At 39.7% G+C, this 576,716-nt stretch overlaps 1 protein-coding gene across 1 annotated transcript; it reads right to left on the bottom strand.

The window, feature by feature from the left end:
- Positions 1 to 166,863: 166,863 nt before the first annotated feature.
- Positions 166,864 to 558,706, bottom strand: pcdh7b (protocadherin 7b). Its single transcript, XM_072566482.1, has 4 exons — positions 555,701 to 558,706; positions 553,865 to 555,637; positions 369,549 to 369,765; positions 166,864 to 171,966 (listed from the first exon to the last, which is right to left on the bottom strand). The coding sequence occupies exons 1-4, from the start codon at positions 557,003 to 557,005 to the stop codon at positions 171,587 to 171,589; spliced, it is 3,675 nt and encodes a 1,224-aa protein (XP_072422583.1). The 5' UTR covers positions 557,006 to 558,706; the 3' UTR covers positions 166,864 to 171,586.
- Between the last annotated feature and the right edge of the window lie 18,010 nt (positions 558,707 to 576,716).

Genomic DNA, 576,716 nt, shown 5'->3' with positions numbered 1-576,716 from the left:
CATATAATCAAGAATCATAGAATGAGACACTACAGAAGGAAGCAATATGGTCCATCATGACTGTGCCAGTGCATTGAATTAGTTATCCAATTAATCTGACTCCCCTCTGCTCTCCCCTTATGCCTATACATTTTTCCTTTCAAGTACTTAAACAATTCCATTTAGAAAGTTATTTGATCTATTTCCTCTACACTTTCAGGCAGTCAGTTTTAGAATATAACACACTGATTTAAAAAGAACCCTCTCCTTACTTCTACCTATTACCTTAAATTTCAATCTTTTTGTTACCAACCCATGTCACTGCAAATCTTCAGATTCATGTGGCATCTCACTAAGTGACTTCTGGAAATCCAAACACAGTGCATCCTTTTTCTCGAATGCACAGTTACTTAGAGTCATAGAGTCATAGCGACACTTAGCATGGAAACAGACCCTTCCGTCCAACTCGCCTATATTCTTCAGACTTACTATTTACCCACAGAAAAAAAACTTTATCACACCTGCCCTAAACATTTTCTAAGCCTTGACACCCTTCCTGAAAGGGGTGCCCAAAACTGGCCACAATAATTCAACCAAGGTCAATTTAATGTTTGATAAGTTCAGTACATCTTGCTTACTTTAAGATGTGATGCCTTTATTAATAAATCTTTGTAGCCTGTATGCTGATTTAACAGCATTCTGAACTTGTTCTGACACATTCAAATATACAAACAAGGAGCAGGGGAGGACATTCGACCCCTTAAGCCTGCCTATCATTGTATATTATCATGGTTGATCTGCCCTCGTCCTCAACTCCTGTTTTATGCCAGCTCCTCATACCCTCAATTCATTGATAAAATCTGTTTATCTCCTCCTTCAAACTTGCAGCGGCCCAGCCTCCTCAACTCTCTGTGGTAGAGAATTCAAATATTCACAATTCTGGGAAAAGAAAATTCCTTCACATCTCAGTTTTAAATAAATGTCCTTTTATTACAGCCCCCAGTTTGAGATTCCCCCATTGATGTAAACATCTTCTCACACCTTCCTGCCAATTTCCCTCGTAACCTTGCATCTTCCAATAAAATTACCCATCATACTTCTAAACTCTAATGAAGAAAGGCTTAACCCTGTTTAGCCTTCATTGAAAAGTCACCCCTTTATCGCAGTCGAGTGAATCTCTGCTGAATTGCCTTCAATGCCAATATATCCTTTCTTATAATACAGGGACCAAATTTGGTCAGGGTACTCCAAGTATGGCCTCATTAACATCCTGTATAATTGTAACAGGACCTTCTCATTTTAAGCTCCAAACCTTGAGCTTAAAGAACAAAACTCTCTCCCTCTCTGATGTGTCACAGTGTTTGCAGCTCAGACTGTTATGCATCAAAATTCCACAGGCACCCTGTGTTAGCTACAGATGTGGTCACCATGAATCACTTGGATACCCATTAGCTCCCATGTACTACAGACGCAACACATCTCTGTTCAGCTGCTTCTATTCTATTTAACTAATGAATTTGGGTATCAAATAATTTTAACATGAATTTATTGACTGTACTTTTCAGCTGTAATAACATCTCCTGATTTAAACCATTTGGACAATCAAAAGAGACACAGAAGGCCACCTGCTTGTTTCAAAATAAAAACAGAAATTGCCGGAGAAACTGAGCAGGTTTGGCAGAATTTGTGTTCAGAAAGATTCAGAAGAAGGGCCACTAGATTCAAAATGTTAACTCTGTATTCTTCCCACAAATGTCGCTGATCCTGTTCAGTTTCTCCAACAAGTTCTGTTTTTGTTTCAGATTTCCAGCATCTGCAGCTCTTTGCTTGACAAACTGTTTTCCTGTGCCAAGACACTTAGCTCCAAAAGGTAGAAAGTGGTTAAAAGGGCTTTCTGCTGCTTGGTTTTAATCACCTACCACTGCTGCCCTTCTTAGGCAGTCGGCTCTTCCACTCTGCTTCACAGTGATGTTAATATGCTAAACATTCCTCCCAGTTAGACACATTTAAATGCAATTATACCATTGGGTCTCTGTTCCAGTGCACCGTTAGAATTCTACCATTTAGCTTATGTTGGCTCATTGCAATATTTCTGTCAAAATGAAATACTTCATACTTCTTCGCATTAAATTTAATTTGCCTTGCATCTTTCTGTTTCACCAATCCATTTGTCACTCATACATTAGAATAATTGGAAGGTTGTGAACGGACATCTGCAATTTCTACCTTTACTCAGAATGCATTCCATCTGAGTGGTTAACTTTACTACGTTGAACGCTGCCAACATTTTAAGTACCATTTCTTCGTCTATTTTAGACTGTTCAATTTCTCCATTACCTGCTCCTTTCACTAAGAGCATCATCGTCTTTAGTGAGGACAGCTACAAAGTATTCAATTAGTGCTTCAACCATATCATCAGCCTCCAAAAGAAGATCTCCTCTTTCTCCATAGGTCTGGGTGCCATTTCACAATTTAGATATTGGCAAAAGTTTTTCTGCACCCCTTTCATAATATCCAATCATCTATTTATATGCAGAGAAATCTCGATTATCCTTTATTCGATTATCCAAATATCAGATTATCTGGCAAGACCGCAAGGTCCCGATGCTTGGCTAAACTATGTTATCCGACATTCAATCATCGGTGTTCGATTAACTGAATGAAAAACTCCCCGCCCATGTCCTTCGGATAATCAAGTTTCTCCTTACACTGTTATGCATCCTTGCATTCCTATCATCGGCTTTCTGTATTCTCTGTGATTGCCCACTGAGTAATGAAATTTGCCAAAAAGCAATAGATAAATGAAGAGAAGGATAGTGACAATATTTGTGGATGGCAGGGGTAAGGGTGAGGAGGGGTGGTGGAAGGCTAGAATGCAGATAATTACAATCACCATGGGAGATGCATGTTTTGAGAACAGTGTCAAAATTGGTAAAACTGCTCCACAGACTGGCCAGCCAATAGCACAACAGAGACATACTCATAGTGTCATATCTTTTTAGTAGGCATCCCAGATTCCTCCACCACTATCCATGGGTTGTTGTATCCAAAGAGAAGTATGAAACTTCCATAGGCGGGTTGCATGCTGACCCATACTGACAGGACATCTTCAATGTTGACTCTGAGTCTCGTGGGATTTGATAGCAATCAAACATGGGCAAGGAAATTTCCCATGGTTTACCAGCTACTGCCCTCCCTCAACTGATGGATCTGTATCTTTCCATGCTTAGTGCACCTTGGACTATGTTCTGAAGCTACAGAACATTAGCTACAGAACATTGGCTGCCAATGGTCTTCAATGTCTATCATCAAAAGTGGCTTGGTAGCAACGCTATTGACTGAGCAGGCAGAATTCTGAAGAATATCGTTGTCAGACTAGACCTGCAGCAGTTAGCAAGAAAACAGATATGAAGTAAAAGTTTAATTTGTCTGTCCTCAGCAATAAATCTGTTGCAAATGTATCTTTTTAAAAATTCATTCACAGGGCAAGGGCATCGCTGGCTAGGGCAACATTTATTACCCATCCCTAACTGCCCAGAGAGCAGTGAAGAGTCAACTACTTTGTTGTGAGTCTAGAGTCACATATAGGCTAGACCATGTAAGGATAGCAGTTTCTTTCCCTGAAGGACATTAGTGAGCCAGATGGGTTATTGCAGCAGTTGACAATGGATTCAAGGTGATTATTAGGCTCTTAATTCCAGATGATTTTTTAATTCAAATTCCACCATTTACTATGGTGGGATTTGAACACAGGTCCAGAGGTCATTACCCAGCTCTCTAGATTAGCAGTCCAGCAACAATACCACCAGGCCACCACCTCCCCTTCCATGATAGGCAATAACCACCATACAGTTATTGTGGAAATTAATTCAAATCTCAATGTGTTGGGCAGCTTTGCCACCATGCAAAATGAGATAGATTCAGAACAGGTTTAATAGCATCTGTAGTGTGCAGTAGACCAAGAACAACAGCCAATTTTTTTTTACCTCAATCTATAGCCCCATGGGACATCACATCCATCAATGTGCCATTACTGTCACAACAGGGACCGACACGGGTTCAATGAGAAATGCATGAGAACATGATTTACAGCACCCTACAATATAATAATGAGATCATAACCTGATGAAGCTACAACACCATGTGTACTACATGGTGTAAGCAGCATGCTATAGATAAAGCTAAGAGGTCAAGTGAGATTGAAGCTTGGTAGTCTTGTCACATGTTGAATTGTGATGGATTATTAAACAGTGGAAGAAACTCCATGAATTATCAATTTTCAATGATGGTAAATCCTTAAGTGCAAAAGACACAGCTGAAGTTTGGCAAACATTTTCAGCCTTGGCCTCTTTCCAAGGTTCCCACGATTACAATTGCAAGTTTTCAGTCAATTCAATTCACATTGTTTCAACAAATGCCTGCAGGCACTCAATACAATAAAGAGTTTGGGCCTGGCATATTATAGTACTGAAAGCTTGTGGTCCAGAAATAGCTAAGATTCTAACCATTTGGAGAAATATAGCAAGACGTAGTAAACGGGTCAGCTTGCCTAATCATAGGCTGCATATCTCCACTCTAATTTGCTTTCATTTCACTCTATGGCAGCCAATATCCAGATGATTCAAAACAGGAGTTTGAAGCTGAATATTGAATGAATTTTCAGAGTTGCAACATAGAGCTCACTCCTGTAAAAAAGAATTCCAAAGAAAAATTAAAACTACAGTCTGCAACTTTGAAGTCCTGGGTAAGTCACAGTGAATGTGAATTTTCTTATCCCTACTGCAATAAAGGCAATATGAGACAGAATTGTATCTTTTTCTCCAGAATCCATAACAAAACTATGAAATACCTACAGAATTAACTAAAACATACGAGCAAATAAATATTGATCGGTGCTGGGAAAGAATGCCACCAGCTATATTTTTGTTTTGGTTCATGAAATGCAAGTTTTGATGGACAAGTGAGCATTTCTTGCCCATTACTGGAGGAGGTGGTGGTGAGTTGCCTTCCTAAACCATTGTATTCTTAGTGTTGTTAAGAATGGAGTCCTAGGATTTTGACTCAGTAACAGTGCAATACAGCCAAGGTCTCATAGAGAAACAGGATGTAAACATTTTGGTGACCTAGCAAATATTTTTTGAACTCTTTATTCACTTTTTAAACATCCCTTCACAGGATGAGAGCATTACTGGCAAGGCCAACATTCATTGTCCACATCTAATTGCCTAGAAGGTGGTTTTCTTACTACCTGCTGCAGGTATAGTCTGAAAAAAGTCAACCAGATTGCAGTGGGTCCAGACTCACAAGTAGGACAGACCAGGCAAAGATAGCAGTTTGCTTCCCTAAAAGACATTAAACAACAAAATATATTTATGTCACACACACACACACACACACAGTCTATAGGGTGAATTGGCATTTGCAGATTTGTATTTGCAAATGCATTATATTTTGTTGAAAAAGCACACAATCTGTAGGCAGTCAGTCGAAGTGACAGTTTATAAATTCCTACTTTGGAAATAGAATATCTCTGACTCTGGGCTGTGACACAGACAGGCTCTAACCTCACACCTTTAATATATTGTCTGAGGTGAGATATCACCTCTTTTTTCTGTACTGATATAACCTTAAGTTATCGTGGGGCAGTGACGTGAAAGAAATTATGGGCTTTACATATTAATCGATCAAAATCTGCATCCCCATTCTAAGTGATTAAAGACTTAACAGTAATCTAGGCTCGTCTAATATATTGCATTTGTTGTTTGACACTTGTATCTTTTACTTGTAAATTGTGTGTCTTATGTATCCTGCCTCACCAATGCAGGAGTAGTGCTCAAAAAGCTTGTATTTTCAAATAAACCTGTTGAATCATAACCTGGTGTGGTGCGATTTTCAACTTTGTCCACCCCAGTCCAATACCGGCACCGCTACATCATATTTGACAATTGACAATGGTGTCATGGTCATCATTTAACTCTTAATTCCAGTTTATTAATGAATTTGAATGCAGGTCCAACAATACACTACCTGAGTCTCAGGATTAATAATGTGGTGATAAAACCAACAGATGATCACCTGCTTCGTCACAGGGTAAACTCTCCTGCTTAATTTAAACCAGCAACAAAGAAAAGGTTTACCCCATGCAGTAATCAGTGAAAATTCAAGAGGCCAAGAGCTATTTAAAGTAAAAATTAACAACTATATTTCTTAAAGTATAATAGAGAATAATTAACTAACAACTATTTACAATTCCTCCCTCTTTTATGTTCATTTATGTTCTTTTCTATAATACTAGTTCGACAAAACCCTCGATTAAGGTTTACTGAAAAATTAAAATTTCAAATCCAGCTAGCTGTCGAATCTTCTCTTTATATCTTCCTCTTGTAGATTTGCTCTCCATGTCAGTGTTGATGTGTTTTTCTCTGTGCAACTCGTTCTCCAGACAGGTACCTCTCAAAGAGTTCTGACTAGTAGCTTACTTCTGTTGGTTTTTGGCAGTTCTCTCCCAATCTTCAATTTTCCCCAGTATAATACCCCAAAGCGTTAGATTGTGCCATTGGCTTTTAATGTTGTCAATACACTAAATTCAAACTTGATTGGAGTTTGATATTTTTTCTGGGTATAATTTAAACTGATTAGCCAAATTCAAATTTGTTTTTGTCTGCAGGCAACCAGCTACACTAGCTGGTGGACCAAAAGGTTACATTGTATCTTATTCAGAACACTGTGCTGTCAGGTAATTCTGCTGGCTTTCAACATTCTTAAAGGTACAGTACACCCACATCTTCATAACACCTCCTACATTAAAAAAAACTGAACCATCATAATGAAACGATGGCTTCATTTTTTTTCTATTCTTTAAACACACTGCCCTAACATACCAAAAACTTTAATCTAAGTTCACCTTAACTTCTTCCCATATAACTGTATATATGTATATACATAAAACATTAAATAAATACAAATCTCATCTGAACTTTGTCAGTTAAATCCATGATAACATATCTGCGATTACATTCTTATGTACAATTTTTCAATTAAAAGTCTGTAACATAAGACTCCAACAAAATAGTCTTAGGATTCTTGACATTAAAGCATTCGAAGAATGTAAGAGGATTGTGACCCATGTACACCACCATCTTCGACAAATTGTTTGTGACATACGCATTAAAATTTTGTAAGACCTGTACCAAACTCAATAGTGCTTTTCCAATTGTGGAGTATTTCCTCTGGTGGAGGTTGATCTTCTTCGAAAAGTAACCAACTGTCAGTTCAATCCCATCCTCATCTTCCTGAGGGAGTACAGCTCCAACTCCTATGGCATGAGCATCGATGGTGACTTTAAAGGGTTTAGAAAAGTTTGGTGTATAAATTATAAACTGCATTAAAATAATATGTCTTCTGCAATAAAATGAAAAAAGGTTAATAATTGCAAAGTAATTTTTTAATTTTATCAATTACCTTCATGTCTTTATGCTCTTCTAGATTTCACAGTCACTCTCATTTTAAAAAAACAATGGTGTTGATGGTTTATCAAACTGATGATCTTAATTATAAATAAAGGATTAATTGTAATGTCAAAATTACTACACCTCATCAAAATATTGAGGTGGTGGGTTATAGTTTTCTCTGAATTAATTCAAGAATGCTCCAGAAGCATGGGGAAAATTTAACTTCTGGAATTGAATGGTTCAGTAGAATATTATACATAATTTAAACTTACCTCCAGTTTTCACTTTAATTTTAATGGAGGGAAGCAGTTGGTTGTTGAAATAGTAGTCGTGGTTTAGTGTTAAAGTCAGTTCTGCTTATAATATGGCAATTCCGTTCTTGTGCAACCCGGTGTTATAAGAAAATCAAGTTAATAGCAGCACCATTAAAGTAATGGGGCCAGAATTGAGTTATAACAAATGCACACTTTGAAAGTTTGCGCTTTAGAAGCAGTGTCCCTAATTCATCAATCATGTTATAGCAAATCTGCATTAATGAAACGTGCGTTATGGCAGAACGACCTGTATTGTCACTGGGTTAGAAACCCAGAAACCAAGATGAATGTTTTGGGCCACTGCTTGAAATCTTGCCATCCCAAATCTTGAATTAAAAAACTGTTGGAAAATAAATCTAGCTTAATGCTGTCCATTTAAAAACCCATCTGGTTCAGTAAAACAGTTATGTCATGGGGTACACCCTCCTGCTTAATTTAAACCAGCAACACAGTAAAGATTTATCCCAAGCAGTAATCTGTGAACATTTGAGAGGCCAAGAAGTATTTAAAGTAAAAATTAATGACTTTATTTCTTAAAGTATAACAGAGAATAATTAACTTACAGCTATTTAGAACTCCTTCCACTAATCTATCTTTTACTTTCCTTTCTATAATACTAGTCCAATAAAATCCCCGATTAAGATTTCACTAACAATTCAAATTTCAAAACCAGCCAGCGGTCAAATCTTGTCTTTATACCTTCCTCTGTAAATTTCAGCTCTCCAGATCAGTGTTGATGTTTTTCTCTGTGCAAATTCCTTCTCTAGACAGATACCTCTCAGAGTTCTGACTAGCAGCTTACATCTGTTGGTATTTTGGCAGTTCTCTCCCAACTGTTCAATTTTTCCTGGTCTTAAATCCCCAAAGCATCAGATTGTGCCATTGGCTTTTAATATCGTCAATATACTAAATTCAAACTTGATTGGAGTTTGGTTTTTTTTTGAGTATAATTTAAACTGATTGGTCTAATTCAGATTTGTATTTTTGTCTCCAGGCAACCAGCTACGCTAGCTGGTGGACCAAAAGGTTACATTGTATCTTGTTCAGAACACTTGGTGCTGTCAGGTAGTTCTGCTAGCTTTTAACTTTCTTAAAGGTACAGTACACCCACATCTACATAACACACCTCCCCTTTTATGCATGTTACTCGTGGATGGAATATCTTCAACATCAGAGCTCTGAGTGTGTAGGAGGAGTTTGCAGAGACTATTGAACAGAATGTGATGGCATTGACTCATCCTACAGATTCTGGTGAGTTAGGACAACTGAAAGATTGTCTCTGCAGAGACAGCATTGTTTTAGGCATAATAATAGATTGCTTCATGAAGGCACATCTGTTGAGAGAGAAGAAACTTACAATCAGAAAGCAATTGGTAGTTGAAGAAAGTCTAAAGTTATCAATTGGCAGCAAGACCAGATTAATGAGAAAGCATACAAGGTTTATTTTATGATGCAGGAGAAAGTGAGGACTGCAGATGCTGGAGATCAGTGCTGCTGGAAAAGTGCAGCAGGTCAGGTAACATCCAAGGAGCAGGCGAATCGATGTTTTGGGCATGAGCCCTTCTTCAGAATTCCTGAAGAAGGGCTCATGCCTGAAACGTCGATTCTCCTGCTCCTTGGAAGCTGCCTGACCTGCTGCGCTTTTCCAGCAACACATTTTCAGCACTTATTTTATGATGCAGCATGGCAGTCTTCGCCTGGAGTGGCAGTCTCATCCCATTGTGGCAGTCTTGTCCTGATGTGATGGTCTCAGCCTCGTGCGGCAGTCTCGTCCTATTGACAGTCTTGGCCTGGTGTGGTGGTCTCAGTCTGGTGTGGCAGTCTTGTCCCGGTGTGGTGGTCTCTTCCCAGTGTGGTGGTCTCAGACTGGTTTGGCAGTCTCGGCCTCGTGTGATGGTCTTGCCCTGGTGTGGCAGTCTTGTCCCAGTGTGGTGTCTTCTTTAGCATAGAGGTCTCGACCTGGTGTGCAGGTCTTCTTTGGCGGTGGCTTCCAGGTATTCCAGCATTCATCATTTTAATCGGCTTTCCCTGAACTGAACTTGATCTGAGGTTAACTTCGTCTTAATTTTTCCTTACTTGTTTTCTTATTTATGACTTATGTCATTAATTTAGATGCCCTGGTCTGGTGACTTATAAAACTTTTCACTGTACTTTTTATAAAAAATGCACATGACAATAAATTGCTATTGTATTCCATCTGCCATTTCTCTGCCCAAGTCTGCAATCTATCTATATCCACTGTATCCCTTGAAAACCCCCTCACTATCTGCAACTCTACCATTTTTGGTGACATCTGCAAATTTATTAATTAGATCTCCTAACTCTTCTTCCAGATCATTTACATGTGTTACAAGCAACAAAGATTCCAGCACTGATCCTTGCATAACATCACTAGTTACTGGTCTATATTCCAAAGACCCTTCTACCGCTACTTTCTGCCTTCTATGACCAAGCCAGTTTTGTATCTATCTAGCCAGCGCACCCTGGAATCCATGAGATTCTACCTTTTGTACCAGCCTGCCATGGGGTACCTTATCAAATGCCTCACTGAAGTCCATGTCGCCAACATCCATTGCCCTTCGCTCATCGACCATTCTTAGCGCCTCCTCAAAAAACTCTATCAAGTTGGTAAGACATGCCCTTCTCTGCAAATATCCATGTTGCTTATCACTAATAAGTCCATTCACTTCCAAATGTGAATAAACTTTTCTCTCAGTATCTTCTCCAACAGCTTCTCCACCACTGACATCCGGCTTACTAGCATGTAATTCCCTGCATTAATTCTGTTTTCCTTCTTAAGCAAAGGAAATATATTGGCCATTTTCTAGTTATCTGGAACCTTGCCCAATACCAAAGAGGATGGAAAGCTATCTGTTAAGGCCCCAACTATTTCCTGCCTTGCCTCCCACAGTATCTTGGGATAGATCCTGTCTACCTTAATGTATTCCAAGACAACCAACACCTTCTCCAATATGTTTATCTGCCTGAGAGTATTCAAACACCATTCCTTAATATCAACATGCTTCACATCCCTCTCTTTGTTGAATACTGATGTAAAATACTCATTAAGGATCTCACTCATTTCCTCTGGCTCCACATGTAGCCTCTCTCCTTTATCCTTGAGTGGGCCTACACTCTCCCGAGCTATCCTCTTGCTCCTAATATATGTGTATAAATATCTTGGGATTCTCCTTAACCCTGCCTGCCAAGGACATTTCAATCAATCTTTTCTCCCTGTTTGATCTCCTTCCTACTTTCTCTATGTTCTTCAGGGATTTTTTTCTGTTTTTGGTTGCTGAGACCACTTTTTCCTCTTTTTTTATCCATGCTGATAGTTTCCCCGTCAGCAAAGGATCCCAAATCTTACCATTCATGCCCTTCATTTTCACAGAATATGCCTGCCCTGCGCTCTAATCAATCTGTCTTTAACAGACTCCCACATGACACCTGTGGATTTACCCTCCAACAGCCACTCCCAGTCCACATGCTCCAATTCTTGATTAATTTGGTTATGGCTGGCTTTCCCCTAACTTAATGCCTTCATCCAAATTCCAATCTTCTCCTTATCTATAAGCATCCGAAAATGTACCAAATTATGGTCATTTTTCCCAAAATGGTCCCCCACTGAAATTTTAATTACATGGCCAGGGAAATAAAAAAACCCTCAATGACACACCTAATAAATTTCTCCCATCCAAACCCCCGGTAGTAAGAGAGTCCTCATCAATAAGGGGAAAATTAAAGTCATCCAGTACAACAATCCTATTATCTTCACATCTTTCTAGAATCTGACTAAATATCTCTTCCTCTATCTCCCACTGGCAGCTGGGAGGTCAGCAGTACAATCCCAGCATTGTGCACCCTTCCTGTTCCTGAGTTTTACACATAATGCTTCTCTGCAAGATCCCTCCAGGGTGCCCTCCCAACACAGCTTGATAAGCTCCCGAACCAGTAATGCAACTCCCCCACCTCTTCTGCTACTTCCTCTGACTTGTCTAAAACATCGATATCCTGGAACATTTAGCTGCCAATCTCTTTTTCAATCATGTCTCTGTGATAGCAACAACTTCATAACTGCATGCGTTAATCCAGGCTCTAAGTTGTCACTTACTTGTTATACTTCTTTTTTTGCATTGAAAGAAATACAGTCCAAGCCTTCAGTTCCTCTGAGCTCAACAACCTCTTCCTGACTGACCACTTGGTTGTATATGCCTTAGTCTCATGCCCTTCCCTAGTCTTTACACTTGCTGACCTGCTGCTCTGGTTCCCATCCCCCTGCCCTGTCTACTTTGGCCAGATTCTACATTATTTTAATAAAATCCACCTTCCCGAATCTAAAACCTTTTTTGCACACCATCTTTTTTTTTCTATAACAAACTTAAACTATGCAGTGCTGTAGTCTCTGTCATTAAAATGTTCCTCCACAACCATCTTGACCAGCTTCATTGCCAGAATCAGTTCCATCAATGCACTGTCCCTTATTGGGCCCTCTATGTGTTGGCATAAAACCTGTCCCAAAAAATATTTCAAGAAATCCATCCCCTCTAAACCTTTTACTAATGATAATCATAATGAATGTTGGGGAAGTTGAAATTCCCCAATTACCCTATTATTATCATTACTATATACCTGAATCAATTGTCAAGATATCTGCTCCTCCATTGCACACTGTCTGTTTGAAGGTCTATAATACACTCCCAGCACTGTGTCTGTCCCCTTATTCCTAAACCTGACCCACAAAGTCTCAGCTGAAGACCCTTTCACGATATTGTCCTTACTGCAGTAACTGAATCCTTAATTAATACTGCAATACTGCCTCCTCTTTTATGCCAACCCCGTCCCACCTGAAGATCCTATCAGTGTGTTGAGCTGCCAGTTCTGCCCTTCAATCACATGTGTGTGCTAGCAACAGTAAAATATTCAGGAGTGTAGGTTTGATGTTACAATCAGATCAGCCCTGATCTTACTGATTAGCAGAGCAGGCTGGAAGGGGCAAGCAACATAACCTTGTTCAAATAAATCACATCCATGCAAGCAACCAACAAACTGACCAGCCTGAGGGAAGCAAGAGAAGCATGATACTGGGCAAATATGAGCAATGAGGTTAAGGACTACAAGCCAGTGCAGTGCCAGTGATGAATACCAATCTACTCAAAGAAAAGCTTCACTTAGAATGTGTGACATTCCAGAAGGCCATGGATAACATTTGCAGCAGACTTCTTCATTCTCAAAATAACTGATTGTCTTGTCAGTATCAACTAACAGGCAAACTGGTTAACCTGAGGTCAATAAGTATGAGTGAGATTATTGAATGCCCAAAAACATTACAATATTGTCATCATTGTGACATTTCAGGCATTGTGATCAGAACAATTGCCCAAAACCATGAGTAATGATGTCAGGCACTCAGCACCATACATTGTCTCCATGCTATCCCAGATCAATGAAAAGGCTGAGATATCAGTGAAAGTCATCGATGGATCATATTGAGCAAATTCAATACAGATTTCTATCAAACAATCTTTGAGGGGAGAAATAGAAAATAGAACACAGGACAATACAGCACAGTACAGGTCCTTCTGCCCTTGATGTTGCGCCGACCTGTGAAACCAATCTAAAGCCCATCTAACCTACACCAATCCAATATCATCCATATGTTTATCCAATGACCATTTAAATGCTCTTAATGATGGTGAGTCCACTACTGTTGCAGGCAGAGCATTCCACGCCTTTACTACTCTCTGAGTAAAGAAACTACCTGTGACATCTGTCCGATAGCTATCACTCCTCAATTTAAAGCAATGTCCCCTTGTGCTAGCCATCACCATCCTATGAAAAAAGCTCTCACCATCCATCCTATCTGATCCTCTGATCATTTTGTATGTCTCCATTAAGTCACTGCTCAACCTTCATCGCTCTTATGAAAACAGCCTCAAGTCCCTCAGCCTTTCCTCATAAGACCTCCCTTCCATACCAGGCAACATCCTGGTAAATCTGCACTGCACCCTTTCCAATGCTTCCACATCCTTCCTATAATGCAGTGACCAGAACTGTATGCAATACTCCAAGTGCAACCACACCAGAGTTTTGTACAACTGCAACATGACCTCATGGCTCCGAAACTCAATCCCTCTGCCAATAAAAGCCAACACACCATATGCCTGCTTAACAACCCTATTAACCTGGGCAGTAGCTTTCGGGGATCTATGCACATTGATACCAAGATCGCTCCGCTCATCCACACTACCAAGAATTAGCCCAGTACTCTGGATTCCTGTTACTCCTTCCAAAGTAAATCACCTCACACTTATCTGCATTAAACTCCATTTGCCACCTCTCAGCTCAGCTCTGCAACTTGTCTATGTCCTTCTGCAACATCCTTCCACACTGTCCACAACTCCACCAACTTTAGTGTCATCTGCAAATTTACTCACCCATCCTTCTACATCCTCATCAAGGACATTTATAAAAATGACAAACAGCACTGTCCCCAAAACAGATCCTTGCGATACACCACTAGTATCCTGAGCTCCAGGATGAACATTTCCCATCACCCATCACCCTCTGTCTTCTTTCAGCTGGCCAATTTTGGATCTAAACCGCTAAATCACTCTCAATCCTATGTCTCCATATTGTCTGCAATAGCCTACCATGGTAGATCTCTGGCACTGATGGTGAGTAGATAATGAGATCTCTAGTCCTACATGTATGTCTGTCATTGTGGTGATGTGCCTGGTTATTCACTTTCACCAGGTCTTATGGAGGTGATAATTCCTGTACACCAGTTCCAGTTGCCAGGTAAGCTGATTCTCATTGAGATAATTGAACATTTGCACTCTGACAAGCTCCCCTTTTATCAACATAGACAATGCTTTGATTATTATATCAAAGTGAAAAATGATTCTCTGCTGTTTCATGTTGACTTTTCACTTATAGCTGTTACTAGTTTTGCCTTCAAAACGTTGTACACTATTGGAAGACTGGTTTGGCGCAGTATAGCATGGGTCTTTGGCACTAATCCTACCGTTGTGATTCTTTTATACCTAGAGAAGGCATGGCAAGAAGGCATAGCCTAAATGCTTTACTGAAATCCATAAACACTACATCAACTGCTTTACCCTCATCTACCTGTTTGGTCACCTTCTCAAAGAATTGAATAAGGATTTGTGAGGCACAACCTACCCTTCACAAAACCGTGTTGACTATCCCTAATCAACTTATTCCTTTATTATAGATGATTATAATTCCTCTCTCTCTTATAACCTTTTCCAAAACTTTGCACACAACAGAAGTCAGACTCACTGGTCCATAATTACCAGGGTTGTCTCTACTCCCCTTCCTGAACAAAGGAACAACATTTGCAATCCTCTGGTCTTCTGGCACTATTCCTGTAGACAGTGATGACATAAAAATCAAAGATAAAGGTTCTGCAATCTCTCCCCTGGCTTACCAGAGAATCCTCAGATAAATCCCATCCAGCCCAGGGGACTTACCTATTTTCACACTTTCTAGAATTGCTAACACCTCCTCCTTATGAACCTCAATCCCATCTAGTCTAACAGCCTGTATCTCAGTATTCTTCTCAACAACACTGTCTTTTTCCTGCATGAATACTGATGAAAAATATTCATTTAGCACCTCTCCTATCTCTTTGGACTTCGCATACAACTTCCCATTACTGCCCTCGACTGGACAAGACTACTTGCCATGCCCATGGGAATGGGAATACATGGGAATACCACCATTTGCAATTGTGCCCATTCAAATGACATATCATCCTAATTTGGAGCTATATTGCCATTCTTTCTCAGTCACATGCGTTAGCATTCCAAATTCTGGAACTTACAGACTAACAGCACTGTGGATGTCCCTACACCACATGGAATGCAGCAGTTGACATACATGGATCACTACCATGTTCTAAAAGGCAATTAAGGATAGAAAATAAAAGGTGACATTACTTTCACCCACATACCATGAATGTATTAAAAACAAACACTGCTGAAGGTGAACTGGTTGTCTCCTGATAGAAGCGGAACAAATGCAATCCCATGTTCCTGGACAATAAAAATGAAAAGTTGGATGAGAATGGCATGGTCAACTACCTGATGAAGGAGCAGCGCTAAAAAAGCTAATGCTTCCAAGTAAACCTGTTAGACTATAACCTGGTGTTGTGTGATTTTTAACCAATGTCAAACTCAGCAAACAGGTTCAAGAATGCAAGAGAGGCATTGCACTATAGACAGAATACAGAAAAGGTTTGCGGCTTTTAATTTGGGTTACAAGTCAACTAGGTGCCCAAATTCAAAAAGGAAATCAGGATGAATGGATTTGAAGCTGCTTATCAAAACACAGTGGAGTAGAAAGGAGGAGATACCATGGTGTTCTGTTTTCTATCATTATTCAGACTCAACTGTTAGTTTTTACAATTCTTTTCCTAAGCTCATTAGCTAAAATATGAAGGTGAAAAATGAGATCTCCTCTCATAAATAGCTGTTCAATATTGGTCACAACCATCAAAGAGCATCAAAACAAATTCTCAGCTGAAAGTATTTGAATTGAGAGACTATAAGCTTAAGAAGCACACAGTTACCATTTAACAAAATATTCATATTCATGTTTAAAGCTTTAAAACATGCTGTGATATTCCCTTTCCAGTTAAACTTATCAATTATAATTTGTGAATGCAGCAACAATATAAATGCTTAGACTTATTATTGTTATTTTGTTTAGTTCATTAATTATTGAGAATGTCCTTAGCAGTTAATCTCAAAAATCCCAGCAAATGTCCTAAATCATTAACATGGTCTTTTTTGCCTTGAAGAATGAACAAGATATGAAAGCCTAACAATATTCTTCTTGTAATTACATTTCTGCCACATAAACTTTGAGCTGATAACGCTGCAAAAGTTAACATCAAATCACTGTGAGGAGAAAACTCAACAAAATATTCACATATTGGGCCAAAGGAATTTGCTATTTGTAGACAAGAGAAAAACATACTGAATTGCAAAAAAAAAGTTCAGAATCTGGGTTCTGTTCTTGATCTATTGCCAACAACAGATGTGTACACCAAAATCCTCTCTCATTGCATAGGCACTGTGTCAGAAGAGCATGAAGCAGTCATCTTGACCATCAAAACAAAGTTTATAAAACAAAAGACAAATCAGCCCAAGATAACAGAACTGGGGGCTACAGAGCAGCATAACTTGATTTGTTTTAACCAAGTATAAGAGCCCCAAGCAGCAGGATTATCCATATGGAATTCTGAGCAGATGCCAGCACAGTGTTGTATAAGTAGGATTATGCAGCAGTTAACTGCTTTAAGAGGGCATTTAAACAGATGCAGTTACTCTGGAGAGAAACAGAGAGCTTATTAAAAACAGAAAGCTTGAGGTTCTCACCAAGTCTGGCAGCATCTGTGATGGACAAAACAGGGCTTAACATTTCAGTTCTCTTCCCAAATGTGGTCTCTAGAATTCTAATCCAAAGCAATAAGATCTAACTAACCAATATGATTATATGTAATATGATGTAAAAATAATATCCTTAACAATCAATAATAATATGCAATGGCAGCTAAAAAAAATTGTCATTTTGTAGTACCAAACTTGAATTGTCAAAGAAATGCAGGAGGTGCCTTTTCTTCATGGAATCTAGCCTCTGAAGGTCCTTCTAGTAAACCAGAGCCATTTGGAGGATTGCTGGGGAGTAGGCTCCTGCTGAGTCGCACATTGATGACAGATTTCTGATCAAGGCCATGAGAAGCCTACTAGCTATGCAACAGAAGTTAGAAGGATACATAGTAGAGATGCCAGCAATTATATGATGGTTTATGGAGGAGTCCATAGAAATGATTTGTTCTGCCATGTCCTCAGCATGTCAGCATATGGCCTTGGATACAATGGTGACCACCATGGACAGCGAAGTTGATCATTATATCTATACATGCACTCAGACCTGTTTTCCATCTCTCTAGCCAAGGGCTCAGTATAGCAGTGAGTAGGAAAGAGGGACACAATGTTCTCTCCGAGGATATCTTATGCTCAGCGGAGATGAGGTACTGCCATCACACACCAAAATGCAGGAAATACACATGACAGTTTTGAGAAGATTTTCATTCTAGGACAGCCACAAGGTTATAGCGTCTCTTCATTCCCTCCATCATTGATTCCAACAGCCCCATCAGATGAGGACAAGACAGGAGATTGACAGTTAGCACCTTCAAGGTCTTATGCCTCCAGAGGACACCCACCACAGTTGTACTTGGCAATGAGACATGACACTGAGCAAAACTACCTCCAACTCAGCTGCTAATGTCAGGATTTCATGTGAATGTAATGATAGCAAAGATAAATGAAAAAAAAGAGCAATAAGGTGCCAAGATAATTTTTATATTTTGATTTGAATTGCTAAAAATTTCACAATGTAACTTTTTTTTGTAATTGTTCATAATTATTGAAACTTTTCATGACCTGTCATAATATCAGACATAACGGTCGTAACACACCCCCTGTTTCTCACAATATGATGGATTGCAGGAGACAGGGAACTAGACATTATTCTTGAATGAGATATGTTGCCTTCATGTACATTCCCTATTGAATATTCAAATGAATAGTTACTTTGATGACGATCATTCTGTAGAATATGACTTTAAATGCAGGTATAGCTAAATCATCCCTGCTGCTCCCCTCAACCACAATGTATTGTGCAGGCGAGGACTCTGCAGGCTTTTCTCAATGGCTGTAAATAAGATCAGTTCAGTTATATTCAAGCTGTTTGAATGCTGGTGCAGGGCCAGAATAATTGGATAGGGTTAGCTGTTTACATTGATGTCCTACAGTAGCACTGAAGGACTGTGAGACATAGCTAGATAGTTGAGAATGCAGATTTGGAATTTACTTAGCAAAGGAGCATGGCAGGGTTAAGTATAAACTCCAGGAAGGTGATGGAGTTTTGACAACAGACGGATTGTGGTGGAGATGCATTATTATTCTGGGAACCTTGGTGAGATCAGATTGTTCTTGCCTTCCTTTGCTGATCTCTCTGTGGCCTGGAATCTGTGAAAGACTCTTGAATTTACGATCTCCTTCTTGTCATTCAACATATCCTCATCATTAGGGGATGGCTCATTCTCCTCACATTCTTCCCCTTGTAATATCTGTCTGCATTGTAGTGGGAGGTTGAGCAGCACAGAGCAGACTATTCATGCTCCTGACATCCTCTTGCAAGTTGCAGAGACCTCCAGAACAATGAATGCAGCAGGAGCTGAGCATTTTAAGAAGTCGGTTGGTGTAGTCTTCAATTATGGATTTTTGATGGATTCTTGAGCTTGATTCTAGAAATCTTCTGCATTGGTCTGCCTCACCAGCATCATCAACCATGTGCACAGGGGCTGGCACTTGTCACTGAGGTGCCTTTGGCATTTGGACTGAGCTTTCAACAAATCCAGGGAGACAGTTTGTGTTAGACCTGTGCATCATTACAGCTCCCTGGGAAACAAGCGCAAGCCTGAATAATTATTTGCCTGTGACTGCACACCAATTGTCTGAGTGCTGATTACAAATACATTTGGCTGGCCACAGGAAATTTTCTCTGGTTCTGTGAATGCTGTTGATGACACCTTGCACTTGAGGGAACTCAGCAGTGACACTGACCATGGCTGAACCTTGTACTCTGACTGTGGGCAACAGTGTGAAATGTATAAAATTATTCGCATGCTTGAAGAGGGTATCAGTCACCTCTAATGTGCCGATCTTTGGCAGGGACGGCGATGCCACATATGTCACCTGTCACATTCTGGAAGCTGTAGCTGGCACAGAAATTGAGCCCTCCTGCATTGTTGGAGGGGCACTGGCTGAGATTCACACCAAATTTATATGGCAGCAAACAATTTGACATATTACAGTGACTGTTTCCTAGGAACTCAGACATTTCTAGCAATACTTTCCTCATGCGTGGACTTATGTTTTAACTTTCATTATATGCCCCTTGTCTATCTTCGCTGATGCCCTCCCTGCTTGCCTGTATCTGGACTAGCCTCTCCATCTGGAACTGGCAGCTATTATCATTGGGGCTTCTGTTGTTTGACAGCAACAGCCTTCGTTCTCATTCTTTCTTCTTGGAATATCGGATGAATAAGAGGTGAATAAAACTGGTTACTCATAACAGTATTTGCATTGATTGAAGTGGACAGATGTACGTATGAGAGAGTGCTAATCCATGCACCTCAACTACTGTATAATTACCATATATACTTGTGCATAAGTCAATCTCATGTATAAGTCAACCCCATATTTTTGGCCAAAAAAATATGGTATTTTCCACATACCTCGTGTATAAGTCAACCCTAGTTTTTCAGGGGTCTCTTCCTGACCATACATGCAGCCTAAAGGGCATGATTTGCACATTTTTGATTCAAATACATCACCTGCATCATCACATATTACACACACCAGTATATATTTGCACATTGCAATTTTCAAATCGTTAAATTGAATGTTGATAACTATATACATATATATCACTATACATTTATTTATGTAATATTTACATACATATATTTGACCTGCGCATGCAAATATCTACGGTACCTTATGGCAGCCTTTGACCTTGTCTTCCTGCTGTTGCCTCAGTTTCTTAGAAGTACAGTTACGCTCTGAACTTATTGTAAAACTTCCCCAGATTTTTCTGACAAAATGGCATCACAAAGAAATAAGTGTACAGCGCTGTATAAACTAAAAGTTATTGAAGTTGCAGAGAAGAACAACAATAACATAGCTGCAGGGGAGTTCTGTGTTTCTGAAAATCGTATTCATAATTAGAGGGAAAAAGCCACACAGTTACAGGCTGTGCCAAAACAGAAGTATGCCAACTGAGGAAAGCTAAACAAGTGGCCAAAACTAGAAGAAAAGATTGCTGACTGCGTAATTCAGTGTTGTCTGAATGAGAAGCATAATGACTCAACAATGTTTCAGAATACAGGGTACGGAACTGTGGACAAGATTGGAGCAAAAACAGTTTTGGTTAAGAATACTGGCCATGAAAGGAGTCAATTCACTGTGGTACTTGGTTATATGGCAGATGGAACAAAGTTAAAGCCTATGGTGATTTTTAAACAGAAAACTCTGCCCAAACAGAAATTTCTGAAAGGCATTGCGGCCCTCATCCATGAAAAAGCATGGATGGATGAAGGTGGCTGCAAGACTTGGATTAAGGAGGTCTGGAATATGCAACCAGGTGGACTTAAAAAGGAAAAAGCTTACTGGTGTCAGATATGTTCAGATCATACAGAGTGAAAAGTACTATCAATGAACTTCGAGCTAACAATACTGACATTGCAATAATTCCTGGAGGCCTTACAAGCATGGTGCAGCCACTGGATGTTAGCATCAATTAACCTTTTAAGGACTTAGTATGGAAGAACTGGCGGCACGGTGGCACAGTGGTTAGCACTGCTGCCTCACAGCGCCTGAGACCCGGGTTCAATTCCCGCCTCAGGCGACTGACTGTGTGGAGTTTGCACGTTCTCCCAGTGTCTGCGTGGGTTTCCTCCGGGTGCTCCGGTTTCCTCCCACAGTCCAAAGATGTGCAGGCCAGGTGAATTGGCCATGCTAAATTGCCCATAGTGTTAGGTAAGGGGTAAATGTAGATGTAGGGGTATAGGTGGGTTACGCTTCGGCGGGGTGGTGTGAACTTGTTGGGCCGAAGGGCCTGTTTCCACACTAAGTAATCTAATCTAAAAAACTGGGACACTTGGATGCAAGGAGGGGATAAAAGCTTCATAAAGGTGGCAACATGCATGCTCCATTACTCACAACTGAATGTGATTGGATTGTTGAGTCCTGGAAGGAGATGAAAACTGAAATTATCGTGAAAGCCTTCAAGAAATGTGGAATTTCTAATGCTTTAGATGGTACAGAGGATGACTATTTATGGTCAGTTGGAAGTGATGGCAAATCAATTAATGATCCTCTTGAGAGCGCAGACGAAGATGATCAATACAACAATATGTTTGACTCAGACGACTGGAATGAATTATTCAGCAGTGCAACTGATGAGAACCGTGAATTTGAAGGATTCTAATGGACTTTTGCGTGTACCGACAACTCTGTTTTAAGCAGCTATCCCATAATATTTGTGATATACGGTGAGAAGAGTTTTTGCTGTGAATATCAGTTTTTTTATGTGAAGTGTTTATTGTATATTATTAACAGTTCCATGCCATCTTCTTTTTTAAGAAAATACTATCAGTCTTTATTTTGTTTTTACTGCTCCTCTGTTTTTATTTTCTGAAGTGTGTGCTGTACAAATACCCCTTCCCTCCCCCCCGTCCTGGTAGATGGCCTGACCACCTGTTGGTATGCCTATTAACTTTTGTACATAGGTATAGACCTACATGTACTTTATGGAACTGGTAACTGGAAAATGATATGACAGTACTGTTCTACTGTAGCAGGCTGAATGGAGACAGTTATTTTGTGAATAAATATTCAGTAATGTCCATAATTCTTTTTTCCTTTTATTGTTTATTATTTTGATCTGGCTCTTGACTGTACATTTTTTGACTCATGCTAAGCATGAATTTCATTCCCCCGAAAACAAAACCTTGTATATCAGTCAACCCCCTAATTTCAACTTTAAAAAGCAGTCTTCAAAACTCAACCTATACATGAGTATATATAGTACTAGTGAAACTCGTTTCTTAATAGATTATGCTCGCCACAAGCACCCGCCACCTAAAGAAATCCATTTTCCACTTCAATTGACCCGACAACCAGAAACACTACATTTTGCACAAGACCCTGAATGTCTAGTGAATGTGACTTTGAAGATCCATTCCTTTACTTTCTGCCTTCATCTGTCACCCTCTTGTTTGCTTCCAACCCCCTTTAACCAAATAATAGTATCTTCTTTCCTCTTTGTTATGCTTGAACATCACCTTATTACCCTGAAAACAACGACCAATTCCCTACACATTCTATCTCCGCTCCACATTGTGCTTATATCCATGACCATTCCAATGCCTATGCTGATCCTGAAGCCTCTTTGTTTATTCATGAATGCTTGCATTTGCTCCCATGACCAATGTCATGAGACCTTTTAAAATGCAACCTAGGTTGCTTCCACACTGAAGACAGTTCTCTGCTTTGTCTGTGACAGCTCCCTCTGTCACCCAGCACTTTCAATTCAACATTCTGTGCTTTACCATTGGCACCAACACTACCCTTTAGATCTTTATCTATCTGACAATGGCTTCTTGATCCACCAAACACAGGATCACCATAGCCAGGATACTAGGCCCTTCCTTCTACTGAATCATTCTGCATCCAAATACTACCTTCTGTCCACTTTCCCTGCTGCTGCTGCACCTCTGAGCAACCAAACACTAACCTTCCAATACCCATCGACTTGTGCTACAGAGTACAACATGGACAAATACTTGCCTTAATTGCAATTGCACAAAACAACTAGTGCATGTCACTTTAAATGATGGTGAAGCGAGTGCCATAAGATTCTCATGCTACACTGATTTAACCCTGAGACTAGAACATTTTTGGAAACTGTTTCATGTTAATGATTATTCATAATGTATCACAGGCTAGTGTATGCCTGTGATACATTATGAAGCCACAGGCACATTGCTGACTTTATCACTTCATCTCAAACTGTTGTCAGGAAGTCAAAATTTTGCATCCAATCTAACTAAGTCATCCCACATTCCACATTTCTCACTCTTATCTGTTCAACAAAACCCCCTCCAAGGAGAAGAAAAGAATAATTGGTAAAGAAAAAGTGGGCAAAAGGAAATATAAGATAAAATATCTTATTGCTTGATTGTGATTTCAGTTCCATAAATTCTGTCATTAAAACAGTCCTTACAATCTACATATAATTGACAATGAGTGTACAAATCCAACAATTGTTTAAAACTCATGGGGAATTTAAAACCAAACTCTTATTTCTGAAAGGTTAATGGCAGAGTGATTCAAATCAAGCAACAATTTGTCACAGATCACAATGCATATTGTATCTCTTCTTTCTTCCAAATTACTGTTATTTTTACTCACGAGGAACATGGTGTGCATTTGTATAGCTGTTATTTTTCCAATAAATCCAGTGCCAATATTTGTATAAGAGGCTCATTTGCTGTTACTGCAAAAACCTTCATAAATAAATTGTTACAAGAGTTATCCAATAGAGACAAAAAAATCATTTTGATATTATATTTCTGAAAGCAAGATGTCTGCAGCCAGAATAGGGTCGTCATTTATTTTGGTTATTTAACAGCCATGCTGGTTTTTAGCCAGTCTGGCCACTGTTCAGTATCAGTTGACTTCAAGTGTGCTATTTCTTTGCCTTGGTTCATTTATCTCAGTGAAGCATCAGCAGGGACATGTGTTTTCTCCTTCCCCTGTCTCTAGCAACCAAACTACCTGTCATTCAGGAAACAGAGATTGATTTTCTTATTTTTCTTTCCCAATCTGCCCCCATCTTTCTACCTCTCACTGACTTATAGTTAAGCCTTTTTTCCGTTCATTCATAACCTTTGCGTATGATGATGCTATCTTTGTGGGCACGCAAAATCTGACGCTAGTGAAAAGTGGTTACTTAAATTAGGAAAAAGTTATTAACTCTAATGTGAGAACAGAGGTTGAAAGTAAATGAAATAAAATCTATTTGTTACATTTACCATTTTACATTCAACTTTGCTATCCCTGGGTGACCACCAGAATCAACTCCAGCCTCCCCATTACTCTTGACCCACTCCAATTTGCCTTTTGGATCAACAGATCCACGTTCGTGACCTATTACTTGCCCTTCACTCCTCCCTAGAACATCTTGACACCAAGAATAGCTACGCACGGATCTTACTCATTGACTACAGTTCAGCTTTCAATCCTATCATCCCCTCCAGACTGATTACTAAACTTAGTGATCTTGGACTAAGCCCCACTCTCCGGAACTGGATCCTTAGTTTCCTGACCCACAGGCCACAATCAGTGAAGATTGGGGACAATATTTATCCTCGCTAACACTCAACACTGGAGCCCCCCCAGAGGTGCATACTCAGCCCCCTACTGTACTCACTGTATACCCATGACTGTGTCACCAATTACCAGACTAATGCCATTTAAAAGTTCGCTGATGACACCACCATAGTCAGTCGAATCGCTGATGGTAACAAAACAGATTACAGACAGGAGGTGGAAGACCTGGAAAGATGGTGCACTGAGAACAACCTAGCTCTCAATGCCAGCAAAACCAAGGAACTCATTATTTACTTTTGGCAGGATGTTATTCATGCCCCCTACACATTAACAGCACAGAGCTGGAACGAATGGAGAATGTCAAGCTCCTGGGAGTGGTCATCTGCAACAAGCTTTCTTGGACTCTTCATGTGGATGCACTGGTTACAAAGGCCCAACATCTCTTCTTCCTGAGGCAGCTGAGGAAATTTGGCATGACGGTAAATACCCTTGCCAACTTTTATAGGTGCGGCACTGACAGCATTCTGTCTGGATGTATCACTACCTGGTATGGCAACTGTACCATTCAAGAGCGGAGACAGTTACAGAGAGTGGTGAACCCGGCCCGGACAATCAAAGGCCAACCTCCTATCTATAGAATCCATCTACCAGGCCCACTGTCAAGGAAAGGCTGCCAGCATTCTCAAAGATCCATCCCACTCTGGCAATATTTTTCTTCAACCTCTATCATCAGGGGAAAAGGTACAGAAGCCTGAACACACACACAAGCCGGTTTCAAAACAGTTTCTACCCGACTATTGTTAGAGTACTGCATGGACTCTCAAACTCTTAACATTCACCTGTACCTGTGATATTGCTTTTGCCACTGTCTACCTATTATTTACTTATCTATGCTACTAACTGTGATCTGCCTGTATTGCTCGCAAGACAAAGCTTTTCAGTGTGCCTCAGTACACATGACAATAAATTCAATTCAATTCAATCAATTTATTCTGAGGACAAACAAAAAACCCTTAAAGGCCCAAGTTTTTAAATTCATTTCATGCATTCATAAATAGTTCTCATGTATTTTGTAGAAGGAAAATTTCAATGGGAATAACTGTTCTAAAATCAGAAGAGAGGAGGCAAGCAGACCACATGACAACTGTTCTTGAAGAATATTACATTTGTGCAATTCTGTACCAAATAAGCTGAATGGAATTTTGGCATTTATTGCTAAGGAATGGCATATAAAAGTAAGATGGTGTTGCTACAATTATACGAAGCATTAGTGAGAATGCACCTGGATTATTCTGTGCAAATTTGGTTATCTTACTTGATGAGGGATGTAATTGCATTAAGGCAGTTCAGAGGAGGTTCACTATATTGATTCCAGAAGTGAGGGGTTTATCTTTGGAAGAGAGATTGAGCTGTTTAGGTCTATACTGTCAAGCATTCAGAAGAACAAGAGGAGATATTTGGGAGCAACTAAAGGGGATTGACAAAGTCAATGTAGAAAGATGACTCCAAATACGGGACAATCTAGAACAAGAGGTCATAGTTTTAGGATAAGGGGAAGCTGATTTAAAACAGAGATGAGGAGAAATTACTTCTCCCAAAACGTCATGAATCGGTGAAATTTATGACCCCAGAATGCATAGCATGTTGGGCATTGAGTCAATTTAAGGAAGAGATGGACAGATTTGAAGGGTTATGGAGAGTGGGCAGGAAAGTGGAGTTGAGGCTGAGATGAAATTAGCCATGATTGTATCAAATGGTGAAGGATCATTCAGGGACTGATTTTCTCTGCTCCTGTTCCTAGTTCCCAGTTATATTCTTAAAGTCACTAATGATGTTAACACATCCAACAAACTGAGCCACAATCTGACAACTCATCAAATTATAGTCTTTCATTTATAAACTTCCATTTGTGCTGAGCGGCAGAAGTGGAAGATAATAAAGATAGTAAACATAGTGGCTTAGTGGTTAGCACTGCTGCCTCACAGTGCCAGAGACCTGGGCTCAATTCCCACCTCGGGCAACAGTCTGTGTGGAGCTTGTACATTCTCCCCGTGTCTGCGTGAGCTTCCTCCGGATGCTCCGGTTTCCTCCCACAGTCCAAAGATGTGCAGGTTAGGTGAATTGACCATGTTAAATTGCCCATAGTGTTCGGTGAAGGGGTAAATGTAGGGGAATGGGTCTGCTCTTCGGAGTGCCGGTGTGGACTTGGGGCGAAGGGTCTGTTCCCACACTAAGTCATCTAAAAACATTACAAATCTATTTCATATTATATAACCGCTGCAGTTCTGTACAAAACCAAAGAAGGTATGAACATAGGACCAGATTTTTCAGATGGCAGGTTTCTTGACTATTCACTTGAAGAATCAGCAGGAAACGCATCCCAGCCGTACCGACTTCCATGCAGCTTTATAACTGTCAGCAGAATAAGTACAATTTACAAGTTTATCAATAAGGCCTATCTTGTTGCATATGGACCTGTTCAAATCCCAACTAGTATAGTGACACCAGTGAAAGTAGGTTTGCAGTAGAATGGCCTACTCCTGCTCCTATTCACTATGATTCTGAGCATGAATTTGAGTACAGGATGGAGTCCATTAAGACATGTCAAGAAATTCATCTATCCAGTTACAGATTCAAAGAGTACAAACATATTAGTGACATATCAGAAATAAGCAAGTGGTAGGAGGTTAGGTTTTATAATAATACTTTGAGCAATGACATCATCTTAAACTTATGACGGCATCCTTCTCTATAATGATCAATCTTTATAATGCCATTCCAAGAGTCTTCAGATTGGACATTCACTTGGAATTATACAGTGTTGATCATGAGCCGCAACTCCATTCAGAAGCCACACTGGAGGCCATTTAATGCAAACTCTCTGACTGTGCAACATGCTGGTTCATTGACAAGAATACAAGGTACCTTTGGTAACCTCAGCCTTCACATCTCACCATTCTTAGAGTCATAAAGTCATAGAGATGTATAGCACGGAAACAGTCCAACTCGTCCATGCCGACCAGATATCCCAACCCATTCTAGACCCATCTGCCAGCACCCAGCCCATATCCCTCCAAACCCTTCCTATTCATTTACCCATCCAAATGCCTCTTAAATGTTGCAATTGTGGTTGCAAGCCACCACTTCCTCTGGCAGCTGATTCCATACATGTACGACCCTCTGGGTGAAAAGGTTGTCCCGTAGGTCTCTTTTATATCTTTTCCCTCTCAACCTAAACCTACGCCCTCTAGTTCTGGACTCCGACAACCCAGGGAAAAGGCTTTGTCTATTTATCCTATCCATGCCCATGATTTTGTAAACCTCTATAATGTCAACTCTCAACCTCTGACGCTCCAGGGAAAAAGGTCCCAGTGTGTTGAACTTCTCCCTACAGCTCAAATCCTCCAATCCTGACAACATCCTTGTAAATCATTTCTGGACCCTTTCAAGTTTCACAACGTCCTTCCGATAGGAAGGAGACCAGACCTGAAAGCAATATTCCAACTGTGGCCTAACCAATGTCCTGTACAGCTGTAACATGACCTCCCAATTCCTGTACTCAATACTCTGAACAATAAAGGAAAGCATACCAAACGCCTTCTTCATTATCCTATCTACCTGCAACTCCACTTTCAAGGAGCTATGAACCTGCACTCCAAGGTCTCTTTGTTCAGCAACACTCCCTAGGAACTTACCATTAAGTGTATAAATCCTGCTAAGATTTGCTTTCCCAAAATGCAGCACCTGACATTTATCTGAATTAATCTCCATCTGCCACTTCTCAGTCCATTGGCCCATCTGGTCAAGATCCTGCTGTAATCTGAGGTAACCTTCTTCACTGTCCAATACACCTCCAATTTTGGTGTCATGTGCAAACTTACTAACTGTACCTCTTACGCTCACATCCAAATCATTTATGTAAATGACAAAAAGTAGAGGGCCCAGCACCGATCCTTGTGGCACTCCACTAGTCACAGGCCTCCAGTCTGAAAAACAACCCTCCACCACCACCTTCTGTCTTCTACCTTTGAGCCAGTTCTGTATCCAAATGGCTAGTTCTCCCTGTATTCCGTGAGATCTAACCTTGCTAACCAATCTCCCATGGGGAACCTTGTTGAACGCCTTTCTGAAGTCCATATAGATCATATCTACCACTCTGCCCTCATCAATCCTCTTTGTTACTTCTTCATAAAACTGAATCAAGTTTGTGAGGCATGATTTCCCGTGCACAAAGCCACGTTGAATATCCTTAATTAGTCCTTGCCTGTCCAAATTTATGCACAGCCTGTCCATCAGGATACCCTCCACCATTTGCCCACCACCGATGTCAGGCTCATTGACCTATAGTTCCCTGGCTTGTCCTTACCATTCTTCTTAAACAGTGGCACCACGTTAGCCAGTGTCCAGTCTTCCGGCACCTAACCTGTGACTATCGATGATACAAATATCTCAGCAAGAGGCCCAGCAATCACTTCTCTAGCTTCCCAGAGAGTTCTAGGGGTACACCTGATCAGGTCCTGGGGATTAATCCACTTTTATGCATTTCAAGACATCCAGCACTTCCTCCTCTGTAATATGGACATTTTTCAAGATGTCACCATCTATTTCCCTACAGTCTATATCTTCCATATCCTTGTCCACAGTAAATACTGATGCAAAATACTCATTTAGTATCTCCCCCATTTTCTGCTGCTCCACACAAAGGCTGCCTATTCTGTCCCTAGTTTCCCTTTTGTCCTTAATGTATTTGTAAAATTTCTTTGGATTCTCTTTAATTCTATTTGCCAAAGCTTATCTCATGTCCCCTTTTTTCCCTCCTGATTTCCCTCTTAAGTATACTCCTACTTCCTTTACACTCTAAGGATTGACTCAATCTATCCTGTCTATACCTTACATATGCTTCCTTCTTTTTTTAACCAAACCCTCAATTTCTTTAGTCGTCCAGCATTCCCTATACCTACCAGCCTTTCCTTTCACCCTAACAGGAATATACTTTCTCTGGATTCTCATCATCTCATTTCTGAAGACTTCCCATTTTCCAACCTTCCCTTTACCTGTGAACATCTGCCCCAATCAGGTTTTGAAAGTTCTTGCCTAATACCATCAAAATTGGCCTTCCTCTAATTTACAACTTCAACTTTTAGATCTGGTCTACCCTTTTCCATCATTACTTTAAATCTAATAGAATTATGGTTGCTGGCCCCAAAGTGTTCCCCCACTGACACCTCAGTCACCTGCCCTGCCTTATTTCCCAAGAGTAGGTCAAGTTTTGTACCTTCTCTAGTAGGTACATCCACATACTGAATCAGAAAATTGTCTTGTACACACTTAACAAATTCCTCTCCATCTAAACCCTTAACACTATGGTAGTCTCAGTCTATGTTTGAAAGTTAAAATCCCCTACCATAACCACCCTATTCTTACAGTTAGCGGAGATGTCTTTACAAGTTTGTTTCTCAATTTCCCTCTGACTATTAGGGGGTCTATAATACAATCCCAATAAAGTGATCATCCCTTTCTTATTTCTCAGTTCCACCCAAATAACTTCCCTGGATGTATTTCCTGGAATATCCTCCCTCAGCACAGCTGTAATGCTATCCCTTATCAAAAATGCACTCCCCCTCCTCTCTTGCCTCCCTTTCTATCCTTCCTGTAGTATTTGTATCCTGGAACATTAAGCTGCCAGTCCTGCCCATCCCTGAGCCATGTTTCTGTAATTGCTATGATATCCCAGTCCCATGTTCCTAACTATGCCCTGAGTTCATCTGTCTTCCCTGTTAAGCCCCTTGCATTGAAATAAATTCAGTTTAATTTATTTGTCCTATTATTCAGAAAACAATGGCCTGCATCTTTGCTTTTAAAGAGAAAAACCTTTCTTGCTGTGGTCAATTACTGATCCTGGATGATTTCGGACTAATAGCGACACTTTCTAATTCCAACTGTGATTATTACCATACTTAATTACATTTTCACTCATTGTGGGATCCCTGCTGTGGTTGTTTTAGATAACAGCCTGTATAGCCTCACATGCTTCAGTGTTTTAGGCACATCATCAGCTCACCGAGACACCCACAAGCTAATGTTTGGACTCCTCTGCAGTGTTCAGCTGAATTGTATTCAAAATTTGTGGGAATGTGTTAAATTGCTTAGTAAGCCATTTTAGAGCCCATCTTCCTTGTGCCTTTGCTTATCCTAGCTCTCTAGTGAGCTGTGACCTCAGTAGATCTGCCTATTCTTAAACTGAGAAGCCTGTAGATGCCTTGGATAATAATTGAGCAGCCTTGTGAAATGATATTTGAACACATGGATGGAACAAAGATCATGAAACGGGGATTTTTTTATTCCACTAGCATCAGGTCATTCCAAACATGATAAGAAATAAATATTAGTTAAGGAAGACACAGTATGTCGATGGAATTAAGCCTGTCACTTATATCTGATTGAGGAAATCCTCTGTCCATCTGAACCTTTCCTCCATTCTTCTCCCAAAGATATAGTGTCCGCCAAGGAGGATCTATTCCAGCTGGCCAGCACAATGTCCTGCATCACTGTCACCAGCTGCTGAAGATCTGACATATCTGCTCCAGCTGTCCAACTTGGTGCCCTCCTTTACCATTGAAACTTGTTGCTGCATATTTCACGACATAGAACTAAATGGGCCAGTTTCAGTTTGCATCATCTCAGCCTGGACTGTAGCATATTGAATTGGTTGTTTGAAAGGAAACAGCAAGTGGAAGTGGCAAAAGAAGGACCATGGTTTATGGCGCTTTGAGAAAGGACTGCAGACTTGTCCAACAGTGAGTTGCTAAACTGCCCCATGATGACACAGCAAATCTATCATCCTATTGCCAAGTAGATTTAACAGGATTATGCAGAGCCATGACTATAGCGGCCTGAGCTTCCATGGAAATACTCAGATTTTTGACAGGCATGCTTTTGTGCTGCAGTCCAATTTGAGACACAGTGATCAGATACTGAGTCACAGTGGGTTCCACAGGTCTACAGAGGAAAGTAAGCACACATTGCATGTTTGAATTCTGTCAAACTTTCCAGTGTGCCAAATATTTCATTTTTTGCACCTTTTTCTCCATTCTGGCCCACTAATGTCCTCGTCTGACCCTTCTACAGAGCTCTAAGTATATGACTTAGCCCTACAATGAGCAGACATTTCTGCTAATTTTTTCCTCCCACCATGTGCTGGTCCTATCACTCTTTAAGCTATCATTAGCACAGTGGCAACCTCTGAGCTGGTGGCTGCAATTTTATGATTGAGCAACTGTGTCACTTCATCTTCACTGTCTTCTTCGTCTTTCTCTGACTAGCTTGTACACTTTTGATAGATCGAGCGGGTTTTCAAATCACAGATTACACAAAGCAAAGGGGCCTGAATGTCATTTCAAAATGATAATGTTAAATTCGACCAGACTTGCAGTTTGTGGCAACTTTCACAGAAAAAAAGAATCGAATCACAAAATGTGATAAGCGAATAGTTTAATTTCCCAGAAATTCACATAATAAAAGAACATTGCTTCACTTATTGACACAAACCACTCATCATAATTATAAACCAATAAAATCTCAGAATGTGATCTGAATACTCTATTTAAAAATTCCTGGACATTTAGCCATTAAAACAGAGCTTGATTTATTCAGTGAATATAAACCAGTGATTTGCATTCCGGCCATTAACCTGTAATCTGTTAAAAGATAAGTAGCTCTGATTTCTTTCTTTAACATAGTTTATTTTGTACATTGCAAGAGAGTTGTTGAGTCTTCTTCAGATTCAAGGGCAAATTAACATGCAAAGTAAAACAAATACATAGTTTATGAATGACCACAAATAGACAAATCAGAGCAGCTGCTGAGTGATTCTTTTTAAAATGACACCATGCTATATAATATGCAGTTAAAATGAAAGTGCCAAACATGTCAGGAAGAAATACAAGACAACTTCTAATAATGAAAGATAGGAGAAATTGATGAGAGTTCTAGTCACATCACTCTTTAGAACCAGAATATAATGGCAGCTCTCTCCTGTAGCTGTTTAATCATGTACTGTTATTTATGAAAGTGTATGGCTCTAGTGTTCTGTCAAGCTTTTTATTTTTCGTTGCTTCATTCTCTTGGAGCAATTTTACAATCATTTGTGAAATCAACTGTGTCTGAGAGAAAGGTGTCCGCAGTAAATTCCATTACTGAAGGAAGAAGAATACATGTTGAGCAGAGTTCAATTATAATTTAAAATGGAGCTTTTCTGCATTGCCCCACCTTAAAACCCACATCTCTGCTTCATAATCTCACTGATATAGGCTGATTCAGGAAATAAAATTTTGTGAATTGCAAGTTAAATTTGACTTTCATTTGAACTAAAGATTTAAAATGGCCTCATCATAGCAGTGAAAATTCAACAGGGGGCTATTGGAAAGATGAGGAAAAACGTTTAACAACTCACCTCTAATGTCGGGACCCGCCATTGTTATTCCAGCAGCGTACAGGAGCGTTGAGCAGGAGGCTGTCAGAGAGGTCACAAGATCACATATTTGGGTGAGATTTACCCAAAATATTACTCGGGCAGTGTCTCCCATTCATCCTCACCCTCTAACCAAACAAAATGTTCCGTGTGTCAGTTGGTAAGATGGTAAATGTTTTCTTTCGTGTTTCATTTTTTCAGCGAACTATTTGGGAATTTAGAATAGTGGGAATAGTTAGAGCAGTTGAATGCTCCTCTTGCAGTATGTGGGAGGTAAGGGTCACCTCGAGTGTCCTGCTGACATCAATTGTGGGAAGTGTACCCAATTCCGGCTCCTCAAGAACTGTGTTAGGGAACTGCAGCTGGAGCTGGATGAACTTTGGTTAATTCAGGAGATGGAGGGGGTTAATAAGAGGAGTTTCAGGGAGGTAGTTAATCCACAGCCACATGAAGAAGGTGGATGGGTTACTGTCAGCGAACGGAAAGGGAACCGGCAAGCGGTGCAGGGATCCCCTGTGGCCATTCCCCTCAAAAACAAGTATACCCATTTTGGGTATTGTTGGAGAGGGGTGGGGGGGGGGAACCTACCAGAGGTAAGCAATGGAGCACAGGTCTCTGGCGCAGAGTCTGTCCCTGCTGCTCAGAGGGGAAGGCGGAAGAGAAGCAAAGCTTTAATCATTGGGGACTCCATAGTTAGGGGGGCAGTTGAGGACTTTGTGGGAACGAGAGAGACTTACGATTAGTTTGTTGCCTCACAGGTGCCAGGGTTCATGATGCATCTGATCATGTTTTCAGGATCCTTGAGGGGAAGGGGGAGCAGCCCCAAGTTGTAGTCCATATAGGCACCAATGACATAGTTAGGAAGAAAGGTGGGGATCTAAGGCAGAAATTCAGGGAGCTAAGTTAGAAGCTTACAGCTAGAACAAACAGAGCTATTACCTCTGGTTTGTTGCCCGTACCACGTGCTAGTGAAGCGAGGAACAGGGAGAGCGCGGAGCTGAACATGTGGCTGCAGGGATGGTGCAGGATGGCTGGTTTTGGATTCTTGGATAATTGGAGCACTTTCTGGGGAAGGTGGGACCTCTACAAACAGGATGGTCTTCACCTGGGGGGGGAGATTTGCTAATGCTCTTTGGGGATATTTAAACTAATGCTATAGGGTGATGGGAACCTGAATTGTGGTTCCAGTGTTCAGGAGGTTGAGGGCAGTGAGGTCAGGGATAGGTTTACAAGGTCGTAAGAGGGCACCAGCAATGAGGATGGTGGTTTGAAATGTGTGTACTTCAATGCCAGGCGTATCCGGAATAAAGAGGGTGAACTTGCAGAATGGGTTGGTACGTGGGATTTTGATGTTGTGGTTATTTCAGAGACATGGCTAGAGAAGGAACAGGAATGGTTGTTGCAGATTCCAGGATTTAGATGTTTCAGCATGAACAGAGAGTATACTAAAAGAGGGGATTGTTAATCAAGGGTAGTATTACAGCAGCTGAGAGAATGTTTGAGGACTTTGGGTAATTTGGGCTGAGGTTAGAAACAGGAAAGGAGAGGTCACACTGCTGGGAGTTTTCTCAAGGCCTCCAAATTGTTCCAGGGCTGTGGAGGAAAGGATGGCAAAGATGATTCTTGATAGGAGCGAGAGTAACAGGGTAGTTGTTATGGGGGACTTTAACTTCCCCAAAATTGATCAGGAATGCTATAGTTCAAGTAGTTTAGATGGGTCAGTTTTTGTTCAATGTGTGCAGGAGGGTTTTCTGACACAGTATGTCGACAGACCAACAAGGGGCGATACCATATTGGATTTGGTACTGGGGAATGAACCCGGTCAGGTGATTGATTTGGAGGTAGGTGAGCACTTTGGCAATAGTGACCATAATTCAATTACTTTAACAACAGCAATGGGCAGGGATGGGTATACACTGCAGGGAAAGGGGTATAACTGGGGGAAAGGTAATTGTGATGTGATTAGGCAAGATTCAGGATGCATAGGATGGGGAAGGAAACTACCGGGGATGGAATGTTGAAATGTGGAGCTCATTCAAGGAACAGATACTGTGGGTCCTTGATAAGTATATACCTATCAGGCAGGGAGGTGGTTGTTGAGAGAAGGAGCAATGGTTTACTAAAGGAGTTGAAGTTCTTGTCAAGAGGAAAAAAAAAGCTTATGCGAGGAGGAGGCATGATGGTTCAGATAGAGAGCTAGAGTGCTATAAGTTAGCCAGAAGAAATCTAAAGAGAGGGCTAAGAGGAGCCAGGAGGTGACATGAGAAGTTGTTGGTGGATAGGGTCGGAAAAAGCCCCAAGGCCTTCTATAGGTATATCAGGAATAAAAGAATGACTTGAATAAGATTAGGGCCAATCAAAGTTAGGAGTGGAATCTTGTGTGTGGAATCTAAGGACATAGGGGAAGCACTTAATAAATACTTTTCATCAGTATTCACATTGGAAAAGGGCAACGTTATTGAGAATACAGAGATACGGGCTACAAGATTAAAGGATTGAGGTTGACAAAGAGAAGGTTTTAGAAATTTTGGAAGATATGAAAATAGTTAAGACACCTGAGGATTTATCCTCAGATTCTCTAGGAAGCCAAGAAGGAGATTGCAAAGCCTTTGGCTTTGATCTTTCTGTCATCATTGTCAACAGGAATAATGCCTGAAGATTGGAGATAGAAAATGTTGTCCCCTTGTTTAAGAAGGAGAGTCGGGACAACCCTGGTAATTATAGGCCAGTGAGCCTTACTTCGATTGTGGATAAGGTGTTGGAAAAGGTTATAAGAGATAGGATCTGGAAAGGAATAATTTGATTAGGGATAGTCAACACGGTTTTGTGAAGGGTAGGTCATGCCTCACTAACCTTATTGAGTTCTTCAAGAAGGTGACAAAACAGATGAATGAAGGTAAGGTAGTTGACGCAGTGTTTATGGACTTCAGTAAGGCATTTGATAAAGTTCCACATGGTAGGCTATTGCAGAAAATACAGAGTTTTGGGATTGAAGGTGATTTAGCAGTTTGAATCAGAAATTGGCGAGCTGAAAGAAGACGGAGGGTGGTAGTTGATGGGAAATGTTCATCCTGGAGCTCAGTTACCAGTGGTGTGCCGCAAGGATCTGTTTTGGGGCCACTGCTGTTTGTCACTTTTATAAATGATCTGGATGTGGGCGTCGAAGGATGGGTTAGTAAATTTGTGGATGACACTAAGGTAGGCAGAGTTGTAGATAGTACCGAAGAATGTTGTGGGTTACAGAGGGACATAGAATAAAATGCACAACTGGACTGAGAAGTGGCAAATGGAGTTTCATGCAGAAAAGTGTGAGGTAGTACACTTTGGAAGGAGTAACAGGAATGCAGAGTACTGAACTATTGGTAAAATTCTTAGCAGTGTAGATGAGCAGAGAGATTTCGGTGCCCAGGTGCATAAATCCCTGAAAGTTGTCACCCAGGTTGATAGGGTTGTTAAGAAGGCATATGGTGTGTTGGCATTCATTGGTCAGAGGATTGAGTTTCGGAGCCATGAGGTCATGCTTCAGCTGTACAAGACACTGGTAAGGCCGCACCTGGAATATTGCATACAGTTCTGGTCACCGCATTATAGGAAGGATATGGAAGCTTTGGAAAAGGGTTCAGAGGAGATTTACTAGGATGTTGCCGGGTATGGAAGGGAGGTCTTATGAGAAAGGCTGAGGGAACGGAGGCTGTTTTTGTTGGAGAGGAGAAGGTTGAGTGTTGTTTTATCGAGATGTATAAGATAATCAAAGGGTTAGATAGGGTGGACAGTGAGAGCCTTTTTCCTCGAATGGTGAAGGCTAACATGAGGGGACATAACTATAAATTGAGGAGTGGTAGATTTAGGACAGATATTAGGGGTAGTTTCTTCACAGAGTAGTAGGGGCGTGAAACGACCTGCCTATACCATTGGTAGACTCGTCGATGATAAGGGCATTTAAATGGGCATTGGACATACACATGGATAATAATAAAACGATGTAGGTTAGTTGGGCATCAGATTATTTTCACAATTTGGCACAACATCGAGGGTCAAAGGGCCTGCACTGTGCTGTAATGTTCTCTGTTCTACATATTATGTAGTCAGTATCAATTGCTAAGTGTTTGATACTCCCCATATTCAGAAATGGAAGAATACCTCACTTCTTTAATACTTATTAATCTTTTATTAAAATGAAGTAATGCATAGCTATGAAATTCCCTTTTCAACTAACATGGTGCCAATATTCCTGTTTTTGCTAATTGAAGTAAAAATGGAAGAGAACAAGAATTGCTGAAATTTATTGATTAGATATTGAATTATTCATATGTGTATGTTACATTAGTGAGGAATTCTACTGCTCCACAAATGAATTGGAAAGTTCTGTGAAAAAGTTTGTAGGTGTCGAGGTTAATGGTTATTGAGACTTTGTTCAAGGTCGATCAGGGGAGACAGTGAAATAACTCTTTGAAAATTGTACATTTAACAAATGTCGTTCATTTGATACGAGTGGAAATTTTCTGGGACGTGTATTTCTCAAACAGAATAATAGCTCAACATTTTCAATTTAAATTCAATATTTAATGTTGCCAGCTGCCTGTCAGTGTAGATTCAGCAATGGAAGGACATGCTGTGTGGCTGAACTGCAGTATTTGAGAGGAAGACTGCCCCAAATGAATACATACTTGAACATATATCTGCAGCAGATGCACCTCCCTCGAGTAATTGAGCTATAATGCAGATTGGAAACACCTCTACACAAAAGGGATGGGAAACAGTATCCAGACAATTTGCTCTTGTCTTTCATTAAACCATGTGGAGACGTGCATGTTCAGAATCATTGGTGAAATTGAAAAAATGCAGAGGAAGGGAATCTGGTGAGATGGATGATAGATAATCCTCAAACTGATCCTATCCAAGAGGTAAGATGGACTTTATTCTTGGAAAGACTGCCATTATGTGGACTAGAATGTTAAGCCATGCAACTGTCCAATGGTGAGCGGAGAAGAAGGGACAGCATAATGTAGCGGTTTGAGAGGACTTAATGATTAAAGGGTCAGATAGCAACCTTTGCAAGCAGGCTTAAGAATCCCGCATGATACTTTGCTCCCTGGCATCAAGCTTATGAATGTAGCAAACTGGCTAGGAAGGCTCCAGAAAAAAAAACGAGAGTGGGAGAATGTAAGTGTTGTGATCCAGAGGGAAGAGAAGGCATTTCTGTTTGGAGGGAATCAAACTAGGAACTAAATCAAGGAGCAGGGCTTATCCTATTATCTCTCCATTATCAGCAGAGGCAGATTCAGATTGTAATAAGTATAAAATGATAACACAAGTGAACATATATCTGAAGGATTGATTTGGGAAAAATGTTTGCATTTCATGACGCAGCACTGTCATTACTGGGACAGGAAGGATTGTACTATTGGGATAGTCGCCATCTGAACTGAGCTTAAACCAGGATCTGAAGTGCAAAGGATGACAAAGACGTTAAATAATTCAATATGGGGAAAGGGCTTGTCTTCAACCAGAAATGTCAAGTGGCTGATTAATCCTGACCTCCTCCTCCTGATGTGAACAGCATCACAACTGCCAGTCTTCAGCCAATTCAATTGATTCCACATTTTATCAAGAAGTGCTGAAGGCACTGGATGCTATAGTTGCTGTGGAACTGGACTACATCTGCTTGCAGTCACAAAGTCCTGTGATTCAGTACTAACAACACCCTTAGCCAAGCCATAATAGTACAGCTACAGCTTTGTTAATAATGTGGAAATTTGCCCAGATTTTGTTACAATACCCACGGGTATAAAGCAAATAAACCAAATTAATCACATTTACTAAATAAGCCCAAAATAGCAAGTTCCCACTTTTTGTACCTTTTGATTTAACATAACCAGAATCAATTTAAATTACAACTGAATAGATAAGTGAAACTTCAAATAAAAAGTTAAATTTCACTTAAAATAGTCACTCCATATTATGAAAACACAAATATTCATGTAATTAAAAAAAAAATGTGGCTCTGCATAGCTACAGTTTCAGAGTGTTCTTTGTTCACTCAGGGTGAATCATTGAGTCATAAAGTTCAACAGCATGGAAACAGACCCTTCAGTCCAACTCGCCCATGCCAACCAAATATCATAAATTGATCTAGTCCCATTTGCCAGCACTTGGCCCATATCAGGCTAACCCCTTCCTATTCATGCACTCATCCAGATTCCTTTTAAATGTTGTAATTGTACCAGCCTCCACCACTTCCTCGGGCAGCTCAGTGAGTTTACAGTCCTATTCAATAACTGCTTTCCCCTTTGTGTTTCATGGATACAATTATAATCAACAAGCCATACTTCTATAAATCCGATTTCCCACAGATCGCAGTCCACCAAGTGGTATAACTACATTAGGAGTTCCTCTTTAAAGAACCAACAAATAACAGCCCACTTCACAAGTTCGGAATTTCTAGGAAAACATTCAGCTCGTTATCAATTCACAGAAATTCCAGATTTTAAGCATTTTTAACCAGCTCATTCGGAACCTTCAAGAGCTCCTCATTTAACTCATTCACAGTATGAAGGTATTTACCCAGTATTTATTGCAAAGATTAAAGTAAATTGGTGGGAAGGGAGAAGAGGTACATATTCATGAGGCAGTGGGAATTACTGGTGGCAATGACCAATGCCAGAAGTGTGATTCTAAGAACATCAATGAAGTGCAGGAAGATTAGGTTAGATTCCCTACAGTATGGAAACAGGCCCTTCGGCCCAACTAGTCCACCCCAACCCTCCAAAGAGTAACCTACCCAGACCCATTCCCCTACATTTACACCTGACTAATGCAGCTATCACTATGGGCAATTTAGCATGGCCAATTCCCCTGACCTGCACAACTTTAAATTGTGGGGGGAAACCAGAGCACCCAAAGGAAACCCACGCAGACACGGGGAGAATGTGCAAGCTCCACACAGTCACCTGAGGTGGGAATCAAACCCGGGTCCCTGGCTCTGTGAGGCAGCCGTGTTAGCCACTGTGCCGCCCCACATGTTTAGCAATTTGATATGTGTTAGCAATAGGAGTGAGATCACTTCCAAATCACATAGTCTACCAATTGTACCACTACCCTCATCCTCTGCTGAATTACTTAGACTTTCATTGCCTAATTACCAATAATATTTATCAATCAGTAAAATTCATATCTTGTACCTGCTCCTCAAACACTGTAGGTTTCATGTTAATAGTTTCATGCTATTAAGTCACAGCATGCACAAATGACTGGCTATTTAATTCTACCAGACTCATTTCCCAAACACATAGCAGGCTGCTCACTTACTAACTTGGTGTTTCTTGTTGTAGGAAGTGATTTACTACAACAGACTGTAAATAGGAGGAACACCGGGGAGTTTTATGTTTTGATCCCCGTAGTGGAAACAAAGCTGGCTGTCAAAGCCATCGAGAAAGCCATTGATAATATGAATATCTATGCACTTAATTCTCCTTCTCTCACTGCACTTCTTACTCACCCCAATTATCTTCAAATTCAGAAGTTAAATGTGGCAATCATTTTTTTTCTTATTTTCGACTCGCTTTTCAACACAAAGCAATCTCTATTTTATTTATAGCTCAGATACCCAAGAAGAGGAATTTTTCTAATCCTTTTTAATCCTTTCATAGAATGTAGCCATTGCTGATTAGATCAGCTTTTATCGTCAGCCTAATTGTCCTTGAGAATATGGTGAAGAATCAGATTCTGAATTGTTGCTGTCCATGTGGTGCAGGTACACTGATCGTACTGGAGTGAGTTTCAGAATTTGACCCAGCAGCAATGAAGGAACAGAGCCATACTTCTAAGTTCAGATGATGTATGGCTTAAAGGGAAATTTGCAGCTGGTGGTGTCTCTTGTTCCTTTTCTTCTGGGTAGTAGAGGCCATAAGTGGAATACATTGTTGAAGCAGTCTTGGTAAGTTGCTGAATGGTACACACTGCAGCTAGTAGTGCAGCGAGTAAATATTTAAGGTGGTGATCGGGAAGGCTATCATGCTGGCTGCCATTTCCTGGATAGCATCCAGCTTACTCAGAGTTGTTGAAGCTGCACCCATTCAAGTGAGTGGGGAGTATTCTATGACATTCCTGACTTGTACTGTTGCAGATGTGGACATCTTTTGAGTAATTAGATGAGTTACTGCAGAATTCTCAGTCTCTTACCTGCTCTTGTAGCCAAGTATCTTTATGGCTTGTGGGATCATGTTTAATAAACGACCGAAATCTGAGAGTGCCATAAATAGCATCTTTTATCCAGTAACCGCAAGTAGCACAAGTTTGAGGTGGCAATAGAATCCTGAAATTCAGTTCTTACACCAACCTTTTTAAATACAGTTCTTACATATATTAAAATTCCATTACTATGGTGTTGCATTGTTTTAACTCGGTGCTGCATTTTGGGAAAGCAAATCTTAGCAGGACTTGTACAGTTAATGCTAAAGTCTGAGGGAGTGTTGCTGTACAAAGAGACCTTGGAGTGCAGGTTCATAGCTCCTTGAAAGTGGAGTCGCAGCTAGATAGGATAGTGAAGAAGGCGTTTGGCATGCTTTCCTTTATTGGTCAGAGTATTGAGTGCAGGAGTTGGGAGGGCATGTTGCGGCTGTACAGGACATTGGTTAGGCCACTGTTGGAATATTTTGTGCAATTCTGGTCTCCTTCATATCGGAAGGATGTTGTGAAACTTGAAAGGGTTTAGAAAAGTTTTAAAAGGATGTTGCCAGGATTGGAGGATTTAAGATAAAAGGGAGAGGTCAAATAGGCTAGGACTGTTTTCCCTAAAGTGTCAGAGGCTGAGGGGTGACCTGATAGAGGTTTATAAAATCATGAGAGGCATGGATATGGTAAATAGACAAAGTCTTTTCCCTGGGGTGAGCGAGTCCAGAACTAAAGGGCATAGGTTTAGGGTGAGAGGGGCAAGATATAAAAGAGACCTATGGGGCAACGTTTTCACACAGAGGGTGGTACGTGTATGGAATGAGCTGCTAGAGGAAGTGGTGGAGGCTAGTACAATTTCAACATTTAAAAGGCATTTGGATGGGTATATGAATAGGAGGGGTTTGGACGGATATGGGTCGGGTACTGGCAGGTGGGACTAGATTGGGTTGGGATATTTGGTCGGTATGGACGCGTTGGACAGAAAGGTCTGCTTTCATGCTGTACATCTCTATGACTATGTGTTAAGTGCTAGCTGCTACTCCTGATTGGATTAAGAGTGTCTGTCTGATCTGCTTGCATAATTAAGAGATGTTTGTCCTTTTGTCTTTTAAATTAGTCAATGTTAGTAAAAAAAATACTAGGCCTATATACTCTAAATAAGTTAGAAATTGCACCTGTACTTAGTGAAAGAATAAAGAGTACTAAACTGATTACCGCAGCTGAGTTGTGAGATTTGTTTACCATTTACCAGTATGAGTTTCATTCATTCATGCAATTCACTTAAGCGTTGTTTTGACGGTTAGTTTCATAAAGGGATAACAGCCCAGTTAAAAGGTATTTAACAACTGCATACCAATTGAGAAAACCGTTTGGTGTTCTGTAATCTATTCAGGGCCGAGAGAAAGTTGGTAAGGGCTGATTAATATTATAATGTTTTGTGAAGTTATGATGCCAGGGATGGTGTTGTTCGGTACACTACACTTATTCATAGATAGCAAGGACTGATAAGGTGTAAAAATGCAGTAATGGGTTTGAAAGGGTTGTTTTGATTAGAAAGCATTGTTTTAAATTTGGTCAATCTTATGATAGTAAAATATACTACAGAATCGTGGTTCTATGAATGAATGAATTAAATGGGAACACAGTGTTCACTTGTGAGTGGGTCAGTAAAGAAGTTATGAATTGTGACAAAACTGCTCATTTAACAAGATTATGCTGTCCTTGGCCTTTTGTTTTCCAGAAAGGTCATAAATGACACAGACTCTGAAAAGTCTGAGGGTTGAAGGGTTTTAGGACCAATTTGATAATAGTGAACAGAGACTGCCTCAGCCAGAAGGCTTAAAAATAACTTTTGCACAAGGAAAGGAGAGTGCCCATTTCTCTCTGCTCAGTTGATCTCGGGTTTGGTTTTTAAAATTGCGTGAAAGAAAGCTGCTGTACCCACAGAAGCAGATGCAGGCTGGTACTCTCTCTGTGTGACTTTTATCCTGTAAGAAGGTGTGTGTGATTTTACCTTTTGTTTATGGGGATTGTTGCAAGTATTTGGAACAGCATCTGGGATGATTTGTTGGGTTTTCAAAGCGGTTAAGTTATTCGGTATTCTGTGTTCTGTTGTTTGTGTTTTATTCAGTAATCTTGTAAATAACTTCTGTTTTGTTTAAAACAAAGTGGTTTGACCAGCTGATCCTCTTCTGTAATATCCACTTAACACCTGCTTAAGACAACGAGCAATGTTAAGGTCTAGGCTACCTTCCTGAAATGTTTTGAGAGGTCTAGAATGGTCCATAGCAGAATGAATAAACATAAAGCGTTCGTGAGTGGGAAATATAATGCACTTGTGAGTGGGTTCATGAAGAGACCTGGAATACAGTATCCCACAGGTTTCTCCAGTTAAGTTTCTAGTCAATGATAATTTCCAAAATGCAACTGAATGCTGTACAGGTCTTGCTGAATATGGGTGCAGGGCATTTTTTAACTAAGGAATTGTGAATTTTACTAAACACAGTCCAAATATCACAATATGATGGAAGGAAGATCAGTAATTAAGATAACTGACATAGGACACTACTCTGAGCAGTGATTTCTTCGGGTGCGATGATTGGCCACAACCACAGCCTTTTTCCTTTATGCTAAGTCTGACTCAAAGCAATGATAAGTTTTCTCTAATTCCCATTGAATTCAATTTTATTTTGTTGCTGTAGGTTGACCCACAATGCCTTTGGGAGGGAATTCCAGGATTCTAACACAGTGACAGTGAAGGAAGGATGATGAGTGGCTTGATGGGAAATTGCAGATGATGGTGTTCCTATGTGTCTGCTGCTTTTTTCCTTCTAGATGGAAATGGTCATAGGTTTGCAATGTGCTTCTAAAGATCTTTGGTGAATTTCTGCAGTGCATCTTGTAAATAGTACACACTGTTGCTACTGAGTGTCAGTGGTGGACTCAATGGCAGTCAAGCAGGCAGCTTTGTCCTGAATGGTGTCAAGCTTCTTGAGTATTGTAAGAGCTGTGCTCATCCAGGCAACTGGGGAATATTCCATCATACTCCTGACTTGTGCCTTATAGATGATGGACAAGCTTCAGGGAGTCAGGAAGTGAGTTACTCACCTCAGTATTCCTAGCTTCTGACCTGTTCTTGTAGCCACTATGTTAATTTGGTGAGCCGAATTGAGTTTCTAGTCAATGATAACTCCAAGGAAATTGAAAGTGCAGAATTCAAGGGCAGTAGCACTATTGAATGTCAAGGGATGGAAGTTATATTGTCTCTTATTGGAGATTGTCATTGCCTGCACTGGAGGTGACATCTTAATGGTATTATCACTATTCTGAGTTCTGAGGAAAGGTCACTTGACCCAAAACATAAACCACGATTTCTCTTCTCAAATGCTGCCAGACCTGCTGAGCTTTTACAGCAATTTCTGTTTCTGTTTCTGATATTATCATTGGACTAGTAATCCAGAGACTAAGGTAATGTCCTTGGGGATTCAGGTTCAAATCATGGTGGAATTTGAATTCAATAAAAATCTGTAATTAAGAGTCTAATGGTGATCACAGATCCATTGCAGATTATTAGAAAAAACACATCTGGTACATTAATGTCTTTGAGGAAACTTCTATTCTTACCTGGTCTGGCCTCCATTTGACTCCACACCCACAGCAATGTGATTGACTCTCAACTGTCCTCAGGGCAATAATGAATGAAAAAAAAAATTGCATGGTGTGAATGTTCCTTGCCACTTGTCAGCCCAAATCTGGATATTGTCCAGATTTTGCGCTTTTAAGCATGGGCTGCTTCAGTATCTATGGAGTCACGAATGGTGCTGAACATTGCGCAAATATCAATGAACATTCACATTCTGACCTTATCGTGGAGGGAAAGTTATTGTTGAAGCACCTAAGATGGTTGGACCTAGGACAGTATCCCAAGAAACCGTAGCAGAAATGTCCTGGAGCTGAGATGACTGACTTCTAACACCACAACTATCTTCCTATGTGTCAGATATGACTCCAGACAACAGGGAGTTTGTCCTCTGATACCCATTGACTCAAGTTTCCTAGGGGTCCTTGATACCACACTCAAATGAATGCAGCTTTTATGCCAAGGCCTCTCTCACATGACCTCTGAAAGTCAGCTCTTTTGTCCATGTTTGAACCAAGGCTGTATATGAGGTCAGAAGCTGAGTGGCAGAATGCAAATTGAGTGTCACTGAGCACGTTATTGCTGAGTAGGTGCTGCTTGATAGTATTGTTGAGGACACCTTCCGTCACATTTGTTGATGATTGAGAGTAAACTGTTGGGATAGTAATTGGCAAGGTTGGATTGGTCTTGCTTTTTGTACGCAGGACACACCTGTGCAATTTTTCATAATGTCAAGTAGATGCCAGTGGTGTAACTGTACTGAACTAGTTTGACCACAAATCTTCAGTACTATTGCCAGAATGTTTCCAGGGTCTACAGCCTTTGCAGTATCCACTGTCTCCAACCATTTCTTGATATCATGTGGAGTGAACTGAATGGAGTCAAATTGACTGAAGACTAGCATCTCTGACACTAGGGAACACTAAGCGAGGCCAAGCTGGATCATCCACTCTATATTTCCAGCTGAAGATTGTTGTGCTTGCTTCAGCCTGGTCTTTAGCACTGATGTGTTTGGCTCTTTCATCATTGAGGATGGGGATATTAGTGGACCTTATTCCTGCCGTGAGTTGTTTAATTGTCCACCAGCATTCACAACTACATGTGGCAGGACTGCAGACCTTAGATTTGATCCATTAGCTGTGTGATCACTTAGTTCTGTCTATCACTTGCTGTTTAGCGTGCAAGTAATCCTGTTTGGTGCCTCCATCAGGTTGGCACCTCATTTTTATAAATGCCTGGTGCTGCTCCTGGCATGCCCTCCTGCACTCTCCATTGAATCAGGGTTGATCCCTTGGCTTGATGGTAATGCTTGAGTGGGGGATATAACAGGCATAAGATTGCAGATTGCACTGAAGGAAAATTCTGCTGCTGTTGATGGCCTATGGCACCTCATCAATGAGCTGATTTGAGTTGCTAGATCTGTCCAAAGTCAATCCCATTTAGCACAGGTCATTCTCAATGTAAAGGCGGGACTTTATCTCCACAAAGACTGTGCAGTAGTCACTATTACTGTTACTGCTATGGACAGATATATCTGCAGCCAACAGATTGGTAAGGATAAGGTCAAGTATGGTTTTCCCTCTTGTTGGTTCCCTCACCACCCGCTGCAGACACAGTCTAGCAGGTATGCCCTTTAGGACCCAACCAGCTCGATCAATAGTACTACTGCCAAGCCACTTTTGGTGATGGACATTGAAACCCTTATCCAGAGTAAATTTTGTGGCAATCAATCAATCCATCCCTCCAATTTGAAATCTGAATGGCTTTCATAAATCAGTTCTTGACTGGACTGAAAGCCAAACCTGTCAATTGGACTGGCTTCTGCCTGAAATGGAGTTCAAGGTCCATAGCATTGGTCCCAAAATCTGGATTTCCTGTGACTTCTGAATTCCCAGAAGCTGGCAGGTGAGGTAACTCAAACATCAGCCGCATTTCTGCATTATATTGTGTCACCCGATCTCCCGCATCTCCCAATTTAGTGCAGAAATGGGTCGCTCCTTCTTTCTAATCCTTGCGCCATAGACCCCTAGAACATTGTCTGAACACATTGGTGCTGAGTTACTCATACGTTCAACTCTTAAAACGTTTAAAATATTGCTGCCCAAAAGGCTTTTGAAAAATTTTTCTCACCAGTCCTTGCAGCTGTAATGCACTTCCTCCTTAGGCTGCCTTTATATAATGCTGGCCACTCACAAATGGCCCCCTTGCCCATGAACAATTCTGGATCACTAGCTGGCTCACAGCAGCCAAGTAAATGAGCACCAAGTCCTAACTTAAAATGTCGCAGGCAGAACAGTGAACCAGCATTGGTCAACTGTTTTTTTTAAAGAGGCCCCTACCACTGCTGAGTCTTTCCTAATTTCTGCTTGCAATATTCTGAACTTCGGCCAGAGTTCTTCCTCGGTAATAGTTTAGAAATCACTGGTGCCAGAATATTTTTAAAAAGCAGCCATTTATACCATTCAACCTATAGTCTTAGTGGAAATATGATGGGAGTTCACAAGTATACCTCTGAAATTTCAGGACCGATGTTGCAAAGTGCGTACAGTGAGCATGTGAGTAAATGTACGATGTGCTATCATGACTACCTATAATACCTCTCTTTGTTGCACTTAACCTATCCTGTTGTTGCTCAGAGATGATGCTTGAGGACTAGGGATGCCAGTGGTGTTTGACTGTGCTGTGATATCATGAGACATCTTCAAGATCGAAGTGACCATTTCATTAGGTTTTAAGTGTGTGAGGTGCCTACAGCACGCTGCCACCAAGTTGAGTGTCTGGGAACATGTTCCTTAACATTGCCAGTCACGTGTGCATCTGAGAAGGCAAACTGGAAAAAAAAAGCATGTGAACTATCATTAGGAGAGAGCCAGGACTGATCTGAGCTATGCCAGAGGTATTCAGTTCTCAATCTGAGTGCACATGGAACTGTTGGAGTTCAGACATAGTATCCTGCACACTCTGAAATATGTACCCCAAATATTACAGAGGGTACTTTCCATCTCTCTGCTCAAGATCTGAAGGAAAGTGGCAAGGCACACATTTGGGATTCACTAACTAATCTGGAGCCTCCTTGTCATAGATATGGACATAAATGTTGTACAGTGTTAACACACACTCCAAAAAATTAGTGTTACACCAAATCCTTCTCTGATGTTGCCACTGACCCTAATATGGGGCATAAGGTGACCATTGCAATTGCCTATGTTAGTTCTGTGACATAGGATGGGATTGAGGGGTGGGGGGCGCGAAGAGCTGGGAGGCATGGGAAGTGACAGCATGAGGGGCATAGATAAGGAGAATAGCCATGGTCTTTTCCCCACGGTGGGGGAGTCATAACTAGAGGGCTTAGGTTTATGGTGAGAGGGGAAAGATCTAAAAAGGTACCTGAGGTGCATATATGGAACGAGTTGTTAGAGGAAGTGGTGGAGGCTGGTACAATGAAAGCATTTAAGAGACGTTTGGACAGGTACATGAACGGGAAGGCTTTAGAGGGATATGGAAAAATGCTGGCAAATGGGACTAGTTTGGTTGGATAAGTTGGGCTGAAGGGCCTTTTTTGTGCATTTTCCCTCTATGACTCTAAGAATGACATGTTGCAATATTTTTCAGGGCTGTCTGAGGAACATCTGCTGCCCAGTCTCAGATCGCACTCTTAACTCTGAGCATTCTGATGTCTTGAAGGATGAAGGAATGAAGGAATGCTATTCAGAAAGAAACTGCAAGGAAGGGCCTGCTGGCAGTGGTCCAAAATGAAGGTTCTTTTTAAACTATACAATACAAAATATTCCAGTCATTTCCAAATTTAACTGCTTTATTTTTCCCTTTTGGGAGGGGAGATCCTTTGCTGCTCTGGTGAAATACTTAACATTCAAGTTTTACAAATGAGTTTCGAAGTTCAAGGATGTAGAGGTACCACACCATATTCCTCTATAAAGTGAGAAACATATGTTTGGAAGGTCACCAGCTATGGTATGTAGTCATCCAACCCTCTTGCTGAATACTTTTTGTTTGACTGTTAATACAATTCTTCCTGGTTAGGATAGCTTACAGCAACTGTCGCTTTAAATAACAGGAGATTTTACACATGTTTGTTGTGCTAGGTGTCTTGAGTCTTGTCAAATTGTTTTCGGTTTCCCAGTTCTCTTGCCAACCATTTTAGGCATCGGAACGGTGAACTGGATCTGATATATCCAGCTATCACCTCCTGTCCTATTGTACCACTGTCTCTCTGCAGAGTTACATTTAGACTGCACACCAGACTGGGGATTTTCAACCCAATCTTCTCTAAATGCCTATATACTTAGTCATAGAGTCATAGAGCATGGAAACAGACACTTCAGTCCAACCAGTCCAGGTCGACCATATCTCAAACTAAACTAATCCCACCTGCCTGCACTTAGCCAATATCCCTCCACACCTTTCTTATTTATGTACTTATCCAAATATCTTTTAAATGTTGTAACCACATACACATTCACCTCTGGAAGTTCATTCTACACTCGAACCACTCTCTGTGTAAAAACATTGCCCCTCATGTCTTTTTAAAATCTTTCTCCTCTCCTATTAAAAATATGCTCGCTAGTCTTGAAATTCCCCTCCCAAGGAAAAAGGCACCAGCCATTCACCTTATCTATACCCCTCATGATTTTATAAACCTCGATAAGGTCACTCCTCAACCTCTGAGTCCTTGATTGTGGCTACACAAGTGAAGCGAATCAGACCAGTTAGACTCAATGATATTAAGTTGATTTCAAGCTAAGATATGAGTGTTGATTTTATGAATTCATGATTCCGTCACAAAGATTTGCTAATCAGAGAAACGTTCACTGAGGTTTCGATGTAGAGATCAGCCAGCCCTACAACATTTCACAAAGAATCAAAAATCTAACAATGATACAGATTGTATGTGTATGCAGTTACAACGTTTAAAAAGCTCTGTGTGCTTCTGGCAGTGACATTGTTGCAATATGAATATCTGAATTAGCCATACATTTTCAAGAAATAAAAGCAAAGTAGTGGAGATTTTGGAAAACTGAAATAAAACAGGAAGTGCTAAGGAAACTCAGCATGACTGGCAGCATCTGTGGAAAGAGAAACTGAGTTAATGTTTCAAGTCTGATATGACTCTTCAGAATTTCAGAGTTCTCTTTCTCCATCTCACTTCATTAAAGTGATGTTAGTCGTGAAGTAGCTTGAGGTGCTCCACTCCATGTGCATTGGGCAAGCAGGCAGGTCTTCAGCAACTGCCACCATATTCACCAATCCCAGGTAACCCAATACCCAAGGGCCATCTCCTTTATGAACATAAAGGCATGCCAAAGTTGTGTAAATTTGCAATCCATTAAATTGTCATTTCATATTTGGACAAAAAAAGCTTTAAATTTTCTATTTTCCAACTCTCACTTTTTTTCATCTGTTAAATTAGTTGGATAGGGCACGTATATTACGAACATATTCTTGACTTTGCTGCCGTCTGAATACTTTATTCTGGAGAAAAACAGCTACCCCTATGTTATCTACAGGAGATCCAAGTCTGTTGAGAAAAGAAGCATCTTTACACAAACCAAACTCAAGAAAACTTCAAAACCTGTTTTAGCTGCTGTGATATAAATGCTGGTTTTAATGCAATTGCATTCAATTCCTTTTACAGTGCCCATAATTGAACTATTTCATTAGCAATTAAAGATTATAAATTCCATTGATAGTTACTCTTTAGTTTGGTCCTGGTCTTTTATTTCAATGCATGATTAATTAAATGGAGGAGTGGGAAGGATGGCATTCACCTTTTATAATCTGGCTTGCTTTATTCATTACTAAATTGTGTTAAATCTGATTTGACATTTCAATATTTTTGCACTGAATAAAAATCAAATTTTAAATGTATTAATGGAAAGTTCTGCATTGCAGGGAATGTCTATTGCCAAATTCATAATTTCATTGTCTTACTCAGCATTATACGCATTGTAAAATGTTAAACCTATTGAGGAAACTGCCCTGATATACAAACTCACAGACCATTTCAAAGAGCACTCCTCACCATCTGAACATATATAGTCCCTTCCAGTAAGGATGACTCCTGTCATACATGTCATATACTTAAGTAAAAGCACACACATGTGGCTTTACATTTACTAGCAGTGCCCTTAACTGTCCATAGATTTTAAAAGTCAACTTGTCCACTTTGGTCCGATGGTCTCCAACTGTAGGATGATTACAAAATTCATTCAAACCTCCAGAGGCAGTCCTCGCCTCCTCTGTTGTTGATCTATTCCTTAGACTTATTTTTATCTTATTTTTGCAGAATTACATTTTATTTTTCTAAAACACTGCATGAATCCATGTAAAACTCTGTAAAACTATACAGAGGGTTTGTCAGTCTGACATAGCATTGGGACACAGACAGACTCACCTATTGTTTAAAGAGCTGAGCTAACTTGAGAATGTAATTTAAAAGAAGTTCTGGGATTTACATATCAAAGAACAGAACCCAACATATCCCATTATAAATGATGAGAGTTTTAATCTAAGATTGTGTACTGTATCATGTCTCCATGACACTGGACTCCTTTGGCTATAAATTCTGTGAGCATGATCTTATCCTCCACAATCACCTGATGAAGGAGCGGTGCTCCAAAAGTGAGTGTTTCCAAATAAACCTGTTGGACTATAACCTGGTGTTGTGTAATTTTTATCATTAGATCTCAGTAGGCTACTTAAAGGATTGAGATAGTACTATTATCTAACAATACAATAAAAATCTAGAATTAAAAAGTCTAAAACCAGAAAATCATTGCCAAAAACCCATCTGATTCATGTATATTCTTTTGGGACAAAAATCTGCTAATCTTACTGAGTCTGGCCTGTGTATATTTCAAAATCCAAAGTAATATGTTTACCTCGGAACGGCTCTTTAAAATTCTATACAGTTCTGTCAATCACCAGAAAGTCTCAAAAAAAGGAATGAAACGCGGATGGAGCAGTTTGCACTAAGCACCAAAAATGAGTACAGCCATGTCTGCTCCATTAACCCTTTAAAGTCCTGGGGCAAGTGCCAAAATTGGGAGAGCCATCTCGCAGACTAGCCAAACAGAAGCCTGACATACTCATGCTTACATAATTTACAGAAAATATCCCAGATAACACCATCCCCAGGATAAACCTGGCACAGTGGTATACAGAGGGAGTTGTCCTAGGAGTCCTCAACATTGTCTGCTTGTTACATCCTCAAAAAAGTCTAATAAGTTTTTCAAATACGATTGGTCTTTCATAAAAAAAATGTGCTGACTCTGCTGATCGTATGATTGTTTTCAAATTTTCTACCGCTAAATGAACGAGCCACCAAGGCACAGAAACAATAGGTTTCTCTCCTCAATAACCGCTACATACCCTGTCCCAATGGTGTCTATTAATTCCAGTTCCAGCTCCAACATACCACATGCTCTTTCTGGAACAACTCACAATCAGACGGATTCCAACAAACGGCCACCATCCCTTGTGTCTACTCCATTTTTAAAAGGCCACTGTGGACATGACTGAGTATGTGGCATTTCAAAGCTGCCCTGCTAAGTCAAGGGCATTTCTAAAAGAGGGCAAGATAGTATTGTGACTCTGGGACCAGGACCTGGAGGGAGTTGAGGGAGTCGTGACGGAGAAATGTCCTCTTCCTGGAGAACCACCACAAGACATCACACACCAAATCTTGGCAACCTGGTCCATAGTTGCCAACTGAGTCAGTGCCAGCTCGGTAGGATAGAGGAATGGCCAACAGTGCTGTAAGAAGATTAATGACCTTCTCCACAGTGCCAGGTGACACTCAATATATTTTTGCTACAGCATCCACCCTCCACCATGTCACATAGTTTCGCTGCAATTTCCTGAAGCCTCTTCTTCACGCTTTTTCTCTCACCTCCACCAGGAATAACAGGTGTGCCACCACTTCAATTTTATTCAATTCCTCCTGACTATATAAGAAAACAGTCCATAACACAGCAAAGAGCCTGTACAAGTGGAGGGATAGCAGGTTTTAGACTCCTTGCCCCCTGTAAAGAGAGAAACCTTATCCTCACAGGCAAAGGTAGGGACTGTTTCTGCAAGGATGCTAAAACATTCATGGTCCATCAACTGAGAAGGTACCATTCTTCATTCCATTGCAACTCTCACAGTAATCCTACTGTCAGTGCCATTCTAAAAACTGGCTTCAATATCTTCACTCCATTTTGTCTGTGGCTCGTTGGTCCTGGGGTATGATTCTCATTCGGGCTTTCTATAGTGTCAGGATGTGAGAGGTCCCAGGTTCAAGTCCCAGATGATCCCTTGTTTCTTTCATGGTGCAGCTGTACAAAGTTCTGGTGCGGCCACAGTTCTGGTCACCACATTATCAGAAGAATATGACAGCTTTGGAAAGGGTTCAGGATGTTGCCTGGTATGGAGGGAAAGTCTTATGGGGAACGGCTGAGGGACAAGAGACTGTATTCATTGGAGGGAAGAAGGTTGAGAGATGACGTAACTGAGACATATAAGATAATCAGAGGGTTAGATAAGGTGGACAGTGCGGGCCTTTTTCTTTGGATGATGATGGCTAACGAAGGGACATTGAGGGGAGATAAATATAGGACAGCTGCCAGAGCTTGTTTCTTTATAGAGAGCAGTAAGGGCGTGGAACGCAATGCCTGCAACAGTAGTAGACTCGCCAACTTTAAGGGCATTTAAATTGTCATTGGGTAGGCATATGGATGAGAATGGAATAGTATAGGTTATATGGGCGTCAGATTGGTTCCACAGGTCGGTGCAACATCGAGAGCCGAAGCGCCTGTGCTGCGCTAGAATGTTCTATGTTCTATTCCATAATGTGTGTCTTGCCCTTGCTTACTTCAAAAGTTCAAAGTTAAACAGTGAAAGATTAAGAACGTCTTCAAGCTGTGCAAGTCCTACATTGCTTACAGTTTTAGGGAAACTCAGTTGTGAATATAGCATCACACTAAAGAAAGATGCATAGCTATTTTGTCTTTGCACACTCAAAGATTCTGTATACTTTAGCGAAAGAAATTGAGAAGCAGCTTACGGAGATGACAAGCATGGGTATCATTTTCCTGGTGTCGAAACCAACCGTGCTTCAGCAGGCTCACTCTATCCAAATCAATTATGTCCATCTGAGTTTGTTTTGACCTCACACATTTCAACAAGGCAGTGGCAAGAGAAATCTACCCTATGTCTATATCTCTTATGTGGTTTACAGACTTAAGGGAACCACCTTTTTATTATTATTATTACACTACTTGACCTTACATTTTGCCAGGGTCAGTAATCTGTATTAATTTAACACACAATTAACCCTGTAAACAGCAAATATGATGGTCATATTCATTTTGGGGGTGGTAATTCTAAATTATACTTTCACAATGTATGTTTCACAATTTATGAATTTAAAACATAAAACTTTTGCTCAAATTCTGTACCATGATTATGTAATTTCTCCATGTCCTTCATCTACCCTAGCTTCCTTTTTGCCTTCATTACAGTTCACATCTTTCATTCTTTTAGGCCTGGACGAATTTGTGTTCTCTTTTGCAGAGTCTGCAATTTAACTCCAACATCAGAAAACGTTGGTCTCTAGCTATTCTACTATACTCCTTGCAAAAACCCAAAATAAAATTTCAATCAATTCATTCTGTAACCTTCTGAACCACTGGAAATGTCAGTCAAATGTATGCAATCTCTCCACACACTGCAATGCTTGGAATCTTAGCAATGTTCTGGTGAATCTATGCTGAACTCCTTCCAAAACCATTAGATCTTTTCTAAGGTGTAGTCTCTACGCATTCGGTCTAACCTGGGCTTTATATAGTTTCAGCTTAACATTCTCTCTCTAATAACTAGAGGGATGGACTATGAAGCCGAATGTTCCATTCACCTCTTCTTTGTATTTTGTACCTGGCTTCTGTATTATAATTATCTGCAATCATGGAGATACGCAAAACTCTTCTATTGTTCCCAGTTTTTCATCAGATAAAAAATACTCTACAGAAGGTCTCATATAATTGTAAGCTATTGCTATATGTTAGTAAATAATATGAATATGTACTCTATTTCTATCAACAAAATTCATATTTATATAACAACTTTAAAGTCCTAAAGTGCTTCCCAACAGCATTATAAAAATAAAACACTGAGCCATGAAAAGATACTCAGAATGACCAAAAGCCTGATCAAAAAGATTGATCTTAGTGAAAGTCTAAAAGGAGATGAAGTGGCAGAGAGATGTCGGAAGGGTACTCCATCGCTTGGGCCTAGGCAACTGAAGGCCTGACCACCAATGGTGGAGAAATTAAAACTGGGGATACACGATAAGGCCAAAACTACGTTCTCACTTATTTTGATCTCTCTATCTCTCATTTCTAGCTATCCGTAATTCCTTCCTGCTGTTGAAATACTACCTCATTTATAATATCATGCGCCTCTTCCCAGAAAATAAATGAGTCTCCATCACAGCTCTGGATAAAATTAAAGATCCACACAGTCAATAGTGAGGGCCGTAAAACCATCAAGTTTAAGCAAGTAGCGAAAAAGTGTATCACAATTCAGAATATATTTGTCCCTCAATGCAATGAATCAAGCTTACTGTGAAGTTGCAATCTTATAGAGGAAAGGTAAATCCAAAAATCATAATAAATAGAGCATTTCAAAATGCCTAAGGTCTAAAGTATCAGTTCATAACTGCTTTCCAAAGAGACATTTATTGGATATAGTAGCAAATTCACTCCTTAAAAATTCCAAAAATAGGCATGTTAACTGCTGAATCTTATACAAAAGCGATCTTATGGCTAGCCTGCCGTATAGTCCTGTCAAAATGGCAATGATATCTTTGATCCATTGGTAAATAGGCATATGAAAATTTTATTTACAGGAAAAGGCCAGACAATAACTCAGAAGGAATCTTTTTGTGCTTGCATGGACACAATGGGCAGAATCTTGTTCAGGTGCTTGGGTTCTCATCAGGTTCTGCAGAGCCAGTGGGAGATCCACATTAACTCTTAATGACAATGTTCACCATATCTAATGTTAATTGCACATTTAGGAGGTTATTGACAGGTCTTCACATGTGATTAAGGCCCCGAGATCAGAGGCCCTGCCCACTCAGTAATGCCAATCAATGAGAGGCCAGCATCCCTCGGTTTCCTGGAAAAAAAAAGGGGTGGCTGGAACGATACTAGAGATTGCACAGGACCAAGGTGTAATGTAAGTGATTCAGGGTTAGAGTCATTAGGACTGGGGTCTCAGCTAAATGGGGGAAGGAACTCAGAAGCAAGGTCTTGGTTGTGGAATTTCATTGGACACCCCCTGCACTATGTCCAGTCCTCTAATCAGGCACTGATAATATTTAATTGCGAGACAATTCAAACCACAACCACCCAATACAGCTGTACAAGTCTGAAAATATCTGATCTTGAAAGCTAAGCAGACTCAACCCTGATTAGTATTGGATGGGAGACCACTTGGGAATGTTGGGTGCTTAGGGGCTCTTGTAGCAAAATAGTCATGTTCTTACCTAGACCCATACAGCATGGAAGTAAATCCATCACGCCTAATTGTCCTCACTGACCAGATAGCCTAAACTAAATTAGTCCCATTTACCAGCATTTGGCCCTTATCCCTATAAATCTTTTCTATTCATATACCCATCCAAATGGCTTTTAAATGTTGTAATTGTGTCCACCTCCATCACTTCTTCTGGCAACTTATTCCAAATACTCATCATCTTCTGCATGAAAAGGTTGCCCCTCAGGTCCCTTTTATAACTTTCCCCTCTCACCTTAAACAAATGTCCTTTAGTTTTGGACTCCTCCAGCCTGGGAAAAGGACTGCGGCTATTCACCTTATTCACATCCCTCACAATTTGTTTAAAATCGCTACATAGTCACCCTCAGTGTCTAATGCTCCAGGGAAACTAGCCCAAGCTTTTCTCTATATCTCATACCCTCCAACCCCAGCAACATCCTTGTAAATCTTTTCTGAACCATTTCAGATTTAACAACATATTTCTTATAGCAGGGAGACCAGAATTAAAAGTAGTATTCTAAAAGTGGTCTCACCAACATCCTGTACACCTGCAACATGGCATCTCAACTCCTTTGCTCAATGCATTGAACAATGAAGGCAAGCATGCCAAACACCTTCTTCACTACCTTGTCTATCCGTGATTCCACTTTGAAAGAACTATGCACCTGCACCTCTAGGTCTCGATGTTCAGTAATTCTTCCCAGGGCCCTACCATGGGATAGCTGTATAAGTTCTGCTCTGGTTAGCCTTAACAAAATGCACCACCTCACATTTATCTAAATTAATCTGCCACACCTTGGCCCATTGGTCCATCTGATCAAGGTTCCACTGTACTCTAAGATAACTTCCTTCACTGTCTACTATACCACCGATATCGTTGTCATTTGCAAACTTACTGACCATACCTCCTACAACCACATCCACATCATTTATTTAAATGATGAAAAGCAGTGGACCCAGCACCGATCCCTATTGCAATCCGTTTCAGGCCTCTAGTCTGAAAAACAACCCTCCACCAACACCCTTTCTCTCTGAGACAAGAGGCCTGGGTTGAGGTCCCTCCTACTCCAGAGATGCGTAATAACATCTCTGAACAGATTAATTCAAAAGGAATATAAAACAGAACAAGTTGCCATGTGGGCTTACCTGTCAGGTAACCTGTATGATGACAGACTCACCTGACATAGGGTTAATCTGAGCAGAGATGGATTGAAGTCCTTAAAGTCTTCAATTGGTGGTGGAGCAGGAGGTCAATCATTGACCTTCCTGTTCTGCACTTAATTCCAGTATAGCCAAGTTCAGGACCATCACCAACCCAACTAAATAAGGGGCCTTTCTTGCTCCAAACCCACCACCTTTGGGAGCACAAGGTTCTAACCAATATCTCCCTGAGCAGAAGCACACTATCATTCATTTTTTTTATTTGAAACATATCTCAGTGGTCAGTTTATTTTCTCAGCCTTGCAGCGGTGACCATATGGATCTTAGCCCTCTATTAAACATAAGCCAGGAGTGACAGTTTCAACTGTGACTTTCAAACGCTAGCCCCAGAAATCATGATTATTAAAGAACCGCATCAAACAGAAGTCATTGTTAAATATAAATAGTATTAACATTAAAGAAAGAAATAAGAAAGAGCGAATGACAGATGACTCTAAATTAAGAACTGAAACTGGCTTATTCCTCCAAAATAAATCCATTGCTCAAGCAATAAACCTTTGGATAAATAGTAAGAGAAGGAAGCTGTTTTGGTAGTTGAGAGTTAGATGACAACTATGGCTGTACCAAATGACAGGGACTCTGTCATCAACCTGAAATAAGCTGTCTTTCTCTCACATAGATTTTCCAGCTGAATTAGGAATGAAAAGCATGTGGAGTATTGTCAGGCTTAATTATGTATACAGTCGAATCTGTAACAAGTAGGTGGCCTGCTTGTAGGTTAAGATGTTATCCTGAATGAAATGAAGTATTTATATCTTTTACATGGCTTACAAATGCTTACTCAGTGATCATATATTATGGAGCCTTGTTAAACAGGTTTAGCTATGAATTTTATTGACTGTGATACAGCGCTGCATGCAGCTTCAACATCAAAGAAAACCCAACCCATCCACTCAGGCCCAATCACTTATACTAATTTTGCACCAGTAAGGAACATATTGCACTTGTAGGCTTTCAAATGAGGAAGCTCCTGTTGTATTACCTGTAAAGTGCAAAACCTGATTTCAAACTCTTCTTCTCATTGTGTCATTATATTTTACCTTAAGAGAAACAACAATCAAAACATGAATTCACAGTGAACTTAACAGCAGGGTCTTGATTAAGTGTTTTGAACTTCATCTCCGGGCGGAAACCAACCAAGCTAAAAAAATAGTCTGCCAGAAAGATTGCAGCCTCAGGCAGCAAGCCTGGAGCAGGTAATGGTGACAAGGGAAGAAGAGGTCATGTCCTGGGGGAGATGGCATTTGTCTGGGGTGTGATACTCAAGGAGTTCGACTGGGACCAATATTGGAGAGTGGATAAGTCTAGAGAGGACTGTTGGAGGCTGAAGAGTTAGTCTGGAGAGTGGAATGGATTGTGGCAGTGAGTTGGGTAAACAGTTCTTCTAAAGGGAAATGGGAACATTCATGGGAATCTAGTCACAGGAAGGTTAAGATGTTCCTTTGAATGTGGAGTACACTTGCTCTCTTCTTAGTCTGCAAGTGAAGCTAGAAAGCTTATTGTTTGAATATAGCTATCCCATATTCTTCAGTAACTAGAAACCTGCACTTTCAGGTGCTAAAATGTAACAGACGGCTAAACCCCAATATACATATACTTACAATAGGAGTACACCTCCGGAGAGCAGATTTAGTCAATTGCCCCAAACCTACCTCCAATGAAGCCCTAAATAGACACAATAGAAAACATAGAGGATGCGCTGCGGTCATCTTGAGAGGTGACATTCTAGAAGTTTATAAAATCATGAAGGGTATAGATAAGGTTAATGGTAGGTGTCTTTTCCTTCAAATGGGGGATTTTAAGACTAGGGGGCACATTTTTAAGGTGAGAGGAGGGAGATTTAAAAAAGAGGCGAGGGACAATTTTTTTTACACAGAGAGTGGTTCACATGTGGAACGAATTTCCTGAGGAAGCAATAGATGTGGGCACAATTACAATTTTAAAAAGACACTTGGATAAATACATGAAAAGGAAATGTTTGGTGGGATATGGGCCAGGAGTAGGCAGGTGGGACTAGTTTAATCTGGGATTATGTTCAGCGTGGACTGGTTGAACCAAAGGCTCTACTTCTGTGCTGTATGGCTCTATAAGAAGGTAGAAATATTATTTTCCACATCTCATGTGTTTTAGTCAAAAGGGTGAGGAATGTAATTCCTACTATTGAGGTACAGAAAGCACAAATATTTGATTTTCTGTTTATTTAATAGGCAGAACACATTTCAGAAAGCCAAGCAAAGTGTAAAAATAAAGTGTTTGAAAATGACAAGTGATTTTACAATAGCATTTTGTTAAGTGTATGTAGATATATTTTTCAATGGACAAAGCATATTTAATTGTTGCCCAAGAACATAATGTATGAAATGTAATCACAACTGAGATAGTTTGATATTGGAAGGTGTCAGAATAAATGAGTATGTATTTCTATTTTCTCTTCCATCCATTTAGATCAATTCTCAATTAGTTCTCTGAAAGTTGAAAGTAGAGTCTGTGAAAACGCTTTGGAGAAAACCAGCAGGAAGTATATATGGTTCATGTCTGATAATTTGATAACCTTGTCCTTCAAGGAATAACCAGCCTGGAAGTGCCTCATAATTTGTATATCAAAAAGTAGTATGAGCAATAAAAATGTAAATTTGCATCATGTATGTTTCACATCATCAGTTTCTGATGCATAAAGGTGCAAGTCATCCATAAATGATCCTATGAAACAAAGCCTGAACACTATAATAGATCACAGTCAGAACAAAGTATGGTGATACTAGGGACCTGTATTTATACAAGTACATCCCATTCATTGATATTATGTTTAATAATAAAAATGATTGCAAAATACTCAGACAAAATAAACAAACATATATAGTCATCAATAAATCATTAAAAATCAAACCTGACAAGCATAATAAGCAGATGACCATTCAGCAAACAAAATAATGCTTCTCCAAGTAACTTCTCTCAGGAAGAATGATCATCAATGACACAAATCCATGCCAAAAGGTATAAAGGAAGAAATTACTTTGTTGGGGAGAGCTGAGACTTTCAGAACGTTGTAAATTCTGAACTAACCAGTCAACTACCATTTCAGCCCCATTCCTGCCTGGAAAAAACTCTTGTAAGTAATCACTTTCAGAAGGATGGCAAAGTGACATCATCTTTCATTCCTTTTCGAACAAAAACTATCAATAGATTTTCATTAGAATGTTATAGAAAAAAAATTGCTCAGTTTACATTACAGAAAATAAGGCAGAGTAGGTGACTGGGGTGTCAATTGGGGAGCACTTGGGGGTGAGCAACCATAATTTTATTAGTTTTAAAATAGTGATGGGAAAAGGATAGACTGGATCTAAAAGTTGAAGTTCTAAATTAGAGGAAGGCCAATTTTGCCGGTATTAGGCAAGAACTTTCAAAAGTTAATTGGGGCCGATATTCACAGGTAAGGTGACAGCTGGAAAATGGGAAATGAGAGTCCAGAGACAATATATTCCTGTTAGAGTGAAAGTCAAGGCTGGTAGGTATAGGGGATGCAGGATGGCCAGAGAGATGGAGGCTTTGGTTAAGAAAAAGAAGAAAGCATATGTCAGGTATAAACAGCAGAGGTTGAGTGAATCGTTAGAAGAGTATAAAGGCAGTATGAACATACTTAACAGGAAAATCAGGAGGGCAAAAAGGGGACATGTGATAACTTTGGTGAATAGGATCAAAGAAAATCCAAAGCAATTATATAAATACATTAAGGACAAAAGGGTAACCAGGGAGAGAATAGTGGCCCTTAAAGATCAGCAAGGCAGCCTATGTGTGGAACCACAAGAGATGGGGGAGATAGAAAATGAGCATTTTGCATCAGTGCTTACTGTGCAAAAGGACATGGAAAATATAGAATGTAAGAAAATAGATGGTGACATCTTGAAAAATGTCCATATTACAGAAGAGGAGGTGCTGGATCTTAAAACACATAAAAGTGGATAAATTCCTAGGACCTGATCAGTTGTACCATACAACTCTGTGGCAAACTGATTGCTGGGCCCCTTGCTGAGATATTTGGATCATCAATAGTCACAGGCAAGGTGTCAGAAGACTGGAGATTGGCTAATGTGGTGCTATTATTTAAGAAAGGGGGTAAGGAAAAACCAAGCAACTATAGACTAGACAGCCTGATATCCGTGCTGGGCAAGTTGTTGGAGGGAATCCTAAGGGACAGGATTTATATTTTTTTGGAAAGGCAAGGACTGATTAGTCAAGATGGCTTTTTCTCTGGGAAATCATGTTTCATGAACTTGATTAAGTTTTTTGAAGTAGTAATGAAGAGGATTGATGAGGGCAGAGATGTGAATGTGATCTATATGAACTTCAGTAAAGCGTTCAACAAGGTTCTTCATTGTAGACTGTTTAGCAGGTTAGATCTCATGTAATACAGGGAGAATTAGCCATTTGGATAGAGAACTGGCTTGAAGGTAGAAGACAGAGTGGTGGTGGAGGGTTGTCTTTCAGACTGGAGGCCTGTGACTAGCAGTATGTCACAAGGATCGGTGCTGGATCCACTGTTTTTCATCATTTATATAAATGATTTGAATGTGAACATAGCAGGCCTAGTTAGTAAGTTTGCAGAAGCCACCAACATTGGGAGGTATAGTAGACAGCGAAGAAGATTACCTCAGAGTACAATGGGATCTTGATGAGATGGCCCAATGGGCTGAGGATGGCAGATGGAGTTAATCTAGATAAATGTGAGGGGCTGCATTTTGGAAAGGCAAATCAGAGCAGGAGTTATACATTTAATGCTCTGGTCCTAGAGAATGTTGCAGAACAATGGGACCTTGGAGTGCAGTTTCATAGCTCCTTGAAAGTAGAGTTGCAGATAGATAGGATAGTGAATTGGTACGCTTTCCTCTAGGGGTCAGAACGTTGCGTACAGGAGTTGGGAGGTCATGCTGCGGCTATACAGGATGTTGGTTAGGCCACTTTTGGAATATTATCCACAATTCTGGTCTTTCTCCTATTGGAAGGTTGTTGTAAAACTTGAAAGGGTTCTGAAAAGATTTACAAGGATGTTGCCAGAGTTGGAGGATTTGAGGTAAAGGGAGAGGCTGAAAGGGCAGAGCTGTTTTCCCTGGAGTATCGGAGGTTGAGGGGTGACCTTATAGATGTTTACAAAATCATGAGAGGCATGGATAGGATAAATAAACAATGTCTTTTCCCTGGGTGGGGGATTCCAGAACAGGAGGGCACAGGTTGAGGGTAAGAGGAGAAAAATTTAAAAGGGACTTATTGGGAAACCTTTTCATGCAGAGGGTGGTGTGCATATGGAATGAGCTTCCAGAGGAAGTGGTGGAGGCTGATACAATTACAACATTTAAGGGCATCTGGATGGGTATATGAATCAGATGGGTTTAGAGGGATATGGGCCAAATACTGGCAAATGGGACTAGATCAGTTTAGAACATCTGGTCAGAATGATGAGTTGAACCGAAGAGTCTGTTTCTGTGCTGCAAATCTCTATGACTCGATGACTATGTTACTAACTATAAACTAATATCAGAACAGGTAAATATTAATAAAGGAGTAAAGCATGTCCAAGTTATTCTGGGCAAATTAGCTACTCCTCAGTAACTGGGAAAACGCTTGAAAAAATTATTAGCAATAAGCGGTGGACATGGGTGCAATTATAGTTTTAAAAGACACTTGGATAAGCACATGAATAGGAATTGGAAGGATGTGGGCCAGAAACAGGCAGGTGGGACTAGTTTAGTTTGGGATTATGTTTGGCAAGGTCTGTGTGGACCAAAGGATCTATTTCCGTGCTGTGTTACTTTATGACAGTCCAAAGATGTGCAGGTTAGGTGAATTGGCCAAGCTAAATTGCCCATAGTGTTAGGTAAGGGGTAGATGTAGATGTAGGGGTATGGGTGGGTACGCTTCGGCGGGGCGGTGTGGACTTGTTGGGCCGAAGGGCCTGTTTCCACACTGTAAGTAATCTAATGACTCTATGCTCTTTAAGATTATTTAGACAAAGAAGGGCTTATCATTGATAACTGACAAGGCTTGATATGAAGTATGTTCTGTTTTATTAATTTAATTGATATCTTAAAGAATATACCAGTATGATGGATCAGGGAAATCTCTTGTTCCTACCTCCCCCCCCAAGACTTTGATCTGGACTTTCAAAACGTCATTGTACAAGTACTAAAGAAAATATTTCTGTGTGAAATTGAAACCTCAAGTATTTGTGAACAGGCTGAGGGCACAAATCCAGCATTTCCAAAAGTTGTTGTGACAGGTACTTTTGAGGGCAAGCTTTTTACTTCTGAACTCCACCCAACATCAGAGCCATCTGAATGTATTCCCACACCTAATTATGCACAAGTTACACATTTATTAAACATAGCAAATGTGTTCAGATTCACCTACTTAAAAGCCAAACAACTGCCTGCTTCCATTTCAGGTGACAAATGGAAACAAAATAGTGCTGCCCAAATTCTCTCTCTGCATAGACCCATTCTTAGGCTGCAATTAGATAATAAGCAAAGAACATTTGCCCCTATATTCTGAATGCACCTTTGCTCACGTATCAGCATGCCTTTTATCTCACCTATATTTACTCTCTCAATTTTCTTTTTAGAATGTCAATCAGGCTGACAAAATAAATTGTCCTTTTAAACATCCCACATTATAAGTTCTGAGAGAACATTATGTGACAATATACTGCCTCCTCATATAGGATAATAACTCTCATTAAAAATGCATTGTATCATAATTATATTCACTAATGAATATTATGCTAAGAATAAGCTACAATGTACTCTATTTTAATTTCATCATCATTTTTATCCATTGTTATTCGTTGTGGATCATTTAGCATGTGTCATTGTTGGACATGTAAATGTTTATGTATGTCCTGTCAACTGCAATATCAATTGAATGGAAATGATGTAAGTTTAAGGTTTGTTTCAAATTTACAATTTACTTAATATTGACATGTAAAATATACTGCTTAACTGATATTTATGACTTGGACGTGCCAGTGTTGGACTGGGGTGGACAAAGCTAAAAATTACTCAACACCAGGTTATAGTCCAACAGGTACATTTAGAAGCACTAGCTTTTGAGGTGCTGCCCCTTCTTCACCTGACAAAGGAGCAGCCCTCCGAAACCAGTGCTTCCAAATAAACCTGTTGGTCTATAACCTGGTGTTGTGTGATTTTTAACTGATATTTGTGATCCAGCAAGATGTGTTATTGTTGGATTACATATCTTAATATGTTGGTTAATGAAGCTATTAATTCTGTGACACGGTTAAAGATATTAACAAGAAATGAACTGATTGGCTCAGGATTTCTCAAGTTATCATGTTTACATGTGCGGTTTCACAATCGCCAGGTCTGGCATGTTGTGATTGCTACAAAGTGGTTTTTCTGGGCCATGAAGCAACCCATTTAATTATCTATGCTGTTATTATTTCTCAATTCACATTCAACAAAAGTAAAATATCTATTTGGAGCTGAACCTAATATAAATGCCAATATTTATTAAATAGCATCACAAAATATTGCTCCTTTATTTCTTAATGATGCTTCTTTAGTTTCTTACCCTGATGTTAATAAAATTCTCTAAACTGAAAAATTATTGTAGCAAGCCATATGCTATGCAATCTACTGATGTGTTCACTTTAATATAATTAGAGATAACTTGTTGGTTAAATGCTTCCACAAAGTATTCTACATTTGTGTTAAAACTATATTAAAAACAGAAGTTGTTGCATAATCTGGGTTGCTGATGACATTTGTTTTTTTTTTAATCTGTAGGTGTTTTCATTTTATAAAATACTCTGGTTTTGCTTTCTTCATGCCAACTTGCATTAATATGTACACAATAAAATGAAAGCTGCTCCAATCTTACTGACTCAATTTTAATTTACCTTATTTAGTACTTAGGATTTTTCTAATATACTTGACCCTTATGTGATTCTCAGTGTTTTAATCATACTTGGGGTGCTAAAATGACTGATTTATCCTCTCAAATAGAAAAGGATGCAAAATAGTAAGCAACTGGATGAAATTGTAGCCAAAAAATGTTCAGTCTATCAGATTTGGCAAGTTTTATGGAGCACTTCTGTCTTTGAGGCCTAAGTAGATCTCTCATCTTACCAGAAATAACTCATTAACTGCCTGCCTCACCCATAAACCACCCCTCGTAACCGATTCTAGCACCATTCTACCACCCAACTTTCCTGGAACAAACTTATCGTTCACAAGATATTCACAAAAATGCTGGCTTTCAAGGCACCTGCACGATCAATAAAAGGTTGTTTTGCACTGGAAAACCCAGCTTTGCCCTTCATTGGTAATGCAATGGTTCAGCAGCCACAATGTCACCCAGCTCATGGCACTCACTAGCATAGCTGACACTTCCTAACATGTACAATCCTATTCATTTACCTTAGCCACTGTTTAACTATCACGCTGTACACTATTGAAACACCCGCTTTAAGTCATTGCTACACTGTCCCCAATGTGCACTGTAGATCTGTAGACTACTTTTTGTCATTGGCCAGTAGGAGAACATCAAATACAAGTATGCAATGGGACAATTCCAAGCATGAGATTTTATTGAAAGCCATCAAAAATGTAAAGAAGTTACAGTTCACCCAAATAATACAAACCAAATGCTGGCATCAAGACCAAAGGCAAAGGCAATTTCCCATTCCATGATGGCCAGCTGTCACCTTCTGGACACGGGTGTCAATCAGGTCCTGTCTGGCTTGTATTTGCAGTTTAACTTGGCTGGGCACCTGCTGCCCCAGTTCCTCAGATCAGGTGACAGGATGGCTCAGTGGTTAGCACTTCTGCTTCATAGTGCCAGGGACCAGGCTTCAATTCCAGCCTCGGATGACTCTCTTTGTTGGAGTTTGTACACTCTCCCTGTGTCTGTGAGAGTTTCCTTTGGGTGCTCCAGTTTCTTCCCACAGATGAGCATTGGATTGATCATGCTAAATTGCTGTTGCGTTCAGTGACATGCAGGCTACATGAGTTAGCCATGGTAAATGCTGACGCTGCAAAAATAGGGTGGGGGGCTGCCCTTCAGAAGGTCAGTGCAGATTGGATGGGCCAAATAAACTCTTTCTGCACTATAGGGATTCTTTATAATGAAGAACATCACCTCTTTACTGCACCAATTGTGCAGATCACAGCATGCCAGGATGATATAGCAGATTCTGTCCAGACTATTCTGGAGGTCAAACAGTGGAATCACATCTTCAGAAACCCTATTATCTGCTCCAAGATGACTCTGGATAAATTGTGGACAGAATGCATCTGACTCGCCAACAGTCTGGGATTGCACAACCAACCCTTGCAGTGAGTATTCCTTGTTCTCTAGTCACCAGCCTAGTAAAGTATTGGACCCAATTGCTATTGGAGGAGTTCCTCAGCATTGTGATGTTGTCCTCTCACTGTGATAATTGCACAGTTAATGGCACCTTGCACTGCGGAACCCAGCTATGTTTCCAGGAGAGAATAGCATCTCACCCCTGCAGCCCTCATCTCCTACTCTAGTACTTGGCAATGTTCTGTCACAGTGCTTTTGGTTATTTATAAATCATTGGTACTAACTTCTGCACCTTTGAGTTACTAATGTTTATGCAAAAGTACCAATGGGAATGGTGCAAATTGCCTTTGATCAGCATTTGACACCAAAAAAAAATCACTCTGCATACATTACACATGGATGATGAATTAACTTCAAATGAAATGAGCTACAGTTTGCATTTGCACACTTCATGTTTTTGCTTCTTTAAATGTCTTAGGATCCAGTATATGTGAAACATATATTTTTGCCCATCAAACTGACATTTTCTCTGCCTCCCCTGGGGATTGTCTCAACCATTTTCTGGCAATTGATGGCAAGGAAAGCAGCTCCCAGTTGACACCATCAGCTCCAGACTCCAGCTGGTACCATCCCCAGAGCACATTGCACTACCTCACCAGTTCCCTTCCACTTGGCTTCTACTCACATGTGGAGACCCACCACATTGAAATTTGCCTCAGATTGTCCTTCTTGCCCTTGATCTCCAATATTGAGGGAAGGCGATGATCAGTAGTATCACTAGACTATTAAAAGAGACAAAGGTAACATTCTGGGGACCCAGTTTCAAATCCCACCAGGACAGATGGTGGAATTTGGACTTAGTAAAAAGAAATCTGGAATTAAGAATCTACTGATGACCATGAAATCATAGTCAATTGTCGGTAAACACCATCTCTCTCACTAATGTCCTTCAGGGAAAGAAGTCTGCCATCCTTACCTGGCCTGGCCTATATGTGACTCCAAACCCACAGCAATGTGGTTGACTCTCAATTGCCCGCTGAAATGGCCTCACAACCATTCAGTTGTACCAATCACAACAAAGCTTCAAAGGAAAGAAACCGGAAAGATCACCCAGCATTGACCGAGGCATTGGAAAAGACAACGGCAGAATCAGACCTGTCAACCCTGCAAAGTCCTCCTTAATAACATCTGGGGCGTGGCATCATAATTGGGAAAGCTGCCTTACAGATTAGTCAAGCAACAGCCTGATAATCATACTTACATAATCATACCTCACAAACAATATCCCACCATCCCTGGATATGTCCTGTCCCACCGGCAGCACACACTCAGCAGAGGTGAGTGTGCACAATGATGCACAGTGGAGGCGGAATTACTTTGGGAGTCCTCAACATTGTGTCTGAACCCCACGACGTTATGTGGCACCAGATTAAACATGGGCAAGGAAACATCCTTCTGATAACCATATACCATCTTCCTTCTGCTATGAATCGGCACTCCCCATGTTGAACAACACTTAGCGGAAGCGCTGAAGATAGCAAGGGCACAAAATGTACTTTGGGTGGGAGATTTGAGCGTCCCCCACCAAGAGTGGCTCAGCAGCAGTACGACTGATCACATTGGTTGGGTCCTAAAGGACATAGCTGCAGATTGGTTCCCTCACTTGCTGCAGACCAACGAGAGGGAAAAACATACTTGACCTCATCCTCACTAATCTATCAGCTGCAAGTGCATCTGTCCATGACAGTATCAGTAAGAGTGACCACCACACAGTCCTTGTGGAGACAAAGTCCTGTCTTTACATTGAGAATAAACTCCATCGTGTTGTGTTGCACTATCACTGTGGTAAATGGGACAGTCTTCAATCAGACCTAGCAACTCAAGATAGGACATCTTTGAGATGCTGTGTACCATCAACAGCAGCAGAACTGTACTCCAGTACAATCTGTAACCTCATGGCCTGACATATACCCCACTCATCCATTACTATCAAGCCGGGGATCAACTCTGGTTCAATGGAGACTGCAGAAGGGCATGCCAGGAGCAGCACAATGTATACCTGAAGATGAGGCGTCAACCTGGTGAAGCTACCTAACAGGACTACTTCCATGCCAAACAACATAAGCAACAAGTGATAGATGAAGCTAAAAGATCCCAAACCAATGGATCAGACCTAAGCTCTGCAGTCCTGCCACATCCAGTCATGACTGGTGGTAGACAGTTAAACAACTGACTGGAGGAGGAGGCTCAACATGTATTCCGATCTTCAGTGTTGGAAGAGCCAGCACATCCGTGCAAAAAATAAGGCTGAAGCTTTTCCAGCAATCTTTAACCAGAAGTGCCAAGTGGTTGATATATCTCAGCTTCCTCCAGTGGTCCCCAGCATTACAGATGCCAGTCTTCAGTCAATTTGATTCACTCCATTTGATGTCAAGAAATAGTTGGAGACACTGAATACTACAAACCCTATGGGCCCTAACAACATTCCAGCAATAGTAATGGAGATTTGTGTTCCAAACCTTACTGCTCCCTAAGCCAAGCTGTTCCAGTACAGTCACAACACTGGCACCTAACTGACAATGTGGAAAGTTGCCCAGGTATGTTCTCTACGTAAAAAGCAGGACAAATCCAACCCGGCCAATTCCTGCCCCATTTGTCTACTGTTGATCATCAGTAAAATGATGGAAGGTGTCATCAACAATGCTATCAAGCAGCACCTGCTCAGCAATAACCTGCTCAGTGACACCCCAGTTTGGGCTCCACCATGGCCACTCAGCTTCTGATTTCATTACAGCCTTGGTTCAAACATGGATAAAAGAGCTGAATTCCAGAGGGGAGGTGAGAGTGACAGCCTTTGACATCAAAGCAGCATTCAACTGAGTGTGGCATCAAGGAGTTTTAGCAAAATTGGAATCAAAAGGTATCAGGAGAAAAGCACTTCAGTGGTTGGAATCATACCTGACACAAAGTAAGACGGTTGTGATTGTTGAAGATCAGTCATCTCAACTCCAGGATATCTCTGCAAGAGTTTCTCAGTATCAAGTCTAGGCCCAACCATCTTCAGATGCTTCATCAATGACCTTCTCTCCATCATAAGGTCAGAAGTGCAGATATTTGCCAATGATTGCACCATTTGTGACTCATCAGATACTGAAGCAGTCAGTGTCCAAATGCAACAAGATCTAGACAATATCCAGGCTTGGGCTGACAAGTGGCAATTAACATGTGTGCTACACAAATGCCAGGTTATGACCATCACCAATAAGACAATCTCCCCCATGACATTTAATGGTGTTATCATCACTGAATCCTGGGGGTTATCATTGACCAGAAACTCAAGTGGACTCACAACATAATCACAGTGGCTACAAAAGCAGGTCAGAGGTTCGGAATACTGTGGCAAGTAACTCACCGCCTGACTCCCCAAAGCCTGTCCACCATCTACAAGGCGCAAGTCAGGAGTGTAATGGAATACTCCCCACTTTCCTGGATAAATGCAGCCCAACAACACTTGACACTATCCAGGACAAAACAACCTGCTTGATTGGCACGACATCCACAAGCATCCATTCCCTCCACCACCGATGTTCAGTAGCAGCAGTGTGTACTTTCACCAAAGATCCTCAAACAATACCTTTGAAACCTACAACCACTTTCCTTTGGAAGGGAAAGGGCACCAGATAAATGGGAACACCACCACCACCTTCATGTTCCTCTTGTTGTACCTGCCATAATTTCTTATATTCAGCAAAAGAACTGTGAGTCAACTCTTATCAACAATAATATTCATTTATTGAACACAATTAATATTAGAACAACAAAATATACTATAAATTAATGAGAAATATGACAAAATAGCTCATGCTTTAACTAAATGTTGTATGATCATATACCACCACCCTAGAACTTGGCCAGGGTCCACGTGGTGATGTCTTCTTCTTCTTCCAATGTTCTTAGGAGTGTCTTCTCTTTCGGTGGTTATTTTTGAATTACCACCTTGAGTGGGGGTTTGCTGTGATTCTTATCCTTCTGAGTCTTTGTGCCCTTTTGGTAGGATTTTGAGAATCTGCCAATGGTTTGATTACCCTGATTGATCAGACCCACCTAGGGGTTGGCACGTTGATGACAGGATAGTGCTTAGGTGTCCATTATGATAGGTGCTGGGTGCATGTAGGCTCCTCCAAATAAGCATGCTAGTCACTTCCATGTCTAGCAAATGACTCATTGCTCCTGATTGTCCTAAGGGCAACATTCCATTGTCCCATTGAAGTCCAACTTCAGGTGCACATTGCAGGGTCTGCAGCTGTAAATTTTGTTTGCAAATGGTCTATGGGCAGCTGCAGCCTGTCTTTATTCTGCAGCATGTAAATTAGCACAGTCACTTTGGTCATGGCTGAGTTCTATTTCCCAGCATGCTTCAATCATTGCTCATCTTTTATAACTCCATGGTAAGTTTATTATTGTCCATCATAAGTTCATTATTTCAGGTGATCCGTCCAACCATACACACTAAACCACTCACCATCACTTGGAAATATATTGCTATTCCTTCACTGTCACTGAGTCAAAATCCTGGAATTCCTTCCCTAATGACATCGTGGGTCTCTCAATATAAATGGACAATTTACCCTATCCATGCCCCTCACGATTTTAAAAACCTCTATAAGGTCACCCCCTAGCCTCCAATGATCCAAGGAAAATAGCCCCAGCCTATTCAGCCTCTCATTACAGCTTAAACCCTTCAACCCTGGCAATATCCTTGTAAATCTTTTCTGAATCCTTTCAAGTTTCAAGCATACATAGGGTAAGTAGACCAAGGTCTTTTCCTGGGGTGAGGGAGTCCAGAATTAAAGGTTAGGGTGAAAGGGAAAAAATTTAAATAGGACTTAAGGGGCACCTTTTTCACGCAGAGGGTGCTGTGTGTGTGGAATGAACTGTGAAAGGAAGTGGTGAGGCTAGTAAAATTACAACATTTAAAAGGCATGTGGGTAGGTATATGAATAGGAAGCGTTTAGAGGGATATGGGTCAAGTGCAAATGGGACTCAATTTATTTAGGATATCTGGTTGGCATGGACGAATTGGATCGAAGGGTCTGTTTCCATGCTATACAACTCTATGACTCTACGATTCTTCCCTTGGCCATCCATTTAAAGTTGTATTTGCAGACTCTACAGAGCAGTCATAATGTTACCCATTCACTGAATGGTGAGCTGCTCAAATCAAAAACTACTGAGCTCTGACTGAAAATATCAGACATCCAGACACCCACTTCTACTCAATATCTGCCAATAATTAAATTTACCTAAATTAGTGGCTGTACATTTTTTATTTATCTTGAGAAATTGTGAAATTAAATATAATAATAACAAATGAGACACCATTTGTCAACTTCAAAAGCATATAGCTGATGTGGATCATATTGAATTAAACTAGACAGAAGAGATGAATGTGACTACCCTTAACATTAAGGCCACATTTGGTATTTTCTCATCAACCTTTTCATTGATGCTTTAATATACCTCTGGAATAGGTGGTACTTGAACTTAGAGATTAGAGCATTACATTTGTGCTACAAGAGGCTCTCTTTGCAGAATATAAGAATGTTGTCAGTAGCTCACGGTCATAGTAGGATCGTGTAAATATTAGAGGATGGCTTCAATCCAGCGACCTCAGGGTTATGGGCCCTGTATGCTCCTGCTATGCACTTTGTTACAAGGTTACATTTGGCAGTGCATAGCAACAAGGAATCCTAGCAAATCTAGAGTCAACAAGTTAAAGGGAAATCTCTCTGCTGGTTGAATTCATACCTGGCACAAAGGAAAACAGATGTATTTGGAATCAGTCATCTTAGCTCAAGGGCATCTCTGCAGGAATTCCTCAGGATAGAGTCTTTAGTCTAACTAACTTCAGCTGCTTCATCAATACCTTCCTTCCATCAAACGGTCACAAGTGGGGATGTTTGCTGATGATTATACAATGTTTAGCACCGATCGCAACTCCTCAGATACTGAAGCAGTCTGCAGCCAAATTTAGCCTCAGGGTCACTATTGAACAGAAATTGATTTGGGCAAGTCATATAAATACTATTACAAGAACAGGTCTGAGCCTAGGAATCCTCCAGTGTTTAACTCAGTTCAGCTTGACTATCACCATACATTGTATTAGCAGCATAATTTGCAACATGCACTGCAGAAGTTCATTTAAGTTCCCTAGGCAACAACTTCCAAACACACTTTCACTCCCATCCAGAAAGACAATAAGAACTATTACATAGGTATACAACCACCTGCAAGTTCCCCTTCAAACCATACACCATCCTGACTTGGAAATATGTCATCGTTCCTTCACTATCGCTGGATCAAAATCCTCGAACTCCCTCACAGCACTGTGGATGTTCCTACACTAGATGGATTGCAGCAATTTATGGAGGCAACTTACCACCATCTTCTCCAAATCAGTTAAGGATGGGCAATAAATGATGTCCCAAACAGTGAATTTTCCCCAAATGAATAATAATTAAAACAAAATCCCCAAACTACTAACCATTCCTGCCTTTGATATTTCTGCATACTCACTCACTCAGGACATCTCACCACTTTTCCTCCACCTGAACCGACATTAACAGATATGCAATCCACTTTCTCCTCAATCAATTCATCCTTTGTCTCATTGCATTGTGGGAGGTCATAATGTTGAACCAATGCTGGTCATAGAGTTGCCATCATTTGTCTCCTCACAAGGAGAGGATCTTGAAGCTGTGGAAGAAGACAGAAATGTGCAAGAATGCTACCCTTGGAGATGTCATCTCAAGAAACCAAATACAATTAATTGTGGTGTGCTGCTCTCCCATTACCACCACTGTGAACGTGTTTTTAACTTGCTAAAAATTTTACCCCTAATGCACAACCTATTCTCTCTCTTTTCTTCTGCAACATCAGTGACAAAGAAGCAATGGAGCATCATATATTGTAAAGCCACCAAAGCCTTGATCACACTAAGTCTTATTCTACAATATTAAAAGTCATTAATAAATAAGCTAAACAGTTGCTTTGCTTTGGAGAATGGGTTTCTTGTATCTCCAGCAGCAACATATTTTACTAACAATGAATGATCATTTCAGCCAACTCAGACCTATTAGAAGTGGGTGTGAATCCTCCTGCAAGGATGCCTGCCTTGAAGAAGTTTTCCTCCTCTCTCTACAAGAATCTCGGAGTCCCTCTCCCACTGCAACTCCCAGGTCATTTCTTCCGCCTTGAAGCTCTTCAACCATGTCGTGAAACAAACTTGCTACCACGGCCACATTTGCTTCCTCAGTGCCTGCCTCCGTAACCAACTCATCCCACACGGACTCCAGACCACCTTTAAACCAGCAGAGTTCAGAACCGAACAGGACAAACAGTACAGACTACAGATACAAAAACACCAGCAACAGTTCTCCTTCAGGATCCTCCGCTCCACGCTCGCAGCAATGCGCCAGAACCTAACCTCTCTACAGTCAGCCCTGCCTCAGCTGAGGGCCACACTCTCTCAGAATTGCAAAGGACCCACTCTGTACTACATCCTCAGGAGAATTCATACTCTCAACAAACAGTATTTCAATTCCATCTCAAACATCAAAAACTGTAAGTATAACAAACTTTTATCTACCCACCTCCATAACCAGCGCTCCTCAAACATTCCAGAAGATTCCCCTGGCCTCACAATCCACTCAGACACCATAAGCCATGTGGCTGATGCAGCTGCCACCCCCACGCTGATTGATGATGTCACTTCCGCCCCCATCATGGCCGCTCCCACAACCACTTCCACCCCTCACAATTCCTCATGCATCAAATGTGACATCACTTCCACTGTTCACATCATCACTGATGCCACATGCTCAGTGACTTCCATCACCCCTACTGCCGTGGTCACCACCACTTCCGCCCCCCACCAGCGCCACTCACCTGCATTCTACTGACACGCCCCCCCACAGACCCCACTGTCACTATCCCCACCCCCCAGAACCCCGAGGGGAACACTACCCCTGCTCATGACTCCACCCCCATTCCCCCCACCACCATACCCACTCCAGTTACAGGTTCCACCCCCACTCCCAGCTCTTCACCCACACCAGATCCCAGCTCCCAGCACTGCCGAGTTTTCACCATCCCTCCCAGACCTCCCCCTCACTGAGGATGAACGATCAGTCCTCAGCAAAGGACTCACCTTGATCCCCCTCCGTCCACGCATCAATGAATTTAATACACGCCGTGACGTCGAACAATTCTTTTGTCGCCTCCGCCTCCGAGCTTACTTTCACAATCAGGATTCCCGCCCACCTTCCAAGGACCCCTTCGCTCACCTCCAAAACACTGCATTCACCTGGACACCCCGCGGTGGCCTATTACCTGCCCTCGACCTCTTCATTTCCAACTGCCGCTGGGACATTAACCACCTCAACCTGTCTACCCCCCTCCCCTACTCCAACCTCTCACCCTCACAATGCGCAGCCCTCCAATCCCTCTGCTCCAAACCCAACCTCACCATCAAGCCAACGGATAAAGGGGGCGCAGTGGTAGTCTGGCGCACTGACCTCGACACCGCTGAAGCCAAATGTCAACTCAAGGACACCTCTTCCTACTGACCTCACCACCACCCATCACCAAACCATCATCTTCCAGACCATACAGAACCTCATCACCTCAGGAGATCTCCCACCCACAGCTTCCAACCTCATAGTCCGCGAGCCCCGCACTGTCCAGTTCTACCTCCTTCCCAACATCCACAAGCCTGACCACCCTGGCCGACCCATTGTCTCAGCATGCTCCTGCTCCACTGAAATCATCTCTACGTACCTCGACACTGTCCTATCCCCCCTAGTCCAGGAACTCCCCACATACATTCAAGACACCATCCACGCCCTCCACCTCCTCCAAGATTTCCGTTTCCCCGGCCCCCAACGCCTCATCTTCACCATGGATATCCAATCACTCTACACCTCCATCCACCATGACCAGGGCCTCCAAGCCCTCCGTTTTTTCTCCTCCAGATGTCCCCAACCGTACCCTTCCACTGACACTCTCATTCGTTTGGCCGAACTGGTCCTCACCCTTAACAATTTCACCTTTGAATCCTCCCACTTCCTCCAGACCAAAGGGGTTGCCATGGGCACCCATATGGGACTAGCTATGCCTGTCTCTTTGTTGGCTATGTAGAACAGTCCATTTTCCGTATTTACACCGGCACCACTCCCCACCTCTTCCTCCGCTACATTGATGACTGCATTGGCGCCACCTCGTGCTCCCGCGAGGAGGTTGAGCAATTCATCAACTTCGCCAACACATTCTACCCTGACCTTAAATTTACCTAGACCATCTCTGACACCTCCCTCCACTTCCTGGACCTCTTCATCTCCATTAATGACGACCGACTTGACACTGACATTTTTTACAAACCCACCAACTCCCACAGCTACCTGGATTACATCTCTTCCCACGCTACCTCTTGCAAAAATGCCCTCCCGTATTCCCAATTCGTTCGCCTCCACCGGATCTGCTCCCAGGAGGACCAGTTCCACTACAGAACACACCAGATGGCCTCCTTCTTTAGAGACCGCAATTTCCCTTCCCACGTGGTTAAAGATGCCCTCCAACGCATCTCGTCCACATCCCGCACCTCCGCCCTCAGACCCCACCCCTCCAACCGTAACAAGGACAGAACGCCCCTGGTGCTCACCTTCCACCCTACCAACCTTCGCTTAAACCAAATCATCCGCCGACATTTCCGCCACCTCCAAACAGACCCCACCACCAGGAATATATTTCCCTCCCCACCCCTTTCCACCTTCCGCAAAGACCATTCCCTCCGCGACTACCTGGTCAGGTTCACGCCCCCCTACAACTCCCCCTCCCATCCTGGCACTTTCCCCTGCCACCGCAGGAACTGTTAAACCTGCGCCCACACCTCCTCCCTCACCTCTATCCAAGGCCCTAAAGGAGCCTTCCACATCCATCAAAGTTTTACTTGCACATCCACTAATATCATTTATTGTATCCGTTACTCCCGATGCGGTCTCCTCTACATTGGGGAGACTGAGCGCCTCCTAGCAGAGCGCTTTAGGGAACATCTCGGGAAATCCGCACCAATCAACCACACCGCCCCGTGGCCCAACATTTCAACTCCCCCTCCCACTCTGCCGAGGATATAGAGGTCTTGGGCCTCCTTCATCGCCGCTCCCTCACCACCAGACGCCTGGAGGAAGAACGCCTCATCTTCCGCCTCGGAACACTTCAACCCCTGAGCATCAATGTGGACTTCAACAGTTTCCTCATTTCCCCTTCCCCCACCTCACCCTAGTTCCAAACTTCCAGCTCAGCACTGTCCCCATGACTTGTCCGGACTTGTCCTACCTGCCTATCTCCTTTTCCACCTATCCACTCCACCCTCTCCTCCCTGACCTATCACCTTCATCCACTCACCCATTGTCCTCTATGCTACTTTCTCCCCACCCCCACCCTCCTCTAGCTTATCTCTCCACGCTTCAGGCTCACTGCCTTTATTCCTGATGAAGGGCTTTTGCCCAAAACGTCGATTTCGAAGCTCCTTGGATGCTGCCTGAACTGCTGTGCTCTTCCAGCACCACTAATCCAGAGTGTGAATCAGCACTGTCTACCTTTTCAAATGTGATGTTGCTCTGTTCTAACATGACAACGGGCATGTTCCTCCTTCTGCACTTCCTCAATATATTGTTCCTGCTCTCCCAGTTCCTTAGCATCAATCAAGTCCCTTGTTTGCCTGCATCAGTTGTTCAGTGCGCAACATTCAAGAATTATGTGGGACAGTCTGTCAGTAGTACACTGCTACTTCACTCCCACCACAACACTCTCCCCCCAATTGTTTACAATGTACCTGAAACGTGAGGAGGACTGCCATTTGCCATTCCAGACCAAGTATGGGCTGCAATGCATCTGCACTGACCCTCAATCAGGCTGTTGTATTACAGAGTCATCAGCTATGGTTAGACAATATAGCCTTCACCAAGAACCCCCTCCCCCAACCAGCCCAACAGGTATCCTTATAAGGTATCTGTGCCAAGAAGTGTGGCAGAAACCTGAGGGGTGTTTAGGATGTAGTCACCATGGCAATTTCCATGGAACCTAAGGTGTAGGTGCAATGATTATGTATGACATGGATATAGACAGCATGGAACCCTCTCTGATTAATGAAGACTTTATGTTACAGAATTCTTAAAGCAAACTGTGTACAGTAAATTGTGCCCTGTACCTGCAATACTGCAACAGATGGCATAGTTCTGTGACAGTTTCCTAAGACATTCCCATTTGTCGGCAGCACTGTGCCTTGCTGGAAGAAACAGCATGGTGGATGAAAAGCTGTGGATCTCGTGTACATTCTCCACATCCTAAGCAGGCCCTCTGCTGTGATTCCTTTACTTCGAGCCTGCTCAGCAGCCACTGGAGACATTGCTTCAGGCAATGCTTTACCCTCATCAGCAGCTCTCGTGCTTGGAAGACAAATCACACAGTTTTTCCTTCCCACACCCACAGCACCCAGTGACATGTGCATGATGCATTTTTGGAAAGAGGGGAGAAATGATCAATGAGCATGCAGACAGATATCCCAAATTGGACCAGAAAAAGGTATAAACTCTTGAGATACAAAAACATGGGAAAAATAGTAGAAATTGTGTCCAGCCGAGGTTTTATGACATTGTATTGAGCAACAGTCAAATCCTGCAAAGAAATAGGTAACATATCTGAACTGTATATGATCAATCACCTGTCATGCAGAATGATGAGTTGGATACTGAAAGTATTATGGCAGTGCCAGACAACAACCACAAATCTACAACAAATAATACACATCCATTCATGATGACGGACAGCACAGCACAGAGTGAAGGAGCATCCGACAACCAAATAATCGGATAAGGACAGGATCTGGTTTTATCATATGCCCACCAAGAGTAGAAACAATATATTTCAATACATTCTGTACACTTTCATTAGAAAAGGATGCCCATAATTTAAGGGAAAAGAAGAGATATTTCACAATTGCATAGTAACCAGACCAGTCAGGCAGTGTACCTTTAAGTTGGTTAGATGGCATCACAACGTGTGACAGTCTAGTATAATTGAACAGGTCCCACCTTTAGGAGCAATAGTAATATCAATAGCTTGCTTGCACATACTATATGTTTGTTCTATGTAGTCAGACAGAACCGAGACTATGTGTAAGTCTGAATCCTTATAGTAATGCACATAGTGTTGATGATAAACTTCAAAGCGCTTGTCTCAACAAGAACCCAGCCTTTGTGCTCTGTTATGTAAGGGCTAATAGATAGAGGGCATTCAGAACACATTACCCAGGGAGTGATGTTTTACCTATAAATTAAATCATAGTCTGAGATTGACATACTGATACATGCTGATGTAGCTTGACGTGATGAGATTTGTGTTCAATTAATAACTTCCCACAGGTTGCTTTCGTAATTTAGGAGAATGATACTGAGAAAAAACATTGCCCCAGAAGGTATAACGGTGGGGCGGCATGGTGGCTCAGTGGCGAGCATTGCTGCCTCACAGCACCATGGTCCCAGGTTCAATTCCAGCCTTCGGTGACTGGCTGTGTGGAGTTTGCACATTCTCTGCATGGGTTTCCTCCGGGTGCTCTGGTTTCCTCCCACAGTCCAACGATGTGCAGGGCAGGTGAATTGGCCATGCTAAATTGCCCATAGTGTTAGGTGCATCATTCAGAGGGGAAATGGGTCTGGGTGGGTTGCTCTTCGGAGGGTCTGTGTGGACTGGTTTGGCCAAAGGGCTTGTTTCCACACTGTAGGGAATCTATTCGAACTTGGTTTACCACAACTCACGGTGGCACAGTGGTTAGCACTGCTGCCTCACAGCGCCAGAGACCCGGGTTCAATTCCCGCCTCAGGTGACTGACTGTGTGGAGTTTGCACATTCTCCTCGTGTCTGTGTGGGTTTCCTCTGGCTGCTCCAGTTTCCTCCCACAGTCCAAAAATGTGAAGATTAGGTGAATTGGCCATGCTAAATTGCCTGTAGTGTTAGGTGAAGGGGTTAATGTAGGGAAGTGGGTCTGGGTGGGTACCTCTTCACGATGGCTCAGTGGTTAGCACTGCTGCCTCACAGCACCAGGGTCCCAGGTTCGCTTCCAGCTTCGGGTGACTGTCTGTGGTGGAGTTTGCACGTTCTCCCCATGTCTGCGTGAGTTTCCTCCGGGTGCTCCGGTTTCCTCCCACAGTCCAAAGCTGTGCAGGTCAGGTGAATTGGCCATGCTAAATTATCCATAGTGCTAGGTGCATTAGTCAGAGGGAATTGAGTCTGGGTGGGTTGCTCTTCAGAGGGTCGACGTGGACTGGTTGGGCCGAAGGGCCTGTTTCCACACTGTAGGGAATCTACTCTAATCTAATCATAACAGAAGTGTGGTCTCCTGAACGGACTAATATGTACCACCAAAATGAACCTCAATGTCTGTGGAGTAGAAACTATTAAATCTTCACAGGTTCACGTGCATGATTGTTTTCCAATAATTGCTGTTGTAAAGTGTATGTAAGTGGAGTTCAAATTAGGACAAGAGCAAACTTGACTTTGATCAGCATCAATAGTTAAACTGTTGGCTGACACTCATGAGCATTCCAATTTTCAGTCTCCATGGTGTATAGTTTTACAAGTACATACCATTAATAAACTCCATATCACTGTTGATTGAAGGCCAGAAAATTGTAAAGTTGAGGAAAAGAAAAGACAGCTGTCAGGCTCAGGTCTGTTTTACAATTCACTGAAATACCCAAGAGAATGGAATAAGGGAAGATTGTAGAGAAGTTGAACAGAGCTGAGTGTCACAGTTGACTGCTGTGTTTGGTAAATCTTTGGTTTCCCTCAATCAACTGTTCTATCAGTGTGCAAACAGTATGTCACAGCTGATTTTTCTATTCCTTATCTCAAAGGAATTACTTTTATAATTTTGGTTGATTGGACATTTGATGTTCCAACTGGGAAATTTCTATATAATCCAATCCATATCTCTGCCACCAAGAGAACAGAGCATTTAAATAATGAATGGTCAGGATTATCAAAGCTTGGGCAAATATTCAGAGCCACTTTTAGTTTTGTTGTTGCAAAAATATATTTTATTCATAAAAAACTTTTATCTACATTCACAGATACCGAAGCAGTTCTGCACAGTCTTTGCAGGTCTAGAAAAGCAACCACTAGAATTTGACATTCTCTGCAGTTGCAAAAACTGGAGGCATTTCTTACTCATACAGCACAATAACTGCGCAGAACTTTAGTGTGTCCCTCACATAGTCCTGAATCTTGGAAGTTGCCAGTTTGAAACTCTCGGTTGAGGTCAAATCTTTACACCAGAATACCGACAAATTTTGGGTAGACCAAAAAGTGTCTTTCACTGAGTTGATGGTCCTCCAGATGCACTCAATGCTTGTGTTAGTGTGGGTCCTGGGGTACAGCCCAAACTGCTCTTAGTTTTCACACCTCTGACAATGCGATTGGTTCAGCAGATTATTGCATAAACACAACAAGTACCAGCTAAAACCATGTGTTTTATTCATCACACTTCAGTTATGTACTTACAACTTATCATCCTGCTGAACTGGTTGGGCTGTGCAAGAACTCACAGACTTTAAATAAACTTTAACACAGGTAGACTCTTCCTCAAAGTTTGCCATCCCATCTAGCTTATCACCTATCCACACAACCTGTTTACTTATAAGCTGCCAACATTATCTGGTCTGGCCTACATGTAATTCCAGACCCACAGCAATGCGAGTGACTCTTAACTGATCTCTGGGCAACTAGAGATAGGCAAGATATGTTTGCCTAGCCAGTGACGCCCTCATCCTGTGGATGAATAAAACGATAAGCTGATATATGTAAAATGCAAAGTAGCAAACATCGTGGACGTAATCAATCATAAAGCTGTAATAGATGGATGTTTGTGGAATGTGGAATGGAGTAAGCAAAGATCTGATGTATATTTTGACTGAACTGATTGTTGGCATGCAGGAATGTGTGATGTGTTAAAGCATTGCTGACATTGTTGAGCAAATACCAATTGTGGCAATTTTCAGCCATTGCTTTCTGGTTTCTAATCTGAAAGTGGGCCGCCAGCAGAGATACATGGTATGAAACATCCTCTGTCCCTTGGATGCCCACAGTATTGCTGATGCAATTTACAAGTGTCTCTGTAAATGGATGGACCACATAGATACCTTGTGTAATTTGCATCCAGCGTCACTGTAAAGCTCAAATTGCAGGTTTGAAGTACAAATGTGCAGAATATATGCAAAGTAATAATTTAGTCATTATGACATGCTGAGGCTCCAAGCAATGTCAGGCTTAAGTGACCCATAACATTACCAAAAGTATATTATTTCAAAGATAGGCAATAAACATAGAAATAGAAAAGCTTTATGTACGTAGGTGGTACAATGAATAACTAACGATGTAGCTGAAACATATATCTTGCATTAAGTCTCCTGGCATTATGAATATTTTCAAATGAATGTACTTTATCACTTCTTAATTAGCATATATAGAAACTTTTAATCTACAGCAACAGCAGAGCAATTACACAGTTGAATGGAAGTAGCAATACAACCTGCACAAAATTTAAACAATCTTTTCATGATTTTTGGAAAGCAACAAGACTGATGATGCCCCCAAATGATAAGCTATGAAGTTAATCACTTTGCATGCATGCAATGCAAAATGCAAATAGTCTGTCTTGCATCATTGATGTGCACAGTTCATTCTTGATGCTTTTCAGCCACAAAAATGACCTTTCACACAAGCAGTTTGTTACCATTAGATTCTAAATGAGCTGCAACATTTCTTCCAGATTGGGAAAGAATAAACAGAATCCTGGTCAGGTCATGGTTTGATTCAGGCTTTAGTCATTCAAATGCTCTTTATCGAAATATTTTGTCTTGATATAAATTTGGATGTATACCTTCCAAATTTAATCTCAGCATCATCGGGATAATCTTTCAGCAGAAACCTTACCTCACACAACTGTTTTTTTCAGATCTAAATCAACCAGAAACAGAAAGTTGTTTGTAACGTTTCTATACGACTGCACTTTTCTTCAAATTGGTTTCAAGTGCATTCATCATAGGGATCAAGGATTTCACTCTAAAGTTGCCACTTGGAGAAAGGGTTTTCATCAGCATTACGTGTTTCAACATCACTGTCTTCATTTTCTCATTCTTCCCTTTCTTCACAGACTGGTAGCCTAGTCAGGTCAGGTTCTTTTGCTTCAAGTTCAATATCATCAAATCTTTCTCAGGTTTCTTTCAAGAAGTGAGAGAGTGATGTATAAGGTTTTGTACATGTACTAAGAGATATCAGTCTGTGAGTTCTGTACTGCTTTGTGGGTATTGTGGAACTGATTTAACAACTTTGCAAAATTCTAAAATCACCACAACCACTAATTCCTCCATTGTCTCTAGCAGATTGCCGATTTCTCTCCTAGGATCACTTTTCTTCATATCATCAGTACGAAGATGAGTAAAAGCAAAAGTAACTGAACCATAACTCTCAGCATTGGCTAATATAGTTTTTGTATATGCTTTTAACAGTGTCAAAGAGGTGTTTCAGGTAAATTGTTTGAGTTCTATCTGGCACTTTGTTAAAGTAGCGAAGAAGGTGTATATTTGTTGCACAACAGCAAAAACAAAAGTTTAAATCCAGATAGATATCAACTGCAATGCGACCAACAAGATTCAGTGAATATGCAGCATATGGACCACATATATAGCATACCTATTTTCCTCTAGACATTTTTTTGCTGCATGCCATTAAATCTTCCTGCTATATAAGCTGCATTATCGTATACCTGTCCTCTGCACTTATCAAAGCCAATTTTTCAGTCATTGCTTGGATACTCTAGTACCATATTGTCTATGCTTTCATCACCATATTTTTATAGAACATAGAGAATATAGAACATAGAACAATACAGCGCAGAACAGGCCCTTCCGCCCTCGATGTTGCGCCAACCTGGGAACTATTCTCAGCTCGTCCCCCTACACTATCCCAAAATCATCCATGTGCTTATCTAAGGATTGTTTAAATCTCCCTAATGTGGCTGAGTTGACTACATTAGCAGGTAGGGCATTCCACGCCCTTACCACTCTCTGCGTAAAGAACCTTCCTCTGACATCTGTCCTAAATCTATCACCCCTCAATTTGTAGTTATGCCCTCTCATACAAGCTGACGTTATGATCCTAGGAAAAAGTATTTCACTGTCTACCCTATCTAATCCTCTGATCATCTTGTATGTCTCTATCAAATCGCCCCTCAGCTTTCTTCTTTCCAATGAGAACACACCCAAGACTCTCAGCCTTTCCTCATAAAACCTTCCCTCCAGACCAGGCAACATCCTGGTAAATCTCCTCTGCACCTTTTCCAATGCTTCCACATCCTTCCTGTAATGGGGCAACCAGAACTGTACACAATATTCCAAGTGTGGCCGCACCAGTGTTTTGTATAGTTGCAGCATGATATTGCGGTTCTGGAACTCAATCCCTCTACCAATGAAACCTAACACACCGTATGCCTTCTTAACAGCACTATCCACTTGGGTGGCAACTTCAGGGATCTGTGCACATGGACGCCAAGATCGCTCTGCACATCCACACTACCAAGAATCTTTCCATTGACCCCAGTACTTTGCCTTCCTGTTTTTCTTCCCAAAGTGCATCACCTCACATTTAGCTGCATTGAACTCCATTTGCCACCTCCCAGCCCAATTCTGCAGTTTCTCCATGTCCCCCTGCAACCTGTAACATTCTTCCAAACTGTCCACTACTCCACCGACTTTAGTGTCATCTGCAAATTTACTAATCCATCCACCTATGCTTACGTCTAAGTCACTTATAAAAATGACAAACAGCAGTAGTCCCAAAACAGATCCTTGTGACACACCACTAGTAACCGGACTCCAGACTGAATATTTTCCATCAACCATCACTCGTTGCCTTCTTTCAGAAAGCCAGTTTCTAATCCAAACTGCTAAATCACCCTCAATCCCATGCCTCTGCATTTTCTCCATCAACCTACCATGTGGAACCTTATCAAAGGCTTTACTGAAGTCCATGTATACCATGTCAACTCCCCTACCCTCATTTACATGCTTGGTCACCTTCTCAAAAAATTCAATGAGGTTTGTGAGACATGACCTGCCCTTGATGAAACCATGTTGACTATCTGAAATCAAATTGTTGCTTGCGAGATGATTATAAATCTTATCTCTTGTAATCCTTTCCAAAATCTTTCCTACAACAGAAGTAAGGCTCACTGGTCTATAATCACCTGGGTCATCTCTACTGCCCTTCTTGAACAAGGGTACAACATTTGCAATCCTCCAGTCTCCAGGTACTAAACCCGTAGATAATGACAACTCAAATATCAAAGCCAAAGTCTCTGATATCTCTTCCCTAGCTTCCCAGAGAATCCTTGGATAAATCCCATCTGGCCCGGGGGACTTGTCTACTTTCACTCCTTATAGAATTGATAACACCTGTGCATAACTAACCTCGATCCTTTCTAGTCTAATATCTCATACCTCATTCTTCTCCTCTACAATATTCTCCTTTTCCTGAGTGAAAACCAATGAGAAATGTTCATTTAGCATCTCTCCGATCTCTACAGGGTCCACACTCAACTTACCACTTCTGACTTTGATTAGTTCTATTCCAACCCTAATAATCCTTTTATTCCTCACATACCTATGGAAAGCTTTAAGGTTCTCCTTTATTCTATTTGCTAAAGATGCTCATGTCCTCTCTTTGCTCTTCTTAACTCTCTCTTTAAATCCTTCCTGGCTGATCTGTAACTCTCCATTGTCTCATCTGTACCATCTTGCCTCAACAACACATAAGCCTCCTTCTTCGTAACAAAAGATGCAACTTCTGTAGTAAACCATGGTTCCCTTACCTTATCACTTCCTCCCTGCCTGACAGAGACATACCTATCAAGGACACAATATCTGTTCCTTAAACCAGCTCCACATTTCCATTGTCTGCATCCCCCTGCATTTTGCTACCCCATTCTATGCATTCTAATTCTTGCCTAATCGCATTATAATTGCCCTTGCCCCATCGATAACTCTTGACCCCTGGCATGTACCGATCCCTTTCTATCGCTACACTAAACGTAACTGAATTATGGTCACTCTCTCCAAAGTGTTCACCCACAACTCAATCAAACATCTGGCCTGGTTCATTACCAAGCACCAGATCCAGTGTGGCCTCCCCTTTTGTCGGCCCTTCGACATACTGTGTCAGGAAACCCTCCTGCACACATTGGACAAAAAACTGATCCATCTGACGTACTAGAGTCATAGCATTTCCAGTCAATGTTGGGGAAGTTAAAGCCCCTCATAATGACTACCCTGTTCCTTTCACTCCTACCCAGAATAATTTTGCTAATCCTCTCTTCCACCTCCTTGGAACTCTGCGGAGGCCTATAAAAAACTCCAAGCAGTGTGACCTCTCCTCTCTTGTTTCTAACCTCAGCTCACATTATCTCAGTAGACGAGTCGTCATCAGAAATTCTCTCAGCCACCGTTATACTATCTTTGACTAACAAGGCCACGTCTCCCCCTCTTTTACTGCCTTGCCTGGATTTAATGAAAGATGTGGGCGGCACAGTGGCACAGTGGTTAGCACTGCTGCCTCACAGCGCCATACCCGCCTCAGGCAACTGACTGTGTGGAGTTTGCACATTCTCCCCGTGTCTGCGTGGGTTTCCTCTGGGTGCTCCGGTTTCCTCCCACAGTCCAAAAATGTGCAGTTTTGGTGAATTGGCCATGCTAAATTGCCCGTAGTGTTAGGTGAAGGGGTAAATGTAGGGGAATGGGTCTGGGTGGATTGTGCTTCGGTGATCAGTGTGGACTTGTTGGGCCGAAGGGCCTGTTTCTACACTCATCTCGTAATCTAAACCCTTGAACCTGTAACATCCATTCCTCACCCTGATCCATCCATGTCTCTGAAATGGCCACAACATCGAAGTCCCAAGTACCTATCCATGCTACAAGCTCACCTACCTTATTTCGGATACTCCTGGCATTGAAGTAGACATACTTGAAACCAGTTTGCTGTCTGCCAGCACATTCTTGTGACCCTGAAATCCTGCCCCTGTCCTTCCTCCTCTCATCCTCCCGTGCACTGCAACTACACTTCCAGTTCACATCCCCCTGCTGAACTACGGCACGGTGGCCCAGTTGGGCGGCACAGTGGTTAACACTGCTGCCTCACAGTGTCAGAGACCCAGGTTCGATTCCCGCCTCAGGTAACTGTCTGTGTGGAATTTGCATATTCTCCCCGTGTCTGTGTGGGTTTCCTCCGGGTCCTCCGGTTTCCTTCCACAGTCCAAAAATGTGCAGGCCAGATGAAATGGCCATGCTAAATTGACCATAGTGTGGGGTGAAGGGGTAAATGTAGGGGAATGGGTCTGGGTGGGTTGCTGTTCGGAGGGTCAGTGTGGACTTGTTGGGCCAAAGGGCCTGTTTCCACACTGTAAGTAATCTAATCTAATCTAGTTTAAACGCACCCAAATAGCACCAGCAAATTTCCCACCCAGGATATTAGTACCCCTCTGGTTCAAGTGAAGACTGTCCTGTTTGTACAGGTTCCACCTTCCCCAGAATGAGCTCCAATTATCCAAGTACCTGAAACCCTCCCTCCTGCACCATCCTTGCAGCCACGTGTTCAGCTGATATCTCTCCCTATTCCTTGCCTCGCTATCACGGGTAACAAACCAGAGATAACAACTCTGTTTGTTCTAGCTCTCAGCTTCCACCCTAGCTCCCTGAAATCCTGCCTTATATCCCTATCCCTCTTTCTACCTATGTCATTGGTACCTACATGAACCACGAGTTGAGTCTGGTCACCCTCTCCCTTCAGGACCTCAAAGATACGATCTGAGACATCACAGACCCTGACATCTGGGAGGTAACACACCAACCGTGAGTCTCGTTCGTTCCCAACAAATCTTCTATCTGAGCCTCTAACTATTGAGTCCCCAATGGCTAACACTCTCCTCCTTTCCCTCCTTCCCTTTTGTGCAACAGGGACAGACTCTGTGCCAGAGACCTGGGCCCCACTGCTTGCCCCTGGTAAGTCATCCCCCTCAGCAGTATTCAAAACGGTACACATGTTTTTCAGGGGAATGACCACAGGGGATCCCTCCACTGACTGTTTTTTCCCCTTTCGAACAGGCACCCAGCTTTCTTCTTGCTTCAGAGTAACTACTTCCCTGTAACTCCTATCTATCACAGCCTCTGCCTCCCAAATGATCCGAAGTTCATCCAGCTCCCGCTCCTGTTCCCCAACATGGTCTTGGAGGAGCGAGAGTTGGGTGCACTTCCTGCAGATGTACTTGGATGGGACACTAATGGCGTCCCTCACCTCAAAAATCCTGCAGGAGGAACGTGCTCTCCCCGCACTGCCATCCCTGCTAGTCCCCTAGTCACAAAGAGACGCTTATCTGATATGTCCCTGGTCTTTAAGGTTAGAGGAGGCGGTTGGGTGGGAGGCCCTACAAAGGTAGGGTCTCGGGTTGAGAAAATACTGACTTACATAGCTGGACGGAAATAAAAATAAGAAGTCCCTCCTTTCCCAGAAATCTCTGCTCTCTGACTTCAAATTTAAAAGCACAAATCAGTGACTCACCGCTTCCAGCAGTCCCCTGATGCAAGCTCCCGCCCTTCGAGTTGCTGCTGCTGCTGAAAAAGGAGAACACTGGAAATTATTTAATATAAAATCATCATTAACCATCATGGTTAACAACTACCTTACACAACCAGGGAGTTAATCAGCAACGTGAAAGCTAGCATAGAGTCAACAGATAACCTGAAGCATCCAGCATTTTTCAAGTCATTCAAACTAGATCCTGTTATTTCTTTCAGAGATCAGCTGGATGAGTTCATCTCATATGTTTCAGGCTTCCCTTATCCACTCTTTCTACAAATGCCTTATATGACTGGCAAGAAATAGATCAAACTTAGCAATCAGTTCCATCAAATCAAGAAATTGCTGAGCCAAACTTTCCATTGCCCCTCCTGGATGCGAGTCCACATTCTGCACACACTTCGGCAATAATATGATCAAGTAACAGCCTCCGGCATTCTATGTGTGAATCAAAGGCAGAGAAGCATATTTTTGTCATATCAGACCAAAAACATTCATTCAAGAGGGTTTTTGTTTGGCGTGATCTCCTTTTTTTTTTGAACGAATTATGTAAAATGTAAAATTTAGTCTTTACTTCATATTTTGAGGCCCTAAGCTATACCTAAAACATAGAACATAGAATAGTAAAATACAAGAGTAGGCCCTTCAGCTCACCATATCTGTGCTGACTATAATTAGAGCCACAAATCTGCACATGCTGGAATCCAAGGTAGACAAGCAGGAGGATGGAAGAACATAGCAAGCCAAGCAGTATCAAGAGGTGGAGAAGTCAATGCTTTGGGTGTAACCCTTCTCAGGAATGGGGGTGGGTGTAAGAGGAGCTGCAGACAAAGTGAGTGGGGGATGAAGGGTGGTGAGGTAGGGACAGGTGAACACAGGTAGAGGGTACGACCTGGTTGGTCGATGGGATGAATGAATCCGGTTGGTGGCAGGGAGGAAGGGTCGATGAGAGGAATGGAAGGGATGGGCTGGGAGAGGATTGGGGTGATGGGAAGTGAGGTTATTTGAAATTGGAGAACTCAGTGTTGAGTCCTTCGGGCTGTAGGCTACTACGATGCCACTCTAAACTGAGGTAAAAGTGAGGACTGCAGATGCTGAAAATCAGAATCTAGATTAGAGTAGTGCTGGAAAAGCATAGCAGGTCAGGCAACATCCGAGGAGTAGGAAAATTGACATTTCGGGCAAAAGCCCTTCACTCTAAACAGATCCCAACTGCCTGCACTTGGTCCATATCCCTTTATTCCCTGCCTATTCATGTGTCTGTCTAAATTCCTCATAAAATTTGCTAATGTATCTACTTCTACCACCTCCCCTGGCAGCATGTTCCACACACCTACCACCTTCTGTATAAAAACCTTGCCTTGCATATCTCCTTTAAACTTCACCTTAAAGGCTTTGCCCCTGAGCGTTTGACATTTCCACCCTGAGAAAAACACTCTGACTATCCACTCCATCCATGCCTCTCATAATGTTATATACTTCTATCAAGTTCTTCCCTCAGCCTTCTTTGCTCTAACAAAAACAATCCAAACTCTCCTTATAGCCAATATATTCCAATCCAGGCACATCCTGGTAAATCCCTTTTGCACCCTCTCCAAAACCTCCACATCCTTCCTAAACTGTGGCGATCAGAACTGCATACAACTCCAAATGTGGCCTAAAGACTTATACAGCTGCTACATAACTTGCCAACTTTTATACTCAAATGCCCAAACTGATGAAAGCAAGCATATTGTTTGTTTTCTTTACCACCTTAGCTACTTGTGTTGCCACTTTCAGGGAGCTATGGACTTGGACCCCAAAGTCTCTCTGTCTAAAAATGCTCCAAAGGGTTCTGCCATTTACAGTATTTACAGTATTCTTCTTGCATTTGGCCTCCCAAAATGCATCACCTCACACTTGTCCAGACTAAACTTCATCTGCCATTTCTTCACCTAACTTTCCAACTGATCGATATCCTGTCATATCCTTTGACAACCTTCCTCACCGATTTTCATGTCATCTGCAAACTTACTAATCAGAACTGATTGAGCTTGTGTTTAAATCTGCCGTGAGGTACCTGGTGACTGCTTCACAAAAAGGCACTAAACTCTGTAATTGTTGTACTTCTCTCAGGCTCTATAAACCTCATGTGGCCCACTGTTGAACCAAGCTCTCCCAAATTTAGGGTGAGTCCCATCCCACGCTCCTGGCCAACTGAGCAGAGGAAACCTTCCCACCGCCCCACTTTATGCCCTGTGATCAAAAGTCCATTTAGTTATTACTGCCGGAGGCAAAAATGGTTCTCAGTGCTAGCTTCAGTCAGGAGGCACAACAATTCCATTGAAAAATGCCTTCAAATCACTTTCACAAAAATCTGAACAGTTAGTAACATGGAAACAGTATTTGAAACTTGGATCATATACATGTCCTGAGGTGAAAAAAGGAGGATAATGCATAATATAGATTCATTACACTCAAATCTTTGATATAGCAGAAAGTGGACTGAGGTGTCTGCAAAGAGCAGAATATGCAATTGTATACAAACTGTCGAAGGCACTACGGCATAAAAATGTTCTGAAACCTTCTAATCATGCAACATCTAAGCTAAGGAATTATATTCAGTGTTTTGGAATGTTTCCCTTCTTACCAGAAGAAATTATTGTGCAGCTTAATGTGGTATTTTGCATTGGGCTGTATTCAGCAGTGATAGCACAAACTATTTCACATTTTATTCAACAAAATATTTCCAAATTATCTGCATCTTCTTGATTGAAATGTTTGCTATCAGATGCTTCAATCATCATAGATGGAATACTGAGATCAAACTTTCAAAATAGTCACACTTACCAGCCTTAACTTCAGAATGATATTTGGAAAGTTATGGAGAGACTCTATGAACACCATTGATACTAATTGTCTCATATTTTTAGACCATAAGACAAGAAGACATAAGAGCAGAATTAGATCATTTGGCCCATCAAATCTACTCTGCCGTTTGATCATGGCTGATATATTTCTCATCTCCATTCTCCTGCTAATAACCTATTTACCTTTGTCTTAAATACACTGAATGACAGGGCTCCACGACCCTCTGTGGCAATGAATTCTCATTTCCAGTGGTTCAATGTCAACTCTCGCCCCTCTTTTAACTTTTATATATCTAAAAACACATTTGCAATAATCTTTTAAATGAACAGTCAGCTTACCTTCTTATTTTAACTTCACCCCACTGATTGCATTTTTACTTATCCTCAGCTTCCCAATCCTGTGGCTTTCCACTAATCTTCACCACATTGCATACTTTTCCTTTTACTTTTACGCTATGACTGACTTCACCTTGTCATCCACGGTTGCCTCATCCTCCCTTAGTATGTTTCTTCTTCCTTGGAATGAATTTCTGCTGTGTATCTCAAATTATCCCCCAGAAATTCCTGATATTGCTGCTCCATTGCCTTCCCTTATAGGGTCCCCTTACAATCAACTCTGGCCAGTTCCTCCCTCATGTCTTTGTAATTACCTTCACTCAATTGTAATATTGTTATAGGACAAAGCTAAGCCTGCAGATGCTGGAGATCAGAATCAAGAGTGTGGTGCTGGAAAAACACAGATAGTCAGGCAGTATCCAAGGAGCAGGAGAAACGGGCATAAGCCCTTCATCAGGAATATTGTTCTGTCTGATTCCAGCTTCTCCCTCTCAAACTATTCTATCATTTTAATAATATATGATATAGGATATATATATTATGGTCACTGCCTTCCAGGGGTTCCGTCACCTTAAGCTCTCTAATCAAGTCTGCTTCATTACATATTCCCAGATCCAGAATTGCCTGTTCCCGCATAGAGTCATAGAGATATACAGCATTGAAACAGGCTCTTCAGTCCAACCCGTCCATTCCGACCAGATATCCCAACCCAATCTAGTCCCACCTGCTAGCACCCAGCCCATATCCCTCCAAACCCTTCCTATTCATATACCCATCCAAATGCCTCTTAAATGTTGCAATTGTACCAGCCTCCACCACTTCCTCTGGCAGCTCATTCCATACATGTACCACCCTCTGTGTGAAAAAGTTGTCCCGTAGGTCTCTTTTTATATCTTTCCCCTCTCACCCTAAACGTATGCCCTCTAGTTCTGGACTGCTCGACCCCAGGTAAATGCCTATTTACTCTATCCATACCCCTCATAATTTTGTAAACCTCTATAATATCACCCCTTAGCCTCCGACACTCCAGGGAAAACAGCCCAGCCTGTTCAGTCTCTCCCTATAGTTCAAATCCTCCAACCCCCCCTCGTGGGCTGTATCAAAAAAAACACCTCATTGGCATTCCTCAAATTTCTCTTCTTGGTATCCATGACCAAACTGATTTTTCCAGACTACCTGCATATTCAAATCCTCCATGATTATTGTAATACTGTTTTACTTACATGCCTATCTCCTGATCTATTTTCTTCTCCAAATCCTGACTACTGCTCGGAGGCCTGTACATAACTTCCTTCAGGGTCTTTTCTTCCTTTGCAGATCCTCAACTCGACCCTCCCAGATTCTACATCTTTCAACATTATATCACTTCTTGCTATTGATTTCATTTTATTTCTTGCTAACAAGGCAAGCTCTCCCTCCTTATCTGCCTGTCCTTTTGATAGTATGTGTTTCTATGGATATCTAGTTTCCAGCCTTGATCCCCTTGTAGACACGTCTCTGTGATGCACACAACATCATAACTGCCTATTTCAATTTGCCGTGTTTTGTGCTTTTAAGTACAACACCCTCAGTCCTGTGTTGACTGCACCCCTCTTCCTTGTTATTCCCTTACCTGCTGTACCTGAAGTTATCTTCCTGGCCCTTTTCATACTCTCTATCCTATTACGTGTTCCGGAAACTTTAATAACATCTGCTGAGCCTGCTCTTCACCTTTAATTTTCCAAAAAATTACACCCACTCTCCACTTCTTAGTTTAACTCGCTATCCACAGCCGTAGTCATGTAATTCGCCAGGACTCCAGTCCCAGCATGATTCAAGTAGAAACCATCCCATCAGAGTAGTTCTTTCCTTCCCCAATACTTGTGCCTATGTCCCATGAATTTGAAACCATTTCTCCCACACCAATTTTTGAATCAATGTTTCGGGTCCAGTGACTCTTCCTCTGATTTCTCTCCACAGATGCTGCCAGACCTGCTGAGTTTTTCCAGAAATTCCTGTTTTTATTTCTGATTTCCAGCATCTGCAATCCTTTCAGTTTTTATTGAGGATTTGAGACATATGGGAGGAATTTGAACTTCCTAAAGTGAGTCTTAGGGTGGGTGGTGGGGATAATAATGACAGTGCACTAGCCGGCTCCAACCTCCTGGCTCCTACATTGATCTGCAACATGTCAGACTGTGTGCAAGCAACCCTCTCAGGCTGCATGGGAGGCCAGATTCAATATTTTGCCAGGCAGTGAAGAGCCTTTTCAACAGAGACTGCCCAAACCAGTGAAAGCTGAGCCAAGGACAGAAATCAAGATCCATTCCTGGCTGCAACCTGAGCATGACAGCTCTAATTTTGAACTAAATTTTACCACAAATTAATTGTGTTAATTTTGTCAGTTTCATGGAGAGATTCTTTCCATCAGGCCCGGTGAGATTTCCCAAACTCATCTTATTCTCTTGGCACCACAAGTCTATGGCGTCGTGCTCACCTTGTCCTCCCTCTCTCCACAGGCAGGTGCATCTGACACTATCAGGACCAGAGAGTGATTTTCTGCATTGGCATCAGTTTTAAAATGCAGTTATATACCCAATCAAGCATTGCCAGTCCTGAGCTTTCCAGCATGGCCAAGCGTGGATTGGTCCAGGTATGTCAGACAGGAGGAATTTGACCCCTCACTATGTCAACTGAGACCTACATGCCCTGGTGGACAGGGTGATAGAGGAGGGCTTTCCTCTTTCCCCAGCAGAGGAAAGCAGCTAGTTTGTCACCACAGTCAGTGCAGTGTCCTTGGATCCAGAGAAACACCCAGCAAGGCAAGAAGAAGGTCAATTCAGGCAAAATTGTTAAAGGCAAACTGTTACATAAACTGGAGACAGACTCCAAGAGTGCAGCGCAGAGGGATCTGGATGTTCTTTTGCATGAAACACAAAATGCTAACAAGCAGGTGCAGTAAGTAATTAAACAGGCAAATTGGATTTTGACCTTCATTGCCGGAGGGAGAAGGGGCTAGGAGTTTGAAAACAAAGGAGAAGGAAACAAAGTTACAATTGTTGGTGAAGCCACATCTGGAATACTTTTTTGATCCCCATGTTTCAAAAATGGTGTACGAGCTGTTGAAGAAATTCATTTACCTGATTCCCAGGACATAGGGGTTTACTTACCATGAATGGTTGAACAGGTTGGGCCTTTATTCATTGAAGGTGGGAAGAATGATGGATGTGCTTATGGAAACATACAAGGTCTAGGGGGCTTGACAGGGTAAATGTTGAGGGGATATTTCCACTAGTGGGAGAATCTCAAATGAGGATACATCATTACATAATAAGGGATACTTATTTTAAACCCTAACTTCTTATTCCAGAAGGTGGTGAATGTGTGGAATTCTCTATCACAGTGAGTTGCAGAGGCTAGAGGATTGAAAGCATGTAAAGATGAGGTAGATAGATTTTGTGAAATATAAAAGGAGTTGATGGCTATGCTGAGCTGGCACAAGAGAGGAGTTGAGGCCTTGGCAGGAACAGACATGGTCTTGTGAAACAGCAGAGCATGCGTGAGACACTGAACAGCCTACTCCTGCTTTTATTTCTTATTTCCTTTGCATCTATGGATAGGGTTGTATGTGATCCAGATAACACTGACTTTCAGGTTGAGAGTTCTCAGCATTTAGTTTCTATCCCACAAATGGGAGGATGCTAAACTGCACATAAATGAGACACAATTAACCAGTAGGCCTCTTACCACTCACCACTCACAAGTGAGATTGCCAACTCTGGATACAACATTTGTTTGAAAAATGGCACTTTTTCTTCACATGATTAAAGTCCTTCCTGGTGACCTCATCCCTCTTTCCCATTCGGTAGCTGGAAGGATTCTTCCCCTCTGACTTGGAACTCTTTCGCTGTTCCATCAGAGTCATTGATTCAAATGCCTGGAAATCCATTGGTAGTAGTGTCCCTACCCTCTGTGGACTGTAGAAGTTCAAAGAAGTTCACCACCTTCTCCAGAACAATTAAAGACTAACAATAAATGCTGCCCACATCCCATGAATGCATGCATTAACCAAAATATTTCACTCAAAGATTTTTATAGGGGATCTTCTCTTTGTATAACTCATGGCTGTAACACAGAAGGCAATGCACTTGCCTTAGACAGCTTTCCATACAATTCTTCTGTTGTCACAGCTATGAAACTGTGGGGAAGATCTGTGTGGCACAGTGGAAGCAAAGACTAAATGTAATGGATTTCTCTTCCTACTTTCTATTTTCTACATCAGGGAGGTGAGCACATTGAGATATAACACAGAGTAAAATCTGTGCGAACACAATGGCATTAAAACACTCCAGTTGTGGACAGCAAATTTTTCAGGGGATCTTATACTTCAGATGTCAGGAGTGAAAAGGGCAACTTACTCTCATCCAACAGGTAATGGAACTTTGCAATAGCAGTCTACTGGAGGTGGCTAATTAAGAGACCACAGTTGGGCCACTCCATCAGAGCTGCTGGCTCAATCAGAGGTTGCATCTCCATTGTGTAAGTATCTGAGCGGTAAGGCAACAAACAAAAGATGAAGTGCTGAATGGAATACAGGCTCATGCAGGCAGGTTCCAGAAATATAGGGAGGTGGTGAGGGTTTCTATAAAACCATTGCCACTTGGAGCTCCTTCAGAGTACCCACAAAATGGGGTGTCCTGCCAGGCACTTGGAGGTCACCCAGGGTTTACTTGGCAGTCCCCTCACACAAAAGGACTGTGGAGTTGGGACATTGCTCTTAATTGACCATCACAGTGGCTCAATTGGCCACTCAACAATATGGCATGGGCCTTGGGAAGCACCAGGCTCCCTTTCTGAAACCTTCCCCTGCCACGTTACCAGTCCACTGTCTCTCAGCCTATCACCAATAATCTAGGAAAATTACCATCCCAGTAGTTTCCACCCTGTTTCTAGTCACTTCTTACTCTCTTCAACATTGCATTTTGAATGCCCATTGAATTTTTTTTTAGATTAGATTACTTACAGTGTGGAAACCGGCCCTTCGGCCCAACAAGCCCAAACCGCCCCGCCAAAGCGCAACCCACCCATTCCCCTACATTTACCCCTTACCTAACACTATGGGCAATTTAGCATGACCAATTCACCTGACCTGCACATCTTTGGACTGTGGGAGGAAACCGGAGCACACCCACGCAGACACGGGGAGAACGTGCAAACTCCACACAGTCAGTCGCCTGAGGTGGGAATTGAACCCGGATCTCTGGCGCTGTGAGGCAGCAGTGCTAACCACTGTGCCACTGTGCCACCCTCAATTTATAGAATGATATTTTGCCAAAGCTGGATGGAGTGAAATAAGTATGCAATGCATTGTCATTTCAATGGATTGGAACCCTGCAATCCTTTAATTGTACAATGTGGATTTGTTTTTGAAAAATAGGATTACTACACTTAAAAAAAGACTGCAGGTGTAAATTCATTATCTCCCTCCTCCTGAAAAGAAACCAATCCTCTACAAACATTTTGAGCTTATTGCCCTTTTATTAATATACAAAAAGGGGTTAAAATGGATTGACACCCTGTTCTATGGGTGCTGGTGAGGGGAGTATTAGTGGAAGAAGGTGGGCTAGTAGAAAAAAGGGTGCTGGTGAACTGAGGTTTGTGTGAAGCTGCCTGGGTTCAAGCACTGGTGTGCTATGAAGATCACAGTCTAAATGACCCAGTGCTGGAAGCTGGCTTGCTAGCAAGCCAGTCAAAGGTAAACCACACAGGAAGGAATCTCGTACATTGAGTGCAGCCAACCCAACCTTTGTGAAAAGGAAACAGGCCAAAAAGGATTTCAACTGACTTGCAAAAGTCAAGAATCCTGAAGTAGTCTGGTCAACTGACAACTTTGAATTATCTATCTTCACAAACAACCTAGAAAGAATGATGCAAAAAATGTTGTATCTTTTATCTTTTTTGTACTCACTGATTATTCCTAAACTGTGTCTGTGTAAGGTGTCGTTATTTCTTTTTGCATTTAGCAACTAACAGAATCACTCTCTCACTGACACAGGAAAACTTGGCTAGGCGACACTTGGCTCAGTGGTTAGCACTGCTGCCTCACAGCGCCAGGGACCTGGATTCAATTCCAGCCTAGGGTGACTGTCTGTGTGGTGTATGCATGTTCTCCCCGTGTCTGTGTGGGTTTCCTCCTACAGTCCAAAGATGTGCATGTCGGGTGGTTTGGTCATGGGACATGCAGTGTGACTGATATGCAGTGGGTCTGGATAGAGTGCTCTTCAGAGGGTGGGTGTGGTCTCGATGGGCCAAATGGACTGCTTCCATACTGCAGGGATTCTACGAAATTGGCTCTGTTTAAAACATTGAATCCTTTGGCCTGAGAAAAAAGCATCCTCAAGAGTGGGATTGTTTTAAAATAAACCTTATGCTTATCAGCTGAGCGGGACTTCAATAATTCAGGGGATCCATCTGGAATCTTAATAACCTGAGGAAACTCACCTGGGATCTGGTCAGAACAGGATCTATAGAATCACTATTCCTTGTCATGATCATTAAAAATTCCACATAAAGTAAAGGCAAGTGTGGTTTATATTGAAGCAGAAAAGAGTAGAAAAAATATCAACAATCCAATATCCCATGAATTCCATCTCATCTGCTTGTGAAAAAAAACAGCAATTTCTTTTCAGATTGTGCAAATTACTCCATGAACAGTTTGCGCCTGCAGAAACGGAAGGAGAGGCAATTTTAAATCCCTTTTAACGATAAAGCTATTGGAGTAAAAGCCTAAATCAGCATTACTCCTGTGCCTCTACCATGCTACTTTCCGTCTCTTTCGCTTTCTCTTACACACATACACCTAAGATAGAATAATATTCCGCTCCACCTCACCGCTAACGGAACAGTTGCCTGCCAGGAATTTCAAGACTTTACAAGTAATTCATGTAGTGTAGTAACAGGTCCTCAATGTGCCATTAGTTCTCATTGTCTGTCTCAAAAGGTGTACTCTGTTTATCGAGTGGTTAGCTCTATCTTTAAAGTGAAGAATGGCCTACGACTGGTCCTTGAGGAATTTCCTTGCTGTCTGTGAATACTGTCGCTAAATGTTATGGAGTAAATAGTTTTTATATTGAGATTGTTCAGTCACTTCCAAGAATATGGGACTCATGCAGCCTGAAGCAGCCCCTAAGTAATCTTACTAGACAACACTTGCAGCAAGCAATTCCCTGTACAAATAAAATGTCTCATTGGCATCAATTTAAAAGCTTTATAATGGATCACTTTTGATTACTTATTTTTGGTTTAATTTTGAAAGATAACTTTTGGTACTCCTTTTTTCTGTTTGGACTTCAGTGTGGAGAACGGGTTACGCTTGATCTAGTCATTAGAATCAAGTGGGTAAATGAAGTGGAGGTTGGGCAAATTATTCCACTTCCCAAATCGAGCTAGCCATGGCAGAAACTAGAAGGAAAATCCTACAAAAAAGGCTCACTGGCAAAATCTAACACTGTAATGCATTACTGGGGGAGTGCTGCATTGTTCGGCATTCCAGTTGGACATGATGTTAAACCAAGGCCACCCCTGTCTGCTGGAGCGAATGTAAACAATCCTGTGGCACGAGATTCTTAAGGATCAGGAGAATTATCCCCAATGCCCTGACCAATGTTTAACCTTCATTCAACATGTATTCACAGTGTGTTACTGTGCACTTGGTTGCTGGGTTTGATGCGCAACAGTGACCACAGTTTAAAACTATTTTATAGGCTGTAACACAAAGACATGCGGGAGGAGCTGGCCAGAATTGATTGGAAGGGGAGGCCTAGCAAGGAAGACAGTGGAGCAACAATGGCAGGGATTTCTTGGGGTAATTTGGGAGACACAGCAGAGATTCATCTGAAAGAAAAAAAACAACATACAGAGGATGAGGCAACCATGGATGGCATGGAGAGGTCTGTGACAGCGTATAATTGAAAGGAAAAGCATACAACATAGTGAAGATTAATGGGAAGCCATTAAAAACCAGCAGAGAATAATTTAAAATGCAAAACATGAGGAAAAGATGAAATAAGCGGGTAAACTAGCTGTTAATATGAAAGAAAATTGCAAGAGTTCTTTTTTGCTATATAGAAGGTAAAAGAGAGGCAAATGTGGACATAGATGAGACTGTAGAAATAATAATGGGGAACAAAGAAATGGCAGAGGAATAGAATGGGTGCTTTGCATCAGTTTTCACAGTGGAAGATACCAGCAGCATACCAGAACTTCAAGAGAGTCGGGGGCAGATGTGATTGTAGAGGACATCACTAGTGACATTGAAATATTGTGAGTAGTTTTAGGCCTCTTTATTGCTATGGCAGGCTGTGGAGATCAAGTCATTGAATATATTTAAGACAGATAGGTAGGCTCCTGATTGGTAAGGGTATCAAGGGTTATGGGTAGAAGGTAGAAGAATGTGGTTGAGAAATGTATCAGTCAAGATTGAATGGTGGAGCAAACTTGATGGGCTGTATGACCTAATACAGCTCCTATATCTTATCATGTTATGATCAGAAGCCAACATGGAATGCAACATTGACTTCCAATTCCAGATATCACTCTCACGTAGAGAGATTGGAGGCCAATGTAGAAAAAAAGAAAATTTGTGGAACATAGGTGAGATTAGGCATGCAATGATTGAAAGTAACGCATGGTTAAGGTGAGAATTGCAGTGGAATGAAGAGTGGTATATTCTCATTGAATGTTTTTGTATCCCCACAAGAATGATCTCAATCTTTTCCTTTGAAGACCAGGATTTTCTCCACGTAGAGTTTAAGGATATGAACGTCAGGTATCCCTTTATCAATATGGACTCTCTTGAACAGTCTTCTCGAGTAGTGAGTAAAAGATGGCCAATGAGTGAGATTACAATGGGTTACCTGACTGTTGTCACAGATGCATGTAGGGGAAAGGACTGAGAAATCAACAGCAAGTAAGGGAAGGGGTTGCATACAATAATGAGTAGCAGAACATGAGTCTTGGTGGGAGGGAGATGCAGTAGTAGGTACAGAGTGAATGTGAAGTGACAGAGAACAGAGGTGATGCTCACCCTGGCAGCGCAGAGAAGCTGAAATATTGTGAGTAGTTTCATAGCCTATTTATTGCTATGGACCTTCTTTCTGCATTGCTGGCCTTTCCTTGTATCCTGGAGATGGCTTTGGTCTAGGTGGCACGCTCGGACCAGGCTGGAAGGTTTGCTTTTGCTGCCAGTCCCCTGAGAAGACAATACCACTCCTTTTCACCATCCCCTCAGCCAGGACTTCCAAGTCCCTGTTGTGGAAATGCAAGTACAATCTTCCCCTTCTTTATCAGCTCCCCTTCCGCCTGTTTTCTTTGCTTCTTTCCCTTTAGCATTTCTTTTCTGTTTTCTTTTTAAGTCTGTTTAAGGCAGCGGCAGCAGGAGAGAGTGCACCAGGAGCACGGATAAGAGAAAGAGGCAGGATCCATTGGCAGGAGGAGACAATGGGACCCAGCAAAGTGGAGGGAGAGAGCGGGATCCAGCAGAACAGAGGGGAGAGTGAGCTACCTGTTCAGGATGGTGGCTCCGGCACGGTAGGCTCACCTTCTCCACGCCGACTGCAACCTTTTCATTTCTTTTGTTTCCTTCTTGCCTTTTTTTAACTTACCGTCTGGAGTTCTGGAGAGAGAGGCAGCAGTGGTGAAGGCACTGTGTGGAGTGTGGGAGTGGCTGTGGGTCCTGAGCTCAGTGTGATCAGAGTGAGCCCGACATGTCAGTGAGAGAGGTCCCCCTCCGTTTGCAGAGTCAAGAGTGGGGTTTTGAGAGCCCTTGCAGCGACTCACTTAAAGAGTGTTGAACATTTACATTTATTCCTTTATTTTTCCACTTAGTGGTCAGACTGTAAGGTTAATTTTTAACTTTATTTATTTACCGTACAGTGGTAATGCTTTAGTTTTTAAACTTTATTTCTATATGTTACTACTTTTACCTAAGTTTTGTACCTAGCTGCCTTCATACCTAAGATGGTGCAGTGTGTGGTGACATTGTACACTTTTCAGTCTATCCTGTCCTTCTGTGCTTGAACACACATGACAATTAAGCTTAAATCAAATCCAATCAAATCATGTTGAGTCTTTGATTCTATTTGTCAACGAACAGAGCTACTTCAAAAAGTCAGTGCTGATCTCGACACATAATGGGTTTTTTAAATGGCAAGGACACAAGGGATGTTGATCATTTGGTGGCTATCTGGTGAATGTTGAACTGGTCTAGGAATGGCCCATGGCATTTTAGGTTTAAAAAGTAAATGTGTGTCATGCCGCAGAAGCCGGCTAGGTAATTAATGCAGTGAGTTTGATAAGAGAGTTTGATAAGTTTCATCCCAGGCGCCGGTGATGAAAAACCCTCCACAAAACGCGACGACACTCAGTCTTTGCCAAAAATAACATAAGATTTAGTCCAAAACTTCTTAAAAACGCTTCAAAATCTGTGCTTTGTTACTGACTGTTTTGACCATTTGATCTTTGGCATTTTAAAGAGCCCCTCTGCTGGGAACTGAATGCTGAATGACAGGATTGAACAGGCTGCCCTAGCATCTAGCAGAACTATGGCACAAACAAAAACAAAATACATCAGATGCACAGCATTTCAATGTGGATGATAACATATGGTCAGTCATATTGTATACCATTTGCCACTTCCAGCGAGGAATCCTGGAAGGGACTGGAACAATCAGGAAGCTGGCAGATTGCTTCTATTGCGTGTCCAATTGCACTCTGCTGAGTTATGCTGTCAACCCAGTGAAATTCCAGCAGAAAATTGGGATTGTATTCCGTACATGGTGAGGTACTGTCAAAGTTCAGCTTGATGCATTGAAAGGTCATAATTTATTTTGTTGTTCAATAAGAAACCTATAAATGTAAGGCAAGCAAGTTATTTTGGCAAGCTGCAACATCTTGAATCGTGTTGATCCACTTTAATCTCGATGGTGTGTTCCAGCAACAGCAATGTGGGCATCTCAACCCTGCTGATCCTCTGTGTAATCTCTTCCAGTGCACTTTTCAAATTCTGTTCTGACCATCAATCTTCAATTTGACTTCGTAAATCCACACAGCTGTAGTGTACACAGTTCTGTTTTCTTCCTATGTCAAATTGCCTAGAAATCATAAACAAATAAGGAAACATAGAATATCATTTACTTCTCATTTATAGAGTAAAATGTGTTTTCTACAAAATACGTGCACTTTAATTGGAGGGTATTTTAATTATTCAGAAGTCAAAAGAGATAGGGAAAATATGATGAAAATAGAGAGAGTTGCTTTGCAGGACTGGATTCAGTGATTGAATAGAATTTTACTATCCCCTGCCCATATATTTACAGGCAGCAGAGTCTGTAAAGTGTAACGGGCCCTTTCCAAGTATCACTCAGACACCAACCTCTTGCCCTCCACAACTTTACAAGCAGGGAGGGAGGTGAAGGCAAGTCTGCCCAGCCTTGTTCCACAGTTTGAGGCCAAGACTAATGGCAGGTGTGAAATCCAGCAGGTAACACTGATTTGCTCATGTGATGGGGAGGGAAGATTGACTCCTTTTCAGGCCTCTTTCTTTCAACAGAGCACTCCCTCCATGATTTGATCATCGCAGTCTTTCTCCTCCCCCCTTCCCTAAGAAGTAAAGCCCCCAGTTCATTGGCTGGCAGAATGAACACGGTGGCAGAATTCTTACAGACAATTAAAGCCCCCTGAGATGTTACATTGCTCTAAGAATTTATGCTGACAACCCAATGAAATTCCAGCAGAAAATTGGGATTATATTCCTTACATGGTGAGTACGATCCAAAGTTCGGCTTGATGCATTGAAAGGCTATTTTTATTTTCTTCTTCAATAAGAAACCTATATTATTAGTAATATATTGGTAACAAATTGGCAATAAACAAGAACAAATAAAACATTCATTCCCACAGCTACCCCATCATTCACTCACTCCATGAATCTTTCTGCTAAATACATAGCGAGTATAACAACAGGAAAAGTCATTCCAGAGGTAAAAGGACAAAGGTCCAGCAGCTCATCCCTCCAAACCTCCTCATTGATGCTCAGTTTGATTTGATTTATTATTGTCAGGTGTACTTAAGTACAATGAAAAGTTGTTTTTGCATGTAGTATGGACAGATCATACCATACAACGACACAAAGATCAGAGGGTGATCGAACAAAGCGAGGAATACAAGTTACGGCCTCAAAGAAGGTGTACAATAACAACTTCAACATCAGATTTGAAATTTGCGTGGTCAATTTAGAAGTCTAATAACAGTTGGGAAGAAGCTGTTCTTGAATCTCCTGGTACATGTGTTTAAGCTTTTGTATCTTCTGCCTGATGGAAGAGATTGGAAGAGATTATGACTGGGGTAGGAGGGGTCGTTGATGCCTTTCCATGGTAACAAGAAGTGTAGATGGAGTCAATAGATTAGATTAGATTAGGTTAGATTCCCTACAGTATGGAATCAGATGGGAGGTTGGATTGTGTGATGGTCTGGGCTGAGTCCACACAACTTTCTGTAGTTCCTTATGGTCCTAAGCAGAGCAGTTGCTGTACTAAGCCATGATACATCAAGGTACAATGCTTTCTATGGTGCATTTATAAAAGTTGCAATTCTGCTGCAATCATTCAGATCCTGAGCTCACTGTGGCCTTAGTACAAACATGGATGAAAATAGGGAGATGATAACAAATGTCCTTGACATCAAGGCAATATTCAACAGAGAATGTCACTCAGTAACCCTAGCAAAACTGGACTCATTGAGACTAAGGGAGAAAGCGCTCTGCTGGTTACAGTCATACTTAACATAAAAGAAGATGGCTGTGGTTGTTGGATGTGTGTCATCTCAGTCCCAAGATATCTCTGCAGGAACTCCTCAGGGTAGTGTCCGAGAGTCAACCCATCTTCATTTGCTTCAACGACCTTCTCTCCATCGGTAGGTCCGAAGTGGGGATGTTTGTTGATGATTCCTCAATGTTTAGCATCATTCAAAACTCCACAGGCACTGAAACAGCCTTTGCTCAAAAATAGCTTGACCTGGGTGACATTAAATTTTGGGTTGATAAGTGGCAAGTAACATGTGCCAGGTGATGACCGTTTCAAACATGAGAGAATGTAACCATCTCACTTGACATTCTGCCTAAAATGGGTGACTTCTTATTTTTCAACAACAATCCTTAGTTCTAGATTCTCCCAACAAATGAAAGATCTTTTCCACATCCACTCTGCGAATCTGCTCTTATTTCATTCAAATCATCTCTTAATCTTCAACAGTCCAATCCATTCCAGGCTTTAGTAAACCGAACTGTGAACTGCGTCCAAAACATTTAAATGCTTTATTACCAAGAGGAGACCAATTCTGTACATTTTACTCAACATGTACAGCAATTCACAGTGCACCTGAAATGTAAGCTCCTTACTTTTGTGTTCAACTTCTCTGCAATAAATGGTAGTGTTCTACTGATTTCCCCAATTACTTACTGTACTTTTTTGTACTAACCTTTTGTGATTTAGACAGAAGGACACTTGTATTTCTCTGTATCTCAGAGTTCTGCAATCTCTCACCATTTAGATAATATGGTCAGTTACATTCTTCTTGCCACAATGACAACTTCACATTTCACACATTACACACTGTTTGGCAGATGTTTGACCAGACACTTAACCTATCCATACCCATTTGTCACCTCCTTATGTCCTTTTCACAATTTCCTTCTCAAACTATCTTTGTATCATCAGCAAGTTTAGCAACCATGCCTTTGGACCCTTGTTCCAAGTCATTGAGATGAATTGAGAAATGTTGAGGCCCCAAAATAAACCAAATATGCCTTTTCCAATTTCTGATCACCAGCCAAACATCTATCTATGCCAACAGGTTATCCCCATGCATCCTGACATTTTATTTTCATCAATAGCCTTTGTTGTGGGCACCTTATAAAATGCCTTCTGAAAATCAAAATTCAGTACATTCACTGGTTCCCCTTTAGCCAAAGCATATATTACATATTCTTATATATAATCCCTATAGTGTGGAAGGAGGCCAATTAGCCTATTGAATTCACACCAACCCTCTGAAAAGTATCCCACTCAGACCTACCCTATCCCTGTAACCCTGCATTTCCTGTGGCTAATTGAATCAGCCTGTGCATCCCTGGACACAATGAGACAATTTAGCATGGCCAATCCACCTAATCTTTGAACTGTGGGAGGAAACCGGAGCAGCTAAAGGAAACCAATGGGGAGAATGTGCAAACTCCACACAGACAGTCGCCTGAGGGTTTAATCAAACCCAGGTCCCTGGCACTGTGCTGTCTACTTCTCTACCTACTTATTTTTCTAAGTTGAGTCTTATTTGGTAGCACAATTCCCTTTCAATCAGATGGTTGTGGCCTTAAGACCTATTCAAGGACTTGAACACAAAATACAAGGCTGATGTTCCAGTGTAGTGCTGTCAGAGCTATGAACTTTCAGATGACGTACTGAGTCTGCCATGTGGACATAGCAGTATCAATTGCACAGTCTTGAAAAAAAAGCAGGGGAATTGTCTCTTGCGTTCTGGCCATATGTGCCTTTCAAACAATGTCCTAGAAAGAGACGACATGGCCATTATCACACTGCTGTTTATGGAGCTTGATGGATACAAGTCAGCTTCCATGTAACCTATATCAGAGCAGTGACTACAGTTCAAATGTACTTCTTCAGCTGTTAATTACTTTAACAGTACTGAAGAGCTTTATGTAAATGTAAGCCTCTGATTTGGCCTCTTTAGAACAATTATCAGGGTCACTCCCAAGTACAGTGGCTTGATGTAACAATTTAATTAGCATAGTTCAGTTACTCCATGTAAATAGAGTTTCTGTCCCAGGAAGGGTGTTACAAAAGACAGTATTGGATATTGTAGGTTCTCCTAGGGACTGAGCTGTGTCGAAAACACTTCCACTGAAGCTCAGATTTAATGTTCTATCTGAAATATCACAGTATTTTTTCATGAACAGCTATTCAATAGTCAAACAAAGTGAATGGCTTGCATACCTGAAATTCTGAAATTCACTGGGCCTAAAATGTTAACTCAGATTTCTCTCAACAGATACTGCCAGACCTGCTGAGATTTTCCAGCAATTGTTTCTTGTTTCAAATTTCCCCCATCCATGGTTTTGTTGGTTTTTTTTGGCTTGCATATCTGTTTGGCTTGATCCAATTTGACAGTGAACACTGCAATTCCTGTCTTGGTATCGCAGTTTCACTGTCCCATTAACACCTATTCCATATAATCAATCAAAGTAACTAGTTTGCATATCTGTCTGGCCTCATCCAATTCCCAGCATGCTGTTCAGTTGGCTAATGCTGCTTTTAGTGCCTCTAAACAGTTGTTATTTTATTTGAAAGTGATATTCCACTACCTACATCACCTCCCTACCATATCCACATGATCCTGCATTTACCATGGCTAATCCATCTAATTTACACATCCCTGGGCACAACGGGGCACAGCCAATCCACCTAACCTGCACGCCTTTAGAAGGTGAGAGGAAACCGGAGCACTCAGTGGAAACCCACACAGACACAGGGACAACTTGCAAACTCCACACAGACAGAGGCCCAAGGCTGAAATCAAAACCGGGCCACTAGCATTGTGAGGCAGCAGTGCAGAGTCACAGCGATCGGCTAGGGGACTGTGTCTGGGTGGTATGCTTTTTGGAGGTGGGAGACTTGATGAGTCAAGAGGCTTCTTTCTGGGCATTTTATTCTAGGATCTATGAGGTTGAAGATTGTGCTGGAGTACAATTCTACTGCTGCTGATGGCCCACAGAGCCTCTGGGTTAACTAGTCTGGAGTTGCTGGATCTGATCAAAGTCTGTACCATTTAGTACAATGATAGCCAAACAACACAATAGAAAGTATTATAAATTTGATGGCCAAACTTTTTCCACAAGGACATGCACCCTTACTGGTATTGTCACTGGTATGCATTTGCAGTTGACAAATTGAAAAGAATGAAGTCCAGTATGTTTATGCCTCTTGTGGTCCCCTCAACACCTGCTGCAGACCCAGAATAGCAGCTATGTCCTTTAGGATTGAGCCAGCTTGATCAGTGGTGCTGCTGCTGAGAAATTCTTGGTGGTGGACATTGAAATCCCCCACCCAGAATACATTTTGTGCTCTTGTTACCCTCAGTGCTTCCTCCAAGTGTTATTCAACATGGAGGCGTACTGATTCATCAGCCAATGGTACTTGGCAATCAGCAGGAGATTTCCTTGCCCATGTTTAATCTTAAACCATGAGACTTCATAAGTTCCAAAGTTTGTGAAGTCAGAAGTTATTTTAAGCACATTATCTATACTTGTCAAATAACATTGTAATTTAATATTGATTCCAGTTATTTCTCTCTATTTCTTTTGTCGTTCCTTTAAATAGTACAATTAATTTGTCACATTATATTATGTAACATTAGTTGTTCATTGGTACAAGAAGTTTAAGGAGTTGTGTCATGCATTGTCAAATGAAGCAAGTCATGAGTTTTTGATCAATAAACTACCATCATATCACTCCTGACAATCAGACCATTATCATATCAAAAGGATGGTTTAAAGTGAAGGCATATATGACTATGTCAGGAGGTGGACTATAACATTAGAGTAAATACACTCAGTTGAGCATTCCTGATCTTGTCTAAGAGTCACACACAAGTAATGCATTGATCAAAAATAAAATTGCATTGCAGTGTTCCTTTTCCAATCTTCATTGTCTTTAAGTATGACATCCTAATGTTCATGAATGCCTTTCAAACTATTGAACTCAGATTTCAATTTAGTCTGAACAACAATTCCCTCTCTCTGATCTCTGTTAACTCATAAGTGACATTTGTAAACTTGTCTTTAAAGCTCCACAACACAAAATGGACAATAATTTATTTCCCGTTTACGTTAATGTGGTAATTACTGTGATAGCTAGTGTTAGTAATGGAATAATTTGTGATCATGCTTTTCATCAAGATTGTTCTTTTGTTCTATTAGATGGCCTGACAGTAACATACGTTGAGAAACAGATGGCAACTAAGAGTCAGACTTGGAGAGTTTACGATAGATGGAATAACCCAAGTGCAAGTCACAGATTACACATTCGCTAATGCAAGTGATTAATTCTATTTTTGAAAGATTGCAAACGAGGGACAATCTTCCATATGCTGCCAATCTTTTTAAGAAACTACAGTCGAGCATGCAACTTGATTATTCATTCTCTGCACATTTTATTGATGCATAATATTAGACAGAAGCGATGGAGTTGTGGTGGAGTATACTCTTTTTAAATTTTAATTGTTAAGTGTTTCTTCAGTCAATTGAATCAATTCTCAAATAACTGACTGAAGTCAACTGCTTTAACACTGCGATTATATTAAGTCTTGTGTTAACTGTATGAACTGGCATTATTAATGTCAAAATCAATTTGATGCCTAGACTGCTATTAATTGTATGCATAGTAAATCAGTATTAAAGAATTACGAATAGCTCAAAGGTAGATCTACAGTTGTTGGTACATGTAGTGTCTAATCCTAATTTGTTGCATTTTTTGCATTAACAGAATTATTGTATAAGATTTCAGCTTTCTGTTTAGGACCCCAACGTCAGAATCATTTCTGGGTCCTGACCCAACACAACACAGACAAGACACATCCAAAATGAATTTTATTTTTGGATTTACCAATTAATGGTCAGGAGACACCCTTGCTGTCTAATTAAAGACAATCAATAGGTTGCTAACTCTGGATGGCCAATAATGAGAGAACTACTGCCTGTTATTACAGACAGAAGCACCATCTCATCACTTTTTAAACCTTTGACAATAATACATTTGAGAAAATGCATCGTGGGAGGAATCTCTCCCTATGGGCAGTCTGTGGTCACAGCTGTACCACTTTCCTGTAGGTTTTCAGGAGAAATGTCCCCCTCGCTGTCTCCCTGAAGATCCTTCCTATCGTGGTCTTGTATCATCCTCAACTGACTACCTAGGGCTGGTGGATTAGTAATCATCTCATCCCTGACCAAGCCTCCAGCTTGTCCGTAGAAGGTGGGAAATTCCAACCTCTACCACCTTTGACCCTTGATTTGGACAGGCTTCCAAAATACACCCCACCGTTTCTGGCTTTAATTTCATACTAAACTTTTATCAGAGAAGCATGTGTTTGGGGGCGAAACAAAAATCAAGCAAGTAACAGCATTTAAACACTGAGCAATTCAACACTTCAGCGATGATTATCATTAGCTTTCTATAAAATCAGTCAGTTGGTTTACAACAGTCAACCTGGTTCACTGTTTAGGTGAGTGAATCCGTCACAATAATTTGACTGTCAGAATGCTTATTGCATTTCTTAAGTTCTTTTTCATTTGACTCTGCAGTGTGAAGACTTTCTTGGTAGAGTGGAATTTTGAGAATAGGACTGGAATATTATTAAAATTAATTATTTAAAAAGTATAAGAATCATGAATCAGATTTAATTGACCTTTGTACCCATGGTTCAAAGTTGCGCACCTGTTGGGCATTATCCACATCGTAAATTTAGATTAGATTAGATTACATTACATTACAGTGTGGAAACAGGCCCTTCGGCCCAACAAGTCCACACCGCCCCGCTGAAGCGTAACCCACCCATACCCCTACATCTACCCCTTACCTAACACTACGGGCAATTTAGTATGGCCAATTCACCTGACCTGCACATCTTTGGACTGTGGGAGGAAACCGGAGCACCCGGAGGAAACCCACGCAGACACGGGGAGAATGTGCAAACTCCACACAGTCAGTTGCCTGAGGCGGGAATTGAACCCGGGTCTCTGGCGCTGTGAGGCAGCAGTGCTAACCACTGTGCCACCGTGCCACTGAGGAAATATTTTCCTCAGTGGCATAAGCATGTTAAAATAACCACAGGACAGCATTTATGGTAAAATATATTCCAGCTCCTATTGCAAACAATTGGAAAGAATTATAGGCACCACATACCTGAATTCCTGTTATAATAAACATAAGAAATAGGATAAAAACAATGACTGCAGATGCTGAAAACCAAATACTGGATTAGTGGCGCTGGAAGAGCACAGCAGTTCAGGCAGCATCCAACGAGCAGCGATTTCGCTGCTCGTTGGAGGCTGCCTGAACTGCTGTGCTCTTCCAGCACCACTAATCCAGTATAAGAAATAGGATACTGAGTTGACCAGTTGGCCTAATCAAACCTGCACTGTCACTGAATAAGATCAAAAGTTTATCTCATTGTGGCTTTAACTGTGCTTTTTTTTTAGCTGCCCACTGCTCCCGTCCCCCCCAACCCCAAATAATCCTTGACTCGTTTATATGTCAAATATCTGTCAAATCATTTGCATCCAGGAGACAAAGCAGCACACCAGAAGCACAAATTCATAAAATCTCTCCTATATTGCTTTGTAATTTGAAGCAGTTTTCATACAGCTACACATGATAGCAGCATTATGTGGACATTTGCTCACAAGGAATAACAAAATCCAAATTTGGATCTCTTTTCCCAAAAGTCCAAATGTGCTCCAATCATATGACACTCTACCCCAAGGTACTAATTCCCAATTTACTGCACATTGCTTCACATTCTTACACTTCATTTTGTATCTCATAGCGCTTCTGAGAATTTGAATTGGTGACCAATATCATTAATGTTTTCAAAATCACTCTGCACTTTTGCTTTTACAAATTACTAAAGAGCACTATACTAATAATAATCCATAATGCCAGCAGGTTATTCATGTCAAAGCATTTCGTCGAAGAAAAACATTCTATCAATTGAAAGCCAATGTCAGAAATAATGATGAGAATTTAAATTTCATCGGAGGTGCCGTAGTCGAAAAACTGTCATTTTTTTTAAGCAACGTGTAAGACATATTAATTGTACTTTGTTTGGTAACATTTGAATGAAGCAAATTTACAGTTCATGCCTTAATCAATGCCAATACATCAGATGTGGTTAAATACAAATTTCCTTGATTTTCTTTCATGTAATAAAAACTCAGCAAAGGCACAGACCTCTAAAATCAACAGAATTCAATTTCATTTTGTTTGTACAACTTTCAGTTAGTGATTGGTAATAAATATTATGTTCTGTACAGCCAGCCGAAAATATGGATAGAAAACCACTTAAATTTAGTGGAAATCTAAAAGTTTTGTTGTGATCCTACATGTGTCAGAAAGTGCTGAAATGATGAGCAGCCCTGTGCTTTTGTCATTACTTTACTGATAATTGGACTTTTCGCCTTGATGAGGCTCCATTACCAGACCCTGGCCACACGACACCTGGAGAAAGAGTGCCCCATCTTCCACCTAGGAACCCTCCAACCACATGGGATGAATGCAGTTTCTCCAACTTCCTCATTTACCCTCTCCCCACCTTATCTCAGTCCCAACCCCCCGGATTCAGCACCGCCCTCTTGACCTGCAATCTTCTTCCCGACCTCTCTACCCCCCACCCCCTCTCCAGCCTATCACCCTCACCCTCACCTCCTTCCACCTATCATATTCCCAGCGCCCCCCCCCCACCCTTTTATTTCAGCCCGCCTGGCACACCAGCCTCATTCCTGGAGAAGGGCTTATGCCCAAAACATCGATTCTCCTGCTCCTCGGATGCTGCCTGGCCTGCTGCACTTTTCCAGCACCACACTTTTCAACTCTGGTCTCCAGCATCTGCAGTCCTCACTTTCTCCTAGTTGAGGCAAATTCAATGTCAAAATTCCTCACTGCTGGCCTCCCATTGCCACAATCTGATTGATGTCCAATTAGTCTGGTGATGCCTAGTTCTGCTGTCATTTGTTTTCTGCTGAGAAACTGAGACTCTAATTCCCAGCACACAGAAGAGAGACCAAGTACAACTAAACAACTAAAGACCATATTTTTGTCTCTGTGAGGGAAAAGAAAATCAGTTAATATCAAAGCAAAATCAGACAGCATAATCAACATTGCTTTTATCATCACAGCTGCTTAGTCTAACACAAAAGCCATAGGATGTTTACAGATATTAGCTTTCCAAAAATTGTTTATTAATGCACAGTTAATGGTTAATCAAGCAAGAATTAAAATGCTACAATTATATGGAATAATAATATGCTTTACTTATTAGACCAAACATTTTTAAAAAGCTATGTATAGTTCTTCATGTAAGTACTGAATAAAACAATATCTTCCTAAAAGAAATTAAATAAGCTTTGCAATAACATACCATTGATGGTACAGGGAATACTTTAATAACTGCAGTCTTCATTTCAAGTGTGCCAATCGAAAATTAATCTCTGTGATGTGTAACCAGTGAAGACTGACAGATAATCAGTAATATTTATCTGAAATACACTGTGTAGAACTCACTGAATGCCTTTTGGCATATAGCTGATTTCAGGTGCAATAAGGCAACCTTCTTGACCCATACTTTTAATTTACTACAATATTGAGGCAACCTTCATCCACTGTTATAAAATGGAAGCTGAGTATAAATTGATGAAATATGAGAAAAATTTGTTAGGTTCTGAACCCAACACTTTGTTCAATAGGGTCATGAATCAGGGGTAATCAGTGGCACAACCAATTTGAGGGCCATCCAATTTCCTGATGATTAATGTTAATGACCAATTAAGAGCTTCACAAATTGATGTTGACCTGGACAACCATCTGTCAATCTGTGCTTCAAATGATTGACACTGCAAATTTTTAAATGAATTATAAAGCTGCTCAACCATACCAAAATCACCACAGAAACATCAAAAAGGAATACAACCCTATAGACCAAACACTGGTAGATTAGATTAGATTAGATTACTTTCAGTGTGGAAACAGGCCCTTCGGCCCAACAAGTCCACACTGCCCCGCCGAAGCGCAACCCACCCATACCCCTACATCTACCCCTTACCTAACACTACAGACAATTTAGCATGGCCAATTCACCTGACCTGCACATCTTTGGACTGTGGGAGGAAACCGGAGCACCCGGAGGAAACCCACGCAGACACGGGGAGAACGTGCAAACTCCACACAGTCAGTCGCCTGAGGCGGGAATTGAACCCAGGTCTCTGGCGCTGTGAAGCAGCAGTGCTAACCACTGTGCCACCGTGCTGCCTGAGTTGGTACGAGAAATAATAAATGCAAACTCAGCCCTGTTGACCCTCCAACTTACTTTTTACTACTAGCTGGGGCTTGTGCGAAAATTAGGAGAGCTTATTGATGGGTTGGACAAGCAACAGCCTGATATGGTTATATTCACATAAACATATATTACCATCAGTAGATGTCTCAAATGCCACCATCATCAGCTCTGGATATGTCCTGTCCCACAGGCAGGACAGACCCACCAAAAGTTGCAGTACAGTGACATAAACTGGGAGTTACCCTGGGAGTCCACAATATTGACTCCAAACAAAGAACAAAGAAACTTACAACACAAGTACAGGCCCTTCAGCCCTCCAAGTCTGCTCCAATCCAGATCCTCTATCTAAACCTGTCACCTATTTTTTAAGAGTCTGTATCCCTCTGCTCCCTGCCCAAGCGCATATCTGTATGAATACATTTTAAATGACGTGTCATGCCCGCCTCTACCAAATGTACAACACTATGACTCAATGAATCGACATTTCAGTCCTGATGATTGTAAAACGAACAGCTTCAGCTCAAATTTCTTTCACACGTATAAAAGGGCATGTTGTGTAGATGAACTGAAAAAGATTAAGGTAGTAATTCACTATCACCTTCTCCAGGACAATTATAGATAGGCAACAAATATTGCCTTTGTTAGTGATATCCATGTTGACATGTCAAAATGAAAACGTATATATGTATATATATATAATATATATATCATGCCCCTCTCAAAAAATGGTGACTGTACAAAGTAATAGAGGCAGAAAAGAGACAGGTGACAAACATACTCGCAAGAAGTGTGTTGGTAGTTTTTTAAATGTCTTTGGTTGCTTCTGATTCAGCCAGCTATGGCTACTTTTACGGTAATTGGTTGCCTGTCACAGATACACAGGAGTTGAAGGGAAGTATTTATGAGGTTTTGAGGAGTGGGCGAGCTCCTGTACAGAGTGTGTTTGGGACAGTAGAGCAGCACTGCATCCCCCTCAAACACCTTCCCATTCAAAGCCACCCACCCCCATCAAAATCTTCTAGAATCAGAGATAAGAAACAATATTTGCCAACTCTCCATTTCAATCAGAGTTTGGGTTCCTCCACAGTGTTTTGATGGAGAGATACCTGATTCTGCAGCCTCCTCCAGAGTTCTTCCTGCTTAATAGAACTAGTCTGTCAATCAGGCTGACCTCTTGAAGGAAGTCTGTTAATTAAATCCCTGAAGCTCCACACAAAAGCCAAAATTCTAGGTTTCCATTTGAAAGCCCTTTCTATGTGTCTGTCAGTTTCTTCAACAGTCTTGGTCACCCAAGCATGTGCAATCACAGAAGCATTTTGTACCAATGCATTTCACAGTTTTAGCAGTTTTTCTCTCTCTCTTCCCCACTGAAACTGTTGGTTCCATGGTTCAGTAAAGTCTCAGAGATATTATTTGGGCTCCAGTCACCTGTATGAGAGGTCATTGCCCATGTGTGAAATTGGCAGCAACCTTTTCTCTATCCAAATGCCACAGCAGCATCTGCTTCTGTCCTTTCCCAGATACACACATATTTAATTTCAGAAATGAACATTGTGCAATGACCAGCAAACAAACCAAGCATTCTGAGCACAATTATATTCTTATACATAAATCCCTCATGAGAGCTGTCAACTCAAGACAACAGGGGATCTTTCTGATCAGTGGCTCAGCAACTCAGTGGACAAATTTGAGGGAATTCACCAAGTAACTATTTCCAAAATCGGCAGTGCAATGTTTAACTTTTTGTGAAATTACTAAGCCAATCCGGTGCCCTGACTCAGCATAACTTATCCTGGTGGGCACTGCTTATCACAATATGTAAGACACCTGCAGTTACAAATCTTCCTTTAGAATGGATCTATCAGATGATTATCCAAAACTAGGTCACTCAAGAATGTAATCAGGCACAAGTATTATCAACTTTAATTTACTTTCATTGCACTTAGAGTCAATTTAATGAAAGTCAATTATAACTCATTAATTTTAGTGTTGCAATTTTCCATGATATTACCTAGTCAGGTGGATCTTCTGGGTCTGCATGCATGGTGATGAAGCCCATAATGTGTGTGGTACATCACTGCAGGCAAGGATTCAGAAAAACTACTTGCATATATTCTGTACATCTTTAAAAAGAAACGTACGCATATTTCTTCTATAACATGATGGCTGCGTTTTTGTGCAACCCCGCATTATAGAAAAATCACGCCTTAGAAACAGCACTTAAAGTGTTGGCGATGTAATCATGTTACAGCCAAAACATGTTTTAAAAGTATGTGCTTTAGAATCAGTGTCTCCAATTTGTCAATTGCATTACAGCGAATTAACATTAACAAAATGTGTGTTATAGCAGAATGAACTGTACTGCCAAAGCATTTTATACTTGTATTCATGAGGCCACAATCGCAAGAGCACCAGATTTCAAAGGGATGATAATTCATGCTGCATGAGGGCAGCATGTTGATTGGTTGGCATATAGACAATGACTGCTTTGAAGAATGCAATGAGGAACCATTATCACCAAGCATTCAAGCTCGGCAAGTGAACTCCAAATGTTCGAGGAGTTTCATAAGAACAGGAGTAGGTCATTCAGCCCTCGAGCCTGTCCATCATTCAATGAGAGCATGACTTATCTGTGGCATAACTCCATACACCTGCCATTGGCCTTATATCCCTTACTTCCTTTGCTGAACAAAAGATGTAAAATTTACAACTGATCCTGAATCCACTATTTTTGTCAAAGTGAGCTCCAAACAACTACCATCTTTTGTGTGTAGAAGTGCTTCCTAACATCTCTTCTGAAAGGTCTGGCCCTACTTCCCTTTAGCCCACTCTAACAGAATCTCTAGCCAGTGGATATAGTTTATCTTTATCTCCTCTTTTTTTTTCCCTGTTAATATCTTGAAGACTTCAGTCAGATCACTTTGTAATGTTCTCAACTCAAGAGAAAACAGAGCAAAATTTGGATAATCACTCCTCATAACTCCTGAAGTCCAAGTATCATTCTTGTAAACCTATTTTGTGCTCCCTCCAATGCCAATATATCTTCCCTAAGATGTGGTGCCCAGATATGTTCACAGTACTCCCAGTGGGGTCTAACTCGAGTTTGTACAATTGAATGCATAACTTCTGCAATCTTACACTCCTGTCCTCTGGGGACCTTCATATATCAGCATTCCATTAGTCACCTTGATTATTTTTTGCTTCTGTTCATGACATTTTAAAGGTCCATGCACCTGAATCCCCAAGTTTCTTTGGACGTCTACTGTATTTAACCTCATACTTTACTGTGGAAAAGGATATGGAAGATATAGACTGTAGGGAAATAGATGGTGACATCTTGCAAGATGTCCAGATTACAGAGGAGTAAGTGCTGGATGCCTTGAAACGGTTAAAGGTGGATAAATCCCCAGGACCTGATCAGGTGTACCCGAGAACTCTGTGGGAAGCGAGAGAAGTGATTACTGGGTCTCTTGCTGAGATATTTGTATCATCGATAGTCACAGGTGAGGTGCCGGAAGACTAGAGGTTGGCAAACGTGGTGCCACTTTTTAAGAAGGGCAGTAAAGACAAGCCAGGGAATAATAGACTGGTGAGCCTGACCTCGGTGGTGGGCAAGTGTTGGAGGGAATCCTGAGGGACAGGATGTACATGTATTTGGAAAGGCAAAGACTGATTTGGGATAGTCAACATGGCTTTGTGTGTGGGAAATCATGTCTCACAAACTTGATTGAGTTTTTTGAAGAAGTAACAAAGAAGATTGATGAGGGCAGAGCAGTAGATGTGATCTATATGGACTTCAGTAAGGCGTTCGACAAGGTTCCCCATGGGAGACTGATTAGCAAGGTTAGATCTCATGGAATCCAGGAAGAACTAGCCATTTGGAGACAGAACTGGCTCAAAGGTAGAAGTCGGAGGGTGGTGGTGGAGGGTTGTTTTTCAGACTGGAGGCCTGTGACCAGTGGAGTGCCAGCAGGCTCGGTGCTGGGCCCTCTACTTTTTGTCATTTACATAAATGATTTGGATGCGAGCAAAAGAGGGACAATTAGTAAGTTTGAAGATGACACCAAAATTGGAGGTGTAGTGGACAGTGAAGAGGGTTATCTCAGATTACAACAGAATCTATACTAGATGGGCCAATGGGCTGAGAAGTGGCAGATGGAGTTTAATTCAGATAAATGCGAGGTGCTGCATTTTGGGAAAGCAAATATTAGCAGGACTTATACACTTAATGGTAAGGTCCGAGGGAGTGTTGCTGAACAAAGAGACCTTGGAGTGCAGGTTCATAGCTCCTTGAAAGTGGAGTCGCAGGTAGATAGGATAGTGAAGAAGGCGTTTGGTATGCTTTCCTTTATTGGTTAGAGTACTGAGTACAGGAGTTGGGAGGTCATGTTGCGGCTGTACAGGATATTGGTTAGGCCATTGTTGGAATATTGCATAAAATTCTGGTCTCCTTCCTATCGGAAAGATGTTGTGAAATTTGAAAGGGTTCAGAAAAGATTTACGAGGATGTTGCCAGGGTTGGAGGATCTGAGCTACAGGGAGAGGCTGAACAGGCTGGGGCTGTTTTCCCTGGAGTGTTGGAGGCTGAGGGGTGACCTTATAGAGGTTTACAAAATTATGAGGGGCATAGATAGGATAAATAGACAAAATCTTTTCCCTGGTGTCGGGGAGTCCAGAACTAGAGGGCGTAGGTTTAGGGTGAGAGGGGAAAGGTCTAAAAGAGACCTAAGGGGCAACCTTTTCACGCAGAGGGTGGTACATGTATGGAATGAGCTGCCAGAGGATGTGGTGGAGGCTGGTACAATTGCAACATTTAAGAGGCATTTGGATGGGTATATGAATAGGAAGGGTTTGGAGGGATATGGGCCGGGCACTGGCAGGTGGGACTAGATTGGGTTGGGATATCTGGTTGGCATGGACGGGTTGTTCCGAATTGTCTGTTTCCATGCTGTACAACTCTATGACTCTATCTAGGAAGTACCCTGATCTGTCCCTTTTATGCTTGCAGTGGAATCCATCTGCCACAATTTTGTCCATTCCCTTAGTCTTTCAATGTCCCTTTGTAATTTTATTGAATTTTCTTCACTGTCGCCTAACCTTGAGTCATCATCAAATGAGTATATATAATTTTTTGTGTCATTATCCAAGTTGTTAATAAATAATGTGAATAATTGATGGCTGAACACAGATCCTTGTGAAACACAACTGTCAATTTGAGTACCTACCCATTATCCTACTTTCTGTCACCTGCCAATTTCCCACCCAATTCAGTAATTTGCCTTCAATTCCATGGCTTTCTACTTTATTTTACAATCACTTTTGTGGGAATTTATCAAATGCCTTCTCAAAGACCACATAAACCATATCAATAGATATTCCCCTATCCACAACTTCTGTCATCTCTTCAACAAACTTCGTTGAGGCTTGTCACACATGACCTACCCATCAAGGATCCATGCTGGCTCTTCCTGATTAACTAAACACATTCAAGGTATTCAGTTACCCCCATCCTTACTTATAGACTCCGACAATTTCCTCACAACAGATAATAATTTTCCCAGCACAGGTGTTAGGCTATGTCCATGGGGAATACAACAGGAACCTGTTGTTTATCAAGCTTTTATTTAGTCGAAAAAGATCCAGTACCTGAGCGGAATTTTTTTTTTTGCTTATACTGGAGGAAGGAATAGAGCAGCCTGAGCATCTGTGGGGATAAGCAGTTCAAGGAGTAGTGAAGCCCAAGGCTCCATGGGAATAGTCAGGCCCACAGGTTGAGAGGGTTGGGTGTTGTGTAGAGGACATGGTGGGTGAGTTGCTGGAATAGGACTTGCAAAGAGGGGTTGCTGAGCAAGTGGAGGGAGGAAGAGGGAGAATGAAGAGAAGGGTTGCTGAGAGTTTGGAGTGGATGGAGTTGGGGGCAGTGTCTGCTGACTGCAAAATGTTGATTGTCCAACAGATGGCTGAGTGAGTGAGTTGGAAGGATGCAGGAAGTGGAGCTGTCAAATGAGTGGAGATGAGGGAGGTTTAGGGAGAGGAGGCAAATGTGTGCAGTGGTGGGTGAGAGGCAGCGTACAATATCTGTATTTTAGGGGAGGGTGGAGTGGAAATTGAAGGTAGAAGGGTTTCACAGAGTCTTTTGGAAGCAAATAAAATGACAAACTTGTCTGTAACCTATAACAAGAACAAAAGAACTTCCAAGGTGTTTCAAAATCTTTTTTCATACTTTTATAACATATATGTGGCATACAAACTTTCCTCATTATATGCTGACTGTTGGCAAGCTGCTTTATTGCTTTTGCTGGCACCTGGCATCACCTTTTTAAGTAGTCTAGATATTTGTTCATTATATGTGGTCATTGTTTAAGCATTTGTTACCTATCCATGATCCAGAAAAAAAAAAGAGTTTGTTTTGGAAAAGGAGAAACATGGTCTGCAAATCACTGAGTTTTGGATTAGGGTAAGGCAGATTTTCTTAAAATAAGGCAGGGTCTGGCCATAGCAGACTGGGAATACTTAGAGAAGCAAGATTTGATCAGAGATAGTCAGCATGGCTTTATCAGGGGAAGGTCATACCCAATAAATCTGGGCAAATTTTTCAAGGAGGTGACCAAGTTTGTAAGTGATGGTGGGGCAGTTGATATTGTCAATATGGATTTCAGAAAAACCTTTGACAAAATCCAGCATGGGAGATTAATAAAGAACTTAAAGATAGATGGGATCCAGGGTAACTTTGTAAGCTGGATTCAAATTCGGCTCGGTGATAGGAGACAGAGGGTGGTGGTAAAAGGTTGTTGTTTGAGCATGTGTGCAGTGGCATACCACACTGGACCCTTACGATTTGCGATATGCATTGTAAGTTTGCAGATGATACAAAATTACCACATATTGGACAGTGAGAAAGAAGTTATTAGGTTACAGGAGGATATGAATAGATTTGTCAGATGGCACATGAAATTTAACTTTGATAGATGTGAGGTGATGCACTGTGGAAGAAAGAACAAGACAAGGGAATACTCAATCAATTACAACATTCGGAAGCTCGGAGGAAATTAGGGATTTTTTGGTACCGGCCAAAGATTCCTGAAAGTGACAGGAATCCCAACCTCACCATCAAACCAACAGATAAAGGGGGTGCAGTGGTAGTTTGGCGCACTGACTTCTAGGCTTAAAAATGTGTTGCTGGAAAAGTGCAGCAGGTCAGGCAGCTTCAAAGGAAAAGGAGAATCGACATTTTGGGCATAAGCCCTTCTTCACTGACCACTACACTACTGAAGCCAGACACCAACTCAAAGACACCTCCTCCTACCGCCCCCTCGACCATGACCCACACCCCCATCACCAAACCATCATCTCCCAGATCATACAGAGCCTCATCACCTCAGGAGATCTCCCACCCACAGCTTCCAACCTCATAGTCCGGGAACCCCGCACTGCCCGGTTCTACCTCCTTCCCAAGATCCACAAGCCTGACCACCCTGGCCAACCCATTGCCTCAGCATGCTCCTGCCCCACTGAACTCATCTCTACCTACCTTGATACTGTCCTATCCCCCCTAGTCCAGGAACTCCCCACATACGTTTGAGACACCACCCACACCCTCCACTTCCTCCATGACTTCCAGTTCCCCAGCCCCCAATGCCACATCTTCACCATGGACATCCAATCCCTCTAGACCTCCATCCTGCCATGACCAGGGTCTCTAAGCCCTCCGTTTCTTCCTCTCCTGACATCCCCAACAGTACCCTTCCACTGACACTCTCATTCGTTTGGCTGAACCGGTCCTCACCCTTAACAACTTCTCCCTCGAATCCTCCCACTTCCTCCAGACCAAAGGGGTTGCCATGTGCACCCATATGGGCCCCAGCTATGCCTGTCTCTTTGTTGGCTATGTAGAACAGTCCATTTTCCATATTTACACCAGCACCACTCCCCACCTCTTCCTCCGCTACATTGATGACTGCATCGGAACCACCTCGTGCTCCCGCGAGGAGGTTGAGCAGATCATCAACTTCACCAACACATTCCACCCCGACTTTAAATTTACCTGGACCATCTCTGACACCTCCCTCCCCTTCCTGGGCCTCTCCATCTCCATTAATGACAACTAACTTGACACTGATATTTTTTACAAACCCACCGACTCCCACAGCTACCTGAATTACACCTCTTCCCACCCTACCTCTTGCAAAAATGCCATCCTGTATTCCCAATTCCCCCGCCTCCACCGTATCTGCTCCCAGGAGGACCAGTTCCACCACAGAACACACCAAATGGCCTCCTTCTTTAGAAATTGCAATTTCCCTTCCCACGTGTTTGAAGATGCCCTCCAACCAATCTCATCCACATCTCGCACCTCCACCCTCAAACCTCACCCCTCCAACCGTAACAAGGACAGAACCCTCCTAGTCCTCACTTTCCACCCTACCAACCTTCGCATGAACCGCGCCATCCGCCAACATTTCCGCCACCTCCAAATGGACCCCACCACCAGGGATATATTTCCCTCCCCATACCTTTCTACTTTTCGCAAACACCATGCCATCCATAACTCCCTGGTCAGGTCCACGCTCCCCAACAACCCACCCTCCCATCCTGGCACCCTCCCCTGCCACCGCAGGAATTGCAAGACCTGCGCCCACACCTCCTCCCTCACCACCGTCCAAGGCTCCAAAGGAGCCTTCCACATCCATCAAAGTTTCACCTGCACAACCACCAATGTCATTTATTGTATCCGTTGCTCCCGATGCGGTCTCCTCTACATTGGGGAGACTGGAAGCCTCCTCGCAGAGCGCTTCAGAGAACATCTCTGGGACACCCTCACTAATCAACCACACTGCCTCGTGATCCATCATTACAACTCCCCCTCCCACTCTGCCGAGGACATGCAGGTCCTGGGCCTCCTCCACTGCCGCTCCCTCACCACCCGATGCCTGGAGGAAGAACGCCTCATCTTCTGCCTCAGAACACTTCAACCCTAGGGCATCAATGGGGACTTCACCAGTTTCCTCATTTCCCCTCCCCCACCTTACCTCAGTTCCAACCTTCCAGCTCAGCACTGTCCTCATGACCTATCCTACCTGCCAATCAACTTCCCACCTATCCTCTCCACCCTCCCTTCTGACCTATCACCTCCATCCCCACCCCCAATCACCTATTGTATTCTTTGCTACCTTCTCTCCAGCCCCACCCCACCCCCATTTATCTCTCTACCCTAGAGGCTTCCTGCCTCTATTGCTGATGAAGGGCTTTTGCCCCAAACGTCAATTTTCCAGCTCCTCGGATGCTGCCTGACCTGCTGTGCTTTTCCAGCACAACTCTGATCTAAACTCTGATTTCCAGCAACTGCAGTCCCCACTTTTGCCTATTTATACTTAATGGTAAGGTCCTGGGAGTGCAGGTTCATAGCTCCTTGAAAGTGAAGTCGCAGGTAGATAGAATAGTGAAGAAGATGTTTGGTATGCTTTCTTTTATTGGGCAGAGTATTGAGTACAGAAGTTGTGAGGTCATGTTGCAGCTATACGGGACATTGGTTAGGCCACTCTTAGAATATTGCATGCAATTCTGGTCTCCTTCCTATTGGAAAGATGTTGTGAAACTTGAAAGGGTTCAGAAAAGATTTACAAGGATGCTGTCAGTGTTGGAAGATTTGAGCTATAGGGAGAGGTTGAATAGGTTAGGGCTGTTTTACCTGGAGTGTCGGAGGCTGAGGAGTGACCTTATAGAGGTTTATAAAATCATGAAGGATATGGATAGGATAAATAGATAAAGTCTTTTCCCTGAAGTCAGGGAGTCCAGAACTAGAGGGCATAGGTTTAGGGTGAGAGGAGAAAGATATAAATGAGACCTAAGGGGCAACTTTTTCACATAGAGGGTGGTACGTGTATGGAATGACCTGCCAGAGGAAGTGGTGGATCTAATACAATTGCAAGATTTAAAAGTCACCTGGATGGGTATATGAATAGAAAGAGTTTGGAGGGATATGGGCCAGGTGCTGGCAGGTGGGACTAGATTGGGTCGGGATATCTGGTCAACATGGACGGGTTGGACCGAAGACTCAGTTTCCGTGCTGTACATCTCTGTGATTCTATGACTCTATGACTAGAAGACCTGTGTTTAAGACTCACCTGCTCCAGAGATATGTAAAATAATCCTTGAATAGTTTGATCAGAGGATATCTAACAAGGGGACATAATTTCAAAATGGAAAGCAATAGGTTTAGTTGGATTTGAGAAAAAGATTTTTCACCCAGTGAGTGATAATGGTCTGAAATACACTGCCTGAGAGGCTAGTTGATGTGGGAAATCTCTCAAGCTTTACAAAGGTCTTGGATGAGCACCTGAAGTGTCATACTGTTCAAGACTATGGGCATATTGTGGAAAAGTGGTACCAGTAAAGGTAGTGGTGTAATTTGACGGCAGAGACTCAATGGGCTGAAAAGCCTCTTCTGTATTATATGATTCTATGGATCTATGCTCTTGAGAAGGCAGTGGTGACTTTAAATGGAGTCATATTGGAAAATAATTTGCAAATCACTGCCATCATCCTTTACTTTTATTTGCATGTAGATTATCAAGTAATGTCATGTTCCATTGTTGTTATGGATTCCATACTGCATTGTGTGCACTAACAGCATTGAATGCTGAAATGCTGAGTTCACTTTGTTGATTTGGTACTGTAGAGATGGTAAACAAAAGGGAAAACAAAGGTTACAATCACTTGAAATCCAATAATTTCACCCAGTTGAAATGGTCGAGAAGCATTTGGATTTCATTGCAAATCATAAAAAGTATCCATGGTTCCTCATTACGAAAAGAAATCAGATATTTTAATGTTTTCAGACAATCTCAGCCCTGAAATATCTGGAGCATGCAGTGATTCCACATACACATTTAAAGCTGATATTTTGCAGCTTTTACAGTTGATAAAACATGTTCTACAAGTCACAGGCTAAATCCTCTTCTTTGATACAGTGCCGGTTACACGTAGTCCCATCTTGCAAAGCAAAGCAACTTTTGGAATACTGTGTGCAATTCTAGTCTCCCTCCTGTAGGGAGAATGATACAAAACCTGAAAGGGTTCAGAAAAGATTTACAAGGATGTTGCCAGGGTTGGCAAGATTGAGCTACAGGGAGAGATTGAATAGATTGGGGCTGTTTTCCCTGGAGCGTCAGAGGCTGAGGGTGATCTTATAGAAGTTTATAGAAATCATGAGGGGCATGAATAAGGTAAATAGACAAGTTCTTTTCCCTGGGTTGGGGTGTCCAAAACTAGAGAGCATAGGTTTAAAGATAAGAGAGGAAAGATTTAAAAGGGGCCTGAGAGGCAACTTTTTTCATGCAAAAGTGGTGCAAGTATGGTTAATGAGCTGCCAGAGGAAGTGGTGTAGGCTGGTACAATTAGAACATTTAAAAGGCATCTGGATAGGTATATGAATAGGAAGGGTTTCGAGGGATATGGGCCTAAATTAATTTAGGATATCTGGTCAGCATGGACAAGTTGGACTGAAGGGTCTTTTTCCATGCTGTACACCTCTATGACTCTAAGTTACAAGAAAACAATGCCTTAATCTAAAAAGTCTGACAGTTATGTCATGAATCTCACACCTTGGTGCTGCCACAAGTCAGAAGAACTGACCTTATTAATTTGCTTAGTTAATATTCTACATCCAAGACAATCACTTAAAGTAAGCTGTATTGAAAACCTTTAAACATTCAACAAGTTTACCATATTTGTGCAGAAGCCAATGTAAATTTGAAAGTAGTCAAGAGGCCATTATTTGTAATTCTCGATTAGTGGTGCTGGAAGAGCACAGCAGTTCAGGCAGCATCCAAGGAGCAGCGAAATCGACGTTTCGGGCGAAAGCCCTTCATCAGGAATAAAGGCAGTGAGCCTGAAGCGTGGAGAGATAAGCTAGAGGAGGGCCTCTAGCTGCTCGTTGGATGCTGCCTGAACTGCTGTGCTCTTTCAGCACCACTAATCCAGAATTTGGTTTCCAGCATCTGCAGTTATTGTTTTTACCTCGCCATTATTTGTAAGTTCAGCATTAACTACTGTCAATGTTTTTGGAGTGTCTTTTGGTCTAATCCATTTTGTTTCTTTAAACAGCAGACCGCACACTTCTTTAGTTGTGAAGATGCAGGATTGGGTCTTAATTGAGACATTTTACCTCATAATCTCAGAATGAGTGTGATTTCAGAAATGAGGCAGCATATAAAGTCTCATTCATGTTGTGTTTACCAATTCATTTTATGATTTTTACATTCTATCTTTACCACCACTAAATTATAGATATCAATGATACATTCATGCAACATCAGAATAACAACATGAACCACTGAACAATTACACTCAGCCCCACTCAATCCCATCTGATCATTTTTATTATCTTGGTTGTATTGACTTCAAATCATCTTCCAAGCATTTTACAGTCATAAGTACAAGTCAACAAAGCTATTTTTGAAGACTACTAGGAGCTTAGAGAATATAACACATTCAACCACATTCCTTGTCTTGAAAAAGATAGTCTTACTTTGGATTCCATCGGAATTTACCTGGGTGATATATTTGTATAATTAAAGTAGCTTACATTTGACAAATTGTGATGTAATTCTGCTGTGCAAAAAAAATCATGAATTACAATTCACTGTAATATAGCTTTAAGTGAAAAATTGAAGGTTTGGTCAAGAAGAGCTCAGAGAACTGTGTATTCCAGTTTATCCTTTTCAGATACCAACTATAAATGGCAATTTGAACAGACATGAGCTGATTGGCATAAAGGAACTGGTCTAAGCATCAAGTTGTTGTGGAATCCAGGAAACACATTATCATTGGTCAAGACTCATAAACATTATTTTGGAGTTGCGAGTTCTGTTGGCAAAGATGTGTAGCATTGGTGAGAATGTTGCTAAAATGCCTTTATAATGATTAGCAAAGTAGGCACATTACTGTGGTCTCTACACTAGCCTGCAGACAGACCTTGTCAGGAAGGTACTTGCTACAAGAGATTCATGCCAGGAGAATAGGTTTTTAATTGAAAGGAGAGTTAGTTACCAGAGTTAAACGGAGAGTTTGAATTAGGAGTTAAGATGTGGCTAAAGAAATTATCAAAGATATTATCTTTCAGAAATTGAAAAGAAGTGAGAGACACCAACAGCAGCAAAAAGTGTAGAGGGGGAGGGAGAAAGCAAGAGAGATAGTAGGTGCTGATTGCCCACCAACCCCACCCACCCAAGCTAGAAGCTTCAGAAGTTAAATTAGACCAGGACAATAAAATTGAAGTCTTAAAGCAGCAAAGGAGTTTGTAATCATATTAAAATTAACTTAGCTATATTAAGAAGACACTAGAGTTTCTGAGTTGCTGAGAGATAGACTGACATGTGTTGAACCTCTGTGTCTATCATGCATCAAATAATGGAATGTTAAAGATCAAATTTTGTTGTCCAGTTAATCTTGTCAGTTCCCCCTCCAAGTTAATGATTCTTTTTTCCAGCATGGTCATTCCCTGACAAAACATAAACGTCTGAAAATTCATTCCAAAACTTCACAGTAATAATAATAATTATAATTATTACACTAATAGTAATTATTATTAATAATAATGATGATAATATAAACCATTTTAAAAATCTAACAACTCACACATACAATGTATTAGTCCTCAACAAATACAGTTTGAACAATTGCTCCCAAAATTCTCAATTCCTCTCTCTGACCTTTCCATCAGGAGTTGTTTGGGTCAAATTTGTATAGTTATTTTCTCCCACTTATGAACGTCACCCATAATAAATTGATGTAACCAGCATAATTGACTAAAAAAGAAGCAGCATATGAACAGGGTATATAACTGTACTTACTGCATTGGTAGAGATAATGGGGTCTATCCAGAAAATTCCCACAAGCTCACATGTCCAATCTGATCCAAAGTTATATGAACACACTGAATTCTTGTAATATGATAACTAATGTCTATGAATTCAATCACTAAAGCCTTTGAGATTTTGTACTTCATTTCTGCAATTCATTCTTCTAAATACCAACCCTGTCTGGGTCAATGTAAGGTTACTACAGACTCACTCTTGTTATTCTTGTTATCATGGCAGTGTCTTCAAATATCCAAAAGTTAACTGTTAAAAATTGGTTTGAAAACTTACTTTGCATTTTAAAAGAAGACAAGCACAGGATTCGTAAATAAATGTCAGCTTTTGTCACACAGTTTTTCTTAACTTTCAATTAAATTTAACTTTTAAAAGTTTCTGCCAAATAAAAATGACCTTGAATAATATTTTCACAAATGGGAGAAAATAACTAAAGAAATGTGATGTAATTCACATTTTATAAAAAAATCATATTTTTACAAAGTGCTTGTGCTTACAAAACTTCCACAAAGACCCCGATGCAATCATATTTAAAATTAAACTGCTGATTCTCTTTTAGATTCAATTTTCAAAACGTAAATCGCAAAGGCACAAAAAGTTAAGAATCTTTTTATCCACCCTTAGGATTTAAAATTGAGTTAAAACAGAATCATGAAGAACGATTAGCATTAACACAATCAAACTTAAACATTCTATGCAACAATTTCTGGATACAATAAACATACAAGATGCCTTCAAATCGTTATCGTATTCTAAGTGGCATCAATTCTCTGTTTATTTTTCAGGTGACACATTCCAGATATACAAAGTCAGAGAAATAATTGGAATGACCTCGTATCACTGACTCCTTGGCACTGGTCAGACATTCAAAAATGTCAGTTATTAAGTGGCAGTCTCACTTCTGGAACCAGCATCTTACAACCACCAATATTTCATTGAGCATATAAACCTGACTTCCACAATTTAAAGGTTAATTTACTTCAATAATTCCAAACAAATTCAAATCAATAATCTTACATCGAGCAAAATACAAGTGAATCATTAAATTAAGGAGAAAACCATTTCTAGTGACACAGCAACATTTGTGCATGATTATGACAGAATAAAAACAGTAAATTATGCCATCTTTTCCCTTTTCCTCCTTCAAGTGGCTTTTCAAACATTAAAAAGGTTTTTCGTAAATTGGAAGGAAAGATTAGATTTCATTGTGAAATGAAACATTGAAAAAACATTAAAGGGGAGAGAAAGAAAGAAATTCCCATAACTTGCAAACATTGAAGCATCCACCATTTCAACTTCAAGCCTGCCCCCCCCCCATTCAACAAAATCACTTTTCACCAACACACTGACATCTTCATGAGTAACAAAGCTACCTCCTTTTTGCGTTTTCTTTTGGAATGTCAAATAACCTTGAATATTGAGTTGCCAGTCTTGGTCACCCTGTAACTCTGTAAATCTATCAAGTCATATTCATTTATTTCTATTTGTGTGGTTAACTCATCTATCTTGTTACAAATGCTGCATACATTCTGCTAAAGAACCTTAAGCGTTGACAGCTCCTGTACCATATAGCTCCCCAGCCATCGCTATCATTTTTAATTTGAATGTTAAATATATTAAAGATGAATTTCTTAACTGTAATCCTCAACTGCAAAGACATCTCCTGATTTAAACCACTGAACCAATCAACAGTCACAGAAGAAATCCCCATAAATCAATGACCTGGTTTCCTGTGATGTCACAATTTGACTCCTGCAGGAAGACACCAGTTGCCGGGACTCCCCACAGTTGGCTTTTATCTCCCACAGTCACTAACTTTCTGAAGTAGGTCTGCTCTTCTCTTTATCAAGCTGCTAACCCATTATCTCACATTGTTTGAGATGTTGCTGACTCCACTCTCCCTTCTGCTCTTTATTAACCTGCTGTCTCCACTCTTAAATGCTATTTATGGAGCCGTTGTCCCCGCGCTGTCTCAAGCTGTTTCTGATGCATAGGCTCTCCTTTCTCTTGCTCATTCAGCTTCATAATGAACCTAACTTTCTGCAGATTCCTTCCAGTCTTAAACTTCAATGAAAAATGTGCACATTTATACTTCCACATAATTTGAGCATCGCCAATAAAAGACATTTGGTCAAATATTTTTGTCTTGCCCACATCAGGTCAGTTTACAAAACTATCACTTTCAGGGGAAAACAACATTTGTGCTGCATAAGAGGAGAGTGCTAATTGATTGGCAAGTGATGCCTGATTGGTAAAGATGTGCCATGCAGAAAGCACCAGTTAATGATTACTGACAGTTAATTGCCAAGCTTTGTTAAGCTTTCAACCAGGCTTTTGAATCTGATTGGTCAGGACATTGTCCTGTGAAATGAAACAATGAACGGCTGTCACTTATTTTGATGAGTTAAAATAAAAACATGTACATGCTTTGCTTTCTGCAAAGAACTGATCCCTGTGTATTACTCTATGTATTTTGCATGTACTCAAGTGCACAATCCTGTGAGCCCCACTGGCAATACTGAATTGGTTGTCAGTGTAATTATTTACAAACTAAGGATTACGGAGCAAATTTTGTTCAATTGCTGAATCATCTAAAGTTGAATACTATGTTGAGAGTTTTGCAAATGGATTGGCTGGATACCAGCAGTATTTGAGATATTATCAACACCCAAAATGTTATGCTATTTGATAATATCTGCGTACATGTGGCGTACATAATTAGCATCACACTGCCACTGAAATTCACATGTCCCAAAGACATCGCAAAAATATAGAGTATCTGAAAAAAAACTCAGCATTTTTCATAATATCAGTTGAGAGAGCTAACGACTTATGTTGAACATTTAGTATTTTTCTTTCAAATTATTGACCCCTACAATGGATTATGAACTCAAAACTGACACCATTTATGAAATATTCCAAATTTTTGAATCCAATGAATTTTCACAGCACTTAAAACCAGTTCAAAACTAAAAAAACTTGATCCTCAAATATAACATCAAGAAAATGAGTGAAAAACAAAATAGTCATTTTTTGTTAGAAAAGTTGTTAGTTAAAATTAAGAAAAAAATAAACTGCCAATTTCATTCTTATCATGATTTATTGTGTGGTGTGTACTCTTTCTCTTGATCCTTTACTTATACCTCAATTGTCCAACAACATTTGCTGTTATCCAGAATCTCTTTTCTTTTTGACATGTTTTGCACTGGTGTGCGTCCTCTCATGTCAAGAATCTTCAAGACCTCTAAAGGACAGATTATCTCTTTGATGCCCATAGGAAGTGGAAGTGGAAGATTCACTGTCAGCTTTTGCCTTATCCAAGTAATCTGCTTCTTTGAAACTTTTTACCCTATCTGATGTTTTGGTAACTTGTTTATGGGAAATAGGTTTTTAAGATACAGAGGCATCTATCTGCTTATGTTCATAACTTACGTCTCTGCTTGAGACATGTAGATTCGGGGCTCCAAAAGCAAAGAATGCCATGGAGGTGCTGGAAGACCTGATAGGCGTGGCCTTGGGTCAATGTCTCTTTATTCCCCCTAATATCCGCATTGCTACATCAATTTTTTTTGTTGGAAAGGTAAGCTAATAATATCACCTGCTGCTCTGTTATCCATCTCTTGAAGTAAGTAGAGTGGACTTGGGTCCTTCTCACTTCATCAAAATTGGTTATAGTGTCTGTTCTGCTTATCGTCAAAATTTTGATCCCCTATTGCAATACTCCGAACTGCTCCATGCATTTGGAACACAGGGAGATAACAAAAGTATTGCTGGATCCAACTATGATAAAATGCACCATTATAACCACTACAATGACCATCCTCAAATACTGAAGCAGTCCATGTTCGAATGCAACACAATCCAGACAATATCCAGACTTGGACTGAAACATTCACACAACGTGTTAATGACCATGTCTAATAAAAAACAATTTAACCACTACTCCTTGACATTCAATGGCATTATTATCACTGAATTCCCCCAATATCAGTGTCCTGGAGGTTACTATGGACCAGAAACTCAATTGGACTCACCAGTTAAGTACAGTGGCTGCAAAAGCAGGTCAGTGGCTAGGGACTGCAGCGAGGAACTCACCTCCTGACTCCCCAAAGCCTGTCCACCATCTACAAGGTACAAGTGAGGAGTGTACCTGGATGGATGCAGATCCAACATTCAAGAAGATTAACACCATCCAGGAGAAAGCGGTCTGCTTGATTGGTACTGCATCCACAAGCATCCAATCCCTCAACCACTGACGCTCAGTGGCAGAAATGTGTGCTACTCGCAGAAATTCACCAAGGATTCTTAAGCAGCATCTTTCAAACGCACAACCACTTCCATCTAGAAGGGCAAGGGCAGCAGATGAGAACACCACCACCTGTAAATTCTCATCCAAGCCATCACCATAATGACTTGGAAATATATCACCATTTCTTCACTGTCACTGAGTGAAACTCTTAGAATTCCCTCCCTAATGGAAGTGTGGATCAGCCCACAGCACCTTGACTGCAGTGGTTCAAGAAGGCAGCTCACCACTACCTTCTCAAGGGCAATAAATGCCGGTCAGCCAGTGATGCCCATATCCCATGCGTGAATGAATAAATACAATGATTGTATCATTTACAGGATGAATAAGCACCTGGATTTTCTGAGAAAGTACAGATTCAAGTACTGTAGATATGTGCACCATTTTGCCCCTCAAAGAGGCAACCTGATGCAGGATGGAGGGCTTCAGGCAGGTGCCACAGGCAGAGTCAGCTACAGGCAGAGTTAGCTACAGGCAGGATGCCTTTTAAATGCTGTAATTGTACCAGCGTCTGCCACTTCCTTTGGCAGCTCATTCCATCCATTGCCCTTTGCTTGAAAACATTGCCCCTTAGGTCCCTTGTATATCTTTCCTCTCTCACCCTAAACCTATGCCCTCTAGTTCTGGACTCCCTCAACCCAGGGAAAAGCCCTTGTCTATTTACTTTATCCATGCCTCTCATGATTTTATAAACCCCTGTAAGGTCACCCCTCAGCCTTCGATGCTCCAGGGAAAATAGCTCAAGCCTATTCAGCCTCTCCCTATAGCTCAAATCCTCCAACTCTGGCAATGATCTTGTAAATCTTTCCTGAACCCTTTCACATTTCACATATTCTTCTTTACAGGAGGGAGAACAGAATTGCACACATTATCAGGATTTCACTTTTGGACGATGTGTCAAACTGAGGTATCACTTATTTTACATTTCTTCTCTTTAACTGTACATTCCCTTTTTAACATAGCTTTCAAATATTCCATTCAGATAAATGAATCAAGCTTGATCCTAGCTTTCCCACAACTATTCCTTTGATAATTGCTGTGCAACCACAATTCTAATATTGTATATTCGATTTACTAAACACTAACACAGTTCCTCACCTTGACCAGAAGACCATAAGGTGCCATTCAGCTCATCAGGTCTGCTCCATCATTCAGTGAGATCATGGCTGATTATTGATGGCATTGTTCCCTCTTCGGTCCTCTGATATACAACTTCATAACTGTCTGGTTAGTACCATACATTGGAATGAACAGGATATTCCCAATTTTATGATATTTTATTTGCTCTTGAAATCTAATCAAAGTGAGGACACTAAAGATATTCTCAGCAAAGTTTATAACCCACATTGTACACAAAGAATTAGAGGGAACATTGAAGATTGCAGCTCTTAATACTTTATCAGATAATCCATAGAGAAAAGTGTATTGTCCCTTGCAGCTCATGCATTATTAAGAACTACTTGGAATGAAAATGGTACCCAACAAAAAATTATTCCACTTGCTTTCATCCATGACTCTTTGACCAGGCAATTGCATGCTTTCCTTTACTTTTGGATTTACTTTACCTTACTTTCTATGATCTATGCCCACTTCAGCCACTTAGGGCACTGCCTCAGTCTGATCACTAACTTGTGTGATTTTAACATGATCACTGAAGCTTAACTGTCATCGTAGCTCAGTTGTAAGACTCTCAGTTGTATAGTCTTACCACTGGACCAGAAGTTCATGGGTTTAAGTCACTCTCCAAAAACATAAGCTCAATATCTAGATTGAAAACAGCATTCTATTCTCATCTAGCACCTGCAGCTTAATGGTTATGTATCTAGAGCAGCCATAAATTCCATGGTCTACTGCAGCTCTTCAGAATTTTTCCAAGGTACTGAATATCAATGCAATAGACAATGAAAATTTCTCTGTTTAAATTTCATACAATTTTCCCTGGATTCACAAAAAAAAAGCTTGCTTTCAAAGCAAGTTTTAGTGCCTGGAATTACCCTCAATATTGGAATCTATGTGTTTATGATTCTTTTTATTGAAAATTATGAGAGATTATACAAGTCACAAAGTTCTACCTACAAAATATTATTGTATCTTCAAGTCAGATTCAAAACCACTACTAACACACAATCTAAAAATGGCTAAATGAAAACAATGCAAACAGCACACAAGAGCAGACAAGAGCTGTTACAATAGCTGACCATATATACAGCTCCCAACAAATGACCAATAGATAGACAGTTGCTGCTTGTTAGTGCTCCTGGTGAGACATCCGGCCAAGTCACCTTTCTCCAGCTGCAATAATGAGGCTCCATTAACAACCATTTTTTATACCATTTCTTCAAAGACAGACAAAACGGTATGCTCACTGGTGAATAAATGTCTTGCATGATATAAATTCTACAATTGCACATAAATTCTTTGTGTGAACCACAAATTTAAAACTATCTGACATTATCCACCTTTCATGACTTCATGAAGACTCAATCAATTGGGTTTTACACAATCTTCTTAGCTCATCCAGTACCATTTTCTATGGCCGGTCTTATTACTCCCTTGAGGCATCCCTTTTTCCAGCTTCCAAAACAGCTTTCAGAGATTTTGTTCTTCATATTGGCATATTATCAGTTATTTATGTTCACAGCTGTTCAGATGCTTATCTAATTCTGCTGTTTTTATTTCTTATCAGACTATTGAGATATCAGTATTTTCTTTACGCCCTGCACTGCAATTAATTTTTGCATTTCAGCCATCCTTTCTTAATTAGGAATGCTTTAACTGAGAGACTTAAGACTGCTTCAAAGCATTGTTGTCTGTTGTTTGAGCTCTCTTTTTATGACAGTGGGGCTTCACCGCCAGATAAAGGCCCCAAGGCCTCAAGGGTCTTCCCTCCGTCACAGTCCAACGGTTTTTGTTTATCTGTGAAAAAGCAGCCTGCATCTTTTAGTAGCTTACTTTCCCTCAAAAATCTTTTGTCCTTGCGGAGCATGCTGGTATAAAATTCGGTCAAGTCGAATCAAACCTTTATGCCAATCGCGGTCACACTATAAATAAATTCATCTTGGAAATTCATATAGGGCCAATGCACTCAAAATCAGTCTGGTGGGATTTATGCACTGATTTGCTTTCCAGTTCCACATATAAGACAATGTTAATGCAAAATAATGAATGTGACAGCAGGTAATAACAGATATGAAAGAATTTTGTAATGTGAAGAAAGTCAACAAGGTCAGCATTTGCAATGAAAAGAGAAACTCATATGCGGGGGTCACTTTATTTTTCACTTAATAAAACTTGAAGAGTTATGCTGCTACAAATGCTGCTGATAAGCTTTGAGTAAAAAAAAACAAAGTGAGTAAAATTGTCATCTCAACAGTAAACTGTAAAAAGATATGGATTCTGTAATCATGAATGAATGAGCAGATAAGCTGTGGAAAAACCAGCAACTGGAATAGGCTAAATGCATGTGTGAGAATGCATTATAAAACAGAGGAAGGGCAGCTAATCTCTTTACTCCAGTAAGGTTTGTGTGGAATTATAATTGGCAAAATTGGGAGCTCAATGAAAAGCTAAAGGATAGTGTGATTAAGTATATGCTCATATACATGTGGTGTAATATAGATAAAAATGATCCCACTGACAGTCTGGTTGTTACTGACCATGGTGGGAACCAATTTGCTGTGGCTGGGACTTTGGAAATTCCTGGATGCTAAGGATGGACGGAAGTCCAGCTTGTATTTGAAGTCTGACCCCCAAAAGCCCATGAGCTGGGAGATTGTCAATCATATCAGAAATCAACAGAAGCTCGGATTTTATTAATTCCTGAGTGACAGGCAAGGAGGTCCCATGATGCTATTCAGTCACCAGTTTGGAATTGGAAGGAAGCAGCAATGCCTCAGCTGCTCAGCAACTGAGACAGGCAGCCAACATCAACAATCAAAGACCTAATTGGGACAATATTCTTTCTGGGCTGTTGGTATTTTGCTCATGTTGGAAGTCTCCAGCTCTGTGCAGTGGCACCAGCTGTACAGCGGTGTCTTTCCAGAAGGGGAGGTGCAGACAGCTATTGGACATGGAAGCTCTGTTGTAGAAGGAGGGTGTTGCTGGCAACAAATGATGGCCCTGTAGCCTCAGCACTGCAACTGAAGGCATTTCCACTACATTCCTCAGGCCCTGCTTGCTTGGTTCATATAAAATGGCGGTGTCCTCACATTCTTTAGCTGCCTCAGTAGCGTCCACCTCTCTCAGTGATCATTGGCAGTCACCATTGCAAAAAGAAATGAATCCAGGCAGTCACATTGCCTCCAATATTATTTGTGCATGCTGCTCCTTTTCCGTTGAAAACTTTATTTCATGAAATTTGGGCATTGATAGCAAGGCCAGATTTGTTGCCCATCTTTAATTTAATTCAAACTGAGTTGCTGGCTCAGCTATTTCAGAGGACACTGAAGAGTGGACCAAATTGTTGTGGGTCTAGAGTTATATGTAAGTCTGACCAAGTAAGAACAATAGATTTCCTCCCCAAAAGACATCAGTGAGGCAAGTGGGTGTACAACAACTGACACCATTACTAGCTTTCAATTCCACATTTATTTGTTCTGTTCAATTTCTACCAGCTTCCATGACAGGATTTGAGCCCATAAGCCCAAACCATTGGTCTGGGCCTCTGAGTTACTGAAACGTTAGTATTCCGGCATTAGCATTCACCTTCCTGCCTCTGGGTGCAACCCCTTACTCAATAGGCATAGACTTCATCTGGCATAGCGGACATAACATGAGGTCAGGGGAATGCACCTATAATAGTAAAGGATTACCATGTAAGTGTTTTCCAGAGCTTTACGTCAATAATTGCCACATTGGTGTTGCTGTGAGATGACGATCTCTTGTGCAGATTCCATGGGACAAAGCAAGTTTGAGCATATTGTGAATGTAGAACACCAATTAATACTATAAATTACAGGTTGAAGGAATAAATATATATTATGTGGGAGGTAAGCTACTTGCCTGGATTCACAAGTCCAAATAGCTTCCAAGTGCTTATGTGTTTATTGTATCATTTTATCCATAAATTCTGAAAGCATAGTTGCAACATGTGAAAATTTTGCATCTGCACACAAAGCTACTAGAATGTATTGAGTGTTAACATTATGACTGCTGCCAAGATTAACTTCATTTTTTTAAGGAAAATCTGAAGAAACACAGGCAAATAGAGGTTTCGGCACATGAGGCATGTACTGACACATTCAAGCCAGCCTGAGATCCAGTCCTCCAGTTTGTAAAGTGATGTTGATGTATTACATTTGCAGCACTAGCATAACCCATCATAAAATCTCATAAAGCCATAGGTTACAAAGGCATTGTTTAATTGGGCACAGTTCGAAATTCTTGCAAAAAGCATCAAAATTCTTAATTATTGCTTGTTACATAGCTGTTTGAAGTCTGTAGCTGATGATTTCAATACCTTTGAGAAATAGTCATTATAAGAAAAAAAGATGTTTTGCCCACTTTAGAGGTTGTTCAGCTGCATAATGCATTTTTGTGTCATTTTAATGCATTGTTGCAAAAGGAGTGGCCAACGACTGCCAAATTTCAGTTGGCAGCTCGAGAAGCCCATGGACGTTATAAAAGCTTTTCCTATCATGCATTGCCTTCCAACTGGGATGGCCAGAAGTTGCTACATTTCTATTCAGGAAGTAAATGTTATTGCAGGGGCATCTGTTGACGTGTTGTGAGAATATGATCTATTCACTTTCAGCTATCTGCTTTCTGTATCTATGAGCTGAGCACAAACACCGGCAATTATGTAAAATGCATATTATTTAATGCACGCCCAATATTTCAACTCCAGTTCTCAGTAATGTTTACAATGATGAAAATAAATAACAATCAACAGAAGGCGATGGAAGTGGAAGTAGTAATGAAATAAAACCGCTTTAATTGGCTTTAACCTGCAAAAAAAGTTAAATATTTTTATTTTTGCTTGAGGCCAAAGGAGATATTATTTTCCATCTGCCAGCTCAATTTTTGCTACACTCAACTGAATTTAGTTGTGATAGCAGTTCCATGACCTGGTGATGTCAGCGAATAATTTAGCTCCAGTAATCACTGATTACAATGGACACAAAGAAGCAAAGCAAAGTGTAGCTCCTGCTTCTTAATGAACACAATATGCGGAGGATCATCCACATTCTGTATTTCATTTTGGTAGAAATACAACACATTTTTGATAAAATTAGCAGGTATGCAGAACATACAGCTAGCTTGATGATCATTCTTCTGGAATGCATGGGAACAAGTGACTGCAGCGCAACTGGAACTATCATCAGTAAGAAACCACCTTCAGAGATGACAACATTAGTGAAATGAATCTTCCATGGGCAATATTTTGAAGGAAATACTTAATAAATTGAAAGACTCTAAACAGATATTCTTTGATTAGTTAAATTGAGTTAACACATTAGCAATGGTTAAGGTGTATCGTGATTGAAACCTGCATAGGAGGCGAACAGAGGGATAGAAACTGCATTTGGGCAATTAGTAGCAGGTCTAAATGAAGATTAGGAATCGGCGCAGGATTGGTGGGCCAACAGCTTATCCCTGTGCTGCATTGTATTATGCTGCATTATTGGATTGTAATGAATATATATGTGATTTGTAATTTTTGCTGTTAAAGATTGAACCATTTATGTAAAATATGTTTGCCGTTACTGCGATGTAACAATGCACATTGTTTTCAGTTTTTCTTCAATTCTTCAGTCATTTTGCACCTTTACTGCATAATTAAACCAGTTCGTCAACAGATAATTATTTTCAATAATTAATTACTGGTTGCTTAATTAAATGAACAATTATTGATCTTATACTATTCAGCTACATATTGTCCCTCATTTATAGCCTCTTCATTGACTTGTTTCCTGTAATTGCAGGCCCCAATCTGATTTCCATTTCAATTTTGGAAATCTTCATTTAGATCAGTTGATGTGAAAATAACAGGTGAACATAAATATATCATACAGGTTCACAAATTTACATTTTGAAACATTGGCTGAGAAAGCTAAATTTTAGTTTAGGCATGATGAACAAGTTTAATTTATTCTTAAATATATGAGGAGAGATATTATGAAGCTTAGGCAGGTACCAAGTTATTGAATCAGGTGAGGAGTGAAATTGTGATTCTGGACAATGATTATTGCGTTGTGTCATGCCTAGTGCTTTTTATAACTGCATCCTACCTTTCAGATAAAACCAGTGACTTTTGAAATTCTTGTGACACTTGGTTTGTGTTCCTTAAAACGTGGCACACACCTCTTAATATCTAGCGTTCTGCATAAGGTCAGCAGTTTCCTTTATTGAACTTTGCAGCCCTAAGGAAAGATTCAGGAGAATGACAAATTGCATGTAAGCTCGAGACTGACAAAGGTAAGCCAGGGATGGTCAGGGCATTGAGGAGAGGGAGACAGAAAAGTCTAGGGTCCTGAGTATGGTAGGTGGAGTTTTGATTATGGATTATGGAAGAGGTTGAATATTTCATGAATATGGACAAATCAATGAACACATCTGTCAGATCACTTGCCTTCTTCACAGAGTTCAATTGCTGGAAGATCCACGGAACTCATACACCCAATATTTCAGTAACTTCAGGAGAAGAAGAAGAGGATGTTCAAGAGAGGGTTCTTGCTGGTCAACAAAGAGCTGCAAAGCCCACAGTAGGCAAAACCAGAGGAGGAGGCTAGCCAGTTTGGGGAGGTATCATGGAAGATGGGCATAGGCTGAGGGCAGTAAAGCTGTGGCCACGATGCAGAGTCTTCCTTTGTGACCAGACAGCTCTTTTAGTCCACCAGTACGTGTACCATTTTCAGCTGATTGTACATTTATCCAATGAAATGCACCCCCTGCCATAAAACCTCACGTTTGCCAACTATACTCCTTGCATTTTGATGTTAAATGAGAATCTTGTGGCAAATGGGAAAGAACAAGAGAATGGAAGTGGCATAATGTACCAATTATGTTGTTGGGAATCGGATAACTAGTTGAAATTGAGACTTCAAATTCAAGCCCAGTATGTCCTTTCAGCTGCCCAAAATTATTTCATTGTGCTATTCAAATAAGAATAGAAAAGTGCTCTCTGTGGTGGTCTAGTCAATATTTATCTCTCAACCATCACCAACAGATTATTTGGGTCATTTCAATATAGCTGTTTCTAGGATCTCTGTTATGCTCAATTCTAGCAGTACAACAGTAATTATACTTTTAAAGTACTTCATTGACAGTGAACTGCTTCGGAATATCATACTGTTACTTATGTAAAGCATGGATGTTCCAACTACACCCTGCCTCATTTCCCCAATCTCAATTCCAGCAAAAATGTTATGTGTCAAATTTACGGATGGGACTTCCAACATGGCACCATTTTGGTTACAGAGATGACTTTCACAATGGTTACAAAAATTCAAACTTGGATTAGAGTTAGTGCAATGCCGAAAAATGGACTCTGTGCAACATTGAGAACACTCATCTCAAAGCATACAAGAAAAATAAATGTTAAGCAAAGGAAAAATATCTTAATTGTACTTAACTGGATAATATATGAGGGTTCCATTTTTTTTAACTTATGCACAGAATACATTCTTATGAACAATATTATCCGTGTTTCCTAAAATATATATACATTTTCCTTAATGTGCAATAATGTGTAAGCTTATAGGTTTTTAAGAACAGGTAAGTTATGAGTGTTGTTAATAAGTCATTCAGAACATTAAATTGTAATAAAATAATAATTAAATTATATGATATAATACATTAAATAAAAGCTAGAATAGGAGAACTTTTCATTAAGCACAAGAAGTAATTTTAAAATACAATTAAAGATAATTTTAATTAAAACAAAATGATACATTATAATTAAAGTAGAATCATTTTATTGCAATTAGCATTGCTTAAGGTTCTACAAATTGGTAGTAAGATGAAAACCTCTGGGTAATTATCATCACCAGTTCATAGATAATAAGATGCAACTAAGTCTCCAACTAAGCAGAACCATAAGGTGTTGGAGGATTTTAAATTCCATGCCCTCAGTCACTAGTTATATCAATTATTGTACCACACTACAAAGAACATTCCGTGACAGAAGTGAGACCTAATGGGAAAACTAAAATTTGAAAGGATAACATGCAGAGGCTTCAGCAGCCTGCACAAAATTATTTTCAGAAAGCTTCATAGTGTCAGCTGTGAAATGATGTACACTTTCAAGATTACTAGCACTTAATTGAAATCCTTAGATATTACATTTTTTTCTTGGCTCGGTTACTAAATGATGTATTCATTATAAAGGAACGGCATGGTACAGCCTCCAGCAGATTCCCCTTTAGGAATAGCTGATGTACAATTAACATTTAGAATTGAAAGCTTTCTAGTGAAATGTTGAGCTTGAATGTCACCAAAGCGCAGAACTGCAGCATAATCGTAAGCTATAACTGAAGGGTCTTTTAAATTGCGAAACCTGCTAGTTTTGTTTCTGGAAAATTTGAATTGCTTACCCTTTTGCTACAACCAGTAGAACATGTTTAGGTGTATGTTACTTATTGAGTGACTGTCTATTATCCTGCGCTGCAAAACATCTGAATGCAAATGCAATTGAATACTAAGTACTTCATTACATGATGTGGTAGAAATGATTCTGGATCTATTTTGCTCTCAAAGCAGAAGTTCCAAGAATCAATAGCAATTGATCGAGTCTAATCTATAACCTTGATGTGAGCTGTCACCTTTGGTCATGTTTCTGCAAGTGGCATGTTCATGGGTCAAATCAATTCCATACCACTCACTCTGCCATCAATGGCCTTCAGGGTAATCTCAGAAGAAGCAGCTTGAATTATCTACAGGGTCTGCCTCTAAAAATGGTTTGCCCTGGCATCTTACTTGCCTAATGACTGCCCAGTAATTTGTGGCACTAAGAGACAACAAGGATTCTGTAAGAACTCCATTTAAAGACCTAATTTCCTTCAGTTAGATAAGTTGCTGAGTAAATTCTGTTTTTTTCTCTTGATTGGTTTTATCATTCCATAAGTCCAATAAATCTGAGAACAAATTTTTCTTCCTCTTCTCTCGTTGGCTTTGTTAACAATTTCATGCAATTAGAACTGAAGGAGGAGAGTAAATATGAGGAAGACAACAGAGAGCAAGATGAGGTGAGAGTAGAAGGTTATACTCACGCCTCAACTTCACTGAGAAGCAATTTGACAGGTACTTGTGTTTAATCAAAGAAGCTGATCCTGAGATGTTACCCATGGCAACAATACTGGAGATCCAAACTAGGGTATGGACAGAACTGCACGTCGGTCTCAAGATGACCATGACTATAACCCTATTTGGCACAGGGTCAATTCAGGCTATGGGAGGTTTTATTAGCAACATGGTATTCCTCATTATTAATCTAACATCTTTCTTCATGGAAAGAAATATCATTCCCTCAATGTTTGCAAATGTTTGCAAAAAACTACATACTACATATTCTGTTTCCTGCCAATAGCAACAATTTATTTATACTTTCCCAATTCTGTATTTTGTCTCTATTTCAACAAGACCAAGATATCCCAGTCTGCTACTTGGTGGTAAGGAAATTGCGTTTTGAACATGACTGATAAAGCAGGAACCTGTCACGGCTTTAGTGATACCTCAAACAAGAGCCGATGTCACCATTGTAAATATTACTGAGCAGGCAATTTGCATGTCGAACCAACACTTCAGGATGATTAGGGAGGAGCTGTGCAGTACAACCCAGATCATGTCACTAAGTTTGTAATTGTCTGCTACATGCTACAGGACATTGAGATAATGTGAAACCAGACCACTCTGGTCTTTGAGAAATGGAGGTGGAAGAACCAAAGTAAAAACAATATTGGCCAGTGACCTGTCTTGCTTCTAGAATTCTCAAAGAACATCTGGTGACAGATCACTTCACCTAAAGCATCCATCCTATTCACAACATACCAACGATCTTGTAATCCATGGACATCACGGCCAATGTGTGATTACTGTTCTTCAGTCAACTTTCATTGTCATGCTCTTGATAATTTTCAAATGTGAACAAACACTAATTCCAGAAAACAGAATTTGACTCCAACAATTCATTTGAGATCGATATTAATTAACAGGAATAATTAAGAATTAAGCTTGTGAAATTCCCAGTGCTTATGTTTGTGCTCACTATTTATTCTCATGTTCCTAAGTGCTTTTTTTAATGATTACAGCTTGGGCAGCCAAGCTTCCATGGCAGTTACTTCATATGGTCATGGTGGGAAGACTTGAGCATCGATCCTCGTGAATCTAAGTGCATCTAACAGATAACAGCATCTCAATGAAAACTGAGGCAGTCCGAAACAGATGACTATGTGGCAGTAAGAAGGGAAGAGACAGATTGTATGCTGCGACACAAAGATGCTAGCATCCTTAGAAAACACGAATTATTCCTCTAATGGGTCTAATGTCACTATCTTTGGACTGTGCTTCTTCATACCTCTGGTTCTCAACTTCAGATTGAGCTGTCAAAGTATGAATTACAGTGGAGGCTGTCAGCAAATGTTCCACTACGGTGAGCATCTTTCTTATATTTGTGAGAGCACAAGATACAAGGCCTGATACAAGTCAGAGCTTGACTCCTACTCTTGTATCTATTATGCGGGCTATGTGATCAACAGTGTTCAGTATTTCATCATGTGAGAAGACTTCCTTGAATCTATCCTGTAAAGTAAGTGTGGTCTCACCTTTAACAAGACTTTCCAAGATTGGATGGAGCGATGCTGAATTTCAAGAAGGTTGCCCTGCTTTTCCTGGTCCGAGATTGGAAATTGTCAGTGCCTGAAATTAAACAGAAGCAGGAGTTACAGGAGAGACGTGGGTTAGCTTTCAATATTTAAAAGAGAACAGAGGGAACTTATTAAATGTAGCATCAATTGGTTGCCATGCAAAGTGTAAAGATTGAGTCAGATATGGAAAGAAAAGTGGGGAGTGAGGTGTGAAGAGATCCTGAATGCATCATCTCCAAACATTCTCAGTGGCCATTTTAATTTATTCCCTGTTCATTGTGGCTAGAATGAGCTTCTGTAGCGAAAAGATTGTGGGCGATTAGCTGTCGGTTTTTATCAATATTCTCCTCTGCCTTACATGGTATGTGACCTTATGTTGGAGGAGTGGGAAGAATGTGTGAACAATAACTTTGTGAATTGTTTTGAGATTATGCCTCCCATGAAGAAAGAAACTGCTGTGTGCAAGCTGTTAGGTGTGGGGTAATGACAGGTGCAGTAGCACTGAGGGCTGGAAGTGTAGAACTTATGAGCAGAAAGGGGAAGAAAGCAAAGTGCAGCATTTATAGGAGCATGAAAGGAAATGGGGAAATCGTGTGTTGTGTATACTGAGGTTACAGATAGAGAGTATGAGAGAAGAGTCAAATTGGGAGGCAAGATGTTTATAGAACATAGAACAGTACAGCACAGAACAGGCCCTTCAGCCCACGATGTTGTGCCGACCATTGATCCTCATGTATGCACCTTCAAATTTCTGTCACCATATGTATGACGAGGAGTCTCTTAAATGTCCCCAATGACCTTGCTTCCACAACTGCTGCTGGCAACGCATTCCATGCTCTCACAACTCTCTATGTAAAGAACCCACCTCCGACATCCCCTCTATACTTTCCTCCAACCAGCTTACAACTATGACCCCTGGTAACTATGACCCCTGGTGTTAGTCATTTCTGCACTGGGAAATAGTCTCTGGCTATCGACTCTATTTATGCCTATCATTATCTTGTATACCTCAATTAGGTCCCCTCTCCTCCTCCTTTTCTCCAATGAAAACAGTCCGAGCTCAGTCAACCTCTCTTCATAAGATAAGCCCTCCAGTCCAGGCAGCATCCTGGTAAACCTCCTCTGAACCCTCTCCAAAGCATCCACATTTTTCCTATAATAGGGCGACTAGAACTGGACGCAGTATTCCAAGTGCGGGCTAACCAAAGTTTTATAGAGCTGCAACAAGATCTCACAACTCTTAAACTCAATCCCCCTGTTAATGAAAGCCAAACACCATATACTTTCTTAACAACCCTGTCCACTTGGGTGGCCATTTTAAGGGATCTATGTACCTGCACACCAAGATCCCTCTGTTCCTCCACCCTGCCAAGAATCCTATCCTTAATCCTGTACTCAGCTTTCAAATTTGACCTTCCAAAATTCATCACCACGCATTTATCCAGGCTGAACTCCATCTGCCACCTCTCAGCCCATCTCTGCATCCTGTCAATGTTCCGCTGCAGCCTACAACAGCCCTCTATACTGTCAACGATAGTGCCAACCTTTGTGTTGTCTGCAGACTTGCTGACCCATCCTTCAATCCCCTCATCCAAGTCATTAATAAAAATTACAAACAGTAGAGGCCCAAGGACAGAGCCCTGTGGACCACCACTCACCACTGACTTCCAGGTAGAATATTTTCCTTTTACTACCACTTGCTGTCTTCTGTTGGCCAGCCAATTCTGTATCCAGACAGCTAAGTTCCCCTGTATCCCATTCCTCCTGACCTTATGAATGAGCCTACCATGGGGAACCTTATCAAATACCTTGCTGAAGTCCATATATACCACATCCACAGCTCGACCCTCATCAACTTTTCTAGTCACATCCTCAAAGAACTCGATAAGTTTTGTGAGGCATGACCTGCCTTATTGACTGTATTTAATCAAGCCATGCTCTTCCAGATGGTCATAAATCCTATCCCTCAGAATCCTTTCTAACACCTTGCAGACGACAGACGTGAGACTTACTGGTCTGTAATTGCCGGGGATTTCCCTATTTCCTTTCTTGAAGAGAGGAATTACATTTGTCTCTCTCCAGTCCTCAGGTACGACTCCAGTGGAGAGCGAGGATAAAAAGATCTTCGCAAGTGGCGAAGCAATTGCATTTCTTGTTTCCCAAAGAGGCCAAGGACAAATCTGGTCCGGGCCTGGCAACTTGTCAATCTTAATGTTTGACAAAATTTTCAGCACATCAGCTTCCTCTCTCTCTATCCATTCCAGCATGCACACCTGCTCTTTAAAGATTTCATTCACTATAAAGTTTGTTTCTTTCGTAAAGGCAGAAGCAAAAATCTCATTTAGAGCTTCCCCGACCTCCTCAGACTCCACACACAAATTCCCTATGCTATCCCTGATCGGGCCTACTCTTTCTTTGACCATTCTCTTATTCCTCACACAAGTGTAAAATGCCTTTGTGTTCTCCCTAATCCGTTCTGCTAAGCCTTTCTCGTGCCCCCTCCTGGCTCTTCTCAGACCATTTTTAAGCCCCTTCCTCGCCTGTCTGTAATTCTCTAGAGCTGAGCTTGACCCTAGCTTCCTCCACCTTATGTAAGCTACCTTTTTCCTTTTGACGAGAAGCTCCACTGCTCTCGTCATCCAAGGTTCCTTTATCTTACCACTTCTTACCTGTCTCAGAGGGACATATTTATTCGTCACTCACAACAACTGTTCCTTAAACAGTCTCCACATGTTTATAGTGCCTTTACCATGGAACAATTGCTCCCAATCCATGCTTCCTAACTCATGTCTAATCGCATCATAGTTTCCTCTTCCCCAATTAAATATCCTCCCATTTTGCCTAATCCTCTCCTTCTCCATAGCTGTGTAGAATGTGAGGCAGTTGTGGTCACTATCACTAAAATGCTCTCTCACCACAAGATCTGATACCTGCCCTGGCTCGTTTCCGAGCACCAAGTCTAGAATGGCCTCTCCCCTCATCGGCCTGTCAACGTACTGAATTAGGAAACCCTCCTGAACACACCTTACAAAAACAGCTCCATTCAAATCTTCTGCTCAAAGGAGGTTCCAATCAATATTGGGAAAGTTAAAGTCACCCATTAAAACAACCCTACTACGTCCACACTTTTCCAAAATTTACTGACCTATGCTTTTTTCCATCTCCCTGCTGCTATTGGGGGGCCTGTAGTAAACCCCTAACGAGGTGACTGCTCCCTTGCTGTTCCTAATTTCCACCCATACTGACTCGGTAGGCAGATCTTCCTCGACAATGCAAGCTTCTGTAGCTGTGATACCGTCTCTGATTAGTAGTGCTACACCCCCTCCTCTTTCCCCCCTCCCTACTTTTTTTAAATGCTCAAAACCCTGGAACATCTAGCAACCATTCCTGTCCCTGAGAAACCCATGTCTCTGTTATAGCCACAACATCAGAGCACCAGGTACTGATCCATGCTCTAAGTTCATCACTTTTATTTCTGATACTCCTTGCGTTAAAGCAAACACACTTTGACTGATCCCTTGGTCCCTTCCCAGGAAAATCCTTCCCACTAGCTGGTCTACCTCTTGCTATTGCCTCATCTGCATCAACTCTCACCTCCGGTATACAGCTCAGGTTCCCACCCCCCTGCCATGCTAGTTTATATTGACATATTTACTGCAGTCATTAAATATTATGCATATTCTTGCCATAGCATTGATATCCTGACTTAACTCTTCACTCTCTTGATGGTGGGGGTTCACTGAAGGACTGTCTGCCTACAGTGACTCAGAAGGATCTCCATCTCTCAGCATTCAACAGCAGCATTGGAAAACATGGAGGAATAATCCACATCACCTGTAAACATTTTGAACTTCAAAAGGGTTCCTTCTTACCTGCAGTTTTTTTTTGCTATCAAATAATATCAGAGTCAGCAGGGACTGGATCTTTAAACTAGTAACAGGAACCTGCTTACTAGATCACTTCTGAACCCAACATACCAGGGTCAGTGATGAAACAGGCTTTTGAATGGCATTGGCCCAAACTGGCAAGGACACCATAAGATCATAAAATATAAGAGCAGAATTAGGCCATTCAGCCCATTGTGTCTGCTCCACCATTCAATCATGGCTGATACATTTCTCAACCCATTCCCTTATCTTCTCCCCATAACTCTTGATCTCCATACCAGTCAAGAATCTATCGATCTCTGTATTAACCACACTCAATGACTTGGCCTCCACAACTTCTGTGGCAATAGGGTTCATCGACTAGCCAACTTCTTGCTGAAGAAATTCCTCCTCATCTCACTTCTAAGGATTGTCCCTTCTCTTTGCCCTCAAATCCTACTCCATCCAACCAGTGGAAACATCTTGACATCCACTCTAGCTAGGCCTCTCAGTATTCTGTAAGTATCAATCAGATCTCCCTTCTAAACACCACTGAATAGACCCAAAGTCCTCAACTACTCCTTATATGACAAGCTCTTCATCCCTGACATCATCCTTGTAAATCTCCTCTGGACCCCTTCGAAAACCAGCATTTCCTTCCTTAGAAACAGGGCCCAAAACTGCTCACAATATTCCAAATGCAATCTGACCAGAGCCTTATACAGCCTGAGCAGTACATCTCTGCTAGAATATAGAACATAGAAAAGTACAGCACAGAACTGACCCTTTGGCCCATGATGTTGTGCCAAGATTTAATCTTTCCTCTTGTATTCTAACACTTTTGAACTGGTTGCATTTGCCTTCCTAACTGCCTACTGAACTTGCATATTAACCTTAAGAGAATTCTGAATTAGAACTTCTAAATCCCTTTGAGCTTCAGATGTCCAAAACCTTACCCTGTTTAAAAATAGTTAATACCTCTCTTCTTCCATATCTACCAAAGTGAATAACCTCACACTTTCCCACATTGTATTCCATTTGGCATTTCTGTGTGCACAAAGAATTCTAACAGATCGATTAGACGTGACCTCCCCTTGACAACACCATGCTGTCTCAACCCTATTTTACCATGAATTTCCAAGTATTTCACAATATCATACTTAAAACTAGATTCTAAAATCTTACCAATGACTGAGATCAGGCTAACTGACCTATAATTTCTCATTTGCTGTTTCCCTCCCTTCTTAAAACAGGGGCTTTGCAATAGCCATTTTCCAGTCTTCTGTGAACCTCACTCTTTAGTGATCACGGAAAGATCACCACCAATGCCTTCACAATTTCCACGGTTATCTCTTTCAGAACTCTGGGCTGTAGTCCATCTGGTCTAGGTGATTTACCTATCTTCAGACCCTTCAGTTTCCCCAGCGCCTTCTCCTTAGTGACAACCACTACACTCACCTCTGCTTCCTGATTCTCTTGAAATTCTGGTATGCTGCTGCTGCTTTCCCACTGTGACACAATATCTGTCCCCAATTAGCGCCACTGACTGTGGGTTGGAGGAAGATCCTTGAGACAGAAGATGATCCTGAACAGCAGCTATTTCTTAGGTTGCAGTGACCTTGTGGAATGGAGCAGTCAGAAGAGCAAAAGACATAGGAAGATGGTTCTGAAACATGCACTCCTCAATTCCCCATGCAGGTCTGCTCAAGAGTGACTTTGTATCACCACATGAATACAGTCGGTTCTGCTGTAACGTGCGCTTCTTCGATGCGAATTGGCTTTAACATAATTGAAGAATTTAGAGCATTATTTGTAGAACGTGAACTTTCCTGACATGTATTGGCTAGAACACAATTCGATCCCATTGGTGTAAATGGTGCAGCTATTGCGTGATTTTCTTATAATGCGGAATCGCACGAGAACAGAACTATCAGAACCAGCTGTACCACAGTTTGACGACATCTTTCTTTAACACAGTTTTACCTCAGCAGCCACAATGAATTTTTGATTTCCCCTGTGGTTCCATAAGCTGTATACAAATATGGCCCACACATTCCTCTCATCGTATTATTAACACTGAAAATTTGATGTGGTTCCACTCTGGCCTATTAACAAGTTGGTGTAATGAGGTTATCAACAAATTAAGATTGAAAATGCAGACATTCCAAGAGGCACAACTCAGCATCATGGATACCTTCAGCACAATACTAAGCCATTATCACAACTTTAAACTGCAAACTTTGTGTGGTCCTTGTGCACAGGTGAACACATACTGTCTTGCTACATGTGTGCCCATTCAAAGCATTTAGATTTATAGACACAAGCTACATAAGCAATTAAATGGATTCATCAGATTAAACACATACATCATGAGTGGAGATGGTGGACATTAATTTTGACATCTTCTGAAATGTTTGGGCTGGATTTTGATATGAAATTAGCTTGCACCATTTATTGTAATGGAGCAATACCAAATAGAATCATAGAGTCATAAAGCTGTACAAACTCTTCAGTTCAACTCACCCATGCCAACCATCCTAACTTACTCTGATCCTATTTGCCAGCATTTGGCCCATATCCCTCTAAACACTTCCTATTCATATACCCATCCAAGTGCCTTTTAAATGTTGTAATTGTACCAGCCTATACCACGTCCTCTGGCAGCTCATTCCATACACACACCACCCTCTGTGTAAAAAGGTTAACCTTTAGGTCCCTGTTAAATCCTTCCCCTCTCGCCTTAAACCTATACCCTCTAGTTTTGAACTCCCCAATCCCAGGGAAAAGACCTTGGCTATTCACTTATCTGTGCTCCTCATGATTTTATAAACTACTATAAGATCACCCCTCAGCCTCTGAAGCTCCACAGAAAATAACCCCAGCTTATTCAGCCTTTCCCTACAGCGCATTCCCTCCAATCCTGGCGACATCCTTCTTAGAGCAGAGAGATTAGAATTGAACACTGTATTCCAAAAGTGACCTAATCAATGTTTTAGGCAGCTGTAACATTATCTCACAACTTGCATACTCAATGCATTGGGCAATAAAGGCAAGCATATCAAAATACTGCTGTTTTAAATGGTTCCAGCAATTGCTCAGTGCAATTGCTGTTTATTAGCTGGATACCTGGCAGCATCTGAAGTTCTGTGTAAAGTAAACAGAGGTAAGGAAGAAAGTGATCCTAAATTGCTTTTCAATAGTTATTTGGTTGCACTGAACTTGAATGTTCCTTAAAGAAGAAAGCAAATTTTAAATCTTTGTAATTTGTATTAATTAGGATAATTTGTAAGACTATCAATGTTAGGGAAAGTCAACATTTAAACTGTATGAGAAGAGAGTGGTCAATGGTTGGCAAATTAACTCTGACTGGTAGGTAAATTGCCATAAAGAAAGCAGCAGTGAATGATGACTGACAGTAAACTGTTAAATTTGTTTAAATTTTAAACCTGAAAATTGACTCTGATTCATTCAGGCTTTGCCTTGAAAACTGAACCAACAAATGGCAGTCACCTAATTGTTGAGTTGAAACATGCACAGTACACATGCCCAACCAGCAACTTCCAACAATTACCAGGAGGAAAGAGGATTCAACACCTCCTGGGTTGTAACACTCCCTGCATCATATAAAAATTTCAATAAAATCAACACAAAGGACAAGTGGATGAAATATCTACCTGAGACAGTTCTGAAACAGAACATTAAAATCCATTGTTGTTTGACTTGGTACAAATGCCTCCTTAGTTAGCTGCTATAAAACACAATGCATTCTGATGAGGAAACATCAGAATCCACCTTGTTAGCTTAGTGTCTCAAACAGAAGGTCCAATCACATGACCATAACTGCTAGTTTCTTTGATCAAGCTTTCAATAAATAGCCTTGATTGTTGTCTATTAACCTGCATGTAATATTAGTAGAATAAGTAGTGCCAGACTGAACTCTGCTCCTGATCTCAATATTCTCAAAAGTCAGATTTCTGAAGAGAGAGTTGTGTTTTGCCTGAATAGTGAACCAATCCCAATTTACCAGCAATTTAACTGCATCTGAGCTCCTGTGGAAAGGACACCTGAAAACACCCAACTATAAGGACCTCCAAACAAGATTGCCATTGTGGTCTCTCTAATTTCGATGAACTAATCCTAAGGCTTTTGATCTTTAGCCAATTGTATTTTGTAACCTCTTATTTACTCTCTCTTTTCTTCTTTTCTTGGGTGAATGCATTTGTGATTCAAAAACTACCAGTAACACTCCCCCATCCTCAGCTGAATACAGCAATAAACCCTTTGTTTTACCCTAAGAATTTGCCATAGTCCACTTATAATTGGATTTCACAAATAGAGTTTCAGGAAAAGCATCACTCCTTATGATTTTAAATTTATTTTAAAAATCTCTCTTGTTTCGGTGAGACAGGCGGACGCTAGGTATAATTAATTCCACCTCTCCCTCTTATTTATAGCAGTAATTGGGACTATACGTCTGGGACTGAATTTTGAAAACAAGCCAACTTTAAAGAAAACATACATAAAATTTCACCAGAGTCCACAGTTAAGAAATGAGCTTGAATTGGTTAACTTAAATAATCAGAAGACAAGAGCCCAAAAAAAAAACAGGGGCTTTTTAAGATACAAGAGTTGCTGACGTCTCAAGAGGTCAATTCCATTCTGACCCCTGAAATGTATGGAGATTATGAGCAGACAGAAGCTACCATCCTTAATGCATGTGATTTAGTCCCTGAGGCATATCATTAGTAATTCAAGAGCACTTGAAACAAACCCATGCAGAGCCATCTATCCAGACTTCAAAAGTCAAAAGCAGATCACTTCCAAATGGTGGATCTTCTCTACAAAAGAACAGGGAACCTACGATGAATGATGTGAGTTAACATTGCTGGAAAGGTTTAGGATAGCTTAGCCCCACAGCTTGAAAATTCAGGAAGAGGAACAGAGAGACCTCGCAGCTGGAGAAGCTGTATTTGCTGCAGACAGCTATCTACTCACCCATAAGCTGAAACACATGACCTGACCCTTTCAGAATCAACCCCAACATCAGTAGGAGAGCTGGATAAAAAGGGAGCTACATGCAAAAAGAGGAGAACAAATGAGGATGGGAAAGATCCACCTGAGGCCTGTAAGAAGAGCCCTTGGACAATCAATGGCTTTTGCTTATTCTCCCAGACATGGTGTATTCAAACAGGAATGGTTACACTGGCATGACTGTCTGGGAGTAACCTTCCTGGGCGTACCAGCCTTCACCATCTTCCCTGGCAGCTCATTCCATACATGCACCACTCTATGCATGGAGAAGTTGCTCCTTGAGTCCCTTTCAAATCTTTCCCCTCTTACCTTAAACCTATGCACTCTTGTTTTGGACTCCCCTATCTGACAGAGAAGTCACTTGGTCCAAAAGAACCTGCATGCAAAAGGAAAACACATTGGTACATATAGCTATACCCTGACGATCAAGCTGTTGATATTATTTGGTACTTAGTTTCTGTTATATTCATGAGGGCCTTGAAATGATTGAACCTAGAATGAAGCTATAGCTGAGTTTCTTTTGCAAAGGTATATATGAGTAAAAGCTGGCTCAAGATGGTTAGCAAGCATGGGAGTCACAACGCATGACTACCTGCAGCCAATCAACGTAAGGTAGACACACTAAGACTTTGTCCTAACTCCATAACTACAGCATATAGCCCAATGATAAGCATGTTACTCAGGCGCTGGATACTCAGTAGGCAGTCCATGTTCATATATGACTAGCATCAATTAATGTTGCATGCATTTCTTAAAGGCAGCCTGTTCCCATTAAATAGCAGGTACATTCTGGCTGCAACAAAAGCTAAATGTGCCTGTGAAAGAGTTTCTCAGAAGGAAGAAATAGGAACAATGGGGAAACAGGTCAGCAAGAGTTTTGGATTGAATGCTGGAGAACTTAGCATGAGGACTGACACGACATCTGCTATGAAGACTATGGGAGCAGGTAACCATTGAGGTCAATGTCAGAAGATTAACTGCAAGGTTCCTGCTCCATTGCAGGTAAAGGTTCACTGATGTCACATGAGCAGTCAAGCTGGACACATGCATCCAAATGCCAGCAACCTTATACTCTGCTTAATACACCATGTGTCCATTGCTTGCCATTCAACAATATTACCGATCAGGACTCATGCTAAAATTTATATGATCTACCTCATGGTCATAAACCTGCTATTGTGTCAGAGCAGCCTCCACATACACTGAGCTATTCCCCCATTGAAAACCAATGTAACATATTCAACTGACACATCCTTTGTTCTATCTTGGAGAACAAAGTGATACATACTAGGAGAGAAAAAAACAATAAAATAGTGGGGTACAGTAATGGTGGTATGTCATTTGAGGAGATTGTGCTGAGATTTATTTTGGCAGCAGTCACTGAGGAGATCACAGCCAGTGTTGAAACCATCCATGATGATGTGTTGTTCCTGTCTATTGCACCTTCTCCAATCCTACTTCATCCTCACCTGGAAGCTGCAGATGATGTGACCACATACTTCTCCTCCTCAACAAGCCCAAACTTCCCTCACTCCAACATTTCCCTTCTCAATTTATACTTTTGGAGACCCAAAATCCTCCAGCTGGTCACCCAGTGCAGTAAGGTGTAAAGGAGAGGAACACATTTTGGAGTGGTACTGCACTGTGATTCTGTTGAGGGCATTATAGATGTGGCATATGCACATTATGATGCACAGGGCGGGAGTGGGCTGCAGGAAGAAAAGGTACAGAGTTTGGGCATCATGTTACAGCTATATAAGAGATTGGTAAAGCCACAGTTGGGGTAGTGTGTACAATTCTGGTTGCCCTGAAATAGGAAGGATGTAATTAAACTGAAGAGGGTGCAAAAAAGATTTACAAGGATGTTACAGAAACTGGAAGGTTTGAGTTCAAAAGAGAGTCTGGATAGGATGGAACTTGTTTTCGCTGAAGTGTAGGAGGCTGAAGAGTGATCTTACAGAGGTTTATAAAATCTTGAGGGGCATAGATATGTTGAATAGCCAAGGTCTTTTTCCCAGTGTAGGCAAGTCCAAAACTAGAGGGCATAGGTTTAAGGTCACAGGGGAAAAATTTAACAGGGACCTAAGGGACAATGTTTTCTCACAGACCGTGGTGTGTGTATAAAATGAGCTGCCAGAGGACGTGATAGAGACAGTTACAATTACAATATTTAAATAGGCATTTGGAGAGGTACATGGATATGAACGTTTCAGAGTGATATGGGCCAAATGCAGGCAAATGAAACTAAATCAGTTAAGGAAACAGAGTTAACATGGACAAGTTGGGCTGCAGGGACTGTTTCCATGCTGTATAACTCAATGACTCAATGACTCTATGAGGAAATGTAGGTGTCAGCTCCCTGTAGGTGAGGTGGTTGGCAAGTTCTTCTGCAGAGGATTTATTTAAGGACGTTGATGGGATGATACTTGTGAGAAGGCTGGTAAATGCACACGTACGTCAAGATACTTGTTGCATTGGCAGACCTGCTATAGAGTATCAAGGAACATTGAGAAGTTTGGCTCTAAATTGAAACACAACTTTCCATAGACTTTGGAGATCAACCTTTCCAATGTAAGAATGGATGGTTAGTTCAAAGGCAGCTTTTATGGACCCAGCCATGAACCAGCGCATGGTTGTCAATGTTTCAGTTTTCCTGCAGCACACGTAGAATCTACCCAATGTCTGATTATTGCAATGAAGCCCAGACACAAGTCATGACATCTCTGGCTGTGGTGAAGCCTCATGTTTGGTGGCATATAAGGTCTGAATATTGTCATGGCAGAAGTTGATATCAGTGCATGAAAGGGTTGCAGGCTTTTGTATTAATTCTGTAATCATTGAATCACTTCAGTGCAGAAAGATGCCAATCGATTCATTGAGTCAGCCCTGACCCTCTGAAGAGCATCCCACCTACACCGAGGCCCCTCACCCTATCCCCTTAACCCCACATTTACTATGAATAATCCATCTAGCCTGCACAACCCTGGACACACAGGGTAATTTAACATGGCCAATCCACCTAACCTTCACATCTTTGGATTGTGGGATAAAACTGGAGCACCAAGAGGAAACCCATGCAGACATGGGGAGAATGTGCAAACTCCACACAGCCAGTCGCCTGAGGGTGGAATCGAACCTGGATCCCTGGTGCTGTGAGGAACAGTGCTAACCACATATTCGCCATGCTGCCCATGCTACATCTGATTCCTAGGATTGCTGTGGCAATGCTCCAGGGGAGTGGCAGTGTCTTGTTGCACAGGATCCCTGTTGTCTTTTCTTGAGATAGCTCTTCTTCTGCTCCCAACACCATACTCAGCCAAGTGCCCTGCTGCTGCCTGTCACTCAGCCAGCCCAGAATGCTGCACTCATGCCAGTCTGGGACAGTCTGAAGCTGCACTATTAAGAGACATTAAGATGCAAGTTTGTCTGATTTTAATATTGGTGTGAGTAGCCCTGAAGGTGAGCTAGAGAGCCAGGACTAACCCTGCCTTGGTCATTTCAAGGAGCTCAATGCGACTGCATCTACATGAGGTAATTACTTGCCAAGCACTGGGGCTCCTATCTCTTTAGGGCATGGATCCTGCCTCCAGGCACTGTCAGGCAGTTGGAGAGTTGCCAACACAGTTTGGAGAGGAGGTATGCAGTCAGTCCAGAATGGAGGTGACTGGGCTTGGGCTCATCTTAGCAGACTCCAGTGAGGGGGGGGGGGGGGGGGGGGGGGGGGGGAGTGGGTGGGAAGTATCACTGATGAGAGGAAACGTATGAATATTTTCACAGGGGCAGCCCTTGCTACCAATTGGGTGTGTTCAGGAGTCATCCCATTTCTTCACCATTGTCAAACTCACAAAGCAGCAAACATTCACCAATATTATCACACACCACCTGCATATTCAGGGGTGCAAGCCTTTGGAGTTTCTATACATCCGCTCCTTTGAGAAGAGGCTTCTACAGATGGAGTGCATGCAAACAATGGCTTCCTATACCATTGGAAAGCTTAGGCTTCTGGTTATGACAAAAGGCCAATCCTCCTGCTTCATTCTGGTTAATCTGCAAAATCTGGGCCAATGACGTCCCTTCCAGTTGTGTACAGGCCTTTGTTGATGTCCCCACCGCAGTGATGCATGGTAAATTGAGAACTATTGATGATACTGATGGCTCCAGTTTAGGCAGATTCTGAAGTATATAAGATTAGCTCCATGGTGGCCTTGGCAGCTACTGGCAGTTTTGTTCTTGTACCAGGTTGTAGCTGCAGCTCTCGTTCAAGAAGCTGGCATAGTTGAATGACTGCCTCCTGGTTGAAGCATTGCTGCTGTGGACACTACACCTGAGTAAGACAGAGCTACGAAAAGTATTCTCTGAAGTCTGTTGGTGAGAATTACCTTCCAGTGTGAACTCTACTTTTCCCCTCTATAAATAGCTTTTTTTCTTTGGTCACTCTTGTTCAATCACTCACTGATAGTCCAAAAGGAATCGCAGGGTCGTGTCAAAGGTGCAGACATTCACTGATGATTGAGAATGTTCAGCACCATTCATGACTCCTCAGATACTGAAACAGTCCATGTCCAAGTGAAACAAGACATGGATAATATCCAAACTTAGGCTGATCAATGAAAACTGCCATTTGCGCCATTTCAGTACCAGGTAATGACCATCTTTGTTGACATAAGGAGGGAAGATGTGTTGGGTAGGCTAGAGGTTATTAAGGTGGACAAATCCCCAGGACCGGATGGGATCTATCCCAGGTTGCTGAAGGAGGAGAGAGAGGAAATAGTTGGGATCCTGACAGATATCTTTGTGGCATCCATAAACACAGGTGAGGTGCCGGAGGACTGGAAGGTTGCTCATGTTGTCCCCCTCTACAAGAAGGGTAGTAGGGATATTCCAGGTAACTATAGACCAGTGAGCCTGACGTAGGTGGTGGGAAAGTTGCTGGAGAGGGTACTGAGAGATAGGATCTATTATATTTAGAAAAGAATTGGCTTATCAGTGATAGGCAACACGGTTTTGTGTGGGGCAGATTGTGCCTTGCCAACTTAATAGAGTTCTATGACGAAGTGACCAAGTTGATTGATGAAGGAAGGGCTGTTGATGTCATATACATGGACTTTAGTAAGGCATTTGATAAGGTTCCCCATGGTAGACTAATGGAGAAAGTGAAGTCACATGGTGTGCAGGGTGCTCGAGCTAGGTGGATAAAGAACTGGTTGAGCAACAGGAGATAGAGAGTAGTAGTTGAAGGGAGTTTCTTGAAATGGAGAAAGGTGAGCAGTATTGTTCCACAGGGGCCACCGTTTTTTGTGATGTACATAAATGATCTGAAAGAGGGCACTGTTGGTATGATCAGCAAGTTTGCAGATGACACGAGGATTGGTGGAGTAGCAGAAAGCATAAGGGACTGTCAGAGAATACAGGAGGATATAAATAGACTGGAGAGTTGGGCGGAAAAGTGGCAGATGGATTTCAATCCAGACAAATGTGAGGTGATGCATTTAGGCAAGACTAATTCTAGAGCAAATTATACAATGAACAGAAGAGCCTTGGGAAAGGTTGATAGTCAGAGAGATCTGGGAGTGCACACCCATTGTACCCTGAAGGTTGCTGTACAGGTGGATAGAGTGGTCAAGAAGGCATATAGTATGCTTGCCTTCATTGGAAGGGGTATTGAGTATAAGAGCTGGCTGGTCATGCTAAAATTGTACAAGACATTGGTTCAGCCGCATTTAGAATACTGTGTACAGTTCTGGTCGCCACATTACCAAAAGGATGTGGATGCTTTGGAGAGGGTGCAGAGGAGGTTTATGGGGATGTTGCCTGGTATGGAAGGTGCTAGTTATGAAGAGAGGTTGAGTAGGTTAGGTTTGTTTTCATTAGAAAAAAGGAGATTGACGGGGGACCTGATTGAGGTCATGAAGGGTATAGACAGGGTGGATAGAGACAAGCTTTTGCCCAGGGTGAAGGATTCAATACCGAGTGAGAGGTGGAAAGTTTAAAGGGGCAAGTACTTCACACAGAGGGTGGTGGGCGTCTGGAACACATTGCCAGCAGAGGTGGTAGAGGCAGGCATGGTAGATTCATTTAAGATGTGTCTGGACAGATGCATGAGTAGGTGGGGAGTAGAAGGATACAGATGCTTAGGAATTGGGCGACAGGTTGAGACAGTAAATTTGGATCGGCTCAGGCTTGGAGGGCTGAAGGGCCTGTTTCTGGGCTGTAAATTTTCTTTGTTCTTATCTCGAAGAAAATTGAATTCAGCCACCATTCCTGAATGATCAAAAGCATTATCACTGACATTCTAAGGGCTACTGTTGACCCAAAGCTGAACTAGACCAGCCATATGAAACAACAGGCAAAAGAGAAATTCAGAGATTGGAGTTTTCTAGCTCGTAACCAACTTTCTTAGTCACCTTTTTTGCTCTTACACAGATCTCTCAGGGCTATAGGAAAGCAGTGGCTGCTGGAAGCAGAAACTATGTCTTATCACATGTCCAGAGTTTCCCATGGCTGCACAGCCACTCACTCTAGAGCGAGCATTGCTAGAAACTCATCCAGATGTTTTTCAAATGTCATAATTGTACCAGTCTCAACCACCTCCTCTAGCAGCTCATTCCATACAAGCATCACCCTCTGTGTGAAAAAAGCTGCGCCTCAGGTCGCTTCTCAGTCTTTCCTGTTTCACCTTAAACCGACGCCCTCTATGTTTGGACTCCCTTATCCTGGGGAAAAGACCTTGGCTATTCGGCTTATTTATGCCCCTCATAGTTTTATAAACGTTTATAAGGTCACCCCTCAGCCTTCTCTGCGCCAGTAAAATCTGTAAAAGTTGTATTAAGCAACTCAAGGATGCTCAGGAGTCTAGATTTTGGTTTACTAAGATGGCTGGCAGTGTCAAAGTTCTGAAGGAGTAACTGTTTCTATGTGTTCAGAAAATACTTATTTGGAAGAAATGTTTTTGACTGAAGCCCTGAGGAATCTGACCCACTGGAGATATCTTCAATAATTTCAACTAGAATTTCTGAATTTAAAAAGTTGAGCTACGATTTTGACTTTTTCTTTTACTTTCTTTTTGGAAAACCTTGTTAATCATCACGTGAGTAAAAGCAGCTCAGCGCTAGTACGTGTCAACTGAAAGCTCTTTGAACTGCCATCAACTCAGATGTGCCAACTTTTATTAGATAGCAAGAATATATCCCCTCTTTAATTGATGCAATTTTCTGCAGCTATTTATGATAGCTATCTAAAATGCATGCCTGTGGATTCTGAGTGATGTGTATCCACTACTGTAATAAGGAAATCAAGGAAACCCTGAAGAAATTGCTGTCAGCTTAACTCACTCAATGGCCTTTGAGGTAGGACGTTGTTTGTTTAAGTCTATCCAGAAAGTAAATGCACGATCTACGCTGATAACCGAGTGCTCTCCCGAAAGAGTGCTGCTGTAATTGAAATGTTATTTTTAGATTAAGATGTTTAAATGAGGCTCTGACTGCTATTCAAACAGAAGCAGAGCACAATGTTTTTTCTATCATCTCTCTTCTGACTAATCTGAAAGTAGAACCCTGATAGAAATTTGTGTATCATTAGAATTTTATTCCAATTTTGTTCTTGGGTGAAGACAACTCCAAAAGTACTCCTGGCTCTTGCAATGATGCTGACAGAGTTGAATGTTTTAAGAGAAGGAAATCATATGAAATTTTCTGGCATAACACTCATTAGAAGCAGATTATCTACACATGCATGTCACAGCTGCTTCTATTCATGAGTGTTGGTGCATTGGAAGCATTAGGATGTACAATCTCAAGATTACAGTTACAAGAAGAGTTTGCATTTCAACACTCATTGGAAGGAGAAATGTTGCCCTAAGGACATTATCATCAAACTCTTAATCCAGAGTCCCAGGTAATGTCTTTGGGACCCAAGTTCGAATTTTGCCATATAGTGGAATTTGAATTCAAGAAACAACAAGTCTGGGATTAAGAGTCTCATCGGACAGGCAACTAATACTGACCTGGCCAGTGAATTTCAAATCCCGTGTATGAATAAAAAAACAGCAAAGTTACATTGGTACAGAGAGTTTGGCCCATGTAGAGATTTACATGTAGGATGAGAATGTAATCAATTGACAGATGTATTGAGTATGTCTGTGGGAATTGACTGTTTTGTCAAGGAATATTGAATGAAATACCTGAACTGATCAACAATGCATTAGTGATCTGCTTGATGAAATTATGTACTTAAAATTGGAAGACGTAAGAGAGACATTTTTGCCAGTATATTTTTATAAACAAAACTTCAGCTTTGTTGGTTTTCTTAAACAACTGATAATAACTTACTTTGCAACTTTTACAAGGTTCTTCTGTCAATGCATTAAGAACAGCATGGAATTAAAGCTGGAAGTAGGGCAGCCAGGTTCACTAAATGTGAAATTTTACGCTTTGGTGTGAAAAACAGAATGGAAGAGTATCATTTAAATGGCGATATAAAGGGATTACTGGATCAAATGTGTACAAAAGGATCTGGATGTCCTTGTAACCAGTTAATGAAAGTACACAGGCAAGGTCAGCAAGCAATTAGGAGGGCAAATGGTATATTGGCTCAGGATGTAATGGTATATTCTCTTACTGCTGCCAAATTGGGCCTTTGTGAGACCACACCTGGAATATTGCATGTTTTTGTCTCCCTACTATTATGACATGGGGTAAACCCTTCTGCTAATTGAACCAAACACACAGAAAAAGCTCACCTTGCCTCATAATCTGTTAAAGTATGAGTGACAGGGAACTACCCAAATTCCACTAAAGAAAAATAACAACTTTATTCTTTATTCAAATCCAAAAGAGAATATTAAACAACACACATCTACAACTGTAAGTCTCCTTTGTCTTAACAATTTATCTATCTCCCACTCTATAACAATATACTGAACCGATAAAGCCACTATTAAATTTCCAAAAAAAAATCAACTTTCAAAAACCAGTCAGCTGTGTCGATCCTCCTCTGTAGATTTGCCCTGGGTCATCTTCGGTCCTCTGCTGCAAAGATGTTTCATATGAAAAAGGTACCCTTCAGAGAGAATTTTTTTTGAATAGTAGGCAGAAGGTGCTCTTTCTCCAGCTAACTGTTCAAAATGCCTGCTTTTATAACCCAAAACATCAAATCATCTCATTGATTTGATGTTGTAAAACAGCAAAATTCAAACTCGATTGAGTTTTACTATCTTGGGGCAAAGTTTAAACTGATTGGTTGAATTTGAACTGTTGTGTAAACAACTCAGTACCTGAGCTACATCTCAAAGGTTACACCTTCAAATATATAGCACACTCTGTGCCTGCAGTCACATGATAGGCTTGTCAGCTTTTCAACTTTTACTGTCTCTTAAAGTACAGTTCACGCCTTCAACTCCACAACACTACCTAAGAAAGGATATACTTGCCACAGATAGAGTGTAGTGAAGGTTCATTGGGCTGATGCCAGAGATGGCAGGACTGTCCTTTTTTTCTCTTGTGGGATGTTGGTGTTGTTGGCTGACCAGCATTTATTGCATGTTCTTAGTTGCCCTTAAGAAAATGGTGGTGAGCTGCCCTCTTTGACTACTGAAGTCCATGTGCTATAGATAGACCCACAATGGCATTACAGAGGGAATTTCAGGGTTTTGACCAATGACAGTGAAGGAATAGTGATAGATTTCCAAGTCACAATGGTGAGTGCTTTCGATGGGAATTTGCAGGTGGTGGTGTTCCCATACATCAGCTGACCTTGTCCTTCTAGATGGAAGTGGTTATAGGTTTGGAAGGTGCTGTCTGAGGATCCTAAGCGAGGCAAGATTGATTTGACTGGGCCTGTATTCACTAAACATCAATGGTTGAGAAGGGATCTGATTGAAATGTATGGAATTGGAACTACGCTGGAAAGACTAGAGGCAGAGAGGATGACTTCACTAGATGGGGAGTCTAGAACCAGGCAACATATGCTATGTGGTAGACAACTTAGGACTGATATTAGGAAAGAATTCTTCACTCAAAGAGTAGTGAAACTATGGAAACTTTTAACCATTAAAACAGTTGAAGGTAAGTCACCAGATTTATTCAAGAAATGGATAAAATTTTTTTATACTTTAGAGGCATCAAGGGACGTGTGGGTAGGAAGTGGGAATATGGCATTGAGATACAACAACAAACGTGATGATATTAAATACTAGGGCAGCATTAGAGCACTAAATGGCCTACTCTTCCTTGTTTTTTTCTAAGCTTATTCCCTGCAAGAAGGTAATAAATAAGTTGGGTTTTTGCAGAAATCTTGATTGTTATCTTGGCAACAACTTGGAGATTTCTTGAATTTAGTTTCACAACTGCTGTAGATTATATATAAACTCTCAATCTTTAGATTCCTGATCCAGTACTATGATTGATGTGAAGAAAACATTGAAATAATTACAAATTGCACAACCACAAACATCAAAGTTGTGTTTAAATTCATTGTAAGTCTAATTACTGGCATGTGTAAAATTTCATTATGATATCGTTGAAAAATATTACATTTGTCAGAACATTATGTCTTGTACTCATCAGGATAAAATTGCAAGAATAACAATTCAAGGCAAAAAAGACTTCTACCACATGAGAGTGCTTATTGGCAAATGGACCCAGCACTGAATGATTCAGCAGAGTCCTTTATAATGCAGTGTAAAACCTGAATTGATATTTGCAAATTATCCTGACAAGTGCAAGATGAAAGGCTTTATCAAAATGTGTCTTTTTTCAGCAATACTCAAATTTTATCTGACCAAACAACTGTATGATCTAGTTCCAAAAGGCAAGTGTTCTCAGAGAGATGCTGATGAGAGCATGGTCATACACAAAAATAATGATGCAAAGCTATTTTTGAAAAGTGTCTAAAAATGAAAGATGCCTCCTTTGATCCACCTCAAAAACCAATAAATAGAGAGATATGCCCCAATGAATATCTGTGAGAAAGGTGATCGCTAATGGCTTCACACACATTGTCCATAATAAGTTATGAGCAGAGCTCACAGAAAGTATTAATTTATCATCAAAATTAAATTATCAATAGTTCTTTTTAATACTAGTGATTCAATTGAAGGAAATAAGCCACATTTGCAGCATCAATTTCACATTAGTACAAATGCTATTACTATTGTTTGGTTTATAGGACCATCATGAGAAACTCCCATTCATTAATATGTCATAAATAGACCCTGCGTGAAATCTATGCATGTATTTCTGTGTTGCACTGGCAAAATGCACAGAAGTTGTAGGCTGCTAGTATGATGGCCTCCTGATATTCATGTGCATCCAATGATATTATTGACCCAACATAGATGCTGGGGTAATTCTAAATTTGAACCACAGTGCAGTTTGGGTAAGAACAAATCAACAGCCTATTTTATATCTCTTCTAACTTTTAAATCTTTCCCAACTTTTAGTGTTTTATTCATTCATGGGATGTGGGTGTCACTGGTTGACCAAGCATTTATGTCCCATTCTTAGTTACTATTGAGAAGGTGGTGCTGAGCTACCTTTTTGAATCGATGTAGTCCATTCAGTTTGGTACACCCTACAATGTTATTAAGTTGCAGTTCCAGGCTTTGGACCCAGTGACAAATGGTGATTTAATTCAAAGTCAGTATTGTGAGTGGCTTGGAGAAGAACTGACAAGTGGTGATGTTATCATCAATCTGCTGCCCATGTCTGAAAAGATGGTAGGGGTCAGGGGTGCTGTCTAAGGATCTTGGGCCAATTTCTGCATGTAATCTTGCAGATAGTACACACTGTTGCAACTGAGCATCAGTGGCATGGGCAAGAGAATATTTGTGGATGTGGTGCCAATGAAACAGGCTGCTTTGATTTGGATGATGTCATGCTTCTTGAGTGTTGTTGGAGTTGCATCCAGCGAGGCAAGTGGAGAGATAATGGACAGGCTTTTGGGAGTCAAAGTGACTTACTCACCATAGTCTTCCTAGTTTCTGACCTGCTCTTCTAGCCATTGTGTTTATGTGGCAAGTCCAATTCAGTTCTTGGTTAATGATAATGGCCTAGGGTAGTACATTGGGGGAATCAATAACTACCAAGGGCAATGAGTGGGTTATCTCACATTAGGGATGGTCATCACCTGGCACTTGCATTTCATGACTGAAATTTGCCACATGTAAGCCCAAAGCTGGTTACATAGACTGCTTCAATATGAATGATGCCGAACATTGTGTAATAATCATTGAATATTCCAACTTCTGACATTATAATGGGGGGAAGGCTATTGATGAAGCAGTTGAAGATGGTTGGGCCTAGGACACTACCCTGTGGAATTCCTGCAGAGATGTCCTGGAGCTGAGATGACTGGCATCCAGCAACCACAACCATTGTCATTTGTGCTAGGCATCACTCCAACCAGCAGAGAATTTCCCCGGATTCTCAACGATACCAAACTTGGTCAAATGTTGTCTTGATGTCAAAGACTGTCACTCTCACCTCATCTCTGAAATTCAGCTCTTTTGTCTATGTTTGATCTAAGGCAGCAGTAAGGTCAGGAGTTGAGTGGCCCTGGCAGAACCCAAACGCAGTGTCAGTGAGCAGGTTATTGCTAAGCAATGCTTAAAAGCACTGTTGATGAACCCTGCCATCACTTTACTGAGGAGCAAGAATAGACAGATAAGGTAGCAATTCCCCAGGTTGGATTTGTCTTACTTTTGGTAAAAAGCAGATGCAAGGCAGTTTTCTTCATTGCTGGGTAGATCCTCATGTTTTAGTTGTATTTGACTAGCTTGGCTAGTGATGCAGAAAATGCTCAAGTACAGATCTTCAGTACTATTGTTGTTGGGACACATTTACAGTATCCAATGCATTCAGCTGTTTCTCAATACTTAATGGAGGGAACCGAATTGGCTGAACACTGGCATCTGTAGTATTGAAGGCCTCTGGAGGAGGTAAAGATGGATTACCAACTCAGCATTGCTGATTGAAGCTTACTGCAAAAGATTCAGCTTTATCTTTTAAACTGATATACTGGGCTCCCGCATCATGGAGGATGGTTATTTTTGTACAGCCTCTTCATCGAATGAGTTGGTTAATTGCCCACCACTATTGGTAACTGGATGTGGTAAGACTGCAGATCTGAGATGTTGGTTGTAGAATTGCTGAGCACTGCCTGTCACTTGCTGGTTCTGCTGCTGTGCATGTCAGTAGTCCTGTGTTGTTGGTGACTTCAGCAGAAATCCAGAAGAGGAGAAATAAAAAGGGCTGCTGATTTTCTGTTACCTTTTTTTAAATCACAAGACTGAATATTATCTCTGATGAGACAATGTAAACTTTGCACTGAAACAACAGAAGTTTGACTTTTAGTTTTGACCAAATGATTTTTAGTGATCTTTTTCATGATGTGCATGTTAAAACAAGCCCTGATTTTTATTAACTAAATTATGCTTGTGCTTTTATTTTTCTTAAGCTGCCAAATAGAGAAAGTGAGGTCCTACTGAGATATCGTGTAATTAGTTTCATTGGAAGATATCCTCATCCTCAACTGACAGCAATTCATTATTAAATTTCTGAGTAGAAGTCACCTATTGAATGTTTGTGAATTAACAAAAGCAATCTTGATTGAACAAATACATTGTCATTAGAGAAATTCTGCAGCTTAACAACAGTAGAATATTTTCATGTGTAATGTTTTAAAAGAAAACAAAATTGGTTGTTGGACTCAGTCCCTATAGCAGCTTTTCCTTGAAACAGGGGAGGCAGAAAAAATAGAAAAGGGTTGCACAAACTAAAATGCAGTCACAAAATTAGATTCACTTTTTTTTATTGCAAAGCACCAGAGAAATGAGACAGAATTTAACTGCAGCACAAAACTTAGCTTTAACCTTTCAGATCCTGCTTTTCTGCTGCAGACTGCAGCGTGACATCAAATTATTTACTACATTAACAATGTTCAAAGTGTATTGTAAATCAACAGTATAAATATAATGGAAATGGAGGAGGAGCAAGGTAGTAACAAGAACTCTCAGAATATTTCCTGCATAACATTGTTTTCTTTTTTAAAAAATAAAACAGACTTGGAAAGTTTAATTTGCTACAATTAATGTCATATTACAATGCTGCTACAACCAGTTCTAAAAGATCTCTATGCATATATACAAAAGGGGGCTGAGTGGGAGGAAGAAAAGAAAAAAATCACAACAATTTGCCTCAGAATGCATAAAAATGAAATGTTACAAGAAAATTCCATTACGGTATGAGTCAATTTGCAAATAGCAAAAAAATAATAATTTTATTTATAGTAAACTGTACAATGATGATTAAATCATGTTTGTTATTTTATAAACAGAAGCGGATGAATGTTCTATATATTTAGTCATGTTCAACGGAGCTATGTGCTTAGTGACTCATAGTAAGTAAATGATGATAAATTGTTCTTCACTTTGCTATCAACATCCAAGTCACAGCACAATAGTTCATGATTATTATTACAAGCAGATCAGAAAAGCATAGAATTGAAGTGTTTCAATCTCATAGATTGCTGACTGCAAGCATACCGAAGGCATGCAAAATGATAGCTCTCTTTAAATATTGCCTAAGGTAATGTATTGCTTTAAATTAGAAGAGTATTCAATACTTTTAACAGCAGAATCCACTGGATATATTTCACTATATGACTGCTTTGTTTTTAATTATAAAATTATCTGTATAAATCATTTCTTGATGTAATAAAATGAAACATTTTTGCTTAGAACTGTACTGTTTACATTTCTTTGCCAAGATGGTGTGTACTGTTCTTATTAAATTAGGTACTTGGGGACAGGTTAAGTAATGCAGCTGTATTTTAAAAAAATCATAATGGCACTGGCAATCCTTATTTCATGAAAGTTCTTTTGGGAAATTGTACTAAATGTTTGTGATTAAATCCAATCTGTATTCCTTGGTGCCATCTAAAACTGCATGAATGCTGTTGCATTTCCTGGAGTACTCTTTCAGTCAGCTTTTTACCCCTATCATGGAAAATAAAGTCGTTCTTCCTCAGGCACTCGGACTTATGTCAGACCACAAAACATTTTGGCCAGAACAATTTATTTCTTTTTAAAACTGTGAACTTATTGATGCTTCACCTACTTACAGCAGATGCACTTACCAAATGTGGGCTTTGTTTGATTCAGAGTACGTCGGTATGGGCAGAGACAATTGCTTAGCAATAAATGCTAAAACACTACTATGGTTATATGGATTTGTGCATAAATAAAAACACATTTGCAATGAGGATTTTTTTTGTATGTAAACATACAACATTTTAATCAAAGTCAACACAATTTTTAAAGTTGATACTGACAATTCACTAATTTGAAAAAAGCAATTACCCAACTAAGATGTACATCTGTTTTTGATTTAAGCATTAAAGTAACACTATAGTCCAGAAAAAAACAAAATCATCACACCAATTTTTCATCACGTGTATACTAACTTTTTGTATGGCCTTGTATCTTTAATAGAAAACATTAAATTTTACACCACATTTTTATACGTATGAAAAGCCAATGAAGTCCTTTTGACAAATCTGCTTTGCAGAAAATTTTGACATTATTGTCCCTTTCTCCCCTCATCAATTCAAATGTTATTTATACCTCTAGGTATAAAAGGCACAGTTTCATAGATTGCATTCACTGTTTGTAGGAGTATGCTCACGTGTAGCATCAGATAACGCCAATAATTAAATTGTCTCAAAAAGAAAGGCATAATCTAACAAAATGCCCCATTAGGACTCCAAAAGAGTTTGAAAATAGTGTTTCAGTCTGGATGCTCTTGCTTGATGTAAATGCTTAAATCAAAATAAATCCTGAATTCTTTGCACATGTTCAAATTTCATGTAAAATATATGTGGAATTATTATGGTTTGGCTTCAGTTCTTTGTGAATGGTGTTCATTATGAATACCATGTGCAATGAGAGACTAAATTGCATAACTAAATTAATCTGATCAATCTGGGTGACTTGCATTTCTGGGAATATGAAGCTAAGTACTATAGAACGGACACAATCTAACTGAGTTGGTTACCTTCATATTTGCAGTTAAGAAAACAAAATGCTACAGTTGTTATCATTAAAGAAACTTTCTTTGCATTTAGTGAATGCTTTTTCTTTGTAACGTGCAATAAAAATACTTATGTATATATTTGCAAGTTATGAGAACATCCATTAACAACAAGTACTTACTGTATCTACACAGCAGCACGCTAGGAGCAGCTTTGTATCTTACTATTGAATAGAAGTGCAACAGAAATTTGAACATTCAAATAATAATTGAATACAAACATTTTTAATTATAATTGACTGTTCAAATAGCTGACCTCGTATTGTATTTACACTACAGCTGTCCACTGTTTAACACTGCTTTCACCATGAATACATAGAATTACATCAGATCATTCATGTGCCAAATACTATAAGAAATATTCCAATTAATGGCTTAAATATCATGGAAAGGATGCAGTAAAACAGTGAAAGACAGCAGGTACCAAGTAAACAAAGGGTGCAACAAGTACTTATTGAATAATTGACCAATATTTAAGCTGCAACAACTTTAAATAACTCTATGCATATTATGAAAAGCATTTTCTACCAAAAGCTGTATTTTGTTCAAAATTTACCAAAGCAACATCAAGTTTCACCTTGCATGCCACTTTGTAGTTCATACCATTGAACTTTATATTATTATTTTTCTTTAAATAATGATATTTTGTGATTAAGCAGAATTTGTCCATATTTGTTTGGTGCATCTCAGAGAATAACCGACCTTTTGATACTGCAATGAAATTAACTGTGAAGATTATTCAACACTTCCAGTGCCCTGAAATATATTTTTAAGTCAATTCTGTACAACTCTGCAACTCTTTCTCTTGTAGCCCAAAGAACAAAATCTCTGGTGAAAGTATACATTGCATGTAACAGTCTGGTTTTTAGCGAGTTAAAGCTGCATTTCAGCTTGGTGGAACTCCAATGTAATTAACACCACTAAACATTTAAGTCAACTGTTTGAACTATACCAACCACAACAATGTGCTGCAGTTCTGTTTTAGGATAGACATGAACTTGATAATGCTACACTTTTGCTAAAGCAATAACATGCACTTTACTGCGTTCGCCTAGTATTTCTTATCAGATATGAAAAACAGAAGAGTTTTCTAACATTACTGTTTTCCTGAGCAAGTTAGTTTTTAAACATCCCAGACTAATGTAACAGTAAAATGGGTTTCTAGGCTGTTATGTTGGACAACTTGTTGCAAAAGTAGAGAACCATCTATTCATACAAGAATTTGAATCATCTTGTTTCTTGTGCAACAGCACAGTTTTAAATCTACAATCCAGCATTGCAGTGCTTTCCTTTATGTGAATCAATTAACAGTTTTACCTGGGACTGGAATAATGTTGGCTTTCACAGTAGAACCCTAGAGCAACATCCTACAGCAAGTTTTCTCCTGGGTCTTGTTTAGGTGTTTGACTCATGTTCATACAGCAGTGGCTTCATGTTTTATATCATGGTTGTGTCTAAGTTTGCAAAGCGATGCTCCTGATTAATATATCAACTGCTTCTTCTACATGGCCTGTAAAACAGGAACTCCCCCTGTGATTGTTATTTTTGTCCTTAATCTTGTCAAATCCAAAAATGTAATGGGGTTGAAGATGATCACAAAGAGTTCTCCTTCTTTTGTAGTGAAGCCAACCATTGCAGATTTTTAAAAAAAATTCAGCCTGGTACATAGTGTTATCATGGCTTCTAGTCCAGTTTATGAATATTATCAAAGTCTCGCAACAGGAAAAAAAAATATACATTTCGTTCTCCAACTTTGGGGAGACTTGCTTCATCAAAGTCTCCAAAAGGCTTGTAAGATGCCAGAACTGAAGTCATTTAAATAGATATATCAGGCCACCTGAAATTGCAGTAGTTCAAGTAAATGTTAACAGGAACATCCCCATTTGAATGTATTTTGAGTGTAATACATTTTCAAAATTCTACATTGACCCACCATCCAAATCAAGCATTAGTTTCAGAGTGAAAATGTCACAAAACACATTGCAATCCATACTCTGGAAGTTGAAATCATGCTTCAAACAATGAGACAGTTACGTTACATAAGATACTTAATACTGTACTACTCCTGTGCTCTTTTAACTACATTTTCACCCAGTATATACACTTGCTATCTTTTAAAGTAGAAAATTCAGTGTGCGTGTGTATATGCATGTGTGTATTGGTGTGTGCATATCTTGAAGGGTTTGGGTGGATTGGGGGTAAGGTTCAGGATAGAGCATGCATGTAATTGGCGAGTCAGAACGATTTCTACAATTTAACAGAACTGTCAAGCAGTCCACTGTCAAATGCGAGATGTGGAGCCAGAAACAGTAGACATTAATATATCTCTTTGGTAGCCCCCTTTATGGGATATCCTGCACAATATTTGAAATCTTTTTAATTTATGTATCTAATGTGTTGCCTTTTGAAATATCGTGTTGAAACTTTTCACAGGTAGACTTCCCTTCTCGTGAGTTGAGAAACTGAAGATGGTTTGAAATCTGCTGTCTGTGTCAGGGGTATATCTTCAGGATTTGCTTCCTCATTTTTAGCATAAGTAGCAGTGTTGAAGTTCTCATATGATGAAGTCAGCCTCTTGTTGAGAAGGTTTCGATTGCGATCACCTATAATCTGAGGGGCACCATTGGCGAGCTTCTCTTGACTGCCTCGATCTGCGACAGGCATGAATGTAGAAAGCTTGGGCGGGTTCTTTTTTCTTCTCTCTGGTGAGGTGCGCACTGGCATCCAACAGGAGTCAGAGTGGCCAAACTCATCACATTCACGTGTACATTTTCCTGTCAAAGCTACATCAGGCAAAGGCCTTGAATCTGTTGAAAAAAAATAAAATCTTGTTAATGGGCAATGCACATTATCAGTGTATGAAATACAAAGCTGAGATTTTCACATATTACGCCTGCAGATGCTCAACTATCTAGGCTGGAGATTTTGCTCCACTGCAGTAGTTTTGCTCCATTGCAGTAATGTCTCCAATGCTTTGCTGAAAACCATGTTTATCATTTCCCCTGACCTTTTGGCAAAGCAGGAACAGCTCTCACAAAATATCTAATTCGCTAGTGTATTAATTGTAAATGTCAACAGATATTTCTTCCACATGACATACAAATATAATGGGTGTTTTGCTTTGTACTCTTGCGAGATCTCATGGGTTCCTAAAATGACTTGAATTCTTTTTTTTGATAACTCAATATTAGCTATTAGGCCTCCTCTAGTCTGCTTAGTTATTCAATACTACCACTGCTGGTCTGATTTCTGGCCTTAACTCCACATTTCTGCCTGTCCTAAATAAACCTCAATTCCCTTGTAGATCAAAAAGTTGACCATCTCGGCCTTGGAGATATTGAATGACCTGCCTCCACTGCTTTTTGTGACAGAAATTCCAAAGATTAATAGCCTTTCCGGAGCAGATATATCCCCTCATCTTAATCTTTAAATGATAGACCCTTTATTTTGAAACCATTCCCCTCTTGTTCCAGACTACCTCATGAGGACAAACATTCTTTTAGTATCTACATTGTCAAGTCCGCTCAAAATCCTATATGTTTCAATAAACTCACTTTTCAACACTGTAAACTCCAATAAGCATAGGCGCAAATTGCTCAACATTTCTTTGTAAGACAACATTTCAGCCCAGGAACAACTTAGCGCAACTTTTTAAAACTGCAACTGTATCCCATCGTAAGTATGGAGACCAGAAACGGTAAGCAGTAATTTCAATTGAGTCTCACCAATGCCCTGGTCAGGTATAGTAAATCTTCTCGACTCTTATTTACCATTCCCACTCCACTGCAACCAAGATCAAGAATTCAGTTATTTTCTTAATTAGTTGCTGTAACTCCATGTTTACCCTGTGGCCAGATGGGCTGCTCAAAATGGCAGACTTATGAAAACTAGATGATAAAAAAAGCATGCTGGTAAATCAAACCAAGCATTGTTCAAACGGACCTGTGCTAAAAACACTGAAATAAATAAGCTACAGAACCAGACAGGTTGCAGCTACAGACAGCACAATATGCATTCCCAGGACAATAGGAAATATTAAGTTGGTTTCCAGAACAAAGGGGTGCCTCACAACCCTTGCTTGCAAAAGGCTACCTGACCTATATGCCCTGAACACCTTCAGGAATGGAGGTCAAAGGACCACCCTACCATCAACGCATCAATGCCTGATTGGGCCCAATCAATCACAGTAATCAAACCCTGATTGATCGATTGGTAGGAATCAAAGACCCTCCCAAAGACGCAAAAGCTTCCAGGTATAAGAATCACCGCAACAACACCCTTGGGCATATTAACTCGAGACCAACAGCTGTGAAAAGGAGATTACCCTTTTACAACCAGAAAAAGGAGAAGACCAGACGATCATCACTACATGGATCAAGGCCAAGATCTAATGTGGTGCTTTATGATCATTTAAAGATAAATTAAAGTACAAGATAGTTAATTAGATTTCAAGCTTTAATCATTAATTTGAGGTGTATTGTTATTAGGGTGTTATGTTGAAACAGATAAAGATTATTTCTTATTACTTTAAAAAGTTGACTCAGTTCTTTGCTGAATATGAGGATCAAAACACACTATGTGGCAGGCACAACCACCCCATTTTGTGATTCACATCCAAGGAAACTCAAAACCCTCTGTACTGCAGGATCTTGTGATGTCCTCCATCTAAAACACATTCTGCTTTGCCATTCTTCCCATCAAAGTGGATACATCCAAAATTTCCCACATTATATTTTGTCTAACACGTTTTGGTCTACTCACTTCACCTCTTCCTTTGCAAATGCTTTGTTCCTCATCACAATTAGTTTCATCATGTGAAAAGATGCACAACATATCTATTTGACGTTTCTGACATTTCCTCATTTGCCATTATTTATTTCATAGCCTCAACACCTAAGAAATGAATATATACTTTAGCTAATGTCTTTCCTTTTTTAATTTGTAGAAGCTCTTACTGTTTATAGTTTTTGCTCATTTATATTTTGATTTTTGACTCCGTACACCTTTTAAGTGAGCTTTTGCTAGTTTCTAGAATTTGCCTAATCTTCTAGCCCACTGCTAATCTTAGAAACATTAATAAAGGGTAATTTTACACCACCGTTAACTTTCTTACTTAGCCATAGTTGGTGCATCCTTCTCAGTGAGTCTTTCTTTTGCAATTTAATACAGCTTTGTTGAAGTATCTTAATTGTTTGCCATTGTTCCTCTACTATTTTACCTTTCCACTTAATTTTCCAGTCCACTGTTGCTAACTCCATGTCTCTGTGTCTTTATTTACACTTTAGAGACTAATTTCAGAATTGGACTTCTCATTCACAAACTGAATATGAAATCATGTAATGTTATGATCACTGTAACTTAGAGGATCTTTGCTTTTGAGCTCATTACACATGAGCAGGTCTAAAATTGCTTGCTCCCTGGTTGGCTCTCGAATTCATTCTCAAGGCTATCTGTGGCAATTTGACTTGTCCATTGTGTATGAAGTTAAAAATTACACAACACCAGGTTATAGTCCAACAGGTCTATTTGGAGCTTTTGGTGTGCTATTCCTTCATCAGGTAGCTAGTGGTGCAGGATCATAGGACACAGATCTAGCCCCACTAGTTATATGACGAAGCAGCAGTGCTCCAAAAGCTTGTGCTTCTAAATAAACCTGTTGGACTATAACCTGGTATTGTGTGATTTTTAACTTTGTCCACCCCAGTCCAACATCGGCACCGCCACATCATTACATATGAAGTTTAAGATCACCCAGAATTTTGCCACTGATTTCTTATGGGAACCCAAACACTTGACAAATAATCTGTTCTACAGTGTAGAGTGAGGAGTGAGGATGGGTGCAATAAAATGACCTCTCTAGTGGCTTCTTTCCCTTGCTATTTCTTATCTTCATACATACTGGCTCGACATTGAGATTTGTCTGAGGCTAGGCAATTTCATAGAGTCATAGTGGGTGGCATGTTGGCACAGTGGTTAGCACTGCTGCCTCACACCATCAGAGACCTGGGTTCAATTCCTGCCTCAGGCAACTGTCTTATGGAGTTTGCACTAACCCTGTTTGGCCCATATCCCTCTAAACCTTTCTTAAATATCTGTCCAAATGTCTTTTAAATTCTATAACTGTACTTGCATCTACCACTTTCCCTGGCAGTTCAGTCCATTTACAAACCACTCTCTGTGTGAAAAAGTTGCCCCTCAGCTCCTTTTTAAATCTTTCTCCGCTCACCTTAAAATTATGCTCCCCCGTTGTGAACTCCCCTACCACAGGGAAAAAAACCTTGGCTATTCAAAGACTTTATCTCTGCCCGTCAAAATTTTATAAACCTCTATAATGCCACCTCCCCCCCAAACTCCTATGCTCCAATTTTAAAAGAAGTCCCAGTCTATCCAACCTCTCCTCAGAACTCAAACCACTGCAGCAACACTGCATCCTACTCACAGCTCACCCCCCCACCCGCCCCACCCAGCTTTGTGTCATTCACAATGCAGGCTTCAGTGCAGCAGGAGGTTGAAAGACGTCACTTGGACAGGGCATTTTCAGGTGCTGACCTCACACTCTGACTTACAAGGTGTGAAGGGTCCTGATCTGAGGAGAATTGTGGGCACGTCCACTCACTCTTCTCTTTCTCCTCATTTCCCATCTGAATAACCAACAGTCACAGTCGCCTTCCTTAGTGCCACCTCACACCCATCCTTCACTGTCACTCCCCACAAATGTTGGTGTTCTATCTGCTGCAGGCATTCCATGTCACACCCTCATAACTCTCTGGTTTCTCTGTTTGCAGAACTCTGAATTGCTGGTAGTAGCAAATATTGAGGGATCACCATCCAGGGAAGCCCCCAGGAGTGCCATGGAGGAGGCAGCCTTGGAGATTGACAGGGTGTAGACTACATAAACATTAGAGATGTAGAGATGGGATCTCCCACATAACTGGTAACAGAACAGCCCATGGCAATGACTACTGTTGATTTATGGTTACTATAAACTGTAAGATACACACCAGCAAATGACAGTCATGAATCCTTACTCCATGTCAGTTCTATTTCATGCCTGCAATCTCCTACTGTGTCCTTGAATTTCTAAGGGGCCAAGGATTCCTCAGAAGAGCATTCTAAGGGCTGACTGTTGTTTGCCTTGTGCACTGCACATTGGTGCAGATACACGACCTCAATGAGTCTCTAAGGTAGTTAGCTAAATTGTCACAGTAAGCGACAGGTCAAAAGTGACTCAGCATTTGAGATAGGGACAGGATACTCCAAGCACTATTCAGTTGCCTCTGATTCAAAGACTAGGACTTCCTGAAGCAGCAATAGAAAATGTGAAATGTTGTCTTAGTATTTCCAGAGGGATCCATCTCTATCCATCGTGCCATGACGTCTTCGGCCTTTTCCTTGATTTTGCCTCCAGGGAAAGGTTAGACAACTGCATGCAGAATCAAGGGTGCAGCTACCCATTAACATCTTTGCTTTGATCAATAAGCACCACTCATAAAATGATGGGGGAAAGCTTCACTGTAACCATTAAGCATCTCACTAAAGTAAATAAGTAAGTTGTAGTCCAGCTTTTAATAAATGGAGAAATGTGGATGATTCATGCAAAGCAAGATTGAGAAAGACTACATGAATGTAGGATTCTGTTCCAAGTGCCCTGTCTTTTCTTCATTTACACACCTCCATCAATGAGGTCAGTACATGTTGCCTCCTGCCCTGATGGCCAAGACTGCTCTGTACAGATGCAGGGAGAGCAGACTTTAGCAGGTTACCCAGCGGCACCAAATCCCTGAGGACTTGCACCACAAATATTTCAGCTGCCAGATTAGAGAACAAACTCGGATATAAGGCAAAAAGGAATGGCAAGTTTTTATTGTTAAATAAGGAAAAACTCTTAGGTGTCCATAACAATGTCACCATGTTAATATTTTGAAAGTATGAAATGAAAGATAAACTTTACTTCAACTCATCACTGCCCAATCATATCCACTGTTGCCATTTGTGTGGCTGGTAGCCCAGCATTAAGGAATATGGCTCATGAATAATGCAAGGATTCTCAAGGAAATGAAAGGATTATTGACTATAGGAGGGATTTCTGTCAGGCGGAGCATGCAGAAAACAATGGTTTCAACACTGTTGTGTCATAATACTTGATATGCTGAAGGTATCTGAATCATGCTGTGCTTGTCCATCAAAGGCTTCTTTTGCAACAAGTTGACTTGGCACATCAAGCTCCCCCTCCTTAGAGTCATACAGGCATACAGCACGGAAACAGACCATTTAGTCAAACTTAGTCCCAATCTAAACTAGTCCCACCTGGCTGCTCCTGGCACAGATCCCTTTCAAACCTTTCCAATTCATGTAGGAGAAAGTGAGGACTGCAAATGCTGGAGGTCAGAGTTGAAAGTGTGGTGCTAGACAAGCACAGCAGGTCAGACAGCATCCAAGGAGCAGGAGAATCGATGTTTTGGGCAACAGCCCTGATGAAGGGCTCTTGCCCAAAATGTCGATTCTCCTGCTCCTCAGCTGTTGCCTGATTTGCTGTGCCTTTCCAGCACCACACTTTCCTATTCATGTACCTATCCAAATACCTTTTAAATGTTTAATACTACCCGCATCCACCACTCCCTCAGGAAGTTCATTTCACATGCAAACCATCCTCTGTATTAAAAAAAAATTGCCTCCTATGTCTTTTACCAATCTCTCTCCTTTCATCTTAAAAATGTGTTCCCTCGTCTTGAAATTCCCCATTCTAGGGAAAAGACAATTTCTCATATACCTCTGATTATTCCATAAACTTCCATCAGGTCACCTCTCAACCTCCTATTCTCCAGTAAAAAAATTCCTAGCCTCTCCAGCCTCTCTTTATAACTCGGCATACTACCACACCTGGTAGTATCCTGATAAATTTCTTCTGACCACTCTCTAGCTTTACAATATTCTTCTCATAACTGAGCAACCAGAACTGGACATAGTATTTCAGAAGGGGCCTCAACAAAGTCCTGTACAACTTCAACATGACTTCCTAACTCCTATACGGGCAGAATCCAAGGAACAGGAGAATCGATGTTTCGGGCATAAGCCCTTCTTCAGGAATGAGGAAAGTGTGTCCAGCAGGCTAAGATAAAAGGCAGGGAGGAGGGACTTGGGGGAGGGGCGTTGGAATTGCGATAGGTGGAAGGAAGTTAAGGTGAGGGTGATATGCTGGAGTGGGGTGGGGGCGGAGAGGTCAGGAAGAAGATTGCAGGTTAAGAAGGTGGTGCTGAGTTCGAGGGATTTGACTGAGACAAGGTGGGGGGAGGGGAAATGAGGAAACTGGGGAAATGGGGTGGTTGGGTTGGGTTGGTTGGTCCGGGTGCCCCAGAGGTGTTCTTTGAAACGTTCCGCAAGTAGGTGGCCTGTCTCCCCACTATAGAGGAGGTCACATGGGATGCAGCGGATGCAATAGATGATGTGTGTGGAGGTGCAGGTGAATTTGTGGCAGATATGGAAGTATCCCTTGGGGCCTTGGAGGGAAGTAAGGGGGGAGGTGTGGGCGCAAGTTTTACATTTCTTGCGGTTGCAGGGGAAGGTGCCGGGAGTGGAGGTTGGGTTGGTGGGGGGTGTGGACCTGATGAGGGAGTCACGGAGGGAGTGGTCTTTTCGGAACGCTGATAGTGGAGGGAAGGGAAATATATCCCTGGTGGTGGGGTCCGTTTGGAGGTGGCGGAAATGATGGCGGATGATACGCTGTTCATGGAGGTTGGTGGGGTGGTAGGTGAGGACCAGTGGGGTTCTGTCCTGGTGGCGGTTGGAGGGGTGGGGCTCAAGGGTGGAGAAGAGGGAAGTGGAAGAGATGCAGTGGAGAGCATCGTCGACCACTTCTGGGGGGAAATTGCGGTCCTTGAAGAAGGAGGCCATCTGGGTTGTACGGTTTTGGAACTGGTCCTCCTGGGAGCAGATGAGGCGGAGATGAAGGACTTCATCTCCGCCGCAATATTCCCAATTCCTTCGTGGGAACTGGTGAGGACTAGTTCCAAAACCGTACAACCCAGATGGCCTCCTTCTTCAAGGACCACAATTTCCCCCCAGAAGTGGTCGACGATGTCCTCCACCGCATCTCTTCCACTTCCCAATCCTCCGCCCTTGAGTCCCGCCCTCCAACCGCCACCAGGACAGAACCCCACTGGTCCTCACCTACCACCCTACCAACCTCCATGTACAGCGCATCATCTGCCGTCATTTCCACCACCTCCAAACGGACCCCACCACCAGGGATATATTTCCCTTCCCTCCCCTATCAGCGTTCCGAAAAGACCACTCCCTCCGTGACTCCCTCGTCAGGTCCATACCCCCCACCAACCCAACCTCCACTCCCGGAACCTTCCCCTGCAACCGCAAGAAATGCAAAACTTGCGCCCACACCTCCCCCCTTACTTCCCTCCAAGGCCCCAAAGGATACTTCCATATCCACCACAAATTCACCTGCACCTCCACACACATCATCTATTGCATCCGCTGCACCCGATGTGGCCTCCTCTATATTGGGGAGACAGGCCACCTACTTGCGGAACATTTCAGAGAACACCACTGAGACACCTGGACCAACCAACCCAACCACCCCGTAGCTCAACACTTCAACTTCCCCTCCCACTCCACCAAGGACATGCAGGTCCTTGGACTCCTCCATCGCCAGACCTTGGCAACATGACGGTTGGAGGAAGAGCGCCTCATCTTCCGCCTGGGAACCCTCCAACCACAAGGGATGAACTCAGATTTCTCCAGTTTCCTCATTTCCCCTCCCTCCACCTTGTCTCAGTCAAATCCCTCGAACTCAGCACCACCTTCTTAACCTGCAATCTTCTTCCTGACCTCTCCGCCCCCACCCCACTCCGGTCTATCACCCTCACCTTGACCTCCTTCTATCTATCGCAATTCCAATGCCCCTCCCCCAAGTCCCTCCTCCCTGCCTTTTATCTTAGCCTGCTGGACACACTTTCCTCATTCCTAAAGAAGGGCTTATGCCCGAAACGTCGATTCTCCTATTCCTTGGATGCTGCCTGACCTGCTGCGTTTTTCCAGCAACACATTTTCAGCTCTGATCCCCAGCATCTGCAGTCCTCACTTTTTCCTAACTCCTATACTCAAAGGACTGAGCAATGAAGGCAAGCAATGCCAAACAATGCTTTTTAATCACCCTGCCAATATTTGACACAAACATCAAAGAATTATGTACCTGCACCCCAGATGCCTCTGTTCTACAACACTACCCAAGGCACTACCATTAATTGTAATAAGCCCTACCCTTGTTTGTTGTACCAAAATTCAATACTTCTCATTTATCCAGACTGAACTCCATCTGCTATTTTCAGCCCATTTGCCCATTTGATCAAGATCCCTTTGTAATCTTAAAAAACCTTCTTCACTGTCTACTATAGCACCAATTTTGGTGTCATCCACAAACTTACTAACCACGTCTTCTATATTCTCATCCAAATCATTTATATAACTGAGAAACAAAAGAGGACCCAGAACCGATCCCTGTGGAACACCGCTGTTCACAGGCCTCCAGTCCGAAAAGCAATCCTCTGCCATTACTCTGTCTCTTGCTTAGATTATGTATCTAATTGGCAAGCTTACTCTGAATCCCATGTGACCCAACTTTACTAATTCGTCTACCATGCGGAACCTTGTCAAAAGCTTTGCTAATACCCAAATAAACAATGTCTACTGCTCTGCCATTTTAAATAGTTTTGGTAACTTCCTCAAAAACTCAATCAAGTTTGTGAGACACAATTTTCCACATACAAAACTATCCCTAATCAATTTTTGCTTCTCTAAATGTCCATAAATCTTATCTTTTATTATCACCTCCAACAATTTACCCAAAATTGAAGAGAAACTCACAAGTCTATAGTTCCCTGGTTTCTCCCTACAACCTTGCTTAAACAAAGGTACAACATTAGCCACCCTCCAGTCATCAGGTACCTCACCCATTGTTATCGATGATGCAAAAGAGGATATAAAGCATTCCTCACTTATTCAATTCTGCAGCACAACATTTTACAATGTTCAGCAGTCCAGTACCATTCTAGACTCTCTTTGTTGGTGTTTAAGGAAGGACACCCTCCAAACCATCTGGGCACCTGAAACACATTTTTAACCACTCAATAGTTTGCTCATGGGTCATCTGGCACTATGTGCCTGAAAATCAAAAGGGTTCAAGAATCAGATAATCAAGTCAAATTAAAATCTCCGGCAGAAACTCATGATCGTGCAGTAAAACTGTTCCCATGTTCATGGGGCTCTGATTGTATCTTTCCTCTATGTCGGTGGTAGAACTAGTTATTGGCATCATCAATCGCACCATTCATAGGTAGTCCTGATTCTATTGTTATTGCTCCTCTTGTGCCTCATCAGAAGTTCGAAGTGGAGCTGTGTAAGCTACTGTCATATTGTAGTGGAGGCCAACACCTGGGAGAAAGGTTCACTCAAGGACAAAGGAGGGAATTTATGCGTACAGCCAGAGGGAGTGGGTGAGGTCCTCTATGAGTACTTTGCATTGGTATTCATGAATACCATACTCCGCCCTAATCTTAGCCATCATCCATGAAGGAGAAGGACATGGATGATGGCTAACATTAGGGAGGAGTATGTTGATAGTCTGGGGCTTGTTGATATTAAGCAGGTGGAGATACTGGGTGTCCTGAAAAACATTAGAATCCCTACAGTGCAGAAAGAGGCCATTCAGCAAATTGTATCAATACTGAACATCGAAAGAGCATTAAGGTAGATAATTCTGAAGGGTCTGATGGGATCTATCCCAGGATATTGAAGGGGGAAAGGGAGGAGATTGATGGGGCTTGTATCTTCTTTCGCCACAGGCAAGGTTCCAGAAGACTGGAGAAAAGCCAATGTTGTTCCTTTGTTTCAGAAGGGCAACAATAATAATCCAGGAAATTACAGGCGGATGAGCCTTCCGACAGTGGTAGGAAAATTATTGGAGAAGATTCTTAGTGACAAGGTCTACTTGCATTTGGAAAAGAATTGATTTACTGAGATAATTAACATGGCTTTATGCAGTGGTGGGGGATTCTTGTTTCACAAACTTCATTGAGTTTTTTGAGCAAGTAACAAAGATAATTGAAGAGGATATAGCAATGGATGTTGTCGATTTGGAATTTACTGAAGCATGTGAAAAGGTCCCTCATGGTAGTCTAGTCCAGAAAGTAAATTGCATGGGATCATGGTAAGGTGACAAATTTGATATAAAATTGGCTTGGTCATAGAAAATAGAGGGTAGTTGTAGTGGGGTGTTTTTCTGACGATGTCTGTGACCAGTAGTGCTCTGCAACTGCTGAGACCTTTGTTGTTTGTAATAACTATAAATGACTTAGGTGAAAATGTAAATGGTTGATTAGTACGTTTGCAGAAGACACAAAAAATGGTGAAGTCATAGAAAGTGAGGAAGGTTGTCAAAGGATATAGATCAGTTGAAAAGATGGGCAGATGGGTTAAATGGATTTTAAACTGGACAAGTGTGAGGTGACGCATTCTTGGAGGTCAAATGCAAGAGCAAAGTGTACAGTAAATGGCAGGATCCTTAGGAGCACTGATATACAGAGGGATCTTGGGTGCAAACCATAAGTCCCTGAAAGTGGCAATGCAAGTGATAAGGTGGAAGGCTTACTTTCTTCACTGGTTAGGGCATTAAGTGTAAGAGTTGGCAAGTCATGTTGCAACTGTATAAGACTTTATTTCGGTCACCTTTGAAGTATTATGTTCAGTTCTGGTCCTAACACTGTATGAAGGGTGTGGAGGCTTTGGAGAGGGTGTAAAAGGTATTTATCAGAATGTTGCCTGGATTGGCATGTATTAGCTATAAAGGAGAGGTTGAATAAACGTGGATTATTTTCTCCAGTGTACTGGCTGAGAGGTGACTTGATAGAAGTATACAAAATTATGAGAGGCATGGACAGGGCGGATAGTTGGTGTCATTTTCCCAGGGTGGAAATTGAAAATATGAGGTGGCACAGGTTGAAGTGACAGGGGAAAAGTTCAAGGGAACTGTGCAGAAAGGTTTTTGACACAGAGATAGTAGGTGTCTGGAATACCTGCCAGGCGAGATGGTAGAAGCAGATATGTTAGCACAGTTTACCAGACATTTAGATGGACCAATGAACAGACAGGGAATAGAGTGATAGAGATCATGGGCAGGCAGACTGGATTAGTTTTGAATGCCATCACAGTGGGCACACAGGCATGGTGGGCTGAAGGGCCTATTCCTGTGCTATTCTATAAAGTGAGAAAAATCCAAGGTAGCAAAAATGATTTCCAAAATTTTGAAAAGTCACCTTAAGCACAGTTCCAGTACATGCTCAGACTTTCACCTAGTTTCTATATTTAAAGGCTTTGTAGCCTAAAAATATGCTGTACTCTATCTCTGTTGACCCTGGAGAATTTTAGAGACTTTGGGAAACTTGTGAGCTAGCAGTTAAAGGCATGCTGCAGGATTAAATATGTTTTCAGCATCATTTTTTACATAGTTAATTCACAGGTGCTTCCTCATGGTGTACTTCATATGCCTTTGAAAGCACATTGGTTAATATACTGAATTGGACACCATGTTGGGCCCCTGATGTGGCAATACTTCACACACACCACCCTGTGCGTGAAAAGGTTGCCTCTTAGATCTCTTTTATAACTTTCCCCTCTCACCCTAAACCTATGCCATCTAGTTCTGGTCTCCCCACCCCAAGGAAAAAAAAAAGTCTATTTCCCCTACCCATGCCCTTCATGATTTACTTCTTAATTTTTTAAACCCTTCCCTTAACCATCCACCCGCCACAGTCCCCCCCATTGCAAGTTAATGTTTTGCCTTAAATCTTTCAAACCTATTTATGTTGCACTCTAAATTAGGGGAAATTCCTTCCTCTACATCTAATTTCCTCTTACATACTGCAGCAAAAGGAAAGCTGCATTTATACACAACTGTATCTGAGTTTTCTCTTGCAAGGATAGATTGAAAATGAAATTCAATAATGTCAACCTTTGTAAGAACTAATTCTCATCGGTGGAAAGCATTTCTGACTTGCTTCAAAAACACCAATAAATCCTGATTCAACTGCAATTCCTATTGCCTGGTCCTGCCAGTGATAGATAACAAAAATATTGAAGATAGTCAGCCCCACCAGTCCTTGAATCAAATGTATGTTCTGCAAATTCCACACTGCAGATATTAAGAATCAAAATATTTCCTGCTCATTTAACCAAATCTACCCTCTACATGCTAAAGTATCAATTTATTACATCCTCAGAACACAGGGCAGAGATGCTGAAGAAATATAGAATCTGTTCTTTTTCATTCAATTTTACAGTCAGTGGTGAAGCAGTGGTGTATGTGCTTAAATCTATTTACTTTTCTCAGTGGCTGTTTGTTTAGAACATTACCTATTGGCTGCAGGGTGGATCCATCAGCGAAGTACATGGGGAGACCTGGTGAAATGGTGCATTGCTGGTGAAGCCCCACCCTGTTTGATAACAAAAGCATAATATGCACCCCTAAAGACCTGTCTTTACCTCAATGACAGGCAAGTACATCTAATAATTTTAAGCGTTTTCTGCTTTTAATTTCAGTTCCACCTCCAATTTTTTTCCCAACACTAGACTTCCAAGACAACAATGGAACTGAGGCATCTGTTGGAAGGGACAGTGATGGGAATATGGAAGGAGTACTGTGAGTGGTGGGTGTTCTGCCTTCACCATGTATTTGTACCTAATGTGGCAAAGTTTGAGTTATCTCATGTAATATAAGAAATGGACATGGGTAATTTAACAATGAAAGAACCAACAGACAATTATTAGAGCTCACTGTTATGTAAAACACAAGGTGCTCAGTCACTTCAATGTCTGGGCTAGTACTTGGTTACACACTGTACCAGGTAAAAACAATGACTGCAGATGCTGGAAACCAGAGTCTAGATTAGTGTGGTGCTGGAAAAGCTCAGCAGGTCAGGCAGTATCCGAGGAGCTGGAAGATGGATGTTTCGGGGAAAAGCCCTTCATCAGGAATCCTGCTGAAGGGCTTTTGCCCGAAACATTGATTTTCCTGCTCCCCGGATGCTGCCTGACCTGCTGTGCTTTTCCAGCACCACTCTAATCTACACAATGTACCATGCTTCCATCAGTATATCATGATTTAAGTGGCCTGAGTTAAGATGGAGTATGTCATCTTTATACCACCTGGTCATATGCTGTCTCTTAAGGGTATTCTGATGCACTAAGTGTTAACATAATAAAACAGTTAGCAGTGTGCCAAGGAAGAGGTATGCTGGATTCACTGACTGACCACAACAGGCCATCAATGTGGGTTTCCTCGGAAGCCCTTTCAGGAAGAATTCAATTTCTGGACTGGAGTATAAGGTGTTCATCAGAGGTGATAGTGCCACTGCAACCTTACTAGTAGCAAACATCTTACATTTGAGGCATCAAATCAATTTCACACTGTTTCTTGTCTGTCTGAAGTTTGTAGGTTATGCTGGCATATGGTCTCGCAAGTATCAGCTACCTCCTGAAATTGTGGGACATCCTTTATATCTAGTCTTGTGATAGTCAGATTCCCAATAGACATTGTCTATCCCTCTCCATAATTATTGTCCAGTGGGTTTCTTTGGATAGCTATCAGAAGTGGGGGAATTGGTTGCTATTTCCCCTCCCTTGCTCAGTGGTCTTTGGCAAACCGAGATGCCATATGTCACACAATCAAGATCAGTCACTTGATTACTTTCTGGCAATCAAAGAACATTTATATGTCTCACAGACAGGCTAGGTGGGCTAGTTATTACCTACACCATTCAGGAGACCCTGTATTTGTATTCTCTGAATTCTAAAATTAAATTCTGTTAATAAAGCAATTCTAATATTTTAGCAGTTTAGGGAACCATGGATATTAACTGCTATTCAAAATAAATGAGAAATCTACTTTTCAAAAATTGAATAGAATTCAAAGATGTAAGTGAGATAAATTGTATTGGTTAAACTTGATCTGTTGAAACTAAGGGCTCTCTTCAATGACCAAATCCCTTTGACATTTGTAAATGCATCTGTTACTTTAATGCTTTAATGCAGGCAATAACATACTTTTGGATGTGGTTTAATAATTACAGCTCATGGAACTTCATTGCAAAGTAAACACAAAAAGAAAGAGAAAACAAGCACAATCATGAAAATACTATATCCTATATAATTGATTAATACTGTTTTGTGGAGTCATACAGTGGATCTGGGCTCTGTGCCATTATTGTAACATGTACTTCACATTTGAAAGAATCAGCATATTTCCATACATGTAAGGATAGAAATACCTAAACAGCAACTGAAGAATATTTTAGCAGTGCTATAACCTAAGCCCTAACTATCATCCTGAATCGGCTTTTACAATGTTTATCAGCACACTGGCGCAAAACAGCTGTGGGATACATTTGTTGAAATAAAATCAGCTATATAATCCAAATTTGAGATATACAATGAATATTACAAGTATTAATTTGTCAATTATTAATTGAGCACTTATGTTTTATGACAGAATAAAAACAATAAGCAACAATCAAGCCTTGTTTTATTTGTAGCAACTTTGATTGCAGAAGAGTTGAAAGGTGTGGTGCTGGAAAAGTGCAGCAGGCCAGGCAGCATCCGAGGCGCAGGAGAATCGATGTTTTGGGCATAAGCCCTTCTTCAGGAATGAGGCTGGTGTGCCAAGCGGGCTGAGATAAAAAGTAGGAGGGTGGGTGGGGGGGAATTTGGGGGAGGGGCACTGGGAATATGATAGGTGGAAGGAGGTGAGGATGATAGGCCAGAGAGGGGGTGGGACGGAGAGGTCGGGAAGAAGATTGCAGGTCAAGACGGCAGTGCTGAATCTAGGGGTTGGGACTGAGATAAGGTGGGGGGAGGGGAAATGAGGAAGTTGAAGAAATCTACATTCATCCCTTGTGGTTGGAGGGTTCCTAGGCGGAAGATGGGGCACTTTTTCTCCAGGCGTCGTGTGGCCAGGGTCTGGCGATGCACGAGGCCAAGGACCTGTATGTCCTTGCCAGAGTGGGAGGGGAAGTTAAAGTGTTCAGCCACAGGACGGTTGGGTTGGTTTGTGTGGGTGTCCCAGAGGTGTTCCCTGAAACATTCCGCAAATAGGCGGCCTTTCTCCCCAATGTAGAGGAGACCACATCGGGTGCAGTGGATACAGGTAAATGATGTGTGTGGAGGGGCAGGTGAATTTGTGATGGATATGGAAGGATCCATTGGGGCCTTGGAGGGGGGTGAGGGGGGAGGTGTGGGCGCAAGCTTTGCACTTCTTGCGGTTGCAGGGGAAGGTGCCGGGAGTGGAGGTTGGGTTGGTGGGGGGTGTGGACCTGACGAGGGAGTCGCGGAGGGAGTGATTTCTCTGGAACACTGATAGCGGTGGGGAGGGAAATATATCCCAGGTGGTGGGGTTTGTTTGGAGGTGGCGGAAATGACGGAGGATGATACGATGTATCCGGAGGTTGGTGGGATGAAAGGTGGGGTTCTGTCCTGTTGGCGATTGGAGGGGCGGGGTTCAAGGGCGGAGGTGCGGGAAGTGGAGGAGATGCGGTGGAGAGTATCATCGACCACGGTCGGAGGGGAAATTGCAGAAGAGTCACAGAAATCTACAGCACAGAAAAAAAGCCCTTCAGTCCACCATATCTATGTTAGTCAAAACAATCAATTAACTATGCTCATGTTGTGAAGATGTGTGTGTACTTTAAGAGACTTAAAAGCAGCAGAACTACCGTTCAGAGCACCAAGTGTTCTCAATAAGTTAACAATGTACCATTTAGTCGAACAACTTGATTAGCTCATTGCCTAGAGACAAAAACAAATTTGAACTCGGCCAATCAGTTTAAATAATTTCCCAAAAACTACCAACTTCCAATCAAGTTTGAATTGAGTATATTTTCAATCTTAAAAGCCAAAGACACAATCCGATGCTCCGGGCTATAAAACTGGGGAAAAATTGAACAGTTGGGAGGAGAACTGCCAAGCACCACTAACTGCCTGAAAAATAGCTATTCTAAAAGTACCTTTATCAATCAGTAACCTGTGAAGTAGAATCCCTAAGAAGAAAATAGACACAGGAAGTTCCAAATAGAAGAGCTGAAAGCTGCCGAATTTTGAGATAAGAAGTGTTGTTTTGTAAATCTTAATTGGGAGTTTTATCATACTAGTATTATAGAAGAGAAGGTAAAAGATAGATTAGAGTAAGGAATTGTAAATAGTTGTAAGTTAATTATTCTCTGTTATACTTTAAGGAATAAAGTTGTTAATTTTTATTTTAAATAGTTCTTGGCCACTTGAATTTTTATAGATTACTGCACGGGAGAAATCGTTTCTGTGTTGCTGATTTTAGATTAAGCAGGAACATTTACCCCATGTCGTAACACTCATCCAGCACCCGGCCCATAACCCTGTATACTTTGGCATTGCACATGAACATCTAACTACTTTTTTATTGCTAAGGGTTTCCGCCTCTACCACATATCCTTACAGGCAGTGAGTTCAAGACTCCCACCAGCCTGTGGGTGAAATTCCTGCTCCTTACCTTAAATCTATGTCCCTTTGTCATTGATCCATCCATCAAGAGGAAAAGTTTCTTTTTGTCTACCCTATCAATGCCCCTCAAAATTTTATATATCTTGTCACAAAGCTGTTCCTTTTCTCAAGGATACTGTATTTTCTTTCACAGAGGTTACAAACACGGCCTGGTTCTGATTAGACTGGTTTGGTACAGAGATTAAAGGACATTGGGAGATCTTTTGTAACATCTCTATGACTCTAAATGAGACTTCAGGCCAAAGTGGTCATGTTTATGAAGTGACCTGGATAATGAAAGGGGAGTGGTCAGCTCTCTTGCTGAGCAGTTCAGTCCAGAACTAGTTTGGCGTTCAGCAGTGGATTGTGTGAACAGGCTCTCTGTCTTTCTGCCCTTCTAACTTCAACCTGTAAGCATCTGTTCCACTGTGTTTTAAAGGGGGTTTGCTTATTGGGACTGTTGTGTATATTTGGAACAGTATAATTAAGTCTAGTTTGGATAGACTGATTTCTGCAGATGTGCTTTATGTTTCATTGTGTAATTTTCTGAACACATTTTTGTCTGTTTTAAAACCTGGTAGTCAATCTAGCTAACTTACTCTGGGTAATTCTCATTGTACTCTTATCGAAACAAATTGCAAAGTTATGGTCTGAGCTGCCTGCTTAAGAATGTTTTGAGTGGTCTGGCCTAGTCCATAATAGACTGGGGGCTCTTTGCGGGATTTTAAACAGCGAGTGGTAGGAGCTAGTTAGTGTCTTTATTTTGGGTGTTGGTTTGGTTGGGTAGACAAAGCTTGGAATGGTTATAGTTCTTTCAATTGCCAAAAGCTTTCTGGAAGTGGATACGGGGACTTTGGAGGTGAATGAGACCAAGCTACAAGAATTAGCAGACAACGTGAAATTGTAACTGCCTGCTTCTGTGAGAAAAGCAGAGATAATCACAGCAGTAGCTCAGCATTTAAACTTGCTGGAGAAACCATCAGAATCTATAGAGATGGCAAGAATTCAATTGTAAATGATGTAGCTTGAGTTAGAAATAAGGGAAGGGCAGAAGAAATGAAACAGTTGAATTACGATTAAAAGCAGAACAGAGGGAAAAAGAGAGAGCAGCAGAACAGAGAGAAAAAGAGAGAGCTTTTGAATTTCAGAAACTGACACTTAAAAAGGTAAGTCAGCTTAAAAGGCTGGAGATAAAAGGCTGAAAGTAGCCATAGTGAGGAAGTAGAGCAAACACATGTGGAAGAACAAAGAGTTAAAACAGCAAGGTTAACGGCTGAAGTGGCTGATGATTATGAGCGGGTCCATAAAACACGGTTTGGTTTCCAGAATCAATTTCAGTCCATGAGGGATGGAAACTGGGGCAAAGAGAAATCCTCACAGGAAAAGGAAATGTAGATCTCAGTGAAGATCATAAGGATAACTTACCACAGGGTAAAAAGAAAACCCTTGAGGGGGACAAAGAAGTTAGAAAGCTCCAGTGTTTTCATTGTAATAAAGTGGGCCACACGAAATCACAGTGTTGGTGGGCTAGGAGAAAGCCAGATGTCGAAAAACCAGACAAGCCTGGTATTTCGTTGCACTAGTAACAAAAAGCACAAAGAAAGTAAGACAACTGCCTCAGAGTGTACAAGATGATCAGAAGTTGATGAAGGAGGAAGTGCCAGATCTGCTTAAAAAATATAGAGGCAAGGATAAAGTTTATTCACATAAGCCAGGAGTAGCAGGTAAAGAGATTACAACATTAAGGAACACAGGATCCTCTCAGTCTGTAATGCTGAAGGATGAGAGTTATGTACTCCTGAGGGACTATTGCCAGAAAAGGTACTGGTAACAGGAATTCATGGTGAGACAAAAAGTGCTCAGTTATGTAAAGTGAGGTCAGAGAGTCCAGGGAAGAGCAAAGAATTTGTGGTAGGAGTAATGGACAAACTTTCAACTCCAGGAATACAATTGGTCCTTGCAAAGGATATAGCTGATTCACCATTAGGTGTGCTGTCTACTCTAGTTGAAAAGCCAGTGGAGACACAGACAACTGAAGAAATGAAGGATGTTTTCCAGGAATTTGGATAGGGGAATTCCATTTGTACTTTTTGCGGTCAGAGATGCACCGAATGAATTGACCAGCCACACTTCTGAGACTGACTAATAAGGTCATTGCCGGATTACAGAGCTATGGCGTGTACAGAGGAACTTCGATTATCTGAATATCAATTATCTGAATTTTGGATTATCTGAAGAAGATCTCAAGGTCCTGATAGAAACATTACATCAAAGAGGTGTTTCCAACACTGATCGCATCTTTTGTTTCCAATGATTAAAAATGAATTCGGCTCACTGAAATGCTGCCAAGAACATTCGTGAACATCAATGGGAGCCCAGGCACCGTATCCAAATGACTGACAGCCTGCTCTCCCTCTCCCCAAACTTTCCCTGGAGTTCTACGTAGGGGTGTACCTAAACCCCACTTCCCCAGATAATCTCTGCAACATTGTCCTGGACAGGACAAAGGTGGAACTTGTCAAGAAGTTGCAGTAAAAAGTTGAGTGCGTGGGTGTGTGTGTGTGTGTGTGTGTGTGTGTGTGTGTGTGTGTGTGTGCGCGCGCGCGCATGTGTGTGTATCATGTAGTGGGGTCACCTGTAGTGTGACATTGGGAGGTATTTTGTTTATATGTAAACAAACGAGACTTCAGGCCAAAGTGGTCATGTTTTAGAAGAAGTGTTTTATGATGAAAGGGGAGTGGCCAGCTCTCTCACTGAGCAGTTCAGTCCGAAACTAGTTGGGAGTTCAGTATTGGACTGTGTGAACAGGTTCTCTGTCTTTCTGCCCTTCTAACTTCAACATGTAAGCATCTATTCCATTTTTTTCTATTGTATTTTAAGGGAGTCTGCTTATTGAGACTGTTGTGCATATTTGGAACAGCATAATTATGTCTAGTTTGGAAAGATTGAATTCTGTAGGGGTTCTTCATTCTGTACTTTGTGTTTCATTGTGTAATTTTGTGAGTAAATGTTTGTCTGTTTTAAAACCCGGTAGTCAGCCTTGCTAATGTACTCCGGGTAATTCTCACTGTACGCTTACCGAAACAAATTGCAATGTTATGGTCTGGGCTACCTGCTTAAGAACATTTTGAGTGGTCATGCCTAGTCCATAACAATCTCAATCTCTTTTCTCAATCTCTTCTGCTCTAAAGAAAATCAGCCCCAGTCTACACAATTTCTCTACACAACTTCTCTACACAACTGATACACTTCAGCCCAGGCAACATCCTGGTAAATCTCCTCTGCACCCTCTCTCGTACAATCACATTCCTCTTATAATGTTGATTTCAGAACTTCACACAATACTCCACATGGTCCAAGTTTCTGAGCAATCACATGTTTATGAAACAAAGCATTGTTCAGCTTTGAAATTATAATTAAAGTAAAACTATTTTGTCTGTGCCTGTAAAGAATGAGTTGCATCCTTTTGTAAATAGTTGTTAGCATTAGAAACAAAACAAATACTGTATCATTATTGCCCATAAAGTCAGTACTTCTCCTTCAAAGTTTTATTTTTGAAATTCTCAAACAGTGAATTGTAAAATGAAAAATTATGCAGCTTTACTTGCATACAACAGCAATGCTCTTTCATGGTTGTAAAGACCAAGACTGAGTATCTGGCGGAAGAAGTTTAAATACTTTTTACAATTGATGTTTGGCGAGAGTATGAAATTAAAAAGCACTTTCACTGATCCGGTTAGACTACTGTGCCATAAAGAATTGCAATATGTCCTTACTATTTAGAGCCTTGGAGCATTTAAAATGGTCATTAATTCTGAACTCTGTCGAATTTTCCAATTTTAACAAGTATGATCATTTTTATTGGTTTCTATATTGAGTCATGGTACTAAACCAGCATTGTAGATTGGTGACTCAATGCTTTGATAATTCCATGTTGAGCTAAAAGGGCACTGTGAAATTAGTTTCCCTCCTTTCTCTAAGGTGATAACAAAAAAGTGACAGTTTCCATATGGCTTATATTTCCAGAGATAAATTTATATTATGAATTAGTCCTATAAAAGTGTAATTCCTTATCTTGTGTTACACCAACTATATAAAAATTCAGGAGACAGGAGGATCAAAATCAATTAATAACAACAGCAGGCTTTGATTCAAAGTGCTGCTCTGCACACCTCTCACTAATAATACAGGACGTTTAAGAGATAAGATAGCTCACTGTGTTCAACACTAACACAACTAATGGGCACTACAGCTTTGATAGTGAGTTAGTAATCCACAGTGGTTCGAGAAACTGCAACAGCTACAATAATAGCATGCAACAATGTTTAAAAAGAAAGTTTTGACAGGGCAACCTAATTCCAATATTACTTCTGTGTTTGCCATTCAATGTGCAATGCTCAAGATAAACTTCAGCATTTAAAAGACCCATCCACAGATGGAATTTGGAGAAATTAGGAGCTACAGAAAACTAAGGAGGAAGTATTGTGATGGAATCCAGAAGGACTGGGGCAACATCAAGGTTCAACAATATCTCGTTTGATGTGATGGTACGTGGTGCAGAAGACAGAACCTCTTCCCTAGCATAGGCAGAATAACCTGCTGTTACAACAAAGTGTGTGGTTGTAGAAGACAAAGGCCAGACTCCATCAGAGAATTAAAGAAGAAGCCATTTGGCCCAAAGAGTTTGCATCGAAAACTACTCTAAATCTGCACTAGTCTCACTTTCTAGTGCTTGACCCATAGCCTTCAATTTTATGACACTTAATTGTTCATCAAATAACTTTTAAAAATGTTGAGAGTTGTCCTACAACTACCCTAACAGGCAGTGTATACCAGATTCCCACTATCCTCTGAGAGAATTTTCTTTTCCTCAAATCTCTAAATTTGCTACCTTTCACATGAGAAATATGCCTCCTTGTTACTGGCCCTTCAACTAAGGGCAACAGCTGCTTTCATGCTGTGATCCTCATAATCTTATACACCTCTATCAGGTCCCCTTTCCATCTTCTCTGCTTTATAATCAACTACCTAAGCTGATCAGCCTCTCGTCATCGTTGAACTGCTCTGGTCCTGACAACATCCTAACGAATCTCCTCTGCATCCCCACCAGTGTAACCAGTGGTAAACAGAACTGCACATAATACTCCAGCTGTGGCCTAACCAAGTTTTGTACAGTTCCAACATAACCTCCTTGCTCTTGTAACTTATGATTAATCCAATACTGATAAAGGCAAGTGGCTCATGTACCTTTTCAACTATCCTATTCCTGCCACTTTCAGGCATCTGTGGACAAGCACCCCAAAGTTTGCTCTGTTACTCTAAGCTTTCTCGTGTCCTGCCATTCGTCAAGTACCCTCTTATCTTGTTAATTCTTCCTTCTCACACTTACCAGGGTTAGATTCCATCTGCCATCAGAACTAACAACTGGAATATCATGCCATATTGTGGATTCAATTCAGGAAACACCTTCATGATCGAACTCTAGGAAAATTGAGTACAGTTGAACATTTCACGAAATGCATTGCAGCTAGCAAGTGAACACATCCCAGTGTAGTCACTCGTCAGATAGTACTTCTGCCTATTGCAGAAGAAAACATACAACAGTAGAGTGAGGAATAAAACTAGAGTGGGCTTCCACAGATTTCCCAGGGAATAGCTGCAGAGGAGGAAGAAGAGGAGGAAGGGGGAGATGAGTAGCTTCACTTAAAATGCAATTATTCATAGGATTAGATCTATTCCATGATCAGTACTGGCTGTGGATGTCTCTGGAAAAATCAGCATTTATTGCCCATTCCTGATCTTTCTTGAGAAGGTGTTGGTGAGCTGCATTCTTGAACAACTAGCCTATCTGTGGAAGGTAATCCTATAGTTATTAGGTCGGGAGCTTCAGGATTTTGACAAGTCATTTCAGCATCCCTGACCAAAGGAGATGCAGAGGCTGGAATCTCGCTGATTTATAGTTACAAAATTAAATATCAATAGCCTGTGTGCTACATAGTGTTCAGTTGCATCGACTTGATTTCAGTTGTGAGTGAAATATGAACTTGTTCATGGTACCAAGTTACAACATTCTTATCTTGCCATTACAAATTTATATGTATTCTCACCATCACCTTTCTCTCCAGCGCATATCATCTGTCGGTGGATCTCCTGGGTGATAAAACCTCAGAAGAGCTGATTCCTTCTGATGATGCACCATCATAGGACATATGCCAAGTGTGCATTACCTCAGTTGTTCATACTTCAGTGGCTTCACCTGAGCAAGCAGTTGGATTTTCATCTGGTTCCTCACAATTCACAAGTGAGTTGGACTAGATAGTAGTGGCAAAGTCATGGCCTTTGCAGCATGGGATCATTCTCTCCAAATTCCATTCAACTAAACACAGATGCTGGCAGCCAGGCCATGCAAGGATAATCATCAAGGGAGAGCAGCAAGTCTTTGATGCATGGGCAGGCTTTCCATGCACACTGCTCACAACTGCATGGAGAATAGAAGAGCCAACTCAATCTAATGTGGGTTGATATCAAAGAGCACTCTGAGGCTATCTCCTGGAATGGGTAGAGGGATCAACTCTAGAATATCCATCATGGCAATAAAATGACAACATAAGGCTTGAGTATGGCTGTGCAGAATCGAGATGACTGACTATCTGGTACTCTGAACAGAATGATGTACACCTTAGTCTTGGTCTTGCAGCATGTCACTGATCCCTCCAAACTGCAGATTCACAGAGTATAAGTGTGCTGTTGCCCATGAGAGGGACACTGAAGGCCACTAAGAACATTAAAGGCTTTGGAAACAGGAAGGTCGAAGAGATTGTTCTCGTGGGATGGGCTTCACTTGAACCATGTTGGGACCGGTTGCTGGGGAACTGAATAACTAGGGCTGTAGAGAGGGCTTTACATTTTTTTTTGTTGGGTGGGGAGGATTTGGGAAAGGGGAAGTAAAGGCTTACAAAGCAAAAGGATATGGCAGTAACAATTTGGATAACAATACCCAGAGTGGGACAGGCAATAACATAGTATACAAATGTAGAAAAACAGTAGTTAAACAGCAGGGATAAAATGGAAAAAAGGCAAAATTAATGGTTCTTTACTTGAACGTATGTAGTATTCAGAACAAAATAAATGTATTAAAAGCACACATAGAGATAAATGGATATGATATGAAAGCCATTATGAAGACATGACTACAAGAAGAATAAAGCTGGGAACTAAATATTCTGAAGTATGTGGCTGTTGAAAGGGGGGTTGGGGTAGAATTGTTGATAGCAAGAAATCCTGTTGAATAGAAAGATTAGAATCCATTTGGGTGGAGGTAAGAAATAAAAAGGGGAAGAATAACTCCAGTTTGAGTAGGTCCCCTGACAGTAGGATAGAACGGGACAGAAAAAAAAAAATCTGGAACTAATGAGAACATGTAGCACTGGCACTATATTAATCAGCCAATATAACAAATACTGGTGGTGAGTCAGAGCATTTCGAAAGTTTTAAAAACCAACAAAAAATTACCAAAAAAAAACAAGAGAGGATAAATCTTGAAGGTAAACTTGCAAGTTAAATCAAGATGGGCAGCTAAAACTATATAAGGCATCAGTCACACAACAGCTGGAATACTGTGAACAGTTTTGGTTCTTTTACCAATGGAAAGGAGCCAGTCCAGAAGACTGGGTAAAGAGAGATAGTCTTATGAGTAAAGGTTGAGTAGTTTGGACATGCACTTGCTGGGACATAGATGAGATGTGACTTTATGGGAATATTCAGAATTCTTAGGGGCCTTAATGGGGCAGATGCAGATAGGTTGTTTCCCATTGTGGGAAAGTCTCGGACCAGAAATAATCTTATGTTAAAGGTCACAAATTAAACACTGAGTTGAGGAAGCTTTTTTCTCTCTCAGAGGGTCATGAATCTGCGGAATTCTTTAAACGGAGAGCCATTGAGGTTAGGTCATAAAATATATACAAGGCAGAGAGAGATTGTACCTAATACTGATAAAACATGAAAAGGACTGAATTTTTCATCATATAACTTATTCCTGACTCCCCAGAACATGTCCGCCAACTACAAGGCATAAGTTAGGAGTATGATGGAATGCTGACCATTTGCCTGCATTAGTGCAATTCAACCACACTCAAGAAACTTGACACTGTCCAGGATAATACAGTTATTTAATCAGCACCCCATCCACTACCTTCAACGTTCTCTTCTTCCACTGCCAGCAATCAGTAAAATTTTAATCAGCAAGGGAATCAGGGTTATGGAGAAAAGAGTTGAGAGTTATCAGATCAGTCATGACCTCACCTAATGGCAGCCCTTGATGGGCTGAATGGTTACTTCTGTTCCTACATTTGTGGTCCTGTGGTATAAGATGGATTGAGCATAGTGAGTTGATACTATGGCTTTAAGAGGTGCATTTTGTCCTGTTACTTATGAAAAGAGGTCGAAACACAGGTGTAGAGTGTACTGTCCCAAGCCAATTAAGTAAACACCTTTTTTTTAAAGTTGGAAGAATAAAAGCAACCTGAATAATTGGGGTCAAACTCCCCAGAACAAGGATGTGACCTTACATTTCAGCAAGTTGCTGAGTCTTGAAGCTGAATGTGGATGCTGTTATTCCTCTCTCTCTTGTAGCTAAAAGCTGGGGTTCTCTTCCTGCTGCTAGAATTACATGTGAGACAATCTATTTTACTGAATTTGCCTCTGCCAAGGGTACGTTTGGGGCATATTACTATATTAGAACAGTTGCTGTTTAGTTATTAAACAAATTATTATTCTGTTAAGTTTCACAAAAGGTTTGCCAAATTATTCCAATTCTTCTTTCTTTGGTTTGTATTTTAGCTATAGTATAAGAATAAAGTGTGTTTTGCTTCAAGTCTGCTAGTTTGACCAATCAAATTGCATCCAGAACACAATGCCTTATACTTGCCTTTAAAAGTAGGAACAAGTTGGGGGTCTAGCCTATATTCTTAATATATTTTGAGGGGCTTTGGCCTGATCCATAATAATAGGCAAGTTTCGTGGAAGACGTAGAGAGTGACCATTGGAGATGATTGGGACAGCTGCCCAGTGCTAACAATTAACTGAACTTTATGGCAATAATAGATTTTCATATATGTGAGGTGATGCATTTGGACAGGTAAAACAAGGCAAGGGAATACATGATGAATTACAGGATCTGGGATGTACTGAGTATCTCTAAGATATCAGGATGGGTGGATAAAGTGGTTAAGGCAGCAGATGATATATTTGCCTTTATTAGTTGAGGCATAGTTTAACAGCAGGGAGGGTATGCTCAAAAAATATTAAATGTGAATTAGGCCACAATTGGAGTATTGTGTGCAGTTCTGGAATCCATTGATTATAGGAAGTGTGCAATGGCAATGGGAGAGGGTGCAAAATATATTTACTAGGATATTGTCTGTGCTGGAAAGTTTCAATTATACAGAGAGAATGGTCACACTGGAGTTGTTTTCCTTAGAACAGAAGAGATTGAGAGGGGACATGGTTGAGATGTAGAAAATTATGACAGGCATAGATAGATTTCTTCCTGTTTATCCTTTCCCCTTGATGGAGGGATCAATGACCAAACAGCAGAGATTTAAATAAGAGGCAGAAGGTTTAGAGATGTGAGGATTGTTTTTCTTTAAAAAAATGATTCCAGAATGAGCCTGACATACCTAACAAAGTTTTCTTTTATTTAGTTAATGTGAAGGTTAGTCACTGGAAAGTACTGATGAGTCTGCAGATTTTCTTCAAGAACAGAACAGACATGTATTACATAAAATAAGAAAGGAAACAACATATCAATAAAGAAGACAATTAGAATGATCTTAATCCAAATAACATTACAAAGTTTCTACCTGTTTCCCAACACCATCAGTTAGAGAAAGTCAATTCCAGAGGAATTACTCCCTGATCTCAACTACTTAAGTTTTGATCCATCTAACTCATGACAGTTTCTTTGCTGTACAGTGTGGAAACAAATTAATGAGTCATTTCCAAAACTGCTGGCATAAATTCTTCACAAATCTGAGAGGTTCAACTTTCTTAATTCTAATGACCTGCAGATTTCTAAAACTCTCCTGATTTGGATGATTCACATGCTAAAGCTTTCTGCTGAGGTGACTGGCTAGCTGGACTGTCAGGAACTCCTTCTCACAGAGAAACTATACTCGCTTCTGAAATCAACATTGATACTTTCCGAACTCAAATCAGAAAATACTAGCTCAATCATAAATTCTGCCTCTATTTTGAAATACAAATTGTGAAAATCATGTGTGTTTGTGTGTATATATTTCACATCATACAATGGATTTCATCTCATTATTCTACAGCAAGGCCTGCCATGCATGATGTGGATAAAGAAAAAATCTCTGAATAAATGTTGATTAAAAGCTTCACAGAACCACATTGGTGTAATTCATACAAAGTAAAATCTTAAGCAGCAGCTTGCATCAGAAATGGTATAAACTTGCAGTCCAATGCAAAAAGAACTGCAGTGAAATTCCACTGGGAATTGTCAGGAAAGAATCCACCAGATTGCATTCCAGTTTAATATTACTGCAATTCCTTTGAGACTGAACCATTGCTGATATCAATTACAATTTGAACTACTTGCACGTGATTTGGACAATCCCTCTGTGAAAGTCCTAATGGATTCCAATTGAGCTCTAAGGGAATAAAGCAATCCTGTATCAGTTACAATTAGAGCTGCTCCTGCAAATTCCACTTTGTACTTAACAAGTCACAATAGTCACCATTCTTTGACTATTCTCATCACAAAATGTGTGAATTCTATGTAAGTTAAAGCAACACACTCAGTAGCATGACCTGACGGCACTCAACACTTGTCATATGAGACAAAAAACAATTGGCATTATGGAGACAGTAGAACACAGGAGACAGGTGTAAAGGAATAAATACAAATATTACTGGAACACGGAACATCATGAAACATTTACTGAGCATCAGTGTAGCTCAGTTGTAGCAATGTCATACATAAGCCAGAGAATCATAGAGTGGTTATAACACAGGAGGGCATTCAACTGGCCACATTCATGCTTGCTCCTTGAAATTTAAGCTCCTAACATTTCCTATAGCCTTCAATATTGTTCTCCTCAAACTGTTGTCCAATTCCGTTTTGAAATTCACATGAACCTGCCTTCGCCAAACTCAGAGGCAGTGCACTCCACTCACTACAACAGGAACAATCTTTCTTCATCTAATCTGTCCATAACGTATGGTTTTGAAAACCTACAACAAATCTCCTGTTTAATCTTGAGTTGTGACCTCAATTTTTCTTGGAAAGTAAATAACAGGATGCCATAGCACTCTACAAATCCTGTAATAATTGTTAACATCAATCCCTCAATGTGTTTATCATTTATCTTGTATGCTTTTTGCATTAGAATCTATAGTATCCAAAAAAGGTTATTTGGCCAAATTGGTTTATGTCTATGCTCTTACTGCATATGAACCGTGTAATATTCTATGGACTTTTTCCAAATGTGCTCCCTTGTTCCTCTGCTCCATTCTCTAGCCATCTATTAAATGCCTCTGAAATGCCTCGATGCCAGTTGATTCAACCATGCCAAAAAGCAGTAAGCAAGCCCAAACAATAGCTGCTAACATAGCTACTTGGATTTGTTAGTGTCTAACTTAAATTTACATCCCTTGTGTAGGCCCCACAAATTGTCTGAACGATGCAAAACAGTTTCTTCACATTAATCCTTCAAACTATAAAGAATTCCATCTCTCAGACTGTTATTTTCCAAACAGCTCCAGCCTGCTCCATCTTTCCTCATAACTGTTATTGTCTCAAGTCTGGACTTAAAATATTTTCTGCAGTTGCTCTACAGCTTCAATATGGAATGTGGAGACCAGAAGTGTGCATGAATTTATGCAACATTATTGTGGGATCTTTTTGCTACTTTAACTCACTTAATTTCTTACTTTACAACCATAGTTGTACTAAATACAACCAACTTGCACTTGATTGTCGTTAACTTCATTTGCAGTTTGCCCATTTATTTTGCAAATCTGTGTTTTTTGTGTTTAATTGCAATTTTCAGATTATTAGTCATTCTCTTGAATTCAATTACATCTGAAATGTCCATGTACATTCCAGAGACTAAGTCATTTATATCGTAAAGAACAATGATTCCAGCATGGATTCCCAAGGCCATCATTTTCTTTTATCCTCATAAGAAGCCTTTAAGTATTATTCTCTGTTTACTGTTTTATTGACATCTTTCTATCCATTTTACTACTTAGTTCCTGAATCCAGATGCCTTCTCTTTGTTGTGAATCTGTTTAAAGAAACCTTTGACAGTCAGTCATGCTGGATTTAGGAGCACTTTTTTCTGAGTCAGAAGGTTGCATTTGAGCCCTAAATCAGAGCTTAAATACCTTTGTGACATCACTTTATTTTGCCACTGTCACTGCTCATCTCCTTTGAAACCTTCATTCTTAACTCTAACACTTTGAGACATAACTACTCCAATACATTACCCATCAGAATTCCATATTCTACTGTATGTAACCTTGAACACATCGAAAACCTCTGCTGGTCATGTAAACATATCCGCAACTCTCAGTTTTGAAGCATGCTGATTCATCAGTATACTTGCATTACTAAGCCAATGATGCTCAAGTTGGCTTTGCCATGATTGACTGTTGGATCACTGCCGTATACCCACTGACCTTCTCCACGTTGAAATGACAATTGCATTAGAACCTCCTGGGTGCCTTTACTTTGTTGGTGTGAAGGCAGCAGTGATTGACAATGTAAACTGAAAGACAGTGGCTGACAGCAATGGTAGAGGGATTGAGTGCCGGAGCTGCAATATAATGCTGCAACTATACAAAACGCTAGTGTGGCCACACTTGGAATATTGTGTACAGTTCTGGTTGCCATATTTCGGGAAGGATGTGGAAGCATTGGAAAAGGTGCAGAGGAGATTTACCAGGATGTTGCCTGGTCTGGAGGGAAGGTCTTATGAGGAAAGAATGAGAGACTTGGGTCTGTTTTCATTGGAAAGAAGAAGACTAAGAGGGGATTTGATAGAGACATACAAGATGATCAGAGGATTAGATAGCGTAGACAGTGAAATACTTTTTCTGAGGATGATGATGTCAGCTTGTACAAGGGGACATAACTACAAATTGAGGGGTGATGGATTTAAGACAGACATCAGAGGCAGGTTCTTCACGCAGAGATTGGTAAGGGCATGGAATGCCCTACCTGGTAATGTAGTCAACTCAGCCATATTAGGGAGATTTAAACAACCCTTAGATAAGCACATGGATGATGATGGAATAGTGTAGGGGACGAGCTAAGAATAGTCCACAGGTCGGCGCATCATTGAGGGCCAAAGGGCCTGTTCTGCGCTGTATTGTTCTATGTTCTATGTCTCAGGAGCCTGCCTGGAAGGGCACTGGAAGAAACAAGCAGAAAAGTTCAGATGGCCAAGAAGACAACTCAGAGAAAACAGAGTCCAGAAAATCATAAACATTATTAGGACACTGCTTTTCTCTCCAGAAATACAACAGAATTAGCCATACTAGAATGGAATCTCTGAACCACACCAAATGATATCTAATTCAGAAATGACCACCATTGGGGCAGACCATATCTAAAGAGACTGAAGGTTATCACCTCTTTAAAAGGCCAAATGGAAGTTTTATTGAGATAATCCAACTCCCTGACCCTCTTATTTAGTTTTCACATCAATTTCTCCAATTGAGTTGGCCAAGCTGATGTCAAAAAGTATAAACTGATTATGTGACATTATTCTGTACTAAACGGGGATAGAGACATCTTACTATTATTTTATGTTTGTGCAGCCACCATGGAAAACTCTTTCATTCTGCTTAAAAATATTTGGATCATTTTAAATGAACCATGAACATACTTGCTCCTGCACTTTATTACAATCAATGCAACTGACCAGCTTAAGCCTCAGTGCACTTGGAATCCATTCTTAGCCAGTTTAATATCAATTTGACAATCAATTACAATATCTATGAAAGTCAGAAGCATGAAATCCTTACTGACTCCCCATGGGAGACTGGTTAGCAAGGTTAGATCTCATGGAATACAGGGAGAACTAGCCATTTGGATACAGAACTGGCTCAAAGGTAGAAGACAGAGAGTGGTGGTGGAGAGTTATTTTTCAGACTGGAGGCCTGTGACCAGTGGAACGCCAGAATGATCAGTGCTGGGTCCACTACTTTTCATTATTTATATAAATGATTTGGATGTGAGCATAAGAGGTACAGTTAGTAAGTTTGCAGTTGACACCAAAACTGCAGGTGTAGTGGACAACAAAGAGGGTTACCTCAGATTACAAAAGGATCTGGATCAGATGGGCCAATAGGCTGAGGAGTGGCAGATGGAGTTTAATTTAGATAAATGTGAGGCGCTGCATTTTAGAAAAGCAAATCTTAGCAGGACTTCAGTTGGAGATGCCAGTGTTGGACTGGGGTGCACAAAGTTAAAAATCACACAACACCAGGTTATAGTCCAACAGGTTTAATTGAAAGCACTAGCTTTCAAAGCACTGCTCCTTCATCAGGTGGTTGTGGGGTACAAAATTGTATGACACAGAATTTATAGCAAAAATTTACGGTGTGTTGTAACTGTAATTATACATTGAAAAATACCTTGGTTGTTTGTTAAGGCTTTCATCTGTTAGAATGACCATGGTAGTTTCACTTCTTTCATATGTAAATTGCAAAACTTCTTTTAAAAGTTACATTCTTAGGTTAACTTTAACAATTGGTGTCAGCCAGATAGTATGTTGAAGGTGTTAGCCCCATGTTCCCTGTCTGTGCCATAATGTTTAGACTGATTCTAATCTTAAAAAATGAGTTAACAGAGTCTTACATAGAACCATGCAGTTTTTGAGCAAAGTACAATACAACTCTGCAAGTACAAATTCACCCCACAAATGTATATGTGTATGTAAGCATGTGAGTTTGTCCGTGTGTGTGTGTCTGGGGTGGGGGGTTGTGAGTGTCTGTGAGAGAGACAGAGTGTGTGGATGTATGTATGTGTGTGAGAGAGAGAGTGTAAAAGGATCTAAGTCTGTGTGAGGGTGCATGTGTGAGTGTGGGAATGTGTGTCTATAGGAGTGTGTGTGTGTGTCTGTGTGTGTGTACAGTGCAATGGCGGTCACCTGTAGTGTGACATGAACCCAAGGTCCCAGTTGAGGCCCTCCAACTTTTCGCTGCTCCTGATGAAGGAGCAATGTTCTGAAAGCTTGTGCTTCCAATTACACTTGTTGGACTGCAACCTGCTGTTGTGCAATTTTTAACTTAGCAGGACTTATACACTTAATGCTATGGCCCTAGAGAGTGTTGCTGAACAAAGAGAACTTGGAGTGCAGGTTCATAGCTCCTTAAAAGTGGAGTCGCAAGTAGATAGGATAGTGAAAAAGGCATTTGGTATGCTTTCCTTTACTGGTCAGAGTATTGAGTACAGGAGTTGGGAGGTCGTGTTGTGGCTGTACAGGACATTGGTTAGGCCACTGATGGAATAGTGCATGCAATTTTGGTCTCCTTCCTATTGGAAGGATGTTGTGAAACTTGAAAGGAGATTCACAAGGATGTTGCCAGGGTTGGAGGATTTGAGCTATAGGGAGAGGTGGACTAGGCTGGGGCTGTTTTCCTTGGAGTGTCAGAGGGTGTGGGGTGACCTTGTAGCGGTTTATAAAATCATGAGGGGTATGAATAGGATAAATAGACAAAATCTTTTCCCTGGGGTGGGGCAGTCCAGAACTAGAGGGCATAGGTTTAGGGTGAGAGAGGAAAGATATAAAAGAGACCTAGGGGGCAACTTTCTCACACGTGTATGAGGATAAGCTGCCAGAGGAAGTGGTGGAGGCTAGTACAATTACAACATTGAAAAGCATCTGGATGAGTATATGAATAGGAAGGTTTGGGGGGCTATGGGCCAGGTGCTGGCAAGTGGGACTAAATTAGGGTGGGATACCTGATCAGCATGGACGAGTTAGACCGAAGGGTCTGTTTCCGTGCTCCACATCTGGATGTGCAAAGATTCAACAAGAAGGAAAACAGCACTGAAGGCTAAATACTCCACTGTTGTAAAGTCAGCAACATTCTGAAACTGGAACTGAACAGTTTAACACAGTGTGCAATGGGAATTTCAGTGGAGAACCAGTTCTTTGTTTTTTTGACAAGAGATTACAAGAATAAACTGCATTACTCGGTCTGCGAAGAATTTATCCCAGCTTGGCAGTAGTTACCAAATATATCAGTACTCCATGATTTTCTCTGGAGAATATTGAATTTCCGTTAAACTGACAGTCAGCATTTCCTTGAGATAACATTACATCGTTGCGGTACATTTTGATCCAGTTACAGTCTAGTCTACATGAACAAAGACTACAAGATGCTGGTTTCCGAATCTAATTTTCTGTTGTTTGTTTAGTGCAAGTGTGCACGAGTGCTTTGCTTATTTAAAAAATAAGGACAATGTGAAAATCAAAATCTTCCTACAACTGCTGATTCTTTTTAAGGATTAATGAGCTTGAAAACGTAATTGTCAAAGACAGCTACATTTAGTGAAATAAACTTGACAATATTTTATGTTCACATGCAATGACAGCAACAAAAATTGTAACATGCTATTTGTACATTTATCTTTGACTTCAATGGGATACAATGGTTCACATAGCCATTCTGGTTATTTTACATATTCAAATAAAGATATCATCCTATATTACAACACTGACTACACTTCAAAAATAATGGATCAATGACAATTTGGTCATGTTTTTAGTTATGAAAGGTACTACATAAATGCAGTTTTGCTCTGTATTATGAAGTCTGTGCACATCAGTGTTGATGTATTTTGTACTTGCGAAGCTACTGGGAGATCACTGTAGGAATACAGAGCAACACAGGAGCTGCTGTCATAAGAGCATATGGGTTTGGCGCCCATGAGAACTTTCATTCTGGTCAGTGCTTGGGCAGGTCTTTCAGGCCTAAGGCAATGATAACAGGTGACTTTCTTTTCCTGATTCTGGATCAGAGAGTAAGAATATGTCAACAACATGAAAATGAGTTAAAGTTACAAATCCATGCAAGGCAAGGTCAGTGACAGCATACTCAAGGTAGACAGTGCCTAACCTGTATAATGGTTCAAGATGATTTCCTTGTCACTGTTCACATTCTGAAACTATTTAGAATCTTAGGTACTGATTTTATTTATCTTGAACTACCTTATACCCCCTGCATACCCAATTCGTTGCACCATCTGAGTTTTCACGTGAATTGTTTTTTTTTAAAGAGTGTCTATAAAGTGCTACTTCTGCAATGTAGACTTATTTCAATTTCCGGGAGGAGGATAGCACTGTGGGTGGTCCATTTCAATGACAACAATAATGAACTCGGCCAAAACGTAATGCCAGAATGTTACCTAACCCATGGGGAATTAACTCAAAACGTTTTCCCATTATGAGTGGTAAGCTATTATTAGTGAAGTTGCTTCTCCCCAATGCTGATAATACTCCATCACATTAGCAAAATGATAGGATTTAAGTCCCCAAATCCGAATTGAAATGCTCTTGCTCCATGGATGCTGCTTTCCCACTGTGATCTGTAGCATTTTTTTGTTTTTCGGAATTAACAGTATTCTTCCTAGTAGCGTAGCAACATACAAACACTTCTCTGTCATGTTTTCCTTCTTAAGTTTGTGTGTTTAGCATTTTCCTGCACAGGCATTTCAAACTACTGTCTGCAAATGCACAATCCCATCTGCAGGAAACATAAAAGCAAGAAGTGCCTGTTGTTAGCATTGAGAACATTGTGTGAGGGCCACAGCGTTCCATAACAGGTTGCCAAAGACAGGGAGGCAGGAATAGAGGTGGGGAATGAGGGAGTTAAATCCCATTACTTTGCTCTGATGAAGTATTATCAGTATTGGTGGAAGGAACTTCACTAGTAAAGTAAATAACATTCATAATGGGAAAATAAAGTTACAGTTTAATATACAAATAAACCAGCAAACAGAAATGATTTAAAGTAACGTTTGCCTTTATATGATGATCATTAAGAGAATATTAAGACAATATCTCAAATGCAGATTGATTTAACAGCTGAGTTCTATCGTTTTCTCCAAGTAAAATTGAATTAATGCAGTGATGAATTATGAAATTAATATGACCACGTGCAAACACATAACACTGCACAGTTTATATTGAATTTTGCTGTCTATTTATGCTGCAGAAACCACATTACTATCTTGTTCATACACTGACACATTGCCCAAATTATCATCCTTCTGACACATCGATTACATCATTACAGTGTTGCAGCACTGCTGATTTTAGCATCCAGCTGGGATAGACAATGTATTAGGAATTGTCAGTTGGCACATGAGTTGCCAGTGGCTGGAGAGAAGGGGAAAGGAGGCGAAGCTGGTCTTGGGCAGTAGCAAAAGACAGACATTAGCAAGTTCAGTCAATTCTTTTATTCACGCTATATTTTTTTTTATTTCAACACAATTTCACCGACTGACCTTTTAGGATGTTGTTGAACTTGGCTTGTTCTAATACTGGAAATCCTTAAAAAACTTACAAAGAAATTAAATATTAAACTCAAGCTCGTTTAGCTGTCACCTCATAGGGAATGCTTAACATTGCAGTTTTATTTAGAGACAATTTATGCATACATAAGACTTGTGATTCTTGCAGCAAGTGCAATTGCAAATGAGTGTTAACATATTCTTAACCTGCATTATCTAACAATAGCTTATGTTTCAGGAAGCAATGAATTCTTGCTGCTTCTCCAACTGAATAATTTATTGATTGTATTGTTTTCATCTTATCATATAGCACTGCTTCATATGAAACTTGATTCTTGAACCTTTCCACCACTTCCTTCCCAACCACTTAAAGATTATAGCCCAGCATTTTAGTTGTTTTTTTTCTCATGTTCAGTAAGGCTACGATAATCAAGTGGCAGCAAAGCACAAAGACTGTCAAAACTCACTGCAATGATTTCTGTTAACTGTGACAATAAAAGTGCCTTCAAATCTTTACAATTGCTGAACAATGAATACTCTCACACAATTTTATTCCAGCAATATCCACGATTATCTCACTGCTTGGTTATCAAAAATATTTTAATAAACATATTACTCACAGTATGAAATGGTTAACTACAACCACAAAACTTGAATACATTTAGTGTCTTTCAGAAAAGTTAAGTTGCTTCACAGATATGCTAAAGTAAAGGTCATTGACTCAATATTTAGCCAAACAGACTGGTTTTAAAAGGTTAAAAAAGGAGCTGGAGAGGTGAGTGTTGGAGAAAATGCAGAGAAGAGTGACTTGACAGTTAAAAGCATGGTGAGCAATTATTCAGCATTTAATATGCAGATAAGTGGGAGATAAGAAATGGATACAAAGGGCAGGTTATATACAATGTTGCATCAAAGCTGTACATCGGTGCAGCAACCCAAGAATTCCCACCAGAGTTCATAATATTTCTTGAGGGCTCTGTTTTGTTGATCAAAGGCTCAATGGTTCCTTCTCTGCAATCGCTGTGTTACACTCCCTGTTGTATTTATTACTTGAGGGAATTTGGCTTGCGCAAAGACATATTAAGGAAAATTTATCAATATCCCAATAAACATCACTGTTCCATTAAAATTAAAGCCACCACAAATAAGGAAGGTAATACATTCCTAAACAACACAGTATCTAAATTGACACAAGCCAACAGGCCAACTTAGCTACAAATGCTTTCCTTCAAAGCAAAACTTGGCACTTCTTTGCACACAAACATCCATCTTCCTAAACATGCTTTCCACAGACTCATGAGGCCTTTCACAGCCACTGCGCCTTATGTAATACAAAATCTGTTAACCACCCTGAGTTAATAACACATAAATGAAAATCTTTATGTCATAAAATTATTTGATATTAAATTATACATCTGATATTGCATTTATTGTAGTAACATCCACAACATCTGCTCTCACACAGTAGCTCCTGAACATCTGAAACTTGAATCTTGGTATTATGTATGAATTTGCAAGGAATTTATTACCTTCATTTTTCTATCAAGAGTTAGTTCAGTATTTCTTTCTTTAAAAAGTTTAAAATTAAAAAAAAAATGTTTTGAATTGTATTCTCCACTTTGAAGATTCTATCTCACCTTTCAGACACTTGGCAAACCCCTTTTAGCATTTCCACACCTACTCCCTTCCATGTATCCCCACTTCCCCCATATCTTGCCTCATTCCCCTGCAACTCCTCTAACTGTACCCACCCTTTCCTTCCTCCAAAGCCCTGCTCTTCACCTTTACTTCCTGGTTCCCAGCCTCTTTCCTTGGCCTCATTGGTCTTGCTCCCTAACTTAGCCTCCTGCCCTACCCCAGGCCCTGCTGCAGTCACCTCAATTCCCCAATCACTGGTTAGTTTTCCCCATTCTCACTGCAGATAGGTCCATAGTGAGCCTATCAGTTGTAAATACAGTAAATGTAAGAAATGTGTAACTCCTCACTATTACTTCTCATTCAATTTGCAGGGTGATTGAATTTTCCAGGCAATGTGGCAATTTTGGGGCAGATTATAATGGTGGCTCTCCCATACGTGAGTACAAGTCATTTACATTGTCATGACAGCATGGAAAACAAATATTGAAGGGTCCTTGCCTTGAATGAACAGACTCTGAGGTTGTATGATTTAAGGAGGTACAATTTGGTAGGAATTAGAAGGGGCGTGGTCATAAAAATTACATCAAATACAAATTTTAAATTTAAATTTTAAATTTAAGCCAAATGCGAATCAATTAACATGGGTATGGTTCACAAACATAACTAAGTATAGGCAGAAATGGTCAGTAATTTTGAATTAGTTGACTCCTGCAGAGAATGATAAGTATGAGAACAGGGAATTGAATGGGATCATAAGATCACAAACTTACAATCTATTTCAGTCAATGACATTATGGGATTGGATTCGATGATCACTTGAATAATTGAAGACAGTAGTTTTCATTTTTGCCACATTTAGCTGGAGATCAATGTTCATGTACAATTGATTTGTATGATGTCACCAAACAGCAGTACCTACATAAGGAAATGAAGAGGCCAAGGAAATATCTTTGGGGAAATTTAGAGATAACCATGTTACAAATATAACGGAAAATTATATTTGAAATTGTCATGTGGATGGACTGAGGAGGAGAGATAGTGAAAAAGAATGGTATGGGCAACTGGTCAAAGACAGGACTGAGACCAATGAGGTTGATGAAGACAAGAATGCATAGGATCACTATCAATATTGGATGGAATTTTACATTTAGACAGTAATGCTGCCTGCCCTCAACTTAAAAGCCAGGGTGACTCAGTCTCCAAGGACAGAACCCCCCCCCCCCCCCGGTCATCATCTCCCATCCTACCAACCTTCGCATAAACTGCATCATCTGCTGACATTTCCGCCACCTCCAAACAGACCCCACCACCAGGGATATATTTCCCTCCCCACCCCTTTCTGCTTTCCGCAAAGACCATTCCCTCTATGACTACATGGTCAGGTCCATGCTCCCCAACAACCCACCATCCCGCCCTGGCACCTTCCCCTGTCACTGCAGGAATTGCAAAACCTGTGCCAACACCTCCTCCCTCACCTCCATCCAAGGCTCCCAAGGAACCTTCCACATCCATCAAAGTTTTACCTGCACATCCACCAATACTATTTATTGTTTCCGTTGCTCCCGATGCGGTCTCCTCTACATTGGGGAGACCGGACACCTCCTTGCAGAGCATTTTAGGGAACATCTCCGGGACACCCGCACCAATAAACCCCACTGCCCCATGGCCCAACATTTCAACTCCTCCCACTTTGATGAGGACATGCAGGTCCTGGACCTCCTCCACTGCCGTTCCCTCACCACCCGACGCCTGGAGGAAGAACACCTTATCTTCCGCCTTGGAACACTTCAACCCCAGGGCATTAATGTAACTTCACCAGTTTCCCTCCCCCCACCTTACCCCAGTTCCAACCTTCCAGTTCAGCACTGTCCTCATGACCTGTCCTACCTGCCAATCTCTCTTCCCACCTATCCTCTCCACCCTCTGCTCTGACCTATCACCTTCATCCCCACCTCCATCCACCCACTGTACTCTTTGCTACCTTCTCCCCAGCAATCCCCCCCCCCCCCCCACAACCGTCGGCCCCACCCCCATTTATCTCTCCACCCTGGAAGCTTCCTGCCTTCATTCCTGATGAAGGGCTTTTGTCCGAAACATCGATTTCCTGTTCCTCGGATGCTGCCTGACCTGCTGTGCTTTTCCAGCACCACTCTAATCTAGACCCAGTCTCCATGTGCCGTTAAGGACTGAACTCATTTTACAGTTACTACTTGGCTCAAGGCAAGATTTTGGTTCCAGCTGGGATGAAGTCTTACGTCATGGAGTTGCTGGAAAATCAAAGGCTGTTCCTTCATCCCAGCAATGCCACTGGGACTGTTGGTCGCCGCTGGACTAAAGGCAGTCCCTCATGACATTAGATGTGAAGGTGAGTGGGTGAAATCATAACTAGGAGCAGGAGTAGGCCATTCAGTCCCTCCTGACTGCTCTGCCATTCAATCAGATCACAGCTAATCTTCTATTTGAAAAACATTTTCCTGCACCTGCATCTCTTAATGTTTCTAAATATCTTACAATATTATTCATCTTGGTTGGGAACATATTCAACAAAAGGTTTTCCTTTTGAGCAAAGATATACCTCCATCAGTGAATTAAATTCCTTAACATTTTAATCCGAAGTGGTCTGCCTCTCAGTCTGAGACTGTGTTCACTGGTACTAAACCACTGCCTGCGATTTAAGAGAAACATCTGTCCTGTGTCTACCCTGTTGAGCACGCTAAGGATTTGTATGGTTGATTGAGATAATTTCCTGCAGAAAATAATGGCCCAATCTATTTTCTTTTTCCTTATTCTGAAATAACCCCATCCTAAGAATTAGTTTGGTGAAACTCCACAAGGTGGTTTCTGCCAATGCCAGGAGGGCTAAGAGGGTGGTAAAATAGTAAAATTCCCACCATCATTTATGATTTTAGTTCAGGCTGCTGTGATGTTTTTAGAGCAGAAGAAATGTGATTGTAAGTAACAAAAATATAATGAGGTATGAAAATGATCACAGGGAGCGATATTTTCATGAAAGTACATAAGTCCACCTGCTTATAAACAAACATAAAATATAATGATAACTGCAGCACCATGCCAGCTGCTTATGAGCAAAACAAGTTAAAAAAAAGCCGAAACACTAATTTGTCACACTGTAAATGTCTCTTTATATAAAAAAAGTTGATAAAAAAATTATCTCCACAACAATTGCTTACTTTAAAATAAGCTAATTTATTATGTTGTATAACAGAACCATATATGATCAAACTTAAACATAATGGCATAATCCTCAAGCAACAGGTCTCAGTTTTATTGTGTCAAAATTTCAAGTCAAATGTTGACTTGGTCATGTCACATTCTTTATTCTGGTTGATTAAGGTTTACAACAATGCAGTAAAGATATTTTTCACCTCTGATTGGCTTTTTTTTAAAAACTGTGATAGCAGGTTTGTTTCAGAATTAGAACTGAAGACTTAAATCCTGGTTGAAACAGGAGCTTCGATTTCCCTGTTGCTGCTTATCCACAAAACAACATAAAATAAATTGCTCAATTCCTTTGAGATTGATTGTGATCGAATTTATGTCATGGAACTCTGACTTCCCATCATAACATCACAGAAAATTTCTGAACAGTGCTGTTTATGCTGGTTCCCCTGATTTTTCATAGCAGTTACAGTAAACAATTAGGAGATCGACAATATGAGTTCCAATTGTTTGGATGCAAAATAGTGCTCGAAGTCGTCTTTGTGGCAGATCTTACTGCAATGCAAAAGTGTATCCCAAATTCAAGCAAACGTCCAAACTCCTGAAATACATTGTGTGAAGTTCTATGTTATTAGTACTAAACTGAAATATTTACCCACTGAGTGTAATAAAGTGACACACTCATTTGTGGGCTGTAGCTCCATATTAACTGTCTGACTGATATACTAGGATTTCAAACAGATCACTGGTTAAGGACGTCTCCCTAGTACATTTTAACATTTAGTCCATTTAATTCTTTACTATATATAATACAATTTATTAGTAAAAAATCGATAATCCAAATGCCAAGCTTTTGGAATAAGCTATATGGATCTTAATGTATGTTTTCAATCAAAAATCAAACAAAAGTGCCAATACATACACAGGACCCACACAAAGACTTTTATGAATAATGACTAAACCAAGCTTTGGTGCCTGTAGTTGTCGATATGGTCAACACTCTGTCTCCAAATCAGGAATGAAAAAATATGCTTAGATTAGCCATTGGATATTGCCCACTGTTCATGGGCTTAAAATTCAGTAAAGGGCAGTAGTTTTGGAAGTTTTAAAAAAAACACAGCACAACTGAAGTTATGTAGTACTTTACTTCAATGGTGCTGGATATCTAATGGAATATATTATAGGAAAGGTGATACCACTTGTTACTCTCTATCACCCCAGATAAATTTATATGATTCTATACAGAATCATAGTCACGGATTAGTATAGCATGGAAACAGTCCCTTCGGTCCAAATCGTCCATGCCGTCCAGATATCCTAACCTAATCTACTCCCATTTGTCAGCATTTGGCCCATATTCCTCTAAACCTTTCCTATTCATATCCCATCCAGATGCCTTTTAAATACTGCAATTGTACCAGCCTCCACCACAGCCTCTGGCAGCTCATTCCATACATGCACCAGCCTCTGCGTGAAAACGTTGCCCCTTTGGTCCCTTTTACATCTTTCCCCTCTCACCCTAAACCTATACCTTCTAGTTCTGGACTCTCCCACCCCAGGAAAAAGAGCTTGTCTATTTATCCTATTCATGCCCCTCATGACTTTATAAACCTCTATAAGATCACCCCTCAGCCTCTGATCCTCCAGGGAAAACAGTCCCAGCCAATTCAGCTTCTCTCTATGGCACAAATCCTCCAATCCTATTTACTCACAACATAAGTGAAAATCCATGGCTTTCTAACATTATTCCATTTCAATCCCAGTGAGTACATCACATGATGTTGCAAATTAGTTTAGGATTCAACACATTATCAGATATTCCAAGGTCCTCATTCTCTCAATAGCTGGATGGAATATGATGGGATTCACACCCATCACCTTGGGGAAAATGTGTTGAGTTATGGCATTAACTTTGAAATAAAAATCCCATCAACTTTTTTGCATACACTGAAGGGTGTCAGTGAGGGCATTTAGGCCCACTTGTCTCCAGAGCCAGCAGCGAAGAGCCAACATTTGGGGCTTAAAACAGGCTAGCAGCCCAAACTTGTCCCCAGTGATACAGGTCTTTTTGATTCACTGCAGATTAAAATGTCTTTCTCTGATTCTGTAAGGTTCATTGGATTCTGTGGTGGACATTCCCAGAAGCTGTGCCCAGCTGTTGAGATAGGCTGTGGTCATCACAGATTTCAGGCATTAACAAGACTAGGGATAGAATTTTAACTGCCAAGGGTGCAAGTTCAGCTGCATACAGGGTGTAGATAAACATCATCTCATTTCCTTGGTAAAGACCATCTTAATGTAAACCTCAGATCCCATACTAGGACTTCTAGATAAGACTGAGAGACCTGAGTGAAGTGGGAGAGGATTCCTTTTCAGTCTTGTTGTTACTTAACCATAAGGAATCCATATAAAGTCATAATCCTTTTAGAGACCATAAGACACAAAAGCAGAATTAGGCCATTCAGCCCATCATTCCCTGCCTGGCTCCCTTTATTTTAAAAAAAATTCCTTTGTCAATTTCAGCACATCAATCCATCCAGTCTTTCAGATTAGGTGGGCAAAAGTGGGAGGTTAACGCTGCAATACAGTTAAAGAGCCCTTCAAAGCCCACTTAATCTAGAAATAAGTTTCCAAGCCAGTGGCAACCTCCCTGTTAGATGCGGGTGGGTTAGAATAAAATTTTGTGTGTGTTTTCCGCACTGTAGAGTTTTTTTTAGGAAATGCATTAAAAATAAAACGATAATTGCCAGTAGTAGAAAATACGAAATGATATCCATCTGGTTCAAACTCCTGTTCTCTGGTGTGAATGTAATGCGTTCTGATGCTTTCCTTCACTTGACTCAGATATTCCTGTCATTGAATAGTGGAAAGCAGTGTGGAACTGACAGCATTGCTGATTCAGCAATCCGATACAGTGAATTGGGAAGGGAAACAACACTATCTTACAAAAGTCAAATGACTACCAATAGCAGACAGAACATGAAAGAGTGGTGAGAGAAACCACTGTATTTCTATCCTAAGCTGCACGCATTCATTCTACAGTGTCCATCAAGTCACATTTTTGTATTTATTTTCATACTTCAAATATTTATTATTTATCAGACACCCATTACTGGGAGAGGGGAAATATTGATGTAAGGCAGATCAGCATGGAGCATTGATCAGCACATGGGAATATGATATTGTTGTAATTGTTGAGACATGGTTGAAGGAATATCAGGACTGGCAGCTCAACACACCAGGGTGTACAAGAAAGGGAGGAAAGCGGAGCAGTGGGGAGTGGGGGGTCATTGTATTATTGATACATGAAAATATAACTGCAATAACAAGAGAGGGACAGCATCCGAGAAGGGTCTTCAAATGAGGCCATCTGGATCGAATTTAGAAATAAAATCAGGACAATTACTTTTCTGGGATTATATCACAAGCCTCCCAACAGTCAGAGGGAGATAGAGCAGCAGACATGGAGGCAAATCACAGGAAGGTGTGAGAGAACCAGGGTTATGGTTTTAGGGGACTTCAACATTGCTCAAAGTTATTGGGATCACTTTAGTATGAATGGATTAGACTGTGCAGAATTTTTAAAGTGCATCCAGGAAAGCTTTGTAAGCCAGTATGTAGATAGTCCTATTAGAAAAGGGGCAATGCTAGACTTAATCCTAGGGAAGCTGGTCAAGTGGTTGATTTCTCAGTAGGTGAACATTTTGGGAATAGTAAGATAAGACCATAAGACACAGAAGCAGAATTAGGCCATTCAGCCCATTGAGTCTGCTGTGTCATTCGAGCTTGGCTGATATGTTTGTCAACCCGTTCTCCTGCCTTCTCCCCCTAACTGTTGATCATTTTACCAGACAAGAGCCTATCTCTCTCTCTCTCTCTTTCTTTCTGAGATATACTCAGTGACTTGGTCTCCACAGTCCTTTGTGGCAATGAGTTCCACAGATTAGACACCCTCTGGCTGAAGAAATTCCTCATCTCAGTTCTCAAGGAACGTTCCTTCACTCTGAGGTCATGACCTTGGATCCTCATCTCTTCTACTAGTGGAAACATCTTCTCCATGTCTACACCATTCAGGCCTCACAGTATTCTGAAGTTTCAATTAGATCTCTCCCATTCTTCTAAACTCCATCGAGTACAGACGCAGGGTCCTCAACCACTCCTCATATGACAAGCCCTCATCTCCAAGATCATTCTTGTAAAGCTCCTCTGGACCCTCTCTAATGTCAGCACATCCTTCCTTAGATATGGGGCCCAAAACTGCTCACAATATTTGAAAGGCCATCTAACTAGAACCTTGGACAGCCTCGGCTCTAATCTCTGCTCTTTTATTCCTTTTGAAATTTTAGATCATAAGAGAAAGGAGCAGAATTAGGGCTTTTAGCCCATTGAGTCTGCTCTGCCACGCAATCATGGTTAATGTGCTCCTCAACCCCATTTTCCCATTTTCTCCCCTCAACTCATTACCAATTAAAAATTTGTCTAACTCCTCCTTAAATTTACCCACTGCCCCAGCATCCACAGACTTTGGGAGAAGTAGTTTCTCCTCAACTCTGTTTTAAATTTGCTACCCCTTATCCGAAGACTATGACCACTCATCTTAAAATGCCCCACAAGAGGAAGCAGGTCTATTTTATCCACACCTTCTATCATCTTGAATACCTCAATTTGATCTCCCCATATTCTTCTAAATTGCAGACAGTATAGGCCTAAACTGTTCAATCTCTCTTCAGATGACAAACCCCTCATCTCTGGGATCAATCTGGTGAATTTCCTCTGAACTGCCTAAAATGCCATTATATCTTTCCTCAAATAAGAGGACTAAAACCGTGTACAATACTCCAGGTCCGGTCTCACCAATGCCTTGTATAGTTGCAACAATACTTCCTTACCTTTATATTCTATTCCCTTAGCTATAAAAGCCAATTTTCCATTCTCTTTCTTTATTATCTGCTGCATCAGCATGCTAGTTTTCTGTGGCTCATGAACGAGGACACCCAGATCCCTCTGCACTGGAGCAGCCCGAGTTCTCTCCCCATTTAGATGATAGGTCACCTTCCCATTTTCTGAGTAAAATGCATGACCTCACACTTTTCCGTGTTAAACTCCATCTGGCACATTTTGACCCACTCTCCGAATCTATGTAAATTCATTTGTAAGGTTCTTATTTCCTCATTGCAATTTACTGTCCCGCCTAGTTCTGTGTCATATTTACTGTTCTGTCTATTTTTGTGTGAATGAATGCTAACACTGAATTTACCTTCCTAACTACCAGCTGAACCTGCATATTAACATTAAAAGAATCCAGAACTAGGACTCCTAAGTCTCTTTGTGCTTCAAATTTATGAAACTTTTCCCTATTTAGAAAATAGTCTACACCTCTGTTCTTCCGACTGAAGTGAATAATCTCACATTTTGCTCATTGTATTCCAACTGCCACTTCTTTGATGATTCTCCTAGCCTGTCCAGTTCCTTCTGCAGGCTCCCTGGTTCCTCAATACTATCTACTTATCTTTGTGTCGTCCACAAACTTAGCAACAATGTCCTCAGTTCCTTCATACAGATTGTTAATGTATAACGTGAATAGTTATGTTCCCAACATGGCCATAACTGTACAAGTTTCATTATAGAAAAGGATAACGATAGTTCATACGTTGTTCCTAAATTGGGGGAAATTCAACATCATTAGACAGGATCTGGCAAACAGACTGGGAGCAGCTACTTGCAGGTAAGTCTACATTTCAAAAGTGGGAGTCTTTTAAAAGTAATCTAATGAGAATTTAAGGTGTGCATGCCACTCTTAGAGTGAAGAGCAAGGGCAGAAAGTTCATGGAATCTTAAATGTCAAGTGACATTGAGAGTTTCATCAAGATAAAAAAAGAAAAATATATCAGGTACAGTGTGTTAAAAACAGGGGAGGCTCTTCATAAGTGTACAGAGTATGAGAGGTTGCTTAAAAAAGACATTAGGAGGGCAAAGAGGGGTCAGGAAACATCTTTGCTAGATGGGATCATGGAAAACTCAAGGCGTTTAATAAATACATTAAGAATAAGAAGATTACCAGGGTAAGAGTGGGAACTATTATGGACCAAAGGGCAAAATGTGCATGAAGCCAGTGGATGTGTGTGATGTCCTAACTGAATACTTCTCAACTGTGTTCACAGAGGAGAAAAATGTCATAGCTGGAGATTTCTGTTGAAATGGTGAGGTTGTCGAACATGCAATGATTCATAAGGAAAAGGTATTAGATGTTTTAGTGGATATACAGATGCATATATCCCTACCGCCTGATGAGATGTATCCCAGGCTGCTATGGTAAGGGTGGAGGTTTCTGGGACCCTGGCAGGGGTATTTAATACTTTGTTAGTGACAGGCAAAGTGCTAGATGATGGGAGGATAGCTATTGTGCTTCCCTTGATCAAGAGGGCAGCACAGATTGGCCAGGTAATTACAAACCTGTCAGTCTGATGTCAGTGATAGGAAAATTACTGGAACAAATTCTGAGGGACAGGATTAATCAATTGGTTGAATTTTTTGAAGATGTAACAAAGAGGATTGATGAGAGCGGTAGATGTAATCTATATGGACTTCAGTAAGGTATTCAACAAAGTTCCCCACAGGAAACTGGTTAGCGAGGTTAGAATACAGGGAGAACCAGCTGACTGGATACAGAACTGGCTCAAAGGTAGAAGACAAAGGGTGGTGGTGGATGGTTGTTTTTCAGACTGGAGGCCTGTGACCAGTGAAGTGCTGCTTTTCATCATTTATATAAATGATTTGGATGTGAGCATAAGACGTATAGTTAGTAAGTTTGCAGGTGACACCAAAATTGGAGGTGTAGTGGGCAGCGAAGAAGTTTACCTCAGATTATAATGGGATCTTGAATAGATGGGCCAATGGGCTGAGAAGGGGCAGATGGAGTTTAATTTAGATAAATGTGAGGTGCTGCATTTTGGGAAAACAAATCTTAGCAGGACTTATACACTTAATGGTAAGGTCCTAGGGAGTGTTGCTGAACAAACAGACCTTGGAGTGGAGGTTCATAGCTCCTTGAAAATGTGGAGTCGCAGGTAGGTAGGATAGTGAAGAAGGCGTTTGGTATGCTTTTCTCTATTGGTCAGAGTATTGAGAACAGGTTTTGGAATGTCATGTTGAGGCTGTACAGGACATTGTTAGGTCATTGCTGGAACATTGCATGCAATTCTCCTTCCTATCGGAAAGCTGTTGTGAAACTTGAAAGGGTTCAGAAAAGATTTACAAGGATGTTGTCAGGGTTAGAGGATTTGAGCTATAGGGAGAGGTTGAATAGGCTAGGGTTGTTTTCGCTGGAGCGCCGGAGGCTGAGAGGTGATCCTATAGAGGTTTATAAAATCCTGAGGGGCATGGAGAGGATAAATAGACAAAGTCTTTTCCCTGGGATGGGGGATTCCAGAACTAGAGGACATAGGTTTAGGGTGAGAGGGGAAAGATATAAAAGGGACCTGAGGGGCAACTTTTTCACCAGAGGGTGGTGCATGTCTGGAATGAGCAGCCAGATGAAGTAGTGGAGGCTGGTACAATTGCAATATTTAAAAGGCATCTAGATGGGTATATGAATAGGAAGGGTTTGGAGGGACATGGGCCAGGTGCTGGCAGGTATGACTAGATTGGGTTGGGATATCTGGTCAGCGTGGACAAGTTGGACCGAAGGGTCTGTTTCCGTGCTGTAAATTTCTATGACTCTCTAATACTTGGAAAAGCAGGGATTAATCACGAGGTACTCAGTATGGATTTATAAAACAGAGATCTTATCTGACGACTAATTTAATTGAGATTTTTTGAAAAGATGAATAAATATTATTGATGAGGGTAGTGCAGTTCATGTGGTTTATATGGACTTTAGTAAGGCCTTTGACAATGTCCCATATGGCAAACTTGATCCAAAGTTAGTTTACAAATAGGAGGTGAAGGGTGGAGGATTGTTTTATATTTGGAGGTCTTTGACCAGTGGCGTACCAAAGGGATCAGTGCATCGACCCTTGCTGTTTGTCATGTCTGTGAATGACTTGGATGTGAATGACAAATGTTTAGTTAGTGACTTTGTAGATGACAAGGAAATGGGTGTTGTTGATAGTGAGATAGGTGGTCTCAGGTTACAGTCTGATATTGAACAGCTGATAAATTGGGCAGAGCACTAGCAGATGGAATTTAAATCCAAAGAGTGTGAGGTAATGCATTTTGTGAGTTCTAAAAGGGAAAGGACATATATAATGAATGATAGCTCCCGAGAGAGTGCTGATGAACAAATAGACCTTGGTGTACAAGTCAAGAGATCCCTCAAGGTGTCAGCACAGGTAGAGAGGGTGGTGGAGAAGGCTTAGGGGATGCTTACCTCTATTAGCAGGGGTATAGAATATAAGAGCAGGGAGGTCTTGTTAGAACTTTGGTAAAGCCTTTGATAAGGTTCTGCGTGGTAGACTAATTAGAAAAGTTCGATCACATGGAACTCAGGGTGAGCTTTCCAATTGGATTCAAAATTGGCTGTACGGTCAGAGACAGAGGGTGTTAGTTTAGGGTTTTTCAGATGAGAGGCCTGTGACCAGCAGTGTTCCACAGGCATCAGTACTGGATCCACTTTTGTTTGTCATTTATATTCATGATTTGGATGAGAATATAGGAGGCATTGGCCAGTAAATTTGCGGATGACACCAATATTGGTGGTAATAGTAGATCGTGAAGAGAATTATCTAAGATTACAAAGTGATCTTGATCATGAGGTAGAAGGATAGTGAAGAGGCATAGGGAATGCTTACCTTTATTAGCTGCACTGAGGAGTGGCAGATGGGGTTTAATTTGGATAAATGCAAGGTATTGCACTTTGGTAAAACAAACAAGGGCAGGTGTATGCAATTAATGGTAGATCCCTGGATAGTGTTATAGAACAGGGACATCTAGGATTTCAGATACATAATTATTTGAAATTGCATTACAGCTAAGACAGGGTGGTTAAGAAGGCACTTAGCATGCTGACTTTTGTTGCTCAGATGTTTCAGTAAGGAGTTGGGACATCATGTTGAGGTTGTACAGGATGATGGAGAGGTCATTTCTGGAGTACTGTGTGCAGTTCTGGTCATCCTGTTATAGGAAGGATGTTATTAAACTGGAGAAGGTTCAGAAAAAAATTACCAGGATGTTGCTGGGAATGGACGGTTTGAGTAATAAAAATAGACTGGAAAGGCTGGGACTGTTTTCATTGAAGTGTGGGAGGTTGAAGGGTGACCTTCCAGAGGTTTTTAAAATCATGAGTGGCATAGATAAGGTGAATAGCAAAGGTCCTTTCTCTAAAGTTGCAGAGTTCAAAACTAGGGGGCATGCTTTTAAAGTGAAAGGAGAAAGATTTAAAAAGGATATGAGGGGCAACCTTTTTACATTGAGAGTGGTTAGTGTGTTGAATGACCTGCAGGAGAAAATGGTAGATGCAGTAATAGTTGCAACGTTTAAAAGACATTTGGATAAGTATATGAATAGGAAAGGTTTAGAAGAATATGGATCAAATGCAGGCATGTGGGATGAGTTTAGTTTGGGAACATGGTCGATTTGGACTAGTTGGACCAAAGGATCTGCCTCCATACTGTTTGACTCTACATACTGTATGCAGTTCTGGCCACCACACTATCATAAGGATGTGATTGCACTGGAGAGGGTGCAGAGGGGCTTTGCCTGGGATGAAAAGTCTCAGTAATCAGGATAGATTGGATAGGCTGTGTTTGTTTTCCTTGAAGCAAGCAAAGTTGAGGGGTGATCTGATTGAGATACACAAAATCATGAGAGGAAAGGACAGTGTAGATCGTGAGAATGTCTTCCCCTCAGATCAGAAGACATAAGTTTAAATTGAGGAGTAAGTGGTTGACAGGAGATCTGAGAAAAAAAGTCACCCAGAGGGTCGTAGAATATGGAATATATTGCATGAAAGCATGGTGGAGGCAGATAGTCTTACAACATTTAAGAAGCAATTGGATGAGCACTTAAATGCCAGGACATAGTAGCTTCTAGATCAAGTGCAAGTAAATGAGATTTGTATAGTTTGATATTTATTGGTCATAGACATGGCGGACCAAACAGCCTGTTTCAATGCTGTATGACTCTATTATGGATGGGGGCAGGTCAGAATGAGTAACTTAGAAAATCTAATATTTAATAATCAAATATATTGTGGATTTTTGTGCATTATTTCCAATGCAAACAATTAAAGGTAAGATTGCATGATGCATTCAAGAATACATTATTTTGAATATTTACCACCATTCCACATTAAAACCATTGTGTAATCGTTTCCACAAAATGCATGAAAATCAAGTCAGAGATTTTAAATAACAAATATAACTCATAACAACAGTGACTATATATAAAAATGTGGAGCACTTCAGAGAATTTATTATTTATTTTGGAAGTTGAAAAAGTATATCAAAAATCTAGTTCTTAAATCCAATCACATTATTTTTCTACCTAGCTGATATATACGCAAGTCAAACATGGTACAATGTTTGAAAGGGTATGAACAGAGACTTATAAATACTCAGGTTTCTTGACTTTAGGATTATCCTTTAAGAGTGATTTTCCAGGACAATGGTAGTTTGTTGAGGTGGGTACGCTACTGAAGACTTTGTGAAATACACAGGTAAATCAGCAGATACTTGCTGTGGAAATCAGAAATGTCTGGACAAATAAGTTTAAAAGGTGGAGATGAAGAAACATTTTGATTTTTTGAGGGTTAAGAATCTTTCAAATTTTCTTCTGCAAAAGGCACTGGATGCTGAATCTTTAAATATTTTGAAGGTAGATTTTTGATTACTAAGGAGATGAAAGATTATCAGGGATATGCAGGAGTGTATTGTAAGGTTAAAATCAGACCAGTCATGATCTTATTGAATGGCAGAGGATCAAATGGTCCACTGTTGTTCCTTGTTCGCATGCCTGCATATGCGTTACATTACTATAGTTCATGGATAAAGTGTCCTTATGCATTCGACAATCAAATTTAATGGGTCACATGGATATTAACATTCATATTTCACATTGGTTTCAAGTCCAGACAACAGTCCAGAATTTGAAAACAAAAATGAATATGTCAGGTTTCTTTGATTAAATCTTAATTGAGAATTGGGGGAAAAGAAAAATAGCTGGACTTCAAGATATCCTTGTATTCAGCTCTGTAGGAATGTTTATTCAGTGATTCAATGTAATCTCTTTACGAATGCATGGCAAATCTCATGAATGCATCTAGCTCAGAATGGATTCTTAATATAGCCATGAACGGACCTGTGTGATTTGTTTCAGTGATACATCTTTCAGCATGTTATTGTAATTTAGGTTGGGACAGTGGCTCAATGATTAGCATTGCTGTTTCACAATGTCAGAGACCTGGGTTAAATTCCACCTATGGGAAATTGGCTGTGTGAAGTTTACACATTCTCCCTGTCTCTGCTTGGGTTTCTCCCAAGTGCTCTGGTTTCCTCCCACAGTTCAAAGATGTGCAGGTTAGGAGGATTGACCATGGAAAATATATGAATACATGGATAGGGTGGGTCTGAGTGAGATGCTCGTCAGGTTTGGTGTGGACTCACTGGGCCAAATGGCCTGCTTCTACACTGTAGGGATTCTATGTTTTAAAATGGTCTTTGATTGGCTGCTTGTTTATTTTGACAGATAAATTAGTATTTATGATTCTTTTTCAACTGATTTAGAAATCAATGATTTTTTTCTAAAATGTTCTGGGTCATCTGAAGACTTCCCAGTTGGGTAGCACATGCATTCTGTACATAGTTGATACTGGGTGTGAAGAAGGAAGATGTAGCACGAATGCAGGGGTTTGGTAGCTCAAAGCTAATAACTGTGTAGACAGCAGTCACACTGAATGGAAGGTGACCATCAAAACTGCTGCCCTCACCATTTTATCTTTGCCTCCATTTTATCTTTGGCAGGTATCAGGAGTTGGAAGCCATAATTCCAGTACAGTTAGTACCGCTATAATGCTTGTAATACAAATTGACTTTAACGTGGTTGAGCAGTTAAGACTGGTACTTGTAGAACACAAAGTTTCCTTACCTGTATTGGCTATAATGCAATTCCGGCCTCATTAGTTTAAATGGCAAGGCTATGTGTGGTTTTCTTATAATGCGAATCACATGGAAACAGAACTATCACATGATATCAGAATTGAATGTATGCCTTACTCTGGAAGATGAAATGGACTAACTTTGAGAAGTTAGTGATGTGATGTCACAAAGTGATCCAACTTGTGCTTCCCAAGTCCAAAATGACAAGTTTTTTTCCCAAAGCTTAGCTTGTTGAAAATGAGTCTGAGCCACAACTAGATACCTGACAAACAGAGTGAGAGAATGGAGATGTTATGGAGATTATGAATATTGTGAGGAAATGGAGCTGGGTGTCATCTGCACAAATGTAAATAATAAAACCCAATAGAAGAAATATTTTCATAACAACTAGAAAATATTTCAGAAGAAAACCAAGGAATTGTAGAATTCTTAGCTCAGCATCTGACACAAAATTGCTGGTGCCTGACAACCTTCAAAATTTTCAGCTGGTCAAAGAGTGTCTGGAGTGATTTGTAAAAGATCATGTTTGATTAATCTGATTGAACTTTTTGAAGAGGTTACTGATGTAGTAGACTGCTGAGTGTCTACATAAGTTACAGAAGGCCTTTGATAAAGTCCCGCATAAGAAACTGAAGATAAATTATTCTTCTGGTTAGAAAATTGGATGAGCAGATGGAGACAAAGAGGAGGGAAAATGGACAAGTATTCTACCCAGCCCAATGTCATGAGTGGTACCTGCACGAATTTGTGTTTGGGCCTCATACAATTTGATGCATTTGTTAGCAACTTAGACATTGTATTAGTAGGTCACATATCAAAATTTGCCAGTAATGTATACTATTATGCCTTTAGTGCGAAGGCCATGCATTGTAATGCTGGCTACATTTTCAATACTGCCAAAGTTCTTGATATTCTGATGAGCTTCTGAGCATCTGACACAAAGACAGGCACTTTGTCACTTTGCCAGGATAGGTGCAGTTCCAACAACACTCAATAAACTTGACACCATTCAGGACAAAGCAGCCTACTCGATTGGTACCACATCCAAAAGCATCCACTCCCTCCACCGCTGACACTCAGTAGCATCAGTGTATACTAATTACAAGATGCACTGAAAAATTTACCTGAGACAGCATTTTTCAAACCCGCAACCACTTCCATCTAAAAGGACAAAGGCAGCAGATATACGGGAACATTACTACCTGCAAATTCCCCTCCAAGCAACTCACCATAACTGTTGCTGGCCCAAAATCTGAGACTTTGTTTGCTGAGAGCAATATGAGTCAACCTACAGCATATGGACTGCAGCAATTCAAGAAGACAGCTCAGCATCACCTTTTGAAGGGCAAATAGAAACAGCAGTAAATGCTTGCTCAGCTAGTGATGCTCACCTCCCATGAGTGAATAATAAAAAGTCTTATAGCCAATGTGAATGAACAGCTATTGACAGATTAAGTGAATAGAAGAAATTGTGATGGATAATTTATTCAGTTTATTTCGGTTCTGGAACTGAAGAAGTCAAAATTGGTCTTGAAACATTAACTTTGTTTCTCTTTGCATACGTGCTGACAGAACAATTGTTTCTTCAGCACTTTATTTGTTAGAGTACATTAGAGGGTAAAAAAGCTGAAAATGTGTTGCTGGAAAAGCGCAGCAGGTCAGGCAGCATCTAAGGAACAGGAGAATTGACGTTTCGGGCATAAGCCCTTCTTCAGGAATTCTTCAGGAATACTATTATGCCTTTAGTGCGAAGGCCATGCATAGTAATGCTGGTTACATTTTCAATACTGCCAAAGTTCTTGATATTCTGATGAGCTTCTGAGCATCTGACACAAAGACAGGCACTTTGTCACTTGCCTATTCCTACATTAGAGGGTAGGCAGGAGTCATGCCTCATTATATTTTAAAAAATGGTTCGACATATCTGACCTGTGAGCTAGTAAGGATGTAGTAACCTTGGAGGGAGCATTTTATCGATTTACAAGCATGATACTTGAGCTCCAAGAGTTAAATTAAGAACAGTAATTAAACAAAATGAGGGTGCATTATCTGGAACTAGAAAAAGTTGAGTTGATCAAAATCTTCAGGATATTAAGGGGAGAGATAAGTTAAATTTAGAAAAAAAGTTATTTCTTCTGGCTGGGGAATCTAGAACTTGGAGGCACAGACAAACTTTAGAGTCAGAACTTTCAGGGGCAAAATTAGGATACACTTCTTTACACAAAAACTGATAAAGATTTAGAATGTTTTCCATAAAAGGTAATTGATATGAAATCAAATGTTCATTTTAAAACTTGATCCATTATCATCTTTAGAGCAAATGGTAAAGTTTATATAGTTAGGTCAGAGGTCACCCATAACACCAATGAAGTCAGAACAGGCTCAAGTGTTTAAATCGCCTTTTCTTGTTCCAACCTTTCTGGGTGAGGCACAAGCTAAATGGGAACAGTTCTATTGAACTGGATAAAGGAACAGAGAATTTAAACAGGATAATCTTCCTGTTATTTGTGATTACCATTCCAGAGAGATAGCTCCACTGCTTATTAATTGCTTGAAGTCTTATTCAAAGATTTGGATTTCTCCAACCAGATTCAAAACATTCCGTAAATTAATAGAAAAACACCTTCATGTCTCACATGACTTTCATATGTTTTCATGCCAATGAGAAATGTCACATGGACCACATATATAGAGAAAGTTACGCTGCCTGCCTCTGGGGAATGTTTCTGTGCAAATAAATCTTCTCTTTACTAACTTTGAGAAATGTTGCAAAATTTCGACATAACAATTGTAAATTATCTTGAAGAACTGTTTTTGTATCCTCAGAACTATTCGCCGATATCTATATCAGCTTGCATTATACATGTTGTAATATTCAGATTATACAATCAAGAGGACCATCCAGTTATAACGCAAATATAAACTGTAACCCGGTCTCTGAGAAAACATGTATCTTCAATATTCAATCACACCTATTCCTAGAATGGTAATTAGTTTGTGCATAAATCATTAATTTCACCATGACATAGATGGCCGTACCCTATCTATAAAGAAATGTATCAAAATTTGGCCTTTGTTCTAAATCAGTTGAGATCTATTTGAAGCGTAGCTTTTTTTAAATATATGTTAGTTTAAAATATTAGTCTTACATGAATAATTAAACAGAAACATAGCTTTTTATGTCTGAGGTCAATGATTCTTTTTGAAGCAGATGATAATAGCGTAAAATATAAGGAGGAAGTCAATCATGATCCTGCTGCTAATGGATGCTACTATTTCAGAACTCTACGAAAAAAAAGCATAAGTGCAATTCTCTTTCTCTGAGATTCTACTTGTCAGCAAAAAAAAAGGCGCAGACCAGTCATCTATCACATTTTTAGCAAAGCCCTGCATCAAAATTACTTACTCTTTGGGTGGCTTTTTTCTTTTGCCCATTAACCAATCAATTTGGAGGCTAACAGTTCATTTGTAAGGCACTGGGTAACTAATTAAATTCCTTCATTAAGGGTGATGTGATGTGATTGATACTGGTGATGCAAATTTGTCAGCTCTCTCTTTTGTGTGTGACATATATAATATTTTCAGCAATATTTCAATATTTTCTGACATTGTCAAGACTTGACTAACCACCATGCCTGAAACTGAGGAAAGAGACAATTAACAATGTTTGAGTCTAATTTTGATCCAGCTTACATGATCAACCCTTTCCGGGCACAGGAACTGCAGCAAACTGTTCACGATGTCACATGAATTTTAATCGCAAAAGATAATGCTTTAAATCTCATATTATTAAAGCTTAGAGAGATGACAGATTTTTAACTTTTAAAACAGGGATATTTTGGGAGCTGGATGGCACATTGGATTAGAACAACTGGCTTTGAAGTTCCAGACACCCTGCTCCAAGAAAAGTATAATGGATCTCTTAACCATCCAAACATAGCTGTACTTTTCCATCTCTGCTTATTAGAATATCAGGATGGGGTTTCTGCATTAATGTATTTTCAGCATGTGTCTGTACCAGTATGTGAACATCTTGGGTACCTGCAAGAAGTCCCTAGGCCACTTGGTGCCGTAAGGTCTGAAAGATCTTGAACTTGTTTGGGAACAATATTACTTAACATTTCAATTTCAATGAGATGCAGGTCCAGTCTCAGTGCTGGGTATCATACTGGGTCCAGTCTTCACTCTTGGCTGATCTGTATCCTGGGTTGCTTCCAGAATACTGTTCAGTGTACAATGGCAGTTAATTTGATACCACCTGTATTTCAACATTCCGCAGAGTTATAACTTGCCCCAGTATTTCTGTACTTTCTTTGGATTTAAGTACTAACAGGACTAATTATGTTTCGTCACTAGGTCCAAGGACTTTTTGGAATATAATATTTCATCATCAATGGGAATTATGATACCATATTTAGATTTCAAGAAGATTAAAATATAGTTAGAATCCAGGTATATCCTGAAATTTCTAAATGTTAATGTTATCTAAGAAAACTGAATTGCCCTTTTACTCCTTTTTATTTATCTAAATACTTGAATGCAATATTTTTATCCAACATTATCAAGTATTTCCAAAAAGGCTACATTACAAAGATACTTGACTGTAAGTACTAAGTTTACATGGTGGTTTACTTAAAAGCTTAAAAGCTTAATTAAAAGTTTAATGACATTAGAAGCTTAATGACATAAAGTCGGATAAGATTTAAGTATAAGACAGTTATGATAATTCATTCTTATATACTTTGTTGGAACAAATTGAAAATTGTAATATTTTTGTTCAATCCTGCATTGCTTTTCAAAGTTAGGGATTACTGCAACAAAGATTAATTTTTAATAGTACCAAAATGAAATGTCACTGGTTTAAGTCAATGACCAGAAATAACAGACACAACTCTTGATATTGATCCAAGCATTGAATCTGTAGCAAAAGCAGATTGCAGAAAAATCCAGGGAAACTGTAATTTAGGATTCCATGTGCAATCTGTAGAATCATTGCATAAAGATATTTTAGGAAATAGCTCCTTAAAATAGGTATAATTTTCTAAATCAGTAGACACTTTATTGACACACCAAGTTAGCAAGAGTTACATCAGTAATTTCAGAATGACAAATGTTTGTGAATTGATTTGATACGTAATGTTTTCTGCAGCCTTCAAATTAAAACATGCCTTTCAACCAGCAATTATCTGTGAACATCTAATGCTGATTACTATCTGTCTTTTATACTTCAAATTTACCATTATTTTGGATTGGTCCGTGTCACCACAAATTCAGTGCTTAAAATTCAGAATTCTGTTAACACTCCAGTTGAGTTAGGGTAGCTTCGTTATTTAATTACTCAACAAAGCCTGGCAGTAGCTACTGTTGTCCAGGACCTGGAATGCTATGAAAAACTGCAAACTGTTAAGTTAGTTTCCCTCTCCTATATACATTTGTGTATCCTGGTATTTGTTATTACTGTGCTGATGAGCATTCCTCAGTTGATCAATGTGCCTCTAAAAATAGTGAGAGCAGGAGGGAGGAGAATTGGCATTTTTATTGAAAATATACATTTTCTCCCCAAATCAATTACTCCACGCGCAACTGATTATTTTCAAACATTATTGAATGACTTATGTTGATGGTTTACAAATGTGCCAAATGCTACAAAGTAAAAAAAACACAAACAATAATGAAAATAGAGTTTCAACATTGAAAGTGTTTTGTGATGAAGGCTTTCGACTTTCAATGGATTATCTTTCTGCAGCATGCGCCAGAATTTTATAGGTTATCTACCTATGATTGATGTCTTTTTCTAAACGCTGGTGTATAAGGATACATTTCAAGTTTTGTTGCCAAAAGCTAATACTTACACCATATAACTACACAGCAGATCACTCATGTGACCATCTGAGCATCGACCATTATTTACTGCCAAAAGGAAACCATGTGTTATTACTTTGTGAAATAAAATAATAGATTTTGAAGTGAAATTCTACAACCTTGAGTTTTATTAAAAAAAAGGAAGGTGGTGGTGACTTTTTTATGGGGGGCAGGGAGTGGGAAGGAACCATAACTTTCGCAGCACAATTTATCACTGGACAATCATTTTTGATTTGTTTCCATAGCAATAAATGGTACTGAAGTGCATGCTAACTCAATTATAAAGCTATTCTTTTTCAATCCTGATGTACAGAGGTAATTTCTTACCAACCCACTTAAGAACATTTTTGTGGCAAAAATCATGGAGGAGGAAGGGGAATTCTGTAAACAGAGAGAAAGACTGGTGAAGGAGACCAGTGCTTTGCTCTTGCAAGATATCAGCTCTATGCCCTGTAATTTGTGTCAGAACATCAAATCTAAAGAATAGACCCAAAAGCAAGACATTTTCCCTTGTCATAGACTGCCACAAGACACAAAATGTCTAGATTCAATGCAAGGAGTAAATCTTAGTATTATTTTGTAGAGCCTATATAATATGATGTATTAGCACATAGAAAAGTAGCTGTTAGTTTAAAGTAATTTTACTGTTTTGTGTTTTATAATTGGTTGTCATTATAAGAAAATTTCATAAAAGTTAACTAATTCAAATTTTGATCCAGTAAGTTATGCAAGTGTATTGGAAAAGAGCCCAAATAATAATTATTATTTGGTCCCTTTTAAATCTTGCCCCTCTCACCTTAAACCTATTCCCTTAGTTTTGGACTCCTTCACCCCAGGGAAAAGACCCTGTCCATTCACCCTATCTGTGCTCCTCTGATTTTATAAACCTCCAATAAGGTCACCCCTCAGCCTTCGATGCTCCAGGGAAAATAGTCTCAGCCGACTCAGGCTCTCCCTATAGCTCAAACCCTCAGACTCTGGTGACATCTTTGTAAATTATTTCTGAACTCTTTGCAAGGTGGGGCAAAATTCCCCATCTGAACTTTGGACCTAAGTTTATGGAATGTACATTGGACTAAAATTCATTGAACTTTTGGACTCAAGAAACTATGGGCCTCAACTGAACCAGGGAAGGCAGGTTGGGATAGACTGTGTAATACGCAAGCCTAGGAACAGGGGTTAGCTTGCAAAACTGAAGGAAGACACCCATTGACACCCCAACTTAAAACAATGAAAGCCAGACTGCAAAACAAAACAACTTCAGACCTTCTGGAGCATACCACGGTATAGAGCCATTCAACTGTGCTTGGGCACAGAAATAGTGAGCATTCCACAACATTGTGGTACACATAAATCTGTTACATCTTTGGCTATAAGAGCCTTCACACTACTAGTCAAACTTTTAATGAACACCCATCCAAGAGATATACTGGACACTCCAAACCATTGAAAACTATTTACACCTCATCAAGTAATCAGAAGATTCATTCAGCCCCAAAATGAGGAACAATAACTCAGCAATCAAAACCAGATCTATTAAGAGATAAGGGGCCTGCAGTTGGGTAAATCTGGGGGAGATCTGACCTCTAAAACATGAAAAATGGAGAGAAAGAAGACACTGAATGGAGCAGCAGCAGCAACATCCACTACCAACCACGACAACAGGAAATATCGGCGCTCACCATCCGCAACAGACCCCAGCTACAGCGGGAGACTACGGACAAGAGCAAGAAGGTGACCCTCTATCCTACCTTGGTTAGTTAGAATAAGCTGAAAATGTGTTGCTGGAAAAGCGCAGCAGGTCAGGCAGCATCCAAGGAACAGGAGAAGCGACGTTTCAAGGGCTGATGCCCGAAATGTCAATTCTCCTGTTCCTTGGATGCTGCCTGACCTGCTGCGCTTTTCCAGCAACACATTTTCAGCTCTGATCTCCAGCATCTGCAGTCCTCACTTTCTCCTTTGTTAGAATAAGGGCAGGTGGGCTTTGGGGCCAACGGTGCAGGGCATCCCCAGGGAAGGGGAGCAGGGAAGGACTCTGGGATTAGCGAGTTCTGTTTACATCTCTCTCTCTCTTTTCTCTGTCCCCATTAGTTAGCAATTACTTACTGTGATTTTAAACCCACGGTATCAAGTCTGGGGTGCAAAGGTTGACTGGGGTTCAAGTTAACTGTCAGACAAGTCTCAGACATTCAGTTTTGTTCTATAATAGTCAGTTTTGAAATGTTCATTTTTTTCCATTTCTGTACAAAATTTCAATTTGCTTGTTATCAATAAAATTTGAGTTTTCTTTGCCTTTGAAACATCTGTCTCTTGTGTTTTCCATCACACCGCATTTCACTACGTAAACCCAGTGTCAGAACCAGGGAGCTGATAAGCAATAAATCAGCCAGCAATCCCTATGTCTTCCAAGTTTCACAACATCCTTCCAAAAGCAGGAAGACCAGAATCGCAACAGTATTTCTAAAGTGGCTTAACCAATGTCCTGCACAGCCACCACATGACCTCCCAACACCTGTACTCAATAATCTGACGAATAAAGGAAAGCATACCAAACGCCTTCTTCACTATCCTATCAACCTGGGACTCCACTTTCAAGGAACTATGAACCTGCACTCCAAGGTCTCTTTGTTAGCAACATTGCCCAGGAACTTACCATTAAGTGTATAAGTCCTGCCCTGATTTGCCTTTCCAAAATGCAGCACCTCACATTTATATAAATTAAACTCCATCAGCCACTCCTCAGCCCACTGGCCCTCTGATTGAGATCCAGTTGTACTCTGAGGCAGCCTTCTTCGCTGTCCGCTACACTACACTACCTCTAACGTTGGTGTCATCTGCAAACTTACTAACCATACCTCCAATCTCCATATTTAAAGCATTTATATAAATGACACAAAGCAGTGGACCCAGCACCGATTCTATGGCACACCACTGGTCACAGGCCTACAGTCCAAAAAGCAACCCTCCACCACCACCCTCTTTCTTTTAACTTCGAGCCAGTTCTGTATCTAAATGGCTAGTTCTCCCTGTATTGCATGTGATCTAACCTTGCTGACCCGTCTACCATCAGGAACCTTGTCGAAGAAAGCTAATAGCATGCTGGCCTTCATAACAAGAGGAATTAAGTATAGAAGCAAAGGGGTTCTTCTGCAACTATACAGGGCCCTGGTGAGACCACACCTGGAATATTGTGTGCAGTTTTGGTCTCCAAATTTGAGGAAAGACTTTCTGGCTATTGAGAGAGTGCAGCATAGGTTCACGAGGTCAATTTCCGGAATGGCGGGATTGTCTTAGGTTGAAAGATTGGAGCGACTGGGCTTGTATACCCTTGAGTTTAGAAGGCTGAGAGGGGATCTGATTGAGACGTATAAGATTATTAAAGGACTGGACACTCTGGAGGCAGGGAGCATGTTTCTGTCGATGGGTGAGTCCTGAACCAGAGGACACAGTTTAAAAATAAGGGGTAGGCCATTTAGAACAGAGTTGAGGAGAAACTTCTTCACGCAGAGAGTGGTGGGTATGTGGAATGCTCTGTCCCAGAAGGCTGTGGAAGCCAATTCTCTGGATACTTTCAAGAAAGAGTTGGATCGAGCTCTTAAGGATAGTGGAATCAAGGGTTATGGGGATAAGGCAGGAACAGGATACTGATTGAGGATGATCAGCCATGATCATAATGAATGGTGGTGCTGGCTCGAAGGGCAGAATGGCCTACTCCTGCACCTATTGTCTATTGAATGCCTTACTGAAGTCCTTATTGATCACGTCCACTACTCTGCCCTCATCAATCCTCTTCATATTGCAATACTGCTACACAATTCAGCATGTGAATACAGAAATCCTCAAACAATAAGTAACATGCATGAAATGAATACTGATCTTCAAATACTATCCTTGATAATACAGCTGGAGAGCTATCGGACCATGTACTTTTGCAGGACGTGAGTCGAAAAGTAGAGAATACCTTGCACTGATCAATATTCTTATATAAACTGGCCACAGTAGCAAATTTAAGATGTGATATTTTCTCACTGATAACCACCAATGAATGAAAAAGCATATCTATTGAAGTAATAGCAGTAATAATTAATAAATGAATGCAAATTCTCACATAACGTTAAAGACTTGGAACTGACACATAAAAATAAAGAAAACTGTCCAGATTCAATATTCGCACAGCCCTGTCTCATATTAAGTTCATTTGGACAGATTTAATTGTGACAAAATTCATCTGGAGGGAAGAAAGGGACAAACACTTCAATGATACTTATAAATCATAGGTTTAGGATAACTAAAGGATTAATCATACGTATGACAGGGTTAATTTAGTCGACCATGATGCAATGATGACAGTGCTATTTATAAAATAAGGTTTCTGGTACAACATTCATGCTATTTACGGTTTTCTCATGAAGTCTAACTGCTGTTGAATAGTTAGAATAAAAGTTTCCAAACTGAACAGTTGTTTGAAAAGCATTAGAAAAAGTTATTCAGACAAATACTATTTAGTACATAAAAAGCTATAACTTGGTGTAAATAAACAATTAGTTTTCACATCTGACATTTCAGCAATAGCTGGATTTTTCACCAGTTAATGATTACTAATTTGATATTATTCACAGAAGTAATTTAAAATAAAATAATTCTTGCAAGTATGTGTCTTCTTTTTTGTCTGCTCATGCATTCAGGACACCAGGTTATAGCCCAACAGGTTTATTTGAAATCACAAGGTTTCTGAGCATTGCCCCTTCATCAGGTGAAGTGATGTCGTGTGACTTCTGACCTTGTCCATCCCAGTCCAACACCTCTACATCATGCATTCAGGATATAAATGGGAACAAAGCATACATGAAGTTATCACTGGTAATACAGAAGTACAGCAATCTATTTAAAAGGCTCACAACAGTAAAAATGAGGATGGCACAATACCTAGGCAACATGGTCAATGTGCAATTTTTCTTAAATGCTATCGTAATTTTAGTAGTTCGTCAGCCCCATGCATTTCATATTACTGTTTAAATCATATAATCTCTCCAATTCCCCATAAATTACTCACTTAACCTTCAATAGCAAGGTCCTGTATTTGTTTCATTTCTGAATATACTCCAACATCTTTGATGGGGAAAATTAATTCTTTTGCTAGAGCTATTCCAAACCACTGCCCACATTTTCATCATGAAGAGGTAACCTTCACCATTGGGAAAATGCTGAAAGAAGTCAAGATGCCCCCAAAAACATCATTTTCATTTTGTATGGTTGGAATTAAGGTGTATCGCATAAAATAATAATAAAGCTATCTAAATTTATGATAGCTTGAATTATCTTAATACACTCAGAAAAACAAAATTTCAACATTTTCCCCAACAATATCAGTTACAGAATCTCAATTCGAGAGAGATTACACTCCAATTTCAATTCTAAAATTCTACCTATTCTCTCTGACCAGTTGAGGACTGTGGAGTCCTTTCCAAGCCTACCCCAACATGAACTTTTCACAAATCTGAGATTCTAAGCCTTCTCAACCTTTCAATACTTAAACTTAACTCTAAACATTTTATCTAATTTTTAAAATACTTTGTAGATTTCTAATCAAATTTTCCAGTTGCATAAACTACACTGTTCTACTGAGGTGTTTGGTTCCCTGAAACGCCTGCAACTGTTTATAGGAGAGAAACTTGCTTCTGAACGTAACCCTGGTGTTTTCTGAATTGAATTAAAAAAGAAAATCTCAATCCTAGGTTTTCTGAACTGTAAACAAAGCTTATAACCTTAATGTTTACCCTATCCATCATAAACACAACAGCATAAAATCTTTCCACTAACGCCACAGAGATCTGCGGTTATCTGCTCTCAGACAAATGCTGAACTTAAGTCACTTCCAAAAAGACTCTCTGACCTTGTTTTTGCTTAAAAAGAAAATCTTCACAGAAGTAACCAACACCTATCTGTTACTACTTTGAAATGAAAATTCCCAAAACATTATATCAATATATACATGTAAATTATATAATCTAGTACGAGTATACCAGTCAGAACCAATACTGCTATATTATGAGATGATTGCTTGCTTATCACTCAATGTTAGCATGGGAACATTTCCATTTGAGGTAATAAGTGCCAATAACTCAACAGAATTCAACAATCTGACTCAGTCCTAACCTTAAAATGGCAGCCATAATTCATCATTTCCATCACAAATTGTTAAATCAGCTAGGTCCAAGGCAAGTACAAAAGTAGAATTGCTAAATCCATTATACATATATCCTAAACAACCATTAATCAGGAAAAAATTTTCATCAGTTGAGATCAAATTTGAATCTACGAGCTAGAGTTGAAAAGTTACCATTTAATCTCCCAATTCTCAATGTCAGATACTGCTTCTAATGTAGCCCCTGTTGATGTTTACTGTACAACAGTGATCGAAACATAAAACAAAATGTACATCAATCATACATAACGTATTGAAGTGTATGTGAATCTAAATGTATATCTTCCATTGGATTCTTCTAAGCTGGGAAAATAAACATATCCAATTGTTTTAAATATGATTTAAATGTACCAAACTGCTTAACCCTTGAGATCCGCTTTTCAAAATTACGAGTGGAACAAGCTGCAAAAAGTACTTCAGCCAGATCAGGCTCGAAGAGCTGAATTGCCTAATCCTGTTCCTATGTCCCTTGATACAGATGACTGACTCTCTATCGCTAATCTGACTTTTTATTTATTTTTTATTTTTAAAAAATGTATTCTCTACAACAGAAACTTTCAAGTTGCTGCAATGTAATAATGTCAACATTTTTTGAAAAATCTATGATTTTATTAATTCTCAATGCCATTTAAAAGCACTTTAACAATGCACATCAGAAACAAAATTAATTTATAACAAAGTAATGAAAAAGCTTTAATTTTCAAATTATAGTCTAAGAAAGCTGTAATAATGGATGAATGGCATTTTTAACTAGGGGCTTTCTTACCAACTGCTGTTGGGATACAAACCAAGCAGTCTTAATCAGTATCTGCTAAGGCAATCTCCACACCTTAATTGTACAATCTCAAACTGGGATTGTCATATGTTGCGTACAGGAGGTCTCCCAATCGTATTTTACTCACACTGATTAAGTAGTGCATAAACCTTCATGCTGACACTTAGATTTCTTTGCTTACAAACATAGCAAATACATTTCCAGGGAATGAAAATAGATGATTTCCTATTTGTTGTCCTGTACTAATCTCTATGTTCAAGTATGTTGCTATTACATCAGAGAAGAATCACTAAATTATTCAAAGTCACTGAAGCTTTGTTGGTTTTTCTGGTCTTTAAACAAAAATGTTAGTTTTTCAAGTTACATATAATTTGGTGGTTCACCACCACCTTGACAGGGACAAGTAGAAATGCAAAAATTTCATATTAAAAAACAAAATTACCCATGAAATATGGGTGTCAATGGCTAAACTAGTGGTTACTGTCAATCCCTAATTATCAGGAGGGCAGTTAAGAGCCAATCATGGGGTCACATATAGGTCAGCCCAGGTAAAGATGATAGATTTCCTTCTGTAAATCAACTAGGTCTTTACAATAATCAAAAATGGTTATATGGTCACCACTTTGTTAGTTTTGGATTTCAAACTTCAAATTGAATTCAAATTTGAACACCTGCTCTGGTGGAATTTGAATCCACATCACCACAAATTAGCCTGAGGACCTGGATTACTGATCTAGTTACATTACTAGTACATTATCACCTCCCTTTAAATTGCTAGCAACATTCACATTGAGAAAAAAAAACTACCTCACCCTAATACTCTATTTCTATGTTCTCCAATTAATACTACTTCATGTGCTTCCTTACCTTAGGTTCTTCCAGTCTAGATTTGATGTGCCCTTCTCAATGGTGGGCAAAACATCCTTATGTTTCAAACCAAAACTGAACTCAACAAATGGCTAATTTACATCTTCAATTTTGTAAAATTATTTCATGGAATACAATACGGCCAGCATTACGCCGAACATATTCACATGGTTGATATTATAAATACAATTTACCAACAAATCAAACTTGCGTCTTTCAGATACTAGATCAGACTTAAACTGTAGCTAAATCTGGCATTATATTTCTGTAATGTTTTGTTACTTTGCCTTTCTGCATTTAATGTGTTATTTAAGCTGTGAAATAGAATGATTAGTCAAGCTAAGCTATATTTATGATAGTCAATCACTTGTGATTGTCATTTAAATGCAGTCAAAATTGAGATCAAGCACTTTAGCAGAACTACCTATATATAAATGACTGTCTATATATAGGCAATTTATTTTTATTTAAATATGCATTAATTGATCGGTACAATTTCACATTAATTCTGCATTTGCTAAAGTTCCAAGCTAAAGTTACGATTTGCTAAAGAGATTTTAACTTAAGTTTCTGTTTTCAAAGATACAATTTATGAAACAAATCCTTGATAAATATAAATTAGAATTTTATTGCATTGTTTCTTTTATAATTCAACAAATATTGCATGTATATAATTCAACATAATAGAAAATCTAGCCTCAAATTAGTTGAATACTTGTGTAAGTATAGTAGCCTTTTGGGAGACAGGAGGCAGGGCAAGCTATTGGGCCTTAATTGTACATGTAAGATGACTCCCTAAGAAATCAGGTAGGATTTCCAGACCTGTTCTTTCTTGGCCAGTTCCTATTGAACTTTCAGCCAACTGTGTGCCCAATGAGCAAAAGCAACAATCATGAGAAGTAGTGAGTTTTCAATATTGATCAGTAAGAATAAAGAAAAAACAGATGATGATTTGATTTTTGATGATTGACCATTTTGATGATTGCACAATGCTCAGTACCATTTTCAGCTCCTCAGACACTGCATATCCAAATGCATCGAAACATGGTCAATATCCAGGCTTGGGCAGAAAAATGGCACGTAATATTTACATTGCATGAAATTACAGCAAGCAATGACTATCTCAAATGAGAGGCAATCTCACCGTTGCCCTATGACATCTACAAGATGCACTGCAGAAACTTCTTGAACAGCACCTTCTAAACCCACAACAGCTTCCACCAGAAGGACAAGGGTGTTGGACAGTAATTTGTTAAGTGTGTACAAGAAAATGTTCTTATTCAGTATGTGGATGTACCTACTAGAAAAGGAGCAAAATTTGACCTTCTGTTGGGAAACGAGGCAGGACAAGTGACTCATGTGTTGGTGGGGAAGCACTTTGGGGCCAATGATTATAATTCTACTGGTTTTAATATAATTATGGAAAAGGATAGTTAATGTTCTAAACTGGAGTAAGGCCAATTTTGAAGATATTAGGTATTAACTTTTAAAAGTTGATTGGGAGAGGCTATTCATAGGTAAAGGGATGATTGGAAAATAGGAAGCCTTTAAAAATGCGATAAAAAGAGTTAAGAGACAGTATATTCCTGTTAGTGTGAAGGCAAGACTGATAGGTGTAGGGAACACTCAATGACTAGAGAAATTGAGGCTCTAGTCAAGAAAAAGGAGACATATGTCAGCTATAGACAGCTGGGCGCAAATCCTTAGTGGAGTGTAAGGGCAGTAGGAGTACAAAAGGAAGTCAGAAGGGTTAAAAAAGGGATATGAGATATCTTTAGCAAATAGGGTTAAGGAGATTCCAAAGAGATTCTACAAATATATTAAGGGCAAAAGAGTAACTGTGGCACCATAAGGATCAACGAGCCACGTGTGAGGTGCTGGAAGACTGGAGGTTGGTTAATGTGGTGCCATTATTTAAGAAAGGTGGTAAGGAAATGTCAGGATACTATAGAACGGTGAGCCTGATGTCAGTGGTGAGTGAGTTGTTGAAGGGGATTTTGAGGGACAGAATTTACATGCATTTGGAAAGACAAGGACCAATTATGGATAGTCAATATAGCTTTGTGTATGGGAAATCGTGTCTCATTAGATTGAGTTTTTTGAAGAAGTGACAAAGAAGATTGATGAAGGCAGAGTAGTAGATATCATCTATATGGAGTTTGCAAAGCATTCAACAAGCTTCCATATGCTGGACTGGTTAGTAAGGTTAGATCACATGGAATCCAGGAGGCACTAGCCAATTGGATACAAAATTAGCTTGAAGGAAGGAGAAGGGCGGGGGTTGGGGGATGATGCAAGATTGTTTTCGGACTGGAGGCCCATAACCAGTGGTGTGCTGCAAGGATCACAGCTGGGTCCACTGCTTTTCATCATTTATATAAATGATTTGGATGTGAATATAAGAATTATGGTTAGTAAGTTTGCAGGTGACACCAAAATTGGAGGTGTAGTGGACACTGAAGAAGGTTATCTCAGAATATAATGGGCCAATCGGCTGAGGAGTGGCAGATGGCATTTAATTTAGATAAATATTATATGTTGATAAGGCAAATCAGGCAGGACCCATATATAGTTGATGGTAGGGCCGAGGGAGTGTGGCCGAACAAAGGGACGTGGGGGTGCAGGTGCATAGTTCCTTGAAAGTTAAGGCACGGATAGACAGGATGGTGAAGGAGGAGTTTGGCATGCTTACCTTCATTGGTCAGAACACTGAGTACAGGAGTTGGGATGTCATGTTGCAGCTGGTGAGGACATTGGTGAGACCACTTTTAGAATACTATGTTCAGTTCTGGTCTTCCTGCTTTTGAAAGGATGTTATTAGACTTGAAAAGATTCAGAAAAGATTTACAAGGATGTTGATGGGATTGGAGGGCTTGAGCAATAGGGAGAGGCTGAACAGGCTGGTGCTTTATTCCCTGGAGTGTCGAAGACGAAGGAATGATCTTATAGAGGTTTATAAAATCATGAGAAACATGAATAGGGTGAATAGCCATTTCTTTTTTTCCAGGGTAGGTGCGATCAAAACTAGATGGCAGATGTTTAAGGTAAAGGGGAAAGATTTAAAAGGGATGTGAGGAGCAACTTTTTCACACAGAAGATGATAGGTTTATGGATTAAGCTGCCTGAGGAAGTGGTAGAGGTAGGAACAATGATAACATTCAAAAGGCATCTGGATGGGTAAATGAATAGGAAGGGCTTAGAGGGATATGAACCAAATGTTGGCAAATGGTACGAGATCAGTTTAGGACATATGGTCGCGTTAGACCGAAGGGTCTGATTCTATTTTGTTATTCTATGGTATCAGATACATGGGCACATCACCACCTGCAAGTTCCCTTCAAAGCCACTCACCATTCTGGCTTAGAAATATATTGCCATTCTTTCAGTGCTGTTGTGTCAAAATCCTGGAATTCATCCCTTATGCATTGTGGATTTACCGACAGCACATTAACTGCAGCAGTTCAGGAAGGCAGTTCACCACCATCTTCTCCAGGCCAACTGGGGACAGGCAATAAATGCTGTCCTGTACTGGATTAGTGGTGCTGGAAGAGCACAGCAGTTCAGGCAGCATCCAACGAGCAGCGAAATCGACGTTTCGGGCAAAAGCCCTTCATCAGGAATAAAGGCAGTGAGCCTGAAGCGTGGAGAGATAAGCTAGAGGAGGGTGGGGGTAGGGAGACAGTAGCATAGAGTACAATGGGTGAGTGGGGGAGGAGATCAAGGTGATAGGTCAAGGAGGAGAGGGTGGAGTGGATAGGTGGAAAAGGAGATAGGCAGGTCGGACAAGTCCGGACAAGTCAAGGAGACAGTGCTGAGCTGGAAGTTTGAAACTAGGATGAGGTGGGGGAAGGGGAAATGAGGAAGCTGTTGAAGTCCACATTGATGCCCTGGGGTTGAAGTGTTCCGAGGTGGAAGATGAGACGTTCTTCCTCCAGGCGTCTGGTGGTGAGGGAGCGGCGGTGAAGGAGGCCCAGGACCTCCATGTCCTCAGCAGAGTGGGAGGGGGAGTTGAAATATTGGGCCACGGGGCGGTTTGGTTGATTGGTGCGGGTGTCTCGGAGATGTTCCCTAAAGCGCTCTGCTAGGAGGCGCCCAGTCTCCCCAATGTAGAGGAGACCACATTGGGAGCAACGGATACAATAAATGATATTAGTGGATGTGCAGGTAAAACTTTGATGGATGTGGAAGGCTCCTTTAGGGCCTTGGATAGAGGTGAGGGAGGAGGTGTGGGCACAGGTTTTACAGTTCCTGCGGTGGCAGGGGAAAGTGCCAGAATGGGAGGGTGGGTCGTAGGGGGGTGTGGACCTGACCAGGTAGTCGCGGAGGGAACGGTCTTTGCGAAAGGTGGAAAGGGGTGGGGAGGGAAATATATCCCTGGTGGTGGGGTCTTTTTGGAGGTGGCGGAAATGTCGGCGGATGATTTGGTTTATGCGAAAGTTTGTAGGGTGGAAGGTGAGCACCAGGGGCGTTCTGTCCTTGTTACGGTTGGAGGGGTGGGGTTTGAGGGCAGAGGTGCGGGATGTGGACGAGATGCTTTGGAGGGCATCTTTAACCACGTGGGAAGGGAAATTGCGGTCTCTAAAGAAGGAGGCCATCTGGTGTGTTCTATGCTGGAACTGGTCCTCCTGGGAGCAGATACGGCGGAGGCGGAGAAATTGGGAATACAGGATGGCATTTTTGCAAGAGATAGGGTGGGAAGAGGTGTAATCCAGGTAGTTGTGGGAGTCGGTGGGTTTGTAAAAAATGTCAGTGTCAAGTCGGTCGTCACTAATGGAGATGGAGAGGTCCAGGAAGGGGAGCGAGGTGTCAGAGATGGTCCAGGTAAATTTAAGGTCAGGGTGGAATGTGTTGGTGAAGTTGATGAATTGCTCAACCTCCTCGCGGGAGCACGAGGTGGCGCCAATGCAGTCATCAATGTAGCGGAGGAAGAGGTGGGGAGTGGTGCCGGTGTAATTACTGAAGATCAACTGTTCTACATAGCCAACAAAGAGACAGGCATAGCTGGGACCCATACGTGTGCCCATGGCTACGCCTTTGGTCTGGAGGAAGTGGGAGGATTCAAAGGTGAAATTGTTAAGGGTGAGGACCAGTTCGGCCAAACGAATGAGAGTGTCAGTGGAAGGGAACTGTTGGGGACGTTTGGAGAGGAAAAAACGGAGGGCTTGGAGGCCCTGGTCATGGCGGATGGAGATGGGGAGACTGGGCGCCTCCTAGCAGAGCGCTTTAGGGAACATCTCCGAGACACCCGCACCAATCAACCAAACCGCCCCGTGGCCCAACATTTCAACTCCCCCTCCCACTCTGCCGAGGACATGGAGGACCTGGGCCTCCTTCACCGCCGCTCCCTCACCACCAGACGCCTTGAGGAAGCACACCTCATCTTCTGCCTCGGAATACTTCAACCCCAGGGCATCAATGTGGACTTCAACAGCTTCCTCATTTCCCCTTCCCCCACCTCATCCTAGTTTCAAACTTCCAGCTCAGCACTGTCTCCTTGACTTGTCCGGACTTGTCCGACCTGCCTATCTCCTTTTCCACCTATCCACTCCACCCTCTCCTCCTTGACCTATCACCTTGATCTCCTCCCCCACTCACCCATTGTACTCTATGCTACTTTCTCCCCACCCCCACCCTCCTCTAGTTTATCTCTCCATGCTTCAGGCTCACTGCCTTTATTCCTGATGAAGGGCTTTTGCCCGAAACGTCGATTTCGCTGCTCATTGGATGCTGCCTGAACTGCTGTTCTCTCCCAGCACCACTAATCCAGTATTTGCTTTCCAGCATCTGCAGTCATTGTTTTTACCTCAATAAATGCTGGCCAGCCAGTGATACTCATGTAGCACGAAAGAAAGAAACAATTGTGGGCTCTGAAAATTCTTGCAATCAGATTCTAATTATCCAAGTATCTGCATATGCAAATCCCTTTACTCTGAGATTTCAATGTGTGAAATTAATGCTTTCAGCATTCAATCAGTGAACTTTACAGCTGGGCTAATCCTGCAGCAAACATTGATGAATGTAAATATGGCAGAAAGACATGTTCCTCGATTAGAGCATCATTTGTCAGAGGATAGACATTCAAGGACAAAACATATCACAGGGGACCATAATGAACAGGAATAGGCTATTCAGCTCCTCAAGGCTGCTCTACCATTCTTTGAGGTCACAGGTGATCTCAGGCCTAACTTCTTCTATCCCTCTTTGTTTCATGTCCTTTCATACCTTTAGTGAACAAAAAAAAATCAATCTTTCTAAAAATTTTGCTGTCGAGTCTTATGCAATCTTTTCTCTGCACAAAATGTCCTATTTGTTTCTCACTTTGTGCAGTTGCCAGAAGGATTCTATTCATGGCTCACAACATTATCATCTAGTCAAGGAAACAAGCCCCAAGACTGACCTCAGTCATTATCCTGCCCCACATTCTAGGCATGTAGCCAACTACATCTAGTTTCTCAATTTTCTGAAAATCTGGCTCTAATTTTAGGTTAAACTCACTCGACATTCCAAGCAGAAATATCTTCTCTTTAGTTACCCTACCTGTTCTCTTCAATGTCTTGAAAACCTCAATCAAATCAAATCCAGTCTTATAAATTCCAAGGAATACCACCCTAGTTGCAATTTCTCCTTGTATTTTAGTCTTTGGAGTTGAACTAGCATTCCAGTGAAATTAAATTTACTTAACTTTGAAGTCATTTAACCAGGACTTCATAAGTTGAAACATGACTTCTATCCCTTGGTATTTTAGAATTCTGGATATAAAGGCAAGCATTCCCTCAGCCTTTTTAATGATCTGTATGAATGAACTGCAAAATCTCTTTAGATCTCCACTACTTCTATTATTTTACCATTTAGAAATTTTCCAGTAGTATACTGTTTGGAATCAAAATGAATGACGCAATACTGTATTTTCATACATTAAAATCTACTTCCCTCAGTTTTGTTTATTAACTTAATCTATTGATGCCTCTGGGTGGCACGGTGGCACAGTGGTTAGCACTGCTGCCTCACAGCTCCAGAGACCCGGGTTCAATTCCCGCCTCAGGCGACTGACTGTGTGGAGTTTGCACGTTCTCCCCGTGTCTGCGTGGGTTTCCTCCGGGTGCTCCGGTTTCCTCCCACAGTCCAAAGATGTGCAGGTCAGGTGAATTGGTCATGCTAAATTGCCCGTAGCGTTAGGTAAGGGGTAGATATAGATGTAGGGGTATGGGTGGGTTACGCTTCGGCGGGGCGGTGTGGACTTGTTGGGCCAAAGGGCCTGTTTCCAAACTGTAAGTAATCTAATATATTCCTGTACTTCCATGAAGACTGTTTATAATATCAGCTACTGTTTGACATATAAAATCACATATTTGAATACTTGATGCATCAACAGGCCAATGCAAGGCTACACTTGTCACATGTTTTTATGCTCTTTTACTTTTTGTAGCTCTTACTGTCTGTTTTGTCACTCTTTGCTGTTCTTTGTGTCATTCTCAGGACTTGGCTAAATTTACTGAAATTTCAGGAATAAGTTTTGATGTCATGCATTAAGGACATTGTTACAGACCTGAGATTATGTATCTGTGTGTGTTTTATTGTTAGTCCCTTTGTTCAATTGTTAAGAGTTTCTCAAGCCATACTCTCATCAGGAATGGTTAAAGCGATTTAATAGTTTTGGGGAAATAAATACGAGTTTGTTTGACTTCAGTTAACAAGTTATCTTGTTGCCTGTTAGATAAATTATAATATCTGGCACAGTGATTTAAGTTTCACATTGTGAATGAAGAAACAAATAATCATCGGTTCATATAGAACTCCAAGATTGCTAAAAAAGACATTTTGTTGGAGCTTTTTTTTATTTGCGCACCTCAGGAGAATTCACATGAGAAAAGAAAGTAAAGGGAAAACAACATTGACACTGAATAAAGAAAACAGTGCTGATTTTTAAGTGAGTGGACTCTGACTAGTAGAGGTTGCCAGTTAGTGACAACTGACAGTTACCTGCCAAGCTTTGTTAAATATTAAACAAGGAGTTTGACTCTGATTAATTAAGACATTGCCCTGAGAAATGTCCCATAGAATAGCTGTTGTCTTCTTTGTTGATTTGAAACAGGTATACTGCATGTATATGTACATTCTGTTTGCAATGTACATGGTCCTTTTTATTAACATATATAGCTTCCAGTAACACATAAGTGCAGCACATTGTGAACCCCTTTGAGAATCCTAAATTACTTGCCAGTTACTACTTTGCATTCAGGATTACGTAGCAAACATTGTCCAATTGCGGAAACACATTTAATGTTGAGCACTGTTGTGAGTTTTGCAAGCATGGGAAGGATGGATTGGGTCACATCTTGCTTGCTGCAAACAGCCAAAGAGATGCATAAAATCAAAGTACTGTGGATGCTGAAGACCTGAAGTATAAACTGAAAGTGCCAGTAAAGTTGGCAGGTCTGGCAGTATCTGTGGTGAAAGACAGTTAACTTTTCAAGTCCAATATGAATTCTTTGGAAATCAAAGAGATACGCTGTTTGGTACAACTGTACAGTCCACGGGACAGACAACCGACATAGCTAGCATCAAATCAGCACTGACATTCAAACACAGAGTGTCTCCAATTTACAAACATCGGACTTACTCGTAATTAGATATACAATCCCACAGTGGGTTAAAATTTTAAAGGACTGACATACGAACATTTCCATACTTATAAATCTTCTTACTTGCGTACAAACTGACTTGTGAACAGGTTCAAGAATGGAACCCCTTTGCAACCCAGTGGCTGCCTGTATCCTGTTACTCATTTATGTAATAAATATAGCCTGACGTGGCATCCCATGAACAGGATGAAACAATTAGCTTTAGCTGTTGCTCAAACATTTGAGATACCTTACTTTTCCAGGATAATTTGAGGTAGACTCAGCACTTTTCAGTATTGAAGAAACATTGAAGAAATTCTCTGGCACCAATGTTTGAATGTGACACTGGCAATAATATCAGATTGAACAAGAATATATATAGAGAACAGAATACTTGGAATATGTCTGGCAACACAACAATGCAACTATTTAAAACTGTGTTTCTCTATTCCAGATGATTTCACCATCAGCATCATTTCCAGGAATGCTCTTCTGCAAGTCACCGTGAGCTCAGTCACTAAGAAGCACAGTAGAAGCATGTCAGAATGTATGTATAGAATTCTGACGGATTCTATGGCCAGCTAATTAGAATTGTTAACAGAAAGCTAGAGATTCTTTCTACTTGGACCAGCCAGCAGAAAAGCTGGAAAATAAAGTTCCATGAAACGTCAATGCATGCTCAAATACATTTAAAGCATGAAGTGAAACTTGGCTGAGATGATACTGGACACAATGCAAAATCAGATTATTTTGTTATTATCTTGTTATTGCATTGCTTTAATTCTTTCTTTGTTTTGCCAAAGTAACTCCCAATTTCAAGCCAGCATCTATTGACACTATTCTGCACCAATGTAGATCTGGTTGGATACTTGCACATATATATATATGTCTGTGTATATGATCTCAAGTGTTGTTGAATATCAAAGAAATCTTTAATGGAATGAAACTGCACTCTGTTAATTAGAAATGAATGAGTGTGATTTAATCCAGCTTTATAACATAACAGCAACATTTCAATTAAAGTAAATTTGAGAGGCTGTAGCAGGATCAAACATTATTTTCATATCATAAGTTTTGGAAACAAATACAGTTGTATTACTTTTATAAAGATCTATCTGCAGGTATAAACTTGATGATGACAATGTCGTTACAATTTTAGAATGTAACTGTCTGCTCAAAATATTGGCCCATGATTTTAGACATATCATTTCCAAATCATGTCAATAAATGTTGTACCTTTTTGAAAGTGTTATAATGATGGATCTAATCATTTCTCTTAATGCCTTTATTTTCAATTTTAAATTACTCAAGGGGATTTAATAGCTTAAATTCCAGACAATTTAATACAATTTCAAAGACATGGGGGTGGACTTTTCCTCCCAAGGGAGAAGGCTTGGAAGTGCAAGTTGGCCCAGCTCCTATCTTGGTGCACCATCTTGGGGAAGAAATGTTTCTGGTGCAAATCTTATTCAGGATGCCAGAATGGGGAGGGAGGAATGAGGTGGGACTCGACAACCCTTGTTGCAAATTGGAAGTCACCACAAGTACTGTTTAAAAGGCTCACTTCAGTTGTCTGGGATTTTGTGCTTGCATTTTTGGTATATGTTAAGTCAAATAGTCCTCACCCTTCACATCCCTAAGCTTCACCCTATCACCTGTCAATTCATGTCTCCCACAAATCCCTCCTTGGCCTGTTATAGTCCTCATGCCAATTCATGCCATCCATCCATCATAAAAGACACTTACATTTCCATTTCAAAACAAATTTATAGTAGATATTTAGGTCTTTCATGGTATGATGATTGGTATTAAATTGTCATGGAAGCAGTCTCATACCACTAATGTGTCCTTACAGCCTCAATACCAATTCATGATGCCCACATATCATGGCTCCATATTGTCTCCATAGCAATTGACACCAACTATTTTTTGCCCTTACACTTTCCATGCTAGGTCATCCAGTATTTATCATGGACAGATCTCAGGACTCATGCTGACATGAAATCAATGACCTAAATATCCACTACAGCTTCCTAAGAAAAAAAACTCCCATTTATGAAAACCAATTCAAAACTTTAAAAGTCCAAGTATATAACAAAAACTTTTTGTAGTTCTAACCCTACATTAAAAACAGTTGACCCTAACCTCTTTAAGCTCTCAGTCAAAAAGTTACATTCTAATTCCACTTGGTGGGATAATCATAGGTATGGGAAGCCACTGACCAGTAACAATGATATAATGACAGCCGTTGTGCTATTGCCAACAAATAATTATTATGAATGGTGGTTTTTTTCAACCTATATTGATACAGTCAGGCTTTTTACAAATTTCTAAAGAGCTGGGAACTTAAATACCTTCACAGTTGATTGATTTCACATATATTATCCACCCTTTACAAGCATTTTTGTTTCTTCTGTAAATTTATGTCTCTTACACTGTTGGTTAAGGCCTTTGCTGCAGTTAATAAGGGGTTTATTTGATCTCAAATACTGAATGAAAATGGGCAAGCTGAGCTCAGGCTTCCCTCCTGCGTAAGTCACAGCTTCTTACCTTTCCTCCACTGGGAGAAATGGTATCTATCCAAAATAAAAGATGAAATTTTCAAACCTTGTTCTTGTTTACCATTTTTAAAGGTTTGTAGAATCCATGACTCTGTAACAATCTGCCCCATAATCTAAATGGCAAAAATGATTATTATAATACATGCTCTTGTGACACAGTGGTCGTATCCCACCTGCTCTAGAAGTGTTTCATAACATGTCTGGAAAGGTTGATTAAAAATCAATACTACATGTTAATAGGTCAGCTAAAAAATAATTACACTTAAGCTGTATTTTTGCCACTGAAACACTCATGCGTGCTTGAGTGCAATTTACAAGCTTGATGATATTAATAAGATAGTTTCCTTACCTGGAAATATCAATACTTTGCCTCTCGCTGCCCAAGCTCTAGGCTTTGGATTTCCTGACTAAATGTCTCTGTAACACCACATTGCTTTTGTTTTGTTAAGCTCTAACATCTACCTCTTTGATCAAGCTTTTGATCAGCTTTCTTAATATCTCCTGTGGTTTGGTGTCAAATTTTGACTGAATACTCTGTTGTAAAATGCCAGTCACTTCATTATACCAACAGGTATTACATTTAATGCAAGTAGCTGTTTATATAGTGATGACTTAGCAACCTCATACAAGAGTAAGTTTAACGACAATAGAAATGTCACGTAGGTACAACAAGAGTAACAATCTGTAATTCTCTCCCTACTCAACTCACATTTTACGTAAGTGACATTTTGTACTTTAATCAGACCAAACTTGTCAAAAATAATGCTAAGCTAAATGATAGAAAGTAGCTTGCTAGATTGACAGTATAAGCATTACTTCAGCAAAACCAGACAGGTTTAACTTAGATATTTTTCTCTTGTCTCTGTAATGAAGGATCTCATAACTGAGAGTTTAGTGAGAGAGAGGTTTGTTTCTTGGCAATGGGCCTGATGAGCGGCTGTTGAATCTGTGGTCACGATGGTGCAAGGCACATTAGTTATGGGTACATTAGAATTTGATAGTAGCATGCCAAATTGTTAATGAACAAAAACAATGATTGTATTTGCTAATTACAGGACTAATGATTTTTAGAATAGCTTCTATATATTTTGTGGCAACTTTTATATTATTGGTGCTAAAAGCTAATTGTCTTGTATTTCTCAAAAAACAGAATTAGTTGGAAAAGCACATTAATTGTTTAGTTATGCTGTGGCTGTCTCAGCATTTTAGAACTGGTGAAGGAAGTAATTGTGAATGTGTCACTCAACGGAGGAGGTAAAGGCAGAATTCAAATATTCCATTTCTTTTAACACATCACTTAGAAATAGAAATATGTTTGGCAATTTTGCTGTATGAAACTTGTGTAATTTCATCTGAAATTTTGGCATAATGTTATGAATTTAAAATAAACATATCAGCACTTTCAATGAAATATTAGAGTATGATATCAGATGAATTTGTGAACTGTTTGTACATTAGTATATTGCAACTTAATTCCAGGACTTGTCGCTTTTAACCAAGTACCTCAGAAACCAGAAAATGTCAGATATTGTCTGTTGCAGTTTAATTACAAAATAATTTACAATGAAATGAAAATAATATGTCTGGAATCCAATATTGAAAATTATATTTCCCATATGTCTTCGAAACAGAAACAAAGACACTAGATTACAATGTTCAAATGTTACAGCATCTTAATTGACTCAGGAGTCAGAATATCTGTACCTCCTGCATAATTTTACCAAGCTCATTTTTAAATAAAATGAAGGGAAAGCTGCTTCTGATGTGCAATCTGGAGAACGTACAATCTCAGATATCACTTGTACTGACAATTCATTACCTTAAAAAGCCACAACTCATTTCAATACCGAAAAAAAAAACATATTGAGTGTTATTGTGTATATTTCTATCCTTAAAAGAAGTTATGCCAGCAAATGAATGACCATGGGCAATATGCAGTAAATATTCTGGGTGTCTGAAGAGTCCTACTGGACTGGAAACATTCACTTTTTTTCTCTTTCCACAGATGTTGCCAGATCTGTTGAGTTTCTCCAGTATTTTCAGTTTTATTATAAGAAAGCTATGAATGTAGTATGCTTATTAAAACAATAACTTGGATTCACAATTGGTTTTATTCTGATCCCACGAATACATGTTTTAAGTCTTAAAAAAGTCTTAATTTGGTTATATGAGCCCTGATTTTTATCCTCTTCCACCTGATAGTGACGTGTGTGGTTCGTTGGATGCCTATTTAACATCCCACCTTACTTCAATTCTCATTGTGCCAATGCTGAGTAAAAGGAGGTGAGATGTAGTTATTTCTAAATATGTTATGACAGACCTCTGGGGCAGGTGGGAGTTGAAGCCAGATTTTCTGGCTCAGGAAGAGACATTACTATTTTGCCAGAAGAACCCTTAAAATGTGCAAAGGAAGAGTTTTTCAATCACACACACTGGGACCTGTGGAACTTGAAGCGGGGTCTGTAGAACTTGAAGCCAGCCCTTCCAGTCTAGAGATAGAGTCAATGAGACGACATGGATATTTGATTCAAATTTGTCCATGATAGTTCAGAGGGTTTGGTTAATTGTGGACAAAAAAAACATAAATCACTGGAGAAACTCGGCAGATCTGGAAGCATCTGTAGAGAGAGAAACAGAATTACTGTTTTGAGTCCAATATAACCCTTCTTCAGAGTATTCACCATCAATAGTATTGTCGTTTTATTTAGGTTAATTGTGAGGAAACACAGACTGTTATGTCATAGGCTGGGTGGTAACAGGATTCCACTCTCTATTAGAAACATGTGGAAACCATATTATAAATTACACTAAAATAACTAAAGCATTTTGTACAGATTATTATTAGTATAAGGCCAAAAAATGCACTTTATGTCAGACACATGTCAACCATTTCAAAAGTCTACAGATAAATATTTTTGGGATAAAAATGCACTATTTCCAGTTAAATCAGTAGTTGGAAAGTGTATAGGATAATTCAACCCGTAACACCATTCAATTAGTTCAGGGCTGATCTATGTTTCATATGTATTTGTTCCATATACCCTCTGATGATTAAAAAAACAGTTGTTTATTAAAATAATAACTTTTTATTTGATATTTAGAATATGAACTGTTATAACTAGGCTTAGGCAAAGGAAGTTGAGATGTTAAATACAATTTTTCATTCATTGCATTTACTAAGAAAAAAAAGCTTTTATTATTGCAGTTAATAGTACTTGATAGTGGGTAGTGTGAAGATGAGAGAGAATCTTCCCAACTGCTAATGGGAAATAATGAAACCATAATCGCTTTTTGGTCAAGATGACTAGCTAGCCCTGGAAATGGTTTGACTTTTGATAGTAACCATAGAGACAGGAGACTTCTGAGAAGTACAAAGTGTGGAGGATGCAACACAGAATGCTTGTTCTTACAATCCGTGAATGGTGGAAGAGATTTGATAAGTTATGCCCTCAACCCCGAAGCAAAAGTGTCTGGGAAAAAAGATCTGACAGCATGTGTTTTTGAATTTTTTTTAAGTTTCCCTCCTCTGCCTGGGCAATTTCAACATTGTATGGCTCTCTTTGTTCAATTGTCTGGGTTACAGGCAGGAAATCTGGGTGACTGTGAACCTAAACCCTGGCTAACTACCTAGGGAAAGGGGTATTTGAATTCTGTTTTACTAATGCAATGCACTACATCTTGATACATTATGAAACATGACCAAATAACTAAATCGCTGCTCCAATCAGGTGAGGTATTGTTGGCGTTGGGCTGGTAAGGACGGCAATGGATAGGGAGTCAAATGGTTCTTCTCTTCTGCTTTCATCGTAACAGGACTTTTTTTCAAATGGATACATTTGCCAATTCCATGAGAGTTAAACTGTTTACACATTATGGCTGCATAAATATGATTAGGAGATCTTTCTTGACTTTTTAAAAGGACAAGCGTATTGCGTATAAGCTCTGCCTTACACACATAATCTGAGTTCACATGCACACAGTTTGACTGTAGAGTGGGCAGGCCAATTAAAGAAAGTTAAGAGTTCACTTTTAGCATCAGGACAGTTTAAAGTTGTAAATAGCACTGAGTTGAGTTCATATACCAATTCAGACTTAGTCAGTTAAATATTCTACCGGAATATATTGAGCACTTCCCATACCTAGGCAGGCATCTCTCAAAAGGCCACAATTAACACTGAGATCCAACACCAGAACAACTGTGTCAGCTCAACCTTCTACAGACTTCAGCACTGATTAATTGCCAATAAAGACCCGCACAAGTCAAACAAATTTCCTACTGTACAGAGCAGTTGATGTCTTCACACTCTTGTGCTAGAGTGAGATCGAGACTATATAAAAGTTACAAATAAGAGCACTGGATGAATTTCATCTCTTTCCTCTGGATTCAATAGGATAATGATTAAACAAATATAACAAATATTAGAGCCAACTCTACAAGCATTCAGGCAAAACGGCTGCAAAACCAACATGCTTAACTAGATTGTGCCTGGATGGCTGAAAATGTATCCCCTACTATTTCCTTTTTGTTTTGTATCAATTCATTGATGTGGACACCACTGATGAGGCCAGCATTCACTGTCCATCCCTAAATGCCCAGAAAGCAGTTAAGGATCAACCACATTGATGTGGGTTTGGAGTCACATGTAGGCTAGACCAGGGAAGGATGGAGATTCTTTCCCTAAAGGATATTAGTGAACCAGATGGGTTTTTTCCCAACAACCAACATGGTTTTGTGGTCATTAGACTTTTAATTCCAGGCTGTTCATTGAATTCAGATTATCATCTGCCACTGGCAGGATTCGAAGGTCTCTAGAACATTACTTGGGACTCTGGATTAATAGTTCAAGGATAATACAAAAAGCAATTGCCTCTCTTGACTCAATCCTTAAAATGTCTGCATTCCAGGGAAGAACAATAAAAATGTAAAAAAGTCACTCTGAAGTGCTCTGTGAAATAACGCAGTATTGATGTTAATGACTGGCAGAATCTGGCTACAAATAATTAATAATAGTGACAACATGTCTATCGAGCTGCAAAAGGCTCAGGTCAAATGGCTCAATGTCGAGGCATAAAAGCAGCAGAAATGAAATAAAAAGGAAACAAACCCTACAGTCCAGATCCCAATATGCCATGGGATGTCCATTTCCACATGCCAAAATATCTCTGGGCCCGAAGAAGCCCCACAGCATGGCCTTGAGTATACATCATCCTTGAACTAATGGAGACCCAATGATGAGTTGTATCCTGTCCAAAATTTTTATCTCTAGCATCTATACTGTAAAAATCTGCAGGCTAGGTTCAAATTGTCATTTGGACAGGGAAAGGAAAATAAGGAAACAACTTAGGGTTTTGTTCCTTCAGGGTTTCAGTTACTTGTCCTGCGATGCAGAGAAAGCATTTGATTAAAAAAACACAAAGTTGAATGTTCTTCGACCTTCTTTCTGCCTAGCGAACTAAATATGGTCATTAGTCATGGCTAGTGTATTCAAATTGTAATTTGATTAGATCATGATCAGAAATTTCTCTCTCAGCTAAGATTCTGTTAACTAGGTAATTATCTCTAATAGTTTGTCTTCAACAAGTTGGGGACCCTGGGAGATTGTCTGGATGCTGTTCTAATGGAATAGAAGATGGCCTCTGATTCGGTATGCTTGAAGGTGCAATTCTTGGTGTAGCTTTTCAGACAGGCTGTTTCCAGTTTAGTGTGTTTGGAATGAAGGAGGTACAGATATGCAAATGTGTAACCATTTTTGACTGCAAATATGGCTTTCTTCTTTAAAAACAAATTCACTTTGTGATTTTCAACCAATAGATTTAACAAATCACTTTTTGATATGAACCAGTTCCTGTATCAGTTAAGCAAAGAATGTTTAAATTTTTAATGCCTTATGACATGCATACTGAGCAAAGCTGATTTTCTTCCCCTTTCTACTGAAGTTTCATCAGGTCAAACCATACATCACAATATATGCAAGCGATCCAATTGCAATAACGTTACTTACAAAGACTGGTGTCATAGTGGCAGCTAATACACATGTCTAAGAACATGTATTGCTGAAGCAACATTCGAATTTGTGTTTACTGGTATTACAACTTGAGGAAATTGTTATACACCAGTACATACCCTGCTCTCTGTGGAGATGATTTTGTTTGTTTCAGCAATAAAGAACTCCTAATCTACTTTGAAGGCCCAGTCCTATCAATTTTACATGGTCGAGCTTCGGATGCTATACATGTCTCCCAATGTTTCTTGCTGGCTGAAACATTTGTGGCCCTGAACGGGTTTCTATTCCTTTGTCTCTTTCTCATCACTTATTGTGGTGGTCCTCTGGCAAAATGGTTAACACCCCTGCCTTTGCATCATGAGCTCCAGTTTGGATTTCACTCCTAATGACTAAGAAAGGTGCATTCGTAATGTGGTTGATTATCAAGTTGCAAATCCTATCAATGCATGTCAATGGCAGATGATAAAAGGAGGACTAATTTCTGGTTAGCCATGTGATAAAAAGCAAGTTGGATCCTGTATCATCATTATCTATAGCTTTAGATTACAATATGCAATAATTTGGATTTCTTGAGTGACATGCAATGTACCAGTACTACCATAACCTAACTCCTGCCTGCAAAACTTTCCTCTTGAAAAAAAATGAAACATTTCTTTAAACCATCCATTAATTTGCAGTTAAGTAACTGTACAAAGTTTGCACTGTTTAAATTTTTCATAAGGTAAACAAATTGAAAAGCTTTCATAACTGCTATGAAACAAGGGCTTTGTTTATGTTAGGGTTGTACAGTTCTTCAGTCACTCATTTCTGCCAAAGTTATTCTATTAAAATTTTAAATCAAACATTATTAAAACATTCTGCAGTCACAGCCTAATTACTGGAGTAACCTTTAGATGATTGGCACATAACGTGTAATCATTATTTTCTGGGAATTCTAACACAAAACATATTGTTTCACAACAATATATTTTTCTCCACTTTCTGTTGCTTTTAATATGAAACAGAAGGTTAAGCTTTGAAAAGAAACTATAGTCATAGAGATATACAGCATGGAAACAGACCCTTTAGTCCAACCCGTCCATGCCGACCATATATCCCAACCCAATCTAGTCCCACCTGAAAGCACCCGGCCCACATCGCTCCAAACCCTTCCTATTCATGCACCCATCCAAATGCCTCTTAAATATTGTAATTGTACCAGCCTCCATCACATCCTTCTAGTAGTTCATTCCATACCCATACAACCCTCTGGGTGAAAAGGTTGCCCCTTAGGACTCTTTTATATCTTTCCCTTCTCACCCTAAACCTATGCCCTCTAGTTCTGGACTCCCCCACACCAGGGAAAAAACTTGGTCTATTTATCCTATCCATGCCCCTCATAATTTTGTAAACCTCTATAAGATCACCCCTCAGCCTCCGATGCTCCAGGGAAAACAGCCCCAGCCTGTTCAGCCTCTCCCTATAGCTCAAATCCTCCAACCCTGGCAACATCCTTGTAAATCTTTTCTGAACCCTTTCAAGTTTCACAACATCTTTCTGTTAGGAAGGAGACCAGAAATGCACGCAATATTCCAACAGTGGCTGAACCAATGTCCTGTACAGCCGCAACATAACCTCCCAAATCCGGTACTCAATACTCTGACCAATAAAGGAAAGCATACCAAACGCATTCTTCACTATCCTATCTACCTGCAACTCCACTTTTAAGGAGCTATGAACCTGCACTCCAAGGTCTCTTTGTTCAGCAACACTCCCTAGGCCCCTACCATTAAGTGTTTCAGTCCTGCTAGGATTTGCTTTCCCAAAATGCAGAACCTCGCATTTACCTGGATTAAACTCCATCTGCCACTTCCATTGGCCCATCTGGTCCAGATCCTGTTGTAATCAATAGTGTTTTGAACAAAAATGCAGCATTTAAATCTGTACACATGTTGGTGATCATGTGCTTCCTAAAATGCTGGTCAGTAATGTTAGTATTTATCACCTGTCTTATAAAAGGTAATATGGTCAAGCAAAGGTGAAAAAAAGGTAGTCCATATAAAAGGGGCAATACAACAGATAGGAAATGAGCAGTAATTAAAAGCCTGGAAAGAATATCATCTTCACATTTACATTTTTAAAGACAAGAAATCACAATGACCTCATTAATAATGTGACTATCAATGGGTAAAGCCCTCCATGCATGTGAGATCATGCAGAGAGATGAGCAGCTCTCACAACAATGAATTACTTGTGCTGGGAGCTGGTTTATGGATTGATTAATTATGAGATCATCATTACCTTATATCATACATGTCCGAATCTGTTTAGTGAATAGAACCACTGTATTCCATCTTCATGCAAACAACTTTACTTGGCTACATGTTACACCCATTAACAACGGATACACTTTTTAAAAAAATTAAAAAGCAATCATAACTACAAGGAAATGAAAGTCAAACTAAGGAAAAAGGGTAACATTAGTTCTGGCAGAAATTAACTGACTTACTAAAATTTTGTTGGTGTTGTTGATGTTAGTTATATTAAAATCCTGCTATTGATACAGTGAAACATCTTTCACCAGAGATGTGGTGAGCATTTCTCACATTTTCTGTTCCTACCTGATTTCCAATATTTTACTCTTGTGCAAGCTAAGCACACATTTGGCATGTAATAACATATTTAAGCATTGAAAGAGGAATTGGAGGTTGGAAACAAGTCTCCTGACATAGGGACAGAGGGATTAATGGCTTTCTCTTGAGGAAAGGTTGATGGTGGGAACTTTAAAGGGAGGGAAATGTACTGTTGCATGTCAACCAAGATGGAGCCAGAAAGCAGAGATTGATGGCCAGCAGTAGAAATGTAATCAAGAAAGTGCAATGCATGAGTACAGCTCAAAAAATGGGCTTGGCAGACAAAGAAAAGGAAAATCAATAGTGAAACCTATCAGATTGTCAAAACTTGTGACATATGAGTCATCAGACTTTGTTTTGGAGATAAGGATGGAAGAGGAAGTGGAGCATGATTCAAGATGCTTGATAGGAGAATCACAGAATTCCTACAGTGCAGAAAGAGGCCATTTGGCCTTGAGTCTGCATCAACCTTCTGAAGGGCATCCCACCTAGTCCCAGCCGCCCAACCTAACCTGGTAGACACTCACAAAGGTGGAATGGAAACTGGGTCCCTGGCACTGTACGGCAGCAGTACTAACCACTAAACCACAGTGCTTAGTAGATAAATGATGCCAAGCATTTTTTTAATGGAGATGTGATGGTATTGTTTGAGGTCAGTGAGTTGAACAGTGACTGAAATAGGTTAGACAGGTCTTGTATCAAATGACTAAACCATTTCTGACTAAAAATACTAATGTTTGGAATAGATGGAGGGAACAAAGAAGACACGGTGTGTTTGGCAAATAGTGATAAATAAGGTCAGTCAAGTTTTGAATGCGTGATTTCAGGAAGTGAATTAAACCTATTTTATTAATACTCCATAATAAGGATGATAAATGAAACAAATTGCAATATTAAAAACAATAACAGACTAAATGGCCTACAAATTAGCTTAGCCAAAATTCAGCATGCATGACAAGCATTCACCAAAACCTAGACTGATCTCAAGGATCAATGGAAATTAGCCTCATTGCTAAAGTAGTCAAATGTGCACTTATTTTATACATATAAAGTGAATGTTCATCATATTAATTTTTACAGCCAAATATAAATGTCTCTTGAATTCCAAAGGCTAAAGTACCATATTTACAAAAGCTTCACACATCAGAATGTAATGAAAAACAAGTTTCGTTTTCTGGGTCATTCTTTCCTTCAATGAAAGCAACAGATACCTTTATTTTCATTAGAACAATGTCTCATCTCAACTAAGGATCCTGCATGATATACCATTATTCTTGCTCTGTCCAGGAAATTTGGGTTTCTGTTATAATTGAATTGTTTAATGTCCATTCAGTGAAATATGTCACAGTGGTTAGTTACTAAACTGACAAACAGGAAGCCTGGAATAGTAATTCGGAGATGTGAGTTAAAATTCCACCATAGCAGCTGAGGAAGTTAAATTCAATTAGTCGAATTAATGTGGAATTAAAAAGCTGGTATTTGTAATGGAAATCTGGTAACTTCTGCAAAAATGGTGGTGTCTCCTTTTCCTTCATGCTTCTCGACCCTCTGTTTTATCCTCCTGATGCCGGGTGCCCTGCCCTTCTTGTACAAGCTGGTGCTCCTCATCGCTAAAACTCTCACTTTCTCAATGTTCACCATCTTTTCCGCTGTACAAGTGCAATATGGATACCAATTCCCATATGATATCAGGAGGATGACGACTTCCTGAACTGGCAAAAATCTCAATTGACGTTCTTGCACTGATCGGTGAAGGGTTATTACAACTTGAACCTCACAAAGGTTTAAGAACTTACAATTTGAAGGCAGGAACAGTTACCTTTTCAAATTATCCTTGCCTCTATGAATTTACCGAAATTGGCTATTACCTCCAAATATCAGACCAGGCACAGACAACTGCTGAATGCTTGCCCTCTCAGGAGATGCTTGCTCTCTCAGGAGATGGACTTTTAGTAAGCCCTCAAGAAACTCAAATGACCTCTGAATTGAAGTAGGCCAAATTGAAGTTCATGTTCTCCCCCACTTTCAGAATGATCAACAAATTGGAAAGGTAGGTAGCATGGTACAGCCAATTCCTTTACTGGGCCTGTCTCTAAACTAATCCAATCTGGGCAGAAATTTCTGCTTAATCCCATTATCCAAGAAAGGACGGATTCAAAGGGCCATTCGCTAGACATCCTTAGTTGGCAGAAATCCTAAAATCTTATCAGATTTGATAACAGGACACTGAATTCATGGCATACAAATGCCAGGCAATGACAATCAAGACATAATTAATACCCTCCCTTCGTGTTTAAATGGCATTACAACCACTGAATGAGCCAGCACCATGGAGTGGAATGACGGGGGTCACTATTGACCAGAAACTTAATTGAATTGGCCATATGAATTCTGCAGCTAACAGGGCATGTCAGAACCTGGAAATTCTGTGGCAAGAAGCTGATTACTCAAAGCCTGTCAACCATCCATAAAGCGCATCACCCCTTCCCCCCTCCCACCACCTTCCAACAACCCCGGGTGAGGAGTGTATTTGGAATTTTTCTAGCTGAGTGCAGTTCCAACAACACTTAAGAAAATCAAAACCTCTCTCGAAAATACAGACTGCCTGACTGTCACCCTATTAATCACTGCGAATATTCATTCCCAACACCATTAATGTACCATTGTAGTGTGCATTATTCATTTGATGCAGTATAGCAACTCACATATATTCTTGCAACAGCATCTTCCAAACCCATGCTTTCAACTGTTTAAAAGGACAAGGTCAGCAGATGCATGGGAGCTATCTGCAAATTTCCCTCCAAGTTTCACAGCTCCTGCCTTAGAAATATGTTATGCTCCTTTGCTGTTACTGGTTAAAATTTTGGAACTCCATCCTAAACAACACCTGCAGGTTTCTTACTACATGAAGACCACTCATCCATTCTTGGGAATGTGGGGTTTGTTGTCTCAGCTAGTATTGGTTCCTCTTCTCTAATTGCTCTTCAGAAGATAGTGATGAGTTGCCTTCTTGAACTGCTATAATTAATCTCAAACTTCTCACGGCAATCGGAAATGGGCAATAAATGCTGAACCTTCAAGTGATATTCACATCCTATAAACAAATAAAACTGTAATATATTTGGAAAAGTTCCATAATGATTTATGAAAAGGAAATTACTTGACCATATCAGTTAAAAATATTTTGAGGATATAACTCAGAGTGGAAAAGAATGAAACAGTGGATGGAGTGTACTTGGATTTTCCAAAAGCAGTTGCTAATGTTTGGATCAAAAGAACTCAATAAAGTAATATGGTTTGAAAATTGGTTAATGGACCGAAAGCAGAAACCAACAATAAAAAGAGCTATTTCCAGTTTGTGAAGTGTAACTAACAGTGCAGGCCTACGAATGGTGCTTGCATCCAGCATTTTGCAATTTACGCCAGTGAAGATTCATATAATGTATTCATTTTTACTAATGATACAAAGTTAGATGGAAATGTACGATGGCAGATGATAGAAAAATGATGAACATTAATCTGATTAAATTAGTTGGAATATAACATGGAAAAATGTGAGGTTATCTGCTTTGATTGAAAAAATATAAAATCAGAATGGTTATCGAATGGAGAGATTGAAAAATTGTTGATATTCTGCAGAAGTTGGTTGCTGGCATTGTACAAACAAAATTAAGTTCCTCTGTCAAGGAGTCTTTGGAAGTCACAGAGAACACTTGAAAACAATATTGGAGCCATAGCCACAGAATGACAGAGTTTGGATACTAAAGGAAGCAAGAGATTTGAGGATAATGGAGGGAGGTGGAACTGCAGTTAACAACAGTCATGGCTTTGTGATTGGCTCAAGATATTGAAAGGCAAACTCTTAATATTGTTTCTAATATTCTTGATTACATGTGGTGTGTGCAAACACATGGATAGGAGAAAAGAAACAGACTAAATCTATGCAAATAGAGGGAAAACAAATAGAACAAATTGAAATATGTTAAGAACTCTGCACACTAAAAGGGTTGCAAGTTCACAATCCATTTGAAACCAAACTAACTAACAGCTGCTCCAGCAATCCGCCCCCTCAGTGTGAAGACGGCTGGAAAGCTTTGCGGACCTTCAATTTGAGCATGTGAAAATAGAGATGGTACTGTGAACATCTTTTGCACTATAAACGGTACAGCAAACATCAGCAGCCCTGCAATTTTTTGTAAGGAGAATCAATTAACATAATACTTCACATAATTAAACGTAGTTCAGGGAAATAGAGCAAGATAATAATTGCCAGATTTACATGAAATGTTTGTGAAATGCACATGAATAGTAAGTGTACCTAATCTACCCTGGCAGTGCTAGTATTTTGATATACTGAAAGCGAAACAGTATAATTTTTAAATTTTTCTCTTTCAAGCTGTTAAGTAATTACAGCTATGCGCCAAAATGTCCAAACAACTGTTGTTTTCTTCACTTGAGGATTTTAGTGAATTCAAACTAGCTAACTAATTTTGGTAAAGTTTATACAACTCATGTACTCATAATATTAGACTTAATGAAACTAACAACAATTATGTCTTACATTTTATTCATGTAAGTTATCTGGGTTAATACATTGGGAAGTTATTTGGGTAACACAAAACAAAGAGAACTGAATTTTACAGGCTATCCACAACTGAGGAAAATAGGCGGGAAGACTGTTGGGGATTTGGCAATGCAATAAGTTTTCAAGTTAAAAACATGAATGAAATGAAAATAATTTGTTTCGAATATATATGTGAGTCCTCATAGCTATCTGTATTTCAATATATAATGAATGTTCCAGCTGGAAAAGAAGATTGTGATCTCACTAAAAGATGGGTTTAAATGGTATTAAATATGAGTATAATTAGATAAAAGTAGGTGATGACATAATGATCGAGATTGTTTTTGTTTTCAATAATCTACACTTTTCACCAATAAGGTACACCTTTTTAAAAGGATTACTACTGTAATCATTAATGCAAAGTGTGTAACAAATATGAGACTAATTTGTTTATTATTTAACATTCTTTTCGAAAGTTAAAACCTTCCAGGATTTTCTGTATGCATAGGCTAGAACTGAAGAAATACAGGCATTTTATGCTGCTTAATATTTTGTATTTACAGTTATCATCTAGCATAGTTGGTTAATTTACAATTTTTTAATGAAGGAAAAACTGCTGGATACTGAGTTTATCTTAATTTAATGTTATTTCCTCTAGGGCAAGAGAGAGAAAATAAATTGGTTATCAGCACTCTGAATGATAGCCAACACTTTGAGCAAGAGGGCAACTAGAGCTAAGGGTTAGTTTCTTTTTTCTCAGTACAGCACTTCCAGTACAGCTACTTGATAATAACTAGGGACAAGGACACTCACCTTGAGTTGACTTCTTTGAGTCCAACAATGCTGAGATTAATCAGTAATGATATCAGCAGATTAAGCATTAAGCAAAGTTCATTCTTTGTTGCTCTGTGTAACACTGAAGCAAGGTTTAACAAATCGGTCAAACCCTTTCAGCTGTACAACTAGATATAGCTAAACTCTAACTTCACTCATGTACTCACTTTGGTTTCATTAACCTTGATAACACTTGCTTAATAAATATCAAGCAATTTCAGTTCCAAAATGTTCAATCACTTAGCCTCAACAGCTTTTTCAAGTCAGTGTCCCAGATGTCAACTATCCTTTGTGTGAAGATGTGATTCCTGACCCTTGAAAAGCACAGCTTTAGCTGTAAGGTAATGCTTCTTGTACTGGCAAAAATGAGGACAGACAGAGATAAACTATCAACTCCTTTGATCATCTTAAAATCTTCACCCTTTAATCTCTCATACTCATGGGAAAACAAGCCTGCTCTACGCAACATCTCCTAATTTAATGCTTTAACCTTATCATCATTTTGGTGAATCTACACTGCTACCATTCAAGGTCAATTTATTGTTACTGAGATTCAGTGCTCAGAAATGAATGCAGTATGTCAAGTAGGGTCTAACCAGAGTTTTATGCAATAGTATATGAGCTAGAATACAAAATATTTCAAAATATCACATAACGCTGATGTTTTGGTCAATATGTAAATAATATGTAAAATGAAGAATTAAACTCTAAAAATGTCTCAATGTTTTTTCTATAATTGGGCTCACCATTTAATTTAGTTTGATATAAACCAAATGATGGATGTGTACATCTTTCTTAAAAAACAAGTTAAAATGAAAAGAAAACTGGGCATTTCATGTAAAAATATGAAAGGAATGCTACATTTGACATGCCACAAGTCAATTGGTGATACAGCTTATTTTCCCTCTTTACAGAAACTGAACATTTGGCTTTTATATAACCGATATTTTGTTGGTATGGTTGTGAGTAACAGTCAACAAGTACACAAGTTCATTTTTGCACATGAGGTACATTCAAGAACAAGAAAATACTACTACTTGAAAATTTACATCAATCAGACACAGTATATGTTAATGTGCAATTACAATTTAACAAATTATTCATTGGTATTTCTGGTTCCCTTTAAAAGGTGGATCTCATCTAAGAGCTGAAAATGCTCACATCAGCTGAAAGCAAAAGCAAAAGCAATGAGATTGGCCTTAAATGCATCAATGAGCACTTGTCTAAATTACTGCACTTACTCTGACAGTCAATTGCAGGGTGCAATCAAAATTTGATATCTGTGACAGTAGGAAGAAATATTTAAATTTTCCAATGAATGCCAAAATTATCTTAGATAAAACCTGATCAAAAATGAGTTAAGTAACATTTAAACTTATTGAATATTTTACAACCACCATGACATGCTTATCGTTTAAAATGATATTGAAATATTTTTAAAAGGGTATACTAGGGGTGAAATTCATCTTGGATAGTAACACAAAACAATAATTGCAAATTGTTTGTACTCTGTTTGATTTTATTTTCCACTGACTTTAACAAAACAAAAAGAACTTGCTGATTTATTTTGGCCCATTTTACTCTAATACCCCAAAACCAAAACCAAAGATGACCCCCCTCACTCTCCCCCGCCATCTGTGACATGACTCCTCTTATACAGCGGGCCATTTTCTATATATGCTGCTCCTTATTAATTGAGTGAAACAAGTTTGGTCAGTTTCAAAAAACTAATGAAGCCAAAATTCAACAGCAATAAATTATCTTGAAATCAGCATTAATTACAGTCAATTGGCGATCTTGTTCTCAAAGTGACAACACTGCTGTGAAACAGAACTGCACAAATTCGATCCAGAGGAATCCAAAAGTGGGCTTCATCATAATCAGATTCTAAATCCAAAATAATAATGTTTCTAAATTGCTGCAAAATGAAATCCACTTGAAATAGGGCTTCATTACGGCCAAGTCTTCCTCCCTGGAGCAGTTGGACCCACCTACCTCCAAAGCAAATGGATGCGGCAGTGAGTGCCAAGGTGGCCTGATCAGAAGGTTCTCTGGAATTTTGTCCCGACTGCTTCAGGAACAATAGGGGGCTTTATTCCATACTCATCACAAATTAGGTCTTCCACCCACTTCTACTGCCTCTACATTCCCAATAAGTGCCTTCAATGCCAACTCAATGCCCAATCACCCCAACCCCCATGCCTACTCACATCCCCTGATATCTTCATAGCTTCCATCTATATGTAGTGCTCGACCTCAGGGACTATGTGGAGATAAAAAAAAACCTAAATCCCATCTTCAACAACTCTCGCTCATACATACATGTTAGTGAAAAGACATGACCATTCATAAAATGTATAAGGCTGTTAAATCACCTTAATCACCTTCAGTTTGTTAAAAATGTGTATTTAATTTGTTTTTTATTCATTCATGGGATGTCAGTATCAATGGTTGGACCAGCATTTATTGCCCATCCCTCATAATCCGGTTGAGCTGAGTCGCCATTTCAGGAGGGCAGATGAGAGTCAACCACATTGCAGTGGGTCTGGAGTCTCCTGTAGGCCAGACCGAACAAAGAAAATTCATTTTCTTCCCTATCAGGTGGGTTTTTAACAACTATGGTTACAAAGGGATGTTTAATACAACATGCCTGTTTATGAGATGCTTTCAATTCCAATTTTCATTGAATTCAAATTTCAATACTGGTTCCCCATGGTAGGATTCTGAACCCAAATTGACAGAATATTAATGCAGGGTGCTGGATTACTAGTCCTGTGACTACCACTGCTCTGGCATCTCCTCCCAATGGCAATCCTTTATAAATCCCTGTATAAACTGGGAATCAAACTGTAAGTTCAGAAACTTCTGCTGAGAGAAGAGCTTTTATGCTATTCAAACCAAGGTGTGCATCTTGACGCTAAAATAGGGCACATAAAAGCCACCCTGTGGAATAATGGCTACCAAGATCAGAATATTGCTTCCTTTATATTTTACAAATGGGGCCCAAGACTATCACTTTTGATCCTGTAACATGTACATCATAAATGAGATTACCCTGGAAGGGTAAGTTCTCAAAGATTTAAACAAGTGAAACTAGCTGTTTCACACAGCTACAATGCTGTGGTAAAAGAATTATGTTCATCACTAACAGAACATTGTTGCCAAAACAAAAAGACATTCTGTCTGACAAACAAATGAGTAATCTTGTTTATGAACTTCAGTATGTTATGATGCAAGGTACTTAGTACATAGTAAAGACTGGCACATTGCCTCAAACATCTGTTTGACTGTTCACAACAGGCAATGTGACTCTAGCGAAACAACACATACTTGCAAAACTCAAAGGACAGAGTCCGATGTCAATTTAGATTCTGTGATTGGACATAATTTGCTAAACAGTCCGAAGTGAGCAAAGAATTATGCTGACAACCAACTTCGGATGAAATCAAGTTTGCTTTTCCCTACCACTGACATTGATCCAGCCTAGAAGCTATTTCCTTTAGCACTTGAGCAGCACAGTAAATACTGGTGCTACTGAATCTATCTTGGTGATGGACATCAAAGTTTCAGAATATAATTTGTACCCTGCCACCCTCAATGCCTGTTTCAAGTGGTGTTCAACATGGAGGAGCACTAATTAGTGATCGTAGGTATGTCTTGCAGGCAATGGATGACAATCAAGAAGTTTCCTTGCCTGTGGTTGAGGTATCATGGGGTCCACAGTCAATTTGTGAGCTCCCAGGGCAACTGATTTCCAACTACATAACACTGTGGGTTAGACAGCAAAGGTAGGTCTGTGTGAATTGAGCACTAATTCCAATTGGCCCTGCTTGCAAAGTAGGATTTCACACTCCCTTCCACTGCTGGCAAAAATAGCTTCTTTAGGAAATGGGTCTTTCTGTACGTGCCTTTTGCCTGCCATTTTTAAAGGTCTCCACAGTTGGTCGGAAAGTGAAGAATACATTTCCATCTCGTTTCTGGGAAATGAGATTAGGCAGCAATATAAGCAATAATTTAGTGAATATCTGAAACTAGCCTGGAGCTGTGTTTTCTGGCTTCACATATTTGGAATTTTAATAAACAGGAAATGATGGTGAACAAATGCCTAGGTGCGTTTAACTGGTGAGTGTTTATGCAGAGAGAATAACTGTAATAAATTGCCTCCCAAGATTTGTACATTAATTATACATTATTTCCTTTAGACTATTCATTCTGTAAACTTTCACCATGATTCTTGCATTTTCATGTTAGATTTCTTGACAAGAGTTGGTGACACAGAGGAGCAATAGTATAGCTCAAGATGACTTATAGAAAACTCTTTTCCATCCAGTCAGGAAGCACTTCCATTGCATTCCATAAATCTGTGTCATAAAAATTTCTTTCAGGGGATATCCTGGAATAAAAAAGCTAATGGTCACAGTTATTAACATGCTGCTGCCTTACCAGTTGACTGCAGACTTACTGAATTATAAGATCGGTTGTGACATGGTGGTCAATTCTGTGTTAAATATCTCTTAGTATGGCTCAGCAGCCTTACTCTAACAATGACAGCTTCTGTTGGTTTTGCTGTGATGGAAAACATTGGTTCAGAAGGTGCACAATCCACTAGTCCCTACTCTCGCTGGGTCTTCTTTTCGGTAGCTGAGCTTTTCTTAATAGAACATTGGACAAAACAGTAGCTGAGACAATCAAAGCAAATTGAATAAGTCTGGAATTACATTATCTCTCTCTCGACTAATAAATCAATCAGTTATCCATCAGTAACAAAGGACACAGTTTTCTGATTTATAAGCAAGTTCACAAAATCACATGCTCATTGACATGGCTCTGGCTGATTAAAAAGGCTAATGTTCGGAGATGGACTGTATACAAGCCTGGGCACTGATTAGAGGTCTCACCTTGATGCATATTTTATCAGTTAAGTTTTAAGAACTTGAAGTTTTTCAAAATGTAACACAGAAATCCTTTTTATCAAATACCTTCTTCGAGAATGCATGCTTTACATATTTTTGAATTTTGTTTACAATTATAAGTACTAGCAACATTATAGTATATCATAAGCAAGTTTATATTATACACTGTGTAGGCAATACTTCGTCCTTGAAATAAATTCCTATTCAATTCAAGCTTTACTCTGTCACTAATGTTCCAAATCATTCAGCATGGACTCCTGATTTCATATGAACTACACACTAGGTATATGACCCTAATGGATAAATAAAACTGCAAGTATTTTACAGCTTCTGATAAAATAATAAAATTGTCAGTTGTTTACCTTTTTACTGGAAGTTATTTTACTAAAGTGAAACATGACAAATATTATTAAACAGAGTGATTTGTCAACTGATGAAATTGTTGCCTCACCTTAGCAACCATGACATCACACTTCAGCTGGAAAGCCATTCAGAATCATCCAGCTTTCAGTAGCAGAGTAAATTGTTTATATGATGCTGAGTTCAGAGACTACTCAAAATCCTCCCTTGATGTCTGACCCATCTTGTATGCTTTCCTTTTAATTTTATTTGCTGAAAGGAACAGGATATCCATGGACCTAATCAAGCACCAACAAAATATACAAACTTGAAATATCCCACTACACCCTCCACCCAACTCCGTGACACCCTAGCAACCTCCACCCTGTCCAGCCTTTTTAAATGAAAATCTAGAATTGATGGCTTCTGCTTGATGCTTTTGTAAATCACACTGAAATGTTATATGGTGACAGCAATTTACCAGAGCATAACTGAAATGAAAAACCAAAGTGGCATTCAGTCAAACATTAATATGGCACAAGAAGAGAAGTTATTTATTTCTTTATCACAGAAAATGTTTCATTTTAATTTAATTTAGTTTTTGGGATTAACAGAGCTGAAAAATCCAGGAGCTACTTGATAGCAAAACAACATTGCAATTCAACATTGTGTTGCATTGATTGCCATTCTGTGCACGCTTACAAATCACCAAAATTACCAAACTATCCTATGGTCACAGATATACAAAATTATCAATAATGCAATTCAGAAATTAGTCAATTCCCTAAAGCTGAACATGAAGATCACTACAGAATAAACACAAAGGACCAGACCTTCCAGGCTCCAGATTTTTAGAGAGTGGATGTACAAGATATGAGCTGTGGAAGTGAAGATACATTACTTGCTGCAAAGTTCCAATCATATGACCTATTCTTGTTGCCACATTGGCAGGTTCAGTTCGGTTTCTGGCCATGGTAATTCACAGAATATCGATCATGAGAAATTCAATGATAGTAATACCATTGAATAGTGATACTGAATTCTGTTTTGTTGGAGACAATCTTTCCGTGGTATTTCTGTGGTGTGAGGGGATGTGAATGGTGCTGAACATTATGCAATGACCTGCAAACATCCCCAGCCCCATGACCATACAATGAAAAGAAGGTAACTGATGAAGCAGCTTAAGATGGTTAGGTCGAGTACACTGCCTTAAGAAACCTCTAATACAATGAGATGACTGACCTCCAACAACCATGACCATCTTCCTTTGTGCTAGGTATGAAGCCAACCAGTGGAATGATTTCCACCTTGATTCCCATTGACTTCAGATTTGCTAGTCATGCCACACATTATTATATATTGCCTTGGTATCAATGATAATCACTCTCAATTACCATCATTTTGTCCATATTTAGACAAGGGATGTGTTGGGGTCAGAGGCTGAGTGGTACTGCTGGAAGCCAAACTTAGTATCAATGAGCAGATTATTGCTGAGCAAGTACTTCAATTATGAGGGTAGTTTGATGAAATTTGGACTGTTCCCTTTGGACAAAAGAAACCAAGTAAGAGATCTGTTACAGGTTTTCAAAAACCATGAGTAGGTTGGATAGAGTAAAGAGCTATTTCTGCTTGTAAAAGAAAGAACAATGAGAGGGGCCAGATTTAAAGTGATATGCAAAAGAAGCAAGGATGTTGCAAGAAAAACTTTACTAGCACAGTGCGTAGTTAGAGTTGGAATGCACAGCTTGGAAATGTTGTCAAGGTAGGTTCAGTTGAGGTATTTAAGGTAAAATATGGTGGTTATTTACTTAACAATAATGTACAAGGGTATAGGGAAAAAGCAGGAGGAAATGATGCTCATTTGAAGTATGTTGACCATTTGATGGGGTAGTTGAGACAGAAACCCGTATAACATTTAAGAAGTAGTAAGATGTTCACTTACACCACCAAGCCATACTATGGGCCAAGTGGAAAATGGGAATTGAATAGTTGTGTGGTTGTTTTTGTCCAGCGTGAATGCATAGGCTGAATGGCATTATTCTGTGCTGTAGATCTGTATGAATATGAACAGCCTATAAAAGATTGATGGACTGAATGGCCTCCTTTTGTGCTGTAACAATTCTGTAATTCTTGGCAGCACTAACGACAACACCTATCGACAACTTTGGAGATGCTTATGAGTAGTTTGGTGGGGTGCTTATTGGCCAGGTTGGATTTGTCCTGCTATTAGCGAGTTTTGAGAACATTGTACGCTCAGGTTGAGGTTCTGAATGTCGAGTTGCTCACTGAGCTGGAAGGTTCATTTTCAGATGTTTCATCACCATACTAGGTAACATCTTCAGTGAGTTTCTGGACAAATTATTGCTGATGATTCCTGCTTTCTATCTATATGTTTGGGTTTCTTAGGGTTGGTGATGTCATTTCCTATGGTGATGTCAGTTCCTGTTCTGTTTCTCAGAGGGTGGTAAATCGGGTCTATGTCAAAGTGTTTGTTGTTAGAGTTCCGGTTAGAGTGCCATGCTACTAGGAATTCTCGTGCGTGTCTCTGTTTGGCTTGTCCAGGATGAATGTGTTGTCCCAGTCGAAGCGTGTCCTTCCTCATCTGTATGTAAGGATATTAGTGAGAGAGGGTCATGTCATTTTGTGGCTAGTTGATGTTCATGTACATCATCCTTACATACAGATGAGAAAGGACATCACTTCGACTGGGACAACACATCCATCCTATGACAAGCCAAACAGAGACATACATGAGAATTCCTAGAAGCATGGCATTCCAACCGGAACCAAAAACACATTGACTTGGATTCGATTTACTACCCCCTCTGAAAAAGAACAGGAAATGACATCAATATAGGAAATGACATCACCACCGGAAATGACATCACCAACCCTAAGAAACCCAAACATATAAATAGAAAGCAGGAATTATCAGCTGTTATTCATCTGGAGGCTCACTGAAGATGTTACCTAGTTTGGTGATGAAACATCTGAAAATGAACCTTCCAGCTCATTGTCCTGCTATATTTATAGATAGGATATATTCTGGCAATTTTGCATGATGTTAGGTAGATGCTAGCATTTTAATACTATAGCGCTTGTATAGAGGCACAACCTTTTCTGGAGTATGGATTTTCGGCTCAGTTGCCGAGATGTTATTAGGACCAAAAGTGTTTGCAATATTCAGTATCTTCAACGATTTCTTGACATGAAGTGAACTGAATTGACTGAAGGTTGGCATCTGTAATGCTGCGGACCTTGAAAGGAGATTGCGATTGATAGTCAACCTTGCACTTATGGCTTAACATACTTGCAATAACTTCAGCCTGCATTGATCGGCTGGGCTTCCCAGCAGTGACATTGAGGTCATCGGTGGAGCTTCCTCCTCCTGTTTTATTTTATTGTCCACCACCACTCACAACTGGATGTGGCAGGACTATAGAGTTTGACTGTGCAATCACTTGGCACTGTCTATCTGCTGCTACTCACGCTGCTTGGCATGCATTTTATCCTGTGTTGTCACTTCACCAGGTACTTTAGTTATAATCATTACATTCTAAAAATAACCAATTGCGTGAAGTATTTTGAGGCATTTTAATATAATATTCCTACAATTATTAATGACTGAATCCTAACAAAATCAGAACAGTACAGGTGACTTAATTATTTTAAAAAATCTACCTGCATCACTATCTTCCTAAATGCATAATAGAGAGATCCTACAGCAATCCACCATCATAAATTTCCCCTGAAGCTCTTCCAACTGCTCATTGCACTTCAGTGAATGTTTAGTCATTTTTCTGAAGCTATAGCAAATGGTTACGAGACTTCACAAGGAAATTTCCAATGAAAGTAACTAAATGTACTATTCCTTGGTGCACAGTTCTGTCTCTGTGACTCCACAAAGACTTAGTTTCACCTCAGCATGCCAGCACACTGAGATAAACATGGAATGCAATACTTTTCTTTTACTACCAGGGTGGAGAAAATTCACTGTGGATACCAGAAGCATAAGTGAAGACAGACACTCGACATTACTGCTATAATATATAAACAGGGAGGAACCAGTATGATTATCTCGGTGACACAGAGTTGATGTCAGGGCAATGTGCACATGATCTATGGACATTGTACTTGAACGTAATTTAAAAGTAAAATCCACTCTTCAGTATTATTGCATTATCCAATGTATGTCTTCACAAAGAGAAAGAGAAAATCAAAGGAACAGAAAATCAGAGAATGAGTACCATTCCATTAACTGGCTCCACCGCTGTATTTTGGAGCATATCAACTGTATAGTTATTTTGGAGGAGAAAGAAAAATGGCACAAGGAAAAACAAAACTGAGAGGGACATTAAAACTGAAAACTGGATCCAATACAATGCTTGTTTTGTTTAAAAATAAAATTTCAAATTGATAACATGCAGCTACAGAGAGCTTGAGATTTCTACTGATTAGAAATACTGTACCAGTATTAGTAATCATACCTTCATTTTCCTTGATAATTTATTGCAACCAACATCTATAATTTTGATGCTATTACGTGACTGTCACTTTTGATGTAAAATTTGATTCCAAAACATATTAATGCAAAGCATGCACATGGTTGCACTATTGCCTGTTAATTAATAGTTTGCTAGAACTATACTTGAAGAAAAATGCTATTTAAATGTAAAAGTATGGAGACTGAAGTAACTTATACTGATTTGTGTTCATCGCAGTATAGCTTGTAACATGAAGTTATACATTAATAAATACAATCATCCACTTAATATTTACTGGAATGTGCTAGTTAGCTAATTAATAACTGGAAAAGATACACAATTAAAATTATTTTTCTTTGTTCAGACAATCCAAATAAATCATGCACTGAAATCTCTTCATTTCAAATTAAAAATAAACCACCTGATGAAGGAGCAGCACCCCGAAAGCTAGTATGCTTCCAATTAAACCTGTTGGACTATAACCTGGTGTTGTGTGATTTTTAACTAAAAATAAAACAGTACTCATTTTGATGACACGGACATATATACAATTGAGCTTCTTCTTCATGGTAGGTATTTTTATCATTACTTTTATGGCTCAGGTCTATAAATTCTCATTCTACTTGGAATTTTTGGTGTACAGATGTTAAAAATTTACCAGCATCAGTTGGAATGTTTTGTAGAGAAGTCTGAATAATCAATATCCTATATCGTGGAATTAGTAATCCAATAATAAAATTCAGTCCAATTGTGGTCAGCCATTCTTAGAGAAAAAAGTACAAATGGTGATATTATCAAATAGCTATCTAATGGGGCAATTTTAATCATTAGTAATAAAATAGTCTTACTTGATTAGGTATGCAGCTTTTTGATTTTCACTGAAGCAAATTAAAAACATAAAATGTACATTTGAATCAACAGTGCAATTGAGCCAAAATATCCCCATCTTGAATTAGCATGGGTGGAATGGCTTTCAGATCATGGGGCACTCTCACAAGTTCTGATGGGATGGACTTCACTTGAACTATGTTCATACTAGTGCCGCAGTGAATTGAATCATAAGTGCTGAAACAAGGGCTTTAAACTATGTGAAGGCAAACTTAGGTTTACTGTAGTGATTGGAACCAGGGTGAGGTGGATCTCATTGACTATAAGATCCTTGATTGGACTTGTTAACTTGGGCCAATCAGGGAGCCCTGGAGACAGGAGATTCAGAAGGTCTCCTCAGTGTAGGTACCGGCTGGCCAGAGCAGATGTACTGTGCACATGTAAAATAAAGGGTGACTTTGTGATCAGATACTGTTATCTGTGCAGTTATTTCACTTGCAAAACAAAAAAAAAGTGTAACATTACAGGGTAGATATTTGGATAATGATTCGCAGAGTAGGACAGGAAGGGCCAGAGAATACAAATATGGAAAAGAAACAGTAAATGGGGTCAAAAGGTGAAAAAAAGGATTTAAAAAGTGGTAAAAAAGGCACTTGGCTTGAATCTGCAGAGTATTTGGAACAAGGTAGATGAATTAACCAGACAACTACAGATTAATCAGTCTGATTTTATACCCGTTACGGAGACGTGGTTACAAGGAGATCAAAGCTGAGAACAAAATATTTAAGGGTATGTGAATTTTCAAAAGGACAGAGAGGTAGGATAAGTTGGTGGGGTAGCTCTGTTGGTAGAAATGCTGCAAGTAGTATAGCAAGAAATGATTCTGAAATTAGAAGATATGGAATCCAAAACTTGTTAAGAGTAGTGTACAGACTTCCTAATACAGAGGAACTTCAATTATCTGAATATCAATTATCCAAATTTTGGATTATCCGAAGAAGATCTCAAGGTCCTGATACATCAAAGATGTGTTTCGAACAGTCATCACGTCTTTTGTTTCCAATTATTAAAAATGAATTTGGCTCACTGAAATGCTGCCGAGAACAGGCCTGGGCATCGTTGGGAGTCCAGGCACGGTCTCTAAATGACTGACCGCTTGCACTCTCTTTCTCCCCACACTTTCCCTAGAGTTCTGTACAGGGGTGTACCCTAAAACCCCCTTCTCCAGATAATCTCTGCAACACTGCTCTTTACAGGACAAAGATGGAACTTGTCAAAATGTTGCAGTAAAAGTTGTGTGTGTGTGAGAGTGCGAGCGCGTGCGCACACTATTTTGAGACTCACCCCTGAAAGGCAACAACAGTCTTGCTGTTAGTGCTCAATCCGGCTTCACTGGAGGGTGGGGAGGCGGATGGGGGTGCAGGGGCAGACAGGGGGTGGGGGTGGATGGGGGATGGTGTAGACAGTGGTGGGGGCAGATGGTGGTTAGGGCCAGACCGGGGTGGGGGGAGGGGGAGGTTGGATGATGTTGGGGGGCAGATGGGTGATGGAGTTGGGGGCAGATTGGTGGTAGGTGGATGGGGGCCGAGGCGTGTGCTTGCATGCAGTGTGCTGCTAACTAGTCTCCTGAAGTTGGAGCAGACATAGCAAGTGCTTGCTGTGTGTCTCCCTTTGAACTGATGGGGGCAGGGGCGGGAGGTTTCAGTCATGCTGCAGATCCCTTACACACAAGTGTGTGTCTGCTTAGAAACAAACCCTGAGACAGAGAGAGGGTGAAAGGCAGACAGAGCCAGGAAAATGGAAACTTCAGAAAACTCCGAGCCCCAGAGGAGAAGCATTGAATCAGATAACCAAATAATTAATTATCTGAAAGAAATACTGCCCGCCCATCTCATTCGGATAAGCGGGGTTCCTCTGTTATAGTTATATGGTAGAACAGAGAATAAATCAGGAGATAACGAGGGTATGTAACAAAGGCACTACATTAATCATGGATTACTTTAATTTTCATTTAGATTAGGATAGCAAGATTAGCAGATAAAGATATGAGGAAGAATTCATAGACTGTATTCAGAACAGTTTTCTAGAACAATATGTTGTGGATCCAGCTGAGATCAGGCTATTTTGGATCTCGAATGGTGCTATCAAGCATTTACATAAATGATGTCAGTCTGAAAGATCCCCTCGGAAACAATGAAGATTACATGGTAGAATTTAGCATTCAGTTTGAGAGGGAGGAACTTGGGTCAGAATCAGCTGTGTTAAGGTTAAATAATGGTAGTTATGAAGGAATGAGGGCAGAACAGGCTGGACAGAGCAGGGAAAGGAATTCAGCAGCAAAAATGGTTGAGGAACAAAGGTAGACATTTAAGAATTCATTGCTCGCAGCAAATACATATTCCAGTGAGGAAGAATGATTCTAAGAAGATGATAAGCCAACAATTGCTAACCAGGTAAATTTAGGATGTCATAAGATTGAAAGAAATAAAATATAATGTAGCAAAGATTACTAGTATTGGGCCCCTGAGAAAACAAGGATGGGGTAAATAATAATGAAGAACCAGGAAATAGCAGAGAATTTCAAAAATACTTTGCATCAGTCTTCACAGTAGAAGACACTACTAGCATTCTGAAATTACTAAACAGTCAAGAAACAAAAGGACTGGAAATAAATAGAATAACTATTGCTAAAGGAGAATGCGAGTGCAACTCATGGGGTTAAAGACTGATAGGTCCCTTGAACATAATGGAATGCAGCCATAAGATATTAAAGGGAGTGGCTACAGAGACAGTGGATGGACTGATAGGAATCTTCAAAGAATCCTTAGATTCTGCAAAAGTCCAAGAGGACTGAAAAACTGCCAATGAACAATTTATTTAAAAAGAGAGAAAAAAAGTAACAATATGCAGTTAGCATAATATCTGTTATTGGAAATATTTTACAGTCTATTACAAAGGATGTAATAGTAGAACATTTAGTAATGCTTAATTTGATCAGAATCAGCATTGATTTGTGAAGAGAAATTTGCCAGAATTCCTTGAGGAGGTGAAAAGGAGGATAAAGGGGAAACAATTGATTAATATATTTGGATTTTGATAATGCAAAAGAAATCCCAGAAGACTATAGGTCTCCACTCTTATCAGAGAGGGATAACTAGTGGTGGTTTAACATGTCTTAAGAGATGACACCACACATTCTGCTACTTAATAATATGTGTTGGAGGCAGAATATGAGCAATAGTTAGAGGATTTTCTAACCAATAGAGAGTTGGGATAAGGGGGCATTTCAGACCAGGAGCCTGTAACTAGTGGTGTGCCATAGGGATTGCTGCTGGGCCACAATTATTTACAATATATATTAATGACATCAACGAGGAAAGTGAATGTAATTTAACCACATTTGTGGTTAACACACAAAAAAAGTGGGAAGGCAAGTAGTGAGGACGACACAAAGACTCTGCAAAGACATAGACAGGTTAAACACCTTGGCAAAAACACTTGGGAGAAAGAATATAATGTGGTAAAATATGAGGTTATGCATATTGGCAGGAAGAGCAGAGGAGCTGAACATTATTTAAATGGAGAAAGTCGACTGAAGAACTACAGAACATAGAGATTTGGAAGTCCTCATTCATGAGTCACAAAAAAAACCAAGCCTCCAAGTTCAATGGGTATTTGGGAAGGCAAATGGAATGTTGACTTTTATTTCAAAGAGAACGACCTATAAAAGTACGGAGGTTTTATGAAAACCCAAAAAGGCAATAGTCAGACCACAGCTGGAATATTGTGAACAGTTTTAGTCCCCTTATCTTAGGAAAGATGCACTGGAATTGGAGATGGTCCAGAGAAGGTTCACTAGGCTGACATTAGGTAAGAGGCGAGGTTGACTAGATTTATAGGAATATAAAAGAATATAGAGGCATCTTTATTGAAACATACATGTTTCTTAGGAGACTTGGAAAGATAGATTTAGAAAGGTTGTTTCCCCTTGTCAGAGTTTCTACAATCACATGGCATAATCTCAAAATCAGGGATCACACACTTAAGACAGGGATGAGGAGGAATTTTTTTTCTCTCAGAGGGGAATGAGTCATTGGAATTCATTACTGCACAGATCTTTTGAGGTTGGGACATTAAGCATATTCCAGGCTGAGACAGTCAAATTTTTAATCAGTAACGGAATCAAAGGTTATAGGGAAAAGATAAGAAAGTGCAGTTGAGGATGATCAGGTCAGCGGATTAGCATTACTTTCATTGAAGGACAGAGAAGACTTGATGGGCTGAATGGCCTACATCTGTACCTGCATTTTATGGTCTTATCTTAGTGCATCTCAATTCTCTGCTTCCCCGGAAGCCTTAATCTATGAAATATACACAAGGTGTTAACCCCTCTTGTTAAAACAGCAAACAGTATAAATTGGTACAAGAACATTTGGATTTCATGAGATACAATTGCCAACATTCATTTCTATTCTCATCTCCATTTTGCCACAGTAACTGAATTCAAGAAAACATTAACGTTTTATTCATGACTGGGTGTTGAAAAGAAAAAGAGCTGACCTGCATTATTAAGGAGTAGAGCTTCCTATCTGCATCGTGGGGACTTTCTACCCCCTATAATATAACCATCAAAAAATTCACTGTAAATATAACACATATATGTTGCATATATATGACTTAGATACATAAAATGATCTTTATATCACAATATCACTTAAAACATGTTTTCTTCTCGCGTACATCAAACCAATAGTATGATAAATTTAATATTTCCTGATCATTGGCACGGGGCAAGTTGACCTGACCCATTCACAGTATCAAAGCAACACATAGATAGTATTCATTTAGAGTGGACTCAGTTCAATACAAACAATTCAATGTTCTCAGTTATAGACAAATGTTTCACAAGTTCATTTTTGTCAACAACCACACATGGATGGCTTCTGGAGAAAATGTGATATGTTTTCCTATTTGAACAGCCTGAGGTTATTTTCTAGCAGTCTAAAATGTGCCTGTAGTATTTCCCATCAGTCCCATGACAGGTGACATGTCCTTGAAGCCCTCTGATAGAGTTTAGCACTGAAGGGAACCAACTTGACAAAACTGCTGGGTGTGTGGGCTCAAACACCACCAATCTGGCTGTCAATAATTTTATATAATTCATTCAAAATGCATTTTATTAATTTTCATTACCTGTCAATATTTTTGTGGCTGCTGGAATTTTTTTTTATTCCAGAGTGACTCTTCTGACTGCAGCAGTTAACCTCACTTTGTCTGAGTAAGCAGCAATTTAAACTGGAATCACTATGGTGAGAATCAATGGTTGAAGCTACGAAGACACCTGAGCCATATTACAGCACTGTCATTTTTCATTCAATTTCACCACAAGATGGGACTACTTAAAGTACAGCAGCAAACACACAATCAACTTACTGTCTTCTCTATTATATTTTTCCCAGGTCAATGCGAACATATGTGGCATATTTTGTAGTCTGGTTCTGTGTATTATTATTCTGTTCCCAATACTTAAACCCATGATTGATTTGTTTTATGCACAATATATTTACAATATTTTTTAGCCCCCGAAAGATTAAAGGATTTTTTTTTGACGCTGTCATATGTGGTAATCCTTGAATTTTCAAAATATCTTTGTACCAAGAAAAAAAATGAGATTTTGCAACCATTCCATTTGATAGCCAAGGCAGCTGTTGAATTCTGAAAACACATTACTGTGCTGAAGTACATGGCGTGTACTGAATCCAAAGCAGTTCTTGCTGCAATAATTCCTTATGGTAGAACACCAGCAGCAATGTCTCACCTATGGTCATATAGGTTGTATGGTCATATAGTCTCAACCATTTAGACTTTAAAAGGAATATTCTAATCTACAGCAATGTGGCAAACTTTAATTGAAGCAATTAATTATAGCAAAATGGCACATCCTTATTAAGCAATTCTCTCATATATACAGGGACAGACTTAGCAGTTTTTATAATACGTTGTAATTCCTAAATTGAATTACCGTAGTCTGTACTAATGCAGCAGACCCTAATGGAATAAATTTCCACCAATTGTACTATTTGGTAGATTAGGTGCACTCTCATTCTTGGCTACATAACGAGATGTGCAGATCCACACCACGAGCAGTGTTGTTATGAGTTAATCAAATATTTGTGGCTGATTAGTCAAAAGAATTTTTTTAAAAACTTGATATGCACATGAAGTGCTGGAAACCTACAATGCACAGATGATTCATCAAAGATTATTATTTTCAGTGCCACCCTTCATCAACTTGAACTTTACAAATGCTAATGGAAGATTATATGAAATATTAGCATTTTTTTAGACCATGAGATGAAGGAGTAGAAGAAGACCATTTAGTTCATCAAGCCAACCTACAATTCAATTAAATCACTGGTCTGATCTGATGATCCTCAACTCCACTTTCCTGCTTTTACCCCATGCACCTTGATTCCTTTACTGATTAAAAAACTGCCGATCTCAGCCTTGAATGTAGTTAAGTTACACAGCCTCAACAGCCCGCTGTGGTAAAGAATTCCACAAATTCACAATCCTCCGACCATAAATTCTTCCTAAATTCTGTTTTAAAATGGAACTCCTATTCTGAGATTATAATCTCTGATCGTAGACTCTCCCGCAAATTTACCATATCTAACCTGTCAAGTTCTTTAAGAATCTTGTATATTTCGATGAGGTTGCCTCTTATTCTTGTAAACTGAGTATAAGCCCAACCTACTCAAAGTCTCCTTATAAGACAGACTCAGCATAGCAAGAATCAGCCAAGTGAACCTTGTCTGGACTGCCTCCAATGCCAGTACATTTTTCCTTAAATCAGGAATCCAAAACTGTTCACAGTATTCCAGCTGTGGGCTGCCTAATGCCTTGTTTAGTTTTGGTAAGACTTCCCAATCTGGTACTCTACTTTCTTTGAAATAAAGGTCAACATTCCATTGCCTTCCCTATTACCTGCTGAACTTGTCGGCTACCTTTTTGAGATTTGTGCACAATCACTCCCAAATCCCTCTCTTCTATAGTTTTCTGCAGTATTTCTCCATTTAAATAGTAACATAATAATAGCTAATATTTTTCCTGCCAAAGTGCATAACCTCATATTTTCCCACATTGTATTCCATCTATTTGACCTTTTATAATTCCATTTTCATTTCTACCCAGACGAAGATGTAGTTAGCGATTGCAATCATCATATTAATCAATATTTAGAAGTAGACTTGTACATGGTGATGGAAAAGCATGCACCATGTACAAGTCTGTAGTTCTGAAGAAGAATCATATTGGACTTGAGATATTAACCCTGTTACTTTCTGTATAGATATCCTGAATTTTCCAACACTTCGTTTTATTTACAAATGGGTATTGTGTAGGAACTCTTGAACAGGAAACCTCAAATAAACTAAACAAATCTGTTATTACTTGTGCCTTTCTTTTAGGTCCCTCTCTTGTTTCAATGGTTAGACCTATTAGATCTGAATTAATGAGAACAAAATTTGTATTTATTTTGCTCTTGTCGCAGAATCATGGTTAATTATCTGCATTGCCATTTGTATAGTAATCTGGTGTGGATGGATCCCTCAACCATTATTGAATTTATCTAAATTTAATGGAAAGGAGTTCCAAAATTTTGTCAAAAGGACATGTAATCAAGGATGGAGTTAGTAGCTAAGAAATGAAGTTTGTGGCATGGTTCCCGACAATGAGAAATACAACATAAACACCAAAACATGGATTCTGAAATTCCTGATCGGGAAAAAAAGGCAATAGCTATTTGCTATACATCGTGGTGCTATAGATCTACATATTAGTCATTCAACATTGGTCATTTCTGGAAAGAAGCTCGCATCACTTCTTAAAGTAGCCAAACATCCATGCTGGCGTCGCACAAAGAGGTAAAATTAATCTAATTCATGTTTATAAATCCCAGTGCTTCCGTTTTTATTTTAATTCTTGGACCCCTTAGTGACTCTGCAAATATGGGAATAGGAACATAATGTTGCTTTCTTAATAAGTTTCACAAAACCTCTCTTGAGCTGAAATGGTGAACACTCTCGCTCCCCAATACAGCGACAAGGGAGCATTCTGAATTTCCACGTAAAAGATGGAGGTTCCTGACTTCTTTTCCTTTCACTGACTTTGTTTCCAGAAAATGATACTCTGTGATTGTAAAACGTGCCTCACTGCATTTCTAATGATTGAGGAAAAATTGAGGATTTCGGACCTTTGCTGATACACTAAATGCTGAAGTAACTCAGTAAGACGTAAAGGTGGTTTTTGCATTTGTGTTCCTGATTCAGTAAAATTCTTACAGACACACAAATAATTAAGATTCATTTTGTTATCTCATATTTATTATTGCATTGTAACACACTTATTTTAAGCAATACACAAAACATATTTATCCATGTATCTGCAAAAATTACAGAAAGTATACTAGGTGAGCAAGTTCATTTGGGCCATTATTCACTTCAGACAACAAACTCATTTTAATATATTGTTTAATATCTGATTTGAGTTACTTCCATAATTCAGGTACACACAATTGTAAGCACTTTCCATGAAATATTTTACGACTACATCATTTATCTTGATCAATATTCTCCTTTATGAAGATGTTGACTCCTTGCTGGGGCACAATTTTATTGAGCAGAGCATGCTATCTTGTGCCATTCCCAAGAGGCAGTCTTAATTTCTGGTGTGTCTTAGTAGGAATGATGGTGTGCTACGTGACTGTCGGGGGAACATTAAATAAAAACTCAATTTTATTTCCAAGCTGATGTCATGCAAGGATCACCAGATACCACCAAAAATATGATTCCCTGTCATTCTATAAGTGTTTAGACCAACAGTAAGACCTTAATAGAGTCAACTAAGTTCACTAAGTTTGGGATACAATATTAGGCCAACCTAGTCTACAAGGTCACTTGAGATACTTACTTTTGATATGAAGCGGCATTATCCTATCAAATGTTTCCAGACTGGTTTTGTATGACACCTTTAATTGATTGCTCAGGGATTGCACTCTGTGGGGAACTGCCATAGGTCTTCAACACCACAACGTCTGGAATATCATAGAATCCTTGACACCAATGTTTGGATTTCTACATTTATCTGTACATATACAAACTTCCAAAGTTGTTGCTGGTTTCCGTAGAGCAATGATAGTAAAGTTGGTTGTGGACTACCATTACTGCAAAAATACAGGTCAGTGATGAAAACTCCCATTTTACAGTTACTTTCATGAAAAATAATTGAAAAGTTACATCTCGTTGAATGAGGTGTATCTGGGTTTTAAGCATCAGCCAAATTTCAGCATTACAGCTAATGCTCTTGCTGACTTTGAAAACTAATTCTATATTTTTGGAATGTCAAATTTCCACATAATATAAAATGCTGTCAAATGCCTAGATATTGATATGAGTTTAAACTGCCATCAGGGAAAAGAAAAGCTGCTCCACAAAAATGGGTAAATATTTCTGGGCAGCTATCTTTGAGTTCGTTGGAAGGCACTGTTGGACTGCTGAGTGCATTGCTTTTTATGTTTTCAGTGCTGCTGGTGCCGGCTAGTTATGTTACTGTTTGATTTTAGTATGGCTTTTAGCAAAAGTAACCGATTTAGCATTCTAAATGCTGTATTTATTGCCACGTAATACTATTTAAGCATGACTCGGGAAGAATGTGGAGGCTTTGGAGAGGTGCAAAAGAGGTGTTGCCTGTATTGGAATGCATTCGCTATGAGGAGAGGTAGAATAAACTTGGACTATTTGCGCTGGAGCGTCAGAGGCTGAGGGGTGACCTGTTAAAAGCATATAAAATTATGAAATTAAAGGATAGGATCGCTTTCAGGGATATGTTCAAGCATGGTATTTATGGGGTCAATGGCCTAATTTTGCTCCTATTTCTTATGATCTTATAATTTATGTGGACGTCCAGTTCTAGAGCCACTGGTACCTGCACTGTTCGAACAGTCTACATCTGATCTATACTGGGGTCAGCGCTCTTGTGAACCATATAACAAGGGAAGTATAAAGGGTTTAAAACTAAATAGTGGAGGTAATGGATCAAACGTAGAATTATTTGATATATCAAAGACTGGAAATAAGTCAACAGAGGAAATGAACGTAAGAGAATGGCAGGAAGAGACAAGCATTAAGATAATAAAACACAAAACTCAAGGCTTTGTTTCTGAATGCAAACAGTATTCATAATGAAATAAACATATAGACAGAGTATACTAAAGAAGGTAAATATGATCTAATAGTCATCACCTATGCAAGGCTTCAAGATGACAAGGATTGAGTCCTGAAAGATATGTGGTGTATGACAGTCAAGAAAAATAAGAAGCTCTGTGAAATGTGGGGATGGTCACTGTTCATTAAGGATGGCATTATGCAATAGTTAGAGATGATATTGGTTGAGGAGATCAGGATGTAGAATCAATTTGGGTGAAGATGAGGAATAATATGGAAATTAAGTCACTCATGGGAGTGGTGTACAGGCTATGAAACAGTCGCCACTATGTGTGAATGTGATCATGTCTCATTCCACTGAATTCCAGACAATAGAGGAGCAGTCTATTTAATCTTTCTTCATACAACATTGCTCTGGCAAATATTCATTGCAATCCCTAAATGGTACCTTTCTATGGGCAAGGAGATAAAAATTGGACACAATATTCCAGGTTCCATCAAGGTTGCAAAATATCTTTACTCTTATACTCAAATCACCTTTAACAAAAGCCAACATATCATTTGCCTTCTTAAGTGCTTCTTGTACATGAATGTTACTTTTCAGTGACTCATCAGAAAGAACACCCGGGTCCTATCAAATTTAACATTCCCTCCTCTCGAATTTTAATCGACACTCTGTAGTTCTGTTTAGCCTTACAAAATGGTTAACCTCACATTTCTCCACATTATATTCCGTCTGTCAAATTTTAACCTACTTAACAACACTATTACGATTTGCATACATTATGCTTCATAATAGAGCTGTGTGCACATGTGACCGATACCTTTTTGGATCATTTATAAGACACACAGTTCCTAAAAATCAGGAATTGCAGACCCAATTTATCCCCCATTAACTGTTGACACTTACAACAATATTTTTTTTATATTTATTTGAGTGGTTTGATTTAGATAACTGAAACTACAGCTTAAGATAAGCAAAACAGTTACATAAGAGAATTCCGACTATGCTGTGGCATTTTTGCATAATGTGACAAATGACAAGATAGCACTGAGTACATTAACATAATTATTAAGAGCTTTCCTTCAGACAGAAACATTTTGTGCTAATTGCAGGACTTTATATTAAATCCCTGGTTGTAAATGTCTTCTTTAACAGCTGACAGAATCTTTGATTTGTTTGAATAGGTAATATGTGTTAAGTAATTAGTTGGTTTGAGGTTTTATTAATCAGCTCATTTCAGATTAGTCAGCAAATAATCCTGTATTAGCTAAAAAAAAGCATTCATGTTGTATACTGCATTTATTTCATTTTTATTCAAACATTTCCAGAGTCTACTAACTGTATTCCTTGCTTAATTATATTCTTTTCCACTCACTGGGTAAAATATTTTACTTTGGGAGGTGGTGAGATCAGAAGTGGAAGAGGATCATCAGAAGACTGGCCACTCCACAAAGTCCCCACGAATGTCACATCACGCTGACAAGATACCGGGTGGAGGAGAAAGGTTTTGTGAATGAGTGCTTGTCTAAACAGCCAGATGAGTTGGCAAGTGCTGTTGGGGCCAGTGAACAGACACTAGTGAGTGGCAGTGTAGGGGAAGAGTCACTGGGAGGTATGTAGTGGCAATACCAAGGGTGCAATCCATTGTCATTGGATACACCCTGAGTAGGTCACAGCATTCTGTGATTCCCAAGAATAGTTCCACTTCTCTGTAATTTCCCAGGGGTGGACTGTCACAGGAATTGACAATGGAGGTTGGCAGTCAATTAATACAATTAAAGCCTCAGTGATGGCTATTTTCTGATATTAACAGAGTTTTCCCAGTGTTATATGTCCCCACTCCCCAAAGCTCATCCAGATCTCTGACTTCAACCCTCTAGGGAGATCGGAGAGCTATCATTGGGACGAGTGTACTGTATAGCCTAAAGAGGTCTAATTCCACTACTCATATTCACACATAGATCTCCCATCCAATCTGAGGGGCTTCATAGAGAGAGAGGTGTTGATTTTGAGCCTTTTGTGAGCAGCTCCACTTTGAAGTACCCACAGGGTCTAAACAGCACCCCAAACACCAAACTATACACACCCAGCGCCAAATAGCCTACCGGACATAAGCAGCCTCCCATCAACAAACTGACAAACTGCATCCTATCTGAACCATGACTTACCCCTAACATGATCACTTACCCCCTACTCTAACTCAATCTGACCTGAACAGGTTATCTTATGGGCAACGCCTCCTCCAACCACTCGCAACTGATCTGACCTGACGACCCACTGACCGGACTGGAATAACGCACACATCCCCACCCCACCTGACTACACTGCCATGTTGACAACTCACCTACACTCTCACCCACCTGACCTAATTTCCCACCTTACCAATGTACCCACTAACTCACTCACCCACTCATTCATCCATTCACTAATATTCACAGTGAAGCTCTTTTACATTTACACAGCTAGTACTATTAAAAAAGCACACTTTTTTGCCTTTGTCTGACTGTACTCTGCTCCAATAGAGCTCTCAAGTGATGCTATTTTGTACTTTTGTGTGAAAGCTAGGGTTGGAAAATCCAGATGAAATGCTAAGCAATGAAAGTCAGCAGAAGTAAACTTATCAACAGAGTGGCAATACGTTCAGCATTGTTGCTATGCAGAAGATCCAAGTCAATATATCGTATTATCAATTCATTTAAGGGTTCTCTGCCAAAAAACCTTTTGATATATTAGAACAGAAGCCAGTTCATGCCATCATCCAAATACATAAATACATTTAATGTGAATTTTTTAAAAACCTTGAACTAACTTTACACTATGTATTTCATAACTCTGGTGACATTTCTCAGTCTTTTATATAAATTTTTCCGACTTATTTTTCATCCAAGAAGTGAAATCTCTGTAGCCCTGTTCCTTTGTTATCGGGTAATTAATTTATTTTCAATCTAATCAACTGAATAAAGCACCAGCAGCTGAAAGTATAGGGGTAAGATTTTAATTAATTCTGGTTACAGAGTTAAAATCAGGTCCATTAAACATATTCTGAAAACCTCACAAATGAAATAATTCAGTTGGTTCTGCCCCTCAGAAGTGTGGTCACATATAATTCTATAGCAGGTGCAGACTTTAAACACCATTGTATTATGTAGAAATCATATGACATTTATACTTTACAAAACAGAACAGGCGCAGTTTCACTCCAGCAAAGGACATTTAAATTGTACTGATTAATGGAGGAGAGCTTGCAGCATGTGCAGTTATTTATTTCTGTCTTTGGAGAGTCTTTCCTGTTAAAGCATTTAGCGATGTATAGTTGGTTGCTTCTAATAATTCATTCAATTTCATAGTTTTTATACACATGATTGATATGTCTGGTATTTTGGCAGCCTTTTATTTTCACTGACATACCTGCTTTATCTTCACGGAGTACACATGTCAATGCCTTGCTGAGCTATAGTAACAGCCTTCTGGTGACTTGAGTGCAGTTGCACTTTTGTTTCTATTCAGATTTTATGGGTTAGAAATAAGAGTTCTGCCGTTCTCCTAAGTGAACAAAAGGCTGACAAAAGAATTCAGACTGTCGTGCAACTTCAACTTTCAAATTTATTGAGGTGAAAAATTTATCTGACAGATTGGTGTTAAGTGAGTCTTGTTGCTTTTCTTCAAACTGGGACACATTTAATGGCAACTGTGGTTGGGGTTGTAACAGGTCACAGATAACATTAGTTACTTTGTGATCACGTTTGGTCAGAATACTGGCGAGTTTGCTGCTGCTCATGTCAGTCTGGGAATGCGAGATCTCAGAACAGTAACTTCTAGTAATGTTCACACCCGCTTTAGTCAAGAAATAATACAGTCTGAGAATAAACAGATGAATCAATGCTTCAAGAAATCTATACTGACGTCTTTAATTTGGATTGAAACAATGCTTCTGCCCAACAACAAAATTGATACTTATATTCAGTCCAGCAAGCGTTTGTCATGATGCTCAGTTCTGCTAGCCACACATTGTTCATAATGCATGGCTTTTGGCCTTCACCCTGCCTCGTTATTGATATTCTGTTCTGCCCAGTGAAAATTCTGAGTGTGACCTTTTTTTTATTTCTAGACATTTAAATTTTCTTGATAAATAAAGTTTATCAGCTAGGAGAGATTTTTGCTTGAAAGAGATGAATTATGAAGCAACCTTTGTGCAAATGTTTGCTTCCTAAGCAAAGCAACTCATGAAATTCTTCACTTAGTTATCGCAGTGATTGAAGGAAGCCTATTCGGAAGTTGACACTTTATAAACACACAGCATCCCAGTTCCAAATCTATTGACTGTGGAAATTCTGCTGGTAATACTGAATAATTTAGTAGCAAGCAATATTCCAGTTAAAAATAGGAAAAGCCCCATCTCAAATTATTGGAAGCAAGAGGTGCTTCTGAGATTCTGTCAAATAGAATTAGGCATATCACAACTGAACATACAAAAAGTGCAAGTACTGACCTGGACAATTTTATATTTGGTATATGTTTACGAGCCAAAAAGGCCATAACATGGATCAGCAGGGTAGCTGATCTCATTAAAAAAAAACACACTTAACTTTTCTATCTTGTCATTGGAGAGAAAAAAAGTTTTTATCTTTAAAAGAATGACATAAGCTGACTGCATTCGATTAACACCTTCTTTGGATGTTCTTGTACATTGTGCCCTGAACCTAGGTCTACAAACATTCTAGCGAAATCTTTGCAAAACCAACTGATGGACATTGTGTTGGCATACTGAAAACTACTCTCCTGCTAATCCTGTTTTCTCACCACTCAAATGGGTACCATTCCAAAGGAGAATAAAGAAAACACTAGAAAGACTTTCTGAAACCCTCCCTGAAGTGTGGCAGTATTGACATTAATGACTGGGAGGATCATGGTACAAGTCTTTCAAAATAGTGTTAATCTGTCCCATCAAGCATCTTGCTTCAAGTCTAAATGTCTTTATTATGAGGCAGACTGGAGGCAGGGAAAGAAAGAACAGAAAGTGAATCCTGCACTTTATGTCCCACGACTTTCTGGGATGTCCTGCCCCATGTGCCCAATAGATTGAGGTTCAGAATCAGCCTGTTCAGGCTTATGATGAATGTGATATAAACTTGTGCCTCTGAATAGATGTCATCTTGCAATCAAGGGACAGTCAATGTTGATGATGAAGATGACATCAGTGGTAAATAGAGTAAAGAGAAATTGCCTGTTTGTAGACATATAAAGTACCTTTGATTTATGTCTAATAGTGCTGCAATTAATAAAAAGAAAACTTGAATTTATGCACCAGCTATATCATAGCCAAAACAAACTGCTTTATCTTGATGTATCAAACCCATGCCGAATTAGTTGCATGTGAATGAAGATGACAAAAATCTAGTTGAAGGAGACTTTAAAGGAGTTTCAAAGATGTTGTATAATAGAGGTCTAGTTCAAGTGTTCCAATGTAGTGATGACAGATTGCAGTGACAAGATGGCTGATGGCTCCACCATTAATAGCATAGCAGAGGGACTGGTGAACATAAAATAATTAGAAGAACTGAAAGCATGGTCAAGATTGTAGAGCTGGAAGAAGAATTTGCACATTCTCCCCATGTCTGTTTGGGTTTCCTCTGGGTGCTCCGGTTTCCTCCCACAGTCCAAAGATGTGCAGGTCAGGTGAACTGGCCATGCTAAATTGCCCATAGTGTTAGGTGCATTAGTCAGAGGGAAATGGGACTGGGTGGGTTACTCTTCGGAGGGTCGGTGTGGACCTGTTGGGCTGAAGGGCGTGTTTCCACACTGTAGGGAATCTAATCTAATCTAATCAATTAAGGAGAAATTTGAAGACGAGAATGATAATATTCATAATGAGCTTGCCAAGAGTTATGACGAACATTATGCAGGAGATGGTAGAGGTTTGGATTGTTTGAAACTGATGTAAGGGGAGTTAAGGATGACAGAAATATGGGTTGGAACAAAGAGTCTATTTCCATAATGTACGTTTCTATGATTTTATGACTCATCAAGTCATCCAAGTATAAATAAGATGCCCAACATTTGGCCATAATTTCATTTAGCCATACTGGCTGACAGAAGAATATTGGTCAGGCAATTGCAAGTAAACGAGAGAGAGATAGTGAGTTTGTGTTTGGAGGTCAGTATGACTCTTCTTGAGAATTCAGTCATACTAAACTTGAAGCATTAACTCCACTGATGCTACCAGAGCTGCTGGCTTTTTCCAACACTTTCAGTTTTTGTTCAACTTTCCAACATTGGCAGTGTTTTATTGGCTTTAGTTGGAAATTTGAAGAACTTGTTCTTATTTAAATATTGCCAGTGAATCCTTTCCATCCAGCTGAACAGCTAAGTCCAAACTTCATTTAATATCTCAAAAGTTGTATGTTAGTAAATACGGATAAACTTTCCAGTGACAGCAGGGTCAGTGACCAGAGGGCACATGTTTATGGTAAATGGCAAAAGAAACAGCAATGACATGAAGGAAAATTGTTCAATGCAACAGGCTGTGATGTGTAATGCATTGATTGAAAGATTCAAAAATAACTTTCAAGGCTAATTTGGACTAAAACCAAAGGAGAAAAATATTCAGGACAACAAGAAAAGAGCAGGCCATTCATTGAGCTAAAACAGGCACAATGAAGCACATGATCTCCTTCTGCATTGTATTATTCTATGCTTCGATAATTCTAAATGTCAACATTATGCCAACTGAATACTGCTCACCATATATCACTGACTGGATTTTCCGTAGATTCATTCAGCCATGCAAATAGATAATGTTCTGTAATTCCTTCTCTAAACATTTCTAGTTGCTTTCCTGTTTTAAGATCCTTCTTAAAATCTACCACTTTGACATCTCCAAAATTTTCCAATATGTTTCAATGTCAAATTTTGCTAGATAATGTTGATAATATAATTCATGGATTACAAATCCTTGAATTCCATTTCACAAAGTCATACAATATGGAAACAGACAATTCAGTCCAACTTGTCTGTACTGACCAAACAAAACTAGTCCCTTTTATATCTTTTTCCTCTCACCATAAAACTATGCCCTCTAGTTTTTAACTCCCTTATCTTCGGGGAAAAGACTTTTGCTCTTTACCTTATCCATATCCCTCATAACACCGAGAGTTTATAGAGAAATTATTTGAAAAATGGACCAAAATCACCAACTCAAAAAGATCACAGGTATCAACTGATGCACATAGGTGGGCCATCTTTCGTGGAACTGTAGTCACTGTAACAAGGTGGGCCAGGTAGTCCTCACAGAAAATGAGTTCCCTGATTGAGGCTGTTAATCTGGTACAATCAGGGAGTCCTGGCTGACAGATATAAATAATAGAGTCAGAGGTTGTGCTCATTCTGAGAGCTGGCACTGAGGGAGATGGATCAATGTCAAGAACTCTCCATTTGAAAATAAAGGGTGATTTGGTGATCTCTGTGGAATTATTTCAGAAACCAACCTGGATTAAACAAAAATCACACAGAGCTAATATTAATATTGTATCCAAAGCCAAATAAAAAGGTCAGATTCCAATGGAGGCTTGAAATGGTAAACATCATTATGAGAATTTCCATATGTTGGAGATGTAATCTCACCAAAAATAATCAAACCTGAAACAGTCCAGTGAAAATACTGAACGGAAAGAAACTTTGCTATAAACTTGAAAGATAACTACAAAATTCTCTGCTGTTGATGGTCCACGAATCCAACTAACCCATTGTGATCTCAGGTTAAAACCTTACACCTCAGGATACCGAAGGACTGTATATTCTTTTATCTTCCTTTTGTTCTGGGCTGTATATCCATTTAACTTTGCACTTGCTACTTTTAGGGCCCAGTGACTGAATGAAGACTATATGCATGATATCACATCTTTATTGTTTTCCTTGGGGTTATCAGGTGATACATGTTCTTTCTAAACTCAAGAAAACCTTAAGAGATTGTTCCAAACTATTTGGGTTAAAAAAAACATTTTAATTGGAGACTTATACAGTCTCATGCTAAAAATGGAGTAACAACATTTGTTGAGGTTGACAGAGAAGGTTGATAGGAGAAGAACAGATTCAATCCTTCCTGATCACAAGTTTTTAAAGGCACTATATAAATACAAACAGTTGTTATGGTAAAATGACTGGATTTTCCACCTATCCAATCTAGGCTGTTGTGTCTATTGTTAAACATGGCAATCTTCTCATCCCTAACATCCTGGCAACCTCCTTATTAAAGTCACAGGAGAGATGGAAATCTAGAACTTGGCTCAGGTTACAGTCCTCATTGTCCTTTGGTGACATTGCTAAGTTAAGATTATAAAATCGCACCTGAAGTGCTGCACAGGTTTTATTTATACAGGGACAATCTATTGTGTTTAAGCTATACTTCTTGAGAGCTATCTTATTCACTATTAAACAAAACTGATTTGATTAAATTCAGTACACAACACAGTAAAGTCACAACATTGTTCAATAATGTTTGAAATGGCAGCAAATAAATGTAGAATGCAAAGCAACTCACATGTGACAAGCTAACTCATCAGAATAAAAAAAGCATGTAAAATGTGGAACAGGCCAGAATTGTGAGCAAAAATAAACCCAAAGAACTGTGGATGCTGTAAGTCTGAAACAAAAACAGAAATGCTGGAGAAACTCAGCAAGTCTATGAGCATCTGCAGAGAACTGAAGAAGGACCACTGGAACAAAATATTAACTCTGCTTTCTCTCCTTTGCTTTATCTTAGGTTTTATGGGGTGTGCTGCTCAGTGTGAGGTACTGCATTTGTAACCCAAAAACAATAAAAGAATCAAAATGAATGGTTCCTTTTACTTTTTCAAGTATTTCTTGAATTTCTTCGGAACCAAAATAAATACATTAACTGGCAAAAAGAAAAAAAAAACTGCTCTAACATAATACTTTTCACGACAATCATTATCTTAAAGTGCTTCATAGTCGATGAAGAAGTGTAATCACTGTTGCAACTAAGAATACAATGCAGAAATTAGAGTTTAAATTACTGGGTGTATTACAAAAGTGCTTCATGAAGATTGTTGAGATAATAATGTTCTCAAATGAACTACCAGAACAAACCTATTCATACATGATATTATCAAGCCTAAATAACATACAAAATTTTCATATTTACTGATGCCTTGCAAGCAGAGGAATGTATCTTAGTCTGGTAAGTTGTTCATTGTAGCCCAAGGTACTTATCCCAGTTTTGATGCTGTGCTTCACCGTTCCTTCAAAATTGTGACAAAAGTGTATGATTCTGGGGGAGAGCTGCATGACGACGGACTGCATTACGAGGGTGGTAACATATGACTGGGAAAGAATAACTGAGAATAGATGGGAATAAAGACCTCTGTCAGACAATCAGTTTTTTTTTAAAGTTTAAAGTAAAAGATAATTTTGACATTAACACTGGGAAACTGTGGGCTATACTCCATTGTGAAACAACAATGTGGAAGGTTCTGGAAATATTTAATGCTGCAATATACTAAAAAAAATACAAATGAGATTACGGTAAATGCAAAATGTTGTTCAAAATAATCATTACTGCCAGTTCATTGCTGTCTTCCTGTATATCTGTAGTATCATTTTAGTGTTGCATATCTCAGAGCAGTGCCACTCCTTACAGAATAACATTATTTTATCCTGAAGTGTAATTATTACTTTTAAGAAAAGCAGTAAGCATTAAGATATGAGAACAATATTCACAAATGTAATTTCCAGATCAGTCTTCAATATATTTTAACATAGTTTCTGCTTCACAGAAAAAATGATAGTCATGTTTTGTCTTACTCTTAGTTACCGCAGTTTGACACTGCCTCAGGAAAGTTGCCTCACATCACTTGGACTTTACTGCAGATGCAGTATAACTGCATTGTAGCATCAAGCTGAGTTCAAGTACCTCCTGGCCATTTTATCAACGTAAGCAGAACTTACTTAACTATTACAAAGAAGTCAATGGTATTGTTTGCATTCCAACTGTGCTAAGTATTTATTAGTTTGAAATGGAACATACATCTCGAAACTGCTCATCTGGTATGAACAATTAGATTTTCAGACAATGTAAAGCACAGTGCTACTATTGTGAATCATCACACTAAACACCACTCGGAGATCAATTGCTGTGTTTTAATTAATCTGTTCAGGAATGTTATGACACAGCTCCGAAACAAGTGGGATGCAAAGCCAGGCTTTCTGGCTCAGAGGTAGACTACCACTGCACAAGAGCCAATTCAGTTGCTATGCTAATTAGGTCCAATAACTCAAGCCATTTTGGATATTATTCATTTACGGCCCCTGAAATATTGCCTATCAACTTAATATTCATGACACAGTTGGGAAATATGTAAACTGATGAAATTTCTTCAAATTACCAATTTTGTACAGAACTTGTGATTGCAAGCAAGAAACAATGTTAACAAAGATTAGTGGAAAGAATTGCTACAGTCTTAGAGTTATACAGCATGGAAACAAGCCCTTTGGCCCAACTTGTCCATGTTGACCAGGTTTCCCAAAATAAACTGGTCCCATATGCCTGCATTTGGCCCATATTCCTCTAAAATGTTCTTATTCATGTCCTTGTCCAAATATCTTATAAATGTTGGAACTGTACTTGCATCAACCACTTTCTCTGGCCGTTCAGTCCACATATGAACCACCCTCTGTATGAAAAGGCTGCTCCTCAGATCCCTTTTAAATCTTTCTCCTTTCATCCAAAAATTATGCCCTTAGTTTTGAACGTCCTCACTCTCAGGAACAGACCATAGCTCTTCACCTTCCTCGACTGGAGAAAATATTTATACAGCAGTTTTGAGCACTAAAATATATTTCAATCTGTATTCATATCATAAGTATACTGGTGCAGCAGGTGGTGAAAAAAGGAAATGGTATGTTGGTCTTCATAGGGAAAAGGTTCAAGTTCCAAAGCACAAATGTCTCGCTGCACAGGATGAGGATGAGACCAGACCTGGAGAATTCTATGCCGTTCTGGTCTCCTCAACTGAGTATGGGCGTTCTGGCTATGGAGGGAGTGCAACAAAAATATCTCAGATTCATTTCCTAGGATGAGAGGTCTGATGTATGAAGAGACAATAGATCAAGAAGATTATAATCACTGAAGTTTAGAAAATGATGGGATGATCTCATATAAATCTATAAAGATTCTAACAGGGCTGGACAGGATAAAAACAGGAAGGAGGGTCCTGATGTCTCGGGAGCCCAGAATCAGAGGAAAAGTCTCAGGGTATGGGTTAGGCTACTGAGGACTGAGATAAGGAAAAATTTCTTCACGCAGAGAGTGATGAGCTTATGGAATTCTCTGCAATGGAAAGTGGTTTAGGCCAAAATATTAACTATTTCCAAGAAGGAATTAGACATATACCTTCGGGCAAAAGGAGTCCAAAGGTATGTGGAGAAGGCAGGCACATGGTACTGAGTTGGATGATCAGTCATAGTCACTTTGAACGGTGGAGCAGGCTTGACTGGCTGAGTGGTCTATTCCTCCTCCCTTTTCTGAGATTCTATGTAACATGGCACTCAGGCAATTTTATATTTTATTAAAAATAACTTTTGAAGTAACAATAATCATGACCCAAATTCTGTGTCAGAACATTTTAAGACTGAAACATTGCATCTAAAATCATGTCCTGGTCTGATGCTGAGTTTACAGAATCAATAATAGAGGAGACAAAATGCTCGGATGAAAAATATAATAAAATTCATCAACAAGGTCAGTCAGCGCACAACTGAAGTGGATTCTCTGAGGAGTTATTTTTCTGTAAGTAAATTCTTCCTATTCAAGTTAATCACAAGTAAGGAACCTGACAACAGCTTCCAAAGAACAGCCTCACAGAAATATCTACTTCTGTTTATATAAAAATTTACATGGGCACCAGCAACAAGTTCAATTATGTTTGTAGGTTAATAATTGAATGCTTTCAATAATTGATGCAAATCAAAGTAATTTTCCAGAATAATATTGTGCTTTATCATAGAAGGGAATCCTTGAAGTGTGGAACTTTATAATAATAAAGGAGAACGCCATTTGAGGGTAACAATGGCACAGAATGTACTCTGGGTGGGGCACTTCAAAGTCCACCAACAACAGCATCTCGGCAGCATCACAACTGACCAGACTGGTCGCGTCCTAAAGGACATTGCTGCTAGACTGAGTCTGTCGCAGGTGATGAGTGAGCCAAGAAGAGGGAACATTACTTCACCTCATCCTTACCAATCTACCTCCTGCACATGCAACTGTCCATAACCAGAGGAGTGATCATTGCACAGTCCAGGTAGAGATGAAGTCCTCTCTTCTCATTGAGGATACTTTCATTTCTATTGTGCAGCACGACCACCATGCTTTATGGGTTAGATTAAAAAAAAACAACTAGCAACTCATGACTGGAAATCTATGAGGCACCGCGAGTTATCAACATCAGCAGATTTGTACTCTTAAGATAATCTGTAATCTCACATCCATCATTCTACCATTAGTACAGTTACAAGATCCTTTATCCGAACATCCAAAAACTGAAAAGCTCTGAAATCTGAAGGATTTTTTGTGAAGCTTTTTTCTTACTAACAAGGTTGTTTGGTAAGCAAACAGTTAATCCAAGTCGCCACCCACTCGATGTGTGTCACTCAGATGCGACACGGGAGACGTGGCCAAGCACCGACAGGCTTGGGGATTCTCTGTGAATGCCCCCAAATCAACACCCACTCAATGTGTGTCATTCAGGTGCGACATGGGTAGGGGGCGTGGCCAAGCATGTTCTTAGTTAGAAGTCTGCTTCTCCGATAAGATTTTTAAAAAATTTCACCATTAAACTCAGGTTCTGAAAACCGAAAAATTCCGAATTCTGAAAAACAGCTGGTCCTGAGCATTTCAGATAAAGGATCTTGTACCTGTATCAAGCAAGGGGATCAACTAAGGTTCAAATACAGAGTGCAGGAGGTCATGACAGGCGCAACACCAGGCATACTTAAAATGAGATGTTAACCTGGTGAAGCTTGCTTACAAACAGCATACCAGCAAATGATAGATGGATCTAAATGATTCCACAAACAACAGATCAGATCAAAGTTCTGAAGTCCTGCTATATTCATTTGGCCCACCCAAATCAATACAATGGTCAAAAAGCTTCCTCAATAAGCTAAAGAAATTCGGCATGCCCACAAGGACTCTTTCCAATTTTTAGATGTGTCAGAGAAAGCATTCTATCTGGATGGCAAGTGCTCTTCCCAAGACTGCAAAAAATACTACAGAGAGCCATGAACAGAGCTCAGTCCATCACGTAAACCAGCCTCCCATACATTGACTCCACCTATACTTCCCACTGCCTCAGGTCAGCAACTAACATAACCAAAGATCCCTCCTACTCTGGTTATACTCTCTTCCAGATACTGGATTAGTGGTGCTGGAAGAGCACAGCAGTTCAGGCAGCATCCAACGAGCAGCGAAATTGACATTTCGGGCAAAAGCCCTATACTCTCTTCCACCCTCTTCCATTGGACAGAAGATATAAAAGTTCATATGAACATTTTCAAGAACAGATTCGAGAACAGCTTGTTCCCCACTGCTATCAGACTTTTGAACTTCTTAAATATTAATTCTGATCTCTCCCTCCCTGCACCATCTCTGGCACTGTAAACTGTATTCTGCACTCTGTTCTGCTACCCGGATGCATCTTATATGGTACAATCTGTCTGTATAGAACACAAAACGCTTTTCACTCTAACTCGGTACATGTGATAACAATAAATCAAACTGACACTCAGTTAACATCTAATTGGAGGAGATGGCTCCACAAATATTTCATCCTCACTAATGGAGGAGCCCAACACATCAGTGCAAAAGATAAGGCTGTAGCATTTGCAGCAACCTTCAGACAGAAGTGTCAAGTGGATGATCTATTTCAGATGCCTCAGAAAATCTCCATTTGACTGAGTGCGGCATCAAAGAGTCCTAGCAAAACTGGAATCAATGGGAATTAGGGAACACTCTCCACTGGTGGAGTCTCATTGGCACATTGGAAGATGATTGTCATTGTTGGAGGTCAGTAATCTCTACTCCAGGATATCGCTGCTGGAGTTCCTCAAGGTAATGTCCTTCACCCAATCATCTTCAACTGTGTCAGCAAGAACCCTTTTAGCACCAATAGGTCAGAAGTGGGGAAGGTTCAGCACCAATTGTGAGTCTTCAGATACGGAAGTGGGTCATGTCCATACATAGCAAACCTTGGATAATATCCAGGCTTGTGCTGACATTCATGAAACATTCATGCCACATAAATGCCAGGTGATGACAATCTCCAACAAAAGAGAATCTACCCATTATCCCTTCATATTCAGTACATCTTATGTTCATAACATCTTCAGGATATCCTTGTGTTTCACAGTCAGTGAATTACTTTTGGATGACAGCAGGTGTTTGTGACTTCATGAAAACACAGTAAACTCTAACAAAGGCAATATTTAAAAAAGGTCATCTATTCTGATAACGTTGTTTAGTGGATATTTACCAGATGAGACATAAAAGAAACTTCCTGCTATTCTTTGACTAGGTTGGACATTTAGAGATATAAAGTCTTAGAGACGTACAGCATGGAAACAGACCCTTCTGTCCAACACGTCTATGCCTAATCTAATCTAGTCCTAATTACCAGCACTTGGCCCTATATCCCTCTAAACCCTTCTTACTTATATACCCACCCAAATGCCTTTCAAAAATTGCAATTATACAAGCCTCCACCACTTCCTCTGGCAGCACATTCCATATATGCACTATCTCTGTTGAGCAAGTTGCCCCTTAGATCCCTTTTAAATTTTACCCCTCCACCCTAAACCTATGCCCTTTAGTTTTGGACTCCCCACCCCAGGGAAAAGACCTTGACTATTTACTCTATCTATGACCCTCATGATTTTATAAACCTCTATCAGGTAATTCCTCAGCCTCTCAAGCTTCAGGAAAAACAGCCCCAGCCTATTCAGCCTCTTCCTATAACTCAAATCCTCCAACCCTGGCAACATCGTTGTAAATCCTTTCTGAACCCTTTCAAGTTTCACAAAATCCTTCCGATAGCAGGGAGACCAGAATTGTGCAAAATATTCCAAAAGTAGCCGAACCAATGTCCTGTACAGCCACAACATGACCTCCTAACTCCTCTACTCAATGCTGTCTCTAACAAAGGCAAGCATACCAAGTGCCTTCTTCACCATCCTATCTACCTGCGACTCCACTTTCAAGTAAATATGAACCTGTGCCCCAAGGTCGCTTTGTTCAGCAACACTCCCCAGGATCTTACAATTAAGTGCATAAGTCCTGCTCTGATTTACCCTTCCAAATGTGCAGCACCTCACGTTTATCTAAATTAAACTCCATCTGCCACTCTTCATCCAATTGGCCCATCTGATCAAGATCCCATTGTACTGTGAGGTAAACCTTCTTCTCTGTCCACTACACCTCCAATTTTGGTGTCATCTGTAAACTTACAAACTTTACCTCCTATGTTCTCATCCAAATCATTTATATAAATGACAAAAAGCAGCACCAACCTTTGTGGCTCACCACTGCTCACAGGCCTCCAGTCTGAAAAGCAATCCTCCACCACCACCACCACCACCACCCTCTGTCTTCTACATTCAAGCCTGTTCTATATCCAAAAGGCTGGTTCTCCCTGTATTACATGAGATCTAACCTTACTAACCAGTCTACAATGAGGAACCTTCTTGAATGCTTTACTGAAGTCCATATACATCATGTCCACCACTCTGCCCTCATTAATCCACTTCGTTACTTCTTCAAACAACTCAATCAAGTTCATGAGACATGATTTCCCATTCACAAAGCCATGTTGACTATCCTTAATCAGTCCTAGCCTTTCCAAATACATGTATATCCTGTCCATCCAACAACTTGCCCACCACCAATGTCAGGCTCACCGATCTATAGTTCCCTGGCTTTTCCTTACCACCTTTCTTAAATAGTGGCACCATGTTAGCTAACCTCCAGTCTTCCAGCGCCTCACCTGTGATTATTGATGAGACAAATATCTCAGCAAAGGGTCTATCAATCACCTCCCTTGCTTCCCACAGAGTTCTAGGGTACACCTGATCAAGTCCTGGGGATTTATCCTCTTATATGTGTTTAAGACAACCAGCATGTCCTCCTCTGTAACATTGACATTTTTCAAGATATCACCATCTATTTCCCTGCATTTTATATCTTCCATGTCCTTCCCTACAGTAAACACTGATGCAAAATACTTGTTTAAAATCTCCCCCATTCCCTGGTGGCTGCCTTGCTGATCTTTGAGGGACTCAATTCTCTCTCTAGTTACCCTTTTGTCCTTAATATATACATAAAATCCCTTTGGATTCTCTTTAAATCTATTTGCCAAGCTATCACATGTCCCCTTTTTGCCCTCTTGATTTCCCTCTTCAGTGTACTCCTACTGCCTTTCCACTCTTGTAAGGATTCACTCAATCTCTGCTGTCTATACCTGACAAACGCCCTTGAGTTTACACTGTATGAAAATTTGCATATAAGCACTTACTCTATTCATATTTAATTTCTTCAGACATTAAGTTGTTTATTAATTTGTTAAAATAATGGATTAAAAGAAGTGAACAAATCAAATTATGTTAATTCACCACAGATTAATTTCAAAGTCCTGATCTTTTTTGTGTACCTGTGTATGTGTTTTACGCTTCAGGGCCATCTAATACTCTGATAATTCCAGCAGTTTTCTTTTTCACTTTAACTTAAATGTAGGTTGGATATTTCTTGCACAGTTTTGTTGTGCAGTTTATTCTCTCGTAAATAGCCATACGTATTAAACTGCAGCATATATCATACAGGGGATATTATATGCCTGAACAAAATACTGATTACTCAGCATAAAATATATGTGGTGTAGAATGAAATATTAGTCAATACACACTCAGTACAATGAACTACAGCATAAATCAGTGTGAAATGGGAATAACATGATTCCCACAAAATGGCTGAACTATCTGACAGCAGAAGTTGACAGTATTAGATTATAGAAACATGCAACTTAACTAGGAGGCTGTAAATAGATGGAACAACAACATTGGAATTTGTAACAGATCTTAATGAACAGAAGATGATGAGAATATAGCTGACATAAATGTATAATTGAATTATATAGTTGAGCTAGATGATAGACTAGGAAGCAGAACTGGCTAATGGAGCAAGGGTGCGAAAAAACCCCACAAACAGTGAGTAGATTTGCGACTGAAACAGCAGCGATCAATCGAGCTCATTGATAAAATTAGTTCACTAAATAAATTCATTTAATCAATTCTTTTGCACCAAAATTATGAGTACATACCTTCTAAGTCAAAACCTCAGTGAAAGCAAATGAAAGGGGTGACTCATTTTACTGACAATTTCCATTTGCTTTGTTATTGTCACATGATTCCACCCAATTTCCAATACCTTGAACAGTGTTTTTTTTCTCTTCTAAGGCCAAGTGTAATGATGAGCTCAAAACGTGGGATAGAATTCTGTTTGAGGGTGGGTGGACTTTTCTGGATTATGTTCTTCTCAGCTCATTATATTTGTATGTGCATGTGCAAAACCTCACTTTATGGACAGGTGGTTCTGCCCTCTGCCAGAACCAGGTAGACCCTAACAGCTAGGTGCCATCTTTAGAAAGTAGGTGGACAGCACTTCACTCTTTGCAATCCAGAAGCAACATCCAACTTCCGCTCATCATCTCACCTAACCTCTGTTCATCATTTCCACTCAACCCTAGAGATGTCAGAGACCAGACAAAAAGCAGCGCTACATTTTAGAGATACCTTCCGATAGGTACTCCTGAAGGCTGCTCTGGAAAGAAAGGAAGTTATTTTCTCCATGGTTGGCAATGAGAAGTCATTCTACCAAATGAAGGCAGCCTGTACAGTGGTGACTGCAGAGGTCAGTAACCATGGGCAGTTCAAAAAAAACCTGCCTTCTGTGCTGTGAGAGAGTGAATGATCTGCCAGAGTATGTGCCACTGTCTAATCATAACTTTGTAAAGGTTGTCACTGCACAGAAGGTTAGGTGCCAGGTATCTCCATCAGATGCCTCACGTGCAATCAATATTTGTTGCTTCATTGCCTCTATCAATGTTGCACGACTTGCAACATAATAATACTTGCCCTTTAGATATCTGCCAGGGTTCACATTTAAAACATCACAGGTGAAAATGCTCAGTGATCACTGAACCTACAGAAATAAAACCATGATTTTAAACACTTAAGGAAGCATAAGATACAAGAATAAGGTGGGAATTTGGAAATGATGCAGAGGTTCAGGTGTTACTTAACTGAACAGTGGAGTAGGCTTGAGGGGCCATATGTCTTGGTCCTGTCTAATTTCTTATACTATTGTGTCATTATTATACTCTTTCTTTGAGAAGTTGATAAATGTCACAATGTGGAAAGTAGCTAATGCTGTGTCTTTGTCTAATGTAGACCTGCAGAATGACACTTGTGTAATCTTTGTTTTGTACATTACACCATTGTTGGTGTAGCCAAGCAGTGTGAAAAGGTAGAGAGAGAAGCAAGGATGAAAACAATGAAAGAGGAGGGTAGCATTGGCTTCTATTTTGATTGATTCAAGAGAAACTCAAATGCAAGCTCATTAGGGTTTTAGTATACTGTGACATAACTTAAATTGATGGGTTAAATTCACATTGTTGTCAAATCAGCAATCAAAACTTGATTATCCATTTCACAGCCAAGTGTTACATATTTTCAATGTTCCAGTACATTCTGGGACTGCCATCTCGTCATATACACAGGTGTTTGTAATCTCTTAGTTCAGAACAGCATTCACTCTCTCTTAAAGATACAGTGCATACCTTCAACTTCATAATACTGGTCATTGTTTGATATCTATCCTATAACAGTGGTGTCATCAGCAAACTTGTAGATGGTGTTCAAGAATTTGGCTGCACAGTTGTGGGTCTACAGGGTGTATAGGAGCATGCCAAGAACGTATCCTGGGGGGGGGGGGGGGGGGGGAGAGAATCCAGTGCTAGTCTTTTTATATCTTTTCCCTCTCACCCTAAACCTCTGCCCTCGAGTTCTGGACTCCCCCATTCCATGGTAATCGTGGAGGAGATGCTGTTGTCTACCCTCACTGATTATGGTCTATGGGTCAGGAAGCTGAGGATCCAGCTGCAGGGGGTGGAGCTGAGACCAAGGTTTTGGAGCTTGGAGATTAGTCTGCAGGGGCTAGAGTTGTTGAAGGCAGAGCTATAGTCGATAAGCAGGAGTCTGATGTCGGTGTCCTTGTTGTCCAGATGTTCTAGGGTTAAATGGCAGGCTCGTGAAATAGTATCTGCTGTGGACCTGTTATGTTGGCAGACACATTGAGAGAGGGAGCAAGTGAGACAGGGAGCCAGTGAAAATATATCAAGGAGATAGTCATAAAGTCATAGAGTCATAGAGATGTATAGCATGGAAACTGACCCTTCGGTCCAACTCGTCCATGCCGACCAGATATCCCAAACCAATCTAGTCCCACCTGCCAGTACCCGGCCCATATCCCTCCAAACCGTTCCTATTCATATACCCATCCAGATGCCTTTTAAATGTTGCAATTGTACCAGCCACCACTACTTCCTCTGCCTGCTCATTCCATACACGTACCACCCTCTGTGTGAAAAAGTTGCTCCTTCGTCTTTTTATATCTTTTCCCTCTCACCCTAAATCTCTGCCCTCTAGTCCTGGACTCCAGGAAAAAGACTTTGTCGATTTATCCTATCCAGGCTCATCATTTTATAAACCTCTAAAAGGTCACCCCTCAGCCTTCAACGCTCCAGAGAAAACAGCCCCAGCCTATTCAGCCTCTCCCTAAAGCTCAAATCCTCCAACCCTGGCAACGACCTTGTAAATCTTTTCTGAACCCTTACAGTCTCACAGCATCTTTCCGATAGGAAGGAGACCAGAATTGCATGAAATATTCCAACAGTGGCCTAACCAATGTCCTGTACAGCCGCAACATGACCTCCCAACTCCCGTACTCAACGCACTAACCGACAGGAAAGCATACCAAATGCCTTCTTTACTATCCTATCTACCTGCGACTCCACTTTCAAGGAGCTATGAAACTGAACTCCAAGATCTCTTGTTCAGCAACACTCTCGAGGACCTTACCATTAAGTGTATAAATCCTGCTAGGATTCACTTTCCCAAAATGGAAAATACTCATGGACAATTTTCAGCCTGGAGTCCGGTTACTAGTGGAGTATCACAAGGATCTATTTTGGGGCCACTGCTGTTTGTCATTTTTATAAATGACTGAGACGCAGGCATAGGTGGATGGATTAGTAAATTTGCAAAAGACAATAAAGTCGGAGGAGTAGGGGACAGTTTGGTAGAATGTTACAGGTTGCAGAGGGACTTGGATAAACTGCAGAATTGGGCTGAGAGATAGCAAATGAAGTTCAATGCAGCTAAATGTGAGGTGATTCACTTTGGGAAGGCAGGGTACTAGGTCAATGGAAAGATTCCTGGTAGTGTGGATGTGCAGAGGGATCTTGGAGTCCATGTACATAGATTCCTAAAAGTTGCCACCCAGGTGGATAGTGCTGTTAAGAAGGCAAACGGTATGTTAGGTTTCATTGGTAGAGGGATTGAGTTCCGGAGCCGCAATATCATGCTGCAACTATACAAAACGCTAGTGCGGCCACACTTGGAATGTTGTGTACAGTTTTGGTCACTATATTTCGGAAAGGATGTGGAAGCATTGGAAGAGGTGCAGTGGAGATTTACCAGGATGTTCCTTGGTCTGGAGGGAAGGTCTTCTGTGGAATGGCTGAGAGACTTGGGTCTATTCTCAATGGAAAGAAGGCTGAGGGGATTTGATAGAGACATACAAGATGATCAGAGAATTAGATAGGTAGACAGTGAAAGTCTTTTGCCTAGGATGATAACATCAGCTTGTACGAGGGGGCATAACTACAAATTGAGGGGTGATAGATTTAAGACAGATGTCAGAGGCAAGTTCTTTACGCAGAGAGTGGTAAGGGCTTGGAATGCCCTACCTGCTAATGTAGTCAACTCAGCCACACGAGGGATATTTAAACAATTCTTGGCTAAGTACATCGATGATGATGGGATAGTGTAGGGGGAATGAGCTAAGAATAGTTCACAGTTCGGTGCAACATTGAGGGCCGAAGGACCTGTTCTGTGCTGTATTGTTCTCTGTTCTAAACCCAAATTAAGCAAGGCCAGAATCAAAATATCAACAAAATCAGAATATAAAGCTTGTTCTTCTCTTAAAGTACAAACAACTTTCCTCTGTAAATTCTGTCTGCAGCCTCATGTTCTGATAAGTAGCTGAGTGAAACTACTCTCTGGTGTCGAATGTGGATGCACCAGTTGTTCTAAAACCACAGGTATCAATGTGCAATATGCAAATTTCTCCAGTACTTGGAAATTCTAAATGATAGAAAGAAGCTCCATCTCATTGCTGAGTTTTGTTAAGGCTAGGAATAGATAGATTACTGATCTGACAGGGAGTCAAGGAATAGAGGAAAGGATTAGGAAACAAAATTGGGGTAGGAGAGCAGCACGAGAGGCAATGTAGTCTATTTTTGTTTGTACTCTTCTGTTCTCCTTAAGCGTTTATTTTCAAATTAGTCCCAAAAATCGTCCTCCAGAAATTTAGCCTTACCTCGTCAGACATCAAAGACCACGGTTTATATTTCAGAGACTTGAATTTCACATAGCTTTAATTTATAGGAAGTCAATGATCAGAAAAGTCTAGGATGAAGAACCAAGCTTAGCCTCACAGCATTGTTTAAATTAGGCATTCAACTGATATGTTATACATGTTTGAAACACCATAGCATCAGAAAATAAATCTGCTTTCTAATCATTACTCTCTAGTTCAATATTAATTTATGTCTCGAGGTCAAAGTAAATCAAGTAAAATGTCATACAATTAGAACTGAATCCTCATATTTTATTTATTACTATTCTCGCTATTTTTCAAAGATAAGACTGATTTGTATTGCTGGATGTATGATTACAAAGACATTTCAGATTAAACTTTGTCACCTACATCACAAAAATACTTGCAGATGATTTCAGAATTTAACGTTCTGGGCATCAGAACTATTTTGTGCTGTTTTTACTAATCTGAGAGTCATTTCTGTATTCAACGAGATAACAATGAAGTACGAACATTAATCCTCCATAATGCTTACTTGTAAATGGTAAGATTTATTTGTTGGTGCTGGTAGTAATGGTGAAACACACAAGAATTAATAAAAGTGTTGATCTATTATCACTTTTCTGAAATTTTCTGAATACGTAGAGAACAAAAATTCAATTTTTCAAAACTATTGATGGCTATGCCAACATTTATCATTCATCCCTAATTTCCCAGAAACCAGTTAAGTGTCAGTCACAATGCAGTGGGCTTGAAGTCACATGTAGACCAGACCATGGAAGGATGACAGATTCCTGCCCTAAAGTACGTCAATAAACCAGGTGGTTTTTATCACATTTGACAGTGATCAGCATTAGGCTAGCTCTTTTTTCAATATATATTGAATTCAAATTTCACCTGCCATACCCCAACATTAGCTTGGGGTTCTGGGTTACTAGTTATTGAGTCATAGAGTCGTAGAGATGTACAGCATGGAAACTGACCCTTCGGTCCAACCCGTCCATGCCGACCAGATATCCCAACTCAATCTAGTCCCACCTGCCAGCACCCGGCCTATATCGCCCTTCCTTTTCATATACCCATCCAAATGCCTCCTAAATGTTGCAATTGTACCAGACTCCACCACATCCTCTGGCAGCTCATTCCATACACGTACCACCCTCTGCGTGAAGAAGTTGCCCCTTAGGTCTCTTTTATATCTTTCCCCTCTCACCCTAAACCTATGCCCTCTAGTTCTGGACTCCCTGACTCCAGGGAAAAGACTTTGTCTATTTATCCTATCCATGCCCCTCATAATTTTGTAAACCTCTATCAGGTCACCCCTCAGCCTCCGATGCTCCACAGAAAACAGCACCAGCCTGTTCAGCCTCTCCCTGTAGCTCAGATCCTCCAACCCTGGCAACATCCTTGTAAATCTTTTCTGAACCCTTTCACGTTTCACAACATCTTTCCGATAGGAAGGAGACCAGAATTGCACACAATATTCCAACAGTGGCCTAACCAATGTCCTGTACATCCGCAACATGACCTTCCAATTCCTGTACTCAACACTCTGACCAATAAAGTAAAGTATACCAAACACCTCCTTCACTATCCTATCTACCTGCAACTCCACTTTCAAGGAGCTATGAACCTGCACTCCAAGGTCTTTTTGTTCAGCAACACTCCCTAGGACCTTACCATTAAGTGTATAAGTCCTGCTAAGATTTGCTTTCCCAAAATGCAGCACCTCGCATTTATCTGAATTAAATTCCATCTGCCACTTCTCAGCCCATTGGCCCATCTGGTCCAGATCCTGTTGTAGTCTGAGGTAACCCTCTTCGCTGTCCACTACACCTCCAATTTTGGTGTCATCTGCAAAATTACTAACTGTACCTCTTATGCTAGCATCCAAATCATTTATATAAATGACAAAAAGTAGAGGACCCAGCACCGATCCTTGTGGCACTCCAGTGGTCACAGGCCTCCAGTCTGGAAAACAACCTTCCACCACCACCCTCTGTCTTCTACCCTTGAGCCAGTTCTGTATCCAAATGGCTAATTCTCCCTGTACTCCATGAGATCTAACCTTGCTAAACAGTCTCCCATGGGGAACCTTGTCGAATGCCTTACTGAAGTCCATGTCAATCACATCTACTGCTCTGCCCTCATCAATCTTCTTTGTTACTTCTTCAAAAAACTCAATCAAGTTTGTGAGACATGATTTCCCACGCACAAAGCCATGTTGATTATCTCGAATCAGTCTTTGCCTTTCCAAATACATGTTCATCCTCTCCCTCAGGATTCCCTCCAACAACTTGCCCACCACCGAGGCCAGGCTCACCGGTCTATAGTTCCCTGGCTTGTCTTTACCGCCTTTCTTAAACAGTGGCACCACATTTGTCAACCTCCAGTCTTCCAGCACCTCACCTGTGATTATCGATGATACAAATATCTGAGGAAGAGGCCAAGCAATCACTTCTTTAGCTTCACACAGAGTTATCGGGTACACTTGATCAGGTCTTGGGGATTTATCCACCTTTAACCATTTCAAGGCATCCAGCACTTCCTCCTCTGTAATCTGGACATTTTGCAAGATGTCACCATCTATTTCCCTACAGTCTATATCTTCCATATCCTTTTCCTCAGTAAATACTGATGCAAAATATTCATTTAGTATCTCCCCCATTTTCTGTGGCTCCACACAAAGGCCACCTTGCTGATCTTTGAGGGGTCCTATTCTCCCCCTCGTTACCCTTTTGTACTTAATATATTTGTAAAAACTCTTTGGATTCTCTTTAATTCTATTTGCCAAAGCTATCTCATGTCTCTGTTTTACCCTCCTGATTTCCCTCTTAAGTATACTGCTACTTCCTTTATACTTTTGTAAGGATTCACTCGATCTATCCTGTCTATAACTGACACATGGTTCCTTCTTTTTCTTAACCAAACCCTCAATTTCTTTAGTCATCCAGCACTCCCTATACCTATCAGCCTTCCCTTTCACCCTGACAGGAATTTACTTTCTCTGGATTCTTGTTATCTCATTTCTGAAGGCTTCCCATTTTCCAGCCTTCCCTTTAACTGCGAAGATCTGCCTCGAATCAGCTTTCCAAAGTTCTTGCCTAATACCGTCAAAATTGGCCTTTTTCCAATTTAGAACTGCAACTTTTAGATCTGGTCTATCCTTTTCCATCACTATTTTAAAACATTCAGTGACAGCACCAGATCTTCCCCTCATTTGGACAATGAAGAAAAGTGGAGTGAAGCGACCGCTGCCGGGAAGGGTAAGTTTTCCCATTTAAAAAGGGGCTTACCTTGGGAGTCAGGCCTCCATTTTGACAGAGCAGCGAGGAGAGAAGGTGGAGTGAAGCGAAGGCTGCTGGGAAGGTGACGGCTTAATTTATATTGAGGCAGTGGCCAAACCTGAGATACTACACGTGTAGTATCTCTCTCCCGTCCCTCTAACCGGAAAAAAAACTCTGCAATGTAAGGCTTTTATTTTTTCTTTATCTTTCTTTTTCATATATTTAAGTGCATTGTTTGGTTTTAGTTAGTTCATATAAAGCTGAGGCTTACAATGAAAGGGGATCTCAGACCCATGGCATGTGCCTCTTGCTTCATGTGGGAGCTTAGGAACGTGTCTGACGTTCCTGACTCTTTCACTTGCAAGAAGTATGTCCAGCTGCAGCTCTTGTTTGACCGCATGATGGCTCTGGAGCTGAGGATGGACTTACTGTGGAGCATCCGCGATGCTGAAGAGGTCGTGGATAGCAAATTTAGTAAGCTGGTCACACCGCGGGTTAGAGTTGCTGAGGGAGACAGTGAATGGGTGACCAAAAGGCAGAAAAAGAGTAGGAAGGCAGTGCAGGTGTCCCCTGCAGTCATCTCCCTCCAAAACAGGTATACCGTTTTGGATATTGTTGGGGGAGATGGCTCACCAGGAGAGGGCAGCAGTTGCCAGGATCATGGCACCATGGCGGGCACTGCTATTCAGAAGGGTGGGAAAAAGACTCGTAGGGCCACAGTCATAGGGGATTCTATTGTGAGGGGAGTAGATAGGCTGTTCTGTGCGGGAAAACGGGACTCCCGGTTGGTATGTTGCCACCTAGGTGCTCGGGTCAGGGATGTCACCGATCAGGTGCAGAACATTCTAATAGGGGAGGGTGAACAGCTAGTTGTCTTGGTGCATATAGGCACCAACGTTATAAGTAGAAAACGAGATGAGGTCCTGAAAGAAGAATTAAGGGAGCTAGGAGAGAAGTTAAAGAGGAGGACCTCAAAGGTCGTGATCTCGGGATTACTACCAGAGCCACGTGCTTGCCAGCATAGAAATGAAAAAATAGGTAGGCTTGAGAGATGGTGTAGGAGGGAGGGATTCAGAGTTGTTGGACTTTGAGACCGGTTCTGGGGAAGGTGGGACTATTACAAAATTGACAGTATACATCTGAACCAGACTGGAACTAACATACTTGCGGGAGTTTTTGCTGCTGCTGTTGGGGACGTTTTAAACTAATGTGGCAGGGGACTGGGAACCAGTAGAGAAAACAAGTAGGCAGTGAGGTGCAGACTGGAGACTGTAAGAATTATGAAGATAGCATTAATATAGAGAAGAGTAGGCAGACAGCAGATGAGCGCAAACAAACTGGTGGCATGAAATGCATCTACCTTAATGCAAGGAGTATAGTGTGTAAGGCAGATGAACTTAGGGCTTAGATTAGTGCCTGGGAATATGATGTTATTGCAATCACAGAGACTTGGTTGAAGGAAGGGCATGATGATTGGCAATTAAATGTTCCAGGATATAGATGCTTCAGACAGGACAGGAAGGGAAGTAAAAGGGGGATTGGAGTTGCATTGCTAGTCAAGGACAATATCGCGGCTGTGCTAAAGGAGCACACGATGGAGGTCTTGGGGATTGAGGCATTATGGCTGGAGCTGAGAAATAAGAAGGGTGCAGTTACATTGTTGGGCTGTATTACAGGCTTCCCAACAGTGAGCATGAGGTAGAAGATCAAATAAGTAGACAGATTATGGAAAGATGTACAGGCAATAGGGTAGTGGTGATGGGAGATTTTAATTTTAATTTTCCCAACATTGACGGGGATACACTTAACGTCAGAGGTCTGGATGGGGTAGAATTGTACAAAGCGTCCAGGAAAGTTTTGTAGAGCAGTATGTCAATAGTCCAACGAGGGAAGGGGCCATATTGGACCTGGTACTGGGGAACGAGCCAGGACAGGTGGCAGAAGTTGCGGTGGGGGATTTCTTTGGGTACAGTGACCACAATTCTATAAGTTTTAGAATACTCGTAGATAAAGAAGAGAGTGGTCCTAAGGGAAGAGTACTAAACTGGGCCAAGGCCAATTATATCAAAATTAGGCAGGAGCTGGGAAATGTGGATTGGCACAGCTATTTGAAGGGAAGTCCACATTTAAGATGTGGGGGGTTTTCAAAGATAGGTTTAAGATAGTGCAGAATAGGCATGTCCCATTGAAGATAAAGGATTGGAAGGGCAAGACTCGTGAACCGTGGATGACAGGAGAAATTGTACGACTAGCCAAGATGAAAAGGGAAGCATACATAAAGTCTAGGCAGCTAAGAACAGAACGGGCCCTGAAAGAACATTGGAAGAATAGAACAAGTCTTAAACGAGGAATCAAGCAGGCTAAAAGGGGCCATGAAATAGCTTTAGCGAGCAGAATTAAGGAGAATCCCAAAGCATTTTATTCTTATATAAGAAGCAAGTGGGTAACTAGAGAAAGGATTGGTCCACTAAAGGATAACGAAGGAAGGCTGTGTGTCAAACCTGAGAGAATGGGTGAGATTCTGAATGATTACTTTGCATCAGTGTTCACTGAGGAGAGGAACATGACGAATGTTGAGGTTAGAGATAGAAGTTTGATTAGTCTGGATCATGTTGACATAAGGAGGGAAGACGTGTTTTTTAGGCTAGAGGTTAAGGTGGACAAATCCCCAGGACCAGATGGGATCTATCCCAGGTTGCTGAGGGAGGCAAGAGAGGAAATAGCTGGGGCCTTGACAGATATCTTTGTGGCATCCTTAAATACAGATGAGGTGCTGGAGGACTGGAGGGTTGTTCATGTTGTCCCCCTGTACAAGAAGGGTAGTAGGGATATTCCAGATAACTACAGACCAGTGAGTCTGACATCAGTGATGGGAAAGTTGCTGGAGAAGATACTGCGGGATAGGATCTATTTATACTTAGAAAAGAATAGGCTTATCAGTGAAAGGCAACATGGTTTTGTGTGGGGGAGACTGTGCCTTACCAACCTAATAGAGTTCTTCGAGGAAGTGACCAAGTTGATTGATGAATGAAGGGCTGTTGATGCCATATACATGGACTTTAGTAAGGCGTTTGATAAGGTTCCCCATGGTAGAATAATGGAGAAAGTGAAGTCATATGGTATGCTTGGTGTTCTATCTAGGTGGATAAAGAACTGGTTGAGCAACAGGAGATAGCGAGTAGTAGTTGAAGGGAGTTTCTCGAAATGGAAAAAGGTGACCAGTGGTGTTCTACAGGGGTCAGTGTTGGCGCCACTGTTGTTTGTAATATACCTAAATGATCTGGAAGAGGGCACTGTTGGTATGATCAGCAAGTTTGCATATGTCACGGAGATTGGTGGAGTAGCAGAAAGCATAAGGTACTGTCAGAGGATACAGAAGAATATAGTTCGACTGGGGAGTTGGGCGGAAAGGTGGCAGATGGTTTTTAATCCAGACAAATGTGAGGTGATGCATTTAGGCAAGACTAACTCTGGAGCGAATTATACAATGAATGGAAGAGCCTTGGGAAAAGTTGATAGGCAGAGAGGTCTGGGAGTGCAGGTCTATTGTACCTTGAAGGTTGCTGTACAGGTGGATAGAGTGGTCAAGAAGGCATATAGTATGTTTGCCTTCATTGGATGGGGTATTGAGTATAAGAGCTGGCAAGTCATGTTAAAATTGTACAAGACATTGGTTCAGCCGCATTTAGAATACTGTGTACAGTTCTAGTTGCTACATTACCAAAAGGGTGAGGACGCTTTGGAGAGGGTGCATAAAAGGCTTACGAGGATGGTGCCTGGTATGGAAGGTGCTGGCTAAGGTTGAGTAGGTTAGGTGCATTTTCATTAGAAAAAAGGAGATTGAGGGGGGACGTGATTAAGATTTACAAAATCATGAAGGGTATAGACGGGTGGATAGAGACAAGCTTTTTCCCAGCGTGAAGGATTCAATAATGAGAGGTCATGCTTTCAAGGTGAGAGGTGAAAAGTTTAAGGGGGATACACGTGGCAAGTACTTCACACAGAGGGCGGTGGGCGTTTGGTACGCATTACCAGCAGGGGTGGTCAAGGCAGGCATGATAGATTCATTTAAGATGTGTCTGGATAAATGCATGAGTAGGTGGGGAGTAGAGGGATACAGATGCTCAGGAATTGACTGACAGATTTAGACAGTACATTTTGATCGGCTCAGGCTTGTAGGGCTGAAGGGCTTGTTCCTGGACTGTAAATTTTTTTTCTTCTTTAAAAGGCTGAAACTGATTGATAATTAACTCTATCCATTCCACACAAAAGCAGCCTCTACTCTGATTCAATCCAACTAACCCAATCCCACCTAATCCAAAACCAAAGTAGATTTTAAAATTAGTTCTTGACCTAGAATACAAATGGCAAGCTCCTTCAGTTTTCCAATTCTGTCGGTCGTCTGTCCCACTCTTTATGCTATGATTTCATAACATATGAATCTTGTACAATTGTAGCAATCTATTCCACTTTTCAAGACAAAGAAGAATGTCTATGCATGCAAATGCTATTATTCTGGCATTACAGCAATTTTGGTGGAGGACAAAAACTGAACAAGTCCTGCTTGCTGGAATTGGACCGAAGTGGTTATCACCACATGCTCACTGAATTAAGGATGCACTGTGTAACGATTGTTGGTACAAAACAATTTTCTGAAATAATGGCCTTTCAGTTATAGTGCTAATGCAGTCTGAGCCCAAAGTTAGAGCCAAACATCAAAATGAAGTGAATTAAAAGTGATGAACTCAATTCAGACTTTATGTGAGTTGCAATGAAACAAATTGAGAGTTTTTCTTAACTTTGCTCAATCTCATCAATCTGATCCTCATGGTAAATTATTATCGAGTATTTCAGATTTAACTTGATTGCCTTTTTATCTTGCTTAATTCTTTTTCCTGATTGTCTTTTTTCACCTTTGTTTTAAGTTTGTTTCATTGGTCTATTTTTGAATTGACTAATTAGTGTGCATACAATTTGTTTTATGCACTACTTTACAATACTGATAAATCTGTCGACATTTTTACCAGTGCTTGGCTTCATCCTTTCCTTTTAGCAAAACTTTGCCAATTCAAAGTGCAAATGAATGTAAATTTGGTGAGGAATAGACTTGTCACTGAGAGCATCTGGGCCTTCAAACACTATTATGATGAAGGAGCAGCGCTCCGAAAGCTAGTGTTTCCAATTAAACCTGTTGGACTATAATCTGGTGTTGTGTTATTTTTAACTTTGTACACCGTAGTCCAACACTGGTATCTCTAAATCATGAGTTTTACTTTGTCATTGCAGATTTTTATTATTTACAGAGATGGTAAAGCCATAGCTATTCTGAATGAATTCTGTGCAGCCATGGTCTGATTCTATCTTAAATAACTGAATGGTCAGAGAACCTGCCAGTAATGAGAGTAAAACACATGATGCACTTCTGGCAATCTAATGCATCTCATAGATTTATGTATTTAAGAATTTTAATACCAGTTGAATTTTTTCTTCATTCACATATTTCTATGCCTTTGTTTAAAAAGTAAATACACCTTGCATGTCAATGGATGGGTATTTTCTTATGTGAGGATGGCAGTTAAGCAATGTGACATGTATCATAGATAGTTAACATTAAACTGTAACAATCTAAAATTTCTCCAGTTTGATGAATAAAATACTAAATTTTAATTATAAAAATGTCATTTTATATAAAGGAATAATATAATGAATTCCTGTTCTTCCAGTTTTCATTCAGACTTTCATTGGCTGAAATTAATGATTGTTAATAATGGTACTCTTTTGGCAAATATTTGCCCAAAGTATTTCATTCATTTATAAATGTTTCTGATGATTCCAGTAAACCAATCAATTCCATTCCATAACTCATTGCTGGTGAAATGTGTTTTGGATGGTGCACAAAATGGGTCATCAAACATCAGCAGTATCTTTTAAATATCATGAAAAAATAAATTCACCGATACTGTCTCGGAGCATAATTTGTAAAATTGTAAGGTTGAGACAGAGTGTGAAATGAATCAAATTTAATCTATTATAACTAACTGAGTAAATATTTTGGAAAGCTAGAGTAGTCAAAATGAGCAGAATTTTCCCAGCCTCTGAACAGTGCGGGTAATAGTGCTACAGTTGGAAAAATACAGCAAGAATGAAGGAAAGGAGAGATTCTTGGTACTGAGAAAAAAGATCCAAATTTCCACTTGAAGTTCAAATGGTGAGATGAGATTTTCACAAGTGGGTGGGGAGAGGTCCATTTGCATGTATCAACAATTGATTATTACCTAATCACACCTCACATGTATTCATTTTGCTATTTTCCCAGATAATGCCAATTCCTGACTGGAAATAGCTTGCCAGTATCTCCTCTGGACATTGATCTTGTCCTTTGTTCACAGAGATCAGCAGTAGCAAAGCACCAGTTCATTGCATCATCCTGGCACATTTGTGATTAATTTATAATATAGCTCAACACTTCAATACTGCACGTTGGAGCTCACTGACACTTTACACCAAGGTACTTTGCACAAAGGGACAGTCACCCATCTATTGCATTGGAACAAGTTGCACCTCAGGGCTTGGAGCTTGCTTTGTTAGCACCCTCAAACTTTACGCCTACTTAGATGCTGACAGCTAGACAGATTTTTATGAGTGCCAGCAATAATCAGTCAAGGGTGGACTTGCTGCTGTATGGCAGCGTATGACATTGAGTCACAGTTAAAGTATATAGTAGTAGCTTATGCAAAATCACACTGCACATGTTTCAAACAAATGGCTATAGCTGAAAGACTAAAGGGACCAGTCCTTAGGACAGTCAGTCAGGAGCTGGTCTATACTGAAACGGGAAGGGTGACAATGTGTCTTGGGGGTAAGTAGGAAGTGCATTAGAACACAAAATCTTAGTTTGGGGAGGATTTGAGGGATGAGAGCCATTGAAGGAAAACACTGCAAGCAGTGTTGAGAATGGTAAAGCATGAGCTTTGGTGGGAGGTGTGTGCATTGGCAGAGTTACAGTGAGTGTGAGATCGCAGAAAGAAGATGGGATATTTATTGGATAGGTGTAGCATGGTTTTCCCATGATGTCTGATGGACTCCATTTCTTCAGTATCTGTCCTTCGCCCTGTTCAACTGAATGCCAAAGTACATTACCTAAATCCACTCTGTCCAAATAGCATACAATCTGAAAAGAATTATAGTGCAGTTATTCCCTTGGAAAGAAAAAGGAGGGAGCTGGCACATTTCTTTTTTAATATCAATACATTGATAAAGGTCCCATATTGCCAAATGATTGGTGCACTTTGCTAAATTTGTCAACTTAGCTACAGGTGGCAGTTAGTCAATTTGAAGAATTCTATTTCACTGAACTCTAGCCAAAGCAAGTGTGAGATGTGAGAAGCTTACATTAATTATCTAGTGTCCTAAGTATGCAATACAGTACAATAGATTTGTTAGGTTTTATATAGCTTTATACAGTAAATATGTCACAGAAGCAGGCAATTCAGCCCAATCAGAAAATTTACTCCACTCTTGGCTCCTTCTCTCTTTCATCATCCAAGTCTACCAATGTAATAATCTATTCCTTTCTTATTCATATGCTCCTCTAGCTTCCATTTAAATGTGTCCACATTATTTGCTTCAAACGTTCCCTGTGACTGAAAATTTCGCAATCTTCCTACTTACTGGGTAAAGAGGTTTTTAGATCAGATTACTTACAGTGTGGAAACAGGCCCTTCGGCCCAACAAGTCCACACCGCCCCGCCGAAGCGCAACCCACCCATACCCCTACATCTACATCTACCCCTTACCTAACATTACGGGCAATTTAGCATGGCCAATTCACCTGACCTGCACATCTTTGGACTGTGGGAGGAAACCGGAGTACCCGGAGGAAACCCACGCAGACACGGGGAGAACGTGCAAACTCCACACAGTCAGTCGCCTGAGGCGGGAAATGAACCCGGGTCTCTGGTGCTGTGAAGCAGCAGTGCTAACCACTGTGCCACCGTGCCGCCCTCTTTCATCTTTCTTATTTCATCTTTCATTTTCTGAAGAGCATTTGACTTATCTTCAGTTTAAGTGGAGCATTTAATTTTTCTCATCTTATGTTTATAGCACTGCATGGCATCATGACAACCTTTGAGGGAAGTCATAAATGGGAAAGCTTCACACCTACAAAAATGGTGGTTCTGTAAAGGAGCAGCTCAGCTTTCACCCCTTCCTAAAAGGTGAGAATGAAAAAAAATTAAATGTTCCATTTAAACTGAAGATAAGCCAAATGCCCTTCAGAAAATGATCCATGAAGCATATACCACAGAGTTCTACATCAGAAAACATTTTTGTAGTTTGTAATAAAACTATACATTCGGGCATTAAGGAATATTTCACTTAAATTTCCTAGTATACAAACATTTGATATAAAGACCATGAGGAACTGTCAGGTTACTTGAACATTTACGGAAAAATGAAAATCATGTGATATCTTAATAGATTAAAGTTGATACTACAGTGAAAGCAGCAGAGCACTGAGAAAGATGTGATTGAGGTAGAGGGCAAGAGAAGTCCTGAACCAGGGAAATACATTCAATAAAATGTATACCTTAGAACCAACAGAGAATTCACAATAGTGCAGTTAGCAAGTTAAGGACAAACTAGTGTCGGAAGGTACTTGGAAAGCTTGTAGTCTAGTAACACAGTACAACTTCTGAGGGTGCAAATGTAGACACCCAAGATATTACAGAATCCACGAAGAGACAACTAACAAGCACATGGGAGGAGCACAATCTAGATATCGCAGCAGCAGTTCAAGTCAGGTTATTGCAGAGATCTTTCAAAGCAGGAATGTGCATGATTGTCTTGAATTATTGTTCAACTAGTATAAATTATATTTGGTGGAGTAACTTTCTGAGAGTAACCATGAAAGGGAATATTTTGATAGTTTCAAGAATACCAAATACTGAGTGCCACTACAAAGGACACACCATCCATACTTTTGCCTCCTGAAATGAATGACAAGAAAATCACAGCCTTTGTCTGCACAAATTACTGAGCACTGAGACTCAAAGCAGGAAAGTGCAAAATTAGCTGCTGTAAATGTTTCTGCATGGAGAAGGAAGTGAGAGAAAATGAGAAGTTAGGGCAGAAGGAATGTTGAGACCAGTCAAAATAATTGTGCTTGTTGAGCCTAAATATCTTTCCGTCATTCTCTTACCTCTGATTCCTGAAGAAGGGCTTATGCCCGAAACGTCGATTCTCCTGTTCCTTGGATGCTGCCTGACCTGCTGCGCTTTTCCAGCAACACATTTTTCAGCTCTGATCTCCAGTATCTGCAGTCCTCACTTTCTTCTGTTCTCTTACCTCTGTTCCTTGCCCAGCTATACCCTGTTGAGCCAAGGGAAGACTGAAGGAAGAAGGAAATGGCAGCTATCCCCCATTCCCACCCCATTTTCAACTTTTGAAGCCCCCCAGCACATCATCTTTAATTGTTAATGTTGACTGGGTTCTAAGTGACACCAATAACACCAATGGAGAAAGCACTGACAGTGTCAATATATCTACAGATCAGCAAATAAATGGCACAATGGCAGAAAAGAGGGCAAACTCTTAGACAATTCCTCTGCCAAGGTGGAACTGGGCTCCTATACTTCTTGACAGTGATAGAAGACTTTTCAGCAGGTCAGCCATTGTATCACAGTGTGTGGGCTCATTAGCATTTGCCTGTATTCCACCACATTGAGGTCTGAAACTTATGCATCAGTACTTATCTGCCATACTGCGATCTTGCGAACTAACAAATTAATCACTTATCACCACTGGCCTGGTGATCTATATCTGGATAACTCACCACATGCTGATCCAAACTCCAAAGATACATCATGTGGAGTTGCCGGTGTAGGATTGGGGTGGACAGGGTCAAAAGTGTTGGCAATAATAGAATGGGGATTTGCCAGCCATGTAGTTACAGATTGTGGTTAAATATATTCTGTTGTTGATGGCCTGCAGCATCTCTAGATGTCCAGTTTTGAGTTGCTAGATCTTTTGATAGTATATTGATCAAGTTGATGAAGGGTATCCTCAATGCAAAACAGGACCACATCTACACAAGCACTGTGTGATGGTCACTGCTATCAATACTGCCAGAGATAGAAACATGTACTGCAGTTCGATTGGCAAGGACAAAGCCAAGAATATTTTTTTCTCTGCCTGTTGGTTCCCTCACTGCCTACTGCAGGCCCAGGGTAACAATTATGCCCATTAGAACACAGCCCAATTGGCCATTTGTGGTGCAACTGAGCTGGTCTTCATGATAGTACACTTTCCATAACAGCCTTGCAGATGGATATATTCCCTCATGGACTGCAGCAATTGAAGAAGGATATTACCACCTTCTCCAGGGCAATTAGAGATAGGCAGCAAATGCTGCCTGAGGTAGCAATGAGATTTGAATAGTGTTCAGGCATGTACTCTTGTCTCTTCCGAGCTGAAAACGGTGGTCGGCATACTTCTTGTGAGAACAGAGGTAGATTCTTGGTAAATAAGGAATGAAAGGTTACCGGGGTAGTCAGAAATATGTAGTAATGAGATCAGTCATGTTTTTCTTGAATAGTGTAAATGGCTTGAGAGGCAGAGTGTTCCTCCTAATTTATGTGTCCTTATCAGGGATGGCTGCAATACCATCTGTCAACTTGGACACTTATCCACCTAAGTTTTGACTAAATATTGACAATCAAACACTTTTTCACTCAAGTTTTGAAACGATAACCATTGAGAGGACAATAATATTTTCTCAGTAGTCAGTGAAGCATTCAACTTGGGATTGGTTAAGGATGCTTGAATGAATTACTTTTAGATTCTTCAGGATAAGCTTTTGTGTGCACTATTTAAGCAATTCAATCATGACATTTGTGAGGTAAGTAGACATAGATATGAGGATAAAAATATCAGGTGATCCAGAAAGATAATTCAAGCAGAAATTTTGATGTATGCCAAAGACTTTTCCAGACAAAATGGGATGAATGGCCACTTGATATGATTGGAACTTTTGAAATAAATAATTTGAAGTTGTTAGAACTGTGCACCTAATTAAATTGGTATGAAGCTACTGCATTAACTTGTTATATCTTTAGAAATCAATTATGTGAGAACAACAAGTGTGCTGTGATTACTTTTAGCTTCAAAGTACCTACTAATTATTTTTCAAACTTTCACTTCAGATGCTTTGATGCTCCTTTTGTAATGTAATTATTTAATGGTGCACATTGAAATAGAAATTCATTCTAAATATTACACAGCTGGAGTTGGCTCCAAGACTATCCAGAATATTTTTCAGTCTAATGTTTTCAACAGTAATAGCTTAAATTCATAATAATACCATTAATAGTTAACCCACTACTGAAGTGAAATCACACAAAGGTTGACATCAAGCAAACAAAAATAAATTATTAACTTTAATGAAGTTTTGGTCAAAATCCTTGGTTTTAAAACAACCTTAGAGAAGGAGAGTGAACTGTGATACTCCACAACCACCTGATAAAGGAGCAGTGCTTGAAAGCTAGTGCTTCCAAATAAATCTGTGGTCTATAATCTGATGGTTTGGGATTTTTAACTTTGTACACCCCAGACCAACACCGGAACCTCCAAATCATATTTTAGGATGAATGTCCAGAGCTTAGGCCTAGACATCTGAAAGGCACAAGAACCAACAATGAAGTGGAAGCCTGGGATGTACAAGAGCACAAAACTGGAAGACATTTTCAGTCAATAGAGAGTTGTAGTACTGAAGCAGGTTATGAGAATATAAAGAGGTGAAGTCATTAAAGAATTGGAACATAATAAAGATTTTCAATTGGAATTGTTGTTGGACTGAATGCTCTTGAAGGTCAGTAAGCCAGAGTTCATAGGCCAATAGGAGTTTACAGGATTTTGGGTAACAATGTAGAATTATAGAATGATCACAGCACATTCAGATGTCAGGTCCAATCTGACATTCTGCAAGAGAAGTTCAATTCCTCCTGGGCCAATTCTTTTTGGAATGAACTGATCCTGCAACTTCTGCATTATACACAGAAATATCCGCCATTGTTCCTCCACTGTCATCCCTGCTAAGGTATTGCACCACTGAACTTTGACCAGCTCCTCCCTCACAGCTCCATAGTTCCCTTGAATCTGAATTGAATTCCCACCACTGAGGTCTGGAGTCTGTTATAAAGGATGAAATTACGACACAACTGGATAGTAGTAACAGGATAGGTCAGAGTCAGCATGGATTTATGAAGGGGAAATCATGCTTGACTAATCTTCTGGAATTTTTTGAGGGTGTAACTCTGAATTACTTGAATCTGCATGGGTATCTTGCATTATTCTTTTGAAACGGAAGTTCTGAATATTCAGTCAGGTAGGTTTTGTAAAGCTGTACTTAATGAAAGCACAGATCGAAGGATCAAGTGATCAGGCCACCAGATTCACAACTTACCAGTAGTCACTGTCAATATTGGCAGTGCACTAAATTCTCTGCACTTAAATCTTTTGCTTCTACAGCTTCCTGTCAACTTTGAAGAGATTTTATACCCTAATTTTACTCCCTTAAGACTTTATTTTCCTCACTCCAACTGGATTTTAATTTATCTTGTTGCTGCTTGAACATTTTTCAATCAAACTACAAATTCTTTGCTATACTTCAGTCTCTGCAGACCCTATTCAATTATCCATCACAGATAATATGTGATCATAACTTTGTCAGTATTTGGTAAATAACAGGACGTCATTAGTCAAACTAATCATTGAGTATCAGTCAGTTTTATAAATCTACATTATTCACTTGTAGCAACCCAGAAGAGTCCAATAAACAATTATTATTTGTGATGATTGCTTTGGATTTAAATGATAGTAATGAAATACTATAAATGGTGAAGATTTATATCAATGCCAAGTTACAAGAAGGCTAGAAACCTTACAAACTTTAACAGAGTATTTGGATGAGTACCTGAAATGTAGTAACATTCAAGGATATGGAACAAGTGCTGGAAATTGGGATGAACACACTTTTAGTCGTAGTTATATTGGTACAGACTGGATGTGCTGAGGAGCCTTTTCTGTCATGACTCTATTAATCAAAAAAGTTCCAGGACGAAATTGTGTCTAACTTAGTGGTAGGTTCCTAATTAAGTTAAGAATCAAAAAAAAAATAAGTTGAAAATTCTACTCTAATTCTAGCAATATAACGACTATCGTTTAAAACTCATGATTCAATGATTATAGTGTTCAAATTTCAAACTTTCAGAAACAGCATATACATAACAGTGGAGGGCATCATAGATTTGCCGCTTGGTTTTCTTAGCTAAGAGTTTATGTACTTTTCAATTACTCCTAATGTAACAAAAATACAGCTGAGAGGCTGGGATTGCCTTTCAGAAGTTAAGAATATTGCTGCAAGTAACTCATGTCCTGACTCTCCAACATCCTGACTGTCCACCACAAGGCACAAGTCAGGATTGTGAGGGAATATTCCCCACTTGCTTGGATGAGTGCAGCTCAAACAACACTCATGAAGCAACACTCATGAAGCAACACCATCCAGGACAAAGCAATCTGCTTGATTGGCATCATATCCACAAACTTCACCAATGACGGTCAGTAGCAGCAGCAGCACGTACTGCAGCAAGATCCTTAGACAGTACTCTGAAGAAAAAAAGACCATCCAGGAGGACAAGGGCAAGAGAAAGATGGGAACCTCACCACTTGCAAGTTCCCGTTCAAGCCACTCGCCATCTTGACGTGGAAATATATCACTGTTCCACAACGTGGAAATATATCACTGTGTCAAAATCCTGGAATTCCCTGCCTCCCTGTCAACCAACAGCATGTGGACTGCATCTTTTCAATAAGGCTGCTCACCATCACCTTCCCAACTAGGGATGAGCAAACAAATGCTGACTCAGTCTGTGATGTCCACATCTCACAAGTGAATAATAAAAACTAACAAATCTCAGATACCCTAAACTCATTTATGTTCTTTCAACTTACTTCAACCTAAGGGAAATTGAAACAATACATGAACCATCCAATCTACTTAAATTTTGCTTTCTACTGACTTATAACAAGAAAACTGTCGGGGTGGGACAAACAGGAAAGAACCTCAGTGACAGCAGAATGTCTTCTGGCATTGGGGAGAGTGGGAAATAACTCACGTGGGCACATGCCTGAATCAATAAGTGAGCAGGATCCAAAAGAAGTGTCGCATGGTGAGAGTAGTAATGATCATGCTCACTTGGGGAACGGGATAAAAATTATCTTTGTGGGAGTGTGGAAACATGAAAGCTAACTCAGTGAGGTTGAAGTGCATTGTCGCACCTCAAAAAGATGCACTCAGAGAAGGGAGCAGCAATAAAAATAATTCAAGTTTGGAGGCAAGGGTAAGAAAGATGCTGGACTGTGATGGTACACTGAGAAGCAATTGCAGAAGAGGGAGGACACTGTGGGAACCACACAAGCAAGCAGGTTAGAAGAGGATCTCAGCAAGGAAGGGAGGATGTTGAAATGTAGCACTAAAAGGAGGATTTCGGTTTGCAATTAGCCATAGTCCACAGGACAACATCAGTATCTCTGTTTGTGCGAAAAAAGGTAAGCTATTATATGTGTGCATCAAGAAGCACAACATTGCATCATGTATGGGACAAGACAAGGAGACAGCTCTTCAAGCTAAAGATTCTCCAGATTAAAACAAGGGCCCAAACTTCATAATTTTGAGAAGATCTAATTGCCATGACTTGGAAAAATAGAATGGGCTATAAACTGGATGCTTTATCCAATCCTACCATTTTTTTGCTGCACAGATTAAATTGTAATTAGAGTCTGCTTCACAAATTAGATTAAAATTCAAAGTCTGTTTTTAAATCATCAAGCCTGATTCTTTATGTGGACAGACAAAGTCATTGAGAGATCTTAAGCTGAAACTGCTAAATCAATTGTTCCCCATCCTTATGGAATTTTGTTTTTTATGCCAATAGAAACACAAATACATGCAAATTTTGTTAATATGTCAAGCCTGCACCACTTCTTTCATGAGGCTTCTTTACTGGCTATTGTCTCAGAAGAATGAATGTGAGATCAAGATAAGTTGTGCATCAATTTTCAATGCTTCTTATATTTGATCACAAAATATTGATAGTTTCAGCAACTTTGATTTATCAGCTCACCAGAAAACTGAAGAAACTCATTTATAGGTCTTCTTGGACAGAACTCAGGCAATAAGTGTTCTGACTGTTGATTTTTAGTTTAGGATAGGGAATATAATGCCTGAAAAAATTTGAGTCCGAAGCCAGTGATCAGTTATGCAACATGATCTTCAAATGTAAATGCCCTAAGTGGGCATGCAATGAGTTTAGCACCCAATTAATGGCACCAAACGTTTCAGAAGGGAGGATCTGCCTGCACAGCACAAGGAGAAAAAGCAGTTGGCAACCATGACTCGGCCTGCCACAGGCTTGAAGGGCAGAAACTGCAACTTGGAGGACCTGATCAACAAAAGTGCTCACAAGCCACAAAGGAAAAGTAATAGCTATGATCCACAGCAAGATTTTCCATCTGCGAGCAAAGGTATACTAGACTGTTTAGTTTCACTGGTTTACAACTGAACATTTCCATTTACTCTTTGGTATATTAACAAGCTCCTCGAAGAACTTAATGAGGTAATTGCTTGAGGCACGTGGGTCACAAATAACCACACCACTCCCACCATTCCATTTACTTTGAAAACCCAAGTGCGCTGCAGATGCAATCAGAACATGATACAGCATCCAGGGGCACTATTTTTAAAGTTTAGCTGCTCCTGTTCTGACTTGCATATGCAATTTTAAATCCTGAAATGATTTGTACAATATTGCCAGATTCACTGGCCATGATCATTAGTTTTAGTTAAGGAGCCCCAATTTCTGCAAGGACTGCTGATATTTTCCTGTAACTTCAGCGGAAGAAGTGTAAATGTCTATCACTAATGAATAGGCCTGCCAAGTTGCTGCAAAGTTAGGAAGAAATTGGGAAAATCCCAATGCAAATGAAGAGTGATGATCAAATGTCAGTGTTGAATGAAAGACTTGGTATCTATCCAAATTGTAAAACAAAAACAAATTGTGATAAAATGTTTCAGCTACAGTGTAAAATGGATGACAGTGAATTGGCAGCCCATACTATATCTTTCTTAATTTGTGCGCTCATTCAAATAAAAAAAAACAGAGATTGAGGAAATGTAAATTGGGTCTATCTTTTCTTTTTCTTCAGAGTACAACATCAAAGTTACCCACAGAAAGTCAGAACACCAATTTCCTTTTTTGAAAATAATTTTTGAATTATTGTTTTAAAATGTAAAATATCACTGTAATGTACTGTCAAGAGGAATGTTTTCTCTCCTTTTGGTAATATCTGTGTTAACTACTAAAAGATAAATACATACAACATTAGAATCATTGAATAATTGCACAGAACTCCTCTACACGCCATGCAGGTAGACTTAGACCCCTCCCAAATTGCTGAAATGGGGTTATTATAATGTACGGAGCTGTCACCAGCATCTGTTATAAGTTCCTTAACACCCATCCTATTTCATCAGCCAATTGTACACACACTGCGGGCAGGATAAGAGCTATAAATAATTTTGGAGAATTCATCTTCTTCCTATAATCTACTCCCAAAGGTATAATACCTGCAATCTGCTTCATATTCTTGATGCTGGTGGCTATAATGGGGAACAGATCAAAACTACATTAATTGAGTACCATGCTCATATAACTGATTTGTTTGAAAGTTTGATTTCAGCATGGTATTTTGAGGCAAGTTGATTGACACCATGATTTAAACTGTCTTGGAAATACAAACAGAGATTTGTAGATTTCATGTTCAATTGCTGATTAGGAACAATATGTGGGCTCCATTTATCCACTTCAACTTGTGTGGGGTTAGATTAGATTACTTACAGTGTGGAAACAGGCCCTTCGGCCCAACAAGTCCACACCGACCCACCGAAGCGCAACCCACCCATTCCCCTGCATTTACCCCTTTACCTAACACTACGGGCAATTTAGCATGGCCAATTCACCTGACCTGCACATCTTTGGATGTTTTAAATGTTCAAAATTATGAACAATTTTGACAGGGTAAAGATTACATTACACACACCCTCACTCACTCAATTGCTCACTCATTAACACCCTCACTCCCCATTAACACCCATACACACACCCTCATTCACTCCCTCACTCATTAACACCCTCACTCCCTCCCCATTAACACCCATACACACACCCTCATTCACTCCCTCACTCATTAACACCCTCACTCACTCCCCATTAACACCCATACACACACCCTCATTCACTCCCTCACTCATTAACGCCCTCACTCCCTCCCCATTAACACCCATACACACACCCTCATTCACTCCCTCACTCATTAACACCCTCTCACTGGGGGACAGTCCCACACACACACACACACTGACTCTCACTGGGGGGGGACAGTCCCACACACACACTGACTCACCCTGGCGGACAGTCCCACACACACACACACACTGACTCTCACTGGGGGACAGTCCCCCCCACACACACACTGACTCTCACTGGGGGGACAGTCCCACACAGACACTGACTCTCACTGGGGGGACAGTCCCACACACACACACTGACTCTCACTGGGGGACAGTCTCACACACACACACTGACTCTCACTGGGGGGACAGTCCCACACACACACACACTGACTCTCACTGGGGCACAGTCCCAGAGAATTTTACAGTATAGAAGGAGGCTATTCAACCCATCGTGCTTGTAACAGCTCCCGAAAGAGCTACCAAGCTAATCTCCAACCTTATCAATGCAAATTAATCACTTTCAAATATATATCTTTGGACTGTGGGAGGAAACCGGAACACCCGGAGGAAACCCACGCAGACACAGGGAGAATGTGCAAACTCCACACAGACAGTCGCCTGAGTCGGGAATTGAACCCGGGTCTCTGGCACTGTGAGGCAGCAGTGCTAACCACTGTGCCACCGTACCGCCCACAAAGTGGGCAGCAAGGTTTGCTACCTTACACACAACTCAATATTTCAAAATGTTTTAGGGATGAAAGAAAACAGTGTACAGATTCTTGGCAGCACTAGAGGGGTCCAGATGTTGATACCTTCAACCAAAAGAGGCTGGTTATGGGGAAAAAAGAAACACCCCCTGTTCTCCTGCAGCAGGTGCTGCTGCTTTGCTTGGCATAAGCTGCTCCTTTCATTTCTCCTCTCAATAAGATAGACTGCAAGAAAGATCCCATTCTCTTGGCGATCCTGTAAGGTGTTCAATAAGATGCAATAACACAGCACTCACTCTCTTTAGGTAACGTTTTCAGAGAATTTCCAAAGTAAATCTTGATAGTGTTGATGAAGTCTTGATCAAGTGCCCCAGAAGGCTCCTGATTTGCATCAGTCTTCCTCAAACACAGTGCAGTTAGTGAACTCCAGTAGTAAGACAACAGTGAAAGTTGAGTACAGCTTGCAATTGTGTGTTCAGGTGATCTTGTAGGAGAAATTGTTACTTGTGAAGTTACTTTATTGACCACTATCAGCCAAAGTAACCTAAACAGTCCTTGGATGGTTAATCTTGGAATCAGAGAATTTTACAGTATAGAAGGAGGCTATTCAACCCATCGTGCTTGTAACAGCTCCCGAAAGAGCTACCAAGCTAATCTCCAACCTTATCAATGCAAATTAATCACTTTCAAATATATATCAAGCTCTCTTTTGAAGCCTTCTTTGGAATCCACCTCCACCATCTCCTAGATTGCACATTCCAAATCCCAACTCTCTGAGTAAAGAAATTTCTTCTCATCTCTCACTTCTAGCTCTCTTGCTGACAACCTTGAAATTGTGAACCCCTAGTTACTGACGTATCAACTAGTGAAAATTGAATATTTTTCTTTACCCTGTCAAAATTGTTCATAATTTTGAACATTTAAATAAGGTCTCCTCCAAGGAAAATAAGTCTAATTTCTCTCATCTGCCTCTGTATCTATAATCCTTTATTGCTATCATTCTAGCACATCTCCTTTGAACCCCTTCCCAGGGTTTTAATATCCTTCCTTACATAGGGTGCCCATAACTGAACACAAACTTCAAATGTGGCCTGACTAATGATTTGTAGAGGCGTAGCATCACTTCCTTGCTGGACTACTCTATGCCTCTATTTATAAAACCAAGGATCCTATACACCTTCTGTTTCAATTTGCCTGGCCACCTTCAGAGAATCATGCACATAGTATTTGAGGTTCCTCTGTTCCTGTGCTCCCCTCAAATTTATACTATTTGCTTCAACTCATTTACATTATCATGCAGGCATGCTAAAGGGGCATTAGAGGGATACTGCCACCCAACACTCTATCTTTCCACCTCAGGGACTCTTTAGTGCCTAAAGTCTCTGGGAATAAATCACCTACTTAGAATCATAAAAAAGGTACAATGGGCAAAAATCTCAGAATAATCTGGTATCAAATATGCCATCTTGACAATAAGGATGACAATAAATGTGCTCTCAAATTAATTCCTGTTGGTAAATTTTCCAACCACTAATCCTGGAGCAAGTGGAACCAAATTTCATGCAAATTTCAATAACCAGGTGATGCCCCAGCCTCTTGGAATTTCAGGACCTGAGGTACATTACTTACTTCATTTTATCTCCAGTGTACACCTTGCCTTGTCCTTGTTTTTTGTACAGAATCACTGCCTTTTTGTTTTTGATAACTATTATTTAAAATTTGTCCTATTCTAAGTGATTGAACGATGATTCGCACATGTAGGAATTCCTTAAAATTAGCACTCTTCAGTTTCACAACAAAATCCAATAAATCATAAAATAGCTGGAAGAGTAAAAACGGTTACAAGCATATTAAAATTTGATGTGAGCATGCTTGAAGTTAAGTCCTACAGGTTGAAATAACATTATTGTCTATGTTCTACATCCTGAAGTACATTTCTTCTTATGAGAACTGGATGACACCACAGTTGCAGTCAAGTCTGATATTTCTTCAAGCAAGAAAATCACCCAAATGGAACAAGGTCTCTATTATTATGGAAAGAAAAACAAAGGCTCTTGAGTCCTTAAGGTACAGTTTCAACTAATGTCAAAAAATACAACATAATCAAAAGGCACACTTTTGGAATAAACAGGGACATTACAGATCTTTTTGTCAAAGTTCTTTGGTTTTGATGTGTCTTCAGGAAAAAAAACTGCCTCGCTTTCTGTCAGATATTCTTCACATCAGTTCAAAGTTTTGATACAGCATGGTGAATGCTTAGAACTCCAGCTTGACAGAACTAGAGCAGTTGCACCACAAAAAAATGGTCAGTAATGATTTACTACTGGACTCTGTGTGCAGATACTGACAATGGCTCCTCTGCCTATCCTGTCACAATAACTCTGTAAATCTAATGGATGTCTACTTAAAATGCAAATTGGGTACCTTGTGATGCACAATGGACCCTAATTGCCAATTTTTTTGCATTGAACCAGACAGGGAATGCACTGTCCAATGCAAGCTGCTGACATGACCCAAGGAGGTACCAGAAGAAAGGTCTTCTTTATTTTTGAGGGTGTCAGGAACAGCAGGGTTGAACCTCCAGACTGTACAAAACTAACTTAGGTCACTGCTGTCCATTAACCTCAGTGCAAAAAGAAGGCTTTTAAATGAGTGGCATCAGTCATCTATTGCATAAAGACTAAACGATATGAAATGTCCGCCTAAGTCAAAGGCTTGTTCATATTTTGTCATATTAGTCAAGTTAGTCTCATATTTAGTTGGTGTGTGTAGGTAGCGAGGAGTCATCTTTTCAGATCTTCCCACATAATACAACAGAGGATCGCTACAATTGTTCAATTAGTTGACCCATGTAATTGCAGTTGATGTCATGTCCGAATGATGTGAAAATGTGTTTAAAAAGCTCGCCATCTATTAATTCAATTCCAATAACTTCCATTGTCTGCAGCTGGAATACTTTGACAGCTGATTTTCCTCCTGGAATGGGGGAGGCACAGGTATTAAGAGATAGCAAAATGAGTGGCAGAGGGTGGGTGGCTGTAATTGCTGGCGCAGGTGGGGTGGTGTCCAAACAGAATGAGGAAGCCGGACAGTGGCCATACAGGGGTAGTGCAGGGGTTGGAGTGGATTTACAGTGACAGAAGATGTCACATATAATAATGAGTGATAGAGCATGAGCCTTGCTGGGAGATGGGTAGGTAGCAGAGATAGAGTGAGTGAAATGGGTAGAGAGAATGTGACAGCATAAACACCAGCCAAGTGCAAAAGGACCTTGATCTTCCTCCTACTATGCCACACATTCCGACAGCCAGCTAAGACTACATTGAACCAGATGGCAACCTCGGATAGGCTGGCATGGTCTGATGTTGTGGCTTCCTCTGCTGGTCTTGGGGGAAGAGGATGTCCTGCATCTACATCAGCACACCCAGCAGGGCCTCCAGATCCCTTCCCACAGATTTCCCTCGTCTGCTGAGTCAAATGTCAAGAACTGTGCAGGGCAAGGACAGACTGACAGCATTTGTCTGTGTGTACTGTGGCCTTCTAAAGATGGTGCTGATGCCAGGGATGGTAGTCAATTCTGGGATATTCTGGCTACAGCAAGTTGTTCCAGGAACAGCGCATGGTGAGATGGGGCTACAATCCAGTAAGAGGGACATGATAGAGATGGAACAGGTAGTTAATAAGGGACAATTAGTAAGATATGATGAAAAAATGTACCAAGCCTCACAGAGAAAATCTCTCAAAAAAATTTGACACTCTAAAAAATAAAATGCAAGATTCAGCCCAATGTACCGGCATATGAATTTACAAATAGGATTTGGGAAGGTTGCTCACAGGTTATTACACAAAATTTAGACTCATGGAATCAGAGATAATATATTAACGTGGATTGATGATTTGTCAATCAATGGTAACAGTAGGAATAAACTACTCATTTTCAGGTTGGCAGGCCCGTGACGAATAAGATACCAGAAGAATCAATACTTGGGCCTCAGATATTTACAATTAAAATCAACACTTCAGATGAGGACTGAGTGCAACATAGCCAAGTTTGGTGATGATAGAAAATTAGGCGGAAAATAAACTGAGAAGGATACAAAAAGACAAAAAGGGATGAAGCCAAGTTAAATGCTTGGGTAAGAATGTGACCGTTAGAATATTATACAAGAAATATGAAGTTAGCTACTTCAGTCCATGCCAGAGTTTATGGCCATTTGAACTTGCACCCATCTTTTTCTCACTTAAATTTCACTTATGTAGATTGTAAACATCTACTTACTTCTCCCCCATATGCTTGTCTTGTTGCCTGTTAAATGCACTGACAGTATTCAACTCCCTGTGATAACAAAGTCTACATTCTGACCCTCTGTGGATGAAGAACTTATTTCTGAATTCCTGTTGGAATTGGTGATGTCTACTTTAAACTGATAGCATCTTGGCTATGCTTATCCCCACAAGAGCAAACATTATCTTACTCTCGACATCTGAAAACCCTTTAATTTTTTTAAAAAGCCCTCTATTAAATAACTCACTTTTCTTTTTTTTCAAGAATCTAAGCCTATCAATAATTTCCAGAAAAGTTTACCCATGTATGTCTGCTATCACACTTGTAAATTTTGTCGATACCATCTCACGTTTAACATTTTTTGACAATAGGTCAATGAATACTGTGCTCCAACAGTCTAAATAAAGTTCGACATACATGTTCAACATAATTTATTTAATTTCCAATTCTATAACCAGGGTGTCACAATTTCAGATTTAAAGAGTGAATAATTAAGATGAAGTTGAGGAATGATACTTTGCTGAAAGTGTTGTAAATCTTTGACATATGATACCACAGAGGGTTATGGATGTTCAGTCATCAAGTACATACAGGTTAGTGTTGTGGGGAAAATCACTAGCCTCGGAGTCAGAGTCAGGGTTCAACGACAGAGTTTATTGCACAAGGAAATACTGGAAGAGAAAGACACCAACAGCACAGTGGTCAGCTGCGAGTCTTCTCTCAATCCAGAGCACATATCAAGATGCTTTTATACATTTTGTAATAATAATAGGTCAGTGATGAAGTTATTGTCTCTGTAACATAGTTTGTTTGTTGCAGAATCGTTGATAGTTTTGATGCAGTCATTGTCGATTCCTACGCAGCCTTTGTTAATTTCAGCACGGTCATTGTCAGTTTCAGTGCAGACATTATCAGTTTCAATGTCTGCATGGAAGTCCATTTCAGTAGTAATGGGTGCTAATCGCTCTTCCTGAGAAGGACGATTACTGCAGCCCTGGCTATTGGCACTCCGTATTGAGTTTGTATCAAACTGTTAGCATTTCTATCAAAGGTGTTAGCTGGATTCACACACTTCGGTGGGCAGTATGCACTACTCATGTGTATTCTGTCCCCCACACGTCTTCGACTAATCAACTGGGTTGTGAGTGCATTGTGATGGCATTCTGGTAGCCCCAGGCAGTATCGTTGTTTGCTTTGCTGTCTCTCCACACTGTGGTCCAGTGGTCATCTTTTGTGTCAAGTGGTCAACTTATGGCTCAGTGGCCATCTTGTATGTCCATGTGCCTAGTGTCACTCTGCCTCGTGCCATCTCCCACTTCATTAGGGATCAAGAGATTCTAAATATTAAGTGTGTAAATAGACATGAGATTACATGATAAATTGCAACTGATTGGCCTATTCCAGCTCCTACTCAATGTATGTATTTGACATATCAGCTTGGAGGAATTTCCTGTCATGGCTACTTTGAGGTCTTTTGTTGCTTTTCAAGGAGAATTCAAACTTTTGAAACGACATGATTTCCTGAAACAATTGTAACTGTTACTGAACTTCTAGCCAACATCGCACATATAAATCCATAAGAATTATCAAAATACTTTAAAATCAACTGTTAGCATTAAAATAAAATAAAGCCAATTATCCAGAACTAAAATAATCAACATAACTAATAAGTAAATACCAAAAATAAGCAAATGTGGTAGAAATGTATAAGGTAAATTGAAACTTTGTCAAACTCTTTAAAGTGAGTTAAACTTTAGAAACAAGCACCCTTTACAACATTCTCCACTTGTTGACAATTAACAAAATAGCAACAAATAGCAGATTTTTTTGTGCCTAAAATATGATCAGGTGTAATGGAAGAAAATAGACTGAAGATTCAAGAGTAGGAACAATCAGCAGGAGTTAGCCATTTAGACTTTTAAATCTACTCCTCCATTTTATAAGATCATGACTGATCTAATTGCAACCCAAGATCCACATTCCCGCTGACCCCTGATAACCTTTCATCTGCTAGCTTACCAAGAATTTATTCACCTCTGCCTTTTCAGGAAGAACATTACAAAGACTCATGACTCTATGTAAGAAAGCATTTCATTTCATCTCTATTTTAAGTGGGTTACCCTGATTTAACAGTAACTCTTGTTCTTGATTTTCCCATTACAGGAAACATCTTCTCCACATCTGCACTGTCAGAAACCGTCAAGAAAGTCAATGTTTCAATCAAGTCGCTTTACTCTTCTAAGCTATTACGGATACAAGCCCATCCAGTCCAAACATTCCTCAAAAAACAATCTGGCAAGTCCAGGTTAGTCTGGTAAACTTTCTCTCGACTGTTTCCAATATATTTACATTCTTCCTTAAAGAAGGTTTCCAATACTGTACAAAACTTTCCAGCTGTGGTCTCACCATTATCCTGAATACCTGAAGCATAATCTCTCCACTTTGGTATTCAATTCCCCTCACAATAAGTAAGTGACAGCATTCTATTAGTATTCCTATTATTTGCTTTGACAACATGTTAACCTTCTGTAATTCATGTACTAGGATACCCAGCTCCCTCTGCATTTTGAAATCTTCAATCTCTCATAAGTTAGACAATATGCTTATTTTTATCCTTCCTGCCAAAATAGACAATTTTACATTTCCTTCATAATAATACTCAATTTGTCACATTTTGGCCTATTCACTTAACCTATCTGTATCCATTTGCAGACTCATGTCATCTTCACAACTTCTTCCTACCTATCTTTGTGCTGTCAGCAAATTTAGCAGTCATACCCTTTGTCCATTCCTCAAAGTTATAAATTTGAAAACAGTTGAGGTCCTAGGGCTGATCTCTTTGATACATCACTCATTACATCTTTTCAACCTTAAAAAAAAAGGCATTTTAACAGATTTTCTGCTTCTTCACCAGCCAATCTCCGTCCATTGCAATATGCTGTCTCCTGCTGCATGAACTTTTATTTTCTCAAATAACCTTATGATGATGTTTAACTGGCCCAGCTCTGAGAATTTACTTAGTAACTCTGTAGTGACTGTAATTTTTCTGAGTTCCTCCCTCCAACTTATAAGTGCTTTGGGGACATTACTTATGTCTCCTATCGTCAGTATGTCTTACTATGTCTTACAATCCATCTGTCATCTCCTTATTTTCCATTGTTAATTCTTTCTATAGAAACAATGCACATTTGTTAAATCTTTTTAAAATATTTATTAAAAAAACACTTCATATCTGTTGTTATATTTGTGGATTGCTTTCCCTCGTGCTCCAATACAAACCTCTTTATTAATCTTGTATTAAATCTCTGGAATTTTCTAACCAGTGATCTGTTGTTGCACAATTACAAGCTTCTTCTTTAAGTTTGATAGATCTTGAACTGTTCGAGTTCACCATGGATGCTGGGTTTATCCCATGGAACTTTTCTTACTCTTCAGAAATTATCTACTGCTCTGTGTATTCCGAAAGATCATCTTAAAACTAAAAACCACAGTTCTAAATATAATCTGATACAATTAGAGTAGGGAAACTTGTTTGACTCCAATGAATGCCAACACAATACGACTCATTTCTTCAAGATATACAAAATTACAATACAGAAATAGGATCACAACAGGAACAGGCACTTCACTGTAACAGATTTGTGGTAATGTCTATACTCCACAGAAGCCTCCTTATCTCTGTTCTTCATCTCACCTTATCAACATATCCTCCTATTCCTTTCTCTCTCATGTTCTTATTCAGTTTCCCTCTAAGTGAACCAGAGTACCATGCAATTATCTCCTGTATCTAGAAGATTTTTATTTACATGCAACTCTTCTGCTGTGTCAGATTTCTCAGTTTGATTTGATAAGAGTTATAAGCTCAAAAACTGCTGCCAAAAGAATAAGGACAAATGCAAAATAATATACTTTTAAATGGTAGTGCATTTTAAAACAAGGATATCAATACATTATTGGGCTTCAAAAGCCTCTAACGTTTCCAACAGTTCTATCCACTGAACAAAATAATTTTAATTTCATTGGAACTCTGTTTATGCTATTGTTCCAAGCTTTCTGTGATCTTCAACCAAAATTACACTGGGCAATAAGGAGCTCCCCACATGCACCCTGCACCAAGATGAAATTAAGGTGTTATTGAAAAGTAGAATTCGTTGTTACATTGCTTTTAATAAAAACATAAATCTAGTTAGGTTAAGGATCACATGTTGCTCCCAAAAGCTGATATGCCAGTCTACTGTGATAAGTTAGTGAAAGGAACCGTTATCATGGTCAGCTTCATCACACTTGCCATGAAGTTAGCATGTATAATTTTCAGAAGCAAACTAACATTTTAACTTGTTTAATAATGCATTTATACATGTAGTGGTTGGAATTAGACTTAGTCATAGCTGTAAAACAATCTGAAACAAGCCTTACGCTTTTGTTATAAGACACACCGTAAATAAGTGTTGGAGAGGGCAGTAACAAGATGTAATATCATCTGTGCTTTGCAGCTTCATTCTTGTCTGATTCTAACCTTAATTGATCCTCAGTGTAAGATTTGAATGCATCTTTAAAAATGTGTATTCCATTCAGATTATCACGACCGTAGCAATGTCACATGTAAGACAAATCACAATGAGCACAAGATTATACAGACATATGTTTCTATTTTGAACTCAGAACTCTTACTTGTTATGTCCTTCATTCTGGCAACCCGAACTTGTACAACATCTGGTAGGATATTTGTCAGTTATTAGGTTCAATCGTTGACTGACAAGTTTTCGGCAGTGATCCAAAAGAGATGGAAGTAGTGTGCTGCTCTGAGCCTTAACAACCTGATTAATGTTCAATCAGGAGGGGCATTTGATTGCTTCTCTTTTGCATCTTTGATAACATTTGGTTCTGAAATCATTCTGCTTTACCGTCTTTGGGAACCCTACCTCAAGGGTCTATTGACAAATAGATGTGGTGAATTTAAAACAAAAATTTGAGGAATAAACATTGCATGTGCTCAGCTTTGGCTCTTCCAAATAATGGAAGAAAATGCTACAGAAGTTAAAAGTAATAAAGATGTGATCATTACTTTTAATTTCTGAATGTAAGAAACAAGGCAACATATGCTGGGGAAATGAAGTCCTTGTGCAGAATTATTTCCTGCGGATATCAAACAGTACAGCACAAATCGATTAATAGTCTCAAAAGCACAGTTCAGATTCAATATGAATTTAAATGTATCTTTTGGTTGTGATAAGAAAGATAAATCATGTTTTCCTTAATTTAATCCACTCTTATGTGCAATTGCCTGAACTGTGTTGTTGGTGATGAATAACAGTGGCACCAGAATCAGTGGATTCAGAATCTTTCATTTCATGGGAACAGTGAAAGTAGAGTTGTTTGTGGATTTCTAATCCTCAGTTTTGTTGACAAGGAGATATCACTTGTTTCTGATGGTTCTCTTAATGCCTGAAGTTAAAACTTAATTCTTGGGCACTAAATGGCGAATGGGGGTTGACAGGAGCAAATATCCCATTCAAATACTGACTCACATAGGAGAGTAGGCGTTTAAATCAGCATGTATTTTTAATAATCTGATATAAAATTCTATTGTGTTTCCTGTTGTTTTCAAATAATTTGAGTGAGCTGCTCCTGCTTTATAAAGGTGAAATCTAGAATTAAGATTTAGTTAGTGCCAAGTATTCACATGGGAGTAACAATACAGAATATGATTAGGTTTGGAGCAATATAACCAAAAACACTGCAGAAATTGATGGTTATTCATCCAGAATTGAATTTTCATTATTACTTATAATAACAAAAGATTTGGAATAACACAATTTGAATGCCTTTGGCTTTATGCTTCACCTATCCGGACAGCATACACAACTTCAAGCCTTCAATATTTGACAGAAAGGTCTCTAAAGAAAAGGTATTATGCTCAAGGTCATAGATTCATCACAGTTAATACATGGTTGAAATACAAGGAGAACTGAGCTGTTCTGTTAATAATGAATTCTAAACTCTGTACTTCTTGATACACTTAGAGATTTGTAAAAGTTTGATTTTAATATAATTACAGATGTACAACTCTAAAGAAGAGGAGCTATCCTGCAGTAAATTTTTCTAACAAGTAATTTCGCAGGTTCTAATCTGGTTTCATGTCACACTCAGGAGAATTACTGGATATTCATACTGCTTGACCACTTCCATTTTCCACCCTTCCAACAATTTATATTACTCAAATCGCTGAACTAAAGAATTTCTTTTTTTAATTTACATATCATTGTGGGGAAAATGTCCATGGAATTTAACTTGTTTTGATGTTAGCTCACATCACTCTGAACAATTTGATGTTTTAATTGCCCACGTCCTAAGTACTTTAAAAGTAACAAAGTGACATTAACATGAACTCTTGAGTGCTACTGTTTCTGGATAGGCTATAAGCTGAAAATAGGTTGGGTTCTTTCATTTTTCAGTGGAGTCCACATGAGTTCATGCACACACAAAAAGGCAACATATATCTGAATTGTCACTGTAATCCCTTGAACGAAATAACTTGCCAATTTAAATCATCACAATTATCATTCTTTTAAACAAAATAACCCCTATTGAAGTTTGAATATTAACACGCAGAAATTACAGTTTTTATTTTAAAATGTCAATGTCAAATTTCAACATAACTAGAGCAAAAGTTATTATGGAGTGGCAAAACCATACAATTGTTCTTTGTGTGTCAACTTACCATTTTCTAATTCACATCTGGGATGTGGGCATCACTGACAAAGCTGGCATTTATTGTTCATTCATAACTCCTGGAAAAATGGTGGTAGGACTTGATTCCATTAAAAGTTGCACCTTAATGCAGTTTTATTCTTTTAAGTCCTAAATTATTAACCTAGAAATTATTGATGATGATAGTAGCAAACCACCAGTTCAGGAGTTAACAAGTCATTTCTATGATCACTATTTAAACAAACTTAAAATAATTGACAGGAGTGCATGGAAGTGTTCAGGTAAAAATCAATGGATCTTACCAACAGTAGTTGCTGATGTACAGTTCCATGTTATTGCCTCTGAAAATAATTTTTGTAATATAAGCCATGGTTTTTCACCACAATAACCTATAAGGTTATCACAGAATATATGGAAGCGATCATTCAACCTATGTTACACATCATAAAACAACTGATATGCTGTCCACTGCATTACAAAATAAAAATACACAACATCCTGGGAGAGACAGAAACAAAATTAAAATGTAGACCAACTTGGTGGGGGAAACAGCTGGGAAAATTTCTCGCTGATCCAGGTAGCAATCAAATCTAGCCCATGGAGCCCTATTAACCCTGTTCAGTACCTGTAATTTTTAAGAATTGATCTCCATTACAGTTAGAGATGTCTGGCTCTCATTAGAAAAAAAATCAGCAAATTGCTGAATAAGAAAAATGTAGTCCTTTACAACTTGGAAGTGTTAGACATAATCCTCCATAAATTATTTACGTTATGAAGCTAGCACAAATTAAAGCCAGTAAGCACTTCTTAAAAGCAGCTGTTGGACATCATTGAAGGAGTCATTTTGATGTCACAAAGATTGAACAATGGTACCAAATAATAAACAGCAACACCAATATTCTCAGACAATACACTAGAGGTTGTTATGGAGGAGGTAGAAAGGAGAAGTGCTATATCTATTGTTAGAACCCTCACTGAGTTTTCATTATTTTTATTTTACTATTTTATCAATTTTGGTTTGAAGTGTGAACTAAGATTTATAAGCTGAAAATGACCTTAAATTGTAGACTGCAGCTTCTGTTTAAGAAAAAGCATAATGACCAAGTTATTGCTTGTTTGTGAGGCCAAGCCTAGAAGTTATTGCAGGCTGGTCTTGATCAAAAGGCTCTACAGGTTCTTCAAGTTTGGGGAGAGCAGCATGTTTAAACAGAGAGCAGATGTTGGCCATTAATAAGGTCAGTACCTGGGAATTGGTTTCAGAAAGTCTGGGAGAGACCATACGCAAAATCAGATGGCAGGTGTAGAATGGTAACTGGGACCTCATGGGGAGACATTAATCTGACAGGGAGAAGCCAGAGTTTGAACTGTGTTTTGTGGGAGAAGGGGTTTGGCTGTTGATGCGACAACATGAAGATTTGAAAGCTTCCTGCCTAACTTCCTATCATTAGCTATTGGAAGTTCAGCAAATAGAAACTAACTTTTAAGTATTACTGACTCCCACTGAGTGAACTGAAAAGATAGCATTAATCGACATCTTCAGAAAATCAACCAATCTATCTCTGTGGAAGATTACATCATGAAAACCACGAAAGAAATCTGGACAATTTTGTTATTTTCTTCTATTTATCTCTCAATTGTATTTGTTTGTTTGTCTGTCTTTTGTGGGAATGGGCTGAAAATAAAGGTCATCAGGTTTAAATAGATATCAATTAGTTTACATTGTTGTTTAATTAAAGTTACTGTATTACCAATAAATTGTCACATCTTTTGTTTAAGTTACAAACCAGTATCTAGAATTGATTATTCGCAGAGTCTGGGATTAATTATTCTAAAAGTCTTTTTATGAACCACTGGGCTTAATTTTGAGTTTCTTTAAAGTGTTTAATTTTACTGTGTTGTGAGCACAGATATAGAAAGGATGATTTGGTTTGACTGTCCATCTCTGTGTTGTAACACTACAAGAGGTTAGGAGGACTCTATACAACTGGTCAGAAGGCAGAACTACCCGATAGCTATGGTCAGTGCCCAGAGTCCAGCCCTAAAGGCCCAGATGCATTGTTGCAAAACATTCAGTGACTTTACACAAGAATGCATTTTCAAAGTACACAGCTCAGAGTCCAGCCTTAGACACCACTTAATGCTCCATACCCCATCACCCACAAAGTAACAAGCTTAATTAAACAGGACCTTTCCCCAACACTTAAAGCTACAACACATCCTCATACCACTGTGGCAAAACTCACAACCATATTTCACTTTCTATACTCTCTGCCAGCAATTTATACACAACAGTCACAACACTCAAACAAGTTGCACTGTATTCACTGATACTTGTGTTTCTCTTTCTGGCAGACGAAAGCAGCATGTAGCCAAAGGCATTCAGAACAAAGTGGAAGGAAACAGGAACACCTATAAGTCCTTATTCTCTGGAGAAAATAATGCAGGTTATTACTTGGCAGTCATATCTGAGGCCATGGCTAGTGATGAGATTAAAACTACAGAAGATGGTAGTGTCCTGAACACTCAACTCATATTAAAAATGCTGCTGTATGCATATTGAGACAAATTATTACTTTAGAGGTGTCATATAAAAACACTTTAGGAATTATTGTTTTCACAACCCTCTTCTCCTCATCTCCCAATCTCTGCTTGCTTACAAGGTGAAAATAGCTTGGTTACGTTTATACTATTTCCCTTGGAGAAAAGAAGGCTGAGATGAGATTTTGATATAAACTATGAGGGGTCTGGATAGAGTACAGAGCAAGAAAACTGTTCCCACAAGTGAAAGAATCAAGAATGAGAGAGCATAGAGTTTTAAACAAATAGTAAAAGAAACAGATATGCTGAAAAGTCTTTTTTTCATGCTTTGAGAGGTTAGACTCTGGAATGCACTGTTAGAAAGTGTGGTGGAGACACATTCAAATGAGGTTTTTAAAGGGAGTTGGACAGTTACCTAAAAAGGAAAAATATGTAGGGCTATGAAGGAGAAGGTGAAGGAATCACACTAGATGAATTGCTCACTTGAAGATTCAATATAGACAGCAAAGGCTAAATGACCACCTCTGCCATAAAAACACTGTGATACTCAGATGCTGCCATTTTCTTTCTGAAATCAAAGGATTGCTAACTATCTAGGAAGTGGTGGAGGAATAATAGATAGAAGAGTAACAAGACAGTGATGAAGAAAAAAATGATTTCACACTCACAGCCACCAGCTCAGATACGTAATTTGAAGGATAGATTAGAGGTAGGATTTGCATCTGGTGAGACACCACACACAAGCAACCTGCAGTCAGGGCAAGGGTTGCATGGGTCCCAGCTGTCAGAGGGCATGATTGCACATGAGCTTGTTGCAGAGGATTCAAAAGCATTTGGATAGGGCAGGGTACAGGAAAAGGCAGCTGGCATGTACACATAAAGGAAATATCAGATGGATTGGCAGGCCGACCAGAAATCCTGAGAGGTATTCAAACGAATGCAGCAGAGTTTATTTTGTACTTCTTGGAGCCAATCCTCTCCAACATGTAATTGTGGCCCAACTTAATTCACAAACTTGTAGACCCAACCATCTTGCAGCATCTGATGGCTAATGTTTCAGCTTCAATTGTGGCTCAAACAGAATCCAATTAATACCTTGAATCCGCAATGGAAGGTCAGACCAATGTAAGGTTACAATACTATCCATGGGTGGAACCATGAAAGCAGCAGTGTTAAATATCAATGTTTTAAAATTTTTTAACATTCTTACTAGGCAGGGGAATCAGAGGTAATCAGGGAGAGATAGGAGTTGTGGAATTCAAAGCACTAGAAGATCACCATTATTGTATTAAAAGGTGGAGCAAGCTCAAGGGGTTGAATGGTCTACTTCTGCTCCTTTCTGTGTGTTCATACATTCACAGAGACTAGAAATAAATCACAGCAGATTCTATCAAATGATGACGACTGCTGAGATGTTGTCCCACTAGAAGCGAGTGGATACATAGAATCTCTTCAAGGCAGAGATTGATAAATTCTTGATGTCACAAGGAATTAAGGGCTACGGGGAGAATGTGGGTAAGTGGAGTTGAAATGCCCATCAGCCATGACTGAATGGTGGAGTGGACTCAATGGGCCGAATGGCCTTACTTCCACTCCTATGTCTTATGGTCTTATAATATAAACCTGCTGTCCTCTCGCAGGCTGAGTGTTTGTCCTCCTACTACTGCCAACTCTCCTGTGTTCTTGCTGCACCCTTTTAGCCCACCAGCAAAGATTGCTCAAGGTTGTCCTCCAAGGTCATGTGTACATTTCCCACAGTGGTGTTAAAGCCACAGAATGCAAATAGTAGTTTACATATTGTGTGCAAATTTGCACACTTTTTAAAAAAGTATCCCAAAGCGATACAGGCATTAAAAACATTGTTCTGGCTTGCCAATCGTCTTCTCTATCCCATTTAATGTGACAGCTCGGTTTCCATTCTCACCATGCTGCTCAAGCATTCATAGACTGTGACTTAAAATAATGAGCCACAGCATAAGCAAATATTCTGATCACCAGTAGCCACCCTTTGGCTTGTCATAGCAACACATCTGAGTATGCTCCCACAACATGGGAAAACCAACATATTTTGTGTCCAGTATGTGATATCATTAGTGATAATGAGAAACTAGGAATCCCAATTGTGACATATTTGATAGGTAACAAGTTATGCAACATTAAGGTGGTCAAAAAGAATTTGCAGTATCCAGTAATATCGGAGAATGGTTCGCAAAAACCACAGAAAACTCATGTCCTTTGAAATTGGAAAAATGTGGGTAGAGTTTTGTTGTGAGAAATTGCTACTCAACTATGAAAAAAGGCGCGCATGGCATTATTAGAAGGTCAAATAACAAAGAAATTGCAGCTACATTCAACCGAAACCTCAGCCACACCATTCACTCATCGTCTGAACCATCGCAATCACCATTTGGAGCATACTCAAATGGGGAAATCACTGATGATGCTTAAGATTAAGAAATGGAAATAGGCCAAACTGCCTTTCAATCTTTCTTGGACACTCAGTAATATGGCATTGATTATCTACCTCAAAACCAGTTGCAACTCCTTCCCCTGTTCCACAATTTCATGAGAGTCAAAAGATCTACTGATCACAGCACTCAATGACTGAACTTTCACAGTTCTTTCGGGTATAGAATTCTAAAGATTCACAAACCTCTGGGGTAAAACATTTCTTCCCATCTCAGTCCTTGATACATTACCCTTTAATCTATAAGCCTCGCAGTTCTGGAACAGTCAGAAATAACATATTATGATGGATGAAGAAGAAATAACAACAGAACAAATGTCTAGTTTCCTGCCGTCTTAGACTTAAAATTCCCATTGTTATGTTTCATCACTTATCAGTCGAACCGACCTTCACAACCACAACTCTTTCATCAGCGATTGTCTCTGGCTCCAAATCATTCCTTGTGGATTCCAACTGAAATTGTAAGGGAGATTGAAATTAAAAGGGAGATTAGGAGAGCTGAAAGGGACATGCAAGGATATTTAACGGTAAAATTGAGGAAAATCTTAAATTGTTTTACACTAAAGGTAAAAGGATAATGAGAGTAAGGCTTGTTAGGACCACAGTCCATGGAGCCAGAAGATGTAGGCAGGGTTCTAAATGAATACTTGTGCCAATATTCACGAGTGAGAATATGACGTAGGTATAGAAAACAGGGAAAAGCTTTGTGAAAGAATTCAAGAAATAAGGATAGGCAAAAAGGAGATTCTGACTGGTTTGTCAGGCTTAAAATCAGATAAATATCCATGGCCAGATGAAGTGTATTGGTTGTTTGGTGAGGCAAGGGAGGAAATTGCAGTGATGCTTGAAATTGTTTCTGAGTCATCTCTGGCTGCCAAGTAAGATGCCAAAAGACTGCTAACATGATGCACTATTATTCAAGAAGGAAGCAAGTGATAAACCAGGAAACTGCAGGCTGGTCAGTTTAACCTCAGAGATCGGGAAATTATTGGAAGCAATTCTGAGGGCCAGAATTAAACTACGTTTGAACAACAGAGATTAATCAAGAACAGTGAGCATGGTTTTAAGGGGTGACTAGGTACGTAGATGAGGGGGATGCTTTTGATGTAGTCCACTTGGATTTCAGCAAGGCCTTTGATAAGGTCTCACATGGGAGAATGATAGCAAAGTTAAGAGTTCGTGGGATGCAAGAAAATTTGCAAATTGGATTCACAATTGACTGAGTGGCAGGAAGCAGAGGGTGATGGTTGAGAAGTGTTTTTCTGACTGGATGTCTGCACCCACTTGAGTCCCATAGAGGTCAGTGTTGGGGTTCTTTATATAAGTGGCTTATATAAATGATTTAAACTTATATGTAGGCAGATTAATCAGTAATTTGCAGACGATACAAAAATTGGTGCGGAGATGAATAGTGAGGAGGATAGCCTTAGATTACAAGAGGATGTGGACAGCTTTGTCAAAATGGGCTGATCAGTGATCAATGGAATTCAATCTAGATAAATGAGAGGTGATGTACTCGAGCATCACAAACAAGGCAAGGGAATACAATGAACAGTAGCATTCTGCGAAATACCAAGGATCAGAATACATGCTTATATGTTGGTACCATACGATGGATAGATAAGGTGGTGAAGAAGGCATATGGTATACGTGTCTTTATTAGCCGAGGTGTGGAATTTGAGAGCAGTGAGGTTATGCTGGAACTGTTTAAAATGTTAGTTCAGTTAGAGTTCTGGAGTCCCCATTACAGGTGAGCTGTGATCGCACTGGAGATGGTGCAGAAGACAGTTACCGGGATGTGGTCTGTGTGGCAAATTTCAATTCAAAACTTCAGTCATATGTTTAAAATTATAAGGGCCATAGATAGGAAGAAACTTTTCCCTTAATGGAAGGATCAATAACCATGGAGCATTGATGTATGTTAAGAGGCAGGGAGGCTTTGAGGAAATATGAGGAAAAATGTTTTCACCCAGAGAGTGGCAGGAATCTGGAACTCACTGCATGTGAGGGTGGTAGAAGCAGAAATTCTCAAAATATTGAACAAGTATTTCAATATGCGCCAGTGATGCCAAGAGTTACAAGGCTATGGGCCAGGTGCTGGAAAATATAATGGGAACAGTTAGGTGCTTGTTTTGATCAGCAGAGACACAATGGGCCAAAGGGCATATTTCTGGTCTGTAGATCTATGACTCAATGATTATGGCTGTATAATCACTGCTCTGATACCACTCTGACATTTCTACTCATGTACCACCAAAACATGCACTTGACCTCTCTGGTCAGTAGCAGCAACTCATTATCTTAAAGGCTCAGAGGAAAAATAAACAGCTTCTTAATTTAACTGTGCAGCTAACGAATGGAACATTCTTCTTCGATGGTAATCTCATCAATGTCTTGAACAAAAATTCAGCTTTTGCTATATTTTAAACTTGTATGTGTTTGTACACGTTTGGAAGTTTAGGAATTAAAGAATTACTACACAGGCAAATACTTCCTGAGCATTTTCTATTGATGTTTGCATGTATTTTTCACAAAGAAAAAAACACCAAAAAAAAATGAGACAAGGCCAACAACAAATTAGTAATTGTGGGTTGTTGTCATTTAATGGAATCAATGTATCAAATTATCACAGATTTTTTTCTTCTGACAAAGCTTCTCACCATTCTCGGGTGCATCTGGAGTGCAAAGATTACTTTGGAGTTTTCCACCATAAGCAGTTTTCTCAAATCATTCTCCTGTGTTTCTTCTGTTAACAGGGCAAGAAGCTCCTGAATGGATTTTTTTCTGAATGGATTCCTGAATGCAGGCCATCAATCAGCTGCATCTGCTACATCTCGAGTGTCTCTCCTATTCCCTTTCTTGACCTCTGGAGTTCAGCTTGATGAAAAGAATCCCACTACTAATTATTCCTATAATATATTATACCAAACTGTTAATCATTGCTCTTCTTGAGTCTGGCCTCTTAGCTAGTATTGTAAACAGTTCCATCCTCTTTGAGAATGCTGCCATCACATCTCTCATAAAAGAAAACTCACCTTATAAATTTCACTGTCCTTACTAATTCCTGTGGCTCTTATAATGATCGTTTCTGTTCTAAAATCTTCTCTAAGTATTATTGCCTCAAATCAAGGCTCATCCTTTCTGCAACTCAACTTTTGAATCTGTCCAATTAGATTTCCATAGCCATCTCTGTTCTTTTTGAAGCCATATATGAGATCTTACGTTAATATAGCCATTATCACCTTCCTTTATCACCTTTCTCCAAGTGTCTGCAATCTTTGACATAATTAACAATATTACTCTCCTCCAATATCTCTTCTCTCTCATTCAGTTAGCTCAGATATCCTAAGACTGGATTTCATGATGGTGTTGGGGGTCTCGCTTCGTGGCTGGAATGTCTTATGTCCCTTGGATCAAATTTCTGAATGAAGACCCAGCCGTGTCCTTAGAGTAGTTTGATTGGCAGAAGACCCAACAGACGGAACTGAGGAGGGATCTGATTGAGGTATACAAAATTATGAGGTATGGACAGTGAGAATCTTGTGAGAATCTTTTCCCATGCAATTCTGTCTAAGACCAGACAGGACAATTTTAAGGTGAAATGTAAGTGGTTTGAAAGAGATCTGAGAAAAATGTTTTCACCCAGAAGGTGGTAGGAACATGGATTGAGAGGATGGTGGAAACATGTATTCATGCAATGTTTAACAAGCATCTCGATGAGCTCTTAAAATGCCAGGGCAGAGTAGGCTATGGACTAAGTCCAGGTAAATGGGATTAGTGCGGTTTGGTGTTTGCTGATCAGCATAGACATGGTGGGCAGAAGGGCCTCTTTTATGCTGTATGCCTCTATGACTTTACACTAATATGTCAATATGTAGTTCAATACACATTTCTCTTTTGTTATACATTATATGGGATTGAGTTGCCCTGTGTTCACCTTGAAGACAAGAGTAACAAGAAGATTTAAGAAAGAATAATCAATGAAAGCATTAAAGTAAAGCTTAAACTAATTACTGCTTTGGGTCACATTTAATGTATTTCGGTTAGAAAAGTTAATTTCATGCTTTAAATTGTTCAGTAACACAAAACAATAGATTAAATAAATAGACCATGAGGGGAAACCTCTATAAAAGTACTTGCTATCTATTATGTGATATTCTGAATAGAGCCTTAGTGACTACAAATAGCCTGGGACTCTCAGAACTGATCTTGCAGTGCAAATCACACAACTGACTTAAATCAACTATATTAACAACTCCGACAAGCATCCCCAGCTAGGTTGGTATAATTGCTTGAAACACTGAAGGAAAATAAAATGTTCATGTATTTATTGTTTATCTGAAGATATATTCATTTGTACATACAAGTCTTTTTCTGTCAATTGTTACATTTAAATACAATGAAATGCACCTCATAAATATTTGCACAGTAACTGTTCGATAATGTTTATTTCCAAGTAATTTCTTTCACTCAAGATGCACCAAGCTCAATTTCCAATTAGAATTACAAATTAAAAGAAAATGAACTCATATAGATTATTTTGTACGTTACAAACTCATTTTGCCTTCTATCTTTAAAGCACATACGACAGGATCTGATAAGTAAGGTTGTTATCTCCTTTCGCATGACTGATGCAGATGACATTAAATTTTGTTGTGGTTATGATGGTGAAACTGTAAAAGCTCAATAGCATCTATTGGATCTTAACCTCTGGAACCTATACATCTACTGGGCAACACAGAAATCCAGAAATTTACACTTCTCCAGCGTGTGATATACAGGCCCTCCAGACACCCCAAATAGACATCAAGAGTGTGGCACTGTAAAAGCACAGCAGCTAAGGCAGCATCTGAGGAGTAGGAGAATCGATGTTTGAGGCAAAAGCCCTTTATCAGGATCCTGATGAAGTGCTTTTTCCCGAAACGGTTAATTCTCCTGCTCCTCGGATGCTGCCTGACCTGCTGTGCTTTTCCAGCACCACACCCTTGACTCAAATCACCAGCATCTGTAGTCCTCACTTTCGCCAAATAGACATCACCAAATTGACTTTACAATGTTTCTTTCACTGAAAAAAGTCCTTGAAAATTCACACGACACTAGGTTATATACTTACAGGTTGATTTCAAATCACAAGCTTTCAGAGCACTGCTCCTTCGTCAGGTGAAAGTCACTTTCACCTGAAAAAGGAACAGCACTCTGAAAGCTTCTGATTCAAAATAAACTTGTTGTTCTATAACCTGGTATCATATGACTTCTGACTTTGCCCACCCCAGTCCAACACTGGCACCTCCACATCTTGAAAAAGTTATGCCTTTTTGAAAGAGATTTAATTGGGTTTTGAACAGATATGAGATTCAAGATGACAGCAAAATACCTTGTTTGCCTTTGACTTTGAAGCTAAAGTTTTGAATTTGTAGATTGTCAATTTTCATAAGAACATCAGAAATAGGAGCGAGAAAACTATTCAGCATGTTTCGGCACCCAATAAATCATATCAACATGCATGTCCTATCTCAGCCTTGAATATTTTCAATAATCCAGGCACAGAAGCACTCTATAGAGGAAAATTCCAAAGATGAATAACGATTTGAGAGAAAACACTCCTCATCTGCGTGTTAAGCGGGAGAGCCTGTATCTTTAAACTGAGTCGGTCAGTTCCAGATTTCCACCCAAGGAAGAAACATCCTCAGCATCTACCCTGTCAAGCTGCTCAGTTTCTTATGTTTCAAATGCACCTTTCACATCGGCCAAATCTGGCCAATCTTTCTTCCAGAGTGAAGAAAATTTCACGTTTTATTTCTTTTGCTCTTTTCAAAAGTTGAATTTTTAGATTATACCTTATTCAATTCATCCTCATTGATTTCACTCCAATAACTTCAATTAAAAGCAAAAGATAGTAAGTGTTTTTAACTTCTTGGCTTGCTGTATGAGAATACTTCAATACGATTAGCAGAAAATCTGCATGTTGACATCAATGCTGCTTCATGTCAAAACATCCACTTGACTTGGCGGCAGACGCTCATGCTTGTTGAGAAAAGGAATGTCCATGCCACAGAGGTATTTGTGTCTTTGTAGGCAGCTTTATTCAATGTCAGTGGAGAGCATCCTTGCTTTGCTGCTAATCGGGAAATCTGGGCCAATGATGATTAACTGATTTGGATGATGTTGGGAGCGCAATACAAAGTATCTTTTCTTGGGTTCCCCATCAGTTTTTTTTGTGTGTAATTCACAGGAAACATTCTAATTTATTTCACACAAATCCTAATTCCTCAGCTGATTCTCAAAGATGTTCATTTCTGAGCATTGATCACAAGACAAGTCATTGACTTGAGAATGAAGACCAAAAGCAAATGCATTTTGAGCTGTTGTTGAAGGGAAATGAAATGCTCTTGAGTATGATAAAGATGCCTGTTGAGGCATCAAGAGGAGAACAATAAATTCAATAGAATAAGGCTGTGTGACAACAATCAAGTGCTTTTAAATTGTTGCATCATGTGTTTGTTTCTTCTCATCCTGTCACTGTATACAGTGGTTTGAAAATGGCTCACCAGAAAATGACCCAATTTCTTCTGATGCAAAATAATCTTAAAAGTAGACATTCTCACCAATAATCTAAATAAGAGATGGAATATTCAATTCAATATTAATGGTTTGTGAAGTTTTGTTTATCTAAACGTTTAATTGATAAGTAGTCTTCAGCTTGACAAACACCTTTTCTTTGCTTCTCAACCAATGCTGCTCAAATCTGACAGATCTGAGATAATCAGATCTGTGTGGGCGGCACGGTGGCACAGTGGTTAGCACTGCTGCCTCACAGCGCCAGAGACCCGGGTTCAATTCCCGCCTCAGGCGACTGACTGTGTGGAGTTTGCACGTTCTCCCCGTGTCTGCGTGGGTTTCCTCCGGGTGCTCCGGTTTCCTCCCACACTCCAAAGATGTGCAGGTCAGGTGAATTGGCCATGCTAAATTGCCCGTAGTGTTAGGTAAGGGGTAGATGTAGATGTAGGGGTATGGGTGGGTTACGCTTCGGCGGGGCGGTGTGGACTTGTTGGGCTGAAGGGCCTGTTTCCATACTGTAAGTAATCTAATCTAATCTAATCTAATCTATAAACATATGAATTAGGAGGAGAAGCAGGTCACGCTGCCCCTCAAGCTTAATCTCACATTTGTTAAATTCATGGGTGATTTGACTGCTCCATGTGCCTGCCTACCCCAATAACCTTTCACTCCTTTATTCAACAAAAATCGTTTCACCTCTGCCCTGAAAAACACTCAAAAATTCTGCTTGCATAGACTTTTGACAAAGAAAGCTTCAAAGACTGACAATCGTCTCTGAGGAAAAACCATGAAACCCTTATGTTAAAAAGTGACCCTTAATTCTATGTGTTTCAAAATAAGAACCATCCTTTCGACATTCATTCTGTCAAGATCCCACAGAATCTTACACATTTCACAAGCTTAGCCTGTCCAACCTTTCCTCCTAAGACACAACTCTCCATTCCAGGCTGAGAGCCCAGTAAATCTTCCTTGACTGCTTCGAACACAATTACCTCCTTCATTCAATAAGGAAACCAATACTCTGCACAATATTCCAAATCTGAGAGAGATAGTTGGAGTGAGACAGGGTCAACAGCAAAAGATGATTATTTGAAGATTTTGACTGAGCATTTTCCCAGGACTCTTTGCATGCCTTGGAGTAATTGTAGTGACCAGAGGTAGTTAATAGTTTTATTGAGGCTTGAAATAAGCAAATATCCTTGATATTCCAGGAAATTAACTGTCAGAGGAAGTGGTAGATGCAGGTACAGTTACAACATTTAAAAGACATTTGGATAACCTCATGAAAGGAAAGGTTTGGACAGATATGAGCCAACAGCAGGTGGATGAGACTAGTTTAGAATGGGAATATAGTCAGCGTGGACTGGTTGGACCAAAGGGTCTATTTCCATGCTGCATGACTCTAATTCTATAACTCCTAACTTCCTCTGACTGAAATGATCTTGATGATGACACAATACTGATAATGAAACATAATGACCTTCTCACCAACATAAGGTGAGAAGTGGGGATGTTTGCCAGTGATTGCATAATGTTCAGCACCATTCACAACTTGTCTAATACTGAAGCAGTCCATGTTCAAATGCAACAGGATCTGGATAATATCTTGGGCTGAAAAGTGGCAAGTAACAATTGCTACACAAATGTCAAGCAATGACCATCTCTAATAAGAGATAATCTAATCACTGCCCCTGGACATTCAATGGTGTTAACATCACTGAATCACCCACCTTCAACAACCCAAGGGTTACCATTGACCAGAAAAGTAACTGGACTCGTTATACCAACAGAATGGTTACAAGAGCAGGTCAAATCAAAGGCTAGGAATACTGTGGCAAGCAAGTCACTTCCTGACTCCTCAAAGTCTGTCCACCATCTAAAAGGCACAAGTCAGGAGTGTGATGGAATACTCCCCATTTGCCTGAATGGACGCAGTTCCAACAACGTTCAAGAAGTTTGTCATCATCCAGGACACAGCAGCCTACTTGATTGGCACTGCATCCACTACCTCCACCACCGAAGTACACACTACTGCCACTGAACCAACTGTAGGGTGCATCATAGAAATTCACCAAAGATTCTCAGCCAGAAACTTCCAAACACACAACCACTTCCATCTAGAAGGACAAGGGCTACAGACACATGGAAACACCAGCTTCAAGTTCTCCTTCAAGCCATTTACTATCTTGACTTGGAAATAAATCACTGTTCCTTCAGTGTTACTTGGTCAAAATTCTGGAATTCCCTCCCTAATGGCATTGTGGGTTAACCCACAGCAGGTGGACTATAGCGGTTCAAGAAGACAGCTCATAACAACCTTCTCAAGGTCAACGAGGGACGGGCAATTAATGCTGGTCAGCCAGCAATGCCTAAAGCTCACAAGATCAAGTTTTTTTAAAAAAAATCTGTTTTATAGTATTATGTTATGAGCATATGAGGTTCCTTCTTGGAATTTGACAAACTTTGGCCCTGCCACACTTATTGCACACCATTAGTTACTCTATGAGTGCTATCAATCTGCACTTCCTCAGGCATATCCTGCTCACTGATGTTCAAGTTGTGTCCCACCAGGTAAGTCTAGTTGACTCCATAGCTCAATGTGGCCTTCATTTAATTATTGACAAAAGAGGTGATTCCAGTGGGAATATATCAGAATGACTGTCCTTGATGCTATAATAGCACAGAATTTAACCAAATGTGGCATAAAGAGGCCCAGCGTCATTTGATGGGAATTGGGGAATATTCTCCCACTGGTTGGAATAATACCTCGCACAAAGGAAGATGGCTCAGATTGTTGAAAAACAATCATCTCAGCCACAGTTCAAATTTTTGGGGTAGTTTCCCAAACCCAAATATCTTTAGTGCCTTCAATCAATGATCTTGCTTCCATCATAGTGTCTGATGTGGGGATGACTCATGATAATTACACATAATTCTTCTCCAAATCATACAGCATCTTTATTTCAAACTATAATTGCTCTTCCCTTTTTGTGGGTGTATCAAAATCTTGGGAATTCATTACATGCAGCCCTGCATGACCATACACAACATAGACTGATATGGATGCTCATCTGTTTTACGACAGAGATATGTTATGAACATGTTAGGCTAGGGTAAGGGACTACACTAAACATATATATCAGGAATAGTAATAAAAAACCTGGAAGGAGCCACAGGCAATGAACTGGGGCAATGGTTATCTCAGCAGCCACCAGAAATAGATGCTTATCTGGTCCACTCAAAGGACACTGCAGATGTCACGCAGTGACCTCCATTGAAAGTCGGAGGGTCCTGATAAGTTGACATTTCTACATGCCCAGAACACTGATTTGCTTGCATGATATGAGTCTGAACCCATGTAAATTATAGTCCTATGTTTATCCCCTCTATCTTGTGGAGCTGAATGTGGCTGGGGAGATGGTCCTGATATTATTCCTTTTGTTCCAAGTTCAAGGAATTGTCGCACAAACTGCTCCTGATACTGCTGAGGAGGCAGATAGGAGCACGTTGATGGTCAAAGAGGGAAAAGAAAAGCCCAAAACAGTAAACCAAAGAGGTAAGAATATTCAAAATTAATAGAAGCAATCTCAAAGGGAGTAAAAATGAAATCTCAGAACAAATCCTGCGAGCAAAAACATTTTACTTAAGTAAGCAGCTGCCATGGTTCATTGGTGAAGGTTTTCCAGCCTGTTAATTTCACAGCAAAGCCAATCCCTTCTATCTCTCATCTTGTTGCCCATGGTGAGGTTCAGACAGTTTGCAGACAAATGTGAACTCGCAGTTAATCCAGTATTAACTTCTTCATCCATTGGTCTTTTGCATTGCAAAATCATGGGCTGGTACAATGGGAGTTTACACTGAGAAATACACTCTCCAGTTAAACATTTCAGTTCCCACATACACTTACACCAGTTCTTCTCTTCCCCCTTCCCCACCACTTCATTCCCACATGTTAAAATTCCCCTCCAAAGAATTTATAAAATTATTTAGATAGATTAAGTGAGTGGGCAACTAAGTGGAGTACAATACAAGGAATTGAGAGGTCATTGATTTTGGCAGGATGAAAGGAAAACTAATTTATTTTTTAAATGTTAAAAACCTATTTAGTATTTGTGTTCAGCGAGATTTAGATGGTCTTGCACAGGAAACATGATATTCATGATTTGCTTTTATGATTTGCAATTATGATTTGCTTTTCTAATAGATTCCAGCATGTTGGCCTTTATTGTAAAAAGGTTTGAGTGTAATAATGAGGAGGCCTTGCTGCAATTGCAAAGGACCTTTGTTCAATCACACCTGAAGTTTTGTGTACAGTTTAAGTTTCTGGATATAAGACAGGATAAACTTGTCTTTGAAGTAAGTGTAACAAAGGTTAACTAAGTGAATTTCTAAGATGAGAAGGTTGTCTTATGATCAGAATGGATGTTTACTTTCTGGTGTTTCACAGAATGACAAGTGATCTCATTGAAATTTAAGAGATTCAGAGGGAGCCTTGTTAGTGTAAGTGATGGGAGGTTGTTTCCCATGGGGCTGGGGTGTAGTCTCAGGATAAGTTGGTAATGTCAGACTGAAATGAGGATAAATTTTTGAGGTGTGAACTTTTAAAACTGTCTACCTTAAAGATTGTTGATGTTCAATAATTGAGTGTCAAGGCTAAGATTGATAGTTTTAGATTTCTGGGAATTAAGAGATTTGAGCATTGGATGTGTATGTGGGATTGATGTTGAGGATTATCATGACCTCATAAAAAAGAACAGCAGCCTTGAGAAACTGAATGGCTTACTTCTGCTTCTATTTCTTATGTTTTTTTTATTTCAAGCGCACTGTAACATCTAAAGTTCAACAGCGAAACAATCTGTTAAAGTTAGTGACCATCTGGATCACCATGGCCAGCAAGGTGAGAGACAACACAGATTGGAGAGGCTGTGAAATTGACAGGCTGACAAGTCTTCAAATATGGAAACTGCTACTTTTTCTAAGTAAAATGCATTTGATCACAGGGTTTGTTCTCAGATTGCTCTCTTTACCAACTCAACTTTTTTTGTGTATTCTACTTTGTCTAGAATTGCTGAACGGTCTTGTTAAAATTTCTGCAATGTTGCAGAGTAGAACTGGAGGCATATGTGTTCGCTACTCAGTGTTGCCTGGGCGGACTTTATTTTACCAAAAGCTCAGAACCTGCTAATATTAAAAAGAACTGAAGGCTGTTTGTTATTTTCTGATGAAGAAAGTTTCATTTTTTTTGTACAGAACAATACTTATTTTGTGTTGAACACATATAAGCATCTATTCAATCACAATTCAATAGACATGCACAAAAGCAAGCCTTTGGGACAAATATCTCAACATTTGATCTCAGATAATATAAGAGCATAATGTATTGAAAACAATTCCTATTGTCCATTTAGATTACACAAAAGTAAACTGTTATGTGAGATTACAGCTATTCTTCTGAAGGGACAAGAAAAAACACATCCCGATAATCCTTTTGGTCAATTTGTGTTTTCACACCACAGTTCATTGTTCTTTATCATTAAGCTCAAGTTTCATAACTTGACGGAAACAAGGGACAAGTTACAAAAGTCATACATTCTGGAAATGCCCTTGCTTATTAAAACTTTCTGGTTGTTCTAGTAAGATTATATTTTGTTGGACGAACCACTTAGTCTTTTCTTAACTTTTTTATTTTGAGACTTGAAAATGATTTTGTGAAATTAAAAGTTACAGTATTCTAATTAAGGTTAGTCACAACATATCATTGAAAAATTAACTGACATTGAAGTAAATAAAATGATTCCATATTCTTGTCAAACTGGACCATTTTGTACATCTTGCAATTTGCATGGGGAAAAATCATTAATAAAAAACAATTTTACACAAAGAAAATCTCGTATTTTGAAAAATAAGGTTTTCTTTTAAAAGTGTGCTACACCTAATTTAAAAATGCATCTCCTCACCCTGTCCAGTTTTAAGTATGCATGGTAAGTTCCTTAAGGTGTGTTAATTGCTTGTGAAAAGAAAGACTGCATTTATAAAGTTTTCTTAACTTGTAACCTGATGACACAATGGCCGAGTTAGTATTGACCATATGAGTTTCCAAATTGGCTGGTGTTGTCAAAGTGAGGACTAGAACTGGAATCAGAGAGAGAATAGAAAAAAGTCTACCTCAAAATCTGTCTGCTCCAAATTACAGGATAATGGGAAGGCGGAACAGAGCAGTAAGTTTGCATTTACAGTCCACACCTTAGACACTAGAGTACCAGACTTATGTATTAGCTGTACAAGACATTATAATGCAGTTAACAACTGTTAAAATAGTACGTTCAGAAACATGATACAAATATGTTAACCATGTTAAGAACACCATTCCATATGCTGACACACTGATCTATTTCCCACCTTAGTCTAAACACTAGTTCTGCCAGAGGACATAAATCCCTTCTGAATGGCATGAGCAAACCTCCCTGCAACGATATTGGTGCCCCGCTAGTTTAGGCACAACCCGTCCTTCTTGTAGGTCTCACATGCCTTGGAAGAGATCCCAATGAACCAGATATCTGAAGCTCTCCCTCCTACATTAATTCTTTAGCCACACATTCACCTGTATTATCCTGCCATTTCTGGCCTCACTAGCTATTGGCCCAGGGGAATAATCCCAAGGTTACAACCCTATAAGTTCTGCTTTTAATCTTCCCACCTAACTCCCTAAATTCCCTTTTCAGAACGTCGTTTCTCTTTATGTCAAATCGTTTATATTAATACGGACCACGATCGCTGGCTGCTCAACCTCTCATTTCAGAATATCCTGTGCCTGATCAGAGACAAGCTTTATCGAGGCACCGGGAAGACAGCACATCATCCTGGAGTCTTGCTCATGGCTACAGAAATGCATATCTGTGCCACTGATATAAAGTCCCCAACCAGCTACTGCTCCTCTATTCTTCCACATTTCCTGTTGTACAACAGAACCATCGTGGTGCCACTGACATAGCTGCTGCTGTTGTTTTCCTCTGAATATCTGTTTGAGAAGGGAATGGCTACAAGGGATTCCTGCACTAACTGCCCCATTCTTGCTCATCCTCCTATTGGTCGCTAAATGTTTCTCTGTCTGTGTCACCCTTACTAATGGTGTGACCAGCTCACTAAACACGCTATCCACAACATTCTCTGCCTCTTGGATGCTCCATAGTGAGTCCATCTGCAGCCCCAGGCACTCTATGCAGAAAATCAGGAGCTGCAGCTGAACACGCTTCCTGCATATATGGTCACCATGGAGACTAGAAGTGTCCCTGATTTCCCACATATTACAGGCATTCTCCATCTTATGATAAAAGGAAGTGGCAAAATTTTGTAAAGCCACAAAACTTTACATTTTGTCAAAATATTCACGACATTAATTATTCTAAGTAGAAAGGCTTATCAGAAACATATCATTCTAGAAAACCCAATGTGATTTTTTCAGCTCCTGACAGCATGTCCATTTCACTTAGAACACAGAACATAGAACAGGACAGAACACAGTACAGGTCCTTTGGCCCACAATGTTGTGCCAACCATTTATCTTAATCTAAGATCAATCTAACCTACACACCCTTCAATTTACTGCTGACCATGTGCTTGTCCAGCAGTCATTTACATGTCCTTAATGTCTTTGACTCTACTACCACCACTGGCAATGAATTCCATGCACCCACCACTCTCTGCATAAAGAACCTACATCTGACATCTCCCTGATACCTTCCTCCAATCTCCTCTTTGCACATTTTTTCTCACTTAGAAAAGATCCAACAAAAGAAGTAGGTAACATCCATGCTAAGTGCTACTGACCATTGTCAGATTGTATCACAATCTACCCGAGATTAGACTTCTGCCACTTTGGAAGGCAGTGAAGCCCTTCGGAACAGGTCGTCTTTTCTGGTCCCACTAAATGGAAGCAGACAAGAATGCCAGAATTATATCAGTAAGCACTCAGTTTACTACTCACTGTGTTCACTGCTTCAATTTCAGGAACAGAAATCAGTACGTTATTTCTTTGTTCCTTGTGTCTATCATCTATTTTTAAATAACCAGAAAACAGAACCACAATCACAAAATGAGTTTGCATTGTTCAGTTAAGCTTTGTTGCATCTAACTTGCTTGAAATGAACACACTCTTTTTTTTCAATCTCCTCAATGATCTTTTGTATAAGCCATTTTGTTTTACATTTCACAGTTGACTTTTTGATTTAAATATGAGGCCACACAGCTATTGATGAAAGCAAATTAGCATTCAGCTTTTGTAATATGTCTGCTGCATATTTAATATGATACATGCCCAAGAATATTTGACATTACAACTACCATTCATGTACGTATGCACAAAGACATATACAGTCAATTAAGCCTATTTATATTTGGAATGCCAACTAATTATCTTGCGAAAATGATTAATACATAAGAATTATCTTGACTATTTTTCAGAATTTTTTGCTCAATGCATCTATTTTCCATATTCTAATTTAAATGAAATAGTTTCTTTTAACATATCCAATACTTGAGCTTTGGATATTCTACCTATTTGTTTAAAATGAAATATTTTGCTTTTGGCATATTTTTACCTTATTTTACTTGCACAAATCTTATCACTGTGTAAAAACAGCAACTGCATCAGTGCTTACGTCAATCACCCTACTATTTTCAGTTGTCCTTACTACTGAATTATATTAAATAAACAAATAAATCAGTGATGACAGTTGTAACCATGTTGCCTGGTTGATTAGGTAAGAGTCAAAATACAATTTTTTAAAAGTATAAGCATCATTCTGCCTGTCAATGATTCACCAATATAAGGTAAAATTTGAAGACGAAAGCACTACCCTATTAAAACTGATATTACATTTACATCAGGACAGATTTGTTTATTAAAATTACCATACAGAACATTCAACAGTTTTAACTATGTCATTGTACTGCATGCTTTGTACTAAGAAGATATGATGAGCTCAACTGCATAATGATTTAGTACGGTTTTAGTCCACCTACATAAATACTGAGAGACTAGCTGAATTTGTTTCACAGTAAGTGCTAGACAAAGACAAATGCAATTAAACTTTCCTAGCACTGGAACAAAAGGTTGATTACTAACCTTCAAAAAGCAAATTTCTTCCTCATTCAACGTAAGATATCCCCCACATTTCTCCATCTACCGTGAGTACATCAAACAAGGCAAAAATAGAAGCCTGCTTTTGCTAGTCATTTCAACTAGAATCATACAGCTTTCTCTCCCTGCAACACATAAGACAGGCTAATTTAATTGGCTACTGTTTTGGCTGTTGTGGTTGGAGAAAGGTAACATTCTGAAATATAGGCCTTGACTAGTAAGGTCTATGTTTGCAAAGGGCCCAGAACTACCAGTCAGTGCTGATGCTAGTGCACTGACACTGACTGTGAAGCATTCTGCAACCTGACCCTTCCACACTTTTTCAGCTGGGACTTTCAATACTAACTGAAGAATCCAAGGGTAATAGCAGCCGCACTAAAAGGAAGGCTGATGAGCACAAGAGACAGAAGAAGGGTGAAGGCAGATCCTTTTTAAGACAATAGCTGCCATGCATATTCTCTCAGTAAATGTAGTGAATGGCTACATGAATAGATGAAATGAGTTGCTAAGTAAATGAAGAAGCTTAGTCAGTGAATAGATAATAATAAATAATTTGAGTTGGTGGATGAGTGTGAAAACTCATCAGGTTAGGGTAGTGTTGTCTACCAGTTAGGTTAGTAGTCAAATGGATGGGAGGAGTTGGGAGCTGAGGATATACAATGGGGATAGTCGGCTGGTATGGAAGGTGGATGATTGGGGAAATTCAATTGTGATGCTCACTTGAGTCAGTCTGGCTAATCACTGAGTTCAACCAGGTATCGATTGTATAGCATTTTTCAGTGTAAACCCAGGGGAATCCCATGTATCTGGCTCAAGTCTCCGCTCCCAAGCTCAGTGCCAGAGACACTTGCAATAGTTTCCGAGCAACGGAGGTCAGCTCACCGAAAATCGAAACTTCATGGATAACTATAGTGCAATATGTGTTAAAGGGACTTTTTCAATTAAATATAAGGTTGCCAATTTAGGACAGATGAAGAGAAATTTCTTCTCTTCAAGGGTTGTGAGTCTTCAGCCCTCTTGTCAATGAAAGCTTTGGAGCCAAAGTCTTTGTATTATAAATGGATTATTGATCAGTAGGAGAATCAAATGTTATAGGGAAGGGGCAGGAAAATGGACATAAGGAATGTCAGATCAGCCAAGACCCTACTAAATGGTGGAGCAAACTTGAGTGGCTGAATAGCCTATTCCTGTTCCTATTTCTTATGTTCTTATGGAATCTGACATCCTAATTTTGACACAAACTTGGGAAGGAAGATGGACAGGTAGAATATTCAAGACGGTGATGCCGAGTTGGAGGGTTGGATCTGGGATAGGGTGGGGGAGGGGGGAGATGAGGAAACTGGTGAAATCCACATTGATCCCGGGATGTCCCAAGGTGCAAGATGAGGCGTTCTTGCTCCAGGCATCAGATGGCGAGAGTTTGGCAATGGAGAAGGCCCAGGGCTTGCATGTCCATGTTGGAGTGGGAGGGGCAGTTAAAGTGTTCGGCCACAGGGCGGTGGGGTTATTTAGTACGTATGTCCCAAAGATGTTCTCTGAAGTGTTCCACAAGTTGGTGTCCTGTCTCCCCAGTGTAGAGAAGACCACATCGAGAGCAATGGACACAATAGATGATGTATGTAGATGTACAGGTAAATCTCTGTCGGATGTGGAAAGATCCTTTGGCGCCTTGGACAGAGGTCGGGGAGATGTGGGCACAGGTTTTGCACTTCTTCCGGTGACAGGGAAGGTGCCAGGTGTGGAGGGTGGGTTGGTGGGGGCGGTGGACCTAACAAGGGAGTCGGGGCGGGAATGGTCTCTATGGAACACAGATGGGGTGGGGAGTTAACTATATTCCTAATAGTGGGATCTGTTTGTAGGTGGCAGAATGGCTGAGGATGATGCGATGTATCCAGAGGTTGGTAGGGTGGAAGGTGAGGACCAGGGGTGTTCTGTCCTTGTTGTGATTGGGGGTGGGTGGGTGGTGTGGGGTTCAAGGGCGGAGGTGTGAGAAGCAGAGGAGATGTGCTGGTGGGAGGGGAAATTGCGGTGTTTGAAGAAGGAGGCCATCTGGGATGTTCTATTGTAGAATTGGACCTGCGGGGAGCAGATGTGGTGGAGGCGGAAATACTGGGAATAAGGGATAGCGTTTTTATAGGAGGCAGGGTGGGAGGAGATATAGTCCAAGTAGCTGTGGGAATTGATGGGTTTAAAACAGATGTCCGTGTTTTGGCGGTTGCTGGAAACTGGGATGGAGAGATCCAGGAAGGGGAGATATCTGAGATGGTCCAGGTGAACTTGAGGTCGGGGTGGAAGGTGTTTGTGAAGTTGATGAACTGTTCAACCTCCTTGTGGGAGCGTGGGGTGGCGCTGATACAGTCATTGATGTAGCGCAAGAACAGTTTGAGAATGGTGCCAGTGTAGCTGTGGAAGATGGTCAGTTCCACGTACTGCACGTACCATTTTGGTCTGGATCAGCAATGGGCACCTGCATGGGGTGAACCATGAAGAGGTTGAACAGTTCATCAATTTCATGAACACCTTCCACCCTGACCTCAAGTTCACCTGAACCATCTCAGACACTTCCCTCCCCTTCCTAGACCTCTCCATCCCCCTTTCTAGTGATCGACTCAACACGGACATCTACTTCAAACCCAATGAGTCCCATAGCTACCTCGACTACACCTCCACCCACCGAGGCCTCCTCCACCACCAGACTCTCGCCATCCGATGCCTGGAGGAAGAATGCCTCATCTTATGCCTTGGGACCCTCCAACCACACAGGATCAATGTTGATTTCACCAGTTTCCTCATTTCCCCTTCTCCCACCTTATTCCAGATGCAACCTTCCAACTCGGCACTGCCCTCTTGATCTGACCTCCCTGTTCATCTTCCTTCCCACCTGTTCGCTCCATCCTCCTCTCCGACCTATCACTTTCATCCCCACCTTAATCTACCTATCACATTCCCAGCTACCTTAACCCCAGCCCCACCCTGCCTCCCATTTATCTCTCAGCCTCCTTGGGCTACCCCCTCATTCCTGATGAAGAAAGGCAGGAAGCCCAATTTAAACAGACAAAGACAACCATCACTGTTGTTGCTGTTTTACTGAATCATTTGTGGGGAATTGTAACTGATGGAACAGGAGAAACAGAAACCAAATCCAGAACAGTGCTGCCACTCACTTTACTCATGCTGACTTGGAGATGAAGTGGCTCCTTTTTCTGTGGGATGACAAAGTAAGGTTATCATCCTCCATTAGGCTTGAGATGGCTAACAATCAACAGGCAGAATGTGGTCAGGACAGAGTGCTAGAAAACATTTGATCACCTTCTTTGCTCAGACAAGGTGACAGCAACACTGATCCTTAGCACTAGGCCCTCTGGGTATATTCAGGAACCAATAGATTTGCCAGCTAAAGAGTCACAAGATGTTTGCTGTTCTTCAACATGTTCACAGAATGCATGGCACACTGTAGCTTTGACCAAGCAGTGATGCAGATGGCACAAAATTGTCGAGAGAAGTGGCCTGCTTTAGTGCTCCCCTCCAGCCATTCAGAGCCCTTGTAAAGAGTGAGGTAGTCATCCCTCATGTGGTGCTATCATCAGCCTCCTTGGCTACTCTGACTGAGTGACCATCAGTGTGGCTGGGCCCAATGATACAGCTGACCCTGTAATGACTGGTGCAGCACCTTTGTCCCACTGGGAACTCCATCAAGAAATCAACTACTTCATACATCTCAGCTATAAGAAAGTGACAGCAAGGGGTCAGATTAGAATGAACTACTGCTGGATCCTGAAATGACAGGATGAAAAAACCCATGGTTGTTGCAGGGCATGTGCACAAACACAAACACAAAAAGTTCTGGTTGTTGAAAACCCCAAACATTAAGAAATTGGAATCCCTGCCTGTGTCCCTTTATGAATGTATTGCGAGGTGAATGGGTGCCTTGATATCACAAGGGTACCAATGTCTGACTTCTCTTCTGAACTGGACTCCCTTATATGTGCCAACCTAATTTGTAGGGGTGGCCATGACTGGCTTTCTGCTATGGATCTACTTCCATGTATCTGGTCAGCCCTGATCCAGCAGCAGTCGACAGCCTTCCAAAATCTTAATATGGTTCACAATGAGGTCTCAATTCTCTCTTAAATAATCTTAATTAAATGCACAAATGAACTGGGCAGATTCAACCCCCCTCAACCTTTCCCTCCCCAATCCTCTGGTGACATTTGTCAGTACTGGGAAGCCAACATTCCAGCCAGTGCCTATATATTAATCATCTGCCCACCTCCACTCCTGCCCCCAACAGGTGCTAAACTTTCTGCCTACATTGTTGTGATTAAAAGAGCATTTTTTTTCTGATTGATGTGAAATGTAATTAGTACTTAATTAATTATCACCAACAACAAATAAACAGCTGATGGGATAAATAACTCATTGGGTTAATTTTGAAAGGATACAAATTGCATTGCTCAAATTAATTATGCTTTAATAAAGCAATTTATGGTTGTACCAAGCAACAGCAATCTTGTTTTGACAATATTGTTAGTAATTGGCTTTATGCAGATTGTATTAAACTACGCTTTACATTCAATTTATTGCTTCTGAAGCTAATTACAGATACTTAATTTTGTAAATAATACTGGACTTTTCTGCAGGAATTATTCCTGGGATGACAGAATGAACCAATGAGAAAAGACCAATTAGAATGGGCCTCTGGAGTTTATGAGAATTATCATAAAACTCTTAGGCGGCTTGTCAGGACAGATGACGAGAAGCTGTTTCCTTCACTAGAGGATCTAGGATGAGAGGGAAGAAGTTCAGGAAAAGGTGTTGATGAGTAAGAGTTGAGATGAGGAGAGGTGTGTTTTATTTCTAATTGTCTATTCCCGTGAGGACTTTGGATGCTTATCTAATGAGAATACATACAAGACAGGAATGAAGTGAATGAAGGTAGAGAACTGGAAATGAAGATCAGATTGAAGATCAATCACAATCTTACAAAATGCAGAAAAGGTCCGAGGGGCCCTACAATCCTGTTCTTAGTCTCATGTTCCTACTGCCAGTGTTCCGCACCTAATAGTTTCTTACTGAATCTTGTTTCAAAAATTAAATTAATTATAACTCACATTGTTTTAGGTAACAGGTATCCAGTGTCTTCCTTTACTTTAATCCCTTTCAATAGCATGTTAAAAGATCAGTGATGATCTTAAAAATAAAATGCATGTGTTTTGGTATTCTCTTTTGATATTCTGTTTTCGAGGGTATTGATTTTTTTTCACAACATTGAACTAACAGTAAGCATCCATATAGGAGTAATAGAATCTTCAGACAATGGATCATAGAATCCTGACAGCACAGAAAGAGGCCATTTGGCCTATCAAGTCTTCTTTGACCTTCTGAAAAGCATCCCATCGAACTGACCCCACTGTCATAAACCCACATTTTTTTAAAATCATGGCTAACCCACCTAACCTGCACACTACAGGACAATTTTTTGGCATAGCCAATCAACCTGACCTGCTCATCTTTAGATTGTGGGAGGAAATCACATAAGGGGAGAACGTGTAAATTCCATACAAATGGGTCCCCAGTGCTATGATGTAACAGTGCTAACCATTGTGCCACCCAGTCATTTTATGTACAAAAATTAAAAGCAATTATCCTGCAACTTTACTATTTCTTTGCTAGTTGCATCTAGCAGCCTCACCAGGTAATTTATGCAGTATTCTTACCTGATTTTGAATTTCTTTGTTTCTTGATATATTCCTGCAAGGTGAAAGCTCAAATAGTTCCTTTCTCTTTTTCTTGAGCAAGCAAAGATGAGTTGTCAGCAGCTTTGACTCAATGATCATGTAGCACACGTGAAATTTTGGGCTAGAATTTTAAAACAGTGTCAGGTTTCAGGTCCTGGCCTAGACCTCAATGCATTCCTATTTTTAAATGTAAGTATCCTAACTGAGGAAGTGGTGAGCTTGGTACTAAATTAATAGTACCAAGCAACTCTAGAAATTGGCAACTGCCTGCCTGGTGCTGGTAGCAAAGGTGGATCAGCAGTCACTCTGAAGTTCACAACTATCTTGCCAAATAAAAGACCACAAGCTGGAACCCAGACAAAATTGACCATACAAATAAAAATACATGTGAAGTACAGCACTCAACCTAGTTTAAATGGACCCATAAAACATTAGTTTTTACACAAATAGGAATAAACTTTCTGATGTCTCTTCAATGCAGATTGTTCATTGAGAATGCCACCATCACCATCCTTAGCTCATTAGCGAACCCCTAAAGAAATTTAATGGACTGTGAATTGGAGACGAGTAGGTTTCCCATTTTACCAAGTTGCACCACATGTTTATTTTTGTAATATGCTGTGAAAGTTTAGGGAAATTGAACCTTTTTTTCTCTGCTTATCTCTGGGTATGAAAAGAAAACACAAGTAGGGTAATTTGAAGAAAGGCTTGTTTCAAGTAAGGAGGAGAAGTCCAGAAAAGTCCTGATTTTAGGCATAACATTTGAGCAGCAGCATTTTAACAATAGTAAATACGGTATTATTACTATATCAAATGTTGGTGCATAAAGGAAATATTTCATAGCTTGACTGGATAGAATCATTTAACAATGTCAAAACATTGGTGCTTCTGTCCAAAGTCAGATGATTCCGGTGCCTCACTGAGGTAATGGAAGAGAGGCTTATAAAACAAATACAAAATCAAAAGATAGAGTACCACTGAAGTCACCCAAATCTGTCATGAAAATCTCAAATTCCTCCCATTGAACCCTTACAATATGCAGAAATATAAGGGGTTTATTTTTGCACTTCTATCATAAACATTGTTACGCAGTCACCTATTTTACATTTCTCTTTTTTCCCATTTCCATTGACTTCAAAGATTCCGATTCATTAGCACTTGTTTTAACTTGCTAAAAGTCAAAATTAGTCACAATCTGTTACTCATAATGGATCATCTCCAAAATATTTATAAGCTCTTCTTTCCAAGAGAATTTTTTTGTTCGTTTATCCAGATTATAATTGTCTTCACAGTACTGTTTTATATACTTTAACTTTAAACACTTGCTTTCATAAAAGAAAAACTCTGTTTAGTACTTTAATGTTGCAAGATAGGATTTGATCATTGTCTTTCTTTTTCATTGCAAAAATAATTATATTACTAAAGTTTACAGTCCCATTAGTTAGGAATTCCATTTCCTCATGAGCTATAGAAGAAATACCGAGCTGGTTTACATACTGATGGAGGCTCTTTGCACCTCTAGCATATCTAACAGAGGAAAAACAGTCTCTGTTTAGCTACCTTACTGCACTTGAATTTTTTGGCAATAGCCCATTCATTAATATGAAGCTGGGCTTCTGTTAATCTTCAAGAGGAAGGCATGGCTCATAAAGCTGCCAGCCAAACAGAGGCTGACAGTTCTGCACAGTAGCAATGCCAGTAAGGGGACAATACAATCTGTGGAAGGAAAAAAGAATCCTGCATGTGCATAACCATTTAGGAAAATTGTTATGCTGGCACTATAACATTACAGTGATCAAGAAAATGTTTGGCAGATCTTGTTTTCATTGGTTGTGCATGGGAAATGACATAGGTTCTTCAGTAGTTCTATTAAATTAATAATAGAGTCATAGAGTTGTACAGCAAGGAAACAGACCCTTTGGTCCAACTTGTCCATGCTGACCAGATATCCCAACCCAATCTAGTCCCACTTGCCTGCATGCAGCCCATATCCTCCAAACCTAGACCTTGCAACATATTCATTACACAGTAGGGGAGTCCAAAACTAGAGGGCCAAGATTTAAGGTGAGAGGGGAAAGATTTAAAAAGGACTTGAGTGTTAACTTCTCCACACTGACCGTGGTGTGTTTATGGAACAGCTACCAGAGGAAGTAGTGGAGACGGGTACAATTAGAACATTGAAAAAGCATCTGCATGGGTAAACGAATAGGAAGAGTTTAGAGAAATATGGGCCAAATGCTGGCACACAGGACTAGGTCACGTTGGGATGTCTGGTCAGCATGGACAAGTTGGACCAAAGGATGTGTTTCATTGCTGTATGACTCTATTCTGTTTTGATGCCATGTCAAAACAATGTGAATCTACATAAATTGTGCCTTAGTATATTAGACTCAAAAATACTGGCCATTATTAGCAGCAAGAAAATATTACTTCGTCCAAGAGATTTTCTGTTATTTTCATGAATTTATTGATAGGATATGGTGGCAATATTCATTTTAGCTACATGCTTTTACCTCCCAAAAGGAGACCAATGTCTGTATTCAGTTACATAATATCAACAAAATAAGGTCCAATGTTCTTTTGGAGTCAAATCTGGACACAAAGCAATATCCTGTCCTTAGTTTTGCTGACAGAGAAACAACTTATTCTGTAAACTAGCTAGGGAAATTTCCACCAAACATCTGAAAGGTTGATGCAGGACAGATGAGTGGCAGCTTTAGAGATTAACAAATACATAAAATTTAATGTTTTCATGTTTTACAGCCTCTTCATTGGGAATTAGTAGTTTATTGAGGTTAGTGGAACATATTCAATAAAACCCATTCCTTTCTCTATATATTATCTGATGGAATTTAACTGTGGTTTTTAAGTCATTTTTTACACCCTGAGGTACAATTCTCTGCTATTGCAATGCATTCAATTTACTAGGCTGATTGAGACCGAGCAAAACTGAGTAGTAAACTGGAATATCAGCCAGTTTAGTTGATGAAAGAACAGAGATCAGTCTACTAAATCATTAAGCAAAAGCTGAAATGCTATATCAGAGAGGAAATAATACGATGGAAATCGTGCTATATAATTTTATTGTGGCTTTTGCTATACTTTTACTTATGGCTGCTTGTTTAAATTTTACTGTCAACTATTTTGAAAGAAATGCTCGACTATTTCATTTTTTAATGGGTGAACTATACCAGCTAAAGCAGCAATAGATTTTATGCAAATGAGTTAACTGTATGTATAGTATCATGTAGCATAAATTCCAGGCTAAAGTGACGAGAACATCTGCTGCAGAAGCCACTGGGGTAAAGAGGTAGAAGAGTATTATAAATAGCATTGATAAATCAGCTTTGTAAGCTTAGAAAAAAAATCCTCAAAAGAAACAAAAATAAGAGCTGACCTACAAACAAAAGGAAAAATAAGGGAAGGACATTTTCCCATTTAAAAGGTAATTGGTATTTCCTTAATTAAAATAAAGTATCTGATATTTCTATAACAATGAAAAATGTACCTGAGTGCAAGAAAAGAGCAGTAGCAGAATTGCTCATTTTTATTTCATGTAATTAACCTGAATACCCAGCTTAATGCAAGTTCTGACCACAGAGATTCAGTAACTGCTGACAGACGCAACCTGCCTTGTTAATGCACAGCACTGATGCCTCTCTCCTGACATGCTGACAGATTTAACCTTCTTTCGAGTCAGTACTTCTTTATACAAAGACATAAATATTGCTCAAATCAGTTTTCTTTGCATAGCAAGAAATACTGTTGACCCAAACAGTGTCCTGAATTCATTTCAACCTTAATGCTTGTGAAGACCAAAATAAAAGACCTTCAATGTTAATGCAGCATCTGCCATATATTTCCAAGCTATCCTCAAGTGGTCAACAGAGTACTCAGGTAGTTACCCAAGAGCTCAATTGTTAGTGTGGAATAAAGTTTCCTCTGGTTGTGCATAATTTTTAGATGTCTGTTCAATAACTCAACTTCAATCAGAACTGATAAAGCAATAAAAGCTAAAGAAGAAGTACCACTGTTGCAGGTCCAGCTAAAATAATACAGAAGCTAGTATCTTACCTAGAAGTATAGAGGCTTATAATGGGTGCAAATAAATTGCTCCTCAGCTGTGTCAAGTAATCACATAGCCTGCTGGGATCTGGGGTAGATTTTAATTGAAAATGGTAACTTACCATCCTGTTTACAATACTAATCCTGTCATCACTATTTTGAAAGGTCCTTCCACTGTGCAGCTGAAATGTCTGCCTGTTTCAGGAATAGATATGCTCATGCACCATTTAGTTTTACCAGGTGGTATTGCAGAAGATGTTGAAGATTAGTTCCTTGTGGAGTCAGCAGAAGCAAATGTTCACCTCTGGGATCCAGAAGAATATGTGGGCTGCTCCTAACCTGGACTCTTACTTCACAGTTGGTGTTCTATCACAATCTCAGCCCACTACCCACTCCATGAACTATCATGTTTCAGACTGCAAGCAGCCCAAAAATGATCAATACTAGACACATAGCAAATTGCAGTGGGGCACCCATAGCTTGCAAGCAGCATGCTAATGGGACTGAATCTCCAAAATGTTGACGATCTAATAGGAACAAGATTTGGTGCCAGGTCAGCACATTGGTCGACCAGTATTTCAATAATCACCACTCAGTATCCAGAATCACAGATGACCAAGGGAGCAGAAGATAACCAGAGTCCACTAAAAGATTTCTCAACAAAGACTTTACACCTTCAGGTAAAAAAGGGGAGATAAAATTGATGGGAAAATGTAAGTTTGAAAAAAAATCAAAATAAAACTATTTCCAAATCAGCAGCTGTATCAGATGTACACATGGATGATTCTTCAAGAGTAAATTTTTGAGAGGTAATGCTAAGTCTTTTGATCAAGATTGTTTTAAATTAATGCACTATTACAAACTAATATTGTGAAATTCTGAAGAAAAAGACCATCTTGCAATTTTCGATATGTAGAAATAATCCTACTTTATTCATGAGAAAATATAAATGCATTTATCTTAAACATTTTTTATGCTGTTTGTACTTTGAATTTTGAATTAAATGCTCATGTTATTATCTGTGAAAACTAGTCTTAAGCATTAATATAATGCACTTTGGTTTAGAGAAAAGGCGATTAGTTTTATGACCTTACCATTTTCCATGTGTTCTGCCTCACCAACGCTGCCATCAGGTGTGGTCCTCTCATAGTTGTCTTCTGGAAGTGGGAGTGAGCCTAGTCTTGGTCCCGATGAACTCTTGCTGCTCGGTGTTTCCGATTCTTCCAAGCCACTATCATAACAACTCTGTAGGGACCCCTGATGTGGATCCTGAGGCTGACTCACCACAGAAAAAGTCACACGACGAAAAGGCTAGAAGGAAGATGATCATAAATGAAACAACTGTATTTACATGTACTCTACAAATTTCTCTAAGACTGAAGCACTGAACAAAAATACTCACTTTTTACAGATTTGTAGTGAATGCCATTATTTTAACGACTGCATTCATAAAATTTGTTCAGTGATAGAAGTCAGCATCAGAGGAAAACAACAAATGGTGGAGATCACAGTAGGTCAGGCAGCACCCATGGAGGAAGAGTAAGCTAACTTCAGCTCTGACGTAGAGTCATCTAGACTCAGAATGTTAGCTTGCTCTCTCTCTCCATGAATGCTAACTGACCCACTGTGATCTCCAGCATTTCAGTACTGATTCTAGCATCTGCATCAATTTTATCCTTATCATCAGAGGAAACCCATTCATAATTGAACACAACAATTCTATCCGTTGGCCCAGAAATGCCAATCAGGGTCAAAACAGGGGTAGGGGTGAGGAGAAAGAGGAGTTTTAGGTTTTAATGGTCAGGTGTTAAGGGTAGAATTGGGGTGGAGGGGTTGATGTGGGTTGGGGAAAGAGGGTAGGATCAGTGAGATGTTGTCAAGAGTGTGGTGCTGGAAAAGCACAGCAAGTCAGTCAGCATCCGAGGAGCAGGAGAATTGACATTTTGGGCAAGTCTTTCATCTGGAATCTCAATGAGATATTGGGTCGGGGACTGACTGGGAGAAGGTTAGGTCAGTGGGATGTTATGTAAGAATAGAAGGTTTGGTTCAGGCAGGGGTTATGTTGTGTCCAGCTGTGGCTTCCCTGGAGAGGAAATGGAGGCAAGGATGATTAGATTGGCAGTGGTGGTTGTTGGGTGCTGGGGTCTCAGCAGTCAGGGAGGTTAATTGTGGGAAAGTGTGTTCAATGGTGAATTTCAGTGTGTGTATTGGCGGGGTGGGGGTTCAGTTTAAGAATCATTCAGTTAATCGAGAATTTTAATCCTCTAACTTTTTCTGAGCAAATATTGAGTTTAAGTGAGTCAGAACTTCAGAAATTCCAACTCTAAGGGACTCTGAAGGTTCCAGACACACAAGAATAGCCAGGAGGCAATTCAAATTTTCTGGGCAATTCCCAAGCAGTCAATTGCATTAGGACTTCTGCATGGTCTCAATGTGGAACTCCAATCTACCTTGTAGAAACAAAATATCAAGCCATTGGAATTTCTGGGCCTTTTTTTCACTTACATGTTACTGCATTGATGTCCTTACAGTCTATCTCCAATTGCTAAATAATTTGAAGGTAACATGCCATTGCAACTTGTGGCCACACACTTTTTCTGGTAAATTACTAGCTAGTCCTACTATTTAATATTCACTTAATTCTCTTAACCATCTTTTTCTTTCTTTATTAGATTCCTGACTCGATTAATTGGAGGAGACTGCATACATTAGAGGCCCTATGGTGTTGCATGTACCATCTGATATTTCTAGTGCCAATTATACCATCTGTGGAAATTTTCCCAGCCAGACCTGCTATATCACACTTGCCAAATTTCCCATCTGTTCTAAAGTTCTCAGTTATGCCATCTGTGCCAACTTTGCCAAGAGTCACATATGCCTGTTTTACAATTGTACCAACAGTGCCACCTGTATTGCAAATGCTTTCTGTGTCGTTTTCCTTAATATGATGCTACCTATGTAAACTGCTGTCTCTTTGACTGTTGCAAATAAAATCAGTTTCACGCAATCCAGAATCAAATGTTCTGAATATATTATAGTTATGTACAGATAATGTAGAAAGGATGATTTTCTTTATTCTCCCATCAAAACAATCAGGTGGCTACTTATTTGAACAAAAGGTTTTTGACTGGGGACATTCCTCCTATTTCTATCAGGGCCGTCATGCTCAGTCATGTGAATCAAATGTGTATCTCACACTAATAAATGACCCATTTAAAGCTAACTCATAAAATTGTAATTTTCCCCTTCCTAAAGAATGGAATGTTCATATAATACTTTAAATTAACATCTTCACAGATTGCTGACAAGTAAATTATTGCTAATGAAAAGCAATTGCATTGAAAATTGGAAGCAAATTTTCTACAGATATTATGAAACTTTAAAATCCATCTAGATCAGGAGGTAACAATAACCTTGCATGATAATATAGTCTAATTACTTTTAGGAGTTTGTCTATTTCAACAAAGAAAACATTTAATTGATTTAGCTTTGGACGAGAGACACAATCATGCTTTAAATAAAAAAAATGCTGCTGTATGAATTTGCTCCAGAATCAGAAAACGCTATGGACTTCCTATTCCCTGTTGTGCCCAGGATACTGAAAAGCTGGAGGACAAAATTATTACATTTTTTAAAAAAATTCCATTCAATACACTGCAGAAAGAATTACTTGCTGGTACATACTGGTACTTCCTTGCATAAATAACCTTTGCCAGACAATCAGTCACATTTATGAATATCACAAAATGCCTATTCAGATATCTGCAAGTTTTGGGCATGACAAAGAGCACATAGTAATCATGACTTCACTGTAGATTTTTGGGTTTAGGCTACATTTCAATGAGTTATTTTCTTCACAAAATCTTAGAACGTCAAAATTTATACAGAACCAAATTACAACTGAATGTTCCTACTATTTTATTATAGAATGATGAAATAATAAGCTGAGGTTATCCAGTTGACTCTTAAGATCTTTTCCATGAATTTGTAATTGAAATATACTGCTGCTTGATGTTCGTGGAAGTTAATTAAGTACTACATGTCCTGCCTAATGCAGATTTCAGATGCTACAATGAATATAAATTATATCTGACTGCATCATTGTATGTCTATCCTGTTGTTCTTCGGCCATGGACTCCTTAATATGAATAAATAGAAGTTCCAAGATCTTTATGATTTAATTTTTAACCCTTTTATCCTCAAGTTATTTTCACTTCTCCCATCTTCTTTCTGAATGTAATCTTAATTATTTAAATTTCACTTTTTTATTTCAATTTTTTTTGAGAACTTTGTGCTATTCAGAATGCGTATGAGAAACTGAATACTTTATCACAGGGCAACTAACATCAAGAATTTGAAAGCATGCCCAGGTTAGGGCACACATAATAGAATATGATATGAATCTCTCTTTGATTTTCCCAACAACCTATTTCAGCTTCAGGATCATTAAAAAAAGCCAATGTCTTTCTTGAAGTCATAAACAGAAAAAAATGTCACAGCAACGCATTGAACATCTGGCTGTTTCTCATGATTACGATAGGAGAAGACAGGGGTTGTTGAATTGGGTCAGGTCGATAAGGGGAGATTTGGTGGAGTATTTTAGTGTTGCAATCAATGATAAATATGGATCAAGTTGCCAAATGCAGAAAAATAGGACTAGTTCAGTTTAGGCAACCTGGTTGGCATGGATGAGTTAGGTCAAAGGGCTGATTCTGTGTTACATGACTCTAGGTAGAATGTAAAACCGGGCTGATTACTGTAAACCCATTTTATGTGTTCAAACAACTTAATTTTGCTTCTACAGAGGAAAAAGAAACTTTATTTCTACTGCACTTTTCACCACTTCAGGATCACTTAACACACTTCATCGTCAATTAAATTTTGTTTGAAGCCATTGTCAACACGGTAGCCAAATTGCGTAACAATCTCCAGGAAACAGTGATGTAACAATAACCACTCTATTTCCAATGATACTTTTGAAGGAATAATGTGGTGAGCTATTCAGACAGAACTTCTTTGTTCTTTGTCCAAAGTAATCATTAACATCAGCCTGCAGGGCATGCAGTGTTTGGGTTTAACATCTGATTTGAACATTCATGCTGCCTCTTTAGGTATGTAGGGATTCCATGATTGGGATTTGATGTTAAGGAAGTCTCTGTATTACACGATGGAGAAAGAAGGGGAGAAAAAAGCATTGAAAAGGGATTGGAGGTGGCAGTAGCAGAACAAGGAGTTAAATAACCTGTAGCAATGTGCAAACCCTCCTCCTTCTACTCATTGAAAGTGGAGTTGCAGATAGACAGAGAAGGGAAGAAGGCTTTTGGTGTGCTTGCCTTTGTTGGTCAATGCAATGAGTATGCGAGATTGAAACCATGTTGTTGCTGTCAAGGATATTGGTTAGTCCACTTTCGAGATATTGCAAACAATTCTGGACTTCTTGCCATAGGAAGGATGTTATTAAAATTGAAAGGGTTCAGAACAAATTTATTAAAGATTTTGCCAGGGTTGGAGGGTTTGAACTATAGGGTGCGGCTAAATAGGCTGGGACTATTTTCTCTGAGCATAGGTGATGTAGGAGTTACCTTGTAGAGGTTTATAAAATCATGAAAGGCATGGATAAGGTGAGTAGTCATGGTCTTTTTCCCAGGGCCGGGGAGTGTAAAACTAGAAGACATAGGTTTAAGGTGAAAGGGGAAAGATTTAAAAGGAACCTAAGGGGCAACTCTTTCACCCAGAGGGTGCGTGTATGGAATGAGCTGCCGGTGGTGTTGGTGGAGGCTTGTACAATTACAGTATTTAAAGGGCATCTGGATGGGTATATGAATAGGAAGGGTTTGGAAGGATATGGGCCAAATCATGGCAAATGGGACTAGATCAGTTTAGGATATCTGGTCAGCATGGACGGGTTGGACCGAAGCGTCTGTTCCCATGCTATACATCTCTATGATTCTGTAACAGCACCTTGAACTAGCAAAAGTGCCAGACTGAAGAGTCAACTAAGTTTTTGTGCTCAAATCTCTGAGGAAAATAAACGAACCTATTCATGAATTCCTAACCAGTTGTTGATGGTGTACACTCTGTTTGGGAGAGGTAAATAATTCAGTGTTTTGTTTTCTGCATTTTGTAATAAAATTCTTCAAAAGGCTAACTGGTACTATGCACTGCATCTTTAAACATGACGAACATGATGCAGTCAGACTGCTTTGCATCAAAAAAGATAAACACCCCAACCAAATAAGAATTAATATTGTGCTGATATTTTAGTTAGTGGCAAAGAAACTGAGTTTTGCAGACACACTTGTCTTTAGACTCTCTATGTGCTTTTGCAGTAAACTCACAAATATAGGAGTACTCTATAAGAAAACAGGGTAAGCAATATTGCATCTCCTTAACCAACCAAGCTTAAGAGTGAACCAGGACCGGCAAGCTAGAACAGTTAATTCAATATTAAATCATGTACAGAAAGTGAAATAAAGAGAGAAAAAGAAGATGGGGATAAAATAAATCATTCTGATATTCTGGTATGTGCTAGACCTGTACATGTGGCCAAGCATTCAGGAAGATTGAAGTGTATACCACTGTTCTCATTGGCAATCCTGGAAGAGCACTTGGGTGAGATAGCAGTAAGGAATGGTGGATGGTGGTGGGAAGTGGTTGTGATTCTGATCACAATCATAATACTATGGAGCAAATTGATAAATCCCTGGTCTTCAAGATCTTAATTTAAAATATCTGCTCCTTTTAATTGTAGTTACTTGCTGGGCTGCAACACTCGCAAACTCTGAACAGAATAGGTTCACTGCTGGCTCTGTTTAAGTCTAACAAGTCCTTAAAACAGCTGTTAGACATTCATCATCAAAGGCAACAAGTCAAATGCAAATTGCTGGAGATTGCTTGAGATCTGAAAAATCATTTGAGGTTAGCTCGAGGCTTGCACATTCAGCCTGTTTAGTCTTGGGTTACCTGCCCAGCAAATGGGCATGGTGACACCCAATTCTTACTCCATTTTGGTTTATTTTGTCATAAATATTCCACTCTAAACAACAGCCATGTGGATCTCAGTTGTCATTGTCAACAGGGCGAATCTGTGTGGTGCACAGGTGCCTTAAGTCTTACAAGCAGTATGTAAGTTGCCTTTGGAAATTTGTGAAATTAAGTTTATTCGAATTTTATGATCTCAGTTAGTGTCTTTTTTCTTGGAAAACCAACTGATCAGCAAGATTACATTATGTTGACATAAAATTCTGTTAAAACAATGTTTTTCTATAGCACCATGAACATTACAGTTGCATACTTTAAATTATTGATGGCAAATACTGTATTGTCACTCTGTGTTAAGTGTTAGTTACAGGCTAAGAATTATATTTAACGCTCTTATTCCATCTGGCAATTTTTACTCCTGCATGTATGACAAATTGAATCTTTGTCCTCCATGAACATTCATATATATGTAAAATACAGCCAAGCAATTAATTCTACTTTATTGCTAGATGAAACATGCAAAAGCCTCAAGCACTGTATGATTAAGTTTGAACATATACTTCAAGAACTGAGTTATGAACAAAGTTCAATAATTTAATATTATATAGCAGTCAGTGTTCCTCAGACTCTTTAAATGTCATATTTTCCCAAAAATATGGACCTAAAAACCTTCTACCCTGTTGCTTTTGTGAAGGAATCCAGTAAGCAAAGCTAAGCTGTCATGTGATTCCATCATATACAATGCTGACTCAAATCATGAAAGGCTATCTGCATTATTCACTGTAACCTTTTGAATAAAAATTAATTCTGTACAGTAAGTCTAACATCCCAACAATTATTGAACTATTGTTTGGAAGAACAATTGTCATCTATTTCTGGATTTCTGCAGCTTTTCTGCTGACAAATGAATGGGACAACCTCAAGGACATTCAACCCCAAAATGTGGAAAATGTGGCAGTGGGAGATGATTAACATATATAGAATAATAAATACATCAACCAGTTTACAGAATGAATGATCAATTAGAATGAGGACTTTATATGGTGCCATATCAAGCAGAGGATTCAAGTCCAACACTAAAGGTGTGTCAATGAAGTTCATAATAGTGGAGACTTTGCTATTTAGCATTTGGCCATAAAACACCATATGGGAAAAGAAAGTAAGCTATGAAAACTAATTTTTCCGGAAGGAAATTGACTTCATTTTGTGATCATTACTTCAAATGGATGAAAAATAACAGCTAAATTACGAGTATAAAATGCTCCTCTGAGATTGTGCATACAATCTTCACACACAAACAAGAAAGAGTAAAATATGGTATACAATCTGAAGACAGTGGTTCTGAATCCTTTTATGTATAATTGCAAATCTTTTAATACATCAAATTACTTATTCCATCCACATTTAATCAGCACTGGAGGAATAGATTTCCATTTAACGAGATAGGTAAAAGGATTTATTGGAATGAAACAAACAAAATTCATAGACATGTTAAAAAGGTGATCAACGGTATAAAGAGACAGCTATTTAAAAAAAGCATCTTTCAGCCCATCAGATCTGCCTCGCCAATCAATCATGGCTGATAAGTTTCTCAACCTTCTTTTCCTGCTTTCTCCTCATAATCCTTGATCCCCATGATACTTAAGAACCTATCTATCTCAGTCTAAAATATACTCAATGACCTAGCCTCCACAGCCTGTTGTGGCAATGTATTCCATAGATTCACCACTCTCTGGCTGAAGAAATTTCTTCTTATCTCAGTTCTAAAAGATCCTCCCTTTACTCTCCTATTCCCTCAGGTCCTAGTCTCTCCGACCAATGGAAACATCTTCCCAACATCTACTCTGTCCACACCATTTAGTATTCTGTAAGTTTCAATGAGATCCCCCTCCCCACCTTATCCTTCTAAACTTCATCGAGTATAAACCCAGAGTCCTCAAATGTTAAGCTTTTCATTCCTGGGACTATTCGCGCAAATCTCCTCTGAACACACTCCAGAACCAAAACTGCACATAATACTCCAAATGTGGTCTGACCAGAAGTCCTTTCAAAATAAATGCCATCATTGCATTTGCCTTTCTAACTACTAACTCAACTGCAAGTTTACCTTGAGAGAATCCTGGACTAGAACTTCTAAGTCTCTTTGCACTTCAGACTTCTGAATTTTCTCCCAATTTAGAAAATAGTCCATGTCTCTAATCAAGGCATGATCAAAGGAAAAAGACGACATTCAAAAATAATTTCAGGCTTGTCTTCTCCATAAGGACCGAGGATGACTTGCTTCTACACAGAATCAGTTGGTTCTGAAATGGCTGATCAGTCTATCTGTACATATAGGGAAGGTGATGCTTGAGGGTTTTTTGGCCCCTGTGCATTCCTGGCAATTTCTCATCATGGGTTTGGTGAATTTCAGAATGAGCTCTCTCAGTGTTGGTCAGTCCCAATCCAGATTCTCCCATGAATCAACAGTTATGTTTAACCTTTTCAGGGACCCTTTGAAGATACTCAAGTATTTTTGCTGCCCTGGGAGCCTCCTGCCACAATGATATGGTACGGGAGTGAAGTAATTGCTTTGGGAGTCTGATTTCAGATGACGTGTCCTGACCATTGGAGCTGGTTTTGAATAATTAGAGCCTGTATGGTCGTAAAGTTGGTTTGGAAGAGGATGCTACTACTGGACCACCTTACATACCACTTGAAAAGTCATGAAAATACATGACTGATGGTACCCCTCCAGTTCTTCAAATTGCTTATGTTGGATTTGCAAAGCTCTGGAGTATTTAAGAGCTTGAAGATCACTGCTGCCCAATAGTGAACCTTGGTCTCAAGTTTGAGGGCTGGTTCTCAATGACTCTTTCCTCAGCCAATTAAAGGTTGAGCTGACACCTTGGAGGTAATGCTGAATTATATCATTAATGTCTGCCTTTGTTTGGAGAAGGCTCCCAAGATATGAAAAAAGTTATCCACATTTTAAAGGATTTTACTTTTGATCATGATGAATTGAGGGAGGTAGATGTTTTGCTGTGGAAACTGGTTAGAGTAGATGTAATAGTAAAGAGGAAGTCAGGGAGAGATAAAAACCATTAAAAATGCAAGCAACATTCACTGAATGATAACTTGGATGCAAATTTCAGGTAAGCAGCTCTCCTGCTTCCTTTAGATAAAGTCTGTCCACTAAAATGTACTATGGCTTTTATCAAAACTTGCTGATCAGTTGACCAATGAGCTCCATCATGCTCTCAAACAATATGAAAAACTCCCCCATTCAAACAAACTGAAAACTAACAGGCTTTAGAGAAAATAGTTAAAAAACCCACAACACCAGGTAATGGTCCAACAGATTTATCTGGAAGCACTAGCTTTCGGAGTGCTGCTCCTTCATCAGGTGGTGATGAATAATTCGAGCCCGTATGGTCGGAAAGTTGGTTTGGTAGAGGATGCTATTATTGCACCACCTTGCATATTACTTTGGAGAATCATGGAATAGCACAAAGCAACATGTATTCATTTATTCAAGTAATTAAAATAGAGTCAGAGAGATATACTGAGGCAAGTGTCCAGAACCCAGTGTTGGGATAACTACTGCTTCCCATTCACATATATAACTTGAGCTCAAAACACTCAACTCAAAATGGTCAAATTTGCTGATATCAAATTAGAAGGACCATGTAGCTAAGAAGTCTCAGAATTGATTGAACAAATAAGCGTCTAAACAGAAGTCAGGTTAAAATTTAATGTATAAGGATGTGTGAAGTATTTCATAGAGATAAGTAAAATAAGCAGTACACATCTGAATGCTGAAGTGCCTAAGAATGAAGCCTGACAAGATTTAGGAAACTTAGCAGACTATCTTGAGAACTTAGTCTTAATCTTAACTTTATGACACACTAAGTAGGAAGAAATCGGCAAAAAGTGAGGACTGCAGATGCTGGAAACCTAAACTAAGTAGGAAGAGTCCAGCACTGCCTGGAGAATTAAGATGTTTTTAAAAGTATGATTGTCTGTGAGTTTATAGCAAAGCACTGATTTTGCATCAGATTTCCAATTTTCCTCACCAATTAGCTTGATCTAACCTCAGCTCTTATTTCAGCTGAAATGTGTAACTAGATTGTGCACAGGTGAAAGTTGAAAGATTGTCAGAAATACCAACAGAATAAGGAACTGCAGCAATAGATTCATACAGTTGTAAGGCAGCACTTCACTTTACTGATGCCTGTCTAAAGCTCCAGCTGCAGATTTTAAAAGCACACAGAGAATGTGTTTCCACATTGCTGGGAGGAAGAAGCTGGACACAGAGAAAAAGAAGATGTGGCTGTAAATTGCTCAGGTGGTTAATAATCTCAGTGTGTTACTACTCTATTAGATAGAATGCTGGAAAAGGTATAATGGCTTAAACAGAAAGGGAAATGATGATAAAATGACCCAGTGTTCTTATATTTATCTAACCTCTAGCCCCCTCACTCTATCTTCTTAAGACTCCTTCTGTATCTCACTTATACCAGCTTATCCTTCAGGTGCATTCATTGCTCTCTATCTCAGCATCAATTCACATTTCCGTCTGACTATCTAACACTGACATAAACCATCACAATGCAGTCACACCTATTCCTGACAATACAGTGAACCTGTACAAATGCTGTCCATCTATTCATTGAACACATTGCGTTACTCTCATTCAAAGATCTTTTATGTCTCTCCTTAGAGAAGAAAATAACAGATAACTCAAATTAAACGACTAGCCATCTCAATACTGCCAGCTGCAAAGCAATAAACACTGGAGATAAGCCAAGTCTTGGCATGCCAGGTGGTCGGATATGGAGTTGCTCCCTAAGTTACTTCTCGATAGAATTAAATATAACACTGTCACATGGCATACAGCACTCACTCACATTGACCTGATGTCAAAACCTGTGAAACAGGATGATTTTCACAATGATAACTTAATATCAAACCAACAGAAGGTTTCAAACAATGTACTCTAGCAATTAATGTTCAAATTCTTGTATTTTCTGGTATATGTTAATGAGTTAGACTTTGGTATTATGGGGCACAATGTCAAAACTTACAAATGATACAAAATTTGGAAGTATTATGAATAATCAGTGTTCAACCTTAATGAACATAGGCAGAATGAGTGGTTAAGTAGCAGGTGAAATTTAATGTTGAGAAGTGTTAACTGATTCAGATTGCTTAGAAGAACACAGGAATAATACAAAATACAATGTGCAATTCTAAAGGGGAAGCAGGAACTGGAAGACCTTGATATTTATGTTCATATATCATTGAAACTGGTTAGACTTTAGCTGCATTTCAGCTGAAATGTGTAACTAGATTCTGCTCAGATAGAAGTGGAAGGATTGTTAGAAGTAGCAACAGAACAAGGAACTGCTGCATTCATGAATTCATACTGTTGCAAGGCGACACCTCACTTCACTGATACATTTCTGAATGTCGAGCAGTAGACCTGGAAAGCACACAGAGTAATTTTTTCCATGCTGCTGGGAGGAAGAAAATTAATAAAGTTTAATAAAGCATACAGCATCCTTGAATTATAAATAAGGGTGTAAAGTAGAAAAATAAGGAATTATGTTGGTGGTTTGATCCTCAAATGGAGTACTTCATCCATTTCCCCACACCATCCTTCAGGAAGGATGTGTCGGCCTTAGAAAAAGTGCAGGAAAGATTGACAAGAATGGTTCCAAGGATGAGGAACTTCAGTTGCACAGAAAAATTGAAAAGTCGGGAATTTCTCGTGGACAAGAGACATTGAATGGAGACTTGATAGACCTTCTCAAGATAATGGCATATGGATACAATAGATAGGAGGAAACTATTCCCATTGGTGAAAACATTAAGAATTAGAGGGTGAAGATTAAGATCATTGGCAAAAGAAACAATGGCAACCATGATGAAAAAAACCTTTACAAGATCAGATCTAGATCTAGAATGGACTGTTCTAGATCAATTAAGATCTAGAACGGATTGTCTGAAAGTATCACAGCTTCAATTGGTAAGACAACAGCTAAAGATGAGTAATGGATGTTTTTTGAAAGGAATACTTTGGTTGAATTGCTTCGTGATGTAAGTGGGATGTGTGTGTGCTTGGATGAGTGTGTATTAGAGGGGAAAAAAGTCCAGAAATTGGCTGCATTGCTGAACACACTTTGCCCACATCAAATCCTTGTTCCTTCTGCTCCTCACATTACCCCTCCTCTTCCTCCTCCTCTCAGCATCTTTTGCCTGCATGAACTCTGATCCTTGCTGCTGCACCACCTAGTGCAAAGTGCAGCATATCACTATCACTTTGAATACTTCAGTTGGTGCATAATAAAGAGAGCCTAAAGCACATCTTCAATACCTGATTGCTTGTTCAAAGATGGGTCTGGTGGGTTGTTGGTTCTGATAGTATCCCTCCTGGACATCACTGTCTGAGGTCCTAATAGGTGACAGATCTTCAGTAAGCTGCTCTTGTTTGCAGCTCCTGACTTGAGGTGACAGCAAGAGCTTCCATAAATATATGAAAAGAGACCAAAGTTAACAGAGGCCCTTTAGAAATAGTCATGGGGAACTAGGCAAATAGTCATGAGAAACTAAGAAATGGCAGAGGAGTTAATTGAATACTTTTTTTCAGTCTTCACAGCAGAAGTCATCAATAGCCTTCCAAAGTTACTAAATAATCAAGGGGGGAAAAAAAGATGAGGAAATACATACAGTAATTGTCAGTAGAGCATGAAGTTTTAGAGAAAAACAATGAGGCTAAAGACCATAAAAGGTAAGAGCAAAAATAGGCCACTCAGCCCAAGAGTCTGCTGCACCATTTAACAAGATCATGACTGATGTGATAATCCTCAACTCAACTTTTCTGTCTTGTCCCATTACCACTCATTCTCTTACTGAGTAAAAACCTGTCCAGCTCAGCACTGAATATACTTAACGACATAGCTTCAAAAGCCTCTATGGTAAAGAATTCCACAGATTCACAACCCTTTCAGGGAGAGAAGAAATTCCTCTTCATTTCTGTCTTAAACATGTAGTGTTTTATTTCAAAATTGTGTCCTTTGGTCCTAGATTCTCCCACAAGGGGAAACAACCTTTCTGCATTTAGCCTGTCAAGTTCTCAAAGCAACATGTATGTTCCAATAAGATCACCTCTTATTCATCTATATTCTAATGAGTACAGGTCCAATGTACTCAACTGCTTCTCATAAGACAGTCCCTCCATACTTGGTATCAGCCTCTTTGGGCTACCTTTAACGTCAGTATGTCTATCTTTATTTAAGGGTCCAAAACTGTTCACAGTATTTGAAATATGGTCTGATGAATGTCTTGAATAATTTTAGCAACATATCCCTACTATTATACTCCATTCCCTTTGAAATAGATTAACATTTCATTTGCCTTCCCTATTATCTGCTGAACTTGAACGCTACTTATTTTTGTGTGATTCATGGATGGAGATTCCCAAATCCCTCTGTTCCATAGCTTTCTGCAGCCTAACTCCATTTCAATAATACTTAACTCCTCCACTCTTCCTGCCAAAATGAAAAATCTCACATTTTTCCTACATTATATTCCATTTACTAAGTTTTTACCCACTCGCAGATTCTTATTATCATCCTCAACACTTGCTTTCTCACCTATTTTTGTATCATTTGCAAACTTGGCTACAGTACATTCACTTTCCTCATTCAAGTAATTAATACATTTTCAAAATAATTGTGGCTCCCAACACTAATCCCTGTGGCACTCCATAAATTGCAGGTTGCTGTCCAGAAAATACTCCCTTATCCCAATGCTCTGTCACCTATTTGTTAACCAATATTCTATCCATATTAGTATACCAACTCCAGCACCATGAGTTTTTATATTATTAAGTAGATTAATGTGTGGCACTTTATAAAACACCTTCTGCACTTACCCTTACACCACAATCATTCTACATGGTTTTCATGCCGCCTCATCATCATGTCATATTGCACATTACATTCCATTTCCAAGCCAGTATCTAGTACTCACCAGAGGAAGGCCTCTGGAGGCATGCAAAGATTTTAAAACAATTCCTCCCAATCTAAAAGAGCTTTAACTCATACACATTTGATATTGAAAAAACTCCAATTCAAAGATGTTAGATCTCATCAATTGTTCAATCTGTTATTAAAAAATATTTTCAGTTACCACTTTGAAAACCATTAATCTTTTAATAGTCCCTGTCAATCAAATATCACGTCAGCATCCATCCTACAGAAATAAGATATTTCTTCATTGCTTGTGAACTTGATCTGAGGATTTACAATAATCTTAGCTGACATAACAATCCTTGGGAAATATAATAAAGAACTCAAATCAAACTATAGGAACAGGTGGTGTTTTATTTTAATCTAAACGAGATGGCCTGGCAATAAGAGGATTAGCAGCCAGAGGGTTTTTTTTATTCTAACTGACAGTTTCAGCCTATTTTGTTTTCCTAAGTTTAAATGGCTGGAGTTTTGTAAAAACATCAAGCCATATTACATAAACAGACGTTACCAGCACTTCAAGAGCACTTATGTTAACCCAATCAAATTATGATTCTCACACTGTGGGTCAAGACCCTAGGAACAACTAAAACACAATCTGTTTGAACTGATGACTCATGTCATATAGGCTTGTTGAGTTTAGATTTCCTTTCTATGCCTCATTCTTGTTTGTCGTAAAAATGAGATTTTTCAAAAATGCTGAAGATTTCGACATCTTGGACTTCCTTGCCATTTTTAACTGTCTCTAAAGTGAGCTCAACTTCACAAAATTCAACTTTCTACAATCAGACAAAGCTGTGATCTAACTGTACTCTGCTCTTACTAGCCTGTATTTTGAATTCTATGCTCAGTTTTACTCCCAATTAAACAAGTGTGGCACTCAAGTGCTGGAGGCTTTCTGTCAGCATGATATGACCACTTGCCAATGGCAAAGTGTTGATCTTGTGCTTTTTGATATATTAAACCATGTGACATAAACTACAGAATGATGGGTTCATACTGAGTCAGATATATGGAAGTTTATTACCAACTAACAATGTGCAATTATATGGTTCTCAGGCTACATATACAATCTGGGTTGTATGCTTACTTAGATTACTAATATATCACAAAGACAAGTGATTGGTTGACAAGCTGCTTGCTAACTGGCTAACTGTCTGAATAGAGACTAAAGCAAAGATTTTTTCTGCAATGATGGTATATATGATCTAGCTATTTTAAAGGCAAAGTGCCTTCCTAAGATCAGTGCAATCATACAACAGAGACATAGTGAAGACTTATGCAGATAATTATTTGTGTCTACATTATGACTAAAGAACATGGCTTTTCAAACTAGAAATGAGGTAGTTATACGCAAATAGGCATTGTAGCTCGGGGCATGTATAAAGTTACAGCAGAAATTCACTTCAATCAGTTAGACAAAATAATGCACCAGAGAAAACATTTAGGACTGATGCCTGAGAATTTTTCACACACAGCGTAATAACATTGATCAGAATCCCACACAAACTGTTTGCTTTCATCCTTTGAGGTGAAGATGACCATATTCACCATCTGAATGTTTGGTGAAATTTTGGGTATGATTAGGCCAAACTGTTTCCAGAAGGTTCTGCAACAAATATGGCAGAGTACTGCAGCTGATTAAGCTTTGGATGAGCTACTGGCTCAGTATTTCTTTCTTCGTGTCTTTTTTTCTGCATCTGATATGCAATTACCTATAAAATACACCTCGCCATTTTTGATTTGGTTGTGCCACGCACAATGATCCTGTGTACCTTTCCCAATACCCTAATTCAACATCAAAACTCTATATAACACCATCAGAGTGCTACTGAAGCACAGAAAATAGGAGCATGAGTAGGCCATTTGGCTCTTCAAGCCTGCTCCACTATTTGTAATGATCCTGGTGATCATTCAACTCAGTAGCCTGTTCCTGCTTTTCACTCACATCCTTTGATCTTTTTAGCCCCTAAGTACTAAATCCAACTGCTGATTGAATTCAAACAATATTTTGGCCTCAATTCTTACTGAGTTAGTGAACTTCCACAGGTTTAACATTCTTAGGGTAAAGAAATTTTCTTCATCTCAGTCCCAAATCGTCTTCTTGTATCCTTAGATTGTGGATCCTTGTTCTGGATTCCTTGTAATCTCGGAATTAAATCCTCTTGCTATGAAGGCCATGATACTATTTACTTTTGTGACTGCCTGCCACACCTGCACACTTATCTTCAGTGACTGCTGTATGACAACACTCATATTGCATGCATATTTCCCTCTCTCAACTTTTAGCCTTTCAGATAATGATTTGCCTTCCTGTTTTTGCTCCCAAATGCCCAAATGTCCCAAACTCCTCCCGCACTCACCACAGAAAATTCTCTTTCTTAAGTGATTGTCAGCCATTTTGGCTAAAACCTCACAGATATATAAAACCTTTTACATTTTGAGGAACAATCTCCAGTTTCAAAGGACAGTCATATTCAATTTCAAATATTGACTGTTTCTCTCTTGACAAATGCTGCCAGACCTGAGTTTCTCCAGCATGTAATGTTTTCATTTCAGCTCAGTTTTAATGTCTCAATACAATATGGATGACTCGCATGACAGCTCAGATGAGCACTTCACTGTCTAGTATTTTAACGAGCATCTAATATTCAGAAGCTTTCAAAGGTAGCTTGAGTGAAATAGAATAATGTGATAATGATGCAATGAGTAATATAAGTAATCAAATAATGGAGTACAAACCTGCACTCATTTAAGTAACAACTTCATGTAGTAATGAAGGTGCATCAAACGGATTCACTTAGCTGGCCTGAATGCCTTTCTTCATTTGTAGTTTTTGTGGATCATGTAATCTAATTAATTTGTAAACAATTCTTTTTGAACACAATCTCATTGCATTCATTACCTGGTGTATGAAGCAATGCTAAGAATAAATGTTACAGCATTATCAGGATTGTCTTTTCTCCAATCATTTTTTGTCTGCATACTGTAAATAGGAGGGAATTAGAACTGACTTCTGTTTCCTTAAATTATTGTCCTCCAGAGTTTTTCCCAGCTGTTATTTTCTTCTACCTCTTTTCTGCCAACACACTAACACAACACTGACTTAACAAACATTAATCTTGTTTTAAACTTTCGCTGACAAAAGCTTGTAAAATGCTTTTGAGGTAAATGATATATGCTGGATAATTTCCATCAACTAATTTTGTTATCCTCTGGTAGAACTTCGGTAATTTTTAGACAAGAAGTTTTGCTCTGAATCCTCACTGATTATTCTTTATTGCTGTAAGCTATTTAGGTAAAAAATGGTACTCCCTGTAAAAATCGTTTTCAGTATTTTCCCCAGACTCATATTAGACTAATTGCTTTTCAATATTTTGATTCTGCTCTCACTTCTTTGAACATCAGAATTACAATCCAACAGTATAACCTTCAGTCCTTAGGGTTTTTAAAATCATGAAGTTCCTAAAAATAGTAATAAGTGGATTGCCTAATTCCACATAATTTTTTTGATAATCAATGACATATCACTTTTGATCCAGATACTTTCCCAGTGTTTATTGCTGATTAATTTACTAATGTTAGCCTAATGACCTTTTTAGCTTTGACTTTGTTAATTGTATTAATGGAACTTTTAAATTGTCCAATGAAGTTATAGTCCAATTTACACAAATACATTGTATTATTACATAAGTGAAGTTAGCGACCTGGACTATGCTAATTATAGGACCTACTACACTACTTCCTAAAAACCCACACAAGCAAAACCAATGTAGAGTACAAAATCCCATGCAAGGACCGCATAAAACACTACATAGGACAAACAGGAAGACAGCTAACGATCCGCATCCATGAACACCAACTAGCCACGAAACGACACGACCAGCTAATCCTTAGTAGCCACACACGCAGATGACAAGCAACATGAATTCGACTGGGACAACACTACTATTATAGGACAAGCCAAAATAGAGAACAGCCAGGGAATTCCTAGAGGCATGGCACTCATCCACAGATTCAATCAATAAGCACATAGACCTGGACCCAATATACCGACCACTGCAATGGACAGCTGGAACTGACAACCGGAAGTGGCAAATTCAAACCACTATAAATGCCAGAGCAAACATCACAGAAGTGCTTCACAGGAGGCTCCCAAGCACTGAGGATGCCACCTAGACCGGGGGCAAAACGTCTACAACACAAATTCCCAGCTCGGCGAACAGAACCACAACAGGCAACTCAGATCATAAATTTGTTATTTGCTTCGGTAAGTGTACAGTGAGAATTACCCAGAGTAAGTTAGCAAGGTTGACTACGAGGTTTTAAAACAGACAGCAATTTATTCACAAAATTACAAAGAAACACAAAGAATAGAATAAAAAACCCCGACAGAACTCAGCCTATCCAAACTAGACTTAATTATGCTGTTCCAAACATACACAACATTCCCAATAAGCAAACTCCCATAAAAACAGTTAAAAAATGGAACAGACGCTTGCAGTTAGAAGGACAGAAAGAGAGACAGCCTGTTTCCACTCAGCTGAACTTTTAACTGATTCTGGACTGAACTGCTCAGCTAGAGAGCTGACCGCTCCCCTTTCATTATACAGGTCACCTCTAAAACGTGAGCACTATAGCTTGAAGTTTCATCTGTTTACATATAAATGAAAAGGCTTCTCAATAACCTTTACTTTCTGTACCAAACCAGTCTAATCAGAGCCGGGAGTGTTTTAGTACCCCTCTGAAAAAAAAGCAAGGACACAGTATTCTTGAGAAAAGGAACAGCTTTTAGAAAAAAGGGGTCAGCTTTGTGACATACAATAATGTAATGTGTACTCTTTGTGTTGATATTCATATGCCAAGAAACCATTTCCCAAAAGTGGAAGGAGATACCACACAAATGTAGAACAATAATAGGATTTTGTTCAATGAAAGGGTATTGAATATGCATATCCTTTTTTTAAAAAAAGGAAATTACTTCTGGATGCCACATAACCAGAAGGACATGGATGTTTTGGAGAGGGTGCAGAGATTTACCAGGATGCTGTCTGGTCTAGAAGGTTGTACTTATGAGGAGAGGTTGGAAAATCTTGGATTATTTTCATGTGAAAGTCAGAAGCTGAGGGGCAACCTGTCAGATGTCTACAAGATTATGAGAGGCATAGATAGGGTGGTTAGTCAGAGGCTTTTTCCCCATGGTAGGAAGGTCAACTAAAAGAGGACACAAGTTCAAGATGAGAGGGTGATAGTTTAGAGGAGATATGCAGGGCAAAGTTTTCACTCAGAGGGTGGTGGGTGCCTGGAATAAACTGCCAGTGGAGGTGGAGGAACCAGGCAAGTTAGCAATGTTTAAAATGCATCTTGATGGACACATGAATGGGAGGTGTACAGAGGAATAGAAACTACACATGAGCAATACGTAACGGGTCTAAATAAGGAATAGGAATCGGTGCAGGCTTGGTAAGCCAAAGGGCCTATTCCAATGCTGCATTGTTCTTGGTTCTTTGTACTGGTACTTTTCTATTCCTATAGATAAACAGAAAGGTTAGAAACCAAGTAAGACAAAAAAAGAATAGCCTCTAATAGATAATATAATAATGAAAAAGAATAACATGATAACTTAAAAAGAGTCAGCAGTGTGATTAAGAAAGTTTAGAAAAAAATTTTGAAATGATAAGCAACAACAATACATTTTATAATTGCATCAGTAGCAGAAAAAAAGCCTATGACATGACTTCAGTCCATCTGTATGAATTTGGAAGCAATCCAAAATAATACTTTCTAAAGAATAATTCTTGAAAAATTGACATTTCTGTTGCCTTTTGGGTACGTTAGGACTGCTGGCAGAACTTGAGCGTGTCTTCTGCAAATAAGACTTGAGACAAGTTATTAATTATGGATTGCATAATAAACTAAAACTTAAGTACATATTTAATAATTTGACCATTTTGCACATAGCATTTTGGGTGAAAATTAAATTGAATTTCCTGTATACGTTCAGATTATCTGACTGCTAACATGCTCATCAATGGGATATGTTTATTCAGGTCAGCCCTTGGTTGGCTGACAATAATGTTCTTTTCAGAGATCACAAACAATGATGTTTCTGGCCTGGTGTGACAACAGAAGCAATGAAAACTAATGGAAATCTCTTATTCTAGTGATTTTCGTACTCCACTGAGTATGTCAGTTAGGCCAAGAACAAGAATATGAAGATCCTAATTAAAGACAAACATTGCTGGAGAAACTCAGCAGGTCTGGCAGCATCTGTAAGAAGAAAGAAGAGTTAACACTTCTAGTCTGATGACTTCTTCATTAGAGCATAACCATTCAGCTGGAACTTCCGCAACATCTACCAAAGTAACAGCAGATAAATGGGACTTTGTGAGTTTTACACATACTCTCTTCTAGTAATTAAAGAAATTGTCTACTCAGCACAATTTTGTCAGCTTTGAACCATTCATCCATCAAAACTGATTATTTTTAAAAAGTAAGGCATGATTAATTCAGTACGCTTTCTGGTGTGCCTATTAGTATCTTTCTTAACTTCCTCACAAGAATTTACAGAAACAAGTGGTTGTCATTTGCTCTGTCACTGGCTCTTCAGGAGATTGGTTCTACTCCCCCCCTGCTATTTTCATTCAGCCCCTAGACGTTTCTTGGATTCCAATATATTTCCGATTCCCAATTGACTGAGTTCAACCATTAAATTATTTCTGTAAGGAGCATCCAGTGGGCAATTACAAATGAGAAAGTGTGGATGAAAGGGTTATTGTTGAAGATATTGAGAAAACTTGGTGTAAAGCAAAAAGCAAAATTACCTCTATTTTTAACTTTAAAATTAAAACATAATAAAGGGAAACTCAATTTCTAGTTTTATTTTAGGGAAAATGTAAAGTTGGAAATTGTCAACATTCATAGGAACTGTTCCAAACATATGTCCACTTCACCTAATCTTGATTTGTTTCAGGAATAAGAAGATCTTTACCAGTGCCACTAATTTTAAAATCAAAATAGGTAACAATTCATATTATTATTTTCTTTAGCAGAACTTCTGTACAAAATACCTCTTTTCTTTGTGTTGCACTTAATTAACTGTCTTGTCCAGAATTTCTGGTAAAACGTTACTCCCTTTGTTATTTAACCGTGAACGGTCATTGAATGAAACGCTGGGCTGAATTTCTGCAGAGATGACAGACTTCAGGGACTTTCAAAAATGACAGCTGGGACTCAGTTGCCACAGCTCCACTCCTACTAATTACACAGAGGAATATGAACTCAGCAGAGCTATTTGAAATTAGCACTAAATGTGAGTAGGTCACAATTTACTTGTTCAGAGGGCCTTAACTCGGAATATTTATGAACAAATGAATGGAGTTGACACAAATGCTCCCGAAAGGCAGACAAATTATGTTTAATTTTCATGGCTTATAGTTAATGAAATTCCAAGCCCTTTAAAGGTGAAGCAAACAGGATATAGCTGTCAGTTGAAATTTCAAAGTAAGTGCGATTGGAATATATTGATTTACACACAATCGAGTGTCACTTATGAGAAAAACAGTACTGACTGTTCTTGCAGTTCAGTGGTGTTCATTGCAGACATCTCCCAAGTATTATTATTATGGCTGAGTCCATTATGAAAGCTTGGATGAGTTTCAAAAGTTTAAAAGGCACTTATCTCAGCATGCGAGCAGTGGAGGTATGTGGGCAATATGAAGAATGGATAGGTTTCATACGTAGTATGAGATGATATAACAATGATGGGGAATGTGGTGGCACAGGGACATAGGGAATAAGTGAGGGATCAGAGTGTGTGAAGAGTGAGGGCTAGGGGGCCTAGCATTTTCTTAAACAACTGAGACAAATTTTATCCCACTCAACTAAGATTGGCTTTGTAATAATTCCACCTCATTAGTGTGTCTGACTGAATCCTGCAGCACCTTCCGAGTGAAAATTGCATGTGATAGGTTCCTCTATATTAAACTGATTGAGCCTAATCAGGAAACTTTCCAATTTGAGTTATTTACCTTAGTACCAAAAATCCAGCCTGTTAATTCTGCTTCTCTCTCCCGTAAAGTTATCAGACCTCTTGATATGACTAGCATTTTATGCTTTTATTTCAGACCTCCACCATTTTTTTTAAAATACTATTAATCCTGAATGCTGGGATAGCATTGAAAAGTTAACTCGACAGTATCCCGTCCACTCTTTGTTGATCAATATAGTCTGTGGGTTGACTTCTGAAATGTTGTCACATACACCTAATGCTGTCCACTCTCAAGGATCACAACAACTTTGGTTAATCAATCTTGAAAATGTATAGCTTCAAAGACACCTATTAGAATTTATTTAATGTTGATATTTTCATACTTTTGATGATTTTAGAAAGAAACATTTTGTGGTGCAGTGAGTAACATCCCTGCCTCTGATTTACGATCACTGAACTCAAGTTCTGATGGTGTCAGAGAGTGCATTACCAACATTGCAAAACAGGTTAATTATCAACCTGTAGATCCTTCTAGTCTGCCATGACAGGTGGTAAGATGGAAGAGTCTCCTGATCTCCTATGCCTGATGCAAAGAGATACTCCTCAAGCTATTGCAGCTGGCAATCTCTACTCCAGAAACAGACATACTGACATGTGAAACAGCATGTTTTGTCTGTCTCATATAGCACTAAATATGGAAAGTAGCTCAGTCTAAAATGACTAAAAATTGCATTAGAGATAAATCAGTTAAATGAATTACCTGCTCTATATAGCATTCCATATGGTTCCTCCTTATCTTGTAGACTTAATAAATAATTAAAACAGCATTAAGCATGCAGCAAGTTAAAATATAATTTATGCTGGAAACATTTCAAGTTATGACATTTGGGCAAAAAAATGTATGTACAATAATTCAGTGAAGGAAGTTGCATACAATATATAAAGACAGAATGTGCCCGTAGATTTTCAATTTCTATAGTAAAACACAAGACATTTCCCTGGCAAGAATTTGGTTAAACGGGAAAAATAAACACTTGAAGATCTACTCATTTTGAATTGCTTCAAAGATGCTAGCTAACAAATGTAATGATGACAGATTATTTTTATGTGAGATTGATCCTTTTCAATACATATTGCTAAGTCTGAATAAATAAATATGTAGAATGATTTGAATAAGAAACAAAAATGCGCACAATACATCAACATGTAATTTTTTTATTGCGTCAAAGTGGTGATTAACTTGATTTTATCTTTGTTATTTTAATTGTAATACTTTCTTTGAATCTATCGTTTTTTTCCAACTAAAATAAAACACTCTCAATGGGATTTGAATCTTTTACTAAAATAACATTTAACATTTTGCACAAGACTCTGATGATATACATGGGAAGCAATGACAATTTAACCAACAGTGTCGTCACTGTCCCATGCTCCTTTTATAAAATTACACCATTAAGCTACTGAAATCACATGCCAATCTAGATCACAGTTCAATTTTAAATTCCATGAAGAACAAGAATAAAAAGGAATATATATTCTGATGTGAATTCACACTGATGTTGAGTTCATAGGGACTCTTAAGTAGCATTTTTGCAAGTGATCATTTCCATCTCTAACTACCAATGTTTTGACCAAGGAGACAGGACAGGGAAGCAGAGATCTTAGTAATTTGAAAATAGACATATGAAAAAGCAACTAAAAAAAACCAGAAGTATACAGGCAATATCTTTCACCAGCTCTGGAATTCTCTGCCAATTTGAGTGAAGTTTGAACTTAATCTTCTCATCTTACTTTGATAAAGCAATTATAATTCTTTTGTGACTTCAGCATGGCACATTTAGAATCCAATCAACTTTCACAAGGATCACAGAGAATATATTGAAGAATAATGAAATTATAGAACAGAATACAGCTGAACATTGTGTGGATCCTGTCAAAGAACTAGAACTGGCAAAGTCGGTAATATAGTTTGTTGTTACCATGGAAGATACATTTTGGCATTTCCTGAATACAGGAAACCCCCATGGCATTTCACAGATGTTGAAAGAACACTGACTGAAAAATTACCAAAGCTTAAAATAAATTAGAAGTAAAAGCTTTGCTCAGTATAGAAAATCTGGCTTAAGATGTTGCAGAGCCACTATTCAAAAGTTTGCTACAATTCTCAATCGTTACGACTGAGAATTAGAAAATGTCATTTCAGAGTGAGCATTTGTGTGTGTAATGCCTGCATCATAACAGCTGCAATGGCACTGGGATGCTCATAACAGTACATAAATTATCACATAGCCTGACCTGAGATACAACAGTGTTCTGTCTACACTCTTTAATCACAAGAACAAATGGTGGCATCAGGAATAGCCTAAACTGAAGACTGTTAAAAGCTGACAAAGATGAGAAAACAGGAAGGAGTGAAGAACTGAGTATCATTGATTCAATAATGAGAAGTGCTCTCTCTTACAAGTGGAATTCAGACTTCACAAGTTTGAATAACTGTAGATGTTGTTGTTTAAGGCCTTACTTGGAATACATTGGGAATAAGTGAAAAAGAATTATAACATGCTAATTTATGCAATTAGCACAGATGGAAGGTAAAACCCAGCATGACCAGTTGGGCTAAATAGCCTGTTTCTGTCCTGACTTTGTTTATGCCCTTATGTCAGATGTGCCAGAAAAATGAAGATTCACAATGTATTTTAGAATTTCCAACTCATGGTTAATATATTCATAACAAACACTAAATGACAAACTAGTTCTGGTACTCTAACCCAACAGTTCCTGATTTGGGCTACGTCAGGTAAGGAAATATTCAGTGCATATAACACTATCGCCCAGCCTGATAACAAATACTGCAAATATTGTTAGTATTAGAGTCGTACACTATGGAAACAGTCCCTTTGGTCCAACTCATCCATGCCGACCAGATATCCTAAATTAATCTAGTCCCATTTGCCAACACTTGGCCCAAATCCCTCTAATCGCCTCCTATTCACTTACACATCCAGATGCCTTTTAAATGTTGTAACTGTACCAGCCTCCACCACTTCCTCTGGCAGCTCATTCCATGCACGCACCATCCTCTGCGTGAAAAAATCACTCCTTAGGAACCTTTTCAATCTTTCCCCTCTCACCTTAAACTTATACTCTCTAGCTCTGGACTCCCCCACCCCATGGAAAAGACCTTGTGTATTCAGCCTCTCCCGCCCCTCATGATTTTATAACCCTCAATAAGGTCAGTCCTTAGCTTCAGATGCTCCAAACAAAACAGCCCAGCCTATTCAAACTCTCCCAATAAGTCAAACCCTCAAACCCTGGCAATATCCTTGTAAATCTTTTCTGAATCTTTTCAAGTTTCACAAAATCCTACCAATAGGAGGGAGACCAGATCTGCACACAATATTCTAAAAGTGGGCTAACCAATGTCCTGTTCAGCCACAATATGACCTCCCAACTCCCATACTCAATGTTCTGACCAATAAAGGAAAGCATACCAAATGCTTCTTCACTACCCTATCCACCTGCGACTCCACTTTCAAGGAACTATTAGATAATTAATCCCAGAAATTCTGCTTCTGCAACCTTACTTCTCAAGACCAAGCCTTTGGTCATCTGTTCAAATACTTTTTTCAGTTACTCATGTCAGTTTTGTTTGGTAGCAAACTTGTGAAAACCTTAAAACATGCACAATATTAGAACAAAAAGAACAAAGAACAGTCCAGCAAAGGAATTGGCCCTTTGTCCCACCAAGCCTGCTCCAACACATGACACCTTTTAAATTAAAAACCTTTTGCCTCCCCGCAGTACATATCCCCCTATTTCTTTGCCTATTCATGTATCTGTCACGATACTCCTTAAGTGTTGTTGTTGTATCTGCTTCTACTACTTCCTCTAGCAATGTATTCCAAGAATTTAGGACCTTCTTTGTAAAAAAAACTTGCCTCCCACACCTCCTTTAATCTTTCCCCTTTTTACCTGACATTTCAACCTTGGTGAAAAGACTCTAACTGTCCATTCTATTTATACCTCTCATAATAATGTAAATTTCTATCAGCTTGCCCCTCAGCCTCCAGTCTTCAAGTGAAAATAAATCATGTTCGTCCAATCTCTCCTCATAGCTAATACACTCCGAACCAAGCAACATCCTGGTAAACCTTTTCTGTACTGTCTCCAAAGCTGCCATTCTTCTGGTGATGTGGCACCTCGAACTCCATGCAATATTTCAAATGTGGCTTAACTAAAGTTTTACATAGCTACATATTGCCAACTTTTATATTCCATGCCCCAACAGATGAAGGCAAAAATGTCATGTGCTTTCTTGACCATCTTATCCACTTGAGTTGCCACTGTCAGAGAACTGTGGATCTGCACATCTAAATCAATATGTATGTTAATACTTCTACAGGTTCTGCCATTCATTGTATACTTCACTCTTACGTTAGATCTTCCAAAATGCATCACCTTGCATTTGTCCAGATTAAACTGCATCTGCCATGTCTTCGTTCAAGTCTCCAGCCTATCAATCCTGCTCTATCCTGGCAACCCTCCTCACTATCTACAGCTCACCCAAACTATGCCTCATGTGCATACTTAACAGGCAGCCCACTGACATTCTACACAAAATCATTTATATATATATATATATATATATATATATATACTACAAGCAATAGGAGTCCCAGAACCGATTCCTGTGAAACCCCACTGGTCACGGATCTGCAGTCAGAGAAAAAATCCTTCCAATGCTACTCTCCAGCTTCTACGACCAAGCCAGTTCTGTATTCATCTTACCAGCTCACTGCAGATCCCATATGACTTCACCTTCTATATCAATCTGCTAAGAAGAACCTTGTCAAAGGCCTTACTAAAGTCCATGTCAAAACCATCCACTGCGCTGCCTTCATGAATCAACTTTGTCACTTCCTCTAAAAATTCAATCAGGTTTATGAGACATGATCTCCCCAATACAAAGCCATGCTGCTTATTAGATTAGATTAGATTAGATTAGATTACTTACAGTGTGGAAACAGGCCCTTCGGCCCAACAAGTCCACACCGCCCCGCCGAAGCGTACCCACCCATACCCCTACATCTACATCTACATCTACCCCTTACCTAACACTATGGGCAATTTAGCTTGGCCAATTCACCTAACCTGCACATCTTTGGACTGTGGGAGGAAACCGGAGCACCCGGAGGAAACCCACGCAGACACGGGGAGAACGTGCAAACTCCACACAGTCAGTCGCCTGAGGCGGGAATTGAACCCGGGTCTCCGGCGCTGTGAGGCAGCAGTGCTAACCACTGTGCCACCGTGCCGCCCAGATTCATACTTTTTCCTAAACGTGAGTAAATTCTGTTCCTATGAATATTCTCCAATTTTTCTACCATGAATGTAAGGCACACCAGCTTGTAATTTCCTGGATTATCCTGTTGCCTTCGTAAACAAAGGAACAACATTGACTATTCTCTAGTCTTCTGGGACCTCTTCTGTGTCTAAAAAGCATACAAAGATTTCAGACAAGGACCCAGAAATTACCTCCATTAGTACATGGGATAGATCCCATGAGGTCCTTGGGAACTTACCTACCAGTAAACATCTAGAATTAAGAGCCGCATGATGACCAGGAATCCATTGTCAATTGTTGGAAAAACCCATCAGGTTTCCTAATCTCCTTTAGTGAAGGAAACTCTCTGGTCTGGCCTATATTTGTTTCCAGAGCCACAACAGTATCGTTGACTCTTACCTGCCCTCTGGGTAATTAGAGATGGTCAATAAATGCTGGCCTAGCCAGCAATGCCATCAACTGTGAATGAATAAAACAAATTTCAAAGTGCTGGTTATGAACACTAATCAACCCGTCTTTAAAAGATTCCCAGATATAGATTTACTCTGAAACAGCCGCCCCAATCTCCATTCCCCAGTTCCTGCCAAATATTAGTTAGCCTTTCCTTAATTTAGTCATCTCATGGTGGACCACTCTTAAGTAACTTAAAATGTGTGGAATTATGGTCACTGTTCCCAAAATGCTCCCCCACTGAAACTTCAATCACTTGGCCAGGGTCATTCCCCGATACTGGGACTAGCATGGACAATTTACGTATTGCTTCTAGAAACCCTTCTGGATGCATCTACTAAATTCCGTTCCCTCCCAAACCAAGTCCCAGCCAATACAGGAGAAGTTAAAATCATCCACTACAACTATGCTGTTGTTTTTACATTTTTCCATAATATGTTCACAGTTCTGTTCTTTCACCTCCCACTGACTGTGGGGATGTTACCATATTTCCTGACTTATTGTTGGATTAACTTACACCCAGAGTTTCACGTCATTCAGCTGCAAAGAGCTGCAGTATGATTGGCTCTATGACACTGTCTCCGAACAAGTTAACTTACACAAATAAAGCAGCTTTGTCTACATGATAATGCCAATTTTTTGATAATAATTCAACCAACTTTTGATCTCAGAAATATGATCCTGTCAAAGCATAGATGAGGGCATAAAACATTTTCAGCAATGTTACTGAATACACACTTAGCATTTTCATACCAAATGACTATCCATATTGCTTAAACAAAGAGATTGTTCTATTCAAAACAGGTAAACATTGTAACCGTAGTAAAATTAATTTGATGCAAGTGCATTAAGTTATGTGATAACATGGATGATAGTAATATGTGGACGATAGTTCGCATGTACACTAGTTTGAATAAATTCCTTGAGCCAATTTCTTAACTATGAATTGTCCTTGCCACAAAAGGTCCATTTAAAAGTCAAGAAATGTTACAAAACAATGGCAGGGATTTTCTGAGGAGCGGCATAGTTTGCCACCCTACTCTTTTTTTAAGTAATCAAAGAGATTCACATTTCTGACAGGTGATTCTGATTAGGTCTCCTTCAGAAACATGGAGTTTTGTCATTCTATCAGGTCCTTTGTTGTACATCAAAGTCAGGAGAAGACAAACCACACAGGTTCTTTGTAGCACTTCTTCACTATATTCTGTAATCTAAAGGACCAATATCATAGAAACTATGACAGCTCCTGTGAAAGTTTACTATGTAAGGTTAAGTTTGAGTTTAGGGTGCCAGGCTGGAAGGTCGCATGGGGGTCAAATAAGAAATGGTTGGGTGAGTGGGTGGGTGGGCAGAAGATATTGGGTCTCGTGAGGATAGGTAAGGGGGGTTGCAGATGCCAGGTCCAGGATTGGGGTGAGTGGTATTGGGTTCGGCGGTGGGAGGAGGGGAAGTGGGTCACAATTGGGTACTGAGGTGGGGGAAAGAGGCTGGAGGATCCAGCAGAGGCAAGTGGGTCGAGGAAGAATGGTCAGGTTCCAGAGGGACAAAACATGTTGGGTTCTAGGCATGGAGATCTTGGTCTGGATGGGAGATTGATTATGAGGAGGTTACCTGAACAACTACACAGTTAACTGCAGAAGAACCTTCTACATTATCCGATTTAAATTGATAATTTCAGAGGGTTCTAGCATCTTCAATGACCTGGGCACTTGCCTTGGATTTTGTTATGCCAAGGATTCCACAGTGTTCCCATGTGCAAATCCCATTTGCTGCAGAGACTACCTAGCCATTGAAAAAGTCAGACCAATATGCCTGACTTTACAAATTCACCTCATCGCAGTTGGCAACCTTCGCGAGCCACCAAGTTATAGAGATTAATAAAGCTGGATTTGTCAAAATACCAGCCTTTTGCTCTTTCTGCATTTTCACTTATAAGCCTGAGATATTAAAACCAAATACTGGAAAGACAGTTCGGAAATGAAGCCTTAGGGAACAAGAATCTGCTTTCTCAATGTCCACGAAAGAAATCAATTAGTGCTATCAAGTAGTTCTAAAATACCTAATCCCTTGCGCAGATAATGATTTAGTGTTTTCATAAAGTTGGTGATTGGCCTACATCAACAACATCTCAACATGTTCATTTTGCATCTCAATCATTCTTTTATCTTATTCACAGTGACAAGTGAAAAGAGACAAGTTAATTCCCTCATTTAGCTCTGACTTCAAGATGCTGATAACATTGGTAAAATCATAGGAAAAGACATAAGAGACGGAAAACAGTTAAACAAATTGCAAATTCAATTTTGCCTGTTTTACATGAATGGAGATCAATTTACCTTAAAATAATTCCTTTATTTCTATAGGGATTCTAGGATAGATTTAAAGAAATACAAAAATACAGATGTACAGGACTTTGGTTAGGCCACAGTTGGAGTACTGTGTGCAGTTCTGGTCGCCTCACTTTAGGAAAGATGTGGAAGCTTTGGAGAGGGTGCAGAGAAGATTTACCAGGATGTTGCCTGGAATGGAGAGTAGGTCGTACGAGGATAGGTTGAGAGTTCTCGGCCTTTTCTCGTTGGAACGGTGAAGGATGAGAGGTGACTTGATAGAGGTTTATAAGATGATCAGAGGAATAGATAGAGTAGACAGTCAGAAACTTTTTCCCCGGGTACAACAGAGTGTTACAAGGGGACATAAATTTAAGGTGAAGGGTGGAAGGTATAGGGGAGATGTCAGGGGTGGGTTCTTTACCCAGAGAGTGGTGGGGGCATGGAATGCGCTGCCCGTGGGAGTGGTAGAGTCAGAATCATTGGCGACCTTTAAGCGGCATTTGGATAGGTACATGGATGGGTGCTTAATCTAGGTTAGAAGTTCGGCACAACATCGTGGGCCGAAGGGCCTGTTCTGTGCTGTATTGTTCTATGTTCTATGTTCTATGTTTTTATTGAATCAAAAATAGAAATAGCTAGGAAAGCTCAGCAGGTCTGGCAGCATCTGTGAAAAGAAATCAGAGTTAACATTTCAGGTCGAATGGCCCTTCCTCAGAATGTTTATAAATTGAATTTAAATATATGCAATGGTTATTCTCGATTAACAACTGTGGATTTGGTAGGCTGCATTATAATTATAAAAGCATAATTTGGAAAGATTTATCATTTTACAAAATTATGATATATGATTTTATATTTGTATTTTTGGTAAGTTTTTTTTACCATAAAAAAAACATTACTCCCAACCAAACACAAAGTTTACAGACCAGAGCCCTGGGGATACAAATCATTGGTTCCCATGCCAATGCGACTTGGGAAATACCACCTCTCAGTGACCAATCAGAGCAAGGATACTCCCATATATGAGAAAGATGGAATCTATGAGGAGCTACTCCTCCAAACAGTGATTCTGTGCTTCTCATGCTCCTCCAACACAAGGAATTGTTCTCTGACATTTGTAGTTGATAATATTCACTACTGAACCTATCAGCATACAACACAGGAGTGAATTGCTGGGTGATTGGTGGGGCAGCTTTAAAGTCACTGCAGTGGACAAATTCATGGGATTACTTGCAATTGCAAAGGGTGAGAAGAGGAAGGAAGAGATTGCAAATAGGGGAGCAGAAGAAGGTTGGAAAAGGATGGACAGAGAAGGAGGTTACAAACTCGATGGACCAGTTTTAAATCTGTCAATAAGGGAATGCCCATCTACCTGGGAGCCAGTAAAAAGAATAAATTGCTAAGGTAATGAATTCCGTAGATATGAACAGGAATCTCTAGCTTAAGGTTACATAAAATCATGAGCTATCGTTTGGGAAGAAAAGTAGTGGATGCAATTGTAAACAACACTGTCAACTGTTCAATTTAAAGCTAAGATGCAGCAAATTAGATTGGAATTGCCTGCTTGAACTGTTCCAGCTTTATGTACAGTACATGAGGTGGAAGTGCATCAGAAGTGATCTCACCAGGCTACAGAACTGTTTAAGATGGTTTTTCTGTATGTAGAGTGTCAGTAGTTTGAAAGAAATGTTCATGCTAACTTATTCCGGTTGCATTCTGCCAAAATAAATATTGTGGTGTCTAGAAAATGAAGCTTTTCCTCAGGTGTTGTGGCTTTAAGTTTATAGGAGAGTTAACATATATTGGCAAATTCTTCTCATTCTGGCTCTGTCTGAGTTGAAATACTCTGTATGTCAACACAAAAAAAACCTTTTGTTCCTATTAGACCGCATCACTAATAAGTGAGCTAGCTTTTGTAATAAAGGAGTTCCTGAAAATCAAAAAAATCCCAAAAATCATAAAGCCATCCTTAAATAAATTCTTAAGAAGAGACTTTGAAAAAAATGTTGCCATAAGAAGAGTTGGTTATAGAATACATAGATCCAAGTATGCACTTGTTTGATAGTTGTGCAGATGTGAACTACAACATATTGAAATCTGAGCTTTCAGTGTGTTTTATAAATTGCATTATAGAACACAAAAATGAAGATTTTTTGATGAAGCTGTAAAATAAAAGTTCAATCCAACTGTGAGTATAGTTTCCCATGCTGGGCACTAGAGAGATGTGAAGGCTTTGGAGAGGGTTCAGAAGAGATTTACTAGGAATGAGCAATTACAGAGAAGCTCAGGTTGCTATTCTATGAGCCAAGAAGCCTGAGGGAAATTTTACAGAGGTGTGTATAATGGTGAAAGGTCTAGACAGAATAAATAGAAACTTTTTCCAATGAAGGATGAATAATCAGATGGCCAGATTTAACTTCGTTTTAAATTGAGTGAAAAAAGAAGGAATAACTTTCACAAAAACAATGTTTGGAATGCGTTCTCTCCCCGATGTTGAGGTGGATATAGATAAAAGTTAGTTTTCAAAAATAAATTGGAAGAAGTACATCGTGGGGGGAGGAGGGAATAGGGATAGGACTAAAAGGATATTTCTGCTAAAGAACTGATGCTGACCCAATGGACTGCATGGCCTCCTTCTGTGCTGCATAATTCCATTCATTTGGACTCTAAAGAAGCTGTCATCTGTTAAAAGGTGGGTGGGAAGGAGATAAGAGCCTGGACCAGGCCATGTACCACAGCCTGATTTGTCTCCTTTGTTCTGCTCCTGACAATCTAGGTTTTTTTTTCCATGACTAAACTGAGACAAAAATGATTAGCCACCTCTGAGTCTTTTTCCAATCAACATATACATTACCAAGGTTTCCTTTTATTTTCTTCATTTATAACTATAACTTCTATTAATCCTCTTGATTCTCTCACTGATAAATCCATTTACATTTGTCATTACTTTCATAGTACAAACTCCTGGTACGTACAATCTCCCATCCTTTTAATGTGCAACCAATTTGATTTGATTTGATTTAATGTTGTCACATGTAACTAAGTACAGTGAAAAGTTTGGTTTTGCATGCAGTACCGTCAGATCACAACATGCAGATTATAGGGTGTCTGAGCAAAGCGAGGCCATTTTTTAACAGCAGCTACCTCTGGATGTATAATTTTATAGACAGTAATTTGGCAAGTAGGATGTAAGACCTGTTATTTAGAATAGTCTGACTTATTGTTACCACTCTTGGGCAAAATTGCTGTTTGCTTTGCAATCCAATTGTTAAAATTAAGGTCCACCTATCCAGCAATCTTTGAATTTGTCTACACAAGTACACTTGTGATAGGTTTTAAGTCACTGGTTACTGGTGAAGACGAGATGCCTTAAAGATAGAAATGAGATTTAGTTGAATATCGTACCACACAACCTGTAACTTGAATAATGTTATGACAATTGAAATCACAAGATTAGGATTGATCAGTTCTGTAACTCCACAAAGTATGAAGCATTAATAATGAATTTCTTTACCTTGATATTAGGCTTAAAGGAGGCAAAACTGTCAATTAAGTGAAATGACTTGTTGATCTTGTAAAAATGTGAAGCTAGAGGATTTTATGAAGCTAATTTGCCATAATTTAAAGGTAAATTATTTTTGATGTTTTTCTTAAAAACAGTACAAGATGTTTAAAATAAGGTTCCTTGGCAATAAATAAGACCACTACAAATGTCTCAGACATAAAAAGCTGCAACATTAGAGATGACAAAAGTACAGATCTACAAAGATGAAAGAAATCATTCATCTTTAAGATGGTTTTGCACAAGAGAAACAATTTTATAATAAAAGTTTATCAAACATTTATCAATCTCAAAAATAGATCACTAAAAATCTACTTAGTGCACAATCGTGAACTCTAAAGAGATCACAAAAAATATTCCAGAAACATAAAACCTATATGGGGTTGATAGCTATTATAAAATATGAATTTAAAGAAGATAATTATTCAGAAAAAAACCTGACAATTTTGATATGTCATAAATTAAGTATGTGATACTGAACCTAATAGAAAATGTGATTAGTGTAATGTTTTAAGGATGTGAGGGTTTCTAAGAGGGGAAACATTAAATGGCTTGAAAATCCTCATCTTGAACTTTCTTATTTTACCAAACTGAGGGTTCATCTCAACTCCTGAGCACAAAATATATAGAATTACACCATAATTATAAGTATTTCTGCTACTGCCAATTACTCAGTACTTTATTGCATAAATTGAAGTTATTGGTTGGACAACAGTGACAGAGAAATCTTCAGCTTCCATAACACATGATGCTTGATGCTACTCAAGACCATTTTATGCTATTTAGATGGCTAAGAGAGGTCAATACACCACTGAAAATGCTGTTTGGTATCTTTGATATTTTGCTTCAATGCAACATTATTGTTTTTGATCATTATTAAAGCAAACTGTATTTTCATCTGCATATAGAAAGAATCTGCTTTCTGAAATGCAAAATTGCAATATTGAATATTTTTGATGTCTGCAAAATCATCAATGAGATAATCTGACTTGTTAAAGAATTTCACTTGGAAATTTTGGACAAGGTTTGTATCATTCTCTTGTTGAATCAGTTTCAAATATATACCAAGTGACCTCCGCGCTAACAATGAGGCCTAAATTTAACGCAGCCCACAGCAATACCAACCATGGCAATGTGCCCACTTATTCACCCAAGTGATTCTCCTGATCAAAGCAAAATCCTTCACCAATGACAAAGCACTCAAAGGCTAATGCAGGATTCTTGGCAATTAACAGCAGAGTGCCAATCAAGATCATTAATGAGGAGAAAGTGAGGACTGCAGATGCTGGAGATCAGAGCTGAAAATGTGCCCTTCTTCAGCCCTTTCCTGAAGAAGGACTCATGCCCGAAACATCGATTCTCCTGCTCCTTGGATGCTGCCTGACCTGCTGCGCTTTTCCAGCAACACATTTTCAAGATCATTAATGAGCCAATCATGCCAATTTTTCCAGAACCCAATACAATTTAGTGGTGGCTCAAGGACTAAATGTGGGCAGCACATCTTTCCAGGTCCCTTGGAAGGTTGCCATGCAAGTCTTGTTGGGTTGTACATAGCATCCCAGAGAGGGGGCTGCTGAAATTCACTTGCCTGCCCTTGTCTCTGATGTTCCTGCTCCCCCACCTTGTGTAATTCTCACCTCGTAACCATCTCACTTTGACTTTGATCTGTGTTCCCAAGATAATCCTCGATCTTTGGTATATTGCTACCATTAGTTCATCTCAGGGGTTTCCATTTCTACCTTCTGACTGGTAGAGCTGGGAGTCCCAAAGATTTTGGAAATGTGCATTTGAATTACCCATTTAACTTATTGTTGGTGGGATTCATACATGACAAGTTAAAATAGCTTTCAATTTTGCCGAATAGCGGTGTATTGAAACATTGGGTTTACTGAACTAAGGTCACTCATTAAACACCTCAACATTCTGGGACATGCTTGGTCACTAAATATTGTTAAAAATAAATTTCTTATGGATTGAAAGTGGGAAAAGGACTGTTTTAAAAGCCAAGGATGATTGAAAGTTTACTGCACTTTTTAAAAGCAAATTATCTGATGCTCATTCTAAGTGCTGTTCACATAGTTATTGGTTCATGCAGTGGGGAAAGCCTGGTTACAGATGAGCTGGACTTTCAGCGCATTGTATGAATGGAGATTTAGCTATCACAAAGTAGTTGATTGGTCTGTGAACTACTGTGCAGTAATCAATGACAAAGACCATTGCCTGTCAACAACAATTGGTTTTGGGTATCTGAAAAGTGTTGTGGTATAACTGTTTGGTGCAAAAGCCATCAGACCTCTTGAAGAGAAGCATCTCAAAGCTGAAGTTATCCAGATTATTTCCCCTCATCAAGTGTAGTAAGCTGTGACTTTTATTTAGTTAAATCAGAGAGCTTTAGAAGTGTGAACGAGTCACCCTGTGCCTCCTGCAAACAAGTGAAATGATCTGGAGAAGGCAAATTAAGAAGCAGCATGCTGACCAGCAAAATGATTATCTCAGTAAACTCTGTGGACAGAGGTCACTGAACTGCCTTTCTAATTTTCATCCACTGCTCATAGCATCCATTTTTGTCTCATGTCTGTCATTTGGAGCAAGTAACAAGCTGAATCTGGCAAGTGCTCACTCTGGTTTTCTTGTCATTTTTCTTTTAACATCTGGCTTGCTTGGTGAGTTTGGAATATTAATGAGGTGTGCTGGACTTTTAACAAGGTATTTAAAAAGCAATAATGACTGTCAACTGGCATCTCACCACTGCCTGGTGAGAAACTCACCACGTCACTTCTGAAAAGCATAAAAGATGGAGAGAGATTATCTCGACATTGAGGTAAGCCTTGCAATACTTGTTGCCAATTCTGCCACACATCTTGCCATTGCATATCACTCAACATTCCTCTAAGATTCTACACTACCTATCACTTGAACTTGAGGCATGGTATTATAACATAAAGCAATGGGGAAAAATCATTGTCTAAGGTGTTTTTCCATAATATAATGTGATCTGTTACATTTGAGATCCCCTTTTGGCTTTAATTGGAATATAAATATATTCTTGTCATTTCAGTAAAGGTTTCTTTTCACAAACTTTGATTGATACCCAATATAACTGCACTGTACTTTCTGCAATGTCCGTATTGAACTGTTTTTTGTACTTGCAGATAATTTCTGAACAAAATATATTTTTGTGAAAAAAAGCATTAAGTTTGGCACAATAAGTTTATAACCATTTCTAAGTTGTATGATAGAATATTGAGTACATTCATTTCAGTCTAACAATGTGCACCCAGTATTGGGGAAATTTTGGATTGAATTTTAAGTTAATGAATCTGGTGTGACAATCTCGCATAATCTGTGGGAAGCTCATTCCTTTATTAAATATTGCTTTTGTGTTGGAATATTGAAGTTTGTTATTTCATTGTGGCCTTTGTGCTCATTTATATTCAGTGTTCCATAATAATTTGGAAAAGCACTTAAAAATGGAATGGAAAACAAAAATTTGCTATTTTTGTATCAAATAAGAGTATATGCATTCTGTTTCAAAATGCATTGTGTTTAGTTTTAAATATTGATTTGAATTAAACTAGATTTACTGAATGTGATTAATCTGTCAAATTGAAAAAAAAATTCTTGATGTCACAGTGGAATTCTGGTTCATGTAAATATTGTGAGTTTGTACTTTAAGCTGTAAGATGGATATATAGAAATTAGTGGGTTTGATCTTCTGTCTAATTTCAAGAGGTCAGTGATTTGAGATGTCGCTGATTATTTTATTACCTTGGCAATCCTGTGATGTCCAACCAGAGAGAAGAAGGAGCAAGTTTCATCACCATGTATGATAATGATCAATGACATTTTGCAGTCGCATTGCAACACAAAATTGTTCAGAATTTATAAGCTTTAAGCTTTTTTCAAAGATGCAAGAAGCTGACAGATGTTGACATTAACTGATGATGTCTGGGATTGTAGAAATGTAGAAGATTTGAGCAGCAGTAGGCCATTCGACCTCCTGAGCCTGCACCACCACTCAATATAATCATGGCTGATCATCAAGCTCAATATTCCAATTGCTTCCTCCCTCCATATTCCTTTATCCCTTTAACCAGAACAGTGAAATCTATCTCCTTGAAAACACATAATGTTTTGGTCTCAACCATTTTCTACCATAGTGAATTCCACAGGCTTAACATCCTCTGAGTGAAGGAATTTCTCCACTTTTCAGTCGTAAAAGATTTACCTCTTATCCTTGAACTGTGACCCGACCCGAACTCCCCACCCACCACCACCACCACTGCCACCACCACTGTCACAGGGAATATCTTTCTTACACCTGACCTGTCTAGTCCTGGTATAATCTTACAGGTTTCTATGAGAGTCTCCCCTTATGTGAGTAGCTGGAGCCCTAATACCTACTATTTGTGTGGTCCCCCATTTGTCATTACCAGCCATACATGAAAGAAAGTTTTTTCTTTGTTTCCTGTCTTCGAACCAATTTTCTCTCCATCTCAACAACCCCAATCCCCTATGCTTTAATTTTACAAATGTATCTCCAATGTGGGAGTCTGTCAAGATCTTTCTGAAAGTCCAAGTAAACCACATCCAATGACTAACCCAATCGACTCTACCATTACATCCTCAAAGAGTTGCAGTAATTTGTCAAGAATGATTTCCCTTTTGTAAATCCATGCTGGCTATGTCTGATTTTATCACTGTTTTTGAAGTGTTCCACTGTAAAATTCTTGATTCTATTCTAGAATCTTCCCCACTACCAATGCCAGACATGCTGGTCTGTATGTTCCCTGTTTTCTCTGTGCCTCCCTTTTTAAATAGTGGAGCTACATTAGCTATTCTCCACTCTGTAGGAATTGTTCCAGAGTTTAAAGAAACTTAGAAGATGCCCATCAATACACCAATTCTGAGGTGTAGATTATGAATTTTCTATCCAATCAATTTCTCTACTGATACAGATTTCCTTCAGTTCTTCCTTCTCACTAAACCCTATGTTCCCAATCATTTCAGGCAGATTATTGTGTCTTCCTTTGTGCAGACAGAAGCAAAGTATGAATTTAGTTTGTCGGACATTTCTTTGTTCTCCTTATAAATTTCCCCTTTCTGATTGTAAGGGACTCATTAGTTTCTACAAATATTTTTCTTTTACATACCTATAGACACTTTTACAGTCAGTTATCATGTTCACTTCTAGCTTACACTCATTCTCTGTTTTCCCCTTCTTAATCAGTCCCTTATCCCTCCTTTGCTGATTTCTAAACTACTCCAAATCTTCAGGCCTATGATTATTTTTCTTGCAAATTTGCATGCTTCTTTTCTGCATCTAAATATTATCTCTAACTTCTCTTGTAAGCCATGGTTTGACTACTGTACTTTTTGCACTCTTGCACCAGACAGGAAGAAACAATTTGCCAGCCAGGAATAAAAATACTAATCAATTTTTGAAATACAGGGAATTTACCTCCACAAGTAGCTGTGTGAGCCTTTTTTAATGTTTTCTAGAATCTGATTAATTCACCAAGTGACAACTTTGTTTTGAACTTTTAGAAGGGATTTTTAAATCTTACTGTGAGACTCAGAGATGCTAGAAGTTGGTTTACTTAATTCAATGAAAGTTGCTCTGAGGTGTTTTTGGAAATTTATACATAATTTGAACTCTGTTTTGGAGTTCTTGATATTTTATGATCAGCTACAAATACAGATACATTTGGATGACTGATCTTAAAGTTCTAATCTTCTTATTGTGTAGTGAATTTGAACTCTATCAAAACAGTAATCACAAGCCAACATAGTTCAAAATGACCTCCTGGGGGAATCTTAGTTTGCTATAACTCTAAACAAAAGTACAAGGAACTGCAGATGCTGGAAACCAAAAACAAAATCAGAAATTGAAATCAAAAGCAGAACATTCTGAAGAAAGGTCACTGGACCTGAAATGTTAGTCTGGTTTCTCTCCATAGATGCTGCCAGACCCACTGAGTTTTTCGAGCAATTTCTGATTTTGTTTTTACTTGATCTTTCCTGCGGTTATACACTTGGAGGAAGGAAAAGTGAAAAAGTAGTACAAAATTTAAGCAGCTTCAACTTTTGAATCAAAGGATTGCTGTGGACATTCAGCAGCACACACTGAGAACATCTGCAGCAAAAGTGGATCAGATTGAGTTGGTTGCTATAATTTGGATGAAGTCTGGCAGCAACTGGCGTGATCAGTATCATGATACACCTAGTTATAATGCTGCTGCTGCTGGTTCAGTTAATTGAGCTGGTAATTAATGTCCTATAGATGGATGTTCAAAAGCAAGGTCTACAACTTGACAATTTAGTTGTGAAATATAGAAATACAACAAATAGAACTCCTGGTCGAAAGTGTAGACAGAAGAAGTGGAATGTAGGCGCACTGACTATGTACTTCTTTGTTGGTAGTATCAGTACATAATGAACTAAATAGCATTCAGCTTTGTTGAAAAGGGGTGGATTACGAAGTATGCCTAATTGAGGGAAAGTCACATATCCATGTATTAAGCCTCTGTGACATGTTGTATGGTCACTGCTTAAAGCAATAAAGTTGTTATGTGATCCACAGCAACAAATTGATTAAGAGAGGTTGAGATGAGCTAATTATATCTTATTATCCACATACTGTAACTTTCATGTCTATGCTGTGAATAAATCCCAAAAAGATTTTAACTCTAGTTTTAAGAAGCAAAGGCACTTAAAAGTGTCCTAAAGTTTTAGAGCAATGTAACTCAATTCATGAGTGTCATGAATGGTGAAAAATGTCAAATTTTGATAGTAGCAATAACTATGTTTGCTTTGGCACATCATAATCAGCTTTAATTACCAGATAAATCCAGCAGAAAATTCTGAAACTAATACTTAAGTAGGGGGGAGAAGGAGGGGACCTTCCTTCTTCAGTTTTGGCACCTCTTGTATTCCTTCAATACATAGATCAGTGCTGATTTTTATACTTATTTTTGTACTTATGTACAGTTTACAGCGAATACAAGAGAAAGAAAGTAAAAAGAAAGGTGTTTTATAAGTATGTTCTTGGTCCAATTAGGAATGAGACATTATGCAGCACCAGATCCAGTAATGAGTGAGCCAAGTAGACTAAGTGTCAGTGGAGGAACATTTGCATAAGAGAGACCATTGTAATAAGATTGAGGTTAATAGTAGAGAAGGCCAATAAATAATTTAAAGTAAAAGAGTTAAATTGAAAGAGGGCTAATTCCGGTGGGATAAGAAGGGATTTAGCCAGTGAAAGATGGAGCGACGATTGACAGGAAGAATTGTAAAGAACAGTGGATTATCTTGACGTGTAAAAATGATGTTGAACGGTTGAAATCTTTAAGCTTCAGGGAGGCTATAAATGAGTTTGACACTTTCTTTTGTCCCTAATTGTTAAAAGGAATTTTTGTGTTTTTTTTCTCCCAATTAAGTCCATTTTCATGTTTGTGGATCTAATAATGAAATTGGTCAAAATTTGAACATCATTTGACACTGACAAAATGGGCACAGGAATTGTATCATATTAACTATAACCATTTGGTTGCACCCCTGCAGTAAATTCCAGACCCTAGGATCACACCTTTTCCCAGGATTTGGAGGTACTGGATGCGCCTGAATTGACACATTTGCTTGATCCTATAGTTGTGCACATGTCAGTTTTCAATTTCAGCATTCTGCTTAATGCATAGTCTTAGTGAGACTTTTGCATCAGCTAAAGGTTTACTATTGAAATCAGAAGGAAACTTAACCTAATTGTAAGCTTTCAAAGGATGATAGCTACTAAGTATCAGATCTGACACGTAGGCCCCTTTTTTATTAAATAGTATAGGATCCAGCACGCTCAGCAGTTCTCTGCAGTTGAATATTTTGCACATTTTTCATCATAATGTCTTAATGTAAAATAACATTTTCATATGGTAAGTAATTTTATTGTAATATCAGCAGTATTTGTCAGTTTGAAAAGAATAACGTGGACAAATAAGGACGGGTCTGGTGGAAAGCATCTAATTCTATGTGATGGTTTCTGCAGAGTCAGTGAAGGGCACATGCTAATAAGAAAACTGCAGAAAAGCAGTAATAATGACAGCACTGCTGAAAACAGCAAGCTCAGCAGATACACCGTGGCTAATAGAACCATTACTAGCACATGTCAGGCAATGAAAAATACCATGGGACGTACGCATCACAATGAGGTGGGGGAGGTGGGGATGGGAAGCTGGAATCTGATAGATGTGAATGGCGCAGCATGCAGGTGCTCACTGGTTAAATTAGATGACAGTACTGCAGTTTTTCACCACTAATTTTCTAAAATAGGGTAGTTGATACAAAAATAGGTTGTGTTTAAAATTAGAATATACAACAATAACACTCAAAATAGATAAGTCAAAATGAATGTGTGTTATGGAATCACTTCTTTTTCAAATTAGACAATAACATTGATGCCACCTCTATTGCAATACAGAAATATTCCTCTAGACTTTAGAAGTATTGTTCTTTTTTTGTCAGTAGAGGTATAATAAAGATAGATTTACATAATTGAAAATTCAATCAACATAAAGTACTCTAGATGTGAAATTAATAGTCAAAAAAATAAAATTTCACATTGTGATGTTTGACACTATTAATCACAAGCACATACCCAGAATAATTTTACAATAGAAATAGTGAATAGTTTTTAATAATAAGGCACGGCCAATAGAAAAAACATTTTTCCCATATGTTTTGCATAATGTTCACCATACCTCATCCAGATTACCCTGTGACTTCAAATATCCCAAGCATATACAGGAAGTTTTATACTCCCAGGACACTGTCAAATCTGTTCTGCAAACAGATACTAGAAGAAATGTAACTGCAGTCGATGAGAATGGACTCTGAATATTTCTCCAGAGCTGTGGCACTCCTACTGTTGCATTTCTTTCTCCCAAATGACAACCACTGGTGTCTTGTATTATTTGCCACTGCCACCTCTACCAGCATGTGACACTGGACAAGGGTTGTTTGAGGTAGTTCAATGCCACCAGTCCTCTTTTATCTTTGGTTTGCCTTTGAACTACTCGGTTATAACAGACTACCACAGAGAATCTACAGTGGCACTATTATTTCAAAGCAATGAAGAGGTTTGTTACATGATAGCAAAAATACTTATATAATTACTAGGACCATAGAGAGTTGATACCTGTTCCCTTGAAGAGCTAGAATAAATCTCTGTGTTCATTACAGACTGTGTGAGACATCAGGAGAATGGGTGGAGATTAATTTAATGTGAAGATTAATCCACCCCCTCCTCCAAGAACCATTAGATAATACAAGTGTAGGCAGAAATATTGGGGCCGGGAGGGGCAGGGATGATGTACTAAACACACTCTTCACACGAGCTGACTCTCAAGCCCACAAACCCCCAAATAAAAGTCAGTAGCCCACAGCTTTTAAAAGGGCTAAACTGATAGATAGTGAGACTTCTACCCCTCAGTGAGAGGAGGTATCAGGAGCTGCCAGACAATCTCAGGAAGTCCAGTAGTGCCACTAATCCACAATCACTGCTGCGTAGACTGAGGCAAGTTTATAAAAATGCCCAGGTAGTTTATGGAGCAAAGTAAGTCAGAGGACTTTGGACAGGGCAGTTTTTGGCAGCTTAAACAGGACAGCAAAGAGATTAGGGATTGGCGAGTTGGATTTGAAAGTACATGAGTGTGAAAGGAAGGGGTTTCCATCTTCCCAGAGGAGTGCCTATGATGGGCAAAAAGTACCTCCTCTTCAAACACAGTACCCGCTTCCTCCCCACTATGAGACACCTTTTGAAAAAAGAGAATTGCACTCCCGTCCAACTGCATCAAACAAACTCAATCATCCTTCATCACTTACTTACATTTGATGGATGGGCTACAAATTTCAGGGCTCACCATCCTTCATGTTATGGGAATGAACAACCATTGACTCCATAGATTCATATCAGCTACCTCTTAAACTGTGTTCATTCACAATAGCCAGATTTTACAGTCAATGACAAAGCAACCCATTATTGAATGTGAACAAAGTTGCCCAGAGAGAGCAAGCAATCGCATGGTGTATTCTTCCTCCTTCCTGACAGTAGCTTAAATCTGGTGCTAGTCAAGAGAATCTCTTTGCATGCAGCAGCAGTGATGTCAGAAAGCAAAACTGCAGCAAATTACACTGTAATATTCACAAAGAGAAAATCAGGAGTTTAAAAACACTTGGAATCCTTCACTTTTTATTCAAATTTCCAGATAACAAAATAAATGATTATGATTGGATTAAGTTAAATTTAAAATAAAGACAAACTCATTTTGAACACATAATTTTGAATAATTTTTGTTTTATCATGATTTAATGTTCCTCAAAATTAAAATAAATTTCTAAGGGTTAATGAGGGCATTTAAATTTATTAAGTTAGTATGGCATTGCAAATGCCTTAATGCTTCAATCAAGAGGGTGAATTATTTCTCTGGTTTGTTAAAAGAGGCTTAGAGTAGAAGATTAGACTGCTAGTTTCTTTGTTTGCTAGTGTGTGGTTCAAAATAAAACCAAGAGCATGATGTTCAATTTCCCCTCTGGTTGAGGTAGATTTGGTGTCTACCCTATCACCTTACTCCATTTCTAAATTCAGAACATGTCATGCTTCAGCAAACCATAATAATCAAGGATGCTACCGAAAGGAGGAGAACAGTGAAAGTGTGGTCATTCTTATCAGTTCAATGATTTTCCATTAACAGCACTCTGAAGGATATTTCACCCTCAGCCCCTGAAGAAGCTCACAGTTCCTGACAGGAGCTTCAGGATTTCCCTGTTATTCTGCATGGCTGCAGGATTAAGCCATTACTGTCAGTTTGAATGGTTTAATGACTTTACCTACTGACAGTTTTTTTTTCCCTGTCAGAACTGCCAACAAAATCTGAGGCAATAAAAGTTTTCCAAATTTAGTGGCAGTGATTGAAGTGGGCCACAAGACCGGCAGGGATGGAGACTTGTGGAGGCCACTTGAGAGGGATGAAAACTTCTGCTGATGGTGGTGAGAAATGTGGCACAGTGGGTCAGTAGTTAGCACTGCTACCTCACAGCGCCAGGGACTCAGGTTCAATTCCACTCTTGGATGACTGTCTGTGTGGAGTTTGCACACTGTCCTTGCATATTGCATGGGTTTCCTCCGGGCGCTCCGGTTCCCGCCCAACAATGTGCAGGTTAAGTGTTTTGGACATGCTAAGTTGCCCATGGTGTCCAGGGATGTGCAGGCTAGGATATTAGCCATGAGAAGTACAGGGGTTACAGGGATAGGGTAGGAGGGGTGGGTCTGGATTGGACGCTCTTTAGAAAGGGTCGTGTAGACAAGGACACAATGGGTCGAATAACCTGCTTTCACTGTGTAGGGATTCTATGAGAGTTGAGATTAACATAAAAGAAGAAAAACAGATAGAGATCTTATTCTTAAAATCAAGAGAATTGCAATGTTAAATGTTGAAACAGAAAGTGCTGCAGAAACACAACAGGTTTGACAGCATCTAGAGAGAGAAAACAGAGTTATGACTGAAATCTAAAGACATGAGAACAGGGAAACTAACAATACCATTTCAATCATTCTAATATTGCTGAAGTAAAGTTGAATTAAACTACTCAAGTTAATTTTTAAAAAATTAACATTGGTGATTCATTACAAGCTGACCATATAGCATAAATGATTCTCATTTCTGTACAGAATGTTCCAGCTATGTTATTATATTAGGGAGTATAACTGCTCACAATACTTCAGGTGTGGTCTCACCAAGGCCCTGTACGAATGCAGCAAGACACTTCTGCTCCTGCACTCGAATTCTCTCACCATGTGGGCCAACATATTATTTGCCTTCTTGGGACCATGTTCAAATAATGACCTGAATCAATGAGTGACGAAAATAGCTGCTTTTATTCAGCAATCACAGTACAGGTTGGAGGAGGCAATAGAATCCCAAAATCCAGTTCTTACAAGAGCCCCTTTATACACAGCTCTTACATATATTAAAAACTCATTACTATGGTGTTACATTGTTTCATCTATAGTACACAAAGGTTTGAGGGGGCTTCTGTCCTGGGAGACAGAAGATGGGTTAAAACATCTGAGGGAGACACACTACTAGATTATCCCTTTTTTGAAAAAATGGAGGGGTGTTGTGACAGGAATGTTAGCAAGAAGTGTCCTAGTGATAAAATTGCAGGTGGTAAATGCAAAAGAAGGCTACAACAGTGGAAGAGAAGCGAGACATTATAAAGTGTTTTGAGCGTAAGAAGAGAATATGTGTTCAAGCTCACTTGACAGGAATAAGGGAGTCTACCTTACACACCATGATGACCCTCTGTCCCTCCATTAACAGTATATTTTAAACGTACCATTTTAAATTTACATTTGTTTTGTCGATACATATGATGTTTACCTTCTTTCAGGTTGCGCTATACTTTGCATTAGACTTTTGGGTGATCTTTGGGCGATTGTGAATGATATTTTTTTGCTGGTCTGCTCCAACCCCACTTTTCCCATAGTTCCCATTATTTCTGTAAAGCGATTTTCTATAAAGTGAGGTTTCACTGGAATGCAACTACGGCGTTATAGAAGAACTACCTGTAAATAGACAAGGTCTTTTGCCCAGGGTGGGGGAGTCCAAAACTAAAGAGCATAGGTTTAGGGTGAGAGGGAAAAAATTTAAAAGAGACCTAAGTGGTAACGTTTCATACAGAGGGTGATGCATGAATGAAATAAGCTGCCAGAGGAAGTGGAGGAGGCTGGGACAATTACAATATCTAAAAGGCATCTGGATAGGTATATGAACAGGAAGGGTTTCGGAGGTTACGGGTCAAGTGCTGCAAATGGGACTAGATTAATTTAGGATATCTGGTCAGCATAGACGAGTTAGACTGAAGGGTCTGTTTCTGTGCTGTTCATCTGTATGGCTCTATGTGCTAAGTGCAGGCACTACTTCTGATTGGATTAAGAGTATCTGCCTTGTCTGCTTGCATAATTAAGAGGTGATAGTCCTTTTGTCTTTTAAATTAGTAACTGATAGAAAAAATACTCGACCTATATGCTCTAAATAAGTTAGTACTTAATAAAATAATACACAGATTACTGCAGATGGGTTGTAAGATTTGTTTACTATTTGCTGGTGTGAATTTCATTCATTCATGCAATTTCACTTAAGTGCTGTTTTGGCAGTTAGTTTCTTAAAGGGAAAATGGCCCAGTTGAAATGTATTTAACAAGTATATACTAATTGGGGAAACTGTTTGGTGTTCTGTAATCTAATCAGGTCCAGAAGATGGTTGGTAAGGGCTGATTAATATTATACTGTTTTGTGGAGACATGATGGTGGGTTTGGTATTATTCTGTATGTTACACTTACTCAGGGATAAACACTGCTTGTAGCAAGGACTGATAAGGTGTGAAATGCAGGAATGGGTTTGAAACGCTTGTTTTAATTATAAAGTTAAAAGTCACACAACACCAGGTTATAGTCCAACAGGTTTATTTGGAAGTACTAGCTTTCGGAGCACCGCTCCTTCATCAGATAGCTGTCCTGATAATGGACCAATGCTCTGAAAACTAATGCTTCCAAATAAACCTGTTGGACTATAACCTGGTGTTTTGTGACTTTTAACTTTGTCTACCCCAGTCCAACAGTGGCAGTTCCACATCTTGATTTTAAAGGGTTGTTTTAAATTTGTCTATCATATGATAGTAAAATATACTACAGAACCATGGTTTTATAAATGAATGAATGAAACCGTGTTAAAGTAGGGAGTTATGAATGAATGAAATGGCAACACAGTGTTCACTTGTGAGTAGATTAGTAAAGGAGTTATAAATGAATAAACATAAAGTGCATGTGTGTGAGAAATATAAAGCACTTGTGAGTGGGTTAATGAAGGGACCTAGAATACAATATCTCACAGCTTCACTGTCTGTTGCACCTGCATGCTTACTTTCAGCAACTGGGGGACAAGGACTGTCAGGTCTTGTTGGAACCTCCCTTTTCCTAATCCGTCGCCATTCATACAATAATCTGTCTTCCTGTTTTTTCTACCAAGTAGATAACCTTACATTTATCTACATTATACTACCTCTGCCATGCATTTGTGCACTCACTCAACCTGGCCAAATCACACTGAAGCATCTCTGTATTCTCCTCACAATTCACCCTCCTACCTAGCTGTGTTGTCTGCAAACCTGGAGATCAGCTCTCTCGTCTAATATGACAGTTTAATAGCCTTGGACAATTTAAAGGTACTCATGATAGCTCTGTGATAGATATGTTATATCGTTTGCGTGTGGTAATAAGAAATCTAACAGCTATGTCTGAACTCTTCTGAAAATTGTGCTGCTCCATTAGGAGAAAGCACCAGCTCTGCTTCATTCAGGTTTGTCAGATGTGGGATGCCACTTGCAATTGTTTGCCTTTGCAAAGATTTGTTCTATTTTGTAAAATATACTTGTGGAGTCAGGAGTAGCTGGAGTGGCCTCTCATTTCTGTGGCTTGTTTGACTATCACAGACAATCACTACTTCTGATAACCACTAATAGAAATGTATAGATAACTTTGGAATTCTATCATCTCATATCCAAATTAATAAGATGTCAATTTCAATATTCATAAGGACAGATTAATAATTAGGTTCTGGCCTTTAAGGCAGACTTGTTTAGCCTTTTCGGTTATTCAAATGTCATATAGCATGTTTCACTTGTTCTTATGCTCAACAGCAACCTTCTATTTATATAGCATTTTTAACATGGTAAAACATTCAAGTAGCACTGAACCACAGGCAGACAATAAGGCAATCAAAAGTTTAATTAAATTTGATGAGTTTTAGTTGCATCTTAAAAGAGAGAGAGATGGATATTGGGAGTGAGGTAGAGAGAAGCTTCTGAAGGAAATTCCAGAGCTTAGTACCTACAGAGCTGAAGGCCTAGCCACCAGTATTGAAGCTATTAAAACTGGGAATCAGAAGTAAATCACAAATAAACAAAACTTTTCATATTAGGAAGGATTGAGGCCAAAGGTGAAATTGGAAAAAGGAAGATAATTTTAAAGTCCAGACACTGTTGGGGCCAGTAGCTAATCCTAGTCAGCAAATGCTGGATGATAGATAAATTATCCAAGACGCTGGCGGAGTAGGACCTCTTAGCCGAGGCTCGTCCTCTCCGTCAGTTTCTTTCCTTATTATTTCCTCTCGCGTTTGTTTTTCTTTCTTTTTTCTTGGTGTTGTCTTGATCTCCCGGTCTTAGCATGAACTCAGACTGTCAGCCTTAGCATGGACCTGGTGTGGTGATCTCTCACCTTGGCATGGCATCCTCTTGGCCTTGCATTCCAGTCTCCCTGCCCAGTGTGGCAGTCTTTCGGCAGCCCGGCATAGTGGTCTTTTGGGCCAGTTTGACCTCAGTGTGGACATCTGGCCTTGAAATTATTCCAGAATGGTCTCCCAGTCCCAAGGTGAAGCCTGGTCTGGAGTCAAGACCCAGCACTGACTCAAGGCTAGTTGTTAGAATAGACTGGGTTAGAAGGACTGTTATTCTGAACTTTCTATTTCTTTTTTTTCCAATTAATTCCTATGATCTGCAATATTGGACTTTGTATTGCTTTATTTTTCTAAATTTTTGATCACTAAGAATTTGCACTTAAGAATCTGGGTACCTTTGTCCCTAAAATGGTGCCGTAAGTGGCAACTGTACTCATTTCAGAACATAACAAATAAACAGATATTGTTGTGGGTTAGAAAATAATAGAAGATGGATGAGAATGCCAGGCAGGAGTCTGGTCAAGAGAACATTGCAATAGGCAATTTTAGAGTTATCGAAAACCTAAATAAGGATTTCAATAGCAAATGAGCTGAGATCCGGTTTTGGCTGAGACCCGGTTTAAGCCGGATGTTGATACGAACATGGAGGTAGATGTTTTTAATGATGGAAAGAACACAGGCTTGGAAGCTTAACTTAAGATCAAATAATTTGGTTGCAAATAATTTGACTTGGATGCTGATCGGGGCTTGGGAAGGACTATACTCAGTTCTTAGAGAAGGAGTGGATGGGATGAGAGAGAGGATGGGTATCATGTACTGTGTTTTCAATGTTTGTTTAGATGGAAGTCAAGCATAAAGTCTAGAAGTCGATGAGAAGCCACTCCAGATAATATTCTTTGTTAACCCAGGATTGGTTAAGTACGAATGGAACCTGCTGAAAGCAATTCCTGATGAAGGGCTTTTGCCCGAAACGTCGACTTTACTGCTCCTCGGATGCTGCCTGAACTGCTGTGTTCTTCCAGCACCACTAATCCAGAATCTGGTTTCCAGCATCTGCAGTCATTGTTTTTATCCACTGAACAGTTCAATGGAAGGTAGACATTGGGAGGATGGAATGGTCAGCTTGGTTGAAGGTTGCAGATAGGTCGAAAAAACATAAAAACAGATTGCTACAGTGGGAACTATTTCGTGACTTTGAAAAAATAATTTCAGTGCCATGAAAGGAACAAAAAACGAAATGGAGCATTTAAAATATGGTGTTGCAGGAAAGACAGGCATGGATTTGGGAAGCAACAAAAATCTTGAAGGATTTTGGGGAGGAAAGGAATTTTGGAGATGGGACAGTAATTTACATGGACAGAGAAATATTTTACTACAGTAAATTATTGTTATATTTTAAAGAGGAATATTAAGTGTTTAATGAGAATTATAGCATGATGTGCTTGTCACTTTAAGTATCACCTGTCAAATAAAATCCACTGTCTTCAGAGAATCCTCCAATTTAAGCAACAGTATGGATTCAATTTCCATCACCGGTTTGAGGTTACCATGAAGCTCTCGCCTTCTCAGCCTCTTCCCTTGTCTGAGATCTGATGGCCCTCAGGTCAAATCACCACGAGTTGCTTCTCTCAAAAAATGAGAGCAGCCTCTATGGTCTGGTAACACCACGGCGACACAAGAAAACAAACAATTTACGGTCGTATCAACTTCTGTGTGTCCAGGATTCAATTTAACATCTGCAGGTGGGGCCCAAGAGAATTTAAAGTCTGAAGTTGAAAGGATATTACAAAACCTGTTCAACTGGAATAGAATTAGCATAAATCAGACTGATTACTGATCAATCAACAATTTATACTCACACTATGATGCAAATGCATATTTGCACAGAGTAGTGTGTCTGTCTTAGTTAAGTGAGAATTTTGAAGTTTTAATTTAGCAATGGAATTTTAAACTATTAATTAGCTGCTGCTTTAATGGGAGGGATATTTTATTCCAAGTGGTTGAAGTTGAAGGTACAAAATACATGTAACCTACATTATGCAGTTATTAATTCTCTATGTGGTTATTTAAACTGAATGAGGGTAATCTTAATTTTGGGGAAGTCTGTAAAATACACAATCCACAGTTTTGTTTTTAAACAGAAAAATGAATATTGGAAGAGAATGTTTAAACCTGATGTACTAAAAGTTTGGACTAGAAGGCCTTTTTCTGTCTTATAAGTTCTATATGTTGCATAACAGATAGCATGTATTTGAAGAATAGGAAAAAAAGAATCAAATTCAAGGATCAATTATCCCAAAATCATCGTTAAAATAATGAGAGATAGGAGAGATTGAATTGGATACGGAAGACTTGCCTAACTGACAGCAACTATTTCTTTGTGTTTGAGCCAAAAGAGCTGTGAAGATAGCTTCTTCTGACATAAAAATTATAATCGAGTATTAGGCATACTAGAAATGGTCTCAAACATTTATGTTAATCATATATTGTGTTCAAGTATTGATCTATCTGACTGTTGTGCTTTTCATTCACCATAGTTTCAGCGGAAGGCATACAGAAACTCTGGAGAAATTGCATAAAATTCATTGCCAGTGATTCTATGACTCTCTGGTAAAATTATGAAAATTAGCAAGAGACGTTCTGTGGAAATTTACTTCTAATGAATTAAGTGGTGAACATAATATTATAATAAATATGACTAATAATAAACATGCAACAGTGATTACACAGCACATTCAAAAGCCTTAACTGAACTTTAAATTACAATGCCAAAGTGTAGTGTGATGATGCTGGGCTTTTAAGAGTGTACGTTCTCCTTTTTTGAAGAAAGGTTTGCAGGTAGAGGTCTGAGCTGGCCTGTGAAGGCCAATAAAGTAAACAGTTTGAGGTCTTGGGTTTCTTTTTAAAATTGAAACAATAGAAGCAGTCTGAGTGGGAGTGGTGCAGCTCTCACAGAAAATATTTTTTTTAGTTTTTCAGGTTTAGCTTTAATCAGTTGCTGTTCGAGTCTCAACAGGGTTGGAAGCTGCAGTAAATGTCTCCTAGCAGCTACTCTGTGAGTTTTCACTTGATAATTTTTTTTCTCTCCCTCTGCTGCTGGATTGGGGTCTAAGCTACCTTCTTAAAATATTTTAAGAGGTCTGGTCTAGTCTGGTCCATAACAGTAGTTATGCATATTTTGCAACAACAACAGGAGAGCTTAAATTTTCTTCATAAATTCTGACAGATACCTAGACCAGTGATGTTATAATTAACATACAAATGAAGATGCATAAGCAAAAGGCTATATTCTGAAAAAGATGCTGCAGAACATCAGTAACTTTTCTGAAGCTAATTTCATTATTGAAATATTTCCAGAGAGCATTACAATTTGTAATGTAAAAAGAAGGCACGTTGATTTTTGATGGATTTTTAGCAATAAACCATTCTGATATAATCCAAACACATTGATCAATTATGTTTTTCTGTGTTGCTCAATCATTTAAATTTACATAGTCTTCTAATCTTCCATAGTGCATCTTCTTTTTATAATACATTCCAGCTTTTTAAATTAAATGATAAAATGTACTTTACTTAAAAAGCATTGAAAGAAAAGCATGATGCAGCTGTATCATGCCTTTTATGGTGACACCCTTAAATGGGTTACTGTGTTCCAAGGATTCATTCAAAGGCTTTGATTGATTACACATAGCACTGATGGAAGTAAAGCTGTTTAAGCATTAATCCTGGTTTCTGACTCTTAAAGAAAAAGCTCCACTATGAGCCCACTAAGGTAAAACCAAGTGTAAAATGATATAATCTTCTAATCTCAAACAATTCTCCATTTGCATCACAAACTCTGCAGAACTTTTAAATCATAAATTTATCTGCTCTTTAATTTTACAGTTAATAAAAGATGAGCAGCATGCAATAGCACAGTAGAATTTGAAGTATGCTCCAGGCCTACTTGCTTCATTTTACTTAGACTTCTCATCCTATGCCATCAGCATGGAGCAGCAGCTCCAGCAGCACACCTCAAAACCAGGTAGTTTTACAGTAGATTTCTTCAACCACCTGCTCAGTAATGTGGGCCATACAGTAACCAATAGCAAAACAGTTAGCCTTTTATGTAGTGAAGAGTGATATCAGATTCACTGTATGAAATTACCTGAACAGATGGTTGACTTGTTATTTAAGCAGAAATGCCAGTGGCCTTGAGCCAGGAAATAATTCATATGTGATGAAATAAAAGAAAATAATGGAATTTGTTTAATCAGAGTGGACACAGGAACTGTACAACAAATAAAATCTACTATTTTGCTGTGGTACAGTAAATTAACTGATAAAAGTGTCTGTGAAGTAAAGGAGTGTGTGTGTGTGTTGGGGAATAAGCATTGATGTTGGATTAGAAATTGGGGCAGATAAACCTGGAAGAACTGTGGAGGCTGTCAGATGAGCTAGACACCTACCTCAGGGGTTTGCCACTCCAATATTTAACAGTAAGGGAAATAAAGTAAGATTCTTCTGGCCCACAATTCAGTCTACATGCTGCTCATACCCCATTTATGTCAACCAATGTCATTTCATGCCTGTATATATCTCCATACCAAGCTATATCCCTCGACACATCCCATCATGCTCGCATAACCCACGTGACAAATTAGGTTCCTCTATTCACCCTCATGGCCCTTTACACCACCTTCTTCACACACCTACCAAGTCAATTCATTTAGAATCAGCATGGCAGACCTCAGGTAGAGATGCTATAAAATAAAACTCTAAGTGTAAATTGAAGATTTCACCCTATTGAATCAAACTCTCATTCATTAGAAGATTTTTTTTACTACAATTAGATTCCTTCATCAACTTAAAGCCATGTAGCAACAAATATTTAGTTCAACAAGCACTGAAATCCATAGTACCACATCAATAAATTTAAAATCACATGTACCTATGAATCAATTGAAGGCACCTCACCATGTGTATGAAATTATTCTTTCAGCAATAATCCAGTAAAGCAAACCATAAACAGACAAAGTGAAATAGTAATCAATGTTGTTATTTTCAAGACTTAATGTGTTTTCATACGAGGGAAATTCACCATGGGTACATCAGAGCTTTTTTCAAAGATTTAATGAGCAGTACTTTTAATACCTTAATATTTTTCATAACTTCCTTTGAAAATTCTAACATGTCATTTTGACATTTTTGATGGATGACCATGACAAATCGCTTTCTCAAGTTTTTTGACAGTTTTGCTAAGTCTATTGACAGTTTCGCTAAGTCTATTGACAGTTTCAAAGATCTATACAGAAATTAAGTTACGTACTTTTATACACAGTCATGCCTAGTTTTAACAATCCCAAAGGGCATCTGACCTCTACGAAAAGATATGTGATCACCTTGAAAGGTGTTTCTGGAATCTGATCCAAAGGAGTACCCTACCTAGCCAAAGTAGTACCTTGCCAATCCAAACAAACTTTCTGCAACCTCAGAACTGCTTCAAAGAGGGATATTTTACACACTCGGGTTGACAGACTAAAGGGATGCCAATATTAGATTTCAGGCAAGTGATGATATAAATGGCCAGCTACCTTCATAAACCATACAGACATGAAAGTCAGTCTACTGTCAATCCTGCCCCTGCAAAAACAGAAAATGTGATGATTGAGGGTGGGACTTAGGATTTCCGATTACTTCTACCATCTGGGCCTTTGTCTTCATACATAAAGATACATAACACAAAGTCAAAACTCTGTCCTTCTCATGTGCAATACTTCAGTTCCCTTTACTCGTTGTTCCTCCCACCATTGAATACTAGTACCCAATTAATAACAAAATGAATGTCACTTTAAGCTGTGGGTTCACATTCCCTGTTATATCATAATATATATGTTATAATTCAAATCAACATACAAATAAAAATCTTGTACCCTGTATTTATACAGTACCTTAACATGTCGCAGCTGTTTAGTCAGAAAGAAACTGATTCCTAGTCACACAGTAGTACTGGCAGCCAAGCTCCTGGTTAAAGAGGTAGGTTTTAAGGAGTGTCTTCAAAGAGGTGAGATAGCAATGAGAGAGATTTGGAGACAGTATTCTAATGCTTAGAGCCTAGCTAGCTTAAGATGCATCTACAAGAAGATTTGAAAAAGGATATCAGGCCTAACAAACCAGTGTCATGCAAGAAATTGTACAGTTGTAAACTATTCACTAAACTATGATCCAGGTCTTCTCTTGGAAAAAGGCAAAAAGAAGTCAAGAAATTCTTGAAAACTGGGAAGTTCTTATGTGACTTCCTAATGGAAGCAAGAAAGTGTAGTTTTCTATGCATTAAAACAGCAAGCTCATCGTGGAAATGAGAACCGTCTACTTTTCTCAGAAATAATTTATAACATTATTTGAAGTAATGCAGCAACTCACCTATTTGGCATTTCGTTTCCTATAACAAACAAATACAAGTATATCCTGGCATCATAACCATGTTTGTGACAAAAATAACACTTGCCTTACTTAAAACTTGGAAATTATCCATCGAATTCAATAACAGTGACAAAAATATGTTACAGTGCTTTGTGTTTACAAAACTTGTGGGCAGAGTCAAATTTTAAATGACATTGCTGTTACGTTCATGTGATGAAATTGCATTATAATCAACTTCAGTCCAAATAAGAACTTACTTCTATTTCATTTTTGATTAAATAGTAAGTACCTTTGTTTCTTGTGAAATAGGCTCGTGTTTCAGTACTACAAGTTTCACTTTATGTCATAAATAGATACATATTACTTGACTTACATCTGTTTATTTTGTCATTGAATTGCTAAGTAGGCCATTCAGTCCCTTGATGTCTTTCAATGGTTGCTCTCCATCTCAATTCTGTGCAGCTGTCTTGGTTTCATGGCTTTTTATACTTTTGTCTAGTATAAATTTATTGATCTCGGATGTAAAAGTATTAGCTGAATTACTATCCAATGCCTTTTATTGTGAGAGATGATTCCACACCTAAACTACCACTGCATGATTAAGTATTTCCTCACTGCTGTCTGGAAAGTCCTGAATCTGACTGTAACATTATGTCCCTTTGTCCAAGACTCCCCATGAGTGGAAGAAAATTCTCTCAAGTATTCTACTATTTTAAAATTTTATAACCCTTAGTCAAACTTAGCTGAGATAACTTTTCTTTTCATCTAACCCTTGGAGGCCTGGAAACATGCAGGTGAATTTTTTGTTGCACTCCTTTCAAAGTCAATATGGTGATGTGCAAAAAAGTTGTAGAATGCTCCAGATATGGTCTAACCAGGGTTTTGTGAAAATCTTTATTTTTGTTCACTTTATATTTCAGTTATTTCCAAATAAAGGCAAACATTCTTTTTGTTGATTGTTTTTGTACTTAATATTTTTTGTGAACTGTGCACACTGACCTTAAATTTATTTGTATTTGCAATGTTCCTATCTTTTCACCTGTCACTTAACACATAGCTCAATAGTTTTTGGCCCAAAATGGATTTCTCATAGTTACCTGCATTGAACATATAAAATGGGAACAGGAGATGATTTTGTCCCTCAAACCTGCTCCACAATACAAAATCAACTACAGTTTCCTAAATTATCCACATATTTCTTGATTCCTTTAATACCCAAAAATCTAACCATCTCTTGATTAGGGAAGTCAGAAGAAACATCTTCACATAAAGATTGGTGAGAATGTGGAACTGACCACCGTGAGGAGGATATCCTGAACTGAACAGTTTAGAGGCATTTAAGGGGAAAGTGGTCAAACATATGAGGGAGGAGGGAATTGATGGTTACAGTGATTGATTTCAATGAGGGGAAAGGTAGTAGGAAGCCCAACTTGAGCCAGAGATGCACTGGTTGGGCTATTTGGCCAGTTCTGTGATATATATCCTCAAGAATCCTATGAATCTACTCAAGGACTGAGCACCCAAAGCCCTCTGGAATTCAAAAGATTCACAATACTCTTCATGAAGAAATGTCTCTTCTTTTCAATCCCAAATGACCGATCATTTATCCCAGCATTATGACTTCTATATCTAAACGATCCAGTCAGAGAAAGCTGCCTTTCAGGATCTACACAATCACGTTCTCAAATTTTAGATTAGATTAGATGCCCGACAGTGTGCAAACAGGCCATTTTGGCCCAAGTCATCCACACCGACCCTCTGAAGAGTAACCCACCCAGACTCATTCTCTCTGACTAATGCACCTAACACTATGGGCAATTTTAGCATGGCCAATTCACCTGACCTGCACATCTTTGGACTGTGGGAGGAAACCGGAGCATCCGGAGGAAACCTACGCATACACAGGGAAAATGTGCAAACTCCACACAGACGGTCGCCCAAGGCAGGAATCAAACCCAGGTTGCTGGTGCTGTGAAGCAGCAGGGCTAACCACTGAGCCGCCATGCCACCTGCATGTATTTCAAGGAGATCACTCTCATTCATGTGGACTCAAGAGGACAGGCCCAATCTACTTAATCTCTCCTCACAGGTCAATTCTCTCTTCTCAAGAAATCTATTAATTGTATAATTTCTTAGATAAGGATGCAAAACCTCCACATAACGTGATGTGTTCTCACAAAAGCTGTGTATAATTGCAGTGCAATGTTCTCATTCTTACACCCTAACCTCCTAATTATAAAGACTAATATGTCATTTGCTTTTGTAATGACTCAGAATATATACAGAAGGATCCACAAATTACTGTGAATATCAACATTTACCAATCTGTCAACTTTCCAAAAACAATTTGCTTGACCAGGCTTTGTATTGCTATATTATTTCACATTTTCCATTTTAAATTTATTTCATCACCATTTTGCCCAAACACTTCAATAATCTCTTTGCACTCTCTTTTGTCCTTCTTGCAGTTTATTTTCCCACCTAACTTCGTAATGTCAGCAAGCTTAAATATATTGCACTCTATATTACCTGTTTCAGCCATTATTATAAAATACAAATATCTGACACAAAAGCTTGAACTGCTGGAGCAACACTACTAGCTACACACTGCAAGGCCAAAAATAACTTAATTTTCATACTATCATAGAGAGTCATAGAGTCATACAGATTTATAGCATGGAAACAGACTCTTCGGTCCAACTCGTCCTTGCCGACCAGATATCTGAAATCAATCTAGTCCCATTTGCCAGAACTTGGCCCATATCCCTCCAACCCTTCCTATTCATACACCCATCCAGATGCCCTATCAATTAAATAACCATCAATTTGCACTAATAGTTTGCCTCCATGAGGTATGACCGCACAATGGGTGGCACGGTGGCTCAGGGTTCCAGGTTCAATTCCAGCCTCGGGTGACTGTGTAGAGTTTGCACATTCTCACCGTGTCTGCGTGGGTTTCCTTTGGGTGCTCTGGTTTCTTCCCACAGTCCACAGATGTGCAGGTCAGGTGAATTGGCCATGCTAAATTGCCCATAGTGTTAGGTGCATTAGTCAGAGGGAATGGTCTGGGTGGGTTACTCTTCAGAGGGTTGATGTGAACTTGTTGGGCTGAAGGGCCTGTTTCCACACTGTAGGGAATCTAATCTAAAACAATCTCTTGCCAGGCCCCCTCTTGAATGCCTTCAGAAAATCCATTTATATAACAGCAAGTGGCACCTTCCTTGTCTATCCCTCTAGTTTCACAATAGCAATCTACATTTTAGACAATCTTTAACATAATACAACATCTCAAAATAATTCATAGGAGCATTGTAATGTAAATTTGATATCAAGGCACAAGGAAATACGAGGAGAAATTATCAAAAGCTTAGCAAAATAGGTATATGTAAGGAGCATCCTAAGGGCGGAAATAAGTCAGAAAGGTGCAGAAGTGTAGGAAGAAAATTGGCAGCTGAAGGCACAGCCAATTGCAATGCAGCAATTAAAAATAGGATATGCACGCAACCAGAACTGGAGCAGTGCGGTATCCTGAAGGATTGAGAGTTTAGGGCAAATCTGCAGATAACGAGGCACAAATCCATGGATGAATTTGAAAATAAAGCTGAGAGTCTTAAAATGCAAGCATTGCTAGTCAGGAAGCACAATGGTTAAAGGTGAACAGAACTGGGCTTCCTTGGAACAGCTTAAATTTCTTTATACATGCTGTCACTGTCCTTAACTATAGATTCTAATGACTTCCCCACTGGTAATGTTGGAACAACAAGTCTATGCTTTCTAGATGCTTTTCCCTCATCCTTTAAGTGCTATTTTATAATCAAGGTCGCTTCTCCCTCAATAACAGCTAAAATTTTATTATTATACTTGGCAAGCCATTGAGGTTAAACAACAGATAAAAGAAAAAAGTAGCATTATATTCCAAAGTGACTGACATACTGGACATGGTTGGCATATTCTTCCACTACTTTGAAAGGCATATTGCTGCTCTGAAGATTTGATTCAAATGCTGACACCTTTTGTGATACAGTTGTGTTCAGAAACTTAAGGAGACCCAATAACCTGTTCACAGTTTCCTGAATTACAGAGGACGCTGAGCCCACTAGGGCTCCTGGTTTGCTTTGAGTTATACTAAACCTCGCGGTAAAAATGAGCTGAAATATTTAATGAAGGAACAAGGTGTAAGATTCACAGAATACAGAAGGACAAGAAATGAAATGAAAATTTCTCAAGAACTCACATTTTCTTGTTCGATTTTTGAATTATCTTCACCTATGCAGAGTTCAAGATTCAAAACCAGCCTAAGTTATGCAATGAAGATTGTTTGTAAACTGTCTGATGCAGAAGTAAGTGAACATCCATTAAGAATAATGGAATTCTGCCATGTTATTTTGGCTTATTCCAACTGTATGATAGACCTTCAAGGTAACAACATACGAGTTAGAACTTAACTATTAAAGTGATTCTATAGATCGGTATTAAGCTCAACTTTAACAAAATCCTTCATATCCCTTCAAGATATATAGTAACTAGATTTAAATACAATTTTAAAAACCTACACTGTAATTAGATTTAAATACTACACAAAAACCTGGTTTAATAATTTTTTTTGTTATTTCTCCAGTGAACCTAGATATAATTGAAATCACAAACTCCAACAGACGTAATTCCACTAAGCTGCTGAACAGCCAACAAAGGGCTTCTTTATTTAAGGCTATTTTACAGTCTACACAGTAATCATTCATTGAATGGCTGTTTCAAACTCTTGTGGTAACTTTTCCACTAAAACACATTTAGGGAGACACTGGTACTGGCAAGAGGCATAGAAAACAATGACAGTTGGCAGAATGATGGTTTATGACTGGAAGAGCAGGAAGTCCGTATAATGTTGGCATGCTGCCTAATAGGCTGGCACATGCTAGTGATATGCTGGGCAGACTGCCTGCAAAGCACTGGCACTGTACCAGGTGATATGGTTGGCATGATGTCAAGATATATGATTGGCAAAATACCTTGTGGAAGGAACAGCTGATCAAATGTCTTCTGTTGTTACTGCAGTTTACCAAATCTCACCAAACATTAAACAAAAATTATGTTCGTGGTGAGGTAACTTATCTATTGGTACCTAAGGTTAACAAAAAAAAAACAACAAACTTAATTCTACCTACCATTGTTCCCTCAGTCTCCAGAGCCTCCACCCAGTCACCATCCCACAAAGGAGAATGGTTGTGGTCTTTGGAGGTCGATTATCTCATTACCAGGTCACCACTGCAGCAGTTTCTCAGGGTAATGTCCCAGGCTCAACCATCTCCAGCAGTTTCAAAGACGTCCCTTCCCTCATAAGGTCAGAGGTAGAGATAGTTCCTTATGATTTAACACAATGTTTAGCATCATTCACAATTGCTCAAATCCTGAAGTGTCCTGGGACCATATCAGCAAGACATGGACAACATCCAGGCTTGCACTCACAGATGACTAGTAACATTCACATCACACATGTGTCAGGCAATGAGAATCTCCAACAAGACAGAATCTTACTATCATTCCTTAACATTCAAATTTATTATCATCACTGAAGCCACTACTACCAATATCTTGGAGATTACCCCTGACCAGAAACTGAATTGCACCAGAAATAAACACTGTGGAGTCAAAAGCAGGTCAGAAACTTGAAATTTTGCTGCAATTCACCTCCTGATTCCACAAAATCTGTCCACTATCTGCAAGGCTTAAGGTACAAGGCAGGACATAACACAGCTGGCATTTGCCAAGAAGACTGCAGCTCCCACAAAATTCAAGGTATTTGAAACAATTCATGATAAAGAATTGCCCTTCAAGAGCACAGATCTACTGCTTAAACGTTTAATCATTCCACCAGCAGCACACTGCGGCAGCAACTCACAAATATCTCTTCAACAATAATATCCAAACTATCAATCCCCATTATGTATAAGTCCTAGGAAGATTTTGGTAACATCAACACCTGAAAAACCTCTAATTTGATTTTGAAATATAGTTCTGTTCCTGCATCATCAGTGGGTCAAACAGACAGACTTGATCAAGAAGACAGAATACCACCATCTTTTCATTGATATTTAGGGATGGGAAAGAAATACTGGCTTTCCCAAATACACTCATATATCTTGTGAGTGTACAGAAAAGAATCATTTGCATATTACATACTATTTCTCACTACATGTGAGGCTCCCATTCCAAATGTTCATTCCCAAAATCTGACCTTTTAGAAGAATTACATCTCTCCCCATAGCTCTTTTTGCTTTACTGCTTCAAATATTTATGCCAATTTCCATCATGAGATACACAACTTCCACCTGAAGGTTCACTGTGAATAAAACACTTAGAGTTCCAACAAACTGCCTTGGAGAAATTACACTTAACCTCAGTGCTCAAGCTCTGAATCACAACATTAGTCATCCAACTGAACAAAACATTCTTTCCTTCCTTGCTATCAAAGTCCTCATGCTTTTTTAAAAAATCCTTTAAAGATCCTCTTTAACTTCTCTGTTACCTTGTTACTTCATTTTACTATAATTTCTAAACCTGATATTACATGAAATACTCTCTAGTTTTTATGTCCTTAAAGAAATGGTCATTCAAACTGCACATAGAGTACTCTGGCTATATTCCACGAATTAAGCTGTATAATTAATTGCTGCCTTTATTATACATGTTCTTTATGTTTCTTTTTTACAAAATCCCAAATTCTACGGTCTTTATTGCAGCTTCATCTTCTAATTATACAATTGATCTCTGATATTTTTCTGTTCATCAACATACTTCAATGCCCTCTTTGTGAATGTTTGTTAGTTGTGTTCCTTCACAAAACTGTACGACCTCATCGTTTGTTCAAATTAAATTGCACTTGTCCCAGCTTTGTGTCAATCCAGCACAAGGGGCTGTTGATGGACTCTGTGCCTTTTTATAACAAAGTCTAGTTCCCTGAGGAACAAGATCCATGTCTTCATGCACTCTGGGACCCAACAAAATGCAGGTCTCACAATGTGCCATTTTTCTCTTCATACTCTTTCTGCAGGGACTTCACCAACACATTCCACCCTGACACTTCACCAACACATTCCACCCTGACCTTAAATTTACCTGGACCATCTCTGACACCTCGCTCCCCTTCCAGGACCTCTCCATCTCCATTAGTGATGACCAACTTGACACTGACATTTTTTACAAACCCACCGACTCCCACAGCTACCTGGATTACACCTCTTCCCACCCTATCTCTCCCAAAAATGCCATCCCGTATTCCCAATTTCTCCGCCTCTGCCGTATCTGCTCCCAGGAGGACCAGTTCCACCATAGAACACACCAGATGGCCTCCTTCTTTAGAGACCGCAATTTCCCTTCCCACGTTGTTAAAGATGCCCTCCAACGCATCTCGTCCACATCCCGCACCTCCGCCCTCAGACCCCACCCCTCCAACCGTAACAAGGACAGAACGCCCCTGGTGCTCACCTTCCATCCTACAAACCTTTGCATAAACCAAATCATCCGCCGACATTTCTGCCACCTCCAAAAAGACCCCACCACCAGGGATATATTTCCCTCCCCACCCCTTTCCGCCTTCCGCAAAGACCGTTCCCTCCGTGACTATCTGGTCAGGTCCACACACCCCTACGACCCACCCTCCCATTCTGGCACTTTCCCCTGCCACCCCAGGAACTGTAAAACCTGTGCTCACACCTCCTCCCTCACCTCTATCCAAGGCCCTAAAGGAGCCTTCCACATCCATCAAAGTTTTACCTGCACATCCACTAATATCATTTATTGTATCCGTTGCTCCCGATGTGGTCTCCTCTACATTGGGGAGACTGGGCGCCTCCTAGCAGAGCGCTTTAGGGAACATCTCAGAGACACCCGCACCAATCAACAATATCACCCTGTGGCCCAACATTTCAACTCCCCCTCCCACTCTGCCGAGGACATGGAGGTCCTGGGCCTCCTTCACCGCCGTTCCTCACCACCAGATGCTTGGAGGAAGAACGCCTCATCTTCCGCCTCGGAACACTTCAACCCCAGGGCATCAATGTGGACTTCAACAGCTTCCTCATTTCCCCTTCCCCCACCTCATCCTAGTTTCAAACTTCCAGCTCAGCACTGTCTCCTTGACTTGTCCGGACTTGTCCGACCTGCCTATCTCCTTTTCTACCTATCCACTCCACCCTCTCCTCCTTGACCTATCACCTTCATCTCCTCCCCCACTCACCCATTGTACTCTATGCTACTCTCTCCCCACCCTCACCCTCCTCTAGCTTATCTCTCCACGCTTCAGGCTCACTGCCTTTATTCCTGATGAAGGGCTTTTGCCCGAAACGTCGATTTTGCTGCTCGTTGGATGCTGCCTGAACTGCTGTGCTCTTCCAGCACCACTAATCCAGTATTTGCTTTTCAGCATCTGCAGTTATTGTTTTTACCATGTCCTTATCAAGCTGACCAAGGCATAACTCCAGATTGAGCAGTCAAGAAGTTGACAAGGGTGTTAGTGAAGAGTTGAGGGAGTCAGTTTCATAGTTAGTCAGGAGTCAGAGCATATTTTCATCCCTCCAAATTACCTCGTTAACTAGTCAGGTGTTCATTGTTGCAATATATAATGATCACTGTATATAATCTGTTACCAGAATGATAACTGTGCAGGAATCTGAAAGAACTTTCATTCTTTAAATTTAATTTTAAATATTAGCAGGCTAACAAGTACGAATGATCAGGCGCAGGTGTATTCTTTTTAAAATGGAGTGAACACAATCTAAGTGTATTACCACCCACGTCAGAGTAAAGAGAGAAAAATAAAAGAACGTGTCAAAGATCTATCTACTTTAATGCATTTACTATCTCAATCATCTGTAACATGAACTTTTCTCAGGGCATCACTATTTATTTCCCCACGTTCCGGGCTTCCATTAGCATTTCCACAGTAAATACTGACATGAAATATTTATTTACTATCTCATCCATCTCCTGTGGCTCCACACATAGATGGCCACATACATATATTCTATGCATATTCCTGATGAAGGGCTTATGCCCAAACCGTCAATTCTCCTGTTCCTCAGATGCTGCCTGACCTGCTGTGCTTTTCCAGCACCACACTCTTGACTCTGATCATCAGCATCTGCAGTCCTCACTTTGTCTACATTCTTCAGAAGCCTTACTATTCTCTTCAGTGTTCACAACATTTCAGAGCTTGGTATCATTGATAACCTTTGAAATTATACTCTATATCGCAGTGTCCAGATTATTAATATATGCATATTAAAACAGCAATGTTTCAAACACTTGCCCTGGGTGTTAGCATATTAACTTCCCTCTAATGTTATAAACACTTGTCTTCATTGATGGGACCTTTGAGTATAGGAGTTGGGACGTTATGCTGCGGTTGTAAAAGACATTGGTGACAGGGACATTTTGGAGTACTGTGTGCAAATCTGGTTGTCCTGCTATAGTAAGGATATTATTAAATTGTAAAGGGTGCAAAAAAGAGTTTTGAAGAAGTTACCAAGCCTGGAGGGTTTGAGTTACAATGAGACGTGGGGTTTTTTTTACTGGAAAAATGCTGGCAAATGGGACTAGATTAGATTAGGATATCTGGTCGACATAGACGAGTTGGGCTGAAGGATCTGTTTCTGTGCAGTACATTTCTATGAATCTATGCTGTTGAGGACGTGACCTGACAGAGTTTTATAAAATCATGAGGGGCATAGAAAAGATCTTTTTCCCTAGGGTAGGGGTGTTCAAAACTCGATTTTAAAGTGAGAGGGGAAAAGTTTAAAAGTGACCCGAGGGGCAATTTTTTCACACAGAGGGTAGTTTGTATGTGGAATGAACTGCCTGAGGAAGTGTAGATGCAGGTACAGTTACAATGTTTAAAAGACATTTGGACAGGTAGATGAATAGGAAATGTTTAGAGGGATATGGGCCAAACTCAGGCAAATTGGACATGTTTAGTTTGGGGAACTTGGTCGGCATGGAGGAGTTGGACTGAAGCATCTGTTTCTGTGCTGTATGATGTTGTGACTCTTTTAAAAAAGAGAAGCTAACAAATTTAACCAAATCCTCATGCTTCTCTTTATGGAGTAGCAGCTCTGAGTTTAATAGGTCAGTGAAGCAACAAAAGCCAATAATTATAATAATATATTATCCTGGGCATCCATTGATAGTACTTATAAAGAGGCTAAGGAATTGTTGGAACACATTACATTCCAGCTTGGTGGGGCGAGTGCTAGCACTGAACCAAGATTTAATAAAAGCAATTCAGGTATCGGTATGACTTATTTTCCTGTATTTTCATGTAGATTATTTAAAGCAACTCAAGTTTTTAGTTTATAGCCAGGCTCTAGAGCTCAGTGTTTTCATTCAAAAGTGAAAATTTTTACTTATAATAAATTCAAGCTGGGCCTCATGATCAAAGCGTCTGCCACCATTCATTGTTTAGAATCATGGATGCAGAATGACACCTGGACAGGATATCACAGATTTCCCAAGTGGAAGGAACTTATCTTCCAGCATTAGTTGCCATCCTGAGATGAAAGATAAAATAAAAATCAGAGACACCAACTAAATGGGTAAGATTTTTATGTTGAAATAGATATGATTAATTAAATGGTGAAGATATCAATGTAAAGATGAACTTGAAATCAAACTGACAGCTGTAACATGAGTGACAGTGGCTGAGCAAATTACGATGATCTTGAAAATACTGTAATATCTAGCTGTAAAAATAAGCATTATTTTCACAAATTCTTAGTCCACACATAAAAATTACTACTACTTAGCATTAATCCTGAAAATAGATTTACAGTGAAGCAGTAAGATAAAACACTATGAATTACATGTTTAATGGAAAAAGCTTTATTTCAAGATTATACTAAATAGACACTCTGTAATCATTAAAACAACTTACAATTGGCCATTGAAAGAATAGTAGTTTATTTCTCCTTTAATTATAGTTAAGATTAGTTCAGTTGAATTCACAATAGAAATCCCAAAAGCACAACGTTACACAGTACCTGCACATTAACCTAATCCAAAGACTGTCAAGTACAGATCGAGTGGTTTTCAACCTTATGCTAGATCCAGTGTTTTGTTTATGTATTTTGACAATGGTGTTTAGGGAGAAATGCCTTTTTTCCCCAAAACGTTTTAATGTTCTTTTAAATGTTCAGCACAGCGCAGTAGCCTTTTATTTAATTTACCTTTAATAAACTACCTAGTGTATGTGTGTGTGTAGGGATAAGTTTACTACAGACAGAGGTTTGTTGTCTGCAACATATCCTTTGTATGCTGCAGCAAAATCCTTGGTTCTTAAATCATCAAAATTCTGTTTTTCTGTTTTTTTTCTGAACTGAATATTGGCTGTTCCAAGTATTCTGCTGCTTTACCAACTTGTATTTCTCTTTCTTTTTCAGGTCTCCCTGAGGCTGCAAGTGTATTTCCAAAAAGACCAGCTGCTCCTCTTTTGTGTCATGGTGTGAAAACTGGCACTTGATTACTTTATGTCTGTCTGTCACGTAGTCAGAAATTAAGCTGTTCACTGACAATTCCACTGGGTCCAGCATCATTCTCAACTATTGCAATTACTAAGCAGCTCGTGGTAGAGCTTCCAGGTTTGGGTTGGGATGTGCCTGGTAGGATGTTTCCCATAAATATGTTCGGCATTGATTTTCTCAAACAATGAAAGATCAAAGCATTTCTCCCTAGCTTCCGCAGCATCACTACTGCTGAGAGTAGCCTATCAACATCCTGAAGATTATCAGATGTTTACGGAGTAGTAATACTAATAATTTTGCTGCAGATCAGAGAAGGCTCTGGATACCTTGTAATAAGCTGTTCACCCAGTGACTAGAGAATGTTTTCAGCTCTGAACAAAACACAAATTATTTCCTGTAGTTCTCTGCTGAAATACTCCACTTCATAGCAGGCAGAGCAGCAAGGTCCCAAAAGAACATTGGTTTGAATATCTAATTTGAAAAAAATCTGGACATTTTTTGCCACTCCGCTAATATACAAAAGGTCAATGTCACAATATGTGTACTAAACAAAGTTCACCTGGATTTTCAAGGGAAGATCAAATGCCAAGTTTAATGTTGGCTCACTTTATACATTATGAAACTTCAGATTTATATCCATGCACTTCTCACATAAATCCTGTGTTATATGTTAATCCCAAGACAAATAAATTTAGTAGATTTCCCATGAAATACATGAGGCAAGCTGAGCATACAGTTGATTTTATCTTTCATAGCTTTTCCTGGAACAGGTCACCAGCCTGGAGCCAGAGACTTTAGCTTGAGGGGCACGACTGTACAGCAAGTACAGATGACCAGAAGACTCACTCACAATTATATGATTTGATTTGATTTATGATTGTCACATGTACCATGATACAGTGAAAATTATTATCTTGCATGCTAACCAGACAAATCATGCCTCACGTAATTACATCAGGGTAATAGAATAGAATGTAGAATATAGTGTTACAGCGACAAAGAACAAGGGCAGACGTTACATGACACCAGGGTATGGTGCAGTGAGCTTTCAAAAAGTGCCTACTGGGCCCTCTACCTAACATGTTGTATGTCTATAAATGAGCTGAGGGCTCCTGTAATGCAGTGTTAGTATTGAGCTGGGAGGTCTGGGTTCAAGTCTCACCTGTTCCAGAGGCGAAAAATAACATCTTTGAGCAGGTCAATTAGAAAACAGGTTTTAAAAAAACAAGCCGAGGCAAGGTCTAATTGGTACTGGCTACACTCCTAGCAGCCAATTCCGGTAAAGTAGCATCACTTCAGGGAAGATTGGTAACACCATTGGGATCTACCTAGTGACTGATGTGTGCCCCTGTGAGGTCAAAGCCCAGCAAAAACCCAGAGGCAAGCCTAGTGAACAGCATGACCTCCTGTATTTCAACACCACACCGCTAGTGCAGAGCCCATCTGCAGATATGAGCCATACTGGGAGTGGTTTCCCATACATAATGATGATGTGGCAGACACACATACACTTTATTTTCCAAACTGCAAATGTCTTCAGAGGGAAGCTGCATCTTGCATACCTTCACAGGCCTCAGCTACAGTGCAGTGTCCATGTTCCCAGTGGTGCTGCCAGACAAGTCCAACTTTGATCAGTCCAATTGGCCCTCATAATTGCAGCTTACCTGCCATCATTAATTAGACAGGTTTCCCAGAGGCAGCCAGTTAATTGACCATATGGAGAAGATCACATATGCAGGCAACCCTCAAGCACAATCAGGATCAGGTCACAGAAATGCGGCCCGGTGAAAACTAAATTGGTAGATGCTACTAAAGGTGCTAACTGTGCGTTGCCGATTGTTGCGTGACAATCTGGCATTTGTATTTTCACTCGAGTTGCCAAATTTACAACAGTAAAAATTAACATTAAAATGCAAAAACATGGCAAGAATATGCATGTTTTGTGGTCAGGAGGTCTGGACACACAAGATTTGTCATATAATTTGAATACATAGGAATACTTCTTGGTCATCATCAGTATGAGCTGACTAAACCATTAATGATTAAATTAATGATGGTGTTGCTTCTGTCTGTTTCCCTAGGTGTTGCTATTATCACTGATATGTCAGGACACTTTCTCCTGTTGTCCTTATGCTTCCATATCTGTCATAAAATTTATTTGGTATAGCCTTGGAGAGTTGATTAAATCAAGATCAAAAAATGTCTTCAGGACTTTGAAGGATTTTGATAAACAAACACTTATGACTACATAAAGATTCCATGGCAGATGTGCTGGCAATTAGACACATTCAAGGGATTGGTCAAAGAGCCAGAACTGAGTTACAGTCTTTACTGCACTGCTTGAAAGGGTGAAGGAACAAGGTTCAGCAGTGACTTTCAAAAGTAACTGAATACATAACAGAAAGGGAAGAACTGCAGGGCTCTGGTGAAACAGAATGGGAATAACTGGGTAGAGCTTTTTTTTCAATGGGACAATGGCTTTTTTCGTGTTCTATGATTCCATGAATCTCTTTGGGATCATGTGTGAATCTATTTTTTCTGTCCTTTTTGGTGAAATTTTCATGAATTTCTTTCATTGTTGCATTGTATATTTTCTTCATGAATTACAATTGAAATTGGTTGACAATTTAAAAGAATAGGAGCTGTGAGATTATGAATTGAAAAATCAACGCCTGGAGCACTCGGGCCTGATTTTGTGTGTGGGTGTATGTGTTGCACATAATGGGAAAGAATGGAACCCATCTATTATATGGGACTAATTTTATCTGTGTCACATTTACATCTCATAAATGACAGCTGCCAACCAAGCAGCAAGAAAACAAAGTGCAGAAGCATTTAATCAAATTTAAAACCATGACCAATATGCTTTACATTTACATTTAGTTCAACTTTTTCATTTGCTTGGAGTATTTCCTGATTAACAGTATTTTAACACAAAAGATTTGCTTTTACATGTTAGGTCAGTGAAACATTTCTCATCTGTTATTTTTACAGACTGAAGTGTTTTATGTTCAGGTTTCCATCAACTAATCCAGTCAAACAATATTTGGCTCTGTGCCACATCAGCACCTGTGCTTCTTTTTCTATTTTAAGATTTGGATACAGGTATTTTCTAATCAACCTGTTCAGATATATTATTACATACAACTGGAGCCAATGAATCTTGAACTCAGGCCTCCTGGCACTGCACTACTACCATTTGACAAAGTATGGCATCAAGGTGCCCTAGTAAAACTGGAATCAATGGGAACTGGGGGTAAACTCTCCACTGTTTGGAGTCCAACCTGGCACTTAGGAATATAGTTGTGATTGTTGAAGGTCAATTCTCTCAGCTCCAAAACATCTGTGCACAGTTTCTCTGGGTAGTGTCCTAGGCCCAACCATCTTCAGCTGCTTCATCAATGACTTTCTCTCCATCATAAGGTCAGAAGTGGTGATGTTCATCGATGATTGCACAATGTTCAGCACCATTTGCAACTCCTCAGATAGTGAAGCAGTCCATGTTTAAATGCAACAAGATCTGCTCATTATTCAGGCATGGGCTGAGAAGTGACAAATAATAATTGCACTACACAAATGTCAAGAAATTACCATATACAAAGGAGACAATCCAACTACTCCCTATTGACATTCAATGACATTACCACCATTGAATCTCACACTATCAGCACTGTGGGGGTTACCACTAACCAGAGATTCAACTGGACTCACCACATAAATATGTTGGCCACAAAAGCAGGTCAGAGGTAGGAATAATGTCGTGAATAACTCACCTCCTCGCTCCCAAATCTTGTCCACAAGGCACAAGACAGAAGTGTGATAGAATACTCCCTGCTTGTCTGAATGACTGCAGCTCCAACAACACTCTCAAGAAGCTTGACACCATCCAGATCAAAGCAACCCACTTGACTGATACCACAGCCACAAGCATTCACTCCTTCCATGACCGACACTTAGTAGCAGCAGGGTTTACTATCTATAGGATTTATTGTAGAAATACACCAAAGATCTTGAGACAGCACCTTCCAAAACTTCCATCAAGAAGGAAAAAGGTAGCAGATACGTGAGAACACCATTTGAAGTTTCCTCCCAACCTGACCTGGAAACATGCTGCCATTTCATCACTATCACTGGGTCAAAATCTTGGAATTCCCTCCCCATTTGCATTATGAGTTTACCTGCAAAACGTGGACTGTAGCTGTTCAAGGAATAACTCACCACTATTTATCAAGGGCAATTAAGGATGACAATAAATGATGCCAGTCAGTGACGCCCATGTCCCACAACAGAATAAACAAAAAAAGACATACCTCTGTAGCATGGGGGACTTGAATATGGGCATTCTGACCCAGTGGTACCACTGCATTACAAGACCTTCAAAGGCACCTATGTATTTTTTTGCACTGCTTTCAGTAAAATTAGGTCGTTGCTTTAGAAAAAAATCAACAATGCAATGCTGCAACATGTGTTTTTTTTAAGTAGAATGTATATCTTAAATCCAAAGCTTTATAGTTTATATCAGCTAGGACAGAACAAGTTATAAATGCACCAGACAATACTCCAGAAGTCGATTTGGAGAGAGGGAATGATGAGCAGTTGCCTAGTGCCAAAATCTCAAAGGACATGAAAAGGAATCTTAGGCTGAAGAAGACTACACAGCTAGAACATATGGGTAGTCAAGAGGTTTGCAGCTGAGGATTTCTTCAATGTGGATCAAATATTCAGTGTTGATAAAATGCTGGAAAAAACACAGCAGGTCAGGCAGTTTCATGGTTCAACAAAGCTAAGGAACAACAAGAATTCACAACAGAAAACATGTCAGCAGCAGAGTTTTGAAGGACTAGGAGTTCGTGGAGGGTGAAGATTATCAATCAGAGATCACAAAGTTAAGTGGAGAGGTGACAGGGTACAGATGTTAAGATAGGAATGGAGGTAATGCATTAGACAGAGAAAAAATAAGTAGCTGAAAGATATAAAGCTGAGATCACAGCTACAGGTCAAAAAAAGCAGCAAGATTGTGAGCAGTCTGACAGAGTAGGTGAATAAAGTCAATAGCAAATATTCCGTTGAATTCCAGCAGGGACTGACAATGATACTCTTAGACATGCTGATCTTCTACTGAGAGAAGTTCTGGCTCATCAATGGTTTATTATCATGTGGCAAGGAGGGGGAATCTCTACGGGTACAGTGATCCACTGTACAAATCACTTTACTTCCAAATTATTAAAATCAACAGGGTGAAGACTGGACATGTTTTACGATAGTCAATCCATTCTGCCAGTGTGCCATTCATACATTCGATCTTAATATTACACTAAAATTGTTGAGCAGCAATGAGGAGTTTTTAGGGTTAAGAGGTAGGTTAGTAATGTGGAATTAGATGTTTTTGTACAAAGTGGAAGCTGACCAGAACAACTGCGAATAATTCAGTTGAAACAGAACTTTTACTGAGTGACTGTAGACTTATCAATCATAAACCTGATCTTCAGTCGAGCAAAGTATCGAAAAATCCCAAAGGCTTTATAAGTAGTGGGTGATTCATTATTGCCAAATTTTGTGACTGCCAAAATTAAATCTAACATCTCGCCCCCTCAACATATTAAGAGGCAACATGTGGATGAGATAAAAGAAAGCTGGCAAGAATGGATCTTATTGGGAGTCCTGGTTCAAATCCCACCTGCTCCAGAGGTGTGTCATAACATCTCTGAACAAGTAAATTTTTTATAAAAGGTTAATTTTTGTTTAAAAGACTAGATTATTTTCTTCCATCAGAGCCCACGCTCCACAACCTGAGCTGCCTCGTGTGTATGTGTGGTGTGTCTTTCGACATTCCAAAGAGGCATTCTTTTGTACAGGCTGCTGTCGCATACCATCTATCTCAATTCCCACATCCGCTGTCCAAGTATATCTTAGCATGCTTAAAGCAGCTGGGTTTCAGGGATCCCCACAGGAAGGTGTTGCATGTACTAGTCTTGTGTAACTGTAGATCGTGACGATTCATGGACTCTCAGCCCAACTGTTTACGGTATTTTGCAGCACTGTGGAGTCCATGGAGCATGTTTATGTTAGTTGTGTGCATTTATACCCATTTTTAGTTAATTGAGAAATTTGTTGTTGTGTTTTTGGTTTCACTTCTGCCCTACACTTCTGATCTTTGGGAACATGGTGCAGAGAGGATAGGCAGATTAGAGGATCTCCTCTTGGGTCTGCTCATGGGCTCGGCCAGGTTGGCTATAAATAGGTCCAAGCAGGGGCCATAGAGGAGGCCTTATCTGCTAACTGTCTGCCCCTCTTTCACGGTTATGTTTGTGCCTGGGTGTCCTTGGAGAAGTAGTATGCAATATCCATCAATACTCGTGATTCCTTTAGAGAGAGGTGGGTGCTGTGAGGGATGCAGTGCCTTATTTCCCCCAGCAACTTCACTTTGATTTAGACACTTCCTGTACTCTGTAAACCCCACAGAACTCTGCACGCCCCGCCTCAACCTTTGATCATTTGCACTGCCCTTGATGGGCACTGTACTTAAATATACAATTGGCTACATATGTATTTTTACTGGTAGTGTTTACTAGTTTAAAAAAAGCAAAAGAAGAATAGATCTTGAAAGTAGTTTGGAGGTGGCTATGTGACTGCTGTACAAAGCAGTTTGGAGTTACACACATTGTACTGGGAGACAAAAAATGTTGACAACACAATGCAACCGACCATAGAAGGGGGAGTGGAGAACAATGCCAAAACTGACCACCTTGAACACTGCAGAGAAGTCAATAAGAACTCGGAAAGAGAAATTCACATACTGGCTGCAAAGGGTAATTGGCAATATATGCTCTCAGTGGAAGGCACAAGTGCTGCCACTGCAAAATCATAAGATTACCCCTGGTGTCCTAATAGTAATGAAACATGAGGAATGGTAAGAAGTTTTTCTTGAGTTGGTAGGGTCCCTGGATCAAAAATAAAGCTAAATTACATTTTTGAAGCATATCAACTGGAACACTGAATTAAATTTTCTGTTGGCAGCACAGCTAACTGCTTCACAGCACAGAATAAAAATCATGTGGAATTTACATGTATTTTATTGCCTATCCATGTTCTATACCCGCAGCCTCAAACAACCCAATGTCTAAGTCAAAGGCATCTTATTGCCCATAATCTAAAATAGTTAGTGATCTTTATGTGGAATGAAGGGAGTGGTTGACAAAAGTAATATTTTTGTAAGGTAACATGATTTTAGGTATGTAACTTCTTGAAAATACATGGAATGTTAAATACTTGACTGCTGCATGGTGTGTCACAGCAATTACCATAAACTGACACTGGGTAATTAATTGCTGTTCTTCACAGCCCCAAGGCACCAATGTAATCCTATCTGAGGCCTCTCCTTTTGGACAGATTGCAGGAGATGTGGGAGAGCAGCACATTCTCACTGTGTCAGAGCAGAATATGCTTATGAAATAAAGTGCAAAACTTATAATTTTTGTCACTTTAATGCAATGACCCAAACAGAAAGGCAGGATCTATGATGCGTGATTAGAGAAAATGGTGCCCAACCCACAAAATATTAAAATAGACTCAGATGACAATTTTGCAATTGCAATCACAGTAAACTCATACTTTGTCATGCTGTAAGCTGTAAATAACAAGTGGAAAAATATCTTCCACACCAACAACTTGTGACTGAGCAAACAGACTCCACATGGCCGGCAAATATGGTAGTGATGACTTGAGCTGTGACATTCTTTTGAATGGAAACCAACCTCAACATGCATCTCAATATCAAGCCCAGAAGGTTGCAAAGTGCCTAGTTTGAAGATGACATGTTGCTGCTCCAGTTTTCACTGTGATTCACTGGAGCATTGCAGCATGCTAAAGACAGACAAGTGGGCATGAAAGCAGGATGCTATGTTAAAATGACTCGCAATGGGAAGGTCAGGGTCATACTTACACCTGGACCGAAGGTGTTCTGTAAAGCGGTCATCCAGCCTATGTTTGGTTTCTCACATGTAGAGAAGGCCACATTGGATGCAGCAAATACAATACACAAGATTGGAGGAGGTACAGGTGGAATACTGCTTCACCTGCAAAGGGAGGAGATGACTGCTGTTGCACTTTCTGTGGTTACATGGGAAGGTGCCATGGGAAAGGGGGTGATTGAGGAATGGATGAGGGTCCATTCAAAATGCAGACAGTGGAGTGAGGGGAAGATGTGTTCGGTAGTGGTGTCCTACTGGCATTGTCCGAAATAGCAGAGAATGATCCTTTGATTGTGGAGGCTGGTGGGATGAAAAGGGAGTACAAGCGGTACCCAATCTCCCTTATGAATGATGGGATGGGGCAAGGGCAGAGGTATGTCTGAGGGTCCTGTCAACCACAGTGGGCAGGAAACACGGTTATGAAAGAAGGAAGCCATGTCAGCAGTACTGTTTTGGAAGGTGTCCTCAGCATGCTGCAATGCTCCAGCGAATCACAGTGAAAACGGGAGAAGCAATATCTCATCTTCAGATTAGGCACTTTACAAGCTTCTGAGCTCAATATTAAGTTCAACATCTTCAAACGGTGAACCCATTCCTTCCCTTTCTTTTAGCCTTTGCTTCTTACATTTTCTGTCACCCTCACTCCCCTCCCTTCCAACCCACCCATCCCCCAACCCCAATGGGCCTCTTTGCTCATTCCAGTATGGCAGTTAGACACACCATTGTTCTGCCATTCTCACATTCCAATCACTTAATCTGAACTATCAACACCCTTTCTCCTCTAGCACTCCAACCCTACCCCCGATTCCTGCATAAATGCTGTCCCCTCCACACTTCATTTCATTTTACATGCTCTCTCTCCATGGAGGCTACCTGACCCACTGTGATCTCCAGCTTTCTTTTGTTCTCACTTCAGATTCTAGCATCTGCAGTACAGTAGATCACCCGTACCCGTGGGAGATATGTTCCAAGACCTACCGTGGAAGCACAAAACCACAGAGAGGAGCAAACCCATTCATTTAAATGGGAAATTTACCTTCCTAGCAGCCCCCGGTCCCTGGTTCCGGAAGCTTCCGTGTCATATGTTCAGGCAACGGTAAACCACGGGTAACTGAAAGCGCAGAAAACAATTCTACGGATACAGGATTCACCCTATAATTTGCGCCTGCTTCAACACAAATCTCTTTATAGGACAAAAATCCAGGAATTCAGTTTGGGAATAATTTTAAGGTCATTTTACATCTCCACCTTGCTTGCATTCTAAACTTTCTGTCAATGTCCTCCAGTGCTGATTAGATTAGATTAGATTACCTACACTGTGGAAACAGGCCCTTCAGCCCAACAAGTCCACACTGACCCTCTGAAGAGTAACCCATCAGACCCATTTCCCTCTAACTAATGCACCTAACACTATAGGCAATTTTTAGCATGGCCAATTCACCTGACCTGCAAATCTTTGGACTGTGGGAGGAAACCGGAGCACCCGGAGGAAACCCACGTAGACACGGGAGAATGTGCGAACTCCACACTGACAGTCGGCCAAGTCTGGAATCAAACTTGGGTCCCTGGCGCTCTGAGGCAGCAGCGCTAACCACTGAGCCATCATGCCACCTCTTGTGCTCCAAAGAAGCCTAATGCAAGCTTGAGAGACATCTTTCAATCAGATACTTGTCAATATTCCAGACTCAACCCTGCATTCAATACTTTCAGAACAGAACCTCGGCTCCCATTTTATCTTATTGACCATTGCTGTTGCTTTTCTCACTTTTCTCTGTTATTACCTTTACTTTGCATTCAGATGCAGCTTTTCAGAATCTTGCCATTCATATCTCCTCATGTTTATTTTTCATTTGCTTGTCCCATTACCACTTCCTTTGGCACTGCATCATGAAATCCTTTGTTATTTACACCCACCTGGTTTTCACTTTATCATAGACCTTCCATTTTCTTCTTTGTTCACAAACCTCTCTTTCAAAAACTCCAAATTAAATTCTTAACATTTCCCAGTTATCATAACATTCACAGTTAAAAAATATTGAAACAGACTTGATCAAGTGGATAAGAGAACATCTAAAAAATGGTTGCAGACTGGGGCAGCTGCCATTCCTGCCTCTGTTCCTATTCTCAGCCATCTACACCTGGCTATGTCTACCTCACTCCAGGTAAGGTTTTTAAAATTTTTATGGACGTGATTGGACCAGCAGATATCAGGTTTCACTTGAGCTGCATTACGGCATAACCCATGGGCCAAAGGTGAGAAGAACTTAAAAGGGAAGTAAAATAGTGTTGCCTCCTCAACAGTTCATGTGTTGTACCTATATTCAGTGAGGTGAGTTATGCTCATACTCGGTTTGGAAAAAGTCTTAACAAGAGGCAGTATTTAATGGCAGCAATGACAGCATTGCTAACCAGCTTGGGAGGCAGGAAGAGTCCTGAGTCGTAAAACAGACGTTGCTGGAAAGGCTCAGAAGGTCTAATAGCATCTGTAGACAGAATTCAGAGTTAGCATTTCGGGTCCAGTGACCCATGCTGCCAGACCTGTTGAGCTTTCCCAGCAATTTCTACTTTAGTTTCTGATTTCTAGCATCCAGGGTTCTTTCAGTTTTTATTAGAAATCTGAGTCACCTTGGTTTAGACAAACCTGCCAAATTTTGAGGGGATGGGGTTTGCTGAAAGGGCAGGGTCTTGATTCTTAGTGGGCCTTCCCCTTCCTATTTCTGATTCCCCTAAATGAGTGACCCCACCTGAGAACACTCAGATAAGTAAAGCAAGGTTTGTTTTTCAGGCATCAGCATGATGAGTGCCCCGGCCAGTTTTGGCTGAACACTAGTGGGAGCAGGATGAGGCCACTAGCTACATATCAATTATCCACTTAACAGCTTCAATTAGCCATCCATGAGCCTTTCCACCGTAACACAGTCAGGGCAAAAGCAGGAAAATTTGGAGAGAAGTTACATTCATTGTTAGGCCATAACAAAATATCATAAGACAGTAAAGAAGAAGTAGGTCTTTTGGCCCATCAAAGGTGATGGGCTTCCCACCCACCACTCTCCTGAAAAAATGACACACCCCACCCAGATGAGGGTATTAAGTTCCAACTATCTGATTGCTAGACTGTGACTTCTGCTGACTGTAAAGTTGTCAATTTAAAAATAAACAAGTGTTAATGTCATAAAATCTTCCATTGAGTTAAGAAAACCTCACCATAGTCCTTTCAAACCTGCAACCCTCACCCAGCCAGAAGGACAAGGGCAGCAGATATGTGCAAACACAACACCTTAAGGTTCCCCTCCAAACCATACAGCATCATGACCCAGAACCATGTCACTGTTCCCTTACTATTGCTGGGTCAAAACCCTGGAATCTCCTTACCTACATGTGAAGGACTGCAGCAGTTTATCATCATGTTAGAACAGTACAGCACAGGAACAGGCCCTTCAGTACACAATGTTGTCCAAAACATGATGCCAAGTTAAACTAATCCCTTCTGATCGCCCATGGTCTGTATCCCTCCATTCCTTGCTTATTCATGTGCTTACCGAAAAGCCCCTTAAAAGCCCCTATCTATTCTGCCTCCACCACTACCCCTGATGGAGGCATCTACCACTCTCTGTGTATGAAAACTTGCCCTCACATCTCCTTTGAAATTTCCCCTCTTACCTTAAATGCATGTCCTTTAATATCAGACATTTTAATTCTGTCAACCCTACCTCTGCCTCTCATAATTTTATAAACGTCTATCAGGTCTCTGTCAGCCTCCGCTGCTCCAGAAAAACAGCCCAAGTTTGTCCAGCCTCTCCTTACTACTTATACTCTCTAATCCAGGCAGCATCCTGGTCAACCTCTTCTGCATCCTCTCCAAAACTTCCACATATTTCCCATAGTGTAGTGAACAGAAATGAATGCAAAGACTTTCTCAAAGTCCAATCAGAGGTGGGCAGCAGATGCTCTGACATATACATCCCATGAACACATGAGAAGAAATCATCCAATGATTAAAAAAGTATGTCACACTACTGAAAGGATAGACAATTATGATCACTACATATAAAATTTTAATCTTTTCCCATTGTTTTCCTGCATCTTTACTCAGGTTTTTATGAACTACAATATAACTGCTTTGTTATTTTACAAACATTTGAGTCTGTTTACACAATTGGTTTGAAGAATTAGTTTGTTTACTCTTGGAGTTTCATGGATTATTGACTAGCCTCTAACTGCTAGAATAAGGCATGCGAGCTCTGTTCAGATAGTGAATAATGTGTATGAGGGATCTAAGGGTGTGAGAACATTGAATGTCATGGGATGCCATGGTAAAGGCAGGAGGGGGCAGGCTGAGAGATGATCAGATGTTTCAATTGTACATAAGTGAGCCAGTGATTGCATAAGGGACAATTCTGGAGAGTCAGCTGAAATCATGAGATTAGCCCAGTCTCCTTGCCATCTCTGACATGAAAAAGTGATGCATTTACTTTGTTTCTCTGTCTATAGATGCTGACAAAACTGCTGTGTGTTTCTGGCAAACTTTGCTGATTTTTTTTAGAGGTAATAATAGGTTCACAGTTCATCTTCAATACTTAGGCTGTACTCAGGGAGGGCAGATGACCTGGCTATTTTAGAACTCCACTAGTATTCATCCCTTGAAATAAAGATCAGAATAGTTCAACAACAGGGAACTGAATCTCTTTCTACTGGATTGCTGCCAGGCAGAGGAAGTAAACACTTATCCAAGCTTGTTTAAAGGAATAAATGGAAAATCCCAACCATAATAAGAGTGATAGTTATCATGCAGATCTGTGAACAAAACATATATTTAGTTGAATAAATGTTTTATTAACTAAAGAATTTTGTTCTAACACAAATTCAAAAGAAATGACACGAAATATGAAAATAATCTTAATGGGCATTTAAAACAGGAAGTCATGGGAATTAAGGTTTAAGTCCTCTGTTGCAAAATATAAATCTCTGATGAAGCACAAATGAAGTTAGTTTACTATTTTAGTATGTTCACTCTCAAAATCTCTGTAGCACACTCATATTTTTGTCCAAGTCGAAAGCAACATGGCATTTTTATTTTCCAGCACAACAGTGCTTGTAGATGCACTGAGTAAAATTGCCTTTTTAAGGCAAATTTTTGATGATCTATGGGCACTTTCATGTAATGGAGATGTGTCTTCGAGTTGCTGGGTCACAATGTCTGAAATCATTTCACTGAGATCACCGACAACTTGTAATAAGAAGCAACTTTCACCCAATTGCCTGAACTTGGTGAGAACCAACAGCCCAGAAGCAAATGCTTGAATTCACTGCAAAGCTTTCTCTTATAAAATTATTTGTAAGGGTTTTTTTTATTAAAAAGTTGAGCGATCAAAGCTTCATTTATTAATATGGTCATACTTCAGAGATATTGACCAGGTGCATCTGAATGTGCAAAGAATTTGTGGAGCAAAAAGTGATGAGTTCACAAACTCTGATACCTGATTTAACTTCTACTCGTTTGGTTTTGGTAAGGTAAAAGCCTGAAATCTTGAATTAGAATCAATGATATATTTTCATCACCCAGCAACTATGATTTAATTACCAGCAGAAATATCATATTTCAGTTGCATTAAAGTTCTAATTAATGCACTAATCGTCCCTAATCTTTGAGCAGAGTTGGTAGCAACTCATTGGCAATCCTCTAAAAATGGTAATGTAGTGATGAGAACAAGGTCAGCCAGATAGACCTCATAGGACATGAGTTCCCTGATGGGGACTGCTACAGTGGTCCAATCAGTGAGTCTTGGCTGACAGACATAAACAGGAGTGTCAGGGGTTCTGCTCACTCTACAAACAGGCTCTGATCTAGCTGGATTAGTGTCATGTACTGTGCATGTGGAAATAAAGGGTGACTTGGTGACAGGATACTGGCCTTTGTGATGTTATTTCAGATACTGGGCAGTTAGCAGTCGAGAGTGTGATGCTGGAAAAGCACAGCAGGTCAGGCAGCATCCGAGGAGCAGGAAAACTGACGTTTCGGCCAAAAGCCCTTCATCAGGAATGAGGCTTGCAGCCTCGGGGCAGAGTTAATGTTTTGAGTCTGGTTAGACTCAACAGACACAGAATCATTCCTGATGAAGGGCTCCTGCCTGAAATGTCGATTTTCCTGTTCCTCGGATGTTGCCTGACCTGCTGTGCATTTTCAGCACCACTCTAATCTTGATTCTAATCTCCTGCATCTGCAGTCCTCACTTTCACCGACAATAAAAGCTGTTGTAATGAGTGGAGAAAGGAGCTGGGAAGGCATTTCAATGGTTCCTTCTCCACAGGGTTCAGTAAAATAATCATTTTGGCTTGCCAGAACTTGCTGCTCCTCAATCTTCCTTCTCCAGCTGATTTCATTTGCTTACATGAGGCATAGATAGACTGGTTGACAATTTAAAGTCCCTGACATATTGTGTAAAAGCAACAGCTTGCAACAACTGGTAAAGAAAAGTAAACAGACTTTCTTCAGGCTCTTTTAATTGTAGGACAAAGGACTCCACCTCCCCTTTCTGGAGATCGAGCTCCTGTTCAATCACACAGTCAATCACGATTGTTGGCAGGCAGAACAGCTTTGTCTTTGGTCTGTGGGGTGGTGACAAGTTGTCAATAAACTACTTGTTGCCAGCTTAATCTCACGATGTACACACCTCATGATGTTGGTTTGTCCGCAACTAACCTCCCACTCTGGTTGAACGAAGTGTAACCACCAGTTACAATAAGTGCTGGTAGCTTGCTTTTAAGATATGCAGCAATCCCTTATACAACTCTTGTGAAATGTTTCCTGAAATGGGAACATTTCAGTTCACAATCAGAATATAGAATTTCAGTTCAATAAAAATACATGGCCTTCACATCCAAAACACTATTTCTTTAAATGAAAAACATCAAAGACCTGCAGATACTAGAAATCAGAAACAAAAATGTGACTTTGAGACGAGATGGTTCAGATGAGGCGATGGAGGCTAGCAAGGATTTAAAGAGAGAGTTAAGAAGAGCAAGGAGAGGACATGAGCAGTCTTTAGCAGGTAGAATAAAGGAGAACCCTAAAGCTTTCTTCAGGTATGTGAGGGACAAAAGGAAGCCTCAGGTAGGAATATAGCCAGTCAGAGACAGAAGTGGGAAGTTGTGTGTGGACCCTGTGGAGATCAGAGAGGTGCTAAATGAATATTTCTTATCTGTTTTCTCTCAGGAAAAGGAGAATATTGTAGAGGAGAAGAACGAGGTTCGGGATATTAGACTAGAAAGGATCAAGGTTAGTAAGGAGGTGGTGTTATCAATTCTAGAAGGAGTGAAAGTAGACAAGTCTCCTGGGTCGGATGGGATTTATCCAAGGATTCTTTGAGAAGCTAGGGAGGAGATGTTAGAGCCTTTGGCCTTGATCTTTCAGCAGTCAGTTTAGTACCAGAAGATTAGAGGATTGCAAATGTTGTGCCCTTGTTCAAGAAGGGCAGTAGAAATGACCCAGATAATTATAGACCAGTGAGCCTTATGTTTGTTGTAGAAAAAGTTTTGGAAAGGATTGTAAGAGCTAGGATTTATAATCATCTAGCAAGCAACAATTTGATTGCAGATAGTCAACATGGTTTCGTCAAAGGCAGGTCATGTCTCACAAACCTTAGCGAGTTTTTTGAGAAGGTGACCTGCATGTGGATGAGGGTAGGGCAGTTGACGTGGTGTACATGGACTTCAGTAAAGCCTTTGATAAGATTCCACATGGTAGGCTGTTGGAGAAAATGCAGAGGCATGGGGTTGAGGGTGACTTAGTTGTTTCAATTAGAAACTGTCTTTCTGCAAGAAGGCAGTGAGTGGTGGTTGATGGAAAATATTCAGCCTGGTGTCCGGTTACTAATGGTGTGCCACAAGGGTCTGTTTTGGGACCATTGCTGTTTATTATTTTTATAAATGATTTGGACACAAACATAGGTGGATGGGTTAGTAAGTTTGCAGATGACACTAAAGTCAGTGGAGTAGTGGACAGTGTAGAAGAATGTTGCAGGTTGCAGAGGGACTTGGATAAACTGCAGAATTGGGCTGAGAGGTGGCAAATGGAGTTCAATTCAGATAAATTGAATTGATTCATTTTGAGGTGATTCATTTTGGGAAGAATAACAGGAAGGCAGAGTACTGGGTCAATGGAAAGATTTTTTGGTAGGATGGATGTGCAGAGGGATCTTGGAGTCCACCCAGGTTGATAATGCTGTTAAGAAGGTATACAATGTGTTAAGTTTTATTGATGGAAGGATTGAGTTCTGGAGTCATAATGTCATGCTGCAAATATACAAAATGCTGGTGTAGCCACACTTGGAACATTGTGTACAGTCCTGGTCCCCCCATTACAGGAAGGATGTGGAAGCATTGGAAAAGGTGCACAGGAGATTTACAAAGATGTTACCTGGTCTGGAGGGAAGGTCTTATGAGGAAAGGCTGAGAGACTTGGGTCTGTTCTCATTGGAAAGAAGAAGGCTAAGAGGGATTTGACAAAGACATACAAGATGATCAGAGGATTAGATAGGGTAGACAGGGATGATGATGTCAGCTTGTATGAGGGGGCATAACTACAAATTGAGGGGTGATAGATTTAAGACAGATGTCAAAGGCAGGTTGTTTATTCAAAGTGGTAAGGGGATGGAATGCCCTGCCTGCCAATGTAGTTAACTCAGCCACATTAGGGGCATTTAAACAATCCTTGAATAAGCACATAGATGATGATAGTATAGTGTAATGAGATGGGCTTAGATTAGTTCACAGGTCGGCGCAACATTGAGGGCCAAAGTGCCTGTCCTGTGCTGTATTGTTCTCTGTTCTATGTAAAACAGAAATTGCTGAGAAAATTCAGCCAGACTGGAAGCATCTGTGAAAAAAAAGCAGAGTTAACGTTTCAGCTCCCTAGCAGGCTGGTCTACCAGTGCAAAAAACAAGCTACCCCATACTGCTGAATCATCAAAATTATACAGCAAACTAAATGACAAAACTGTACAATTCTGAAGAGTTTTTAAAGCAGAAACAGTAAATCACATAAAAGATTTGGGCAAAGTGATTACATCTGCTTTCTGGGACTGCCCAGTGTTAAGGGACCACTATATTAAAAGTAGAGATGGTGCAGTCTTGAATTTTATAAATGTAGCAAAGTGTTCCCTGGTTGAGAAATAGTATTGGGGAAGGCCAAATTGCTTCCTTCTGTGTTATAAATGACTGATTCATTATCTCTATACACAGGTTTGCTTGCTTAGATTTTGACTACGGCTTAAATCCTTTATTCCTTTTTAGGGCTGTTGCATCCTGCTAACATCACTCAAAATCGTTCAGAGGTATAATAACGCCTCTGTACAGAATCAACTCATTTCTCCCGAGCTTTCAGTTGCCCGCAAATTCAACACGCCACCATGTTCCCGTGCCAACATTTCTGTCACTGGCCTCCTGCAATGTTCCAACAAGCCTCAGTGCAAGCTTGAAGAACAACATCTCATTTTCCACTTGGGGACCCTGCAGGTTCTAGCACCCAACACTGAATTCAGTAACTTTACAGGCTTATGCCATCCTTCCATGTTTTTGTTTACTTAACCCACACCTGCTCATGTTATGACATAGATTGCTTTTAGCACAACCACCCTTTCCCATATACTCCTAGGCTCATTTTAACATTTTATGGGCTGCATTCAGCACAGCTAACCCACTTTCTTATTCTTAGCCCTTATTATCTCTTATTTGGATTTTTGTCTGTCCTGGCTTGCTATCCCATTACCTCTTTATTTACCAACTCCTTTCACATCTTTCTCCCTCCCACCAGTTCACTCACTTCTCCCATCCATCACGATCACCCCCCTAAACACCAAAGTCAGCATTGAATCATAGAATAGAATCATACAATCCCTACAGTGTGGAAGCAGGCCATTTGGTCCATTGAGTCCACACTGAAAGCATCCTACCCAGACTCACCTCCCTACCCTGTCCCCATAAATACCAGTTTTTCCTAGCTGCTAACAGTTCCGATGAAGAGTTGCGGGATTCAAAACATTAACTCTACTTTCTTCACATTTATGTTGCCAGACCTGCTGAGGTTCTCCAGCAATTTCTGTCTTTGTTTCAATTCATTCGCCTCTGAGATAACAGTGAATGGACCAAGCAATGGGAATGATTAAGTTCAGAGTGAAGATAAAGAGGCTGATAGAAACTCTATCTTACACTCTTTCACAAAGAAAAGAATTCTATCTATAGCCTGAATTTTGGAACTACACAAATACACAATTATCCTTTTAGCCTATACATTTCTGCATTTTGATGAAGCTACTCAAAGAAGATGGTAATACAGAAATGAGCAACATAAACCTTTCAAATTCTAAACTAAACCAGATCTGATGTATGAAATTGATGAGTGCCACATTGCAAAACTAAACAGACATCCCTAGGGATACAGAGACATAGAAATGGTAACTGTTATCTTAGAAATTACTGTATCATTTACTGCAAGGATACTTAATGCAGTGGCATCAAATTCCTTTGTCTGATACTTTACCTGAGGTATGAACGTGTGTATTGTATGTAGGTTAACAGCTTTATTAAAACTGCAAACAGAAAGATTTGTTGTGGATGCCCTGAACTGCACCCTAGGTGCTCAATGAAATCACTTATGAAAGAATTTGTCATAACTCCTGCAGACAAATGGAACATTCAATGGAACATTAAAGTTCTAAATACAATGCTGGAAATATGATGTTAACTTAACATTTCAGCCATGAGATAATCCACAACAATTTGAAAATTTTTCATTGTCACTGTACCATCAGGGTCACTGGACAATGTAGTGTGTCATTTAGTCAAGACAGGAACTCTACAACCTGCTGCAAATAGCAAATAAAAGTGCAAAGTAGATTGTGAGTACTTGTTCCAATTCCAGCTATAGATAATTATCCAAAGTTTGAGTACAATTGACAAAGAAGTGCAGAGCTATGTCAACTTGACAGTTAAAAAAAACAGGTTATTGAAATAATCCCACTGTTCTCATTCAAATGTCTGTTGCAAAATATTTAACCAATACAATGATTTTTGCTATTCTAAATAAGAATTTGATGCTTTGGAATCTAGATTTTTGAAGCCAAATTTCAGTACAGTATATGGATTTAGAGTGAGTTAGAATAAATTAACTCTCACTTTTGTTCAAGTGTAAGAAAAGAACCGAAATTTGTTCAAGGACATAGACTGATATCATAGTCATTCCTCTCCTTGAGCATTAAGTGGAGGTGCCGATGTTGGACTGGAATGGACAAAGTTAAAAGTCAAGGTAAAAACAATGACTGCAGATGCTGAAAATCAAATACTGGATTAGTGGTGCTGGAAGAGCACAGCAGTTCAGGCAGCATCCAACGAGCAGCGAAATCAACGTTTCGGGCAAAAGCCCTTCATCAGGAATAAAGGCAGTGAGCCTGAAGCATGGAGAGATAAGCTAGAGGAGGGTGGGGGTGGGGAGAGAGTAGCATAGAGTACAATGGGTGAGTGGGGGAGGAAATGAAGGTGATAGGTCAAGGAGGAGAGGGTGGAGTGAATAGGTGGAAAAGAAGATAGGCAGGTCGGACAAGTCAAGGAGACAGTAACTGAGCTGCAAGTTTGAAACTAGGATGAGGTGGGGGAAGGGAAAATGAGGAAGCTGTTGAAGTCCACATTGATGCCCTGGGGTTGAAGTGTTCCGAGGTGGAAGATGAGGCGTTCTTCCTCCAGGCGTCGGGTGGTGAGGGAGCGGCGGTGAAGGAGGCCCAAGACCTCCATGTCCTCGGCAGAGTGGGAGGGGGAGTTGAAATGTTGGGCCACGGGGCGGTTTGGTTGATTGGTGCGGGTGTCTCGGAGATGTTCCCTAAAGCGCTCTGCTAGGAGGCGCCCAGTCTCCCCAATGTAGAGGAGACCACATCGGGAGCAACGGATACTAAAAGTCACACAACCCAGATTATAACCCAACAGGTTTATTTGGAAGTACAAACTTTCAGAGTGCTGCTCCTTGAGATAGTTGGTTATGGTAACCAGACTGTATCACTGTAATTTTTTGGTTCCCATTCAGATCATAAAGTGTCATCAGCTGTCTAAATTCATAAAAGTTGACACAAATGGGCATATGCTCGATATTAGAACATGGATGAAAGGGGGCTTCTATCCAGAGCTTTGAAAAGCAGAGAACATACCTGATATCTGATTTATCCCAATCACCACAATTTCCTAACAACAAATGTCCTCTTCCAAGTGCCTCCAGCAAGGCAAATCAGCATTTTGTTGGAAGCAAAGGCCATAATATTGCAACATAGAAATAGTTTGGAAGTTTCCCAAAGCAGAATTACTAAGGTTTCAACATTGAACTGTGTTAAAAATTAAAACACACATTTCTGAAGCTGGGTGAAGAACTGCAAATCCCCTAGGAAAACTATATTCATATACCATCTGCTCAGCCTTTAAGGGAGTCCAGGAAGAATCAATTTGTAACAAAATAGGTGTCACATTAGTGTCAGTTCTTCCCTGTAATCCTTTTGCACAGAATTAGCCCCAGTTGCATGAAAAGTCCACAGAGAAGGTATTAATACATTCAGATGTATTAATTTCCACAGGTGACAAGTCAGTTCATTCTTAGACAAAAAATACCTGATGAAAAGTACACGAGCGACCACTAGATAGCAAATCCAGTCCTACTCACATCATTTCTGATGTCCATGCTTCAAAAGAAACTGCAAAGGCTTAGAGTTGGAAGAAGGGTGGAAGAGCTTCTGGCCACTATGTGTGGCTGATCCTAACCTCATCTCCTTCAAGATTAGATCAATTTTTAAAAAGTTTTGCTCTTGGGATGTGGACAGCCTTTCGGGTATAGGGGCACCACAATACTATTGGGGAGGCAGTTCCAGGATCTTGACCAGTGACAGGTGCAGGAAAGATCCAAGTTAAAATGTTTTGTGATTTAGAGAGGAATTTGCAGGTGGTGCTATTCCCCTGCATCTATTGCCCTTGACCTTTTTAGTTGGTAGAGGTTGAGGGTTTGTAAGGTTGTTAGAGAAGTCTTGGTGAGTTAATGCAGCACATTTCATAGACGGTACACATTACTGTCACTGTGCATCAGTGGAAAAGGGAGGGAATGTTATAGGTGGCGGATGCTACCAGTTGTGCCTTGTAGATGGTGAGCAGGTAATGGGGAAACAGGAGGTGAGCAATTAACCACAAGATTTCTCAGCCTCTGAGCAGCTTTTATAGCTTCAGTATTTGTATACCTGACCCCCCCAGTTCAGTTTCTGGTCAGAGGTAACCCCAGGATGGTGATGGTAGGAGAATTAAAACTGCAATGCCATTGAAAGTCAAAAGGTAGATTCCCTCTGGATGGAGATGGTGACTGCCTGCTACTTACGTGGCACAAAAATTACTCAGCATTGATCAGCCCAAGCTACATACTTTAGGACAGCACAATTACCATTTCCATTGCATGCTTGGAAAATTATCTCAAAATAAATTATTGAAACTGTGTCTTCCCTCATCAGCTGACCTAGACAATCAAATCAATTGTTCTGCTCAACTCCATCCCTCCCCCACCCCTCCTTCTACCCATCCCACATGCCTGACAATCCTTAATGCTGGGGACTTAACATGTGTCTTTAATGTTCAATGAGTATTAATGAGAAAAATACATTCAAGCAAACTTTACTGATTTACATTCTATCGCATCATGCTTGCTCAATTTTGGGCTTTATCATCCTCTGTAAATGACTCTTTCCAGTGCTAAGAATCTTGGGACTAATGATTTGATTGCACAACTAATCTAGCATACTTTAATCATTCAATAGCTAATTGCTCAAAACAAAGATCTGGATATGAGCAGGGGCAGGCTATATTTGTAGAGAGTAGAGGTTGGGGCAGGAGGCCATTGGAGTTTCAGCTGGGAAGTTCAGGATTCCTTGTATACACAGGACATTTAATTCCACAGTGTACACTTTTTGCAATTATCATATTCCCAATTTGCAAATCAGACTGACTGGCAGGCTATTAACCTCCAGTGAATCGGAGAAAAGCATGCCATGGGCATATTTAGGTCTGATGCATAGATCAAAGGAGAGATAGGATGTGTGATCCCATGGTTTGGCATAATCACTGGTATTGAAACACACATGAACCAGTAAAACCCTGTAAGAGTGGTGGTTTGGAGTCTGATCCAAGCACAGAGAAAGTGGAACCACACTCCATATCAGATGTGGGGGAGGTCTGGGGGAGTCAGGAGACAGTTCAGGTATGGGGGAAAGGAGTCAAGGGTGGGACCAGGTCAGGTATGAAGAGTTGTTAGGTCTGAGGATGATTGGATACAGTCCAAGGTTGGGTTCAGGAAATTCAAGTCTGGTGAGCTGTGGTGAGTTTGGGGGTCAGTTTAATTGTTACTCAGGAGTTAAAGCAGCTTTTAATTCCTCCAATATTTCTTGGGTAACTATTAGGCTAAGTCAGATGGAATCCTTTGAAATCTCAAACTATTACAGACTTAGAGACTTTCCATAAGATTCTATACATATGTTAATTGCCCATCAGAAGTTTCAATTTCCCAAATAGCTGTACTGGGACTTCCATATGGTCCTGATATAGAACTTCAGTCGATGGTGTTGCAACAATAGCTTTCTATCCGAAGATCTACACCATTATGTCCAATCTGTTTTATGTAGTTCAACATGAATATAAACCCAAACTGCAACGTGCACGCTCTGGTTGGCAGATCCTCTGGTTAAAACCAACTGTTTTATTAGAAACCTTTAATCATGACAATGTTATTATAACATTTACTTAAAGAAAATTTGCACATGTTGTGTTGACAAACGTCCAAGTGTTCAAAATCCAAAAAGTAAAACCCTCAAATGAAGAACTACTCAACCAGTTCTTTTGGTTCAGCTATTGTGACGTTGTTTGCATGTGCCTCTAGCTTTGCTGCAATGAGTAAAATGTGATCTGTTTCTGAACAAATATTGTGTGCTTTGGGAATTGGAATTAATCTAATTGCTTTGATAATCTCCTGTTATGCGACACTGCTGTGTTCAGCTTGCCAAGTATCATAATAGTCAATACCATTGTCGATCAGTTCACTTACAATTAGAGAGAAACTGATGAAATTACAGAAGGGTTAATAAACTGGAGTACCCAATTCAGAGATACAGCTTGGCATCCTGAACACGAGTCAATTTCAGCACATTTTAATTCATTAGCAGAAGTGATTGGCATTCAATCCTTCTTTTAGTAATATGCTAATTTGCACTTACTTCAGTCTCCCACGCATGATTATCTGACAGGGAAAAAAAAATCACTTAAAAGCAGGACTTGGTAAGCATGATTTAGCATTATAATATCCTGCTAAATGAAACACAGTTTATATTTAATAGGCATTACAGTTGAATATAGAAAATACATTTTGAAACCTTTTTCACACAGACCCAGAGCTGTACTGTTTTAAATTACTACCACAACCTACAATATATTGAAACAAAATGAGAGGATTTTGCAACCCAAAATGCCATGAACTTAAAGCACAAAAATATACCCATATGGGCTCTACAGCTGTCTTGTTTGTCATTTTAGGAATATTTACCGTAACTCAACCATAATCAAGTGCCGCTTAAATAATGAGTCATGATACATAAATGTCTTTACGAATAATTATTTTTTTTTAAATCCAGCTAGTAGTCTTATCCTCAGTTCTGTGTGGATACATACCTGTCAGATCAAGAAGTGGATCCATGACTAAAAGAGACCTATAAAGCTAAATTTTATTTTTTTGGATATTTGTGAGTTGTGTGAAAACCAAGAGAAGAAAAAAAACCTTTCCTTATGACCCAGCAAAACATTGGGTCTCCACGTATCAGACTCACTCTCCAGCCAACATTCCTGTTGGATCCTTTCCTCCATCAGCCCTTAATTGAATACTGGAAATTATTCATTTTTATTCCCATACATTCAACTACCCAGTACATAAAGTCCCACTCGCATGGCTAGCTAGCAGCTGATTTAGGGAGGTATCTGGCTTCCAATATGAACTGATGCAAAAAGTCTACCCTGGTCTCACACTGTGATCATTGGATTTTGACCACTTGAACATTTATCAAGATTTATTTTCTTTTAATAAATGGTTATAGTAACATTGTCATAATAAGAGGTTTAACCAGAGAAAGACATCACATACTTTGCAACTTCGGTTTGCTAGTTGTATTGAACATCATAAAACAAACTAGGCATATTGGTCCAGATATTCTGGTAGAAAGCCATCAGTGTAAGGCCAGAGGTAAGAGTTGCTTGCACTCACTGGTAAAATTTCCCCAAGTATTTGTTTTAATACTTGTTATTTAATAATATGATTAGTTTCCATTATAAAGGCATGCTATTTATCCTTAAAAGTTGGTGCCATATCTATTTATCCTAATGATTCTCTGGAGATTTTGTGTCCTTTACTTTTCTGTAATGATACTTTTCAGTTCAAATGGGTAGCGTTTCTGAGTTTAATCCAGCCTCATTCAAGACATCAACTGAATTTAATAATCACATTATAGATTGAACTTGGTTTTATTTTTAAAAGCATAGCCTGGAAATTCATAATTAATATTATAACACAAATGCCCAATACATTCTTTCATGAATCTTACGAATACTCCAGCCCTCTCTTAAAGTATATTTACTACCACATTGAAACAACAACAAATGTCTATTTGAGTGATTTCACAGATGTCATCTGAAAACCCCTGAAAGGGACTGGCTGCATAGAAATCAAGTGTTGCTGTAACTTTCAATGCCACTTGTGTAGGATGCTCACTGTGTCCAGCATTAGGCTGTGGAGCTCTACAACAGTCTCCTTGGATTGCTGCAATTTCATCAAGCATCATCTCTTCAACATTCCTGCATATATTTGCCTTGTTGTCTGGCTTCCTGCCATTGTTTACTTCCTATTGTTGCTCCTGGGTTGCCTGCACAGCTCCTGTGTGGCATGATGCTCCTATATAGTCAGTTCTGCTATAACACATGTTTCTTCAACGTGAATTTGCTACAACGCGATTGAAGAATTTAGACCATTATTTGTAGAACGCAAACTTTTCTTAGGTGTGTAGGTTATAATGCGAGTCCGGTCCCATTACTTGAAATGATGCTGCTTTACACGATTTTCTTATAACACGGGATCACATGGGAACGGAACTATTGCGTTACGTCAGAATAAGAGTACAGCACCGAACCACTTCAGGGCTCAGGGATGAGGAGTAAAGAATGGATGATTCTCATTGTGCAACATTTTCTCCCCTTCTTTCAAACTATCCTCTAAAGATCCACCACTTCCGTTCCCCCCACCCAACTACTTAGGGATTCAATATACTGTCACCTTAATGAGTTACTCTGCCTTGGCATATTCCTTCAAAGTTTGAAAACAACATTTTAAGTTTAATCATTTCCTACTCAAACTCCATGGCTCATGTCAAACTCGGCCTGAAAACAGACAAGAAATCCCCAAAAACACTGCAGCCTCCAGTGACTCACTCTCCACTAAATCTGAGAAAATTATGGTAATGCTACTGGACTAGTAATCCAGAAATCTAATCCAAAGAACAAGGGTTCAAATGCCATCAAGATAGAATTTAAATTTAACTTATAAATCAGGAATATAAAGTCAGACTTGGTAGTTGTAACCAGGAAGTAGTCACTGGATTTCATGAAACAAAAGAGCTCTTAGAAGGGTCACTGAAACATTAACTTGGATCTTCCCTCCATAGATTCTGCTGAGGTTTCTAGCATCCACAATTCTTTCAGTTTTCACAAAAAAAAGTTCAATGATGTGCTTAAGGGATGAAAATCTGGTATCCTTATCTGATCTGGCCTAACATCTGACTACAATTCCAGCAATAATGGCAAACTGTCCTCTGAAATTTCGAGCAAGTTACTTAGTTCAAGAGCAACTGTGGATAGGCAACAAATACATCTTTTTTCTAATGCTGTCCAAAGAAGATTAAGAAATGAATTTAAAAAGGGAAGTCAAAAATCCTCTCACAGCGAACCAGGTAATCCACAATTACATCACCAGCATTCAACAGCAAATTATTGAAGGCTGTTATGGACTAGGCCAGACCACTCAAAACATTCTTAAGCAGGCAGCCCAGACCATAACTTTGCTATTTGTTTCGGCAAGTGTAGAGTGAACATTACTCGAAGTAAGTTAGCTAGGTTGACTACCAGGTTTTAAAACAGACAAAAATGTAGGCACAAAATTACGGAATGAAACACAAAGAACACAATATAGAATACCCACAGAACTCAGTCTATCCAAACTAGACTTAATTATGCTGTTCCAAAAAATACATACAGCAGTCCCAAAAAACAAACCCTTTAAACACAGAGCAAAATGAAACAAAGGCTTGCAGGTCGAAGTTAGAAGGGCAGAAGGAGAGAGTCTAGCAGTCTGTTTCCACATAGCCCACTGCTGAACTGAATTAAAAAACAAGAATTCAGCTTTCAGGACTGAACACTCCCTTTTCACTATACAGGTTACTTCGAAAAAATGAAAGCTGTGGCCTGAAATCTTATCTGTTTACATATAAACAAAAAGGCCTCCTAATACCCTTTTCATCTCTGTACCAAACCAGCTGATTCGGAGCATGGACTGTTTTATGACCCCTCTGAAAATAATCAAGGACACAGTATCCTTGAGAAAAGGAACACCTTTTTAGAAAAACAACCAGTTTTGTGACACTTCACCCCTTAAAAAAAAGGCATCAATATCAAAGGTGCCTTTATTTTAAAAACCCATAAAAAATTGATTAGTACTCTAAAACACACATATACACTACACTGACTGTACACATGCAAACATGCACAACTACATACAAATTCAGGCCATAACACACCCACCACCAAATGCCTCCATATCTCATTTGAGTCACGACAATGCATCGACAATCTCATTTTTGCAACCTGCCATATGCACAATTGTCAAATTGAATGGCTGCAACAACAAGCTCCATCTAAACAGTCTGGCATTTTTGTCTTTGAATTTCTCCACAAATGTCAATAGGTTATGATCAGTGTATATGATTGTCTCAGATATGTTGCTGGTAACATAAACACTGAATTGTTGCAATGCCAACACCAAGCTTACACTGTTGAACATTACTGTTAATGAACGCTCAATTTCCTGGAAAAATACCCAGTGGGTCTTTCTATTCCCTCATCAGCCTCCTGCAGGAGCACTGCACCGACACCTGCATCACTGGCATCGATAGCCACCTTGAAAGGCTTCGCGTAACCAAGTGTGACTAATACTGGGGCAGTGGTTAACAGATTTTAGGCTGCCAAATGCCTTTTGACAGTCTGTTGTCCACTGAAACTTCTTGCCCTTGTTAACAATTTGGTGTTCAGCACAAACCTTCGGTAAAATCCACTCAATCCCAGGAACCATAGTAGTGCTCTTTTCATCGACGGTTTGGGAAATTCCCCAATTACTTTAATTGATGGATCCCATGGGGCCATTTGTCAGTGTCCAATATAAAGGCCCAGGAAGGGGACTTGGGCTTCGGCAAATTCACTTTTAGCCTGCCTTCCAACGTTGAACAAACAAGTCTGATAAATGCTGTAGATGTTCCTTCCATGAGTGACTAAAAAATCACAAGGTCATCAATATATACCACACAGTTGGGTAATCTGGCAATGACCTTATTATTTACTCTGTGAAATGTGGCTGGAGCGTTTTTCATACCAAATGGCATAACTTTTAACAGTTATAGTCCACTTGTGTTATGAAAGCTGAAATTGCCTTTGCCCTTTCTACAAAGGTAGCTGACAGTAGCCTCTGAGCAAGTCCAACTTAGAAATGTAAGTTGCTTGTCCCACCTTTTCGATCCAGTCCTCCAACCGGGGAATTGGATATGCATCAGTCTTTGTAAGGGCAGTGACTTTGCGATAGTCCGCACATAGCCGTTGGGTACCATCCGGCTTTGGCACCATGGCTATGGGTAAGCTCCAGTCACTGTAATTCACTACGATTATGCCATCTTGGAGCATGCAGTCTATCTCCTTCTGAACCTGTGCCAACTTTTCAGGGTTATGCCTATAAGGATGCTGCTTAATCGGGATAGCGTCTCCTATATCGACATCATGCACAATTAGGTTAGTACTTGCCATTTTACTTCCACATATTTCCCCATGTGATAGTAATAATTCTTTCAGGTCATTTCAATTTTCTTGTGGAAGGCAACACAACAATTTATCCCAATTTTTGACAACTTATTCGTCCAACTTGATTTAAGGAATGTCCAATTCAGAATCCTTTGAACTTAGTTGTTCCTTCTGTGCTGTAATCATAAACACCTTCTCCTCTTGCTTTCCTTCCCTGTCAACATACCTTTTGAGTATATTCATATGACACACTCTGTGAGACTTCTTCCTGTCTGGAGTCCTTATTAAGTAGTTCACCTCACTCAATTTCCTCTTGATTTAATACTGTCTACTAAACCTTGCTTTTAAAGTTTCACCTATTCTCCAAAGGCAAAATTGTGATTTTTTGATTTCTTGCTCGCTTCCCATTTCATTGCATGCTGCAATACTTTTAAATGCTGGCTAGCCAACTCCCCAGCTCTATTTAGTTGCTCTCTAAAATTTGGTCTCTGAATTCTGACTTATTAATTGCTCCTTAATCAATTTTAATGGTCCTTTTACTTTATGCCCAAAAATTAATTAAAATTGGATGTAGGTCTGCTCGCTGAGCTTGAAGGTTCATTTCTAGATGTTTCATCACCCTACTAGGTAATATCTTCAGTGGGCCTCAGGTAAAGCACTGCTAAAAATTCCTGCTTTCTATTTCTATGTTTGGGTTTCTTTGGGTTGGTGATGTCATTTCTTGTGGTGATGTTATTTCCTGTGGTGAAATCACTTCTTGTTCCTTTTCTCAGGGGGTGGTAGATGGGTCTAACTCGATGTGTTTGTTGATAGAGTTCCAGTTGGAATGCCATACTTCTAAGAATTCTCGTACTGGTCTTTATTTGGATTGTCCTAGGATGAATGTGCTGTCCTAGTCGAAGAGGTGTCCTTCCTCATCCATATGAAAGGATACTAGTGAGAGAGGGTCATGTCTTTTTGTAGCTAGTTGGTGTTCATGTATCCTGGTGGCTAGTTTTCTGCCTATTTGTCCAATGTATTGTTTGTTACAGTCCTTCCACGGTATTTTGTAAATGACATTACCCTTGCTTGTTGTCTGTATAGGGTCTTTCAAGTTCATTAGTTGCTGTTTTAGTGTGTTGGTGGGCTACCATGATGCCAAGGGGTCTGAGCTACCCCTCAACCTGAGCAACAAGTCTTCTCAAAACCTGCTATTTAATTAAAATGGATTGAATTTGGTTGATTCATTTAGTGCACAAATGGAACTCCCTTATCCCAATCATCTTGATACTCCTGACTATAAGCCCTCAACATGGTCTTTAGTGTTCGAAGCCACCTTTATAATGCTCCCTGCGTTTCTGGATTATACACAGTAGATTTGAATTGTTATTTCCAAACTTTCCATAGCCTCCTTGAATAGTTTGGATGTGAAGTTTGACCCTTTATCTGACTGGATCTCTATTGGTAGTCCACATCTGGTTAAAAAAAATGATAAATCCCTCTACATCTCTTTTTGCTGTGATATTGCATAATGGGACTGCCTCAGGAAATCTAGTTGATGCATCTATTATTGTTAATAAATACTTATTCTCACTTTTTGTTTGAGGTAGGGGACCTATGCAATCAACCAAAAACTTTTGTAAATTGTTTCTCAAATGCTGGAATAAATACTAAAGGTGCAGGTTTTATTACTGTCTGTGATTTTCCAATTAACTGACATGTATGACACGTCTCACAAAATTCACAACATCTTTGTGCAGTCCAGGCCAGTAAAAATTCTATTGCATTTTAGCCTGTGTTTCACGCACTTCTAAATGACCTCCAAGTGGTAGCTCATGCACCATTCACATCACGTCCTTTCTATACCCAACTGGCAAAACAATCTGATGAACTTCTGCCCATTTCTCATCTGCTCGAAGGTGTGATGGTCTCCATTTCCTCATTAAGACACTGTTTGTTAAGTAATAACACACAGGGATGCATTCACTCTCCTTCCATGTATATGCCTTTTGATACAAGTGCTTTAAGTTCTCATCTTTCTGCTGTAACTCAATAAGCTTTGCAGAGCTAAAGATACTTGCACTTTTAATATTTGTCTCCTGCTCTGTCCCACTATCTGATTTAAAAAGTCTTTGAAAAGACTATTTCAGCTTCCTTGTCTATGCCTTTTTATCCCACCTGCTTCAGCTTGTGACTCTGTGATCTCGTTTAGACACAATCAGGAAAGATTCCTGGATAAACATCCTGTACTGCTTCAGTTGCCTGTGCCTCCACTAGCTTTTCAACTAGAGTAGACAGCACACCTACTGGTAGATCAGCTATATCATTTGCAAGGACAAACTGTATTCCTGGAGCTGAGAGTTTGTCCTGCCACAAATTCTCCACTCTTTTCTGGACACTCTAGCCTCACTTTACATAATTGAACACTTTTTATCTCACCATGAACTCCTGTTACCAATACCTTTTCTAGCAATAGTCCTTCAGGAGTACCTATCTACTCACCCTTCAGCAACACAGCCTGAAAGGATCCTGTGTTCCTTAATATTGCAATCTCTTTACCTGCTACACCTGGCCTATGTGAATAAACTTTACCTTTACAGGTATATTTTTAAGCAGATCTGACACTTCCTCCTTAATCAACCTCTGATCAGCTTGTGCACTCTGATGCAGCTTTCTAGCTTTCACTGTGCTTTCTGTTTCCACACCAACAAAATTACAGGCTTTCCTACATCTGGCTTTCTCCTAGCCCACCAACACTGTGATTTTATGTGGCCCACTTTATTACAATGAAAACACCAGAGCTTTTTAACGTCTTTGTCCCCTTCAAGGGTTTCCTTTCTACCCTGTGGTAAGTTATCCTTATGATCTTCACTGAGATCTACCTTTCCCTTTCCGCATGAGGATTTCTCTTTGCCCCAATTTCTATCCCTCATGGACTGAAATTGACTCTGGAAGCCAAACGGTGTTTTATGGACCCGCTCATAATCATCAGACCCTTCAGCTGCTAACCTTGCCATTTTAACTTTCTGCTCTTCCACATGAGTTTGCGCTGCTTCAGGCAATAAATTTTTGAATTCCTCCAAAATAGTTACCTCTCTAAGGGTGTCGTAGATTTGCTCTATTTTTAAAGCTCTTATCCATTCATCAAAATTACTTTGTTAGTTCCTTCCAAACTCAATATAGGTTTGACTAGGGTCCCTCCTTAGATTCCTGAAACATTGTCTATAGGCTTCTGCTACAAGCTCATATGCACTTAAGTTGGCTTTTTTTCACCTCCTCATATATACCTCCTCTGATCATGATGCAAAGACCCCACTAGCCCTACCTACAAGGTTTGTTTGGATCAACAAAACTTACATGTCACGGGTCACTGCGTTTGTTAAGCCACCATTTTAAATGAGATGAAAAAAGTTTCCATATCTTTCTCATCAAATTTAGGCAATGCTTGAACATACTTAAACAGTTTCTCATTAGGTTTTGACTACCAGGGGCTTGCTCACTCTCCTCCTCACTAAGCCTACCCTCAGCCTTTATCTCCATTTTTTTATGCTGACTCCCCTTACCAATTCTGAAGTTCAAATGCTCTCTCCTTTTCTCTCCTGCTGTTCTCTCTTTTTCCCTCTCCTGCTTTTAATCATAACTCAAACTGTTTCATTTCTGCTGTCCTTTCCTTATCTCTCACCTCTAACTCAAGCTGTTTCATTTACAATTGCTTTCTTGCCATCTCTGTCGATCATGATGGTGTTTCTAGCAAATTTAAATGCTGAGCTACTGCTGTAATTATCTCTCCTTTCCTCACAGAAGGAGGCAGCTCCAACCTCAGCTTGTCTGCTAATTCCAGCAGCCTAGCCTTAACAGCCTTTTGTAAAACTACCAAGTTGATCTTGTCCACTGCCAGAAAACTCTTGACGACTGAAAGAGCCATTGCTATCCCAAGCTTTGTCTATTTAACCAAACCAACACCCAAAATAAAGACACTAGCAGCTACCACTCGCTGTTTAAATCCCGCAAATAGCCTCCAATCTATTATGGACGAGGCCAGACTACTCAAAACATTCTTAAGCAGGCAGCCCAGACTGCAACTTTGTTATTGGTTTCAATAAGTGTAGAGTGAACATTACCCGAAGTAAGTTAGCTAGGTTGACGACCAGGTTTTAAAACACACAAAAATTTATGCACACAATTATGGAATGAAACACAAAGGATACAATAGAGAATACCCACAGAACTCAGTCTATCCAAACTAGACTTAATTATGCTGCTCCAAAAAATACGTGCAACAGTTCCAATAAACAAGCCCCTTAAACACAGAGCAAAATGAAACATGGGCTTACAGGTCGAAGTTAGAAGGGCAGGAAATAGAAAGTCTAGCAGCCTGTTTCCATACAGCCCACTGCTGAACTGAACTAAAAAACAAGAATTCAGCTTTCAGGACTGGCAACTCCCCTTTCATTATACAGGTTATTTCTAAATCATGAAAGCTGTGGCCTAAAGTCTCATCTATTTACATATAAACAAAAAGGCTTCCTAATACCCTTTTCATCTCTGTACCAACCCAGCCAATTTGGACCCCAAACTGTTTTATGACCCCTCTGAAAAAAAACAAGCACATAGTAGCCCTGAGAAAAGGAACACCTTTTAGAAAAAGGACCAGCTTTGTAACCAGGCACAAAAAAACTAATTAGAAAGTCTGCATTAAGTCCTGGAAAATTAAATTGAAATTGCATGCAAGTGGTTGATTCTGAACATTGAAGAAGTTTTCAACAATAACGGGCGAGTTTTTAGCTTACTTAATGTCCCATATGTAACACAATTGAGAGAGAATTTTCCTACTGCAAGGATTGAGATACAATGCCTACTGTGTGACTCTGAGCCCAACAGTTATTTTCACTACTCCAGCAGACTGCAGAGAACCAACCCATTATTTTTATAAGCTACATTAATACTGCCCCTTCTGGAGGTTAATGTACTTTCTTATTTATTATTGATTAACATCTGCACTCAAATACCAAATACCCATTCATACAATAGTAATCAAATATTTACTAGATAATGAATCTCTTAGAAGCACAGTACAAAAATATCTTTGTTTTTTTCCTTCTAATCCTTGATTCTTTGTCAATGTTACTGATGTTAACACCATGGTAGGATCTTTTGAAGGATTGAGTTTCCTGCTCTGCTACTTGAGGAGTCAGTGGGAAACAGATCTCTCCTATTCTGAAAAATTGGCACACAGCAGATCTTGGATCCCTCGTAGGCAGACACAGCTGGGGCTACAAGCAGTCTCAGCAAATCCAAGTGCCAGTGGGTGCATGGTGGTACAGTGAGGACAGAAGCAGAGATGCAGGAATGAAGGGAGTGGGCACGCAGGTTGCGATGGTGAAGTCAGACAGGGTGGGAATACTTGGATGGTGCAGAGGGGGATACACCAATAAAATTATGGATAGGTTGGGGATAGTTGGAAGGCAGCAGAAAGGCTAGCTCAGGAATATTTCTCTCATCATCTGCAAACGTGCCAGCATGGGGTCAAAAAAATTGCAACATGCTTCCACAATCCTATGTTAAATTATACTATTCCATATTATGGAACTGCAACTGCAATGTAAGTTATCTCCTGGATAACTACAGCAGTAATAAAAACTTGTAACTCCTAAATGTCTGGTTAACATTACAAATGCAATATATTTCTAACATGTTTCACTGGCTACACTCTCTTTCCTCCTTTTTTTTCTTTTAAATTTGAAGCAATGGCTAGGATATTCCCATTATTGAATCCTCAGGGTAACCCCCCCCCAGCATCTTCTTTCTCTTTATAATCATACAAAGATATCAACACTTCAAACCCACACCAGGGCTAACAGAATTTGAATATCTCATACACAAGTCTGAGATTCCCCTATTTTAGCAACAATGTTAGTCCATTTAAAAATGCTTGATTTCAAGTATCAAGTATGCTGCTAAGGTAGGCAACCACTTAAAATGGGAAAAACACAACTGGATATATAGCATTAAAAATCTGAAGTCATATCAGAACTAAAGCTGTAATCTAATCTAACTCATGGGGTCAGCTGATAGGTAGATCTCCTCTATCTTTCTCAGAGTGTTTTTTTTTAATCATCATCAGCACTTCAAGACTTGATAGCAACCTATTCACTTACTCCTTGGACCAATATTCAATAGCAGTAGATAAAGTAAAGCTGTAACATTACATCCTTGAAGACTTTTCACCTTTTAAATTGATTATCCCAAAACTCTTTGGATACTATTTCCAATGTTTGTTATTTGCCCATATTTGTGTTATAATGTTTATGAAATTTTAAAGTGACATAACATTTGTCAATGATTTATAATATAGATTACTTACAGAGTTTAGATTAGATTACTTAGATTACTTACAGTGTGGAAACAGGTCCTTTGGCCCAACAAGTCCACACCGACCCGCCGAAGCACAACCCACCCAGACCCATTCCCCTACATTTATCCCTGCACCTAACACTACAGGCAATTTAGCATGGCCAATTCACCTGACCTGCACATTTTTTTTTGGACTGTGGGAGGAAACCGGAGCACCCGCAGGAAACCCACGCAGACAATTAAACTAAATATAAGCAATCTGTAATTATTAAATAATTAGCCATTGGTCATGGTAAGATTTTCACAAAAGATGTTCTGAATCCATTTTTATTAGCTGAACGTATTACTAAATTGTCACCACACAAAGTAAAGAAGACAAAAAGAGCCAAAGTGCATTTTCGAAAAGTAAAATGTGGCATGGTGACATAAGCTTTGAGTCAAATTTTATGAGTATACAAAATATCTTAACATCAGTTATCTTCATCTACCCAGTAGACATAGAGACTGTGGGTCAGATTTTCACAAAATTGGAATGACTATGTAGACTTCGAAAACTGAGAACAGGACTCTGACATGAAAGTCAGTCCCTCACTTCAAACTAATCCAATTTTCATGATTAGGACAAGGTGTAATTTGCATAAGTGGGCAACTCCAACTCAGCAGTGCCACTTATATTCATTATTCAATTCTAACAGAATAAATTCTGGCTGGCCCAGGACTAAATACGCAATGTGGGAGCGCCAGGATGACTAGGATGGGTATTAAAACCTAGCCAGCAATGACCACATGCCAAGAATAAATTTTAAAAATGGAGTAGATGTAAACACGAAAGGCAGATGATCTCCGCAAATTTAAAGTTTGAACCTTGAAACTTAAAACAAAAGGCTGCAGGTGTCAGTGGGAGCTGAAACAAATGCACTGGTGGACTGCTTTGATTGAGAGGCATTTGTTTGAAAAAAATGTAGCATCTAGACTTGCCATGTTCAATAGTGTTCTTTGATGCACCCCCATGAGCTATCATTAGGCCATCATAAAAGACTGATTAAACTTTTTAAGAAAGCTATTAAAAGATTTCATATGGCTGCTTCATATTTATTTTTATAAACGATAATCACTATAAGATATTCAATGAATGGGACCTTGCTTTCACTACCAAGTAATTAGGAGTGAATATTAGATGATTATGTCTTTTTTTCTCATCTCCACATTCTGAGAGGTCTGGAAGATGGATACTGGGAGAGGCAGTACAGATGTGAACGCTGTAGATTTGATCGGCTATGGGGGTAGACGTGGGCACAGAAAACGTCTGGAGTTTTTGTGAGGCCGTGGGGCTGGCTGAGATTTAAGTTGAGGGTAAAGCAGTGTCAGGGGTGATGGCTTAAGGGCCCAATAACTTTGTCAACATCTGCAAAACAGTCCCAGATAAAAATAATTTCGAAACAGTTCAGCACTTGCCAGCCCCTACAGTTGCCCACATTTGTTCTGCATTAGGATGATTTTTTGACTTGTGCTCACCATCTCTGTTGCCAAAATCCATCCCATTACTTAAGATTGTAATATGCTATTAAATTCAAGGCAACTACTTTGACAATCTCTTATAAAACATGTTTCCTCTTGAAAACAGTCTATTAAAGGAAATCTTAAAATCACTATTTAAAGTTTGTTTTTAATAAAACTTTCGAAATCAGAAATTTTTGACTAAGAGGTATGCCCAACAAATCCTAATTATGAAAAAGCACTTCGTTTTACCAAACTTTGTGCACTAGATTTGTGAAGAAGGTTTAGGAGTTTGCTAAGTACTCAAGTTTTAAAGAGTAATCTCGAGACTTTAAATTTCACCTAAACAGCAAATCTTACTGAAATACCAAAAGTCAACAGCAACTCAATTTTAAAATGAGATTAATTCTTAAAAAGATAAAAATCACACAACACCAGGTTACAGTCCAACAGGTTTATTTGGAAGTACTAGCTTTCGGAGCACTGCACCTTCATCAGGTGGTTGTGTGACTTTTAACTTTGTACACCACAGTCCAACAGCAGCATCTCCAAGTCATTCTTAAAAAGATATTATTTCAAACTTAAACAGGGAAGCTCTGTACCGAGAGCAGCTATATGTCATTATTTTAGAAGAGAGCAAGCTAAAATACTGCTTGAACAATAATCGAGTAAAACTGTGTCATCCAAGTCACAGCAGTACAAGTACAGGTCTGTCCAGTACAGCCTGCACTGAGTGTCAGAGTTGGTAATGTCAGAGTTTGCTTTTGCTGTCCTAACCACTCTTGAGCTCAACAATTCAGCTACTGGAAGCTGGGTACGCTCAATTTAAAGAACTGAGTAAAAACTAAAATTTACATCATAGGAATCTAGTAACATATTCAGATAGAGTACCTTTAAGTCAGCCTTTTAATTTTATTCTCTATTTTGATCATATTTGATGCTCTTCGCTTCACTTGTCTTTTACTTTTGCTTACTATTTTTCTACCTCCTTTTTAGTTTATTTCCCTTGAATTAGGTTGCATTCCTTGGCCAACCTTGTTTAAACTTTCTTATAGATTCATAAATTCATAGAGATGTTCAGCACGGAAACAGACCCTTCAGCCCAACTCATCCATGCCGACTAGATATCCTAAACTCATCTAAGCTCATTTGTCAGCACTTGACCCATATCCCTCTAAACCCTTCCTATTCATAAACACATCCAGATGTCTTTGAAATGTTGGAATTGTGTATGTGTCTCCACCACTTCTTCTGGCAACTCCTTCCATACACACGCATTCTGCATGAAAAAGTTGTCCCTTAGATTTTCCTCTCTCACTTTGAACCTACGGCCTCTAGTTCCCACACTCCAGGAAAGTACCTTGTCTATTTACCCTATCCATGCCCCTTATGATTTTATAAACCCCTATAAGGTCACCCCTCAGCCTCCAATGCACCAGGGAAAATCAATAGCCAGAGCCTATTCAGCCTCTCACTGCAGCTCAAATCCTCCAACCCTGGCAACATCCCTGTAAATTATTTTTAACCCTTTCAAGTTTCACAAGTTTCCTTCTGTTTGGAGGAAGAGCAGAATTGCACACAATATTCCAAAAGTAGCCTAGCCAATGTCCTGTACAACCGTAACATGACCTCCCAATTCCTATACTCAATGCTCTGTCCAATAAAGAAAAGCATACCAAATGTCTTCTTCATTATCCTATCTACCTGTGACTTCACTTTCAAGGAACTATGAACCTGTACTCCAAGGTTTCTTTGCTCAGCAAAACTCCTCAGGACCTTACCATTAAGTATATAAGTCCTGTTCTGATTTTCCTTTCCAAACTGCATCAGCATTAGTAAATCTCCTTGTGAATATGACTGCCCCAGTCCTGCCAAACTGCAACCTAGTCTTGGACAGGTTCCTCCTGCCCCTGTCTAAGTCCCAATGTCTCAGAAATCACATGTTTTCTTTCCGACACTGATTTAGCAGTGTTTAGTTGTTCAATTCCTCTGTTTCTACATTCACTAGAATGTTGGCCAGGAATTAATCCTGAGATTACTGCTTTGTAGATCCAGCTTTTCAATTTTCTACCATTCTGTTACCCTTCACACTTAACATCACACTAGTGATGTTGCTGGGTCAACATCTGGGAATTCCCTCCCTGAGGGTATTGTGGGTTTATTGGCTGCAGTGATTTAGGAAGGCAGCTCACCACCACTTTCTCAATGTCAACTAGCAAAGGGCAATAAATGCTGGCCAGCCAGTGACACAAATGATTTATTTTAAAAAGTACCAATTATTGATGACAAATATTCTCTATTGTAAACCTCTAACAATTAGAGTCCATTTGCTCAGCATTTTGCACCCAGCACTCATGCTATGTAAATGTTCTTTTTTTCTTAAACTTTTTACTTGTCCTGACAAGGACAAGTTGACAAGTGTCCAATAATTGTCTTTCCTCATCAATACTCAATTTCTGGATTATTGCCTGAGCCGTGTGCCAATTGTCACATGAGGTTAGTGAAATTAAAACGTGTGCCAAAAGACTGGTGTGGGAGAGGTAGGTTCTGGTTTGTGGGAAATTGGCACTGGGAAAATTAGGGACTGTGTTGTTGGGATGAGCGGCACCTGAATTGCGCTGAGGCAGTGTTTTAGCAAATCATATAAATAGGGAATAGTTAGTGTATTAAAATGCATAATTGGAGTGAGGGATCGCACTTTCATAAATGTAACAAATCAAGATATAGAGTCAAAGCCGGACAGCAAAATAGTAATATGGGAAATGAAGATCAGAGAATGGAGGTTTTCAGTTATAAGCAGAGGCTGGATAATTTGGGACTTTTTCCACAGGAACGTAGAAGGTTGAGAGTGATCTTATTGATGTTTATAAAAACATGAGGGGCATAAATAAGGTGAATAGCAAAGGGCTTTTTTGCACACAGAGCATGGTTCGTATGTGGTATGAACTGCCAAAGTGGAAGAGACAGGTACAGTTTAAACATTTGAAAGACATTTGGACAGGTACATGAACAGGCAACTAGGTTAGCTTACTTTGGAAAACTGCATGGACAAATTGGACTAAAGGGTCTGTTTCCATGCTGTATGACGCAATGACTCTAACTTGAACTAAATGAAATGATAGCACATGTTGAAGTAAACAAGTCTAACCTAACAGCCATTAGATGTGACAAGCCATGATGGCAAAGATAGGTGCTTCATATTGAGCTTCAGTGAATCTCTCCTAGCTGCTACCTTCTCTGAATTTACTCTTGATGGCTTTTCTTCCTGAATTAGAGAACTGCATGTGAGAATCTGTGTCTGAATTTGCCTTTTTGCAAGGATGTGTTTCTGGGATGTTACTATATTGGAACAGTTAATTAGTGATAGTTACTGTTATTATTATTTGGTTAAGTTTTCTAATGGTTAAGTTATTCTAAATTCCTTTTTCTTTTGATTGTATTTTAACTACAGTGTTTAAATAAATTGTGCTTTGTTTAACATCGAATAGTTTGAGCAGGTGCATCACACCTGGAACACAGCACTTCACACCTATCTTTAAAATAAGAAAAAGTTAGGATCTAGGCTACCTTCTTAAATATATATTGAGGGGATCATAATAATATGTACAGCAAGAAATAAAGAAGGCTTATTAAATACTTTTCATTATTACAAAAGGAACTGAACCGAAAATGTATGGATGTTCTGATTCAGTTTTTGCAGAGCATTAGTGTGTGCTTACCTCAAATACTGTGTGCAATTTGGTTTCTTTAAGTAAGGAAGGATGTAGATGCACTGCAGGCAGTTCAGAGGTGGTTTACCAGATTGGTATCCCAAACTAGTAGCTTGTCTAATGAGAAAGGTTTAGACAGACTGGGTTTGTATCCAATCATATTTAGAAGAGTGAGGCGTGACTTGACAAGTATATAAGGCCATGAACTGTTTTGGCAAGGTGGACATGTTTTTGCAAGATGTTTTTTCTTTGCGGGCATAATGAGAACATGATGAGATTGGTTTAAAATTAAGGGTCGTCCTTTAAGAACAGAGATGAAACTAGAAGAAGTAAGCTATTCAGCACTTTGAGCCTGCTCCGCTGTTCAATAAGATCATGACTGATCATCTATCTCAACGCATTATTCCCACTTTCTCCCCATACCTCTTAATGCCTTTTAGAGCTAGAAATTTACCTGAATCTTTCATGAATATGTTCAGTCTCTTGGCCTTCACAGCCTTCTGTGGTAGAGAGTTTCACAGTTTGAGCGAAGCAATTTTTCCTTAGCTCAGTCCTAAATGGCCTATGCCATACCCAGAAATCAAGACTGTTTTTCCCTCCAAAGAACGTTATGCAACTTTGGAAATTTCTGCCCCAGAATGTTGTGGAGAAAAGGCCACTAGATCAATTCTTTTACCTAAGGAAGATTCGAAAATTTTCAGAAAAGATGGGGAAGTGGAATTTGCAACAGATCAGTCATGTCAGAAGGAAAACCTAGTGAAATGAGTGAATACTGGTCTGACATACCTTGCATATCTACAAAATTAATCTCCAGTATTACAAAAGCATTCATTTCCAAGTTTTTAAAAAATATTTTTTACAATTCTCTCTTGTGATTTTATTGATTGTCAGAGCAAGCTTTAGGGGCCAAATGCCTTACTTCTGCTCCTAATTCATATTTTCGTATGTACAGTAGGAACTATAAAGGCTTCTCTGAAAATACAACTTGGAAAATATTTTATGTAGATACATTTCAGTTCTATTTTATAAACAAGTGAAAGAGATCAACCAAGGGAATAGGATAACCAATATAAAACGCAATAATTCAGTAGCTCCTATCAATATGAATCACTCAAAAAAAACACAGAAGTTTACAATGATGCTATTTGGCAGAACTGAATTCATGTCTGTTTAAATAACTGTACTCCCTGCAATAACAGTGATGCCCTTGGTGAATGAAAGCAAGCATCCAACATGTTACAGCCTAGAAAAAAGGTTAATAGAGAAGGGTTTCTCTCTCACACACTGTTATTAAAGGTGACTTATTATCTACCTCCGCTCACTTTTAAACTGTTCCGTGAAGTAATCTGAAAAAATAAAACATAGCCATCTAGTTTACATATTCCCAATGTACAAATCTGCATCCTGATATGGTCATCATGTTACAGAAGTCAAACCAGCACTTGAAGGATTTTATAAATTAACTGCTAAGGGTTCATGATTCTTGATAATTGTATTGTTGCATTGTATTGTAATATTTTCTTTCCTTTCATTTCCACGATGCTTCACTATCTCACAGCAACAAGTGTAACATCCTTAAGTAGTAATATTTAGGACTGAGCAAAAATCCCCATCATCTAAAATACTGGATAAGACCATGGACGTTTCTAATATCTAAAAATATGGGACAAATCCTAAACTCAGGCTGCAACAAGCACACACAGAGCCAGAATGATTTCAGTCTGGGATTATTGTTCAGCCTGAAAGTCTGAACCTCCAATCTCAGAGAACCATCAACCAAACCTAATACTGTACACTGAAACTAATTTTTATATGTCAGGCTGCCCATCGCAGACAGTATGGATCTTACAGAGATACCGGACATTAAATCACAATCAAAATCCATTCACAGATACTATAACCATTGGGAAACCAATTGATTTCAGAAGGAAACACCAGGAACACAATGGACAACACAGATTTGAGGGGAGCTAATGGTATATTTGCTAGACCTGATCTGACCTGAAAGGAGAGCCTTTTTCAACAACATGCTTCTGCAGAAACAGCTTCCCCACAGGCTTTCAGCCTCAACAAGTAACTTCAGAACCAACAACCACAGATCCACAGAGGCCAAACAGAGAAGTTGAATCAGGAAGTCAAAGCCAAACCAAGGGTATCATCGGAACAAAGGACATCTGGGGAAGAGGGGAGTCAACCAAGAGCAATCCAAACAGGACCTTCCAGACACAGGCCTGTTCTGAACCAAGAGAACCGACAGCGTGAATCTCAGCAACCAGCTGTGCTTTAAAATTGTATTTTGCCTCAGTGGTGAGCTGAAACTCACAAGACACCAAAGGACCAACCTAGCTAGCAGGGAGGGGAGGTCGAGTGATGAAAGTGCATAGGACCCCAAGGTTAGAAAGCCCGATTAGTTTCTGTGATTAAAACTTCTGTTTTGGTTCTAATAGTGTTTAATATGTGTATACTACAGTATTGTATTTAATTAATGTCTTCTATATAAGTGATTATGTTAATGTCATTGTTTAGTGCTTTAACCTGCATTCTTGTATTATTGGCCATGGTAAATTGCCCATAGTGTTCAGGGATATGTAGGTTAGGTACATTAGTCAGGAAAAAGGTAGAGTATTAGGATATGGAAATGGGTCTGGGTGGGTTAATCTTCAAGGTCGGTGTGGACTTGTTGGGCCAAATGGCCTGTTTCCACACCGTAGGAATTCTATGATTCAATTGAGGCTGGATCAGGAATATTGTGCACAAGTCCTCCTACCTTAATTGAGTAGTGACAGAAAGGCAACAAAGGTTCCATCTTCCTTGCTGATGAAGTGCTGTTTTTTCTCCAAACTGACCATAAGATGAGGATATTAAATTACAGCTAAAATCTAGGCAATTCATGGGTAAATTAAACAATTGAAGCTTGTACAATTTTAACAATCCTCCAGCTGATATTATGCATTATTTTCACAATTAATTATAATTCTTCAATTCTTTTTCTACCATCCCAAATTCCCACTTGTTCAACTATCATATTGCAAGTGCAAAACAGCACTTGAATTATGTTACAAAGTAACTGATGAAAGCCCACAATTCTGAATAATAGAAATGCTTTTTGAACTTCAACTTCAGATAAAAACAGTTTGCCCACTTCTCGGCACTCAATGAAATTACAACCTTGAGGGGATCCAAGATGGCGGCGACCCAGCAAGTCTGAGTCTACAGTGCTCCTCCCAAGACTTGGGCAAAGTGGGTCACCCACCCCCACCACACTTACCAAATCATTTAAAATAGCTGTTTAATTTAATTAGTTGCTTAGTATTAAATTTAAACAATCTAATCTTCAGTAAAAATGACTAAAGGGAAGGGAGCCCGCAGCTCTCAGCAAGCAGGACCCCTCCCCCACCCTCTCCAGCTGCAGCAGAGGTGTCCGCAGCTGCCCCGGGGGACTTACCTACAGTGGCGAGCCTCGTGGAAATCATCTCCAAACTGGATGCGAAGATCGACGCTTTTATTGAAGAGTCCCGAAGCCGATGGGACTCACTCTCGGCCGCGCTGCAAAAGCACAACCGAGACATTAAGGAAATCGAGCGCTGAGTCGGAGGGGCGAAGCTAAAGGCCGCGACCTCCGAAACTACAGCGCAATCGGCCATGGATTGGGTCCGGACTCTCGAACAGCGAGTCCGGACCTTAGAGAATCATATTGACGACCTCGATAATCGAGCTCGTCGAGAAAATATTCGTTTGCTGGGCCTTCCCGAACGGGAAGAGGAAGGCCAGCTTACAGCATTTCTCGAACAGTGGCTGCCACAGCTTTTAAATCTGGAGGCTGGATCAGGCCAGGTAAGGGTGGAATAGGCCTACCGGGTTGCAATATGGGGGCCCAGCTCGAACCAGCGTCCCCGCCCGGTCCTGTTCCGGCTGCAGAGCTATAAGGAGAGGCAGATACTCCTAGAAGCCTCTAGAAATCTTGGAAAAGATTCCCAAGCCATGATCTATAAAGGATCCAAGATCATGTTATTCCAGGACTTTTCCCCAGCTCTGGTCAGAAAGAGGAAGGCATTCGATGAGGCGAAGAAGTGTTTAAGGGACTTAAATATTCAGTACTCCTTACGCTACCCAGCGACGCTACGCTTTAACCATGAAGGATCCGTGTATAACTTCGGATCGCTGGAAAAGGCTAAGGAATTTTTGGACTGTCTTAGATAAATTGTAAGAGATAATGGATGTTGGTTTGCCTTCCCCCAACTCCGGTTTATATTCCTCCCTTTTCTTTTTTTTTACCTGACTGTTTAATATTATCTTGAGAGGTGGGGAGAGGGATTTATTTATTTGTTCTCTACTTAACGATTTTCTCCCCCCCCCCTTGGGTTTTGTTATTATTATATATATATATATATACATATAAAAATCTGGGGGACCTAGTTAATGTTGGTGGAGGGAGGTGGTTACCTTATTCTATTTTACCTCTGTCTCTAGGAGCGGGGTTATTTTCCCTTGTTATTTTGTATTATTATATTTAATTATTATTTGTTGAGGTTGTAATTTTATAGTTATATATGTTTATACATGGTATTAACATTACCAAATATATCCAGGTGTTGGTGTGGGTGGGGGGGTGGAGGTAGGGTGCTCACTGTTAACTCTAGCTTTGTAGTATATTTGAATTCTCCTCATCCTATTGAGGAGCACCTGGGTCAAGGGTGGGGCACTGGTTGGGAGAGGATACGATGGACCTTTGGAAAGGAAGTGACACCCCCTGGGAACAAGGGGGAAAATCTCCATTTAAATACGTTTTTTTTATTAGTTAGAAATAGTTTTTTTTATTATACTGTTGTGAGTATATTAGAGAGCCTTTATTTTTGTGAATTTTATATGCTCTATGCTCGGGATGTTCTGGATAGGGTTTCCCCTCCCAAGGGGTCTCGGATTTGCCCGGACGATTATGGTTGATCAGTCAGTTAAGTGGTGCACCTGGAATGTCAAGGGGAGTAATTCGCCTGTCAAAAGGAAGAAAATATTATCAAATCTCAAGAAAGAAAGAGTTGATACAGCTTTCCTACAGGAGACACACCTGTTGGATAAAGAACACTTGAAATTACGACAGGGTGGATTTGATCAGACCTGTTTTTCCTCTTTTAGCTCAAAAAGTAGGGGAGTTGTTATTCTTATTCGGAAGAATTTCCCTTTCAAAATCCTAAATCAGATAAAAGACGCATCTGGACGATATATTCTTATTAAAGCCCTTATAAATGGAGAGGAATATGGGATTTTAAATTTGTACTGCCCCCCGGCACACCCCTTTAAATTTATAACGGAAGCCTTCTCAAAATTGATGGCTCTTGATGCCTGTCATACAATTATAGGGGGAGACTTTAATTGTATTATGGATCCAGAAATAGATAGGATTCCCAAGAGTACTGCAGGAGTATCTCCCAGATCTAGGCAATTGGTGGATCTGAACAAAGAATTAGGATTAGTAGATGTATGGAGATGTCTTCATCCACAGGGCAGAGATTTTTCTTTTTACTCCAATCCACATAAATGTCATACCAAAATTGATAAGTTTTTTCCCCCTCGATTTTTTAAAATTCCATATCATCCTGTAAAATAGGTAGTATAGCAATTTCTGACCACACTGTTGTATATATGGAAATCAAGGCGAGGAACAACGGGACATCCCCTCGGCATTGGCGTATGGACCCCTTCCTGATGAAAGATAGTACATTTGTAAAGTACTTCTCTCAAGAATTCAAAACCTTTTTAGAAATTAATTTAGGTACGGCTAGCAACCCATCAATGATGTGGGAGACCATCAAAGCTTATGCACGAGGCTTGATCATCTCCTACTCAGCGACCCAGAAAAAATTAAAGGGAGAACAACAGCGTCTGCTCAAAGCTCGCTTAAAAGCAGCTGAAACAGCATACACTGATAGACTTTCTATTATCAAATTGCAAAGGATTATGGCTCTTAGGACAGCTCTAAACACCACGCTTACTCAAACGGCTAAGAGGGAAATATTATTTGCAAAACAAAGGTTATATGAATTTGGCGACAAACCGGGTAGATACTTAGCATTTCTTGCAAAGGATAAAAAGACCCCTCAGACTATTATGTCTATCAAGGATAGTACGGGTATTTTGATTCATGATCAAAAAAGGTTAATTCAATCTTTAGAAAATTTTATTCTGATTTATATAAATCGCAGGAATGTGAAGACAGGACTAGAAGGATGCAATCATTTTTTAAAAATTTGACCTTTCCGGACCTAGCTCCGGAACAGATATCGGTCTTAAATGCTCCCCTAACAGTCCAAGAAATACTTGATGCAATCAGGCAACTTCAGAGCGGTAAGGCACTGGGCCCAGATGGTTTCAAGCTGAATTCTATAAAGAATTTACAGGAATATTGGCTGGTCCACTTATGGACATGTATAACTATGCATATAGTCAGGGCTGTCTCCTGCCTTCGCTGAAAGAGGCAAATATTTCTCTTATCCTTAAAAAAGGAAAGGATCCAGAAGATTGTGTGTCATACAGACCAATATCCTTGCTAAATGTAGATTTTAAAATCCTTTCTAAATTGTTAGCATTGAGACTAGAAAGGGTATTGCCACATATCATAAAGGAGGATCAGACGGGGTTTATTAAAGGCCGTAGATCATCCAATAATATTAGAAGGGTTTTGAATATGATTCAAGCCTGCCATCAGGTAAAGATACCAGGAGTAGTAGTCTCATTAGATGTGTAAAAGGCATTCGATACTGTTGAATGGTCATATTTGTTTTACACATTGAAAAGGTTTGGCGTTGGAAAGGTGTTGACCAAATGGGTCTCAACATTGTATAGTGATCCCAAAGCAGTTGTGGTTACCAATGGATTAGGTTCGGATAGCTTCAGTGTGGGTAGGGGCTGCCGTCAGGGATGCCCTCTCTCGCCATTGTTATTTACGCTAATAATTGAACCACTAGCAGAAGCTATACGGGCTGATCCAAATATAACGGCCCCGAGGATTGGTACAGGTAAACATAAAATTACCCTTTCTGCAGATGATGTTCTTCTATTCCTCAGTAATCCTCTGATGTCCGTGCCTTGCTTAATCCAAGTTATTAATACATTTAGCACATTCTCAGGCTATAAAATTAATTTCTCAAAATCGGAGGCTATGCCAATGGGTGGCCTTGCTATGGTACCCCACTTAGTGGGGTACCTACTTTCCCTTTTGGTGGTCCCTGGAGGGTTTCTTATATTTAGGCATTTTTATTACCCCAGTATTTGGTCAGTTATACAAGGCTAACTTTGTGCATTTACTGAAAAGGATAAGGCAGGACCTCCAGCGATGGGGAGACCTTCCAATTTCCTGGTTGGGTAGAATAGCACTAATTAAAATGAATGTCCTGCCTCGTCTCCTATACCCTATGAGAATGCTTCCGGTGATGCTGCTGAGGATGGCACTATGTAAATTATATGGCTGGGTGGATTCCTTTATCTGGAATCATAGACGGCCCCTCATTAAGGTGAAGAAGCTACAGCTTCTACAGGCAAGGGGTGGATTGGACTTCCCAGATTTTAGGAAATATCAGTTAAGTTCCCTATTAAGTTACATAGCTGATTGGGTCTTGTCTGATTCACAATCAATCTGGCTGGACATCGAGGCTTCTCAAGTAAAATGCCCACTTATTAACCTTTTCTTTTCAGACAAGAGGAAAATCATTACGGATCACTGTAAAAACCCTATAATACTAAACACAATTAAAGTTTGGAATATAATGCGGCAAAATGAGGACAACTCACATAAAACATTCCCCTATGCGCCAATAGTGGGAGCATGGGGATTCCAACCGGGGTTTACAGATGCCACTTTTAAACTCTCATGTCTAAGGGACCTATTTAAAGATGGGGTCCTGATGTTTTTTGAACAGCTGCGTCAGAAATTCAGATTACCTAATGGAGACCCCTTTCGATACTTCCAAATTCGAGATTATATCCAGAAGAAGATTACGTTATTAGATAGTCTTTATAAATCAGATAGAAAATGTAGAATACTACGACCAATGGGGGTATCTTCCGTCAGTACTATTTATCATTTACTACATGACGAAGTATCGGGAGACATGGACAATCTGCTTAAAACATGGGATCAGGATTTGGGACTAGAAATCTCTATAGAAATGTGGAATGGCATTTGGGAAAACACCAGAAGAATCACCATCTGTAACAGAACTCAGGCTATCCAGCTGAAGATACTTCATAGGGCTCATATAGCACAGGATCGGTTGGCAAAATTTAAGGCAGGAGCATCTCCAATGTGTCCCAAATGTAAAATAGAGGTGGGCACTCTTGTACGTTGCCTATGGTCCTGTCATAAGATCCGTAGATACTGGACTAAAGTAGCAAGTACCATGACAGAAATTTTAGGAACGGAAATTAAAATGGACCCTGTGTCTCTCCTTTGGGGCTTTTCGAACTTACCCTCCCTGGATATGCACGGGAAGAGATTATTTTCTATTCTCTCTTTCTGTGCAAGGAAAAATATTTTGGTAAACTGAGTGGCTGAGGGGCCCCCCTGGACTTTCAAATTGGCACAGATTAATTATGGAATGTATTCCTCTTGACTTCCTTACAAATATGGTGCACCAAAAGACCGAATTATTTCATAAAATATGGCAGCCCTTCTTGAATTATATGAATATAGATATTTCGGCTATCCTAACAAGGGCTTTTATTTAATTGAGATTACGAACCTGGCTGGTCCGGGGTCCCTTGGGAGAAGAATCCCGCATGAATACGGGTTTTTTTACATTTGATGTTAACACATTCCGAGTATGTAACTCACTACCCAATTTCTGTGTATTCTGTTGTTTTTTTTGTCTTATTTGAATAATGTAAGAGACTTAATTATACACTCTGGTTAGTTGTAGATTAGATTAGTAGTTAGTTGAGTTTTGTTTTTTTTCTTTTTCGGTTTTTTTTTGTTAAATTTTGGTTATTATTTATTTAAGATTTAATTGTATATCAATGTTTGTACTTGAGAGTTTTGTTTATTTTTGTAAACTTGTAAGAATGTTAAATTTCTAATTAAGATATCTATAAAAAAAAGAAATTACAACCTCTTCTTTTCCGCAGACAATATCATGTGTTTGTCTACAACAAAACAATAGTAAAATGGCCAAGAGAAACCAATACCATGAATATGTAGGACAATAATGTAATCCCTCTATAATTGAGCCTCATGCAAACACTTAACATACATGAAGGATTTCATGCTTTCTGCCAAAAACCATCTGTATGGTGACAATAGTAGGGGATAAAGATTTCGTCCTGCATGAGAACAGTTATGTCCCCAACACCCAATACAGATTTGGAAAAATGTAGTAAGCTTATATCATATATACTTCAAAGAGTGAAATACTGTTTTTGAGAACAATTGCCATTCCCCAGATGTTCCTCGACTGATACGTAATGTATTTGACACATCTCACTTCCCTGAACGAGATCCATCTTAACTTGTTGACTCAGGAAAATACTGCCTGAGAAGATTCTCCAGAATATACCTCAAACTCTTTCCCCCCTACCCTTTAAATGACTAGTCTTGTTGATATTAGGATAATTAAAGTCACCTAGTTCAACCACGATCTTATTTTTCACCTCTATAATATCAATTGCAAATTTGATGCTTTATATTTTTTCTCCACTAATTGGTGCTGTATAAAATACACAATTCATGCCAAATTTACAGCTATTAACAGAAACAGAAATTGTTGGAAAAGCTCAGCAGGTCTGGCAGCATCTGTGGAGAGAAATCAGAGTTAACATTACAGGTTGAGTGACCCTTCCTTAATTCTGAATCCAGCTGGTAAATGTTTTATTTCACATTTAATTATAAGGGTCACAGATGATACCCCACCTGCAGAGCTTTTCCAGCATCTTCTGTTTTTGTTTCTGATTTATAGCAGCTACAGTTCTTTTAATTTTTACAACAGCTAAAACACTTTCTGCCACTTTTCTGTAATTAACACCCATTCATGCATTCTCTCAGTTCATTGACAAGTAATTGCCACTGATAGTTTTTGTTAATTAGATATCTTCTCAAGATTGCAGTTTATTTTCCAATTGAATTTAACAGTCATGAAAAGGCAGAGGACAGGGAATTGGATTGAGATATTAGCAGACCATGTCATAATTCCAAGGGATTAGGTGTTGACAGTAAGGATGTGTCAGGGAATGTGATAGAATCAGTAAGCAAGATCAGGCAGTGTGCAGGTGAAGCCTAGGGTGAGGAATGCCTGAGGTTTCCTTGTATTATTCAAGGGAAATATTTTTCCTTTGGAAAGCCCTTTGGAACATTCTGACAAGTTTTTATTTATTACAACAGAATTTCTCTAAGAAATGTAAGCAATGGGAAACGAATTCAATAAATCATCCAACGGAACAATGTAAATTTAATAAGGAACATTGCATTATGCCATCCTAACTTAGTTTGGCCCACATGTGACTCCAGACCCACATCAACGTGGTTGACCCTAACATTGGGGAGCAGTATTAAATGCTGGCCCAGCTAGCTATATCCATATTCCATAAGTAAATAAAAGAAAATATTAACATTTGATTTCAGAGAGCTATCGCGAAATGATCCAAAGTGAAGGATAATCAAATTGCTTTAATCATTCAAGATTGATTTCAAGCCAAGTCCTAAAAATATCTGCCTTTTGGCAAGAAAAGATTATTACTATTAATGTTTTGGCAAATGCATAGCAGTCGTAAAACACCACAACTTTAATTTCTGGATATTTTGATAAGTAATACCATTGGCAGTTCAATCTGTAACTAAAACAAAGAACTGAAAATGCTGGAAATTTGAAACATGAGTATGCAGAGTAATTGTTCTGGACCAGAAACATTAACTCTGTTTTCTTCTCCATAGATGCTGCCAGAACTGCTGAATTTCTCAAACAATTGCTGTTTTTGTTTCAATATGTAACTTTACAACCATACAAAAACAACTTTTTCTAATTTTCGATTAATGTGTAATTAGTCATTGGATCAATTTCGTTTTATGCTCCCAAATAAATAAAACATGTTAACATCTCAGAATAAAAAAACCAGAAAATATATGTTTAATTCTATCATATTTAAATTATTGTCTTATCAGGATTTTATCATTTACAGCCAATTAGTTTTCTGGACAATCAGGGCACTGTTTTAAGTGGCTATAATATCTAGAATATATTCATTAGCAATCCCGTAAAACATAATAGAAGGAAATACAAATCAAGTGTGACAGTGGCACATCCCAACCGATCAAACTGTGAAAACTTGTGGACACTGCCTAGAGGCTACAAGCATTGAAATGTGTTTCTTCAGATAGCTGGATGTGCAACGGTGATTAATCACATAAATCCAGACAGAATATTTGATATTAATAGATAGTAGAATAATTAGCCAATGATAAAGATGGCAAGCAGATCAAAAACAATTCTGAATGTTACACTTGCAGGGAAGTTCTGTGCCTATGGCAGGATCCTAAAACAAAGTGAAGTAATGCTATCATGAGTACTTAGTTGAGTGATTCAAAGCCTGTTCTCCAGAATTTAATTTCAAAATCCTATAAGCATATTTTCCTAGTTACAATTATTCTCATCATGTGTCAAAATATTGCACAAAATTGCACAGAAATTGCACAAAAAATATCTGATGAAATAACCAGATGAATTTATAAATATGTGACCAAACTTCTACACACTTTAGCAAGAACCACTTTGCCATGAAGGGCAATGCTGGTAGAATCAAATATTTTCCATTTTTTGTACTAATACACACTGAGATTGTGTTTCAGAACACGTGAATGAATGTGAAAGCGGACTTCCCAAACCCATGGTCTCCAACATGCAGATGCCACTGTAGTACTGAGAAAAGTGCATGTTGCTTCATATTTCAGTCTGGGCCAATGGACTATCATTGCTGGGTAAGGTAAGTTTTGAAAGTGGCAATGCAAACAAATGAATAAGAACTATACAAAGAAATGGTGTGCGAAGTTGGTACAGGTACACGATCCGTTATCCAAAATCCTTGGGGCCAGTTGTTTTTCGGAATTGAGAATTTTTCAGATTTCAGAATAAATGGCATTTTCACAGTGAAATTAAAAAAATTACCTAACAGCAGACCCACATGTGAATAGTACAAGCGCTGAGACACAATTGACACCTACCAGTGCTGAGCCACACCGCCATGTCATTCCTGAGTGACATGGTTCAAGTGGATGTCGATGTGGTTCGCACACCAAAATGACGCTCTACACTCCACAAAAACAATCGGATTTCAGAGCTTTTTGGATTTCAGATAAAGGATTGTGTACCTGTATCTTACACTAACAGAAACATAAGGTACTCAACCTATTATGTCCATGCAGACACTCTGCAAAAGCAGTTCAGCTAGTTCTGCTCTACTGCCTGACCTCTGTAGGCATGCAAGTCTTTTCCTTCAGCTATCTATCAAATTGGTCCAGGATGAAGAAAAACTAACAGGTATGCTGCTGTGGCCCACACCCAATATCCAAGCAATGATAAACTGACTAAGGACCCCAGAAACAAACTGCAAACACAGAAATGTCTTTTTGTGCCTCCGCACTTGAAAACAGCCAGCAACATGCTGGATGTTTCAGAGGGTTGGATCCAGAGGGCCAGTGTGAAGAATTGAAAGACAATATAAGGGATATAATTTTAAAGAGGGTGCAAGAGCAGAAAGATCTTGTGTATGTGTACATGATCATTGAAAATGGTTGAACAGGTGAAGAGCTCAGTTATTAAAGTATACATTGTCGAACACTTTACTTAAAGGGGCATAGGAACTAAGAGGTGATGTTGAAGGTGCATAAGATACTTGTTAAGCCTCAGCTGGAATAGTGTGTTCAGTTCTGGGTGTCACAATATAGGAAAGATATGAATTAATTGACAGGATGCAGAAGTAACTTACAGGAATGGCTCCAGGAATGAGAAACTTCAGTTATGAGAATAGATTGAACAAGTTGGGACTGTTCTCTTAGCAGAGAAGACTGACAGGAGATTTCAACAATCAGAAGTGGGCTGGATAGAGTTGATAGAGAGAAGCTATTCCTGCTTGTAAAATGAACAAGAATGAGAGGCATAGATTTAAAGTAGCATGCAAAAGAAGCAAGGTAATATGTGAAAAACACTTTCACACTGCAGGTTGTTAGGATAAAGAACGAACTGCCTGGAAATGTGGTGGAGACAGGATCATTTGAGGTGTTCAAGAGGGCATGAGATGATTATTTGGATAGAAATGGTGTGCAAGAGTATGGGGAAAAGATAGGATTGGCACTAGGAAATGATGCCATTTGAACAGGTGGGGGCAGACATGATGGGTGGAATGGCCTCCTTCTGTGCCATAACACTTCTGAGATTCTGTGACTAGTGACCAACTGAAATCATGAACTACAAGGTGAAGCAATGACAATAATTGATAAATCTGGACCATGAAAAAAAATGTACAACATTCATAACTAATAGGAAAATGAATTTATGTTCATAACTGTAGAAGATGAGAGCAAGTGATTTATGTCACCCAAATATATTGATAAATAAAACGGGAATTTGGCATAACACTATAGTATATTCAAGCATTATTTTCCCTTAAACAGCATGCTTCAGATTGACTGAAAGCTATTTAGACAGTTGAAATCACTTTTTTTTTCTAAACCAGTGGTTAAAGGTAAGGACAGTGCTGAAGCAATTGCCATCTTCTGGCTAATATAAGACATCATTCACAGATGGTGAAATAATTGAAGAAGGAATTACTGTGATCACTCTTTGTTCAAAGACTTGAAGAGCAAAGAAGGAATAATGATGATAATCCAGACCATGTCAGTTGATGCATCCACAGAAGCAAGATGAGTGGAATCTTTGTCTAATGGTGTCTTTCTTACAATACCTGAAGAATTGTAAATGGTTCTCATTGCAATGCAATGAATTTATTGATATGATTGACACAGCTCAACTGATTGCTTTTATGTGCATGAGTTTTAAGGTCATAATAACTGGTCTAGTAGTTAGGATTCAGCACTTCCACTGTCATGGCCCAGGATCGATTCCTAGTCAGGCAACGAGAGTTTATGCATTGAGAGTGCTGTTGTGGTGCAATGGTAAGATCCCTATTTCTGAACCAGGAGGTCTGGGTTCAAGTGCCCCCTGCTCCAGAGGTGTGTTATAACAGTTCTGAACAGGTTGATTCAAAATTATCAAAAAGGATCTTTTCACGCTTTTGCTCCTTACAGAGAGAACAAAGGGTGAGAATATGTACAATAAAATCAAAAGGTGCATGCTTGAGAAAAACAATCCAAAAAAGAAGCAAAACTAGAAATTGCTGGTAAAGTTCAGTAGACCTTGCAGCATCTGTGGAGAGAAATCAGAGTTAACATTTCAGGTCTTGTGACTCAACTCGAAATGTTAACTGTGATTTCTCTCTGCAGATACTGCCAAACCTGACCTCTTCCAGCTATTTCTATTTTTGGCTGTGATTTACAGCATCCACAGTTCTTTTGGTTTCTGATCGAGAAACTGCTTTCCATCACAACTGACAGTCCAGCAGTAAATGCGGACTTGGTCACAGTTTGCAGAAATTATCCTGATATTCGCACTTAGCAATTATCACTGTATAACCCACTAGCAAGCAATAACAAATACAGTTATAGACTTCTCTCATATAATTAAGTCTGTTCTTAAGATTGGAAACTTGATTTGAGCGAAATCCCTTTAGCACACTTGTCCAAATCTTTGCTTGACAAATTCGAGGCTATCGATGGTGAATCAAGAGGAAAATGTTTAGGTCTAATGCCTGAGATCTTTACTTTTCTTAAGACAAGAAATGAAGTGTGTACTGAAATGTTGGACAATGAATGGTTGCTCAACTTTGAGTTCCTTACATACTTAAGTCTAGCAGAGTAGGTAAAGAAGTGGCAGATGGAATACAATGAGGGGAAGTGTGAGATCATGCACTTTGTCAGGAAGAGGGGTCAGTTAACTCAGTTGGCTGGACAGTTGGTTTGCAATATAGAGTGATGCCAACAGCACAGGGTTAAATCTGAAGCTCGCTGAGGTTACTATGAAGGATTCTCCTTCCCACTCTCTCCCCTTGCCTGAGGCACGGTGACCCTCAGATGAAATCCCCACCAGTCATTTCTCTTGAATGAGTAGATTTCAAGGCATTGCCAGGTAATGTGCAGCCATTGAGAGTTGGTAAGCAGAGGACAAAATTACTGATTAATATATACTTAATTTTAGATTTATAAAGCAAAGAAAAACAATTCTGTATTTTCTTGGGGTAGATCCTGGATTGCACATTTAAAAAGTGGTCTTGTGGTTAAAAAACAGTTGGAGACCATTGTCCTAAACTATACCCTAGTATATCCCTTTCAAACCGAAGTGATCCTTTGCAACTCAACAGCGATGATCTTGCAATTTGTCTAATAATATATCCTAATCCTTTAAGTCGTAAAATGGTTAATGTGGTTATATAGGAACTTCGTGCTGTATGTTTATAGCCACAATGAACTATATGAAGATTGCCAGAGAGCTCTGGAACGTATATGGGGTGGTGTTTCTAAGATGATTGTGCAACTGGTGTAGATTATTCCTCTGATTGAAATTTCATATTAGCTTTATTCATTATAATCCACCAAGAACGATGGAAAACATACAATTAGCAGGTATTACAACAACTGTCAATACAATATCTTGAGGATACCAGGCAATTAACGTCCACAAGCTTTTTTGAGTCAGAGTGAAGCATAAAGCTTTAACAAAACTCAGTTCTAAAGTACTGTAAGACTTCATGCTGTCCTTGTTGCATTCTTACTACAATTACATTACCCACGACTTATTAAACTTTTCAGTAAATGTTGTGCTCAATTTTTCAACACCTATTGTTTACCAGTTAACCTGTTTCAAATGAACCCAAAAGACAGTGAAAACATTGCTGATAAAGTGTTACAAATTACATCCAAAATATTAGATCAGGTCATGGTTTAACTCAAGCACACAGGGTGTTGTGAAACTCCAGAAATAAATTAAACCACAATTATGCCACCTGGAATGAATTCAGTGAGTTACAGTCTCATCTAGTTACTACAAGAATGATGAATGAAAAATGTACTGCCCAGATTTTATTGTGGCAAAGGCAACAAACTAATGTTCATGTTAATATTCCATTAAAATGGGAATAACGTGGAAATCTCGAAGTCAACATCACCAATCTTTTGCTTTTCCAGAGGATATGCTATTGGGACCTCAATAGACTGTAATCACAGAAACCAAATGAACTGACAAGGACATCTATCCTTGCACCATTAGTCTCACTGTAAAAATCCTTTTTAAAAGGTACATACTATTGAATTAAGTGTCCTGAGCTCTTGCAGCATACTAATTTCAAATGTATGGTAAAATGCACTCACAGACACTGAAAAGTTAACTTTATATTTAGGGAAGGTCAAATTTCTATAATTAAAAATGCCATTATGAAAAGAAAATCCACATTTCTTCCTAAGGGAAGGTCAAATTTCTATTATTAAAGATTCCGTTATGAAAAGAATATCTACATTTCTTCCTTATTTTCAATAGTTATTCTTTCATTTAACTCCAACCTTAGTCAAATCATAATAATTAATTCACAAAGCCTGGCAGTATCTAGATAGCAAGAATCAAGAGTTAATTCTCTGAGTCAAATGTGACTTTTTCGGAACAGTTCTTGACTTTTCATTATATGAAATACTAAATTAAAAGAGAAGGATTTTAGCACTTTTAACTTTGTGCTATGCTGTGTGTGAACATTTCATGCAATTAGTTACTTAATCTGATTGCTGCTATCACTGCTGCTGTATATCAAAGATCCCCTGGACTTCATAGGAGTAAACTGCAACACAAAAACCTCTCAATCCTCACGGGCAGCCTTCTAGTTAGGCAGAATAACTCATGCTTCACAGCTGGCCACAAAATCAGACCATAAACCTTTCAAAGGATGTTTGATGTAAAATGTTAAATTCGAAACAGGCATATCTTTAATTCAATTTAGATTTTCCAATAAATGGGTCCTTTTACATTGCACATAAAAAGCATTCATTTTGCAAATAACTGATGACTAACAAGAATCACTTTTTTCTATTACTTAATAACTATATTAGTCTACTATGCTTCGAAGTGGGTCAGTTCTGGAGGAACAAATGAAAAAGCAATACCTATTAGTGTCCAGTGGCACAGTGGCTAGCACTGCTGCCTCACAGCACTAGAGACCCGAGTTCAATTCCCGACTTAGGCAACTGATTGTGTGGAGTTTGCACATTCTCCCTGTGTCTGTGTGGGTTTCTTCCAGGTGCTCTGGTTTCCTCCCACAGTCCAAAGATGTGCAGGTCAGGTGAACTGGCCATGCTAAATTGCCCATAGTGTTAGGTAAAAGGGGTAAATGTAGGGGAATGGGTGGGTTGTGCTTCGGCGGGTCGTTGTGGATTTATTGGGGCGAAGGGCCTGTTTCCACACTGTAAGTAATCTAATCTAATCAAATGTCAGGAATGAGTACTTAAACAGTCATACAAAGTGCCACTGCAAATGATTGATTACAGGAGACATTATAGGGAAATTAGCAAAGAGATCAACTTATTTCTGAAAGTCACATCACTATGGATAGCAAGAAGAGTCTCTAAGATTAAAAGTACTGAGAAAAGGGAATAGGTTAATCATAAGTAGAAACTTTTCAAGACAGAAATTGGTTACAATTAGAGATTACGGGTATGAGTCTTCTCATGACATCCAAGTAATGTAACATGTAAACCCCATGTATTTATCATTGTTTAACCCCAAATAATTGATCACACAGAGTAAAGCATTAATTACCCTTACTTAAGTTTAAATTGAATTTTCAGAAAATTATCCAAAAGCCTAAGATTTGGTGTAACTCATGTATTCTCTGCTCATCAAAGAATAAGAACTTATCGTGTATACCAGTCGAAAAGTCGATCTCATGTAAAAGTCAAACCCTTATTTTTGGCCAAAAAATATTGTATTTTCCATACATCTCGTGTAAAAGTCGACCCTACTATATCGCAATATAAACCTCTTATGAAGGAAACTGCATGTTCCTATTAACCCACTTAAATAAAATTGCATTCATTTATTCATAACTGTAACTCTACTCATTGCTCTCTGTTTACTATATTGCATTTCTATTCATTCATTCATAACTCTACTCCGCCCACTTCATTTACTACAGCACGTTTTGATTCATTCATTCAGACCAGTACTAAATCTATTGGTATCTATCGCACTTTGTTCACTATACATCCAAAAGTTAATATCATTAAAAAGTCAATCATTTTAATTGTGCCATTATATCTGAATAAAAATGAGATACATTAGTTACATATGTCTTTAATTCTTTAACAAATTTTTTAATGGTGCTGAGGTTCATAACATATGAGAATAAATGGGAGGGAATCGGAAGATTTTGGTGGGAAAGTTAAGATGCTTACACGTTCAGAATTTAATAAATATTTCATTTTAAGTGTGCCATTATACCAGGCCATGACGATGTTGAACGATGTGATTTTGCAGGATTTCAAGAAATCTTTGACATGGTAAATTTTTGTATCAGTATGTATAAATAAAATTTGCGACCAGTAATTCATTCTTGTTTCTCTTGCCATTATCCGGTGATTACCTTTGCTGTAATTCATTGTTTTTCTTCTTTAGCTGGGATTAGTTGTGTGATCAAATCGACTTCTGCTAATAATATGGTATTTCAAACTGTAGCACATATTTCAGCCCCTCAAAACTAGTACCTGTGAATTAGTTGACCCTATAAATTGAACCTGGAAAAATTGGCTAAAAACTTTGACTTTTAAACAAGTATTTCCGATACTTAAGTTAAAGATTTAAAATAATCAGTCATCAAAATATCAATCTGAATCTGTTGACAGATATCAGGACAGTTGGAAATTCTGTCACCACCAAGATGCTTGAGAGGTTATAACAAAGCACAATATCCCAATTATTATCTATTATTTATTTATTTATTTATTTATAATATATATATCTTGCATGGTTATTGGAGAAATTATGGTGATCATTTCGACTATTGTAATTTCACACCTATTTCTATTCACTAATGCGATCACAATTATTCCAGATCCTACCGCACCTTCTGCTAATGTGTCTATTTCAACAAGTCTAATTGCAAAAAGATTAGGAGCTACTGCAGAAGCAAGCTGAGCAAAGTCCAATAGTGCCATACCACGTATAGTTTCATAAATTCTTTATTGCTTCACATTATCACTTGTTCTATGAAACATGATCAGAAGCCAAAAAGATATTAATGGCAAAGTTGTCAGCAGAAGTTAACTCTTTAACATAGCTCACTGAAGCAGATTATTCTTTGTTTTTAATTGCTATGCTTGTTGTCTTTATTTTCCTTGTTCTTCTGTACCCCTTCTCAAGTTTTCACATCATCTGTTTCCCTCTGATAACGTCTTCCCTATGCCTGATCAACAACTGGAAGTTACGCACAGTGACATCAACAAAATGTGCAAGGAACTACATTGCGTTATTCCAGGATTCACTATACTAGTGTTCCAATATGCCATTCCTCTCTCTATATCACTTTCAAAGGCATAATTTTGTGTCTGAACCTTTGAAAATCTGAAGCCCAAAAGGACGTAGGAGTCCTGGTTCAAGATTCTGTTAAGGATAACATGCATGTTCAGTTGGCATTTAGTCACAGAATCATAGAGATGTACAGCATGGAAACAGACCCTTTGGTCCAACCCGTCCATGCCGACCAGATATCCCAACCCAATCTAGTCTATTTAGTCAATTTAGGAAACTCTCATTTCAAGAGAGCTAGAATAGAAGAGTAGGAATGTACTGCTGAGACTGCATGAGGCTCTAGTCCGACCACATTTAGAAATTTGAGAGCAGTTTGGAACCCTATTTAAGGAAGGATGTGCTTATGTTGGAGAAAGCACAAAGAAGGTTAACGAGAATGATCCCAGGGATGAAGGGCTTGACATATGAGGAATGGTTGAGGATTAGGGTCAATTATCAATGGAGTTTAGAAGAATGAGGGGAAACTCTCATGGAAACATACAGAATACCGACAAGCCTGGATACAGTGAACGTGGAGTAGATGTTTTCACCAGATTAGGATCCCAGAGCCCAGCCTTTCGAACTGATTTGAAGCTGCCAGTGTTGGACTAGGATGTACAAAGTTAAAAATCACACAATACCAGGTGATAGTCCAACAGGTTTATTTGGAAGCACAAGCTTTCAGAGCACTGTTCCTTCATCAGGTGACAACCACCTGATGAAGGAGCAGAGCTCCAAAAACTCGTGCTTCCAAATAAACCTGTTGGACCATAACCTTGCATTGTATGATTTTTAACTTTGAGGTGAGGAGGAGTTTCTTCAGCCAGAGAGTGGTGACTCCGTGGAACACAATGCTGCAGTATGCTGTTGAGGCCAGTTCAATTAGTGTATTTAAGACAGAGATAGATATGTTCATGATTAGTAAATGATCAAAGGTTACTGGGAGAAGGCAGAAGAATGGGCCTGTGAAATATATCAGCAATGTTCGAATGGCAGAGCAGACTTGTTAGGCTGAAAGGCCTAACTCTGATCCAAATTCCTATGGTCTTTGCTGTTGCAATAGCTGGAAGTGCATATCAGGAATGTTTGGGTAAATGTTGACTGTGAGGAGCTGCATCTGTTGACAGGAAGGGGGCAGGACTGTGTTTTTGTCACAAAAGCCAGATGTCACACATAGTTTGGAGGCTTGACTCCATAATGTTCTTTGCTCTGCCATGTTCCCCACCCAGAAATGAGCCTGATGGAAATTACGAGACTCCTTTCAAAAATATTTGCATAATTTATAACTATGGGTGAGGAGCCTGACAACTTGAGGGTAGTTAATGTTGCACCTGTGTTTAAGAAAGGCTGTAAGGAGGAACCGAGGAACTATAGACCTGTGAGACTCACTTCAGTTGTGAGTAAATTGTTGAGGTGATTATAAAAGATAGGATTTATGGATATTTATAGAGGCAAAAATTGATTAAAGATAGTCAGCATGGTTTTGTGTCAGGAAAATCGTGTGGTAAAAACTTCACTGAGGTTTTTAAGTAAGTTATCAAAAAGATTGAAGATGGCAGAGCAAAAGACATTGTTTATTTGGATTTAGTAAAGCCTTTGAGAAGGTTCAGCATGATAGACTAATTAGTGAAGTTAGGTCACATGGGATTCAGAGTGAGCTTGTCAAGTGGATATATACTGGCTTAATGGCAGGAGAGAGAGAGAGTAATGGTGGAGGATTACTTTTTGGACTGGAGGCCTGTGACCAGCAGTGTTCCACTCGCATCAGTCTGGTCCCTCTTTTGTTTGTCATTTTTATAAATGATTTGGATGAGAATATAGAAGACATGGTTTGTAAGTTTGCGGACGACACCAAATTTGGTGGCATTGTAGTCAGTGAAGAAGGTTTTCTAAGATTACAAATGGATCTTGATCAAACGGGTCAATGGGCTGAAAATTGGCCAATGGAGTTCAATCTGGATAAATATGAAGTATTGCATTTTGGTACTACAAACAAAGGGTAGGGTTTATAAAATTAATGGTAGGGCCTTGAGTAGTGTTGTAGAACAGAGGGACCTAGGGATACAGGTACATAATTCTTTGAAGTTTCCATCACATATAAACAGGGTGGTTAAAAAGGCATTGGGCACATTACCTTCATTGTTCAGTCCTTTGAGTATAGGAGCTTGGAAGTCAAGTTGAGGTTGTACGGGACATTGGTGAGACCTCATCTGGAATACTGTGTCCAGTTCTGATCACCCAGTTAAAGGAAGGATAGTATTAAGCTGGAGAGCATTCAGAAGAAATTTACCAGAATGTTGCCAGTTATGGAAGGTTTGAGTCATAAAACTGGATAGGCTGGGACTGATTTCATTGGAGCATTGGAGGTTGAGAGGTGACCTGATAGAAGTTTATAAAATAATGAGGGGTACACATTGAATTAATGGTTGTTGTCTTTTGCTTAGGATGGAGGATTTCAAGACCATGGCTTGAGAGGAGAGGAGAGAGTTTTTTAAAAAGCCTGAGAGGCAATTTTTTTTTACAGAGGGTGGTTTGCATGTGGAATGAACTTCCTGAGAAAGTTGTGGATGCAGGTTACAATGTTTGGATAGATACATGAATAGGAATGGTTTGGAGGGATATGGGCCATGAGCAGGCAGATGGGACTAGCTTGGCTTGAGATTATGTTCAGCATGGACTGGTTGGACTGAAGGGTCTGTTTCTGTACAGTATGATTCTATTACAGGTTTGTCTTCCAGTTGAGAGAGAGGCAACAAGAGCAGGTATGCCGCCTTATGCAATTGGCGAACAGGACACATCCCTAAGTTTGACCACAATCTGTTCTGTAGGGTATAGGATGCAGTCCCTGTTCTTGAAGGAGGATGCTCCGGGTGTGAAGTTCACCGAGAGAGGGACAGGTGCATGGGGCAATGGAAAAGTAAGGGGATGTCTAAGTTGTACATGCGAGAGAAGAACAACTTGCTCTGACTGAAAGCTGTATTCACATCCCTTCACATTTCCAAAGGCCTTGAAGGCTTTCTGATCACAGGTCACCTATGAGGCAGATTAAATCAGAGGGTTCCAATTTCATAAAAATATTTAACTGGCCAGGGAGGCAGTGGCACTGTCTTTGGACTAGTAATCTAGAACCCCATTGAACTGATGCTCTGGGGACATGGATTCAAATCCCATCATGACTGATGGTAAAATTTGAATTGAATATAAAGCTGGCCTAATGGTAACCATGTAACCACTGTCAATTTGTCATTAAAAAACTGATTTACTTTATTAATGTCCTTTTGGGAAGATTTAGATTAGATTAGATTAGATTAGATTATTTACAGTGTGGAAACAGGCCCTTCGGCCCAACAAGTCCACACCGCCCCGCCGAAGCGCAACCCACCCATACCCCTACATCTACCCCTTACCTAACACTACGGGCAATTTAGCATGGCCAATTCACCTGACCTGCACATCTTTGGACTGTGGGAGGAAACCGGAGCACCCGGAGGAAACCCACGCAGACACGGGGAGAACGTGCAAACTCCACACAGTCAGTCTCTTCTACCCGTACCTGATGTGGCCTGGGTGTTATTCCTGACCCACAGGAATATATTGACTTCTGGGCAATTATGGACAGGCAATAACTACTGGCCCAACCAGCGATGTTCACATCCCATGAACGAATTTTAAAAAAGGCATCACACACACACACACCTTTGTTGTTCTGCTCTCACACCATGTGGCGAAAATGGGTAATGCAGATACTGAAAATTAGAGGAGAGCTGGAAAAGCTCAGGCAGCATCCAAGGAGCAGGAAAACCGACGTTTTGGGCAAAAGTCTTTCATCAGGAAGCCCTGATGATGGGCTTTTGCCTGAAACGTCAATTTTCCTGCTCCTCTGATGTTGCCTGACCTGCTGTGCTTTTCTAAAACCATATGGTCAATAGAAGGTGACCTGAGATTAGATTTGAGATTCTTAATTTTAATATCAAATCAAACCTGAACCTACCTGTTTTTAACTTTTAGCATGCAGTTCTGCTCAATTTTCCACCCAATAAAATGAATATTTATAAAATTGTATTTCTACTCAAATACTCCTCTCTAGTAGTGATACTCCTGCCAGGAGCACAAAGATGAATAATTATTCCCATCATAAACATCTCTATAACACAAATATGACAACAAGCTGATAAGATGTGCATGTTCTTGTATAGGTACCAGCAACTGGAACTAGAAATTGACAGTTTTTTTTCACTGCTTGGCATAGACTGAAGGAGTATGATTCATGGTGGGAAAGATAAGGAACTCTTCACCTATTAAGAAAAAGAAGGAAGCATATGTCAGGTATAGACAGGATAGATCGAGTGAATCCTTAGAAGAGTATGAAGAAAGTAGGAGTATACTTAAGAGGGAAATCAGGAGGGCAAAACGGGGACATGAGATAGCTTTGGCAAATAGAATTAAAGCGAATCCAAAGGGTTTTTACAAATATATTAAGGACAAAAGGGTAACTAGGGAGAGAATAGGGCCCCTCAAAGATCAGCAAAGCGGTCTTTGTGTGGAGCCACAGAAAATGGGGAAGATACTAAATGAATATTTTGCATCAGTATTTACTGTGAAAAAGGATATAGAAGATATAGACTGTAGGGAAATAGATGGTGACATCTTGCAAAATGCCCAGATTACAGAGGAGGAAGTGCTGGATGTCTTGAAACGGTTAAAGGTGGATAAATCCCCAGGATCTGATCAGGTGTACCCGAGAACTCTGTGGGAAGCTACAGAAGTGATTACTAGGCCTCTGCGGAGATATTTGTATCATCGATAGTCACAGGTGAGGTGCCGGAAGACTGGAGGTTGGCAAACGTGGTGCCACTGTTTAAGAAGGGCGGTAAAGACAAGCCAGGGAACTATAGACCGGTGAGCCTGACCTCGGTGGTGGGCAAGTTGTTGAAGGGAATCCTGAGGGACAGGATGTACATGTATTTAGAAAGGCAAGGACTGATTCAGGATAGTCAACATGGCTTTGTGCATGGGAAATCATGTCTCACAAACTTGATTGAGTTTTTTGAAGAAGTAACAAAGAAGATTGATGAGGGCAGAGCACTGGATGTAATATATATATGGACTTCAGTAAGGCGTTCGATAAGGTTCCCCATGGGAGACTGATTAGCAAGGTTAGATCTCATGGAATACAGGGAGAACTAGCCATTTGGATACAGAACTGGCTCAAAGGTAGAAGACAGAGGGTGGTGGTGGAGGGTTGTTTTTCAGACTGGAGGCCTGTGACCAGTGGAGTGCTACAAGGATCGGTGCTGAGCCCTCTACTTTTTGTCACTTACATAAATGATTTGGATGCGAGCATAAGAGGTACAGTTAGTAAGTTTGCAGATGATACCAAAATTGGAGGTATAGTGGACAGCTAAGAGGGTTACCTCAGATTACAACAGGATGGCCAATGGGCTGAGAAGTGGCAGATGGAGTTTAATTCAGATAAATGCGAGGTGCTGCATTTTGGGAAAGCAAATCTTAGCAGGACTTATATACTTAATGGTAAAGTCCTAGGGAGTGTTGCTGAACAAAGAGATCTTGGAGTACAGGTTCATTGCTCCTTGAAAGTGGAGTCACAGGTAGATAGGAGAGTGAAGAAGGCATTTGGTATGCTTTCCTTTATTGGTCAGAGTATTGAGAACAGGAGTTGGGAGGTCATGTTGCGGCTGTACAGGACATTGGTTAGGCCACTGTTGGAATATTGCGTACAATTCTGGTCTCCTTCCTAACGGAAAGATATTGTGAAACTTGAAAGGATTCAGAAAAGATTTACAAAGATGTTGCCAGGGTTGGAGGATCTGAGCTACAAGGGAGAGGCTGAACAGGCTGGGGCTGTTTTCCCTGGAGCGTCGGAGGCTGAGGGGTGACCTTATAGAGATTTACAAAATTATGAGGGGCATGGATAGGATAAATAGACAAAGTATTTTCCCTGGAGTCGGGGAGTCCAGAACTAGAGGGCATAGGTTTAGGGTGAGAGGGGAAAGATATAAAAGAGACCTAAGGGGCAACTTTTTCACGCAGAGGGTGGTACGTGTATGGAATGAGCTGCCAGAGGATGTGGTGGAGGCTGGTACAATTGCAACATTTAAGAGGCATTTGGGTGGGGAGATGAATAGGAAGGGTTTGGAGGGATATGGGCCGGGTGCTGGCAGGTGAGACTAGATTGGTTTGGGATATCTGGTCGGCATGGACAGGTTGGACCGAAGGGTCTGTTTCCATGCTGTACATCTCTATGACTCTTTGACTCTATACACAAGATGATTAGATTACTTACAGTGTGGAAACAGGCCCTTTGGCCCAACAAGTCCACACTGACCCGTCAAAGCGCAACCCACCCATACACCTACATTCATCCCTTTACCTAACACTACGGGCAATTTAGCATGGTCAATTCACCTAACCTGCACATCTTTGGGCTGTGGGAGGAAACCGGAGCACCCAGAGGAAACCCAAATGCCTCTTAAATGTTGCAATTGTACCAGCCTCCACCACATCCTCTGGCAGCTCATTCCATACACGTACCACCCTCTGCTAACCACTGTGCCACTGTGCCACCGTGCCGCCCATAAGGATTCTTCATAGTTAGGTTAGGCAGAGGTTGGGAGTGGCTTTCAGCCAAAATTGTTCCACAGTCTGGGGATTCCAGATGAGAACAGAAATAATTTAAATGAAAGCAATTCTAATAGTCCGACATAACAATTGCTGATTAAAAAGGTTGTTTTGGCACAAATTGAACACATGCTTGCAAATTGCTAAGCTTGTATTTTAGGAACCACTGATAGATAAATTACAATCTGATAATGATTTGATTTGAACCATTTCTCAGGCTGACACTCAGTAGAAGATGTCTGCATTCAAACTCAATCTTGCTATCTACATTTATCTAATATTTATAGACCATTCTTATGTACAGAATTAATGCAAAAATCCACACTTAGTATTGCTTATGATAGATGATGCTCTTCAAACATTTGTTTATTTTTAATAAAATAAAATTTTGTGATAGCAAAGAATTAGGTTCAGAAAATTAACCGCACATTTTCGATCTCTTCTGATTTTTCTCTACTGACATCAATGCAAGTAAAATTTGTGAGACAGTCAACTGGCTGTATTGCCCACTTTACAGACTCTCACAAAATAAAATTAATCCCCCATCCCCCAAACAAGCAACATAATCTAATTACTACAAATTGATCAATTCTTGTCAGTTATCATTTTTCATGCCACAGCAGACTTTCCTAGAAGTGTGCCTGACACATGGTAGCCATCAATTATAATTCTGTATGTATAATATAATATTACTCTCCTTTGTTTGCAAGAGCTTGCTTACCAATATAGCTAATTAATTAAGTGATTTAGCACTGGTGATCTTTCAAGAAAGGATAGGTTTGTCCTTGCATTGGCAATGCAGATGGTTTGTGGAGAGTTGGGTAAAGTGCGAAATATAAATAATGGTTCTGTGCATAAATCCATTGTTAGCCAAATGGCTGTACACTAGTAGAATACTTCCCAAGTCCCACGGTTTCCTGCTACTTATTCTGTTTATAATGAAAAATATTGCAGATATAAAACTTGCTTTTTGCTGTTTCAAACTTTTGTTGATCCCTCATTGCTCTAGCAGGAGGCCAGAAACAGATGACATAATCATCTATAAGTTTAATTGGTTGGTGCTGCAGTTTATTATATTCAATACATGTACAAATGACACATAGGGGAAGGCACAGGTATAGGAAATCTGGGCTTACTGTCTTTATTAAACATCTCTGTCAAATGTTTTTATGTCTCAAACAATGATAAAATTTTAACAAATAAAATAGCATACTTAAATTATTTATCAAATTTAACAATATATAAAATATTAGGAGGACAGCATTACAGTCTATCTCAGTGTTGCTTAGTTTCACTGTTTGTAATCAATTATTACAGCTTCAATCGTCACATACTTCCATGGACACAGTTTTACTCAGCAAAGCAACAAAATACAATTATCAATATAAAAATTTGTTGCTATTCAGGTCATGGAATATCTGACAAACAGATCAATCTGAACATCATTAAAATGTAACTATTGTGTAATAATTTGTTTGCTGTTGGCATCACTTTAAACATGTTATCGAGGGTCATTTCAACCACTTTAAAAATCCATTTCCAACTTAGAGCAAAAAATAGATACATTTAAAACTGGTTCTCATTTTGCTAAATTCAGATGATAAAATAAAGGAGATCAAATGTTAGTCTTATACATTTCTGTTCAGGTATAAAAGCATATTATTACATCTAACTACAAAATTGTGCATATGTCACAGAATCATGCAATGATGTAGCTCAGAAATGAACTAGCCTTTTAAGTTCATGCTGCTATTTGGCTGAAATTGGATTTTGTTTTGGCACAAGAAAGTAGGCAGCCCATTTTATACCCATTTTACATTTAATTTTCAATCAATCTGAGTGTAAAGTAGGCTATCCACTTTCTATCAACTACCCTTTCATAATTTTGCCTTCACTTTGCCTATAAATAATTTTCCCATTAATCCCTGATATTCTTTAACATTTACTTGTTCATACTTTTCTTTAGGCTTCCTCCTTGAGTTTTGATTGGAGAAACAGCAACAAATTGCAAAATTAAAATTATCCATGATAATGTCTCATCTTAATCTGCACAATATCTCAATACATTGCTCAATTACCTATTACCATTACATCCTATAGCCCCTATAACCAAGCAATCTTGTTTCTCAACGTTAACTGCTATGACAGCCCTTGCAAACTTAATGGAAATAGATACACTTTGTTGATATCACATTTAACAAACACTTTTTCTAAGCTTAAAATCTGAACACAGCAAAAGAGAACATATTGAAAGGCAAAGAAGTATATTCCAGAGATGGAAGCCCAGATTTACACCACAACACCTCTCTGTAGGACAGCCTTCTTGCCATGCAAAAAAAAAGCCAGAAGAATTTGGGAAGCTCAAATCCTGCTTCCAAATTTAGTATTACTCATTCCCACAAGCGTGGAACTAGGGCAGGCCTTAGTTCCCAGCAACAGCTTGTTGTGTGAAACATCAGCTGGCTCTAATGAACCCAAGTGTTCCCAGAATGGAGAACGTGGAATGTGGAGATTAGACTAGGTAAGAGCAGGTCTGCTCTCAGCTTTTGGAGAGACCATTTGCCGAGGTACTATATCTTTTGGATCTAGACCCAGGACACATTTTGGAAAGTAAACTGCCTTTGCTGGAGGCAAGGCACCTGTAGAAGAGGAAAGGCACCCTTTGGGAGAGGGAAATCACCAAAGTCGTGAAAGGCAGACATTCTTCAATGAGATGTAGGTGTTAATGGTTGGGCCAGTATTTACTGTTTATTTGCAAATGCTCTGGAGCAGATGACAGTTAGCTACCTTCCCATATCACGGTAGTCCTTGGGGTTAAGAACATCCAGAGCGCTGCTCTAAACAGAGCCCCAGAATTCTGACCCAGCAACAGTGAAAGAATGGCAGCATACTTGCAAGTCAGGATAGTATGTGGCTATGAGGGGAAATGTCAGGTGCTGGTGTCCCAAACGCCTGTTGCCCATGTCCTTCGAGATGGTAGAGGTCACGGGTTTGGTAATGGTTGTCATAGGAGCCTGGGTGAGCCACTTGTACATACAGCTGCACATTGGTGGTGAAGGGTATGAATATGGATAATAATAATAATAATGGCGATATGGGTGCAAATCAAACAGGCTTTGTTCTTGATAGTCTCAAGCTTTTTGATGCTTTTTGAGTGCTGTTGGAGCTACACCCAACCAGACAAGTGAAGAGTATTCCATTAAAATCCTTACTTGTGTCTTTTAGATAATTAATTGGCCATAGGGAGACAGGAGGTAAATTGATTACAGCAGAATCCCTAAACTCTGACCTTCTATTGTCACCACAGTATTTATATGGCTTGTTCAGTTCAGTTTCTAGTCAATGGTACCTCCCAGAATGTTGAGACTGAACTTTTAGCGATGATGATACCATTGATTGTCAGGAGACAATATTAGATTCTCTCTTGTTATAGATGGTTCTTGCCTGGCAGATGTGTGGCATGAATGCTATTCAGCCCAAGCCTACATACTGGTCCAGATCTTGCTGCACATGGACAGAAGCTGCCTCAGTATCTGAGGAGTCACATATTGTGCTGAACATTGTGCAGTCACTTGCATAACAGCCACACATCTAACTTTAAGATAGAGGGAAGATTATTGATGAAGCAGCTGAAGATAGTTGAGCATAGATACCACCCTGAGCAACTCTCGGAGTCATACTCTGGGACTGAAATGATTGACTTCCAACAAACACAACCATCTTCCTTTTCAATAGATATGACTTCAAAAAGTGAAGAGCTATTCGCTGATTTCCAATAACCCCAGTTTTGTCAGGCCTCCTTGATGCTGTATTGGTTAAAGGATACCTTGGTGTCAAGGGCAGTCTTCTCACCTCATCTCTGCAGTTTTGTTCTTATGTCTACGTATGGACTAAGGCTAGAATGAGGTTAGGAGTTGAGTGGGTAGCAGGATTGAAATTGAGTGGAGTGAACATGTTATTGTTTGATAGCACTATCATTTTTGCTGATGGTGAGATTGATAATGGGACTGCCAAAGATATCAAGGAACTGCCAAAGCTGTTAATCACTGTCCAAAAAATGTGGATTTTAAAAAAAAATTAAAATGCAGTATTTTGCACTGCTTAACTGATTTCCCAAGCCATCTTAATAATGGGGTGTCTATCAAGTAAGCATTTTGATGGACAGCTCCAATATCCAAAGAACTGAAATGTTTATTTACATAAGGGATTAACATTTAAGTGAAATGTCAGTTTATAACCTCAGGGAATACACATTAAAACACACTGTTTTTGCAAGGGATTAATTGAAGTAATTTGAATGTATTGAATAAATTTGTGTACCAATGAATTTTTGTTTTACTAATAATTACATTAGCAATTCCGCATGCCTCCTAAGGTAAGGTCATGATACTGAAGTGAACTGTCATGATGAGGGCAAGGTAAAGAATAGGAGATCAAATGTATGAGTTGACATTGGGGCAATAGAGAGTCATGAGTATGATTGACTCTACCATGATTAATATGGAGTTATGAGGAGTCACTGAGGAAAGGTATCCTGTACAAGTTTGCACAACGGGGTATGAAGGATCATGGGGAGGGAGGCACATGGACATAGGTTAGCATAGAGGATTGGGGGCCAAGGCGATGGGTACAGGTTAATAGTTTATATGGATTGATATGCAGAGTGATGGCAGTGAAGTTGAGAATAAGAGGCATGCTTTAATCTCTTTTTCAAAAACTTTGAACATAGTATCAGATTTTTGCTCAGCCAATCTTAGTCTGCCAGGCCAGACTCCCAAACCAGTCTGCCCATCTCTCGCCGGAGCAAAACGTTTGACAAATTTTCTTCAATGTCTGTTTCATAAAGCCAGGGTTTGTCTTGCATCAACAAACCTGTCCCAGAACTGAAAGTCACCGAATGTTCAAGTTATTTTCCTTCGTTGTGCACAGAAATATGTTATAACAACTTTATTCTAATTTATACTGTAAACATCTCTAGAGTGCAACATTGATTATGGCATTTGAAACCATTGTGATGAGACAAAATAAGGCACCATAAAGTTGATCAAACTGTTGTTTCAACAATCACTATAAGGCGATAAACCATTACAACTAAATTGTATAATTATCAAATACCAATAACTCAAAGCATGAATAACTGAAATCAGGCTGTAGCTTTTCATCTTACGTTAAATTACCTCAGATAAAAGTCAAATGCTGAGAAGCTGGGAATCTGAAAGAAATCAGAAAGGGCTGGAGCGAGAAACAGAGTTAACATTTCAAGTCAGGTACTACTCTTCTTCAGGACTGTTCTGAATAAGAATCAAATCTAACTCAAAGTGTTAATTCTGTTTCTCTCTCCACAGATGCTACCAGACTTACACATACAAACAGAATCAAGAAAAGCTTCTTACTGCTGCTATCAGACTTTTGAATGGACATCTTAAATGTTGATCTCTCTGCACTTTCTTGGCAGCTGTAACACTGCATCCTGCACTCTGTTATGTAACCCTGATGCACTTGTTTAGTACAATCTGTCTGTAAAGCACATAAGACAACACTTTTCACTGTATCTCGGGTACACTTGAGATTAATAAATCCAATCAAAATTATCTTTTCTGTTGTCGGAGGTGAGATTGGGTTCAGAAAAGACTTACAAGGATGTTGCAAAAGTTGGGGGTTCTGAGCTACAGGGAGAGGCTGAATAGGCTGGGGCTGTTTTCCCTGGAGTGTCGGAGGCTGAGTGGTGGCCTTATAGAGGTTTATAAAATCATAAGGGGCATGAATAGGATGAATAGACAAAGTCTTTACCCTGGTGTGGGGGAGTCCAGAACTAGAGGGCATAATTTAGGGTGAGAGGGGAAAGATATAAAGAGGTCCTAAGGAACAACTTTCTCATGCAGAGGGTGGTACGTGCATGGAACGAGCTGCCAGAGGAAGTGTTGGAGGCTGGGTACATTGACAACATTTAGAAGGCATCTAGATAGGTATATGAATAGGAAGCGTTTAGAGGTATATGGATCAAATGCTGACAAATGGGACTAGATTAGGTTAAGATATCTGGTAGGCATGGACAAGTTGGACCGAAGGGTCTGTTTCCATGCTGTACTTCTCTACGATTCTATGACCTGTTTAATTTACAAAATTATTTCAGATGTTCTGTCAGATAAATCAGTGTTGGGCATTCCTCTGATAGCATATCTGTCATGCCTAGTATCTAATTCCATGGTAGTAACTTGCAAGGCTGTAAAAATTGAAGACCTTATGATGTGAGCCAAATATCGGATGCAGGACATTTAAAACTGGTGGGAGTGTATCACAGTAAATGATGCCATCTTACTTTGCTTGTAACATGAAGGTAAATTATTAGAATGTTTTACTACAATATCACAGATGGGCAGACTGTTAAATAGTAATTTATTCTTTTAAGAAGCAACAGAACTAATTTATAGCCTCACAGCCTCTGTGTAGATAAACAAAAATAATTGGAAATCTTTCTTAAAAGAGAGTACTGGGGTGAAATTCCTCTGACTTTCTCCTACTTAGTTGTTATAATATCAAATTGATTAAAGGGGCAAAGCTGAAGAGAATCTGAGGAGATCCACCCCTAATAGAATAACATTTATTGATTTAAGTATTCACTTTATTTTGCAGGTGTTTATAACAAGCATTAACAGGTTGCCTCACTTAACGCAACTAACGGATCATAATCTGCAACACCGTGACACAAAAAGATACAAACTAAAACTAACAGGAAAAAAAACTCTTCCTTTTCCACTTTAATCAGGATTTGTTCAAACAGAAGGCTAAGATATGCTCCAATTGTCTATATTTGAAACAAAATTGATTGGTTCATTTTCTTTGAAGAGTAACCATTAGAGTCACTGAGATGTACAGCACGGAAACAAACCCTTTGGTCCAACTCATCCATGCCAACAAGATATCCTAACTAATCTAGTTCCATTGGCTAGCACTTGGCCCCAACTGTCTAAACCATTCCTATTCACATACCCATCCAGATGCATTTTAAATGTTGCAATTGTACCAGCCTCCACCACTTCCTCAGACAGCTCATTCCATGCACGCACCACCTCTGCATGAAAACGTTGCCCCTTAGGCAACTAATATATCTCTTTTATATCTTGCCCCTCTCACCCGAAACCTATGCCCTCTAGTTCTGGACTCCCCCACCTCAGGGAAAAGACCTTATCTATTTATCCTCTCCATGCCCCTCATGATCTTATAAAACTCTATTAGGTCACCCTTCAGCCTCTGACGCTCCAGAGAAAACAGCGCCAGCCTATTCAGCTTCTCTATATAGCTCAAATCCACCAACCCTGGCAACATCCCTGTAAATCTTTTCTGAACCCTTTCAAGTTTCACAACATCATTCTGATAAGAAGGTGACCAAGACTGCATGCAATATTCCAAACATGGCCTAACCAATGTTCTGTACAGCCGCGACATGGCCTTCTAACGCTTACACTCAATACTCCGACCAATAAAGGAATGCATACCAAACGCCTTCTTCACTATCCCATCTATCTGTGACTCTACTTTCAAGGAACTGTGAACCTGCACTCCAAAGTTTCTTTGTTCAGCAACATACCATGCAACCTTACCATTAAGTGTATAAGTCCTGCTCTGATTTGCTTTTCCAAAATGCAGCACCCCACATTTATCTAAATTAAATTCCATCTGCCACTCCTCAGCATATTGGCCTATCTGATCAAAATGTAATACACATAACATTGTTATTTTAATGCAAATTGGATGCAATTGGCTACATTCTGCGCATAAACAGTTTGGTTTCAGAAATGCAACAGAGCCTGACCATGCCTACCAACAAGAATATTCTATCATTGCAAATACGCAAACTATCATTGTACTGTAATTATATAAGTGCGAACTTCCTTTCTGCCTACTCCAACCAAATCTTCCCTCATTGCACTGTAACTGTAGATGCCAAGAAAACTATTTTGAGTGAAGTTAATTACAGTTGTAAATGTTGTGCCTTGATAAAGCACACAAGGTTCTTACATCATTTAAAACTTTTTTTTTCAATTCTGAGAGGAATTTAAATGTCATAATTTCTTCCCAACTTGTCAAGAAAATGCATGTCACCCAGGGTGTGACACTTTAAATTTTGAGCGTTCAGGACCAGGTTTTGACCTCATTTTTGACCTATTATTTACAATAAGGATAATGAAGTGGTGTTTCAGTTTTCTCCCTGCATTGCAACTTCAGCTGGAATGTGGCAGTTATCTTCCCTGTAGCTTGATGGATGGATTTTGAATTTTCAGCAGCCTGTCATGCACACAGTTAATCACATTTTGGGACGTATGGTATTGAACCATGGTAAAGAGTAATAGTAAACTACACTTCATGCCTTTTTTCAGTCGTGGCCCAGCTGTTTTTAATCAAACTGGAGCAGTTAATGAGTGTTGATTGATACGAAGAGAATTCCAATTGCATAATTCTATCCAATAAAAAGCCTATTTTAGGCAGGACATTCCTATAAACTGCTGTTGTAAGCCAAGTGTAAATTTAAACAAGCTTTTTTTAATCCTCGTAATATATATTTGAACAGCACACAAACATTTAATTACTCTTTACAAATGGGTCAACCTTCCCTGATAAACAAAGTTATTTTTATTCTTGCTACTACTCCTTTGCATTTGTTGAAAAATTATCATTGAGAAAGATTGCATGCCACGTTCATGGCCCTGAAATTATGTAATTGAGTTCCACACTATTTGTTAAAGATTCACTTTCTCTGCCATATTACTTTAATGTTAACTGGTTTAATATGAAAGAGTTAACAATTCTGTAAAAATAGACAGATTTTCAGACAAATATGTCAAGTGCTTCACTGCAAAATAATTCCAATGTCTACGGTTTGAATATTGCAACCTTTAATGTGCAAGTAAAATCATAATTTCCATACAAAGTTACCAGTATTGCTGAAAAAAAACAATTAATCCACATTTCAGTAATTGCCTGCAGAGCAATTAATGGGAAAATAAACCAACAAACTCGTGACTTTTTTTGGAATATGTCAATCCTAATAGATAACCATGTTTTATTAGTTCAATGACTTACAAACTATTTTGTTGTAGGCATTTATACATAAATATCCATGATGCCACAATCACTCATTTCACAAGTGCAACAACAAAGCAGTCTACTGGTTACATAGGGAGTTGCAAGAAATATTCTTGATTAAATTCCAACATTTAAGTTTAAATTTGTGATTATTTTAAATTTCTCAAACACAATTACCTTTCCCTAAATTGGTGTTCTCTCTGTCCAATCCAAGTGCCTTATTATTACATTCCTAATAATAGACTTTAGTACTATTCCTGCTGCTGATGTCAAACTAACTGGCATTTAGTGCCTGTGCTTTCTTTCTCCCTCTTTCTTGAGTAATGCATTACATTTGCTTTCTTCCTGTACACTGGGATTGATCTAAGATCCAATAAATTATGGATGTCAAGGCCAATGCATCTTTTAAAATGCTAGAACATTGGAACAGGAGCAGGTCATTCAGCCTATTGAGTCCAATCAGTCATTTAATGCAATCATGGCTGACCTGAAGTGTTCAATAAGTTTTACCCGCATTATCCCCATAACCTTTTAGATCATTGATATCAAAAACTGATCAACCTCAACTTTAAATAGGCTCAAAGACTGAACTTCCACAGCCTTCGGGGTGGGATTCTCTAATAATTCACCATCTTCTGAGTCAAAGGTTTAAGATTTTTTGGGGGATGGGGGCAGGTTTACATTTTGATTGACAGTGTTAAGGCATACTAATGGATTCAATATTTCTAATGTGGTGTTTGAATAGAATTCTGTCTATTACTAGAACAGAATGACAACTTTGTGGAGAATTAATATCTTTCTGAGCTGGTTATATGAAGCAGTTTTTTTTCTCTAAGAGAGCTCTATTAGATTGCTGAAGTTTACTTTTGGTTTCCACATGTTCTTCAGGGCTGTCCAACAACAATACCAGGTAGGACATTATGTCAGTGGCATGGGGGAAGTGGGAGTGTTTGGATGGGTAAGGGCTAGAGGGTCTGACAGCCTTTTACTGAACTGGGTTGAAATCTCAGTGAAAGGAGATAGAACCTTAGCACGAGTCTGCCTTGATGCTCACTTATCTGTGATTGCCTCCTAATTTCCTCCACAGACCTGTCCGTATCATAACACAGAGCTAAAATTGTGTGTAAGAGGATCCTTTCCCTTAAGGTACATCCGCTGAAAGGGAAATTTCCTAATTTGACCAATTCAACTCAGTAGCAAAAATAAGGCTCAACGTCTCTGCCACGTCCTTATTCCCCATTATCATTTCCATTGTCTCTGCCTGTAAGGCATGAATGTTTGTATTCATTAATTTGTCATTTTTTTCACCAATAGAGTATTTTTTAAATTGTTTTCATATCTCTTGCTCATTTACTCCCATTCTATTTTCTAAGCTTTCCCAAGCCTCAAGCTTATGTGCTATGTTTGGCAATATGTGCCACTTCCTTTAACCTAGCACGATATGTAAGGTTTCTTAATAAAAGCAAATTACTGCAGATACCAGCTTTGACAAAGGGTCAGTTAGACTCGAAATGTCAGCTCTTTTCTGTCCTTACAGATGCTGCCAGACTTGCTGAGATTTTCCAGCATTTTCTCTTTCTTGGTTGTAAGGTTTCTTATTTGTCACAGTTCAACTTTTCCCTCCATGCTTCTATTCATTGTTTCTCTACCACTATATGTTTTAATCAATTGACTGATTCATTTCAGTCAACTCACCATTCATACCAATGTCTCATTCTTTATGCAGGATTAAGACTCTGGTTTCACTTAACCAAATCCTTCTCAATATACAATTCTACCGAACTGTGATCATTCTTCCTCTGAGCTCTTTTGCTAAAGGTTTATTAATTAACCATGGTTAACTGTGCAAAGTATAATATAGCATATTCTCTAGTTATTTATTGAATACCCTAACCTATAAAACTGTCTTGAAAGTATTCCATTAATTTATCCTCCACACAATTGCTGCAAATATAATTTGATCAAGCTATATGAAGATTAGAGTTCACTCCATGTTTGTCGCATTATTTTTATTACTCACATCCCAAATTTCCTGATTTATACTCAATTTAACAAACTCCTCAAAGCCATATTTTCTGGCCCGTGTTTTCTTTTTAGCTCCCTGTGAACACATTCGCTGGACAAAATTTACCACTCGTCTGAGCAGCACAGATAATGGTGGGAAGTTGGGAGAATACAGAAACAATTTAAAAGTAAGACTCTCAAGCTGAGAAAAATAATTCTGATTTTGGCCTCAAGATTTAAACAGCAAGTTCATAATCTCACTATTGAGTGACCATGATCTTATTTCCATCTCATTATTTCCATCTCTTATTTCCAACCCACATACCATAGTATTCCTACATTGTGGGGATATATAAAGTGTTCAGTTCTGAAGAAGGGTCACTGGACCAAAAACATTAACTTGGCTTTCGCTCCGCAGATGCTGCCATTCTGCTGAGCTTTTCCAGCAATTTCTGGTTTTGTTTCTGAATTTCATCATCTGCAGTTCTTTGTCTTTTACTTCCTTCAGGACATTACATTGGAGCTCAGGGATACTAATGATTTGCAAGATTCTGCCAAGTTGCTTTATCCCCATTCTTTTCATAATACTACATATGATGCATCTTTCAATGCAGCTTTATTTCTTAGACCTCACAGACTTGGCACTTACTCGGAGGCTGCCACCTTTTATGGCTTGCATTGCTTTTTAGTGCACAGACTCCAAAGTGTCAACTTACGGGCTGTCAGCCTCCATTACTTTCTTTGCCTTTCAGCACTAAGAGAGAAGCAGACAGACTGTCAGATTTCAGAGCATCGAACATCAAGTGGATAGATATGTTGCTGTAAGATACCAAAGTCAATATCACACCTATAGCATGTGCCAGCAGCTTAAATAGCATTCACACTACATGGGCTTCAATCAAACAGCCACATGTGAAAGTCAAAGGGGAAAAACTTTAGTAGTTTCAGAAGTACTACAGCCAGTCAGGGAGCACTGCCACTGTCAGTCCAGAGCTAGTTTGATTACAATGCAGGTCACAGTCAGTCCCGCAAGTCAGGTACGGCCAGTCTGGGGATTACAGATATGTGAGCTGAAGTGCTGTGGAGGCTGCATTCCAGGGAGTGAGACAATATTTTTCTGGAGTGAGATAAAGAAAGAGACTAAGGATGATGTCAGTAAATGAAAGAGCAATTAGTGGTGATGCATAAGTAAGAGAAGCCATAAAGTATCGCCAGTGAGTGAAGAGGAAACACAGGGGACAAAATGGGATCCGTCTGGAGAGGTGACGTAGATGACAGCCATTGAGTAGACATGATGCATGCAATAATGAAAGGTGTAGTTCATGAGAAGTGTGTGCAGTGGCATGATTTGAGTCAGCAAGCATGAGGTATCATAGAAAAGGTGATGGTGCTTAATCTTGCGGAGCATAAAATATCAATACCTTCTCGCTGCATTACACTTCAATGGGCACAGTGCACTGGTCTGGGCAACTACTTCAGTACAAGCTGGCTAAATCTCATGGTGTGGCTTCCTTTACCAGTTAGCAGGAAAAATCAAACCTACAATTTTTTTGTCTCTTTTTAACCACCAAACCATCCGTTAGCACATCTCCGGTTCCCTGTCAATGAAATGAGATGCTAAGTTCCTTTCAGGGCCACTGATTTGGGGTTAGCACCAGAACACCACAGTATAAAAGCAAGTTCCTGATTTGCAACACCTGAAGTGGAGCTCAGTTTTAAAACTAGTGCCAATGGCATGAATGTCACAAAATCCCAGTGATGATAAGCACATCTACCTCACCTGCCATACAATTCTACAAGACGGATGCCAAAGAGTCCAGGCATATGACAATTTGATAAAAAGTGAAATATGACATGAGAAAACCAACATGGGCCGTGGCAGGTTGGGTGCCCTGAATCTCACTTGAAAAAATATTTGCCAAAAAGATTGGTAAATTCAGTCCCATATCTTGATTTTTCAAAGTAAGGTATTTCTCTTCCTCAATTTTTTTTTAAAAAGTATCATTTATTATCATTTTCTATACTATCGCTCCTAAACATTATGTATTAGTTGCAATTATTGGTTATTTTGCAACCATCTCTCTGATATTAGATCAAACTTACTGAGGTCTATCTGTGCTGTTTGTTCAACTATTTTGTGACAAATTCTATACAGTTTGTTCTGTTATAATGCACATTTCATCAACACAAATTCACTGTGATGCAATTGACAAATTGAGGACACTGTTTCTACAGTGCAAACTTTTAAAACGTGTGTTAGCTATAACCCGATTACAGTACCAACACTTTAAGCACTGTTTCTAAAGCATGGTTTTTCTCTAATGCGAGGTTGCACAAGAACACAACCATCACATTATAGAAGAAATGACTATATATTCAGATATTGCACCTTTACTGTATTTCTTTATATCCCTGAAATCAATTAGTGATTAATGTTCTATTACTTGTAATCATATCTGTTCCTTTCCAGCTCACTCCATTTTTATCTTTCCCAAAATCACCAATCTGCTCTGCAGTTTCAACATTGCACTTCAGCTTTTGAAATTACCCATTCTTAGAGTCCAACCCGACCTTCATTAGTTTAAAACCTTATCTACTACTCTAACTATTCAAACTGTTAGGTCACTGACCTCAACTGAGTTTATGTGACACCTATCCCAATGGAATAGATCTTTCTTTTACAGACTCTTTCGAAAGAATCTCAAACATAATTCTATGTGATTGATTATTTTATTGGCCACAACAGACGGATGCTCTCACTCCCATTCAATGTTCTTTTCCATATCTTTTGGCACTTTAAAGATCTGCATAGCTGGAACCCCTAGTTTATTTAGACATCCACTGTTTCCAGTTTTTCCCAATTTAGAAGCTATCCTTTTTAGTTTCAAAGTAGATAAACTCACATTTATCTGGGACACAACTCATTCACTGCCATTTTGCCCATCCACATAACCGCATCATCCACCTTTGCTGTGGTGTAGTGGCAGGTATTCAAGTCCCACCTGTGTAAAACATCTCTTAACAGATTGATTATAATACATTTCTGAGGACAGTAAATTTGGATTTGTAGCTTTCTACTGCATTATCTAAGTGATTATAAATAGTGAAAAGCTGACATTCCAACACAGAGATCTTCGCAAATCCCTACTGTGTCTTTGTTCACCTATTACAAGGAAAAACAGAAATTGCTGGAAAAAGGCAGCAGGCCTGGCAGTATCTGTGGAGATAAATCAGAGTTAAAATTTTAGGTTAAGGTCCCTTTCTTCAGAACTAGTTCACTAGTCACTAAACTTGAAACGTTAACTCTGATTTCCCTCCACAGATGCTGCCAGACCTGTTGACTTTTTCCAGCAATTTCTGTTTTTTTTTTCTGATTTCCAGCATATGCAGTTCTTTTGCTTTTTTCTTCCATCAGTTTCCTGTCCAGATCGATTATTGTTTTAAATTTCACAAGCATCAATTTTAGTTAACAGGCTCTTATAAGGAACCGATAAGGAACTTTATCAAATGTCTTTTGAAGGTCTGTATAGAAGAAATTCACATACACCCTCTTTTCCAATGTTTTAGTTACCTCTTCAGAAAATGTATGCACTTCCCAGCTGAAATCTTTGGATAATTATTTAGAATTCTGACCATGGATAACCTTTTCTATTCCCAAGCTAAGGCTACTGAGGTCATCTCCAGCCCTTCAATCATCATCCCCAGTAGAAACGAACTAACTCAGGACTATAATTTATAATTAACTGCAGATGGTGCACAACAAATTTTTGTTAAACTGTGATTGGTCCGCTCGCTCTACATCAGAGCCATTCAAATTCAGTTCAGCAAATGAGAGCTACAAATTTGTTTACTTTGACATAGAATTAGTAGAAACAGAGACTTTAAATTACACAGAAACTTCCATGACTTCATCTGTTCTCTGATAGCTGAAAGTGTTCAATGTATTCCTTAATTATAGTCTCCAGCAATTTCTTGACAACAGATTTCAGGTTAACTGGCCTGTGATTCCATTTTTTCTCTCACAGACTTTCTGAATAGCAGGGTGAAATATGCAGTTTTTCATTCTTGCTCATCAATAGTGAACAGAGAAATTCCAACATACTGCTGTTTAGCTCTCCAGATCCATTGAGTCTGATGCCAATTAGGACATGTTATAATTAGGCAAAAGGCTCTCGGATAGTAAAGAAAATGCATTACTATCATGATATTATGGAAATAAAGATTCTCTTAAGATACTGCTCTGGCACAGTTTTTTCATAATCTCAAGATGTCTCAAAGTGATTGTAAAGTATTTTCACTGTTACAATATAGATAAACTAGCACTTGCACAGCAAGGTTGCATAAACTATAGCTCATTTCTTTTTCTCATGGTATTGGTTAAAGGGGTCACTCGTAGAACTCTTGCTTTTCTTGAAACAGTGTGATGGGTTTTTTATTTTGTCCACAAGAACTAGCAATTTAAAATGGCCCCTAGACATGGTACCTTCAACAAAGCAGCACCAGCCGAATACTACACACAAGTGTCAGCTTAGGTTATATGCAAGGTTAAAAGTAGAACTTGAACACACAACTTTCAACTCAGATGAGGTGACTCCTCAATCAGTGAAGAGCTGTGCACACGCCTTTTAAGGGACAGGCAGAGTTTTGACTGCCAAATGCTCCATTAACACTACGATGGCAAATTGAGACTTTTGGTGTGCAATTATTTTAACATTGACCTTTTTTTTGTGTTAGTGGAAGCAGGCATGGACTTGTGCTTAAACGGATCATTGTGGGTTATTCTTAACAGGACAAAAGAAAGTAAGTTGCATGGATTTATGTGGACTAAGGAAAGCCTAAATTTCCCTTTTGGCTTTACACTACCATCTCATGTCTGCGGATGCACAATAGCAACTCAATCTCTGCAATTTAATGTGGCAGGTCAGTCTGTTGGCAGGTGACCAAAATTACCCAGGTAAGTCTAAATCATAAAAGTAGTTCAGACTCCCTCTTTGCCCCAATTCATCCAAATAATCTGGATATTTGCAACATTCTGCATAACTCAAACTGATAGCAGCACATTAGTCAACAGGGCAAATAAGGTACTTGGTGGCACAGAAGAAACATCAACATTAACCTAACCCACCCAGTGAGGTCAAGACAGGTTCATGTATAATACATATTTCACCTTAGTTTACTCCGCATTGCAGAGTAAATGTAAGCAGGATGTAAATCAGAGTGTTTGACTCATACCCAACTTATTCCCTCTGGGTAGGTTAATTTATCATTTATGTTTGGGATTTCACTAAGTGGTGAAGATATATGAATATGTGATTCAAGAAGAAATTAGTGCAACAATATAAAGCATAGCCATTGTACATGAAATATTAATTCAATTCCAATGTACTAACTGCACATAGATGCAAAAAGGTGAGCACTTTTTCCACATGGTTTATTTTGCTGTTTTGTGTAACAAGGAAAGGCAACAATGTTTACTTTAACATGAATTTGAATTTGAAAAGTTTCTCTAGCTGCATGAAATTAACCTGGTTCCTTGGCTTTCTCAATCTGTGTTTAAAAACTATACTGTGATAAATGTGTCTCGTCTTACAGGAAGTCTTTTATCACAGTTCACATGTGCCCTGGCAGTATTTGAACTTGTAAAACAATGGTGCAATCAAAAGTTCAAAATTAATAGCCATGAAATCCCAGACACTCATAAGCATCCAGTTATTATTACTTCCTTATGGATATAACTTCCTTGCTTCTTACAGATGACAATACACTTTCAGGGTTCTGAAAGGCAAATTCTGCTTGGGGCTAAAGTACTGAGCAGACTTAGACTGTGCGGAAATAATGTACTTCGCTTAACATAAAATATGGGAAACCGTAAAAACAGGATACTGCTTTGTGCATTAGAAATTGAAATACCATTATAGAAAGTTATTATATGGCTTGAATTCCTAATCAATTAGATTTCCGAATCAAGCAGAAGAAAGAGTTTGATAGATTGAAGATTCAAATAATACACTGAACAGTGGCAAGAAAAATTGCAAGAAAAATGTATTTATTCAAACTCTTTTCAAGGTATTTCAGAAATTCTGTGATTCTGTCATTTTACATAAAGCTGTGGATGAATATTTATATGGTAATACAGTGAAGGTAAGTTCAGTCTGTAAATGGAATAAGTGAGTTATTGTCTTGTTCACAGGATGTCCAGAGTGCAATATTCCTGCTGCCAACATACAGACATATTGTTACATGAAAAGTACCTTCCAAGCTGCTTTCGCAAATATCAGGCATAGCAATAAATCAATTATGGGAGGAAGCAATCCAATTAAGTCACGCTGCAAATTTCAAATAGTTACCTAGCATGTTCAATGTTGCAAGTCACACTTCCAACTGTGGTTTAATTACCTCCAAGAGATTAAAATTAGAGTGATTCAAGCCTCTGTCCCTGTATTTTTCTACACTTTTATTCTTCCCTTCCAAAAGGCAGCGATCTGTTTGGGCAGACATTTCTACACCTAGTGATATGATCCAATATTTTGCCCGAGCAGCTATTCTTCAGGGCTAGATTTTATGTAAATAGCATCACAGCTGATTCTGATAATCATCTTGTTTCCATATAAGTTAAACAATAGACCTATAGTCACTGAATATAGATCAGGTGATCTGGTTGATCTTCTCTTCTGTTTCTGAACTACAGAACTACTGCTGACTAGCTGATTTAGGACATGGGATGGAAGTAGTCTGGTCAATACTACAGCTTGTGTTCATGAATCATTAATAAGGATTCTCTTTTCTTAAATAACTCACTGAATATGTCTATTAACATAAATGCACATTTCATTAGTGATGCATCTGGAGGGAACCCTATACTTATCCTAAGGACTGGCATTTCGCTGTGCATTTACATTATGCCCAGCAAACTCCTTGTGCATATCTTTAACTAGTGCATTATGTTGAAAAGCAAAAAAGGAAGTGATGCAAGTGTGATTTTTATGTGTAGGAAAAAATTGTGTCCTAATGAGAAGATATGAAAGCACAGTTCCCATGAATATGTTAATGACAGAAGATCACGCAGGATTGAAGTGTCACATGTGACTGAACATTCCTGGAACTTTTAGTTCCACACCTAGGAAAATGAACAAGCACATGCAGAAGCCTATTATATATACAAGATGGGTTGGGAAACTTGTGCTGTTGGGAAAAGGGTAAAATTGGGAGATACATATATAAATAATAAATAAATGTTTTTAATTCAGGAAACAGAAATGCATGTAAATTAAACACTGATTTAGTATGTAAAATCAGCTGTATTTCTGTCTACTATATTTACTACTACCTGAGACAGCAACTGTAAATAAATAGAAAATAGTGTAACAAAATGTGAAGGCTCTTGTGTAATGTCTGAATAACCATACTACTGTACTTTAATACTGGAACAAAGAGTATAATTGTGAAATACTGACTGAAAAACATTTTGTCATTCAATTACATGACAGTTTAGTATGATCAGTGCACTCCTATTCACAGATGTGCAAACCACTGACTGTCAGCTTTCAGAGCTTTTAGCACTCAAGCTATCTCACAAGTTGATACTTTGGATCAGAACCAACTGAGCTTCAAACAATTGGATGTTAGCTTTCCACTAAGATTCTGGGGTTATCAAAGACTTCTGTACAAATGTGAAAGAAAATAGCTTAGAGTAGCCTGGAGAAGGTTTATTATTTTGGCACCAATTTGTTGAGCCAATTTACTAGGAGCTTACCTGCAAATACCATCAATGCATATTATTTTGTTGTGCACTAATTCAGTACAGTGGGACTTTAGCAGGCAGCATATGCTTATGACAGTTATATACCCTTCTCCAGCATGCCCTGGTTAACAACTGATGTAATTTCCAACTCCTATTGTGCGAGCCAGTGAAGGCCCTGCAGAGGATTATGGTGGGGCACTGAAAGCCCTATGGAGCAATATAAGAAAGATCTCTCCAACGATTTTCAGTACAGTGACCCTGGGTAGTATGGTATCGATGACTGATATTGGTTATCTCTTGCCCAGTCTCAATATCCTTCTGTGTTTATAGCCGCATGGACAGATGCAGCACATCTGGATGAAGATGACTCATCTGTGGAGACATTAAAGATTTTAATTCATTAATGATTTGAACTCAACTTCTGATAGAAATACATGATGAAGTCTGAAAATGCCACAGAGGCATAGATTAATTTAAATAGTTCAACTGCAACTTATTAATATGGACAGAAAATACTATTCATGTGAATTAATTACTTTACAAGCGCAATTTAGCAAGCTGATTAAAGTAGACATTATGAACTATGCTTTTGAACTACATGTACTGCTCAGGGAGATTTTTTTTTAAAAGAAACACTATATTTCAAACTTACCAGACTGTTCAGACTCTGATGACATACTAATTCCCTCATGGAGTAAATAGTTGTTTTGACGATCATGTATTCAGGCCAACAAAGTATTTTTTGATTCAGTGCTTTGATGGCTTCTTTGTTGTCCTGTGGACTTTTTGCTTTTATTGTGATCCACCTTCTTTTTTTTTCATTCATTTGAGATATAACGTGATGCAAACAAGCCTGTATCATTGAGGACCATTTGACACTTTAATGACTGCAGGTGATATAATGGTCCAGTCCTGTTTTTAATCCTTGTTTGGTCACAGGTGTAGATTAAATTCCAAATAATTAGCCATTGGTTGTACAAATGATCCCACCAAAATAAAGACATTACTTTAGTCTTTAGGGCCAGTTTGCCAAAAGAGTCCAGGCTATAACCACCAAGAGCAAATATTCACACATTGCAAGTATATATCCTCTTCATACTTGATAGCCAGAAAATTAACATTGAACTTGCACATCCTAATCCATGCAAAATGATTTTGTGTATCAAGTGTGTATTTGGAACATTACCATAATAATCTTCAATGCATACCTGCATATAGTATGGGCCACAACTTTAACTGAAAGCACAAGTGAATGTGCTTTGAAGAAGTTAAAATTAGGCTTCATAGGTTGTGTGCTTCATTATTGCTTGTTGAAATGGAAATAGAAATAATGTATAGTCAGTTGAACTCCTGTGTCTCAAAATTTGTAAATTTGCACAGCTGCTGCCTAAATTGCTGATTATTTCCAGTATTCTGTTCTTATTTCAGGATAGCATACAATTTTGGCAATAAAACTGTCAAAGCTTCAGCATTCCAAAAAAACAACTACTTTTGTGATTTAATAAATGTGAACTCTTTTAATTTTTACAAAGAATTTACTATATTCTAGCTTCTGAATTTTCAACTATTTATTAAATATTACACACACACTGACACAAGCTGTTGTGAATCGTTGTGTCTTTCTGATCTTTGCTGTTATACTGAACTCCAATAAACAATGTTGTTAGAATGACAATGGAAACTAAATAATGCAGTGCATCAATGTTCCCATTCAAGGGAAAGCATTGAATGGAGTTCCCAATCTTGTTAGATGGCAGCAATATTGCCTGGATTAAAATAGGAATAGGGCAACTCTCAGTGATGATAGCATCAGGTTTAAATAGATGTGATACATGCACAAAGAAGTGCTTCTTGGATAAAATTGTTATTATTCACTGAATCATGGCCTAGATTAATTTGCCATTTCATGAGAAACGAAAATGGGAGAACATCAACTAAGTGCTGGGGAAATGAACTAAGGGAAAACAGATAAGAAAGAACAAAGGCTAAGGTATCAGAGATACAAATGATAGCAAAAATTAAGAGATCGGAATAACTTTCCAAATGTAAAAATACAGACTTATGAATCAAATATGATCATTTTTTCTTTCCATACACAACCTAAAGTTTGCTTCTGAAATACTGACACTGAACACAATTCTGTCTTTTCAATTCTGCTTCTTTTTGTATTCAGTGAAATGTGGGCATTATTATAAGATTACCATTTTTTGACAATACTGAATTTTCTTTAAAGTTGTGAAAATGGTAATGAGCTGCTTTCTTAAACAGCAGTGGACGAACTGCTGAAAATTACCATGTCATGGTGATTTGGTAAAGCTCACATAATGGCTTGCTAGGTCATTTCAGATTTAACCAATTTGCTGCAGCTCAGAATAAAATATTTACCAGATGTGTTCAGGATTTTATTCTCTAAAGGACATCAATGAACCAGACAGACATTTCTGCAACATAAAAAATAATTTCATAGTCACTATTAGTAAAGGGCAGCCACTCCATGGATATAAAATTGGCTGAGGGACAGAAAACATTGCTTAGGCCTCAGTTAGATAACTCTGTTAAATTCTGGATACTATATTTTAGGAGGATGCTAAGACATTAAACGGGATAAGAATATATTTACTAGAAACATATCACAGACCAGGGATATCAGCTACGCGGAAGGACTGGAGAAGCTATGGTTGTACTGCTGACTGTCGAAGAGATTTCATGGCATATTTCAATATTATTAATGATTCTTCTGAGTATGTAAGAAGGTAGAAACAGTTTTCAGTGTTGGAGTACAAATATTTAAGGGAATTGTTATGATCTCAAATGTAATTTCTGAAACAGTGATGCAAGAAGATTCAATAGTAACATGAGAAGTCAATAAACAGTTGAAGAGAAAATTCAATAGGGCCTAAGGGAATGGCAACTGGATTAGGATGAAGTGAATGTCTCTCACAAAGAGCTAGCACAACGGACCTACTACCCTCCCTCCTCTGTACTGTGTCACTCTATGATGTGATCAACAGGATGACAACTACTTTTAGGAAATAAAGCTCACAGTATAACATTGTCACAAACTATTGCTTTATTATAACAGCTGTAATTAGTAGCAAATTATCTAACAAGTTACACTTTATATTATCTACTTAAAACAAATAAAATTGCATTCAGAGGAAATCCAATATCTAAAAGGTAGACAAATTGAGAAATTTACCTGTATCTTTAGATATGTAAGATATTTCCAAAAAGAAGATGAAACTGTTAGTTTTATAGTTTCTGTCTAGCACTGCCCACTTGGGGCATTTTACATAGGTATCTGACAAAATAACTACACGGGCAATCATTATTTTAAAATTACTAAAATGGGCAATAGATCATGAACACTTTAAATAACCACAGCAAATGGTAAAGCCATTTGATTTAATGCCTCATTCACAAGGTTAATATCCTGCTATATTGACGAAATCCAAAGCCTGAGTGAATGTATCGTATGCATGTGTTACATCTCAAACTACATGTGAGATCAATACAGCTGAGAAACTAAGGCCTTGGTATCAATCCCAGCTCCACTCAATTATTTGGAGAAGGGAGTGTCAGTGGGAGAATTTAAATATGTATGTCAGGAGAATATGATCCCAAAATGCAACACATTTATTATTGCAAATTGCAGGGCATCACAATATCAAGCCACTTAATAACAATGTCGGGTCACATATTTTAATCAAGAACCAATATATTTTCCTAAATTTAAGGAAAGTGAGCAGTGAAAGGGTCACACAACCTAAATCAGCATTAACATTTTGTCCACAAACAACAGTGGCTCCCTGCCTAAGACACTCAAGAAAACCAATAGCCTCCCTCAATCTCCAAAAGCATCAATTGCAAACCTCCATCCGCTACCACTTGCTAATTTCCCTTCTAGCTTTCCCAATCAACCTATTCCCAATCACCGGTTTGTCCCCATTCCAAATGTGGAGGACCATCCCCAACTGTTCCCAATAGCAGCTTCCTGCTTACTACCTCCTCACCCTGACAAGAAAGAGAGCTTCGAGATTATGGAAATGAATAAAGACATATTTTGTGATATCACATTTCATCCAAAACAAGTCAGACATATACCTTGGTCATCTAAGTGGCACATGCTGATTTCAAAATTCGATCCATGATCTCAGGTTGGTTTGTCTCTATCAATGAAGTCACACATATGTAAATATCATCAAGTTCTGTTGATTAGTATTGCAGTCACTACCAATACGTCAAAGTAAAATATTATTTCACTTGGATTCTTCTAGAATTTAAAACTTTTTTTACTATACACTGGTCATTTATTTATTAACCAATCTTTTACAAATATTTTACAATTACACTTTGTTCTAACTAATGCCAAATTTGCGTATTGTATGAGTACTTCCAAATACCCAAGCCTGCTATTCAAAACATTTTAAAACATTTCTGACTCATACATAAACGTTGAACTTTTGTTTTTATTCCACTCCGAGCACGTTTCAGGAAGATATACTGGGAACAACATTGTAGTAACTCAGTGCAAGAAAGAAGCAAAAAGTTAAATCATAAAGTAGACTGCTAATTCAACAAGTTTTTTGAAGGAAAGTTATAAAAACTGTTGGAGTGTGCCAAACTGCTTGTTTTGCAAGTTGTACTTCAGCTGCCATTTGTTGCAGAACTGAGATATATACAACAAAACCGACTAATTTTCAAGGCAAAGCTCATAAGCATGCATTTAATCTCTCAGTAAGCAGTATTATAAATTACTTTCCTTATTTTACCAATTTGATAGTGGCAGCGTTACATAGAGGTAAAAAAGTATTTTTAAAAATGCACAAAATGGAATGAGCCGGAATTCCTTTTCAATATAAAATCCAAGACTGCAGAGTAGAATAGCAATGCCTACCAAAGCTAGTCCAAGTATTCAGCAAATTGTAGTTTAAACAAATGCTTGCTGAGCTCAGCTGAGAACTTGGTAAAGGAACTATAATTTGACCCACTATCTTCAAGTGAAAAGGGAATGGTCACTTAGGGACTTGGGTCATTGTTAGATGCTTAGTGTTCGAAAGTACTCAGACATAGCCATGACATCCCTGCTTCGTTAACACTTAATTTCAAGGCTCAACCAAAAATAATTACCATTTGGGACCAGTATGGGATAGGAACCATAGGAACATTCCAGAACAGAGAGTTGTATATTCGTTTCTGAGTCAAGAATGCAGAAAGGTTGAGGAAAGGAGCAGCCTAGAAGGTGGAGATCTTGATGAGTAGGCTAAGGGAAAGGAGAGAACCTTTTGGGGTATATCCCAGGTTGAATGCCTTGAGGCAGGTGTGTATCCTCCCTCCAAAGTCCAAGTAAGGGTTATATATGGGCTCCCCCCACCAGCCTCAAAACTGAGGTGAGGGCAGGAAAGTGCCTTCAAATGGCTACTTAAGGGTTTTAATTGCAGCAAAGGCAAGCTGAACCCAATCTTTAAAACCTAAAATTACAGACGGGGTCAATTGAGGACATAGGGAATGTCAGCCAGAAATTTTTACTGGCTCCCCTTTACATGCAAACCAACTGAGTGGGTGGTCTGTTGATGCAAACCAAAACCGTGTACAATTCTCTTAAGTATGATCTAACCAAGATTACATAGAGTTAAAGCAATATCCTTTTTTTTCAATTCTATCACTCCAGAAATGAATTCTGTGTGTTTGGTTTGCTTATATTTTCATGGCTTTATTAATCTGCAGCACATTTTGTAATTTTTATATCAGTAACCCTGAATCCGTACGATCCAAGTTCAACTTTTCTTCTTACCGATTGCACCAGTTAATATTTAACTATATTGAAAATTTATTATTATACTGGCATTCTACAAGATTAAAAATGCCTTCCTGTATATACCTGGTTTAATTTCGCTTGAGAGTACTGTGAGCAGAACTGAGTACCACCCCTTACAAAGAATATATTGGCCTTAGAGGGAGTATAATGTAGATCTATAAGAATGATACTTGAAGTTCAAGGGTTAAGTTATGAGGTGAAATTCTGCAAATTCATCTTGTTTTCTTGAGAATTCAGAAGGTCTTGGGGTGATATGACCAAAATCTTCAACATCATAACAGGGGAAAACAGGGTAGATAAGCTATTTCCACTAGTTGAAAAGTAGGGAACATTGTTTGAGAATTAGGCCCAGACCATGCAGCAGAGATGTTAGGGAGTACTTCTACACAGAGGGTGGTAGCTGTTTGGAACTGTCTTTCACAAATGGCAATTTATGCTAGATCAGTTCTTAGTTTTAAACCTGAAACTTTTTTTTGTTAAGCAACAGTATTAAGGGATATGGGCCAAAGCCAGGTATATCAAGTCAGGCCACTGGACAGCCATGATGTCATCAAGTGCCATGATGTGGAATGCTGGTGTTGGACTGGGGTGGAAAAGTAAAAAAAAAACACACAACACCAGGTTAAAGACCACCAGGTTTATTTGGAAGCACTCGTTTTCGGAGCGCTGCTCCTTCATCAGGTAGCTGTGGAGCAGGATCCTGAAAGCTAGTACTTCCAAATAAACTTGTTGCACTATAACCTGGTGTTGTGTGATTTTTAACTTCATTAAATGCTTAATAGCTCAAGAGGCTGAGTGGCTATTCCTGTACCTATGGTCCTAAGTACTGTGTCATATTATTTGTTTTTATTACTCATACCCACTCACATTCTCGACGTTTAGCATTACCCACAAATTTTGAAATTGCAGCTCCAAATCATCAATGTAAATTGCAACTGTAATCCCAGCACTGGTTGCAGTTCAATACCATTTTCCACCAATCTGAAAAGATCTTTTGTTAGCTAGCATACCACTCATTCTGCTCTATGTACCCTCACTCCTCCTGCTCTGACCTGAACCATGAATGGGTACTTTGTGGTTTCTTAGGCTGTGAGTGCTATTGTCAAGGCTAGCATTTATTGACCATTCATAAATGCCCTGGTAAAGGTGTAGAAATCATCTTCCTGAAGTACTGCAATCAACTTGGCACAAATCTAACTGAAAACAACAAATTCTGGAGGTCCAATGGGTCAGGCAGCATTCATGAAGAAAGAGTAAGCCAATGTTTCGAGTCTGGATAACCCTTCACCAGAGCTGAACTGAAGAATGAAATGGCAGCATTTATGCTGTAGTTGGGGGCAAGTGTAGAGTGCTGGAGGAGAAAGGATGTTGATAGTTCAGATTAAGGTGGTCGGTTGTAAGTGCTCGAGATACTTGATAGCTGTAAAGTGCTGCTGAGGAACAAGTTCCAGGACTCTGATCCAATGACACTAAAGGAGGAGCATTATATTTCCAAGTTAAGGGCCCTGCATGACTTGAAAGGAAACTGGCATATGATATCTTGTGGCTTACTTCTTATAGTTTGTAAAGGCTGTAGGCGTGAATGGTGCTACAAAAAGAAGCTTGGTAAATTACCGCTATGAATCTTGTAGACTGCACAAAGCTGCCAATTTGTAACAGAGGTGAAAGCATTGAACATTTTAGATGGTGGATGGAGGCTGTATACTGAGTGGACTATTTGGAAATCTGAAATACTTACATGGTTTCACCTACATGTGTCTCCTGCCCCACAGAAATGTGGTTGACTGTTCTCTCTGAAATGGCATCACAAGACACTCTGTTGAAGGGCAAATTGGGATCAGGAACAAGTGAACAGGCTTGCTAGTGATACCCATGAAAGACTAATTGAAAACTTGATACCTCTTTCAGGTAGTCTCAGATTTACACCAAAAAAAGTTAGTTTCACAACCTCAAAAGAGTTTTAAAAATCTGTAATTCAACAAAGCCGTTAGACTGGTTGCGCATTATATTGAATAATTATGTAATTGAGCCAATTGCAATGCTGGTTAAAAATGCTATCTTCGCAATTGCTGAGATCACAGATACATGTGACATGTTCCTCTTGAGTGTCTAAATTCCATTCCACATTCCACCATGTGTATTCGCCATGATTCTCGGATGAATAAGAATTTTGCATCTTGTTCGTATCTTGTGATTAATCAGTAATTACATCACAAACAATAATAAGCATAAAAACTATTATATGCTGCAACCCTCTTCATTTCTCAAATTATTGCTGATAATTACTGTCTGTCCAGTTTACAATCAGTTTGAAACATTGCGTTCACCTTTGAATTAATTTTAGATACAGCAAACTGACACAATTAGGATATAACTGCAATGTAAAAACATACACAGCTGACCACTCAGCAAAATTATTATACAGGAATAATTTTACCATTATTAGACATACCTTGATTAACTTCATTTGAAAATATAAAGATGTCTATAAATTATCTGAAATCAAATATTTAGAACATTTGCATTACTTATATCTTTATGCAGATAAATAATTCAGTATCAGATTCAAAACTGGGACTTCATTCTGTGGAATGGAAATCCTACCTAAAGAAAGCACTCAGGAGTTGAAAATCAATCTCGAATACAGAATGAACTTTACTTAGGTTGTATCGCTGCATAGCGTCAACCATAAATGGATGAGTTTTGTGTGATTGTGGGCGTGGATGTATGGTTGTCATGTTTTTTTCTTTTGTTTTTTACACTTACTGTATAGGGTCTTTCCTAAGCCAACTTCAAAAAGTACAATAAGTTTCATGAAGGCTAATGATGAATACACATGATGACAGACCAAATTTAAATAACCCACGCTTATCACAACCAATCTAATGTAAAAGCTTACAGAAAAATAATTCTGTCCAGTTTCTTAACATGGCAGTGAAATGATACAAAATTCATATGACATGAATTTTAATCAAAAGAATCGTCTGCGAGAATGTCATATTTTAATACTTGCTCGAGGATTTTGCGTGTATTCATAATTTGTATTGGCACGTGTACAAGACTTTGCTTTATAGGTTACACAAAACATTTGTTGTCACACAGCATTATAACATTTATTTTCTATATAACATATTATCGATCATTAAATATATTCTATAAATGAAACCATGACCAAACCTACTTAAACTCAGGGGGCTTGTGTGCACCCATTCTAACATATTCCACAGAAAACATGCTGAGATTTTAAAACATGGAAAGTGAGGTGTTCACCTTCCTTGGACGAAATGGGTTGAAATATTACAAGCATACTAATAAGAGACAGGCTAATGGTCATTATCAAAAAGGGCCATATATTTCATATTCTTCTTTTACACCTACATATTGTTACTTGATAGGGTGTTTCTGATGCTTACCATGACACAGCATCATCTTATACTCTATGTATACCTCAGTATTGATATTTGATGAGAGCAAGCAATGAATATGATGGTGCCAGCTTGATTACTAATCTTAATTTACAGTTTCCAAGAAAACAGAGACATCAAGCTAACATCAGTGCATTCTTATATAGTAAATTAACGTGGTTCAAGGTAACTTGTTCTTTTAATTTCCTTTCGTTCAAAGTTGACACCATGTCCTGTTGTCAGGTAACACGTGGACTGGTTTCTTCATATACAAATAACAATTTATATTTACATGGTACTTTTAAAGAAATGAAACATCCTAAGGCACTTCACCAGTATATTATAAAACAAAGCCACACAAGGAGATATTCAAAGCTCGGTCGAGGCAGAATGTTGTAAGGAGTGTCTTAAATGATAGAAAGGAGTTAGATAGGTGGAGAGGTGTAGGGAGAGAATTTGAAACCTTGGGGCCTATGCAACAACAAACAGCGCAAGTTTGGTACAAACATAAGTTCAATATTTAAAGGATCTTGAAACTAAAATTTTAAGTTAAGACAATCAGAATTAATCATGTATAAGAAACAAAATATGCAACAGTTAAGAACAAAATGGTTGTCTTCAATATTTGCGTCTTTTCATAATATTGAATGTGCATAATGCTATGTAGGGCAGTTTCTGTATCTTCTAATCTGATATGCGAATGCTCAAAACAATTATTGAGCACAACCACAAGCACAAAATTTATACAGGCTATCAACAGTGAGCTCAGAGTGGGTGCAAAGGTGGCAAGCTGGGAACCCTCTCTATTTTACATGCCCCCACACCAAAAACAAACCTGGCAGGGGCATGAAACATCCAGCCCAGTGTTACTGAAGGTTCAGCTACAGCAACCAAGTTATTTAAGGACTAAATCTTGTCATATTTTGGCCAAGTGTCAATTTCATGCAATCCAACTAACCTACTTTAGTTCAATGGCAAAACTCTTCCATTGTTTTACCATTTGCCATACACCTAACATCCTGTCACTGCTGATATATGCTGGAAAAGACCACCATCCCTAGCCGTGGTGCCATCCTTAAAGGGTATTGTTCACTTGGACAAGCCCTGTAATTCCGGAACTGCCCTCGACAGAGATTGAGATTTACCCTACAGGTGGCAGAGAAAAAGCAATTGGCACCTTGCTTTGTGGATTAGAATCTGAAAGCCTTGTACCGAGGATGAAATAGAAGAGAGCTCTTCCCATAGGATCAGTATAGTGGAGACCACAACATAAGAGCTTAGCGGCATGGAGCAAGATTGCCACCCAGGTCAATGCTCTCAATCACCTGGAGGAATACCCTGCAGTGTAGGAAGATCAACAGCCATCCTCTCTGTTAGTTCACACTCTCTCTGGCTTTGCTACTGACACAGCACCCATCAATGCTCATGCTTTACTACTTTCACTGTGGCCAGTAACATCTTCCCCTACTTGCTCTCACCAACCTCAATGCATACCCCTCACCCTCCCAATGCTGGATGCCCTCTGACAACAACTCACTCAGAACAACTGACTATTTTCTCCTCACCTGCACCAACACTGATAGCTGTATGATCCACTTTCATTCAGACTCAAACCATGCCATTCTCTTGTTCCAGGAGACAACAGCCTCCAAAAGTGCAAAGAGTGAAGATGGGGAGTGGAGTGAGAGATGTTTGCCTCCTCAGCCTGAGGAGAGGATCCTGATCCTGATTGCACTAAGTAACTAACCAACTATGTCCAAGTCTCCAAAATGATAGCAATGGCTACCCTTGATTTAATGGGCCAGGACCCCACGACTAAAGTTGTCTCCATTAGCTTGACTGAGAACTGCTCACAAACATGTAAGGCACTTTGCGCCTGTATTAAAAAAAAGACAGAGGTAATGTTAGACTCGTAGCCCTGGTTGAGGGAGCAAAGTATTAAAAGGCAATTCAAGGCAGGGATGCTGTGCCATTTCAAGTTGGCTCAAGCTAAGGGAGGGAGTGACCCTTAATGGGATTGACCAGGCATTAGATGCCACTTTATCTAATGCACAAGTTCAGTGGCTGCTCCTGTGCACAAAATGTCCTTGCAACAGCATTTCAATGCAATTTGCCACTGCAGCTTTAAAGTACAGAAGCATCCTGAAATTGGATTAGAAAGGTGCCATGAGGATCCCTAGGGACTACAAGGCATCAGATGATGTGGGTTGTGTGAGGCAGGTACTTGAACTATGCCCTGAGATGTTTTTACAGTGTGTTCAAGATTGCAACCCGAAGGAGAAAGCAGTGAACTGAAGTCACAAAGTATATGCTCAGACTTTTATGTCTGGAATTTCCGACATAACGCCATAGAGATCTACAGCACAGAAATAGACCCTTCTGCACAACTCATCCATGCTGACCAGATATCCTAAATAAATTTGCCCCATTTGCCAGCATTTGGCCCACATCCATCTAAACCCTTCCTATTCATATACCTATCCAGATGCCTTTTAAATATTGTAATTGTACTGGCCTCCACCATTTCCTCTAGCAGCACATACCATATACGCACTACCCTCTGCGTGAAAACATTGCCCCTTAGATCCCTTTTATATCTTTCGCCTCTCACCTTAAACCTATGCCCTCTAGGTTTGGGCTCCCCTACCCTGGGGAAAAGACCTTGTGATTTATACTATTAGTGCCCCTCATAATTTTATAAATCTCCATAAGATTAAGATTACTTACAGTGTGGAAACAGGCCCTTCGGCCGAATAAGTCCACACCAACCCACAACCCACCCCTGTACACCTAATACAATGGGCAATTTAGCATGGCCAATCCATCTCATCTGCACATCCCTGTGACTGTGGGAGGAAACCAGAGCACCCGGCAGAAACCCATGCAGACACGGGGAGAATGTGCAAACTCCACACAGACAGTAAGCCGAGGCTGGGATCAAACCTGGGACCCTGGTGCTGTGAGGCAGCAGTGCTAACCACTGAGTCACCGTGCCACTCCTCAGCCTCCAACAGTCCAGGGAAAATAACCCTAGTCTATTTGGTATCTTCCAATAGCTCAAACCCTCCAACCCCAGCAATATCTTGTAAATCTTTTCTAAACACGTTCAACTTTCATAACATCTTTCCTATAGCAGGGAGACCAGAACTGCATACAGTATTCCAAAAGTGCCTAACCAATGTCCTGGACAGTCACAACGTGACCTCCCAACTCCTATACTTAATGCTCTGACCAATAAAGACAAGTATAGCAAACGCCTTCTTCATTATCCTGTTTACTTGTGACTCCACTTTCAGGGAACAATGAACCTGCACTCCAAAGTCTCTTTGTTCAGCAACACTTTTCAGGACTTTGCCATTAAGTATATAACTCCTGCCCTGATTTGTTTTTTCCAAAGTGCAGCACCTCACACATATCTAAATTAAACTCCATCTGCAACTCCTCAGCCCATTGACCCATTTGATCAAGATACTTTTGTACTCTGAGGTAACCTTCTTTGCTGTCCACTGCTCCTCCAATGCTGATGTCATCTGCAAACGTACCAACCATATCTCCTATGTTCACATCCAAATCATGTATATAAATGATGAAAAGCTTTTGATTGCTACTTTTCAATTATCTGCCCAAGCCTAAATACCTGCCTCACACAACCCACATCATCTCATGCCTTGCAGTCGCTTGGGATCCTTATGGCACCTTCCTGATTCACTTTCAGGATACTTCCACTCTGATCTCCACCATCTGCAGTTGGTAGAGTTGATCATTTACTTGATAATTCTGACAATATAAATATGAATTCTTCAGGCTCATCTTTTACACTGACCTGCAAATGACCAGGTTTCTGCCAAGATTAAGGATGGAACTAAGTGTGCAGCCTCCTCCTTTGGGTCATTGTTTATTTATCTATTCTCTACACGATGTGGCAGGATTGAACAGCTTTGAGCTGATTCACATTGGGGCTCACACAGCTAGAACAGGACACTGACATGGGGATTAAGAAATTCAGCTTCCCTGAGATAATCCACCATGGTCCAACAGTTCTTAATTTGATTTGATTTATTATTGTCACTTGTTCCTCGGTACAGTGAAAAGTTTTGTTTTGTGTGCAGTCATGCATATACCGTATAAAGTGTTTCAGGATAATAGAGCAGAGCAAAAGATACAATGTTACCTCTGCACAGAAGGTGCACAAAGAACAAGATCAACAGTTAAATTTAAAATTTCAGAGATCCATTCAGAAGTCTGATAATAGTGGGGAAGAAGCTATTCTTGAATCTGTGGATACGTGTGTTTTATCTTTTGTATCTTCTGCCCAATGTAAGAAATTGTAACCAGGGTGGGAGGGATCTTTGATTATAGTGGCAGCCTTCCTGAGGCAGCAACAAGTATAGATGATGTCAATAGATGAAAGATTGGCTTGCATAATGAACTGGGCTGTGTTCATAACTCTCTGTAGTTTGTTATGCCTGGCATGATTCCTGGGTAATGGCAAGGCTCTGGCCCATTCTAGTTGAAAATGGGGTCTGGTTTCTTTGGAAGGAGTAATAGGATAGGAAACTGCATAGTAACAATTCAAAAATCTGTGTTAACAGGCACCTTGTTGCTGCCTCGTTAGAGTTTCATCTTGACCCCTGAAAATACAACACATTGCTCGTAATGATGAGAAAGACTTTGTCTGACTTCTCATACAATTCTTCCAAATGTCTCACCAGAATCCATGCCGTTGGCCCTCTAAATTCCCCCAAGATCTTCTAAATCTTATTTTTGCTATGAAAATTATTGACTATTTGTGAAGAGGTCAGAGAAATGTTATTTTTTGACCCCAATATTTCATTTTAATATTGGGCAATTCATTCATTAAACAACTCAGAAAAGCAGATGTACCTCAATGGAGATAACTTTGCCCAAGACAAGGCATTATTAATTATCTTATGTTATAATTTAAGTTACATCTCTTACATATTTAATTTCTGACTATCATTGCACCAACTTACGAGTGAAAATTGTTTCAAAGGTTAATGCTGGCCTCTGACTGTAAATAAATTTCTGTTCGCACATCCTATCGTGGAACTGGCTTGCTAAATTGTGCACAATATTTGAGAAGAAATTTTAATATTTACATACATATGATTTAGGAGCAGGAGTATCCATTCGGCCCTTCAAGCCTGTTTTGCTATTCAATAAGGACTTGGCTTGTGTTCCAAATTCCACATTTTCATCTCTTCCCAACAATCTTTGATGATCATACCTAACAAGAATTTGCCTATCTCTGCCTTAAAAATATTCCATGACACCACCTCCAATGCCTTCTGAGGCAGACCTTCAAAGATGCACAACAGTGGTGTGTATATGCCAGAGGAAGTGGTGGAGGCTGTTACAACTGCAACATTTAAAAGGCATCTGGATGGGTATACAAAAGGTTTAGAGGGATATAGTCCAAATGCTGGTAAATGGGACTAGATTAATTTAGGATATCTGGTCAGCGTGGACGAGTTGGACTGAAGGGTCAGTTTCCATGCTATATGACTGTATAAAAGATTTTCCCTCATCTGTCCTAATTTTAAGCAGTATCCTCTAGCTCTAGAATACTAACAAGAGTAAACATCCTTTCCATATATTGCCTTCAAAGCAATAAGAGTAAATGCTCACTCGATCTGTATCATAAAATAAATGTTTCAACATGAGGGGTACGTCGCCTTCCAAGAGATCAATTGTGTTAGGGGATTCTGTAGTCAGAGGTACAGACAGATGTTTCTATGGCCAGCAGAGGAAAAGCAGAATGGTGTGTTGTTTCCCTGATGGCAAGATCAAGGATGTCTCTGAGAGGGTGCAGCATGTTCTCACAGGGGAGAAGGGCCAGCAGGAGGTCATTGTCCACATTGGTACCAATGACATAGGAAGGGAAAAGGTTGAGACTCTGAAGGGAGATTACAGAGAGTTAGGCAGAAATTTAAAAAGGAGGTCCTCAAGGGTAGTAATATCTGGATTACTCCCAGTGCTACGAGCTAGTGAGGGCAGGAATAGGAGGAGAGAGCAGATGAATGCATGGCTGAGGAGCTGGTGTATGGGAGAAAGATTCACATTTTTGGATCACTGGAACCTCTTTTGGGGTAGAAGTGACCAGTACAAGAAGGACAGATTGCACCAAAATTGGAAGGGGAATAATATACAGGCAGGGAAATTTGCTAGAACTGCTTGGGAGGATTTAAACTAGTAAGGTGGGGGGGTGGGACCCAGGGAGATAGTGAGGAAAGAGATCGATCTGAGAGGGGTACAGCTGAGAACAGAAGTGAGTCAATCAGTCAGGGCAGGCAGGGACAAGGCAGAACTAAAAAATTGAACTGCATTTATTTCAATGCAAGGGGCCTAACAGGGAAGGCAGATGAACTCAGGGTATGATTAGGAACATGGGACTGGGATATCATAGCAATTACAGAAACATGGCTCAGGGATGGGCAGGACTGGCAGGTTAATGTTCCAGGATACAAATGCAACAGAAAGGGAGGCAAGAGAGGAAGGGAAGTGGCATTTTTGATAAGGGATAGCATTACAGCTGTGCTGAGGGAGGATATTCCAGGAAATACATCCAGGGAAGTTATTTGGGTGGAACTGAGAAATAGGAAAGGGATAATCATCCTATTGGGATTGTATCATAGACCCCCTAATAGTCAGAGGGAAATTGAGAAACAAACTTGTAAGGAGAACTCAGCTATCTGTAAGAATAATAGGGTAGTTATGGAGGGGATTTTAACTTTCCAACATCGATTGGGATTTCCATAGTGTTAAAGGTTTAGATGGAGAAGAATTTCCTAAGTGTGCACAAGACTATTTTCTGATTCAGTATGTGGATGTACCTACTAGAGAAGGTGCAAAACTTGACATACTCTTGGGAAATAAGGCAGGGCAGGTGACTGAGGTGTTAGTGGGGGAGCACTTTGGGGCCAGCGACCATAATTCTGTTCGTTTTAAAATAGTGATGGAAAAGGATAGACCAGATCTAAAAGTTGAAGTTCTAAATTGGAGAAAGACCAATTTTGAAGGTATTAGGCAAGAACTTTCAAAAGCTGATTGGAGGCAGATGTTCGCAGGTAAAGGGACGGCTGGAAAATGGGAAGCCTTCAGAAATGAGATAACAAGAATCCAGAGAAAGTATATTCCTGTCAGGGTGAAAGGAAAGGCTTGTAGGTATAGGGAATGCTGGATGACGAAAGAAATTGAGGGTTTAGTTAAGAAAAAGAAGGAAGCATATGTCAGGTATAGACAGGATAGATCAAGTGAATCCTGAAAAGAGTATAAAGGAAGTTGGAGTATACTTAAGAGGGAACTCAGGAGGGCAAAATGGGGACATGAGATAGCTTTGGCAAATTGAGTTAAAGAGAATCCAAAGGGTTTTTACAAATATATTAAGGACAAAAGGGTAACTAGGGAAAGAATAGGGCCCCTCAAAGATCAGGAAGGCGGCCTTTGCGTGGAGCCACAGAAAATGGGGGAGATACTAAAAGAACATTTTGCATCAGTATTTACTGTGGAAAAGGATATGGAAGATATAAGCTGTAAAATGTCCAGATTACAGAGGAGGAAGTGCTGGATGCCTCGAAACGGCTAAAAGTGGATAAATCCCCAAGACCTGATCAGGTGTACCCGAGAACTCTGTGGGAAGCCAGAGAAGTGATTGCTGGGCCTCTTGCTGAGATATTTGTACCTCAGATTACAACAGGATCTGGACCAGATGGGCCAATGGGCTGAGAAGTGGCAGATGGAGTTTAATTCAGATAAATGCAAGGTGCTGCATTTTGGGAAAGAAAATCTTAGCAGGACTTATACACTTAATGGTAAGGTCCTAGGAAGTGTTGCTGAAGAAAGAGACCTTGGAGTACAGGTTCATAGGTCCTTGAAAGTGGAGTCACAGGTAGATAGGAGAGTGAAGAAGGGGTTTGGTATGCTTTCCATTATTGGTCAGAGTATTGAGTACAGGAGTTGGGAGGTCATGTTGCGGCTGTACAGGACATCGGTTAGGCCACTGTTGGAATATTGTGTGCAATTCTGGACTCCTTCCTATCAGAAAGATGTTGTGAAACATGAAAGGGTTCAGAAAAGATTTACAAGGATGTTGCCAGGGTTGGAGGATCTGAGCTACAGGGAGAGGCTGAACAGGCTGGGGCTGTTTTCCCTGGAGCGTCGGAGGCTGAGGGGTGACCTTATAGAGGTTTACAAAATTATGAGGGGCATGGATAGGATAAATAGACAAAGTCTTTTCCCTGGGGTCAGGGAGTCCAGAACTAGAGGGCATAGGTTTAGGTGAGAGGGGAAAGATATAAAAGACTCTTAAGGGGCAACATTTTCACGCAGAGGGTGGTATGTGTATGGAATGAGCTGCCAGAGGATGTGGTGGAGGCTGGTACAATTGCAACATTTAAGAGGCATTTGGCTGGGTATATGAATAGGAAGGGTTTGGAGGGATATGGGCCAGGTGCTGGCAGGTGGGACTAGATTGGGTTGGGATATCTGGTCGGCATGGAAGGGTTGGACTGAAGGGTCTGTTTCCATGCTGTACATCACTATGACTCTATGTTTAAATATACTGCATTGTAGTGACATTTTTCTGAGTGTTTTTTCAAATAACCATAACCCAAGTTTGTAACAAAATTAACCAAGATAAAACTGTGCATGCCGAAAATGATCAAATCTTTCAAGTAGTCTCCCAATAGCTATGCAGCAATTTTTATGTTACCTGATTATGATTCCAACTTCAACCAGTCACTTAAAAAATCTTGAACTGGTAGCCAAAAACAGCAAACAGTGGCACAGTGCCTCAGTAGTTAGCACTGCTGCCTCACCCTTGGGTGATTGCCTGCGTGGAGTTTGCACGTTCTCCCTGTGTCTGCGTGGTTTTCTGCCAAGTTCTTTGGTTTCCTCACACAGTCCAAAAATGTGCAAGTTAGGTGGATTGGCCATGCTAACTTTCCCACAGTGTTCAGGGACGTGTAGCTTAGCTATGGGAAATGCAGTGTTATAGGAACCAGGTGGGGGATGAGTGTGGCTGGGATAAACTTTGGAGGGTTGCCGTGGACTTGTTGGGCCGAATGGCCTGTTTCCACACTGTAGGAATTAAAAATTATATTCTATATTTATATCTAATATCTGTTTTATATATTTAACTTAAGCTGGCATTTATTTTGCGAACCTATGATCTGTGGATTGATTTACTGCTGCACCAAAATTGATTCCAAATGTGTCATCGGAATGGGTCTTTAAAATCTAAATTAGGTAAACTTATTAAAGAACATGATCTAACTCAAATATAAAGCAAATTGGTCCTCTGCCAGTGTAACAATGCTGACTAAACCAATTACATTATAATACTAGTCATTCCACGAATTGCTGTTTTATAATGTCATTGCAGATCATTTACTGCCATTGAGAAATAATACCGAGCATTGCTCAAATTCAAATTGTCTTTCAATTAATACAATTATTTTTGAGGTGTTTAAGTTCAACATGAATCAATGTCTATTGGAATCTTAAATAACTAGCTCAGGTAAACCTGAACTAGTTTTTTTTATTCTAAAGCAAATGGAAATTTACAGATGTGAGAGAACAGACCAAGATGCAACAATGTTCCTGACGCTTAGTTTTTTTGTTAATCAGGGGTTAACAGCTTCCCTAATGTTTTATTTACTTTGAAAGTGATAAATGCCTTGTCCGGGTAAAAGGCTACTTATTCCAATTAGATGAAACTATAAACATCTGATACATGTTGATCCTTGCAAATACTATTCCATTAAAAAGGTGCTTCAATCCCTGCCACCTTGAAGTCCATCTCAGTCTGCATTCAGGAAATATGCAATCCAAACTTATATCCCGCCTACTGTTATTTCATCTCCAAGATTCTTGCATTCCCCACTGTCAAAGTAGAGACATGAATATCACAGCACTTCGAGTCCAAATGAAAAGAATAAAGTGCATTTACAAACACTATGAATGGCAAAATGCCCTGGAATGACAACTTGTTTCACAGCATTGCAACAACGAAGAAAAGAATGGGCAAATTTTCTGGAGACATGAGTTGAAATCCTGCCACAGTGCAGATTTTGTTTTTAAAATCTTGCGTAAAAACTGTGCCTTTTTGTTTTTGAGTTTTTAATTTATGGAACTGGAAGAATAACTCTTTTTAACAAACTAAGGATTGCTGCATGATTTAAAAGCCAGTAACTTGCTACTCATTGTGAACAGTTTGTACAGCAAGACGTTACAGTAACATCTGTAGATGATTGAGAGCTGAGATGCTGTGAACTAATGGGAATGCTGTTCCTTCATCAGGTGGTTGTGGAGTATAAGATCGTAATACACAGAATTTAACTCTTGCTATAAATTCTGTGTCTTACAATCTTATACTCCACAACCAACCGATGAAGGAGCAGCGCACCAAAAGTTCGTGCTTCCAAATAAACCTGTTGGACTACAACCCAGTGTTGTATGATTTTTAACTTTGTACACCCCAGTCTAACACAGGCATCTCCAAACCGTGAACAAATGGAGTTTAGTTGCAAACAAGAAGCTGATTGGTTTGTGGGCTAGTGACCAGTTACTGGTGACAAAGACTTTCCACCTACTAACAACTATATGATTGATTCTCAGATAAGTGAACAGATTGGGGCTGGAAATCACACAAAGGTTTCAATTAGGTCTCCACCTACCAGGAGCTCTCTCTTTGTTCTCTGCGATAAGCCACTTTAAATCTGACAAAAAACAGTTTATCCTTCATTTAATAGTTGCTGCAAGTTTTAACTTTTAAATAATAAGTCAGAGACGATTTTAACAAGTAAACCAACTTCTTGCAAAATATGCAAGCATCCGGAGAAGGACAACTGAGAAACAGTGTTCTGACCAGCAAAAAAAAAGATTCAACTCAGCAACTCTTATGAACAAAAATCAAGTAACTTTTTGTGTCAAAATGTTCCCTCCTCACATAACGTAATTTTTTGCATTACTGTCTCTCTGTGTATGAGCGTGTGTCTATGGCCATGTGGGGGGGCGGGGGAGCAGGATTCAATTGGGATTAGAATATTAATTTGTAATGTTATATGCTAGTGGTTAATATCTATTTACTTGTAGCTAGCATCTACGTGCTTTTTATAAATAGTAATTCTTGTCCCATACTGAAACCTGGTCTGTGCATTCTGTCAACCAGGGTAGAGAAAAGAGGTAGATCATAAACTTATTGTGTCCTTGTTGTATTTTAACTTTTTTGACTCCAGGAATAGTATCGCTTGACAGCACAATCTCAGTGAGTGGTGACTGGATAAAAAACTCAGCTCAATAATGAAACTATTGGATTGTTTTAAAAACTATATGGATCACAAATGCTTTTTAGGTCAGTAAATCTGCTGTCTTTATCTTGTCTGGCCTAAATGATTTTTGAACAGTCCACTAGAATTGCAAACCACAAAGTTAGACGGTAGCTCACCAACACCTTGTCCAGGACAATTTGGGATCTGCTTATATCCCATTAAAGGATAAAAAATGTAGTCACAAAAATAAATTCTCCAATCATTATCACATTGGTGTTTGTGAATGTTTGCTGTGTATGGACTAGCTGCTGTATGATGCATATTCCAATAGGAGGTTTCACCAGTGATCATTCAGGCAGCAAACAGGAGTATGGGAGATTGGAAAAAGCTTAACAAAGTCTGTTGGAGGTAAGGAGTTGTTAGCTTCACCAGCAACCACCAGGCAAAGAACTGAAGGGAGGCAGTCCCTAGCGGAGAAGACATTTTCGAGAGGAGCTGTTTTGTGATCAAAGTGCTGCCGGTAGGTCTATGTGTGGACTTAGGTGAATACCGGGCTTTGCTGAGGAGGGCAAACAGCAACAAGATAAGGGAAAGGCAAGAATTTTTTTTCTTAAGAACGGTAGATGTTAAATGGAACAGAGATGGCAGTCAGTGAAGTGGTATGCTCCTCCCGTCAGATGTGGGAGCTCAGGGAGCAGTCAAGTATCACAGGTGACTATGTCTTTTTCTTAATTCATTCACAGGATGTGGACATCGCTTGCTAGGCCAGCATTTATTGCCCATCCCTAAGAGGGCAGTTCAGAGTCAACAACATTGCGTGGGATAGGAGTCACATGTAGGCCAGACCAGGTAAGGATGGCAGTTCCCTTCCCTAAAGGACATTCGGGGTTTGTGTCCAGCTTCAGATCATCTCAAACTGTCTGGATCATGGGAGTGGCAGTTGAGCACACTGAGGAGTATACAGGAGGCAGAGAATAGGATAGTAGCTTCAGGAAGGTGGTCACCACAGGTTCAATCAGGTAGATGGGTGATCATCAGGAGAGGTAGGCAGGTAGTGCAAAGTCTCCTATGGCTATACCCCTCAAATAAGTATTCTGTTTTGGATACTGTTGAGGGGAATAACCTATTAGTGGAAAACAGCAGCTAGGTCTGTGCCACAAGACTGGCTCTGTTATAAAGTAGGATATGGCAAAGTCCAAGTGAGCAATTGTGATAGGGGAATCTCTAGTGAGGGTTTTCTGTGGCTGCAAACGAGATAGTATGTTGCCTCCCTGATGGCTGGTCAAGGATATCATGAAACGGTTGTGGCAAATGCTTAAAGGGGAGCACAATCAGCTGGAGGTTGTTGCAGACATTGGTACTAACGATAGATACAGTCAATATATGAAGTTAGGCAAGAGGTTAAAAAGCTGGACCTCAAGGGAAGTAATCTCTGTATTACCATTGGTGCCATGAGTAAGTGAGAGTAGGAAGTGGAGGATAGGGCAGTTCAATGTGTGGCTGAGGACCTGTTGCAAGGGACAAGAATTCAGATTATTTGCATCATTGGGATCTCTTCTGGAGCAGAGATGACCTGTACAAGAGGATGAGTCACACCTGATCTGGAAGAGGTCCAAAATCCTGTTGGGGACATTTGCAAGAGCATATCAAGAGGATTTAAACTAGTTTGGCAAGAGGGTGAGACACTAAACAGTGAAACAAAAGAGAAGGTTGAGGCTAGTACAAAAGTTAAAGAAGCCAAGTTAAATAGACAAGGCAAGCAAGAGACTGGCAGGGAACGACAGAAGACTCATGAATTGAACTGCATTTATTTCAATGCAAGAGGCCTGACAGATCAAGCAGATGAACTTAGGGGATGGTTGGGAAAAATGAGACTGGGATATTATAGCTACTGCAGAATAATAGCCGAGGTAGGGACTGGACAGGTAGCTCAAAGTTCCGTGGTACAAATGCTACAGGAAGGATAGAACTGGAGCCAAGTGAGGAGGCGAGTTGCATTTTTGATCAGGGAAAACATCATAATAATACTTAAGATATTCCTGTGCGATCATCCAAAGAGGCGAACTGAGAAACAGGAAGTGATCACACTGATGGGATTGTACTAGGTCCCCCAATAGTAAGTGGAAAATTGAGGAGGAAGTATGTAGGAAGATTGCAGATAGCAGTAGACAAGGTGCAAATCTCGGCCTCCTATTGGGAAATAAGGCAGGGCCTGAGATGCTATTAGGGGAACACTTTGGGACCAGTGACCATAATTCTATTAGTTTTAACATAGTTATGGAAAAGAACAGTCTCCACAAGTTAAAGTTCTACATTGGGGCAATTTTTATAGTATTAGACAAGAACTTTCAAATATTGAGTGGGGGAGACCATTTGGAGGAAATGGGACATCTGGCAAGTGGGAGACTTTCAAGATAACAAGAGTTCAGGGCTAGCATGTTCCTAAGAGTGTGAAGGGCAAGGTTGACAGTATTGAGCACTGGATGACCAGAGATATTGACCAGGTATCAGCAGCTGGGATCAAGTGAATCCATTCAGAAGTATGGGTGGTGTTGGAGTTCACTTAAGAGAGAAATCAGTACTGCAAAAGGGGAGACATGCTTTGGCAGATAAGTAAAGAAGAATCCAAAGAGATTCTACAAGTATAATAAGGACAAACTAAGCACAGAATAGCACCTCAAAGATCAACAAGGTCGCTATATGGTCTATATGTGGAACCATAGGAGATGAATGAGATCCTAAATGAACATTTCTCATCAATATTTACCATGGAGAAAGGCATGGAAGCTAGGGAATTCAGGGGAGTAAACAGTACTGTCTTGAAGACAGTCCATATCCCAGAAAAGGACAAGTAGGAATATTAAAATGCATGAATGTAGATAAACCCCTGGAACCTAATCAAGTGCATCCCAAGTCATTATGGGAAGAGCAGGACCTATACACTTAATGGTAAGGTCCAAGGGAGTGTGTTTGAACAAAGAGACCTTGGAGTGCAGTTTCATAGCTCCTTGAAAGTGGAGTCGCAGGTAGATAGGATAGTGAAGAAGGCAATTGGCATGCTTTCCTTTAGTGGCCAGAGCACTGAGTACAGGAGTTGGGAGGTCATATTGCAGCTGTACAGGACATTGGTTAGGCCACTTTTGGAATATTGCATGAAATTCTGGTCTGCTTCCTATTGGAAGGATGTTGTGAAACTTGAAAAGGTTAAAAAAAGATGTACAAGGATGTTGCCAGGGTTGGAGGATTTGAGCTATAGGGAGATGTGAACAGGCTGAGGCTGTTTTCCCTGGAGCGTCAGAGGCTGAAGGGTGACCTTATAGAGGTTTATAAAATCATGAGGGGCGTGGATAGCATAAATAGACAAGGTATTTTCCCTGGGATGGGGGAGACCAGAACAAGAGGGCATATGTATAGGGTGAAAGATATAAAAGGGATCTAAGGGACAACATTCTCACACAGAGGGTGGTGCATGTATGGAATGTGCTGCCAGTGGAAGTGGTGGAGGCGGTACAATTGCAGCATTTAAAAGGCATCTGGATGAGTATACGAAGAGGTAGGGTTTAGAGGGATATGGGCCAAGTGCTGGCAAATGCGACTAGATTAGGCTAGGATATCTGGATGACATGGACAATTTGGACCAAAGGATCTGCTTCCATGCTGTACATCTCGATGACTCTAAGCTAGGGAATCAATTGTGGGGCTCCTAGCAGATATATCATATATCTGTATCATCAACAGCTATGGTCAAGGTGATAGAAGACTGGTGGTTGGCTAATGTTGGGCCATTATTTAAGAAAGGCTTCAAAGAAAAGCCTGACTGGTGAGAAGTTCAGTGGTGAGTTGTTCGAGGGGATTCTGAGAGACAGGATCTCCATGCATTCGGAAAGGCAAGGACTGATTTGGGATAGTCAGCATGGATTTGTGCGTGGAAAACTGTGAGTCATAAATTTGATTGAATTTTTGAACAGGTTACCAAGAAGATCAATGAGGGCAGAGTGATAGATGTTTACTACATAGACCTCCAGGCAGCATCAGGGGGTGGAGAATTCGACATTTCGGGTGTCACCTTTCTTCAGGACTGGGTATGGATGTAGGGGGGGCTGCCGATAAAGGGCAGGGTAGTGAAGTGAGAATAGGTGAATACAGGTAGAAGGTATGAACTGTACTCTCTACCCATCTTCACCTCTCCCCACTTCACCACCCTGTCACCTTCTCTATCTGCAGCTCCCCCTAAACCCATCCCCAATTCTGAAGAAGGGTTATACCCGAAACATCGCCTTCTCCACCTCCTGATGCTGCCTGGCTTGCTGTGTTCTTCCAGCGTCCTGCCTGTCTACTTTGGATTCCAGCATCTGCATTTTTTTTGTCTGTACTACATAGACTTCAGCAAGGCCTTCAATGAGGTTCTGCATGGTAGACTGGTTAGTAAGGTCAGATCAGATGGGATCCAAGGAGAGCTATCCAGTTGGCTTGACAGTAGAAGACAGAGGGTGTTGGTAGAGAGTTGCTGTTCACACGAGAGGCCTGTGACCAGCTGTGCCAGGAGGATCCACTATTATTCATCATTAATAAAAACTAAATTGGATGCATTTGCAGATGACACCAAAACTGGTGGCATTGTGGATAGTGAGAATGTTATCTAAGAGTACAGTGGGATCTTGATCAATTAGGCCAGTGGGTCCAGGATAGGAAGATGAAGTTTAATTAAATGCGAGGTGTTGGATCTTGGTAAGACAAACCAAGATAGACTTCCACAGTTAATGTTAGAGCCTAAGGAGTGTTGGCAAACAGAGAGCACGATGGATGCAGGTACACAGTTCCTTGAAAGTGGCATCACAGGTAGATAGAGTGGTGAAGAAGGTGTTTGGCACACTTGCTTTTGTTGGTCAAAGCACTGAGTACAATGGGACATGGTGTTACAGCTGTACAAGACATTGGTGAGGCTACATCTGGAGTACTGCATACAATGCTGGTTGCCCTGTTATCGGAAGCATGCCATTAAACTGGAAAGGGTGCAAAAAAATTTACAATAATGTTACAGAGACTAGAAGATTTGAGTTATAAGGAGAGGCTAGATAGGCTGGGACCTTTGCCCCTGGAGTATAGGAAGCTGATGGGTGACCTTATAAAGGTTTATGAAATCATTAGGGGCAGATAAGGTGAACAGCAAAGGTCTTTTCCCCAGGATAGGGGAGTCCAAATCTAAAGGGCAAAGTTTTAGGTTGAGAGGGGAAAGATTTAAAAAGAACCTGAAGGCCAACTTTTTCACGCAGGTACTTCTATGGAATGAGCTCTTGGAGAAAGTGGTAGAGGCGGGTACACTTACAATATCTAACAGACATTTGAGCAAGTACATAGATAGGAAAAGTTTCAAAAAATATGGGCCAAATGCAAGCAAACAGGAGTGGTTTGGTTTAGGAAGCCTAATCGGCATGAACGAGTTGGGCCGAAGGGTCTATTTCCGTGCTGTACGACTCTATGACTCTGGTTGTAAAGTGATTTGGTATGTCCTATAGTTGTGAAAGGTACAAAAAAACACAAATCTTTTTATGTTACAGCTACATCTTTAAAGACAATAGGTAATTTATGTGTATATGGATATAGCACACTTTAAGATGGTTTTACTTAACAATATTATGATACTAATCTCCATATTACATTCCTTTCTTCGATCTCTAATTCTCATTATTTTGTTCTTGAAACAAGAACAAAAAAAACAGATATTTTAAGTATTAAATAATTTATCTGTGATTACCAGTTTGAATTCAGAGAGCAGAACATCATTGTATAGCTGTTTCATCTTTACATGACATTGTCTAGCACAGTAATAACAGCACTCAGCCATAGTGACAGCATTGAATGACATCTTTATAGTTTAAGAAAAGAAAGACTAACACATGTCATTCAAATACATGCATGGAGTGCTGCTTTCAGACCTGTGACTATGGTCATTTTCTATCAAAAAAAGATTACTTGAAGTGAAAGTTTGCTTATTTACATTGGTTGACATTGGCCATGCTATGAAAGATGTTTTTAAAAAAGAAAGTTTCTGAAATCAGTTTGTTAAAAATGAAACTATGGAGTAGCAATTACAACAATGTGATGCCACCTGTTGGCAATTTTTCCATCATAAAATCATAGAATCATACAATCACAGAACTCTACAGTGTGGAAACAGGTCATTTGGCCCATCAGGTCTGTACTAACCTTCCAAACAGCATTCCAATGAGACCCAACCCCCTAACCTATCCCCATAACCCTGCATTTCCCATAGCTAATCCACCTAACCTAAACATTCCTGGACACTATGAGCAATGTAACATGGCCAATTCATCTATCCTGCACATCTTTGGACTGTGGGAGGGAACCGAAATACCCAGAGGAAATCCATGCAAACACACAGAGAACATGCAAACTCGACAAAGTCACCCAAGGCTAGAATGGAACCCAAATTCCTGGCGTAGTAAGGCAACACAGCTTGCTCTTATGCTGGACTGTAATATTATCTGTTTATTCTTTGACAGCAAAGGTCATTTTATCACTCAAACATGGTTTCATAAATTGTTCAGGCCTAATCTAAAACAAAACAAACCACAATTTTAGAAGCTTTCATTGGAATAATTTTTTCTCACATAAGGAATAATATAGAGATGCTATTCCTTGCAAAGGAATATTCTACTCTTCAAAAATTGGTGAGTTTACTTCTTTTTTGTTAGGTAGACTAATAGAATACCTACAGTGGAAAAGGAGGCCATTCAGCCCATCGAGTTCACAACAACTGTCCAAACCCAGCTCTCTACTGAATCCCATAACCCTACATTTATCATGACCAATCTACCTGAACACACATTCAATCACACCATGACAATTTCAGAACAGCCAATTCACCTAACCTGCACAAAATGTGACAGATGACAAAGCCATTGTTGATTTTTGTAAACTTTATTTCATAGATTACAAGAACCCTCCACAATTTGACTTTTTTAGTCATTCAAGGGATCTGGGGGTTGCAGGCTTGGTCACATAAATGGGATATGACGAAGTAATATGTGTTATTTTTCTAGCTAAGTACTGATAATCTTTTAAACTTGTGTAAATTTAAATTTATATTATCTAAAAGTCAATACAAAAAATACTATTTTTGGATGATGATGAAATCTGCACAGTACTAGCTAAAGACATAACACTAAGGGTCAGGTTAGATAATTTCACTATATTTATAAATATGTGTTTGACTAATTATTTATTTCCAATTACACATATTGCACTTAACTCTCTGTAGTAGCTCTTTTGCTTATGTATCCTTTATTTTCAAAGTTATAAAGATTCCAAAGTAGTGCAGAGCTTTGAATCAGTTTAGTATGATCTTTACTATTCTTAGTTGTGAAATATGCAAATTGCTGTCTTGTAAAAGATTTTGCATTCAATGTAGTAAAATAAAAGGCACTACATAAAGCGTTTATATTACACGCAGCATTTCCAGTGCTTTCTATGTATTTTGCTTAAATGAAGCTGCACCAATTCCATTTAGATGACTTCTTTGGATATCATAAAATAAATGAGCCAATTGGAAGCAAGACTGGAGGTGATTCCATCATGATTTTAAAGATAAAGAGAGAAACACAAACAAATGTAGAAAAATGAAAAGATATAAAATACACACAAATCATAAATCATAAACATAAACAAGTATGAGACAGATATGGAAGAGGGAAAGAAAAAGTGAGTAAAATATCATTGCATTAGTGAGAAAGAAATACCAATGTAATGAAATTATGAACTGCAACTGCAATCATTTATGCAATTACTCTACTTCATTAGCCAATAAGCTATTTTTCTGTCCAGTCAGCTGAATATTTTAAAGTGGATGACATCACAGATGAACCTAGTGTACATACAAATATACCCTCTCCTAAGGGAGTTATTATTATTTGGTATTCCATCAATTTTATCTGCCTGAACCATGGGCAACCAATCTGAATACGATTACTGTAATCCAGGTGACTTAAATTAGGCGAAAGGCATTCATCCACTAAACCATCAGAAGAACATTAATTGTGCTGCCTTTAGGTAAAGTTAAGCATGTCTTACATGCAATCTCACTTTCAATCAAGAGATCTTCGGACCAATACATGAAACACCCATATAAAACAACCAATTATTTGTTACTTTAATTTTCTAGAACTTTTATTTTGTAAAGCAAACATGAAAGAAAGGCCTTTTATTAGTCCTTTTATATTAGATATATCTTTAGAAGTGTACATGCTTCATGTTATAACGTTTTCAACAGAAGGAAAAGAAAGCATAGGATATTTTGAATATTATTTCTCTGTTGCTAATAAAATGACACTGTACTCAGTTGTTTGCATTGCTTTAATTACTGAACCAATTTAGAATAAAATGAGGACATGCAAGTACTTTTATACATTATTCACACTCTTTCTGGAATTGAAAGAAACAAAATCAAAAAATCAAGCCGACTGTTTTGTATATATTGACAACACTGAATTTAATAGCAAGTGAAATGTTTGGCAATAGAACTATATAAAGATCCAAATAAGTATAAACTTTGTCATCTGTAAATTCAACAATTCTGGTCACTACTGAACTAGCATTTAGCCATGAAAGCTGCTATGTTCTTTAAACACAACTAAAACATCCCTGTTCTTCTTGGTGTGGCAGCCATCAGCCTTAACTGAACTGGCATACAAGTAATACTGTCCGAACCTGGGTCAAAGTCTTCTGGACATTACTAAACAAGCAGTAAATACTGTAGTAGCTAGGATTTGCTGCATGTACCTTTTACTTCTGCATTTGCTTGATGCTGTTTTGGAAATGCATCAAGTTTGAAAATGGCCATGTAACTTGGGCATCAAAGTGAATGCAAAAGTGTGAAACTCCTCCAAGAAGGCTCTCTTACACTGGCCTAATGTTACATTGTATGCAATATAATTCCACACAGGTGTAGTGATACATTTTAAAAGTTTCCCAGGTGAGTGCTCACGCTTCAAAATGTTTAATGTTGAAAAAAAGCTGACTATCTAAAATGTCACCCAAGAAGCAGATCTTTATTCTTGGGACCAGGAATGCACACACAAAATACTTTACTGCTGACTTAGCAAGATCAACAGTGATATGCTGTCCACTGAAAACTGCATTCCACAAATCACAGTCTGAGAGAATTAGCTGTATTATAACCTATTTTCTAATCAACCTACTCAGCAATGTTATGACATACCTCTAGAGTAGGTGGGACTTGAATCCACATCTCCTGTCTCAAAGGTAGAAACACTACTACTGTGACACAACAGCATCAGCACGCAAAGGCCAACATGTATAATTCATTTAGTCTTTGCTCACACTCCGTTGAAGGTTTATTAAATGGCTTTCTTCAGTTGCAAGACATGAACAAAACTTGATACTGACACAGTTTTAAGGTTTGTACATTGTGCACTCAACTACGTTCTGAGGCTAAGTTCCTCAATTCCCAACTACAAGTTCCTTGTGGTGTATGTAAATAATTAGATGTGGATTTTAAAGCTGAAAGATATCAAATTTAATTATTTACAGGCACACGTTTATGGTCATGGCTTTAAATAGCTAAATCTGAATATATGATGGGTAAATTTAAATCCCACTTCACACAGTCATAAACAGGAAGATGGCAAAAACAATCAAATGGAACCCCCACACCTCTGTGCAGTCAGGCACAGCTTTCTCCAATGTGCTTTTCAATGAATCCAGTGTCCTAAAGTTAGTTAAAGTGTACTTTTACACCCAGGTCACATAAGCACAATATCACAACAGATATGAAAATATGTTTTCCACCTTCATCTATGATGAAGCACTGTTACAGGTAGTGAAACAGGAATAAGAAATAGATTAATTAAAAATCCTCTCAGACTTCAATTAACTATAATTTAACTTTGGTTCAATTGAAAAGATGCATAAAATTAATAAAGATCAAAATGCTGAAGATATTATCAACAAAGCCAATGGCTCATTGATGTGCATTCCACAGCGAGATAGCAGAATTGCAAATTGTTGTTTCATTTGACTTGCATCCAAAGAAATCCATATCAAACAACAGAGATGCTCAGCTGCCTAAAAATCTCATTTGTCTAATTACCTTCAACTTCCTCCACACTTGGTTAAGACAGATTTGAATGCTATTATTTATCTCATTGTAAAGGCATTTATAATGATAAATGACAATATTCATTGTTTATTTTCAGAATTAATTTGGAATATGTATTGTTTTTTATTTCTGCCATGAATGCTAATAGAAATTTACATGGAATATTTGAAACAGATTGGGTTTCTTAAGCTTCAGTATAAATATCATTCGTTGACTTTAGCAGCTTCTTTAATTCTAGCTCTTGACTAAATATATGGGAAAGTTTACATAGCCTTTTATTACGCTGACAATCTCTCAAAAATACACAGACCAAGATAACCTGAACAGAACAATGATTCACAGATAATTTACTTGAATGAGGCGTTGCTTAATATTGAAGAATAGGACACAAAATACAAATACATATCAATAGCCTGAAGTTATAATTTATGTGAGTATATTTTTATCTTGACTTGAAGCTATTGTCATTATATTGATATTTATTTTTTTCTGCCACAGAAGCACAGCCCAGCATATTTTTTTAACTTCATGAAAAAAAAGTATTATACATTTGATCCGCAGTAGGTAGATAGCAAGAAAAACTATCATTTACACCAAATGCAGTGTGCAAACCTTGTTGTTTTGTCCAAGCTTAACTCCAATTCTACATTCCCGTACTGAATTAATAAATACAAAATGCAAGTTTCTGATGCAGCTAAGCTTTGGTGTTTGTACACAAGAAACAAAACATGCCTTCCATTTAATTAGTTCCAAATGCATCAGAGTATCTATCATTTGGATTTAATGGAAGAATATATGCAACCATTGTGACATTTCATTCATCACACACACTTAGAATAGGCACAATAATCAGAAAATTGTTTAGCCTGTTTTACTATTTTGGGGAGAGAATACCGATCATTCAACACATATTTGTAAAAAAAGGGGTCGAGCTATGACCTGTCATAGTTTATTGTAAAGGTAATAAGGATTTTAAACGTATTGCCTCAGAATTCTACTTCAAATCGCTTTCACAATGGTGTTCAGAAGTTTATCACTGTTAGAATAGTCTAGGATTGTAATTTTACATATCAATCAGATTCAACATGTTCCCAGAAAGTTGCAAAGAAATGTAATACTAAACCTATTTGTATACTTTGAAGTTTGCAGTAATATTAATATAGCAAGTAAAACCTATATTTTTAGACATTTAAAATAAAACTTTAAAAGCCACACTACTGAGGTTTTAGAAAATTACTTAACAATAAATGGACATTCTCAAAGATGTGTGCCTGATCTCATTCATCACTAACAGTCTTATTACTTTTAGTGATTTAAATAAGTAAAAGTCTTCTATATTTTAGTAGGAATAGATGCACAACTGTAACATGTGATTGCCACTGTACATGGACTCCAGTTCATGGAGAGTATTTGATTTGCTACAGTGTAGCTACCAAAGTTGTTCAAGTGATTCATATCAAGATAAAGACATTGAGCCATGCATGTAAAGATGAGCTCTGGGGATTTGTTTTCAAGTGACATTTGCAACGTCTGAATTTTGCCACTCATAATTGACATTTGGCAAAATGTTGATGTCGTAAATACTGACACCAAAAAGACCAACAGATTTTATTTTATCTGCTTATCTCACACTATGCAAATATTAACCGAACATGAATGTACTTCAATTTAGTTGTCATCATGAAATAGATCTGTGAGCAACTGACGTTGCACAGGTAATTCATTTTGGTTCAGAGAGAGGGGAGAAAGAGGAGGATTAGTGCAGTGACATCACAAAAGCTCAATTACCCAAAATGCACAATCCTAACTGGCTGATTATGTACAGTTCTGTGTTGGCTTTGCAATGTAAATGAATTTTTAAAAGAACTACATAGTTAAGTTACATTTATTCCCAGTTAGGATTTAAATAATTGAAAACTTCTTCATCCAAGGCTCTACATGTTTCTCAGTCTATTTTTCAACATTCAACATTATGATTTTACAGAAAATCAATTCTGAATGTGCATACATCATTACAAAGTATATGTGCATGTTAAAAATGCATATTATTCTGCATTCAAACCGTTGATTTCTCCCTTCTAAACTACATTTAGACATTGCTTTGGTAATTATTGCTTCTTACCTGCTTGCTGTACTTGTTATTTATCTGACAGCTGTATTCAGAGCAATGGTCTGATTCAATTGAGATGTTGTCACCTGTCCCTACGAAGGTGTTAGCAGGTGGTAGTTCTTGCACTGCCTGATGTTTCTTCCCTGCAGTAGGTGACTGGGGATGAAGCTGAACCGTTGGCAATGGGGAGCTAGATTTGTAATGCCTACCGAGGTCAGGGCTCCCAGGTCCACCATTCATGGAACGATAGCGACCCATGCCAGGGCTCTCTGTAAGTTTCTCATTCACACTGTCATATCTCTGTCCGTTTGGTTTTGATGCTTCCACAGTCACAATGCTGCTGTACAGAGGTTGTTTGGACTTTTTGTTCTTTTTGTCCTTCTTGGGTTTCTTAGACTTGTCGTGTTGCTGGGGGGTGAAAAAGTCCTCTGGATCCTTTTTTCCTGCCTCATAACCATTCTTGGATTTTTTGGGTCTGCAGTACCTCGCCAAGACCACGACCAGGATGATTAAAATCACTGTCATGACACCAGCAACCACCCCAATAACAATGCTCAGTCGTTGCTTGCTCATCTCGTAATTTGGGTCACCTGCGATATCTTGCTTCAAGGAAGTGCGAAGACTCCGGGCTATCTGTGCTTCCACGACCGTAGCGTTTGAAACACTCTCGTTCACGAACACATGGACCATTGCGGTGGTGTACTGAGAGGGCTGCCCACTGTCGTTAACCTGCACTATCAACCGGTGCAGTCCATAGTGCTTCTGAGTGAGCTTTCCCACCAGGGAGATCACACCGCTGGCTGAGTCAATCTCGAAAAGTTTGAAGGGGTTGCCCCCCACGATGCTGTAGTTGAGGTCAGCGTTGATGCCAGTGTCTCGGTCGGTCGCCAGGACGGTGGCCACCACCGTGCGCAGGTTGCTGGAAGGGGGGAGCACGGTGTACGAGGCGTTCTTCGGGAAGGTGACGGTCGGCGCGTTGTCGTTCTCGTCCATGACATAGAGCGACACCATGGCGGTCGAGGAGCGGGGGGGCTCCCCGCCGTCCACCGCTTTCACCTTGAAGGAGTAGCTGGTCTGCTGCTCCCGGTTGAAGGACACGGTGGAGTAGATGGTGCCGGTGTCGTTGTCGATCGAGAAGATGCCGCCGTCCTCCTGGACCCGCAGCGTGAGCTCGGCGTTGCTGCCCTGGTCGGCGTCCATGACGGTCACCATGCCGACCGGGCTGTGCGGGGGCAGGTTCTCCTTCACGTAGAAGGTGAAGACGTCCTGCATGAAGCGCGGCTCGTTGTCGTTGGTGTCGGTGACCCGCAGCAGCACGGTGGCACTGCCCTGCAGGCTGGGGCTGCCCTTATCCCGGGCCAGCACCACGAACTCGTAGCGCTCCGTCTGCTCGCGGTCCAGCACCGCGTTCGCCACGATGTCTCCCTTCAGCGGGTCGATGGAGAACAGGCCGCCCGCTCCCCCAGCTCCCCCCGGGGACGGCTCCAGCGAGTAGGCCACCTCGGCGTTCTTGCCGTCGTCGGCGTCCGAGGCGCGCACCGAGGCCACGGCCTCCCCGGGCCGGTTGTTCTCCGCCACCGAGACCCGCACCAGCGGCTGCGGGAAGACGGGCGGGTTGTCGTTGACGTCGGTGACCCGGACCAGCAGCGAGTTGTTGCCGGACAGGCTCGGGCTGCCCGAGTCCACCGCCACGATCGCCACCGTGTACTGGCGGGCCGCCTCGTAGTCCAGGGGCGCCGAGGTGTGCAGGAAGTACTTGCGGGCCCTCTGCTCGCCGTCGGCCGCCTCCCCCCCGCCGCCGCCGCCGCCGCCGCCGCCATCGCCGCCCCCGCCACCGCCCCCGCCGGCCGGCCTCAGCTGGAAGGGCACGTCGCCCACCACCGTGCAGGTGACCGCGCCGTTCTCGCCCTGGTCCCGGTCGGAGACCTGCACCAGCGCCACCGGGGTGTCGACCAGCACGTCCTCGGCCACCTGCGCCACGCCGTCCCGCAGCACGATGCGGCCGATCTTGCGGATGTCGACGCGCGGCGCGTTGTCGTTCTGGTCGCGGACCCGGAGCGAGACGGTGGCGCGGTCGGTGCGCGCGGGCTGCCCGCGGTCCCGGGCGGTCACCGTGAAGCGCAGCTGGCTCAGCTCCTCGCGGTCGGGCCGGTGCAGCACCGTCAGGCGGCCCGTCGCCTCGTCCAGCCGCAGCAGGCGCCGCACCGCCTCGGTGGCCGCGCCGAAGCCGTACTCGATCTGCCCGTTGACGCCCGCGTCCAGGTCGGAGGCGCGCAGCTGCAGCACCGGGGTGCCGGGCGGGCTGTTCTCCGCCAGCTCGGCCTCGTACAGGCCGCGCTCGAAGCGGGGGCTGTTGTCGTTCACGTCCGAGATGAGCACCCGCAGCAGGGCGGACGAGGAGCGCGGGGGGTCGCCGCCGTCCCTCACCCTCAGGCTCAGCTCGTACGAGTCCCGCCGCTCCCGGTCCAGGGCGCCCTTGACGATCAGCTGCGGCTGCTTATCGCCGTCCGGGGTGTCGGCGACCTGCAGCTCGAAGACGCTGCTGCCGCCGCCGCCGCGGGCCTCGGGGCTGCTGTTGGTGCCCCCTGCTCTCCGGCCTGCCTCCCCCCCGGGCCCGGTGCTCTCCTCGGGCACCAGCAGCTCGTACCTCTCGATGCCGTTGGTGCCGAAGTCGCGGTCGGTGGCGGTGGGCAGCAGGTAGAGGGTGCCCACCGGCCGGTTCTCCTCCACGGTCAGGGTGAGCACCGGCGACGGGAAGCTCGGCGTGTTGTCGTTGATGTCCTGCACCACCACGCGGCCGTCGTACAGGTCCACCCAGCTCTGGGCCGGCCCGATCACCGACACCTCGAAGTCGATGAAGCACTCGTTCTCGTCGAAGATCATCTGGCACTGCGGCAGCTTCTCGCGGTCGGTGCGGCGCCCGGTGGTGCTCAGCTCGCCGGTGATGTTGTCGATCTTGAAGTACTCGGAGCCCGACTCCAGGCTGAAAGTCACCTCGCCCGAGCCCGCCACGATGCCCAGGTCGCTGGCCACGTTACCGATCCGCACGTCGGCCGGTCCTTCCTCGGTGATCCGGTACCGGAGAGCCTGCTTGGCGCTCGCCAGCACCGCGGCGGTCCGCACGAACAGCAGCAGCGGGAAGCAGAAAGTCATGTCTCTCTCTCTCTCTCTTTCCCTCTCGTTATTTCTCTTCTTTATTCTTCTTCTCTCCCTCGGCCAAAGAGGGGCTTGGAATCTCTCCCGACTTTGGAGGGCTGACAGCTGTCCGTCCGTCCGTCTCCAAATACTCACTGAAGTAACGGGGCTAGCCTCGCACACATCGCTTCAGTTCCCTGACTCCCTTTCCCTTCTGTCTTGCCCCCCACCCTCCCCCCGCTGGAACATCCTTCGGAGACGGGCTCAACTCTTGCTCTCGGTCGAGAGATCGCCGGCTTCGCAGCCACAGCCCAAACGAAGGTGAAGAAACAGCGCTGAGTCGAATTGATCACCTGAATCCGCTAGTGCTTTCGGACGTGCTTCTGGAGTCACGTTGTTCCAAGTTTGCCCTGCAATCCGCAGTTAGTGCTTCTTTACCTGCATGCTGCTGCTCGCTGGACTCTGTGTGTGTGTGTGTGCTGCAACTGGACTGCCCCAACCTTACTATTGCAGCCTTTTCCTTCACACTCTCCCCTATCTTTTTCTTCCCCTTCTAAATCTCTCCCCTTTCTCTCTCCGACCGTCCGAATTGACTCCAGGCGCTGCTGTTCCTCTGCAGAGCAGCGGAAGACAAAAGGTCTGGAAGCCGTCAGAAAGTTGATATGGCGGGGGGGGGGGGGGGGGGGGGCTTGTTAAATGATTGCGAACGCGATCCGCTTCCTCGCGTTCGACGAGCAGAGTCCCGCAGAATAAAGGTTGCCGGTAATGACTTTCGTATTGAACCCGGAGAGCTGTACAAAAAGGGCTGAGCTGCCAAGCTGCGTCTAAATGCAGATACTCCACTGGACTGAACGTGGACAGGGAAATCCTAGTTGATACAACGGGAATCCGAATGAGAGCAAACTGATTTCACGATGCGGACCTTTAAAACAAACGACGTCTTGCTTCTGGATCGGGTCCGAGTAGTTGAATGTTCAAAAAAATCCCCAATTGAAGACTGAATATGATGCAGTACTTTTGACAACGGCAAGTTTTCTTATTCCAGTCCTCTAAGTGTATCTCAGCTCCCTGACGCAGTCCTTTATGTGGTGCTGAATCCTTCTCTGAGAGAGAGAAAAAAAGTCCTTCCTTGTTATTCGATTAGTCGTGGTCTGCTGAGTAGTTCATTGCTATTCCTGCAGTTGAAGTTGGGTTTGTCTTTCTCTCCCCGTACAATTCAGCCTTCTGTATTCCGAAAGTAGCTGCAGGTTATAGCGCAACCCTGACTCCAAACGCCGATGCTTCTCGGAGGATTGGAGTCTATAAAGGAGTGAATGTAATAATGTTCTTTTCTCTCCCTCGGGCTGGAAGATCTGTAAATTCCGCTCCTTTCCCCCCTCCCCTTTTATATCTGCGCGATGTTAAGCTGGGAATTCAGGTTAACAGCATAGTTCCGATTTCTCTCTCCCACCCTCTTTTGTATGCCGTCCCGCTCAGTGTGGGTGAATATGAGAGTTTTCTGACTCATTTGAGGTAGCGTCACCTACACGAGTGAAAAGGAACTGAAGCGCGGTCAGGAAATGCAGAGATTCCTCTTTCTACATCATCCATCTCTTCCCTCATTTGCTTGCTTTTACGTTCGTCGCTTTTTTTTCCCCCTGTGCCGTTGCACTTATTTTAGTGCAACGTTATTTTTCCTATTAAACGTTTTTGATAGCTTATCATCTTTTCGATATAATCTTCCTATTTTCTCCTAACTGTGCGCATTTGGCTACGTGCCCTGATACCTTCGGTGTTTAAACCTTTCTTTGCGGAAGTATTTTAATTGGAAAATGTGTCTATTTTGCATGATCGATCTTTTCAACAATTCCATCTCGTTCTGTAGCTTTGAGGGAAGGCACGATTTAAAATCAGTCTTTTATTCTGACAGAGTAGGGGCAGCAAAAGCTCGTATGTGTATACAACCAAGGTTGACTGCGAGTTAAAAACATTTTTTTTAAATATTTTCCTTACAACCATGATAAAGGGCGTGCTGTCCTTTGCGTTCGCGACTTGTTCTCACATTTGTGAAAAATTAGAATTTGAATCTATATTTGACAATATACTTTTTTTAAAATGAGAAACCGGCGCATTTCTGCCCAATTGACTGGACTGGAGACCCCTTTTTTATGTATACATCGGGGAAGTGCTGTATTTGCAATTTGCAACTGAATGCTGCAACGCCGCGGTGACTTCTTTAAGAGAGAGAGTGTGGGAGAGCGGGAGGCGCTCGCAGGCGCGCTGTGAGGACATCGGATTTTGCTGGATGAAACTTGCCTGCTGTCTTCCCCCGCTTTTGCTGAACTGAGTTGGAGCAACCGCACGGACCGCAGCCAGTCTGCGGCAGCAATGAGCAGCGCCTGCGCGGGTAGGCGTGGGACAGCACTTGGTGACAGCCAGAAAGCGATGACAGAGGCAGGGGCAGAGAGAGAGAGAGAGAGCGAAAAAAAAACACGCTGCTGAGAACAAGAGCTGCAGAGAGAGAATATGGGAAAATAGGAGAAAGGGAAAACAATCAACTTGGCGAACTGCAGTTTAGAAATCAGCATATGTTTTACACCTCTTACTTGCGATAATCGTATTTTAGGGTGGACTGTCTCCGTGTAGCGGGGAGGGTTGGGGTGTCGGGTTGATTATGGTGTGAAGCAATCTGTCAGCATGGTTCGTGATGCTGCTAATCGGTTCAGACTCTTACATTCAGTGCCCTCGTTTGCATTTCAAAGAAACTTTTAGTGAGATTTACATTTTTATGCGTGAAAAGTTCTAGGCAGGATGTGCAAGCGGTACCATCCTTGGATCGCAGTTGTAATTAAATAGGGAATACACAGGTTTTTTGAGTGGCTCGTGTCTAACACAAAACGAGTTCGAATACATCGGATTTTCAACGTCTGCGGTCTTCGATTAACAGTGAGCAACGACATTCTATATATAATCGAGTTTAAGCTGAAAGGTCACATTATGCAGTTAAATCAATATAGGTTCTATACAGCCCTGATGTGAGAAAAAAATCTTGTTAGAACCTGATGTATGTAAATTTTGACCGGGTTCCAATGCAGTTTCTTACAGCGAGCAGTTTCACCAGTGTTGGGTCCTTACAGTTGAGCACAAGGCTAATGTTACTGGCAAAATGGAATCGTGAGTGTCAGTGTGCAACATTCTAACTGCACAAGTAAGCTCCTATTGTCAGAGACCTTAATACATTTGCGGGGTGCTTTCATTTACGTCTCAGATTTGATGCCTTGCTTAAGCACTTGCACCGTATTTAAAATCGATATCAGTAGTTAGCAGTATAGTTTTTGCTTCCTGCTGTGCTCTCTGTGCAAGTGTTGGGTTCTAGCTATAGCATACCTATATTCTGTATACCTATATTTTTCCAATTTATATGTACCGAATATTAATTGACATATTTTAAATTAAAATGACATAAATTGTTTTGATATGCTATCCTTTTAACAAAATTAGTAAAATATCTTTTTAAGATTTCAGATGTCTGATGGTTTATTAAGCAAAACATTGTCATGTGACATTAACCTGTGCAGGCCAAGAAAGAAAACTGATGTGCTGGGAGTACTGAATATTTCATAGTATTCTCTGGTAGAGTCCAAAATTGATTTACAACTTAGGTTGGCTTAGCCAGTTTCAGTAGTTGGGTCACTGAACCTCAATTCCATATTCACACTCATGTCCAGAGCCATGATCACAAACTTAAATGGTATTTAAGCATATGTGAAACCAGGCCATGAAACCATGACACACAATGATATTGTTGAAAATCATCAGCACTAATTGTCTAGAGCAACGCATGAACAATGACCATTTAGATGATTTCTCATTGTTTCCAAGTTCTGTGGAGCCAGACCCAGAAAGAGTTGGTGACATTGGGAGAGAAATTAACAGACAATATTGAGATGATAATTATTGTTTCCAAAAACGTGATATTATTTTGGCAAAGGTGCTAAGGGAGAATGACCGATTAAGTTGTTTTGATCTCTCTAAATCAGGTAATATACATCTGATACAACTTGCTTTCTTCGTTGCAGTTCGGCACAAATAGAAACTTGACAAATGACATTTCAGCCTACCCGTAATTATAAGTATCTTATCTGCAATTATAAGCAGGGTGGAGTTGACCTTTAAGAAGACTATTTATAGGAAAGGAATGTTTTAGATTAGCAGTGTGTTGTGTCTTGGTTGTTTCTTTTCTAATCTGTTTTATTTGTTTGTCTTCATAGCAATGAAAGAATAAACAGAAAATAAGGATGATCAGTTAAATTACTGAAGATTCAGAAAAACAATGATAGCAATTGTGTTTATAAACACAAATATCAATGTGCTGCAATTTAGAATAGCATTTCAAATAAATACTTGCATCAACCACCAAGCACAATACATTTCCATGTCTAACGAATATATGTTCCTGAAGCAAATGAATTTGCTAAAGAACCTCAAAAGGCCTGGCAACATCTGTGCAGAGAAAATCCTGCCAGACTTACTAAGTTTCTCCAGCAGTTTCAGTTTTTGTTTGTTTCAGATCTCCAACATCCACAGTTCTTTGTTTTATAATCTTGGTTTCCACTTAGCTAGTTTTCATTAGCTGACATAGGTTTGTATTGTAATTATTGTTTATTTTGGTTGTCAGTGTTAAAAAGTAAAGCTGTGGTCATTTGTTTTTAATGTTGCTCCCAGCCGTAGCAACAATTCAGAATTAATGGCAGGTTATCTTTCGGACACTATCATTTCAGCACATTCCCACACACTGGTCTGAATTTTCTATTTTCCATACTGACTAGCCTTCTGTTTGGCTGAAGTGGATAAATTCTCTACCTGTACATCTAGAGTCTCGCGTATTTTCTTCAACAGAACTGTGGTGAGGAAGAGATGGTTGTCTTCCTCTTCTGGAGTGTTCCATTACAAAAAAGATCTGAAAAGTAATGCAATGGTATTTTGTTGAAGCCTATCCCAAACAGCTGAATGATCCAGGACTCTGCCCCATAGCTGCTCCCAAGAAATACACACCAAGATAAATATCAACTGCACACAAGGACCATAAATTCTTGGGAAAAGAAATTCTGTGGTCTCCCTGGAACTTTATAGCTGTCGAGTGCAAAGAGTTGACCATGACAAAATGCAGACTGGCACATTCTAAGAATCACTAATATGTGCTGAGCTGTAAAGTAAAATTTGGGGCGGCCATTCAAAGGCATATTGGAGAGAGGTCACTCTTTGAGGCTTTTCAGCCATAGTTTACCAAAGGCCTGGAAATGGGGTAAACCCTTCAGGCTGTATGTTCAACACACAACAAAGTTTGTTTAGATTAGATTACCTACAGTGTGGAAACAGGCCCTTCAGCCCAAGAAGTCCATACCGACCCTCCAAAGAGAAACCCACCTCCTCCTATATTTACCCCTGACTCATCCATCTAACACTACAGGCAATTTAGCATGGCCAATTCACCTAACCTGCACATTTTTGGACTGTGGGAGAAAACCGGAGCACCCAGAGGAAACCCACGCGGACACGGGGAGAATGTGCAAACTCCACACAGACATTGAACCCGAGTCTCTGGCGCTGTGAGGCAGCAGTGCTAACCACTGAAGTTCATAAGTATTAATGGTAATTATAAATGTGGGGAGAAATGAACAGCATTGTATTAAATTAATTTGATTTTTTTTCATAATGTCAATTTTGATAATGCAATGTACTTTTACAAATATTAGAAATAAAATATATTTTTGGAAAACTTAAATTTCACATTCCACAACTCAGAAGTGCATGCTGATAACACTAACTGGTGCGGCACCCACTGCAAAGGTTCCTTAAAAAAACAGCACTGTTGAAAATCCTTCAATCGGAGTCGACTGAAAACTGTAAAAATCTTTGAATGGTATCTTTGCTTTGGAATGTATATTGCAAGAATCATGTGTAACTACATTTTTCTTGAGGCACATTCAAATGCAATGAGCTGTAACATGAACTGTATTTCACTTTTGTTAATGTCACACTAAAACTTGTTGAATGTAATTTTACATTTTTTTTAACAATTAAAGTATATGTTTGAAAACAACTTGTTGAATGTATGTTAATTGGAGAAAAATTATAATGTCCTGAATTGTTATCAATCTTAAATTCAGAGCTGAAGTTTGGGTGTAAACCAGGTTGAACCATGTTTTTGTTTTGATTGACATTAACCTTCCTGCCCTGGTTACAAGCATGTGAAAAGCTTTCTCTCTCAAATTAACAATTTGGATGATGTTTAAGTCAGATGGATTATATAAAATGGTGCCGCATCCTTCTACACTCTTGTTAGCTCTGGAGTTGGACTTTTAAATTCAGCTTTGTACTGTTAGTTTTGTGTTAGTGGAAGATGATTTGTACTTTCCATCAATAGTAAATAGTGATCTCCTATTCTTATAACCTGATATATAATCCAGCATAGTCATGCTGTAGTTATACTCTACAGGGCTTCCAAAACAGTTCTTTTTAACAAATCCTGACAATGTGGAAATAGGCCCTTCAGCCTAATAAGTCGATACCAACCCTCTGAAGAGTAACCTACCCAGACCCATTCCCGTGCCCTATATTTACCCCTGACTAATGCACCTAACCTACACATTCCTGAACATTATGGGCAATTTAGCATGGCCAAATAACTTAACTTGCACATTTTGGATTGTGGAAAGAAACTGGAGTAAACCCATACAGATACGAAATGTGTAAACTCCACACAGGCTGGATTTGAATCTGCGTCCCTAGCACTGTGAGGCAGCAGTGCTAACCACTGAGCCACCATGTCACCAGTTATAAAAGTGGAGGTAGAACGGTCACTGGAAGACACAGAAAGCAAGAACACTAAAATAAACAGAAAGATAAATGCTGGATAAAACTCAGCAAGTCTGGCAACATCAATGAAGGAAAAAAATGAATTAATGTTCAAATTTAGTGACCCTTCTTCAGAACTGAAATAACACTTTTTCAATTTCATAGAAAAATCTGCAATCTCATGTTACCAGACAATTGAGAGTATAGAGATGAAAATTGCTTTTTGTACATTTGTCACAAAAAGTATGCCAACTGTATTCAATGATTGTGGATTTCATATGATGTCAGAAACACCTGCTACCTGATTGCATAAATGCAAATTCTGCTATAATCTGGATCCCTCATTAATCATTTTGAGACAATTAAAAGGCATGGGAATATTTCATTTTTTTCTTTTAAGATTTGAAGAAAATAATATTGTTAAACAAAAAATGTAAATTTTACACACAATAATAGCTTTTTTCTTAGCTTAGCACTTCTGAAAGTAATGGATCACTGTTTTGAACTCCAAGGTCTGCTCATAATTAGAAAATAGATGACTATGCAAGAATATGGGCATCAAGCTTGTACACTAAAAGGTGCTGTGAACAATGTCATGGTACTGTAAGAAATTGTGTCATGAAATAGTCTATTTTCATGTTAATTGAGTCAATGAATACATAAGAAAGTAGCATTTGTTTTAAGAAAAGTTGATAATGGCTCATTTCAACATGTGAGGAAGGGTCACTGGACCCAAAATGTTAACTGTGATTTCTCTCCACAGATGCTGCCAAATGTGATAACCTTTTCAAGCAATTTTTGTTTTTGATTTCCAACATCTGCAGTTCCTTCTGTTTATAATTTCAACATCTACCTGTTTTGATCAGTTCTCATCAAAAATATGAAAACTTGTTTGACATTTGTGTAATTATAATAATTGAGAAGCACTGTTAGAACTGCTACCTCATAGCGCCAGGGATTCAGGTTTGATTCAAGTCTGCCTCCTACAGTCCAAAGATGTGCAGGTTAAGGTCATGCTAAGTTGCCCCATAGTGTCCAGGATTGTGCAGGCTAGGTGGATTAGCCATGGTTAATGCAGGGTTATGGGAATAGGATGGGGATATGGGTCTGGCTGGGATATATAGGAGGATTGTTACATATGTGAAGGATCGAATGGCCTCTATCTGCACTGTAGGAATTCTAAGATTCTATTCCCACCACTTTAATATGATATATAATCAAGTAGATTGAGCATATCAGATTTTTATGATTTTGCAAATTTTATTAGCCAGTGTCCAACATAATAACTGAAATATTATGGAGTGATATAATAGCAGAAATTAGCTTTACACATTTGCTAGAAGAATGGGATTTTAGTGCTATAGCAGGTAGTTGAATATGGAAAAATATGAAATAAAAAGATAGAATTAAGGCTTCTAATGTCCTTTGGGTGTTGCATCCAACAATATTGTACCTAATTTTCAAGAGCCAGATCTCAAAAGGTAGCTTATTAGTTTCCACCTTTAAAAGTACTAAAGACTTGTCCAAAAATAAAGTGAATATTTCTTTCTGCAATACATACTTACAGTACCCTGCCTGCATAATAGGGACCATTATTACATACTATTATGATTGTTGAAAGGAAACATATGGTGGTAAGGGTTTGCAGTGGTTTGGGGAGGTGGAGTGAAGCATGATTCATTATTACCATGCTTTATCATTTTCACTACAGATGATATCTAAGTCTAACTATTCACTATGTGCAAGCAGTATCACCACCAGCAAGCAAGAAAATTGTGCTTGTGGTTTACTAGAGAACCAGTTTGGCAAGGTGTTATGTCTAGCCAGCCCAGAATCAGTTCTAAAAAGTTCAGGTAGCAAGGCATAAGGAGGTACCACTTCTTTTGCCAGACACCAGCAGAGCCTTGTCAACTTCCAGTTGGGTTAATTGCAGCCTTCTGCAATTGCCAAAGCTCAGCCAATGTGGTGACCACCAGCATTGTTGTTTCAAGCTCCTTCCAAGCTGAAACAGAGATATGGCAATAGATACTTTCACATCCAAGTCAGTATGTAAGTTCCCAAAAGACACTGCCAATGAAACAATATTTTGATTTTTTACAAGTCTGGATTGATTTTGACTCAGGTGTTCTAATGATGAATGAGTGCCACTAGATGAATCAGGATATTTTATGGATTGTAAGAATCCATAGGTGCTTCACAGCTCCTGGCAGATTCTCTCTTGCCTGTGTCAAAGTTGTTCCCAAGCTGACTGTAGCTGTTGGAAAACACTTAGATAACTTGAAGAAAACCCACAATCTATCCCATTGTGACATATCACACCTGGGATGTCCCAGGTGCAAATTTAGTTTTAAAATTTAACTTTATCTTCAAAATCTCCCTTTAATTATGGAACTAACTGAATAATCTTTATCTCTAATGGGGACAATTGCAATTTTATCAAACTCACAAGCTCTATTATGAATCTGAGTGAACACCAACCCTATTGATTACTGTTTTTAAACTTCCAATGCCTTTGAAAAATGGAAAAAATATCTGAATGCACACAATCATAGAACCCCTACAGTGCAGAGAAGGCCTTTTAGCCCAATAAATCAAAACCAACCCACTGAGGAGCATCCCACCCAGGCCTAGCCCCCTACCATATCCAATAACCCCACACTTACACATGGATAAACCCACCTAGCCTGCACATCCCTGAACACAACAGATAATTTCAGCATGGCCATTCCACCTAACTTACACATCTTTAGACTGGAGAAGGAATTTGGCGCACCCAAAAGAAACCAAGACAGAATGTCCAAATTCCATGCAGACAGCTACTTGAGGCTGGAATCGAACATGGCATTGTGAGGCAGCAGTGCTAATCACTGAGACACCATGTCGCCCAATTATAATCTTATAATTATTTTATTATTATATAATTATAATAATTATAATTATCTTTCCCTTGCTAAATCTTTATAATTATCTAAATAAGACTATTTAACAATTTCCCAATCCCAAATTTTTCCATTGACCATACCCTTGAAAATGTAATTACCAAATTAAAAGTTACATTCCTCAAAAGTGAATCATAAAATTCGACATTTATAGCACACATTTGATTGGGCTGATATCCCACTCAAATTCCAATGTTTGTGGTTATTGGGAAGACATAAGCAGTAGGTGAGCAGTCTTTCGCAATAAGATGAGCTGCTTTTGTGGAAAAAAAACCTACTGAGTCATAGGGAGGAAAAAAATTAGGGAGAAGAATTCAGTGGGTTTTGAGGTGACACAAATTGCAGTGAACTGTGCAGCACATAAAAAAATGGAGACAGAGGGCCTGCACCTTATCCTTGCTAATCTGAACAATCATTATCTTTGACAGACAAGTTTAAGAATCAGGGTTAGACAAGGTAGTTAATTTGTCATGCACAGTGTTAGTCTAAAGCTAAGATTTCATTTGAGATTTCATTTGATTGCAAAACAAAGTATGGAAGTAACACTAAATATGTAATACAAATCCTACCATAAGCTCTGGTTTGAAATTGAACCACAATAGCCATCATTATTTTGCATTTAATTAAATTAATTTTACAATCAATCCATCATTTCTGCAAGAATAACATTTTTACATGTTTTCCAAAACATAAGGCATAGTTTTGAGGAGAAATCACTTCTAAAAAGGAGAATGCCGATTATTAGACAGAGGACTATAAAGGTTAAATTATTAAGAATAATTGACATTAAAAACTGGAAATGAAGAAATGAATGAACAATGCTTGAAAGGCATGAGAGAAAAATTAAACAATATTGTTAAAGAGTGAGAAGGATGCAGATATGAGAAAAAATGACCAACATGGAAACTCATACGAAGGCATTGTAAATTAACAAGAAGCAATAGGAATAATGCAAAGACAGATAGATGTATGAAAGAAACTCTACAACTCCATCTAGAGGTTTAGGCAATGAAAATCTGCAGCAATTTTTTATATCACTTTTACACTTCACCAAGGGGTGCAGCATTGGCTCTGTTATCAGAGTAGGTGAGGAGCCTTTTTTTTCTGATACAAACTTGCATCACTGGAACAGGAAGATCAGGGCTTCATGACTGCAAACTGAATACACACAATGCACAACATTCTAGACTTTGATTACTATTCGATTTTTAATAATCAGAAATCAGCAACCTTATTCATCAATTTTTTTTAGTAATTGAGATTAGAATCATTCACTGTGAGCCCTAAGAGATTGTTTACACTTTAACAATATTAATTTTGAACAAAATTCATACCAGATGCCTCTAAATATTGAATTATGAACTACATCAACAGTTTGAAGTACAACTTCCACAGAATGGTTTATAGCATGATTGAAGACTCTGCAACCCATTGAAGATGTACTGGAACAGTTACTTCACCAGTCACACTCCTCTACCTTTGCTGCAAGTATGGGGTGGCATGGTGGGTCAGTGCTGCCTCACAGTACCAGGGACCTGGGTTCAATTTCTGCCTCTGGTGACTGTCCATGTGGAGTTTGCACAATCAATATAAGATATGACATTTTCATGATTGTGCTTGTTTTCTCTTTCCTTTTGTGTTTACTTTGCAATGAAGTTCCATGATTGCACATTCTCTCCATGTCTGTGTGCATTTCCTCTGGGTGCTCCGGTTTCCTCCCACAATCCACAGATGTGCAGGTCAGGTGAATTGGCCGTGCTAAACTGCCCATATTGTTAGTTGCGTTAGTTAGGGGTAAATATTGGGTAGGGGAATGGGTCTGAGTAGGTTCCTCTTCGGAGGGTCGGAGTGGACTTGTTGGGCCAAAGGGCCTGTTTCCATACTGTAGGGAATGTAATCTAGTCTAATATATTTGTTGTGCATGGGTCTAAAAGGATTGCTGCTTAATTTAGTGCAATTAGCACCACCCAATGGGTGATGGAGACTTGCTCAGAGTAAAGAAGAAAATTGTAGAGAAGAAATCTGAGGCTAGGGTGTTCCTAAATCTCTGTAGTAATGTAGATCAAATTCCTATATTCTGTAAATACTTGTAGTAATGCAATAAGCTTCAACTGGTTTACACAATGAGACTCTTTCATTTAGTTGAAAAAGGTACATTAAAAACCTCACACTAGATCTCTTTAGATTGAAGGAGTTGGCACACAACATGATGCCAACAGTGCACTCTGCCACAATATAGTAAGTGTCAGTGACCAGGTTTATTTCTAAATGGTACTAAATAAGAAAGATTAGAATTTATACCTTAGAGAGAAAGTTCAGGAAGAAATATATTGGTGACTCAAGTGACTTCAGGAGAAACAGAAACTGCTGACAGCTGACACAGTGAACCCAAAAACATCATGGCAACATCAACAGAAAAAAACTTCAAAGCATAGCCTAGAAATAATTTCAGATCTGACAGAAGTTGCATAGGAACAAAAGAAGGAATCAGAAACTCCAAGCAGAGGAAACTCCAAACTGTGGAAGTTGTACTCCAGGAGACATCAAGAATATCTGTACATACTTGGTGTAAAGTCAGTGAGCTGACAAGATATTGAGGATTAGTGAATAAAAATGAAGGATCCTTTCTGCAAGAAGGGAAACTATAAATGATGTAGTAATTGAAGGCTAACAGGGCAATAATTTAAAGAAATGTTTCTGTGTAGTTAGGCTTTGCTATCAATAGAAGCCATGACACAGGGGTCAAAGAAATGAAAACTCAGATACTTCAGATGTGAAGAGCAAGGTCAATCACTAACAATGCCAATTAAAGAAGACAAACATTGACAATGCTAAAAAGTAGGCAATTCTAATCTAATCTTTTGTGGGGAATCAATATGAATACTGTCGGAGTCATAGCGAAGTTCCAAAGTGTGGGTAAACCTTCATTACAATGACAAAGAGTGAAAGAACATCCTGTATCAAATATCACCAGTACAGTAGGAAGCATGAGAACTGCTAATATTACAGAAAAAATGTATTTAAAGAGAAAATAAAATTCACATTGATAAGCTATGGCATCTGAAATAGCATGACCAGTTGATCTAAAATTAGAGATGTATCAAATATGTACAAAATTGAACATGCTGATGAAGAATATTCTTGAGGTAGAGAATAGCATTTAAACTAGATAGAAAGACAAAAGCTGAACAAGTAAATATACTTGTGTCCGCATTTGGGAATCGAGCTAATGATATTGTGGGTCACCCAGGAATAAATTAAACATCAGGCAAATCTAAAGAGATATTGAAAGCCTTTGATGATTTTCAACCTTAGATTTATAACACTTCAGTGAAGATCTAATTACAGAGAAAGGCATTCAACTGCGGAGTGAAGCAGATGTCCAGAAACATAGCAAATCAGTCCTGACAATAGGATAAAAGTTGGCACAGGAGAATTGCAGAAACTAATAATTTCTTAAGGTACAAACCCTCAAAGATGCACCAGATAAGCCAATGCAATGGATAGACATCAGAAAATGCAAATTCTTGCCAGCACCACAGATCACTTTAGAAAATATGCTGGAAGGGAGCAGCAAATGAGCAAAGAATTATCCACATGAAGATAAATGAGGAAGGAACAGTCCCCAGTAGAAGATAAACCCAGTGAACCTACAGGAAATCACAGACTCAAACCAACATTATGGCAAGCAGATATTTACATCAATGAGCATCTCACGAATTTAAGGTTAGATGAGATAGTTTTGGCAAATAGAGTTAAGGAGAATCCAAAGGGTTTTTACAAATACATTAAGGACCAAAGGGGAACGAGGGAGAGAATAGGACCCCTTAAAGATCAGCAAGGCAGCCTTTGCATGGAGCCACAGGAGATGGGGGACATACTAAAGAAGTATTTTGCATCAATGTTTACTGTGGAAAAGGACATGGAAGATATAGAATGTAGGGAAATAGATGGTGACATCTTGAAAAATGTACATATTACAGAGGAGGAAGTGTTGGATGTCTTGAAACACATAAAAGTGGATGAATCCCCAGGACCTGATCAAGTGTACCTGATAACTCTGTGGGAAGCTAGAGAAGTGATTGCTGGGCCCTTTGCGTATCATCAATAGTCACAGGTGAGGTGCCGGAAGACTGGAGGTCAGCTAATGTGGTGCCACTGTTTAAGAAGGGTGGTAAGGAAAGCCAGGGAACTATAGACCAGTGAGCCTGATATCGGTGGTGGGCAGATTGCTGGAGGGAATCTTGAGGGACAGGATGTATCTGCATTTGGAAAGGCAAGGACTGATTAGGGATAGTTAACATGGCTTTTTGTATGGGAAATCATGTCTCACAAACTTGACTGAGTTTTTTGAAGAACTAACAAAGAGGATTGATGAGGACAGAGAGGTGGATATGATCTATATGGACTTCAGTAAGGCGTTCAACAAGGCTTCCCATGGGAGACTGATTAGCAGGGTTAGATCTCATGGAATACAAGGAGAACTAGCCATTTGGATACAGACTGGCTCAAAAGTAGAACACAGAGGTTGGTGGTCGACTGTTGTTTTTCAGACTGGAGGCCTGTGACCAGTGGAGTGCCACAAGGATCGGTGCTGGGTCCACTACTTTTCATCATTTATATAAATGATTTGGATGTGAGCATAAGAGGTACACTTAGTAAGTTTGCAGATGACACCAAAATTGGAGATGTTGTGGACAGTGAAGAAGGTTACCTCAGATTACAGCAGGATCTTGATCAGGTGGGCCAATGGGCTGAGACATGGAGTTTAATTTAGATAAATGCAAGTTGCGGCATTTTGGAAAAGCAAATCTTAGCAGGACTTATACACTTAATGGTAGAGTCCAAGGGAGTGTTGCTGAACAAAGAGACGTTGGAGTGCAGGTTCATGGCTCCTTGAAAGTGGAGTCACTGGTATAAGAAGGCGTTTGGTATGCTTTCCTTTATTGTTCAGAGTATTGAGTACAGGAGTTGGGAGGTCATGTTGCAGCGTGTATAGGACATTGGTTAGGCCACTTTTGGAAAACTGTGTGCAATTCTGGTCTCTTTCCTACTAGAAAGATGTTGTGAAGCTTGAAATTGTTCAAAAAGGATTTACCAGGATGTTGCCAGAGTTGGAGAATTTGAGCTATCGGGAGAGACTGAACAGGCTGGAACTGTTTTCCCTGGTGTATCATAGGCTGAGGGGTGTCCTTATAGAAGTTTATAAAATCATGAGGAGCATGAATAGGATAAATAGATAATGTCCCTTCTCTGGGATGGGGGAGTCCAGAACTAGCAGGCATATGTTTAGGATGAGAGGGGAAAGATTTTAAAAAGACCTAAGGGGCAACCTTTTCATGCAGAGGGTGGTATGTGTATGGAATGAGCTGCCAGAGGAAGTGGTGGAGACTGGTACAATTGCAACATTTAAAAGGCATCTGGATTGGTATATGAATAGGAAGGATTTAGAGGGATATGGGCCGGCTGCTGGCAGATGGGATTAGATTGGGTTGGGATATCTGGTCAGCATGGACAAGGTAGACTGAAGGGTCTATTTCCTTGCTGTACATGTCTATGAATCTATGACTCAATGCCAGAGCAAGTATTAGAGTATAGTCAGATAGAGAACCTTTGTTGAAAAAAACACAGCTTAAATCTAACAGATGTTCAACTACATTTAATGTAGTGAATTTAATGTCACAGGTAAGTTACAAGAGTCTCTTTAACATAAAGGTTTCAGAATACTAAGAAAAAACAATATGTTCCTCACAATGAAGAATCTTCTCTCCTGAGTAGAAGGGCATATAATATCCTCTGGAAGCTCATGACAGAACCAAAACAAATAGCAGATTCACCTGAGGCTGGTTACATTGGAATAAAAGAAATGTTTTACACCACAAATGAATTGGAAGTTGCGATGTTTGTAGTTTGGCTGAAATGAGCTTCACAGCTATCAAAACTGAAGCAAGTTTAGATTCTCAGTAGTGACACTATTTGAGAAAAGGTACAAGCAAAGAGGCAGCAAACAATCCACTTCCACCATTCAAAAAAAGTCTCATGATTCATTAACAATGGAAGCATCTACTCCGAATTGAGTCAGCCTGCCAAACACCACAGTGAACTGTGCTGGAACTGCACTTCAAATTCATATCTGCCATTAGGGACTGAGGGGATGAGGAAGCAACAAGGTCAAACAATATATCCAACTTGCCCAAATTCCATAAGATGATGGAGCGGAAGTGGACCATTCAGCCCCTTGAAACTACTCTGCCATTCAATGAGATCACAGCTGATCTGATAATCCTAACCTCCACTTTCCTAATGTTGGCCAGAGGCCATTCACACATGAAGACTGTAGCTGTACTCGAGAGAATAACCTTGGAGAAGTCGTGGACCCATCATTTGAAGGAGACCCCAAGACTTGGAAAGAAACACCTGACCACTGTGAGCTTCTATTCTCAGGTATTGGCTTTTAGTTTTGTTCAGGGAATGTCATTTGAAAACTAATGAATTGTGCATGTGAATTTTAGCTTTATTTGAATTGCATGCTTGCTGTTAAACTTTTCCTAACTGAATGGTGTGAATTTATGTCTGTTTTAACGAAACAATAAAGGTAGTGTTTACCTGATACAGACTTGACTGTTGTTCTCTTTGTGCCAAGCCAGTAATTGTTGTTGAGGGAAGTAACTGAACAACACAGCCTTTTCCCCATAAGCCTTGATACCTTTATTGATTAAAAATGTGTCTATCTCAGCCTTGAATTTGTTAATGACCCAGTCTGAACAGTCCTCTGCTGTAAAGAATTCCACAGATTCCTTACCCAAATTCCTCCTCATCTCTGTTTTAAATGTGCAACCCCTTATTCTGAGATTATGCCTTCAGACCCTAGACTCTTTCTCCAAGGAAGTCTTTGTGGAAAAATCAAAGCTTAATTCCGACATAAATTCAGCTACAGATCCCAGGGAGTAGTGCCTTTAATGTTAAAGGTAAGCTACAAGTGTCTCTACATCTACATCTACCCTGTCAAGTCCCCTAAAAATCTTGCAGAATTCCAATAAGATTGCCTCTCATTTGTCTATGTCTCTATGAGTACAGGTCCAATCTACTCAGGAGAAGGTGCAAAACTTGACCTAATCTTGGGAAATAAGGCAGGGCAGATGACTGAGGTGTCAGTGGGGGAGCACTTTGGGGCCAGCGACCGTAATTCTATTAGTTTTAAAATAGTGATGGAAAAGGATAGACCGGATTGAAGTTGGGCCAATGGGCTGAGAAGTGGCAGGTGGAATTTAATTTAGATAAATGTGAGGTGCTGAATTTTGGGAAAGCAAATCTTAGCAGGACTTATACACTTAATGGTAAGGTCCGAGGGAGTGTTGCTAAACAAAGAGACCTTGGAATGCAGGTTCATAGCTCCTTGAAAGTGGAGTCCAGTTAGATAGGATAGTGAAGAATGCATTTGGTATGCTTTCCTTTATTGGTCAGAGTATTGAGTACAGGAGTTGGGAGGTCATGTTGCAGCTGTACAGAACATTAGTTAGGCCACTGTTGGGATATTGCGTGCAATTCTGATCTCCTTCCTATTGGAAAGATGTTGTGAAACTTAAAAGGGTTCAGAAAAGATTTACAAGGATGTTGCCAGGGTTGGAGGATTTGAGCAATAGGGATAGGTTGAATAGGCTAGGGTTCTTTTCCCTGGAGCGCGGAGGCTGAGGGGCGACCTTATGGAGGTTTACAAAAGCATGAGAGGCATGGATAGGATAATTAGACAAAGTCTTTTCCCTGATATGAGGGAGTCCAGAACTAGAGGGCGTAGGTTTAGAGTGAGAGGGGAAAGATATAAAAGAGGCCTAAGGGGCAACCTTTTCACACAGAGGGTGGTACGTATATGGAATGAGCTGCCAGAGGAAGTGGTGGAGGCGAGTACAATTGCAACATTTAAAAGGCATTTGGATGGGTATATGAATAGGAAGGGTTTGGAGGGATATGGGCCAGGTGCTGGCAGTTGGGACTAGAATGGGTTGGGATATCTGGTTGGCATTGACGGGTTGGACCGAAGCATCTGTTTCTGTGCTGTACATCTCTATGATTCTATGACTCTTCTCATAGAGATTAAATTAATTCACAGGATGATAGCATGGTTGGCTAGGCCAGCATTTATTGCCCATTCCTAATTAGCCAGAGGGCAGTTAAGAGTCAATCACATGGGTCTGGAGTCACAGGTAGGCCAACCAGGCATGGATGACAGTTTCCTTCCTTAAAAGACATTAGTGAACCAGATGGTTTTTTTCCAACAATTAACAATGAATTCATTAGACTCTTAATGCCTTATTTTTATATTTAATTTCAAATTCTATCATCTGTCATGGCAGGATTCAAACCCGAGTCCTCAGAACATTAACTGGGTCTCTGCATTAATAGTCCACCAAAAATACCAATAGGCTGTCGACTCCCCTCCATATGCGATATCATCCTGGTGAGCCTCTCTGAACCACTAACACCAGTGTATCCTTCCTTAGGTAAGGGGATCAAAATTGTGCATGGTATTCAGCTGTGAGGATCTGACCAGTTGCTTGTATAGTTTTAATAAAACCTCCCTATGTTTATACTTATTCCCTTTGAAATAAAGGGAAACATACCATTTTGCTTCCTGATTACCCATGGATGCTAGTTCTCTATGATTCATGAATAAAACCTTCCTTATCCCTCTGGCCCAAGGTTTTCTTCAGACTTTCTCAATTTAAATAATATGGATCTCCACTATTCTTCCTGCCAAAGTGCATAGCCTTAAATTTTCTCACAGTATATTCAATCTGCAAAGTTTTTGCCCAGTCACTCCAAATAACTGCACTCAAACGAAACCATCACAGCAAGCAAGAATGAATCAACTTGTAAGAAGTGAACAAGGTGCTTCAAGAAGTGAACAAGGTACTTTCATTGTTAACTCAATGGCCAAGAAAGAGGGAGAAAGTACAAAATATTTTTAAAAAAACGATGTAGGAGTCTGCGAATTTCAGCACAGATTCACTCGTGAAATGAGAACCAAATTCCATGAACATGAATTGAAAATGTGGGGCATACAACTCCACTGAAGTTGATGAAGAGACAGAAAAGATTGCCGCTATAACAGAGAGCATTAAACAAAAAAAGTATTTCAAAACATCCTCTACATAACCACAAACAAGAAGTAAATGACTCTACAGTTTGAGACAGAACTACAAATAGCAAACATCAAGAAGATAGTTTGATCAAATCCTTCCTATCCAAAAAACTACCATTTTTTCAAGTTCAAAAAGAACACTTTGTCAATAATCATGAAATCTTCAATTTATGTCTGAATTTATGCATTCAAACACTTGGAGTAATTGAGTGCAGTAAGGATCACTCAATGTCTTGAGGACTTGGTCAGAATAAAGAAAGAACTTAATGGGAATCAGACCTAGTTCTTGTGTGCTCATAAGAAGTTCTGCAGTGATGGAGATCATATTCATGTAATTTATAAATAGTTGCAGTAATACAATAACCTTCATTTAATTTAGTCAACAAGACTCCTCTTTACATCAGAAAAGTGAATTTCTTAGCTCACGTTAGTGATTAGATTACTTACAGCGTGGAAACAGGCCCTTCGGCCCAACAAGTCCACTCTGACCCTCTGAAGAGCAACCCACCCAGACCCATTCCCCTACACCTAACACTACAGGAAATTTAGCATGGCCAATTCACCTAACCTGTACATTTTTGGACTGTGGGAGGAAACTGGAGCAGCCAAAGGAAACCCACACAAACATGGGGAGAATGTGCAAACTCCATACAGACAGTTACCTGAGGCAGGAATTGAACCTGGGTCTCTGCTATTGTGAGGCAGCAGTGCTAACCACTGTGCCACCATGCCACCCAAGCCACTTCACTGTGGAGAAATGCCGATAGAACAATTTTCTGTTCAGATAATAATTCAATTCCCTCTTGAAATCCAT

The sequence above is a fragment of the Chiloscyllium punctatum genome, chromosome 1 (genome assembly GCF_047496795.1).
Source record: "Chiloscyllium punctatum isolate Juve2018m chromosome 1, sChiPun1.3, whole genome shotgun sequence".
In the NCBI taxonomy this organism is placed as follows: domain Eukaryota; kingdom Metazoa; phylum Chordata; class Chondrichthyes; order Orectolobiformes; family Hemiscylliidae; genus Chiloscyllium; species Chiloscyllium punctatum.
This window is presented reverse-complemented; position numbering and strand designations above follow the sequence as displayed.

What these genes read in the sequence shown, in the direction of transcription:
- pcdh7b (XM_072566482.1), bottom strand. Translation starts at nt 557,005, where the DNA reads ATGACTTTCTGCTTCCCGCTGCTGCTGTTCGTGCGGACCGCCGCGGTG. An exon ending in TGCCCTTCCAGCTGAGGCCG is followed by an intron (nt 555,638 to 555,700) that starts GCCGGCGGGGGC and finishes GGCGGGGGGGAG; the next exon opens with GCGGCCGACGGCGAGCAGAG. An exon ending in ATAACAAGTACAGCAAGCAG is followed by an intron (nt 369,766 to 553,864) that starts GTAAGAAGCAAT and finishes TCTTCCTTCTAG; the next exon opens with CCTTTTCGTCGTGTGACTTT.